This window comes from Macaca mulatta, chromosome 18, assembly GCF_049350105.2.
Source record: "Macaca mulatta isolate MMU2019108-1 chromosome 18, T2T-MMU8v2.0, whole genome shotgun sequence".
NCBI classification, from domain to species: domain Eukaryota; kingdom Metazoa; phylum Chordata; class Mammalia; order Primates; family Cercopithecidae; genus Macaca; species Macaca mulatta.
The window spans coordinates 75,819,453-76,396,168 of record NC_133423.1 but is presented as its reverse complement, the minus strand read 5'-3'; the positions used below and the strand labels follow the sequence as shown (position 1 = coordinate 76,396,168).

The following is a 576,716-nucleotide window of genomic DNA, read 5'->3' as shown; positions in this document are numbered from 1 at the left end:
GGGAGCAAAGGTTTCTCTGCTCCTCTCAAATAATGATAGGGAAGCTGGTGGCCTGTATAAGCCCCCCAGATAATTTCAGACAGATTCTCATATATGCAGGATGATGTGGCTTTCATCATGTTTCGTGTTGATATTGGGCATGGGGAACTCTTGCAGTGATTGCTATAATAGCAACTTTGATTTCTGCTCCCAAAATCTCACATTTACTTTCAGGATAGAAATTTGAGTACAGATATTAAAACCTTATAATAAACTTTTAAAATTTTGAAAATATCTTGAAAAGTCTGATGCCATTCACAGTTTTGATCCTTTATGTGCAACCTATGTATTTTTCTCTCTTTAAAGCTTGAAGAATCTTCCTGTCACCCCCTATATTCTAAAATATGGTGATGTTCCCTAGTGTGGATGTACTGGAAACTGGTAGGTCCTTTCAATCTGGAAAATATGTCCTTCAGTTATTCTGGAAAGTTTTCTTGAATTATTTGTGATTTCCTCATTTTTTTTTTTTAATTTTTCTTCACTTTTCCTAGACGAGCTCTCTAAATTTCTTCTTATTGTTTATTTTTCAGCTTTTTGTCCTCATCTAATTTTTGAGAAATTTTCTTAACTTTATGTTTCTAACATTTATATTTTTAAAAAAATTATTTTGAAATAATTTTAGATTTAAGAAATATTGATCAGAAAATAAGTAGAGAATTTCCCAGTGAACTTCTTCTAGTGTTAGCATCTTACATAACTATAGTACAATGATGAAAACCATGAAATAAAATTGATGCAATTCTGTTAATTAAACTACAGTCTTAATTTTGGATTTCACCTTTTTTTTCACTAATGTCCTTTGTCTGTTATTAGATCCAGTCCATAATTTCACATTGCAATTATTTCTTACGTTTCCTTAATTTTCTCCAATCTGAAAGTTCCTTATTCTCCCCATGTCTTTCATAGTCTGGATACTTTTTGGACAGTACTGGTAAGTTACATTTTAGACTGTCTCAATTTAGTTTGTCTGATACTTTCTCATACTACATTGAAATTATGCATTTTTTGGCAAGAAGACCACAGATGCAATGTGCCTTTCTCTTAATTTATCTTAACATTTTTGTGTATGCTCTCCAGATTTCTATGTATATATATATTTATTTTTATCATGCTTCTTTCGTTAAATGGCATAAAACAAAACACCTTTCAATAACAATATCCTTGCATAGTATGATTTTTATTTCTGCATAATATACCATTATTTGGAACTTGCCATAATTTATTTATGCCTTTGTTTTAACTATTTTTATATGCTGAATGCTTTGTGTGTATAAAGCATACTACTATTATTAACTCTTTGTGCATATCTCTGTGAACAGTATATATCCTCGAGATAGATCTTAAGAAGTAGACTTAGTAGGTCAATATAGATTAAAAATTATAAGGCTTTGTTATCCACAGCCAAGTTGCCTTTAAAAGGTTATTATTTGTACTTCTTTCAGCTGTGTCATACTTTTTTTAAACATTTACATTAATGTGTATTCATACTAACATCTGTGAATACTATGGGAGACCAGAATATGCCTTGTTAACATACAGAAATTTGTTGAGCAGAAATCAAGAAGAGGCAGATAAGGAAAGCTCCCTGCCCTCCCTCTATTTGTTTAAAAGCAGAGCATAGATTTACAAAGACAAAAGGTATCCTGCTGCCCTTTCCTGCTGTTCTGCCAGGGAGAGCAAAGTTAACTACCGACAACTTTAGCCTCTTAGCCTGGTGATGGCACCAGAGGAATCTACATTAACAAGCTTTACTAACCAGACTTTATCTGCCAGTTATTTGCCTTCGCCCACACTGCTACCTCTAAAGATGCAAAGTTCTTTCCTTTTGACCTGTTACTTCGCTAAAAATGTATAAGTCTTTGTTGAAGATGCTACATAAGTTGGAATTCACAGCCACCTCTTTGAAAACTACTCATTTTCTGGGTGTCTCCCACGTCTATGTGAAATACGTATGTTAACAAACTTATGTTTTTCTCTTGTTAATCTTTCTTTGTGTACAGGGGTCTTTTCCAAGTAAGAACCTATGGAGGTCGAAGAAAAATTGCTCTTCCCCCACAATACATTTACATGTATTGTGCTTTTAACATTTTACATTATAGGAGGTATTAAAAACATCAGTTGTTAATGATAAAATGGAAGAATCTAGGAATAATTTAATCCTGTTCTTTAAAGATAGAAATCTTCCATCTCCACCCTATCACTTTATCTGTCCCTAACTGACTAAAACTTTGTGAAAGTTAGTTAAACATGGTGGAATAGCTCTTTCAGTTGTTTCCTGGAGATATATCCAGTATATGTATATCCTAATATACTTTCTCATACAGACACATTCATTGGGGTGTATATATTTTCTACAAGAAATTTTAAATTCTATTTTTATAATAATAATGAAAAGTAATACCAAATATGTTTGGGAAGACCATCTTATAAACAAGAAATAACTGCCAATCACTTGCAAATCCCACATTTTTTGTGCTTAGGATTCTATAATGTCTTAGTCCTTTTGTACTGCTGTAACAGAATACCACACACTGCGTAATTTAAAAAGAGGAGAAAGTTACTTCTGTTTTGGTGGCTGGGAAGTACAAGATCAAGGCATAGGCATTTGGTCTTGTGAGGGCCCTCTTGCTGCATCCTGTCATAGCAAAAGGCAGGAGGGCAAGCAAGCTAAATGACATGTGAAGCCTCTTTTATGAGGGTCTTAATCCCATTAATGAGGAGTGAGCCTTCATGACCGAATCCTCTCTTAAAGGCCCCATGTCCTAATGCCATCACAAAGGCAACACCTGAATTTAGGAGATTAAGCTTTAACATGAATTTTGGAGGAGACATACATATTCGAAAACATGATGGAGGTAGATTCCATATGTAGAGTTGCATTCTTGCAAATGGCACTGAACAAATGAAAGTTTGGTTGTGTTAATGAAAAACATTGACAAAGTAGCATCTATCTTAAGCATTTAAATGTAGGGCATTTAAATGTACCTTTATTTACCTGCATTTTGATACAGGGTCAAGGTCTTTTATGTGAGCCCAGTATCTAGATTCCATAATCTATTTTTTAAATAATTCATACTCATAATACTACTGCTTTTTTCAAATGGAGAGAGAACTTAAATCCATTGTGAAACAATTATTACATCTCAGATTTTTGAATTTTGGGGGGTCAATATTTTATATTTGTCTCATCTATACATAATATAACAATTTAACCATTCAGTTTTTTTCCAATGCATCCAACAGATTTTTAAAATGGAAGCAACCCTTCTCTTTCTTCTCATAATTATTTATCAGTTTGGGAAATATTTAATTAAATTTCATATTTAAATTAACAAGTACAACTGGCATAACATGTCTGGGGTGGAAATAGAGGAAGACAACAAACTCTTGGCAGGCATGCAATTCAATTTATAGAGGCAGACATATGTGAATGTTCTAGACAGTAGCCCACTAGCCATGAGCTTATTGTGGGCTATAGGTGTCAGACAAGGGAATATATAGTGTCATTTATATCAGAATCATGTCATATTGTGAAGAAGTAATCTATTTTCAGCAAAACACATCATAATTCAGCTTTAATTCATGTTCATTTGAATTTTGTTGGTTTCAAAATTTGGTTTGTTTTTAATTGGAAATTTTAGTACTTGCGTGTTACAAGCATAAGGATTTATAGTTGGTTTAAGTTGAATATGTTTAAGTAATGTTCTTTTCTGGGTGGTTGACAAACAGGTATTTTATCTTTTAAATTTTTTATTTTAATTTTTGTGGGTACTCAGGTGAATATATTTATGGGAGACATGAGATGTTTTGATACAGGTGTGCAAGGCATAATAAGCACATCATGGAGAATGGGGTATCTGTGCCCTCAAGCATTTATCCTTTGTGTTAAAAACAATCCCATTATACTCTTTTAGTTATTTTTAAATGTACAATTAAATTATTATTGACTATAGTCGCCCTATTGTGCTGTCAAATGCCAGGTCTTAGTCATTCTTTCTAACTATTTTTGTACCCATTAACCATCCCCGCCTCTACTCATGACCCCCACTACCCTTCCCAGCCTCTGGTAACCATGCTTCTATTCTTTATATCCATGAGTTCAATTGTTTTGATTTTTAGATCTCACAAATACATAAGAACATACGATGTTTGTCTTTCTGTGCTTGGCTAATTTCACTTAGCATGACTACCAGTTCCATCTATGTTGTTGCAAATGACAGGATCTCATTCTTTTTTATGGCTGGATAGTATTAATACTTCATTATGTATAGGTAACACATTTTTGTATCCATTCATATGTTGATGGACACTTAGGTTGCTTCCAAATTTTGGTAATTGTGAACAGTGCTGCAACAAACATGGCAGTGCAGATATCTCTTTGATATACTAATTTTCTTTTTTTGTGGGTGTATACCCAGCAGTGGGATTGCTGTGTTATATGGTAGCTCTATGTTTAGTTTTTTGAGGAATCGCCAAACTTCTCTCCGTAGTAGTTGTACTAATTTACATTCTCACCAACAGTGTACAAGGGTTCCCTTTTCTCCACATCCTTGACAGCATTTGTTATTGCCTGTCTTTTGAATATAAGCCATTTTAACTGGGGTGAGATGATATCTCATTGTAGTTTTGATTTGCACTTCTCTGATGATCAGTGATGTAAAACACCTTTTCATATGCCTGTTTGCCACTTGTTATGACTTCTTTTGAGAAATCTTTGTTCAGATCTTTTGCCTATTTTTTGATCTTGTGATTAGATTTTTTTTTCCTATAGAGTTGTTTGAACTCCTTATATATTCTGTTTTTTAATCCCCTGTCAGGTGGGTAGTTTGCAAATATTTTCTTCCATTTTGTGAGTTATCTGTTCACTTTTTTGATTGCTTCCTTTGCTATGCAGAAGTTTTTAACTTGATGTGATCCCATTTGTTCATTTTTGCTTTGGTTGCCCATGCTTGCAGGGTATTAAGAAATTTTTGTCCATCTCAATGTCCTGAAGAGTTTCACCAAAGTTTCCTTGTGGTACTTTCATAGTTTGAAGTCTTAGATTTAAGTCTTTAATTCATTTTGATTTGATTTTTGTATATAGCGTGAGATAGGGGTTTAGTTTCATTCTTCTGCAAGTGGATATTCAGTTTTCCCGGCACCATTTATTGAAGAGACTGTCTTTTCCCCAGTGTACGTTCTTGATACCTTTGTTGAAAATGAGTTCATTGTAGATATGTGAATTTGTTTCTGGGTTTTTTAATTCTGTTCCATATGTCTGTGTGTCTGTTTCTATGCCAGTACTATGCTGATTTGCTTACTACAGCTCTGTAATATAATTTGAAGTCAGGTAATGTGATTCCTCCAGTTTTGTTCTTTTTGCTTAGGATAGCTTTTGTTATTCTGGAACTTTTGTGGTTCTGTATAATTGCTAGGATTTTTTTTTCTATTTCTGTGAAGAATGTCGTTGGTATTTTGATAGAGATTACATTGAATCTATGGATTGCTTTGTGTAATATGGACATTTAAAAAATATTGATTCTTCCAATCCATGAATATGGGATATATTTTTATTTTTTGTGTGTCTTCTTCAGTTTCTTGCATCAGTGTTTTATAGTTTTCATTATAGAGACCTTTCACTGCTTTGGTTAATTCCTAGGTACTCAATTTTAATTTCTGGTTATTGTAAATGGGATTACTTTTTAAATTTCTTTTTCAGATTGTTCACTGTTGGCATATAGAAATGCTACTTATTTTTATGTGTTGATTTTGCATCCTGCAACTTTACTGAATTAGTTTATCAGTTCTAATAGCTTTTTGGTGGATTATTCAGGATTTTACAAAAAGAAAATCATATCATCTGCAAACAAGGATAATTTGACTTCTTCCTCCAATTTGGATACCCTTTATAATTTCTCTTGTCTGATTGCTCTCGTTAGGCCTTCCAGTACTATGTTGAATAACAGTGGTGAAAGTGAACATTCTTGTCATGTTTCAGATCTTATAGGAAAGTCTTTCAGTTTTTCCCCATTCAGCATGATACTAGCTGTAGATCTGTCATTTATGGCTCTTATTATGTTGAGGTATGTTCCTTCTATACCCAGTTTTTGACGGTTTTTATCATGAAGAGATGTTGAATTTTATCAAATGCTTTTTCAGCATCTGTTGAAGTGATAATGTTTTTTGTCTTCACTCTGTTTTATCATATTGATTTATTTGTGAATGTTGAACCATCCTTGCATCCCAATATGGTTTGGCTCTCTGTCCCCACCCAAATCTCATCTTGTAGCTCCCATAATTCCCATGTGTTGTGGGAGGGACCTGGTGGAAAATGATTGAATCATGGCAGTGGGTCTTTCTCATGCTGTTCACATGATAGTGAATGGGTCTCATGAGATCTGATGGTTTTAAAAAGGAGAGTTTCCCTGCATAAGCTCTCTTTTTGCTTGCTGCCATCCACGTAAGATGTGACTTGCTCTTCCTTGCCTTCTGCCATGATTGTGAGGCCTCCCCAGCCATGTGGAACTGTAAGTTGGTAAGTCCAGTAAACCTCTTTCTTTTATAAATTGCCCAGTCTCAGGTATGTCTTTATCAGCAGTGTGAAAATGGTCTAATACAGTAAATCAGTACCAGTAGAGTGGGGCAATGCTGAAGAGATACCCAAAAATGTGAAAGAGACTTTGGAACTGGGTAACAGGCAGAGGTTGAAACAGTTTGGAGGGCTCAGAAGAAGATAGGAAAATGTGGGAAAGTTCGAAACTTCCTATAGACTTGTTGAGTGGCTTTGCCTAAAATGCTGATAGTGATACAAACAATAAGGTCCAGGCTGAGGTGGTCTCAGATGGAGATGAGGAACTTATTGGGAACTGGAGCAAAGGTGACTCTTGTTATGTTTTAGCAAAGAGACTGACAGCATTTTGCCCCTGTCCTAGAGATTTGTGGAACTTCGAACTTGAGAGAGATGATTTAGGGTATCTGGTGGAAGAAATTTCTAAGCAGCAAAGCATTCAAGAAGTCAGTTGAGTGCTGTTAAATGCATTCAGTTTTATAAGGGAAACAGAGCATAAAAGTTTAGAGAATTTGCAGCCTGACAATGCGATAGAAAAGAAAATCCCATTTTCTGAGGAGAAATTCAAACTGGCTGCATAAATTTGCCTAAGTAATGAGAAGCCAAATGTTAATCACCAGGACAATGGGGAAAATGTCTCCAGGGCATGTCAGAGACATTTGCGGCAGTCCCTCCCACCACAAACCCAGACACCTAGGAAAAATAATGTTTTTTTGGGCCGGGCCCAAGGTCCCTCTGCTGTGTGCAGTCTAGGGACTTGGTGCCCTCTGTCCCAGCTGTTCCAGCCATGACTAAAAGGGGCCAAGATACAGCTTGGGCTATTGCTTCAGAGGGTGGAAGCCCCAAGCCTTGGCAGCTTCCATGTGGTGTTGAGGCTACAGGTGCACAGAAGTCAATAATTGAAGTTTGGGAACTTCTGCCTAGATTTGGAATGTATGGAAACACCTGGATGCCTGGGCAGAAGTTTGCTGCAGGGGTGGGGCCCTCATGGTGAACCTCTACTAGGGCAGCGTGGAAGGGAAATGTGGAGTCAGAGCCCCCACACGGAGTCCCTACGGGGGTGCCACCTAGTAGAGCTGTGAGAAGAGGGCCACCGTCCTCCAGACCCCAGAATGGTAGATCCACCTACAGCTTGCACTGTGTGCCTGGAAAAGCTGCAGACACTTAATGCCAGCCCATGAAAGCAGCCAAGAGGGGAGCTATACCCTGCAAAGCCACAGGGATGGAGCAGCCTAAAACCATGGGAACCCACCTCTTGCATCAGTGTAACCTGGATGTGAGACATGGAGTCAAAGAGGATCATTTTGGAGCTTTAAGATTTGACTGCCCTGCTGGATTTCAGACTTGCATGGGGTCTGTAGTCCTTTTGTTTTAGCCAATTTCTCCCATTTGGAACAGCTATATTTACCCAATGTCTGTGCCCGCATTGTATCTAAGAAGTAACTAACTTGCTTTTGAATTTACAGGTTCATAGGCAGAAGGGACTTGCCTTGTCTTCGATGAGACTTTGGACTGTGGAATTTGAGTTAATGCTGAAATGAGGTGAGACTCTGGAGACTGTTGGGAAGGCATAACTTGTTTTGAAATGTGAAGATATGAAATTTGAGAGGGGTCAGGAGTGGCATGATATGGTTTGGCTCAGTGTCACCACCCAAATCTCATCTTGTAGCTCCCATAGTTCCCATGTTTTGTGGGAGGGTCCTGGTGGAAAATGATTGAATCACGGGGGTGGGTCTTTCCCATGCTGTTCTCATGATAGTGAATGGGTCTCATGAGATCTGATGGTTTTAAAAATGGGAGTTTCCATGCACAAGCTCTCTTTTTGCTTGCTGCTATCCATGTAAGATGTGACTTGCTCCTCCTCGCCTTTTGCCAAGATTGTGAGGCCTCCCCATCCATGTGGAACTGTAAGTCCAATAAAACTCTTTCTTTTATAAATTGCCCAGTGTTGGGTGTGTCTTTATCAGCAGCATGAAAACAGACTAATACACATTCTAAAGATAAATTGCACTTGGTCGTGATTAATGATTTTTTTTTTTTTCACATATTGTTGAATCTAGTTTGCTGGTATTTTGTTGAGGATTTTTTTTTTTTATCAATATTCATCAGATATATTGGCCTATAATTTTATTTCTTCTTCTTCTTCTTCTTTTTTTTTTTTTTTTGTTGTGTTTTGTTTGGTTTTGGTATCATGGTAATACTGGCCTCGCTCATACAATGTTTGGAGGTATTTCCTCCTCCTCTATTTGTCAGAGTAATTTCAAGAGGATTGGTATTAGTTCTTTAAATGTTTCATAGAATTCAGCAGTGAAGCCATTGGGTCCTGAGCTTTTTTCCACTGGGAGATTTTGTTTACGGCTTCAATCTTTTTACTTGTAATTGGTCTGTTCAGGTTTTGGATTTCTTCCTGGTTCAATGTTGGTAGGTTGTATATGTCTAGGAATTCTTCCATTTCTTCTACATTTTCCAACTTATTGACATATGGTTGCTCATGTACCCATCAGTGATTCTTTGAATTTCTGTGGTATCAGTTTTAGTCCTTTTCACCTCTGATTTTGTTTATTTGAATCTTCTTTCTTTTTTTTAGTCTGGCTAAAAATTTATTAATTTTGTTTAACTTTTCAAAAATCAACTTTTTGTTTCGTTGATCTTTTTTATTTTCTTCATTTTACTTATTTCTGCTCAACTTTTATTATTTCTTCTATTAATTTTGGTTTGGTTTCCTCTTGTTTTTCGAGTCCTTTAAGATGCATCTTTAGGTTGTTTATTTGAAGTTTTTCTCATTTATTAATGCAGGCACTTATATCCCTCTTAGTACTGTTTTGCTGTATCCCATAGGTTTTGGTATGTTTTGTTTCCATTATCATTTGTTTACAAAAATATTCAATTTTCCTCTTAATTTCTTCCTTGACCTACTGGTCATTCAGACACATATTGTTTAATTTTCATGTATTTGTAGTTTTAAAAATTCCCCTTGTTATTAGTGTCTTGCTTTATTCCATTGTGTTCAGAGAAGATCCTTGACAGTACTTCAATTTTAAAAAAATGTATTCAGTCTTGTTTTGTGACCTAACACATGGTCTATCCTTGAGAATGATCAATGTGCTGAGGAAAATAATATGTATTCTTCAGCCTTTGGATGAAATGTTCTGTAAATCTCTATTAGGTCCCTTTTTTCTACAGTGCAGATTAAGTCCAGTGTTGCTTTGTTGACTTTTCCATCTGGAAGATCTGTCCAATGCTGAAATTTAAGTGTTGAAATCTCTAGCTATTATTGTATTGGGGGTCTCTCTCTCTGTTTAGCTCTAATAATACTTGCTTTATATATCTGGGTGCTCCAGTGTTTTGTCCATAAATGTTTACTATCATTATATCCTCTTGCTGTATTGACCCCCTTTTCATTATATAGTGACTTTCTTTGTCTCTTCTTATAGTTTGTCTTGAAATTTATTTTATCTGATGTAAGTATAGGTATTCCTGCTCTTTTTTGCTTTCCATTAGCATGAAATATCTTTTTCCATCTCTTTGTTTTCAGCCTATATGTTTCCTTATAGGCGAAATGTCTTTTTGTGTAGGCAGAAGATCAATGGGTCTTGTTTTTTATTCATTCCGCCACTCTATATCTTTTGATTGGAGAGTTTAGTCCATTTACATTTAATGTTATTATTGATAAGAAAGAACTTACTCCTGCAATTTTGTTATTTGTTTTCTGGCTGTTTTGTGGGTTTCTCTCCCTTCTTTTTTTCCTTTCTGTCTTGCTTTTAGTGTAGGTGATTTTCTCTGGTGATATGATTTAGTTTCTTGCTTTTTATTTTTTGTGTACCTGTTGTATGTTTTTTGGTTTGAGGTTACAACGAGGCTTGCAAATTCTATCTTATAACTCATTCTCTTAACCTGATAACAACTTAACACTATTTGTATAAACAAACAAGCAAAAAGAAAACTAGTAAAAACTCTATACCATAACTTTGTCCCCCTGCTTTTAAACATCTTTTTTGTTTCTATTTATATCTTATTGTACTGACTGTATCTTGAAAAGTTGTTGTAGTTATTATTTTTGATTGGTTCATTGTTTAGCCTTTCTACTTAGGATAAGAGTACTTTACACATCATAGTTACAATGCTATAATACTCCATGATTTCCTGTGTACTTGCTAGTACCAATACATTTTGTACTTTCAGGTGATTATTTATTGTTCATTAATTTCTTTCTTTCTGGTTGAAATACTCCTTTTAACATTTCTTGAAGGACAGGTCTGGTGTTGATAAAATCCCTCGACTTTTTCTTTTTCTTGAAAAGGTCTTTTTATTAAGTTCTGGGGTACATGTGCAGGATGTGCAGGTTTGTTACATAGGAAAACGTGTGTCATGGTGGTTTGCTGTACCTATCGACCCATCACCTAGGTATTAAGCTTAGCATGCATCAGCTCTTTTCCCTAATACTCTCCCCCTCCTCACCTGGCAGGGCTTTAAGTTCAGGGATACATGTGCATGTTTGTTACATAGGTAAACTTATTTGGTTTGTTATACCGATTATTTCATCACTCAGGTATTAAGCCTAGTATCCATTAGTTATTTTTCCTGATTATCTCCCTTCTCCCAGCCTTTACCTTCGGAGAGACCCCAATGTGTGTTGTTCCCCTCTAGGTGTATTTTCAAATTGCCTATCTTCAATTTGCCTATCTTCAGACTCACTAATTGTTTCTTCTGGTTGATTAATTATGCAATTTAAAGACAGATGCATTCTTCAGTATGGCAGTTACACTTTTCAGCTTCAGAATTTCTGCTTGATTCTTTTCAGTAATTTCAATCTCTCTGTTTAGTTTGTATGATTGAATTCTGAATTGCTTCTCTATATTATCTGAATTTCTTTGAGTTTCCTCAAAACAGCTATTTTGAATTCTCTGCCTGAAAGATCATATATCTATATTTCTCCAGGACTTGCCCCTCGTGTCTTATTTTACTTCATTTGGGGAGGTCATGTTTTCCTGAATGGTCTTGATACTTGCAGATGTTCATTTGTATCTGGGCATTGAAAAGTTGGGTATTTATTGTAGTATTCTCAGCCTGGACTTTTTTGTACCTGTCCTTCTTGAGAAGGCTTTCCAGGTATTCAGAAGGACTTGGGTGCTGTGATCTAAGTTGTATCTCTTTTAGGAGGCATTCCAAGCCCAGCAATGCTGTGGTTCCTGCAGACACATAGAGATCCCACCTTGACGGTCTTGGACAAGATATAGAAGGATTCCCTGGAGTACCAGGCAGAGACTTTTGTTCTCTTCCCTTACCTTCTCCCAAATGGAGTCTCTCTGTTCTGAGTCACTTGGGGCTAGAGGTGGAGTGACACAAGCACTCCTGTAGCCACGACTATAGGACTGTGGTAGGTCAGTCTTGAAGCCGGCACACACTGGGTCTCACCCAAGGCCTGCTGTGACAACTCCCTGGCTATGGCCTATATTCACTCCAGGCCATTGGGCTCTATAATCAGCAGGTGGCAAAGCCAACCAGGCCTGTGTTCTTCTCTTCAGAGTAGAAGTCCCCAGGCCCTGAGTAGGTCCAGAGGTGCTGTCCAGAAACCAGAGACTAGAGTCAAAAACCTTAGAAATCTACCTGGTGTTCTACTCTACTGTGGCTGAGCTGGCACTCAAATCACAAGACATAGTCCTTCCCACTGTTCTTTTCCCAAAGGCAGAGGAGCCTCACCCTGTGGCCACTGCTGCCACAGGCCCATGGGGAGTATTGCCACACTACTATCAATGTTCCCTTCAGGCCCAAGAGCTCCTCAGCCAGCTTGTAGTGAATGCTGTCTGGCCTGGGACTCACCTTTCAGGGTAACGGGCTCCCATCTGACCCAGGGCAGGTCCAGAAATGCCATTCAAGAACCAAGTCCTGGAATTAGGAACTTCAAGAGTCGTCTTCAGTTAGCAAGTGATGAATCCTGACAGGACTGGGTCCTTCCCTTCAAGGCAAGGAGTTCCCTTCTGTCCCAGGGTATATCTAGAAATGCCACCCAGAGCTAGAGCCTGGAACCGAACTCTGATCAGTTCCCTTTTCCGCTCTACTGAGCTGGTATCCAAGATGCAAGACAAAGTCCTTCCTTATCTCCTCAAGTGGAGGGTAGGGGTCTCTTTTGTGACTGTGAGCTGTGTGGCCTGGGTTAGAGGAGTGGTGATAGCAGCACTCTCTTAGCCACCCGGCCTGGTGTCTCAGTAGCCCTCCTAGTGCACTGTTTCTGGGCTCAGTTCAACACTAGGATTTGGATAGGTGTTGCAGTTCTTGTGGCCTACATTGCCTTTCAAGTATATTTAAGGCCCCAGAGAACCTTAGCCTGTGGTGGGGAGGCTTGCAGGAACTCAAGTTTAGAGACCATTGGGATCAGCAATTCCCCTCTGGCTAGGCCTGGTTTAAATGCTCCCTCTGTGGGTGGGCGTCAGCTAAATTTTGTTGAGTTTTGTTTTCAGATCTAATAGGGCAGCTCTGAGTTCAATGCGTAACAACTGCTGCTCTCTCTCTCTCCCCACTGCACAGAAACGCTCTCTATACCACACCACTGCTGCTGGAGGATGGGGGAAGATGGCTTTGGCAATTCAAGACTGGCTTTCCTAGGTCTTCAGTGCCTCTTTCAGCAAAATGATGTTAAAATCAGGTACTGTGAGTGCTCACCTGATGTTTGGTTCTTATGAAGGTGCTTTTTTGGGTGTAACTAGTTAAAAGGGCATCATTGCAGTGGAGATGATCAGTGGAGCCTTCTATTCTGCCATCTTGCTTTGCCCCAAGTTCTGAGTAACAGTCTAATAAAAAGTATTGAAATTAGCATCAGGGATGGATGATGACTTTTTTAAAAGTTTTATAAAGGGGTTGTATAATACTTAGATACTTGAATAAGAAACACTTTCATATGAACTAGGAAGAAACTTGTAAGAACTAATGTAAAAATAACACATATCCATGCGTAACAGATACATGTATTTACATTTACTGCTGCACTTGTATCCCCTGGCTCTCCTTCCATTGCTCAATGGAGCATTCAGCCATCAAGCTAACAATCTGAACTCTAAACTAGGCTGGGAGGGCAGGGGCACAGTGGATACAAAGTTGGGTTGTTCTTTGCTCTCAATAAGTAATATACAAAGGGAGAAAAAGTATATAACTACTAATTCAGACAAAAATTACTATTTAACAAGGCAAAAAGATAACTGCCATGAAAGAAGCAGACATGATTACTGTGGGAGTCCAGAACATGGTCTGATCCTGCTGCTACTTAGTTTTTGCACAATGAGTTGCCACAGTAAAATTTGTGATTTGTAGTCTTAAGGGTTCTTTGTTCTGAATTTGCCTCTCTATGAATTAAAACCATTATAATGGTGATGTAGGGGCCAAGGGATTTCTCCCTCCCTCTCTGAGGGTTTGAGTCATTAAGTCTGCTGAAATAAACTGGCAACAGACAGATTAGGAGGACTAATTTAGTAATCTGCATATATGCACAGAAGCCACATGAAATATGACACTCCAAAAAGGGGCCACATGATTGAAGTTTTTATACCATACAGAAAAGAATAGAGGCTTGGAACTCCTTGGTGGAGATGGTGACAGGCTATGGGAGGTGTAGGGGAAGAAAGGTGTGTCGAACAAAGGCTGTCTTGTTGTACAGATAAAGACTAGCATGTAGCAGCCCTTGAAAGAATAGGTGGTAGCCTATGGTACTAGTTTCTCTGTCAATTCTGTAAAAGTGTCAGGACTTTAGTCTCCTTTTCCTGTGAGTCAATGTTTCCTAGATTTGGGTAAGGCAGATAAGGAGGCCCTCAAGAAAGCCTGTTTGCATCTGCTGTTTACTTCACTAATATAGATTTCCTCTACAGATGCAAATCTCCTCCACAAAAGGACAGCTTTTCAGAGCTACTCCTGTGTCTGCAGCCCCTTTAAATAACCATACTGAAATATGCCAAAGAAACATATTTTAGGGTGGCATATTTTGGTGTCCCAGTGACAAACTGTTCAATTCTCAGCTGTTATTACTGCTAACATTAGCCTTTATTATACCATATTGCTTGCAAGTATATTCTTTTAGGCCCACATAAGTGTGTTAAAAGGAAGTGTGCATGTTTGTGTGTGTGTGTGTGTGTGTGTGTGTGTGTGTGTATTTAGTCCCTTTAAGCATGAGAGTTATATTTCTCCTGAGGAACTAAGATTAAATCATAATCTAAATATGAAATTGATAGTTAAACCATTAGTAATGAAGGATATGAGTTTTAAATTTAGGTTTTTATAGTTTTGATAGATGTTCATGTGATTGATGTTCATGTTAACAGATTTTCCTACAGTACTTATTTGCTGTAGTCAAGGAAATAATGTATGTAGTGTAGTCCTGACAAAAGTCAACAACACTAACTTCTCTTCACCAGCATCAGGAAGGAATCTGTCAATTATCCATGTATTTAACCAGAACTCATTGTCTCACAACAGAAAGAAGACTTAGTCTGAGAGGTTGATTTGGGAAATAAGCAGGGTAATCAGATAAATGGAACAATGAGTCTGGTCTTAAAGACCAACTCAGAGATAAGGAATTAGAAACTTGGTGGCTGGGCTGTTAAGAGGCTCTTGATATGAAATCTCCTGTGTTCATGCATGGGTCAGAGATAGGCAAACCAGGCCAGTAGGGGGCGCTCTTTAGGGTATTCAGTCTTAGGAGTTTAGGAAGACAGAAATACAGATAGTTCTGTCTGATAAGCCTTAACATGTCAAAGAAAAGGCAAAGCTGGACAGTAGTAAAAGTGTTAAAAATATCTTTTATTCAAGACTATTGCAATACGGGGAAAGAGACCTCAGTATAAACCTGGGCTCACAACCACGTAAACCATGAGCAAGTGGGAATTTATAGCCAAGGAGCAGGGAGGGTTGGTGGAAAGAAAGCAGGAGAAAATTACTGAGAGGAAACATCAGAAACAAGGGAGATTCTGGCTACACCAACTGAGCAGGATTCTTGCTGAAGACAGGCCAGGATGACGGAACATCACCTCAGAGATGGTAAAAGATGAATGCTGTGATTCGAATGTGTCTCTCAAAGCCCATGTGTTGGAAATTTAACTCCCAATGCAACAGTGTTGGGAGGTGGGAATTTTAAGATGTGATTTGGTCATGAGAGCTCTGCCTTCATGAGTAGATTCATATCATTATTGTGGGAATAGATTAGTTGTCGTCTGAGTGGGTTTGTTATAAAAATGAGTTTTACCCCCCTCTTGTTCTCTTTTGCCCTTCTGCTTTCTGCTATGGGACAACATGGCAAGAAGACCCTCACCAGATGCCTCTGGGTCTTGGACTTCCCAGACTCCAGAACAGTAAGAAATAAATCTCTATTATTTAAAAATTAGTCTGTGGTATTCTCTCATAGCAGCTCAAAACAAACTAACACAATGAGAAACTCAATTATATATTTATTGTCTTAGTCTGTTTTATGCTGCTGTAACAGAGCTATATTTATCAATCAGATAGTGAAGGTGATCAAATAAAGAGGATGGGGGATTTTTGCTAAACTGACTGAGCAATGTTCTTGCTAAAACTGGGTTGTTACACGGAAGTACACAGATGGACCTAGAAGAAGGTTCAGCAACATGACTGAAGTTTGGCCAAGCAAAGAATCTTTATCAAATGAAAGAACAAAGTGTGACAGAATTTGGCAATTAGTTCTTAAGGATGGTCAGATTAGTTTATTGAATTTGCAAGGGGAGGTGAGAGAACTACAACTTTAATCATACTGGCAAGTTCCTCAGCACCTAAGAGATGGAGAGGAGTGATAATATTTTTTTTCTCTTCGTTTTCCTTTATTTTATATAGGAAGTATAAAATATAAGAAAATTGTTCATAGTAAGCATGTTTCATTTTTTAATAAAAAACTAAGTTTTCTGTGAAATATTTAAGTGCTGTGTTATACAATTAAGCACAAAATGTAAGCAAAATATCATATACTATATTTGAACATCATCTAAATACTGTTATTTTTGGAAAAACCTTTAGAAATAAACCAATCTAAACTCTTACCCAATAAAGAGGAAACCACAAACCTAGACAGTTTATATTTCTCACATAGTCACTGACACATCTAGAACTAAGTATTTTTTTGCTCTTATTCTAGTGCTCTTTCCCACATATTGTCAAAATTATATTTCTCTGAGATAGAGTTTTATATAAATAATTCCATTTGGAATCATTAAATTATGTTCAAAACTAATCTAATACCATTTTATCCTAAAAGATATTTCTGGAAAAGTGAAATTGATACATATCCTTGAAAGAGAATAAGGCAGTAATTTGCCATTACAATATTAGGAAGGAGTCTGCTATTGCTATATTCCTAAGCATTTTGGGGGAAAAGTGATTAAAATTAAAATAAATTGGTCTAAATATTATTGTCAGTTTGGAAATTAATGATAAAGGATCATCTAACAAAATCTTCTGATTGGTGAATAATAGAAATAGGTTTTAGCACTTTCCTTGGTTTTGTTTTGTTTTGTTTTGTTTGAACAGAATCTTACTCTGTCGCCCAGGCTGGAGTACAGTGGCATGATCTCAGCTCACTGCAACCTCCACCTCCTGGGTTCAAGCGATTCTCCCACCTCAGTCTCCCAACTGACTGGAATTATAGGTAACTGCCACCATACCTGGCTATTTTTTTTTTTTTTTTGTATTTTTCGTAGAGATGGGGTTTCATCATATTGGCCAGGCTGGTCTCAAACTCCTGAACTCAAGTGATTCACTTGCCTTGGCCTGTAAATCCCAAAGTGCTGGGAGAATTTTTAGGTTGAATGTTCAAGTTTACAAGGGGTTCAAAATCGTTAAGGAGACACTCAAAGTTAAGTTGTATGCAAAATAGTTTTGGAAGTGTTATTATTATTTGTAACTCAAATATCATTTTAGTTTGGCATTCAGAGGTATTGATTAAAACAAAAAATATCATTCACAATCTATAATATTTTTGTTAAAAGGTCCGTATTTTCATTTCAAAATTTCCTCTCAAATGTATCATATTTCTTTGTCCTGACCTAGTCTTTCATCTTCTTTCCTTTGGACTATTAAGTTTGTTTTGTCAACTGATCTGTCTTTAGTTTATACCCTGTGAAATCCATTCTCTAGACTCTTTCCAGTTTTATCTTTCTTTTTGACATGTTTGATACAATAATTTCCCTAAAACATGAATCTGATTATATCCTGTCTTCCTCACACACTGTTAATTTCTCACTGCCTGTGTCTCACGGTTCCCACTTCAGATGACTAGTGGCATAATCAGGGGAATTTGGATGCAGGCCTTGAAGGTGAAAGCACTGCCAGGGACTCAGTCTTGGGAGTTAGTCTGGGGCGAATCTGGGTCCAGGATTGAGCCTTTGCCATTAGTTGGTAGGGAGGTGGGCACAAAAATGGTGTCACCTAAGGTACACTTTTATTTATTTTTTTAGTTTTAAAAACCATCAGGCCAATGTATTACCTAAGACATTATGGAGGATGATCTTACTTGGAATGACTCAGAAGGAGCAGTTTCTTCATTCTCACCCCTCCTCCCCACCATAAGCTACCTCTCCTTGAAGGCCATGATGAAAGATCTTTGTCTATATCCTAACAGCAGTGAACACCCAGTAAGGGATTCTGAGAAAGCAATTGACAACAACAGAATATACACATCTATTTCTGATTGGAATAAGATAGATACCTGATCTTAATCATTTCCCTAGAACCCTCCCTAACCTGGGGTAGTTGCTATCATATCTCTGTTAAACTCAATTTCAAAAGATTTGGAATTTTTTTCTTCAGAGGCAGTCTGCCATCTTACTTTCTCCCATGGCCCCAAATTGTCACATTTTACTGGTCGGGTGATGTTTTGCCAGTTAATCATCAGTGTAACATTTTTTGCACCTTACTCCATTCGTAATCTGTTAATTTTGATGAACTTTTTCTACTGATCTTAGAGCAAGGCTTCTCTTGCCCTTTGAGAACAGAATGTTATTAAATATTCTTCTATAAATACCAACAGAATTATACACATTTTCTTCTTTAGCTTTTTGATGTGATGCATTATGTCAGTAGATTTTTCTAATGTTGAACTATCCTCATATTCCTGGAATAAGGAAGTCCACGCAGATTATGAAGCGGTATTTTAGTTTTTTTAACATGTTGCTCAATTTTATTTGTTAGTATTTTACTTATGATTTTTGTATTTGCTTTGAGTGAGATTGGTCACTAATTTCAGTTTCTTGTATTGTTTGTGTACTGTTTTGTTATCACAATTATCTAACTCTAATAAATAGTTGGGCAACTATCTCTTTTTCTCATAGGTTTCAAATTATGTGTCAGGTTGAATATTGCAATAGACAGACTGTTTATGTCCCCTCAAAATTTATGCATTGAAATGCTAACCCCCAAGATAATGGTATTAGGAGGTGGGACATTTGGAAGGTGATTAACTCATCAAGGCAAAGCCCTTGAGAATGAGATTAATTCCCTGGAGAAATCCCTCAACCCTTCTATCACATGAGGACACAGCATGAAGGCATCATCTGTAAGCCAGAAAACGAGTTTTTTTATCAGACACTAAAACAAGGTGTCAGTAGGGTCATGCTCCCTGTGTGAGGTTCTGGGAAGAATCTGTTCCATGCCTGTCTCCTAGCTTCTGGTGGTTCCTTGGCTTGAAGCTACATCCCTCAATCTTTACCTCTGCCATCACAGGTCTTTCTTCCCTGTGTGTCTCTCTGTCCTTTCCTTTGCTTAAAAGGTTATCGGTCATACTGGATTAGGACCTACCCTAATCTGTTATAACCTCACTTTAACTACATTTGCAAAGATATTATTTCTATATAAGTCCCTGCTATGGTTTGAATGTCCCCTTCAAAATTTATTTTGAAATTTAATTGCCATTTTAACAGTATTAAATGGTAGGACCTTTAAGAGGTGATTAGGCCCACGCCCATGGAACCTCACTCATTGCTAGCACAGCAGTCTGAGATCAAACTGCAAGGTGGCAGCGAGGCTGGGGGAGGGGCACCTGCCATTGCTGAAGCTTGAATAGGTAAACAAAGCCACCTGGGAAGCTCGAACTGGGTGGAGCCCACTGCAGCTCAAGGAGGCCTGCCTGCCTCTGTAGACTCCACCTCTGGGGACAGGGTGTACCAAACAAAAAGCAGCAGAAACCTCTGCAGACTTAAATGCCCCTGTCTGATAGCTTTGAATAGAGTAGTGGTTCTGCCAGCACGGAGTTTGAGATCTGACAACGGACAGACTGCCTCCTCAAGTGGGTCAGGGACTTGACCTGAGTAGCCTAACTATGAGGCATCCTCCAGTAGGGGCAGACTGACACCTCACACAGCCGGGTACCCCTCTGGGACAAAACTTTCAGACGAACGATCATCAGCAATATTCGCTGTTCTGCAGCCTCCTCCGCTGATATCCAGGCAAACAGCATCTGGATTGAACCTCCAGCAAACTCCAACAGACCTGCAGCTGAGGGTCCTGACTGTTAGATGGAAAACTAACAAACACAAAGGACATCCACACCAAAACCCCATCTGTACATCACCATCATCAAAGACCAAAGGTAGATAAAACCACAAAGATGGGGAAAAAACAGAGCAGAAAAGCTGAAAATTTTAAGAATCAGAGCACTTCTCCCCCTCCAAAGGAATGCAGCTCCTCGCTAGCAATGGAAAAAAGCTGGACAGAGAATGACTTTGACGAGTTGAGAGAAGAAGGCTTCAGACGATCAAACTTCTCCAAGCTAAAGGAGGAAGTTTGAACCCATCGCAAAGAAGCTAAAAACCTTGAAAAAAGATTAGACGAATATCTAACTAGAATAACCAGTGTAGAGAAGTCCTTAAGTGACCTGATGGAGCTGAAAACCATGGCACAAGAACTATGTGACAAATGCACAAGCTTCAGTAGCCAATTCGATCAACTGGAAGAAAGGGTATCAGTGATTGAAGATCAGATGAATTAACTGAAGTGAGAAGAGAAGTTTAGAGAAAAAAGAGTAGAAAGAAATGAACAAAGCCTCCAAGAAATATGGGACTGTGTGAAAAGACCAAATCTAATGTCTGATTAGTGTACCTGAAAGTGACGGGGAGAATGGAACCAAGTTGGAAAACACTCTGCAGCATATTATCCAGCAGAACTTCCCCAACCTAGCAAGGCAGGCCAACATTCAAATTCAGAAAATACAGAGAATGCCACAAAGCTACTCCTCAAGAAGAGCAACTCGAGAAGAGACAAATGGGATCTAATTAAACTAAAGAGCTTCTGCACAGCAAAAGAAACTACCGTCAGAGTGAACAGGCAACCTACAGAATGGGAAAACATTTTTGCAATCTACTCATCTGACAAAGGGCTAATATCCAGAACCTACAAAGAACTCAAACAAATTTACAAGAAAAAAACAAACAACCCCATCAAAAAGTGGGCAAAGGATATGAACAGACACTTCTCAAAAGAAGACATTTATGCAGCCAACAGACACATGAAAAAATGCTTATCATCACTAGCCATAGAGAAATGCAAATCAAAACCACAATGAGATACCATCTTACACCAGTTAGAATGGCGATCATTAAAAGTCAGGAAACAACAGGTGCTGGAGAAGATGTGGAGAAATAGGAACACTTTTACACTGTTGGTGGGACTGTATACTAGTTCAACCATTGTAGAAGATAGTGTGGCAATTCCTTAAGGATCTAGAACTAGAAATACAATTAGACCCAGCCATACCATTACTGGGTATATACCCAAAGGATTATAAATCATGCTACTATAAAGACACATGCACACGTATGTTTATTGCAGCACTGTTCACAATAGCAAAGACTTGGAACCAACCCAAATGTCCATCAATGATAGACTGGATTAAGAAAATGTGGCACATATACGCCATGGAATACTATGCAGCCATAAAAAAGAATGAGTTCATGTCCTTTGTAGGGACATGGATGAAGCTGGAAACCATTATTTTCAGCAAACTATCACAAGGATAAAAAACCAAACACCCATGTTCTCCCTCATAGGTGGGAATTGAACAAAGAAAACACTTGGACACAGGAAGGGGAACATTAGACACTGGGGCCTGTTGTAGGGTTGGGGGAGGTGGGGATAGCATTAGAAGATACACCTAATGTAAATGATGAGTTAATGGGTGCAGCACACCAACATGGCACATGTATACATATATAACAAACCTGCACGTTGTGCACATGTACCTTAGAACTTAAAGTATAATAATTTTAAAAAATCATAAAAAAGAGGTGATTAGGCAATGAGGGATACACCACCATAAATGGATTAATGCTGATTATAAAAGGGCTTGAGGCTGTGAGTTTAATTTCTTGTTCTGTCTCATCCTGTCTTTGCCCTTCTGCTATGGAGTGATGCAGTAAAAAGGCCCTGCCAGATGCCAGACCCTTGATCTTAGACTTCCCAGCTTCTAGCTGTGAGCCAATAGATTTCAGTTCACTATAAATTACTTAGTCTCAAGTTTTCTGTAATGGTGGCACAAAATGGACTAAATCACATTATGAGTTTCTTAGCAAGAAACCCAGACATGTTTATTTTTGTGTACGTGAGTTTTAGGGGAACATTATTCAACTGAGCATAGACCTTTTTCTGTTTACTCCTTCTCTTTTTTTCCCCCGTTTACCTCCTTTCTTCTTAGGACTTTAATCAGTTACAAGACCGGCAGTGAACTGGTTGTGTTCCTACTTGCTATTGATGACCTTTTATAAATCATTCCTTGCTATGTTTTTCTCAGTACTCAAGAATTATAAGATCATCAATAACTCATGAAGATACATTATTTATTTTAAACATGCTCGCTAGACAAGCTTCATATATTTTCTCCGGCCTTTTACTTGTCATCTTTAATTATCTTGCATTATTTGGGCTTGCTTGAACTTCAAAGGTCAGTCAATACATTTTTCATAACTTTTAATGGATGTTTTTGGTTTCATTTTCAGTGTTTCAAAGATGGATATCTCCATCAACCTTTTCTCATGTTTAGAACAACTGGTACTTCTATGAGGCTTTATTTTTTGATGCAGATATTCATGGTCACCTGATGAAGGGGTAACTTTGAACAAAGTCCAGTGAGAGAAGTGTGAGATATACACAATATATTGTAAAAATAGTGATGCCATTTTTACATTGAAGTGAAGACAGAACTTCACTGGAAATGCTTCTTACCAATATCCTCATTGCTGTAGGCCAAAATTAGACTTTCAGGTCTCTTCAGGTAAATCAAATGAACTATTTGGGGATTTTTTTTTTTTTTAAATAACCATGACCAGTATGAACAATGGACTGGAAGGGAGTAAGAACGGACATGATTAGGAGGACCCAGCACAGCACCCCAATGCAGAGTGAATAACTAACACCAGAGGGACAGCTGTACTTGCACCCAGGAAGTGCGTCCCCTTACCTCATCCAAAACAAAAAGAGGGTTCAAAGACTGTTGAGCCCTGACCAAGCACTTTATCCCCTTCCCCTTCCCTTAGGAAAGGCCATGAAAGGCGATGAAGAAAAATGGAAACGTACCCTCAATATTTCCGACTGGAGAGAGAAGAAACACTTCTCACATTCTGTTTATCTGTAAGGCCTGCCATTTCTATCCTCAAAATATACCACAAATCTACCCCCATATCTACCTCTGTCATCTCCACCTTAGGCCAAAACCCTTTCCTTTCTCATTTGGATTATTGTAATTCAGTCCTCAGCTGTCTAAAATTCAGAGAAGAGGGTGTATGAAGGCTTACGTAGTCTCCAAGTAGATTAGAAGCTCTATCCAGTAAAACATTTGCCTAGGACTTAAGAGAGAATGCTTCCTTATTTCCATTTGGCAATTTAACACGTCTGTGTGCCCCAACAGTCAGAACCCTGGAAGGAAGAGTTGAGTCATACTTTGAACCCCAGTCCAGCAGATGTTTGAATCTGAATTTCAGAGTACATGACTCTGAAAAGTGCTCCCTTTTTTCCTGTTATATGCAATAACTTAGTATTAAGTTGGAGCCCAGATGACATGTCCTGCAACTGACAAGCACCTTCTCATCTTATCACATCATTATAACTTTTTCCTCTACCCATAATATATCAGCTTGATAATGTATGTAGAGTTATCCACTGTTACATAAATAATTGCCCCAAAGCTTTGTGGATTAAAAAAATAAATATGTATGATTTTACAGTTTTTATAGCAGTAATTTAGGAACAGCTTAGCTAGCTGCCTCTGACGTAAGGGACTTTCATAAGGTTTTAGTCAGGATGTTGGCCTGGGGCCACTGTCATCTGAAGGCTTGACTGGGGCTTGAGGATCTTCTTCCAAAATGATGTCCTCACATGGCAAGTATATGCAGCCTGTTGAAGGGCTCAGTTTCTCACCACATACACTTCTTGCTAGGGATATTTGAGTGTCTACTCTATATAGCACCTGGCTTTATTTGAAGCTAATAATTCAAGGAAGATCAAAGTGAAAGCCATAGTGCCTTTTATAACCTAGTCTTAGAACCCACACGCCATCACTCAGTCTATTTATTAATAGTAAATTACTCAGTCTGGCCCCTACATAAGGTGAGGAGAATTAGACTCTATCTTTTGAAGACAGGAGAGTTAAAATCTCCACCATGTCTCTTCTCTTTTTGAATTCTGGCCTCTATTCCCCAATTCAACCTTCTTGCCAATTCCAAATCTCTTCCCTTTTCTCATCTCCAAACATATGCACATATTAACTTTATTTAACAGATTTTTAAAATTTCTTTCTGGTATCAGAATCAGTTTTGGCTGTAGCAGCAGCAAACTACAAAATAGTGGTAGCTTAAATCACAGTAGAGGTTTATTTCTATCATGCATGGAAAACATTTGTAGGTAGGCAGTCCAAGGCTGGTCTGGTGAAACTGTTATAGTTTATGACCTTCATTCTCATGGTTCAAGATATCTGCTAGGGTTCTAGTTGCCAAAGGTGAAACCCAGGAAGCAGAGTAGAGAAATACAAAAAAAGTTAAAAGTGTGTGCTAGCAGTTGTTTAAGGTTTCCTAGAAACCTTACTGTACAACACATTGCCTCCCTCTCAGCAGTCAGCACTTAGTTACATGCAAATGTATGACAGGTAATATGGAAGCATAAGAGGTACAAGCTAACACGCTGAATGTTGTCTTCATTTGCAGGTATGTGATGGTTAATTTTAGGTATCAATTTGACTAGATTAATGGGTACTAGATAGCTAGGAAAGCATTAATTCCGAGTGAGGATGTGTCCAGAGCAAATTGGTGCATGAGTTGATAAACTGAGTGGGGAAGATTCGTCCTCAATGTGGGTAGGCACCATCAAATTGGCTGGGGGCCAAGATAGAACAAATAGAGGAAAGACAAATTAATGCTTTCTCTTCTGGAGCTGAGACACCCTTCTTCTCCTGCCCTTAGACATCAAAACTTCAGGTCCTCAGGCCTTTGACCTCAAACTGAGAGTTATACCACTGGCTTCCCTAGTTTGGAGGCTTTTGGACTTTTACTGAGTCGGCATCCCTTAGTCTCCAGCTTGCAGACAGCCTATTGTGGGACTTCTCTGCTACCATAATCATATGAGCCAATTTCCCTAATAAATCCCCTGTCATCTATCTATAATCTGTCTATCTCTATTATTATTTCTGTCTCTCTAGAGAACCCTAATAAAAAGTGATTATATGCCCAGCTAAAAATCAGGGGGTTTCTTGCTAAGGAAGAAGTGGAGAATAAATATTGGCCATGGCTACATATATATTTTTGGCTACCTGGACATATCAGCACCTTTTTCCTATATAGGGTGCTGTGTGTTCTCACTATATGGAAGTTGGCTTTCCTCAGAGCTGATGATCCAAGAAAAGCCAAGAACATGTTTGCAGAGAACACATTTACTCTTTCTCCAAGGAAAAAAACTTCAAGATCTTCCTGAATTCCTGCTCCATGTTCAGGATCTCTCCATCATATGCAGTCCCTTCCTTGGGGTCATGTGTACCTTCTTGTGGTCTGTCTGCAGATACATTAAAAAACATACATGGATATGGAAACAGGACACCATAGTAAAAACTCCTATTTGAGAAAGGGGAGAAGGAGAAACTGGTAGTGGTCGCTGGTCCATATCAATGATCAAATACCTCTGAGCAGAAAGTACAAGCTTCCTCTTCTAGTAAAGGAGTGCATTCTTTGCTTAGCTATTTGGTAGTCCTCAGTTAAGCTCTTGACCATTGTACTTTGTGGTTCTTATCTCTGGTTTCTAGGACGTGCATTATATTACATGGCTGCATGAGAAGGGGCCATGGGGCAGAAGCCCATTTGTGGTGGTTGCCATTGCAGAAGCTCTCTTCCTGCTAGGGTGAATATGGGGACCCAGAAATTGTTTTAGGAGCTTGATGGTCACAGGCAAGGATTGAAATTTCTTTTGAAGAACAATTTCCTTAAAATTTAGTAATCTTCTGGTCTATTTGCTTTCAGTTAGTTCTGCATATATTAATAGCCAGAGATCATGATGTTTAGACAATTTTTAAGCCTGAGACATTTTAGTGTGATGTACTTCTTGGGAGAAAAGCTGAGTGTTGGGAGAGAAGCTGAGGCAGGGCTTGCATGTCTGACATAATGTAAAGTCTTGGAACATGTCTGGGGTCCAGGGCCTAAAACCCTTTGTGGCCTTTGGAACACCAAGCTCTGCTAAAGTGTAGAAGGCTACCCTGACACACCATAATCTAAGCCCAGGGCATAAAACTCCTCATGGCTTGGATAGAATCCAGGGCTTATGGCTTCTGGAATGTGTCTAGACTTGCTGGCTCTTTGCTCCTTGATCTCCCAGGATTGATTGTATCTTGAGTTGAAAGAACCTGCTCTCCATTATCTCAAGTAGTAGAGCAGATGCTAAACCATCACAGCTGTAAATCATGTGCTTAATGCAATGCTCCCTTTCAACCCCACATCCTCACCACCTGTTTCTTTGTTTGATCACCAATCAATAGTCTGGGCTTCCAGAGCTTGAAGCCTTTGCAGCCTCCATACTTAGCGTTGGCCCCCTGGACCCACTTTCTCTCTCAAACTGTCTTTTCTCATTCCTTTGACTCTGCTGGACTTCGTCACCCCTACGACCTGGTGTTGGGTCCAATCACCCCAACAGTATTGGCATCTAGGTTCTGCCTATTCTTCCCTATACCAAGCTCAAACACCCTATCCCTCCAAAAAGTGTTGGCTATCTTGAGACATTTAAAAATAATAGACAAAAATCACAATCTGATCTTTGTCAGTGGACTAAGTTCTATTGACTGACAGTTGCTTAATGGAAAGTATTTCAGAAAGACTAGGGGCCTAGGGCACTTTAATTGGATTAGTGACCCAATTTTTGCCCCTCTCTCTAAGTATACTCTTTGCCCTAACATATTGCAGTGCCCTCCTACTCTTGAGGGAGCATTCTGCCCAATAGCATACTGGTAAATGTTTCTTAAAAAACTACTTTGTATATTATGTTATAAATTTTATTGAAAATATGTGTAGCACACATTGACAAGTAAGAAAATATGCAATACTCTTTACTGTAAGTTCTATATAGCCAATTGATTCTTATCGAATGTTTTATTTGACTGTCACTAAATTTTCTTATCCATAGCCAATCTACAGTTGTAGTTCATGAGCAAGTGTAGTTCTGACATGAATGTTCATTGATATTCTCATAGTAAGAGGAAAGTGAAACAATAAAGAGGTAGTTGAAACTTCAGTTGTTTGTAAATGAGGTGACATCTTTGCAGAATTAGATAATAGTTTTCAAAAAACATTTCCTCATTTTTTTTTGTATTTGCAATGTAATGGCCGCAGATACAACATGCTTTTAAGTTTAATCTGCATTAATGTTTTCTCTACCACTTTCTTAAGCCAGACAATTAACAAATGAACAAGCAACACTTCATTTATAGCTTCTATCAATTTCTATGGTACAAATGCTCCAACAGTGACTGATTTCAAGCTGCTGGTTTGACACAACTGAAGCATGCGGTAGTGTTTCTACCAGAGACACTAGAAACAAACACCTTAAGAGGACAGACGATAGTAAAATGTAATAAAATAACTAGAAAGTCATGAGTTTTGAGTACCTATTATCTTTGTTTTAATGTACATTATTTGATTGCAAGTACATAATTTAATATTAAACAATGGCTGTGTTAGCAATCAGCTTGCCAAATTCCTGAAAATTAAAGAGTAGACCCGTGGGCTGGTATGAGTTGCTTCCTAACACCACAGGTTCTGCCCACCCCTTCACCTTAGGCTTGGAAAAGTGGTTGCATATTATTCTTTCTGGCTTGCTCTTATGCTGTAAACATGGGAACATTTCTGGGCTGGCCAGCTGAAGGATGAGACAGTGGAGAGCTGAGTAGTCCACCTGTCTCAATCAAGACCATCCTAGATTAGTAGAGCAGCTGATCCTAGACATGTGCGAGATCCCAGCCAGGATAAGAAGAGCTAGACCCTGCAGCTGACTGGGTACAGGTGGCCCAGCCAAGACCAGTAGAAATACTCACCTAACCCGCAGATTCATGAGCTAAACAAATGTTTATTTTTTGAAATCACTGGGTTGTAGGGTGTGTGTACATGTGTGTATATACACACATATATAAATATATACACATATATATACACATACATACACACATATATGCTATATATGATGGTTAATATAGTTTCATCCCATAAGATTACCTCCTTGCAGTCACTGCTGGTAACTACTTCAGGGGTATATGAGCACTTGTATTCTTTACTCTTTCAAAGCTCAAATACAGGACCTAGTCAAACTTGACTGCAGGCCACAGACAGAGTACTTCCTTAGTACGGCTGTGTTTCCTTCCAAGTGTACCTGTAGACTTGCTTAATCTAGCCTCAGTTTGTCCTTCTTTTAAGATTGGCAAGAAGGGGTTACAAAACATGAACATTTCGGATTTTCCTTACTATTTCCCCAATCCTACATTCTCATCATTTGCCTCCCAAGACACAGCACATGAAAATGTGATCCATTGTTTTGCCATCACCTAATAAAGACCAACAGCTTTCTAGCCTCAACAAAGCCTGCAGCACCTACTGCTTGACTGTCTTCAACAAAGCAATGCCACATTTAAAATGTTTAAACGTTTACCTTCCCAGTCCAAGTACCATGCTTTGTGTTACTTGTAGTATCTCTCTTTCTCTCTCTCTCTCTCTCTCTCACACACACACACACACACACACACACACACACACACACACACACACGTAGGTAGTCCAGGGCTGGTATTGTCGTTCCACATCTAGAATCCCGCTTTCAGGTCCACCATCCCTGAGGAGTGGCTCTCATCTTCATAAACTAAAATGGCTGCTAGGGTGTTAGCCATCACATTTGCATTCCAGGCAGAAAAATGGAGAAAGAGGAAAAAGAAGGCAAAAGGCAATGTTCTTACTATCTTTAATAGAATAGCTTCCTAACACTGCCACAGAAGATACCTGCTTGTATCTCACTCTTGAAAGTTCAGTCATATGGCCACAATCTCAAGGAAAATTGGGGTACTTTAATCTTTATTGAGGGCAGTCATGTGCTCAGCTAAAAACCAGGGGTTCTATTACTAAGAAAGAGAGAATACAACTGCCCCCACCCCAAAACAATTCAATACAAATACAAATAAACAATATAGTGTAACAACTATTTTCATAGCATTTACACTACACTCATTATTATAAGTAATCTAGAGATGATTTGAAGTATATGGGAGGATGTGCAAAGGTTATATGCAAATACCGTAACAGTTTATATAAATGACCTGAACACCTGCAGATTTTGGTATCCCTGAGAGTTCTTGGAACCAATCCCCCTCAGATATTTGGTAGAGAACTAGTTGTCTCTGCCTAGTCTCCATTCTGGTCACTTCTTTAGTTTCCTAATTTCAGAGTAAGGCCAGTGTCCTTCTGTGATGGTTGTGTCAACTTGAGTGAACTAAGGGATGCACAGATACCTGGTAAAACATTATTTCCACATGTGTTGGTGAGGGTGTTTCTGGAAGTGATTGACATTTCTGTTGGTAGACTGAGTAAAGAAGATCCACCCTCACCAATGTGGATGGGCATCAGTCCATTCAGTGCCCCATATGAAACACAAAGGCAGAGGAAGGACAAAATCAGTCTCTGTGCTTATTCTGGGACATCTATTTTCTCCTGCTCTTGGATATTAGTACACTCGGTTCTCTGGCCATTGGACTTGACTGAATTACACCTCCAGCTTTCCTGATTCTCCAGCTTGCAGATGGCAGATCGTGGGACTTCTCAGCCTCCATAATCATATGAGCCAATTCCTACAATAAATCTCTCTGTCTCTCTCATTCTGTTTCTCTGGCAAACTCCAATATTCCCTCCTAGGGACAGGAATTTTATTACTCTGATACCTTATGTCTACTATTCATGGATATTTCTTATAGCTTTGATTTTCTTGCAGTGTATATCCCAGGTAAATACCTTTCTCTGCTATTGGAGTCCCCTTTCCTCCCCTTATTCTTGTTAACTTTTGGCTTGGATTGCATTTTATATGAAGTAGGCCTTACCAAAAAATTTGAAAAATGTCTGTCAGTGAGGAAAGGATAGGTCCAGTGTATAACCTAACAGATGCTATAAGGCAGAATTCTTTTTTTTTTTTTTTTTTGAGACAGAGTCTCGCTTCATTGTCCAGGCTGGAATGCAGTGGCACCTCCTTGTTTCACTGCAACTTCTGCCTCCCGGGTTCAGGCGATTCTCTTGCCTCAGTCTCCCGAGTAGCTGGGATTGCAGGTGCGTACCACCATGCCTGGCTAATTTTGGTATTTTTAGTAGAGATGGGGTTTTTGCCATGTTGGCCAGGCTGGTCTTGAACTCCTGGCCTCGTGTGATCTGCCCACCTTGGCCTCCCAAAGTACTGGGATGTCAGGTGTGAGCCACTGTGCTCAGTCAGAATTCTTTTTTATTTTGATAGCTTTGACTGCTTTGATAGTTCTTCATCAAGGAAACTGTTCAAAATGAAAAACAGAACATGTCTTATAGGAGGAATATAAGTCCAATATTAGTGAAGATGATAAGGAGAATTTCTTCCTAGAAATAATGTATTTCTATCTTCAGCACAAGAGGAATGAATTCCACAGTGCTAATAGAAACTGTTAATAGTGTAATATAAATTACAAACAATACAACAAAAATGAAAGCAAAACAGACTCCACAGGAGTATGTCAGAAATAAAAAAGAAATTCCTTAAATCCTCAAGCCACCATGCTTGATACAAATTTATACTTTTTATTTTTATTTTTATTTATTTATTTTTTTTGAGATGGAGTTTTGCTCTTGTTGCCCAGGCTAGAGTGCAATGGCACAATCTCGGCTGACTGCACCCTCTGCCTCTGGGGTTCAAGCAATTCTCCTGCCTCAGCCTCCTGAATAGCTGGGATTACAGGCGTGCTCCACCATGCCCAGCTAATTTTGTATTTTTAGTAGAGATGGGTTTATACATTTTTAAAAGATACTGATGCAGATGATTTGTGAGCATTTTGATGAGAAAGTGGTGATTAGAAGGATACAGCATAAATTTAATTGTAAATATGCTTATCTAGCTAACCTAATCTGTTTCTGTAGAATTAGTGGCATGGGAGATTGGATAGATGCCTAATGTATCTCAATTTTAAGTAATGTGAGCAAGTCTTTAAGGTATAACCAATGATAAAATGGAGAAACATGACCACATGATGATTAATTAGATGGATTTGTAGGTGGTTGAAATTGTATCCAAGCATAGCAATCTGGCCTCTGTCTACTCTTCAACAGCATCAATAATCATTCCACATCCCTCTGCTCCAACCATACTGAATTATTTGCAGTTCTCTAAAAACATCATATTCTTAAACCCCAGGGCTTTTGTACATACTGTTCCTTTGCCTGAAGCAATGTTTTCCTCCTCCTTTACCTCATTCTTACTCATCCTTTGGATATCATCTTAAATTTCATAAGTTGAAAATGCACTTAATACACCTACCCCACTGAACATTAGAGCTTAGTCTAACCAACTTCAACCTGTTCAGAACACTTACATTAGCCTACAGTTAGTTGGGCAAAATTATATAACACAAAGTCTATAATAAAGAATAAGATATTGAATGTCTTATATTCACTATGTAATTTCCTGAATATTATACTGAAAGTGAAAAGCAATGGTTTTGCACCATCATGAAGTAAAAAAATCATGTCATGGACTTGCTGTAGTTCTCAAGAGAAATTGGCAGCACCATTTGTCACACAGAGTTCACCCTAAATTCACCTGGTAATTTTGGTGACCCTCTGCTAGTTAGTTGCTTTGTCCAAGAGAAAAATAAATTTGTTGTATCTTTATGACAGAAGGTAGCTTTGTAATGGAGCAAGGTGCCTACTAAAGTTAGGCTTTTATGTTTCCAGGAAGCTGAAAGATAGGGGTACTATTTTTCTCAATGATTAAATTTCAGTGAGATAGCTCCCAGGTCCTTGAGGAATTCACATTCTTAGGTTGTAAAATTGGCAAAAGCCTAATTTAGTTTTTGGGAAGATTACAGACATTTCAAAGAGGCACAGAAAAAGCTTACAATTAAGTTTCCTAAAGTAAATGACCAAAGAAAAGGATGTGGAGGGTAGAAGTCTTTCTCTCTTCTTTGCACCAGGCAGAATTAAATAGTTTTGTTTCTAATTTTTACTCACCGTTACACCAACAGTGTCAGCATCACCTAGGAACTTTTGTTAGAGATGCAAATCCTCAGATCACAATGTAGACTTACTCGATAAGAAACTCTGGGGACAGGGCTCAGAAATTTGAGTTTTTACATAAGCTCCCTAGGTGATGCTGAGAATCACTGTAGAGGCTTTTTGATAGTAGGCCATGTGCAAAGCATCTGGGGAAGGCAAAGGAGTTAATTTTGCTTTTTTTTTTTGGTAGTTTTTCAAATTTGTTTTTTAATTTGTAGTTATCTGAGGTTTGCATAAGTAGTTATCTGGTCTGCTAGTATGTTACCTTCAATTAATTGGCAAGAAATTAGGATATCAAAAATAAAGATATTAGATGAGCCTTAGTTTAGCCAAGACAGTCAAACCTCAATCATTTACACAATAGAGAACTAAAACAAAATGATTATTTTTAAACTGTGCTAATTTGGCTCTAGAGTTCATTCCCTAATTTACAAAGAGTCACCTGATCAAAATCATTAGAAAATCATTTGATTACTAAATCAAGTAAAGCCATAAAAGCCAAACCCAAGTGAAACTAGATAATTGTGCAGTTTTCTTAGATGGACTCCTTAAGTTCATCTGGCTCTCTACTGGGGACCAAATCTTGTATTTCTCAATTATGTATGCAAACTGGAATCACCTGAAGATATGTTTAAAGACAAAAATTGCAGCAGAGAAGCTGAGAGCAGCCAGGGAAGGGGTACAGTGGATTCTTCCAGCGCATGAGTTCACATGACTGCTTCCCCTTCTCAATAGGGGCCAGAGCCTGCCAGGACCTCAAAGAGGAGAGCTTCAGAGGCCCAGCTGACATACTAGACATAGAGGCCAAAGGGTCTACCTTGAGAAAGGTTTTTATATCTCAAATGTGACCCACTCTTGAATGACAGCTCTAAGAAATTGATTTCTCAGGCAACTGAGACAAACAGCATTTGTGATGCTACCACGCCTTCCTTAGGAAGCTGGCTTGAAGCAAAGCTGGTGGAATCTGATTTCAAGCGACTCCGGGTGTTCCTGTGATAGGACCTCCCTCATGTGTCCATTGGCCCCATTGTGGATATGCTGCAGTTTGGCCAGAAAGACCTGGATGTGGAGGTTAAAGTCACACAAATGGATAATCTGGAATTAAAAAGCATGGGGAGCTTTCCATGAAAAATGCCTGGAGATGGGGAAAATCATGAATGGGACTGTACCCCAGGTGATGGAGGTGGCTCAGAAACAGAGGAAGCTTGCCAAAGCTGAAATCCAGAAGGTTTTGAAAAAAAAAAAAAATCACGATCAACTTACTAGACATGAACTCCATGAAAAAAAAAATCTCATCTTTTCAAGGGATTTGAGAAGCAGGAAGGTAGTGAAGGCTACTGCAAAAATGAATAATGGCTAAAATTATTATGCTGAGCATTACATATTAAGAATTAAAAAGGAAGACCAGAGATACCAAGCATTAAAAGCCCACACATTAAAATATAAACAGGTATGGATCCATTCCCTTGAGAGCATTCAGCAGAAAATAAAAGACTAAAGGAAATGATAAACTGATCAAAATCTGTAATTACCTGTTTTCAGAAGTATAAAAACCTAAAATCACTGACCAGTGACCTTCTGTCCCTCCATGTAACTCCGTATCTATAAGCAAGCCTTGTGTACCTTCTCAAAAAAACAAACAAAAGACATCTCTATGAGATACTGACTTTCATGTTCTTACTTATAAAATGGTGAAGATCTTTCATTAGAAAATCCTTGTATTCTACCAAATGTATGCTCTTGTGAGGTTTATTGAAATTTTTTTTTTTTTTTTTTTTTTTTGGTGGTGGTATCCTGTAGGTTTTTTACTATGGGAAAAAAAAAAAAACGCTGCTTTGAAACTGTCAGCAAATAGGATCAAGACTTAATTTAAAAACAGGACTCAAGTGTTGTCCATATAAGGTCAAGTTAATGGGGAGTTCCTCAGGAACTTTTGTAATACTAACTGGCAATACCATAACTGCTACAACATGTCTTTATTTCGTCTTTGAAAAAGTGTTTTTCCCCATCGTCTTTAGGTAGATAAACTGTCCACGAAGGGAAGAGTGATCAGTTTATCTTAACATAAAGATTTCTAACTAGGAATTCAAGAAGATATTTCAGTGGGTCGATATCGATCATCAGAATGACAAACCCATGAACATTTTAGGAAAGGAGGTTTCAGATTTTTCTCTTTCGAGGGTTTCAAGAAACCCCTTGAGAGGAGGGCACATATCCTCTTCTTACCTTCTTTGTTCCCATGAGAGACTCAAAGAATTGTGAACCAAACTTTAGTAATATAATGTCTCTAATTACGAGAAAACTGCAGCCCAAAAATGTAAAGTGGCTTACCCAAAGCGAGGAAGTTAATACTATTCCTTTTAGTACAAGAGAATAATGCCAACTAGACATAGCTCAAAGACTGCACCATTCCCATTATTTTTTGCCATTAGCTATGTTTAATTTTAAATATACCAACTTTGGCAGCGAACATCAAAACTGCTCAAGCTGGGCTTTCTGTCTCCTTTCTAAATTGCATATATTAACATATATTAATACTTTAAAACTGTGGGGTGGAAAGTTTAAAATGCCGTAAGAATCATACATGCATTCTTTACACTCTAAAGCATTTTACATTAGAATCTGTATTCAGAATTCTTTCTCAGAACGTAAGTGTTCTTGAAGACATACATATTTCTCTTAATCTGTTTCTTCCAAGGACTACTGTATTGGGCATATGGTAAAGATACAGATTCAAGTTTTAAAAGTACTTTTTCCTGGTAGTGGCTAGGGCCTGGGTTCCTCAGACCAAAAGGCGCAAACTGACACTGCTGTGATTTCAGGAGAGATGTGAAATGTATAAAACGTAGTAGTTTTGGGGAAGGAAAATGTCACAATTTTTCATCAGTGTTCTCTGGAACACTAACCCAGAAGCTGTCTCTGGGCCTAAACTATCCAAATCAGTGTCCCAGCTGTGCCAAATGCAAGCCCTTCCAAGTTTGACCCTGATTCTCAAAGGTGGTCAAAAGCCGTCTCTAGAAACGGCGGTGGCAGGAGCGTGATTCTGGGAGGTCCATTCCATTTTTAACAGGTCCTGGGCAGTGGCCGGGTTGCTGGGCAGTGCAAAGGCATAGAGACTGGCGAGAACAGGCGGCGATCAAGCTTCCCAGCGAGGGTCAGAGTCCAGCAGCTTGGAACTGGTGAGCTGGACTTGTGGGAGTGAAGTGGCTCGCGCGGGCCCGGGCCGTGGCCTCTCCCCGGACCCTGGGGATCCAGCCCGACTCTTTCCTACCTATAACGGCCAGGGCCCGCTACAGCGCGTCCCCGAAGCCCTCGTACTGAGCCAGGAGGGGGCTCTCCCTCTCGATGTACGGGACTACCCACTGCTCCGCCAGCCGGTGAGGCAGCCAATTAACAAAGCCGCCTTCAGGATGTCTAGCCTCGAAGAAAGTCATGTAAGAGAACGCCTGCATCAAAAAGTTGGGAGGCAGGGCAGAGTCGCCGTTAAACGTCTCGGGAAAGCCCCCAGGTGGGCCGGCGAACGTCCCCGGCCCAGCAGGTAGGCTTTCTCGCACAGCAGCCGCCGGACCCGGTCCGCGAGCTCGTTGTTCTCCCTGCGCTGGGCACGGTTCTGGGTCAGCAGGTCCCGCATCATGACAGCCAACGCGTCCATCCCGCCCCGCACCGCACCGCACCGCACCGCACCGCACCGCAGGCCTCGCTCCCCGGCCGCGGTGTTGCCGGAAGTGCCTGTCAGCGCGGGGGCGGATCCCGGTGGCGGCGAGGGACCGACTCTGCGGACAAGGCCAGGCCTAGCTTCGAGCGCCGTCGGGCGGGTGTGCCGGGATTGGATTAGTGGCCAGGAGAGCGAGAGCCCAGCGGGCTGGAGTCGGCGAGCGGGAGTGAAAGGAAAAAAGCTAGGGAGCGAAGGCAAAGCCGGAAGAGAGAGGGCCGCGCTCGGCGTAGGAATCTGCCTTTGCGGTTGCGTGCGCTCACTTCCGGAGGGCTCCCTCCGCGGGGCGGGCCCGCAGGTGGTTAAAGGCAAAGCGTTCCCCTGCGCTGTGCGTGAAGTTGGCTTTCTCCCCGCTAGGCCCCGCTCTCTTCCCCAAAATACCTCCTAGTCGTATGTTTCCATAGCCCCAGTTCTTATCTGTTTTGCCCAAGGTCTCATAGCTACAAGAAGGCAATTTCTAACGAAGCCCTCCGTGCCTTCCAAATGGATTATTTTGGCCGCCTTCCACCCGGACAGGATGCCAACCGAATGGCTGGACCAGTGCACGGGAGCGGCTGTCATTTGCGGAGTGCCCCCTTGCGAGCTAGGCGCCTCACGGCGCAGATTTTCCAGTAATTTGTCTGAAATCGATGCTGGTTTGTTTTCCGAAGGCAAATCAGCAGCTTATACAGACACTGGGGCCAGCAAGCCGGTGGAACAATGGGAGACAGCTTGCTGAGTGTCAGGTCTTCCAAGATGAGCTTAAACTTCGGGTGGTGGGCAGGCTCGGTAGGTGGGAAAGTCCCGTGTCCAGATGAATGCAGTCCATGTTTATATTGATGAAAGGCACGCATACCATTTGGTCCAGCTCAGCCACTCTTACAGGTGCTGGCTGTGAGCATTGGTGTGTGTGTGCCTGCGTGCAACCAGCAATGTGAGTGATGACCAACTGCATGATACCTTAATTTGAGTGGACAAAGTCTGTCAAGAACCACTTTCAGGCTTCTGGGTCTCCAAGTCTTTGTCTGCCTGTATCCAAACAAGGCATTCAGAGGTTGACAGCATGGATCATTGCATGTCAGAAATACCCATGATGAAACTGGGTAAGAAGCTTAAGGAGGTGACATTGATGTGTACAGTTTAGGAAATAAAACCCAACATTTACTTCAAAGAATGTAATTTGTGGCTTTTTAGAGATAAGGATACTTTGACAGAAGTTTTCATTTGTCGTTTACGTGTATATGGTACGTTTCATTCTGACTTAATTAATTTGTTATTTTACTATGGAAACAACTTTATATTAATAATGTATTTCCAATGTTATAAATTGTGTTATAACAGTTTCAAAAGCCCAATAAACAAGATGCATTTTGGTATCAATTATTTAAAACGTGTATTTTGAAAAAGAACAAAGTCATACGCAAAAAAGTAGTTATCTTTGGATGGGGGATTGTGGAAAATTTTACCTTTACACATTTCTAGGTTTTTGAAGTGACTGTATTCATTTTATAATTATAGAAACAAGACATTAAATCCAGAAAACAAAACTTAAGCTTAACCAACTAGAAACTGTCAACCAGCTTCTCACTAGGGACTTTCCAATTTAACCAAATATTTTATTTGTTTTGTGTCTGCAAACACCTTAGAAAAGTTGTCCCTTTTTGCCTCCACAGTGGAGCACTGAACTGCTTGTGGTGTAGTGCTGACTGATTCATGAATCACTAGATGCTCAAATAAACTCTTTAAATTAAAAAAGACATTAAATGAAAGAAAAACTTAAGAAAATAGAAATGCTTTCAATTTTTTAACAAATGTTTAAATGGAAGAAAGGATACATGCAGAGGTTAAATAAGACTGCGCTTCAGATCCGAGGCTCAATCTGAAGAACATGTAGTATATGCTTGTTCCTTTATAGCTAGATGTTATTTTCTTTGCTGAGGAAAAAGGAACATGTCATTACATTCAACTCTTCTAAAAAAGGAAAGCCATCTACCGAGTCAGTATAATTTATGGAATTTATCTCGAGCTAAAGGTAGTATCAAAATGCCATTTAAAGTTTCAAAGCCAAAATGAACTCTTACTTTGTCCTTTATAATTTATATGAATTTTATGAACCCAAATACAAGACTAGGCAGTCGTGCTCAAAACACTCAGGATGTGCCTGCCGTTGACTAATGATAGCTACATATATTATTTTGTAGGTATATATTAGAAAATAAAATTTTAAAACAACATGTTGCCAGATATATGACAGATCTTCAATAGATATGAAATGTCTGTTTTTAAGTAATGAAACATAATCAAACACTCCTGAATCTATGACCTATATGAAGACCTAGATTGTTGAACTTACTGTTATTCCCTTATCCCATCTTTACAGAGTTAACCACTAACCTGAGATTTGGGTTAATCATTATCATGTCTGTTTTATTAAGTATAGTTTTATATCTGTTGATCCAGATACATACTTTTAGAAGTATGGTTTACATATAGATATAGCACATACACATATGTGTGCTTAATGTTGCTTATTTCTGAGCTTTATAAAACTATGACTTTAAGATTTCCGCAGCTTGCTTCACTAATTCAAGATTGTTTCTATCATTCCTCCAAGTTATGCCATGTAGAATTAGTTCATTCCTTCTCACTGATATAATACTACTATGAATATACCATAGTTTATGTGCCTATTTTCCTGGTGTTTGTACTGTCTTTAACCTTTTGCTATTACAATGATATGATTATTCTTTATATGTCTCCTGGTGCACGTGTTAAGAATTTCTGTAGGGCATATATTTAGGAGTGGAATTGCTGAGTTAGAGGGCATGTGGCGATGCTACAGTGTTGTCTAAAATAGTTGTAGGAGTTTATACTTTTACCAACACTTGGTATTTTCAGAACTCTTAAATTTGCCAATCTAGTGGGAATAAAGCTATATCTAATGAGTTGTTTTAATTTGTACTTCCTTGATTATTAGTGTGGCTGAGCGGCTTTTCATATGTATTCATGTACTTCTTTTTTGTGCCATGCTTGTTCATGCATTTTATCTGTTTCATGGAGGTTTTTTGCCCCTAATCCATTTTCAAGAGTTCTTGGACATATCTTGGACATGAAACTTTTGTCAGTTTTATGGATTAAATGTATGTTCTCCAGGGTTGTGGCTTTCCTTTCATATCTTTTGATGAGTAGAAATTACTTTGATTTAGTTGTATTTATCTATCTTCTCTTGTGTTTACCATTTTTAAAATGCCTTTAAACTCTTCCAACCTCAAAGTAAAAAAAAAAAAAAAATTCTGCATTTTTTAAAAGTTTTGAGATATTGCCTTTTTAAGTCTTGGAATTAACATTTTGTGAGATCAGATCCAATTTTTTTTTTCTTCTTGTTTATTTTTGGAGACAGGGTCTCACTCTGTCACCTAGGCTGGAGGGCAATGGTGTGACCATGGCTTAATGCAGCCTTGACCTCTCAAGCTCAAATGATCCTGCCACCTCAGCCTCCCAAGTAGCTGGGACTACAAGCACATGCCACCACATCCAGATAATTTTTTCATTTGTGGAGACAGGAGTCTCACTATGTTGCCACGGCTGGTCTTGAATTCCTGGGTTCAAGTAATCCTCCCACCTTTGTCTTCCAAAGTGTTGGGATTACGAGCATAAACCACCATGCCCCACCCAATTATTTTTTCCTTATGACTGAACATTTGTTCCAAGAATACTTACTAAATAGTCTCTTTTTTACTCATTGATTGCTATGCCATCTTTCTCATGTATCAAGTTTCTATGTGTGTGTGAGTCTGAGGTTTCTATTCTGTTCTATTTATTTGCTTGTATTTCTATAAATACCAGGTTGTGTTAATTTATAGAGCTTTATGATAAATTAAGCAGAACAGTCTTCTGTCTTATTTGTCTCTTCAGGAGTGTCTTGGCTATTCTCAGGTCTTTGTTCTTCCATATACATTTTAGAATCAACTTGTTGAACTATTAGTCTAATTGTTTTATCCTCTTGCCTTTAAAAATATATTTTCCTTGCCTTTGGGCTAAGTTTCACTACAAAGTGTCTAGAAGAGGATTTATTTGTATTTAGCTTGTTTAGTACATTTGCGTTTCCTGTATCTGTGGGTTTATGACTTTGCTTCTGAAAATATCCCAGCTGTTATATCTTCAAACGTAGCTTCTCTTTCATTCTTTCTATTTTCTCTGGCTGAAGCTCATATTAGCAGTACATTAGATCTTATTATTCCAGTCTGTCTTTCTGCTCCCACAGTTACTAGATCCTTATCTCTCTGCTGCTTTTGGGTAAATTATTTGAGCTATCTTTCATTTCGGTGATATTATCTACAGTTGCTTTAAATTTGCTGTTTGACCTATACATTGCATTCTTAATTTCAATAGTTATGTCTTTTATTTCTAGAAGCTTATGTATTTATTTTTAAAGTAAGTATCTGTTTTGTTAATCCTATGTCTCTTGCTCATTTATTTTTTTCATTTTATTAAACTTTTCACAGATAGTTATTTTATATTCTGCATCTGATCATTCTGAATCCTTGAGAATCAAAATCTGTTGTTTCTGATGGCTCTCATAATGGCATGTTTCTTTGTGTGTATCACGAGTTTATATATATGAACAATTGTCTACTAAGTCTTTCACTAATATGGTATACACAAGTTATAATGATCAGCCATCCTCAGTTGCCTGGTCCATGTCACAGTTATTAAGTGGTAGAGCTCAGAATTAAATTCAGGTCCATCTGACTTCAAAAACAATTTTTACTCTCTTGGCCTTAGCACCATCTCCTTGAAAACCTCTGCACCATGAGGGCCAAGTGGAGAAAAAAGTGAATGCACAGGCTGAAACACAAAAGAAGAAAGGTGAGGCAGAGGTCCAAGTAAACTGCTAGCTTGTGTACCCATGGAGGCCACAGCAGCAGAAACATGGAATGCCAGAGGCTGGGGATGCTGGCACAAGTTGTTGGACTGCATGCTATTGTCTAGAGCTTGTCTCAATGGATCTAGAACTTTCATTGCCATCTGATTGCTGAGACCACCTCTGAGACCCACCTTGCTCATAATCAAAACTGTCCGTCTTGGTCCTTTGCCCTGAACTGTGACATTCGGTACTACTTCTGTATTCACTTGTGGCCGAGTGTAACAACCATACAATAAATCACCTCTTCTGCTGCGTTAGCTGAAGAATTAGAAAAAAAAAAGAATACTTACCCAGGTGTCCCAAGGGCAAGTTTGCAACCTCCTTATAGGGCCACGCTGATGTACTCCTGAAAGCACTACCTCCCGGCTGGAGGCCAACCAACACAAAACCAGTGCAGTCAACGAAATCACAACCAAAGACCCTCATGGAGTCCACCTCACTCCCCTCTTACCTCTACCAGAGCAGGTGCTGGCATCCACAGCTGCAGGACCTGAAATTGGATCACATCACAGGCCTCTGCAGCCATTCCCCAGTACCAGCCTGGAGCCTGGTAGCTCTGCTGGGTGGCTAGACCCAGAAGAGAAAAAAAACAGTCACTGCAGTTCGACTCTCAGGAAGTCCATTTCTAGGGGAAGCAGGAGAATACCACATCAAGGGAGCTCTTCATGGGACAAAAGAATCTGAATCAGCCCTGAAGCCCAGATCTTCCCTCTAACATAGTCTGCCCAAATGAGAAGGAACCAGAAAAACAATTATGGTAATGTGACAAAACAAGGGGTTTTTTTGTTGTTGTTTGTTTTTTTACCACCCCCAAAACATCATACCAACTCACCAGCGTGGATCCAAACCAAGACTAAACCTCTTAATTGCCAGAAAAAGAATTCAGAGGGTCGATTATTAAGCTAATTAAGGAGGCACCAAAGGGTGAAGTCCAACTTAGGGTAATCAAAAACATGATACAGGATACGAAAGGAAAATTCTTTAGTGAAACAGTGAAACATAATTCTCAGTGAAACAGTGAAACATAAAAAACAATCACAACTTCTGGAAATCAAGGACACACTTAGGGAAATGCAAAATGCAATGGAAAGTCTCAGCAATCAAATTGAACAAGCAGAAGAAAACTTCAGAACTCGAAAACAAGCCTTTTGAATTAACCCAATCCAAGACAAAGAGGAAAGAATTTATAAAAAGGAACAAAGCCTCCAAGAAGTTTGAGACTATGTTAAACATCCAAACCTAAGAATAATTGGTGTTCCCAAGGAAGAAGAGAAATCTCAAAGTTTGGAAAACATATTTGAGGGAATAATTGAGGAAAACTTCTCCAGCTTTGTTGAAGATCTACACATCCAAATACAAAAAGCTCAAAGAACACCTGGGAAATTCATCACAAAAAGATCATTGCCTAAGCAAATAGTCATCACGTTATCTAAAGTCAAGACAAAAGAAAGAATCTTAAGAGCTGTGAGGCAAAAACATCAAGTAACCTATAAAGGAAAACCTATCAGATTAAGAGCAGATTCCTCAGCAGAAAACCTACAAGCTAGAGGGGATTGGGTACATATTTTTAGACTCCTTAAACAAATTAGTGAAGAATTTTCTATCCAGTGAAACTAAGCTTCATAAATGAAGGGAAGATACAGTATTTTCCAGACAAAGAAATGATGAGAGAATTTACCACACTGAGCCAGCACTACAAGAACTGCTAAAAGGATATCTAAATCTTGAAACAAATCTTTGGAATACACCAAAATATAAACTCCTTAAAGTAGAAATCTCATAGGACCTATATAAAAATAACATGATGGAAAAACCCCAAGGTATTTGGGCAACAAGTAGCATGATGAATAGAATAGTACTTCACCTCTCAATATTAACATTGAGTGTAAATGGACTAAATGCTCCACTTAAAAGATACAGAATGACAGAACAGACAAGAATTAACAAACCAAGTTTCTGCTGTCTTCAGGAGACTTCCCTAACACATAAGGACTCATGTAAACTTAAGATAAAGGGCTGGAAAAACATATCCCATGCAAATGCACACCAAAAGCAGTAAGCATGAGTAGTTATTCTTCTATCAGACAAAACAAACTTTAAAGCTACAACAGTTAAAATAGACAAAGAGGGACATTATATAATGGTAAAAGGGGGCTGGGCGCGGTGGCTTACGCCTATAATCCCAGCACTTTGGGAGGCTGAGGCGGGTGGATCACAAGGTCAGGAGATCGAGACCATCCTGGCAAACATGGTGAAACCCTGTCTCTACTAAAAATACAAAAAAATTAGCTGGGCGTGGTGGTGGGCACCTGTAGTCCCAGCTTCTTGGGAGACTGAGGCAGGAGAATGGTGTGAACCCGGGAGGCAGTGCTTGCAGTGAGCGGAGATTGCGCCACTGCACTCCAACCTGGGTGACAGAGCAAGACTCTGTCTCAAAAAAAAAAAAAAAAAAAAAAAAAAAGGTAAATGGACTAGTCCAGGCCGGGAAGGGACATTTCTTTCTGAAGTCTTCAATTTCTCTGAGAAGAAGACAAGACCATTTGAGAGTGAGGAAGGCTTCTAGAACTCAAAGCAGTTAGAAGAACGTGAAAGTCGCTGACTAAAGAAACAATGGTGAGGGTTCTTTTGAGGTTAGCTATTATGAATCATCAGTAGACATTTCTTCAGTTACCCAGGTAATTTCAGGAAGTAATAGGCTTTTTCTTTGATCAAGTAAAAATCACTGAGCAAAAGGTATTTAAGAGTGGCATTACTCAAGTGGCTAAATATCCAGTTCTCTCTTTTTCTTTTTTTCTTTTTTCTTTTCTTTTCTTTTTTTTTTTTTTTTTTTTTTGCTATATAATGGGTCAACAGATGCATGTGAAGAAAACAGAGGGGATAGTTTGGAGACAAACACTCTGGAAGACAGCTTAATGCTTTGTTTTGTTTCTTTTTCAGGAATGGATGAGACTGAATACCTTCTTCTCATAGATAAAGTCCTTCTTGGAATGCATGGGAATCAAGAGATCTCAGTCATAGTTCTGGTTCTGCCACTTGTTAGGTTTCTTTCCCTGGGTCTTAGTTTCCTCTTCACAAAGCTGTGAACAGATGGTCTTATTCTTCTTCCACTTTTAACGTCTCTGAGTCGATGGCATTCCGTCTCTTTTTTGGCTTCTGAGTGACAGGCAGGAATGTAAATCATGGACTTCTTTTTAAAGTTGAAAGTATTCTTGCAGACCACAGGTGTCTGAATTCATGCTCTAATATACTGGGTTTTGAGGCAGCTTGATGAACTGTTGTCCTTGCTGGCCAGAGTTTTGAGCCAATCAGGAGATAAGGCAAAGGAGTCAGGCAGACAGGTGAGAACACTGTCTTTACTACTGGTAAATCTGATATTGGCAAATTTGTCTTAGAGCTGCAGACAAATGGGCTTTATAATACTGAATTCCAGAATGAGGCAGACTTACCCAGCAGAGTCACAGGCAGCACAGAAAATCAGAGGATTTGTTGCGCTATCTCTGGTAACTTTCACATAGGGAAGCAGAGCAGAACACAGGCTTTCTGTAGGCAGCCATCTCCCTAAAGGCAAGGAGAGAAGAAGGAGTGGGGCAATCCATGATCAGGTTTTCCTCAAAACTTATCAGTGAATTAAGTTACTCCTTCTCAGGGCAGAAATAAGAAAGAAGCAGAGAGACAGAGAAATAAAAAAGAGACAGTAGTATTAAGCTACTTCATTGACTGCTTCTCCTGTCTCCTTTATTGGTTTCTCCTCATCTTCCTAATTTTCAAACACTGGAATATTTCAGATTCAATCCTTAAAACTCTTATTTGTCTTATTCTCTTCCCATTTGCTCTCCTACAGTCTCATGGCCTTGTCTGTGATGATCCTCAAAGTTATATCTCCAGACTGAAATACTTCTTTGAACTCCAGAACTTCATATTCTTTTAGTTCTTTGCTCAAATGTCCTTTTCTCAGCTTTCCCTAACTATCTTATATAAAATATCTGGAACCCTCTACCCAGCACAGTGTATCTCTTTACTCTATTTTCCTCCATAGTACTCTTCACCCCCTGCCATAATATATGCCTACTACTTATTTATCCTCCATAGACAATGTCTGTATAATGAAAGTTTCATGAAGACAGGGTGTAGAATGTGCCTGGCATATGGTAGTCATTCAATTAATATTGTTTGGTTGACTAAATTAGTAAATGAAAGCTATGGTGCTTCTCCAACTATGAAGGAAACATTAAGATTAGGGAAGATGCATCCTCCCTCCCAACATCATACCCACAGGAGCCTAGGCTGCAAGGAAGTGACTGGGGTCCGGTTTGAATTGGGCATTGGGCTGGGGGAGAGACTTGTCCCAGGGGGAAGACAGCTGAGCACCAAGTGTTCAGGGGTGAGACTGAAGTTGAAAATCAGGTAATGGAAGGAGACTTCCGCTCAGGCTGGATCCAGGTACAAGGAAACAAAACACAGAGGTGCCTCTAGACACTATGCTCAAAGACCACCAGCTAAGACATTTTGGAGAGTTTTCCTTTTTCCTCCTTTTTTGCTTGAAGGGAAAAAAAAAAAAAAGAAAAAGAAAGAGTGGAACTATCCATGCTCAGGTCCTCGCCTAAATTTACGACTCAACAAGTAAGTCGTCCCTTCTCATTGTGATGCCTCTGCCTTTGGGCATAGTAAATTATTTCACCACTTTATTGTGCTTATTATGCTGACATCATTATTCCCTTAAAGTCGCTCTCCTCCACCATGGGGTGAACTTCTTGAGTGCAGAGACTGCCTTATTTGCATTATTATTTCCAGGATTTAGCACAGAGATATTCACAAATATTTAAATGGATGAATTTTGGGGATTGTATGCTGGAGGGAGAAAAGGAAGGTAAAGGGCAGGAATAGCTCAATCTTAGGCTCAAAGCCTCTATGTGGAAATTCCCAAGAACACAGTAGACCTTTGATTTCCCTAACAGCTTGGCTTGCAGTTTAAGACTTAGTTAAATTGAAGCATGGGACTGTTTACACAGACAGAGGGCCTGCAGAAGAGATGAGATGCGAAGTCCTATTTTAAAGACAGAATCTCGTTGGTCTTTGAAAAGAATTATTATTAATATTGTTCCTTATTATTTTACCTCATTACAGATTGATTATCCCTTGTTCAGAATGCTTGGAACCATAACTGTTTCAGATTTTGGAATATTTTCATGAAAAATAATGCAATATCTTTTCATGTACATAATGAGATATTTTCATGTACATAATGAGATATCTTGAGATATTTTCATGTACATAATGAGATATCATTGGTGATATAAGACCCCAATGTAAACACCAAATTCATTTGTATTTCATATATATCTTATATATATACACCATTAAGGTAATTTTTATGCAATGTTTTGAATAATTTCATGCATGAATCAAAGTTTGTGCTAATTCTACTTATGTGGAATTTTCTACTTGTGATGTCATGTGATATGGTTTGGCTGTGTCCCCACCAAATCTCAACTTGAATTGTATCTCAACAGAATTCTCAACCAAATATCTCAAGAATATCTCAACCAAATCTCAACAGAATTCCCACATGTTGTGGGAGGGAGCCAGGGGGAGGTACTTGAATCATGGGGGCCGGTCTTTCCTGTGCTATTTTCTTGATAGTGAATAAGTCTCATGAGATCTTATGGGTTTATCAGGGGTTTCTGCTTTTGTGTATTCCTCATTTTCTCTTGCTGCCACCATGTAAGAAGACCATTTCACCCCCCGCCCCCCGCACCATGATTCTGAGGCCTCCCCAGCCATATGGAACTGTAAGTCCCATTTAACATCTTTTTCTTCTCAGTCTCAAGTATGTCTTTATCAGCAGCATGAAAATGGACTAACACCTCATGTTAGTGCTCCGAAAGTTTCCATTTTAGAGCATTTTGGATTTTGAATTTTTGGATTAGGGATCATCAACCAGTAGTAGTTTTGGTAAATAGAGAATCTCCTTGATTGGGGGCTAGGATATGTTGTAGCTACAATAAGACATTGCTTGTAACGAGAGTTTATTATCTCAAGAGTTCCAGTTGGGGGCCGGGGAGTGGATAATCAATGATGTACATAAGTCTAACTCCAGGGATCCAGAGAGGTAGAAGACATTTAAAAGTTCTGTTATCAAAACACAGTGTCATCACAGCAAGATTATGGGAATGGACACTATCCTTTCCAAGATGGGCTAAAGATGAAGGTTGTGGTGGTGTAAATGTGAACTCCAAGCAATTGCTGTTCTCTGCCTGGCATCGCAAGACAGTCTTAAAAATATAACATATACTCATATAAGTATGTGTAGACCTGTGAGTTACAATATAGACTCAGTAGACAATAAAATTATGTTGTTCAAAACAAATACATGAAAAAGTTGGTGGTGTTCAGCTTTTCCTCTATGTTGGGCCGCTGTTCATTCAAAATCTTGAATATCAGGACCAGAGTCAAATCAAAAATTTTCCATGGACAAAGGCACATGTATCTATGGATATTTGTCTATTAAAGTAAACCTCTACACTTTTTTTTTTGCCTGTGATTCTCTAACTTAACTTATGTAAAACTCATTTGCATAAAATTGAAAGTAACCTGTCCATTGTTTGAATTCTTTTTTTTTTTTTTTTTTTTTTTTGAGACTGAGTCTGGCTCTGTCACCCAGGCTGGAGTACAGTGGCCGGATCTCAGCTCACTGCAAGCTCCGCCTCCCGGGTTTACGCCATTCTCCTGCCTCAGCCTCCCGAGTAGCTGGGACCACAGGCGCCCGCCACTTCGCCCGGCTAGTTTTTTTGTATTTTTTAGTAGAGACGGGGTTTCACCGTGTTAGCCAGGAGGTCTCGATCTCCTGACCTCGTGATCCGCCCGTCTCGGCCTCCCAAAGTGCTGGGATTACAGGCTTGAGCCACCGCGCCCGGCCTCATTGTTTGAATTCTATGGTCTTTCTTTACATGGTTATATGGCGTTTAATTCTATTCTGCCCTGCAACGTAGTGATTTATATGTATTTCTCTCTCCTTTATTAGATTTTAGTAGCCTTGAGGTCAGGGATCCTGTGATCCTGTATTATTTTTGTATCTCATACAGCAATTAATCTTCTGCCTTGTATATAATAAATATTCAGTAAAGATGTATCAAGTGAGTATTTAATGAATAATCCTAGACATCATTTATCCATACAATTTTAAAGTGATTACATATTCATTTAGGTTCAACTTATTTTTGTAAGAAGCAGAAAAAAACATTGCATAGATTTTTGGACTTAAGCCTGGTCATAAAACTTGATATTAAATAACAAAAACCACTACTATCTCTGCTATGCTACTAGTACTGCTGCCCCTAAGTGCTGTTCATTGAGTAAACACTGTATTTTGTCATTTATTGCATCTTTTAATTTTCTTACAAACTCTATGTGTTGGCTATTAATTTCCCAACTTTAGCATGTAGAAAATGGGGGCTCAGGAATATGCATTCATTCTCATAGCTAGATATTTAACCCTGTCTTACTCCAAAGTTCTCATTCTTCTATACTACATTGGCCTTTTCTAGTTTGTCATAAAACTAAAATTATATTTTCAATGTGTGACTTCATGATGTGATAAATAATCAACAAATGCTCATTCAAAATGGAAATAAGGATAGTATCCTAAAGATAGGATAAAGTTCAGACCATAAGTATTGCTTTTCTTAAGCACAAAAACTATACTTATTAATATAAAAATATATATGTTATATTAAAATTTAGTTGAAACATATTTTAGGAAGGTACACAAAAACTTTGGTTTGGCATTTAAATGCTTAGATTAAAACCTGATCTTCGTTATACATTATATTAATTCAAAAGTAAACAAGTATTTCCTCATTGCCTAGAATGGTCTTGGAACCATGGCATCTGAGGAACATGAAAGAAGGTTCGTCAGATACTTTCTAGGAATTTATGATCTTGCCAAGGAGATGGGATTCAGACCCAAAAGCATGAGACAAGGAAGCATGAGACAAGGAATGGTGGTGTGATGGTTAGTTTCATGTGTCAGCTTGACTGGGTTAAGGGATGCCTGGATAGCTGATGAAACATTGTTTCTGGGTGTGTCTGTGAGGGTGTTTCTGAAAGAGATGAGCATTTGAATCAGTGGACTGAGTAAAGCAGATCCACCCTCACCAGTGTGGATGGGCATCATCCAGTCCACTGAATTCCCAATAAAACAAAAAGGCAGAGGAAGGGAACACTGGTGCTCTGTATTTGAGCTGGGACATTCATCCACTGTTGCTTTTGGACATTGGCATTTCTGGTTCTCAGGCCCTGGAACTTGGACCAAGGCTTCACCATTGGCTGCCCTGGTTCTCAGGTCTTCGGGGCTGGACTGAATTATACCACCAGCTCTCCTGGGCCTCCAGCTCGCAGATAATACATTGCAGGACTTCTCAACCTCCATAAGCATGTGAGAAAATTCCCATAATAAACCTCTTTACATATATGTGTGTGTGTGTGTGTGTGTGTGTGTGTGTGTGTGTTATAATTTTTCTTTTTCTCTGGAGAACCCTAATACATGGGGAGTAGTTAATCAAGTGCCCCAATGAGCCAATGTTCACAGGGCAATTACATTCTGGTCCCTGTTGGCAGGCAGCAATGTGGTCTGGAGTGTCTGCAAAAGGAATCTGAAGAACAGGTAGGATTGTAGTCCACTGGCTACCATGACTACTATTCCAATTCCTCTTGTTAAACATTTATTGTGTTTATTATATATATGTTTATATATTTTAGCACCTCATCATTTGGAGAGTCAGGGATAAAAGAATAAATATTCTAGGTAGTTAATTCTTACTTATACTTCAGATTTCAGACAAATGTCAATTCTTCAGGTAAGACTTTTCAGTCCCATCTTTCTTTACCCTAGAACTAGGCCAGGTGTCTTGTAATAAGCTCTTATCAAATCCAGTGTATTTTCCTCCTACCACTTAATCATGATTTACATTGATATATCAAGATGTAAGCTCCCTTGATAGAATGCAAGTTCCACAAAGTCAGATATCTTTACTTTCACTGATGAATACTAGATCAGTGCATATTACACAATAGGCACTCAAAAATGTTTGTAGAATAGAAAGTAAAAGTACTGCTTACCCTCCAGATATCTTTCACCTTTGTATTGTTTTTATCTCAAATTGGCATGTTTTTATTAATAACTACTCACTCTGGGGTTTTCAGACCAAGAAGAAAAAGAGACAAAGGCTCCTTTGGTACATGGGCCTTAAGCTAAGAAGTCACTCTTGGTTGTGTAAAAAGCCCTAGTAGTGAAGATGCTTTGTCCTGAGGCTTCATTCAGGACTAAGGCACTTTTCCTTCATCCCTTTCTTGTCCTCACTGTGAACCGAGGCCCCTTAAGCAACACACCGGGGAAAAGCAGATGAAACTAAGTGGCTGATGACTAAGGTAGGGCCAAGAAGTGGCAGGTCCTATTGAGAGACGAGGATACAATGTTCAGGACAGGAGTAACCCCTAAGTTGGAGATGAAGACTTTCAAAAGCAGGTGGTAAAAGGGTAATAGCATGGATAATCCATTCTCTTCACACTATTCAAGGTAGACACTGTATGGTTGCTAATAGGAAACTTGAACCTGAATTAACTGTTTTTCACATACTTCTGAATCATATGTGTGTAATAATCAGTCAGCTCACAGAAAACTTGTCCTCAGTAATAAATATGCCAACCAAACTTCTGAAATTAAAGGCAAGTTACAGGTGAAATCATACACTGTCTTAGCTTTAAGCATACACTTCAATCTCTTTGTGCACTTCTGTCTTCGTTTGTCCTATGTTAGAGCATTGCATTAAGCAGTGAACAGTTTCATGCTGAATAGTCACAGCAAAGGTGCCAGATGCTTTGTGTCAGGGAAATGTGCATAGTCAGGATTTCCTATACAAATCTGAGAAACAAAGACATTCCAAATGTAAAAGCGTCAGAAGGTTTAGGAACTGACCACTCTCAAACCATCCCCTATTTCTGCACATTACATGTGTGAATTGCTGACCAATCTGACATTTTTGGTTATTTTAGAGATAAAGAAGCAAGCATTAGAGGGTTGCACAAGCTGGCTCCCCAAGAGTCCCAGAGACAGCTCTTGAGGCCCGTCCTTGTCTTCAAAGGGCCAGAATCCTATGACTGGTCTGCCAGCTCCTTGCACCATACACATTGTTCCCTGCATCAAGGGACCAGCCAGAGCTTTGAGCTTTTCTGGAGAGAAAACTCTCCTTAGGATGCAGGACAAAAAGGGGAGAGCATGTACAATTTTCTCTTTGACCACTGTATCCCTGGACATACACTTCTGTTTCAAAAGCCTGGGTACTCGAAGTGTTTAATTTAACCAGGTATGTCTAAATTAGGTAAGAAATGAGATCCCAGTGATTGTTGAGAAAGCTAAGATTTTATCTGCCTATTGGGCTTAGCCTGAGCCCATTCGGAGTGGAGAGAAGAATTCGTTCTACCTCTGCTGCTAGAGATGGCACGGATAGGAAGCGTTCTGTCGAGGTTATCTGCAGGGTTTTTTTCCCAGTGTAATCCATCCATGTCAAAAACTAAGAAACAGAGAAATGGTTGATGTATTAAGAAAAAATAACAACTCAATCTAGAAACCTGCTCAGTGAAAGTTTTTTTCAAGAACAGTGATGGAATAAAGACACTTTAGATAAACACAATCTAAGGATTTATTATGAAAGATCATACTGAAGGAATTGTAAACGTGAGCTAGCTATTTGTATATAGGTTAATAAGCAAATATTCTATAAAAACTAGAATAATAACATCTAATTTTGGGGGAGAATGGCTAGAACTAAAATATTGGATACTAATATATAAATGTTGAGAAGCGTGTGATCAGAGTTAAAGCATTTTGAGGACATGTTGAGAAGAATAAAGACGCTAATGTTGATTACCTTTAGATACAGTTAAGAATAATTTTTAGAGGCATGATAGTAGTGTGATTATATTTAAATATTTAAATCCTTAATTTTTAGAGATATGTACTGAAATAGTTTCAAGTGAAGTGGTGTAATATCAGAGGTGCACTTCAAAATATCTGGGGGGGTGGCAAGATTGGGTGTGGGTATGGGTATGGATGAAACAAGATTTGCCATAAAGTAGTAAATATCACCATTGTATGAGTAGTAAATGGGGAGGGAGTTCATTATAATGTATTTTTTACTTTTGCTTACATTTGAAAATTTCCATAATAAAATTGTTTCCAATATACAATTTCTATAATACATTGAAATATCACACATGCATGCACACATTATATATATAGATAATAAAACATGTGTTTCACAGAGACAATGCTATGTATTCACCAAGTCCTGTTTCATTTATATAAACTATCTTAAAAATAACCGTATTTAAATGGATTCATTAGAACAGTCATGTATTCAATAAACATTTATTTTTAAAACATTTATAATTTTTATATGTGCTATAAAAAGTCCTGGGCATTGGATTGAAAAGACAAGACATAACAAACCTTTCCTTGAGGAACTCATAGTTTAATCAGGAAGGCAGCAGTTCATTATAGTCCAGTGCAGTATTCACATAGACACGAACACAGGGATTCTTGCAAGACAGGGGAGGGACAGTTAACGCTGCATGGACCATGGAAAGCTTCCAGAAGGAGGCCTGGATCTTGCCTGGAGGAATAAGTAGGAATTAGCCAAGTGAAGAGGAAATGTGAGTAGGGAATTCCAGGCAGGAGGAAGATCATGGTTAAAGATACCAGACCAGGAACATCAGGTGCTGTGGAAACAGTCAGTGTTAGAGGAATATGACATGCAAGCAGGGAGTGGTGAGATATAAAGTTAGACACGAGGCAGAGGCCAGATCAAATCTGTAGGGCATGTTTATGAGTCTGGATCTCTCATAGACAAGGATGGATATGACACTATAAATTTAGCAGGTGGTTTGGGCTTCCAGAAAAGGAGACTGTGGCTACATCCCAAACTTGGTCAGTTGCAAGAGAGGTGGGACCCTAAGGGGAAAATGACCAGAGACACAGATGAATTTGGAGAAATCCCAAGACCTTCATCTCACTTCCAAGGATATATACAGCTCAGAAAGGCCTCTAACTTTTTGAAAAATGTCAAGTTGATGCTAGAGAGATAAAATGTCAGTAACAGAGTAGGATGTCTGGGCAGATGAACTGGAGGCCACCTTCTCGGTCCTTCTTAACTCCAGAGCAGAGCAAGAAGAGAATGCTCATAAACCTGGCAGGGCCTGGACTTGTGGCCAGTAGGGGTCTTGAGATCACAGTAGGAAGGGCTCTGAGGGATCAGGGACCAGGGTGAGATGTGGACATCTAAATGATAGAAAAGGAACCAAGTTCCACAAGCAAAGAACAGACAAAGTCACAGTCATACTGCAGTGAATGCCAGAGGAGAAAAGTGTCTCCAAATTGGTTGCTTCACCCCCTTGAGTTTAAATATAACCTCTGGGGAAAGGCATAAAGTGAAAAAAGAAAAAGAAAAAAAATAACTCTTGCCCTGAAGTACAGAATGAGTTTTCCAGCAAAATAAAACAGCAACAAAACATTTCCTTCCTCTATGGTAGAAAAACTGGCAATGCTTTTGTGACTTTTATCCCTTCACCTCTGCTTCTCTTTGACACTTTATATTTTGAGCTCTTGAGGTTAGGAATTAAAAAAACTTACCCACTCCTCCTATGGTCACACCACCCCTCACCCTGACTATTATGAAAAGCTTGCTGTTCAAGATTTTAGTCTCTGCTCCCGACTTCAAGCTCCTATTTTAAAATTCAGAAGCCAAAAATTTGAGTGTTTATTTTCTAAATCAAGCTCAGTCTCTTCCTGAAACAGTGCATTTCAACCTAGAAGTCTACTTGTCTACTATTGCTATGAAAACTGGTATGAAAAGGAGCTACTGACGATGAAAACCATCAATTTCAATTTCCAAACTTTATTGTGCTACATAAACATTGTTAGCTTATTCAAAACCCTTTTAACTATTTTTATCCTTAAATTTATCTGGCAGAAACTTAATATTTATAACTATCCTCCCCCACCTCCATTCATAGAAGAGGATGCTGTGTGTTTCACCATTCTCTCCTCCACCTCTGTGCCCACCCATTATTCGAGGTGACTCGACAGCTCCAACACTTCACTCTCATGGATCTTTTACTTCCAAGGCCACTCTCAAGACCTTATTGTCATCCAGAAGTGCTATGCATTGGAAACTTTAAACTCAGAAATCCTGCATGAAGTCCTGCCAGCCTTACTTCTTTGTTTTCATCAAGCTTAACTTTTGACATCACAACCTCTAGTCCAGAATGACCTTTTATTTTCTTCCTTTTTTAGAGCGTTCCTCTTGGCTGAATTTCCTTCTCTCCCCAGTCTGGATCTCTATTACACTTTTCTTGCATTGTTATAAAGAAATACCTGAGACTGGGTAGTTTGTAAAGAAAAAAGGTTTTATTGGCTCACAGTTCTGCAGACTGTACAAGCATGGTGCCAGCATCTGCTGAGCTTCTGGGGAGGCCTCAGAGAGATGTTACTCATGGCAGAAGGTGAAACAGAAGCACCTCACATGGCAAAAGCAGGAGCAAGAGAGTTGGGGAGGTGCCGCACACGTTTAAATAACCAGACTTCCTGAAAACTCACTCACCACCTTGAGGACAATATCATGCCATGAGGGATCCATCCGCCCCGTTGAACCAAACACCTCCCTGCAGCCCCCATCTCCAACACTGGGGATGACAACTCAACATGAACTTTGGAAGGGACACAGATCCAAACTATATCAGGATCTCATGGGTTTAGTGGCATTCTCATCTGTACCCTGATTTCATGTGACCATGCCACCTGCCACCTCCGTAGATAAATATTTGCTGGCCTCAGCTGGGTCTCAGTGTTCTTCCTTCTCTGCTCTTCTCTCCTACACTTTTTCCCCTGTCTGTTTTTTCCACTGGACTTGAAGCTACTTGAAAGTACATCTGTGTCTTATTCCTCCAAATCTTCAGTATCTAATATTCTTTGTAGTATACAGTAGGGATCAATAAGTGCTTGCTGAATAAATTAATGAAGAAAATGGTAATCATTAAGTTGCAACATATTATATCTGTTTACTCATTTTTCAATCATTCATATTGGCTAAATACAATAATTCAAAATGTTGAAGAGAAAATGCGAAATTATTTTAGATTAAAAAAATTTTTTTAATTAGGAAAAATCGAGTTAGCATACCTTTAGAATTAAGGTTAGCTCTCAAAATATTACATGTTTTGGATATTTTCACCCATATTTTTATTTCCAAAATATTATACTGTTATAAACTTATGTTTAGATCAAATTCTATAGCAGTGTATTATATAAAGTAAAATGCTTCCATTATAAGTGTACAGTTCTATGAATTTTGATATATTTATACTCCCATATAACCACTAGTACAGTCAAGATATAGTACATTGCCATTATCTCAAAAATGCTCCTTTATGTCTCTTTTTAATCGGTTCCAATATACCTTTCCAAATTTCCAAGCCCCAAATAATCAATGATTTGCTTTCTGTCAACAACAAGTTAGTTTTTCCTTTTGTAGAATTTCACATAAATTGAATTGTAGAACATGGACTGTTGTGTCTGGCTTCTTTTGCTCAGCATGCTTTCAATATTTATCTGTGTTGTTGCACGTATATGCCACAATATGAGTATCCATACACAGATTGATGGACTTCCAAGTTGTTTTCACTTTTTGGCTCTGATGAATAGAGCTACTGTTACCCATTCATGTGTAAATCTTTGTGTGGACATAGGTTTTCATTTCTCTTGGGTAACCACCTAGAATTGGAACTAATGAGTCTTATGGGAAGTGTATATATAATGTTACAAGAAACTATAAAACTGTTTTCCAAAGTGCATGTAAACATTTTACATTCCTACTAGCAACGTAATAGACTTCTAGTTGCTCCATATCTCATCAACGCGACATTGTTGGTCTTTTTAACTCTTGCCATTCTACTGGGTTACAGCCTTACTTCTACAGCCTTACTTCTTTGTTTTCGTCAAGCTTAACTTTTGACATCATTGATGTCAAAAAAGGTAATTAATACTTTACTGTGGCTTTAATTTATATTTCTCTGATGGTTTATGATGTTGAGAAGTCTTCATGTGCTTATAGGCCATTCATATTGTATTCCTCTTGTGAAGTGTTTGTTCGAATATTTTGGCAAGTTTTAATTTGGCTTGTCATCTTATTGAGTTGCAAGAGTTATAAATATGTATGTCAGATATATGTATTGTGAATATTTCCTCCTAGTCTGTAGCTTGCCTTTTCACTTTCTTAGCAGCATTTTTCAAATAGCAGAAATTTTTAATTTTGATGAGGTTCAGTTTATCTATTATTTTCTTTTATGACCCATGCTATTTGTGTCTTATTTAGGAAATCTTTGCCTACCCCAAGGTTGCAAAGACTTTCAATGTTATCAGTTGATTTTTAATAGAAGCTTTAAAGTAACCAGTTAGTCACTATTGCAATTATCTTAGCTATCATATTCTAAAGAACAATTCTTCTCCGACACTGAAATCCCTGTGTAGAGTACCATGACTCTCACCAATTCTGAATGGAGCCCTTGAATAAAGATGAAGAGCTTTCAACAATTGCTTTAAAATTAATAAGTGTTTCCAAAGGCAGTGATTAAATTTACTCTAAACATACAGCCTAAGTGAGCAGGATATAAGAAGAGCGTTCAGTTTCTCAATTTGGACTGTATTTAGGCTCTCCTCTTTGTGATATTTTAAAAAATTATCTTTTTTCTCTTTCTCCTATTTTTAAAAAATCTCTTCTGAGTGTCTCAATATGCATCTTTTCTGTCTTTTGTATATTTCTCTCTTATGTATGCTCTTCCTTATTTTTCTGTTTCCTGCCTCTTTTCATTCTCCTTTCCTTATTCCTTTTCCATCTTTTAATTTCTCTCTTCACTTCTTTTCTTTCCATTTTTCTCTTTCAGTTTTCCCATTGTTTCTTCTTAAATTGTCTTAGTATGGAGGCTATAAATAAACAGATTTATACATTCAGAATTTATTGGATAAAGTTTTATAATGTATATTCACAATTTTGAATGTGAGTTGAAAGCTAAGTTAGTTAAATGCTTTATGCTTCTCCTTATAAACTAACCAAATAGGTTTTATTTTGAATGTTGTCTTCAACTAATCTTCCATCTCCTGTCATCTAATAGAATAAATAATATCATTTGGTGATTTGGGAAAAACTTTTCTACAGAAATGAACATGGATACATAGCTCTTTGGTAGTGGAAAAGGTCTTCAAAGGCATTTTTTTTTCAAGAAAATATTCATTTTGTGTAAACATAATGCAAAATATTAACTACTCTAATGAAATTTTTTTCAATAAGAAAGTTTTGCTGATGTTTTACTTTCAGAAAATATAGCTGTTTTATATTCTGTTTTAAAGCATCCAGCAGGACTCATAAACTGCTTCATAAAATGCAAACCTACAGAGACATTGTCCTATACTCTTCAAGCCTGCAATATCCTTTAATATTTTCTATTTTTAATGTAGTAAGTTATTATTTTTATTCCCCATTCCTCTATATCCTACCTTCTATCTCTGTTTTTATTTTCTGTTCATGCCATTTGCCTGTCTATATATATTTTTTACCTTACTTTCTTTAAGTCTTTATAGATTGAGTAGCACAAAGATTAGTTTTTCAATGTCTTCTTCCTTATTCAGTTTTTCTATTTCCATCTCTCTGTATACCACATTCTCTCATTTGTTTTTTTATATTTCTGTTTTACTTCACTTCTGTGTCCTCCTTAGGCCCAGTTCAACAACTTTCAGCAGCTTTTGGAAAAAGAAAATAGTTATTTTCGATCATTTTATTTCTGTAATCATTGAAACCTATAAGCCAAGACATTTTGGAAACAATTATAGTTTAATGCTTTATAATGAAAATGCCTCTTTTAAACCTATTTCAACTTCCTTAGGGATGCTAAAATTATTTTTAAATTTAGTAGATTGAATGATCTATTTAAAATAAGCATAAAGTGGAAAGTATCAGGGAATGGTTGGAGTCAAGTATACTAAAAATAACTGGGGCAATTGGAATGTTTCGGGATGTGTTTTCAACATTTTTTATTTGCTTAAGCTCTAAAGAGAGAGTATAATAAATGAATGTTAGAGTGAATGGATACAGACTTGGGGAAATCTGAGAGTTACAGCTCTAATCTGCCGATGGTGATTCCTTTAGGGTCTCCAATTTAATGTTTATATATCATATGAATTTTTATTCTATTTTATAATGTATGCATGCTCACTTTTTAATTAAAAATTTTCCCAAATTTCCAAGTAAAATCATTGGTTCTACAGGAAACTTTTTCCTCCTGTGCCTTCTCATTCATTCAGTACCCTGTTAAGCATCTAGTGGATGCCCCAACTTTTTGTTTACTATCTTGCTTCCTATCACTATTCCCATAATTGACCAGATATGACAGTGCTAAAAGTCAGAATGGGGTACATGGTGATGGTAGCTGACTCTCTGACAAATGGCTGCCTTCAAATGCAATCAACTGTTTGAGTAGAGAGTGAGTCATTCTGAGTAGAGGTGTTTAAATAGAGAGCAAAATATTATTGAGAACCTCATTGTGGGGTAAAACTGGATAAATGGTCCATCAAAGAGAATCTGGTTCTTATACTAGTAGAATAAAAGGAGGCTTTCATTTTCCTATCAGGCATTCTATTGTTAAATTGATCATTTACATTAAGATGTAAAGACATAAGAAAAAATCTAAGGCCTGGGGCAGTGGCTCACACTTGTAATCCCAGCACTTTGGGAGGCTGAGGCAGGTGGATGGCTTGAGCTCAGAAGTTCAAGACCATCCTGGGCAACATGGCAAAAGCCCATCTCTAAAAAATGCAAAAATTAGCTGGGCATGGTGGTGTGCACTTGTAGTCTCAGCTACTTGGGAGGCTGAGGTGGGAGGATCTCTTGAGCCTGGGAGGTGGAGGTTGCAGTGAGCTGAGATGGCACCACTGCACTCCAGCCTGGGCAATAGAATAAGAGCTTGTTTCAAAAAAGGTCTACTAGCATTATTGGGGTGTTTCAATAAAGCTAACAGAATAATGAGCCAGGTAGTAGTAAACATCGGAGATAGTATTGTTGACTGTAAAATTTACTGGTGAAATAAATGACAGTGCAAAATAGAAAAATCATTGAAGTGCCTTGGTTTTATTGGAAATAAAACAAAGGCTCTGACTAAAATATATGCACACAAAAACTGGATTGGGAATATATCGTCCTCTGGCTAGTGGTGTTGGGTAGAAAAAAATGAAGGGATGATGGGAAGAAGAAGGGCAGAAAAGAGCTGAGCATGGGGCTGAGAAGAGTTGTTTTTTTTTTCTCTGTTCTTGACCTCTTGAGCTGAATTCTTACTACCTCCTATTGCTGCTGAAGACTAATCACATAGCCCAAGGAGCCCCAGGACCATTTTCAGGCATTCTTTCTTTCTACTACCATCTTGGCTACTGTTTATCTTGGTAGTCTATGGGAATCCATCTGAGTTCCTTCTTTGTTTAAAACTCAAAAAGATAAGCTCTGAGGTTGGAAAGATACAAGTAATTTCCTTCCTTTTAAAAGACTGATGCCTCTGATACCTTGCTATCCAAGTTTACTCCATAGACCAGCAGCATGGACATTACCACGGAACTTGTTGGAAATTCAGAATCTCAGGACCTAACTGTTTGTATTAGTTTGTTTTCACTCTGCTGATAAAGACATACCTGAAACTGGAAACAAAATGAAGTTTAATTGGACTTACAGTTCCATATGGCTGAGGAGGCCTCAGAATCATGGCCGGAGGCGAAAGGTTCTTCTTACATGGCAGCGGCAAGGGAAAATGAGAGAGAAGCAAATGCGGAAACCCCTGATACTGATAAACCATCGTATCTCATGAGACTTATTTACTATCATGAGATTAGCACAGGAAAGATCAGCCCCCATGATTGAATTACTTCGTCCTGGATTCCTCCCACAACACATGGGAATTCTGGGAGATACAATTCAAGTTGAGATTTCATGAGGACACAGCCAAACCATATCACTGCTGAATCATAATCTTTTATTTTAAAAAGATCTCCATAGGATTCTTATGCACATTAATGTTTGAGAAACACTGATCTAACATATTTTGTTTGCTTTCCCATGGGGTGTACTCTACTCCCAGGGTGCCAGTGATTTCCTGGAATGAGTTTAATTGAGATTGTGCTCTCTCTTAATTAATCCATTAACCCATCTTACAGCTAATCCTTACAACAAATCTTCAAGATACCTTAATCCTTATATTGCAGATGAGATAGGACAGGTTAAGTAACTTATTTAACGTCACGCATCTAGTAAATGGTGAAGATGTGGTACCTGGGTCTCAGTCTGACTGATTCTCAAGTCTTTTGTTGTTGTTTTTCCTATACTATATTGCTTTTCCTTGAACTTGATCATGGGTAACTGTTTATGTATTGGGAGATGAAAGCCCATTTAAACATAAGGGCTAAAAGAGAGCACTTTTGAATGTGTTAAAAGAAAAACACCTTTCATCCAAAAATTATTTAAATACTGTTTTACACTTACCATGGGATGAAGAAGACAGAGTGAAGTATCACTGGAGAAACTTGGCAAAATGGGAGAACTCCATCCTGTCGTGCACACACTTCATCCTGCCCATCAGCTGACTTGCATCTTGTTGCTGCTGGGGTAGGACCCATATGTTCAAGCCTGTGTTGAGCCAGGTGCTAAGAGCAATACTGATTGTATTATGATGAGGCTGCCCATATGCCTCCATGCAAACTGTAGTTCAAAAGCTGTAAAACTATTTGCATTTTTAATCTATCAGATGGCTTTGAACAAAACCAGTGCCAATAAGGTTATTTGGATGCTTTACATTTGCCAAAAGACTCTAGAACTTACAGCCATCAACCAATTATTAAGAGATACTTAATTTTCAGAATAGTTACATTTTCCAGGGATAGTTGCAAGTGAAGAAACCACATAAAACACTGGGGATGACCTTGATTACCTTTGTTCTTGGAAAACCTTATTTAGCTGGAAAAATGGGGGAGAGGCTGGAGGATTCTGGGTGGCTTTAGCTTTGGGTTTGTAACCCACATGGATCTGTTTCAAGCTGGGTGATATCTAGTGTGGGCTGTTCACACTGCACAAACATTATTGGGGAATAGGTACCTAAAATGAGCAATGATTAGGAGCATGAAGTGAGCATAAGGCAGTCCCAGTACCTTTAAGGTAGAACTGGGTGTATGGAGGGGGGGATGCAGACACAATTTTCAGCTGGGTGAGGATAGGAGAAGAACTGATGTTTCTTGATTGATCTCAGGGCTGTTCTCACACTTGCAGGGGGCTCTGTTGGCTCATCCTTGTAAAGGGTGTATGAGTTCTCTTTCCAGTGCCCTGGCAGGCCTTGCTTTTTCTAAAGTGATGACCTTGAGGACCTTCAAGCTTAGGAATTTTCAGAGCCGGATTTGCCACCTGGGAGCGGAACCTGACAGTGGCGCCCTCCTCGAGCGCTCCATAGTCACTCTGTCCTTCCCTCCTGCTCTCTTCTGACGTTAGCAGAGGACTGGGACTCGCAAGAGAGGACTCACGGACCTCTAGGACCTATTAACTTGACAGACCCGCCCCTCTGTTCAAGCCCAACTCAGAGAACTCAGCGTCATCCTCAAGAGTAAAGAAAGCTCTTAGAAGTGTTTTTTTTTTTCCTTTTTTTTTCTTTTGACAAACCTGTCTTAAATGTCAGTCCAATATCCACGGGGGCGAGCCACAGCAGGTAATTAAAAGCAATTAGCTGTCCCCCTGCCGGGAAGTTTACCTTTCCCTCTCTTCCTCTTCCGTCCTTCCTCGTCGCGTGAAAGCGGTGGAAGTGCTTTGCTCTCTGAGCAGCGGTGTGCGCCGCCGAGCTGGCACAGGAATGAGGGATGGACTGAGCGGGGATTCACTCTCCTCCTCCCGCCGCCGCGGTGGCCGCGGGCGCAGCGGTGCATTGTGGAGGGAGAGCGCGCCGCGGCGGTTGGAGCTTCGGCCCCAGGAGCTAACGGCGGGAGCTGTCCGTGGTGCTGACCGTCCCGCCCGCCGTCTGTCCAGGGCGCTCTCCTGCGCCGGACCCCGCCAAGTCCGGCCTTCTTCCCATCCTCCGTCTGCCTGTCTTTCTCTCTTAACCTAGGGGCGTTGCGGCTGGAGGAAATCATGGTGTTCGCTCCAGGTACACCGCACCTTGCTTTTTCACCAGGTATCTAGTAGGGAAGCGGGGTAGAGGACGGAGAGGAGAGGGAGAAAAGGCCTCTTTACCTTGCGGCCCATCTGCGCCTGTTGGAGTTAACTGTCTGCGCTCAGGGGCCAGGGGAGTGCCTCGGCGCGTCGCCTTCGCTCCTCTCGCCAGTCCCGCCCCATCTGTCCTCTAACAATCTCCAGCCTTTCCTCGCCCCAGTCCCGCCGCTCCTCTTCCCACCTAGCTCCTCCGCACCCATCCGAGCTCAGGCGCCTTAAGAACTGGGACTTTCGCCAGCAGCACCGGCACCTACACGGGCGAGAGAGTGGAGAGGTGTGGCGGAGAGTAGTGGGCTTCGGGCTACTTGCGTGGGAATCTCCTTCACTGCTACTTCCCCCTCCGCAGAATTGGCAAAGTGACCCGGGTCGTCCTGGCCTCCCGAGGAGAAAGAGGCAAAGTGGGCGAAGCCAAGGGGAGTAGGACGAAGGGCAGAGGAGCGATACTCCTTAAGGAATTAGACCTGAAACTCCGACCCGAGGCTGCAGCACAGAGGCAGCTACTGCGGCGCTGCTGGAGGTTGCAGTGTCTTTTTGGAGCAGGCGGTGAAGGACTTTGGTCCCTCTGCTGCTCTCCGTGGCTAATAGTTGGCGAAGAGTCAGATTTGTCTGCGGTTGACCGGCTTGCCGGCGTGTGCGTGCGTGTGCATTTGAGTCCGCCCCACTGGAGCAAGTGAGGCCGGGCTAAGCGAGGAAGCGGGGAAAAGCGTGGTCATTGTGAACGTCCGACGCTGTCTCTAGGGGTAGATCCAAAGTATTTCTCTCTCACACATTTTAGGGTCTGATTTCTTTAGAGACGGCCGTAGAAAACAGGGAGTGGGGAAGACTGGAGGGGCCTAGAACTCTAGCTTTGTTCCGAGGGTCTTTAACTTGAAAGACTGGTATGCATTTGCTGTGGTCATGGCTTCAGATGGCTGGGGAAAAAAGGCATAATGCATTTTTTTAAGGGAAGAATTGAGTCTTTTCTTCAGAAAATTCAATTAGCAAAACTTGAGAAGAGGAAGTCAGTCCCTCCCCTTCCCCCTCAGAATGCTAGCTGGGAAGGGAGGGATGAGTTTCTGTAGGTTCTGGCTTTACCACAGGCAGTGGTTCTTAGAGGAACGCCTTAAAGCAATGCCCAGGAGCTCTTCCCATGCCCATCCTAAATAACTCAAGGGAGGAAATTGTTCCACATAGTGAAGGACATTCAATCAACACTGGAGCAAGGAAGTTGGAAAACAGCTCTTTGCTGCATTTATACAGCACTTAACACTTTACAAAACAGTTTCATGCTGCTATCTCATTTGATCTCCTAATTACCCTGAGAGTTAAGGAATACTACTCTACCTACTCTACCATCCCCAGGGATGCTGGTTCCAGATAATCTTGCTAGTCTCAAATGGAGTTTTCTGACCTCACAATCTGTCTTTTTCTCTCACAATCTTTCTTCCTGACAAAATGTCTCGCTGGCTCCAGGGGTAGATGATTTTTGGTCCAAGGTCAGCTGTAGCCAGAGACTCAGCATATCCTTTCCAAGGAGGGAAAGGACATGGTGTTGTCCAAGAGTTAGGGTTGTTGGATGATGTTAACTAGGCATTTTTCTAAAAGCAAGCTCGTGAGTGATGGCTAGTGTAATGAACAGTGGGGAATTTCTGGAGTGGACTGGCTTGGTTTAAAGAGCCCACAATTTGGAGAGAACTTTATTTTGCCATTTTGCTTTCAAGTTTTGTATTAGTGTTTTGTTCTGTGTGGAAAGTAGAAGTTATTCATAACTGTCCGAGATGGCATAAATTGACCTGGATAGGATAGATACAAAAACCTCTGGGGAAATATTGTTTGTTTGTTTGTTTGTTTTGTATCACTTCTTCAATTTTGGGGTTCTTTTGAAAAATCATAAGCATTTGGGACAATGAGAACAGGGTGCTAAAAATGTCAACTTACCTTCTCATTTATGGATCATTTGTTTTCTAATTCATATAGTGATGTGTATTATTCTGAAAGAAAAGCAGAACAATGAATTGCTTTTGAACTCCACCAGATTTTCAGCACTGCAACCTCATTTCTTGCCTATTGCTTTTCTAAATCTCTATAATAATCTGGGAATCCAGATGTTTTGTACTAGTTAAAGAAAATACACTCCCATCCCTTTTTTCCAAGCTAACCTAACACTCAGAAAGGGAAGAAACAGGGTCATATGCTAAGATCACTCCAAAATTATTAAAAGCATGTTATGTAAGCCAAGATGAATATAACAATAAATTAACAAGGAGCTATTCATAAAATTGGGTCAGTGGGTACTGTGCCCTTCAAAGCACATTGTAGCTTTTTTGGATTTTAGCACAGGAGGGCAAAAGCCCTGAGGTATAGTTCTGAACTTGCCTCAGCTGACTGGTCTGCCTTTGAATGATTCCCCTGGCTCTTTACCTTAAAGGCAAAGGTGAAAAGTGACAGATATTTGTAGAACAAGTTCTAGTCCAGAAGTACAATGGAATGAGGGAGAACTAGAATGAGACTTTATTAACCCTATTTAGGGTTCAGTTTTATATGCCATAAAATATTGTTATATTTTCTTGTTTCAGTTAGTCTATAGATTATAAAGAGTATAGCTTAAGTTGAACAGGGTATTTGGGTTGTTTTTCACTTTGTGTGGGGCAGACAGTTCAATTCTATTTTATCCTCTCTCTCTTATTATTAATAGACTATCATTTAGGAGGGTTTTAATTTTGTGCATGTCAGTTTTCAAACCCCTTAAAGGTAAGGGGCATGACTACTAATTTTTTAAGGATTTAATTACTTGAAGCCCATCACTTATTTACGCTTCCCTCTAAAGGAAATATACAAAATTATTAGCAGTTAAATGAGGTATAAAGTATACATATAAATTTCTCTGTAAGTACCATATATACCTAAATAGAAGTTGAGCTAGGCTACATGACAGGCTAAAGACCAAAATGAGGCCTCTTGCTTCCTTTTCCTAAATTGCTTTATTGCTCCCTCTCTCATCCCCATAAACTGAAGGTAGAAAATTTCAAGAGCAATATGAGAAAGCTAAGAAGCATACTACCAAGGCCAAAGGAAAGGGGATGACACAACCAATATGGAGAAATATATTTGTCCCATAATACTAAACTGATCCAGGTTATTTAGGCTGTGGCTATAGCAATATTTTACATTCGGGAAGAAAAACATTTATGGGAGGAGTTCTGTACTTCTAATACAGTGCTCTTCATTTTGTGGGGAAATATCAAGGAATTATTACTAATTTGTAGACAAAGTCAAAGAGGAACAAGAAACAAAGACCACTGACCATTGGTATTAAATGTGACAAAGTACACAAGGGAATGTTAGGATTTTTCTTGGCCTAATTCCAGGAAGAGAAAGAGGGTATGTTCACAAACTCAAATGCCTTTTCAGTGCCATGGTTTCACCCAAAGATTTCCAGACTCTGAAAAATCAGATTTCTTTTCCTAAATTGCTTCCTCCTTGAGGAACAGCTAATAAGAAACAGAGGGTGAGGTAGAAAGTGAGGGCAGAAGTTACCTTATCCCCGGGCCATTCCCCACTTTCTTTCATGATTAGTATATAATTCAGGGATTAGTCTACCTTTCTTGTGAATAAGCCTAATATATATATACTTGATTTGCTTTGATTGCCTTCAAGTCAGGTGAATTGCCAACATAAAAATATTTCTTTTATTGCATAAAAAGTAGGCAAGGTTTGATAACAAGGATTTCATGGAGGAGTAAAAATGGTGTAATTGTAAGCAAAAAGACAGCCAGTCTCTTGCCATCTAAGCTCCATCTGAAAAATATTTGGCACCAATATTTCTAGAAAGAACTTCCAAAGACATATAAGGAAATATTTATTGCAAGGTATTTAACTTTTATTAATTTATATAAACCTCTCAACAAATTCCCGACACATTGATAAATAAATAAATTATATCTCTGACTGTCTTAACTGTGAGGCTTACAATCTGCCAACACAATAAATTCTTTTCTGTTAGCATAGTCTTTCAACTTCCATTTATGTATTATTTTAAAAATTTACATACAGTAAAACTGGCTTTTTTGGCATAGAGTTATATGAGTTTCGACATATGTATAGATTTATGTAATGACCACATAACAGTTTCATTGCACCTAGTTTTTTCTTGTGCTACCCCTTTGTAGTCAAATCATTCCCCCTCACCCCACCTACCTCTGGTGACCACTGATCTCTTTTCTCTCCCCATGGATTTGCCTTCTCAGACTGTTGTATAAATGAAATCATACCAAGTTTTAGACCACTGGGACTGCTTCAACAAAATACCATAGACAGAATGGCTTATAAATGGCAGAAATTTATTTCTCACACTTCCGGAGGCTGGAAGTCCAAGTCCAAGATGCTGGCAGATTCGGTGTGTGGAGAAGGCCCACTTTCTCACAGACAGCACCTTCTGTAACCCCAGTACTTTGGGAGGCCAAGGTGGGAGAATTGTTTGAGGCCAGGGGTTGAGACCAGCCTAGAAAATTTAGAACATAGTGAGACCTTGTCTCTACCAAAAAAAAAAAAAAAAAAGAAAGAAAGAAAGAAAGAGAAGAAAAATTGGCTGTATGTGGTTGTACATGCCTGTAGTTCCAGCTACTAGGGAGAATGAAGTGGGAGGATCCTTTTTGAGCTACGATGGAGCCACTGCACTCCAGACTGGAAGATAGAACAAGATCCTGTTTCTAAAAACAAACAAAAACAAAACCTAATTGACTATATTTATGAGCATCCATTTAAAAACCCTTTAGTCTGTTGAACTCATCCACATGTGTATCCTTTCATTAAGACCACGCTGTCTTTGTCACTATAGTTTTACACATTTGGAGCATGCCTAATCCAAAAATCTGAAATCCCAAATACTCCAAAATCTGAAACTTTTTGAGCACTGACATAATGCTACAGATAGAAAACTCTACACATACTTAACATAGATTTTGTTTCATGCACAAAATTATTTAAAATATCATTTAAAGTTACCTTGTATGTGTCTAAGATGTATATGAAATATATGCGTATAAGAAATATATGTGTATAGGCTATGGGCATAAGATAGATATATATGAAATGTGAATGAATTTTGTATTTAGACATGAGTCCCATTCACAAGATAGCTCATTATGTATGTGGAAAGATTCCAAAATCTGAAAAAAATCCAAAATCTAAAACACTTCTTGCTCTGAGCATTTTGGATAAGGGATGCTCAACCTGCAGTAAGTCTTAAAACCAAATAGTGTAAATCCTCCAGCTTTTCTTTTTTTTCAACATTGTTTTGGCTACTGGAGTTCCTTTACCTTTTCATCTAAATTTTGGAGTCAAGTTGCCTATATCTACATAAAATCCTGCCTAAATTTAGATGGAATTTCCGAAATCTATGGATCAGTGTATGGAGAATGAACTTCTTGATTACGTTGAGCCCCAATTCATAAACAGATATGTCTCTTAATTTATTTAGCTCTTCTTTATTTCATCAGAATTTTGTAGCTTTCAGCATATAGATCTTGCATATTTTGCTATATTATACCTAAATGTATCTTTTGGGGGGTGCTATTGTACATGTAATTAAAAAACAATTTGATTTCTGCACATTCTTTGCTAGTATAAAGGTATGGTTCAGTTTCTCATGTTGACCTTTTCTATGTTCTTGCTTCACTGTCTTATTAGTTGTAAGAGATAAGTTGTAGATTCCTTAGGATTTTTAAATGTAGGCAGGTACTTTGAAAACAGTTTTATTTCTTCTTTTCTAATTTTATGCCTTTTTGTACAGACTAGTGCTTCTACTACAATATTAAATAGGAGTAATAAGAAGACATTCTTGCCTTGTTTACAATCTTAGGGGAAAGCAAATTGACTATATTTGTCTTTTACCATTAAGCATTATATTAGCTATAGTTTTGTTTGTTGTAGACACTTTTTATTAGGTTAGAGAAGTTTCCTTCTATTCCTAGTTTGCTGAGAGATTTTATCATCAATAGATGTTGAATATTTTCAAATGTTCCCTCATCAGCAGTTTACATATTGAAATCCTAACCTCCAATGTGATGGTAATTACAATAGGGCCTTTGGAAGATAATTAGGGGTAAATGAGGTCATGGGGGTGGAACTCTCATAAATGGGACTAGTAACTTTATAGGAAGAAACATGAGAGATATTATCTCTTTCTCCACCATGTGGGAATACAGGAAGAAGGCATTCATATGCAAGTTAGGAAGATAGCCACACACCAGGAACTGAATTGGCTGGCACCTTGATCTTGGACTTCCTAGTTTCTAGAACTATGTAAAATAAATGTCTAAAGTTTAAGCTATCCAGTCTATGGTATTTTTGTTATAGTAGCACAGATTGGGCTACTATTCGAAAATGATGTGAATTTTTCAATTTTTTCTGCTCGTATAAGACAGATTGTATAATTTCTTCTTTAAATGTTTCCTTCACCAGTAAAACCATCTGGTTATAGAGTTTTGTTCATAGGGAGGTCATTAACCACGAATTCAATTTCTTTAATAGATATAGGACTATTTTGTTTATCTTGAGTGAACTTCAGTAGCTTTTTAGTAAATTGGCCTGTTTCATTTAATTTGTTGAATTTTCATGAATACAGTTGTTTGTAATGTTTTCTTATTTTCTATTTAATGTACATGGGTTCTATAGTAATAGCCCCTGCTATGATTTGAATGTCTCCTCCAAAACTCATGTTGAAATTTAGTTGCCATTATAACAATATTAAGAAGTGGACCTTTAAGAAGTGATTAGGTCATGAGAATTCTCCCCGCGAGTGGAGTAATTCGTTATTGCAGAATTGAGCTGATGACAAAGGGATGACTGCAGCCCCATTACTCCCTCTGTCTCACATACTTACTTTTGCCTTCCACCATGGGGTGACCCTTGCCAAATGTAAGCACCATACTCATGGGACTCCCTGGCATCCAGAATTGGGAGCCAAATAAACTTCTTTTCTGTATAAATCACTAAGTCTGTTGGATTTTGTTATGGCAACACAAAATGAACTAAGACAGAAAATTGATACTGAGAAGTCGGACTGTTGCTATAACAAATACCTGAAAATTTGGAAGCAACCTTGAAACTGAGTAATGAGTAGGAGCTTGGAGAATTTGGAGGAACAAACTAGAAAAGTCTCTATTGCTGTGAACAGAGCATTAAAGGTGATTCTTGTGGGGGCTCAGAAAAAAAAAGAGAGCTGTAGGAAAAGTCTGAAATTTCTGAGAAATTATTTAAGTGGTTGTGACCAGAATGTTGGTAGAAATATGGATGAGACAGGATAAGGCCTCAGATGAAAATGAAGAACAAGGGGTTGAAAATTGGAGTAAAGGCTATCCTTGTTACAAAGTAGCAAGGACACTGACTGAATTGTGTCCGTGCCTGAGGGCTTTACAGAATACAGAGTTTAAGAGTGATGAATTAGGGTATCTGGCATGGTTACTTTTAACGGCATGCAGTTAGACGTAAGAGGAAAGGAATGACTTAAAGATAGAATTTATAATTAAAAGGGAAGCAGAGCAGAAAAATTTTGAAAAATTAAGAGCCTGGCTATATAAAGAGTGAAAAAATGTGTTTGTTAGAGAATGCTGAGGGCAGAATGCTGTGGCCAAGTCATCATTTGCCAAGGAGATTACAATGGATAGAAGGAAGCCAGGTGCTGTTCATAAAGACAATGGGAGAAAGATTATGAAGGCATTTCAAAGATCTTCCAAGTTGCCCCTCTTATCCCTGGCTCACAGCTTTAAGACGGCAGAATGGTTTTGGGGGATGGTGATGAGGTGCCCTCCAAAGGCTTGCTACCCAGAGTTGTCCTGGGTCTCTGCTCCCCGCATTTCAGCATAGCTCTCCTTGGCTGTTCCAGCCATGGCTCAAATGGGCTCAGGTGTAGCTCTACCTGCTGCTCTAAAAGGTACAAGTTGTAAGCCTTGGCGGCATCTACACGATGCTTATTCTGCGAGTGCCAGAATACAAAAGCTGTGAAGGCATGCCTTTTTCCACCTAGATTTCAAAGAAAGTCATAATTGTAAGGTCAGCCGAGAGAGAAAGGACAAGAGGGAGAGGAGACCCAAGTTCAGGCAAGCCTTTATTAAACTGCTGGCTGCCCTCTTAGTAGAGGAGCAGTTCTGAGCTTATAAAATGAGGGGTTTATATTGGGGAGGGGAGTTTAGGGGAGTTTTTGGGTATGGCCACATCCCGGGGTTGTTTGCTGGTTAATTTTGCCATGCATCAACTTGCAACATTTATGGTAGAATTTACAGGAGGCTGTAGGTAAAGTTTGTTTATGCTTCCCATGACATCCCCCTGTGCAGTGCTGATGGCTTGTAATTAGGGTTTGCTTATCGCAGCAAGCCCTGATAGGTAAAGTCTGCTGGCTTCACTGTGGCACCTACATCAGAGCTTAGAAATGTAAAGGGGCTCAGTGGGGAGAGTAGGTGGCACAGAGAAGAGGTGCAGAGCATAATGGGGAGGGGTGGGCAGCACGGAGAGGTTTGGGGGAAGTGTCAGCAGTACCAAGAAGCTTTGTTGGGGCGATTCGTCCCTAACAATAATCAGCCTTGGTGCCCAGGAAGAAACTTGCCTATGGGTGGAGCTACCATAGAATTCCTCAGTAGGGCAATGCCAAGTGGATCCATAGAAGTGAGGCCACCCCTGAGACCACAGAACTGCAGAATTACCAGCATAAAATGCCAGCCTGGGAAAGATGCAAGCAAAATACTTCAACCCAAGAGAGCTGAAGCATGAACTGAGCCCACCAAAGCCATGAAGGAAAGGTTGTCCAAAGCCTTGAGGTCCAACTCTTGTCCCAGGGTACCTAGGATTCAGGACATTGAGTCAAAGAATATTATTCTTCAGCTTTGACATTCAATGTTGTTTTCTGTTGGGTTTTGGACTTACATGGGGGTCAGTTACCCCTTTTTTTCTGGCCTATTTCTCCCTTTTGGAACGGGAATGCCTATCCTATGCATGTCCCACCATTGTATTTTAGAAGTAGGTAACTTGTTTTGATTTCACAGTTTCACAGCTAAAGGGAATTTGACTCAGGGTAAATCACACCTTGAATCTCAGCTGTCTTTGATTTAGATGAGACGCTGGACTTTGAACTTTTGAATTGATGCTGGAATAAGTTAAAACTTTTGGGACTGTTGGGATAAAATGAATATACTTTGCATTGTGAGAAGAACATGAGTTTTGAGGGGCTAGGGGTGGGATCTGGTAGTTTGGATGTCCCTCCAAAACTCATGTTTAAATTTAATTGCCATTGTAACAACCACATTAAGAGGCAGGACCTTTAACAGGTAATTAAGTTGTGAGGTTTCTGTCCTCATCAATAGGTTAATGCCATTATTGTAGGAGTGGGTTAGTCATTGCAGGAGTGGGCTCCTGACAAAAGAATAAGTTTGGCTCCATCTCTCTCTGTCTCATATGCTTGCTTCTGCCTTTCGCCTTCCCACCATGGGATGATCCTCACCAAATGCCAGTACCATGCTTTTGGGCTTCCCAGCATCCAGAACCATAAACCAAACAATTTTATGTTCTTTGTAAATTACCAAGTCTGTAGATATTATATTATAGCAGCAGAAAATGGACAAAGACATTTCCCTTTCATTCTGGATATTAGTAATTTGTGTCTTTTATTTGGTTTTGCTTGTCTGCTTGGCTACAGTTTTATTAGTTTTTAAAATCATTTCAAAGATACATCTTCTGGTTTCATTGATTTCTTTATTGTTTTTCCTGTTTTCAATTTTGTTTTTTCCTGCTCTTTATTATTTCCTTTTTTCTTCTTGCTTTGACTTTGTTTTGCTGTTGTTTTTCTTGACTTAAGATAAAACTTATATTGTTTATATTAGATCATTCTGTTTTCTAAAATAAACATTTAATGCTATAAATTTCCAGCTAAGCATTGCTTTAGAGTATTCTAAATATTTTGATGTTGTATTTTCATTTTCATTCTTTCCAAAATATTTTCTAATTTCCTTTGAAACCTCATTATTGTCCTGTGGATTATTTAGAAGTGTGTTGTTTAGCCTACAATAATTTGGGAATTCTCTGGGTATATTTTTGTTATTGATTTCTAGTTTCATTCTATTATGATCGGATAATAGACTTGCAATTCTTTCAGTTGTTTTAAATTTGGTAAGGTATGTTTATAAGCCAGAATGTGGTCTGTCTTGGTGAATGTTTTACATGCCCTTTAAAACAATGTATATTTTACTCTTTCAGGTGGAATGCTCTATAAATGCCATTTTCATACAGTTAGTTGAAGGTGTTGTTTACTTCTTTTATATCCTTACTGATATTCAGCCTACTTGGCCTATTAATTACTAGGAGAGGAGTACTAATGCTTATAGAAAAAATTTGGGATTTTTCCATTCCTCATTTTTGTTTACCACTTTTAGCTTTATATATTTTGAAGCTCTCTCGTTAGATGTATGTACACTTGAGATTGTTATGTCTTCTTGGTGAATTGGCCATTTTATTGTTACAGAGTGTCCCTCTTTATTCCTAGTAACCTTATTCTGAAGGTTATTTAGACTGATAATAAATCCAGCGCTTTTTTTCAACTTTTATTTTAGGTTCAGGAGTACATGTTCAGGTTTGTTACATAGGTCAACTGCATTTCACGAGGCTTTGGTGTACAGATTATTTTGCCATCCAGGTAATAATCATAGTACTTGATAAACAGTTTTTTATACTCTCCCTCCTCCCACTCTCTACCCTCAAGTAGGCCCTGGTGTCTGTGGTTCCCTTCTTTGTGTCCATGTGTACTCAATGTTTAACTCCCACTTATAATTGAGAACATGCAGTATTTGGTTTTCTGTTTCTGTGTTAGTTTGCTTATGATAATGGTCTCCAGCTCCATCCATGCATCTACAGAGTTCCAGCTCCTACAGCTCCAGCTGTATCCATGTTGCTGCACAGAATATGATGACATTCTTTTTTATGGCTGTGTAGTATTCCATGGTGTATATATACCATATTTTGTTTATCCAGTCTACTGTTGATGGGCATTTAGGTTGATTCCATGTCTTAGCTACTGTGAATAGTGCTGTAATAAACATACACCTGCATATGTCTTTATGGTAGAATGATTTATATTTCTTTGGGTATATACCCATCAATAGGATTGCTGGGTCGAATGGTAATTCTGTTTTAAGTTGTTTAAGAAATCACCAAACTACTTTCCACAATGGCTGAACTAATTTACACACCTACCAGGAGTGTATGAGCATTCCCTTTTCTCTGAAACCTCACCAACAACTGTTATTTTTGTCTTTTTAAGAATAGTCACTCTGATTGTTGTGACATGGTATCTCATTGGTGTTTTAATTTTCATTTCTCTAGTGATTAGTGATGTTGAGCATTTTTTAATATGCTTATTGGCTACATGTATGTCTTCTGAAAATTGTCTGTTCATGTCCTTTGCCCACTTTTTAATGGGGTTGTTTATTTTTTGCTTGTGAATTTATTTCAGTTCCTTGTAGATTCTGGATATTCGACCTTTTCATAGTTCGTAAGTATTTTTCTCCCATTTTGTAGGTTGTCTGTTTACTATGTTGATAGATTCTTTTGCTGTGTAGAAGCTCTTTAGTTTAATTAGGTCCTATTTGTCAGTTTTTGGTTTTTTTGCAATTGCTTTTGGCATCTTTTTCATGAAATCTTTGCCAGGGCCTATGTCCTGAATGGTATTTCCTAGGTTATTTTCCAGGGTTTTTATAGTTTTAAGTCTTACATTTAAGTCTTTAATCCATTTTGGGTTGATTTTTTATATAACACAAGGAAAGGGTCTGGTTTCAGTCTTCCACATGTGACTAGCCAACTATCACAGCACCATTTATTGAACAGGAAGTACTTTCTCACTGCTTGTTCTTGTCAACTTTGTTGAAGATCAGGTGGTGGTGCTGGGTGTGCAGTGATATTTCCGGGCTCTCTATTCTATTCCATTGGTCTATGTGTCTGTTTTGGTACCAGTATCATGCTGCTTTGACTACTGCAGCCTTGTATAGTTTGAAGTTGAGTAACTATACCTCCTGCTTTGTTCTTTTTGCTGAGGATTACCTTGGCTATTCAGGACCATTTTTTCGTTCCATATGAGTTTTAAAATAGTTTTTTCTAATGCTGTGAAGAATGTCGTTGGTAGTTTGATAGGAGTAGCATTGAATCTGTAAATTGCTTTGGGCAATATGGCTATTTTAACAATATTGGTTCTTCCTATTCTTGAGCATGGAATGTTTTTCCATTTGTTTGTATCACCTTTGATTTCTTTGAGCAGTGTTTATGATTCTTATTGTAGAGATGTTTTATCTCCCTGGCTAGCTGTATTCCAAGGTATTTTATTCTTTTTTTGTGTCTATTGTGAATGGGATTGCATTCTCAATTTGGCTCTCGACTTCGAGGTTATTACTGTATAGAGATACTGCTGGTTTTCATACATGGATTTTGTATCCTGAACTTTGCTGAAGTTGTTTATCAGAACTAGAAGCATTTGGGCAGAGACTATGGGATTTTATAGGGATAGAATCATATTGTCTGCAAACAGAGAGAGTCCGACTTACTTTCCTCCTATTTGATGTCTTTTATTTCTTTCTCTTGCCTGACTGTTCTGGCTGGGACTTCTAGTACTATGTTGACTAGGAGCAGCTTTCTTTTGATTAGTGTTTGAATGATATTGTGGATCCTCATTATTTGTGAATATCATATTTGCAAATTTGCCTACCCCCTAAAATTTATTTGTAACCCCCAAATCCGTGCAGCACTTTTGCTGTTATTGTGGGACATGTGCAGAGTGGCAAAAAAATTGAACCACCTAACAGATTCCCAGCTAAGGTTGAACACTCTCTCTTCATTCCAGCTCTGATACTATGAACAAATGTTCTTATGTGTTCTATTAGTGCCATGTGTTTCATATTTTTGTGCTTTTTGTTAGCGATTTCACTGTTTAAAATGACTCTTGAATGTAGTGCTGAAGTGCTCTATAGTGTTTCCAAGCACAAGAAGGTTGTGATGTGTCTTATGGAGAAAATACATGTGTTAGGTCAGCTTGATTCAGCCGTGAGTTATAGTACTATTGGTTGTGAAATCAATGTTAATGAATCAACAGCATATGTTAAGTAAGGTATCTTTAAACAGAAACACACATTAAACAAGGTTGTGTATTTACTGCTTAATTGTAAAACATGTTGTGATAGAGGCTCACAGGAAACTAACCCTGTATTTTTCCTAAGAGCAATGGTTTCATATGATCTAATTAAGTGTTTGCAGTAACTTTATAGGAAATAACTACTGTGAATAACAGGAATCAACATTGTAGCATTTTCCTTTGTTTTTACTTTTAAACTACCTTTTGCATTATATTCAACATCGGGTGTTTTTTTTTTAAATCTTGCTTTTTAAATCAACTGCATAGAGTTTTAAAGGTGGTTTAAGTTGGCTACTGACTGCCTACACGTCTTTCTTCTCTAATTACTATATTTTCTGATTTCCCATTACCATTTAAAATTGAATTATATTTCATCATTTGAAAATTTTTGTTTTTACAGTTTCAGAAATTTTAGAAAGCATAACTAACCAAATTAAAAGACAAAAATCACTCATAGTATCATTCAACTAATCATTATTGATATGTTGAATATAATTTCATATCCTTTGTCTGTATGACCATATCTTTCTCTTTTTGTAACAAAAATTTTATCCTGACATGCATATTATTTTTTGATGTGACTATTTACCCAATGTACTCTTATCATTTTTTCATGTCACTCAGTTGTCTTTTATATATCATTTTTTAAAAAGACATAGAGCAAAAGGTGCCATTATTTATATTTTTCCTTTCAGATGATCAAAGTGAAGCTCTGAATGCCTGACCTATTTTAGGTTGCAGAACCAGGATTTGAAAGTTGGGCCACTTTTTTTATTCTGTGTACAACGCAGTTATTAAATAGGAGGCAACAAACAATTTGCATAATAGAGTTAGGGACAAAAAAAATATGTGCACTAGATAAAACTGGTCTCTTTAGAAAGAGTCTTCTGTATGTCCAGCACCTTTTCTTCAATGTTAGAGGATATAAGATGCTTTTCTCTCCTGCAGAGAAATGGACTCTGTCCTTGCACAGTTCCTAGGTTCTTCACGTACTCCTGGGTGCTGCTGTCAGGGATGGAGAGTAAAAGAATAGACAGCCAGGACTGCCAAAACTTGTCTGGAAGATTAAGAAGACCTAATAAATTCACACCATGCCTTGTAGTTTTCAAAGCATTTATATTAACTAAGTGCCACATGCATGAGCTTTCTTGAGGTGAAAATCAGTGGAATTTGGCTAATTATAGTCTCTCTTTCTCTATAAAACTGATCAGAATATTTCAGTTATTCCATAGCAATTCAAATATGAAGCAAAGTTGGTTGTTGCAGAAGCTTGGGTTTGGGGACAGATAGGTCAAGGTTCAAACAACGAATTTCTGTCACTTTCACATTTAGTGGCATTGGGTAAATTATCCAAGCTTGCTGATATGCCTATTTGAAAAACAAAGATGATAATATATGTTTTACAGAGCAGTAGTGAAAATAAAGATGAAATGCCTAGCCCACAGTAGGCTAAATGGAAGCTATTACTGATGTTATTGTTGTTTTAAAGAGGAATGACTAATAATGTACATTTTACATACATTTGCATGTGGACGATCTCAACATTGGGCCATCAGTTGGGAGCTAAACAGTTGATTCTTTCTGTGGAAAAAGACTGATTTACTGAATCACAATGTTACCTGTGCAGACATTAAAACTTTAAAGCAAAATGCTACAGTAAGCCAGGCTGATGATAAAGCAGATGTCTGAGTGCATCCTGAGATGAATAAGTTATGAATCATGGAAAGTTGCTGTTTAAAGGCTAGCAGCTGCATGTTTGAAAGCAGATGGCCATCTTGCTGATCTGAATAATTTTGATCTCGTCTATATTTAAAAGCTGAATACGTTTAGGTATGAGGACGAACATGTAAGTACACTTGGTGGCCCTGAATGATGATTTTCTGGTGAGGGTATAGTGCATTATTTTTTTAAATACTTAACTACTTAGGTAGGGTCAATTTGTATTGTGAGGTATTAAGACCTACATTACCATCTTGTGGTCTTATGTCAGAGCCAGACACATATATTCCTGGATACTATTCTTTGACCATTATCTTTGGTCTTGAATGTCCTTAGGAAGAAGCCACAAACCTTGTTGACGAAACAACCATGCAGTCACTAGCTAGGCATTAGGAGAGGGTTGGAGTTTTCTTCAAAAGCACTGACTTGCTATGTGACTTTGAGTAAGTTAATATAACTGCTGTGCCTCTTTTAAAATCTTGTTCCACATCATCATCCTTAGCATCCTTGGAGGTTCAGCATCTTACTCTCACTAATGACCTTTACTGGGCAGATGAGATGAATGTAAGAAAAGGCAAGGGAGCTAACATTTGTAGAAGACCTACTCTGTGCCACATGTATCACATGCACTTATCAGCAAGGAACATCTTTATACAAGTAAATGCCAAACTAGAACTGTCTTTCTTTAACCTGTGACTAAAATGCTGTTCCATATTCCAAATAGTCACAGCTGATGGATTTGCTGCAATGAGCAGACAAAAGTAAAATGACTTCTCTCAATTCCTTTAAAAATTTTATTTCTTTTATTTTCTTTTTGAGATGAGGTCTTACTTTGTCACCCAGGCTGGAGTGCAGTGGTGCAATCACAGTTTACTGCAGCCTCAACCTCCTAGTCTCAATCAGTCCTCTTACTTCAGTCTCCTGAGTAGCAGGGACTACAGCCACGTGCCACCATGCCTGGCTAAATTTTACTTTTTTTTTTTTTTAAGAGATGGGGTTTCACTCAGTGACCAGACTGGTCTTGAAGTCCTGGGCTTAAGGGATCCTCCCACTTCACCTTCCCAAATTGTTGCTATTATAGGCATGAGACACCGTACCTGGCTGTATTTTTTTTTTTTTTCAAACTTAGAGAAGTGTTGCTGTGGCACTCAAGAAATACAATGAAATTATGAATGTAGTATCTCTATTATGGACAAGTATGATGAGTTTGTTTGGCATTTAGACAGGAGGGCTCTATGGAAACCACATCTTGTGTTGCCTGAAAGAAGTTGTTAATTTTTATCTCCATGGAATTTATTTCTAACATTCTTGTGCACTTATTCCTGCCTTCCCATTTTATTTTTGCATTTTGGGGGGAATAAAAACTGAAATTATGTGTTTATTGCCATACCGTAGATAAGATTTTAATCACTCTCCAACCAGGGAATTTAGAATAAAGTTCCCTACAGCCTTAATTGCAATCTGACTCATGCTTCAGAGTAGATTATTTCACCACCTACTTGATCAGGTCATGCTATACGAGTTAATAATTAATAGTTATTTTACTCTAAAAATAACTTACGTCAAGAAGGACAACATGTAAAGCTTCTCTTATCTTGCCATTCTTTGTTGTGCCTATAGGACAGTGCTAGTTGAGTGGAGCTGTTGGCCATCAGTAGAAAGAACCAGTATGACCACCCCTCCATGTACCTGCCTTAGACAGGGGCAGGTCTCTCCCCATGAATCTCTCAGTCACATGCACCTGGCCTGGGAAAAGAGAAAACAGCAGCCTTGGTGGGAATGGAGCTAAAGGTATCAGTTAAGGCCATAAATAGGTGGGCAGTATGGAGGATAAACACTTGTTATAATTTGATTCATTTATTTCACAAGCATTCGCTGCCTATCTTCTGTGAACTATGTGCTCTGCTAGGTAGTGGGCAGGACTTTAATATAAATAAGGACACTAAAGTGTCAGAGTGCTGTGATTGAAGGGCAGAGAGCAAAGCAGGTTGGAGAGGAAGATGGGTCAATTCTTTTGGGAAGAAAGTGATTGTCTTGCTCTGGGTCTGAGTCCTCCTAGGAAACCTGCACTCGGGGTGGCTAAAGCTGTGCTCCAGTAAAGAAACCCTCTTCAACCGATAGTCCCTTAGCACCACTGGGCCAAGCATGGGGCTCCATTTGTGAGTGCTGGAGTGTGGGATGGGGATAGAGAAGCTACTGAGGGTGAAAGAGAGTCCTTTTGTCATGTACCTTATAAAGAAATGGTCTTTAGTGCCTTTAAACAATAAAGATGTCCTCGAGAGGAGAGAGCCTATTAAAGAACTGAAAAGAGACTTTCTAAGGGGAGCAGATGTATTTGATCTGGGTCCTAACTTGAGTCCATGAAGTTTATCTTCTACTTGACGTTATCTTCTTTCAATGACCACTGCCACCACCAGAACAGGATGAAGGTGTGCCAGGATCCTGATTTCTCAAAGAACGAAAACTAGAACTACCATTAGTTCTAGCAATCCCACTACTGGGTATCTACCTAAAGGAAAATAAATCATTATAACAAAAAGATACCTGCATTCATATGTTTATTGCAGCACTATTCACAATAGCAAATATATGGAATCAACCCAAGTATCCATCAACAGATGATTGCATAAAGAAAATATGGTATACATATATATACACATATGTATACTCAACCATAAAAATGAATGAAATCATGTCTTTTGCGACAACGTGAATGGAACTAGAGGCCATTATCAAGTTAAACAACTCAGAAACAGAAAGTCAAATACCCCATGTTCTCACTTACAAATCAGAGCTAAATAATGTGTATGCATGGACACAAGGAGTGACGTAATAGATATTGGAGACTCACAAGGGTGGGAAGGCAGGAAGTGGGTGCAGGATAAGAAATTACTTAATGGGTACAATGTACTATTCAGGTGATGGCTACACTCAAACCCAAACGTCACCACTAATCAATATATTCATGTAACAAAATTGCACTCTTATCCCCTTAGTCTATTAAAAAGATGGTGCTTTGAGCATGGTTGGACATATTTTTTTCCTTAGCGTCTCTAAGCATAGCTGAGGTTGACTTTTATTAAACACGAAGCAAAAACCCAAAGAAAATTGGCATACCAATACCTTTAAAGGGTTAGGATTTTTATCTGATTGCAAATATATTTTACTTCTTAGTTCCTGTTCCAGCTCACCCCATTGCCATCTGTGCTTTGGCTCAGGGATTATCAGTGCTGGGTGCACCTGGGAAGCTCTGGGAAGCACCCAGGCTGCTCAAATAAAAATCTGTAGGAGAGTGTTCTAAGCATAAGGATTTTTAAAAGCTCTCCAGGCAGTTGATTGTGTGGTTGGGTTGAGAAGTTCAGATCTAACTTCTTAAGGACAGGCACAACAGGCAGGTGACTTGCCTGATTCTTTATTCTCCATCTCCTTGTGCATCTCCTCTTGGCACATACAAGTGCTCTGTACATGTGGTATAAATGAATGAGCAAATGATCATCTTTCTTTTTATCTCATAGTGTTCCCATTAAGTATAAACCAAGAGATGATTCTAACTCTGCTGCTCACACAGAGGTCTTTCCCCTCAAGCCTAGCCCTGGTTTGAAGAACACACATTTCCGGTCATTGGCAGCTCTGCAGGATTGTCACTCTTTAGATACTGAGAGTGATCTTGATCTTGTCCCACTTCCTTTTTTTTTTTTTTGAGGTGGGGTCTTGCTATGTTGCCCAAGCTGGTATTGAACTCCTGGGCTCAAGGAATCCTCCTGCTTCAGCCTCCAGAATATTACAGGCTCCAGCCACCATCCATACCCGGGTTGACCCACTTCTTCATGGTGAAATCTTAATAATTCAATTACCATAGCATGCATATCAATAAGCAGGAGGGTCTGTCTGTCCTTAGGCAGATAAGCCCTACCATGGTTAGGCTAGGGGATGATGTACAGTTCTCCAAAACACAGGACAGAAAGCAGGAGCATGCAACCACCCAGAGCAACACCAACCTGGATGTGCACTGAGGACTTTAGGAACAGTCTTTCTTGCCTGGCTGTTTGCTTGCAGACGTGACTCTTAGATGGATAAAGAGTCACAGTTCAGGAAGGAATAAGACAGGGCCCACAACATTTGTGCTCAGGAATTCCTCAGGCAGTGTTGACACTATGTCTTCTCCAATGACGTTCTAAGCAGCTTTTGATGTTCCTTCAGACAATCATCCAGGTCAAATGGAGAAATAGGGGCAGTGTTCTTAGTGCCACATTTCAGAAAGGCATGCCACTGCAAATTTCAAACAGAGGAAATTATTGAGGTAAGTATATTATCAAATATGGTTCAAGGCTTCTATTTTTGTTACATGACTTAACTTAGAAGCAATTTATATATGGAAAATAAAAACAGCATTTTTATTATTTATAGAGTATTTATATAGTGCATGAGTCTGAAAATAAATATTTAATGTTATTTAATGTGTTAAGTATCTTACTTTGTTTAGAGGGTTCTGGGATTGAATTGCCTAAATGTTTGTCAAACTTCTATAAAAGGTAATTATAGATATAGGTATATATATGTGTATATATATATATGGAAAATAGAAAATACATAGGTAAAATGTCTTCATCTCTTAAAAAATAAGGTCAGTATACAGGAATCATGGCATAGGAAAACATTGCTTGACTTAAAATCAGAAACTTGGTTTTAATACAAGGTTTTTCTACTTACCTGCTATTTGATTTAAGGACAGTTACTTAGTCTTTCTGAATCTCAGTTTACTTAATTATAGAATAGTAATAATAATTTCTTTCTTATCATATAGGGTTACAATAATGATTTAAAGAGAAACATTATAAAATCTGCTTAGTAGACAATACATCACATATAAATTTGAGTTAAAATTTGCATTTAAGATTTTTAACTTTAATTGAAGGCTCACCTTGCATAAATCTGTAAGAAAGAGAATTCCATGATATCCTTAGGCGTTTTAATGAGCACTCTTACTGAGCCCACTGCTACCACTGAGCTAGCTGAGGTTGTGATTCCACTGGTTACTGGCCTTTGGGAACTGCTGTATTTCATTGCATCCCGAGACCTACATACGCTGAAGCCACAGTGGGTGTCTGAGTTAAACTATATGTACCCTTGGAAGTACACGAAGACTTTCCAAGCCGTATATAGGTGCAGGTAGAATTTTAAGGGAATTAGTTTTTCTTAGAATTAGAATTTCTTAGAATTAGAATTAGTTATTATCATGTTTTTTCTTAAAGTTGCTTGAGAAACACATACAGTTTTTACTATCTAGCCATTACTTTTCATAATTGCTCTTTTCTCTTTTTGTGAAAGAAAAAGATCATCCTTTTCTAATCTTACATTGTCCTAACAGAAAAACACCAAACACTGGGAGGCACCAAACATTCAGGAAATAATCTTAAATTTTGGCATTTTATCATAGAACTTGAATCCTACAGTGTCTACAGGATTTTAAATACTTGGCTTCCATAACACTTTTTCATTTGAAGTTCTGTCGGTCTTTATTTACCAGTCTTTTCTTTTTTCTTTTTTCTTTTTTTTTTTTTGAGACAGGGTCCCACTCTGTCACCCAGACTGGAATGCAGTGTCACGATCTCAGCTCACTGCAATCTCCACCTCCTAGGCTCAAGCAATTCTCCTGCCTCAGCCTTCTGATTAGCTGGAATTACAGGCATGTACCACTACCACCTGGCTAGTTTTTGCATTTTTAGTAGAGATGGGGTTTCACCATGTTGGCCAGGTTGGTCTTGAACTCCTGACCTCAAATGGTCCACCTGCCTCGACCTCCCGAAGTTCTGGGATTACATGCGTGAGCCACCGTGCCCAACCTATTTACCAGTCTTTATTTGTCGGTTTGGTAAAGACTGTCTAGGGCAGTGGTTCTCAACCAGAGGTGATTTTGTTCCTCTCTCGCTTCCCCAGGGGACATTTGGCAATGCCATGACTAAGGAGTACTACTGGCAGGGCCAACTACATAATTTACAGGGCCCATTGCAAAATGGAAATGTGGGGCCTTTGTTCAAACAGCAGGACAAAATGTCATTAAATGCACTAAAATGTAAAGGTTTTCTTACTTCTGTTAATCTCTCTGTATCCTCTTATGGTGTTTTGAATTTGCTGTTTCATGTTTAACTAAGTTAAAAAAAACTCTATAATTTAAAGTTATGAGCATGAATTTTATCATTCATTTTAATACTATGCAATGCTAGTTTCAAATATAAATTAAACTCATATGCTGAGTCAATAAAATTGTACAAGTTGAGTTTTATAGCTTGTACATGATTATGTATTTCTTACCAGAACAGTGGAAATGCTGCATAAACGTACTGAGCTGTTTTTATTTTACTTCTGATATGCACATGTTCTACCAACATGCTCTACCTTTGGCTTACTGATGAGTTAGGAAGGGCTGAAAGGAAAAGGAACTAAGCGCTTCTCTGTCTTTTCCCTTGCCTTCTATGTCACTGTTTTCAGTGTAAATTGTTGGCCAATACAGGGAAGTAACAAGAGCAAGAAAGAACATGATAGGGTCCCTTGGTTGTTTATGTTTCCTAGGATGCCATGATCTCTTTATGTGTTCTAAGCAAGATATAGTTCTAATAGAAAGCATGGCCTTCCACTTACCCACAACTCAGTTGTCGATGTCCTGTGCTTACCTTCTACTAACTTTGAGGCTTTAAGTCTCACTGAACTCACGTGCGTCCTGAGCCACCGTAATTCTGTGCTTGTGGGGCATTGCTAAGGCATTATGGGTATACAAACGGGGAAGCAAGGAATGACAAATTGTACGCATCTCTCTACAGGTGGGGTTCCATTGTTCCACTGAATTTCACTTACCAAATGCAGGCCTTATGAAGATAAGATCATTAAGAATTTTAAGACAGCAATGGCAGAGCATTAAACCAAGCACAGAGTGCCTCTGAGTGTGAGGCCCTATGTGGCTACACTGGCTACCTACCCATGAAGCTGGCCCTGGCTATTGGTATCTAGTCAAAGGAGGCTAGGGACGCTGCTAAACCTCTTACAGCGTACAGGACGGTCCCTCAAATCAATTACAACCCTGGAAAGGTTAGTATTCTGTCTCTGGAGGGCATCTGAGGCCTGCACATGAGGCCAGTTTCCTCCTCATCAGTAGAGTTGTTTCCGTGGTGGAGTCTGCTCTGTTCTACAAATGTCACGGTCACTCCATCTGAGACAATTGCTTTCTGTCTTTTTTTTTTTTTTTTTTTTTTGACAATCTCCCTCTGTTGCTCAGGCTGGAGTGGAGTAGCGTAGTCTCAGTTTACCGCAAACTTCACCTCCAGGCTTTAAGTGATTCTCGCGCCTCAGCCTCCCAGGTAGCTGGGACAATAGGAGCACACCACCATGCTCGGCTAATTTTTGTATTTTTAGTACAGATAGAGTTTTGCCATGTTGGCCAGGTTGGTCTGGAACTCCTGGCCTCAAGTGATCCGCCCACCGCAGCCTCCCAAAGTTCTTGGATTACAGGGCTTTCTGCTCTTTGAGAGGCTGTTTACTCTGCAAAGTCAGGCCCATTCGGTGCTTTATACAAGTGGGCAATTTTGCTTATCACTTTTTGCCATCAATTTGCTGATAAGACCAGACAAGGTGGCCTAGCTTTCTAAGGTGGCCCTTGACTGCTCCTAGCTGAGGTAAGTGGTCCTCACAGTCCTTTAGGCACGTTTCCCTTGAAAGGGAATTCTGTGAGCACTGCTCTTCCACAGCACAGGACTTAGGGAGACGCAGCCCTCAAGAGCGTGGACCTCCCTAGGCAATGGTCCTCCGGATCGTTATCACCAGCCTGGGTCATCTCCAACATGAAGTCCATAGCATGACTGCAACTTCCCTGCAAGTTTGAAAGTCTTAAAAAAGAACGTTCATGGAAGAAAAGCTGGCATAGGAGAAAAGCTGGCATAGGAAACCCAGGGCAGGGAGCAAAGAGCAGGTATGGAATGAATCCAAGGGGAGAGCTCTGGGGCAAGGGCTCAGAGCATCTTCCTTAGATTTTTGTTGTTACAAGCTAGAAAGAGTGCTGGAGTGGGTGAGCAAAGAGCCCAGCCAGCCCAGAGTTAATCTTCCACCCACTTTTTGGGGCTTCAAATTCCATTTCTCGGTCTCTAATCGCGCACAGCAGATGGCCGAGGGGGGATCATGCCAAAGATGGCTCAGAGACAAGCACTTCCATAGCACTTAATGCTACGGGTGCTATCAATGCAATAGTGTTTAGAGATCACCAGCCCCACTGCGCTTCTGCACTCCTAGAGGTCAAGATGATGCTTTGAACGTCATCTCCAAATTCTCAGCACTGAAACAGCTTGGTTCATATTAATTATTCATTAGGTAACCATTATGTGCCACACCTAGGCTAGTGCTAAACAGAGAGGACCCCTGCCCTCTGAGGCGCTGAATGGATTCAGGCACAGACCCAAGAAAAACAACACCCCACCAGTTGTCTTGACTGTGTTTTTTCCTCCAAAGGAAAGCACATTATTTTATTCCAACTAGAATAAAACAAAACTGAACCCCTGATTTCTGTTTTGGCTCCCGATAGAGCTGCCAGCTGTCTTTGTTGGGCTTTGAAGTCACTGATGGCTGTTCTTCTTTTTGGACATGGGGAAAGTGTCAGTTTCTTGAATCAATGATTTGGAAAAAAATTACAGGAATTTGGAAGGTTATAAGATGTAACACACACACAAAAACACCAATAGTGGCCCATGATTTGATATTTTTAAAGTTTCGTTTAATTCTACAAAAAGCTTTCAGCAATTGTGTTCAGTTAGTCGCAAGGAAATCTGCATATATTATGTAGCTGTGTGATGGTCAGTAAAAGCAAGTTATCTCCTGAGAAAGGATCTGAGCATTTTCATGGCCATTAGTAATTAGTACCGTTCATTAAGTTCTTTATTTTGCACATTACAATATCAGCTTGTGGGACTGCAACGATTCAATAATTTTTAACCAACTGTGAAATGAAATATTTCCCATGTATTGTAACTGAAACAATGTTTAAATAGAACTTTTAACCAAATCATTTATCTTGCTTCAAAGTATCTAATTATGCTGCAAACTTTAAAACAAAAAGTGTGTGATTTGGATTCCACACCTATTTTCTTCCACAATAATTCTTTTCTTCATTGGCAGAATGGTAATATTAAGTCTTAAAATGTTCCTTAGAGGGGGTTTTATAAATATGGTATAAATTAATTGAGTTAGGCTCCTTAGAAATTGCTTCCCCTAGCAGTAAAATTTCAATTTTTAAAATATTTTTAATAAATATAAATAGCAGAGATCAAGAAACAAGTTATTTTCTGATATAGAACTTTATTCTTCCCTAAAATATGTTGTTAGCAATCATTTAGCCTTTGGTAACATAATTTCTTAGAGACAAACACACAGTTACATAAAAATTATGTAAAAATATATTTTAAGTCATTTGACTAGATAAGATGCACATTGCAATGTCATAAGAAATCAATATGACTAATTATCAAAGATGAATCATTCTTTAAAATTTTTTAAAAAATGTTTAATTTTTGTGAGTACATCGCAGGTGCATATATTTATGGGGTACATGAGATATTTTGATACCAGCACACAATGGGTGATAATCACATCATGGGAAATGGGGTATCCATCCCTTAAGCATTTATCCTTTGTGTTAAAAAATTCTAAGTATACTCTTATTTTAAAATGTACAGACAAATTATTGCTGACTACAGTCATCCTGTTTTAATTTTGTACCCATTAACCATCCCCACTTTCTCCCCACTCCCCACTCTCTTCCCAGCCTCTGGTAATGATCATTCTACTCTCTGTCTCCAAGAGTTCAACTGTTTTAATTTTTAGCTCTCCCAAATAAGTGAAAATACATGAAGTTTGTCTTTCTGCATCTGGCTTATTTCACTTAACACAATGTCCTCCAGTTCCATCCATGTTGTTGTAAATGACAGGATCTCATTCTTTTTTGTGGCTGAATAGTACTCCATTATGTATGTGTACCACATTTTCTTTATCCATTCTTCTGTTGATGGACACTTAGGTTGCTTCCAAATCTTGGCTTTTGTGAATCATGCTGTGATAAACATGGGAGTGCAGATATCTCTTCGATATACTGATTTTCTTTCTTTTGGGTATATAACCAGCAGTGGCATTGCTAAATCATGTGATACCTCTGTTTTTAGTTTTTTGAGGAACCTCCAAACTATTCTCCATAGTGGTTGTACTAACTTACATTCTCACCAAATATGAGAACAAAGGTTCCCTCTCTCCACATCCTCCTAGCATTTGTTATTGCCTGTCTTTTGGATATAAACCATTTTAGTTTGGGTGAGATGATATTTCATTGTAGTTTTGATTTGCATTTCTCTGATGATCAGTGATATTGAGTACCTTTTCGTATGCCTGTTTGCAATTTGTATGTCTTCTTTTGAGAATTGTCTATTCAGATCTGTTGCCCATTTTTTATTGGATTATTAGATTTTTTTTCCAGTAGTGTTATTTGAGCTCCTTATATATTAGGTATTAATCCATTGTCAGATTGCAAACATTTTCTTCCATTCTGTGGGTTGTCTCTTCACTTTGTTGATTGTTTCCTTTGCTGTGCAGAAACTTTTTAACTTGATGTAATTCCATTTGTCCATTTTTGTTTTGGTTGTCTGTGATTGTTGGGTATTACTCAAGAAATCCTTGCCCAGAATGTCTAATCACTCTTTTGATAATTACGTATTAAATGGAAGTATAGCATATTGTTTAAGAGTTCAGCCTGTGGACTTTCTTTGTCTCAGTTTTCTCATGTGTAAAATGAAGAGAAAATACTACCGGTCTTGTTCTGTTACTGTATAGCAACCCACCACAAAACGTTGTGGCTTAACAACATGACCTCATTCTTTTGGGGTCATGAATCTTCAATTTGGAGGGCAGGGCTGGACAGGGATAGCTTGGTTCTGCTTCACTTGGCATCAGCTGGGATGACATGAATGCTGTGGTCTGGAGTCATCTGGAGGCTTGTTCACTCCTGTGACTGGTGGTTGATGCTGTTCATGAACCAGGATCTTAGCTGGGTTCTGTTGATGGGCACACTTGCATGTGGCATCCCCGTGTGGTCTAGGTCTCCTTGCATCTGTTGTCTGGCTTCTAAGGTAAGCCTCCCAAGGGAGAAAAAGCCAGGTATTTCTTTTTATGACGGATCCTTGTCATTTTTCTTCTACCATATTCTATTGATTGAGGCAGTCACAAGTGCCCACACAGTTCAAGGCGAGGTGAAAGACATTTTGTTTCTTGATGAAGAATGGCAAGATTCTGAAGAAGATGGAGAAACAGACATATTTCTTTGGTCATTTTGAAAAACAATCTGCATACTATTGTTTTCATGAGAATTAAATGAGTCAACACACACATAAAATATAAGCGTCCTATTGTTATCAATGCAGATGTACAATGTGGTAGGGGACTGTACAATGTTTTTGCTTAGCAGAGACTCAAAATTCTAGGGTTGCCCCTTTATTTAAACATAAGGAAATTGGAATCCAGTGTTTACCTTGCTCAGTTATCCAATGAAAGAACTGGGGCCATGATATCAAAGTTGCGAATGCTTATTACAGGTCACATTATGGAATATGGAGGCATAGAGTTAGTGATCACATAAATAGACCCCTAAATAGTGAATTAAGACATGGAATGAAGGCCCTGTCTATGGAGATCCTTGGAACCTGATTCAAAGATAGATGTGAGTATAAAAGGATGAGTCTTTCCTCTTACTTGGAGTATATTTGTATTCTGTTGCAAAGTTGGCTTTTTGCCTTTATTTTGTGATTGATAGGATCTAATGAATTTCTGCCAAAATTTCTAGTGCCACATATTTTGCCACATCACAGATGATAGGCAGTATTTTTGTTAAAAATCAGAATATTTTTGAATATGCCAAATGTGTGAATTAGTAATACAGAAGGCATGCCAGTCTTACTGATAAGTATTATTGTACCCAGGGTAAAATTTCAAATGGTTATATTTATTAAAACTTTAGGCCATCACAGGCCTGAAAGGCTGCAGGTGAAGAGTAACTGCAACATACCAGGCATTAGCTATAATGTTAGGTGTTTTATATAAACAGGTTTTAATGAGATAAGCATCATTTTGTTCCTAGACAATTATGTATGTAGATTATTATGAAGTTTTATCTTTTTGCACAGAAATACGTTAATTGGGACAAAATGCTTTTCTTGCTTTTAGTATATCTAGATTTTCTAAAATCCATGTAAACCAGAAAACAGTAGTATTTTTTAAAATCCAAATAAACTAAGAGAGACTTCAGAGGAGACATTAGTTGCTGGCCTCGTGAAACATGATACGTGGTAATGGTACTGGACTACGTGGTCCAGACTATGGACAACTGGTAGATTTCAACTCCTCTTCCAGTTGTGCTTGGATTTTTGGAGCTGAGCTGTGTAGAACTCACTGGAGAAGTGGGTCTTAGCTGATGAATGATGTCTGTTATGGTCTCAGGCAGAGAGGATGGATACATGTGCACGTGGTGTATTTGCTGTCCTTGATGTGAATTTCACCTAACTTTCCTGTGATTGTGAATTTTGTGTCAACTTGGCTAGGCTCTGGTATCCAGTTGATTGGCCAAACACCTGTCTAGATGTTGCAGTAGGATTTTTTTTTTTTTTTTTTTTTTTTTTTGAGAGGGAGTCTCGCTCTGTCGCCCGGGCTGGAGTGCAGTGGCCGGATCTCAGCTCACTGCAAGCTCCGCCTCCCGGGTTCACGCCATTCTCCTGCCTCAGCCTCTGGAGCAGATGGGACTACAGGCGCCCGCCACCTCGTCCGGCTAGTTTTTTTGTATTTTTTAGTAGAGACGGGGTTTCACCGTGTTAGCCAGGATGGTCTCGATCTCCTGACCTCGTGATCCGCCCGTCTCGGCCTCCCAAAGTGCTGGGATTACAGGCTTGAGCCACCGCGCCCGGCCGCAGTAGGATATTTTTAAAGATATAATTAACATTAAAATTATTAGATCTTGAGTAAAGCATATGACTCTCCATAATGTGGGTGGTCTTATCCAGCCAGTTGTAGGCTTTAAGAGCAAAGACCGAAGTTTCCCAATAAAGAAGATTCTTTTAAGGCTGCAACATAGACTCTCTGCCTGATTTCCCAGCATGCTTCCCCGAAGAATTCAGACTCAAGACTGCAACATTAACTGTTCCCTGGGTATCCAGATGGCCAGCTGGCCCTGCATGTTTTAGACTTGCCATCCTTCACAAACACATGAACCACTTCCATAAAACAAATATTTATCTCTTTATGCATTGATTCTGCTTTCCTGGTGAATCCTGACTAAAACACCTCCTTTAGGTCCCTTATGTAGCTCCCCCATCCCTTTTTGTTGTTGTTTTTGTTTGTTTGCTTGTTAGTTTTTTTTTTAAGGAAATGCCTTATATGAGGAGACAAGCACCTGTTTATTATGCATGTCATCCAAATGCCCCCGTTTATTATTATATTATGACCACTGTTGGGTAATGGTTTATGGGAGTCTGCCCTGTAAAACATCACCTCTGTTATAAACTTAAATGTTTTAAGCTCTTGAAGGGATGATATTACCTGGTGTATCTGCAAAGTTAACATTTGTGAGTCAAGATTTGGTGGCAGGATCCATAAAGAAGGGTTCACACTAAGACAAAGTTACAAAAAATTTGTAGTAGGTTTGAAGGTAAAGCAACACTTTAAAACAGTATAAGGTATGGAAATATAAAGACATTGTGGTGCTGAGGAGGAACGGGCATGAGTTTTGGATCTGAACTGTAATATGCAAATTAACTGGATATGTGACCTTTGGAAAGGTGTTTAGCTTTTCTGAGCTCCAGCTTTCCCCTTCTACAAAACAGTGGAAATAACATCCAACTTCTTTACAGGTAGTAGACAGTGTAGGTGCTCAAGCAATGGTAATGACTTTGGCTGTCCTTGTTATTAAGAAAGCTTCCATTCAAGCCACGGCAAAATAATGAAGTAGTTCTGTTTTTCTTTATTGCTTCCCTCTGCTGTGCTATAACTAGGTTTCCTTCAAGTTAACCTCCTCTCTTCACTTCACCCAATGCTGCTTGGAGACTATTCATTCACATCAAGATTTGTGATAAATAAAGTGTTCAGATGGGTTTGGGTGCAGGGAAAGGAAATGCTGGTTTCTTCCATAGCCAGCCCATGCACGTGTCTCATTCTACCACCTGCATGTAGGGGAAACAGCATGATTTCATAAGGCAATTTAGAGACATAGATGAGATAATTCATGAAAGAGTGTTAATATGTGTCAGGAACATAGGAAGTGTTCAACAAAGGTTGCTTAGAAACATTAGCTCTTACGGCAGCAGCAAGGGCAGCACTAATTTTACTGCAAAGATTGGCATAGAGCACTGGAGGTGGGGTGAAAGTATGAAAAAAGGCTAGAGGAAAAAGTAAACATGGTGTCTATACTGGCACCAACTAGACTAGACTAGTGAAAAATAAACTATTTAAGATAGGGCCAGGATAATATCATAAAACTCAAAGCACTGTTACATAGCTATTATTACCATTGTTTGGTAATGGCTCATGAGAATCTGCCCTATTAAACATCACCTCTGTTATAAACTCAATTGTTTTAAGCTCTTGAGGGGATGATGTTACCCAGCATTTCTGCAAAGTTACCTGCACTGATGTGGCATACACTAATGCTTGCTTTAACAACAGTCACTCCTCCTTCATTCATGTAGAAGAGTCCTGATTTTGTTTCATATCTACCTTTTGCCTATGTGACTCAGGCAGATGCTCACAGTCTAGGTTATAATGATGGTTACGTTTCCATTGCCAGTGATTGGTTCAAGGGTGGCCGTATGATGGAAGAGATATGAAAGGAAGCCTGCCAGCTGGGATGTGTATGTATTGGGGTCATTTCACATTTCACCATTCCCTGCTCCCTATCTGCAGTTAGAGATTTAACAATTTTTAAAAAATCTATCTGACTCTTTTACATTTCTCTGCTCACTTGAACTGCCATATTTACCATATATCAAGTATCAGGCTTTTAAACCTGTTCCATTTATCCATCTGTGTCTGTTTTGGTACTATCATCACACTGCTTTAATTATCATGTTATTTTTAACACGTTTTAGTATGAGGAGTGAAAAATCACGAGTAATGTCCTTCATGTATGATTTACTACTCTAAGAGAAGGGAGACCATTCTTTAATAATGTGTGTTAGCCTAGCGGATTGCTAGTCACTGTCACCTAAGTCAACTATATGCAATATTTTGCAGATGGTGAAAAATGTTACGGAAGATGTGATTTTAGGAGCAGAAACATGTTTTAAAAAGTGTGTACAACTGATTCAAAAGGAAACAGATGCTCACATGTTTTTGTGAACTCTCGTTTGGAGTTACTCAAGATGCTTACTGTGATTAACATTCTTGCAACCTTAAATCATGCTCTGCCAACTTCTAAGGAAACAGTTTCAAATGCCTTATTGAGTAATGGTGGAATAACAAGAACTAAATCAGGTTCTGACCTTCTTTTCCTGCATGTTGAGCAGACTGTCATATCTGAAATGGATTTTTATCAACAAACTTTGTTTTCTTCTGCATATTTATCATGAGATGTTCTTTGGAGATGGTTCTTATTTCATGAAGTATATAGAAGTATGGTGGCTCTGAGAATTGGATTTTCTTCTTTTGGACACAAAATGGGGCCTTGTTCTTTGAAAGAGCACTGGATGGTGGTCCATGTGCCTAAAAAGGGAGAGAGAGCACAGCAAAGACATTTTCTATGCCTCCTAAGGCAAAGTGAGAGGGGAAAAGTTGGTAACTCACTAGTGCCTGAAGAGTCAAATTTATTAATTCAGAAAATAAAAATCCAAACACTTTGTTGTGACAAAACAGAAAAAAAATGCATTGCTCTGTGACTTGAACCTCTTAATTCCTGCCAATAATTAGTAATATAATAATGAATTAGAAGAATACTTATACATAGATGATAATATGATATTTTAGGTAATTCTATATGTAATTTGGAGGACTTTCACACTAATAGATACTTATATTATTTCTGGATACATTGTAATTAATTTGGCAGACATCAGGTAGATATACCTAAGGTAAATGATGAGTTAATGGGTGCAGCACACCAACATGGCACATGTATACATGTGTAACAATCCTGCACGTTGTGCACACGTATCCTAGAAATTAAAGTATAATAAAAAAAGGAAGAAAGCCATGAAAATAATAGCTTTTCACAATCATGCATAGCACATTTTAGAACTTTGAATATTAGAGGAATTTTTGCTTCGCAGAAAAGCTTGAACCCAGACATGACAAGTGAATTGCTGAAGTCACTTAGTAGGTTAGTGTTGAGGCTGGCTGCAAGTCTATAACTTTATTCTCAGCCCAGTGTGGGTTCCACCATACTAGGAACTGTAAAATGCTTTTCACTATGATCAGTGGGCAAAGGCCGTTTAGAGAACTGTGTGAAGGATCCTGAGCCAAGTTCACTTTTAACAAGCAACAGGGTGGATTAATAGTGCTTGCCTTAGAAAGAGGAGTGGTGATACATGAGGCCAACACCTGCTATCCTGATATCATGCGTTCCTTTTATTTTGAGACACCAGTTTGTACCTATTCTTAGCTTGTCTGTTAAGGATTCTTTTAGGCCATATTTGACATTTGAGTCAAGCTCTCTATTAAATCTGATTTTAGGACCAGACATGAAGGTTGAACAAGTGATCATATTAGAATCCTGAGCATTTGCTTTGCAAGCTCCCATCTGTACTCTGAAAACTGAGTGTGGTACAAGAGTGTCATTTTCTTACTGAGTTTATGGGTTTGAGTTCATATTATAATTACAAGGAGGATATGAGTGTGGCGAGGAGATGTTGCTGTTGCTGTTCTTTCTTACACCTTACTCATTGCCTCCTACCCTCTTTGGAGTTTTGACAGGCAGACCTTGCCACTCTCCAATTACAAGTTAAGCATGGGATAGAGTCAGTAGCTGAGGGACCATTTTATCTGCTTTTATTAGCTACTAATTAAAGTCTTAAGTGGTATCTCCCTTTGATAAGTAGAAGATACAGGTTGAAACATTCCAATAGAATGTTTGTCTGGGTTCATCTGTCTCTTTTAATGGGCCCTTGTACCAACCCATATTTCCTCAATTGGTTTTTATGTTCTACTACCTACTTGCCTGGCAGATTGGCATAAACAATAAGAGAGACACCAATTGTACACAGCAGGGAATAAAATAGAATGGAAAATTATTTATTTAATGGCCTAGGAAGGTAGCAGTAAATTCAAATCATAGAGGAAAATGTTATTTATACATTCAGTTACCTTTAGACATAATTGAATACACATTAGTGGCTTGTACTCCCAACTCTTTAATATTGATTTTAAAAGACCAGTGATGTGACAATTTTCCTTACCCATCATCACCAGAAATGCATTGTCTGCACCAATTTATTTTTACATTAAGTGGGGGTGATATAAATGTTATGAGCTGCCTTTGCATAGAGAATGACACTAGTGTAGTATGCATTACCTGTAAGGCAAGTACTGTAAATATTTTCAAATGTCATGATAAAATTTTGTTAAGCTACTCAATCAACTTCAACCACCGCTTCTCCCATGACCATAGGGGGATACACTGAGGACAGCTTGTGTGACAGAGAGGTTATCTGTCTTCCTGGGAGGGACTCAGATTTCTGGCTCATTCTAGATTGTAGAAATGACCTTGACATTCTTAGCCCTATAAAAAACAGATGAGTTCATTGGTTCGAGATAATAGAGTAGAAATTACAACACATTTTTTACTTGCTTTTCTAGAGGTAAATTTAGTTTTCAGTGAATGAAACATTCTATTGGTAAAATAAATACAAAATTGTGATATATCTTCAATCCACCTGTGGTGCTAAGTTGTGTTAACCTTACCACAAGTCACAAGAAATGAACTGCTTACTCTTCTACTTTGCTGAATTCTGGCCTGTTAAGGCAAAAGAACTCTGTAATAAGTGAAGGGACTAATCTGTTTATTTTTCCTCCTTTTCCATCTTTGTATCAATTTATCTATTCCCCTGGGGTAACATAATTTTATACAAAATCATTTCTACCTGCATTTTAAATTCAAATATCACGTGGGTTTTTTCACCGTACTTTTTTCATCTTGCTCTAGACTTTTTGCACATGGTTAGAGAATGTTTTCCACATACAGGTGTAATATCTACCTATGATATATATTCAAAAGAGTAATGGTCATTTCTATTCATCTGATAGTTAGAATTACACCCTTTCCCCAGTTTTCTACAAAGACATAATAGTTGTATTATTCAATGTTTAAAATAAACTGCCCAGTACATGATGTGATTCACATAAGTATACCAGATGGATTCAAAAGATATTGAGTCATATTGTTCAGACTTCTGAACACACATATTGATAATATTATTTGCCAGCATTTCCTTTTTGTCATTTGCAAATGTTCTACATTGATTCACCTGTTAATGCTTCATAAGGCTTGGAAGTGTATCTTCTGATTTTCTTACTTCTTGGAAGTCATTTCAATTCAGTCCTATTAACTCCAATTAAGTATTGAAATATATTGCTTGAAGGCTGCCAAGAGGACAACATGACTTTAACATACAAAGAATTTAAAGCATATATGGGAGGAAATGTTTCCATAGATAAGTGTTTGTAATTTGACAGTGTTTCTGACCAGAAATTTTTTGGCTTCATGATAAAGTAGAATTTGAACATTTTCCACTTGGTTTATTTCTCTCTCTCAACAAGCCAAAAATTATCAGAATAGCAGTTCCATTTCCCTTTAACAAAAAGGTATTTCTTATATTGCATACGAATCTGGGTGCTTCGTTACATTTAATATAATTAAAGAGGAAACCCCTGGAAACGATACTAAACTTCATAATCCTGGTTTGAGGCCTGGAGAGGGGATAGATATGTAATACCCAGAATTTTCAAACTAATGTTTAAAAGCTTTTTGAAGACTAGTGCTTGACTCTTGTTTCTCCAAATGCAGTGCAGATTTGGCAATTAGTTGGTTAAGTACATGGAAAAGGCAGAACTTGCACTTTGGGACTTGAATCATCTGCTGGGTTGTGCCCATAATTAAATAGACCGTAAAATAGTCACTTAGCTACCAAATTTCCTCACAGTCTGAGGGCATAGGCTGAAGTTAGCATTGAAGAACAGGGCGGCTGCCTGAAACCTGCCCCAGAATTACCTGCAGTCATGGCTAAATACGCACATTCCTGAGCCGAATCCCAAACCTACTGAATTGGAATCTCTGTGGGCGGAGGCTGAGAATCTTCATTGTAACTATCAGTCCTAGGTGCTTCTTGTGGAAACTAGATTTTGAGAGTCACAAACCAACAAGAAGCTCCATGACCTGCCTGAGGCTGTCACTTAGACCTGACCTTTCCTGTAACTGGTCACCCTCTTTATCACTTTTCTCTTTGTTCTCTGCTTTCCAATGCCTATCCCGGGGCTGGGTGAGCCCTTTCCTCTTCACACTTCTGGCATTGCTTATTTATTTATTTAGTTTTTATAAAGAGAAATATGCAAAATGAGCATTTGTAACTCACGGTAGATTTGAAATCAGCCCAGCAGCTACACACACACACATCACATTGAACTCTTCATAGAGTTTGAATATGTACTACATATTTTAATCCTTATATTCATCCTTGGCATTTCTATTGTGATTGAAAGATGAGTTAAACTAGGCTGGGGAATTGAGATTTGCTCATAGTTCCCAGATATTCTGTGCCTTTGGTGAACATTTTGAGGACAAGGAAATGTGGATTTTCTCAATATCCCTAATGCTTCATGATAAAGTACAGGCCACTTTGCCTGGCCTGTAGTAGAAGGTGAATAGAAGTTGAAATGACTCCATGTATTATTTACCGCCTCTGGCAGATCCAACCCTCCAGGACATGGGCCAAGAAAGCAGTCAGAGCAGCAGGATGCCTAGCTTGCTCAGAATCCTTTCCTAGGGGACCAGAAGAGTGAGATCCACCTTTCCCAACTCTGGCTTCCTGATTTCTGGAGTTTTCTTTCTAAAAGAAGATTCTAGTAAATAGGCCAGGTGAGAAAATGTGGCCATGCAACTGTATCATTTGTTATTTTCACTGATTTTGACCTAAGTCCTTATAATCTCTTTAACAGTACACAGACTCAAGTTAGCCCTTTTATACATAAATCCTTCTTTTATCAGTATCCATTACAATATCAGTTGTTTTTGGTCTGTGGTACATTCCCCTCTCAGATTTCCCAAAAACCTTGAAGAGCTCCATCTTTTATTACTGTTTCCTTCATTTTCACGTGGCTATTAGCAAACAAATCCAGCAATCTATGAAAAGAGTAATACATCACACCTGAGTGAATTGATCCAAAGAATTAAAGATTTGTTAGCATTAGAAAATTTGCCGGTGTGCTTTGCAATATTAATAAATTCAGTGAGATTAAATAACACATTTATCTCAGTGGATGTGAGGAAATACTTGACAAAATTTGATAGGTATTTCTAATTAAAAAATAATTCTTAGGCAGCAAGAAATAAAAGGGAAATTCTTACACTGATGGAACCTACCAAAAGCTCCAGAAAATATCACACGTAATATTGGGATAGCAAAATCTTTTCCTTTGAGATTAAGAACAATATAGGAATTACCACGTTTTTTCAGTCTTTTACTAGAGGCTCCAACCAGCATAGAAAGGTGAATAAGTAAGTAAATACATAAATAGAGCTTAGAGAAATTAAAAGGAAGACAGCAAGTTGTCATCATTGGGAGATGCCATCATTGTATATGGAAGTTTCAACAGATTATTAGAATTAAGAGAAGTTGGCGGGACTCGGTGGCTCATGTATGTAATCCCAGCAGTTTGGGAGGCGGAGGCGGGCGGATCCCGAGGTCAGGAAATCGAGACCATCCTGGCTAACACGGTGAAACCCCGACTCTACTAAAACTACGAAAAATTAGTCAGGCATGGTGGTGGGCGCCTGTGGTCCCACCTACTCGGGAGACTGAGGCAGGAGAATGGCTGAACCCGGGAGGCGGAGCTTGCCGTGAGCCGAGATGGCGCCGCTGCACTCCCGCCTGGGCGACAGAACCAGCCTCAGTCTCAAAAAAAAAAAAAAGTATATATATATATATATGAATTAAGAGAAGTTGGTGAGTTTTCTGAATTTAAAATCAATAATTAACCTAAAAGATTTATTTCATTTCTATACATTAACAATAAACACTTAGAAAATACAATTTAAAAAAATATATAATTTACTATGATGTGAAGTACCTTGGAATAAATTTAACAAAAGATGTACAATACCTTTGTAAACATGATTTTTTTAAATTAAAGGAGACCTAAATAAATAGAGAGGTACACTATGGACATGGAGCAGAAATACAAAATATGGAAAGATCTAATTTTCCCAAGTGAAGCCAGTGAAACTCCATGCAACTATGGAGTCCCAGCAACAATCCCAACAGACTTTTAAAGTTTTTGAACCTAATAAATTTTGATTGCCAAATTTACATAGGAATTTGAAGGGCCAAGATTAGCTAAGATATTATTCAATAAAAATAATAAGATGGAAAGACTTTTTGTTCCAGATATTAAGGCTTATAAAGTAGTAGTATTTAAGACAGAGAAATGGGTGCAAGTCAAGTAGTTCAATGGAAAAGAGTAAATAATTTAAAAACAGCCCCCAACATATATGGATACTTCGTTTATAATGAAGGAGCCATGGCAGGTCAGTAGGGAAAGGCCAAACGTCTCAAAACATTATTCTGTGGCAATTCACTATCCATATGAAAAGACAGGAAATCAGGTTCTCACTTCACACCATGCACAAAAATCAATTCCAACTGGGTTAAAGTCCCAAATGTAAAATCAAAATTGCAAAGTTTTCAAAAGACAATAGAAGAGAACAACTTCAAGAGCTCAGGATAGAGAGTTCAAGACCACAACAAACTGTTAACCAGAAACGAATTTAAAAAAATAGATTTGATTACATTAAAATAAACTTCTGTTCATTAAGAGAAACACAGAGGTTCCTTTTTTTAAGCCACAAAGAGGGCCATAGAAGTATCTGCTGCACATACATACCAATGTGTGCAGGGGTCAGGAAGTTTATAAGCTTGAGGAGAATGTTGTCATGGCAAATGGTTGACCAGCAGGAACAAAATCATCTGGGAACATCACTGGACCCAACTGAAAAGAGCTTACTCCTTGTTCTGTAGTGTTTAAAACCAAATGGAGGGAGTGGAGAACTGACCCCCTTAGAAGTTTATAGGCATGCAAAGGGAAGAGGAGGGAGAAAACAAGAAGCTAAGAGATGGCAGAGGTGAGCTGGGTATAAGATTTCGAAACTGCTCATTGGCCTAGCCATATGTGGCCTGGAAATTGGAGCAGCGTTTCTAATATTCACGCTCTAGTGTGTTTTCTGCAGCGTCTCTCATGCAGAGGGGCTGAGCTGGCACCAAAGGAGTGTCTCCTAAGCTGCTTCCTCCTGTGCCTTAACTCTCACTGCAGCGAATCAGCAAAACATAGCAAACCAGGCCAAGAGCAGAACATTAATGGGAGCAGAGAAAGTGGGGGAAGAAAGAACAGACTGGAAAACCGTGACTTTCACAGCCACTCATTGAACCATACTTACTGATTGTGCACTGGGCACACGGGGACAATGTTGAGTGAGAACAAAGGGGGTCATCCCTTTGAGAGCAGATGCTCCAGGGGACACAGGCTGCAACAACCTTGTGAGGGCGTGCCATTATTGTGCCCATTTTAGAGGTGAGGAAGCTGACTTGTTGAAGGTCCCACAGTAAGTTGTAACAGCGGGGCATGGTGTCTCACACCTGTAATCCCAGTGCTTTGGGAAGTGGAAGGAGGAGGATCACTTGAGGCCAGGAGTTTGAGACCAGCCTGGGCAACATATGAGACCCCACCTTTGCAAAAAGATTAAAACTTAAAAAAATTAGCTGGTGGTAGTAGCATGCACCTGTAGTCCCAGCTACTCAGGAGTCTGAGGTGGCAGTTCAAGGCTGCAGTGAGCCGTTATCATGCTACTGCACTCCAGCCTGCATGACAGAGTGAGGCACCATCTTTGAAAAAATTTTAATAATTAAAAAAGTTTCTATGTCAAAACGTTTTTAAGAAAATAAAGTAAGTGGTAATGAGACATGCATACATGCACGACTAGATTTTATCTTTGATGAACTGAGCACAGAGTCATAGGAAAGTCCGTGTCCGCTAAGTGAGAGGAGGGGTGAGGGCATGAGGCTGCACAAGAGACAGGGACTGGTCACGCAGGGCCCTGAGGCCCATGGCGAGAGGCTGAGCTTTCTTTCCAAATGCAATGGAAGGCCAAGGAAGAGTCTGTGCAGGTGCATGACAGATTGGATTTGCATTTTTTAAAAGTTACTCCAGCTGCTGTTTGAGACAGTGGAGCAAATGGAAGCACACAGAGAAGTGAGGGGATACATTTATGTATTTTCCATTTTATGCAGAGAAGGAAATAATCTTTGGGCTCTGTGTCTGGACACCGGCTCCTTGCTTTCCTTCCTTATCCTGCGGACGGAAGCTGCAGCAGGAAGGTGTCATGGAAGGGACTCTGGCCCAGGGTGTGCAGCACACAGATCTAATCCCGTGTGTGACTCCAAAGAATATCCTGAGCCTCCGGTTTTCCACTTAAACAATAGAATTGATACTTCATTTTGGTTAATCATTTCACATCTTAAAATATTTCATGATACTTAAAAATTGTAAAAAATCTTAGTTATCACATTGTTCCTGAAGGCGAAAACTCAGCCTGCCTTATGGAAACCTAGTGATGTTGGACATTTAATTAATGTTTGTGAGTGACTATTTAGGAGAGGCCAGACATTGAGGAGACCTGGAGGAAGGCTTCTAGTTTCACACCATCCCCTGTCCCCTACCCCCATTACAGCCTTGAAAATTCATCATTAGGAATTAGTTTACAACATCTGCCTGCTTTTTATTGCTCCTTCTAACGCCTCCAGCCTGGTGTGAGAGCAAGAAAGACTCTGAGGCCATGGAGCTGCTTTAAAGCACAGCTATGCCTTATTTGCCTCTCAAAGTTTCTGCAGTCGGAATACACCGTCTCACAGAACTCCTGCCATTTTTCAAATGTACTGAATATGGAGGCTGTTGTAATTAATAGTATTAATCATCTAAAAGCATGACTGAATTCATAGCCTCCTCTTGTCATTGTGTCATGAAGGGATATGGGAAATATTTTGACATTACAAAGCAATCATCTTCAAAAGGTTGGGAGCTGTTCTTTCAAGGAGAGTAGAAAGGATTTTACTTTACGGCAGAGGAGAATCTTCCTCTGGTTAGCCCCCTGAGATTCTTGCTCTATACTCACTTCCTCCAGGGACTAAATATTACTTTTGAGAGATTATTTAGTTAAATTCTAGACTTGCACTTTCTGATGACTTGTCACATCTGGGAATTTGATTCCTTCTTTGGCAGAGAAATGGTGATTGTGAAGATTGCGTTGTTTATTTCAGGGAGGACAGTGGCATAGGGTGGGGGTGATTTTGTTTTTGAAGATTCCTTTAAAATCACTCATAGTGCTCATATTGCTTCCCTCCCTCCTTCCTTCCCAGGAAAGGAGAGCATGTCCTCACCATGCCTGGGAACTGAGAATCTTTTTTAAAATATTTAAGAGATCTGGTAATACGGTCCAGTAATTCTTATCTGAATGGGGACAAGAAACCTCTGGACGCCATTTCCAGCTGCTTCAGAACTCTCCAGAAGATGAATCTATAAATGGCCCAGTAAGAGTTTTTGTTGTCCAAAAGTGCTGTGGATGTACTAGTTACTCTAAGTATGTTTGATAAAATAAAACCAGCCCTTGTCTCATGAGTCAAGGATTTTCCCTATCTTCTTACCTCCAATGTCCTGGTCCCCCAGGAGGCCACCACTAGGACAAGGCAGAGGCTATGGAAGGTCCTGCAGTGGGGAAGAAAGTATGCGAGCCTCTGGCTTCCAAAATTTGCCTCCTGTTCTATTAGGACCTTGGTGCTGTGGCTTCCTTTAGCACATGAGATCACAGTGTCTACTTTTGCTGCCCCTATAAATAGCAGGCTCCTACATCTGGAAGTCCTGAGTTCGGGCCAGCTTGGTGGTTTGGTGGTTCTGGATTGCTTTTCCTGAACTTTCTGTTTGTCAGCTGAAGAATGACGTGGTTCATACATTTGGAAAGGAGAGCTTGTTTCTCATAGAGGGCTGCAGCCTGCAGGGCGGCCATTCTGACCGGCTGGGCAGTGCAGCCGCGGATCACAGGTCAAACACAGACACTTCTGCGGAGGGCCACAGGGAACAAGAATTCTGGCTGAGCAGACCAGATATCCATATTCAATAAGCTACAGGAGGAGTCATGAATAGTTATGAAAAGAGAAACCTACGCATGTGCAATTGAGGTTCATACCTCCCCCTGGGTCCCGAGTTCAAAATACTGCCCAGGATGGAGTTTTCAGCCCCCTGACATCAAAAGATGAAGCAGAGGATGCAAACCCTCACTGCACAGCCTGCATAGACTCACGGGAGCCACTCCATGGTCGATGGTCTCTTATCCCAAAGGAAGGCTGTGGCCTGTGCAGTGGCTCGCTCCTGTAATCTCAATACTTTGGGAGGCTGAGGTGGGCGGATCGCTTGAGCCCAGGAGTTCGAGACTAGCCCGAGCAATGATGGGATAGGAGGTGGGAGAGACCTTGTTATACCTCCTCCTTCGCCAACCCCGTTAGGCTTTCTTCCCTAAGGGTTAAACAGAAACCAGCCCTGTGGTGTGATAAGACACCATCTCTACAAAAAATACAAAAAATTAGCTGGGCGTGGCGGTGGGCGCCTGTAGTCCCAGCTAGTTGGGAGGCTGAGGCAGGAGAATCGCTTGAGCCCAGGAGGTTGAGGCTGCAGTGAGCAGAGCTAGCGCCACTGAACTCCAGCTTGCATGACAGGAGGAATGCTGGTTGGTTGTTTTGTTGAAAAGTAAAAGGGAGGGACAGCCTCAGGTGATTGATTGACATCAGCGTGGAGTCTCTTGAGAAGGCTAGTTTCTGTTTCACCCTTAGGGTTGGCGAGGGAGGAGAGAGAACAAGGCGTGTCCCACCTCCCATCCCGTCAGGGCTCAGAACTGTTTCCCAGGTTACTCTGGGGTCCCCTTGGCCAAGAAGGGGTCTGTTCAGTTGGGTGGGGGGCTTAGGATTTCATTCTTATTTCTCATTTCATAGATTTTCTAGAATTCCTAGTGACTCCAAGAAAGGAGACACCCTTGGGAGGAGTTTGATTTCTGAGTCTCTTGGGGGTGAAAGGAGGAAAACCTACATTTCTGCTGAATTTTGCAGACATTTATGTGGTGGTCAGAACAGCCTTTTAAGTCTCTCTGAACTCATAACACAGTCTTGGTTGTTATCTAAGTGCTCAGAAAAAGGAAATATTTAAAGGATTTCCAAGACGGTATTTTCATAAGCCTTCTCTGTGCTTCTACCTCCAGTGAAAAGTCTTTTTCCAAGTGTGTATTTCCCTGGTCAAAACCACTTATTTTAATGTAGCCCAATTTGTCCAAGTTTTTCTTTATGGTTGTTACTTTTTGTGTCCTGTTTAAAAAATCGTTGTCCACTTCCAGGTCACAAAGATATTCTTCTAAAAGCTTGATTGTTTACTTTTTATAAATTTATTTTTTTAATTTTCCATAGAGATGGGGGTCTCACAATGTTACTTAGGCTGGTCTCAAACTCCCAGACTCAAGTGATCCTCCCGTCCCAGCCTCCCAAAGTGCTAGGCTTGCAGGTGTGAAGCAGTTTTAAGTTTATAGCAAAACTAAGCAGAAGGTACAGAGATTTCTTTTACGTCCCCTTCCCCTACACACGCACAGCCTCCTCCTTTCTGCATCCCCCACAGAGTGGTGCATTTGTTACAGTTAAACCTACACTGACATATCATAATTACCCAAACTCCACAGTTCATATTAGGGTTTACTCTTGGTGTTGTACATTCTATGGGTTTGGACAAATGTGCAATGACGTGTCCGTCGTTATAGTGTCTATCACACAGAGTCGTTTCACTGTCCTAAAAATCCTCTGTGCTCCAATTATTTTACTTTTCAGATTTAGATATGAAATCCATTTGGAATTTTTTTGTGTATAGTATGAAGTAGTCACTTTCATTATTTTTCTATATGAGTAACTACTTGGCCCAGCCCTAAAGATTGAAAATACTGTCCTTTTCCTACCATACAACAGTGTCGTGTTTTCCATAAATCCGATGTTCCATATATCTGTGCGGTTGTTTCTGGACTCTTTAATGTACTGGTCAATTTTTGTATCCCTGTACTATTATCACACTTTCTTAATTGACTTAGCTTTGTAACTGGTATTAACAGCTGGTAAATTAGGTCCTTCTTATTCCTTGTTTTGTTGTTTTTCTTTCCTTCAAAATTAACTTTGCTTTTTCTTGGCCAAAATAACTCAATAAGCATCTTGATTCCTAGAGTAAAATTGTCTTTTCCTTTTCAAGTTTTATTGGCACCATTTTTATGGCTTCCCTAAGGAATTACAATCCAGTAATATTGTATCATTTAAATTATGTTCTAAAATAATTCAGCAGCTCTGCACGTAAAAGCTTTCCATGACCCTGTTAGCCGGCCACTTGTCTGCCCTGCCCTTTAAGGCCAGGGAAAGAATTTGCTTCCTTTTCCCCTTGGCCTTTCCAAAGTCCATCTATGTTTCAAGGCCTTCTCCAAATCTTGCATAGTTTTGCCTTAATTATGGAACTCTCCTCAGACTTCTGAAGCTACACTGGGTGGCACAGATATGAGGATACATGGCTGCTTTACTCTCAACAAAAGGCCCTGATACCTCCCCAGGACCCCAGGCCCAGGCTGGCCTCCTTTCTTCAACGTCATTGTCTCCCTCCCTCCCTGGTGGGCACCAGCCGCTCAGGCTGCCTTCAGTTCCTCTCCGGCCTTGCTCTTGTTACACACATCAGGGACTTGCCACTCAGGGGTGGATCTTTTTGCCTGGAGTGTTCTTCCCTTCCTGCTCCCAGCACCTTCCTTTTACCAGTTAATGTTCATTAATCCTTAAGTCCCCTCTCTGGACATCTTTCCCTGACCCCTAAACTAGATGAGTTCCCTTTGTGGTATTGCAATCATAACAGGTTCATTGTCTGATGCACACAGCAAGTCAATACGTGGAGACACTGCGTTGCAACAGAGAAACAGGTTTAATCGTGCAGTAGCTGATGAGGAGATGGGAGGAAACCTCAAATCCATCTACCCAAGGAGATTGGGGCTATGGATTTTAAGGGTTTGGAGTGGGCTGAAGTGTGTGGAGATAGTTGATTGGTCGAAGAGTGCAGGGTGAAGTCCTGGGACAGCAGGATGAAGATGTTGCATTCTCATACTGATCCTGTTCTTCTGTGGGGTTTGGCATCCGCTGTTTTGCTAGAATTTGGGTTCTGAAAAACTTCTTAAGTGATCCTTAAACAAAAACCTCATGATTGTAATGTCAGCTATCCTGTCTATAGGAACAATGGGATGCACTGGCAGTATCTAGTGTTGAGTGACTTTCAGCAACAAGTAAGCGGGCCAGAGCGCAGCCTGACTGATGCTTAATTATAACTATATTTCTGTTCAGAGTGTGGCATTCAATTCCTGTCAACCCTGTGGGGATGGTTTCAGTATGCTCCCCATGCTCCCTTCAAGCACATATCATAGCTCCCAATTATAAACCTATTTGATTAGCTGGTGAACATCTGACTCTTCTAGATTGTAAGCTCACACAGGGCAGGGGCTATGACTGTTCTGCTCAACATTTTAGTCTCCAATACCTAGTCTACTGTTTGTCATGCAGTAAGGGCTTTGTAATTCTTTTATGAATGAATGTATGTATGAATGAATGTATGTATGAATGAAACATTTTGGCCTAGTGGCCTATGTTATTCTCCATAGTACCATGCATGTAGGTCCTCCATAAATATCCTTCTGATTCATGTATCTTGTTGTCATGTAGGACATTTTAATAAAGAACTCCATATTATTTATGGAGTTATATACTCTTATATACTCTTATATAACTCCATAAATATGTAAGTTATATAAGAGTAGCTGGCTACAATCTGAAATAACGTGACTGGCCATTGTAGGTAGAGTCAGGGGTAATTCTTAATTCCCTGCATCTGATTTGATAAGGGTGGTGGTGGTAATAGGCAGTATCACTCAAATATGACTTAGAAATGTCCTATGGCTGCTGATAGCTGTCTTGCTTTCTGCATCTCAAATCTACCTAAAATGCTTCTGATTTGGTTATGGTGCATAGGGGAATAGCATGCTCAGTTGGGCTAGCAGCAAGTTGGAAACCCAGAGGCTGTGGCTTTTCATTGCTGGGAACTCATGTAACTTTAGCTTGTTTGGTAGCAAAGCAGGGCTCCTGGGTTTGCTTTATTTGCAGTTGGTGTAGATGAGTGAGATTTAACATCTGGTCCTTCATGGAAAATTCCTGTAGTTCCAGAGATGGGAGGAAAAAAACTATCATTCTATTATTAAAGGGCCCAGAATTAGCTCTTGTTCTCTGTGTTCCATATGCTTGTCATTGATAAATGACCATACTGTCTTTGCAGTCTCAAGCAATCAGAAGGGGAGATAAAATATCTGATCCCTGGTTACCAGCAGCAGCCCTGTGTTTTAGAGTGTGTGCAGGGAGTGGTGCTGGAGTCCTGTCTTGCTCTGGTAGGGACTTCTGTAATTTGCATATTTAGTGAGTCAGTGGGGAGAGATGAGAGATAGAGATGCCATTTGTGATACAACCTCTGGTGCCCTATCTGTGCAAAAAATCACTAACCAGATTCTGTCTCAAAATGGAACACTGACCTTTTCCAAAACCCGCCTCACTGGAATATAACAGGGCTAATGTAATAGAAGTAAATGACACTTAGGTTCCAGGGGGAAAATTGATGTAAGTTTTTATCAGGAGGGTCATCCAATGGTTGTTAGAAGCACAATTTTAATGACAATACATAAGAAATTAAGATCAATTATTAAAGAGATTGCAATTGAGTTGAGTTCCTTAGACACCTTCCACTGGGGAGGCATGAATGGGATATGGGGCAGAAAGTTCTGAGGGGCGTGGTGGGCAGCTGTAGAGCTCGCAGTGGTCTGTGGAAGGCTGGACCCCCCATGGGGGAGCACTCAGTGATCACAGATAAGCAGGACCATGTGGATGCCTGGGGTTGGGGAAAGGGGAGTAACAATAAGAGGTGGAAAGACACTGAAGACAAATTCAGTTACACCACATTCTTGATTTTGGTTTATTTATATTGGGCATTTAAGAGTTTATAGCCAATTAAATCAACTCCTCGATTGTTTTGTGGAACACAAAAATGTTGTTGTAAATGCTAATTAGGCTAGAAGATGTTTGCATCATTTAAAACTAGACAACAGTCTGCCTACGACGCTAAGTGATTCATTACATTGAAGTGAATTCAGCGCATGTAAGTCATTGGCGAGACTCGGAGGGTTTGGGTGGCTGGCCCTGCCTTCTGTTGGTTGTAATGTACTTCCTCACATGGTACTTGTATTATTATAAGAGTCTCCATCAGGAGTTTCCCAAATACCTTGCCCTTAGAAGTGAATGCCATAGGAATGCCAGGAAGTATGAGTGTGATGCTGCACCAAGACTAACCTGTGAACACCTGCTCTCCAGGATGCTTTGCCAAGACAATGGGGTTAAGTGGTTCCTTCCTTCTAAGTAGCTGTGTTCTCACCTCTTGATCCGAATTTTTGGGCACAGCAGATTGGGCCAGAATAAACCTTGTTATTCAACCTATGGCTGGCTTAAGAAGTGGCCTGGAGCCTGATGTGGTGGAGTGTGCCTGTAGTCCCAGGTCTGGGAGTCTGAGGCTGAAGGATTGCTTGAGCCCAGAAGTTTGAGACCAGGCTGGTCAACATAGTGAGACCCCATCAGAAAAGAAAACAACAACAACAACAAAAAACAAAAAAAAAAAACCACTACCTGGTATAAAAGTGCTGCTTTATAAGGATAATGGTGATATGGAGAGTCTGTTGGGCTCTCTCTCACAGGAATTTCAGCTGAAGATATGGCAAAGGTCAGTCAGTTGCAAGAACATGAGCCAGGACCTTAGCTGGAATGCCCTCAGAGGGAAGGAGACATGTACAGCCATGAAGCACTGCACGTTGTGAATGTGCAGAAATAAGAGTGAGTGAATGCATAAAGTCAGAGAGACTCCAGAAGAAGCGAAGAGGTGCTTGGCTGGTCGCAGCAGATGGAGAGGTGAGGCTGACTCATGGCAGAGGATAACCTACGTGGTGCAATAACTGGAGCTATATTGGATTTTTCCAGTTTCCGAGTTGTAATGTGAAGCTCAGCTAAACAGTTCCTGGACACTTGGTTATGACATTTGTATCTCTATTTTCATGGTCCTCTCCCCTCTACCATAGCTTAAGGTAATGGAAGAGAATATTATTCCTCGCATACCAAAGAGTCTAACCCACAAGTAGTATATGTGCTTTCTGCACCTTTTTTATTTTGCATGTATTGTCTGTTAAGTGCTCTGGGTGGCTTTTCTCCCCACCTTAATCCTTCTTTCTCTGCTCCAGCCTTCGCTGCTGTCTTTGTCCCACAACCTCCACTGCAGGTAGATATGTATGACCCGAAATGAAGTGGTAATGAGGGCATCTAGTTTGACTAAGATACTCTTTCTAGGAGCAAGCCTAAATCTTTTGAAATTGGTTTTGTTTGTCCTCACACTTATGCACTGTATAGTGATAGTAGACAGAGCAACCTGGGTTTCACATTTGTCCTGCTGCCAGTATATACTGTATTCTCCCTTTTCAATGTAGCCTTGGCTTTGCTTGGAAGTAATTTTTTTAAATCCTTAATGGCTTCTTTGTTTTAGCATTAGAACCTTCTTGAGTTTTATTTGTATTTCTTTTATTTTATTTTACTTTTTTTTTTTTTGAGACAGAGTCTTACTCTGTCACCAGGCTGGAGTGCAGTGTCATGATCTCAGCTCACTGCAACCTCTGCCTCCCAGGTTCAAGCAACTGGGACTACAGGTGCTCACCACCATGCCAGACTAATTTTTTTGTATTTTAGTAGAGACAGGGTTTTGCCATGTTGGCCAGGCTGGTCTCAAACTTCTGAGCTCAAATGATTCACCCACGTCGGCCTCCCAAAGTGCTGGGATTACAGCTGTGAGTCACTGCGCCTGGCCCCTCCTTGAATTTCAGAAAGACATATGATTGCCTGGCCTATGAATATATTTCCTAGCCTCCCACATAGCTAGGTGTGGCCATGTAATTAAGTTTCCCTGGGTAGAATGTCAGTAGAGTGATGTTTGCAACCTTTATGACAATTCTTTAAAAGCAAATTGCTTGCCCTCCATTTTTTTTTCGTTTTTGCTTTCTTTTGGTCCCACATGGGATATTGGTTAACCAGCTTCACTCAGGTAAATGAGGGCAATATTGTTAGAAAGGTTAAAGCAGTAAGATGTAAGGAAGTTAGAGTCCTTAGATAACCCATGCAGCAGAGCTACTGACACACTGGAGTACTTCTGAGCTGTTACACGAGAGAGCAATGAATATCTCTTGTTTGAGGTGTCCTCTTTTTGAGTTTCTCGGTTACAACAGCTTAGTCTGTTCCCTGATGAACACACAATGGTGGACACTTACAGATGCTTACTATGTGTTAGGGACCACACTGAGTGCTGAATACGCTTTGTGTTGGTTAACTCTCCAACAACCACCCTAAATTAATGCCACTTGCCCATTTTACAGATGTGCAAACAGGCTTACAGAGGTGAAGTATCTTGGCCAAGATTGCATGAATGCAAGTGGCAGAAAGGACCTGAGATCTCTGAAGTGATTCAAAACACATATTCTTGATAGCTATACCCTCATGACTCTTCATATAGAAAAATTTCTATTCTTCTTGGCCACTTCACAGCTTCAGTCTATTGCAATTCGTGTGTCTAGACTCGTCTGCTCAGTTTGGTGTACATTGATGGTTTTATCCTGTTTTTAAAAATATTGTTCTTTGCTCTGAATAGATTTATCTCGCTTTGTTCACTAGATTGTAAATCCCTCAATGGATGGATAAAAATGCTCCATAAATGACGATTATATGACTAAATGAATAAGAACTGTCTGGTCTTCCAGAATTACTCAATATTATCTTTTGTGATGTTTCCTCATAGGTGTATAAATTCTGTTGTTAATTAATCAACCCCAGTGAACGTCATCCCTCCAATTTTAAATACATCTTCTTGGTAGTGAGCATATTTGTGTAGAGGAAATATCCAAAAAGATGATTTTAAATAAGAAATTATGTCCATTCTGTTTACCACTATAAATATAAATAGGTGGGATTTAGCGTTTTCCAGATTGCACTTCAACCAAATGGTAGATTTATGATCAGTCTACCATGTATGAATTAGTATTATGTCTGCTGCACAATAGAAACAAATACAGAATAGCAGTTGCCTTAAACAAAGTATATTATTTTATTCTAACATAAAAAGAGGCCTGGAGGTGGGGATCTGAGAACTGGTATGGTGGCTTCTTGGTCATTGTATCCCAAGCTCCTTCTTTTTCTTCTGAAATCCCTGAAAACAGTTTCTATTCTAATGGTTCTAATGGCTCGCCCCTTGTAATAACTATCAGGCCAGAGTTGCAGGCAATAGGATGGGTAGAGGATAAAAGGCCTTTATCTGACTTTACTCTTCTACATCCCTTTTCCAGGATTTTTATTAAATGAACTTCTACTTCCACCAAGAATTTAGCTATACCTAGTTACATAACTACTCAAATAAAATTAAAATTGTGTTTTTACCTAAGAAAGAAAGTAGAGAATCAGCGCTGGGTAGACTGCCTAGCCTTCTAATTAGGAGGTTCCCACCATTCCAGATTAGGGGTTGACAAACTGGTCCACAGGCCAGTTCTGGCCTGTGGCCTGTTTTTTTGTAAATGAAGTTTTATTGAATGAAAGCCCTATGCACTCATCGATAGCTGATTTCATGCTACAAGAGCAGAGTTGAGTAGTTGTTCCAGAAATTGTATGACCCATGAACTTAGACTATCTCCTAACTGGTTCTTTAAAGGAAAAGTTTGCCAATCCCTGCTCTAGATCCCAGGGGGCGGGAGCAGGGGGCAGGTTCTGATGAAAAAGTTTGCCAATGCCTGCTCTAGATCGCAGCGGGCAGCTTCTGATAGTTTCACTGGTTGTGATCCTATTATAGGAGCAAAGTTGATCTTGATATGGATTCAGTCATCATCTATTCTCCAGCCCCAGTGAGGTTATATACGCTATGCATGCGTTTGGGTGCAAGTAACATGAAACCTGAATAATATTCGATTAAACAGAAAGGAATTATTTTCATCACATACATGAATGCCCAGAAGGACGTGGCCCAGGGCTGGTACAGATGCTCAGTGCTGCCTTCAAAATTAGGCTGCTGCTTTCTCCCCAGCCATGCCCAGAATGCTGACTTTCATCTTCACGCTTACTGGAAGATGATTGCAACACCTGAAGGCTTCTGTCTGCATTTCCTGAAGGAAGTGGGGAAGGTGCAAAAGGGCAAGGGTCTGTTCTTTTCTAGAAACTTTCCCAGAGGCCCCCATTGGCCAAAACTGTCTCTCTAGCAGCTGAGGATCCTAGGATTCAAACAACCGTGGAAGAAAAATATTGGGAAAAAACCCAGTAAAGGAAATAACAGTACAGCAGTGAAAAATGATATAATTTTTAAAATATAGTATAACAACTATTTACATTACATTTACATTATATTAGGTATTATAAGTAACTACAGATGACTTAAAGTGTATGGGAGGATGTGTGTAGATTATATGCAAACACTAGGTCATTTTATATCAAGGACTTTGGTATCCACAGCATATCCTGAGACCAGTCCCCCAGTCATAACTTCTCATAGTTAACTGGTCCACTCCAGTGTGTTCTTATAGTCTCACTCTTCCCTCCTCTTTCTCCCCTACCCTTCCCTCTCACATTCCTGAAATTAATTTCTCTCCTTCTTCCCTCCTTTTCATGTTTTTGGCTAGGTGAGAAACCTGGAAATGAGCCTGAAGAGGTGAAGCTGCAGAATGCCAGCAAACAGATTGTGCAGAACGCAATCCTGCGAGCTGTGCAGCAAGTCTCCCAGGAGAGCCAGCGCAGGGAAGAGAGAATCAGTGACAACCAGGGCCACATCCAACTGGGCGTTGGGGAGTTAACCAAGAAGCACGAAAAGAAGTAACATGGTGGATTTTGCTCTTGACATGTGCTTGGTTTCTAGCCTTCCTCTTAGCATAGGACGCATCACCAAAATGTTGCCAATAAAGCCAACCGAAGTGTCACCGGCACCTAGCTGTGGAATGAATTCGCACAGGCCCCTGGCTGAGAAGCACTGTTGTGAAAAAGTGCATTAGGCCATTCTGTTCCTATTTATGCAGTGCCTCTGAGACACAGTGGGGCCATATATGACACTGTAATTGCAAAGTCATTTTGCAGGCCAATTTATTTTTAAAGTTCTTTTATTTGAAAACAAGAATTCTATGTCTCGTTTATTTACTTCTGCCTTTTATGCATTCCTTCTGTGAATTTAACAAGCAGTCTTTTTGCTGAAATACTGAGTACAGTACTGAGTGCTTTCTAATATATTAAAAAGACATGCTAGAAAGGTGAGGGAATGGAGTTTTAGTTACCTTCAAATGTGAAATTGAGGCTTTTATAAGGTGGGTTCAGGTCTAAGATCAAATTAAGCAAAGGGAAATTCTAAGGCTGAGTCCCTCGGGATCATACGAAGGCATTTATTAATATTTATGTTATTTTAAGAAAGGGAGGAGTTTAAGCTTCTCAAGAACTCAGTCTTTTAGTCTCAATTCTCTGAATATTTCATAATTGGTGTTTATAGTCTGTGTAGAAATATTTTGGGAATATTATGGATTTCTTGTCTGATCTCAAGATTAAATAAATAAGACAAGTGATTCTACACATGTGACTTGCCAATGACTCAATTCCTTAGCAGCCTCGTGGAGAATGGCTAGAATTGTAGATTTCTTCAACAGCTGCCTATCATTAAGAGACTTACACTTGGGGCTGACTATGGGGTGTAACATCCTTGGAAGGGATTCTGGGGTCCTTACAAATGCTGTTTTGCCACCAGGCTATGCATTTGCATTAGGACCTTACTAACTTTTCCCATCCACACATTAAAATTATTTTTTTGAGATTATGAAAATCACACAGTTCAGGAATACATGAGAATACGATAGGGACAGTAAAGTGACAGTGTTTTGAATGCAGTGACAGAGATATGTGTGTTTTCATGTGTAATAAAGGTGTCTGTGCAGCAACAGGATTGATCCCTGCTCCACTTCTGTGAGAATAATGCACGTGTTTCTGGAGTATCTAGAGTCCCATTTCCTGGGCTTCACAAAGGTTATTGAATCGGTGCTATTGGGGACAGAGGAATAATTTGACCTTGGTTAAAAACCTTCTGGTTTCAGAGTATCAATATCTACGTTTGATTTTTTTTAAAGCAAAGTATTATGGTATAAAGTGTGACTGATATTAAGATATACTTCTAAAATTCCAATATGCTACAGTTTCTAGAATAAATCTTTGGATAATAGACAATGAATGAAAAAATATCTTATCAGTTTTGTTATGCTGTCCCCCACAGTGCACAGGTGGAATAAATTCACAGGAAACATGGATGGAGAAGGAAGCAGAAGGGCTTACAATTTAAAGATTGTTTACTCACAGGTGTTTCTTTTAGCAGAATTCATGCTAAGTGAAGAGTGAGTTTAAGTTGACCAAAGTTCATATAACTGATGTGATATAATTGCATAGCATACATAATGAGAATGAAAGTATTCAGGGAAATTATTCAGGAGTGCCCCAAATAAAATAAATAAATAAATCTAATGCTTGTAGTTTGTAAGTGATCGGTACTATGTCTACTCAGATATTTGGATATGACCAGCCTTTGTTTTTGCCGTCAAGTGACAGAAACATATAAATATACTATTTTTCCTCTCTGATGTGTCTGTACTAAAAAATTGGGAATTTTTGGAACATCTTATTGACCTCTGTATCTAAATGTTATTTATAAATAAAACATATACAGCTTTGAAATACTTTAGGCAAAGTTTTCTAGACTCTGCTGTTTGGCTCATTTTGTACGTGGATCTTACCATTATTTGGCACCACGAGGCTTCCAAGGCTATTTTCAAACCCCTAGATATCATGACCAGGGGAAGTGCTTCTTTAATGGGCCCTTCACTGTGACTGCGTGAGGACAGCCATGGGGTGGTGGGTCCTGAGGCTTGAAGAGAAAAGGATGTATGCTAAGAAGTGGGCTTTTGATCTCAAGAATTCAAGGTAAGTGGGTCTGGAAGGTAGAGTGTCTGCCATAATCTTGGAGATGGAAAATCAACAGCAAGGAACAGAGATATGACTAAGTTGTAGGGAGGACAAAAGGAAGTTTGGCAACCCCTGTGCTCAATAGGTAGGTGCCATACTGGCAAAATTCTAAGAAAGCTCAGTCATAAAAATAAATGAATTAAAGACCTATAAACTCTTACAGATCTTTCAGTCTGAAGACAAAGTTACTAGATTTTACAAGGGGCCTATAGAACTTCATTTGACATAGGATTAAGGTGGATTTCCACTTGATTATTATTGTAAACCAGATCACAGCTTTTAGTTTCAGAAATGAGTAGGAACATTTACTTAGTGTCCTTTATCTTTCTGATTTACTACATACACAGGCTTCCCATCTCTGTGTGTTCAGCTGTTCGTCTTTTCCGTTGCCTGCCCCTAGGGTGGAACTAAAGAAAGAAATCCTTTCATGTTACTTTGCTCTGCTGTAATCATCTGTTTAGTGCAAACAGTATTGTAAATTGATACAAAATGACTAACTGGTTCCCTTCATTTCTTATTTATTTTTTAGCTGTTTAGGTTTCCTTTATGGTGGAATTTCAGGTTACAAAGAAATGAATCTATCATTTAAAAATAATCATTGAATTTATGCCATTCAGAGATGAGTAACTGGCTGTTTTCAAGGCTGTTTTGAGGTTTCTATGATAAAACAATACAAAAGAGAGGAACCTTTAATTTATCCACTGTAATAGCTCACTGTAGTAAAATACAGTAAAAAATATATATATATGAAAAATCTGAAACTAATTTAGGCCCTATAATACCAAAACAGATGTAGAGACAGGAAAGTGGAAATTACAGTAATAATATCTTTCTTGAGTGTGTGAAAGTTTTCAAAAGATATTAGTACACATTCCCTCATTTATTTCATTGCCACAACCTCAAAATAAGGTGTAACCTGAGAAAATCTTAATATGGTTTGGCTGTGTCTCCACCCAAAATTTCACCTTGAATTGTAATCCCAACTATCCCCACATGTCAAGGGTGAGACCAGGTGGAGGTAATCGGATCGTGGGGGCGGTTTCTCCATGCTGTTCTCATCAAAGTGAATGAGTCTCATGAGATCTGAAGGTTTTATAAGCGTCTGGCATTTCCCCTGATTGCACTCGCTCCGTCTTGCTGCCCTGTGGCAAAGGTGACTGCTTCTCCTTTGCCTTCGGCCATGATTGTAAGTTTCCTGAGCCCTCCCCAGCAATGTGGAACCGTGAGTCAATTAAACCTCTTTCCCTTATAAATTACCCAGGCTCTGACAGTTCTTTACAGCAGTGCAAGAATGAACTAATACAGGTCTTACTCTCCTTTTGCAGGTAAAGTCACATTGAGGCTCAGGGAAGATAAATATAACCTAGATGGAGAAAGTGAGCACAAAAATACATGAAATCAGTAATCTCAAACTCTGTGAGCATCGGAAAACAAAATTTAAGAGTATAAATTGTAGGGATTTTAAGAATATGAATTCTAGATATATCAGTGTTAAGATGTAAGAATGCAACTGCTTTAGATAAAACATTTCTGCATAAGAAATTTAACAAAAATAGTAAAGAGTCAGTGAAAATATTCAATAGAAAAAACTCAATGCCATTCAATTAAAACGTGGTAGCTAAGGAAGGAAACAAGAGACTTCAGAGGGAAAGAAATAGAAGACCACAGTATGGTATGAGAAGACTACTAATCTTTCCTCCATTCCTCAGAAACCATATTAGTAAGTGCACAAAATCCTTATCCAGGTGTGAGAAAAACAAAGTGAGGGACTTTGTCCTTTGTCTTCTGGTTACAGTGTAGTGGAAATGGCTGTTGGGAAGAAATAGGTGAGATAGGAGACAGGACTCCTCTCAGATGAAAGTGGTAACTTTGGCTAGGTGCAGTGGCTCATGCCTGTAATGCCAGCATTTTGGGAGGTGGAGGCGGGTGGATTACCTGAGGCCGGGAGTTCAAGACCAGCCTGACCAACATAGAGAAACCCCGTCTCTACTAAAAATACAAAATCAGCCAGGCATGGTGGCACATGCCTGTAATCTCAGCTACTCAGGAGGATGAGGCAGGAGAATCCCTTGAACCTGTGAGGTAGAGGTTGCAGTGAGCCGAGATCACACCACTGCACTCCAGCCTGGGCAATAAGAGCAAAACTCCATCTCAAAAACAAAAACAAACAAAAAAGTGGAAAACTTTCCCTTACAGAAATTAAGAAAAAGGAAGAAAATAGGGGAAGGAAGGAAGGGAGGAAAGAAGATAAATCCCCACAGCATATTCTAGGAAAATAGATATAAAATGCTCAGCAGCAATACTAGCAGAATAAAAGAAAAGTTTTTAAGTTCTGGGCTGCGAGCAAGTCATTTAGGATGGTAAATTTTCATGCTGGCATCAGATTACTTCATAGCAACATTGAATATTCTAATACAAGGGAGAAATGGCTATAAAGGAGCACTGAAGTAAGGAAAGTATGAGGGAAGGATATTATTCCCAGCCAAGGTGTCAATTAAGAATAAAGGTAAAAATTAAAACAAAACAAAACTTAAGCATTACTAGTACTCAAGATTTCTTTGTGAAAAATCTGCTTGACCATGAATTTCAGCCAACTAAAAAATGAATAAAAATAAAGACTTCAGAAAGGGAGAGGCTGCAACAAAAGGATTAGTGAAGAGCAGTATCTTCACCTAAATATAAAGTGAAGAATACATAATTGTGAAAATTGTGGCTGAAAAGAAGCATGTAAATTGTTATATCTTGCTAGCATGAAATATGACCAAAAAAATCAGGATGTAGGCAGGGAAAATGACATCAACCTAATGACTTTATCTGTCAGAGAGGAAAGATAATTTATATGATCTCAAGTTGAATGCTTTAATGAACTCCGAGGATGCCAATCCCTTATTAGATTTTATAATTCCTCTTTTTAACCTTTGAGGAATATTTTAGAAACTAATATGACACAGAGTTATTTAAAGTTTAGCATTTTCTTTAGTTTCCACTTAGTATTTTTTTCTTTCATTAAATTAAAAAGAAATTAAGTATTCTACTGGTATCCTTTTTTTATTTTTATTTTTTTGAGACAGTGTTGCCCAGGCTGGAGTGCAGTGGCTTGATCTCAGCTCACTGCAACCTCCCCATCCCGGGTTCAAGCAATGCTCCTGCCTCAGCCTCCTGAATAGCTGGAATTACAGGCACGCACCACCATATGCGGCTGATTTTTGTATATTTGTAGAGACGGGGTTTACCATGTTGGCCAGGCTGGTCCCGACCTCCTGACCTCAAGCGATCCCCCCATCTTGGCCTCCCAAAGTACTGGGATTACAGGCATGAGCCACCACAGCTGGCCTTTTATCTATATATTTTTACTGTGTCCTTTTCCCCTGGAATAATCCCTTGACACCATATGTGTCCCACTGTTAGCTTATTCTTCCACTGAGGCTGACCAGGAGGACTCCTGCTGCATGTGAAGACCTAGAGTGACTTTCTTACTCAGAAAAGTAATTCCTTTGATCATTCAACTTAGGCCACAGGTTGTACATAGTCTAAGTAAAACGAGAACAAAAGAATCACTTTATTCCTATGGTGTTTTTCCATTTTTAAAGCAAGTTACTATTCTTTTTTTAGCTGATTTCTACTTAATCCATTACCCAGTGCTTTCACCACATGCCTGACACTTGTGCCTAAGAATTGATGCTCTTGCATGAATGCTCCACTAGTTGAGTTATATGTGCAAACCAGTGTTGTTGCCGCCCATCTGTATGCCCTCAGCAAGCATCATTTCCCTATTCACAGATGGCTTCTGGCTACAAATAGCTGTCACTTTTTGCCTGTGGGCCTTTTCTAGGTATATCTGTGTGCTCAGCCTACACAAGGGGCTGGCCAGAAGTACTGGGTAGCTAAGGGCCCAGGGCAGCCTTCCAACAATAATGGATAGGAGATGGCCTGTAAATACTTCAGCCTTCTCACTGCCCAGGTGGGCCAACTCTGAGGTGTGTCCCATGGTCTCCCATTGGTTGAAACCTGATGAAGTCCCTGGTGTGCAGCCCCTTCTCTCTCATTTCTCCACTTTCCTATTGATGCTTTCTATGAGCTAATTTCACTCAAATTCTTGTCTCAGGATCTATTTCTAAAGGGACCAAAGTTAAGACAATGGTGTTACAGTGCTTCCTATCAAAGAAAACTGAGGTTACTAATTATTTGTATCTTGTTGCAGAAAAATTGGACCAGGTTTTCTGAAGAGACAATCTGCCTCAACCAGGTATGTCTTTCAAAATAAATGCCAAAGTAATTGACTGTGAGTTGGTTAATAAATCAGATGTGTTGTGTATTTTAATTTTATTATGGCTATGGTAGCTGGCTTGCGATTGATTTAATCTCAGTTCTGTTCCCCATTTCTTGTTTTTCTCAGGTTTGTCAAAGATCAGATGGCTGTAGATGTGTGGTATTATTTCTGAGGACTCTGTTCTGTTCCATTGGTCTATATCTCTGTTTTGGTACCAGTACCATGCTGTTTTGGTTACTGTAGCCTTGTAGTATAGTTTGAAGTCAGGTAGCGTGATGCCTCCAGCTTTGTTCTTTTGACTTAGGATTGTCTTGGCAATGCGGGCTCTTTTTCGGTTCCATATGAACTTTAAAGTAGTTTTTTCCAATTCTGTGAAGAAACTCATTGGTAGCTTGATGGGGATGGCATTGAATCTATATATTACCTTGGGCAGTATGGCCATGTTCACGATATTGATTCTTCCTATCCATGAGCATGGTATGTTCTTCCATTTGTTTGTGTCCTCTTTTATTTCACTGAGCAGTGGTTTGTAGTTCTCCTTGAAGAGGTCCTTCACATCCCTTGTAAGTTGGATTCCTAGGTATTTTATTCTCTTTGAAGCTATTGTGAATGGGAGTTCATTCATGATTTGGCTCTCTGTTTGTCTGTTACTGGTGTATAAGAATGCTTGTGATTTTTGCATGTTGATTTTGTATCCTGAGACTGCTGAAGTTGCTTATCAGCTTCAGGAGATTTTGGGCTGAGATGATGGGGTTTTCTAAATATACAATCATGTCATCTGCAAACAGGGACAATTTGACTTCTTCTTTTCCTAACTGAATACCCTTGATTTCTTTCTCTTGCCTGATTTCACTGGCCAGAACTTCCAACACTATGTTGAATAGGAGTGGTGAGAGAGGGCATCCGTGTCTTCAAAGGGAATGCTTCCAGCTTTTCCCCATTCGGTATGATATTGGCTGTGGGTTTGTCATAAATAGCTCTTATTATTTTGAGATACGTTCCATCAGTACTGAATTTATTGAGAATTTTTAGCATGAAGGGCTGTTGAATTTTGTCAGAGGCCTCTTCTGCATCTATTGAGATAGTCATGTGGTTTTTCTCTTTTGTTCTGTATATATGCTGGATTACGTTTATTGATTTGCGTATGTTGAACCAGCCTTGCATCCCAGGGATGAAGCCTACTTGATCATGGTGGATAAGCTTTTTGCTGTGCTGCTGGATTCGGTTTGCCAGTATTTTATTGAGGATTTTTGCATCGATGTTCATCAGGGATATTGGTCTAAAATTCTTTTTGTTGTTGTGTCTCTGCCAGGCTTTGGTATCAGGATGATGTTGGCCTCATAAAATGAGTTAGGGAGGATTCCCTCTTTTTCTATTGATTGGAAGAGTTTCAGAAGGAATGGTACTGGCTTCTGCTTGTACCTGTGGTAGAATTCGGCTGTGAATTCGTCTGGTCCTGGACTTTTTTTGGTTGGTAGGCTATTAATTATTGCCTCAATTTCAGAGCCTGCTATTGGTCTATTCAGGGATTCACTTCTTCCTGGTTTAGTCTTGGGAGAGTGTAAGTGTCCAGGGAATTATCCATTTCTTCTAGATTTTCTAGTTTATTTGTGTAGAGGTGTTAATAGTATTCTCTGATGGTAGTTGTATTTCTGTGGGGTCAGTGGTGATATCCCCTTTATCATTTTTTATTGCGTCTCTTTGATTCTTCTCTCTTTTCTTCTTTATTAGTCTTGCTAGCAGTCTATCAATTTTGTTGATCTTTTCAAAAAACCAGCTCCTGGATTCATCGATATTTTGGGTTTGGGGTTTTTTGTGTCTCTATCTCCTTCAGTTCTGCTCTGATCTTAGTTATTTCTTGCCTTCTGCTAGCTTTTGAATATATCTGCTCTTACTTTTCTAGTTCTTTTAATTGTGATGTTAGGGTGTCAATTTTAGATCTTTTCTGTTTTCTCTTGTGGACATTTAGTGCTATAAATATCCCTCTACACACTGCTTTAAATGTGTTCCAGAGATTCTGGTATGTTGTATCTTTGTTCTCATTGGTTTCAAAGAACATCTTTATTTCCATCTTCATTTTGTTATGGACCCAGTAGTCATTCAGGAGCAGGTTGTTCAATTGCCATGTAGTTGAGCGGTTTTGATTGAGTTTCTTAGTCCTGAGTTCTAGTTTGATTGCCCTGTGGTCTGACAGACAGTTTGTTATAATTTCTGTTCTTTTACATTTACTGAAGAGTGCTTTACTTCCAACTATGCGGTCAATTTTGCAATAAGTGCGATGTGGTGCTGAGAAGAATGTATATTCTGTTGAATTGGAGTGGAGAGTTCTGTAGATGTCTATTAGATCTGCTTGGTGCAGAGTTGAGTTCAATTCCTGGATATCCTTGTTAACTTCCTGTCTCGTTGATCTGTCTAATGTTGACAGTGGGCTGTTAAAGTCTCCCATTATTATTGTAAGGGAGTCTAAGTCTCTTTGTAAGTCTCTAGGGACTTGTTTTATGAATCTGGGTGCTCCTGTATTGGGTGCATATATATTTATGATAGTTAGCAGTCTGTGTCTTTTAATTGAACCATTTAGTCCATTTACATTTAAGGTTAATATTGTTATGTGTGAACTTGATCCTGTCATTGTGATATTAGTTGGTTATTTTGCTCGTTAGTTCATGCAGTTTCTTCCTAGCATTGATGGTCTTTACATTTTGGCATGTTTTTTCAATGGCTGGTACCTGTTGTTCCTTTCCATGTTTAGTGCTTCCTTCAGGATCTCTTGTAGGGCAGGCCTGGTGGTGACAAAATCTCTCAGGATTTGCTTGTCTGTAAAGGATTTTATTTTTCCTTCACTTATGAAACTTAGTTTGGCTGGATATGAAATTTTGAGTTGAAAATTCTTTTGAGATTGTTGAATATTGGCCCCCACTCTCTTCTGGCTTGTAGAGTTTCTGCCGAGAGATCTGCTGTTAGTCTGATGGGCTTTCCTTTGTGGGTAAACTGCCTTTCCCTCTGGCTGCCCTTAATATTTTTTCCCTCATTTCAACTTTGGTGAATCTGACAATTAGGTGTCTTGGAGTTGCTCTTCTCAAGGAGTGTCTTTGTGGCATTCTCTGTATTTCCTGAATTTGAATGTTGGCCTGCCTTTCTAGGTTTGGGAAGTTCTCCTGGATGATATCCTGCAGAGTGTTTTTCAACTTGGTTCCATTTTCCCCATCACTTTCAGGCAGACCAATCAGATGTAGATTTGGTCTTTTCACATAATCCCACATTTCCCGGAGGCTTTGTTCATTTCTTTTTACTCTTTTTTCTGTACACTTCTCTTCTCACTTCATTTCATTCATTTGATCTTCAATCACAGATACTCTTTCTTCTAGCTGATCGAGTTGGTTACTGAAGCTTGTGCATTTGTCACGTAGTTCTTGTGTCATGGTTTTCATCTCGATCAGTCCTTTTATGGTCTTCTCTGCATTGATTATTCTCATTATCCATTCATCCATTCTTTTTTCAAGGTTTTTAGTTTCTTTGCGCTGGTTATGTAGTTCCTCCTTTAGCTCTGAGAAGTTTGATCAACTGAAGCCTTCTTCTCTCAACTCATCAAAGTCATTCTCCATCCAGCTTTGTTCCATTACTGGCGATGAGCTGCGTTCCTTTGGAGGGGGAGATGTGCTCTGACTTTTTGAATTTCCAACTTTTCTGCACTGCTTCTTCCCCATCTTTGTAGTTTTATCTGCCTTTGGTCTTTGGTGATGGTGATGTACTGATGGTGTTTTGGTGTCGGTGTCCTTTCTGTTTGTTAGTTTTCCTTCTAACAGTCAGGACCCTCAGCTGCAGTCTGTTGGAGTTTGCTGGAGGTCCACTCCAGACCCTGTTTGCCTGGGTATCAGCAGCAGAGGCTGCAGAAGATAGAATATTGCTGAACAGTGAGTGTTGCTGTCTGATTCTTGCTCTGGAAGCTTCATCTCAGAGGTGTACCCAGCCGTGTGACGTGTGAGGTGTTGGTCTGCACCTAGTGGGGGATATCTCCCAGTTAGGCTACTCAGGGGTCAGGGACCCACTTGAGCAGGCAGTCTGTCGGTTCTCAGATCTCAACCTCCATGCTGGGAGAACCACTGCTCTCTTCAAAGCTGTCAGACAGGGACATTTAGATCTGCAGAGGTTTCTGCTGCTTTTTGTTTAGCTATGCCCTGTCCCCAGAGGTGGAGTCTACAGAGGCAGGCAGGCCTCCTTGAGCTGCGGTGGGTTTCACCCAGTTTGAGCTTCCAGGAGGCTTTGTTTACCTTCTTAAGCCTCAGCAATGGTGGGCACCCCTCCCCCAGCCTCGCTGCTGCCTTGCAGTTAGATCTCAGACTGCTGTGCTAGCAATGAGGGAGGCTCCGTGGGCGTGGGACCCTCCGGTCCAGGTGTGGGATATAATCTCCTGGTGTGCTGTTTGCTAAGACCCTTGGTAAAGTGCAGTATTAGGGTGGGAGTTACCTGATTTTCCAGGTGTTGTGTGTTTCAGTTTACCTCGGCTAGGAAAAGGAATTCCGTTCCCCCTTGTGCTTCAGTTCTCACTGGTTGGGCTGCACCTGCTGACCAGCAGTGGCTGTCCGACATGCACCAGTGACATGAACCCTCAGTTGAAAATGCAGAAATCACCCATCTTCTGTGTCACTCATGCTGGGAGGTGGAGGCTGGAGCTGTTCCTATTCAGCCATCTTGGGTGCTCCTGGTGAAAGGGGAAATCTTATCCACTGTCGGAGGGAATGTAAATTGGTACAACTACTGTTAGTTGAAGTATGGAGGTTCCTCAAAAAACTAAAAACAGAGCTACCATATGATCCAGCAATCTAACTGCTTGATATATATCCAAAAGAATGGAAATCAGCATATTTGAAGCACTATCTGCACTCTCATGTTTATTGCAGCACTATTCACAATAGCCAAGACATGCAGTCAACCTAAGTGTCCATCAGTGGATAAATGAATAAAGAAAATGTGGTGTATGTACGCAGTGAAATGTTATTCAGCGATACAAATAATAAAATTTTGCTATTTAGAGCAAGATTGATGGAACTGGAAGGTATTATGTTAAACGAAATTAGCTAGGCACAGAAAAACACATATTACATGTTTTTACTCATATGTGGGAGCTTTTATAGCTTATACGCTGTTGGAGGGAATGTGGGAGCTTTTATAGCTCTCACATAAGAGTGAAAAAAGTTGAAAAGTTGAAAAAAAAGTTGATCTTATAGAGGTAGAGAGTAGAATGACGGTTACCAGTGGCTGGGAAGGTTAGAAGGAGTGCAGGGGTGAAGAAAAGTTGGTTAATGGGTATAAAAACATAGTTAGAAGTAATTTCTAGTGTTCAATGGCATAGTAGAGTGACTATAGTTCACAATAATTTAATGTATATTTCAAAGTAGCTAGAAGAGTTGGAATATTCCCAAGATAAAGTAATTTCAATGTTTGAGGTTATGGATACCACAATTATTCTGATTTGATAATTATTTTATCCATGTATCAAAATGTCACATGAAATCCAGAAATAATATGTACAATCATTATGTATTAATCAAAACATGTATTTATTGGATGAGTAAATGCATTAACTAATATAATCTTTAATTCATTTATTTATTCACATTAAATTAATCCCCAAAACCCAAGGTTAGATGCACTAACCAGTTTAATTCTTATTTCTTTATAAAGCATGTACCTCAGTGGGCCTATTTTACAGTTTTGAAAATTGAGATGTGCAGAAGTTAAGTCACTTGCCCAAAGTCATCCCTCTAACAAACAGTGATATCAGAATATAAGGAAAGCGTTCTGTGGCTTGCAGTCTGTGACCACAGTTTTATTGTGGCGCTGTGGGGGTAGGGGAGTCTGGGCAGGGGAGTAGGAGGCACCAGGAGGGTGGCTAGAAAGCAAAGTCCTAATTATTCCCTTCACAGGACTTTTGACCTTTCCCTGCCTTAGAGTCCTCACTTGTCCATGTGGACAACATTCTCCCTGTCTATATGCTGGGTTATGGTGAGGATTGGATTTAGAAGTCAAATAGAAATCTCTCAAGTTCTATACAAAACATACGTGAAATTAGCATTTAGAGGAATGTGATTATAAATTGGCCAAAAAGAAAGTATTTTTGAAATGCTGGGTAAATGCAGATGCAAAAGGTTTGGATGGAGAGGTTACCTTCTCTCAGTAAATGGAACTGAGGAACTCAAGGGCTTCAGGGAGCTTCAGATTTCTCTAGAAATCTTGGTCAGAGTCAGGGGAACTGGAAGTAAGATGTGGGAGGAAGAGCAATTATAAAAAACAACAGATGTATTGGCATTTGCAAAACCTATATATGTACATAGAGATCATAAATGTTAATTGGCCTTAGGAAAACTTGATCAATGTTATTTTGTATTTTTCTAATAAGCTTTAAAGCACATATTAGTAATTTAAATACTTATTGGAGGATGTTTATAGTTACAGAACAATATTTTCTGTTTGCTATTCCTTTTGCCCTGTCTCTGGAGTATATCTCAGTGTTCCTTTCAAATATAAGATAAAGTTAAAAGGCTTTTTTAATCATCTAATTAAGAACGAAAGATTACTAACTGAATTATAAAGGGGCTGATCTCTCTCCATTCCCCACCCCATCCTCCTGCTTCTTTTATAAGTGAATTAACATGCAATTTAAATTGAATGAATTATAGCCTATCAGGAGATATACTTTAATAGCTCCTGGAACAAAAACCAGTAGGGAAATAAGCTTAACTGAAGTTAAAGTTGCCTTAAAATGTAGCTTGAAATTGGATTTTGAATTACTTAATATATAAATTCCAGAGTTCTGAAGCATGACGTATTTTGGTTCTTATTGTTTTTATGTTCTTCATGTGAAAATTTGACACAACATTTCTAAACTATATACTTTGATTGTAACAATAATTGTCTTGATTTTAATAGTTTATAATTAACCATCTATAGGTATAAAATGCTAGAGCTGAGGGGGCTTTCAGCATAGTATTTCTGAGAGTTCTTCAGAAGCCTAGTCTTGTAAGATGCACTGAAAATCAAAATTATTCTTCAGGCAATCAAGTTGAAAAATACTGCACACAGTGGCCCACTCTCAGAAACTTGCAATGGGCATGAACTTATTAAAGACTGATAAGTTTTCAATAACAAAAGCCTATCAGGTTTTGTTCAACTGTTTTCCCAACATACTTCACCATAGATCCCTTCTGGACAAACAGCTATTAGTGACTTTGTAATATTTAGTCCTAGGTCAAGTGACTTGCCCACGGATACACAAACGCAAAAATCCTGATTCTACAGCTAGCTGATGTCCTTTCCCCAAAGAAAAAATATATATCATTATTATAGCCTATTTTCAGAGAACACATGCTTACTACTAGTGATTGTTTTAAAAATGTTCATAATCATCTCTTTAATAACCTGTTCTAAATGTTGCTGGTTATTAATATCAAGTTCATCAATCTGTAGTTACTACTTTTTGAAACTGAAGACATTTGCCAATCTTTAATTCTTTGATTTAAAAAGAATTTGTCTTGGTTTCCCAAATATTATTGATGATGGTTTTATAAACATGTATTCAAGGTTCGTATGATATAATTGTTCTGATTTGGATATTTGAAATTCTTGAAAGCAACAAGTTATTCTCTTACAATTACCTCATATATCTTAAGTTTACTTTTCCCTTTAACCATTATTTTGACTTTTCAATTCTTCTCCTTCTTAAAGTAAAATAAATGGAATATTACTTTAACTTTTGCTTATGGCCAGCTCTATATAACATTAGTGGTATGTAATTTAATCCAATATATAATACTTATATATTGACTTTTGGAGCTTTAGATTTAATATATTAAATCTAGGAACTTTTTAGGAAATTTTCCTCATCATATGCCCATAATTTAAATTTAATCCTGGAGTATTTCTAGAATTTTCTCTGAAAATTAACTCATGTATTTGGATTAATTTCTGATTAATTAAAATATTACTGCCTGTACCCACTGACAAAGAGGAAAACTGATATAATACTGAATGTCACCACGTGGGTCAAAAACAGGAACTATCTTTTCTATAAGTAGTAGTTGGTCCATATCCATGATACTCATGAAATTCTTAAGAAAAAACTTCCCTAAAGGCATACCAGGGTGTAGTTTACAGGCTTGACAATATAAAATAAGAGAGTTTGAAGGAACCAGCCTCAAATGACATTTACTAGAGTGAATTTATGAAGGGAGGGAAATACAATGTAAAATTCTGCGACTTGGAGGGGGCAAGTATGTATAATAGGTTCAGAATGTTCCCCCTGTGTAGGGACTACCATGGGAACAGTTACTATACTTTTTATTGATTGATGGTCAACCAGTGGGTAAACTTTTCCTACAGAAAAGTTAAGAGCTTGAATCATGGAGGGCTCCATTTCATGTGAAGTGATGAGGCAAGGAAGTGAGGGAGACTGTTAACCCCACAAAACAAGCTGGTGGAAGAGTGGGGAAGACAATGGGTGTAGGATGTAGACTCAGCTTTCAACTAGCAATTGCTTGAGATCTATGGACTCTGAGATATGATGCAAAGCACAACACCAGCTCCAAGTAACATAACTACACAGTGATAAATAACATTTCCTGAGCTTCTGCTCTGTCCAGGTATTTTCAATTAGAATTTAGTTTGATTCTCAGTACAGCCGCAATCAATATTATAATTACTGTCTTGTGTAAATGTGAAAACTAAGGCTTAAGGAGTAAAGAAATTTGTTGAAGTTCCTAGAAAGTGTCAGGGCCAGACTTTACGTCTGAGTCTGTTGAGTTATCAGTTCAGGACCTTGGCCAAGTCCTGGCTATACTGTCTACCAATAGAAGTGTCCAGGCAAGCAGTTGACCCTGATGTCCAGGATATCTGAACAGAAAATTAGTACATCAGGATAAACATTTGGCAAAACACTCGGCCCCACGTTCTGACCTTTAAGGTTTGGTGTGAAGCACCATGGCTATAATGAATTAAATATAACCCTTGTTTTAGGGAGGTCTCAGTCTAGTGTGTTTAAGACAAGTCTTTCCAAAGCGTTTTGATAGCTGCAGAGAGGACATGAAGCACTGGAATTTGAATGCTTTCTGCCAGGTGTGTACTTCTCAGATCCCCACAGCCTTCACTGCTTCCTACTGTTATTTGATTCACCCATTTTCAATATGTTCTGAACCCCTAAGATATTTGAGTTGATAACTTTGCTTCAGAATTTGTTGCACAGGGGAGGGAGGGGGGCAGTGTTCAAGTAGATGTACTTTTAGTGAGGCAATGAGTACATAAAGAAACAAACACCGGCCGGGCGCGGTGGCTCAAGCCTGTAATCCCAGCACTTTGGGAGGCCGAGACGGGCGGATCACAAGGTCAGGAGATCGAGACCATCCTGGCTAACACGGTGAAACCCCGTCTCTACTAAAAATACAAAAAACTAGCCGGGCGAGGTGGCGGGCGCCTGTAGTCCCAGCTACTTGGGAGGCTGAGGCAGGAGAATGGCGTAAACCCGGGAGGCGGAGCTTGCAGTGAGCTGAGATCCAGCCACTGCACTCCAGCCTGGGCGACAGAGCGGGACTCTGTCTCAAAAAAAAAAAAAAAAAAAAGAAACAAACACCAAAAACGTAACATCCTTTATAAATTTGATATTTAGAAATTTCTTTCTACCTAATTATGTATAATTTTCCTCCTTGTTTTAGCAAAACCCAGTCATGCTTTCTTTTATTTATTTAAGTTATGTCCACGTGATACTACAGTGTCTTATTTATATATTTGCTTTTGGCTAAAAAGTTCGTAATTGTGTCTTTATTGAAAAAGTGTTTCATACTTACAAAAAGAGAAAAGGAAAAAAATTACCCTTAATCCTATTGCTACAGGGAAACACTGTTCCTGTTAACTTCTGGGGTTTTATGTACAAGTATACACATTTCTAAATTTTTTCACAAAATGAGACATTCTATATATGCTATTTGTAACTTATTTTTTCCACTTAGCAGTATTTCATAAATGTTTTTTATATCATTAAACATACTAATATTTGACTTACATAGACTTTGTTGAAAGGATATGTCATAATTTATTTAATTAATTTTCCATTGAAGGACATTTATTGACCTTTATATTAATATTTTTTAATTTACTTTTAAGTTGAAATTTATAAGTAAATACCCAATGTTCATTTTCTGATTGTTAAGAGTTAAGTTTCTCCATGATTCTTAATGTTGTCAGTGCTTGTGACTTGAATAGAGCCACTTACAACTTCCTGTTAATGTTTCTGAGATGAGAGACAGCAAAGAAGGTCCATTTTAACTAACCCTTGGCAGAAGGATGCAAAGTAAATGAAGAAACGATTCATGTGACTCTAAACTTGAGACCTGACTTGCTTCTCTTGCTTGGCACTAGGTGGCACTTTAGCTGTTGAAAATAAATGTCAGTTAATCTTTAGAAATGGAAGTTATTTGGGCTTGATTTCTGCCTAACTTTTCCAGTGATGATTACTTAGGTTCTTTCTGCTTTTTAAGATGTTTCTCCTGTATGATTACCCTTTTTGCAGTACCATTTGGTAGGGTTCATCAGACAGGAAGAGTTCTGCCTTATTTTGTCCACTTTTAGACCTTCAAAATATTAGTTTTCCTCTCCCTCTTACTGGTTAGTCTGAAGTAAAATGCGAAATCAAAACCAAAAATAAACAAATGGAAACTAATCAACTAACTAACCAAACAAACAACCTGGATTAAAAGTGCAATAGGATCTTAACTTTGAGGAGTCTCACTTCAGTTATAGCTCCCAGCATAAATAAATAAAATTTTTAGTTTTTTATGAAATAATGGAACATAAACTTTCAAAAACCATGCTTATAACTTGCTCAAGTGATGATGTGTGGGAAAGTGTTGAATCCTGGCTGAATTTTTTTCTACCATCATGTTAAGTGCCATACTCCCAGAATATGTTTGCATATATAAAGAAGAAAGTTTATATTAAGAACACAATAAAAAGGCACAAGCTACATTAAATTCATTTGATTGCCACAACCGATTAATTTCTTGAATTATTAGATGATTAGAATTATGATGTTGAGTCTTCTTTTCAAAAGGGCAGATCATTAGGAGTTCACCCATGCATTAGTAGGTCAATTTTGATTTTGATAGACACAACAGTTCCCCAAACAGCCTGCTTGCTTCTCTTGTTAACACAACTAGATTAATTCTACTTTTTTAGGAAAATGAGTATCTTTGTACTTAAAATTTTATTATTTTTTCAAATTCAGCTTATTTCCCAGGGATAAAGCCCCATAAATGAAATTACCAGTTCAAAAGGCATGCACATTTTAAAAGATATTAGTACATATCACCAAATTGATTTTGAAACAGATCAACAGGCTGTTAATATAGAAGGGCCACAAATTTGTTCTCCCATGATAAATTCTTACTTTAATTATGTTTTAATTACTCACATCACCATTTTAGAGATGCTTGAAGATTTTTCTCTTTTAATACTAATTTATGAGATAGACTCCTTTCTTTTAAAGAAAATTAAACCTCTTTACTCTGTGCAACTTGTAACTTTTAATGTGACTGTTTGAAATAAATTACAAGGCTTTGCTAGCCCCAGTTGCTAGTTTTCTTGCTATCTTAGGATATGTGCCACATGGACCCACTGGTTTTAAAGTGTATGATATTTTGCAAACATCCATGAAGACATTTTTGCAAGTATTTTCCTAACGTTGTCTCCTATGAGTTAAAGAGCAGACTTGGAATAATATTGAGATCAGCTTTTTAAATGGATTTAGTCTGTTTTTATTTCTTAATTTAAGAAGAAGTTGAGAGTCAGACATTATTCTTGGTTTTCTAATAATCTTTCTGGATGAGCTCTGAAGTTGGCATCTATGATACCTAATTAAAAATCTGGCTTATTCTTTTGATGCTTTTGAAGCATTTCTAAAAGATATCCTAACAGGATGCTACATACGGAAAATAAGAAAAGATGCAGCAGGCTAGTTAGAATATTTATTTATTTATTTATTGAGAAGGAGTTTCACTCTCGTCACACAAGATAGAGTGCAATGGTGTAATCTTGGCTCACTGCAACCTCCACAATTCTGTCTCAGCCTCCTGAGTAGCTGGGATTACAGACACCCGCCACCACGTCCGTCTAATTTTCGTATTTTCAGTAGAGACAGGATTTCACCATGTTGGCCAGGCTGGCCTTGAACTCCTGACCTCAGGTGATCTGCCTGCCTCAGCCTCCCAGTGTGCTGGGATTACAGTCATGAGCCACCGTGCCCAGTCTAGAATTCTTTAATAGTACTACTCTAACCAGAACTTAGATCTGCCTATGTAATTATTTTAAGAATAGCTATTCTTATTCAATTACTGAAACAATATGTATTTATAATAAAGTGTTGAGAAATAAAAAGTACAAAAAGATGTATTAGTCAGGAATCTTTTGCTATTAGGTCATGAAAACCCATCCCAACTAATATGAACCAAGGAAAAATTTGTTTGCTTACCTAAATAGAAAGTCAAGAGATCAGTGAAGTTCTAGGCAAATCTGGATCTAGCGGTTGTAGGGTTAGAGAGGCAAACCCTTCTCCTCTGTCCTCTGAAGGTTTGATGAAAATGAACGGGCAAAATCAGATTAGTAGGAGAGAATGGCATACAAAATTCCGGGGAATTGCAGAAGAATGATTACCTAATAACCCAATGAGGTTCGGATGTTTACATACCCTTCTTCAAAGGAGAAGAAAAGATGGGGTTGTGAGAGTAAATAATTAAGGGGAAAAGACTGAGCCCGAAGAACAATGGCCTGGGACAAAATTCCTATAAGCTCTGGGGAAGGTGGTAGGAAGGTGAGGGGAGGAACTTCACTGTGAACAAAGGTTGTCTTGTTAGGCAGATAAAGCCTCTTAGGTAATCTCTCAGAGCAGCCCTCAGAAGAATAAAAGAAAACTCTGTCTGGGCGTGGTGATGACTTCCAGTTTCTTCTCTTCTCTGGTGTTTCACCTTTTGTGGTTAATTGATGAGATTCTTAGGGAGGAGGTCTTAAGAAAACTATATTTCTGTTGGAAAATTTTCTTAGTTCATCAGGTGCTTTGAGGGGAAAAAAGAGGATTAGAGAGACAGTGGAAGAGACAGGGGAAGGTCAGAGAAATAACTTGGTTCTGATGTTGATTTCTGAGACTTTTCAACTTTCTTTAATTTAAAGCACTCAGCATGCCAAACTGTCATTTTTAAGAGTATCATTTTCTTTGCTCCAACATGGCAATGCCATATCTAATGATAAACTTATCTCTAGAGAGAATATTGATGGAGAAAATCTCTCCCTCCACCTCCATTTTATTTCTGCTTTCTTGTGTCTTGGTTTTGTGTCAAAAGGCTGTCTCCGTGAGGTGGCATAACTACAATAAGGAGTCACACTGGAAGCCCCAAGTTAAGAACGGCTTGTCAGCTGATATGATCCCTGCAGGGGAGTGAAAAAACCTCTTTCCCTCTCTCTTTCTAGGTTCTCTAGCTGGGGTCCTCATTTATAGACAGACAAAGGTATTAGTACAAGAAACACAAACAGAATTCTATTAACATATACATAATGCATACAGATGTAAGTGCTCAGTGATAAGTAATTCAAAGTAGTGGCTTTGGCCTTTATAGCATCTAAGCAAAAGAGCAATACATTTTGAGAGAAGTGACAAGACAAAGGAAAAAGACTTTGAGTTTCTAGGACAGCAAGTTGTGGAAATATATGGAGGAACAAATGAAAGATAAGGGTTAGTTAGTAAGGTTTGTTATACAGATGCCTCTGGTGCCATCTCCAGGCTGGTAAATGTTTAGAGTTGTCTCTGGTGATTAACTGTGGTTCTTTCTGTTGGGGGCAGGGGACATCTTTCGAAATTTATTTCCTGCTTTTAGGCAAATAGGGGGAGAGTAGAGAGCTTTTATTGTATCTGTTTCTTCTCAATTGGCTTCAGCTCAAAATAATCAATATATCAAAGTGGCATATTTTGGAGTGGCGTATTCTGCTACCCTTAATCCTTAGATCTCTCTCTTTTTTTTTTTTTTTTTTTTTTTTGCTGTTTCCAGGGAATATGCTAATGGGCCAAGCTCCAGTTCTGAATGAATTACTGTGGCCAGAAATTTACCAGAGCCTTCTGGCTGGGCCTAGGTCACATGCCCTTCTCATCACTCAGTGTTGAGAGGAGTCCAATTATCCAAAGGTCAGAGTAGGTTACCCATAAAGAAAAGGTTCTGTGTTACACAGAAAAGTAGAAAAAGGATTGTGTTCTGAGTAGAGAGAACCATAGGTGCTTCATTTATCTACTCTGTAGAAAATAAAATCTCCTAGAATGATACTGCTCGGAGATAATCACCAGTCACAGTTTTAGGTGTATCCTTCCAATCCTAAAATAAATACTTTTTTAAAAAATTAAGCTCATCCTGTATTGCACGTGATGGTTTCCTACGTTTTCTTTTCATTTAACAATTTATTATCAACTTTGTTAGCATCATCTACTTGTACCTTTCAAATGCTGTTGATACCACCTAATTCATCCAAGACTACATTTTACATCTTAAAGTGAAGATGTTGTTTTATCCCCAGTCGAAATTTTAATACTCAATGTAGCTATCTATTTTGGGCTTCAAAACTTATTTTTCCCATACCTGCTTAAATCAGAGTTCTCCAACATTGTCTCCTGTTTTCCCTGCATCATATTATAATCATCATTATGCCTGGCTTGTGTGTTCATTGGTGGGGTCTTTCTCAGAGCTCTCTGGTTTCTTGACCAGTCCCAAACACCTCTCTCCCCCTCCAAGATGAGGTCCAGGGCAGGACTGAGGTGAGGCTAGAGCGGTTCTTGTCTTGTCCACCAAATCTAAAAGGGATGCCAAAAAACCTCAGTAGTCAAAAGATATAATATTTTAATGAAATAGTTTAAAAATCCAAATTAATGGCCAGGCATGGTGACTCACACCTGTAATCCCAGCACTTTGGGCGACCGAGGTGGGTGGATCACGAGGTCAGGAAATCGAGACCATCCTGGCCAACATGGTGAAACCGTGTCTCTACCACTAATACAAAAATTAGCTGGGCATGGTGGCATATGCCTGTAGTCCCAGCTACTTGGGAGGCTGAGGCAGAAGAATCGCTTGAACCAGGGAGGTGGAGGTTGCAGTGAGTTGAGATAGTGCCACTGCACTCCAGCCTGGTGACAGAGTGAGACTCTGCCTCAAAAAAATGCAAATTAATGCAAAAATTGATGATGAATTTTCAAGACTCTCTCCTTTGACTAAAACTTAAGTTGGGCTCCTCTGAGTCATTTTTGGCTATGTTCAACCTTGGGCTTCCATTTCTATCCTTGTAGAATCCAGTTTGAGCAAGAGTCTTCCTAAGCCAGTTTTGTGAAAAGCCCCCACCATTGGTAATGACCACCTTAGATGGCTTATCCCACTAGCCTGCCTTCAGTAATAATCCTATCAAGCCAGTTTAGTTGGAAACCCTGTGATTCTTGATGTTTCCTCTTAGTAATTTTTTTTATCTCCCCACCCTGCTCCTTTGTTATAAATCCCCACTTATCTTTCTTGGAGTTGAACTGAGCCTGGTCTCTGTCCCCAGTGCAAGACCTCATTGCAATGGTTCCTATACCTATCACCATGACCCCCTTGGATATCTGCCTTACATTCTTTAATAAGTGATCATTAAATATTTTTTTCTTTAACATAAATAAAATAGCAAAATTTTATTTATTTATTTATTTATTTATTTTTTGAGACGGAGTCTCGCGCTGTGTCACCCAGGCTGGAGTGCAGTGGCGCGATCTCGGCTCACTGCAAGCTCCGCCTCCCAGGTTCACGCCATTCTCCTGCCTCAGCCTCCGAGTAGCTGGGACTACAGGCGCCCGCCACCACGCCCGGCTAGTTTTTTGTATTTTTAGTAGAGACGGGGTTTCACCATGATAGCCAGGACGGTCTCGATCTCCTGACCTCGTGATCCACCCGCCTCGGCCTCCCAAAGTGCTGGGATTACAGGCTTGAGCCACCACGCCCGGCGCAAAATTTTATTTTATTTAGGGACAGGGTCTCACTGCATTCAAGATCAGTGTTACTGATTTTCCTTTTGCATCCAATATGGCTCAGCATGAAGCCGATCTTGATCGTCATTGCTGCCAAGGCACCCCCCTATCCTTCCTCCCCACACCTATGCATTGCAGTGTGGAGGTTCCTCTCCTTTGCTGACTAAACTGAGGGAAGGGGGTCTCCTATGACACCCATGATTAATTTTTGTGCACATAATCCATGCGTATGATAAAATAATTAGAAAATACAAAAGGTAAAAGAAAATCACATATGACTCTGAGACAGGAATAATACAGGGTGGTCCCAAGAGAATACAAATTCCAGGCAGTAGTTTTATATGACTAGAGGCTATGGGTTGATAAACCAGTGTATGGGCCAAGCTGACTAAGACTGACTGGACCCAACATGGCACTGAATTTGATCTAGGTTTTGCCTAGGGCTTCATTATATGTTCATTAACACTAAATCACACAGACACCAGAGCTGTGGCAGTTCTGTGACCACCCATATTTGGTGTAGAAATAGGTGACACCACAGTTCTGAGAAATCTCCACCTTTTTTCAGGAATTTTATGACTATTCCACCCCTTGGTTAAAGAAACCCATAAAGGTAAAAACCCCAGGCTCCAGTGAGTGACTCTTCAGTACACCTGTACTCCCCTTCCTTGAGTGTGTGCTTTTCCTTCTGCAATAAATCTCTGTACTTTCACTATTTTCTGACTCATCCTTGAATTCTCTCTCACAATGATGTTGTGGTCCCACCAGCATTTGAGGACCTGGAGTTGAGGTCCCACAGGCATTTGGGGAACTCCCCCAACCCACCAGGATCAATTCTACTATCAGAAATCACCATGTCTAATAAATCAGAAGGAGTGCAGGAAATTTTATTTCTGAAGGAGCACAGGAAATTTCACCCCGAAATATGGCTCCCTGGTATAATGGGCATTTTGAATTAAAGACCTTAGAGATCAACAGGCCTTGGAAGAGACTCTCCCCCATCTAAGTAAAGATAGGAAGGACCTATCAAGGAGAACAATTGTTCCATTCCTTTCCCTGTTATCTCATTATTCATTGCAGAAAAGACAAAGAATGTAATCACACATGAACAGATCCTTTCACAAGATTATGTTTGTCTCCAAGCATCATTCAACTTGCAAATAGAACTGTTTACAAGCTAATCTCTGTTCTTCCATCCAACCATTTTCCAGTTATTGCCCTTCAACAGAATTCCTCTTCTCCCCCTCCCATAATCTGTTTTCCAGGGTCCAAGCCCCGTTCTTTCTGTAACCTCAGGAGGGTATAAAAGCTTCTGATCCCCATTGGGATATTAGGCAGTAACTCTGTGATTCCCCTCATGTGCAGGGTAGGAATACATTTGTAAACCCTTTTCTCTTATTAATCTACCTTTTTGTGAGTTCAGTCAACCTTCCAAGGGTGAAGGAAAAGCTCCTTCGCTCACGCAGTTCACATGTTGGAATACTCTTTCAGACTTTTCCCTATTTACATAGAATAGGTATATATGAAGACATATACATAAACACACACACGGGATTATACTATACTACACTACATGCCATATGTACCAATACACGCTTTTCTCCCTTATAAATGTGTAGCAAACATCTTTTCATGTTAATAAATATGTATTAACACCTACATCTTCATTTTTAATTCTCCCTGATTCTTATAACCCTGCCTTTATGACCACCTTCTGCCAACATGGTTGTTTTCTGTGATATAGATGTGTTAGTCCTTTCTCACATTTCTATAAAGAACTACATGAGACTGGGTAACTTATTAAGAAAAGAAGTTTAATTGGCTCATGGTTCCACAGGCTCTACAGGAAGCATGACTGGGGAGGCCTAGGAAACTTACAATCATGGCAGAAAGTGAAGAAGAAGGAAGCACATCTTACATGGCTGCAGCACGAGGAAGAGAGCTAAGAGGGAGATGCTGCACAGTTTTAATCAGCGATATCTCATGAGAACTCACTATCACAAGAACAGCAAGGAGGAAATCTGGCCCCATGATCCAGTCACCTCCCACCAGGCCCCTTCTCCAACACTAGGGGTTACAATCAGACGTGAGATTTGGGCAGGGACACAAATCCAAACTATATTAATGGGTTATCCTAATCTCAATTGTAGCAAAGATTGGTTGTTTCTGGGTGGAGTGGAAAGGGTCTGGGGTGAGGTAGTAACATTTTTGCAAAGGCAGAGAGTGCCTTGACTTCAAAGGCCTAGGACCTGCCTTGGTGATAGGTCATAAAGGGGGAAATAGGGAGGAAATGATTCTTTAGATTTGAGCCATCCCCTGTATCCTGCCCATCCTCACTCATTTTATAGGTCCTTGAATGAAGTCTCTATTTTCATTCTTGAATATTTTGTAGATTCCACCTCTCAGCCAATTTGGGGTTAGGTGGAGCCATAGGACATGCTTTGGCCATGGAAATATGGTTGGATGTTGTGGCTGTCACTACTGGGATACGGCAGTGTAAATCCCTGCACAATCCTCCAATCTCTTCCTGAATAGGGTAAAAAGTTCTCTTGAAAGAACAAAGTCACAAAAGTGGTGTAGTCTGGAGGACAGCTTCAGATTTTACATGTGTGAGAAATACACCTTTAACAGGTTAAATGACTAAGATTTGGAGAGTTGTTTTCATCACAGCAGTCTATTCTAGCCTGAACGAATTCACTCCCCTTGATGGTATTACCTTGAATTATACTGATCTTGATCCTGACAAAGATAAGCAAAGCTGAACACTAAAGTGGTAAGGACAGATTTTAATCAGTGATAACTATTTCAATAGGGAAAAGAGTCCAGTGTGAACCAAATTCAACTTTGATTTGTACAGAGGTGACTGGGCATTTTAGGAGAAAGGAAGGAACGAGGAAGAGAGGAAAGTAGGGGCTCAGTTAGGAAAGTGAAAAATTCCCAAAAGTGGGAAAGCAGAGTTGGTCCATGTGAAACCATGTGGCTTTTTTGACTGGCACTTATCCAAGCTAGGCTCCCACCTTCCCACAGAGACTGGGACGTAGGGGCCTTATCTTCAGGTGATGGCTAGAAAAAACAGCAGATTCATTTGGCAGTCTTGAGTTTTCTCAGGCTGGCACTTTAAGGCTAGTGAAGAGCACCTTTGGGATGTGGGGTTGAGATGTTTGAAACTGTGTTAGTGTTTGTTTAAGTCTTTATAGACCAAGGTTGAGATCTAGTTGAGAAGAGAGCTCAGAGGAGCCTGGGCAGAGTCTGGTGAAGGGGAGCATCTTCATCAGAATCAATGGGAAATCACCCCGAAAGCTGATTTCTTGGAAGTTTACTAGTTCAAGAGCTTAGAGAGGCTTCAAGTAGATCTGCAGGCTCTTCCTGGTATAAGCTGGCCTGAAAACCTTCTTGAGAAGATTTTACAATTCTGAAGCTAATGAGAAAGACAAAGGAGGAGTCTAGAAATACTGCTTTCTTGGGCAAGTTCTGTAGGTAGTGAAGAAAGGAGCTTGCTGAAGAACAGACATCTGAACATGAGAATGCAGTATTTTACATGTGTACCTGGAACACATGAATAGCTGGTGCAAGTGGTTGCCTTTGACCCTTAGGTCTCAGGCACACTTATTGGAAACAGAGATGGGGTCACCAACAAATGTGTGCTCTTCTTTCTACCTCCCAACCATTAATCTACCTTACCTCTAAAAGACCAAGACTCTGATTTTAGGGAAGAAAAACTAAAAGTTCTAGATTTTGAAAATCCTTAAGCCTAATTTGCAGACTGTAACTGGGTCTAGACAAAAGATATTGAAGTATCATTAACAGAGGAAAAAAATTTCAATCAATCAAGGTTTATTAAGCCAGCTTTAGGGCTTGAATGGTCAAAACGCATTCCACAGATGCATCTATGGCCATTTTTCTGAAGAAGTTTTAGGGAGGTTTAGTATTTACACATTTTCTTTAAGAGGGGGAAGACATGTAGAAAGAGGGGCAGGTAGGTTGCAAGGCAAATTGTTACATTCCTGTGAGACTTTGGTTCCTGACCAGTACATCTACATTTTACATAAGATAAGGTGCATGTTTGAAGAGAAAAAGAGAGTAAAGGAAGAGTCAATTATGCAGACTTCTCTGGTAGATAGAGGAATGACTGATCGCCTCTTGTCTTTATTCTGCACCTGAGAAAAGCTTGTAATCAAAATTATCAGAGTGGAACCCAACAGACTTCAATTTTAGGGGCTGGACTTACATTTGCAGACCTGCAGTTACAACTGCTGTGAATAAGTCATGGGATAGCCCTTCCTACATGCCTGATACTTTTAACGTTTCCTGGGAATCTGGCTAATGCATAATGCTCCTAACAGCTGTGCATTTGGAAGAAGATATTGCCTGACTCAGCTTCCAGGCTTAACCTTCCCTTTTGCATGAGGAGTCTGGGGGTCCTGAGATTTTTTATTTTCCTTTATTGACATGAACTAGTGAAGGAAAATATTAGATTGTGCCAATCAACATTATAGATATTTGAGATATTTGAGAGTAGACACTTTTGTCACGGTCAGGCTGTAGGTTTCTTTAGGACAGGGATCTCTATGTCTTGTTCAGCAATGTCTTTAACTAGAACTTGACAACGCCTGGCAAGTTGTAGGTGCAGTTTAAAAAATTGAAATAATTTAAATAATTCTTGCAGGATACCTACTGCTGGAGGATACGAAATGTCAACCATTTCTCAAAGATTAATGACCCATAAACATTCATGCTGTTTCAGCAAGGAAACAACTTCCTGCCCTGTGAGATCTTGGGCATTCCTATACAGAGAATACTAGGGGCAGGTATGCCACAGAAACAGAAGGCCAAGGGTCATTTTCTCCCCCTCCCAGCTCCTGGAGCTTAACCTCTGTGAGTGGGTTGAATAATCTGAGTACTGCTGCTCTGGACTAAGTAATGGATCTTCTGCTGGTGAATTTTTTTTTTTTGTAGTGGTGTTTGTGAGCAGGAGAAGATTTAAGAGTTAAGGTGAGAGAGGTTATTGGTTGAGGTACAGGAGGTGAAGGGAGGGAAGACTGAAGGAAAAGATCAGCGGAACAAGGAAGAAAAAGAGAAATCTTGTGCATTGTAGATGCAGATATTAGCTTATTTGTACGTCAGTAGAAATGTGGTCAAATTGTATGTTCAACTATTCCTATAATTTTCATCTGGTCATTATTTCAATGACCCAGTTTGGGTGGGGATGGGAAAAGACTTAAAATAATAGTGACTACAAAATTCGCTCTGTATTGAAATTCTTATTGTCGTGACAGGAGTAATTGTTTGCAAAAAATAGTCCCTCTCCAGCCCAGACTTAAAAGCATAAGTGTGCTCTGCTTGGTGAAATTTGTTCTTAATTAGTCACAAAAGTGAGGCTGAGTCACCATTTAGAAAAAAAGGCTCTTCTTTTGGAGCCCTGTGTGGTTGTTTGTGTTTAAGCCCGTGAAGATTTTAAAATTGTTTAAACTTTAAGGCAAGGAACTAATTCTCAAGAGTTGAATTTCTGCTTGTAGTAAAAAGATAATTTTTACTTGGGTACTCTTGTATTAATATTATTACTTTGCAAGACTGAAAACCTCATTATAGGCTGATCTGTGAGCTACTAGGCTGGGTATAACTGCTGTGGATATTAATGTTTTTGAATAGTGAGTGAGCACATGGGAATTATATGATATATAAAACAATTCTTATGCTTACAATCTACTGTAGCAGCTACTTACTTCCAAGTGACTTTGGTTTATGAACACTATGTTATTGGTTTGTAAAACACCACAGGCAAGCTCATGTGAGACTCCATATCACTTTAGGGATTACTGAGAGTCCCCAGGTGGTGTCCATATCCTCACCAACAAGACGGGTGAATCACCCCAGGAGACTCCTGGTAGCAACCTGCTATGTGCACCAGGTACCACTGCTTCTGCTGGGCATTGTAGCTGCCATTGGGTCTATTTCAGTAGCTCTTTAGTAGCATCCAGCCAAATCCTGAATCTAGATTGATAGGAATTAAAATGTAGGATCTGTTTTTGTAGATACCAGGTTTTAAATGAACTACCCAGTGCTGAATTCTAGACCTTGGACTTCCTTATTTCTTCCTCATTTTGGGCAGCAACACATCTCCGTTTTGTTACAAAATATACTCTTAGAGCTCGACCACAGGAGGATTGGATGAGGCCTTACATTCTACAAAGAAAACCCCCTGTTGATGCTCCTAATTCTGCCCTGCCCAGGTTAATTCTGTGAAAGGCTATTTTTCTTAATCTTTTAGTTTTATGAAATTATACCATTTTAAAGCCCTTCTAGTCATTTTTCTTTTTATTGAATTAATCTCTGTATCAGTCAAGGTTGTCCAGAGGAAAAACAGGCCAACATGACAGAAAGATTTGTTTTAAGCAATTGGCTAATGTGATTGTCCAAAGTCTGTAGAGCAGGCTAGAAAGTCAGGCAGAATTTATTTATTTTATTTTATTTATTTAGTTTTAGACAGATACTTACTATGTTGCTCAGGCTGATCTCGAGTTTCTGGCCTCAAGTGATCCTCCCACCTTGGCCTCCCAAGTGCTCAGACTGCAGCCATGAGCCACCGCACCCGGCCGTCAGGCAGAATTTCATGTTACAATCTTGAGGTAGAATTCCTTCTTCTCCAGGAAACCTTGGTCTCTGCTCTTAAGGCCTTTAGCTGATTAGATGAGGCCCAACCACATTATGAAGGATAAACTCCTTTACTTAAATTCAATTGATTATAGATGTTAATCATATCTACAAGATGCCTTCACAGCAACATCTAGACTGCTATTTGACCAAACAACGGAGCACCATGCCCTAGCCAAGCTGACACATGAAATTGGTCAACACAGTGTCCTGCTGGTAACTCTTTCCTCAGCAGGTTGCCTACCATAAAGTTCTCTCAAGTGCAAGTTTATTTACTTCAGTCAGATATTATCCTTATTGTTTTGCCAAGCAATACCCAGGCTGTCATAAAATTAGCAGTCTCAAGTGCACATTTTAATTAACCCCTTTCAGATAACTTGTGGTCTTTCATGGAAAGAAGAAATGCTAGAACACATTAGTGAAGAAGTAATTTTTTCTTCAGAAGTATAAATAAAAAGGATGGATTTAAATTTGGAGACAACCGATGGATATCTCAACTGGTTCATCTTACACAATGCTGACTAAAGTTTATCTGGGCAAAGTTCCCTCTTGATGGGTGCCACAACTGTTTGGCCCAGATCAGCTGGGAGACAAGGGCAGAGCTTTCAGTGGAAATTTTAAACAAATGGATCAAGATCCTGAAGCATTTCTTTGAAGAGCTGTGTATAGGTGATGGAACACAGCTTTACTAGTACAATCCTGAAGACAAAGCACAATCAAAATAATGGCTACCAAGAGGTGAAAGTGGTCTTAGTCAAAACAAAAGTGGACCAGTCAAGAGCAAAGGTTAAGGCAACATTACTTGGGGATGCTGAAGGCATTTTGCTTGTTGACTTTCCAGAGGACCAAAGAGTGATAACATCTGCTTATTATGAGAGTGTTTTGAGAAAGTCAGCCAAGGCTTTCGCTGAAAAACCCCCAGGAAAGTTTCATCAGAGAGTCTTTCTCCACCACCACAATGTTCCTACTCATTCCTCCCATCAAACAAGGGCACTTTTGTGAGCATTTCAATGAAAAAATCATTAGGCATACACTTTACAGTCCTAATTTGGTTCTTTATGAATTCTTTTTGTTTTCTAATCTCAAAAAAATTTAAAGGACACCCATTTTTCTTAGGTTAATAATGTAAAAAAACAAAAGACTGCATTGACAAGGTTAAATTCCCAGGGCTCTCAGTTCTTTCATGGATGGACTACATGACTAGTGTCATTGCTGACAAAAACGTCTTGGCATTGATGAAACTTATGTTGAAAAAGTTTATGTATTGTATTTGTATCTTTTAATTTTATTTTTCTCTGAATTTTTGAAGTCCTTTTCTTTATTCCACACCTCCCTTCCTCAGTATATTCCTGAAAATGAGATTATGGATTTACAGGATATGAGGAAAGAAAGATTCACCCAACAAGATGTCATTAGTGGTGGCACCCAAAATATGGACAGGTGCTATGACAGATGGTCCCAGGCAGCAGGGATGGAACCTCTAGGGTCCACGGTGAAGCACTGAGGGACTGCACCTCTTGCCAACATCTCATTTTCAAAATCATCTTCTCTCCTTGAATAAGCACACAACCCTTTTAAGAAAAGAAAATATAATGAACAAAGAGAGGTAAAATACTTTTACCTAAGCCATTCTTATACCTCCAGGTTTTCATTTAGACTATGAATCAAGGAGATACAGATCTCAGTAAAATATTTTTTAATAAAACTAACTATACCCCTAGGATAGGATTTAAAATAAATTCTTCTTTGATAGCACACCAAAGTTCATTCAGTTTGGAATCTGGAATCTGGAAAGTTTCACATTCATTCTACATTTTACTTTTTCTTGCCCCCTTAACTTTTTGTTCATTCTCTTGTCCTGTTTTCTATATGTGTTTCTTGTTTCATTCTAGATAAAAGTCCCTTTGAGGATATGGTTGAACTATATTTGTTTTATTCAAAACAGTTTCTAGGTTGTTGGGTTTTTTTCATTTTCTTTACTTTTTTTGAGATGGAGTCTCGCTCTGTTGCCCAGGCTGGAGTGCAATGGCACAACCTCGGCTCACTGAAACCTCTGCCTCCTGGGTTCAAGCAATTCTCTTACCTCAGCTTCCCGAGTATCTGAGATTACAGGTGTGTGCCACCATGCCTGGCTAATTTTTGTATTTTTAGTAGAGATGGGGTTTCACCATGTTGACCAAGCAGGTCTCAAACTCCTGACCTCAGGTGATCCACCTGCCTTGGCCTCCCAAAGTGGTGGGATTACAGGCATGAGCCACTGTGCCTGGCCTGTTGTTTTCTTAATAAATACTAAATACAAATTTTGAAATAGACCTTCAAGTAAAAGGAAAATATCTGTAAGTGATGAGTTGAACTTGTTAACTGCCTATTCAACAACCGTCCCTCTCATTTTCCTTTCTGACAACACTACAGTTATTTTAAGAGTAGGGCAGTAATAGGCTCAGGAAAGATAGGTTCCTCTCTGGGGATACATTATGATTGGTTTAAACCAGTATTGGTGATCTCTTTCTTATTTACCAGTGACTGTCTTAAGAGTGGCATGTGGCCCAGTCCTAAGCCAATGAAACATGATGGAAACACAGCTGGGATTTCTGGAAGGCTCTTTCTTTTTTTCAAAAAGTGAAGCAAGCCAGACATGGTGGTACATGCCTAGAATCCTAGCTACTCGGGAAGTTGAGGTGGGAGAATTGCTTAAGCCCAGGAGTCCAAGACCTGCCTGTGAAATATAGCAAGACCCTTTCTCAAAAGAAAAAAACAAAAACAAAACACTCAAGCAGCTGAGGAGAAATCCTTTTTCCTCCTTGCCTTTAGACCTCCTCCTGTGAGGATGTGATGCTTGGAGTGATGGGATTTATTTTGTGACCATGAGGAGAAAGTTAAGGAATTTCAGAGAAGCATACTCAGAACCCTGACATCATAAGCTGCTGAGCTAACCAATGGTGGAAACTCCCATTACTGAATTTCTTTGTATGTAAGATAAATGCCACCATTGTTTAGGTCACTTTCAGTCTGGATTCCATAACTTGCATCCAAAAGAATTCAAACTGATACAGAAAAGTATTCAAGTACATTTTGTAACAGAAACCTAAATATCTTCAAAAAGAGGCTCCTGTGGGGAGCATTCCAAAACCCCCATGGGGAGTTCCAAGAGAATTCCAAACAGATAGACAACATCTCTACACTTTGCATTCTCCAAGACATGACATAGGGTCCTATCCATGCTCACATTGTTCATTCTGTTATTTGAATGGATAAAAGATTTATTATCAAATACCCACAGGCCTCATAATGACAAGTACCTCTCCGAGACTCTTTAATTACTGAAGACTGTTCTGCCCAGATCTCCCTTCCTTGAGGGAGTAGATTGTTTTTTTGTTTTTTGTTTTTGTTTTTTTTTTTAGATGGACTTTTGCTCTTGTCTCCCAGGCAGGAGTGCAATGGCGTGATCTCAACTTACTGCAACCTCCGCTTCCTGGGTTTAAGTGATTCTCCTGTCTCAGCCTCCCGAATAGCTGGCATTACAGGCACCCATTACCACGCGGCTAAATTTTTTTTTCTAGTTTTAGTAGAGACAGGGTTTCACCACGTTGGCCAGGCTGGTCTCAAACTCCTAACCTCAGGGGGTCCACCTGCCTCGGCCTCCCAAAGTGCTGGGATTACAAGAGTGAGCCACCATGCCTGGCGTATTGAGTGGATTTTTATCTGGCTGATAAAATAGATATCAGATATAAAACCCAACAGATTGGATCTTATATCTGGCCAATGATGGTGTACAGGGAGGAAAAGTGTCTGGGTGGATTGCCACCAGCAAAGATGGTTTTTTGGAGAAATGACACTGTTTTTGCTATGCTTTTCTTATTCTTCCTCCAAAGCATTCCCTTACCTGTGTCTCTTAGATATTAATTCTGAACTTCTGACATACCAAGGAGTCTTTCACCCCCTGAAATATTCTACTTTCCTTCCCCATCCCTATTATGCAAGAGGTAGAATGGCAGCCACTGAGGATCCGGGGACCTACTGGGTGGCTTGGGCATCTGCCAAGTTCTGAATCCCAAACAGCCCATGAGCTCCCTTGTCTTGAACCCTAATCCTCTGCAGTGCTATAGAAACTGGTAGAAAGCAGCACCTCACAGCAGGCAAAATCAAATGGACTACGCAAATGGTTAGCTGACTTTTCTTCTGTAGACACAGATTTTAATGCTTGTGGACCTTTGCTGCTGGAACCTGCAGGCTGTGACCTAAACAGAGTGTGGCTAAATTGCCATATCCATGAATTTCTGGTCTTTAGGAGCAGTAATTCTTTCTTGAGTTGGGACTGAAAATTTCAACATTGTCTTTTCACTGGCAGCGCATTTTTCTTCTTACTCTCTCCAAACTTTTAGAAATGTGATGCCGAATGTCCTATTTGTTTGGGACAAAGGCCAAAGTGAATTGTTTCTCCATCAGTTATGCTAAGCAGGGAGTAATACAGTAGTGTGTATTGGGATAAATTGGCAAAACAGCCATGGCTGGTGATGTGATTCCAGCTTCAGAGCATGATATGCTCCTTTGACCAAAGGATTGTCTCCTTTAGAAGCCCGACGTGCAAACACGTCCCTGCTAGCTGGCAGCTTGACTTCTTCTCTGCCACACACACATCCATCCTGTGGCATGGGTCATGCTGGTAGATGAACTGAGGCCCTGATCAGCAGAGGGCTTGCCCTTGAGCTCACAGATTCCTCATGCTCTTGAGCAACCCCTGCTTACCTGCTGTGTGAACTCACGTGGAACAGCTAGGGCTGCTTGTCTTAGCCTGGCTGGGAGCACATTTACACACAGTGCAAGTGAAACAGAGTGCTTTCCTCACAAATCCACCCACTGCTCATCAGGAGAGAGACACAGGGCAAGACTGGGGAACGCAGGCCAAGTTCCTCTAACTAGAACACACAGAGTCATCGCGGTGATGTTCAGGGAAATGGAGCAGAAGATGATTCAGGCACGGCCTCCAGCCAGAAAGCCAACCACACAGCAGCACAGAGCAATCCAAACTGTCCGAGGGACAAGGGCTTGGAAAGAAACAACTTCGAAAAGAATATTAAGAAAAAAAAAAAGACTTTATTGTATTCAAGTAGTTTTAGGGTCACAGAAAAACGGGCAGAAGGTAGAGATTTCTCATATGCCTCCCGCCCTTCCCCCAGCCTCCACCATGATCCACATCCCCCAGCAGAGTGGTGCACGTGTTATCACTGATGAACTTACATGAGCACATCAGAATCACCCTAATTCTTTTTAAAAAATGGATGCTTTTAACAATTCTTTTACTTTTTTTTTCAGAGACAGAGCTTCCCCTTTTGCCCAGGCTGGAGTGAAGTGGCATAAACATGGCTCACTGTAGCCTTCACCTCCTGGGCTCAAGGGATCTTCTCACCTCAGCTTACTCAGTAGCTGGGGCTACAAGCACCTGCCACGACGCTCGGCTATTTTGCCTTTTATTTTTATTTATTTGCTTATTTAGTTTTAATTTTCTTTTTGTAGAGATGCTGTCACGCTATTTTCCCTGGGCTGGTCTCGAACTCTTAGGCTCAAGTGATCCTACTGTCTTAGCCTCCCGAAGTGCTGAAATTACAAGCATGAGCCACTGCCCCCAGCCTATTTTAACAATTCTTTAGTGGCTTGGATTTCTTTAGATTTGGGGAGAGAGTCCTAGAACTAGTTTCTTTTTTCCTCTTATTTTAGTCTTCATGGATTTTTCTGCCCTTTTTATTCACAACTAGCCCTCATCAAAGTACCTGTGACAGGATCCCAGTGGGTTTCCCTGAACGCCTGTGCAACTTAAAGGACCTGCTGCTTCATTCAGCAAGGCCGGAATGTTTACCGCTGTTTTATGTGCATTAGTCTTGGCTTTCCAGACGTATCATTAGCTCTTCAGGACAGGAACCATTTCTCAGGGCTGAGTTCACGTAGGTTCTCAATAAAGCAGGTGCTGATATACAGTAGATCTTTGTTTATTTCAGAGTACAAATACCCGAGGCATCCAAATGCTTGGGATAGTTCTGAAAGAATTTTGCTACCATGTTCATCCATTTTGTAATCACGTTGCCCCAGTAATGAAAGGACAGTCTCCTTTAGGGCATGACAATAGCGTAATAAGCCAGGCTATGGAAATGGGGGATGTGTCCTAGTGGCCCAAGCTACTGATCCAGATAGTGCGGTGGGGTTTGAAATAGACATATGAAAAATGACTCTGTCAGAAGCTGTTTGATGTTATGAAAATCTGATAAATTACATGGAACAAAGGTCATTTACTCCAGAGCAAGAGGTATTTCAGAAGTATAGACAAGCACAATTTGTAAAGGAAGATGTAGCTAGAGCCAGCAGAGGATGCTGATGGATCTTTCCAAGGATCTCTTCTGATGGTGAGTGGGTTTTGTCGTACTCCTATCCACAGGTCAATAAAGATTTCCAGGAAAACAAATTTACATACATACTTTACAGTTCTCTTTACCATTTTAAAAGGAAATGGATATGTAATGCAATTTTTTTTTTTTTTTTTTTTTTTTTTTTTTTTTTTTTTTGAGACAGAGTTTCTGTCTGTTGCCCTGGCTGGGGTGCAGTGGCATGATCTCAACTCACTGCAACCTCTGCCTCCCGGGTTCAAGCGATTCTCCTGCCTCAGCCTCAAGTAGCTGCGATTACAGACGCACGCCACCACCTTCGCTGTGTTGGCCAGGCTGGTCTTGAACTCTGGACCTCAGTTGATCTGTTCACCTCGGCCTCCCAAACTGTTGGGATTACAGGCGTGAGCCACAGTGCCTGGCCAGCAATTTTTGATTTTTATGCCAAATTACGTTACAGGTATTCATTGTGTTTATGGTATCAAATATCTGGAATATTATATGATTTGTTTTCATTTTCAGATAAAACTAAGTTGTTTTAACTGATATGAATTGATTATAGAGAATATATCTCCCAATTGATTTGCGCTAACCAAAAGACTCTAAATTTTACTTCATCCTTTCTATACTTTATCTCTCTCTCTCTTTTTTTTTTTTTTTTTTTGTAGCATTGTGCTATGGGCTACATTTTTAAAAATTTTGTGTTGTTTTGAAATTAAGACTTCTAAACTTCAGAAATATTTTTTACCTGAATGCAATCAGTACTCTGATGTTATGGGTAAATTATCTGTGATAATTCTCTGGTTATCAGTAGATTTAAAAGTCACTTTGTCACCATCTCTAAAATTTTTTTACACTATCAATTTAATTAGGCAAACTGAAACTGAAACTCAGAACTTGTCCTTGACACATTGTTCTAAATTAACTCCAATTACCATGTCCTGTCAATTCAAATTTCTAAATACTCATCTTTCCACCTCTCTTCTTTTCTGTGAAGCCAGGCTCAGACAGCACCCTGGAGGTTTCCTTCATAGACCTGCAGTAGCCTCTACCCTCCCTGAGAGTGGGCACTGGGTCTTATCTTCTCTCTACTTGTTTTTAATCCCCAGCAGAGTGCCAGGCAAGTAATGGATACTGAATAAAAATCGGATGAATGAATGAATGAATGAAAACTTTACCTAGTTTGAATGATCCAGAGTTCTGAATTAGTAAACCCTAGTATATCAAGTTGATTTAAACATTACCAACAATTTATACGAGGCCGTGCCTGTCAAGGTTGCAAGCAATTCTCTAGGAATTGTTTTATGTGCCTGAATCACCTACTTTATAGATGCACTCTTTGGTTAAGGTTGTCAAGGTTCATGTTTTCCGAAACAAATGGTGTTGACTTGAAATGACTGTTATGTCAAGGCTGTGAGTATATAATATTTTCTCGCAAAGAAGAGGAGAGCAACAATTGGCATCCATTTTGAAAACTAGACAATGAGGTAATAACATAGCAACTGGGTAATCTTTAAACCAGGAAAAGAGCTAATAATAAATTAAGCATGGGTATGCTAGAATCATCAAAATACATCCTGCAGGTGCAGTCACGTTGAAGACACAATCAAGGGGGTCTGTGGAGGTCATGGAAATTTGAGATTTCATTTGTCTTCCACCTTTGTCAATCCTGTGAAGAGTAGCTTGGAGAAAAGTTTGAAATGCAAAGGTCAGGTGTCCTTCATTCCTCATGGCAAATAAACACATGAATTTTTCTAGTGTGAGTGTGCCTATGCGGGATCCAAAAGGGGACCTCAGGGATGTTAGGAATATGTTGCCACTGTCATTTTTGTTTTTATGACCATTTCTTTTTAAAATAGCTTCTCTATACATTTTATCTTTTTTTTTTTTTTGAGACAAAGTCTCATTCTGTCACCCAGGCTGGAATGCAGTGGCACAATCTCAGCTCACTACAATCTCTGCTTCCTGGGTTCAACCTATTCTCCTGCCTCAGCCTCCCGAGTAGCTGGGATTATGCCAGGCTCATTTTTTTGTATTTTTAGTAGAGACAGGGTTTCACCGTGTTAGCCAGGGTGGTCTTGATCTCCTGACCTCGTGGTCCGCCCGCCTCGGCCTCCCAAAGTGCTGGGATTACAGGCGTGAATCTCTGCGCCTGGCCACATTTTATCCATTTTTTTCTTTTTTGGATGTATTATATTCCTTTTCCTCAGGGCCTCCAGAGCTTTCATGTCTTTTTATAGGTAGAGTAAAAATTTCTCTCTGTGTTTACTACACTCCTTGTGTTATTAGAGGTGTGTTCTTTGTCTTTGGTGCATTGTCGATTAACATTCTACAGTGAGAGAAAATGCCTCTGAGGTTTTATTTTCCTTCTAATTACAGAAATCCTGCAGCTGAGAGCAGACATTCACAGTGGGACTTTTTATACAGCATTAATCTTGCGTCCACTTTCTCCTGGGTCACTGTACATGGTAGCGCCTGTTAACCTTAGCAGGAATTGGGTGGTCGCTGCAGAAACCCAGTGAATCTTGGGGCTTGGTGCTACTGGCTGCGGGTTAATGACAAACCCAAGTGACAGAGTCCCTGAAATCCTTGTTGCTGATGTGGTAAATGCCCGCATCTGGAGATTTTAGGTTCTAGACTTATTGAAAACAATAATGAATCTGGTGTTTGAACAAATGAATTGATCACTTCTCTGTGTTCAGAAAAGTTTCCTAGTGGGTAGAAAGTGTAGGCTCTTTGACAAGAGACATTTGATAATCTAATCAGAGTAAAAGTTGTTTGCACCATTTTGTCTGTATCAAGCTGAGAACACTCCCAATTTGAGGTAATAAGCCAACCATTTTTATTAGAAAAGTGGTATGTTTCTGAAATGACTAATCCTGAAGATCAAAACAGATGAAAATGCACATGTTTATCAATCCTTTGATTGACCTCAGCAGCAAAGCTGGACTGGGGCCTCTAAAGGCCATAAGCAGTCAAAGCATTTCTACATCCAACTCCAAGGCAGGTAATTTAGGATGATTATTAAATGATAAAATACATGTGGGCCAGTCAAAGAAGTTCTGACTTTTCTTTCCCCAGAATGACCACTTTCAACATATATATTTTTAATTTGAATAATCAAATTATTTTAAAATAACTGGGAGAGGAGTGCAAGGATGTATGACTTTGTCTCAAGATATGTAAGATCTGTGTTTTGGGTTGAAAGCCTCTAAGAGAAAGACACTTATTTTTGTAATAAGCATGTGGGTGGAGTTACAGCATGGCAAAATCGGTCCTTGGGAACAATATCAAAATGAAGTGCAATGCTGTCACCTGGTGACCATGTTCTGAAATGACATAATATCATCCTTGAAGTCCGCTACCCTCCCTTTCCCACTCGCTCCTCCCCAACACTAGATGACATCATGGAATTTTAGAGCTAGAGAAATATGAGAACAAATTTCACTCAGCTTCTCCAGTTTACAGATGAGAAATGGAGACCTTGAGCGGTTAAGGCGAAACTGCCCTGGCCTATGCCTAGTTAATGGTGTCATTAGTGGTGAAAGAAGGTAGTTGGAGCCAGTCAAGTCAGATTTAAATGGCAGCTCTACAATTTACTAGCTGTGAGATTATGGGCAAAGTATCGAATCTTGCTGAACGTGTTTCCTCACGTGTGAAATGAGAATTCCATTAGAATAATGGGTTATTGGGAAGATTGGATGACATAATCTGTGAAATTTGTCTGATAAATTATTGGTTATTATCGTTGTTATGGTTGTTGTTGCTGCTATCATTAGTTTTGTTTACTGGCACCTCTTGGCTTCCAGAGCATCATTTCTATAAATCCAGTTGCTTTCAGGGGACCCATGTGAGTGGTCACTGCATAGAGGCAGAGAGCCAAACCAGTGGAAACTTAGCTGGAACACAGAATCTGGCCCAGGTGGAGGGAGCTGAGATGACACTTAGGATTTGGGTTAAGACTGTTTTCTCTGGAGGGTCCTGATTAAGCCTCTGGCACATGAGGATGCGGAGAATACACATGAGCTTAGGGTGTCTCTGGGTGCTGCTGTTCCCTGAGGCTCCTTCAAAGGTACCCCCCAAATTAGGGGGCCATTTCTGCCTACATGGAGTGAGGAACCCACTAGGCCACAGGAGCCCAGGAACCATAGTTTCTCCTGATTTTCACTCCATTAGGCTGGGGCGGGCACTCCATGGCCTTCAGTTGTTACCCTCATGACTGTGTTACGTTTTCCTCAGAGTCCTTGGCCTTGTAGCAGGGCTGGTTGTGGGGATAGTGGGAGAGGAGGAGGAGGAGGAGGAGGAGGAGGAGGAGGAAGAGGAGGAGGAGGAGGAGAGAGAGAGTGTCAGATGAAAGGCAGGAGAAAGTGGTCATTGGTCAAAAGTGCAGGTTCTTGAAATACATCCTCTATCACATATGGATTGGCTGTGTGGTGATCTGGGCAAGTTACTAACTTCTTTAAGATTTGGTTTCCTCAGTTGTAAAATAGGATAAAATTATAATATTGCTTACCTTCTTGGAATGTTGTGAGGAGAAAATGAGATGAGTCCATGTATAGTAAACAGAACAGTGCCTTACGCACAATGCATACTGAAAAACTGTTGGCTCTCAATATATATATGTATGTATGTGTATGTATGTGTGTATAATTACATATAAAATAATCACACATATATATAACTGAGTGCTGAATCTACATTTATATCAGTGTCTAGGCAGTGCTCAATACGGCTCTAATCAAGTAATTATTTGTGATACTCAACGAAGCTCCCTTTGCCCATGACATACTATCACCTGTGGGTGTTTTTGGATGGCTTTATACTCTGCCTGTTTTTTCTGAACCAAAAACACTGACACAATATGTGATTTCTTTTAGGATAGGATATCTGAAAATGGAACAGCTCCTTAACCCCTGAGATATATGTTACAACTTCATTCTACATGCTTGCGCTCAAGTTACCAAAGTGATAAATAAGAACAAAAAATAAACCAGAAAAATCTCAGTATAACCCTGCAAATCTAAGACTTTCAAAGTCAGAGTAGCAGATTAATGTTTCCAGAGCATCTCCTCTTTATGGCTTCCCATTCCCGGGCTGTTAGGAACTTATTTTCCTCAAACAGCCTTTCATAGAAACAGAAATTCAGAATCTTTTGGACTTCTCAAACTATCAGAGAAAGATTTAGGCTGATATTGGAGCAATAAAATATAGTGAAACTTGTTGTGTCCCTTGGGTTCTTGGTTGAATACAAGGTAAGCCAAATATGGCCAAATTAAGCAGATGAAAAATTTCTTCTTTACATCAACAAAAGGATGGTGAGGCAGTTCTGAATGGGCAGGCACAAGGGTTCTGGATGGCAGGGGCCTGGAGTCTGGCCAAGTAATTGTTTACTGCCCTCTCCATTGCTGTGCCCTCCGAGCCCTGCTTTCAGAGACTTTCAGAGATGCCACGAATTCACACTTTTTATCACCCTCTCCAGAAGCAAGCCCTGGACGAACCTGTGATTGGACTAGCCTAGCTCACATGTCACCCAATGGTAGGGAAGGAGAAACTGGGCCTTCTTCAGCAGAGGAAGCCTCTTACCAAGACTCACACAAAGGGGGCTTGCCCTGAAATGGCCAGCAAATCCTGATAAAACCCCCCTCCCCTTGTTAAAATAGATTCTGAGAACTCATGATGTTTGATCATTTTGCAAGTGGTGAGTGAAAATCCACCGCTATACCAGAGGGAGGGATCAATAGCATAGCAAGTGGAGTCTGTTGCTAAGTTACACAATTATCACTAATGAACACCAAATTTTTTTTGGTTTTATTTTTATTTTAGAGACAGAGTCTGGATCTGTCACTCAGCCTGGAGTGTTGTGCTGTGATCCTAGTTCACTGCAGCTTTGACTTCCTGAGGTCAAGTGATCCTCTTGCCTCAGCCTCCTGAGTAGCTGGGTCTGCCAGGTTGCCCCCACTACGCTGGGCTTGTTTTTATTTTTGTAGAGACGGGGTCTCGCTATGTTGCCCAGACTTGAGCATTAATTTTTATATTCATGAAAATGAAGACTCTCAGCACCTTAGTTAGAATCAAAGTTATTCTAATTGTACTCAACTCACTGTATTTGCCTAAATATATAAAACTTCAATATTTAAAAGTATTTAAACACGAGATCTCTCTTTTGTTACTAATTTGTTGAATAATCACCGCGTGGAGGTGCTGTGCTGAGCACTTTACACGTATCGTCTTATTTAGTCCTCATCACATCTTCAAGAGCTAGATTCTACCCTCATTCTCATCTTTAGAGGTGAAGAAATTGAAGCCTAGAGAACTATAGTTAGTAAGGTTGACGTTAGGGCTTGAACTCAGACTTGTCTGGTCCTAAATAAAGCCCATGTTATTAACTGAGCTATGGTGTTTAATTCAGCCCAAACATTTTAATTATTTGTGACAGCTTTTAAAAGCAAAGGTATAATTATCTATGGAAAAAATAGAGTGTTGATAAAAATATTAGGGAACAAAAAAACAGAACACTACTGCAAAGGAGCCATGGGTGTTTTGAGTAGACAGAACTCATTTAAGTGCTTCCTTTGCTGGCATCTGGGAACAAGACAGTTTATCCCCCTGAATTTAATTTTTCTTACTTTAAGGTGGTATTAATCACTACCCACTCACCAGAATGGTTAAATGGAAAATACCAAGTGGTAAGTGTAGAACAACTGGAACCACCACACACAGCTGATGGTAGTGTAAGTTGGTATAGCTACTTTGCAAAACTGACAATATCCACTAAAGCCAGATACCTGCATAACATATGGCCCAACAGTCATGCTTTCAGGCTGTCTCTGTTTTTTCTTTATTTGTCTATTTGTTTTGTTTTGCTTTTATGTGACTGTGGAATATTTTGTGTTTCATTTGTGAAATTTTGCCAAGCTTCACCATTAGAATGTAATATATGCACTTTTCTGTCAATAAAAAGTTTCAACAAATAGGAATACAAAAATGAACTTATAGTGTCATTACAAAAGTGAAACATACTAAAGTTCCTGGGATAGAGCAACCATTCAGTCAACACATTTCCCTTTGGTAAGCATTCTATGGCAGTAGTATGTGGGGAGACAGCCTGAAAGCTAGAGTCCACTGGAGTCATCCAGGTGAGAAATAAGATCCCAAGTGGCAGCAAGAGTGGAGTGGGAGAAACAGTGTCCCCAGAGCAGGAATGGCTGATAGAAGAGATCTAGGCTGGGGACTGATACAAGCCAGGGCCTGGGGGTGGGACCAGGCAGTCGAGGCCACCTTGGTCATGTCAAAGAGGCTGATCAGGGAGGTCAAAAGGCTATAATGTGGGCCCTGGGAGTGGGGGTGGTGAAGGAGATTGGAGCATCCAAAGCCAGATCAGGCAGGTAGAGGCTGGGAACAGAGGATGGAGGAGGAAACTGCTGGCTCATGACGAGCATGCTTGGTATGCAGCAGAAGCTGAAGTCTACGCTGTTAAAAAACTACACCATTTTCTTGCCACTATCCTTCCTTTCCCTCCCATCTAAAATTTGGATAAAAAGCCTTCTTTCTACTACATGTGTTTTAACATCACCTTTTTCATCCACATACAAAAGGCAAATGAAAACACAAGTTGGGGTGCAGAATTGGGGTTACTATTTATGTTCCATGTGAATGAGGAGTCATTCAACTGCACAGAGGCTGAGTGTTCTCAGCCAGCAAATGCATGATTCAGATGTGACCAGCAGAGAACAGATGTCAGAATAAGCATGATAATGGACTCAAGAGTGCCTTGAAAGTCTACAGAACTGCATAAATGTGGGATGGAATGATTCATGGTCAGTTGAAATCCAATGATGTAGAATTTAAAAAATGCTATTTCCCATTGTCTTCTCCTCCCTCAAAAAGACACCAGATTGCTCTTGATTCATTGTGCTGCTTTATTCTGTCTCTCTTAAGTTCTGAATCCATGCTTTGCAGAATTTCTTAAGGAGACTCAACCGTTCAGACTAGCTAAGGTGTCTGTTAGTTAACTGTTCACTGTTCTCTAAACTGAAATCTCTATGAATTATTTTATTTGGATCGTGAAGTGCTAAGACAGAGTTACCACCCCTGATGCTGAAGTTAGTAGCTCATTCAGCCTTGTTAGCATGAACAAATCCAACCAGGCATGGCATGACAACGACGACCTGCTTTAAGCCTCACCTGCATTTTGTGAGCTTGCTCAAATGTAGCCCGGAGAGTCAGATATGGAAAATCTAATCTAATCACCCAAGCTTGACATGTAATGAGGTTCCTTTTTTGTCTCATTGTTTCAAAGACTGGCCAGGCAGGTGATCTAATGTGTTTGATCCCTTTTCTACTTGTCAAGGCACCATGGAACATTCCAGGACTTATCTGAGTTTTTAAAATTACCTGTGTTCCTTTTTGTGGTTACCTCTAATGCCTGAAAATGAAAACTGTTTCACTCTTCAAGAATTGCCTAGGTAATTCGGTTTTGCAGAGGAATGCAGTGTGCATGCCAATTCAGATCCAACTACATTTATTGAGCACCAGCTACACATTAGCCATGGGCTAGGTGCATCATGTCCGTTACCTGGGGATTGGATAGGGCAGATGCTACAGCTGGTAACAGCTATTTTGAGTCTGCTTGACACAGAAAGAGTGTCTTAGTTAGTGTTTCCCCAGAAGCAGCCCATGAGATAAGGATTTGATTGCATGTTTTTTTGTTTGGGAGGTGATTTCAGTAAACAGCAGTAGGGCAGTGGAGAATGTAGACAGGGAAGAGAAGGAAGCTGATAAAAGCTTCAATCAAACAAGTTCCAACTGTGAGCAAATGGAGCTTAATTCTGCTGGGGCCTCTGGGAAAGAGATTGTGTGCCTCAGAATGATCTCATCATCCATCAGACTATTCCATGGTGGCTGCTCCCAGGGATGAAGAGTCCCTCAATTTTGCCCTCAGGCAAAGATTGCAGTTCAAAGGCAGTTGAGCACACGTGGAAATGTAAGCACTTGGGCGATGTGGTTAGGGCTGCAATAGTGCATGCCACACAGAAAGAGGAAGACCAGAGCCACATCCTTTCGGGGTTCCTGACCCCTTTCAATCTGGAAATCTAAATTTAATGGAAGCAGATGGTGGGGGGAAATTCAAGGTCAACGTTTCTATTTGGTGTCTTTACCTTAGTGTGTTACGCAAGTCTAATATTGTCACCTAGACGATATCCTTTTTTCAGTAGTGTCAGAGGACAAGAGATAATGTGCTGGAAACTGGAAGCTCAGGAGCCTGGACCACAGGTCCCTGAGGATAAGGAGCAGAGGGAATTTCCAAGCAATATTTGTTTTTATTATACAAAGCTGTTGTCCCATACCCGATGCCATTTCCTGAAGACCCAGGAGGGACCCTGTGGAGAGGGAAGACATCCAGATGAAAGGTTGACACAAGGTTCTCACCAAAAACAAACCATGGGCCTCCAGGACCTACTCCCTTATGCTGAATGTTCTGCAGTGATCAGGATCTATGCAAACCTACTCCCAAAGGCCAAGGAAACAAGAGGCCAAAGAAAGAACTTGGTACATCCAGTTTCTCAGACAGAAACATTTCATAGGGTCTTACTAACAGAAGCCATGCCTCACAGCAGTAAGACAAGATGGCGGATCCCTGTGCCATCATTCCTCAGTTCCAGAGTGTATACACCAGAGGGAAGAAATGTGTAGGACAATTAAGTCGACCCCTCTGGGAAAGGCAAGAATGCTATGTGACTCTGCCTAGAGACAAGATTTATGGTCAAGGTTGTTTTGACCTAAAGGCAGGATTTATGGTAACAGTAGATAAAGTGGATATCTTAGAGGCATTGCCAGAACAGGAATCAATTAGAAGGCAACATGGTGGGTTAGCATCCAAGATAGAGTTGCTTTAGCCTCCACACTGAACCATAGATTTTATACCTCTGATAGTGAGGAAAGGTGACCAAGGCAAGTAAGTGAGGAAAGAGCCCTATACCCAACGCTGAAAGCCAGGCTGAGGCAACACAGAGCCATTGGTTAGGGCTCGGGAGCCAGGCTGGTTCCTGATGCTGGCTCAGTCACTAAGTGGCTTTGAAGTGTTGAACTGCCTGTGACTTGGTTTTCTCATCACTAACTACCTCAGGACTGATGTGAGGATTGAAGGAGGTAAGTACTTAACAGATGCCTGTAATGGGAGCCATTAGTGTGCAAGCTGCCTGTCACCAACAAGGGGCAGTCCCAGGGCCATCTTACTGTACCTCATTAAGGAAGACAAGAAAGAAGCAATTTAAAGACAGAAATCTAGAGTTAGTACAAGTATCTAGCTCAGGATCAATAAGTCTTGATTTTGACCTATTTTTTGGAACAGTGAGAGAAGAAAACGAGGCAGAGGAATAGAAAATGAAAGGAAAGTGGAGGAAGAGGAAAGGGGAAGAGAGGTGCTTAAATACTCATAGACTGGAATGTGCCAAGAAAAGTCTATTCCGATTTTCTTTTAGGGAGGGACAATTTTAACTGCACATTTATGAGGTGTTCTAAAGAAGTTTACAGTTTTTAAGTGCTTTTCCCCCCCAGCCTGGAAACATACTCACGGAGAATTCTTGCTTTCAATCAGTTCTCATCCTCCACTTCCCACTCCCACAGGTGACCACTTTTATGAGTCTGTTATTTTTATCTCTAGAGTTTCTTCATGCAAATGCAAGCCAATATGAATATCTATTTTAAATTTTATCCCTCAAGAGATGTTTAAAATGGGTAAAAATAATAGTAAAAGCAAGTGACATTTTATTATTAATTATATACCAAGTACTCATTTTACATATATTAGATTGATTTTATAGGTAAGGAAATTAAACACAGAGAGTTAAATAATTTTCCCAAGGGCATAGCGCAAGTAAATTAGGGAGACAAAATTTGAGCCCTCCTGGTGTCCAGAATCTGAGCTCTTAGCCATGATGCAATACCACCACTTAGAAAGTAATTGATGTCCTTAGTGAGAATATTCCTAGTATCTCTAAAGGGATAATCTTTCTATCTCTGCTCAGAAGCTATTCCTTTACAGTTACAACTCAATGCATTCTCTGGACTTAAGGATCAGCTGTAGACTGAGCAGTCCTTGTTCCCAGAATCCTCTGAGGGATTCATTTGGACCAGAGAGATGTGCCTATCTCTGTGTCAGACCAGAACTAGCTATGAGTTGTGATAAATATGTAAAGTAAGAACTTTACAGTGTGGCTGTATTATCTACCACAGAGTGTGTGTTAGTCTGTTCTTGAGTTGCTATAAAGGAATACCTGATACTGGGTGATTTATAAAGAAAATAAGTTTAATTGGCTCCTGGTTCTGCAGGCTGTACAGGATGCATGGTACCAGCATCTGCTCAGCTTCTGAGGAGGCCTGAGGAAGCTTTTACTTATGGCAAAAGGTGAAGAGGGAATAGGCATCTCACAATGAAAGCAAGAGCAAGAGAGAGTGAGCAAGGGGAAGTGCCACACACTTTACACATCCAGATGTCATGAGAACTCACTATTACAAGGACAGCCCCAGTTGGATGGTGCCAAACCATTCCTGAGAAATCCACTCCCATGATCCAATCACCTCCCACCAGGCCCCACCTCCAACACTGGGGATTACATTTCAACATGAGATTTGGGGGTGAGGACAAATATCCAAACTATATAAAGATGAAAGCTAAATTCCTCAACTAAATCTAATCCTCTTTAACCACCAGCACATTGCGAAACATCATATTTTTATTCTCACAGCCTGCATAGCAATGTTCTTATGGCACCACCTGAATATTCCTTCCTATTTAAGGCTTCAGAAGCACCCGGGAATTATGGCGTCTTGCAAGAGAGTTATTTTTCCCAATCTGGTTGAGCAGAATCTTAGACATTATGATCTTGAAGCCAACAACAATAGACACTGTCACCTGAGAATGCAGAATCAAGTCTGTCAGCCTCACTTGAAACAAATTAATCCCCAGAGTACAGAGGTATTAGACTTGCTTTTGCCCTATTCAGACATACAGAGACCTCGCTTGCTGGCCTCTATTAACTGTAGAATTTAGTAGCATCAGCTGGTTCTGGGGAGGTTTCTACTTAGAAGACTTCTCACAACTCTCTTGGTCCTCAGCTTTTCAAGAGGTTAGTTGTGCAAGGATCTAGAGTCATATGGATTCACAGTCGCCATTTCATCCTTTCCCATATCACCCCCAAACCCAATTTTGTCAGCCATGACACTACTGCCAACTAAAGAAACATATCAAGCTTTTAAATAATGAAAGTTAGTTTTATTCAGAAGTCTTACTGAGGACGATAGCCTGGGAGCAGCCATTTAGAGAAGTTGTTTCAAACTAGTCCAAAAAGTGTTTCAGCTTACTGTTTATATACAGTTTGTGAGGGTTTAGTATGTGCAAAATCCTATCAATCCTTTTCAGAAGTTACATTGATGAGGAATCACAGCAAAGTTTGAGTGTGAGAGTACAATTTGTTATAGATCACAGAGGTATAATCACTAACCCTGCCAGACATTATCATACGTGTAGGAAAAGGAAATAATTAGTCATTTATTTTCTAAGGAATTTAGTGATTCAGGCAAGAGACATGGTGGGGGCCGTGGTCTCCATCCTGTTTTGTCCTCAAATCATCTTAGAGCTGCACATCGTAACAGAGTCAGGGGCTTTGTGAAACGATGCTGGCAAGCAGAAATGAGCAAACATGGCTTCTTACATACGCTTGTTACTTTGTCTCACAATAGCCTGCTCAGACCTCCTTTCAAGATAGAACCTTCTGTGAGGAATGCAGTGAGTTGATAACCTCCTGTTGATGCAACCATAAGACCTGCCTCGGCCGGGCGCGGTGGCTCACGCCTGTAATCCCAGCACTTTGGGAGGCCGAGGCGGGCGGATCACAAGGTCAGGAGATCGAGACCACGGTGAAACCCCGTCTCTACTAAAAATACGAAAAATTAGCCGGGCGCGGTGGCGGGCGCCTGTAGTCCCAGCTACTCAGGAGGCTGAGGCAGGAGAATGGCGTGAACCCGGGAGGCGGAGCTTGCAGTGAGCCGAGATCGCGCCACTGCACTCCAGCCTGGGGGACAGAGCGAGACTCCGTCTCAAAAAAAAAAAAAAAAAAAAAAAAAAAAGACCTGCCTCACTGCGGCCACACCTGGGCTCATACCATAGTCCAGGGCTGGGCCACATGGAACACTAAACTCTGGCCATTTCTGCCTGGTGTGGGACTCCTGCAGTGGGCACTCTTATTCCGGGCATTCCCAATGGCCTCACTGAGACTTTCTTAGAGCTGCAATGCAGACTGAAGAACTTCCTGCCCAGTCCTCCTTCCCACTCCCTCTCCCTTCACAGGTGTCCCACCCATGTCACAGGCAGAGGCTCTTCCCCCAGTCAGACTCATCCTTCATCCCATCATCCCATCCTTCGTCCCACCCCAAATTTCTTGCTCTTCTAATTCCTTCTTGGGATATGCTTCTTCCAGGACTAGGATGGACACAAATCTCCATTGAAAGTTCTGCAGCAGACACTACAGGGGCCTCATTGCCAAACCCAAAAGCCTTTTGCAGATCTTACTTCCCTTCACTTCTCCAGGTCATTTCTTCCCTGTGCCTTCAGTGCCCCTGCTGTCTCTTGAGTCCTTTTGCTCACCCCAACTGTCCTCTTCGGACTCTGGGTGCTTCTCCCGTGGCTCACTCCTTAAGTCCTTGGGCTTTTTGCTCAGTGGTCACACAATACCTTTGGTTGATTTATTCAATCCCTGATAAACTTATAATTTTCAAATTATCATGTCTCATGCAAATCTCTTTCTTGAACTTGAAATTCCTTTATACAAACATCTGCTCCTCTATTTGGACTTTCCACAGCTATCTCAAACTTGAAATGTTTAATACGTATGTCTTAGTCAATTCAGGCTGCTGTAACACACAGCACCAGAGTCGGCATGGCTTAAACAGACACTTGTTTCCCACAGTTCTGTAGGCTGGGAAGTCCAAGATCAAGGTTCTGGAAGGATTCAGGCTGTGGTGAGGGCTCTTTTCTTGGCTTGCAGATAGCCACCTTCTCACAGTGTCCTCACATGGCCTTTCCTTGGTGTGAGCTCGTGAAGAGACAGTGCGAGCTCGTGAAGAGATACCTTTCTTCCTTTTCTTATAAAGTCACTAATCCTATCATGAAGGCCCCGCCCTAATGAGCTCATCTCACCCTAATTACCTTCCAAAGGCCTTAACTTCAAATACCGTCATATGTGAATTTGGGGTAAACACACGCATCCATTTTGCTCAGATACATGACTGAATCTCATAATCTCTACCTCTTATTTCCCCAGACTTTCCTGCATTTCTTACCCTTTGATGCCATAACCATCACTCCTGTCATTCAACCTTCCTTTGTCCTTACAGCTTCTGCTATCACAAGACCCATGGATTATATTTTTCAAGTAATCTTTAAACCTCTTTCTTTCTCTCCTCATGTTGTGGGTTGAATTATGTCCCCCACAAATTCATACGTTGAAATCCTGAACTCAAATACCTCACAATGTGCCCTTATTTGGAGATATGTTCTTTACAGAGGTAAGTTAAAACCAGGTTATTATGGTGGGTTTCAATCCAGTATGACTATGTTTTTAGAAAAGGGGGAAACTTGGACACAGAGACAGACACACGTAGAGGGAAGAAGATGTAAGGAGATCCAGGGAGAAGACAGCCATCTATAAGCCAGGAAGAGAGGCCTGGAACAGAGCCTACCCTAACAGCCCATGGAAGAAACCAATTCTGCTGACATATTGATTTTAGACTTCCGAGCTCCAGAACTGTCAGACAATACATTTCTGTGGTTTAAGCCACTTGGTCTGTGGCACTTTGGCATAGAAACCTTATCCAAAAGAGACACCATCCTTGTTTCTAGTGTAATTGGTCAGTCTCTGTTGTTAATGGAGTTGCTGCAACAACCTCTGTAGTGGGCAGAGTAATGGGCCCCCAAAGATGCAAGTTCTAACCCCCAGCATCTGTGATTATGATACCTTACACGACTGTGCAGTTGTGATGAAGTATCTTAAGATGGGGGGATTATTCTAGATCAACTGGGTGGGCTGAATGTAATCACATGGGTCCATGTAACAGGGAGACAGGAGGGAGGTTCAGAGGCAGAGAAAGAAATGCAATGGTAGAAGTAGAGGGGTGTGTGTGTGTGTGTGTGTGTGTGTTTATGAATGAGAGAGAGAGAGAGAGATCTGAAGATGCTCTGCTGCTGGCTTTGAAAATGGAAGAAGAGGCCACAAGTCAAAGAATGTAGGTGGGCTCTAGGAGATAGGAAAGATGAGAGACAAATTCTCCTGCAGAGGCCCCAGAAGAAACACAGCCCTATCAACACCTTGACTTGAGAACCTCTGACCCCTAGATCTGAATGACAATAAATTTGTGTCACTTTAAGTCACTAAGTTTGTGGCAATTCATGACAGCAGCCATAGCAAACTAATGTAGTCACTAAAGTGCTCGCCTAAGCCTTTAATTTTTCCATCCTTTAACTTTATCATCCCCATGATTAGTTTTTCTCAACCACTCATAAGACCATATGACTGTAGCTATATAGATTTACTCATCATTCACCTTCTGATACACAGTTCCAGAGATAGCCCAGGCAATTGTGTGATCTCTATTTGATTGCAATTTTTAAAAAAAATTTTTTTGAGACAGAGTGTTGCTCTGTCACCCAGGCTGGAGTGCAATGGTGTGATCTCAGCTCACTGCAACCTCTGCCTCCCAGGTTCAAGTGATTCTCCTGCCTCAGCCTCCTGAGTAGTGGGATTACAGGCACCTGCCAGCACACCCGGCTAATTTTTGTATTTTTAGTAGAGACAGGGTTTCACCTGTTGGCTGGGCTGGTCTCGAGCTCCTGATCTCGTGATCCACCCACCTCGGCCTCTCAAAGTGCTGGGATTGCAGGCATGAGCCACGGTGTCCAGCCCTTGATAGTAAACTTTTTTACACCAAAAACCTTAGACTTTTTTTTTTGTCATAAAAAAGGCTTAGCTTAGCAAATTTCCTTTCACATAGAGGAAATTGGAAATTTTATATGGCACCTGTAAAGTGTGTTATATGGCATATGTAAGGCCTGTTATATGGCATATGTGAAGTGTGCTATATGGTACGTGTGAAGTATTTTTAGATGGCACATATAAAGCCTGTTACATGGCACATGTAAAGCATGTTATATGGCACATGTAAGGTGTTTAGATAATATACATAAAGTGTGTTACATGGCACATGTGAAGTATGTCCTATGGCACATTAAAGCTCTTCGTTTCCCTCTTCTACTTCCTTAGAATGGAATCACATTACATCTATTAGATTCCATAAGTCACACAGACATATATATCCATATATCAAATTAACCATATGCAAGCTATGTGCGTGTATTTGCGGAACTAGGTAGAAAATGTGATATTCTTTCCACTCAAGAGGAGGATATGTTTTCTGATAATATCACATATTGGGTTTACTATTCAGGGAGCTATTTTAGAAAGACATTTTATGAAAGTAAACACCCCCTTTAAGCCCTTTATACAAAGAGCAAATCACGCAAAAGAAAAAACTGTTGTGCTTATGTAATCAATTGAAAATAGCAAGAAATGAAAAGAGGTGATTGGCGAAACAAAACGCTTTTCCAATCTTGGCTTGATCAAGCCAGAGTATCATTACTAATGTTGAACGGTTATTTACCCAATGTTAGCACGAAACGAGGTTAGGAGTTTATTTCCGAATTTTAAGCATACAGAAAGAACATTTGATTTCATTTTTGCTGCAAACTAGCAAAACTGAGATGGTTTTGCTGGTTTAAAGCACCTTCTACTTCTATTGCGCATCAAAGTGAGTGGTCAGTGGGTGTATCAGTCGGGGTCTTTGAATCCAAACCAGCAGGGCACCTGCTTTTGTAAATAAAGTCTTATTGGAATATGGCCACACTCATTTATTTACATATTGTCTGTGGCTGTTTTTGTGGTACGACGGCAGTTGAGTAATTGTAGCAAAGACCATATGGCAGGCAGAACCTAAAATAGTTACTCCCTGGCCCTCTACAGAAAACATTCGCTGACCTTGTTCCAGAAGGAAAGAGAAGGCACACTCCAGAGGGTTTAATAAAATTATTCAGTGATGGAACTATTTACAGAGGTGTGGACGGGTTTACGGGAACCGTGAAGGACTGGGGTACACTGGGACTAATAGCAGGGAGTGATAGCAGGGAGCAATTTCCTCTTCCAGGCCTTCCAAGCTGGGAGGAAGCTGTGTACCGGAACTAGGCAGAGCTGCAGGCATGAAAGAAGGGCCCGGCAGGAAAGAGAAGAATATACAACGCAGCCTCGGCTCAGGCTGCTGCAACAAAAAGCCACAGACTGGGTGACTTCAACAACAGAAATTTACTTGTTCATATTTCCGGGGCTGGAAGTCCAAAATCAAGGTCCAGCAGGGCTCAGCCTCTGGGAAGCGTTCTCTTCCTGGCTTGCAGACAGTTGCTTTGTCCTTACATGACCTCTCCTCTGAGCTGTGTGTGGTGAGGCAGGGAGGGAGGAAGGAAGAGAGAGAGTGAGGCAGAAAGAGAAACAGGGAGAAGGATAGAGACAGATCTCGTCCTCCTCTCCTAGAGCCAGCAATCTCGTAGCATTAGGGACCCGCCCTTATAACCTCATTTAACCTAAGTTACTTCCTGACTCCAAGTACAGTCGTACTGGGGGTGACAGCTTGAACATATAAGTTTTGAGGGGACACATATTTTTAGTCCATAACACCTCTTTACCCCTTATCTCCTGAGGGCGTTTTCCCATCTCATGGCCCAACCCAGCAGGAAGCCAGAGGGTAGGGAGCCAAATGACGCCGTCTGCATAGAGCAGCCTCTGGCCGCAGAGTGGTGAAGAGAAAGCTGTACTATGGATGGGAGGTGGGGAAGGGCAGGGAGGCAAACAGAGAGCAATCAAGACAAGGGATAAGTGCAGAAAATGGAGCTGAAGAGAAAGAAAAAAAAGTTGCTCATAGAACTGTCCATGAGGAAAATGAGAATATGCCTTGTTTTAAAACCTCAAAGGACTGATTCACACTCTTATTTAATGGAAATACATCAAGAGACAGCAAGCTTAACTTTCTCGCAAACACATACATCTAAAAATAGCCTTTTGGAATCTAATTTACTGGTAAGCAAAGGATTGCAGCATTTGACTTACAATTAAGATGTCATCTCCCAGTTAATCATAGGTCCATGGTTTCAACAGCTTAAATTCTCAACTTCCCAGAACATTTACTAAGCGCTTATAAAAAGCATGGTGCTAAGAGCTCTGCAGGATAGAAGGGTTTATAGAAGATGTTGTGAGACTGGTACCCAAATGCCTTCATCAGGATCAGTATGGAGCAGACCCTCAGGACTGCAGAAGCAGGATCAATTCCTTTTGACACGGCATGACGCAAAAGGCAGCATTTAAGGTAGTTTTGTTTTTCACTAAGGGAACAAAGTCCTTTGATCCTTAAGGGGGTTTTGAGCTCAGCCTCGGTGTGGTTACCATCTATATCCACAAGATGGCAGGCACGACCTGGGAAGAACCTGCAGTAGCCACCTCTGGATTTCAAGGTCTCCAGGCTCAGCCAGCTGGTGAGGTCTCCTGAGTCTCGAGAGGTTAGTGGGCAACCGCTTAGAAGCTGGAATTCAGCTAGTAGCTTTTCCTATGTGGGAAAAAGCATCAGATCAGAGGACAATAAAGTAGCTAGGGGAAGTCATGAGGACCTGAGAAAGGAGGTAAGCAAATATAAGCAAAATCTGGATAGAGGAAGTAGGGTCATTTTAATAGAGTTGTTGCATGGGGAAAAAAATCCCAGGGACAGGCAGAAGATCGGAGGAGCCAGAACGCCAGGTTGGAAAGTGAAAAGCTAAGAGATAAACCAGGCAGCAGAATGGAGGAAGTAGGGAAGAGGAGAAGGGCATGTCAGGACAGTCAGAGGAGGTCTGAGCTTACAGTGCTATTCCTGCCCTCCTGTCCACATGCCTTGGTAATGTCAAGGAGGGTTGACTGCTAGGATGGATTGGGACTTACTGGATCTTGGAGGAGGAGCAGGAAGTAGAAGACACAGAAAAAGCCAAATCCACAGCTAATTCAGAGAATGGCAAACACTTCATTTTGTAAAAATTTAGATTCAAGAGCCGCATGCACAGGTTTGTATTATACTGCATAATGCTGGGGTTTGGACTTCTAGAGAACCCATCACGCAAACAGTGAACATAGTGCCCAGTAGGTAGTTTTTCATCCGTTTCCCTTCCTCTGTGTCCCCATTTTTGGAATCCCCAGTGTCTATTTTTCCATCTTTATGTTCATGTGTACCCATTGTTTAGCTCCCACTTGTAAGTGAGAACATGTGATATTTGATTTTCTGTTTCTGTGTTAATTCACTTAGGATAATGCCTCCAGCTGCACCCACGTTGCTACAAAGGACAGGATTTCCTTCTTTTTGTGGATACATAGTATTCCATGGTGTATATGGAATTTTCTTTATCCAACTCACCATTGATGATCACTTAGGTTGATTCCATGACTTTACTTTTGTGAACAGTGTAAACATAAACATAAGAGTGTAGATGTCTTTTTGACAGAACTATTTATCTTCCTTTAGTAGATACCCAGTAGTGAGATTCCTGGGTTGAATGATAGTTCTGCTTTAGTTTAGTTTTAGTTTAGTTCATGGAGATTTTGAGAAATCTCCTTACTGTTTGCATAGAGGTTGTACTAATTCACATTCCCACCAACAGTGTGTAAGAGTTCCCTCTACCACTGCTTTTCTCTGAAGCACAGATATAACTATCTCACTCCAAATATTTCACTTTTTTTTTATCTTTAAGATCCAAGGTCTTGGTCTGTCACTCAGGGTGGAATGCAGTGTGAAATTATAGCTCACTACACTGCAACATTGATCTCCTGGGCTTAAGTGATTTTCCTGCCTCAGCCTCTTTAGTAGCTGGGACTACAGGCATACACTACCTTGACGAGGTATTTTTAAAATTATTTTAAAAAAAATTTTAAATAATTTTAAAAATAATTTTAAACTGTATTGCCCAGGTTGGTCTTCAACTTCTGGTCTCAAGTGATTTTCCTGCTTTAGCTTCTGAAAGTGCTGGGATTTCAGGTGTGAGCCATCATGCTCAGCCTCAAATGTTTTATTTTATAATCAGCCTCCAGAAATGTATACATGGCCCTGGCTTACTTCAGGGTTTCAATGTAGTTTAGAGGTGTTTGCATCGTTAGAATCCCCCAGACATCTTAGACATCTACTTGCCCTCAGTACAAATGGAGCCCTGCCTCAATCCAGAGTGTGACCCACCCTGCCAGTCTTCTTCTGACCACTTTAAAGAATGTACCAAAACAAATGCACTGGGAAGTGTCAAAGAAACACAACTGGACATTAGTTAAATTGATGAAAAAAGATTGTATTCAGTAACTACTGACAGCATTAGTTTGTTTCCTAATCAGAAGTACACTCATGTTTCTCTATTAAATGATTACCAGTGTTGATAAGGGGTGGGTTGGGCTAGTCAGAGTCATTTCTAAAATTATAAAAAGCCACAGGGATATAGTTTTGGAAGTACATCGAGAATTTGTATGACATTAAATCTCTAAGGAATCTTTGAAGTTCTCTAGTATAGTCTAATCCTTTCTGAATAGCGTTGGCTTCCCCAAGAGCACGTATCTATTAGGGGCAGAATGGGATGTGGTGGAAGTCTGGTTTTGATAGCCACCTTGACACAATGCCCATGGTCCATAAAGAGCGCTGTTCTTTGGTAATGAACACACGGAAGAACACAGGTATTCTGACATGTTGGCCAGGGCGATCTGCCACTTCATACTGTGGGTAGGAGTTTGAAATATCCACTGCTGAACATTTTGAGGTTTTAAAATTAGACGGAAACCGAGTTTTCTATCAGCAGAATATATTCTTCCAGAAACTGAGCTTCACATTCTTGCTTCCAAGTCTCTGCTCCATCCTTTTTGTCACCACTGCTTCTCTTTGAGGTTTTCTTTCTTTCTTTCTTTTTTGGCTCTTGAGACATCTGCCACACTCTTACCACTCTGTTAGCCTCTGACTGCTCCCTTCAGTCCACTTTCCGCTGGGCCATGGCCTGCAATTCATTCCGACCTTCCTCTTCTCTGAGGCTTTTCACATCTCACTTGATATTCAATGCCGTAGATTATATTTGCATTTTTTTCTCCTCTTAACATAAGGGATCCTTTCCTTCAGATCCAATTAGTGGAAGAGTATAGCTATATCATAACAAGTCTGTTATAAGACCAAGAAAATAGAAATAACTAGAAACACTTATATGGAGATGCAGTTTTGGATTAGCCCAAGGGAGCTACATTTTACCAAAGCAGTGTCTGCTCGTAACCTTTGTAGTGGTTGCAAAATTCCTACTTTCTTCTGCTTTGCCCTTCTTGGTGCTAAACTTTCCTTTTGGGATACATGTAGTAGAGAGGGAAATTAGGGCAGAATGATCATCTTGCATAATGTCACAAAGGAAGAGTATGAATAGCAACAACGCTCAGTATTATAAAACTGTCATCGGTCATTTATTTTTACAATCCTAATTAATTTCCATGGGGAATTTTTTATGTTATCTAAAAAGAAAAGCAAAGGTTAAACCTTGGGAAAGTATGCTAATAATTTAGCTACAGGAAAGCTGAGAAGGAAGCACACCTAAGACTGTTAAAACTCTAGGCTCAGGATCCACTGATTCTAATTTTGTGATAATTCCCGCAGGATTTGATTGAATTGTTTTTACATCAGCAATTTGCTTAAGCAAACTCGCTCGTGGTTGACAAAGGCTCAGGGTTGTTTACTAGCAGGGTCATTTATGTACATAATTGACAAGCACTAATCATAAAGGAGTATATGTCTGTTTGTTGTAGGAGATTTTCTAAAGGTCTCTGCCAGCAGCCTTTTGCTAGTTTAGTTCCAGTTGCTGTCTGTATTTGAGAATAGTGGCTGCTTTTCCTTGAAGATATTTTGTTTATTTATTATTTCATCAAATAAACATTTGACTACTTACAAGTAAATTTATTAATTTAGAGTTTTCTAATTAGCAAAATATTATAAAATTTACTGAGTTTAGGCGAATGTAAGTCACTAGGTTAATTCGCTGTAGGGTATTAAAAATAACGTTACCTGGGTTTTTGTACTGAGTGCACAACTTATTAGTTGGGTGACTGTGGGCACCTAAGTAGTCTCTTCTTTAGTTTGCTTAGTTGTAAAATGAGGACATTATCTACCTGCTTTCCATCTTAGCATTTTGGCAAGGATAAAAAGAAATAATTTAGCCTTGCATAGTAGCTCATGCCTATAATCCCAGCACGTTTGGTTGAGGTGGGAGGATTTTCTGAACCCAGGAGTTTGAGGCCAGCCTGCACAACCTAGCAAGATCCCATCTTGAAAGAAAGAAAGAAAGAAAGAAAGAAAGAAAGAAAGAAGAGGAGAGAAGAGAAGAGAAGAGAAGAGAAGAGGAAGGAGGGAGGGAGGGAGGGAGGGAAGGAAGGAAGGAAGGAAGGAGGGAAAGAAAGAAAAAGGAAGGAAGGAAGGAGGCTAAAAACTTACACAGGCATGGTGACATGTGCCTATAGTCACAGCTACTTGGGAGACTGAGGTGGGAGGATTACTGGAGCCCAGGAGTTTGAGGTTGTGGTGAGCCATGATGGTCCCACTGCACTCCAGCCTGGGGGACAGAGCAAAACCCTGTCTCAAAAAGAAATAATTTTTGTAAAAATGTTTTGCTGAATTGTAAAATGTTACATAATCGTGAATACATTGACATTGGCCCTTGGCAGCTAAATTGAATGATATAATGGTGTATTTCTCATCTAACTTCTATTATTTTCAGCTTATTTGTAGGACATTAAGGAATTGAAACTGTCAGCAAAATTATCCATTTGCATTTCCAAAATAGCACCTGGAAAAATCTCTTATGCCTAGGTTGACCATAGTGAGGCACTGAGGCTCCTGGAACTGTCTTGCTGGAGACATCACAGCTGGTGGGAGGTCAAGTGAAATAGTCTTCCTGGCCTGCTCTGAGTTCTACTAGACCAGGAAGTGTATATCTTGTGTCCTGGGTGTGTCTAGTCTTCAATAACTAGAAATTATTGCTACTTACTGACCATTGTTATTGTTTTCAGCTGAATAATTTTTTAAAAATGTACATAGTCATGTGTCCCTTAACAAAGAAGACAAATTCTGAGAAATGCATCACTAGATGATTTTGTTGTGTGAACACTGTAGGGTGCACTTACAGAAACTTAGATGGCAGAGCCTACTGCACACCTAGGCTAGGTGGTGTAGCCTGTTGTCCCTGGGTTGCAAACCTGTACAGCATTTGACAGTACTGAATACTGTAGGCAATTGGAGCACAATGGTAAGTATTTATGTGTTTAAACATATTTAATCAAAGACAGGGAATGGTAAAAATATGGTATTCTAATCTTATGGGACCACTGTTGTATATGTCATCTCTCATTGACTAAGACATCATTATTTAGTGCATGACTGTATTTGTATTTGTTGTGTGCTATGAACTATGGGACCAAAATAATTTTAAAAGTAGAATAGACATCCATTACGCCCCTGTTGAGAGGTAGGATTGATGTCTTGAATGTAGACTGTTCCTGCTTTTCTGAAAGAAATTGATACCTGTGGCTACATTCACATAAGTCACAAATATATTTACAAAATGATCAAATTCAAGGCATTTATAGATATGTTTTTAGCAAGCAGAGTGGGTAGACCAAGAAAGGCTATCTTTCTCACCCCACCCTTGTTCAAATGTCCCAGGAACTGCAGGATTTATGCAGGTGGAATCACACTGAGTCCTGAGGGCACAACTATGCTACCCCATGAGATAAGTACTTACGGGCTAGAGTATTGCATTAGTCATGGTTACCTCCAGAGAAACAGAATCCGTAGGATGCATGAGGGTGTGTGCATAGTGATAGTTATCTTAAGGCATTGACTCACATGATTATGGAGATGCATGTCCAAAATCAAAATCATCAGAGCAGTCCAGAAGGCTGGGGTCCCAGTGAAGAACTGACATTATCACTGAAGCCTGAAGGCCGTGTGCAGGTGAATGATTTCCTTCTTGCTGTGAAAGGTCAGTCTTTGTTCTATTCAGGCCTTCCACTGATCAGATGTGGCCCACCCATATCATGGAGGATGATCTGCTTTACTCAAAGTTCACTAATATAAACTTTAATCTCATTCAAAAAACATCCTCACAGAAACATCCAGAATAATGTCTGGCCATATATCCGGGACCCATGGCTTAGCCAAATTGACACAAAAATTAAACATCACGAGTCTGTTGTTGAAACATTTCTGTTGTGGTCCCCGTGACCTTAATCTACCTGATTTCATCAGGAGAAGGTATAAACTCTGCCAGCAACTCTGAGGTAGGTGGAGACAGAACAAGGTTAACATCAAGAAGGTAGTGGCTGTTGTCTTCAACTATTTGTCTTCTGACTGTGCAGGTAGGATGAGATGCATTCATGATGTGCCGTCAGCAGCCTGCCAAGCAGATGCTGAGTCACGTGTGATGACGACAGACAGGTCAGGGAAAAAGAAATATTACGTGAACATACTGAGATAAAATTTCAAATAGTTGAGTAATGGGACTGATTTTCAAATAAGTGCATTTCTCCCTGAATGTTTACTCAAGGAAGTAAACAGAGTTTGTGTGCCTTGGTTAGTTTGGCATTTACAGCATTGCTTCTGCTTTAATAATTACTTGGAGATAGTTGTTTAGAAGTTATACTAAGTTTACATAAAATTGAATTGATCTCTCTCAAACACATGTGAGTGTTCTGGGAGGGGTACTGTGCTGTAATGGACTATTGATAACCAGCCACGCTAAATACAGCCATGCAGCTGAAAGCTAACACTTAATTCTTTTATTTGGCTGCCAGCTGTCCAAAGAAGTGTTTTCTAAGAATACTTTCCATTTGTGAAATTATTGATGAAATCACCACCATCGTTTCCACTTTTAGGGTGCTTAGTTTGGAAGAACTGAGTAAGGATGTGTACAAGCATTCATCAAACGATCTATTGAACATATTACTTTTAAAGTTAAGTTTCATAAATGTCTATTAATTGCAGTCCCCTTGGTGCTATTTATATTCTGATTCAACTTTGAATCCTCTGTTGACTACACACACACACACACACACACACACACACACACACAGATGTATGTACAAACGATCCCCCACATACACTGGTTTCACTTAGAATTTTTCACCTTTATAGTGGTGCTAAAGTGACCTGTGGTCAGTAGAAACAATATTTTGAGTATCCATACAATCATTATGTTTTTCACTTTTAGCATAGTATTCAATAAATTACACGAGATAGTCAACACTTTATTTTAAAGCAGGCTTTGTATGAGATAATTTTGCCAACTGTAGGCTAATGTAACTGTGCTGAGCACATTTAAGGAAGGATAGGCTAAGCTCTGATGTTCAGTAGATTAGGTGTATTAAATGCATTTTCACCTTACAATGTTGTTTATCAGGACTCATTGCAAGTCAAGGAGCTCCTGTATATATGGTATTAATTTGCCCTATCATATGGTGGTGACATTGATGGCTAGTCCCAATGTAATGATTTGACAGAAGATACATATTATTCAACAAAATGTCTCATTTTAAATATTAAGTTGGTGCAAAAGTAATCGCAGTTCTAACCTAATAGCAAAACGTTTGTCAGAACACAGAACACTGACATTGTAGTCCAAATGAAACATCGGATCTACAGTTGTTTATTCGGAGTTGAGACTACTGGGTCTTTCAAAGGTTTCACATCTGCTATTTGAATATTATTATATTTGGTAGTACCAATTACATTTGTTTTATATGCAAGGTCATCTTTCAAGTGTTCGTTTCCTGAACATCACAAATAGAGCCGTGATAAAGATTTGCCACAAAGGCTCATTGAGTCATATTCAAACATGGGAGCTCAGCTATGGGCTTTTGGAAAAGCCATAGCATATGTGACTCATATGCCACATAAAATGGTAGTAGGATGACTATAATTTGTTTCAAAATGCTTCAGCAGAGAGAGTATGACATAAATGAGTGTATCAGTTCATTTAAACTGACCATTTCAATAATCCCATCATTTTATTAGGGCCTCACTCCAGAGGTGATTATTAAAGTTCTTGAGCGCTTTTATCTACACCAACACTGGAGGTTTTTCTCAACGGTACAATAATGCTAGAAATATATTTTCATTGCTGAATTATGTGATTTGTTAATTCATATAATGGGCTATGCAAATGTGTTAAAAATAGACACCCCTTACTGTTCCAGATCATGTGGCTTAGTCAAATTATGTGAAGACTGTCCTTTCCTTTTGCGCTGATTGGATTCGTGAATCTAGTGAGGACTCATTCACATTTCTCTCCTTATACGGACCTGGGTCCAGACGTTGGAAGCAATCAGGTGGCCTGATGCAGACTGAGCTTAATAGAATATTTTCTATAGAATGTGTGGCACTTGCCTTGGGTGAATCTATGTGGTTGGATCACCTAAAGTGATGCTTATTGAGCTTACAATACATGTTATAAACATGCTTCTTTATAAACGTTTGTTCAATAAACGTTTATAAATAAACGTTGGACTGTGTGTTCTGAGGCTTGTGTTCATTACGACTTAGTAGCAAAGTTGTAGAAGCGCTAACCCTCACTGACCTCTAATCCTCAGGAACAACCATTATCTACTAAACTTACCTAAGATATTTGTTCAAGGTGGGCCTTATCTGTCGTCACCCAAGAGGATAATACACTGTAAATGTCATACCAACTTGGTGATATGAGTCATTCAGAATCCTGCTTGTAGCATAGACCCTAAGGATTTTGTTCTTAGAAGAATCCAATGAGATCACAATCCCCAAGGGGAATATTCTTAATGTAGGGACCAGAAGCGTCCTTGGAAGCACTTAAACATTTCAGAAAGCAGATAGGCATATGTTTGAGAGAGTGATAAGATATAATTGAATCTAACACAAGTAGTTCTGTCCCTAATATTTGTGAGGCCCAAATACCATATGTCTGAATATTTAAGTTATAAGCTGAGCTAATAAACTTTTAAATAAAATATTTGTATATGCTCCTTCTATCTTGCCAAGTAGACCTTCAAAATGGACTCTGTGATGTTCTGGAGGCAGATGACAGTGAGGGTTGTCCTGCTGTCCGGCTCCTCCTCTTCTACCCCGGCTCCATCTCTCAACTAAAAAGTTCTTGCATAAGTATGGGCACCCAGTCCACGGCCACACCCTGTCATGACCAGTTATCACATGACCACCCCTTGTAGCTGGGCAGTGCATCCTGGCCCCAGCAACTGCCATCAGCATTGTTAGGGCAGGTGTCAAGTTTGGGTTCTCCACGAACAAACTCAGAGATTGTGATCACTGTGCATGAGATTTATTGTGAACTTCTTTTGGGATCAACCCCTGTGGAAATGAAGGGCTGGGGGGAAGCAAGTTTGGGCACAGAGAGGAGGGTTGCGATGCAGTGTCAGTGGCAGCCTCTGATGATCCCAAGGGAAGCTCTGGAGCTTGGATGGTCTTTCAGGGTTGTCCTAAGCTGGGGTTAGGGGAGTGGGCCTTAGTACTTCAGTCACTGGTTGTGGGCTGCCCCAGGAAGGGGTGTGACCTTGGGTGAAGTGATTTTCTTGGGGGAAGTAATTTTAAGGGCAATGAGTGCTAATGAGAGTCTGCTGCAGCACACACATGTGTTGGGGAGGCCAGTCCTTAGTCCTCAGGGCATCTGGGTGGGGCACACAGCATCCACCCATAGATGTTTCCAAAGTACCGAGCACCTGCTATGAGACCAGAAATAGTAGTAGAGATTGTAGCTGGGCACTGAAGCTTCAGCCCAGACTTTTTGTCTCAGGATAGGAGGACAGATGGGGAAGAGCTGGAGCAGGTTTTCTCAAGAGTGGGCTGTCTTAGTCTAGTCCAGCTGCCACAACAAAATACCATAGACTTGGGAGATTAAAGGACAAACATGTGTTTCCTCATAGTTCTGGAAGCTGGATGTCTGAGATCAGGGTGTAGCATGGTGGGGCTCTGTGAGGGCCCTCTTACTGGCTTGTAAATGGCCATCTTTTTATTGTATTCTCACATGGTGGAAAGAGAGAGCTCTGGTCTCTTCTGCTTCCTATGAGGGCACTAATTCCATCATGAAGAGTGTACCCTCGTTACCTCATCTAATGCTAATTACCTTCTGCAAACCCCATCTTCCAAACGCCATCACACTGGGGATTAGGGCTTCAACGTATGAATCTTGAGGGACACAAGCACATAGTCCCACAGTAGGGGCCCCTTCTGCTCGTGCCTAAAGGCGATACATTGGACGGATGTTCCTATGAGTGAATGTTTGTGTCACTCCAAAATTCATATGAAACCCTAATCACCATTGTGATGTCATTTGGATATGGGGCCTTCAAGAGGTAATTAGGTCATGAGGGTGGAGTCCCCATGGGTCTGGAATTGGTTCCTTCCGGTTGGTTCTTAGTCTTGCTGACTTCAAGAATGAAGCCGTGAACCCTCGCGGTGAGTGCTACACTTCTTAAAGATGGTGTGTCTGGAGTTCATTCCTTCAGATGTTCAGATGTGGCTGGAGTTTCTTCCTTTTGGTGGGTTCGTGGTCTTGCTGACTTAAGGAGTGAAGCTGCGAATCTTTGCAGTGAGTGTCACAGCTCTTAAAGGTGGTGTGTCCGGGATTATTCGTTCCTCCAGGTGGGTTCGTGGTCTCACTGACTTGAGGAGTGAAGCCGCAGACCTGCACGGTGAGTGTCTCAGCTCATAAAGGTAGTGCGGACCCAAAGAGTGAGCAGCAGCAAGATTTATTGCGAAGAACAAACCTCCCAGAGTGAGGAAGGGGACCGGAACAGGATGCCGCTGCTGTCTCCCATGGCCAGCTTTTATTCTCTTATTTGGTGCAGCCCACATCCTGCTGATTGGTCCATTTTACAGAGCACTGATTGGTCCATTTTACAGAGTACTGATTGGTGTGTTTTTACAGAGTGCTGATTGGTGCATTTACAAACCTTCAGCTAGACACAGCACGCTGATTGGTGTGTTTACAATCCCTCAGCTAGACAGAAAAGTTCTCCAAGTCCCCACCTGACCCAGAGGTCCAGCCAGCTTCACCTCTCACTCATGATGGTACTTGTGGCCTTATGAGAAGGGATATGAGAGAGCTTTCTCCTTTCTTTTGCTGCCGTGTGAGAATACAGAGAGAAGGTAGCCATCTGTGAACTAGGAAGGGAGCCCTCACCCGAACTCAACCATGCTGGCACCCTAAACTCAGGCTCCCAGTCTCCAGAATTGTGAGAAATAAATGTTTGTTGTTTAAGCTGCCCAGTTTATGGTAAATTTGTTATAGCCCCTGAGCAGACTAAGATTGATGTTATGGGAAGTGGCCTTTTGAAATTCATTGCTGTTTTACTATAGGAAAGATGTAGAAGATGTTGTATAGTGTTTTCTTTCTGAGAACGGATGAGAGAAATTTCTCTGTGATCTTATTTTCAGGAATAACAGTTGCTCCTAGGCGTTTGGTTATTTTCACTGCACAGCCAGTGTAACTCAAATACCTGACCCTCTTTCCTCCTTCTGGTTGGCTACTAGAAAAGCCAAAGTCCAAATTGGTGGTACACCTCTGGGAAATATATAAGACCTCAGGAGATTTGTTTAGTTTATAGACTTCACTCCTGGCTTAATCTTCTCTTTCTAGTCTTCATTATCTCCTTATCTTAATATTTTCACCTACTCATTAAACACTAATAGGAATAAAAATGATGATAATATATATTACAGTATTTGTGTAAGAAAGTAAATCATTTCTGGAATTAAGTGGGCATCTGAAAAAGTATAACACATATTTCTTCAAATATTCTTTCTGCATCAATCACGTTTTTTCCTTTCTGGGACTTCAATGGTGTGAATGCTCTACATTTTGGTATTGTTTCACAGGTTTATGAAACTCTATTCATTTTTATCCCAATCGTGTTCCTCTCTGTTCTTATGGTGGAAAAATTTCAGTTGATCAATATTCAAATTCACTGGTTCTTTCTTCTGCCATCTCCATTCTGTTATTGAGCTCATTTAGCAAACTTCTTATTTCAGGTATTATTTTTAAAATTTATCACTTTAAAATTTTGCATTTGCTTCTTCTTATATGTATTAGTCCATTTTTACACTGCCAAAAAGATACTATCTGAGACTGGATAATTTATAAACAAAGGAGGTTTAATTGACCCACACTTCCACACGGTTGGGGAGGCCTCAGGAAACTTAAAATTGTGCCGGAAGTAGAAGCAGACACATCTTACATGGCAGCAGGTGAGAGAGAAAGTGAAGCAGGAAGAGTCCCTTATAAAACCATCAGATCTCATGAGAACTTACTTACTATCATGAGAACACGATGGGGGAAACAGCCCCCACGATCCAATCACCTCCCACCAGGCCCCTCCCTTAACACCTGGAGATTAGAATTCAGGATGAGATTTGGGTGGGGATACAAAGCCGAACCATATTATTATAGCTCCTATTTCTCTATGAGAACGCCTGGCATTCAAGACATGTTACCTCATGAAGTATAGTTATGATATCTCCTTTAATGTCTTTGGTGATTTTAAAATCTAGGCTATTTGGAGTTTTCATCAATTAATTGTCTTTGCACTTAATGAATTTTTCATGTTTCCTTGGGCCTTTATATGTTGAGTGATTTTAGATTATATGCTAGATATTTTCAATATTGCATTGTAAAACTCTGAGTCCTGTTAAAATTCTCTGAAAAATGTTGAATTTTTGTATGTATTTTAGCAGACAATCAAACCAATTAGGCTCGGACTATAGGTTCTATCTACCTTTCTGTGGGTGGTAATTATAATGTCATTTGAATCTCAAAGGCTTTGTTATAAAGGCTTGGTTCACTAAGCAGTTGGCCTAGACTTGGATGGTGGTTTATATTGTAGTTCTAATCTTAAATTCTTTGCTATGCTACTTTGTGTCTTTTCCATATGTGTCTCTCAGGAGTGAATCTAGGCCTTGTTCCAGTTTCTACATGGAATTAGGAGATGTGCTTCTCCAGCTCTCCTCATTCTGGCAACTGGAGTCACTCTTGGTGCAAAGTGGCAAGAGGAAAAATATTTCTGTTCTATTCTTTGGAACACAGGGTCTCCTTTTCCTTGTTCCTCAGGTCAGAAATAATGGGGTGATAGTTTTGCTGCTGCCCTTGCTATGCAATTCCATGACTGGGGCCACCCTGTTTTCAGAGCATGGAGGAGAGACAGAAAAACAAATACCACCAAACTCCTATGCATATGAACTGCTTCTTCAAGTTTTGACTACCTTCTTCAATCTGTCTGCCATTAGTTATTTTTCTAAGGCCTCATGCTGAAGCTTTTTCAGTGCTGGATTTTAGTTGTCAGTGGCACTGGAAATCCCCAAGGAATGTTGATGTTGCTCATTGTTAGGAATATGAGGGGATCCTCTTAATATTTTAATTGTTGGAACCAAGAAGATATATTAGAAAAATAAACTATAAATGGAATACCGAGTCAAACTTGAGAATGCAATCAAATTTTGACTTGCCTGCTTGCAACAGAATCATTCCTTACAGAACTGATTGTAAGCTTAAAGGACAGATTGGATTTAAGGGCAAAACCCACAAAGATATAGTAAGTCTGTACATCATCCTGTTTGTTGAAAAAATAGTAGTTCTTCTTTGTGGTAAAAGTCAGTAATAAATTATTTTTCCCCTTGAGAGTAAGAAACTTATATGAATGGCCCTAAGTTGTATTGCATTTCAGGGAATATGGCAAAGCAGAAATATTGGTCAATTCAAAACAAAACAAAACAAAACAAAATACTCCTTTTTATGTAGGTTTTTTTGAAATCCAAATCTTTCAGTATATGCCATCGGTATGCTTGTATAGTTATATAATGTATATAATATAGTTATAAAGTCCACATAATGTCCACCATAGTAAACAGCTACAGGCATTTTTTTCTGAGAATAAAATAATCAGAATTTTGGTGGAACGAACAGCAATTTTCAATAATGTTTCACAGAAGAACACTTTAGAACTTTGTATATTATAAAAAATTCAGTGCTAAGCAATAAGAGAATAATAGAAATAGTATGTGAGGAAGCACTTATTGACTGATTACTATGTTCCGATTACTGTTCTAGGAAATATCCATGCTCACAATAATTCCACAACATGATTATTATTACCCTTATAGTGTAAAAAAGGAGCCTGAGCCATGAAGACCTCATAATTTACCCAAATATAGCTGATAAGCATCAGAAATGGAATTTGAAAACAGACAGTCTGAGGTCAGAGCCTGTGCTTTTAACTGCTGTACTCTATTCAAGTGGAAGTATCATCATATTATTAGAAAGTCAAAGTCAGTGTGGTATAATGGAATCTAGGAGTCAGATTTTAGGCTTGGACTGGCCACTAATTAAGTATGTAACCTTGAAAAAGTCATGCTATATACTTTGGCCCTCAGTTTCCTTATGATCTCTAACTTATCTTCCCACTAGAAGAAAATATAGAAGAATATCAATCCTTGGAAGAGGTAATGAGTTTAAGCATAAAAAGAATCTATTCATTCTACACTTAGTATGATTATATACTCTTTGGGAGTTGAGGATACAGAGTAAACAAAATAAAATTGCTGATTTTGTGAAGCTTTTGTGTAAATGCAGAAGGCAAACAAGTAAATACACAATAAACACATAATGCAATGTTAGATATGGATAAATGCTCTAATTAAAAATAAAATAATTATTATGGTTTAAATGTGTCCCCTAAAAGTTCATATGTTGATAATCCCCAATGCAACAGTGTTGAGAGGTGGCACCTTTAAGAGATGATTCGTTCATAAGGGCAGAGCCCTTAACTTGCCTGCTTGCAACAGAAACCATTACTTACAGTACTGGCTCCCAGCTTAAAGGACAAATTAGATTTAAAGATGAAAGCCACAAAGTTATGGTGAGTCTGTTCATTATTCTTTTTGTTGAAAAAAATCAGTAAATTTTCTTTGCAGTAAAATTCAGCAATAAATTAATTTTCCCCTTGGGAGTAAGAATGGATTAATGCCCTGATCATGGGGATGGATGAGTTATTATAGGAATTCAGCCTCCTTTTCTCCTCTGTCTTTTGTGTACTCATTTTTGCCTTCCACCCTCCTGGCATAAGATGACCCTAGCCAGCTGCTATTGCTGTGCTCTTGGATTTTCCAGCCTCCAGAGTCATGAGCCAAATAGACTTCTATTCTTTATAAATTACTCAGTCTGTGGTATTCTGTTGTAGCAACAGAAAACAAACTAAGACAGTAGTGTTGAGGAATAGGGAGTGATGTTTGTTATATTTAGACAGGATGTGCAGAGAAGGTTTCTCTGAAAAAACATTTGAGTTGAGATCTGGATAAAGTGAGGAGTCAAGCCATGTGTATATTTGTCAAAGAGCATTCTAGGCAAAGGGAATAAGAATTTTGGTGCACGAGTTTTTGTACAAGGATCTCACTCTATTTGAGCATTTCTATAATATAGGTTTAAAAATTGAACTATGTTTACAAATATAAAGTCTAACAAAAATTAGTGAGTTTATGCATATTTCTGAAAAAAATCATATACATTTGAAGTAGTTTATTCCATTACCTTTAAACATTTTATTAGGGAAGAATTTCAAAGTTGACTTTTATTTCAAATGTTATTTGAAGGCTGGAGCCATTAGCTCTGGGTCAGAAATATTTGTTCTTGCTTTTTGCCAAATTTGATCAAACCAGGAAGCCTGCCATCAAAGTGGAAGCCATCTTGCCTCCAACTTCTGAATGAAAATGAGAAGGAAAATATATTTGGAAAACAAAATATATTTCATTCAGAAATAATAGAATATAGTTCTTGAATGATAGCTAGAAACCGATCTCAAGTTAAGTAGAGTGAAATTGGGAAGTCCTGAGGAATGGGGAATAGAAAATGTCCAATCATTTTTGGCTCCTGTGGAGCACATAGAGAATATTCATGAAGAGGCAGTGACTAGAGATGGCTTTTATGTTACTGGTATTCTTGTTGCCTAATATTTTTGTCAAACAAATTCTCATAGGCTGCTTGAAGCCCTTGTGGTTTTTTGGACAATTTATTAAGAATACCATGTAATGTAACAATTTTTCTTTTTCTTTTTCTTTTTTTTTTTTTTTTGAGATGGAGTCTCGTTCTGTTGCCCAGGCTGGAGTACAGTGGTGTGATCTCAGCTCACTACAGCCTCTACCTCCTGGGTTCAAGTCATTCTCCTGCCTCAGCCTCCTGAGTAGCTGGGATTACAGGCACATGCCACCACACCCAGCTAATTTTTGTATTTTCAGTAGAGAAGAGGTTTCACCATATTGGCCAGGCTGGTCTTGAACTCCTAACCTCAAGTGATCTGCCCACCTCGGCCTCCCAAAGGGCTGGGATTACAGGTGTCAGCCGCTCTGCCTGGCCTTGTAATGATTTTTAGATATCATAGCTCTTGCAAACGTATTTGTGTTTTTTCTCATGCTTTCTATGTGAATAAAATAGTTTTCCTACATAAACTTTGCCGTACTAAATAGCCCTTTATGTATTTGTATTAGTCTGTTTTCATGCTGCTGATAAAGACATACCTGAGACTGGGAAGAAAACAAGGTTTAATTGGACTTACAATTAAAGGGGAGGCGTCAGAATCATGGAGTGAGGTGACAGACACTTCTTACATGGTGGGGGCAAGAGAAAATGAAGAAGCAAAAGCAGAAACCCCTGATAAACCCATCAGATCTCGTGAAACTTATTCACTATCACAAGAATAGCATGGGAAAGACCAGCCCTTATGATTCAATTACTCCCACCCTCGGTTCCCTCCCCCAACACATGGGAATTTTGGGAGATACAATTCAAGTTGAGATTTGGGTAGGGACACAGCCAAACCATATCCATATTATAAAATAGCCCCACATGCTTTTTCTCATTTGATCCTCACAATTCTCTTTAAACCATTCCTGCGGACAGAGCCCTCCTGGCCTAAATATCTCCCTTCAGGCTTTACCTTCCAACACTGTCGCACTGGGGATCAAGTTTCCAACACATGAATTTCTGGGGGACACATTTGAACCATAGCAACTGGTGCTAAAGAATACAAGATTCACTAATACTGCAAGCTCCTCAGCCCTCCTTGGGAGTTGCCTGCCCACAGTTGCTTGCCAGATGCCCAAGGCTTCCTCTGAGATGTGTGATCTGCCTGGGAAGAATGGGCCCCCACAGTGGCCAGTGACCCAGTGTTGTTTGCTATAGCTGCTTCATTGCTTTAGTGTGCATCCCCTCTTGGGGTGACTCACCTCTCTGATAGGCATTTTCTTTCCGCAGTACCATTTATACAATTCTTCTCAATACATTAAGTACTGGAAGTGGAAGAAACAGTCAGAAACCATTTCTTGCAGGTCTCTCAAAGAAACCTACTCCAGATCACTTGCTATATTAAGCAGCAGAACTGGGACTCAAACCCCATTTTCTCTAACTCCAAATTTGATGCTCCTCATCTTGATAATAGCTATAGTAGATTTGTCAAAGTTCACAGAAACTGTGACTTCCCTGGTGTTACCTAGTGGTGGAGGTGACAAGAAATACAGATTTAAAAAAAATTCTTGCCTAGTGTTCTGTTATAATCATGCGAAATCTTGATGGCTTCAAAAAAAAGAGCAAGCTTCAGAACTCAAAATGAAGGTGGCGGGGTGGGGGGGAGGGGTGTTACAATGACCTCAGGTGGCTTGGTTTTTGTTAATCAGCCCCAATTGATGTTTATCAAAAGCCATGGCCCCAGAATCTGTTTGGATTCCTCTCCAAGTGTGTATGTCTTTATACAATGAGAACCTGCTTGTCATAAAGGACACTGATGGTGCCTGCTGCTAATTTTGATTGAAGTTATTATGAAGGCACTTCCTTTTTCAGATGTGATTTGATGCTTGGCCTCTCACAGTACTGGGAGTCCTGACTGTACATTTCTCGGTACCCCATGACCTCAAAAGCCTGCTAAGAGTTCTTGCCTAGTCAGCTTCTGCTCTGTGGATATATGGGCCAGAGGCATGCCAGCAACGTGTTGGCTGCAGATGGCTTCCCACATGGTGGTTAAATTTTCTTCTAGTGTTCCCCATTTTTGTCCTTGTCTCTCCAATGCTTCCCTATTGACTTCAAGTTAAAAATATTTATGAGGGAGAGAGAGAGAGAGACAGCGCGTGTGAGAGAAAATAGGAATGAGAGAGAAAACAAACTCCTGGATACGTTTTTAAATCTCCAAGGTAGAATCCTCTTTGAGCCTTTAGGATAGTGCCTCTGAAACTTTAATTGTATACAAACCACCAAGGGTCTTATTACAATGAAGATTCTGATTCACGACTTCCAGGAATGGGCCGTGAGATTCTGCATTTGTGATCAGCTCCCAGCCCACATCAGTATGCTCACTGCTTGCTGTACTTTGAGTAGCAAGATTTTAAGATATATGAGTCTATATCACTACCTTCAAACTTGCTCAGTCAAATCTCCCTCTTCTGTACTTTACTCACATCTGAGCACAGCCAGTGACCTTCAGGTGTAAAGAGTCCAGGCTGGGACAGTGTTCTCTGCTTTCCCAGGTCTCTTCTCTCTTTGGGACCCCCTTTTCCTCTGGGAACAGCCACAGGAAAGAGGGAGATAGAAGGGGGCAAGTGTCTCTTCCTTTGATTGTGTCTGCTATTGCTGCATCTCTGAACCGCTATCAAAGCTCTGCATGTAGCAGGCTTCTAAAAGTTGAGTCTCTATTGGCACACGTGTGAGTTTCCTTGTAGGGACTTTCAGAGTCTCCCCATTGTTCAATGCTTTGACACAGGAGATATTATTTAACATTGGATTGTATGTTTTGGTGACTGAGAGACCCTGCGAAGAACTCAAAAGTTATCACTGTTTTTTTGGACCACTAGTCTCCTTGTGTTTCACCCTGCAACTGCCTACATTTGAGGGTTGCCTTGCTTGGCAGAAAGCTCTTGGGTGGGCACAAGCAAGACTACTCAAGCCCTCCTGCACTAGTGTGCCATGGATCCTTGCTATAATAGCAATGTGCTTCCTCCTTTCTTGGTCTGCCTTTTCCCCTTTCCTTTTTTTTTTTTTTGTTTGTTTGTTTGTTTTATGCTTGGCTACATGTAGAGTAGTCCAAGAAGCCCCCTGGCTTAGGAGAGGTGTGGCAATAGAGTGGATTCCATCCTCACCTTCTTGCAGGTGCTCTCAATCTCAACAAGTCATCTTTTGGAGTGTCTCCCTTCACTGGTTTCCAGTAGGGATGAAAAATCCTCAACCCTACTTTCCAGGGAGAACTCCATTTATAAACGCTATAAACCAAAAATAAAATTCTAAACTTTACAGCTAACTGAATGCACCCCATCTCTTGGCCAAGGGCATTCTGAAGTTAACCTGAAATACCAGGTTAGGCCATCATGGGAAGGTGGGGTTGGACATACCTCATTATACCTTCCTTCCTTTGGAATTCAGGCACAGCTGACCAGCATTAACATTAAACCAGACCTTAAGACTGACCAAACAGACTTTTTGTAGTGATAAAATACCAACATGAGAGATAGCAGGCCCTGCAAGAAACTGAAGTATTTTACCCCAAGATATATTTCTTTGACATATTTTGAAATGACCTTGCAAAGCTGTCTCTTGTGGGGAAAATCTACCTTCTATAGGGAATCCTCTTCCCTTTCCAGGTCTTTTTCTTGTTCCAAGAGATAATTAAGAGTCCAGTACCTTTTTATGTCTGATTACAAACATTTACTATCTATTTTCTCTGAAGCCTGCTACCTAGAGGCTTCACCTGCATAATAAGGACCTTGGGCTCCACAACTCCTTATCCTAACCCAGACACTCCCTCTTATTGAGTCCAGGTCTTTAGGTAAACTCTTTCAAGCAATTACCAATCAGAAAATCCTTGAATCCCCCTATCTATGACCTAGAAGACTCCCCCACCCCACCACAACCCCCATCACCTTTGAGTTGTCCTGCTGGACTGAACCAATGTGCATCTTACATGTATTAATTGGTATCTTATGTTTCTCTAAAATATATAAAACAAAGCAGTAGCCCAGCCACCTTGGGCAAATGTTCTCAGGATCTCCTGGGGCAGTGTCATGGGCCATGGTCACTCACATTTGGCTCAGAATAAATTCTTTAAATATTTTACAGAGTTTGACTCTTTTTTGTTGACAGTGCTACCTAAGCCATGCCTGCTCTGATTCCCTTACCTTGCTTTCTGCCTCCTTTTGTAGGCTGGAAAGAGAGTATGAGGCTGAGTTTCATTCACAAAACTCTTGCTAAGCTTTGGAAGGGTGTCTGGGTCCAAATTGTTTGCATCTCTTTAAAAAATCTAGTGTTGATTACTTCTTTGTCCCTTGCTTTTCCTCTCAACAGGGGTAAGATGAGAAGACCCACTCAACCTTTTGAGCCATAGTTACACCTGCCTTTGTTTTGCAGAAGCAGGGCTGGGGAAAAGCTGTAAAAAGTGATGAGAGAATTTAAGCTTGTGCATTCTGAGGTCTTGTCTGTGGGATTAAACCTTTACAGAGCAATAGGTCTCAGTCACCAGGAGGTGACTGGGTGAGAGCATTTACTGAGAACCTTTTGACAGTAACTTATTTATTTATTTATTTTTCTTTCTTTCTTTCTTTGAGACAGAGTCTTACTCTGTCGCCCAGGCTGGAGCGCAGAGGCATGATACCAGTTCACTGCAAACTTTGCCTCTTGGGTTCAAGTGTTTCTCCTGCCTCAGCCTCCTGAGTAGCTGAGACTATGGTGCCCGCCACCACGCCCGTCTAATTTTTGTATTTTCAGTGGAGACAGGGTTTCGCCAAGTTGGGCAGGCTGGTCTCAAACTCCTGACCTCAGGTGATCTGCCTGCCTCGGACTCCCAAAGTGCTGGGATTATAGGCCTGAGCCACCGCGCCTGGCCCAGTATCTCATTTAATCCTAACCACAAACTTGGGAGGCAACTTCTGTTATTTAAATTTTATGTTAAGAAAATACACTCAGAGAGATTAAGTAATCTTCAAGAGGAATTGTAGCTACTAAGCTACCACTTTCAACCCATGTCTGTGTGACTCCCTAACCAACTTCTTAAGCACCATGCTAGGCAACATTCCCAGTGCAACTTCCTATAAGACATGAGGCTAAATTAACAGTGAGGTGGGGGTGGGGGAATATACCCCTTTACTCCCTGTGAATTCCCCTCCCCTCATACATGAAGGTACAGAGATACTCAATTTGTAAAAAGTCAAGGTTTTTTTGTTAGAAGGCAGCCAGCAAGGTTTCAAATGATGCAAAGAAGTATTTATTCCAAATGTTCCGTATAAATTAATCCATGTCTTAGAAAATTCAGGAACTTTTTACACTTCTGAATTAATCCTAAATTAAACCTTACTTTTCTCATGGAATGACGTATGATTTAATTAATTCTGTTTAAAAAGCAAGGTTGATCATTGTTACTAGGTTGAGAAAAATAATAGACTAGTTTTTTGGTTAAACATCTTAAATGATTCAAAATGTAGATGTTTTCATTATACTTGGGCCATTTGATTTTATAGGTACTGCTTAATTAATAGACTATAGGGTTACTTTTCATTTTCAGAAAATAAATTTCCATGGCATAAGAGATATTTATATGAACCATTTGTGATTCCTTTCGGTTGTAGCTGTGTTGTAAATAATCAATACATACTTTAGAAAGAAAGACCCGGAGGAACAGGGTATAAGATTGCATCCTTATGTAGAATTGATTCTGAAGTGAAAATGCAAGAGAATATGGGAAAGGAGTGGTGGCATTGTAGAAACACAAGTCTAGTCTTTCTTGGTGACAGTTAAGGTGGGAATTCATGTCTGATAGGCTTTTTGCTGGTTGTTAAAACCTGCTCATTTAGTAATGGTTTGCTGAGTGCCTACTCTGTGCCATGCTAGTTGCTAGGGATATGGGCAGTGCACAACACAGACACAGGCCTGTTGAGGGAGCTCAAGGTCTCTCAGAGGACATCCAAACCAGCAACCACAAGAACAGACAAGGAGAGGTGGATAAGGGGCCATGGGTACATAAAGGGCTATGGAGAGGATGATCATTTATCAAGCAAACTGGAACAATTCTGAAGATGAAAGAGAACTATCTTGCAAATTATGCTAGGATGACTGCATAAGCTGGAAATGTTAGGAGGTCTCCACTGGGGAGGGGGTCAGGGAAGTCTGTCCTGAAAGAGTCACATTTCAGCTGGAGACTGATGGACGAGTAGGAGTAAGCCCAGTGAGGTGCATGGGATGGGGGTCCATGTTCAGGGAGGAGCATGTGCTCAGGCCTAGAGCTAATTAAACCAAAAGATACATAGAGGCTGGAGATGAGAGGACAAGCAAAAACATGAAAGTAGGCTTGAAAAAAATTGGAATCTATACATATCAATTCAGTTCTCTGTCTCTTTCTCTTAGTATCCCCTTGTTGTGTTTCAACATGTTTGGGTTCTACTTGCTTCATTTGTAAATAGAGATTATAATATTTAACTCACAGGGCTGCTCTGAGACTAACTGTAATAATTTATAGAAGTTGTCTGACACAAAGTAGGAAATCTAAAAATGTTTATTCTTGTATTTTCATACACTAGCAATTAACAATCTGAAAAGATTAAAAAATAATTTCATTTACAATAACATCAAAAAGAATAAAGTACTTAGAAATAAATCTAACTAAAAAAGTACATGACCAGTATACTTAAAATTACAAGACATTGCTGAAATAAGTGAAAGAAGATCTAAATAAATGTAAAGACAAAGACATCCCATGTTCATGGATTGGAAAACTTAATATTGTTAAGATGGTAATACTTCCCAAAGTGGTCTACAGATTCAATGTAATCACTATTAAAATTCCAGGGACCTTTATTTTTCAGAAATGAAACAGCCAATTCTAAAAGTCATAAAAAATTGCAAGGAGCCCCAAATAGCCAATACAATCTTGAAAAAGAACATAGTTGGAGGACTTAGTTTTCTGATTTCAAAAGTTACTATAAAACTATAATAATCAAAACAGTATGGTAGTGGCATATAGATAGATATATGGATCAACACAATAGGATTGAGAGTCCAGGAAATAAACTTATACATCTATGCTCAGTTGATTTTCAATAAGGGTCCCATTTAATGGGTGAAAAACTAGTTTATTCAACAAATGATGCTTGGAAAACTGAATTTCCACTTGCAGAAGAATAAAGTTGTACTTGTACTACACACCATATATAAAAACTCAAAATGATTCAAAAATCTAAATATAAAAGCTAAAACTTTATTTTATTATTATTTTAAAAATTTTGTTTTAGATTCAGGTGTACATGTGCAGTTTTGTTACACGAGTATATTGTATGATTCTAAAGTCTGGGCTTCTATTGATTCTGTCATCCAGATAGTGAACATAGAACTCAGTAGAACATTTTTCTGTCTTTGACCTCCTCCCTCCCTCCTTCCTCTTCTTTTAGAATCTCCAGTGTTTATTGTTGCCATCTTTATGTCTGTGTGTACCCAATTTTTAGCTCCCACTTATAAGTGAGAATATGTGATATTTTTGTTTCTGTGTTAATTCATTTAAGATAATGCCCTCCAGCTTCATCCATATTACTGCAAAGGACATGATTTCATTCTTCTTTATGGCTGTGTAGTGTTCCATGGTGTATATGTACCACACTTTATCCAGTCCACTGTGGATGTACACCTAGGTTGACAGCATTACTTTGGTATTGTGAATAGTGCTGTGATAAACATATGAGTGCAAGGATCTTTTTCATAGAATGATTTATTTTTCTTTAGGTATATGTCCAGTAATTGGATTGCTAGGATTAGTGTTAGTTCTATCTTTAGCTCTTTGAGAAATCTCCAAACTGAAAAGCTAAAAATGTATACTCAAAGAAGAAAATAGGTAAATCTTCATACCTTTGATTTGCCTTGGAGTGGTTTTTTAGCTGGGATACTAAACATAAACAACAACAAGAAAAATAGCTCAACTGGACTTCAGCAAAATTAAAAACATTTTTGTATCAAAAAATACTTTGAGTATGAAAAGAATAAAAAGACAATCCACAGATGAGAAAAATCGTATGTCTGCAAGATACATGCATGTAATGAAAAAAATAATTAAAAAACTTTATCTGATAAAGTTTTAATATTCAGAATATATAAAGAATTTTTATAATGCAACAATGAAAAGACAAACAATTCAATTAAAAGACAGGCAACAGATATGAGTAGACATTTCTCCAAAGAAAGCATGCAAATGACCAATAAGTACAGGGAAAGGTGCTACACATCACTGATCATTAGGGAAATGCAAATCAAAACAGTGATGAGAGGTGAGATAGCAGTTCATAGCTATTAAGATGATTATAACAACAAAAAAGAAAAATTAGTGTTGGTGATGATGTGGAGAAACTGGAACCTTCTGACAGTACTATAGGATGGGAGTGTAAAGTGGTGCAGCAGCTGTGGAAGACAATTTGAAGATTCCTCAGAAACTTAAACACAGAATTATCATATGACCCAGCAATGGCATTCTTAGATATGTATTTCATAGAATTGAAAACCACTGTTCAAAACAAAAATTGTACAAGAATGTTTATAGCAGCCCTATTCATAATAGCCAAAAGGTGAAAACAATTCAAATATCCATCAGTTGTTGAATGGATAAACAGAATGTGGTATAGCTGTACAATGGAATACTGTTCAGCCATAAAACGAATGAAGTATTGACACATGTTACATCTTGGATGAAGCTTGAAACATTATGCTAAGTGAAATAAGTCAGATACAAAAGGCCACAAATTGTATGATTCCATTTATTTGAAATATTCAAAATAGGGAAATACACGGAGACAGCAGGCAGATTAGTAGTTTCCAGGGGCTGGGAGGAGGGAGGTATGAATGGTGATTACTTATTGGGCACAGGGATTCTGTTTGGGATGATGAAATGTTCTAGAACTAGGTAGTGGTGATGTTGTTCAGCATTGTAATCATACTTAATGCTACTGAATTATACAAACTCCTGAGCTTAAGTGACCCTCTTGCCTCCACCTCCTAAGTAGCTGGGGCCACAGGTGGATGCCACCATGCCTGCCTATAAAATTAATATTATTTGTAATTGACAAATCATAAATTTATACATTTGTGGGGTACAATGTGATGTTTTGATATCTGTATACAATGTGGAATGATTAAATCAAACTAAATTAACATCCATCAGTTGCTTACCATTTTTTTTTGTGGTGAGACACTTGAAATTTACTCTCCAAGTTATTTTGAAATATACAATATATTATTACTGACTATAGTCACCCTCCTGTGCAGTAGATCCTGACCTATTCCACATATTTAACTGAACCTTTGTACTTTTTAACCGACAACTCTCCGTTTTCCCCTCTCCCCAGCCTCTGGTAACTGTCATTCTGCTCTTATAAGTTTGACTTTTTTAGATTCCACATATAAATGAGATTATTGTAGTATTTGCCTGGTTTATTTAACTTAGCATAATATCCTCCAGTTTCATCCACACTGTCACAAATAATAGAATTTCCTTCTTTTTTAGGGCTGAATAGTATTCTATTGTCCATGCAAAAGAATAAAGTTGGATTCTTATCTCACACCATATACAAAAATTACCTCAAAATAAATACTTAAATATAAGACATGAAACTTTAAAACTACTAGAAGTAAACATAGAAGAAAGCTCCACAACTTTGGTCTGGCAATGGTTTTTTTTGGATATGACTTTGAAAGCACAGGCAACGAAAGCAAAAATAAACAAATGGGATTGAAACAAACCAAAAAGCTTCTGCACAGCAAAGGAAATGATTAACAAAATAAAGAGACAACCTACAGAGTGGAAAAAAATATTTGTAAACCACATATCTGGTAAGGGATTAATATCCAAAATATATAAGGAACCCAAGCAACTCAATAGCAAAAAAAAAAAAAAAACAGAAAAGAAAAAAGAAAAAAAAAAACCCAATTTAAAAATGGATAAATGACCTGAAAAGATATTTCTCAAAAGAACACATACAAATGACCAACAGGTTCATGATAAAAAAGCTCAACCTCACTAATCAGTAGGAAAATGGAAACTAAAACCACAATGAGTTATCACCTCATACCTGTTATAAGGGCCATTATTGAAAGATGAACAATAAGAAGTGTTGGTAAGGATGTAGAGAAAAGGGAACTTTTATACACCGTTGGTGGGAATGTAAATTAGTAAAACCAGTATGAAAAACAATAGAGGGTTTCCTCAAAACACTAAAAAAGAAACACAATATGACCTTGCTATCCCACTTCTGGTTATACATCAAAGGGATTGAAATCTGTACGTCAGTGCAACATGTGCACTGCCATGTTTACTGCAGCCATATTCACAAAAGCTCTGCTTTTGTATGAATTTAAAGGCAGGGGATGGGCAAATACAGTGTGGGCAGAAGAAGTACAAAAAATGCCTGAGAAGAAACAACCCATCTCTTCTAATACCCATTCCTTTTTGACAGGGTAGGGAGCAGGGTACAGGGAGACTATTTTCATGTGATTAGCGTGTTTCATTGTATAACAAGGACTTTCTGTTGTGCCATCAAGATTTAGACAAACATCAGATCTTGATTTCAAATACCATTTCTAAGTTGAACCAGAGACCCTTCTTGAAGAAATGTCTTATTGCAGGGCTGGGCTAGGGAAAATGCAAAGATGAACTTGAAACATCTATTTGTTTCAGAAAATAAGAAAGTGCTGAAAAAGTGATACGAGTATTTCAAAAAGACACAGAAGCTGGCTTGAAGAGGTTCCAACTGGCCAAATCCAGAATAGTTAGAACATCAAAATAAATCTTGATAGGCACACATAGTCCATAATGATAATGAGCAAACTATTTTAAGTAAGTTTAAAAACAAACAAGCATATAACTGAGGGATCAGGTAAAATACTTGCTTAGAGTAGAATACCAACCAGTAAATGCAGAAAGAATAAAGGAGTAAGGAAATCACCACTTCCAACCACTGTAGTTATAATTGATTCATCAAAGGATGCCAAAACTATCAGGTAAAAGTTTAATAGAGAATAGAATATTTACACAGTCCCAAAGTATCTCTCCACAGATTAATTATTAATTTTAAAGAAAAAAAATGACAATTTTACAGTGGAGCAAACTGGTGGTTAACATTTCAACAAGAGAACAGAGTTAATGCCATCAATTGTGGGATGAAGTGACATCAAGTGCCATCTCCTAATGTGAAGCACTAACAAGGACATATCAAAAAGGCATGACACAAGCCTAACCACATGGAAGCATGAGACAAACCCAAACTGGGGAGCATTCTGGTCTCCAAACATGTCAATGTAATGAAAGACAAACGCAAAGAAAGAGACATGCTGACCAAACGCAATGTGTGAGCCTTATTAGATCTTGAAGCAGAAATGCCATAAAGGACATGTGATGGTTCATTTCATTTGTCAACTCAAGTGGGCTAAGAGATGCCCACGGACCTAGTAAAACATTTGTGGGCATGTCTGGATGGGTGTTTCGAGATTAGATTGGCATTTGAATTGTAGACAGTAAAGAAGATTGCCCTCACCAATGCGGGCAAGCAGCATCCTATTCGCTGAAGGTGGAAATAGAACAAAATGGCAGAGGAAGAGCAAACTCTTTCTCTGTGTTTGAGTTAGGACATCCATCTTCTCCTGCCTTTGGACATTGGTGCTCCTGGTTTTGGGGCAAAGTTTGAACTAGGACTTACACTAGCACTTTCGCCATTTCCACTACCCCTCCCAGTCCTTTGCACTCTTCGGACTGAATTACGCCACCAGCTTTCCTGGTTCTCCAGCTTGCAGATGACAGATGGTGGGACTTCTCAGCCTCCATAATCATGTGAGCTAATTCCCAAAATAAATCTCCGTGTGTGTGTGTGTGTCTGTGTGTGTATGTGTATGTATGTGTGTGTATAATTTTTTTCCTTGGTTCTGTTTCTCTTGGAGAACCCTGACTGATACAGACAGTCTTGGTAAAATCTGAATGTGACTGATGATAGTAGTATGTCAATGTTAAAATTTCTGAGTTTCATCATTTTAACATGGCTATGCAAAGTATAGTAATTCTTTTGTGTTTAGCAGATACCTGCTGAAATATTTAGGGAGTGTTAAGGGTGAAGGATTATGGTACCTGCAATTTGCTCTCAAGTAGTTTAATAATAATAATTCTATATCTATGAGAAATAAAGTAAATGTAGCAAGATATTAGCAATTGGTGAGTTTAAGCAAAAGATATATAGTAGTACTTGCAACTGTCTTGTAAATTTGAACTTCTTTCCAATAAAGTTAAATAAAAAACTTTACACCCTCACTCACTCCCAACATACAATTCTCCCTTTCAGAATTCATTCTTGGGAGATGCAGCATGGTGAACAGTGATGGCATCATCTCTAAAGTATGTTCCAACAGTAACATTTTTTATTTATTTCTTTTTCTTTTTTTTAAGAGATGGGGTCTCACTACATTGCTCAAGCTGGTCTCAAACTCCTGGGTTCAAGTGATCAGCCTGCCTCAGCCTCCCACAGTGCTGGGATTACAGACATGAGCCACAGTGCCAGGACAGGACTTTTGATTTCTGTGTATCTGCATTTTTCTGTAATATCAGTCCTGATCCAATAAAACATACAAAGAAACGTATTGACACCTTCAAAGCCATATATACAAACACTGTAAAGAGATCCCTTTGCCAGAAATTTTAAAAAGACCGATAGGCTGGGCCAAAGGGACAGTTTTGGGGAGATTGGTGATCATGAAGAAGTTTTGTCACCTTGAATTGTAGTTTGTCCTATTCTGAAATGCATGACTGGGGCCTGCGGAGCTGAGCCGGTGACTCCACAGCCTGGAGGAGCAGATGAGAGATGAAACAAAGAATGTGGTGGCAGTTCTCACAGTTGTGGCTAACACCCCACGACATGCCTGTCACTAACATTGTCAGAGGCTGCAAACTAAATGAATTGGGAAAATTTTCCTGGGATAGTCAACTCCTTACATGCTGGAAGGTACCATTCTCAGCATCTTATTTCTGTAACTAAAGACACATTACCAAGAATTTCTGTGGAGATGCAGATTTAAGCAGGAGACTGATGAATTTTGCCTGGCTGTGTGTGTACTTTATCCACTGTCAGTCAGTTTGATGTCAGCTGCTCAAATTGATGTCAAGGAAAGCCAAATTCTATTAATATTTTGTGTAGCTTAAAAATTACAGAAGAATCCCCAAACAGATTAATAATTTTTGCATGAGAAATTTGTATTTTGGGCAACTTCATTTATTCTGGGGAATTCATTATTCTTTGACACATGAGATAAGAGGATCGAAAACAAGGGGATTATGCTGAGAGTGGGAGATTAAATAATTCATTTGACTGCACTACTCAGCCCTCCACATTCGACTTTACTAGATATCAATGTTTGCTTTTTCTTTCAAAGTTTAGCTAATAATTAAGATTACTATGGGAACATCAATTTGCTCTTTGGAATGTGCTATTTCTCCCAGCTTAAGATTGAAAGGGCTGTTCTTCATAGTGCACTGATTCCTGCTTAATCAGAGTATATCACAAGCAAGTGTGTGCCAGTGCATGTTCGGTAGCACATTCACACAGACATACACACAGAGACATTCCAACTTATAACAGAAAAATTAAGCCGAATGGTTGCTGTTGCTCATGTATGCTCAAGTAAACATTAGGATTTAATGCTATTGTATGTGCTGTGGTCTACACTGTAAACACAGATCAGGGATAAGAGGTCAGAACATACATTTCCTTCCTATTGAGCACCTTCCTATTTCCTTCCTGAGCACCTTTCTGTCCTTATTAGGAAGAAGTCTGGCATTTTTAAGATCCCTCTCCACCCAAAACTTGTTGTTTAAGACATGGAAAGGTTGTGTAGTTCAGTCCTAAACACAACTGGAGAAAGAAATCAGCAGATGAGAATTGTTTGGGTGTCACATCCTGGCAGATGCTTACTGACCATTTCTGGAATGTCTTTTGTGAGAAGGGCCCTACATAGCTAGGTGGGGTACCCTTGATGTGCCTCCAGTTTTAGAGCTCATTTGTTCACACTCATATACCCAGACATTGCCCCAAATATGACTTTTAGGCCAGAGTATCTGAATTCGGAAGGATGTGTTATCTCAATCACATGCTGAAAAAAAATTTAATTCTTCTCTTCACCGCAAGTTCTTATGTTCTTGAGGAAATATATTTTTAAAAGCCCCAAGTTTATATTGGTATTGACATTTCCAATTCAGTGGTTTTCTCTTTTTCCTTACTTTGCCACTATCTTAGTCCATTCGGGCTACTATAGCAAAATGCCTTAGGCTGGGTAATTTATAAAGAAGAGAAATTTATTTCTTACTGTTCTGGAGGCTGGGAAGCCTAAGATCAAGGGCACTGGCAGATTTGGTGTCTGGTGAGGACACTCTTTCCTCTGCTTTCAAGATGGCGCCTTGTTGCTGTGTCTTTCCTGGAGGGGACCAAGGGTGTGTCCTCACATGGTAGAAGCGTGGAAGTGCAAAAGGGCCTAGCTAGCACCCTCCATCTCGTTTATAAGAGCACTAATCCATTCAAGAAGATGGAGACTTCATGGACTAATCATTTTCTAAAGAACTCACCTCTTAATACTATTGTAATTGTATTAAATTTTAACATGAATTTTGGACAGAGTGCAAACATTCAAACTATAGCAGAAACATACCTTTAAACATGTGAAAACTACAATTGTAATATTACTTTTAACAATATAACTACTGAGTGAAAGTCAGAATTTCTTTGCAATTTGTTTTGTTTTGTTTTTATATCCATAAATGATATATGTTCAGAGTATGGGGTTCCAAATATTATCTGTTAGGTCCATTTGCTTTAATACATTTCCAGTTTTAGGGTTTACTTTTGAAATTCTTTAAATTTGGTATTTCGGATATATAAAATATTTACATGATTCAAAGTAAAAATATTTCTAAAAGATTTTCTCAGAAAGGTTCCATTTTCATTCTGATTTACCCCAATGTATCCCCCTCAACCAGGGCCCCAAAGATATTTTTTGTTTATTCTTTCAGCATTTCTTGTTAGGAAACACATACATTCATATTCTTATTTTCTTCCTTTTCTTACACAAAGGCTAGCATACTATATACACCATTCTGCACCTTAAAAAAATGAACTATCAGTCTTGGAGATCAGTTCAATCAGTAAAAAGAGACCTTTTTCATGACTGTATAGTACCTCATTGTGTGGGTGTCCCATAGACTATCTAACCACTACTCTACTGATTGACATTTGATTTGTTTCCAATATTTTGCTATTATATCTAATGCCTCAGTAAATAACTTTGTACACATGTTTCATACTTGCGGAATTGCCTTTTCAGGGAAGATACTTAGAAGTGTGATCGTTGAAGAAAGGGCAAATGCATACATTATTATGTATTGCCAAACATACATAAAAGTCACAGCATTTTGCATTCTCACTGACAATTGATAAAAGTGTCAGTTTCTCTATGGCTTAATGTACAGGACATGTTATCAAGCATTTGGATTTTTTGCTAAAACTTTGGGATTTATTTCTCATGCACTAGGTTTCTCCAGAGTCAGCAGGAGGAGCAACACCTCTTAATTCAGGGGCGTGCTAGAGCTGGCCAAAATTGACTCACCAGAGTTTGTTGTCAAAATTTCAGAAATTTTACATTGGTTGCTAACCACAGCCATCATTAAAATCAAGCTATATAAACTTATAATTAAATATTAAAAACAAAGGCAATAAATACTAAAAAAAAAAAAAAAAAAAAAAAAAAAAATCACGGCTTCCTAATGATTTTACTCTGTTTACTACTATCTATGTCCTTGAGCTAATTTACTCCTATGCCTGTAACGTAGAAACACAGGGTGAGATCCTACACACCTCTTTTCAATTATGCACTCAGCGACTTCACATTGGCAGCCTGAAATCAGCCATGGTGGGAGTATTTACACCATGGAAATTAGCAAACACAACAAACCCAGGCTGTTTTTCTTCTTTCCCAGAGAGCGGACTGTTAAACATTTACCTGCACACCACCGAACACTACTGCAGTTCTCACACAAAAAAACTTCAGGGGAAGAATCTTTCCAAAGGTCCTCTATCTGAAAAAAAAAAAAAAAAAAAAAACCCGCAAAAACAAAAAACCAAAATATTTCAACATCCAACATCTGATTTAAAAAAAGAAAAAAAAAAACATTGAGAGGCCGAGGTGGGTGGATCACAAGGTCAGGTGATCGAGACCATCCTGGCTAACAGGGTGAAACCCCGTTTATACTAAAAATACAAAAATTAGCCAGGCGTGGTGGCGGGCGGCCTGTAGTCCCAGCTACTCGGGAGGCTGCGGCAGGAGAATGGCGTAAACTCGGGAGGCGGAGCTTGCAGTGAGCCGAGATTGCGCCACTGCATTCCAACCTGGGCGACAGAGCGAGACTCCGTCTCAAAAAACAAACAAACAAAAACAAAAACAAACTAACAAGCAAAAAAAAAAACAATGTGGGTCGGGGATGAGGCTTGTCAACTGTTTCCAGAGGTCTTGGTGAAGTCTGCATGTGGTCTAGCACTTCCTTTGGAAGGTATTATCTGTTATCCCCTAGGTCCTTGGATGAAACTCACATTTAACAGGCTGTTATATGCAAAGGACTGCAGATGCTATTATGTTCATGTTGCATAATATGAATAATTTTAATTTGCATGTTTAATTCTATACAAAAATTGGCATAATCTGAAAGTCAATGAATATTAGAATTATGCCAACTGTTCCCTATTAATCAATTTTATGTGTGAATTCAACCTAAAACCCTCAACAGTTCTATTCTAGGCATATTGATAATACTGACCAAGCCTAAGTGCTCCAAATGTATTAAACCTACTCATATTTATATCTGATTGCATTTGTATGTGGTTTAAAGGCATCATTTCCACTTTCAACATTGAACTCAGCTCAACCACACCAAATGCTAGTTTCAGGAGTCCATGTTCAGAGGTAATATTTTGTACATATTGTAATAGCTGTATCATGCTGTCATGGCATGGATATTAGTTATTTCTACGGATAAATACCATATAACCTTAGAACATGGACCTGGGAAGCAAGAAACACACGAATAAATAATTTTAAATTTTAGATAAAATAACCCAAACCAGTGGACATTGTAGGGAAGAAAATGAAATCTGCAGGAAGATAAAATCAGAGTAGGAGGAAGAATATAAGTTTAAATTAAAAAGGAATAAACATAGTAAGAGTTACTTTGAAGTCCTTATCCTAACGTCCATGGAACAGGTGAGGGTCAGTTTTTAGGGTTTAGGAAGTCTGTGAATATCCTGAAATTGTTCAAACATATGTGTTAATGTAATACTGTGAATTTTTCAGAAGAGAGTTTTCTTAGCTTTCATTGGATTCTGAGAGGGGCTCCAATGACCCCCCAGTAGAAAGAGCCATGGTTTACTACCAATAGCATTACCTTAAGACTGCTGAAATCTGAACTATATAAGTCATTCTTTATGGCACACGAAACGGAGCTATTCCCTTTAACCTCTTATGACCCAGTGTGAGCTCTAAGTTACCATAGTCTCATGGCATGCACAGGGTTGGGGCTTAGGGAGAAAATTAAGTTACACTATTCTTTTCCTGCAGAATGTGGAATCATATGAAACATAAAATGTGAATAAAACAGATGGAAACCAAATTTCCATTTTATGAAAGCTGGATTGGAGAATATGATTTAGATCTACAGCCAACTATACTTCATTTTACTGCTTTTCTGCTTGGTACATTAAAATACCCACCAGAAAAGAAATTGTACCCCTCTATAAACTTACTGTCTGGAGGAGCAGAGAATGTATGCATCCTGAGTGCACTCTTCCCACAAAAGAGCAACTAGAAGGTACTGAACCAAGTGTTTTCAGGTCCTTTTAAAAAACAGCACCAAAAAGATAAATGAGACAGTTGATAGAGACTATTCTTTTCTTGGGTGGTGGTGGGGGGCGGGACATCAGTTTCTTGCTTTAGGAGACAAGGTGACAATGCCAGAAGGAGTAAAAAACCACTGCCCTATAGACAGATGCCTCTTGGTCATACAAACCCAAAGGCTATCTAATGGAATAGCTTGGAAAAAGTCATCTGAGGCAGCTGAATGTAGGACATTTTATGCAAGTCTAAGAAAGTTTAATTTGATCAAACATAAGATGGTTAGTTTTTAAAATAAAACTTGATGTAACAAAAAGTGTATTAGGTAGATTAAACTGTGACAATATTATACAGTGTATTAGAGTAGTAACAATAGAGATAGAAACATGCACCAGATTATAAAAATCATGATGTTAGATTCTAAGTTTTTAAATTTTTGGCAGCAGAAATTAAGATAATTATGGTGATTCCATGAAAGCAAGGAGTAAGACAGTTATAGAGTGAGAAGAATCAAATGCTTCAGTCTTTAGACTATGAGGATTGAATAGCTGAGAAAGAAAGCTTTTGGGGGTAGTCACCAACGATGAGAGGTTTTAATTTTTCCATTTTTATTTGCTAAATTCAATTGGTGAATTGAGGTGAGTAACACATATTTTGCAAGTAATGAAAGTGAAGCTAATATTAGTTACTACCTATCCAACATTGTATCTTAATTTGGGATTTCCAAGTCAGCTCAGGACTCTGTGATTGATTTTGTTGTAATTATTTATTATTTGTGCATTGATTGAAATTTATGACGCCTTTTTTTTTTTTTTGAGACAGAGCCTCACTCTGTCAGCCAGGCTGGAATGCAGTGGCACGATCTCAGCTTACTGCAACGTCTGTCTCCCAGGCTCAAGCAGTTCTCCTGCCTCAGCCTCCCGAGTAGCTGGGATTACAGGCGTGTGCCACCATGCCTGGCTAATTTTTGTATTTTTAGTAGAGACGGGGTTTCACCATGTTGGCCAGGTTGGTCTCGGACTCCTGACCTCAGGTAATCCACCCGCCTCGGCCTCCCAAAGTGCTGGAATTACAGGCGTAAGCCACTGCCCACGGCCGAAATTTATGATACTTTACTAGCCATACGACAGTTGCCAATGTTTTGCTTCTACTCCACCTTACCCTTCAATTACATTCTCCACTGTAATGAAGCATTTCTTTGCAGCAAGTAAAATATCAAGCTTTGCCAGTAGAGGGAGCTGGAGGGAGATTGGAGAAAGAGGGCTTCCTAGTTCCACAGCTGCTGCTGCTGCTGGTGGTGGTGTGCTTATTTTACATGGATTTATCGGCAGTATGTGTGTGTATACTGGGATGGGGTTGCATTCAGTCATGCTCTACTCTTGCTATGTACCCAGACTGCACAGTCATTTTGAAAAGTCCCAATTTGACTCTAACCTGGTAACCACCTTACATGAACACCATGCACCCAAGACCTCCCAATGATGCCTTGCTGGTAACTGGGCTTTTCACTCCCTGATGCCCTTCGTACATTCACCTGCCAGCCTTAACCTCTGTGCACTTTCTCTAGTGCTGGTCTCCCACAGATGCTTTCTCCAGAGATCAGCTGTCGTAGCAGCGTGGTTTTCTCTAACCCTGGGATCCTTCAGGGTACGTAACTTTTGCAATAGCACAGCTTTCTCCAGCTCTGGTATCCTGCAGAGTTATCAGGGTTAGGGATTTTTCTTGCACTGGGCTCCTACAGGGCATGATTCCAGAAGCGTTCAGTGGCCAACAGATCCTCTTGGCACCCTAGAGGGCAGATTTTCGGCAAGAAACACTGGTGAGGTCCTTAAGGACTTCCCAGTATTCAGAGAGGTATGCATTTCAGGCTTGGAGGGGCCCTACTGTGAGTTCCCTAGTCTTAAGGACATTGGTTTTCCCTTATATCTGTTGCTCTTGTGTTCTTAAGAATCCTCGTTAACTCTCATAGCCAATTTTCCATTATTCCAATTCCGTGCTAATAATTCTATGTTAAACTTTTCTTGCTCAGATTACTATGTGGTTTCTGTCTGCTGCCTGGAGTCTGAGTGACAGACAGAGGCACTGACCTTGCAACCTCACTCATCTTTTATCATCTTCTGTCAGTGGCCATTCTGTTTTTCTGTATAAGACTGATTTTACTTTATAATGAGCTCTCCATACTTGAAAAAGAATAAGTGACTTTATTCGGAATTATGCAAATCCTGGAGATCCAACTCATTTATGGAGAATAGTTTCAAGCTGCTGACTTGAGTAGGAGAATTCTTCATGGAACAGAGCAAGAAATAGTGGATCGCAAAGGCAGGAATCTGGCTTTTTCCTTTGTCAGCAGGCAACTGGCACTACTAGCTTTTGTCTTTCTTTTCTCTATTTTCTCCTTTCTCATTTTTATTGCTGAGTAGGAGGGAACTGAAGGAATACTACAGGATTGGAATTAGACTGTATGGGACTGGGAGGGATAGAACTAATTATGGCAAGCAGAATATTGCAGTTTTTTAAGCAAATTCGAATTACTGTAGTGAGAAATTGTGACCAGGAAGTGTGGGGTCCTAGGTTCTTATCTCATCAGAGGAAAGAATTCAATCAAGAGACATGCAATGATAGTTAAGCAGTAGTAAAGTTTATTTAAAATTACAGGACCCCTGATATCTGGGTCACAGTGGGCTGCTTGAGAATAAGACAGCCCAAACTGGCACTGTGGGAGCTCCTTTGTGGGAGTTTTATGTGATTATTCATGAAAGGGGCACGAAGGGATGTTACTGGCAAGCATGTTTTGGGTGATCCCTGAGATGTGCATGTGCTGTGGCTGTACATGCCAGTACATATGTCAGTTGTATCACTAGCATTTTAAATCTTCACCCAGGGGTGTGGTCTTTACTATTTTAATGAGCAAAAGGTTACTGTTAGGGTGAGCCAAATCAAAGTGCACATGCTTGCTACTGAGGAAAGTCCCTACTGAAGTCATTTCCTGCTAGGGCTGGATAATCTTAACCACAAGTCCAGATGTGGACATTGTTTTCTTCTGATTGCTAGTGGAGCAAGGTTTCCAGAGCTTGCTTCCTCTGAGACTGCCTTTCTTACTCATGTTTGTCTGTCTACCTACTCTAACAAGGTTGGTAAGATAAACCTCCAGTGAGATTGCCTAAAAATTAATATGGGGGCACTTAATTGGCAAGCCAGCCCTCTCTTTTTTTCCCTTCCATTTCCATACCCCACCACATCCTCTAGGCACTCAGTGTCCTCCATGTGCTCAAATCTTTCCACACCATTCTGGTCTACTCCTCCCTCTCAAAGTACTTTGTTCTCCATGATGAATTTTCCTACTTCTTTTCACGTCAATAAAAACTCCCAAGTATTGAGCCTGAATTAGCTTAGTGCTTTTTAACAGTAATGAGTGAATAGCCCCTATACTTAATACCCTCAAACAGGAGGTTTTTACACTAATTAATCTGAATTCATGGAATTTGGTAAGGGAGGCAGTAATAGGGATATACTGTTGAGAAGCGACCTGGTGATGTTTTTTGCTAGAAGCACAACATTTAGACTAGACTATGACTAAAAGCTAACATTTAGGTTGAGCAAAAAACATCTCCTCCTTCTTCATCATACCCAGGCTGGATTTCTGAGGGAAAAATACAAATCCATGAAAATTACTGGTAATTAGCTTGGAGCTGCATGCCACTAAAGCCCTTAGTAGTTACATGAGCAAATAAATGATACTATGATCCTTTGGGACATGTAAGACCAAAGAATCATGCTTGGCTTGACAAAAAGAACACTAGAAATTATGAATTTTTAGGCCATCTTTTGAGTTATGCATTTGATGTTGACAAACATTTCTTCTGACAATCTTATTTATCATGCTAAGTTGGTAGATTCGAGTGATTGTTTATCTTTTCTTTGTACAATAAAGTATTGAAAGAGTTAACTATGCTGCTCCAGATCATGGTCTATGAAGGCATCAAAAATGACTAGAGTCTTGAGTCTTTCTATTTTATCACGTTACTTTCTATCAGGGGATTTTACTTGGAATTTTTCACATGTGCAACCTATTTTTAAACTTGCAGGTTGGATTCATGAACTAAGGAAAATAATACTTTGCATGGGAAAGATTTCAAATACCTATTGATAGGAAGAATTGCCTTAAAGTGGCATAGAAGATCTCAAGAGGGTTTCAAAATCATCACAAAGTGTTTTGATTCTTCTGAACATCAAATAATTTTCACAAAAAGAACATACTTTCAATCTGAAGGTAAAATAATGGAAGGCTAAAAGCAAGGACTATTAGCAGAGCCTGCTCTAAAAGATGTTGAAAACAGTAATAACAAAAAGATGGATTCATTCCGAATGTTTTAATCTGTTTTTAATATAATTGCACAGTGATTTCTCTCCATATGTTGATTTGGTATATCCGAATTAACCAGGAGTTGGTTTTCTAATTACATACTTGAGGTGTAGAAGAGTGACATATATTGAAAAACAGCAACATTTTCTAGCATCTTATTCATTTGGATTTGCTAAATTAATCCTGATTGGTTTCTTAAAAAATTCATTTTTATGAAGAGTGTAGGATGATTGATAGCTAAGTTTTCTTCAGGCACAGATAAATAAGAAGCAATCATTCCTTCATTCATTCATTTGTTCTTGTATTAATTCTGGAATATCATATGGACATAGAAGAAAAGTGATCATATAACTTATTTCATCAGGCTTTTTATTTTTATTTTTCTTCCTTTTCTTAATTATATGTACATGCTTTCCATAGAGTGGGGAATAAACCTAATAAAGATTTAGGGGCTCAATACATCACTGAAATTGTTAGGAGTCCAGTGGTCTGAAGCACAGCAAGAAATACCCTTACAGAATAAAAGACAAATTATTGCATTTTGTACTTTCCACCACTAAAATGGACTGATGGAGTTTTTGTTTGTTTGTTTGTTTTGAGATGGTGTCTTGCTCTGTTACCCAGGCTGGAGTGCAGTGGCATGATCTCAGCTCACTGCAAGCTCCACCTCCCGGGTTTACACCATTCTTTCACCTCAGCCTACTGAGTAGCTGGGACTACAGGTGCCCACCACCATGCCCCGCTAATTTTGTTTTTGTGTTTTTAGTAGAGATGGGGTTTCACCATGTTAGCCAGGATGGTCTTGATCTCCTGACCTCATGATCCACCTGCCTCAGCCTCCCAAAGTGCTGGGATTACAGGCGTGAGCCACTGCACCTGGCCCTGATGGAGTTTGTTGTTGTTGTTGTTGTTTTCCATTTTGGGGGTAGCTTATTGTTCAATACTTGGAAATATAGCTTTAAGTCATGTAGTAAGTTAAAAGGAAGGCTTCCAGCTTTAGTAATGTCTACAGCAGAAAAGAAGTCTGTGTCAGGTCCAGGCTGCAACACCGGTAATGGTACTACTTGGGTGATATTTGAGAGGTGAAGTCAGCTGAGCTTCTGGGTCCAGTGGTGACTTGGAGAAGTTTTCTGTCTAGCTAGAGGATTGTAAATGCACCAATCAGCACTCTGTAAAAACGCACCAATCAGCGCTCTGTGTCTAGCTAAAGGATTGTAAATGCACCAATCAGCACTCTGTAAAAACACACCAATCAGTGCTCTGTGTCTAGCTAAAGGATTGTAAATGCACCAATCAGCACTCTATAAAATGGACCAATCAGGAGGATATGGGTGGGGCCAAATAAGGTAATAAAAACTAGCCACCTGAGCCAGCTGCAGCCACTGACTTGGGTCCCGTTACACACTGTGGAAGCTTTGTTCTCTCACTCTTTGCAATAAATCTTGCTGCTGCTCACTCTGGGTCTGCACTACCTTTAAGAGCTGTAACACTTACTGCGAAGGTCTGTGGCTTCAGTCATCTAGACCACAAACCCACCAGGAGGAACAAACAACTCCAGAGGCACCACCTTTAAGAGGTGTAACACTCACTGCAAAGGTCTGCGGCTTCATTCCTGAAGTCTGTGAAACACGAACCCACTGGAAGGAAAAAACTCCAGACACATCTGAGAATCTGAAGGAACAAACTCTGGACACACCGTCTTGAAGAGCTGTAATACTGAGAGGGTCTGTGACTTCATTCTTGAAGTCCATGAGACCAAGAACCCACTGCAAGCAACCAATTCGGGACACAATAAGATCCAGCATTAGAGGTGTCTTTGGTGGGAAAAAGACATTGTATGGAGTTCATAGAAAATGCCAAATAGGAGAATAATGATGAGGACACGTATAGTTCTACAGCAATCCACGTCATTTGCATCAGAGAGTTACACTTAATAAACAGTTCAAATAGGAGTGCTATTTGACCATCCTAGATGTGAATAAGGAGTGCCTGACTTTGGGACTAGTGACCATAGACCTAGAGCTCCCCATCGTGACCTGTGCTCTGTCACAACCACCATGTCATAAGGCCAGGCAGCCTCAGCAGCAATTTATTGTTTGATGGAAGTGATACCACTGAGATCTGGCATGAGCAGGGCCAGAGTGAACATTAATTTCTATTTGGTTAAAATGGGTAATTTTCTTAATGGCAGAACTGAGAAAATGCTAGTGGATGCATATGATTTTTAAAATTGTAAATCCAAGGAGTTCAAAGAAAGAAATAAAATGATCTGCCCAAATACTCCTTAATCACTGAGACATTTTTTCTTCTAACTGCTGGTTGTGTTGGCATGACATAATTTTAAATATCCTTTGAGTAGCTTATACAGTATGGAAATTATCTTTCTTCTGAAATCTTGAAAGAACATACAAGTAAACCAGTGTGGGACAAGAATCTTTTTTTTAGAAAAAGTTTGCTGTATATTCTAAACAGAATGAATCACTTGAAAATTATCCCCATCATGGAAAGTAATTTAATATGTGAAAAAGGAAAACAATAAATCTAGTAGGACAGAAATTGAGAAAATTTGCTGATTAGAATAAAATCTAGCCTCACTTGAAAAAATGTACACAATGTATTTTTTTCTTTTTCTTTTTTCAAGAGATGGCATCTTGCTACATTGCCCAGGCTGAACTTAAACTCCTGGGATCAAGCAATCCTCTCACTTCAGCCTCCTCAGGGGCTGGGAGTGTAGGCAAGCACCACTATCTCTGGATTACTTTTTTGGTGTATCTTTTATATCACTTGTGTATTATTTTATTTCTAGTATATTTGTTTGAGTTGTGATTTTTTTTCTTCCTTAATCAGATTTGATAATGTTTGGTCTGTCTTGTTTTTTCTTTCCAGAGACAAAGTCTCGCTTTTTCACTCAGGCTGGAGTACATTGGCATGAATATAGCTCACTGCAGCCTCCTGGGCACCTGGGCTCAAGTGATCCTTCCACCTTTGCCTCTCAAAATGCTGGGATCAAAGGTGTGGCACCACACCTGGCAGGCCTGTTTGGTCTGTTTTACTGTCTCCTACTCCACCTCTCTTCACCTCATACACTCCAGTTATTCAGTTCTTGGTTTGTTAATTATTATAAATTTTCTGCTTTCTAAACTATTAATCAATCTTTTATTTTTTTCTTTAGCTAAAGTATATGATGGCTTATTCTGTATTGGTCACTGTGCTTAGGATTTTACCATTGTCACAGTAATTCATTTTTTAATCTATTGATTTTGTTGAGTTTGTTTTGCTTTTGCTTTTTTAAATTCTAGAGTTGAATACTTAATTTATTAAGAATGGCCTTTCTAATAAAATGCTATTGTTTAGTAAAATTACATCATGAAAACATTAAGAATAAATTACTGGTTGAACACAATTGTACAGTTTTTTTTTTTTTTTTTTGAGACGAAGTCTTGCTCTGTCGCCCAGGCTGGAGTGCAGTGGCCAGATCTCAGCTCACTGCAAGCTCTGCCTCCCAGGTTTATGCCATTCTCCTGCCTCAGCCTCCCAAGTAGCTGGGACTACAGGTGCCCGCCACCTCGCCCGGCTCATTTTTTGTATTTTTAGTAGAGACGGGGTTTCACCGTTTTAGCCAGGATGGTCTTGATCTCCTGACCTTGTGATCCGCCTGTCTCGGCCTCCCAAAGTGCTGGGATTACAGGCTTGAGCCACCGCGCCCGGCCAATTGTACAGATTTTACATGGAAAATATTGTTTTGAACAATATTTAAAATGTATTACATCTGGAGGCACTTAGGAGTTAGCAATAAGTAGACCTGCTTATTTAATATAAAACATTTTTCAACTGAAGAATTCCTTTTAAAATATTTCATATGTAATTTTATACTCAATCAATAAAGTTTTTGAGAATAGGTCTCTCTTTTTTTTTTTTTTTTGATTGTGGAGGGGACAGAGTCTCACTCTGTTGCCCAAGCTGGAGTGCAATGGCACGATATGGGCTCACTGCAACCTCTGCCTCATGGGTTCAAGCAATTCTCCTGCCTCAGCCTCCTGAGTAGCTGGGATTACAGGCACCCACCACCACGCCCAGCTAATTTTTGTATTTTTAGTGGAGACAGGGTTTTGTCATATTGGCCAGGCTGGTCTCAAACTCCTGATTTCAGGTGATCCACCCCCCTTGGCCTCCCAAAGTGCTGGCATTACAGGCATGAGCTGCCACCCCTGGCCTGAGAATACCTCTCTTTAATTGGAGCTCAGGTGAAGCCTTCAGAGCTTGGATTACTCAGCTCTGTTTTTTACTTCACCATTTCTATCTCAAAGACAACTTTCTGGGATGTTAGTGCCTCTTGGAACAGTATTATCCTTAACTCCTTTCATTATTTTACAGAAGTAGAAATGGAAAACCAAAGGTTTTTTTCTTGTTAAATGTTAATTACTACAAGCTGTTCTTAATCTGATTTTGGCTTTCCCTATTCTGTACTTCCGGTGTGGTTTCTTTTATATCAAAATGTTTGAGGAGTCTGGACGCAGTGGCTCACGCCTGTAATCCCAGCACTTAGGCAGGCCAAGGTGGTGGATCTCGAGGTCAGGAGATGGAGACCATCCTGGCTAACACGGTGAAACCCCGTCTCTACTAAAAATACAAAAAGTTAGCTGGGTGTGGTGGTGGGTGCCTGCAGTCCCAGCTACTCAGGAGGCTGAGGCAGGAGAATGGAATGAACCCGGGAGGTGGAGCTTGCAGTGAGCCAAGATCGTGCCACTGCACTTCAGCCTGGGTGACGCAGCAAGACTCTGTCTCTAAAAAAAAAAAAAAGGGAAAAAAGTTTGAGGAATTTCTGACTGACTTTTGTTGTCCAGTTTGGGGACTTTAGAGAAGCTATTGTGTCAAATATTGCTTAAATTTACAAACTTTACAATTTTGCGTATAATTCCTCAAGGAGGTAGTATCAATTTGCCATTTAGAAGGCAGAACTTTTTTTAATGCTATCTCCTTTGCGTATACTTTGACCAAAACCAAAACCAGTATCCTGTTTCGATGAAAAATTAGTAATGATGGCTCCCCCACACCCTTGTGTACAGGAAGATCATGCATAATCATCATCATCATCGTTACCATCATCATTGTTGTCACTGTGGTGGTAACTTAAGCTGAAGTCCCATGTGACTCAGAATCTGTACAGAGTCACAGTCAAAGAAGCACTGTCCATCAAGCGAAAGTGATTAAAAGGAAATGCCAATATTTATTTGCATTTCTTAAAGATCATTAAACGGTTTTCAATCGTGAACCCACAGCAACATAGATCTCAACACATCTCAAAAGTCTTTTCTTCTCCTAAAATATGCAATACGTCATTGCTCTGATGTCTCTCAGACAACTGCTTCTCACTCTCCCTGAGGTTTTTGCAGGGTTTGTCTATTTCTTTTTTATTTCTCTCTGGCATTGTTACTCTCCACCCAATGGCCCCCACCACTATTCTGAATCTATATCACAAAAGCCTGAGAATGGAGTAAGCAATGCTAGAATTCTTTAAAGGGTAAGTTAAAGAAATGCAATGAACAGAAAGGAAAGTGAAAGAAAGAAAAGAAAAAAGAAAAATCCCTTTTCCTTTAAAGGATTGGGAAGGAGAGAAACATGGGAAAACTCATTCAAGAATGCATTTGTCCTTGTCGTTTAAGTAGTTCAACACACATTAGTTCATTCAATCTTCATGGCAACTTTATGAAGCAAATTATGTCATAATTTCTCTTTTGTTGTCAGGGTAACTAGGACTTGCAGAGATAAAACAATGTACTCAGGCCAACTAGCTGGTTAGTGAAAAAAAAAAGAAGCTCTGTTTTTGGGCACCTTGCTATGCAATTGTCTGAAGTTTCCAGATTTCATAAAATTTGATGTTATTTTCCAGTTAATATTTTTTCTTATGATTAATTTTCCCTCTCCAAATCCAAGTCCTTAGAAGCAGACCTCTGTTTAAAATGAATTTTTATCAGATTACTGATATTTATACATTAACCATTCCAATGAGTCCTTAATTTTGGAACCTGGCTTCTATAAAAAAAATTGCTTTAGCTATTCTAAAAATTTTAAATACATTTTTACAGATTGGTACAACTGATTCTTCATGCAGCCATTAGAATATTTAAACCGATTCTGGTAAATTAAGTGGTGTGGGTTTCTTTTAGCATATAAGATGAATATGGAGAGATTCTAAAGGGTCTGCACACCAGCATGAGGGTATGTGCACGTGCCTCGGTCATTCTCATGTTAATATTGGAGTGTTGAGAAATAAAGGCAAGGCTTGGGGAGGATACAAAAAGATACTATCTTGCCATAGTATGAGATAAGAAAATTTATAATTTTCTAAAAGCAGGAAATTACAGCCATAACCTCTGACATGGAGGAGAAAGAAATGTAATCATTGTGGACATGTCAGCAACATCAAAAGGTTCTTGGGGTAGGCACTACTATATTAATTGTGTAAAACGCATAATGCATTGCTGTAGTTCAATGCATAATGCATTGCTGTAGTTCAACATGTGGTCTATTCCTTGGCTTGTGAATTAGAGAAATTCTGTGCAGGTATGAATGAAAGTATACAGGGTATGACAAGAAATTGATGTTTGCTTCTATCTGTGTCTCTCAGGACCCTGGTATGCATCATGAAATCTGCTTTGAGGAATGTAAGCATAGCAAACACTCACTATCATAATCAATTATTTATCCAAGTTCATAAGGAAAGTGAGATTAAACACTTCCATGAATGTGGGCAGACAAACTGGAAAATAATATTTGAAAGGGGAAGTTCTATGATATCTTTACCTCTAGGAAGGCACAGTGTCTTCAGCAGAGCTTTTGCTAGTTGCTGTTTCTGCAATCAGAGTCTCTGTGTTCTGAGTGCAAAGAGGATGCTCTGTGCTCTGCACAATCACTACTGGGTGATCAGTACCTTTCTATGTTTACAGGTCAGAAGGATAAAGACCATGTGTACTTCTGAAGCTTGGTGCATGGTATTCTTGGCAACCCCTTACCTAATTCTTTACAGCTGACGTTTTAATCTGTGAAGGAAATTGGAAAAGCAGTTAATATCTAGTTGCTAGTATGTCTGGATACTGTGTGGTGCTTTATGTGCACAATCTCATTTATTTCCCTAAGGACATGTGAAGTAGGTGTTACTATACCCACTTCCCAGATGAGGAAACAAAGGAGTCACCATATCTCCTCCAGCCTCATACAGATAGTTAAAAGGCAGATAGGGGATTTGAATTCAGATTTACCTGATTTCTCAGCTTCTGTTAAACTAAACTGTGAAATTCCAAAGATCAGTTCTTCATATACATCCTAGGATGCCTTTCATCTGTTAAGTATCAAATATTTCTTAAGCATGTGTGGCATATCTGTAGGGGAAATGATTGAGTTTGTCAAATATTAAAATGTGTTAATGTAATCAAACTTTGTTTCTATTTACACAGTGTCTTAATTTGATCAGTTAGTTTTAAGTAAGAGAAGAACAAAATCTAATTGTTTTTCTCCTTTTCTTTTCAACCCTCACAAAATAACAGATTAAGCATACAATAAAAAGTAATTGGAGAAAATGAACAGAAGAAGCTAATATCAGCTGCAGTTTTCATTGTGGGGATGGGGAGTGTCTACAAAATGTATATTTATTTATGCATTATTATAGGTTCAGGGGGTACATGTACAGATTTGTTATATGAGTATATTGTATAATGCTGGGTTTGGGCTTCTAGTGAGCCCATCACTCAAGAAGTGAACATAGTACCCAATAGAGAGTTCTTCAACCCTTGCCTCCATTACTCTCTCCCTGCTTTTGATGTCCCCAGCTTCTGTTGTTTCCACTTTTATGTACTTGTGTACCATTGTTTACCTTCCACTTATAAATGAGAACATGTGGTATTTGAATTGCAGTTTCTGTGCTATTTAATGTAGGATAATGTCCTCTAACTATGTTGCTGCAGAGGAAATGACTCATTCTTTTTTATGGCTGCATAATATTCCATAGTATTCCATTTTATATATATATATATATAGACACTACATTTTCTTTACCCTGTTTACCATGGCACCTATGTTGATTCCATGACTTGGAGCATGTGTCTTTCTGTTTAAGTTGTTTACTTATAATTTTTGTGGTACCTAGCAGGTATATACATTTATGGGGTACATGAGATATTTTGGTGCAGGCGTTAAATGTGTAATAGTCACATCATGGAAAATTGGGTATCCATCCTCCCAAGCATTTAGTCTTTGTGTGACAAACAATCCAATTATACTCCTTTAGTTATTTTGAAATGTAAAATTAAAGTATTATTGACTATAGTTATCTTGTTTTGCTATCAAATACTAGGTCTTAGTCATTGTTTCTAACTACTTTTTTTTGGTATCCATTAACCATGCTCAACTATTCCACCACCACCCCCAACTACCCTTCCTTGCCTCTGGTAGCCCCATCCTTTTATTCTGTATCTCTATAAGTTCAGTTGTTTTGAATTTTAAATCCCACAAATCAGTGAGAACATGTGATGTTCACTTTCTCTGCTTGGCTTATTTCACTTAACAAAATGATCTTCAGTTCCATCCATGTTGCTGCAAATGACGGGATCTAATTCTTTTTTATTGCTGACTAGTACTCCACTGTGTATATGTACAAAAAGATATTTTATTCATTCATTCATCTGTTGCTGGGTACTTAGATTGCTTCAAAATCTTGGCTATTGTGAACAGTGTAGAAACAAAGATAGAAATACAGGTATCTCTTCAATATATTGATTCCCTTTCTTTTGGGAAGTGGTGGGATAGCTGCATTCTTTGGTAGCTCGGTCTTTAGATTTTGAGGAACTTCCAAACTGTCCTCCATAGTGGCTGTACTAATTTACATTCCCATCAACATTGTACAAGGGTTCACTTTTCTCCACATCCTTGCCCCCATTCGTCTTTTGGATATAAGTTACTTTAACTGGGGTAAGCTGATATCTCCTTATAGTTTTGATTTGCATTTCTCTCATGATCAGTGATGATAAGCACCTTTCCATATGCCTGTTTGTCATTTGTATGTCTTCTTTTGAGAAATGTCTATTCAAATCTTTTGTCCATTTTTCAATTGGATTATTAGTTTCTTTTTTCCTATAGAGTTGGTGGAGCTCCTTATATATTCTGGTTATTAATCCCTTGTCAGATGGGTAGTTTGCAAATAATTTCTCCCATTCTGTGGGTTGTCTCTTCACTTTGTCTATGTGTCTGTGTTTATGTCAGTACAACGCTGTTTTGATTACTACAGTTCTGTAGTAAAATTTGAAGTCGGGTAATATGATTCCTCCAATTTTGTTCTTTTTTCTTGAGATGGGGTTTGGCTATTCTGGGTCTTTTGTGATTCCATGTAAATTTCAGGATTGTTTTTCTGTTTCTGTGAAGAATGTCTTTTGTATTTTAGTATGAATTGCATTGAATCTGCAGACTGCTTTGAATAGTGTGAGCATTTTAACAGTATTGATTCTTCCAATCCATGAACATGAAATACCTTTCCAGTTTTGTGTCGTGTTCAATTGCTTTCATCAGTGATTTATTGCTTTCATTGTAGAGATCTTTCACTTCTTTGGTTAATTCCCAGGTACTTAATTTTATGTGTGCTGTTTTAATTGGGATCACTTTTTAATTTCTTTTTTTTAGATTGTTCACTGTTGGCATACAGAAATGCTACTCAATTTTGTATGTTGAATTTGTATCCTACAACTTTACTGAATTTGTTCATTTATTCTAGTAGATTTTTGATGGAGTCTTTAGATTTTTCTAAATATCTGATCACATCACCTGCAAACAATAATAATTTGACCTTTTCCTTTCCAATTTGAATGTACTTTATTTCCTTCTCTTGTCTGATTACTCTAAGTAGGACTTCCAGTACTATGTTATATAACAGTGGTGAAAGTGGCTATCTTTGTCATGTTTCAGATCTTAGAGGAAAGACTTTCAGTTATTCCCCATTCTGTATGATTCTAGCCGTGGGTCTGTAGAATAAAAGCTATATAGCTTTTATTATGTTGAGGTATGTTCTTTCTATCCCCAGTTTTTTTAGGGTTTTTATTATGAAGGAATGTTGAACTTCATCAAATGCCTTTTGGCATCAATTGAAATGATCATGGGGTTTTGGTTCTTCATTCTTTTGATATGATGTATTATATTGTTTGGTTTGCATATGTTGAACCATCCTTGCATTCCAGAGATAAATCTCACTTGTCCTGATGAATGATCTTTTTAAAAAAGTCTTTTTAATGTGTCGTTGAATTTAGTTTGCTAGTATTTTGTGAGGACTTTTGCATCAATGTTCATTAGAGATGTTGGCCCATATTTTTCTTTTCTTAATATGTCTTTGGTTTTGTTATCAAGGTCATAGTGGCATTGTAGAATGAGTTTGTAAGTATTGGAAGTAGTCCCTCCTCCTCTATGTTTTTGGAGCAATTTGAGTGGGATTGGTATTAGTTCTTTAAACTTTTAGTAGAATTCAGCAGTGAAGACATTGGGGTTTGGGGCTTTTTTTTTTTTTTTTTAACTGGGAGACTTTTTGTTATGGCTTTGATCTCATTACTTGTCTTTGGTCTGTTCAGGTTTTGGATTTCTTCATGGTTCAATCTAGGTAAGTTGCATGTGTCTAGGAATTTACTCATTTTTTTCTAGATTTTCTAATTTATTGGCATATGATTGTTCATAGTAGCCACAAACGATCCTTTGAATTTCTGTTATCAGTTGTAATGTCTCTATTTTTATCTTTGATTTTATTTATTTGCGTCTTCTCTCTTTTTTTCTTAGTCTGGCTAAAGATTTGTCAATTTTGTTTATCTTTTTCACCTTTTTATTTCATTGATATTTTGTCTTGTTTTCTTCATTTCAAGGTCATATATTTCTGTTTTGATCATTATTATTTCTTTTCTTCTCCTAGTTTTAAGTTTGATTTGTTCTTGCTTTTCCAGTTCTTTAAGATGCATCCTTAGGTTATTTATTTGATGTTTTAATTTTTTTTGATGTGGGCACATCCAGCTGTAAATTTCTCTCTTAGTACTGTTTTTGCTATAATTCATAGGTTTTGATATGTTGTGTTTCCATTATTATTTGTTTCAAAAAAATGTTCTATTTCCTTCTTGATTTCTTCATTGACCCACTGATCAATTTAGGAGCATAGATTTTAATTTTCATGTGTTTGTATAGTTTCCAAAATTCTTGATTGATTTTTAGTTTTATTCCATTGTGATCAGGGAAATGCTTGATATTTCAATTTTTGGAACGTTTTAAGACTTTTTGTTTTACTTTGCAGATGTTGCTGATGCTGAGAGCCCTGTACCTCAGCCCTGGTCAACCCCACCATGTTCTTTGACATCGCCATCAACGGTAAGCCCTTGGGCTATATCTCCTTTGAGCTGTTTGCAGACAAGTTTCCAAAGACAGCAGAAAGCTTTCATGCTCTCCGCACTGGAGAGGAAGGATTTAGTTATAAGGGTTCTTGCTTTCACAGAATTATTCCAGTTTATGTGTCAAGATGGTGACTTCACCCACCATAATGGCACTGGTGGCAAGTCCATCTATGGAGAGAAATTTGGTGATGAAAACTTCATCCTAAAGCATACGGGTCCTGGCATCTTGTCCATGGCAAATGCTGAACCCAACACAAATGGTTCCTAGTATTTCATCTGCCCTGCCAAGACTGAGTGGTTGGGTGGCAAGCATGTGGTCTTTGGCAAGGTGAAAGAAGGCATGGATATTGTAGAGGCCATGGAGCACTTTGGGTCCAGGAATGGCTAGACCAGCAAGATTACCATTGCTGACTGTGGATAATTCTAATAAGTTTGATTTGTGTTTTATCTTAACCATCAAACTATTCCTTCTGTAACTCAGGAGAGTACTCCTCTACCCCATTTGCTTACAGTATGCTATAATCTTTGTGCTCTCACTGCAGTTCCCTTTGGGGTTCGTGTTCCCTTCCATGCCTAGCTGGATTGCAGAGTTAAGTTTATGATTATGAAGTAAAAACTAAATAACAAAAAAAGACTTTTTTTACCTAACATACAATCTATCCTTAAAAATGATCCGTGTGCTGAAGAATGATCTGTGTGCTGAGGAAAAGAATGTATATTTTGTAGCCACTGGATAAAATGTTCTGAAAAATATCTGTTAGATAAATTTGGTCTATAGTATAGAGTATGTCTGATGTTTCTTTGTTGATTTGCTGTCTGGGAGATCTGTCCAAAGTTGGAAGTGGGGTGTTGAAGTCTCCAGCCATTATTGTATTGGGGTTTATCTCTCTCTTTAGCTCTAATAATATTTGCTTTATATATCATGTGCTTTAGTATTTGGTGCATATATATTTACAATCATTATGTCTGCTTGCTGAATTGACTCCTTTATTATTATAAAGTGACCTCCTTGTCGCTTACAGTTTTTGTCTCGAAATCTATTTTGTCTGAAATAAGGATAGCTACTCCTGCTCTTTTTTGGTTTCCATTGGCATAGAATATCTGTTTTTATTTCTTTTATCAGTCTATGTGTGTCTTTATAAGTGAACTATATTTCTTATTGGCAACAGATCATTGAATCTTATTTTTTTAAATCCATTCAGTCACTCTATGTCTTTTGATTGGAGAGTTTAATGCATTTACAGTCAATATTATTGACTACTAGGGACTTATTTCTACTGGTTTAAAATTTGTTTTCTGGTTCTCTTGTGGTCTTATCTTCTTTCTTTCTTTCCTTCCTTCTTGTCTTTTTTAGTGAAGATGATTTTCTCTGGTAGTATGCTTTAATTTCTTGCTTTTTATTTTTTGCATATCCATTGTATGTTTTTAGATTTGAGGTTATGATGAGCCTTGCAAATACTATCTTATAACTTATTATTTTAAACTGATGACAACACAGATTGCATATACAAACAAATATGCAGAAAGAAAACTAGAAAAACTGTACACTTTAACTTGATCCCCCACTTTTTAACTTTTTGTTGTTTCTCTTTATGTCTGATTGTACTGTCTACATCTTGAAAAGTCGTTGTAGTCATTGTTTTTGATTGGTTTATCATTTAGTCTTTCTAGTTAACAACGGTAATTAACACTACCCATGGTAATGGTGGTTGTTACTTTTACTTCATTCTTTTTAATGATTTTAATCTCTTTGTTAAATGTATCTGATAGAATTAATGTAATCACTAATTCTATCATTAATTAATCATTAATAAATCATTTATTAATAAATCTAATCATTAATTCTATGAATTGTGAATTTCTTCTCTGTGTTATCTTGAATTTTCTTGAGTTCCCTCAAAATAGCTATTTATTCAGTTTTCTCAAAATAGCTATTTTGAATTATCTGTCTGAAAGGTCATATATCTCTGATCCTCTGGGATTGGTCCCTGGTGCCTTATTTAGTTCATTTGGTGAGATGTTTTCCTGAATAGTGTTAATGCTTATAGATGTTCATCAGTGTCTGGACATTAAAGAGTTAGGTATTTACTATAGTTTTCACAGTCTGTGCTTGCTTGTACCTGTCCTTGGAAAGACTTTCCAGGTACTGAAAAGAACCTAGGCCCCAAGCCGAATACTGCTGTAGTTCTTTTAGACTCATGGAAGCAACACCTGGGTGGTTTTGAATAAGATCTGGAAGAATTATCTTGATTACCACGCAGACTCTTGCTCTTTTCCCTTGGTTTCTCCCAAAGAAATGGAGGCTCTGTGTGTGTGTGTGTGTGTGTGTGTGTGTGTGTGTGTGTGTGTGTGCTGAGACACCTGGAGCTCACGATGTGGTGATGCAGGCACCCCTGTGGCCTGCACCATGGGGACTGTGCAGGGTGAGACCTAAAGTCAGCACAGCACTGAGTCTTGCCTAAGGCCCTTCCCTTCAGGGTGGTAAGTTCCTCCAGCCACCAAACATGTGCAGAGATGCTGTCTGGGAGCCAGGAATTGAAGTCAAACACCTTACCAGTTTACTTAATGTTATATTCTGCTGCAACTAAGCTGACACTCACACCACAATACAAAGTCCTTCCCATTCTTCTCTCCACTTTACTCGGGCAGAGGAGCCTCTCCCTATGGTCACCACCACAATCAGTCCATGGGGCTTCTCCAGGTCACTATTGATGTTCACCTAAATCCCAAGAGCACTTTTATAAGCTTGTGGTAAATGCCGGTAGGCCTGGAACTTACCCTTCAGGGTAGTGGACTCTGTTCTGGCCAAAGGTAGGTTCAGAAATTCTGTCCAAGAACTTAGGCCTGGACTTAGGGACTCTGAGAGGCTTCTTGTTGCTTTGCCCTACCGTGGCCAAGCTGGTGTTAAAAATGTAAGACAATGTTCCCTTTATTTTTACCTCTGCTTTTCTCAAACAGGAGTCTTTCATCATAGCCACAACAGCTGGAAATGTGCTGGGTAAACCCTGAAGCCAGCATGTCTCAGAGCCCAAGGTTCATGATGTACTTTCTGGGTATTTCTGCTGGCTGGCTATTCAGCGCCCAAGGGTTCTTGAGTCAGCAGGTGCATTAGTCCATTCTCACACCATTATAAAGAACTACCTGAAGCTAGGTAATTTATGAAGAAAAGATGTTTAATTGACTCACAGTTCCACAGGCTGAACAAGAAGTATGGCTGGGATGCCTCAGGAAACTTACAATCATGGCAGAAGGCTTAGGGAAAGCAAGTACGTCTTACCATGGCAGAGTAGGAGACAGAAAGTGAAGGAAAAGTGCCACGTACTTTTAAACAACCAGATCTCACGAGAACTCACTACCACAAGAATAGCAAGGAAGAAATATGCTCCCATGATCCAATCACCTCCCACTAGGTCCCTCCCCCAACACTGGGAATTACAATTCGGCATGTGATTTGGGTGGGACACAGAGCCATACCATTCTTCAAAGGTAATGAATTCTGCCAGGAATGGTCCTTTCCTTCAAGGAAGCAGTTCCCTTTTAGCCCAAGGTGTGTCTGGGAATGTTGTTCAAGACCTAGGGCCTCACGATAAGGCAGCCTTTGTTTGCTGCCATATCCTACCATGTCTGAGCCGGTTCCTAAGATGCAAGACTTTGTTACTTTTCACTCTCCTCTCCTTAAGTAGAAGGAAGGTGTCACATTTGTTGCTGCAAGCTGCATTGATTGGGGTTGAGGGAGAGATTGGGCAAACACTGCCTTCCTCACACCAGCTGGTGTCTCCCTAGGTCACATGCTAGTCCACTGGTTCTAAGCACAGCCTATTACTAGAAGTTGCCTAGAAATTGCAGTCCTTGTATCCTAGACTGCCCTTCAAGTTTACCTAGGACCCCAGAGCACTTCAGACTACGGTGGCGAGGCTTGCTGACTCAAGTTCTAGCTGCTGGGATGCGCAATTTCCCTCTTGCTAGGGCTGGTCTAAATGCTCCCTCCATGTGAAGGTGCTGGCTGAGTCCAGCACAGCTTTATTCTCTACTGTGACAGGGCACCACTGAGTTCAATGTAAAGTTCCTCAGTCACTGCACTCTCCCCCAAGTTGCAAAGTTCCTCTCTCTTTGCTACATAACTGCTGCTGGGGATGAAGGAGGGGTGGTATCAGTGATTCAAGGCTCTCCTGCCCTCTTCAAGGCCTCTTTCTGTGATATGAAATTAAAACCAGATACTATGATTGCTCACCTGATTTTTGGTTCTTGTGACGGCAATATTCTGTGTGCAGATAATTGTTAAACTTTGGTGTTCCAGCAGAGAACTAACTATGTAGGCAATTTGCTCTGCCCCATTATAGCTGTCTTTTTGATAAAATGATTTATTTTCCTTTGGACAGATACCCAGTAATGAGATTGCTAGTTTGAACGGTAGTGTCATTTTTAGTTCAGAAATGTATTTTTTAAAAGTCACAGATAGATTCAACAAAACTGATGACTAGATTTTAAGGAAAAGCATCTGTAGTACCTTGAATTCTGACCCTGCTCCAACAGTGCTGGGAAGTCCACCTTCTCCAACATGGGGGGCTCCCATCATCTCCCACCCAGTATTAGCGTAAGTAGCTCTGTAGTGAGAAGGGAGACTACATCTCTTAATCAAAATCAGAGTACTTTCTCTGTGGATTAAACTAATCAAAAGGCTACACTATTTATTCTCAAGAAAGTAGAACTTAATTGATTTGCGTTAAAAAGTGTTGAAAAACTTTTCACGTGTTGGCCATTTATTTCCTTTGTGTATGTATGTGTAGGCTATTTGTATATCTTCTCTAGTAAAGTGTCTAGTTAAGTCTGTACCCATTTTATTAAAGGGTTGTTCACATTTTAAAACTGATTTATAGGAGTTCCTTACATATGCTAAATTAACATTAATATATTCATGTTATTAATACTAGCATTAACAAACTAGTATTTAATATAAACAAAATTAATATTCTAAATTATAATTTGGCAAACTATGGCTCCAAGCTAATGTGACCTGCAATCTTTTCTTAAAATAAAATTTCATTAAAACATAGTCATGCTCATAAATTTTTATATTGTCTGTGGTTGATTGGTCTTGTAAATTAAGTGTTGAGTAGTTACAACAGAGATTGTATGGTCCACAAATCTTGAAATACATACAATCTGAATCTTTATAGAAATAGTTTTCTGTTCCTTGTTCTAGTTTAGCATCGTAACAAAATAGTATCTTACAGTCTATAAATATGCTATATCTTTTCATTTAGTAAATTTTTCTGTTAGAGGTTTTTGATAGTTTTTATTGTAGAGATATTGCCTATCTTTTATTAAATGTGTTACTATTTTATGTTTTCTTGATGCTATTTTATATGGCAGTGCTTTTAAAATTTCATTTTTCTATTGTTTGCTGCTAATGTCTAGAAATACAATTGCTTTTTTGTATGTTGACCTTGCATTCTAAGACCTTACTAAATTTATTTACTAGTTCTACTAGTTGTTTGTAGATTCCATTGCATTTTCTACATGAAAAATGGTGTTTATGAATAAAGACAGTTTTACTTTTTCCTTTTTTAATCTTTAGGCTTCTTGTGATTTACTCCTTGCCTTATTTCACTACCTAGGACCTCCAGTACAGTTGCTTAGAAGTTATGAATGTAAACATACTTGTCGTGCTTCTGATTTTCAAGTGAAAAGCTTTTCATATTTTCCCAGTAAGTGTGATGTAAGGGTAGTGTTTCTTTGATGAGAATTTGTTCTTTTAAAGTAATGATTGTGTGATTTTGTTCTTTAATGTAGTAAATTATATTGAATTATTTTCAAATCTTAGACGAACCTTGCATTCTTTAGGTGAATACTACTTGGTCATGTTGTAATAAAACACACTGGATTTGATTTGCTAACTTGTCTATGTTCTTTAATGCCATTGGTCTGTAATTATTTTTAAAAATAATATCAGGCTTGATAGAAGGATTATGCTGACCTCATAAAACAAATTGTGAGATGTTTCTTTTGTATTCTTCTAAAGAATTTGTGTAAGATCCATATTATTTCTTCTTCATAAATGTGTGATAGAATTTACCAGTGAAGCTATGTGGGCATGAAGTTTTCTTTGTGGGAAAGCTTTAATTATGACTTCCATTGTTTTAAATTTAATTTTAATTTTTTAGTTTTTATTTTTGAGATGGAGTCTCACTCCCTCACTCAGGCTGGAGTGCAGTGGCGCAATCTCACCTCACTGCAACCTCTGTCTCCTGTGTTCAAGGGATTCTCCTGCCTCAGCCTCCTGAGTAGCTGGTACTACAGACACACACCACCATGCCTGGCTAGTTTTTATGTTTTTAATAGAGACGAGATTTCATGATGTTGGCCAGGGTGGTCTCGCTTTCCTGACCTCATGATCCACCCACTTCAGCCTCCCAAAGTGCTGGGATTGCAGGTGTGAGCCACTGGGCCCGGCTGACTTCCATTATTTACTACATATAAGGTTAATCATGGCCTGGCGCGGTGGCTTATGCCTGTAATCCCAGTACTTTGGGAGTCCCAGGCGGGTGGATCACAAGGTCAGGAGATTGAGACCATCCTGGCTAACATGGTGAAACCCCGTCTCTACTAAAAATACAAGAAATTAGCTGGGTGTGGTGGCGGGTGCCTGTAGTCCCAGCTACTTGGGAGGCTGAGGCAGAGGCTTAGGCAGGAGAATGGCATGAACCTGGGAGGCGGAGCTTTCAGTGTGCTGAGATCTGGCCACTGCACTCCAGCCTGGGCGACAGAGTGAGATTCCATCAAAAAAAAAAGTTAATCATATTTTCTATTTCTCTACATATCAGTTTTGATAAGTTGTAATTGGCAAGAAATTTATCTATTTCATCTAAGTTGTTGAATTTATTGGCCTTATGTTGTTAAAGAGATTTCCTTGTTATCATTTTGGTCTGTGTTATCTGTGATATTATTCCCTACTTTATTCTTATGCCAGTAATCTGTAATTTTTCTTGATCTTTTTTTCTTCATCAGTCTTATTAGGGTGTTGCCATTTTTATCAACGTTTTCAAAAAGAACCCAACTTTTAACATGTTAGTTTTTCCTATTCTTTGTCCATTTCCATTTCGTTTATTACTGCTCTTCTCTCATTATGTCCTCCTTTTTACTTACTTTGGTCATAATTTCCTTTCTTTGCCTAATTTCTGAAAAAGGAAATCTGTTTCTCTTTCCCTGAAATATACAAAGGATATTATAACATTAATTCCTTACTATTTCAGAAATATGCTAAGACTTTATTAAGAACTATCCTTATCAGGGCTGGAGCTAGTCAGAATGAATATTTAACTAAAGTTTGTTAATAGTTCATGTGAGTCTTATGTTGAGGCTCTTTATTTTTATCTCACTCAAGAATTAGAACAACATAGTGAGCACACCTAGCACCCAGACCTTGGCTTCTAATAACATTCTCAATTAAAGGAATCAGGGATTCTTGGAGAAATAGGTGACTGGATTGGGACAGGAATTATACAGGCTGAGTCATCTTGTAGCATAAGAAAGTAAGGAAGTGCTTTGGAAAAGCTCACTTTGATGGGGGGATGTATCAAAGAGCACAGGATTCAAGAGTTTTCACTCACCAAATTGAAACAATTTGAGCAACAACATAAATAAGGTAGAATTGGGTATGAACCCCACATATAATATAAATATCCACAAATCTTTAGTCATATAAGTAAATAATAAGATTAATAAATAAATGGGAAGAGAAGAGACAAATCTCAGACAAAAAAAAAAAGAATTTAAATTAATTTATGCCTCACCCTCAAGGAGGTAGTGCAAAACTCTTCACTCTTTAAGTGTGAGCTATGCATTGTGACTTTCTTCCTCAGAGTAAAGTATTGATAGAGGGGGAAATTTGCCTTTATAGTGTAGAGCCCTGGCAAGCACTTCCTCAGCTAGATGATTAAGGTCAACATGAACTTTGAAAATCATACTGATATCTACCCGTGGCATGATGGAATGAAAATGGTACTTTACCTCTGTGATCTTCCTTCAGAAACTCATAACCCTAGTCTAATCATGAGAAAAATATCAAACAAATCCCAGTGGAAGAACATTCTGCAAAATAGCTGACGATTGTTCTCAAAACTGTCAAGGTCATCAAAAACAGGGGAAGTGTAAGGATTTACAACAGCAAGAGGAGCCTAAGGACATTTGACAAATATGCTAGACTGGATGGGGCCCTGGAACAGAAAAAGGGTGTGAGGTAAAAACTAAGAAAATCTGAATAAAGTATGGACATCAGTAAATAACAATGAATCAATACTAGCTCATTAATTGTAACAAATGTATCATACTAATCTAAGAAACAAATAATAGGAAAATCTGGGTACTGAGAATACGTAAATTCTGTGCTATCATCACAATTTTTCACAGAATCTAAAACTGTTAAAAACATTTATTTAAAAAAACATAAGGAGAGATCTTTTCCTATATTTCATATGAGAAAACACAGCTTCAGAGAGCTTAGGTAACTTGTCCAAAGTCAGATAATCATACAGTAAGTGGCAAGTTGGGAGTTTGAGCTATGTCTTTGGACTCAACAGCTCGTTTCAACACCTCACATTATGTCTTTTATGTGCCACCATCCATTTTAGTGCCATCTACCCACTGTCAGAATTTCTCTTCCTTCTCACTCATCAGGTTTTCACTGCATGCATCTCACTTGCTTCTAGGCAAGAATATCAGTGCAAGCAGTTGATTTGGGAAGTGTGATTCCAGGAAGCACAAATGAGAAAGAGAGACCGGGAAATTAAAAAATGCCAATAAATTGCGTGTAATGAACTGATTATGCTTTAGGCAACTGGAGCTTAATCCTATTTGGGATCCTCTGAGACACCATATGGATCATGTCTCACAGTTATCTCTTTGGGGACAGGGAGGCTTCCACTTACCCTCTGACTCCCATCTTCCAATGGCTGACGTTTGCTCTGGAGGGATTAACACTCATGTCTACCTAGTTCTGGAGACATCCTCATTCATAAAAGAAGAAAGATTCAGGCTCTTAAAATAGGTTGCTGTCAGCTTACTAGAAACTGAAGTAGCTAGAGAATAATTCAGACGGAATGAATGTGGGGTGGGGTCTGCAACACCATACAGAGGAATTTGGCTACATTTTAAATGTATGCAAAGGATAATTTTTAATGCAAAGTTATGAATAACCAATTTCAAGTTCAAGACAATGTAGAGCAAGTATTGGTAAACTGTGGATGGTGAACAAAATCATGCCTACTGTCTGTTTGAGTAAAGTTTTATTGTGATACTAATAAAGTTTAACTGTAACATTTTTATGGCAGCAGAGGTGGCCTGTCTAGAGTGGCCCCTGCGAAGATGACCTTCTCTCAAGGAGAAGGAACAGGAAAAAGTCCCACCCCCTTCTACGTTGGTGAGGCTGGAACCCCAGCCTCCCTGACACAGCTACAGCCACCCAGCCATGGCTGCAGACCCAGGCATCCCTGCCCTCTTGGGGGCCCTGGAAGCCTCTTGCCCCTGCAGGCTCAGAAATGCCTGCTCCCGCTGCCTGGCCTCTCCCTGCTCCCGGCACCCACGTAGATTTCGGAGCAAAAGTGAAGTTGAGCCCGGGTGTTATCATAACCTGACTAGATGTGCACACACTCAGGGTGTTGCTGACACACCAGCCCCCTGCTGCCTTGGCCCCCTCCAGACTTTGGGTGCTGGCGAGCATAGGAGGGAGACCGAGTCAGGAGCTGAGGGTGGCTCAACACAGGACTTCAGGTGCCCCTTGGCATGAACAGCCTGAGCACCATGGACAGCAAGTTGATGGTGGCAAAAGGCAGACAGGCTTCTAAGCAGAAGGAGGTGGGTCCCTGGTGAAGCCCCACCTTCAAGCCAGGGATGGCTTGAAGCCTGGGGCCTGGGCTGGGGCTGTCTGTGGAGCGAACTGGAGTGAGAACTTATGGTGCTTTTTCCAGGCCTGCTCATCACTGCCCATGGATCAATCAGCATGCACTTCCTCCCCTCTGAAGCCCATAAAACCCCAGACTCAGCCAGACTTGGGCCGGGGATAGGATGACCTGCAGGTAGATAGGAGCTACCCACTTTGGGTTTCCTAGGAGCTGTACTGTCACTAAATAAACTCCTTGCCTTGCTCACCCTCCAATTTTCTGCATATGTCATTCTTCTTGGATGCAGGACAAGAACTCTGGACTTGCCAAATGGTGGGACTAAAAGAGCTGTAACATACACAGGGCTGAAACATGCATCCCCCCACCACTTACCACAATGCAGATGACAAGAAGGAGAGAAAATACAAGGAGAGAAGAGCTGTGGCCCTTCAGGGAGACCAGACCTAGGAGCTCCTTGAGCCAAGGCTATGACACTCTCTTTGGGACTCTGCAGTTACTGGCATCTCCAAGCTTCCAGGCGCCACCACGTTCCCTGGTGCCCACAGTGGAAGCCATTTGCAATGCACCTTGTCTAGCGCAGCCTTGCAGGGAAGCAGCACCTGTCCCGGCTTCTGGAACTGCCTGACGTGCCACAACCACCATCCCTGACTGTACACAGTGTCTGGACCCCACACTCACTCACTCACTCATGCACACCTCACTGCTTTGTGCCTGGCTTGCCCTTGGCAGGCGTGGGATCTGGGCCAGAACCATGAGCTGAGCTGAGTACAGCCTGCCAGGCCGAGTGGGCAGAAGAAGCCCAGTAGGTCCAAGCAAAACTCAGACAAAGGCATCACTGGCCACAGAGGTTTCCAGCTGGAGAAGTGATACCAGAAGGATCCTGTGGCATTTTGGGGGGCTCATCTGGGATCTGTGGAGGGGTGAGTAAAAGTGGATTTGCTGCCTTCTGTCCTTTTTTCAGAGTCCCTAAACTCCACAATAGCCAAAATGAAAGAAAACTGCCACACCTCTATCAGCCTGTTAAAAGCAACTCATGTGGCTGCTGGACTTAAGACACAGAGGAAAGGCTTGCTGAAGAAGACACTGTCAATCCCCCATCAACCTTGGGTGTTGGGAATGTTGGCTTTGTTCCAATCCAGTTTTCCTTCACAAAGGTCTAGTTGTCATGTGGGATCAGAAAAGGTCCTGGGGCAACTGATGGTATATGACTGAGGTTACGCCTTGGTGTTATCCAAAGGCCCCTGGACTAACTCCAGTTCCCAACTGCCCATTAGGGTGTCAGCACTAGAACGTCCAGTCTTCCCTTCTTCCCTTCCCTTCCCTTCCCTTCCCTTCCTTCCCTCCCCTCCCCTCCCCTCCCCTCCCCTCCCTTCCCCTTCCCTTCCCTTCCCTTCCCTTCCCTTCCCTTCCCTTCCCTTCCCTTCCCTTCCCTTCCCTTCCCTTCCCTTCCCTTCCCTTCCCTTCCTTCTTCTCTCTCTGTCTCTCCCACTCCCTCCCTCCCTTCCTTGGCTCCTAGATCTTCTTTATATACAATGTTAAGGGTGTTCTTGCAAACCACAAAGATAATATTACTGGGTAGAATGAGTATTTGGCTTGGTCATCAGGGGTGTAAACTGGAACAATTCAGTGTCTGTCTATTCTTAGAATCAATAACAATTGAGACTTCTCTTTCCCATGTTGAAAGAGAAGCCTCTTGCATAGGGCAAGAGGCTTTTCCTTCAAGCACCTTCCCCTCCCCTGTATTTAAGCTGTTTCTTTTCTCTTTCCTCCACCATATTGAGTCAATAAAGACCTGCAAATACAGGGAGATTTTCTACTAATATTTTCCTCTTGGGAGGCATCTTGTTAGGCCAGGTCCCTAATTCCTGGGAATCCCTTTCTCTCCCTTATTTGAGGAGGACCTGGTCCCACAGCTTCACCTTCTTATGATAGGGAAGCAATGGAGGAGCAGCCTCACCAGTTGCTGGCTGCAATTTAGCAAGGGCCATCTGGGCCCAATTTAATGGGTCCCTACACTCTCCCAAGGCACCTTTTTTTCCCAAGCTTCGATTTGAGGCCCTAGGTCTGAGAGATCTGGAGGCAGAAGACAGGGGAAGTCTAGGGGCACAGCACAGGTGAGCATGACTAATTCCTTCCGATTAGGCCCTCCTGCTTCATGGATGGAAGTTATGCTCACATTCATGGCATAGATAAGTTCTAGGAAACTCAAAGGTTACTGACAGTCAGAGGCTTAGGCATCGAGTAGGTGAGTGCTAACATTCCTGCTGACTATACCTTTCTGCTTCATGGGTGAAGGTTGCACTTGCACCCATGGTCAGCACATGCAAGTCACCAGGACTCAGAGATATAAGGTCAGGAGAAAGAAGGGGATGCCTGTTTTTCTCTTCATCATGTACCCCCGGTATTTGCTGGAAAGAAAAACGAACAAAGGAGTGACTTTTCCCTCCTTCCATATGGGTAATCAACCATCTTCAGCCAGCACTCCTCTGTAATGCATCCTGAATCATTGGGACCCCTTTGACTCTCAGACTCTGGAGCACCTCTTTTCTCTCCTCTGTCTTCTCTTCCAAATGGGCAACCAGTCATCTTCAGCCTGGACTCCTGTTGAGTGAATCCTGAACCACTGGGACTGCTTTGACCTTCAGACTCTGGAGAGAGGGAAAAATGCATTTTCTTCTCCTCTGTCCTCTCCTATATATGGGTAACAAATCATCTTCAGCCTACACTCTTCTAGAGTGTATCCTGAATCACTGTGGCTCCTTTGACTGTCAGTCTCTGGAGAAAAAATATCTCATATACTTTTGTTTGAAGGTGCGACTGAATTATGTTCTGCAGGAAGGAGAAGCATGGCCTCAGGAAGGAAGCATTAATTTCAGTACCATCCTGCAGCTGGACCTTTTCGGTAGACATGAGGGCAAATGGTCCCAGGTCCCATATGTGCAGGCTGTCTTTCCCTTGCAGGAGTGTAAATTGCCAAGACTGTCAGATTGATTCAGTCCTCCTAGCAGCCATCTCAGGAGAGGTTGCAAGGTGCAATCCCAGGGAACTTGGGAAGCAAACCCAGAAGTATCTCCTGTGGGGGAATCAACTCCCTCCACTCCTCCTTATGCAGGTTGTCTCTCAAGCTTGCCCCATCCTAGAAATCCTCATTTTAGGCAGGTCCCAATCTCATTCCTGCCCCTACAACAGAGGCCTGGTGAATATGGCCCCATTAAGGTCGAGTCCCCTTTTCTCTACAGGACTTAAAGCAAATTAAGGGGGATCTTGGCAAGTTTTCAGATGACCCTGATAAGTATATAGATGCTTTCCAGAATTTAATCCAAGTATTTGAACGCTCCTGGAAGAATGTTATGTTACTTTTGAATCAGATCCTCACTACCACTGTAAAGCAGACTGCTGTACAAGTGGCAGAGAATTTTGGAGATGAACTCTGGGTGTCATTTAATGCCACAGAAGGGGATGAGCTTTATCCAATTGGAAGAATAGCAGTAACATTGGAGAACCCTAAATGGGACCCCAATGAAGAAATCAGAGAATGGAAGAGGAAGCACTTTCAGGTGTGTGTACCGGAGGGCTTAGGGAGAACTAGGACTAAGCCAGTCAATTACTCCAAGCTATCCATGATAGACCATGCATTAGAGGAGAATCCCACTGCCTTCCTGGAAAGGCTAAGAGAGGCCTTGGTAAAGCACCCCTCTCTATCTGCTGATTCAGTCGAAAGAAAACGAATTCTAAAGGATAAATTTATTACTCACGCAGCCCCTGATATCAGGAGGAAGCTGCAGAGATAGGCCATTTGACCAGATAGTGCTTTAGAGAACCTCCTGAAAGTGCCCCCCTTGGTATTTTGCAATAGATATCAGAAGGAGGCCCAAGGCAGGAAAATGGGACACAAGAAAAAGGCAGAGGCTCTAACAGCCACTTTACCTGCTCACAAACCCCAGAGTCCCTGGATATGCTTGATAACTGCTACAAATGTGGTAAGCCAGGGCAGTTTAGGAGGACTGTCTGGACAACAGGAGGAAACCACCTTGACCCTGTCCAGTTTGCAGTGGGGATCACTGGAGGGCGGACTGTCTCTGGAGACACAGGACACCTGGCCCAGCCCAAATGATCCAGCAGGATTAATGGGTCCTGAGTCCCCTCACCCCAGCTCCAGTGGTTTAGACGTTGAAGAGAGGAAGGTGGACCTCCTCCTGGACACTGGAGTGAGCCTTTCATTTCTCCTCTCCAATTCAGCCCCCTGCCTTCTCTCTTAGCACAACTGTGGGGGACATCTCAGTTAACCCAGTATTGTTTCTAACCCCTTAGTTGTAGTTGAGAAGACTTCTTCCTTACTGTTCTCATCTTTATTCTGTTCCTCATTATAAGGCATCTTTGTCAAGGACTCCTTAATCCTGAACTCCCAAGGGATTAGCTACACCCCTAAACAACAATTTCTCTATGAAAGTTTAACTTCCCCCATACAAGATTAAATTTTTTCCACCGGGGTGAATCTGTTCTAGCCACAACAGTGTTATCAGAATAGTCTGTTTTTTTCCTTTTAGCTCCTTTTTGTATAATACTCATATTTGGTAGATGTATACTTAGCCTCCTTCTAAAATTTGTTTATTCTCAAGAGGCCATCAAACTCCAAGCGTTATTCAATTAGATGCTCAGACAATGACTCCGTTTTATACTAAGGACCCTTAGATAGGCCTCTGAGAGAGATCTGACTCCCATATTCACCAAAACAATGGCCCCTCTCAGCCTGAAGCAGTTAAGAGCAGTTATTGTCCCTATCCTAACAGCAGTTAGTTGTACCTCTTCAAGGGGGGATTGATGGCAGCGGCAGCCCATCTGGAGTGGCCACTACAAAGATGCCAGCTGCAGTGGGGGAGACTTGGCTAAGGCTGTGCACTCTGTGGAGCCAGCAGGAGCTGGAAACAGACAGAAGTCCCGCCCCCTTCCAAGTTGGTGAGGCGGGAGCCCCACCATCCTGGATGCAGCTGCAGCTGCCTAGTGTCAGCTGTGGATTCAGGCATCCCTGCACTCTCGGTAACCTAGGAAGCCCCCCTGACCCTGCAGGCTTGGAAGTACCTGCTCCTGTTGCCTGGCCTCTCTCTGCTGCCAGTGTCTGCTCTGATTTTTGGAGCAAAGTTGAGACTGAGCCAGGCACTGTCATGACCTGGCATGCACTCAGGGTGGTGCTGACATACCAGCCCCCTGCGGCCTTGGCCCCCTCCAGACTTTGGGCACTAACAAGAATGGAAGAGAGGCCAAGTGTGGGGCTGAGAGTGACCTGGTGCAGGCCTGCAGGTGACCCTACGCTTGAACAACCTCAGCACCGTGGATGGCAGGTTGATGGTGGCAAGAGGCAGACAGACTCTTTGGTGGAAAGGGTTGGGTCCCCAGTGAAGCCCCACCTTCAAGCCAGGGGCAGCCTGATGACTAGGGGCCAGGGTGCCTGTTCCGCAGACCAGAGTGAGAACTTATGGTGCTTTTTCCAGGCCCACCCATGGTCACCCATGGACCAATCGTCATGAACTTTCTCCCCTCTCAATCCCATAAAAAACCCGGACTCAGCCAGACTTTGACAGATGATGGGATGAACTGAGTGCAGATAGGAGCTACACAGTTTGGATCTCCTCTTTGCCCAGGGCTGCAGAGACAATGAAACAACCACCCTGTGGAAAGGAGCTACCCACTCCAGGTTTCCTGAGACCTGTACTGTCGCTCAATAAAACCTCTCTTCACCTTGCTAATCCTCCAGTTGTCCGCCTACCTCTTTCTTCCTGGACACAAGACAAGAACTTGGGACTTGCTGAATGGTGGGACTAAAAGAGCTGTAACACAGATAGTGCTGAACCCCCCACCCCCAACTCACTACGTTGTGGGTGACAAGAAAGAGAAAAGAGAGAAAAGGAGTGAAGAGCTGCAGCCCTTCAGGGAGCCCAGACCTAGGAGCTCCCCACGCCAGGGCTGTGACACCCTTTTTGGGAGTCTGCAGTTCCTGGCATCTCCAAGCTTCCAGGCACCACTGCATTCCCCAGTGCCTGCCGTGGAAACTGCTGGCAGTATTCCTGGCCCACCCATAGCCTCACAGGAAACTGGTGCCCATGACAGCACCTGGAGCTGCCCACCCCACCACAGCCAGTGTGCCCGGTTGTACACAGTGGCCAGACCTTGCACTCGTTCACTCATGCACCCCTCCCCACTCTGTGCCTGGCTCGTCCTTGGCAAGCATGGGATCTGGGCCAGTAGTGCGAGCCGAGCACAGCCTGCCAGGTCAAGTGAGCAGAACAAGCCTAGCAGGCCCAAGCAAAACTTGGGCAAAAGTGCCACTGGCCACAGAGGTTTCTGGCTGGCAAAGTGACATCCCAAGGATCCATGACAATTTGTTTTCATATTGTCTATGACCATTTTGGCACTTTACTGGCAAAGGAAACAGTTGTGACAGAGCCCATAAGGTCCACAAAGTCTAAAATATTTTACCATCTGGCCCTTAACGTTTGCTGACCTCTGATGTAGAGCCTAAATAGGAAAACTTTTATACAGGGAAGCTCTCTCTGCTGCACCAAATTCTCTACTGCAGGTGACGACTACTTGTACTTTTGTGAGATAATTGCTGGTCTGTGGGATTATTTAAGCTCTTTGAGAACTGGTACTGTCTGTTATATAGTTGGTGCAAAGTTCTCTACACCCAGTTTGAGCAGCTTCTTGGAAATAATCATAGATTAAAGGTCTCTTGAGGCCCTTTCATGTTTAAGCCTAGCTTTGGAAAAATGTAAAGTTCTGGCCAAGAAATGACAGCACAATTTTGGAAGATTACTTATGAATCTATATATATTTCTTCATATTAGGCAGATGATAAACTCTATAGAAGGGAATATGTATTCTTTATCCAGTTTGGAGCATCCTGTGAGAGTTAAATAATTTGTTTTGATTATAAGGAGATTTCAAGAAAACTCATTATAGATAATAGATCACAATGATGAGCAATTTCTACCTGTGTCACCACGAAGAGAAAATTTCTAATACTTTACTACCAGTTCTCATTATGTTCAATTTACTGTAGAGGCCAAAGAGCTTTGCAAATACGTAAGAACATTCTTTAGCAGGATGATACATTTATAGCAATGCTGAGTTATTGAGGCACTCCTACGCCATCGGCTAAATTCAGCCCAGTCCAATTGATGCACAGTAGATATATTAAACCCACATTTTTCAAATTGGGAAACACTTTGCTACCTAAATTGTCAAAGTAAAAACAGAAAGTTCATACAGCAGCTGCATACGGCAAGAAAAGCTAATGGCAACTCTTCAGTGAAAAATTTCTGACTCTTTAGAAGGACAGTAAAAAAAATGCAGTCAGAGGTCAGAGATGATTAAAGGGAAAAAGTAATTTTTTCCAATGTTGCATGTTCATGTAAAGCAATTTCATAAAATTTAAAAAGTTTAAAAGTTTTGATTGAGCCATCAACACATACAGAGAATGGAATCCCAAAGTTAAGTGTCAAACCAAGATGGAAACACTCAAAAGAGTATTCTAGAATGTATTCCATGACTCTTTGGCATTTCACCTGTAGAAAGGCCATAGAAAAGTAGGCTTCTTAAATGTAGGCAGAGAATTTAGTGAGGAAGACAAGAGAAAGGTATTGATTCATGGAGACAGAAAGTAGAATGGTGGTTAGCAGGTGTAGGGGCAGGGGGTAATGAAAGTTATTATTTAACATGTACACAATTTCTGTTTTGGATGAAGAAAAAGTTCCAGAAATGGATAGTAGTGATGGTTGCATAGCATTGTGAATGTGATTAATGCCACTGAATTTTACACTTAAAATGGTTAAAATAGCAAATTTTATGTTATATATATTTTGCGAACATATTTAAAGAGAGAAATCTATTGTTGTACTTACTGTGAGTTTCCTCTCTCTAACGGGAAGAAGTGGGGGTGTGTTTTCTGCACTTCAAGCACAATGAGAGGCTATTCAAAGGAACCATTTGGAAGCTTGATATTTATTCCCCGTGCTACTCTGTCCCCACATATTGGGGCATTTGAGGACACGATCCCTAACTTATGCCTAAGAAAAGAAAAGTCTTTAGAAATAAGAAGGGGGCTTGCAGGAGAATAAATACTGTCAGCTACAGTAGGTATATGCATGCATAAATCCTACTTATAATACAAAGCAAATGCAACTCTTGTACACTAGTGGTGGAAGTGTACATTCGCAGCCATGTTGGAAAACCACTTGGCATATGCATACACAATCACCCAGGAATTCCACTCTTATACATCTAACAATACTAAGTTTGTATAGACACCAAAGGACATATAGAAGAATGTTCCATAGCAGCTCTGTTCACATCAACTCTTAAGTGGAGTCAAAAACAAAAAATCCAATTTATAGTAGAATAAGTAAACGAATTTTGGTATATTTACACGGTCACATATAACAGTGAGATCAATTAACTATTGCCGTACACAACACCACAGATGAATTTCTCCCCCTAAATATGTTGGTGTACGGAAATTCTAGTGATGTTTGCACATTGGTTTTGTATCTGGAGACTTTGCTGAAGTTGCATATTAGCTTAAGAAGCTGTTGGGCTGAGATGATGGAGTTTTCTAGATATAGAATCATGACATTTGCAAACAAAACGAGTTTGACTTCCTATTTGAATATGCTTTATTTCTTTATCTTGCCTGATTTCCCTTGCCTGAAGTTCCAACACTATGTTGAATAGGACTAGTGAGAGAGGGCATCCTTGTCTTGTGCCAGTTTTCAAGAGGAGTGCTTCCAGCTTTTGCGCACTCAGTATGATACTGGCTATGGGTTTGTCATATATTATTCTTATTATTTTGAGTTATGTTCGCTCAATACCTAGTTTATTGAGAGTTTTTAATATAAAGGGATGTTAAATTGTATCAAAGACCTTTCCTGTGTCTATTGAGATAATCATGTGGTTTTTGTCTTTAGTTCTGTTTATGTGATGAAATCACATTTACTCATTTGTGCATGTTGAACAAACCTTATATCCTGGTGATGAAGCCAGCTTGATCATGGTGGATAAGATTTTTGATGTGCTACTGAATTCAGTTTGCCAGTATTTCATTGAGAATTTTTACATCAGTGTTAATCAGGGATACTGGCCTGGAGTTTTTTTTTTTTTTTTTTTGCTGTTGTTGTTGTTGTTGGTGGTGGTGGTGGTGGTGGTGGTGTATCTCTGCCAGGTCTGGGTATAAGGATGATTTTGGCCTCATAAAATGAGTTAGGGAAGAGTCCCTCCTTTTCAATTGTTTGAAATAGTTTCAGTAGAAATGGTATTAGCTCTTCTTTGTACCTGTGGTAGAATTCAGCTGTAAATATGTCTGCTTCTTGGCTTTCTTTTGGTTGATAGGCTATTTATACTGCTTCAGTTTCAGAACTTGTTATTGGTCTATTCAGGGATTCCATTTCTTCCTGTTTTGTCTTGGGAGAGTGTATGCATCCAGAAATTCATCCACTTATTCTAGATTATCTTGTTTATGTGCATACAGGTGTTTATAGTATTCTCTGATGGCTGTTTGTATTTCTGTGGGGTCATTTGTGATACCCCTTTATCATTTCTAATTGTGTTTATTTGATTCTTCTCTTTCTTCTTGATTAGTCTAGCTATCAGTCTATCTATTTTTTTCTTTGAAAGACTAGCTCCTGGATTCATTGATTTTTTTAATGGCATTTCATGTCTCTGTCTCCTTCAGTTCTGCTCAGATTTTGGTTATTTCTTGTCTTCTGCTAGATTTGGGGGTGTTTTTGCTCTTGATTCTCTAGTTTTTAGTTGTGATATTAGGTTGTTGATTTGAGATCTTTCTAGCTTTTTGATATGGTCATTTAGTGCTATAAATTTCCCTCTTAACATTGCTTTAGCTGCGTCCTAGAAGTTCTGGTGTGTTGTCTCTTTGTTCTCATCAGTTTCAAAGAACTTCTTGATTTCTGCCTTAATTTCATTATTTACTCAAGAGTCATTCAGGAGCAGGCTGTTCAAATTTCTCTGTAGCTGTGTGGTTTTGAGTGAATTTCTTAATATTAAGTTCTAATTTGGTTGTGCTGTGGTCTGAGAGGCTTGTTTTTTAGTGATTTCAGTTCTTTTGCATTTGCTGAGGAGTGTTTTACTTCTGATTATGTGATCAATTGTAGAGTAAGTGCCATGTGATGATGAGAAGAATGTATATTCTATTGTTTTTGAGCGGAGACTTCTATAGATATGTATCAGGTCCACTAGATCCAGAGCTGCATTCAGGTCCTGAATATCTTTGTTAATTTTGTCTCAATAATCTATCTAATATTGCCAGTGGGCTGTTAAAGTCTTGTGCTATTATTGTTGGCAATCTGAGTCTCTTTGCAGGTCTCTAAGAACTTGTTTTATGAATCTGTGTGCTCTTGTATTGGGTGCATGTATATTTAGGATAGTTAGCTCTTCTTGTTGAATTGAACCCTTTGCCATTATGTAGTGCACTTCTGTGTCTTATTTGATCTTTGTTGATTTAAACTCTATTTTGTCAGAAACTAGGACTGAGCCCCTGCTTTTTTCTGTTTTTTATTTGCTTAGTAAATTTTCCTCCATCCCTTTATTCTGAGCCTATGTGTCCTTGCACGTGAGATGGGTTTTGTGAACACCACGTATTGACAGGTCTTGAATCCAGTGTGACACTCTTTGTCTTTTATTTATTCAATTATTTTATTTATTTATTTATTTATTTTTATTATACTTTAAGTTCTAGGGTACATGTGCACAACGTGCAGGTTTGTTACATATGTATACATGTGCCATGTTGGTGTGCTGCACCCATTAACTCGTCATTTACATTAGGTATAACTCCTAATGCTATCCCTACCCTTTCCCCACTCCCCACAGTAGGACCCAGTGTGTGATGATCCCTTTTCTGTGTCCAAGTGATCTTATTGTTCAATTCCTACCTATGAGTGAGAACATGCAGTATTTGCTTTTCTGTTCTTGAGATAGTTTGCTGAGAATGATGGTTTCCAGCTGCATCCATGTCCCTACAAAGGACACAAACTCATCCTTTTTTATGGCTGCATAGTATTCCATGGTGTGTATGTGCCACATTTTCTTAATCCAGTCTGTCATTTATGGACATTTGGGTTGATTCCAAGTCTTTGCTATTGTGAATAGTGCTGCAATAAATATACGTGTGCATGTGTCTTTATAGGAGCATGACTTACAATCCTTTGGGTATATCCCCAGTCATGGGATGGCTGGGTCAAATGGTATTTGTAGTTCTAGATCCTTGAGGAATCGCCACGCTGTTTTCCACAATGGTTGAACTAGTTTACAGTCCCACCAACAGTGTAAAAGTGTTCCTATTTCTCCACATCCTTTCCAGCACCTGTTGTTTCCTGATTTTTTAATGATTGCCATTCTAACTGGTGTGAGAGAGGGCATCCTTGTCTTGTGCCAGTTTTCAAGGGGAATGCTTCCATTGAAAGATTGGTGTGAGATGGTATCTCATGGTGTGAGATTGGTATCTTCCATTGGTGTGAGATGGTATCTCATTGTGGTTTTGATTTGCATTTCTCTGATGGTGAGTGATGATGAGCATTTTTTCATGTGACTGTTGGCTGCATGAATGTCTTTTTTTGAGAAATGTCTGTTCATATCCTTTGCCCACTTTTTGATGGGCTTGTTTGTTTTTTCTGTAAATTTGATTGAGTTCTTTATAGGTTCTGGATATTAGCCCTTTGTCAGATGAGTAGATTGCAAAAATTTTCTCCCATTCTGTAGGTTGCCTGTTCACTCTGATGGTAGTTTCTTTTGCTGTGCAGAGGCTCTTTAGTTTAATTAGATCCCATTTGTCAATTTTGGCTTTTGTTGCCGTTGCTTTTGGTATTTTAGACATGAAGTCCTTGCCCATGCCTATGTCCTGAATGGCATTACTTAGGTTTTCTTCTAGGGTTTTTATGGTTTTAGGTCTAACATTTAAGTCTCTAATCCATCTTGAATTAATTTTCATATAAGGAGTAAGGAAAGGTTCCAGTTTCAGCTTTCTACTTATGGCTAGCCAATTTTCCCACCATCATTTATTAAATAGGGAATCGTTTCCCCATTTCTTGTTTTTGTCAGGTTTGTCAAAGATCAGATGGCTGTAGATGTGTAGTATTATTTCTGAGGGCTCTGTTCGGTTCCATTGGTCTATATCTCTGTTTTGGTAACAGTACCGTGCTGTTTTGGTTACTGTAGCTTTGTAGTATAGTTTGAAGTCAGGTAACGTGATGCCTCCAGCTTTGTTCTTTTGGCTTAGGATTGTCTTAGCAATGCGGGGTCTTTTTTGGTTCCATGTGAACTTTAAAGCAGTTTTTTCCAATTCTGTGAAGAAAGTAATTGATAGCTTAATGGGGATGGCATTGAATCTATAAATTACCTTGGGCAGTATGGCCATTTTCACAATATTGATTCTTCCTATCCATGAGCATGGTATGTTCTTCCATTTGTTTGTGTCCTCTTTTATTTCACTGAGCAGTGGTTTGTAGTTCTCCTTGAAGAGGTCCTTCACATCCCTTGTAAGTTGGATTCCTAGGTATTTTATTCTCTTTGAAGCTATTGTGAATGGGAGTTCATTCATGATTTGGCTCTCTGTTTGTCTGTTACTGGTGTATAATAATGCTTGTGATTTTTGCACATTGATTTTGTATCCTGAGACTTTGCTGAAGTTGCTTATCAGCTTAAGGAGATTTTGGGCTGAGACAATGGGGTTTTCTAAATATACAATCATATCATCTGCAAACAGGGACAATTTGACTTCTTCTTTTCCTAACTGAATACCCTTGATTTCTTTCTCTTGCCTGATTGCCCTAGCCAGAACTTCCAACACTGTGTTGAATAAGAGTGGTGAGAGAGGGAATCCTTGTCTTGTGCCAGTTTTCAAAGGGAATGCTTCCACTTTTTGCCCATTCAGTATGATATTGGCTATGGGTTTGTCATAAATAGCTCTTATTATTTTGAGATATGTTCCATCAATACCGAATTTATTGAAAGTTTTTAGCATGAAGGGCTGTTGAAATTTGTCAAAGGCCTTTTCTGCATCTATTGAGATAATCATGTGGTTCTTGTCTTTGGTTCTGTTTATATGCTGGATTATGTTTATTGATTTGCATATGTTGAATCAGCCTTGCATCACAGGGATGAAGCCCACTTGATCATGGTGGATAAGCTTTTTGATGTGCTGCTGGATTCGGTTTGCCAGTATTTTATTGAGGATTTTTGCATTGATGTTCATCAGGGATATTGGTCTAAAATTCTCTTTTTTTGTTGTATCTCTGCCAGGCTTTGGTATCAGGATGATGTTGGCCTCATAAAATGAGTTAGGGAGGATTCCCTCTTTTTCTATTGATTGGAATAGTTTCAGAAGGAATGGTAACAATTCCTCCTTGTACCTCCGATAAAATTCAGCTGCGAATCCATCTGGTCCTAGACTTTTTTTTGGTTGGTAGGCTATTAATTATTGCCTCAATTTCAGAGCCTGCTATTGGTCTATTCAGGAATTCAACTTCTTCCTGGTTTAGTCTTGGGAGAGTGTAATGTCCAGGAAATTATCCATTTCTTCTAGATTTTCTAGCTTATTTGCATAGAAGTGTTTATAGTATTCTCTGATGGTAGTTGTATTTCTGTGGGGTCGGTGGTTATATCCCCTTTATCATTTTTTATTAAGGCTATTTGATTTTTCTCTTTTCTTCTTTATTAGTCTTGCTAGCAGTCTATCAATTTTGTTGATCTTTTCAAAAAACCAACTCCTGGATTCATTGACTTTTTGGAGGGTTTTTTGTGTCTCTATCTCCTTCAGTTCTGCTCTGATCTTAGTTATTTTTTGCCTTCTGCTAGTTTTTGAATGTGTTTGTTCTTGTTTCTCTAGTTCTTTTAATTGTGATGTTAGGGTGTCGATTTTAGAACTTTTCTGCTTTCTTTTGTGGGCATTTAGTGCTATATATTTCCCTCTACACATGGCTTTAAGTGTGTCCCAGAGACTCTGGTATGTTGTATCTTTGTTCTCATTGGTTTCAAAGAACATCTTTATGTCTGCCTTCATTTCGTTATGTACCTAGTAGTCATTCAGGAGCAGGTTGTTCAGTTTCCATGTAGTTGAGCGGTTTTGATTGAGTTTCTTAGTCCTGAGTTCTAGTTTGATTGACCTGTGGTCTGAGAGACAGTTTGTTATACATTCTGTTCTTGTACATTTGCTGAGGAGTGCTTTACTTCCAACTATGTGGTCAATTTTGGAATAAGTGCGATGTGGTGCTGAGAAGAATGTCTATTCTGTTGAACTGGAGTGGAGAGTTCTGTAGATGTCTATTAGGTCCACTTGGTGCAGAGTTGAGTTCAATTCCTGGATATCCTTGTTAACTTTCTGTCTCGTTGATCTGTCTGATGTTGAGAGTGGGGTGTTAAAGTCTCCCATTATTATTGTATGGGAGTCTAAGTCTCTTTGTAAGTCTCTAAGGACTTGCTTTATGAATATGGGTGCTCCTGTATTGGGTTCATATATATTTAGGATAGTTAGCACTTCCTGATGAATTCATCCCTTTACCATCATGTAATGGCCTTCTTTGTCTCTTTTGATCTTTGATGGTTTAAAGTCTGTTTTATCAGAGACTAGGATTGCAACCCCTGCTTTTTTTGTTCTCCATTTGCTTGGTAGATCTTCCTCCATCCCTTTATTTTGAGCCTATGTGTGTCTTTGCATGTGAGATGGGTCTCCTGAATACAGCAAACTGATGCGTCTTGACTCTTTATCCAATTTGCCAGTCTGTGTCTTTTAATTGGACCATTTAGTTGATTTACATTTAAGGTTAATATTGTTATGTGTGAACTTGATCCTGTCATTATGATATTAGCTGGTTATTTTGCTTGCTAGTTGATGCAGTTTCTTCCAAGCATCGATGGACTTTACATTTTGACATGTTTTTGCAATGACTGGTACCTGTTGTTCCTTTCCATGTTTAGTGCCTCCTTCAGGATCTCTTGTAGGGCAGGCCTGGTGGTGACAAAATCTCTAAGCCTTTTCCTGTCTGTAAAGGATTTTATTCTCCTTCACTGATGAAACTTAGTTTGGCTGGATATGAAATTCTGGGTTGAAAATTCTTTTCTTTAAGAATGTTGAATATTGGCCCGCACTCTCTTCTGGCTTGCAGAGTTTCTGCTGAGAGATCTGCTGTTAGTCTGATGGGCTTTCCTTTGCATGTAACCCGACCTTTCTCTCTGGCTGCCCTTAACATTTTTTTCCTTCATTTCAACTTTGGTGAATCTGACAATTATGTGTCTTGGAGTTGCTCTTCTCAAGGAGTATCTTTGTGGTGTTCTCTGTATTTCCTGAAATTGAATGTTGTCCTGCCTTTCTAGGTTGAGGAAGTTATCCTGGATGATATCCTGCAGAGTGTTTTCCAACTTGGTTCCATTTTCGCCATCACTTTCAGGCACACCAATCAGACATAAATTTGGTCTTTTCACATAATCCCATATTTCTTGGAGGCTTTGTTCATTTCTTTTTACTCTTTTTTCTCTACACTTCTCTTCTCACTTCATTTCATTCATTTGATCTTCAATCACTGATACTCTTTCTTCCAGATGATCGAGTCGGTTACTGAAGCTTGTGCATTTGTCACGTAGTTCTTGTGTTATGGTTTTCATCTCTATCAGTTCTTTTAAGGTCTTCTCTGCATTGATTATTCTGGTTATCCATTCATCCTTTCTTTTTTCAAGGTTTTTAGTTTCTTTGCGCTGGTTACGTAGTTCCTCCTTTAGCTCTGAGAAGTTTGATTGACTGAAGCCTTCTTCTCTCAACTCGTCAAAGTCATTTTCTGTCCAGCTTTGTTCCATTGCTGGCAATGAGCTGTGTTCCTTTGGAGGGGGAGATACACTCTGACTTTTTGAATTTCCAGCTTTTCTGCCCTGCTTTTTCCCCATCTTTGTGGTTTTATCTACTTTTGGTCTTTGATGATGGTGCTGTACTGATGGGGTTTTGGTGTGGGTGTCCTTTCTGTTTGTAAGTTTTCCTTCTAACAGTCAGGACCCTCAGCTGTAGGTTTGTTGGAGTTTGCTTGAGGTCCACTCCAGACCCTGTTTGCCTGGGTATCAGCAGCGGAGGCTGCAGAAGATAGAATATTGCTGAACACTGATTGTTGCTTTCTGATTGTTGCTCTGGAAGCTTCGACTTAGGGGTGTACCTCGCCGTGTGAGGTGTGAGGTGTCAGTCTGCACCTCAGTTGAAAATGCAGAAATCACCCATCTTCTGTGTTGTCATGCTAGGAGCTGGAGGCTGGAGCTGTTCCTATTTGGCCATCTTGGGCGCACCCCCCCTCAGATTAAGATCTCAATTATTTATTTATCCATAAGTTATTGGGGTACAGGTGGTGTTTAGTTACATAAGTAGGTTCTTTGTGGTGATTTGTGAGATTTTGGTGCATCCATCACCCGAGCAGTATACACTGCACCCTATTTGTAGTCTTTTATCCCTTACCCCCTCTCACTCTTCCCCACAAGTCCCCAAAGTCCAGTGTACAATTCTTATACCTTTGCATCCTCATAGTTTAGTTCCCACAGATTAGTGAGAACATACAATGTTTGGTTTTCCATTCCTTAGTTACTTAACTTAGAATAATAGTCTCCAATCTCATCCAGATTACTGTGAATGCCATTGGTCCTTCCATTCTGTTTTCTTCAATTGGGGCATTTATGCCATTTACATTTAATGTAATATTTTTATGTGTGAGTTTGATCCTTTCATCATGATGCTAGCTGCTTATTTTTCAGAATTGTTTGTATGCTTGCTTCATAATGTCACTGGTGTGTGTACTTCAATGTGTTTTTGTAGTGGTTGGTAACAGTTTTTTCTTTCCATATTTGGTGCATCCTTTGGGAGCTCTTGCAAAGCAGGCCTGGTGGTGACAAATTCCCTCATCATTTGCTTATCTAAAAAGGATTTTATTTCTCATTTGCTTGTAAAGCTTTGTTTCGCTGGATATGAAAGTCTGGGTTGAAAATTCTTTTAAGAATGTTCAATATTGGACCTCAACCTATTCTGGCTTCTAGGGTTTCTGGTGAGAGGTCCACTGTTAGTCTGATGGGCTTCCCTTTTTAGGTGACCTTGCCTTTCTCTATGGCTGCCTTTTACTCTTTTTTTTTTTTTTTTTTTTTTTTTCATTTCGACCTTGGATAATCTGATGATTATGTTTCTTGGGGTTTATCTTCTCATGGAGTATCTTACTGGGGTTCTTTAGGTTTCCTGAATTTGAATGTCTTGCTAGGTTAGGGAAGTTCTCCTGGATGATATCCAGAAGTGTTTTCCTACTTGGTTCTATTCTCCCCATCTCTTTCAGGAACCCAATCAGTGGTAGGCTTGGTCTTTTTACATAATCCCATCTTTCTCAGAGTTTTTTTTTTTCATTCCTTTTTATTCTTTTCTCTCTATTCTTGTCTGCCTGTCTTATTGCAGAAAGATAGTCTTCAAGCTCTGATATTCTTTCCTCTGCTTGGTCTATTCTGCTATTGATACTTGTGATTGCATTTTTTGTGCTTTATGGACTCGTATACCTTTAAATTTTGAGATTGCTGACCTCTCAATGGAGTTTTTTTGGAGTCTTTTTTGTTGATGTTGTGTTGTTGTTGCTCTCTGTTTTTTTGTTTTTCTTTTAACAAACAGGCCACCCTTCCACAGGGCCACTTTAGTTGGCTGGAGGTCCACTCCAGATCCTAGATACCTTGGTCTTTCCCACACCCAGAAGTATCATCAGTGAAGGTTGTGAAACACCAAAGATGGTAGCCTGCTCTTTCCCTCCCAGTAGGGCACTGACCTGATGCTGACCCACATGCTCCTGTAGGAGGTGTTTGGAGACCCCTCTTGGGAGATCTCACCCAGTCAGGAGGAACAGGATCAGGGACCTGCTTCTGGCTGCTCCTTGGCAGAGCTGGTGCACTGCACTGGGGGGAACCCCCCTTTTCCAGACCACCCAGACTCTCCAAAGCCAGCAGGCTGGAAAGGCTAAGTCAACTGAACCATAGAGACAACACCTGCCTCTCCCTCCAGGGGCTTCATTCCAGAGAGAGATCAGAGTTCTGTCCATATAATCCTGGCTGGAGTTGCTGAAAGTCCTGCAGGGAGGCCCCACCTAGTAAGAAGGGATGGATCAAGGTCCCACTTAAAGAAGCAGCCTGGTCATGATCTGACACAACAGCTGTGCTGCATTGTGGGGAACTCCTCCGGGTCCAGATCACCCAGAATCCCTGGAATCAGCAGGTTAGAATGGCTGACTCAAACCACAGAGTCGGCAGCTGCCCTCCCCCTGGAAACTGGGTCTATCCCAGGCAGTCTTCAGCTTGCTGTTGCTGGCTGGCTGGAATTTCAAGCTGGTGAATCTCAAGTTGTGAGGTGCCATGGAAGTGGGGCCTGCAGAACTATGCTACTTCATTCTGTGGATTCATCTCCCTTCCTAGGGGAATGCACGAATGGATCTCCTGCTTCTCCAGAATTCTCGGGGCTGGAGTATGCAAAACTCCTGGATGTCTGTGCATGCTGGAGTGGCTGCTTTGCTGAGACTCTGCACAGTTCTGTCCTTCAGACCCAAGGGCCCTGGTAGCCTGGGCTCACAAGGGGGATCTCCTGATCTGCAGGTTGCAAAGATCCCATGGGAAAAGCGTGGTTTCCAGGCGGGGTCACACAGTAACTCACCACCTCTCTTGGCTGGGCTTGGGGACTCTCCTAGCTCTGTGCTGTTCCTGGGTGGGCCATCGCCACATCCTGTTTTTTCTCGGTCTCTGTGGGGAAAGCCATCCGCCTAGTCAGTCCCAATGTGCAAACCTCAATACCTCAGTTGAAGGTGCAGAAATCATTGACAATTTTCATTCCTCTTCCCGAGAGCCACAGACCGCAGCTGCTTCTAATTGGCCATCTTGACCCCTATCTCTGATCTTTATAATTTTTTTTTGTCTGGTTGTTTTTGGTTTGATTTACTCTTCTTCATCTTCTTAAGTTAGAAACTTAGATAATTTATTTAAGAACTTTCTTCTTTTCTAGTATAAACAATTATTGCTATAAATTTTCCTCTAAGCATTATTTTAGCAGCATTTTACAAATTTTGATATATTTTTTGTATTTTTAGTCAATTCAAAATATTTTGTAATTTCTTTTGTGACTTCCTTTTTAACACTATTGTTTAGAAATGTTTTGCTTAATTTCCAAATTTGGGGGAGCTTTTAAGATATTTTTCTTTTATTGATCTTTAGTTTGATTCCATGTGATCAGAGAACGCATTCTGTTTGATTTTGTTTTTACTTGCTTGTGACTTGGGTCACGGTACTGGAGATGATCAATCTGGATGAATGTTCTATGTGCACTTGAAGAAAATTTGCATTCTACTAAGTGGAACGTTCTAGAAATATCAATTAGGTTAATTTTGTTAATAGTGTTATTCAGGTTTTCCATATCTTTACCTGTTTTCTCTCTACTTGTTCTGTTGTTTACTGAGAGAGGATCTTTGAAGGTTCAACTTTAATTGTGAATGTGTCTATTTTCACTTTTAATTTGCTCAGGTTTTGCTTCACATATTTTGAATATCTGTTGTTACATGCACATAAATTTTTTGTCCTTTCTTGATGAATCATCCCCCTTTGTCATGATGTATTTTTTTGCAATGTCATTTTTATCCATATTTCTTCTTCTAAAGTCTCCTTTTTCTGATATTAACATAGGCATTCCAGCTTTCTTTTAATGTTTACATAATATATCCTTTGCCATCTTTTTACTTTCAATCTATGTCTATATCCTTAAAAATGGATTACTTGTAAATAGCGTATGATGAGATCACTTTTCTCTTTTATTGGTGTGTTTCCACGACTTACAATTAATGTACTCTTTAACATGGATGGATTTAAGTCCATTATCTTGCTGATTGCTTCTGGCTGAATGCTGCACAATGTGTATGGAATAGTAGAGATTGAGGGTGTTTATGTCTAGCAATGGCACACTTCCTCTGCTCGGCCATATCTGTCAGGAGTGAGCTGAGTTTAGGTTTGGCTGCACTATCCTTGCCTTCAGTGCACTACTAGCTCCAAATTCTTCCTGTGTTACTTTGTACTTAGGGCGAGGTCTATGATGTTAGATGGTTTTTCTGCAGTATATTTGCCCCATTCTCAGCTCTTCTTTATTCACCTGCACCTTAGATGGGGTCTCTCTCTAGACGTCACACTCCATCATTTCTGTAAAATTCTGTGATTACACAGACCACCCCTATTCAGTGAGGTAGGGGAGTACTCAAGGACATGAACATCAGTAGTAAGAATGGCTGGGAATCATCATGGAGGCTGGCTACTAGAAAGACTTTGGTTAAGATTGATGGGGAGAAAAATTGTGAATGCTTTAATTTCAGTTTTAATATTAGTTAATTCTTTGTTACTTTCCAAAATTAAGGTTTTAATCAAGATATACATTTATATTTTGAATAGCAAGTTTTTAAAATAATTGGAACAACTTAATTTTTCTAATTTAGTGGTATTATTACTATAATTTCTTCTAATTTGCCAAACTTTTTAGATGAGCGGGAAAGGAGGTGAAATTATCAGAACCACTCTCTCTTTTTAGTATATATGGTGATGGTTCGTATCATAGTTATTTCCCCAGCACATCCTGAGTTACTTCAGGTATTCATGCTCTTCTTAATAGAGAAATAGAGAGTATTGCACACTACAGTTATTGAGCTCTTTCTATGTACTGAGGTTCTGTGTTAGAGGATTCACTTCCAGTAGCACTCGGGTTGCTTTTAAGTCCCAGACTATACCTCACGCAAGTTTCTTTTTTTCCAGGAGCAGAATTTGGCTTTCTCTTCTTTCTATGCAAAAGAGGTCCTTTCCCATGTTATTTCCTGAAGTTCCTCTTTCCTTAGTAGAAGCTGCTTTTTACTTCTTTTCTTTTTTTCTTAACATAAGTAACTTGAATCTACTCATTTTACTGTTTTCCAATATCTAGTTATTACAGATAAATATATTGCAGATACCAACAACTAAAGGTAAATCACAAAGGAACCAGTGATCTTAGAAAATCCTGAAACTGTAATCTCCAACTGTTTTTCATTATAGAGGTGATTGTCAGTTGACATTAGAAGTCAGCCAAAATTAATTTTGACTCTGTAGTGAACTGCTGAAGGTTAATTCAAAGGTCTGGGTAGTCTCTGTTGAGATTCAGGCTGGGAAGTTTGACATGCCTGCTCTACTTCTCCCAGGACAGCCCCTTTGGGATCCCTGGGTGAAGTTGGCACTGACATTTTACCTTACTTCCCTGGCTGTGTAGTTATTTATTTCTTTTACGTTTGTTTGTTGACTAGGTATCTAGCCTTTTCTAGGGAAAAGCCAGAATGTGCACAGATTCTTACTGCTCTCATGAATTTCTGCAAATATGTTTTGGTAACAGTTTTCCAAAAATTCTACTATAGTTTTACTCATTCATTCCACCACATATTCATTCATCAATTATTTAATAAACATGTATTATGTGTCAAGCACCATCCTATATGCAGAAGGGGGTGAACAATCAGTTCAAAAGGAAGGGAAAATTCAATAGGGAAAAAGATATGGCACTTGATCACCAGTAGATTACATATTTTCTCCCCATCATTCTCTCTATTTGTCCTTCCTTTTCTTTCTCCCTCCCTCTCTTCCTTTCTCCTGCCTCATGATTTCTCTGACACATTAATCCCCTCACATAAACTTTCATACAGAGCAGCTTAATCTTAAGTGCTTCTTAGTAAAATACAAAGTTAGTTTGTGATTTATTAGAAGAAATATCGAATTGGGTTGACAGAGTTTGATGCTGAAATTGTAGAGATGGTAAAAATCAGATCTGGGCTTTGCAGGGAGTAATGGAAACATGGAAAGTAAAATTTATATTTCAGGTCATTATTAGCAGAATCTGATCATTTTTAGATAATCAAATGGAAACACTTTCAGACTTTCAAAGTAAATTAGTAGAACCACAAAGGATTGAGAGGAAAATGGACCTTGGAGGAGGTAGCCTAGCTTAGCCCTCTTGTTTTGCAGAAGATGATGCTGAACCCAGGAGAGATTAACTTTTAGATACCGGATTATAAGTAAATTCTGCCAGTTGTTCAGTCTGATGTGCTTTTGAGGATGCCTCTTCCTGGCTACTGCTCTTTAGAAGAGTCAAGAAAGATTGCATCCAATGCTACCAAATTACATTCAATGCCATAATGCTTACTGAATGCCCACTATATGCCAGGTGCTGGGTGAAACACGAAGCTAAATTTGTGATGAACCTTGCCATCATAAAGTTTATAGTTTGATAGGGAAGGCAGACATGTACACGTCTAATTATGTGATAGAAATAGTTAAATGTTGTTAAAGAGCAAACAGAAGGGAGAGATGAACTCGTCTTTTGTAGGAAGTTCCAGAAACAATTTTTGACATTAGACCTCATTTGATTTAGAAACTAAACAGTCTCCAAAATGTGGCTGCTTTTTGCTTTGTTTCTTCTAGAAAAATGATGCAGCAAGGACTTTGTAGCTCTCTACAACTTGGTTGGCTCAGCTGAAAAGACTCTCAAATGGTCCTCATGGGCACGTGCCCAGTAATGAGCTTAGAGACCTGATCCAAGTTGTTATAACAGTTGTTTCACACTGTCATCTATGTAATAATTAGAAGCTTTTCTCTGCTCTTTCTGGCATGGCCAGGTCTTGTGTAGCAAACAAGCTAAGCTTCTCTAAGGGCTATGAAATGAGATCAGAGGAAACCATCACAGGCAATAAAACATGTTGCTCATCTAGAGATAAGTCTTTTAAAAAATATAATGTATAATATTTCATATTAAGTCTGCATCAGAGGTAATGAATCATTCTTCTCTTAATAGACATCGAAATGGTACACACACTTTTTTGAAAAAGCTTTTTTTTCCATGATATTTTGTTCAGTTAACAAGTGTAAGGTAAAATTATTGTTATTGATTTCTATTCAACTTCCTGAATTCAGTTTTCTCTCAGTTTTAAAAAATTATTTTAATGAAATTATAGCACAGAAGTCAGGGATCTGATAATAGATGGGACTGATCTTGAGAAGTAACAGGTTTTACTCCCCTGCCTTTAATTATTTTTTATTTAAACTATTTCTAATACTTTTAAATCCATGATGAGCTAATACGGCTTGTCTGGGTTTTGGTAGAGCCACAAGCTCCTATCTTCTTCCTTAGTAAATATAAACAATATTGTATTCAGGTAACATGTTAAATATTTTGACTTTTCTTTGCATGTATATTCAAACGCAGCTTCTGTTCCAGATTTTGCCTACTGTGCTCATGTAGCAGCAGTTGTGTGAAGCATATGGTATGAACATAATAATAATCAATAGTGAATGCACATGTGGTTCCCATGGTCTGAGGGACTAAAACTTGGGGAATATATGCAGGAAAGCCTGCTTGTCCTCCCCTTTCACATATCCACACTGTTCTCTGTGTGGCTTCCAGTGGCCTGAATGGTCTGTCCAGAAAACAGTTGCCCAAGGCTCCAAGCTCCTGCAGATTTCTGTTATGTAGGGGAAGGATACTTAAATTACAGGGAAGCCACTTGTATTTGTTCTGGCCAATAGAAATATAATGTGAGCCACCTATGTATAATTAAAAAAATTAATAACATCATTAAAATATAAAAATAAATAGGTAAAACATTCTTATATTTCAACTCAATATATCCAAATACATTGTTATGACATATAAACTACATAAAATTATTAGTGAGATATTTTGCCTTCTTTTTTTGGCACCAGGTCTTTGAAATGTGATGTGTGTTTTGCACCTAAAGCAAATCTCAGTTTGAATGACCCACTTTTCAAGTGCTGTTCCTCAGATTATGAGTAGTGTGGGAACTTGATGGGGCTTGAGACATGAGAATGAACTCTGTTACCCAGGCTGGAGTGTAGTGGTGCAAACACAGCTAAACCTCCTGGGCTCAAGGAATCTTCCTGCCTCAGCCTCATGAGTAGCTGGGACTGCAGGTATGTACACACATGCTGGATTGATTTTTTAAAATTTTGTAGAGACAGAGTTTCACTATGTTGCCCAGGTTGATTTCTAACTCCTGGGCTCAAGCAATCCTTCTGCCTTGGCCTCCCAAAATGCTGGGATTACTGGTGTGAAGTATCCTGCCCAACCTCTGCACTCATTTTTCAACAGTTAATTCAGCCCATCTGAGCTTGGTTGTTTCTTGCTACTTATCAATTTTGTCTTTCTGGCTATGAATTTTGTCCATCTCTGTCTTTGACAAAGTCACTGGACTTCGAGTTTGATAAACTTGCATCAAATAGTCTACAAATGGCATGATCTCAGTGAAGTTATTTAACCTTTGTTCTGTGTCAGTTTTCTTGCCTGTAAAATAAAGCTAATAATAAATATGACATTTCTTGCAGAGTTGAGGGTTGATATAATATATGTAAAGTATTAGCACATTGCCTGGTACATAATAGGTGTTTAATTAATAAGAATTGTTATTACATTTGGTAGGAGAAAGTTGTGTCACAAATAGGCTTTTATGTGTCGTGTTTTATTTGTGGTAGATGGGGCTTAGAGTTATCCTCAAGCAGCTTGTGATAAAGTCTATTTGAAAACAGCCTTACACCCAGGAAGTAGTTCCGATCCTATAAAGGCAGTGCTTCTTCAGTACAGCGAACATTTGAAAACATTATCTTTTACTCTCCTGAAATAAAATTCATAGATGTTATCGCTTACCAACTTCTAATATTATTAAAAATCAATATGATATTCCAGCATAATGGGAAAATACCAGAAAAGACATTCATAATAAAATATACATTTTAATATGCAAATGCATAGACACCACTGCTCTAGAAAGCACGGTGAAGAGGTCAGATGATAGGACCCATACGTAGAATCATTATGAGTGAGAGAGCTTCAAAACCAGATTGACAGAGTTGATTCAAAAACTAAAAGTGGCACAGTTAATAATGATTTTTCTGAAATAATGATTAGTTTTTGGTAAAGTTTCCAGCAAATCAAAGTGACACTCTTCTTTTTTCTTTGTGTTGATATCCCTGAAAAAGTTTATATAAAAACTGTGCAAAAAATACTTTATATTTGAAGGTAAAATGGACTCAGACCCTAGGCTCAGAGACTCAGATATTTTACTCATGCTAACTGTGCTGCGTAATATTCAAGAGTGGTGCAGGACATAGGATGATTTTCACCATGCGAGAGTGGTATTTTTGTTTGTTTGTTTGTTCTTTTTGAGACAGAGTCTCGCTCTGTCACCCAGGCTGTAGTGCAGTGGCACAATCTTGGCTCACTGCAAGCTCAGCCTCCCAGATTCATGCCATTCTGCTGCCTCAGCCTCCTGAGTAGCTGGGACTACAGGTATCCGCCACCATGCCCAGCTAATTTTTTGTATTTTTTAGTAGAGACGGGGTTTCGCCATGTTGACCAGGATGGTCTCGATCTGCTGACCTCGTGATCTGCCCGCCTCAGCCTCCCAAAGTGCTGGGATTACAGGCGTGAGCCACCGTGCCTGGCCAAGAGTGTTATTTTTTGTATTTTTAATTGCTATATTATAGTTGTGCATATTTTGGGGGTACATGTACTGTTTTGATACATGTATAGAATGTATAATGATGAAATCTCAATGTGGGATATCCATCACCTCAAACATTTCTCTTTGTGTTGGCGACATTACAATTTTTCTTTTCAAGCTTTTCAAAAAACACGCAATAAACTGTTGTTGACATTGTTTCTTTATTGTACTCTTGAATACTGGAACTTATTACTTCTATCTGGCTGTATTCTTGTACCTCTCAACCTACTTCTCTTCATCTCCCTCCTCACTTCTCTTACGTGGTTTGGCTCTGTGTCACCACCCAAATTTGCTCTTGAATTGTACTCTGGTAATTCCCATGTGTTGTGGGAGGGACCCAGTAGGCGATAATTTGAATTATGGGGGTGGTTTCCCCCATACTGTTCTCATAGTGAGCAAGTCTCACTAGATCTGATGGTTTCATCAGGGATTTCTGCTTTTGCATCTTCCTCATTTTCTCTTGCTGCCACCATTTAAGAAGTGTCTTTTGCTTCCTGCCATGATTCTGAGGTCTCTCCAGCCATATGGAACTGTAAGTCCAATTAAACCTCTTTTTGTTCCCAGTGTCAGATATGTCTTTATCAGCAGCATGCAAATGAACTAATACAGTAAATTGGTACTAATAGAGGAGGGCATTGCTGAAAAGATACCCAAAAATGTGGAAGCGACTTTGGAACTGGGTAACAGGCAGAGGTTGAAACAGTTTGGAGAGCTTAGAAGAAGACAGGAAAAGGTGGAAAAGTCTGGAACTTCTTAGAGACTTCTTGAATGGCTTTGACCAAAAGCCTGATAGCTATATGCAGAATAAGGTCCAGGCTGAGGTGGTCTCAGATGAAGATGAGAAACTTGTTGGGAACTGGAGCAAAGGTTACTCTTGTTATGTATCAGCAAAGAGACTGTTGGCATTTTGCCCCGGCCTAGAGATTTGTGGAACTTTGAACTTGAGAGAGATGATTTAGGGTATCTGATGGAAGAAATTTCTAGGCAGCAAAGCATTCAAGAGGTGACTTGGGTGTTGTTAAAAGCATTTGGTTTTATAAGAGAAGCAGAATATAAAAGTTTGGAAAATCTGCAGCCTGACAATGTGATAGAAAAGAAAAAGTCATTTTCTAAGGAGAAATTCAAGCCAGCTGCATAAATTTGCATAAGTAATGAGGAGCTGAATGTTAATCCTCAATCCAATGGGAAAAATATCTCCAGTGCATGTCAGTGGTCTTCACTGACATGCCCCTCCTATCACAGGCCTGGAAGCCTAGGAGAAAATGGTTTGTGGTTGGGCCCAGGGTCTCTGTGCTGTGTGCAGCCTAGGGACTTGGTGCCTTGAGTTCTAGCTGCTCCAGCCATGCCTGAAAGGGGCCAATGTAAAGCTTGGGCTGTGGCTTCAAAGGGTGCAAGCTTCAAGTCTTGGCAGCTTCCACATGCTGTTGAGCCTGCAAGTGCACAGAAGTCAAAAATTGAGGTTTGGGGACCTCCACCTAGATTTCTGAATATGTATAGAAACTCCTGGATGCCCAGGCAGAATTTTGCTGTGGGGCCAAGGCACTCATGGAGTCATGGAGAACCTCTGCTAGAGCAGTGCAGCAGGGAAATGTGGGTTTGCAGCCCCCACACAGTCCCTACTAGGGCACTACCTCGTGGAGCTGTGAGATGAGGGCCGCTGCCCTATAGACTCCAGAATGGTAGTAGATCACTGACAGCTTGGACAGTTCACTTGGAAAAGCTGCAGACACTCAATGCCACCCTGTGAAAGCAGCCGGAAGGGGAGGGTGTGCCCTGAAAAGCCACAGGAGTGGAGCTGCCCAAGACCATGGGAACCTACCTCTGGTATCAGTGTGATCTGGATGTGAGACTTGGAGTCAAAGGAGATAATTTTGGAGCTTTAAAATTTGACTGCCCCAATGGATTTTAGACTTGCATGGGTCATGTGACCCCTTTGCTTTGGCCAATTAGTTCCATTTGGAATGGCTGTGTTTACCCAATTCCTGTACCCCCATTGTATCTAGGAAGTGACTAGCTTGCTTTTAATTTTACAGGCTCACAGGTGGAAGGGACTTGCCTTATCTCAGATGAAACTTTAGATTGTAGATTTTTAGGTTAATGCTGAAATGAGTTAAGACTTTGGGGAACTGTTGGGAAGGCATGATTGGTTTTGAAATGTGAGGACATGAGATTTGGAGGGGCCAGGGTAGAATGATATGGTTTGACTCTGTGTCCCCAACCAAATTTCATCTTGAATTGTACTCCCATAATTCCCACCTGTTGTGGGAGGGACCCAGTGGGAGATAATTTGAATCATGGAGGTGGTTTCCCCCATACTGTTCTCATGGTAGTAAGTAAGTCTCATGAGATCTGATGGTTTCATCAGGAGTTTTGGCTTTTGCATCTTGCTCGTTTTTTCTTGCCATCATCAGATAAGAAGTGCCCTTCACCTCCCGCCATGATTCTGAGGTCTCCCCAGCCATGTGGAACTGTAAGTCCAAATAAATCCCTTTTTCTTCCCAGTCTCAGGTATATCTTTATCAGCAGCATGAAAATGAACTAACATACTTTCCTAGCCTCTGGTAATCACCATTCTACTTTCTACCTCCATGAGACCAACTTTTTTAGCTCCCATATATCAGTGCCAACATACAGTATTTGCCTTTCTGTGCCTGGCTTATTTCGCTTAACATAATGACTTCCAGTTTCATGTATGTTGCTGCAAATGACATATATACATATATAAAATATATGACATATATATGCATGCATATATATATATCAAATGTTCTTGTTCAATCATCTGTTGATGGACACTTAGTTTGATTCCATATTGTGGCTATTTTGAACAGTTCTGCAATAAACATCAGAGTGCAGATATCTCAAAATACTGATTTTCATTCTTGTGGGTATATACCCAGAAGTGGGATTGCTGGGTCATATAGTACTTCTATTTTCATTTTTTTGAGAAAACTCCATACAGTTTTCTATAGTAGCAGTACTACTTACTTTCCCACGAACAGTGTGTGAACATTCTCCTTTCTTCATGTCTTTTTGATAACAGTGATCCTAAATGGAGTGAGGTGATATTTTATCATGGTTTTGACTTGTATTTCTCTGATGATTAGTGATGTTGAGCATTTTTTTCATACATTTATCATCCATTTGTGTGTTTTCTTTTTGAGCAATGTCTATTCAGATCTTTTGCCCATTTTTTAATGGGATTGATTTTTGCTATTGAGTTGTTTGAGCTCCTTATATATTCCGGTGACTGATCCCTTGTCAGACGGATGTTGCAAATATTTTATCCTATTCTTTAGATTGTCTGTTCATGTTGTTAATTTTTTTCTTTATGGTGCTGAAGCTTGTTAGCTTGATGTAATCCCATTTGTCTATTTTTTCTTGTGTTACCTGTGCTTTATAGGTCTTATCTCCCAAAATCTTTGCCCAGAGAAATGTCATGTAGCATTTCCACATTGTTTTATTTTATTAGTTTCATAGTTTAAGGTCTTAGATGTAAGACTTTAATCTATTTTGAGTTGATTTTTATATATGATAAAAGATGGAATCTAGTTTTACTCGTCTGTATATAGATATCTGGCCTTCCCAGCACCATTCATTGAACAGACTTTCCTTTTCCCAATGTATTTTGAAAAAAAATAAGTTATATGTAAATTCATCAATTTATTTTTGGGTTTTTATTCTTTACTTTTAGTCTATGTCTCTGTTTCTGTGCCAGATCATGCTGCTTTGGTTATTATAGCTTTGTAGCATAATTTGAAGTCAAGCAGTGTGATACCTCCAGCGTTGTTTTTTTAACTCAAGATTGCCCTAGCTATTCGAGGCCTTTTGGTTTTATATGAATTTTAGGTTTTTTTCTTTTTCTGTGAAGAATATCATTAGTATTTTGATAAGAATTGCATTGGATATGTATATTGTCTGAGTAACAAAGACAATTTTAACAATGTTAATTCTTCCAATCCATGAGAATATTTTTCTGTTTTTCGTGTGTTCTCTGCTATTTGTTTCATCATAATATTTTTCCTATAGAAATCTTTCACTTCTATGGTTAAATTTATTCCTAAGTATTTTAAAATAGCTATTCTAAAGGGATTGATTTATTGATTTCTTTTTCAGATTCATTACTATTAGCATACAGGAATGCTACTAATTTTTATATGTTCATTTTGTATCCTGAAACCTTACTGAATTTACTTATGAGATCTAATGAGATTTTTGATGGAGTCTTTAGGTTTTCCTAGGTATAAGATCATGTCATCTGCAGAGAGGAACAATTTGACTTCCTCTTTTCCAATTTGGATGCCTTTTATTTATTTCTTTGCCTGGCTAGAAATTCCAATACTCTATTGAATAGAAGTAGTAAAAATGGGCATCCTTGTCTTGTTCCAGATCTTAGGGAGAAGGCTTTCAACTTTTCCCTATCCAGTGGGATATTAGCTGTGGGCTTGTCATATATGGCCTTTATCATATTGAAGTATGTTCCTTCTATAACCAATTTGTTGAGGTTTTTTTCATGAAGGGATGTTAAATTTTATCAAATGCTTTATTCAGCATCTATTGAAATCATCATGTTTTCCCCCCATGATTTTGTTAACATATCTCCATGATTCTGTTTAACATATCCCCATGATATGTTGAACCATCCTTGCATTCCTGGGATAAAACCCACTTGATCATAGTAAATGAGCTTTTAAATGTGTTGTTAAATTCTATTTGCTAATATTTTGTTGAGAATTTTTGTATCTATGTTTATCAAGGATATTGGTCTGGAGTTTGTGTTGTTGTTGTGTCTTTGTCTGGTTTTGGTATCAGGGTAGTACAAAAATGTTCTTAATACTACATGTCAAAGAACATGCTTGCCACCACCACCTCAACCCCATCTTCACCACTAATGCCAGTACCCACAGGCTTTTATGATAATCAAGAAAAGCCCTACAGATTTCTAAAATGACTCTTAGAGGGTGGTACAACTCCAGTTGAAAACAACTACTTTAGCACTGTTTCCTTTTGTTTAGGGAGAGCTCTATGGTTTAGAGACATGCCTGAGGAAGGAAACCTGTGCATTCTTCAAAACTGTGCCAGGCACTATGGGCACTCAACTGTTTACACTGAATTGTAAAGCAATTAGTATACTTGTGGGTGTATTAGTAGAAATGGAGTGGCTCTGCTCATGTCAAACCAAAGTATTATTTCAGAGATAACTTGGGTGGTAGAGTCAAAGTTACTGCCATGTCGCGCCCAGGTAAATTAAAATCTTTCTTCAGACTCATACTGACTTCAACTGTAGCGTGACAGGGGGTGGATTGCAAACGTGAAGAGGCCATCATCAATGTCACCTGGAGTTAGAGAAACAGCAATGTTCATATAGTCAATCTGCCCACTGGAAAAACATCTATTTAATAAATAGTACTAATATAAAAAATAGAAAAACTCTGCCTGTTACAAAAGCAGCACAAAAGCCTGTACTAAAATTTCAGTAAAAGAAACAGGCTGAGGATGGTGAATGTGAGAAGAGGAAAAGAAGGGAGAAGTGTGTAGTCATGTTGATCTTACTCCTTTGTGACATCTAAAAATAATGTCGCTTTAAGCTCCCAAAGGGATGATGAGGATTATTTCTCAGGCTCAGAGAAAGCAGCAAGTTTAGAAGTTCTCTGTGTGGGTCATATCTCTGACCTAATCCTTTCAATTTACCCAGCACACTGGTCTACCAAGGACAAAGAATGTAGGTTAGGTTGACAAGAGTTCATAGCTATGCTGCTGAGTTTATCAGAAGCAGAGAAAACATGCAACACAATTGACCAGATAAGTTACATTAAGTAAATCATGTTGCTATGCTTCAGACTTAATTTGAGGAGCTAAAACATTATTAGCCACTACAGTAACCAAGGGAGACTTCAGTTAGAGTGATGTCCTAAAGGACTGTGTAAAGGAAGATCAAAAGAAATTTGATCAAAAGAAATTGCATCAGAAAATGCAATAGCATCAAGATCGAACATTAGGTTAGAGGTCAATATAAACCTGAATTGTTTGGTACAGTTCTATATAGATTGTCTGTGCCAGCCAGGAAATACGTTGAGTAGCATTAAGATAGGCTTCAGGTGATAGAAGAGATCAGAAATTCAGTGACTAGTTGGAATTTCAAAGAGGTTATTTAAGTACCTGTGTTCCCATCTGTAAATAATGCTGAGTCCCCTTAGTATTGTGAAGAATAATTGTGAGAAAAACAATTAGTTTGAAATGTCAATTTATCATACAGTTTTTTATCTATTGAAAATTTGGCATTTAAAATTATTTTGTAAACTGTGTTTTCCAGTAAGCATGGCTCAGGTCAAGGATGTTTAAGTAGGGATGTGCATCAGAAACATCTTGGCAGATTTTTAAAATATGGAGTCCCAGAATCAATCTTGGATCCCTGAATCAGAAACCTGAAGAAGGGAGGCCTGGGCAGTTGTGTTTTGAAAAGCTGTGAAAATGCCTTAGGTGGTTTTAATGTGGCATTGGCTTTGGAAATACAATGACTGGAACATAGTACAGTTTGTTTCATACCTACAATTATCTTATTTATTCAGTTGTATATTACATAGGTACCTCAGCTAGAATGTTAAATGTTAAAGACTTTTGCCCTTTTCAGTATATTTACAATTGAGTAAAATTTTAAAAGTCAGGGTGATTTTCTTCGAAGAGAAAAGCATGATAGTTTCCTGACTAAACTTCTTCAGTGACTTCCCATCGCGCTATGAATAAAATCCAAGTCCTACATCTTCTAGCCCAGGGCTACCTCTCCAATGTCTTTTACCACTCTCTTGCTGCCTCAGTCTGTTCACACTGCTATAACAAAGTACTGAAGCTGGGTAATTTTTAAACAATGGAAATTTATTGCCCACCATTCTGGAAGCTGGGAAATCCAAGATCAGGGCATCGACAGATTTGGGGTCTAGTGAGAGCTCAGTCTCCGCTTCAAAGATGATACAGTCTACCTGTGACCTCACATGCTGGAAGGCATGAGAAAGCTCCCTTAAGCATCTTTCCTAAGGGCACTAATCCAACCTCTCAAAAACTCCACCTCTAAATACCATCACATTGAGGGTTTCAACAGATGAATTTTGGGAGTAGAGGCTCAAACATTCAGATGATAGCACTTGCCCTTTGTTCTATTTGGCTTTATTATTTGGTTCCTTCGAAAAGGCAAGTTTGGGCTGGGTGTGTTGGCTCACGCCTGTAATCCCAGCACTTTGGGAGTCCGAGGAAGGTGGATCATGAGGTCAGGAGATTGAGACCATCTTTGCTAACACGGTGAAACCCCATCTCTACTAAAAATACAAAAAATTAGCCGGGCTCGGTGGCGGGCACTTGTAGTCCCAGCTCCTAGGGTGGCTGAGGCAGGAGAATGGCGTGAACCCGGGAGGCAGAACTTGCAGTGAGCCGAGATCACGCCACTGCACTCCAGCCTGGGTGACAAAGCAAGACTCCATCAAAAAAAGAAAGAAAGAAAGAAAAGCCAAGTTTGTTCTTTCTGTTCTTTTTTGTTCTTTCTCTTCTTTCTGCCTAGACCATAATTTTCTGAGATTTTTGCATATTTTAATCCTCATTTGAATCTTAGTTCATGTCAATTTCTCTGAAAGATCTTCTCTAACCCCTACTCTATCACTCACAAGCATTAGCTTATTTTTATAGCATTTATTACAATCTAAAATTATCCTATTTATCAGTATATTATATAGGTACCTCAGCTAGGATGTTAAATATTACATTGGTTCTAAGACTCCAATAACACAGCACACTGTAGATCTTGAGACTGTGTTTAAAAATTAGATGAAATAAAGCAGTCCATAAAATATCACATGAACAAAATTAGTAAGTTTTAACCTTGAAAGGACAACTAGTGAACAGTATTGACATTCAACAGTCTGGTGTTCAAAGCCCCACTTTGGGAAAATCTGTTATGTGCTCTGTATTAGAGGCACTAATACTTTAGTGGGTAGGAGAAAGCATAATTAAATAAATGGAATCTAATAGTGTCTTACCTCTTCAGGGAATAACTGCAGAGTTAAGATTTGGGAGTAAGTTTTCTTTTAAAAATTCTCATGCTGAAGAGTGATCACTTGAATGCAATTTGAATTCCACTACGAGCAGAATAGAAAAAGAAGAACTTAATAATATGGAAAAATTGTATGTGTGTGTCAAAGGAAACAAACTAAAAGAAAAAGTAAAACAAGGGAATTTCAAGCTTTTGTAATTCCTTGGTTCCAGATTCTTTTTTTAAAATACGAAATTAGTTATTTTATTGGAAATAATGTTAAGCATACTTCAGTATCATGGAAATACAATAACCTGCTGGCAAAACAAAGATGTTTTGGTTATACAGCTCTGTAGTATAGTCTGAAGTTAGGTAATGTGATTCCTGGAGTTTTGTTCTTTTTGCTCTGGATAGCTTTGGCTATTCTGGGTCTTTTGTGGTTCCATGTAAGTTTTAGGACTGTTTATTCTGTTTCTATGAAGAATGTCATAGTGATTGCATTGAATCTCTAGATTGCTTTGGGTAGTATGAATATTTTTAACAACATGAATTCTTCCAATCCATGAACATAAAATAGCTTTCCTTTTTTTTTTTTTTTTTTTGACACCATTGTCAACTTTTTTCATCAGTGTTTCATAGTTTTCACTGTAGAGATCTTTTACATCTTTGGTTAAGTTAATTCCCAGGCCAGGTATTTAATTTTATGTGTGGCTATTTTAAATGGGATTACTTTTTAAATTCTTTTTTTTTTTTTTTTTGAGACAGAGACTCACTGTGTCACCAGGCTGGAGTGCAGTGGCGCCATCTCAGCCCATTGCAACTTCTGCCTCCCAGGTTCAAGCAAGCGATTCTCCCGCCTCAGCCTCCCAAGTAGCTGGGACTACAGTCACGCATTTCCATGCCCAGATAATTACTGCATTTTTAGTAGAGATAGGGTTTCACCATGTTGGCCAGAATGGTCTCGATCTCCTGACCTCATGATCTGCCCTCTTCGGCCTCCCAAAGTGCTGGGATTACAGGCGTGAGCCACTGCGCCTGGCTTCTCTTTTCTTTATGATATATATTTCTCTGGAAACTTTTTCATCCATATTCTGTATTTTTTAAATGTCTTTAAGTCAGTTTTTACCTTTTCTGGAACCTCCTTTGGTAGCTTTATAATCAACCTTTTGAATTCTTTATCTGGCTTCAGATATTTCTTAGATTGCATTTCTTAGATTTCGTAGATTCACAGTTTTTCAGCTGTCTCGCAGAATTTGCAGTGACAGTCTCTGCAATGGAAACACATCCCATGCTCATGGATGGGTAGAATCAATATTGTGAAAATGACCATACTCTCAAAAGCAATCTACAAATTCAATGCAATTCTCATTGCATTGAAAGTCTAGCATCCTTTTATGATTAAAATCAGCAAAATTGGCATAGAAGGGATATACCTTAAGGTAATAAAAGTTATCTATGACAAATCCACAGCCAACATTATACTCTGAATATTCAGATATTCAGAGATTTCTTCTTAGTTTGAATCCATTGCTGGAGAGCTAGTGTGATCTTTTCGGGGAGTTATAGAAACTTTTTTTTGTCATATTGCCAGAATTATCTTTCTGGTACCTTCTTATTTGGGTAGACTGTTTCAGTGAAAGATCTAGAACTCAAGGGTTCAGATTCTTTTATCCCACTGGATGATCCGTTGATATGGTGCTCTCTCCTTTACCCTAGGGATAGGGCTTTCTGAGAGCTGGAATGCAGTGATTGTTATTGTCCTTCTGGGTCTAGCCACCCAGCAGGGCTACTGGGCTCTGGGCTGATTTGGGAGAATATCAGCAAAGAGTCCTCTGATGTGATTCATCTTCAGGTCTTCTAGCCCTGGTTACCAGCACTTGCCCCAGTGGAGGTGGCAGGGGAGTGAAGTGGACTCTGTGGGAATCCTTGGTTGTACTTTTGTTTAGTGTGCTGGTTTTCTCAAATGCTGGTTATGATAGCAGTGAAGTTGTCATGTGGACAGACTCAGGACCTCTGGTTAGCCAGAATGTTGCAGGTAGTGGAATTAGCTGTTGTTCTCTCCTTCTTTGGAGAAGAAGTTCTGTTATGAGTTGCTCTAATTGCTTGAGTTGGTTGGCCTCCAGCTAGGAGGTAGCACCTTCAAGAAAGCACTAGCTATGGTAGTAGAAGGGGGATAGAAGTTTGCCCTACATGGGCCAGTGTAAGTATTCTGGTTTCTCAAGTGATAGGCAGGATCATAGAGCTCCCAAGAGTTTGTCTTTTGTCATCACCTACCAGAGTGGGTAGAGAAAAACCATCACATCAGGGCAGGGTTAGGCGGGTCTGAGCTCAGACTCTTTTTGGGTGGGGCTTGCTGCGGCCACTGTGTGGGATGGGAGGGTGGTTCTCAGGCCAATGGAAGTATGTTCCCAGGGAATTATGGCTACCTCTGCTGCATCATACAGGTCGCCAGGGAAGTGGGTGAATTCTGGCAGTGTCGGTCCTCACCCAGCTCCCATGCAGCCATCAATGCCAGTCTCACTCCCATAGTGCTCCACCAACAGCAGTGAGTTTATATCCAGGCAGCAAGGCTGAGATCTTGCCCCAGGTTACAAACTTCCCCACTGAGAAAACAAGCAGGGCTTTCAGGCCTCGCCCCTCCATGCTTCTGGCATCTTCGGCTGTGGCTTCTGCACTTGTATTCACACTTTCCATTCCTCACACCAGAGTCTGCTCAGGAAAATTCACGTTCAGTTACAATTATTGCAAAGTTTGGCTAGACGCTTCCTTCACCCTTTGATACCTCTCCAATTCCACTGGCTGCCTTCCTCAAGGACCTTTGTGAGATAAAGTCAGTGATGGGTTCCGTAGGCTTGAGCTGGGGACCAGGAGTGCCTACAGAACTCTTCCTGCCACTTCCTCTACTTTTATATTTTGCTCAACTCCCTAAGTCTGTTTCAGCTCTTTGGAAGGTTAAGTCCTTCCCCTGTGATCTGGATTTTCAGGTTCCCTGGTGGGGATGTGTTTTTGGAGGTGGACGTTCTGTCTCTCACACTTCGGGAATTCACAGTTTCTCAGCTGTCTCACAGAGTTTGCCGTGGCAAGCTGCTTCTTTCAAAGGGTCTGTGAATTCTTTCAGTTTTCCTGGTATATTTCTGCAGTGGTTCTTGGAGCAAAAGTTCACAGTGTGAGTCTCCACATGCTGTTCTGAATGTCCAAGTGGGGGCTGCATGTTAGTCCTGTTTTCTATCTGCCATTTTTTCTCTGTTACATACTTTTAATAGTATTCCTTGTGTTATAAATATAATCTGAATTTTCATATGTTTGTGTTAAAGTAGTAAAGATTTAATAAATAGCCCTAACACTCATATTTTATGCATTGTAAGCATTTGGTTTATAAATAGCAGTATATATTTTCTTTGTGGTCACTCTGGCTCATTTTCAAAGCAGGTAAGTTTAATTTAGTATTGTTTAATATTTTGTCTGGATAGGATTGTTTATGCCAGATAAAAACACAGGGCAATGCAACATGATATTGAAATAAAGATTGAAGGAACTCACTTCTTTTTATTGAAGGGCAAAATTTTAAAAGACCATGATCAGCTTGAAAGAGAACATTTGGCTCCTAACAGACATGCATGAGTATGCATATATATGGGTTTGATAAATACACCTCCATTATCTGTGATAGAAGGAAAAAAATCTAAATGTAAAATTGACAGTTTGTAATTTTCACTGGATAAGCTAATGCTTGGGTTTTTCTGAGCTGAAATCTTAACTTGACAGAAATGAGCTACTTTTTAATCTCATCTTTACAGTTCATTTAAATTGACATAATTGCATACGTTTATGGTATACATCACTATGTTTTGTTATATGTGCTCATTGTGATATGGTTAAATCAAGCTAATTAGCATGTCCATTACCTCATATACTTAGCTTTTTTTCATGATGAGAACATTAAAATCGACTTTCTTGGCAGTTTTTACAGAGAAAATATATTGTTATTAACTATAGTCACCATATTGTACAATAAAGCTTATGAATCTTTGGCCACCTACTCTGAGTTAGAAGAGTGAGGTGACAGAAGTAAATTAAACCCTTGTCCAATCTTATTAACTAATGTGATGAGAGCTCAGACACCACTGGGAGAACACTCTTACCTAGAATGACAATGTTGTTAATGATGATAATAAAGGAATGTCATTTTTCAAGTATCAAGGACTTACAAAAACTTCTCCAGGCTAGTAACCCTTTAAATCACTGGAAAATAAGACACTAGAATTTTTCCCCAAGAAAAATTCAGCAGATTGAGTTCAATTATAATTAGACAAAACAACTTAGAGCTTTCTAAGCTAATAATGGTGAAGTTAAAATCTTTAAGCTCCCATCAAAACAACATCAACTAAATAATAGTGTATAAGTTCCTAACAACATTTTAGTTTATGTTATTGATTAAACTGGGTTTAAAATGTGAAACTATAGATTTATTAATTTGCCGAACTATCACTTCAAGCTTAAGCCTGCATTCTTATTAGCCATCTGATGCCTTGATTTCTTAGGTCAATATTTAACACGAGAATAAACAAGCCATATAGGTAGAGCTATTTTAGTCTGACTACTGTCTTACTCCATTTAGTCTATTATAACGAAATACAACTGACTGAGTGGCTTATAAACAACAGAAATCTATTTCTTAAAGTTCTGAGGGCTAGGAAATCCAGGATCAAGACACTGGCAGATTCAGCATCTGGTGAGGGCTTGCTTCCTGGTTCACAGATGGCACCTTCTTGCTGTGCCCTCATAATAGGGCAAACAAATTCCTTTGGTCTTATTTTATAAGGGCACAAATTATATTGCCTCCCAAAAGGCTTTATCTCCTAATACTATCACTTTGGGGATTAAGATTTAATATATAATTTTTGGGGGACTCAAACATTCAGCTAACATCAGCTATTCATCAACTGGTGGTGGAAAGCTCAAATAGCATTTTAGTTTCCAATTTTTAGTTTTAGTTTTTTTGTTCTATTATATTTAGTAAGTGTGTGTGTTGTGTGTGTGTGTAACCTAGTTTTGGGTTAAAATGCCTGTTAAAATAGAGCCCTGAATCATATCATCTGTGAAAATACATAGTTTGATGTCCTCTCTTCCTATTTGGATGACTTTTATTTCTTTCTCTTGCCTGATTGCTCTGGCCAAGACTTCTAATAATATGTTGAACAGGAGTGGTGAGAGAGGGCATCCTTGTCTTATGTTTGTTTTCAGGGGGAATGCTTCCAGCTTTTGCCCACTCAGTATGATGTTGGTTTGTCATAGACAGCTCTTATTATTTTGAGGTAGGTTCCTTCATTGCCTAGTTTATTGAGGGTTTTTAACATGAAGATATTTTGAATTTTATTGAAAACCTTTTCTGCATCTATTGAGAAAATCATGTGGTTTTGTCTTTAGTTCTTTTTATATGATGAATCACATTTATTGATTTGCATATGTTGAACCAACTTTGCATCCCATGGATAAGGCCTACTTGATCATACTGGGTTAGATTTTTGATGTGCTGCGGCATTCATTTGCTAGTTTTTTGTTGTTGTTGTTGTTGAGAATTTTTGCTTCTATACTTATCAACAATATTAGCCTAAACTTTTCATTTTTTATTGTGTTTCCTCCAGTTTTTGGTATCAGGAGGATGGTGGCCTCAGAATGAGTTAGGGAGGAGTCATTCCTTGCAAATTTTTTGAAATAGTTTCAGTAGGAGTGGTACTAGCTCTTCTTTATACATTTGGTGCAGTTTGATTGTGAATCTATCTGGTCCTAGGCTTTTCTTGGTAGGTAGGCTTTTTATTACTTATTCAATTTCAGGACTCATCATTGATCTGCCCATCTGCCCAGGGATTCAATTTCTTCCTGGTTTTAGTCTTGGAATGTTGTATACATCCAGGAATTTATCCATTTCTTCTAGATTTTCTGGATTCTGTGCATAGTCTCTCATGGATTTTGCATTTCTATGTCATCAGTCATAATGTTCCTCTTGTCATTTCCATTTGTGTTTATTTGGACCTTCTCTCTTTTCTTATTAGCCTAGCTAGCTGTGTATGTATTTTATCAATTTTTTCAAAAAATTTATTAATTTTTTCAAGGTACAAACTCCTGGATTTGCCATTCTTTAGTATGTTTATTCCTGTGTCAATTTCTTTCAGCTTACCTCTGATTTTGGTTATTTTTTGTCTTCTGCTAGCCTTGGGATTGACTTGATCTTTCTTTTTAGTTCTTTTAGTTGTGATATTAGGTTGTTAATTTAAGATCTTTCTAAGTTTTTCATACGGTTGTTTAGCACTATAAATTTTCATCTTAACATTGCCTTAGCCATGTCTCATAGATTGTGGTATGTTGTACCTTTGTTCTCATTAATTTAAAATAATTTCTTGATTTCTGCCTTAATTCCATTATTTACCCCAAAGTCATTAAGGAGCAGGTTGTTTAATTTCCATGGAATTGTATAGTTTTGAACAATTTTCTTCATATTGATTTCTATTTTGATTGTGTTGTGGTCTGAGAGCATGTTATAACTTTGATTTTTTCAAATTTGCTGAATATTGTTTTATGTCTGATTAGTTGGTCAATTTTAGAGTATGTGCCATGTGGCAATGGGAGGAACATATATTCTGTTGTTTTTGGGTGGAGAGTTCTGCAGATCTTTATTAGATCCGTTTGGTCAAGTGTTGAGTTTGAGTCCTGAATATCTTTGTTAATTTTGTGCCTTGATGGTCTGTCTAATATTGTCAGCTGTTTTGAAGTCCCTCACTATTATTCTGTTGGAATCTAAGTCTCCTCATGAGTCTCTAAGAACTTGCTTTATGAATCTAGGTGCTTCTATGTTGAGTGCATATATATTTATTATAATTAAGTCTTATTAGTGAATTGAATCCTTTTGCCATTATGTAATGCTCTTCTTTATCTTTTTTGATCATTGTTGAATGTCTGTTTTGTCCAAAATTAGGATTGCAACCCTTGCTTTTTTTTTTGTTTCTCACTTGCTTGATAGATTTTTCTCCATCTCTTTATTTTGAGCCCATGGGTGTCATTGCCTGTGAGATCAGTCTCTTGAAGACAGCATAACTTTGGGTCTTGCTTCTTTATCCAGTGTACCATGCTGTACCTTTTAACTGGGGCATTTAGCCCATTTACATTCAAGGTTAATATTGATATTTGTAGGTTTGATCCCATCATCATGTTGTTAGCTGGTATGATGCACACTTATTTGTGTGGTTGCTTTATATTGTCACTGGTGTGTGTACTTAAGTATGTTTTTGTAGTGGCTGATAGTGGTCTTTCCTTTCAATATTTGGCACTCCTTTCAGGACCTCTTATAAGGTGGTCCTGGTAGTAATGAACTCTCAGAATTTGCTTATCTAAAATTGATCTTGTTTCTTCACTGATGAAGCTTAGTTTGGCTGGAGATGAAATTTTTGTTCGAATTTTTTTTTTTTTTTTTTTTTGAGATGGAGTCTCGCTCTGTTGCCCAGACTGTAGTGCAGTGGTGCAATCTCAGTTCACTGCAAACTCCACCTCCCAGGTTCACGCCATACTCCTGCCTCAGCCTCCCAAGTAGCTGGGACTACAGGTGCCTGCCACGAGGCGCAACTAATTTTTTTTGTATTTTTTGGTAGAGCGGGGGTTTCACTGTGTTAGCTAGGATGGTCTCGATCTCCTGACCTTGTGATCTGCCCACCTCAGCCTCCCAAAGGGAGGCCTGGGATTACAGGTGTGAGCCACCACACCCAGCTGAATTTTTTTTTTTTTTTTTTTTTAACGAATGTTGAGGATAGACCCTTAATCTCTTCTGGCTTGTATGGTTTCTGCTAAAAGGCCCACTGTTAGCCTGCCAGACTTCCCTTTGTAGGTGAGCTGCCCTTTCTCTCCAGCTGCCATTGGAAAACTCTGAGGATTACATGTCTTAGGGATAGTCTGCTTGTGTTGTATTTTGCAGGAGTTATCTACATTTCTTGAATTTGAATGTTGGTCTCTCTAGCAATGTTGGGGAAGATTTTATAGCTGATACATTGAAATACGTTTTCCAAGTTAATTGCTTTCTGTTTCTATCTTTCAGGGATGCCTGTGAGTCATATATTTGGTCTCATTACATAATCCCGTATTTCTCAGGGGTTTAGTTCTTTTGTTTGTTTGTTTGTTGTTGTTGTTGTTGTTGTTTTTGGTCTGTCTTATTTCAGAAAGCCAGTCTTCAAGCTCTGAGATTCTTACTTCAGCTTGATCTATTCTGCTGTTAATATTTTCAGTTGTATTGTGAAATTTTTATAGTGTTTTCTTTCTTTCTTTCTCTTTCTTTCTTTCTTTCTTTCTTTCTTTCTTTCTTTCTTTCTTTCTTTCTTTCCTTCCTTCCTTCCTTCCTTCCTCCCTTCCTCCCTCCCTCCCTCCCTCCCTTCCTTCCTTCCTTCCTTCCTTCCTTCTTTATTCTTCTTTTCTTCTTTTTTTTTTTTTTTAGATGGAGTCTCCCTCTGTCACCCAGGCTGGGTGGAGTGCAATAGTGTGATCTCAGCTCAGTGCAACCTCTACCTCCCAGGTTCCAGCAGTTCTCCCACCTCAGCCTCCAGAGTAGCTGGGATTACAGGTGCCTGCCACCATGCCTAACTACGGGGATTCACCATGTTGGCCAGGCTCTTCTTGAACTCCTGACCTCAAGTGATCTGCCCACCTCGGCCTCCCAAAGTCCTGGGATTATAGCCAGGGTGTGTTCTTCAGTTCTATCAAATCAGTTTACATCTTTTCTATACTGGTTGTTTTATCTATCAGCTCTTGTATTGTTTTGTATTGTTTTATTGACATTATTAGATTCCTTGGATTGGGTTTCAATATGCTCCATCTTGAGGACCTTCATTTCTATCCATATTATGAATTCTATTTCTGTCATTTCAGCCATTACCTCCCAGTTAGGAACACTTGTGGGGGGATAGAGTCATCATTTGGTGGAAAGAAGACACAGGTTTTTTGAGTTACAAGAGATCTTGTGCTAGTTATTTCTCATCTCTGTAGGCAGGTGTTCCTTTAACTGCAGTGTAAATTGAGAAGTCACTAGACTTCTTTCTTGATGTTTTCAGAGTGCCAAAGCTTTCTACCAGGTCTTTATTTGTAGTTGCCTTCTTGTCTTAATTTCACAGTGGGGTATGTTAACAAAGTATTTTTGTTATTGACCTTTCAGTTGTGATCCAGTAGATGATGCTTAAGCATAATGGTCAGGTCAGTAGACAGGCTCTTGCTCAGTCAAGTGGCTCTTCTGTATTTCCTCACAATTGCAGCCATGCTCCTTCTCAGTGCTCTGAAAGTGTGGGCTACTCTCTCATTCGAGTGCTGGTTGCCAATCTCAGCTTTGCTCTCCTGGGCTGCCCACCACAGCTCTGGGATGATCTCAGGGTTTATGTTCCCTCCCCAGCTTGGAGACAGCAGGAAAAGGAACCTGAACAGTGGTTGTGGCAGAAGACCTTTCAGTTTTCTCTTGATCTCTACCCCAGAGAGATGCAGAGCCATAATCAATCAGTGTGATTGGCCCAGGGTGGGGTGGCTGTGTTGTGGACCCAAGCCAGGGGAATTCTGCCTGGTGTTGAGTAGTGGGGCGATGGGACCTGGGGGAGACAGACTGACCTCCCCTCCTTAGAGTAACTACACCTTGCTGCAGGTGTGGATAAAGCACTCAGGGTCATTGCTCCTTTATCAGTCCTAGGGCAGCAAGGGCCATACCAATGCAGTGGCAATGGCAGAGGAGTTTCTGGTTGCTTTTGCTTCTGGGAGCTCCATCTCTGAGATACATGGAGCTGTGACTAGTGGGTATGTTCAGTCAGGGAGTGAGGCAGCTGCATTGCTGGCCTGAGCTAGGGGCTCTGCTTGTTGGGGAGCAAGGGGTAGAGAGCTCACAGGGAGGAGAGATTGAGCTCTTCTCCATATGGTGGTTGTGTTATACTGTAAGTTCATGTGAAGCCCTCAAGCTCTTTGTTTTTTCCTCAGACCAGGGGCAGTAAGGGCAGAAGCACTGCTGTGGCAGAGACAGAAGGGCTGTCAGTTGCTTCTTGGAGTCTCTTCACAAGGAAACTCAGAGCCACTCCCAGTGGTTGTGCTCATCTGTGGGTGGGATGGCTGATCTGTGGTCCTGAGGAGGGGACCTGCATGGTGAAGAATGGGAGTGGGGGCTCCCAGGGAAGAGAGTGGGTTCCTCTCTCTATGGTGGCTGCAGTGTGCTGGAGGTGCCAACAGAACGACCAGGTCCTTTGCTTCTTTCCCAGCCTGAGGGCGGTTAGGGTGGTACCACTGCAGCTGCAATGACAGACTGGTTATTGGTTGACTCTGGGATTTCCTCCTCAGAGAAATGCAAAGCTGCCTCTGACTGAAGTGTTCAGGCCAGGGCAGGGTAGTTGTGCTGGAGTCCCAGGTGAGGTGGTCCCTCCCAATGAGGAGAAATGGGATGGTGACCCGCATGAACAGTCTGGACAGTTTTCCATGGGGTGGCTGCACTGTGCTGGGGATCTGCGCCAGTCTCTAGTCACCGTAGACTCTCTAGAGCCTCATGGTAACAGTAGCAAGGGCTGTGAGACAGCAAAGATGACAGTGTGCCCCTCCGTCTGGGAGCTCTGTCCCAGGGAAATGCAGAACTGCTTTGAGCCCAAGAGCAGTGGAAGGGGGTGGCTAGAGCCCCAGCACAGGAGGTTCTGCCCAGTGAAAAAAAGCAGGATCACACATAAAAAGCATTCTGGCTGCTTTTATGTGGGGCTGCAATGCTGTGCTGAGGATCCACACCACTCCCTCATCACTATGGGCTCTCCAGAGTATGGAGGCAACAACAGCCAGGATTGCAAGACAGCAAAGATAGCACCCTGTCCCTCCCTGTGACAACTTCATCCAAGGGAAGTGCAGAGCTGTTACCAGGCCAAGAGCGCCAGTGGCAGATGGCTGGAGTCCCAGGTTAGTAGGTCTTATCCTGAGAGATTCAGTGGAATTGAGGCCTGCAGGCCATCACTGATCAGTCCTCTAGATCCAGCCCATTTCCTGGGGGCCTGTGAGGGAACCTAGCCACCCCCTTTGCCAGAGTTGCAGTGCTGATGCCAGAATGCCCAGAAATCCAAGGCTACCGGGACTGCAGGTGTGCCTGAGCGGCAGCTCTTTCAAAAATCCACGTTATCTCTGCATGTCAGTCTGAAGGCCCTGGTGGGATGGTCTCATGAGGGGATCTTCTAAGGCCAGGGCTGCAAAAATTCATGGGAGAAGTGTGAGTCGACAGAGTTTCTCTCTCACTCACCATTTCCCTGCAGTTGGGGAGCCTCCCTTGGCCCCGTTCCACTACTGGATGAGTGGTCATCCTGTCTCGCTCCTCTCCGTTCTCTGTGGGTCGACTTGTTTCCTTGATGAATCCCAATGTGTCCACCTGTATGTTTCAGTTGAAGATGTAGCATTTACTTGCCACTTTTTATTCTCTCCATGAGAGCAGCACACACTAGCTGTTTCTAGTCAGCCATCTTGGCCCTTCTCAAAATCTTGTATTTCATTATAAAAATTAATATAACTTTGATTATGGCTCATAATATTTTAATTTTTAAAAAGACAATAAAGTTGTATTTTAGATGACCATCAAGCCCAGCTGATATTCCCAAAATATGTTCCATATTTTTTTCTGTATTCTTAATCTGTCTTAGGAGGTAGGCATTAACACTTACATATTCGTCTGATTGTCAAGAACATTGACATATTTTGGTGGACTAAGGGCAAAAACAAGACATGTTTTGATCAGTACTGGGCCACAGATAAAGCCATCAGGATGGGATGTTCTGGTTTCTTTCCCAGGCTACCTTCCCTTTGGAGAATCCGTGCAACATCTTTTAATGCACTTTGGAAGTGAAGTAGAACATTAAATTCAATGGCTTTGGGGATTCCCTCAGTGTTTATCCATGTGAGTTAATAATATTTCTCATCACTCCACTTCAGTAAGATCCTGGACTTCACTCTAAATATTACCAGCAGGTAAAACTGGATGGAAATAATATGTTGCAAGGAAGATGTTTGATTTCCTATAAAGTCATGAATTGCTCTAGCATGTTGTCCTCTGAGAAGTGTATGTCTTCGGGAACGTTATCGTGCTAATACCACTCAAGACGCTGAAATTCTTCAGAGTGGGATTCAAATTTTGCACAAAGCAAGTCTAGAGAATACTCATTTTTTCTACCCCTGGGGAGCCTGGGAGAAATGCTTATTCATTTGACCTTGCTTAAAATTGATTTGAATGTGCATTTTCTTGCTATAAAAATTTAAGACAGTAAGACACATACGGTTTGTGTATCTTATTATTACAACCTGAAAGCAATGATGATTTATTTTACCAGTAATTGAGATAAGTCAACTCTGTAACTAAAACAATTGCATTTGACAGATATTTCAAGAAATTTAAAAAATGATATTACCTAAAATTTACTGAGCCAAATTATTAACATTCATTGTCTTATTTAATTTAGTTCATTACTGACAACACCCCATGAGTTGGCATTTTTACTATCTCCATTTTACATATGTGGAAATAGAGTCTGAATAGGACACACAATTATTTAATAATGGCTGCTGGTGAGACAGAAGCCTCATCTCACTTTCTGTCTCTTGCAACTAATAACTCTTGCTCTATACCACCATTTGATCTCCTGAAAGTTTGGAGTTAAAAGTGTCAACTTTGCAGCCTTATTGGATTCCCAGCTCTAGCACTTATTAACTCTATGAACTTGAATCATTTAGTTAACTTGTATATTTTACAGTTTTCTTGTCTGAAAGCAAGGATAAAAGTAGTGCCTGCCTCAAAAATTTGTTATTATGAGAGAATGTAGTGCTCAACTAATTCATCCTATGATTTTATTTTAAAGGCCACATCAGACCGAAGATGTAAAATATATTCACAAAGTAGTATACAAGACTTTTTGCATTTATAAATGTAAGATTCATGGTTTAACCTATTTGTGAACAACTCTGAAGGTTTGTGACATGTGATAATGTGTCATATTGCTGTAGTATCAACTTTAGTCATAGGTCTGGAGAGGCTGGTGTGGGAAGGGGTGCTTAACTGCTCACCTCTTAACTCAGTTCTATTGTTTCTTTTTATCACAATGCTGGAAATAGTTCTTGAAAAGTGATAAAACAAGAACAAAAACAATTTTTTTTTGTTTGTGTGTCTCTGAAAAATGGCTCTAAACACATTGGTGATAGAAATGAAGAGAATGTGCTGAGATCTAAGAACTAGATGTATCCTAGCTAGAAAATATAAATGTTGAGTAATTTAAATTCTGGCATATCAAATTCAGCATCAATCAATTTCTTTTTAGAATGAGTCTACCATAACGTCTTTAGGGAGTCAAGACCAGATGAAAAAACTAACGAAACTGTTTCTGTGGTTACTTAAATCACATTTATTTTAATCTTGTCATAAATGAGTTTTAGTCTTTGTCAAAGTCAGAATCTAAGTTGGAAGAAGGTGGTACACTTAAATATGAGAATTGAGAGAAGATGAATAAAAGGATTATTTGCAAAGGTGAAGACAAGTTAAAGGGAAACAAATAAACAGAGGTTCAGAACCCCAAGGCAAGCAAGAGCAGAAAGCTGTTACCATTCCTGGGTCTAAGGTGTTAAAGTGTGGGAGGAATTGCCTGAAACTGCAGAGAATAGCAGATATTCTAAGGGCCGTGGCCTTCAGAGGAATGGCGCAGCAAATGCATGGCAACTTGGCAGAGATGGAGCCAGGGAAATACCCATTCTTACATGCTTCCCACCATCTGATCTCCTGGCGAGGCCTGCCATTGGCTGAGCCTTAGTTGAAGCCAAATAGTAAGGAAACCTCTTGATGAACTCAATAAAGGTCCATTTCCTTTATTGGAACTTTGCTAAAGCTCCAAACTAGAAAGAGTAAGTTTCAAATAGTAAAAACATTATTTAACATAATCGTGTATAATAATGCATTATAATATAATAGTGTATAACATAAATTAGTAGAGAAAAAGTCAAATGAGGAAAATAGTTCATCAATATAAGAGAAGATAAAAATGAAGAAAAACATACAAAAAACTGGTAGACCAAAACTAAGCACAAAATAAGAATAAATCAGAAATTACTTGTAATTGCCATAAATACAAAAGAATAAAATGTTACAATTTAAATAGATTGTCAAACTAGATTTAAAAACTAAAGGCTCTTTCTGTCTATAAGAGATACATCTAAGAGATAATGGCATAGAAATTTTAAAAGTAAATGTTTAGAAAAAGTAACTCATGCCAATAATGAAAAAAGAAAGTGTCCCAATGCAAAGAAAAGATAAATCTTGCAGTGATTGGGTGGAAGTTTCAGTTGCCCTGATTTGATCATTACACATTGTATATAGGTACCAAAATATCACATGTACTCCTAAAATATGTACAACTATTATATGTCAATTAAAAAAAGAAAATTGATTGTAGTCTTTTAATTTCAAGTAAAATAGACTTAAGGGGCAGAAACATAGTAAGAGTTAATGTCATGTCATAATGATAAATAATTCTAAAGTTGTATGCATCTTATAAGAAAGACTCAAAATATATAAAGCAAAAAATAATAACTATACAAAAATAAACCTATCATGAAGATGAGTATATAAAAATATCTAGATAAGTACTTGATAGAAAAAGCAGACCAAAAAATACCAGCAATGATACAGATTTGTTAAAAACGGATGAATCAATTTGATGTAATAGACATATATGTTACCATATTCAGGAGCTATAAAACATTCTTTACAAGCATACACAGACAATTGATTAAATATTGGCTTTATAAAGCAAGCTTTAATAGATCTTGAAGAATTAATGTCATAAAAGTCACATTTTTTACCATTATGCTATCAAATTAAAAATCAGTAACAAAGAGTTGATGAGAACACACTTATAAAAGATATATAGGTCAAAGAAATCAAATATTAGAAAAATATTAGACACCAAATGATAAACATGTGATATAGATAATTAATTCTGAAATATGGAATTTACACAGAAATATGAAGCCTAAAATTTTGTACCTGAAAAGAAGAAAGGCTGAGCTAAGCATCCATACTAAACAGTTAGAATGAGAACAGCACTGTAAACCTAAAAAACTGGGAAATTACCTGTCATTACAAAACTGCTTATTAAGATTCTTAAATCCTTGAATTTTTAGGATAATTGAGAACAGAAAGACAAGATGGAATGAAGTGAACAGAATCTTAAGCAGCTCTAAAATAAGAGGTAATAAAGATCCTTCAGCAAGGAAAAAAATCAGCATGTATCATAGGCTTCGTAGCAATCTTTGGTAACAGAAAATCTTTCAATATGCTTAACAGTTCAGAAAAATCATTTTTTATTCAGCTAAGCTATAAATTGCATCAAGCTAGCATCCCTCTACTATGGCTAAGGCGTCAGAGAAAAGAAATAGAAGAACATTTCTGTCCTAAATCCATTCTCCTCATCACTACATATATTGTCTTGCTTTTATCGCCTCTTTTTATCACACATAGCCCTTGACCAAGTAAAACTGCTTTTGTCTGATACCAGAGTTTTATAGGCTAAAGCAGTCATTTCCAGAGTTTTGGATTTCATAGTTACATGCACACACACACACACATTACATATATGTATATATATTACATGTCTATCTATCGCATATATCTATATTACTATATATGTAATATATACATATATATTAGAAATACACACACACATACAACACATACACACACGCATCCTTACACACCCTCCATATATATGTGGAATATATATATATATATATATATATATATTTATTTAACGTTAACATAGGTGTGCACACATGTTATTTTGCTAGGAAAAAGCATCATTTCACTTAAAAATGGATATTTTAATTTTTGAAAATATATAAAGAATAGTTAACTCAATTACACTGAAAAGAAATGCTGCCTCGTCTTTTTCTTGTAATTTGCTATGGCTTGCTGATAGTTTTATTTTGGAAGTACACAAGTTGGCAGAGCAGTGTTTGATAAACCCTGGGGAAGAGAGGTTGATGTTTGTTTGTTGATGTTTGAATTACCTTAAGGAAACATCAACTAAAATTCAGAAACTCCAGTACTTTCATTGAGGTCCTTAGTGACCTTCTGATGACAATACTCAGTTTTATCTTCCTTGACCTCTAAGTAATATTTGATACTGCCAACTTCTTCTGTTCTTTTGGTACCATTTCTTCACTTGTATCCAGGATATCATCTTTTCATACTCCCCAGTTTGTTTGCTACTAAACACTTCTCAGCCTCCTTTGCTGATTTCTTCTTCTTCTTTTTTTTTTTTTTCTCCAATATCTTAATTTTGGAATGTCCCAAAGTTAAGTCTTTGCTCTCTCCCTCTCTCCATACACTAACTTGGTGATTGATCCCATCAAGTTCCATAGATATAAACATTATGTATATGCTGACAATTCCCAAATGTATATCTCCATTCCAGACCTTTCTCTTGAGCTCCAGACTTCCATATCCCACTGTCTACCTGACCCCTACACTTGGATGTCTAATCTGAAACCTAATGCATTTGTAAATGGTCTTCTGCTCTCTTTTGTGTATCACAGGCCTCTGATGACTACATCAATCCTGCCTGCTCACATTTGCAGTGAATGGTTTTAGGTAGCCTCACACTCATTTTGCATCGACAGCGCCCCATCTCAAGCAAGCACCACATCTTTTCTCATTTGCCCCAGTGCCTTTTCCAGTGCCACAGGAATTTGTTTGTTCTGTGCTCTGGAGCATCCCAGAAATGAGAGATGCTAGGGACAGACTTCAAGTAATAGGGACTGGAAGATGGTGGATAAATATGCCCATATTCCAGACAGAAAGTTCTTGGAGGCATTCAGTATGGCCTGAGAAGGCCATTGGAATCAAGCCACCTTGCCTGTCTCACCCTCTGCTCCTTCACTCTCGCTTCCCGGATTACCTTCCATATAAATATCTACACCCAAGTTCTTGTCTCAAGCTCTGCTTTTGGGCTGAATTATTCTTACTAAATCTTTTGTTTGATTTCTTTCTGTGTCTATGCTCATGAGGGACATCATAGGTTTTTATTTTTTTTTTTTTTCTTTCCCTTATAATGCCTTTCTTGGTGTAAGGGTAATATTGATTTCACAAAAATAGCTTTGGAAGAATCCCCTCCTCTTTATTTTCTGGAATAGTATGTAGATTTGGTATTATTTCTCTTTTAAATGTTTGGGAGAATTCACTAGTGACTTGGAATTTTCTTTGGGGGAAGGTTTCTAATTAAAAAAATGTTTCCTTAATAGATACAGCACTGTTCTGTTTCTCTATGCTTATTGAGTGAGCTCTGGTAAATTTTGCCTTCTGAAGAAGTTTTACATTTCATCTAAGTTTTCAAGCAGTTTTTTTTTTTTTTTTTTTGGAGACAGGGTCTCGCTCTGTCCCCCAGGCTGGAGTGCAGTGGCACAGTCTTGGCTCACTGTAAGCTCCGCCTCCCAGGTTCACGCCGTTCTCTTGCTTCAGCCTCCGAAGTAGCTGGGACCACAGGTGAGCCACAGCACCTGGCCAGAAGTTTTCTATTTTACCTAGTTGAGGAGTTTATTGGCAAATGTTTTTAAGCATACTTATCAATTAACCTGTGAAGTTCAGTCTTTCATTCCTGGTATAGGTCGTTAGTGTCTTTTCTTCTTTTGTTTTTCTTTTCTGGTTATCTGATTAGAGATTTATCAATTGTATTGGTCTTTTCAAATAACTAGCTTTTTAAAATTATTTTTTATCCTTTATTTTTAAAATTTTTTATTTTCTTGCTTTTTGTTTTTATCTCTATGACTTCCTTCTTTTGTTTACCTTGGGTTAGATGATTTTTTTTTTTTTTTAGTTTCATAAGGGGAAAGCTTAGATCATTGTTTTGAAATTTTTCTGTTTTAAATAAAATTATATAAGATTGTGATTTTTCTCAGCACAGACGTAGCTGTAACTCACAAATATTTATGTTGTGTTTGTATTTGTACTCAATTCAAAATACTATTCATTCCTCTCATAATTTCTTTTCTGAGACATTAATTATTTAGAAGAAACATGTTGCATTTTAAAATAGGAATATATTTTCCGTTTTTCATTTCTAGTTTTAGTCCACTATTGTCTGAAAACATATTCCGTATTATTTTAGTCCTTTCATATTTACTGGAGTTTCATTATCACCCAGATTGGGCGGTCTATGTTGGTGAATATTCCATAGGGACTTAAAAATAATGTGCATTCTGCTACAATCACCTATATTTTTACTGATTATTTTGATCTATTTATTTTATTTATTTATTATTTTTATTATACTTTAAGTTCTAGGGTACATGTGCACAACATGCAGGTTTGTTACATATGTATACATGTGCCATGTTGGTGTGCTGCACCCATTAACTCGTCATTTACTTTAGCTATATCTCCTAATGCTATCCCTCCCCCCTTCCCCCTCCCCCCTCCCCACAATAGGCCCTGGTGTGTGATGTTCCCCTTCCTGTGTCCAAGTGATCTCATTGTTCAATTCCCACCTATGAGTGAGAACATGTGGTGTTTGGTTTTCTGTTCTTGTGATAGTTTGCTGAGAATGATGGTTTCCAGCTGCATCCATGTCCCTACAAAGGACACGAACTTATCCTTTTTTATGGCTGCATAGTATTCCATGATGTATATGTGCCACATTTTCTTAATCCAATCTGTCACTGATGGACATTTGGGTTGATTCCAAGTCTTTGCTATTGTGAATAGTGCTGCAATAAACATACGTGTGCATGTGTCTTTGTAGCAGCATGATTTATAATCCTTTGGGTATGATCTGTTTATTTTATTAATAACTTAGAGGGTAAATTCTCCAATAATAATTATGGATTTGTTTCTAACTCTTTTCATTTCAATCAATTTTTGCTTTATATATTTAAAGCTTTGCTATTAGATTAATACACACTTTTAAAGAGGTTAAAATAAACTTACTCCCTTATCTTTATGTTTTGATTTCCTATAACTCTGATAATACCCTTTGTTCTAAGTCTGATTTTTTTGATAGTAATATAACCCCTCCAGTTTCCTTCTGATTTGTGTTTTATGTTGTATCTTTCTCATCTTTTAGTTTAAATCCTAAAATTCATATGGAACCAAAAAATAACCCAAATACCAAGGCAATAGTGAACAAAAATAATGAAGCTGGAGGCAATTAATCAGATTATACTACAAGGCTATACTAACCAAAATGGCAGGGTACTGGTACAAAAATAGACACACAGATCAATGGAACAGAATAGAGAACCCAGAAATAAAGCTGTATAACTACAACTAACTAATCTTTGACAAAGTCAACAACAAAAAATACGCTGGGGTGATGATACCCTATTCGATAAATGGTGCTGGGATAGCCATATGCAGAAGAATGAAACTGGACCCATACCTCTCACCACATAGAAAAATTAACTGAAGATGAATTACAGACCTAAACATAAGATCTGAAACTGTAAAATTCCTAGAAGAAAACCTAGGAAAAACTCTTCTTGACATTGGCCTGGAAAATAATGTATGACCAAGTCCCCAAATGCAAACACAACAAAACAAAAATAGACTAATGAGACATATCAATCTATATCTTTATATTTAAAATAAATTTCTTACATATAGGGTTGTGATTTTAATTTGAATCCAGTCTGACAGTCCTCACCTTTTAATTGGAATATTTTGATTATTTACTCAATATAGTTTTTTATATGCTTGGGGTTATATCTACTTTTTGCTTTTTGCTTTTTTTATTTTTCCTATCTGTTGTTTTCTCCTTTTTTTCTATTGTTCCTCTCTTTTTTGGATTAATTGAATGTTTATTTATGATTCCATTTTATTGCCACTAAAAACTTTATAGTTGTTTTATATCTTAGTGGTAGCTCTAGATTTTACTACACAAATTTGTAACATATGAAAGTCCGCTTTCAAAAAATACATTACTTCATGTATAGTGAAAGAACTTCAATACCAAATACTTATGTATTTCCCCTACTGTCTTGTTGTTATACATTTTACGCCTACATATATTATGAACTGCCAAATAGATTTATATTTTTGCCCTAGATTCTCAATTTTACTTTTATGTTTTGTATTTTATTTTTATTTTTTGCTTTTGTGTTTCTTTTTTTACTTCGTAGTGTATTTTGCAATTGTTTAAGAATAAAATATCTTTTTATATTTATCCATATTTATACATTTTTGTGAATCTTAATTCCTTTGAATAGATAAAATTTTCTATACATACCGTATTTTTTTTTGTCTGAAGAACTTTGTTTAACCTTTCTTGTAATTCATGTTTATAAGCCATGACAGTTCCAACTTCTGTGTCATCTCTGTGTCTGATTATATTACTTACTTTATCTCTTGACAATGGTTTTAGTAAAACAATACTAGAAACTGAGGTAAATAATTATTTTGGCCAGAAATGGGTATGCTTCTTTATTCTCATGTTATTAGTCTGGGGATCTTGGCAATGTGGCCAGTAGTTGAGCTAGGCTTTTGTTTGTTCTTACTATGGTTACTTTCAATGGACCACAGACTTCAAATTTCTCCAATGATGGACTGCCTCTGCTTTGTGGTTACTGTGAGGCCTGCATAAAATATATTTCTATACTACTAATCCTCCATCCTGCTTTGCCATGACATTTTTTATCTTCATGAATGATTTCCTCAATTCAAATCATTCTAATTATTAACAACCTATGACCATATACATATACTGTTATATCAATAGTGTCTCCTGGAATTTGCAATCTGATAGGCTTTCTAAGAGTTTTAGTTGATATAGCATTTTCCCAAGCTAAGCCCATCGTGATACCTCACTCTTCTCATTAAAAGGTGTAGTTCCGGGTAAGTATGTGGCCCCCACAGAACAAAACTGCTCTTTTGGATTTTTCTGGATGCAAATTTTGTGAATGAGCTCTCCGTCTCTGATGTTAAGACTGTAATGCAGTTGTTCTCAACTGGGGACAATTTCACTACCCCCAGAGGACATTTGGCAATGTCTAGAGAAAATGTTTGTTGTTACAGCTGGAGTTGGTGAGGAGTAGAAGATGCTACTGGCATTTAGTGGGTGGAGGCCAGTGGGGCTGCTTGACATCCTGCAATGCATGGAGCGGATCTACAAAACAAAGAATTACCCAGACCAAAATGCCAATAGCTCTGATGTCAAGGAACCTTGCTGTAAGAATATTAGCTGAGAACTGACTGTGGCTGTGATTCCATCCATAAAGGAATGGCAAATTTAAATACATGAGGAAAAGCAGAGATAAGAGGTAAATAAAATGATTAAGAATGAGTCCTAAAGCTGCCTAATGACCTGGGGCAGTTTTTCCAGAACCTGGATTCATCCATACTGTTTCTTTGACTTTGTTATTGAACCCTTTTAGAATATATGATTTTCTATTTCATTTCTGTCACTTGCAACCTAACTATTATGTAAAATATTCAATTCTTGCAACAGGATCTGGGTTAGGTTAGAACTAGGAAAGTGAAGCAGCTACTGTCCATACCACCCCTTTTCAACTGGTGTGCACTTTCCAATAGATATATGCTGAAAAAATTTCAAGAGAAAGGGATTAATGAATCTATACACAGCAAAGTTTTGTAGCATGGGTATTAATTTTTTCTAAGGGGAAGGAAAGTTTAGCTATTTTTAAATTATTAGATCCCTAAATTTAAGTATCTAATGCATTGAAGCCATAGATTTCATTAAGGTTTAGTAATGAATGATTTATTAACAAATAATGATATAACTCCATTGGAGAAAATATGAGATCCATACATGAAAATGAAAATGTGGAATTTATCTTAGTGGATTTTCTTAACCCTGTATTGCCTTAAACTACACTTACACCCTATAACACACACTCAATAGCTGCTTGTGATAGTCAATTATTGGAGCATTGAATTTGTTTTCAGGTCTTGGTCTTCTTGACCTATAAAACACAAACTTTCATAGAGGATAAGTCACAAATGATCATTAGCATTGCATTGCACATTAATGCAGTTAATTTAGGGCATTCACATTTAAAGCTGGCATTCCTTACAAATTTATTCAAGGTTCTTCCTGATCAAGCTAACTTTCAATAATCTTTTAAAACAATACAGTCGCCTTCTAGGTGCATATAGTCTTAGACTGCAATTGTTATTACTCACTATTTTCTAAATATTATCTATACTTTTAGGCCCCTATTCTTAAATCAGCTGTCCTGGCGGCCTGAGATATCTCCATCCCCCTTTACATCTGCTGAAAATATACCCCGATTCTCAGTGTTTATTCGAAAGACCTATTCTCCCTGAAGCCTTTCCTGATCCTTAATCACCAGATTCTATAACCCTTCCTCCATGTTCCCTCACACATTGTTTGCAATAGCACTTGTTGTCCTTACTAGTTATATAGTTCATGCTTGTCTTCTGGTTAGACTCCAAGTGCATTGAGGTAGGAACCTGATCTTTTTCATCTTCTCAATCTCCTGTCTCCTGTTGCATTAGTCACTAACTTGGAAGATGTCTGGGAATGAGATTTCTAGTTTCAGAGTGCAGAAACAAACAGCATGAGGACAAACTTAATGTAGCTACAAGTATAGGAAATTAATCTGCAAAAAAATCTGAAATTATAAATAAAATTTTAAAGCGGGTTCTAATTTGCTACTTTTCCAAAGTAAGGAAAATTTGTGTTGTGTTGTGACAAATAGAAATAATTTTATTTATTTTATTATCACATACTCTAAAGGATCAGGGAGGTGAAGCAAGAGCAAAACGTATGTCTGATAATTCCATAGCTAGGCTGCTTAATTGTGAATGACAATGTATGTTTATACCTACATATTACTTAGCTGTGGAATGGAATGGCTAAGCACTGTATGCTAAATTGGAATTAATAAAATGATCTCAACAGATATTTCATATTCTCCCATATTGGATCAGGAGCTCCAATCTCTCTATGATTTATCTTGATTTATATAGCTGTTGGAAGTGGCTATTACTAATTATCCTGGCCTGCCAACTCAGCATCAGGTTCCTAAGCTATATATACCAGTTTCTCTTGAATTATACATTACATAGCCTCACCCCAGGGACAATTTGAACAGCTTCCTCATCCAAGTTCTGTAGAAACTTCCTGGATATTTAATTTCAAAAAGGGACCTTAACTCAAATTCCAATCGTTTGAGTTATATTTACAATCTACTTATTTTGTAATTTGCAGCCATGCTAAGGCATTTCTCCTTAGAATCTCCTTAGTATAGACTATTGTGTCCCTCACATAGGAAACAATTTCTCCTTAGAATCTCCTTAGTATAGACTATTGTGTCCCTCACATAGGAAACAAAAATAATTGGAGCATGAAGCAAATAAATCCCATAAGTGCTCATTTATTTACATTAATATATGTTCCATAAAGGAAAGGGAGAATTTGCATACATGAAAAGACAAGTCGAAGAAGGGCTCATCTACCAGATTGAAATAGCAATTTGCAGAAATCAAACTTCAAGCAGTCTCAGGATTAAACAACAGAAACTAAGCCTCCATTTACACTCTTTCCTCAGGCTGTAATGCTTCTACCAAGTTTCTTTCTGCTAGTTGAATTCCTACTTAAAGACCTACCTCAAATATCACCTCTTTCTTTGTTAAGTCTTCCCTGAAACCTTCACAACTAGTAACTCACCGTCTGTAGTCCATTAAAAAGTTTTATTTTCTCCTTCACTGTCACCATCAAACCATATGTACATACCTTCTCAGGGTTATCCCAGCCACAGATGAATCTATTTCAGCTCAATGTGAAGCATCCCTCTTTGTAACTAGGACTCAGAAATTCCAGATCCTAAAATCATTCTGGGCACTCATCTGTCCAAGGCATATTCAGTCAAGCATTGTAGACTCAAAATCCTCTCACCCTTCTTCACCCACCCAATTCTAAGTTTTGCCTTCATGGCACTTCATGTCCCAGTGCCATACCTATGCCCTCTCTGAAATATTAAACTTAGTCTCTTGTGCTGACGAACTTCTCTATTTCTAGTTCTTTTCCTCCTTTATTTCCACTTCTCTGTACTTTGTCATCTTTTTAGAACTTATAGTCTAAGCTTACTCAATTTATCACTGCTCTTCTCATTTCGCTTCTTTAACCAATAAAAATCTTGTGATTAATTGCTACATGTTGCCTCTTTATGGTCCCACAACTTACAGTCCTTGTTCTTCATCCATATCCAATGAGTTCACTTAGAAAACCACTTGCTTACTGTCTATTATATCAAAGTTGACGATCAACTGGAGAAAAATATCTACAAATTAATGGGTACTAAACCTGGCTGGGCCCTCGCTGTGAGTCAGCAATTACCAAATGTATTCTTGGTTACCCGATTTCCTTTACCCGTGGAGTTATTCCACTTCTTGGCCTGTTCCTTTCTTGTTCAGCACACGAACCCTTCCTCTTCTTAGAAAATTTACTTGTGTATGTATGTATGTATGTATGTATTTATTTATTTATTTTTGAGACAGTCTTGCTCTGTCACTCAGGCTGCAGTGCAGTGGGGCAATCTCAGCTCACTGCAACCTCTGCTTCCTCGATTCAAGTAATTCTCCTGCCTCAACCTCCCGAGTAGCTGGGATTACAGGCGTGTGCCACCACACCCGGCTAATTTTTGTATTTTTAGTAAAGATAGGGTTTCAGCATCTTGGCCAGTCTGGTCTTGAACTCCTGACCTCTGAGTTATTTTTAGTTTTCTAATTAAAAATACATGACTAAATATGAAATACAAACCAAATCTCCTGTCTACCCCAGACTACCTCTGTTTTTCCCCAGGCAAACCAATGTTAAGTTTCTTATGATCTCCTCCAATATATTTTGTGCATATGCAAATGTAAATATGTATACATTACTTCATGTAATATCACGTGCTTAGTAACATGCGGCACTCCACACGTATGGAACTGCTTGCAGCTGCTCCCATTCACCATAGGAGTTACTGCCTCCAGCGCTTTGCATTTGACCTTTGCTGAAATGTCCAGGCTGCCCGTCCTCTTCACTCCACTGTTTCCTGGGCAAATAACCTTTATCATGATAGCACTGCCGAGCACATTACCTGGGATATAAGAAGCACTCAATAAATGGTAAAGTCTTACTATTTTTATAGAGGACTGGTGTTTTCTATCTTCAGTTTTTCATTGGTAAAATTTAAGCACTATTTTTGGTTCTTGATCATGCACCTGCTCTTGAGGTGTGGAGAAGAGTAGTTAAGAATTTTCCAAAAGGATTATGTGAAGTCTGGAAAAATGTCAAGAGATAATTGTGCACAGTTTAGGTGGAAAGAGTATATGAAAGAGAAGTTGAACTTTGAGAAACACTGTATGACATCATATCACGGAAGAATGGTCCTAATTTAGGAAATATTTCTGAACTCTGAGTTGGTCAGATTGGAGCTCCAGTTGTGTTTCGCCCCCGAATATTCTGATGGGATTTCAAAATTTCTTAATCAGAGACAAGAATTTACTCTCTTCTGTTCCTCTATAAATGGTACTTCACAAAATCTTCACAGCGAATATGATATTAGAAAATGAGAAATTATATTCTTGGTTAGCAAGATAGCAATTGTAGCTCTGGAACAGCTACTTAGGAGTATCTTGGGAAAAGATTTGTTGGAAGTCAGGACAGCAAGTCTTGTTTAAAGCTATCTTTAGGTAGGAAACATTGTTTTTACTGTTTGGGGTGGTTTCCGGAGGCTAATGACTCCAAATCCTAGTCATCCTTTAGAGCTCCCCTATTGTCCAATCTCAAGTCACAAAATTTCTTCATGTCAGTTCTGATATTTTGTATGTGTGCTCTGCCAATCTTACTGAAAATTGTTTGATAAAATAGTAACTAAACTAGCTCTAGAACAGAAAGACATTTTGGAGGAATCATAACTTGGGGAAAAAGTTGTTTTACTTGCTTATGTTATATTATTTAGAACACAGTTAAGATATAGGCCAACTTCCCTCTGTAACTTTTTGTTATTACTGCTAGATCTATCCATGGAATGGATCTAAGAAGTGTATTCCTCTCCTCATCTTCACACAAACATGTAGTCTGCAGGATTCAGAGCTTTCAACTTAAAATGCATCTCTCCAAGTATATCTGTATCTTGACTAATAGCTTTATTAATAATGAAAGCTATGGATTGCTTTGGCAGCAAAACGAATTAAAGAGTAGAACACCTTTGGGACTCCTGTCACGAATGTCAAGGTCAGGAGCAGAGACTGCTAGAGTCAGAGACCTGATTTCCAAAACGCTTGGTGGTAACTCACTGCTTCTGACACTGTATACACTAAATATCTTCCTAGCTGAGGACTTCTTATTTTAGGCCAATAAATATATTCACAGGGGAAACATGGCAGTAATTAATGACATGTCTGGCAACAACAAATGTGGGGCAGAACACGATAAACAAATAAAAACAGTGAAAACTGCTTCACGCCACTTCCTTTTATTTCCTGAAGAGTAGTTTTCCAACATGTATATTCAAATACAATTATTTGGACCAAAAAAAAAAAAAAAATAAGGCTATACAAATTCAACTCTTCTAGCTCTTCTACGCACCAGGATTTTGAGAGTCCTGGTTCACATTACCATACTGATGTTGTTAAATGTATGTATTTTTTTTCTTTTTTTTGAGACAGAATCTTACTCTGTCACACAAGCTGGAATGCAGTGAGGTGATCTCGGCTCACTGCAGCCTCCATCTCCCAGGTTCAAGTGATTCACCTGCCTCAGCCTCCTGAGTAGCTGGGATTACAGGCACCCACCACCATGCCTGGCTAATTTTTATATTTTTAGTAGAGACAGGTTCTCACCCTGTTGGCCAGGCTGGTCTCGAATTCCTGACCTCAAATGATCTGCTAGCCTTGGCCTCCCAAAGCGCTGTGCTTATAGTTCAGATTAATATCAACTTAACTTCCATAATATATATATATATATACACATACTATATTTCTTTCTCCAACTGTCACTTTCTTCATCTGTAGAAAGATGGCAAGCATAAGAATACATATCAAAAAAAGTAATATTAAATTTAAAAAGCAATATTAAGAATTTGAGAAGTACAGAAAAGGCAACGCGTTACAGGCTGAGTGTCATAATAGTATTTTCCCCCATAAATTCAAGTCAATATGTAGAAATTCAAGGTTATCTTGACCCAGTTTTCAAATTTAACATTCTGTTCTATTTTGCTTCAAATATTCTTTCTTGTACACATATTAATCTTACTCTAGCTGAACAACGTTACACCTTTTACAATATCTTTTTGGGCAATGTTAATTCCCCCATTAAAAACAAAACAAAAAAAAAAAACACCTTCCCCTGTTCTTCTCCTACTCTTGCTCACAATAGGCACCTTCCAGCTTTCTGAGCAAAGGGGCAGCTTAATCCAGACTAATGGTGGAAAATGATCAGTGGGTATTCCTTTGGGTAGTTAAATTTCTGTTTCATGACAGTAAGGAACACAAAACTACCAATTCAGTCATTATTTTATTCACTCAGTAAGCATTTATTTTGATTAAAGTTAGATACTTTATATGTCACATTTCTTTAGAAAGCAGTAAATTGTTACAGAATAATCCATTTTCTTCCCAGGAGCTTCTCCTTATTCAATTTACAGGGATTCTCTAATGTGATATCAGTTAAGAGCTAATGTATTGTCCTGAGACTGAACAGTTGAGAACCAGAACCAGTTGAGCTGCTTTAGAAAATAATATTAAAAGATGAATATGAACCTATAAAGTTATAATAACACAGAGCTGAAAGACAAAGAAATATTATGTGGCATGTTTACATGAAAGGAGCAATGAGAGTTATATAAAATATTTAAACACAATTGTGCTCAAGTGCTTTTTCCTCAAAATATTACTCTTAAACATGAGTGAACTCACTGGATCTCTGAAACCACTCGACAGCTATTCCCCTTTGGGCAGACTTCTTTCTGGAATGTTGAAAGAATGACTGATGAGGTAATATCATTGATGAGGTATTTTGGGTAGCTTTATTTTTATGGCAGAGAGGAAGGAATTGAGACTGACTGTTTTGTCAAGCTAGAATTTGAAAGGAATAAAAAACCACTCAAATAAAAATACAAGCAACCGCATTATTAACTACATGTAATTTTGGAAGCAGCTCTAGGATCTTGTGTGTGTGTGTGTGTGTGTGTGTGTGTGTGTGTGTGTGTGAAAGAGAGAGAGAGAGAGGAGGGAAAAGAACATAGAGAAAAGAAGTGATGATTTTTAAGTTGTTGTACTCTCCTAGTAACTCTCTTATCTTAGGGCAGCATAAAAGGAGACTGAAATTTGGCCCTGACCCTGATATGCAATCTGCCATGTATCCCCCACCCTGCAAAGCTGTCTCATACGTGAAATGATTTATAATCATGGCTGAGTACTTTAGGCTAGTATCAATGTAAATGGAAATATTTGAGTCTTTTCAGCTACTAATTTCTAATTAGATTCTGGCTGACACTGTGGAACAGGAGTGGCATTGTTTTTGCTTTTATGCTGTCCAGCCTAATTAATGAACAGACTCTTTCATAAGTAGATTAATGGACGTTGTCTCATTATCCAAAGTTACTTCAGACATGACTATATTGCACCTCATTAGAGAAGTATGAATTGAGGCAGATTTCAATTAGAAGATAAAGCCCATGTACAGTGTGGGTCTCATTTTTTTAGAATAGTTTATTTGTTTTGTTTGTGTGTGTTTCTAGAAAGGAGTCTCAGCTTTTATTCCTCTGCCTGTGTTCTCATCTGTGATGAAAGAGCTTTTAAGTGAAACTAGCCTTAATTTTCTACTGGATTTGTAATTGATCAGAAGGTTTTGTGCAGCCGCAGATCTGTCACTTAAATATGTGTAATCTTAGTGGATTTATTTAAAGTCTCAGAGCATCCCTTTATTATTTGCAAAATTATTTTAAAAACCTTGATATCTTACCTATGTAATAGAATTGAGAGATTGTGAATAAAATCACTTAATGATCCTTACTGTCTTCCTCCTTCACAAATCCCTCTTCTGCACATCCCCCCTTCATGGGACTCCTGCTTTCCCTGGCTTACTTATATGGTACTGCTCTGTTTTGCTCCTTCTTTCTACCATGTATTCTTTCTTAACTTCAGTGTTCAGTTCAATGACTCATCCTTGACTTTATCATCTCCAGCAAGCTGTACCTCCAACTTCACTTCATGGTCCTGGACACAACCTAATCTTGTAAGTTCTATGAATTTCTCCCATGAAAACCCTAACCTTTTATCCTTCCTACTTCTGACCAGGACCTTCTACGTTTAATCTTTTAAACTTACTATCACTTCATCTCTTAATTTGATCATTTAAAATGTTTTGACTTTATGTGTTGATAAATGAAAAGCTAGCCCTTCCTTCAACCCCTTCACCTAATTGCCAGATATTTAAATAAAGTCAAGAAAAGAGGATTCTTATTCAAAGAAATTAAGCAAATAATCTGAGAAACACCAGGGTAGTTATTGTTCTGGAGTAAAGTCATTCTCTCTGTGGCATTTGGGTAGATCCCATGGTAACTGACTCTCCTTGCAGGCTTTTGAGAGATGAATTCTTTGGCTCTGCTTAATTACATTTCCATTGACTCTTGTTTGTAATTAATTCTTATAATTAAAGTAATACAATAAAAAAATTCAGAGGAATTTCTCAGGGAGAGGATTTTGACGACCATGATCTCTGGTGTTATTTTCATGGATGTATTACATTATATGGCAAAAGAGAAACTATGGTGATGGGCCTTTGAAAAGAAAAGAGTTTTCTCTGACTGGTGGAGGAAGAAGTAGTTGCAAAGATTAAAAGTACAAGTAAGATTCAATGCACTGGCTTGAAGATGGAGAAAGTATATGAGGAAGAATGTAAGTGGCCTATAGAAATTGAAACCAGGCTCCAGCTGACAGATAGTAAGGACCTCAGTCCTACAAACAAAAGGAAATAAATTCTGCTAATGCACAGTGAACTTGAAAGAGGATCCCAAGTTCAGAAGAGAGCCGTAGGCCTCATCAAAACCTTGAGTTCAGCCCAGTGAGACCCTGAGCAGAGAATCCAGTCACACAATGCTCAGACTTCAGATCTACAGAACTGTGAACTCACAAAGGGGTGTTGTTTTAAGCCACTACGTTTGTGGTAATTTATTACAGCAGAATTAGAAAACAAATAAAAGATTATAATGAAAAAGGCAGAAGTTCTCTGACTTCACCAAACTTTCTCCCCAAAGCAAACATTTGTCAAAGTCAAAATAAAACTGTAGGAAATGAATCTTTAAATTTAACATTTTATTTGGGAAGAAAAAATAGGGGGCATATATTGAAACTAGTTGAAGAACAAAGAGAAGGTTGGGGGTTTTTTGAAAATAAGGAATGCTACGTGTGGTCCCGAGAGAAGGTTTATTGGTACTAGCAAAGCTCTGGGGAAATGGTGAGCTCTAAGTTGTGGGTGACAGTGGTGGCAGAATTAGTCTTAAGAGTTACAGGTTATCTCAGCAGTTATAGATAAAACTGGTTTCAGGTTATAACAGGCAGTTTTAACTGCTGCACTTGCAGAGAATTACATTTCTAAAGCAGTGTCATGTACTCCAAGTGATTTTTCCCCCGGTCCCGTGACTCTGATTTAATTGGGTATGATAAGAAGGACATAATTTGGATGAGTAACTTTCACAGTTTTGCCTTTTGATCAAGATCTTTGTCCAAAATCATCATTGATTAATCATTTTGTAGGTAAGTTTAATTGTCCCTTGGTGCTGGGATAGTTCTGTCCCAGTTGCTTCTATCCATGTTTGGGGAAATGTATGGGAGTCTATGTCAGGGACCTGGGCACATTTGAATAACAAAGAGAACAAAAGGAAAAATTTCTTTAGAGCAGGTCTACATGGAGTCCGGCAATGGGCTCTATTTTATTAGTTATATAGGCTTCAGTAGTCATCTTAAAGTGTTGAACTAAATTGTCTTGTTGGAAGAGTTGGTTTTACATAGATTAGACAATAAGAATGAAGCTTAAAAATCATCATATAAAAATAATCAGCAATAATATAATAAATCTCACTTGAATAACAGTTCACAACCATGATCCTAGTGTTGAAGGTAACTAACTAAACAGATCAGGAAGTCTAGACATATCTGGTGAGACTTACTGAAGCCAGGTAGCTTATTTTTTCTCTGATATAATTGAGTTTCTACCTTCCCAGAGGAATTGATTTATGTGTCGCAAGTAGTATTATCTATTGGACAAACACCACCTTGTTCAACTACTTAGTAATCTAGAACATTTTTATTTTATCAAATACTACTTTAGTAAGATAATCTAGAGAAGTTTATTGAGCTGCATTGTCCTTAACTGTGGAGTCAGCTGTAGATCTAATCACTAAGAACAGGTTCGTAACCATTGTTTTTAAGCGACCAACTTTGATATTGTTTGGATCTGTGTCCCCACCAAATCTCATGTTCAAATTAATTCCCATTCCTAGTCGTGGGACCTGGTGGGAGGTGATTGGATCATGGGGGCAGTTTCTTATGAATGGCTTAGCATGATCCTCTTGGTGCCATTCTTGTGACAGTGAGTGTGTTATTGTGAGATCTGGTTTTTAAAAGTGTGTAGCACCTCCCCCCTCTCTCCCTTGCTCTTTCTCCAGCCATGTGAAGTGCAACTTTCCCTTTGCTTTTTGCCATAAGTACAAGTTTCCTGAGGCCTCCCTAGAAGCTAAGCAGATACTACCATTATGCTTCCTGTACAGCCTGCGGAACAGTGAGCCAATTAAGCCTCTCTTCTTTATAAATTACCCTGTCTCAGGTATTTCTTTGTAAGAATGAGAGAACAGACTAATACAAACTCTAAAGGATAAAAGCACTGATGACTAAGGCCCATCTGGCTGGATTTATGCCTCTTGGAAGATCTTTTTTAGTATAGTGGTGTACGTTAACAGGTGTCAATCCATGTTTAGATTGTATTACCTTAAATCAAATCTAGAAATATCTTAAACCACATTGGCCTTTTATTTTTTATTTATTGAGGCATGATATCTATTTATATGGTTGATTAATAATTCCCTGCAAATAAAAACATATTTTGGTGGGGCAAATTAGTAATCTTACGTGGGTACTTTGTATACTAAAATAGTTATTGTAGGGATTTGACAGCAGTATTTATCTAATGTTCTGTTATTCAATTATTTCATTATTGGAGAGCATCAACAATTAATGGATTAATATTATAAATATTTTTATAGTTTGTCAAGTTTTGTTTTTGACAATTTATAATGTGATTTAAAAGTCTTTTTTGGGGCCCACAGGCACAGCCAGGAGGAAACGGAATTTGAACATATGGGTCTAAATGTTTGATTTTCTAAAAAGGACTGGATATACAATTTGAACAAATAGTTACATTAGGAACATGAGTAAAATTTGTTGTGGAATAGACTAAAGTTTCAATTATATTATAAACAGATCAGGGCTTTTGGTGACAAATCTAACAGTTATATATCCTTCACCTTTTGGCAATGGACTAGGCATTATCTTTTTAGAAAAATGTAAGCATAAAATAAGAGATAAAAAAATAAAATAAAAGGGTATAGTGGCGTAGTCTGAGCATCTTGGGATAGCAGTCTACTACAGATGCCATCTGTTTTATTTCACAATAAGTTTTAGTTTTAAATCCCCTGTTGGGATGCCAGTCAAGTCAGGAGTAAGAGCTTTTTTAAAATAAGAGACATGGATCTAGGAGTCAATGCTCTAGTTTCACAGCACAGAAATTAGTGAGAAAGACTTAATATAGATCATTTCAGCAGAGCTGGAGAAAATTCTTATGTAGTATCTTCTCTAGTAGACAAAGTCACCAGGCTGCCAGCCATGATGTTTTAAGCCTTTGTCTTTTGGGAGTGTGCTGTGGAGAGATTGTTCTACCACTGTATGATTTTAATGTATTGCTTAAATAAGGGGTCAATCATAGTGAAAAACTTACTCTCAGTTAGTACTGAGATCAGCAAATTATGTGCATTTGAAACTAGGGGATGATGAGGTATAACAATATTATTTATGACATGGAGACACTGAAAAAATTTCCATTTTTGACTATTAGGTTTTCTTTCTGGGAGAATGAGAGTATCACAGGGTTGGTACAAGAAATTATTAAGCTTTGGCCAGGCGCAGTGGCTTATGCCTGTAATCCCAGCATTTTGGGAGGACAAGGCGGGCGGATCACGAGGTCAGGAGATCAAGACTATCCTGGCTAACATGGTGAAACGCCATCTCTACTAAAAATACAAAAAATTAGCCAGGCATGGTGGTGGGTGCCTGTAGTCCCAGCTACTCGAGAGACTGAGGCAGGGGAATGGAGTGAACCTGGGAGGCGGAGCTTAGAGTGAGCCAAGATCGCACCATTGCACTCCAGCCTGGGCGACAGAGAGAGACTGTCTCAAAAAAAAAAAAAAAAATTATTAAGCCTTAAGTTTTGTATATTTTAATGATAAGCTTTATGCCTTGTAAGGCAGATTGGCCAAAGGCATACTATTTACTATTAGGCAAGGGCTTAGTAGGGTCAATTTGGATTTTGACTGGGGGCAAACTGTAAACCTACTGACATTTATTCACAGTGTGGCCCATAAGAAGACAGGGTTTCTTCCAATAAGACATTTTGGAAATCAGCAGAGATGTCTTTGCCACGTGAAATAGCATAACACTCATCCCAGTAAAAGAGCTGGAGCAGACTCCAACAGTAAAAAAGGATAGGTGTCCTGTATAGGTCTAAGGTAAGAAGTAATAGACTGGAACAGAAAGAATGTCAATGGTTTATTAGATATTCCCTCCATTTGAATATGTTTATTAATCTGAAGCAGGGGCTAACCGAGATTGGTAAGATTGAGTCCTAATAAGGTTTCTCCCATGTCTGTGAGAACAGTTAGAGATTCATTGCCAATTAGAGTAGTCTCTTTAAAGCGATTAAAAGGGAAGATTGCAAAAAACCAAATCAAAACAAAACAAAAACCCTATAAATACTCAAAGCTCCTTTACTGGAAGGGGTAAATTGGAGAGTCATGTGAAGGTTGTCTAATTTGCTTAAATTTAGAAGAGTCTTTCTTCCAGTAGCCTGGCTTTTTACAACAGCAACAATTTCCAGGAGAGAACCCTCGTGGATCAGAGTTGTGCCATTAAGGTCCCAATTGTTTATTTGTTTTTTCTTTTTTTTCTGGGAACATTTATCTGTGGTTGTTAGAGATTTAGAACTTTAGTGACATTTTTTAAAAAATTGGTGTTATATGGAGCATGAGCCGATTGTTTTGCCAAATTAACAAGATGCACAGTAGCGTTGTGTCCCATTTTAGGTGGGCTCTTTTAACTAGTTGAGAAAGTGTTTGAGAGAGACCATTAATTAACACAGAATTAGAGGTGATTCTAGTAGAGTCAACATCTATGGGAAGGCAAGGATTTTCTCTAAATATAACTTGGAGCCTGCTGCAATGGTTGTGGACTGATTTATTTGGCTCTTGGGTGCAAGTTTAAATTTTTTTCTGGTCTATGGCTTTAGGAAATGTCTTGAGGATGGCCCTATGTAAATTTCTTGTAAGTTTTGGAGCCTGCCCCCAATATTGTAGATCAGATTCTGGGGAGATGAGGGCAGTTTTTGCTAAATCCCATTATGGATGGGTTCAATCTGCTTTTGCCATCTAGTGTTGGGCCTGGCCTTCTTTCACAAGTATGCAAACAAGTTGGTAAAGATTGGAGAAACTGGGTTGGTAAGCCTGAACTGTAGTGTTAAATTCATCGGCAAAATCATGTGGGTTTTCAGTAACTTTAGAGAATTCCTTTTGGCTATAGCATGGAGTTCAGCTTTAGCCTAAGAGACATAAGAAATCTGAAGAATGTCAGGATTGTTAGAGGGTCTGATCTTAAAGGGGCAAGTATTTATAGGTTGAGGTTAAGAAGCTGAAATAGGTGTGTTAGTGGAGAAAGATGTATCAGAAGAGAAGGGAAGTTTGGAAAGGTTTGAGAGGAGAGATGGTAGATGGTACTTGAGATACAGAAAGATTTGGGGCTTCTAAAGTCTTTTTTTCTCTTTGAACTTTTTGTGTCCCCATTTAGTGACAGTGTTTTGGAGTGTGACAAATTTTATTTTATTTTATCTTATTTTGTTTTAAGACGGAGTCTCACTCTGTTGCCCAGGCTGGAGTGCAATGGTGTGATCTCTGCTCGCTACAACCTTTGCCTCCCAGGTTCAAGCGATTCTCCTGCCTCAGCCTCTCGAGTAGCTGGGATTACAGGCATATGCCACTATGCCTGGTTAATTTTTGTACTGTTTAGTAGAGACAGGATTTCACCATGTTGGTCAGGCTGGTCTTCAACTCCTGACCTCAGGAGATCCACCCACCTCGGCCTCCCAAAGTGCTGATATTACATGGGTGAGCCACTGTGTCCAGTCTACAAATTTTAATTACTGATTTCATTTTGAAGCCTCAAAGTGCTATTTAAGGTATATATTGTATTTTGATTGCTTAGGGTTGCAGTTTTCTAACTTATTTCTGAGATAAACTTTTAGAGAGGTCAAAAGAACCCCAGAAAGGCCATGTTAATTTCAAGTCATCTTTTATTGAGATAAGAAAACATGACGATGGACCATAATGCTAAAAATATAACTGGCTAGAGTCCCGAATGGGAGATTATTTTGGCATGCTTTTGAATTTGAGAGCCCATTGTAATTCAATTTTAAAGCCAAATGCACAAAGGCCAATCAAATACAAGTGCTGAGTATTAGAAAGCCAAATTAAAATATAAGCACTGACAAAATAAAACATTTTCTTATCAGAAAGAATGAAAAGCCATGTCCAACTGAAGGAAAAAATTCCCTCATCAAATCTTAAGGTATCAACTCTCACAGCCAAGGTCAACAGTGGAAAATAACCCTATCCAAAAGGAGATCCTCCAAATAAGAGGAGGAAATAATAACTTTCTTTAAACAGGAGAGGAAAAGTCCCCTTTCTAACTGAATCCCATATGAAAAAATCTCAAACAAAATTGTGAGTTCTCTCCAAGAGAGACTCAACAGGGGGAGAAGAGATAACCTGTGAAAGTTGGGGGAGGGGACTCAAAGTAACCAACGCAGGTACCTCACACCATAGTTCCAAGGACCTGTGATTATTCCCAAGGAAAATCAGCTTTGGATCCCACTTCTGACACCATGTATGTCAAAGTCAAAATAAAAATGTAGAGACAAACCTTTGAATTTAACATTTTATGTGGGATGAAAATACTGTAATTTGGGGCATATACACAGACTAAGTGGTCTTCTGTATGTCTAAAGAACAAAGAGAAGTTTGGGAATTATAAAAAAGAGAAATGTTATGTGTAGTCTTGAGAAAATGTTTGATGGTATTAGTAAAGCTCTAGAGAGCTGGCAAGCTCCAATTAGTGGGTAATGGTGGTTAGCAAAAATTAGTTTTAGAGTTTCAACAAGTTATTTCAGCAGCTGTAGATAAAACTGGCTGTAGGTTAAAACAGTTATAGCTTCTGGACTTTAGAGAATTACATTTCTAGATGAATATTATGTATCCTAAGTGTTTTTTCCCCCTGGTTCCCTGACTATAATTTAGTTGAATATGAAAAGGATGACCCAATTCAGATGATCAACATTCACACACTTCACACTTTTATGAGCATTAGATTTCATACTTTTACCCCTTCTAGTATGTTTTATTTTACATTAATAGACCATGCTTATAGTACTATTTATAAATTTATCTGATTTATAATTTTTTATTGTGGTCAGAGCATTTCACATGATATCAACCCTGTTAACAATTTTTTAACTGTATAATATGATCTTGTTACCCATAGGTACAAGGTCGTACAGCAGAGCTCTAGAACTTACTCATCTTACATACCTGAAACCATATACCCATTGAACAGCAACTTCCCATTCCCCTTGAGCCTTTGGCAACCTCTTACTCTCTGCTTCTATGAGTTTGACTATTTTAGATACCGCTTATAAGTGGAATAAGGCAGCCTGGGCAACATGGTGAAACCCTGTCTGTACAAAAAAAAAAAAATAGCCAGGCATGATGGCACATGCCTGTAGTCTCAGCTACTCAGGAAGCTGAGGTGGAAGGATCACTTGAGCCCAGGAGGCAGATGTTGCAGTGAGCTGAGATCATGCCACTGAACTCCAGCCTGGGTGACAGAGTGAGACCCTGTCTCAAAAATAAAAATGAACAAACAAACAAACCTAAAACAAACAAAACATAAGTGGAAAAAGGCAATATTTGTCATTTTGTGTCTAGCTTATTTTACTTAGCATAATGTTTTCAGGATTTAGTCATGTTGTAGCATATATCAGAATTCCATGTCTCTTTAAGGCTGAATACTATTCCATTGTGTGTGTATATCACATTTTATTTATCCATTCATCTGTTAATGGACATTTAAGTTGTTTCTACATTTACAATTTTTACCTGCCTCCCCTATTATCATAGCAGCAAACATCTCTTGATGAGTATTAGAGATATTTTCTGAAGATACAAGAAAGCGAGACAAGTGGAACTATGAAGACTCCTAGTTAAAAATTATTTTTCATAGAGAACTCAAATACATACACAGACACGGAGTTTCTTTTGGACTTTGTGCAAGTACATCACCTTCTTTGGGATTTGGAAAAACACTCAGAATTGTCATTATGAAATACCTGAGGCATTTTTCCTCAGAGTTGTAGCCCAAAAGATGTTGGTTTAGCTCTATGAATATCTTCTTCTATGTCTAATCTCAATGTTTGGCTAAATACCTAATTTACATTATTAATCCATGTCAAGCAATGAAAATGTGTAGGATTCCAGATGTATTACTATAAAATTTTAGAGATAAAACCAAATGCAAGTGACCACCCAACTGTTCAATTCTAATAAAACAAATACAATAAAACTGTAAGAGTTCTCTACTTGGAGAACCAAAGAAAGTGCAAGAAGTTTGTACAATTTTAAATCTCTGCTCTTAATCCTGAGTATTCTGTATAGCTTATCTAAATTCTAAATCAGCAATTCTTTTTTTTCAGTATTCATCACTTGCCCTCAGAATATTTCCATCACTTTATAGCTATAGTGTGAGCTTCTGGAAGAAATGCTGTTTCATTTTGATCTGCAACACTCAGAATGGATCATGATGTCAGGACTGTGTACAGCCCATGGCAGCTACGGGTCCTGAACCCAACCCCTATCTTGATAAAGAGCCTTCTGAATTCAGAATTGCCCTGAATGCTGCAAAATGCCATTTATGTAATTGCAAATTGAAATAAATCCTAAAGTCTTACAATGTAGACTAGATCAAATGCCCCAACCCTTACGTTCTAGCTTCTCAAAACTACTTTTAAAATGTTCTCAAATTTCACAAAGACTAAATGGGCTATACTCAGATTTTCACACACAGAAATAGCATCTATTAATAATGACTGCTGAGAGAATAATCACACTGAAACAGGCAGAAACTTTAACTTACAAAGAATCATTAATGTGACATTTAAAAAACATTTTTGATCTTAAAGCACCAAGACCAAATTAACTTATAATCATTGGTTTCATCACCATACAAAACTAGAAGTTAAATGACTCAATTTGGGTAAGTAAGTTGAAACAAAATATTTTATCATTATATTAGTTCTAGTGCAATGTCCACCTGTTAAGGGTTAAAGATTTATCCATTAGGACTTTGAAATAAAGACCAAAACACAAAATAGTGTGAAGGTTAATCTTTTAAATGGATGATATTATCTGGGATTATGGCATAATCAGTAAAAATTATAAAATATTTACTGATATATACTGTATAAAATGTAGTTTCACATAGTGTTTTAGAAAAACATCCCAAAGTTTAGACAATAATCCTGACTAGAGAGGTGATAATCTAATAAGAAAGGCAATTTTAAATTACTTTTTAAATAACAAGAATGTATCTGGAAGTGACTATGTGTTTGACATGAATCACTCAGCTAACCATTTCATAGTCTCTACATATAGGATATTTTAGATGTTTTAAAATGTTGTCAAACAATTAAAGTAATAAAGAAAGTAGTAAATGAAAATTTCAAAGGTAATAAAAACCGAGTCTCTGCTGAGAAAAGAGAAAAGTCAGTGAAAGGAGCTTCTGATATTACCTTGACATTCAGAACATCTCAACAACCTGAAGAAAGAAATGGAGGCAAATTAGTATCAGTAGAGAGTTTATTTGGGGCAAGGTTGACAACTGCAGCTCAAAAAACACTGGGAAATACTCTGGAGAACAAAGGAGAGGTTCGTTTTTAGAAAAAAAAGGACAAATCAGGAGAAGGACAAATCAGAGGAATTCTCATTGGTTTACAGAAGTAACATTAATTAGTGATTGGCTATACATTATTAAACTATGAGGTATGAGATATGACATCCAGTGTATGGTACTGTTAGGTTAATTTATGGCTACTTGGCATCAGTTAATGTAGGGCCCATGTAGCAGATAGCTTCAAGAGGTGATTAGTTAGCTTAAAGGGGAAGTAAGACATGACTAATGTCACAGTTCAATGCGTCTCTGGACCTGATAATTTAAATGCAACTCATATTCCTCAGATAACAAGTTTATTTTCTTTCTCAGTCTGTTATGGGGAATATTCTCCCATATCATACACAGCAGGTCCTCAAAACACTCCCTGTAGCATGAGGATGTGTTATTATTGAGTTACTTTCATTACAGAAGTCACTGGCTTCCTAGAGAGTGTGGTGGCAGCTGTGAATCTTTTGCCTAGAAATGTATCCAGACACACAGATCCATGAAGTTTGCATACTGATAACTCCCTTCACCAGTCTGTGATCTGATTGACTCTACAGTCAACAAGAACACCTCTAGGACACTTTGAGAACTCCCTTTGAAAAACAAGCATCTGGTGATCACGAAAACATACATTTAACAACCCATATTCATAAACCTGCTCTTTTTTTTTTTTTCAAATGAAGACTTTCTCAAAAACAACCACCTGCCTATGCCAAATGTCTCATAGATTAACAAACCACCCTAAGGATACCAGCTGTGGCACCACTGTTGTATGTAGGGCCCATAAATAATCATTGATGATGATTAATGGAGGAATTAATCCCCCAGGAAGTAGTGTTTAGGTTTGATTTCATAGACACTGGACAGGTTGAGTAGGAGGAGACCGAATTAGCTTTAATTGACTCATCATTTTTGACCTGCTCACAGGCTTTTAAAACATAAATCAGCCCTCAGCACATTAATCAAGTTGAAACACTCCTATTCAAGAAATATCCATCAAAAGTCATTCCTTTAATATTTCTAAAAATTACACAAGTCAAGTTAGAATGTTGGAAAACCTGGGTAATAATAATTTATTTTAATTAGATTAATGTTTTATAAAAAATGTTCACGTTATCTCCCTATATTCTAATATTATATTCTTATACTAATTCTGTAAATAATGTATTGGAGGTCTAGTTATGTCTTGCCCTTAAAACACACATACACACACACAGAAATGTCAAATGATCTTCCCAAGGTTATACAGCTAAGTACAGGAAGAGCTGAGACAAACAGATTTTCCTCTTTTTTTATCACAGATACCAAGTTCATTGCACACACCAAGTTAAGGAGCCATAGTAATAAACATTAGGCAACCAAAAAGCTGTATTAGAAAATATCTACGGTAATGAAAACAAGTTGGCTTATTTTTTAAATTGTTTTCCTCCCACCTATTTGAAAATGCCCTCATCAAGACCAAACTTCGTGATATCCATGTAAGACAGTATCACTGTGAATTTAGTTCTCTACACATGCTTCTTATAGATGTGTTCTGGCTATAACAAAATGAGAATTAAATGGTGATCTCACAGAAATGTATTGTGTGTGCTATAGGTGAAATCAATTTCAGGTTCATGGAAAAGTATCCAAGAACTCTCAATCCTGTAGAAGCCTTTCTGTTTATTGTGAATTGTTAATACATCTTAGGCCTCTGTGAGGCTTTTTTTTATTGCAACCATAGCTTATCAGGTTATGCAACAGAAAATTCCATTTTATAAATTGGATTTACTTAGTATAAGCAGGCTTCATCAACTAGAAAATGAGCTAGTTCAGGAAACATAATTCAGAATTAAGATATTTATGAAAACTAAGTGCTTTCCCCTATTGCCTTTTAACTTTACACATCTGTTCAAGCAGAACTATGACAATGGTTCAGGGACAAAATTCCCTTGTCTTGTATTTCTTAAAGTGCTTTATAAAGCATGCATTCACTTAGTATCCAATCTGTGAAAAATTGTTTGGGGACACCTCCACTGGCAAATTCTAGGTGTGATGGGGATCAGGAAAACAGGGTTTCCTACAGAAGTACAGAGTATGACTAATTCCTGAGGGATCATCTGAGTTTGTTTAGGGGTAAAAGTAGTTTATAAGCATTAATTAGAAATTCATAAATAGTATCACATGCTAGACCACTATTATGAATAATGAATTAAGTAAGGGATGAATGTGGGTTGCTTTAACTTAAAAGTTCAGCTTTAACTTTTAAGATTTTTTTTTCTCATTGTGAAATCAGTAGATGACTGAGATTCTCCAGAGAAACAGAACTAGCAAGAGATAGAGAAAGAGAATGGAGAGGCTGACAAGTCTGAAATCCATACAGCAGGCCAGCAGGCTGAAAATGCAGACAACAGTTGATGTTTCAGTCTTGAGTTCAAAATCTTCAGGCTGAGCACTCAGGTGGGATTGCCATGTTACAGTTTTGAGGCAGAATTTCTTCTTCAAGAAACCTCCGTGTTGCTCTTAAGGCCGTCAACTGAATGGATGAAGCCCACCCACTTCAGGGAGCATAATATACCCAAAGTCTACTGATCTAAATATTAATCACATTTAAAGTAGAACCTTGAGGTGGCCTCCAAGATGGCTGAATAGGAACAGATCCAGTCTGCAGTTCCCAGTGAGATTGACAGAGAAGATGGGTGATTTCCAACTGAGATACCTGCTTCATCTCACTGGGACTGGTTGGACAGTGGGTGCAGCCCACAGAGGGCGAGCGAAAGCAGGGCGTGGCGTCGCCTCATCTGGGAAGCACAAAGGGTTGGGGGATCTCCTTTCCTAGCCAAGGGAAGTCATGACAGACTGTACCTGGAGAAACGGTACACTCCTGACCAAATACTGTGCTATTCCCACAGTCTTAGCAACCAGAAGACCAGGAGATACTCTCCTGTGCCTGGCTTGACAGGTCCCACACCCTTGGAGCCTTGCTCACTGCTAGCTTAGCAGTCTGAGATCGACCTGCAATGTTGCAGCTGGATGAGGGGAGGGGTGCCCACCATTGCTGAGGCTTGAGTAGCTCACAGTGTAAAACAAAGAGGCCCAGAAGCATGAACTGGGCAGAGACCACCAAAACTCAGCAAGGCCTACTGCTTCTATGGATTTCACCTCTGGGGGCAGGGCATAGTACACCAAAAGGCAGCAGACAGCTCTGCAGACTTAAACGTTCCTGTCTGACAGCTCTGAAGAGAGCAGTGGTTCAAGCTCCAAGAACGGACACACTGCTTCCTCAAGCAGGTCCCTGAACCCCCTGTAGCCTGACTGGGAAACACCTCCCAGTAGGGGCCAACAGACACCTCAAACAGGCAGGTGCCCTTCTGGGACATAGCTTCCAAAGGAAGGATCAGGAAGCAATATTTGCTGTTCTGCAGGCTCCACTGGTGATACCCAGGTAAACAGGGTCTGGAATGGACCTTCAGCAAACTCCAACAGACCTGCAGCTAAGGGGTCTGACTGTTAGAAGGAAAACTAACAAACAGAAAAGAACAGCATCAACATCAACAAAAAGGACATCCACACCAAAACCCCATCTGTAGGTCACCAACAGCAAAGACCAAGGATAGATAAAACCACAAAGATGTGGAGAAACCAGAGCAGGAAAGCTGAAAATTCCAAAAAACAGAGCACCTCTTCTCCTTCAAAGGATCGCAGCTCCTCACCAACAAGAGAACAAAACTGGACAGAGAATGAGTTCAATGAGTTGACAGAAGTGGCTTCAGAAGGTCGGTAATAACAAACTTCTCTGAGCTAAAGGAGAAGTTCATGTTCTAACCCACCACAAGGAAGCTAAAAACCTTGAAAAAAGGTTAGATGAATGGCTAACTAGAATAAACAGTGTAGAGAAGACCTTAAATGACCTGATGGAGCTGAAAACCCTGGCACGAGAACTTTGTGATGCATGCATGAGCTTCAATAGCCAATTTGATCAAGTGGAAGAAAGGATACCAGTGATTGAAGATCAAATTAATGAAATAAAGTGAGAAGACAAGATTAGAGAAAAAAGAGTGAAAAGAAATGAACAAAGCCTCCAAGAAATATGGGACTATGTGAAAAGACTAAATCTACGTTTGATTGGTGTACTGGAAAGTGATGGGGAGAATGGAACCAAGTTAGAAAACACTCTTCAGGTTATTATCCAGGAGAACGTCCCTAACCTAGCAAGGCAGGCCAACATTCAAATTCAGGAAATACAGAGAACAAAGATACTCCTTGAGAAGAGCAACCCCACAACACATAATTGTCAGATTCACCAAGATTGAAATGAATGAAAAATGTTAAGGGCAGCCAGAGAGAAAGGTCAGATTACTCACAAAGGGAATCCCATCAGACTAATAGCAGATCTCTCGGCAGAAACCCTACCAGCCAGAAGAGAGTGGGGGCCAATATTCAACATTTTTAAAGAAAAGAATTTTCAACCCAGAATCTCATATCCCACCAAACTAAGCTTCGTAAGTGAAGGAGAAATAAAATCCTTTACAGACAAGCAAATGCTGAGAGATTTTGTCACAACCGGGGCTGCCTTACAAGAGCTCCTGAGGGAAGCATTAAATATGGAAAGGAACAACCAGTACCAGCCACTGCAAAAACATGCCAAATGGTAAAGACCATTGACACTATGAAGAAACTGCATCAATTAATGGGCAGAATAACCAGCTAGCATCATAATAACAGGATCCAATTCAAACATAACAATATTAACCTTAAATGTAAATGGGCTGGATGCCCCAATTAAAAGACACAGACTGGCAAATTGGATAGAGTCAAGACCCATCAATGTGCTGTATTCAGGAGACCCATCTCCTATGCAAAGACGCACGCAGGCTCAAAATAAAGGGATGGAGGAAGATCTACCAAGCAAATGGGAAGCAAAAAAAAGCAGGGGTTGCAATCCTAGTCTCTGACAAAACAGACTTTAACCCAACAAAGACCAGAAGTGACAAAGAAGACCACTACATAATGGTAAAGGGATCAATTCAACAAGAAGAGCTAACTATCCTAAATATATATGCACCCAATACAGGAGAGCCCAGATTCATAAAGTAAGTCCTTAAAGACCTACAAAGAGACTTAGACTGCCACACAATAATAATGGGAGACTTTAACAGCCCACTGTCAATATTAGACAGTTCAACAAGACTGAAAGTTAACAAGGATATCCAGGACTTGAACTTAGCTCTGGACCAAGCTGACCTAATAGACATCTACAAAACTCTCCACCCAAAATCAACAGAATATACGTTTTCTTACCACCACGTTGCACTTATTCTAAAATTGACCACATAATTGGTAGTAAAGCACTCCTCAGCAAATATAAAAGAACAGAAATCACAACAAACTGTCTCTCAGACCACAGTGCAATCAAGCTAGAACTCAGGATTAATAAACTCACTCAAAACTGCACAACTACGTGGAAACTGAACAACCTGCTCCTGAACGACTACTGGGTAAATAATGAAGGCAGAAATAAAGATGTTCTTTGAAACCAATAAGAACAAAGACACAATGTACCAGAATCACTGGGACACATTTAAAGCGTGTGTAGAGGGAAATTTATAGCACTAAATGCCCACCCACAAGAGAAAGCAGGAAAGATCTAAAATTGACACCCTAACATCAGAATTAAAAGAATAGAGAAGCAAGAGCAAACACATTCAAAAGCTAGCAGAAGGCAAGAAATAACTAAGACCAAAGCAGAACTGAAGGAGATAGAGATTAAAAAAAAAAACAAAACCCTTCAAAAAAATCAATGAATCCAGTATCTGGTGTTTTGAAAAGATCAACAAAATTGATAGACTGCTAGCAAGACTAATAAAGAAGAAAAGAGAGAAGAATCAAATAGACACAATAAAAAATGATAAAGTGGATATCACCACCGATCCCACAGAAATACAAAATACCATCAGAGAATACTATAAATACCTCTATGCAAATAAACTACAAAATCTAGAAGAAATAGATAACTTTGTGGACACATACACTCTCCCAAGACTTAACCAGGAAGAAGTTGAATCTCTGAATAGACAAATAACTGGTTCTGAAATTGACACTATAATTAATAGCCTATCAACCAAAAAAAGTCCAGAACCAGACAGATTCACAGCCGAATTCTACAAGAGGTATAAAGAGGAGCTGGTACCATTCCTTCTGAAACTACTTCAGTCAATAGAGAACAGAGGGAAACCTCCCTAACTCATTTTATGAGGTCAGCATCTCATCCTGGTACCAAAGCCTGGCAGAGACACAACAAAAAAAAGAGAATTTTAGACCAATATCCCTGATGAGTATCAATGCGAAAATCCTCAATAAAATACTGGCAAACCGAACCCAGCAGCACATCAAAAAGCTTATCCACCATGATCAAGTCAGCTTCATCCCCGAACAAAAGCTCATCATCATTGATCATTAGAGAAATGCAAATCAAAACCACAATGAGATATCATCTCATGCCAGTCGGAATGGTGATCATTAAAAGGTCAGGAAACAACAGATACTGGAGAGGATGTGGAGAAATAGGAATACTTTTATACTGTTAGTGGGAGTATAAGTTAGTTCAACCATTGTGGAAGACAGTGTGGCAATTCCTCAAGGATCTAGAACTAGAAATACCATTTGACCCAGCAATCCCATTACTGGGCATATAACCAAAGGATTATAAATCATTCTACGATAAAGACACAGGCACACGTATGTTTACTGTGGCACTATTCACAATAGCAAAGACTTGGAACCAACCCAGATGTCCATCAATGATAGACTGGATTAAAAAAATGTGGCACATGTATACCATGGAATCCTAGGCAGCCATAAAAAGGGATTACTCATGTCCTTTGCAGGGACAGGGATGAAGCTGGAAATCATAATTCTAAGCAAAGTATCACAAGGACAGAAAACCAAACACTGCATGTTCTCACTCATAGATGGGAGTTGAACAATGAGAACATGTGGACACAGGGTGGGGAACATCACACACCGGGGCCAGTCGGTGGGGTGGGGGACTAGGGGAGGAATAACATTAGAAGAAATACCTAATGTAAATGACGTGTTGATGGGTGGAACAAACCAACGTGGCACATGTAAACCTATCTAACAAACGTGCATGTTGTGCACATGTATCCTAGAGCTTAAAGTATAATAAATAATAATAATAATAAAGTAGAACCTTAACAGCAACATCTAGACAAATGTTAGATCAAACACCCTGTCACTATAGCCCTGGCCAAGCTGACACATGAAAGTAATCATCACAGTAGATATGTTGAAGACAAAACAAAAAAATTCTTACTTTGTGAATGGCAAGGAAAGTTGCATTTTAAAGCTCATCATGAGGATTGTGAATTTTAGTTTTCTACTAAAATGTTCTATTTGAGGTATATTTAAATGATCTGAATCATTCAAATTTCAGTTGAAAGAAATGTTTAAAATTTAATTTCTGAAGATAACAAAATAATTTCTGTAGACTTTAGTAAAGTCAGATATTTGTATAACTTTAATAGTGCAAACGTGATTGTTCATTTAGCTCACATATATTACATGTCATCATTTCAGTGATAATTTTATGTGATAATGGGTAATAAAAGTACTTCTTACACGGGCTATATGATGTTCACCTTCTTCAAAGTTAATGATGCTGTCTTTATAAATGATAGTGTAACACAGCAGATTTGCCAGGGAAGTGCTTCATAACTAGAGGGGGACAAAAGGGGCAGGCTCCATGGTTCCCATTTGTAGGTACTTTACATATGCTGACTCACTTCAGTCTTGAATCTCATCACAGTGTATTTATCCTCATCTTACAAATGGAGAAATGGAGACTTAGATCGTGCAACCAATTCACATCAGACGTCTAATAAGTTGTGGAGCTAAAATTCAAAGCTAGGCTTATGTGACTACTACGTAAGACTTCCTCTCAATGTCGGAGTCCCATTTCTACTTTAGAAAGACAGGAGATTAAAGTTGACCATTTTCTTATTTGCATATTGAGTTACCTGAGTTTTCAGAATAATTTTCCAGCATGGATATCACAGGAAATGAATCAGGATGAACAGGTATGGGGAAAGGAAGAAATCAGCTTTACCTCATCCTTCCTTCCATCCCCAAAAACTGTGTACCACCCTCAGAGGAAGAGAAAGGATGCTCACAGTTCACATTAACCACATTGATCAAATGGGGCCCCCTCCTGGGGAGGGGAAACTAACATGGAGCGCAGGGGAGCTGACTAGGATCAATGCCACAAAATATCAAATACATTTAAAAATAAGTTACGTTCAACAGATGCCCTACGCATTAGTCCTTGTCCGTCTAGACCTACTTGTTTTCAATTTCTGTCTCAAGCCCCACATTCTTCATGGTGTTCTTATACTAATCAGGCTGATTTCATTTGCAAATGCAGAAACTTTCATTCAAATTGCCTTTAAACCACAAGGTTACTAACTTGAATATGTGGAAATCTAGAGATAGGGCCAGCTCAGTGTTGCTCTTAGGGACCCAGATCTTTTTCTTTCCATTGAGACTTTATAAACTGTCTTCAGTGCATGCCTGGCTGGCTACCCCCCGGCCAAAAAATGGCCATCAGTGGCAGTCAGTGCTTTGTGAATCCTTGCTTATGTGCGGCAGAAAGGGAAAGAAACCTCTTTCCAAGCAAGGAATGTAAGTCCAAAATAGTGTTTTTATAATTTGCCTGTAAAATTACATTTTTTTCCAAAGTATATTGCAATTAAGTTATTTTGAATGGTATTTTTTTTTTTTTAATTTAACCCTTCAGCCCATTTGAGTAAAATTAATTTGTCAACTCAGGTCACCTATATCTTCCTATTCAAATAACTGTTGCTGAGGTTTATGCAGAATTCCTCTCTGTACCTGGATATTAAATACAGACAAGAAAAAGTCAAGGTTTATTAGGAATGAGGCAGGAAGAAAATGATATTGTATGGGCAACATACAGTGTTCACAACAATCACCCATCTTTGATCTATATAGTTTGGTTCTGGTAGAAATACTTGCATACCATAATTGCTTATATACACTAATTTTGTAAAATTTTGAATTTTTGAAATATTTTTATACAATGAAGTATTGACATTGATTTACTTTGTTTTTCTCATTTTATTTTATTTTATTTATTTATTTTTTTTGAGATGGAGTCTCGCCCTGTTGCCCAGGCTGGAGTGCAGTGGCACCATCTTGGCTCACTGCAAGCTCTGCCTCCCGGGTTCACGCCATTCTCCTGCCTCAGCCTCCCCAGTAGCTGGGACCACAGGCGCCCGCCACCACCCTCGGCTAATTTTTTGTATTTTTAATCGAGACGGGGTTTCACTGTGTTAGCCAGGATGGTTGCGATTTCCTGACCTTGTGATCCGCCCGCCTCGTCCTCCCAAAGTGCTGGGATTACAGGCATCAGTCACCGCGCCCAGCCGATTTACCCTGTTTTATAAATTCATTATGAAATTTTTTATATGTACACTAGAAGGCATATGGCAAATATGGAAATTATGCAGAAAAATAAAATGCACATTTCCCAGTGCCAACGCCTAGGTTGAGAAGCAAAACATTAACTCTATTATTGAAGCCTGCTGTATATCTCTTCATCATTTGACTATCCCTCCCTCCATTCAGAAGTAATTGCTACCTTGAATTTTTGGTTCTCATTCCCTTGATGATTGTATTTATAGCTTTTCTATATATTTAACTTGTCCTAAACCATTTAGAAATTATATGTTTTGTATAAATAATAATACTACATGCACAGTTTTGTTTGACATTTTCCCTCTTAATATTCTGCTGGTGATGCTTATCAATATTCTTATTCACTGGTATATAGTATTTTATTATATGACTATACTATCCTTGTTTTTTGGGGGGTGACCATTCTAATGATAAGGGACATTGGGTAAGTTCCAATTTCCTGTTATTTTAAACAGCGTTGCCATGGACCTTACATGCCCTTAGGCATACAAGGCATGCAAGACTTTATTCTAGTGTACACGTATCATAAACTTGAATTGCTGGATTCTGTAGAATATGCATCTTCAACCTGAATTAGTAGTCTTCCAAGTGGTTCTGAGTTTACAGCAGTACATAAGTCGTCTTTGCCACACGGTCATGCAGCGACTGATTTATAAGACTTAATTTTTTTTTTATATTTACATATGCGGATTTAAAATGGTGTCTCAGGGCTGGGTCCAGTGGTTCATGCCTATAATCCCAGCACTTTGGGAGGTCCAGGTGGGTGGATCACTTGAGGCCAGTAGTTCGGGACCAGCCTGGCCAACATGATGAAACTCCATCTTTACTGGAAATACAAAAATTAGCCAGGCATGGTGTCACATGCCTGTAATCACGGCTACTCGGGAGGCTGAGGCACGAGAATCGCTTGAACCCAGGAGATGGAGGTTGCAGTGAGCTGAGATCATGACATTGCACTCCAGCCTGGGAGACAGAGCAAGGCTTGGGCTCAAAAAATAAATAAATTATTTAAATGAAATAGAAATTAAAATGGCATCTCATTCTGACCTTTTTCCTAACTACACATAAGGGTAAACAAGTCTTTTTGTTATTTTGGGGCATTTATATTTCTGTAAAATGCCTGTTACGCATTTTGTTCATTCTTCTTATTGCCATAAAGATGTATATTATGAATAATAATCCTTTTTGTGGTTAACATTGGGCAAATATCTTTTGCCAGCTTTTTGTCTTGTTCTTCAATCTTTAAAATACTGTCTTTAAATCACTGAAAGTTTTGAAATTATTACATAAATTTGACTGTTTCTTCACAATTTGCAGTTTATGTGTTTTAATTTAAAAACCAACCCTTTAGTAACCTCAATTATATAAAAGTCTTATTTTTTCTATACATTTTAAGTCCTGCTTTTTACAAAATTTAATTCACTTGAAATTTGTTTCCATGTACAATTTAGTTTAGAGATTCTTATTTTACTCTCTTTCTCCATATGGATAATCTATTGCCCAGTAGCATTTTAAATTTTTTCCTTCTTTTCCCATGATCTGCCATGATAGCACTGAAATATAATACGTTTTAATTTATGCATGGATCTAATTTTAGACTCTATTCTGTAAAGTTGGGTCATTTGTCTATTTCTGCATTTATACCACACTGTGTTATAAAAAGCCTCCATCTATTGTAGGGCAAGTATCTCACTTCATTCTTTTTCAAGAGTGTTTTATACTTTTTATACTTCTTGACCCTTTATGCTTCCATTTAAATTTTGAAACACTTGTCAAATTACATGAATTATCCTGTTGGGGTTTTGTTGAAAATTCCTTTGAATTTGCAGGTTATTTTAGGGAATTGTTAGCATTACCATAGTGAATCATCTTATCCATAAAAATAGTGTATTGTGCCATTTATTTAGAAATTTTTTATGTTTCATTAGTATTTTTATAGTTTGCCCATAAAATTCCTTTTTTTCCAAAGTATATTATAATTCAGTTGCTATTTTGAATGGTATTTTTCACTTAATTACATTTTAACTGTTAGCATCAGATGTAAAAGAAAGATATGCAATTAATTTCTGCTTGGTACGTTTCTTGTCTTTTTCTATCCTTTTACTTTCAACTTTTCTTTCTCCTTATGTCGTGTTTTTCCTTTTAAGCATTCTGGAGTTTGGTGATTTTGAAAATCTAACCTCATAATTTTGTCTTTTAATTTGATGATGTACGAATTTATATTTCCTGATATTTATGGGGTTCTACTTGTATTTATTTTATTTTCTGTTTGTGTTCTTTGTTTTAGTTTTTTTTCTGCTTATTTTGAAACAATAATATGTTTTAAACTCAATTTTTTAACCTCTATTGACTTGCTGGTTATATTCTTTTACTGATATCTTGTGGTTACACTAAAGAATGAAAAGTGTATCTGATACTATAGTTTAATATAAATTAGCAATTTTATTACTTCCCAGAAAACTCTAGGATATTAGAACTCCATTATTCTTCCCTTGTTTTGTGTTACTGCTATCACATGTTGTAGTTTTATATATTAGATATTATAAACCCCACTGCGAAGATTCTCCACATGACTGAACTCTAGCCAGGCTCCTCTGATCCCCCTCTAGATGAAGCCTCAACAATGGCATATAAGACTTAAAAACACTAACAAAGTAATAGCTCAAGGCCACATTCCGAAGATAACACCTCTCTCCCTTGAAAGGGCCTGCTTGAGAAAACCCGAGACTGAAAAAAATTTTAATTTGTTTTAGCCATTACCAGAGCAATACCTTAATTGGTTTCAGCCAATATCCCCCAGGCTCTGTGGGAGGATAGAAGTCTAACTTCAATAATTTCCAACTAGCTGAAACAGCAGGCCTAATCTCATTTATACTGACTAACTTTTGTAATATTTCACTTCCCTGACTCTCCTGAGCTCCCACTAAACTTCCCTACTCCTTCATTCTCCCTTTAAAACGCCCAGTGACCTCTGTACAAATTAAAGTTGAACTTGGTATATGCTGGACTCGTTTCCCTATTGCAATAGCTACTACTGATTAAAATCTGTCCTTACCACTATAACTAGTGTCCAGCTTTATCACTAACATCACAAAATGTTACAGTAACAACAGCATAATAATTGTTGTTATTGTTCTGCACAGTTGTCATTCATTCATATTTACTCAGAGGTATACCATTTCCATTTCTCTTTATCTGATTAGGATTATTTTCCTTATTTCTGAAGAACTATCTTTAATATACCTTATTCTATTGGTTTGCTGGCAATACATTCCTATATTTTATTTGTAAGTGGCTTTTTCCTCTTCATATTTGGTAGCTATTTTTCACTGAGTATAGAATTCTATGTTGACTGTTATTTTCTTTCAGCACTTTAAACATGTCATTCCCTTGTCTTCTAGATTATATTGTTTCTGTTGCAAGATCATCTAGAAATTTTTGTTACTTCATTGAAAGCTGTGTGTTATTTCTCTCTCTTTGGCCAGTTTGAAGATTTTCTTTTCCTCTGTTTTTCAAGTTTTCCTCTGATATTTCTAGGTATGTTTTTATTTGTATCTATCTAACTTAAAGCCTGTAGGGGGTTCTAAATTCTGTATTTTGATATCTTCAGCCAGTTTTGAAAAATCTCAGGCAATTATATCTTCAAGTATTGTTTCTGTTTTGTTTACTCCCTACTCTGCTTTTGGAACTAGATTTGCATGTATGAATTTGAGTATTCTAGGTAACTTAAGTAATGGAATCATACAATATTTGTCCTTTTTTTGGTTGGTTTATTTCATTTAGCATAAAGTTTTCAAGATTCAGCTATGTTGTAGCATATACCATAATTCCATTCCTCTTTCAGGTTGAATAATATTCCATTACATGGCTATACCACATTTTGTTTCTCCATTCATCTGCTGATGAACACTGAGGTTGTTCCCACCTTTTGGCTATTGTGAATGATACTTCAATTAACATGACTGTACAAGCATTTGTTGAAGTCACTGCTTTTATTTATTTTGGTATACCTGTAAAAATGAAATTATTACATCATAAGTTACCTGTGTTTAATTTTTGAGGCCCCATTGTATTGTCTTAGATAGTGGCTACACTATTTTACTTTACCACCAGCAATACATGAAGGTTCCAATTTTTCCACATCTTTGCCACGATTAGATGCTTTCTGCTGCATTTTGCTTATTTTTTATTGTTTTGAGAATAGCTAACCTGGGTCATGGATGTGAAGTGGTAGCTGTTTGTGAATTTGATTTGCATTAACAACTAGTGATGTTGAATATCTTTTCATATGCTTGTTAGCCATTTGTTTATCTTCTTTGAAGAAATGTCTATTCAAGGTTTTGCCATTTTAATTGGGTATTTGGTTTCTTTGTTGAGCTATAGGGCTTCTATATATTCTGGATATTAATCCCTTATCAGATAGATGCTTGGCACATATCTTCTCCAATTTGTGAGTTGTTTTTTTATTCTGTTGATATTGTACTTTGATGTATAAAAGTTTTTAATTTTGATAAAGTCTAGTTTATTTTTTTCTTTTGTTGCCAGTACTTTTGGTGTCATATTCAAGAAATCACTGCCAAATTCAACACATAAAGCATTTACCATATGTTTTCTTCTAAGAGTCTTAGGATTTTAGTTCTTACATTTAAGTATTTGATCTATTTTGAGCTAATTTTGTATATGGTATAAGGAAAGAATGAGGCTGGAAACCATCTTTCTGAGCAAATTATCACAAGGACAGAAAACCAAACACCACATGTTCTCACTCATAGGTGGGAATTGATCAATAACACTTGGACATGGGACGGGGAACATCACACACCAGGGCCTGTGTGAGGTCGGGGGGCAGGGGAAGGGATAGCATTAGGAGAAATACCTAATGTAAATGACAAGTTAATGGGTGCAGCAAGCCAACATGGCACATGTATACCTATGTAACAAACCTGCACATGGTGCACATGTACCCTAGAACTTAAAGTGTAATAAAAAAAAGAAAGGTTCCAATTTCATTATTTTGCATGTGGACATTCAATTTTCCCAATATAATTTGTTGAAAAGACTGTCCTTTCTCCATAAATGATCTGACACCCTTGTGAAAAATCAGTTGACCATCTATGCAAAGTTTTATTTCTGGGCTTTTAATTAGAATTCATTGCCGTATATCTGTTAGTCAGTTTGGGTTGCTACAACAAAGTAACATAGCAACTGAATGACTTATAAACAACAGAAATTTATTTCTCACAATTCTGGAGGCTGGAAGTCTGAGATCAGGGTACCAGCATCGTCAGATTCTGGTGAGGGTCCTCTTCTAGGTTGCAAACTGCCATCTTCTCATTGTATAATCACATGGCAGAAAGCAGGCTATGGCACTCTCTGGTGTCTCTTTTATAAGGGCATTAATCTCATTCAGTCTCCACCATCATGATCTAATTATTCCCCAAATATCCCACCTCCTAATTCCATCACATTGAGTGTTTTTATATTTTAGGGGGACACAGTCTGCTATACGAGTCTGACCTTATGTTAATACTACACTGTTTTGATTACTGCAGCTCCATAGTAAGTTTTGAATCCAGAAGTGTGAATTCTTCAAATTTGTCCTTTTGCAAAATTGCATTGGCTCTTCAGGATTCCTTGTCATGCCACATTAATTTTAGATTGTGGGGTTTTTTTATTTACGCAAATATCATCGTTAGGATTTTGATAAGAATTGCATTTAATCTATAAATTGTCAACGTGACAATATTGTCTTTAATGCATGAACATAAATGTCTTTCCATTTATTTATATATTTTTAAATTTCTTTCTGTAATGTTTTGTTTTCAACATAAAAGTCTTTTGCCTCCTTGGCTAACTTTTAATTCTAAGTTTTTTTTTTTCTTTTGTTGCTATTGTAAATAGATTTCTAAAATTTCCCTTAGGATTGTTTATTGTTAGTATATAGAAATTTATGTGTGTTAATTTTGTATCCTGAAACTTAGCTGGATTCATGTATAAGCTCTTTCCAGTTTCGATGTCTTTTACTTATTTTTTTCTTGTCTTTATTTTTCTTGCAATTATTCTTTAATGATAATAATTTAATGCTAAACAATAATAGCTATTATTTCTTCAAATAATCTGGCTAGGACTTTCAATATTATGTTGAATAGAAGTGGTGACAGCAGTTATACTTGTCTTGCTCCTGATCTTAAGGCAGAATCTTGCAGCCTTTCACCAATGATTATGAAATTAGCCACAGATTTCTCTTATGGTCTTTTATTATGTTTTGTATGTTTCCATTTATAGTTTGAGTAGTTTGAGTGTTTTTTTTTTTTTAACATGAAAGTTTATTGAATTTTGCCAAATGCTTTTTCTGCAACAATTGAGATGATCGTGTGGGTTTTCCTTCTTTCATTTTGTTAATGTGGCATAATACACTGATTGCTTTTTGCGTGTAAAATCATTATAATTCTAGAAATAAATGCCACTTGGTCATAGTGCGCAATCCATTTAATATGTTGATAAATTTAGCTTTTGAATATTTTGTTGAAAATGTCTATATCAATATGTACAAGGGATATTTTTCTATAGTTTTCTTTTCTTGTAGTGACTTTGTCTGGTTTTGGTGGAATGCTAGCCTTATAGAATGGGTTAGAAAGTGTTTCTTCCTATTGGAAAAGTTGGAGGATTGGAGTTAATTCTTAAAATGTTTAATACAATTTACTAGTAAAGCCATATGGTCCTTTCATTTCAACCTGCAGGACTCTCTTTAGCATTTGTTGTAGGGCAGATGTAGAGGTAACAAATTTGTGCAGCTTTTGCATATCTGGGAATGTCTTAATTTCTTCCTCTCTTTTGAAGGACAGTTCTTCCAGAGATAGAATTCTTGGTTGACAGCTTTTTTAAAAAATGAGTTAGTGTTTTAAAGCACTTTAAATGTATCAGTTCATTGCTTCTGGCCTCCAATATTTTTGATAAGAAACTGGCTGAAAATCTTAATGAGAATCCCTTGTGTTATAAATAAATTTTTGGTGCTGCAAAAGAAATAGCACTAATTTTCTTTTGTATTTTGTTTTGTTTCTTTTAAAACATTAATTTTCTCAGCAAGGCAATTTTACTTCTATAGAAGGTGTGACTTGTGGATGGAGCAATAGTGAGAGCACACCTGAACAAGGGAGAAGAGGGTTTTTATTCCTGACGCAGGAGGTTTTTATTCCTGCTGTGTCATTCCTCTGTTGGCTAGAGTTGGACCGAACAGTCTAGTCTAAACTAATTCCAATTGGCTATTTTAAAGAGAGCAGGGGTACGAGTCGGAGTGGCAGGTTAAGTAGTTTGGCAGGAAGGACAGTTACAGAACAGGTGACTCAGGATGACTCAAGTCAGAGCAGGTGACCAGAGGTGACTCAGGACAGAGCAAGTGATAGAGGGTAGGAGGGGGTTGTTTACTGAAACTAGGGGCAAGGAGACAAAGAAAACAACGAAGTTAAACTTTAAAATGAAGTACAAAGAATAGGGGAGCTGAATGATATATTGGTTCCTTGGAAAGGATCTCAGAACTCATTGTACTTAACAATTTTCAGGCTAAAACTTTTGAAGAGGAATTTAGTATATCCTACAGTTGTATGTGGTTAGTTTCTTTTCTCTTGCTGCTTTTGAGAGTCTGTCTAGGTCTTTTGACAATTTGATTATCGTGTGTCCTCGTACAAGTCTGTTTGAGTTCTACTTGGAGTGTGTTGAGCTTCTAGTATTTGTACATACACGTGTTTCATCAAATTTGGGAAGTTCTCAGCCATCATTTTTTCAAATAATCCTTTCCTTATTTCTCTTTTTTTCTTCTTCTTTCAGGATTCCATAATTTTTATGTTGTTCCACAAGTCCCTTTAGGTCTTTCACTTTTATTTCTTCTTTTTTCTTTCTTCTCCTCATACTCAAGAATTTTAAGTGTCCTATCTTCAATTTTGCTTATTCCCTCTTCTGGCTGCTCAAATCTGCTGTTGCACATTTGTAGTGGATTTTTTATTTCAGTTACTTTACTTTTTAGCCCCAGAATTTGTTTGGTTCCTTTAATAATGTCTATTTCTTTATAGATATTCTAATTCTGTTAATATATTGTTTTCCTAATTTCTTTTAGTCCTTTGCCCATTTTTTTCCTTAGATTTTTGATCATATTTAAAGCCAAATTTTCCTCCAGTTGTTTTAAAGCCTTCGTGTGATAAGTCTTAGGTCTGGAATTCCTCGTGGGTAGTTTTTGTTCCTCTGAATGAACCATATTTTTCTATTTCTTTGTATGCCTTGTTTTTTTGTTATGTAACATTTGGACCTCTGACCATTATAATGTGGTAACCTGGAAATCAGATTCTCTTTGTCTTTTTATCATTCTCTCTTTCTCCCTCTCTTTGGTCGTTCAATGCCTTAGTAGCCCATTTGTGGGTTTTTTGAGACTTTACCAAAATATTTTTGCAAAGGCTATTGCTTATTATATGTAATTACTGAAGTCTTTGTTCTTTTAACTTGTGTTTAGCTAATGTCTTGACAGAAATGTACTTGAATGCCAAGACCTGGAACAAACATGATAATGAACAAACACACACCAGAAAGAAAAAGTAACCCCCTCTCCTAATCTTTGCAGTTTGGCCCTATGCTGAGGCACTCCTTCACACATTAACTTAAGTTGTTCTGAGCCCAGGGATCAGCCCAAGATGAAAACTTAAGGTCTTCCAGGATTTTTCTGAGCATATGTCTTGGCTAGGTATATGTGAGGTTTCAAAAAATTTCCCCATATATCTAGCTGCTTTTGAATGTCCTTATTTCCTAAAGAGTCTCACTTCAGCTTCTTCTTCAGAGTCGCCTGCATGACTGAGATGGCCTATTGTAGGCTTCTACTTGTAGTATTTTGCCCCAAGCATCTGTAGGTTTGAGTCAGTCCTGTATATTTTATGAGTAGTTCTTGCCACTCTTCTTGCCTGTTTTCAAAATTATGCAAAATGAGTACCTTGCATAAGTCCTTCGGGTATTCATCAGACAGGTGAGAAGAGATGCACACAATAACTTGCCAATAAGATCTGTTCTGCAATCTCTGATTTGGAGGGAGGGATTGGAAACTGGGCTGCCACCTGCAGCAAACCAATTCTGCCATCATGTCAGGGAGGTGCCTGAATAAGGGTAAGAGCCCACAAAACTTTCCTTCCATTTTGAAAATGGTTTTTTCTGGTTTGGTCATTTGCTTGGTCGCAGTAAATATTTGATTATTATTTAGAAATTCTATAAAGTTGTTTCAGACAGCTTCTGGTTGTTCTTTCAATGTGTCTCTGGAGAAATAAGAACTGGGAATCTCCTAATAACAGTTGATCCTTTTGCTGATGTTATTCCTCCAATTTTCTTTTGATTAGTATTTGCATGATGTATCTTTTTTGGTACTTTTACTTTAAACTAGTTATATTGAAAGTTAGATTTATATAGACATCATATTGGTGGGTCATGTTTTTAAAACTCTTCTCACAGTCCATGTCTTTAAATTAGTGTGTTTTGACTACACTTAATTATTGATGTGTTTGGATCTAAGTCTACTATTTTATCATTTTGTTTTTTGTACCCTTGTTTTTCACACCTCTATTTCCCATTTCCTGTCATTTTTTTGATTATATTTAAGTGGAAACATTTTTAAGTATTCCATTTTAATATATTTGTTATAATTTTGACAATACTTGTTTGATTTGTATGGTGTTTGTTCTAGGAGTTAAAACATATATACTTAACTTTTCCTAGTCTACTTAGAATCAGTAGTTTACTACTTCAGTGGAATGTAGGAACATTATTCTGTATAGTTCCTTTCCTCTCTTTATTTTATACCATAGATGCCATTTATTTGACTTATATACATTCAAAATGACAATATATGTTATTTTTTGTTTAAACTGTCCAATAAATTATAAAGAGCTAATGAAGAGAGGAATAGATATTTATTACTTCTGTTGTCAGCCCTTCATTCTAGTTATCCCACATTTCCTTTTGTTGTCATTCCCCCTCAGTCTGAAAAACTTCCATTAGCAATTCTTTTAGAGCAGGCCTGGCAACAAATTCTCTTAATCGTCCTTTATTTGTGAATGGGTTGGATTGTGTACTCTCTGGAAAGACATGCTGGATCCTAAACTCCAGTAATTTAGATGGACCTTGTTTAAAGATAGGGTCTTTACAGAGAAAATCAAGTTAAAATGAGGTTATGATTAATCTACTATGACTGGTATTCTTATAAAGAGTGGGAACTTCAGACAAAGAGGCAGATATGCATCAATGACAAGAAGAGTCACAAGGAGAAAGCATTCACCTACAAGCCAAGGGAAGAGGTCTGGAACAGATCTTTCCTGCCCAGGTCTCAGAAGGACCCAACCTGCTGGCACCTTGATTTCAGACTGCTAGCCTAAAGAATTGTGAGACAATACATTTCTGTTGTTTAAACCACCCAGTTCATGGTACCTTGTTACAGCAGTCCTTGCAAACTAATGTAGTCTTTATTTCACCTTCATTTCTGAAGGCCTTTTCACTAGAAACAGAATGACAGGTTGATAATTTTTTTTTTCAGAATTTAAAAAATGTTATGCTAGTCCTCATAGTTTCTTATGAAAAATCAGCAGTAACCAAATAGCTGTCCCTCTCGAGGTAATGCATTGTTTTTGTGTGCCTTTTTCAATAGTTTTACTGTTTTTAGTTTTCAGATGTTTCATTATGGTTTGTCTGAGCATAGATTTCTTTGTGTATCCTTTTTGGGGCCCACTGAGCTTCCTGAATCTGTCCTGTTTCATACTTGGAATGTTTTCAGTCATTATTTGTTTATATATTTTTTCAGCACCAGTTTTTCTCTTTTCCTTAATGAATTCTGATGACTCGAATATTAGATATGGATATTACTATTTTATAGGTCCCTGAAGTTCATCTTACTTTAAATCTTTTGTTTAGATCAAATCATTTCCATTGATATATGTTCAAATTCGCAAACTCTTCTGTCATTTCCAGTGTGCTGTTGAGCTCATCCAGTAAGGTTTTCCTTTTGGTTATTGTGTTTTTCAGTTATAAAGCTTCTATTTGTTTTTTCCATGTCTTCTGTTTCTTTACTAAGAATCTCTATGTTTCCATTCATTTCAAGAGGGATTATGATTGCTTGTTGGAACATTTGTGTAATAGGTGCTGCAAAATGTCTTTTAGATAATTCCAACATCTGTCACGTCTTGATTTTTGTTGTCTTTTTCCCAGATGAGTTCGGATTTTCATATGCTAAATAATTTTAGACACTTCTAATACTACATTATGACATGCTAGTTCTTACTGTATTTTATTTTATTAAACATGATACTAGTTAGTGGGCAATTAACCTGTTTAGACTCCTACCACAAGTTCCTGCCTTTTGTGTGTTATGGTTCAATGTCAGTTCAGTTTTCAAAACGTTTGCAGCACTATTTGAATTTTCTCACATGTGTGCCACCCACTGCTAATCTGTGACTTGTACAGTGTTCTATTTGTTAATTCAGTGATCAAAGACTTTGGCATGCTAACTAGAATCAGATCCATTTATTCATAACTTGTGGGTAAGACTGGGAGCTCATGAACAACTTTATGGTATTGCTTTTTAAAATTCTTCCCTCACCGTAATATTTTCTGGCTGTCTGGAGTTTCTCTTTTCAGTCGTTTGGCTAAAAAGCTGGGGATTTAGTTATCTGCTCTGCCATGCAATTTTGTGGCTCTTCCTAAGTGACATGAGCACAAACAATGGGAGAAGAGAGTTAGAAAAAAGTAAAAAAAAAAAAAAAAAAAAAAAAAAGCAATGGTGACTTGCCCTGCCATCTTAGCACCACAGCTTCACTCATCAGAGAGGAGTTTTCCTTTCTGTCAGAGTTTTGTTTCCTGCAGACTCCAGCTGGGACCTCTACTACCACCACCAGATGATTGTTTAGGGGCTGGGTTGTACGAGAATGGAGAAAAGGAAAAACACCTTGAGGATTTCCTCATTCTCTCTGAGCATTAGGAGTTCTCCTTCCTACTCTTTGAGCTAGAGGGACTGTCTTTGAATTCTTGATTTCTTCCTGTATCTGCCTGCTAGTATTTAATTTTCAGAGCCCTCAAAGCTGCTCCATGCAGTGTATCCAGTTTTCCATTCAGCGGTAAGACAAGGTGTTTATTCATCTTAGCCAGAACTAGGATTGTGTGAAATCTTTACTCATAACTCTTTATTTTCATTAGTTTTGGAATTCATTCTGTCTCTCTCTCCCTCTCTCAACATTTCTCAGTATAGTCAGAGATAACTTTTCATAAGTTTTTTTTTTGTTTCATTGAACCCTAATTTGCTTTTCTATTTTACTGATTTCTGTTTTTTTTTTAATTTTTCATCTCTGCTTATTTTGTGTTTAATTTTTTATTTTTGTCCAGATTCTTAAGATGGATACTAAGTTCATCAATTGATGGTTCAAAAATTGGATCATGGTAAAATTTTAACTTTGCATTTTCTTCTTATAATAATATAAACATTTGCTATTACTTATTTCTTAGACATGCTTTCTGTGCATCATACACATTTTAATACATTATTCATTTTTATCAAATTTAAAATATTTTCTGTACTGTCATGTGATTTCTTCTTTATGCCATAAGGAACTTAGATGTGTTTTTTTTAATATTAAATATTTAGACTTTTTACAATATCCTTATTTTTATTGTTTTAATTTAAATTGTGATCTGAGAGCATACTGTATATTACCTCAATTATTTACAATTAATTTTCTTTTTTCTTCATTTTATTTATCTTTTTCAAACTATTCTGCATTTTAATATATACATTGCTTATAAACAGAACTTACACTGAGTTATAGATTTTTCTAAATCAGTGCAACAAAAATACTTTAATATAGAATTCCTTTGCTTTTGCAATGCATTTATATAGTTTGAAAATATAACAATCATATTTTCATTTTTATATTTAATATTTCGCCCCCTTCTTTTTACCGACCACTTTCTTTCTATCATTCGTAAACTCCTCTTTCTCCAAAGCAAATAATCAGTATTACAAGTCTCTTGAATAGTCTTCCAGATGTTCTTTTTTTAAAAAATTTTTTAATTTTTATTTTTTTGAGATGGAGTCTTGCTCTGTTGCCCAGGCTGGAGTGCAGTGGCACCATCTTGGCTCACTGCAGCCTCTGCCTCCCAGGTTCAAGTGATTCTCCTGCCTCAGCCTCCCAAATAGCTGGGATTACAGATGTGCACTACCATGCCAGGCTACTTTTTGTATTTTTAGTAGAGACAGGGTTTCACCATATTGGCCAGGCTGGTCTCAAACTCCTGTCCTCTAATGATTCCCCTACCTCAGCCTCCCAAAGTGCTGGGATTACAGGCATGAGCCACTGTGCCTGGCCCAGATGTTCTTTATGTATGAACAAACAAATAGGAATACATATATTTTTTATTTTTTATACATACAAGTTTGCATAATATACATATTGTTGAATTTCATTTTTACAAAAAAAATCTTTGAACACTCTTCATATCTGTACATAGAGAACTTCATTTACTTTCCTGCCGCATAATATTCCATTCTGTAAATTCTATATAATCTGACTCCTCATTACAGATATCCAAAATTGTATCTTCTTTGTCATTAAGATAATGCAGAAATAACAAACACTGTCTTATTCATTTTGTACATGTGCAAATATATTTATATATTAAAGTCTCAGAAATAGTAGAGAAGCTTTACAATTATATACATTTTACATATTAAGAAAGTAATATTAGCGTTGCTAAATTTACCTCCAAAAGAAGAGCAATAACTTACATTTATATAAGTAATGTATGAGAATGTCTGCGTCTGAGAAAACTCATCAAAAAAGTATGTTAAGAAACTTTTGAATAGTGATCAGATGACTAAAAAATTATAATGTGGTATACTTCTAATCTTCATTTTCTTTATTATTAGATAATTGAGCATCTCTCACGTTACAGCACTGTTTATATTTCCTTTCCTGTTAAGTAAATTTCATATCTTTGGTTCAAGTTTCAAATGAGTTTCTATTACTTCCTTCTTATTTCTAGGAATTTTGTATGTATTAAAAAGAATTTTAATATTGTCTTTGATATGTGTTACACATATATTTCCCAATATTTGTTTTTTGACTTTCCTTATGATACTGTTTTCCTCATGCTACATTTTATCATAGAATCCAATTTATTGATATTTTTAAAAACTGGGTTCTGGGTTTGGGTCATAGGTAGAAAATCCTTCACTATGTAAAAGATTACAAATTTTTCTTCTAGCATTTTCTTTTTTTTTTTTTTTTTTTTTTTTTTTTGAGACAGAGTCTCGCTCTGTCACCCTGGCTGGAGTGCAGTGGCGCGATCTTGGGTCACTGCAAGCTCCGCCTCCCGGGTTCACGCCATTCTCCTGCCTCAGTCTCCCGAGTAGCTGGGACTACAGGCGCCCGCCACCATGCCCGGTTAATTTTTTGTATTTTTAGTAGAGACGGGGTTTCACCGTGGTCTCGATCTCCTGACCTTGTGATCCGCCCGCCTCGGCCTCCCAAAGTGCTGGGATTACAGGTGTGAGCCACCACGCCCGGCCCTCTTCTAGCATTTTCAAAGTTTCATTTTTTGGTGTTTAAATCGTTGATCTACTTGAATTCATTCTGAGTGTGACAATTGACTCCTCTATTTCTTCATCATTTCTAATTGTTCCATTATTCATTAAATGCTTCATCTTTCAGTCAGCTTTTTGAAATACATACTATATCATATACTATGTTCCTTTATGCATTTAGATTTATTTCTGAACTTTATATTCATCATTCTGCTTATTTATACACCATTACCACACAGTATAGTTGCTGAAAACATATAACAATAAATATATGCCTCAAGCATATATGTTGCTCTTGTTTAGTGTGGCAGATCTATATAGTCTTTCTGAAAACTCTTGAATACTGACATAATTCTCATAAATCTGTCTTATCTGATCAAAATCATCTAGATTTATCATATGTTCAGAAATTTCTTTGCTCTTCCTTTTTCTTTTTTTTGTTTTCCAGTCCTTTCTTCTTTTTTTTTTTTTTTTTTTTTTTTTGAGATGGAGTCTCGCTCTGTCGCCCAGGCTGGAGTGCAGTGGCCGGATCTCAGCTCACTGCAAGCTCCACCTCCCGGGTTCACGCCGTTCTCCTGCCTCAGCCTCCCGAGTAGCTGGGACTACAGGCGCCCGCCACCTCGCCCAGCTAGTTTTTTGTATTTTTAGTAGAGACGGGGTTTCACCGTGTTAGCCAGGATGGTCTTGATCTCCTGACCTCGTGATCCGCCCGTCTCGGCCTCCCAAAGTGCTGGGATTACAGGCTTGAGCCACCGCGCCCGGCCCAGTCCTTCTTTCTAAGATTATTTTTCCCCTTCCTAAAATTTATGATTTTGAATGATTTTTAGTAATGAACTGTTAGTAATAAAGATATTTCCATATAAAAAGATAGTTATTTAGGTACACAATTTTAGGTTTGCAGTAATTTTCTCTCAACACTCTGAAAACCTTATAGTATTATTTTCTTTTTGCTGCTGTTTTTGACAACGTCAGCTTTCATTTAATTTTTTTTTTTTTTTTTTTTTTTTTTTTTTTTTTTTTTGAGACCAAATATCTCTGTGTCGCCCAGGCTGGAGTGCAGTGGCACTGTCTAGGCTCACTGCAACCTCCCGCTCACTGCAACCTCCAGCTCACTGCAACCTCCGGCTCACTGCAACCTCCGGCTCACTGCAACCTCCACCTCACTGGTTCAAGCAATTCTCCTGCCTCAGCCCCCTGAGTAGCTGGGATTACAGGCAGGCGCCACCATGCCCAGGTAAGTTTTTGTAGTAGAGATGGGGTTTCATCATGTTGGTCAGGCTGGTCTTTCATCTCCTGATCTCAGGTGATCCGCCCCCCTCAGCCTCCCAAAGTGCTGGGATTACAGGTGTTAGTCACCACGCCCGGCCTCATTTAAAATTTTTATTTATATGTAGGTATTTTGAATGATCTCCTTGCCTGACATACGTTTTCTTTTCTTTTCTTTCTTTCTTTCTTTTTTTGAAACAGAATGTCACTCTGTCTCCCACGCCGAAGTGTAGTGGCGCGATCTCGGCTCACCGCAAGCTCCGCCTCCTGGGTTCAGGCGGTTCTCCTGCCTCAGCCTCGCGAGTAGCTGGGACTACAGGCGCCCCCCACCATGCCCGGCTAATTTTTTTTGTATTTTCAGTAAAGACAGGGTTTCACAGTGTTAGCCATGCTGGTCTCTATCTCCTCACCTCTTGATCTGCCCACCTCGGCCTCCCAAAGTGCCGAGCTGACAGGTGTGAGCAACCGCGCTCTGCCATATACATTTTCTTTATCAGACTTCTCATTTCTCTCTCTCTCTTTCTCTTTCTGTCTCTCTCTCTCTCTATATATATATATATATTTTTTTTTTTCTTTCTTTTTTTTTTTTTTTGAGATGGAGTCTCACCCTGTCACCCAGGCTGGAGTGCAGTGGCACGATCTTGGCTCACTGCAACTTCCACCTCCTGGGTTGAAGCCATTCTTCTGCCTCAGCCTCCTGAGTAGCTGGGATTACAGGCGTGGGCCACCACGCCCGGCTAATTTTTTGTCTCTTTAGGGTTTCACCATGTCGGCCACACTGGTCTCGAACTCCTGACCTCATGATCCACCCACCTCGGCCTCCCAGAGTGTTCACTCTGTTTTTTAAATTTCACCTTGCTCCTTGTTTTTTTGTTTTGTTTTTTAATCTTGATCCTTGGTCTTTTTAATCTTACTCCTTGGTCTTTTTAAAAAATATGTTTTTTATCTCTTTAATATTTGTGCCCCATTCTAAATCATCTATTCAGATTAATCATCTGATACACTAAATCTTCCTTCATGAATTTTGAATCTATCAATCAACCCTTCCATTTTGTTCTTTATTTCAATTATATTGTTATTTCCAGAAATTATTTTTGGTTCCTTTTTCAATATGCCTTGTTGTCTTTTATAGTCTTTTTTCTTGCTCTTATTTTCGGTACTTCAAAAATCTCTTTAATAAATGTTTAATATAATTAATTCATGTTTTGTGTTTTGGGATAAACAGTCATCCCAGTTTGCCCAGCAGTGTCCTGATTTTAGCACTGAAAGTTCAGTGTCCTGGAAAGTGGCCCAGTCCTGGGCATACTGGAACAGTTGGTCACTTTAATATCTGATCCCCTAACAAGTCTGGTTCTACTTCTTGTTTCTGCTGTTTTTTTTTGTTTCTGCTGCTTTTCTCTTTTGGTGACTTGTTGCCTCATTTAAAAAAAAATGATGATAATGCTCTCCTGCTTTTTGAGACTTCATCTGTGTGGGGGTCTGAGAGCAGCTTTGAGATAGAATTCAATGGAGTGGATAGGAGTTTGCTTTAGTCAGTCTCCTGGGGGTGCTACCAATCCAGGACACCTTGTTTTTAACTTGTTATTTTGAAATATTTCAAATTTACAAAAACAACTGCAAAAATGCTACAAAGAACTTTCTTTCATGTACCTGTCACCCAGACCCCCAAATGTTAACATTTTGCCCCATTTGCTTTGTTATCCTTTTCTGAACCATTTGAGAGTAGATGCATGCACTATGACCCTTGATTTTTAAGTATTTCAGCATGTTTTTCCAAGAACAAGAACATTTCATACAGTCTGTTATCAAACGTGGAAAATTTATTTTGCTACAATTAACATATAAAGTCCACATTAACATTTGCCAGTTGCTCCAATAAAGTCCTTTTCAGCAAGAAAATATTTCTAGTCCTACATTAGTTTCTATACCCCTTTAGCCTCCTTCAATATGAATAGTTTTATTTCCTTGACATTTCTGAAAAGTACAGTCGGCCAGGCACGGTGACTCACACCTGTAATTCTAGCATTTTTGGAGGCCGAGGGGGGTGGCTCATGAGGTCAGCAGATCAAGACCATCCTGGCTAACACGATGAAACCCCGTCTCTACTAAAAATACAAAAAATTAGCCGGGTGTGGTAGCGGGTGCCTGTAGTCTCAGCTACTCGGGAGGCTGAGTCAGGAGAATGGCGTGAACCCGGAGCTTGCAGTGAGCCAAGATCGCGCCACTGCACTCCAGCCTGGGCAACAGAGCGAGACTCTATCTCAAGAAAGAAAGAAAGAGAGAGAGAGAAACAGAGAGAAAGAGAGAGAGAGAGAGAAAGGAAAGAAAGAAAGAGAAAGAAAGAAAGAAAGAAAGAAAGAAAGAAAGAAAGAAAGAAAGAAAGAAAGAAAGAGAAAGAAAGAAAGAAAGAGAAAGAAAGAAAGAAAGAAAGAAAGAAAGAAAGAAAGAAAGAAAGAAAGAAAGAAAGAAAGAAAGAAAGAAAGAAAGAAAACAGAACAGAACAGGCTACATATTTGTCGAATGTCCTCCTGTCTGGATTTATTTGATGTTTTTTCTTATGATTAGTTTCAGGTAACTGATGTAGCCATATAAATGATGTTCTCCCTTCCGTAGAAGACCACCTGAAATATATGTAACTGCTGACCTTGGCTTTTTTTTTTTTTTTTTTTTTTCACTATAAAGCAGTATGCACGTTTACCTCAATGCAGTGTAAGGGCTAGCTGGTATTACCTGTAATCAGGGAGGATCTCTGCCCTTTGTACAGTCAATGTAAGTCAAACAGACCTTCTTCCCACTTCATTTTGCAGGATAGGGTTTTTGTTGTTGTTTTCTTAATTCATCCTTTGACACAGTTATGTCCCTTGACAATTCCCTACTTCATCTGGAGGTCTCTATGCTCGGACTGCTCCTATGCCCACAGGGCATCATAACTTCTCTGAGTTATGAAAACCCGAAGCTCTAGGTTTTCTGGAAGTGGCAGCACTCCGCAGGGGTGCAGGCAGCCTTAAGTCTTGCTTTGTCTCATCTGAATTTGTGTTCCTTCTTAGTTGCAGGCCTCTGAGGGTTTTCCGGATGTTCTTGTAAGCCTACTTATGCATTTAGAAGTATATTACCCATACTTTATGTTGCATTTTTAAGTGTTTTTTTAATAGTATGAGGGTTTTCAGAATAGTCAGCCACATTGCCAACACATATTGAAGACATGTGCTTTCATGTCTATTTCCAAACTCATTCATTAATTTCCTTATTTCCTCACCTATTAATTTATTCAGAAAATACTTCTGAGGAACTTTGCCAGGCATTAGGAACCCAAAAGTAATCCCATCTCCATTTTCCCTCTATTTGGTTATTCCCTCCCTCTGAATGAAACCTAGAAATGTGTTCTAAGCTAGGTGAGTTACAACCACAAGGCTTACTTTACCCTGATCATCTCCACAGAATCTGTTTCTCCTCTCAGCTCCACAGCACTCCTTTTCGAATTCAGTAAGTCCCTTTCCCCATCCTGCTTTCCATAAAAGCATGAGTTGAGCACTTAGTGTGTGGGCCAAATACTGTGTTAGGTTGAGGGTAATCAACGTCCCTGCTTTAAGGAACTCATAGAATGATAGAGACCGCAAACATGTAAACTGTTGACTGCAAAGATGAACTGTGAGCTTGTCGCAATACTAATTAATAATGATAATAACAAACACTTAATACAGTATAGCACTTCCCTGTATCAGGCACAGTTCTAAATGCCCCTTGCGTATTAACTCATTTAATTATTAGAACCAGCCGAAGGTGGTTAGGTATTATTTTCTACTCATATTTTACCAATGAGATAACCGGAGTACAAAATGTTTGGTAGAAGCTAGGAAGCTTCAACTCACCTTTCCAAGGCTTCAATCATGGCAGTTGGACTTGAGGTCTGTGCTTTTGGTCCTCATGCAAAACTGTAATCAGAAAGTATGTACAAGGCGCAGCAATTGATCTACAGGCCTCACTTATTGATGCAAGTGCCTTAAAAACAGCCTTTAACCTTCTCATATTTGCATCCTCCACAGGATGTAGTTCATGCCTTGCTCCTGGCAGGTGTTAAGTGCATGTTTGTTGAATTGAATTTTCTTGAACTGGCTCATGGCGAGTGGGATTGAAACAGCACTGGCAGAAATAGAATTCTGTTGATATCGCCCAACGATGGTTGTCTATCTCTATTGAACAGGCAAGGTGAAATGGAAGGCAGTTCCCATGTGTTCGCTTCTGTTGTTTGCTGACCAGAAAGGACTGAGCTGCTATCTATGAAGAAAGACCCAAAAGTCACCTGCCCACCTGATTAGGCTTCCAACACATTGAAAGGCCCCTGCTCCTTAATGTCTTCTGAGGTCTTTTCAAAGAACCTGGAATTATTTAAGGCTCTTATTAAGACATTGCTGTGTCCAGAAAAATAGACATTTAGCAGTTACCAACCAACAACACCTTATCTCTGATTAATTTCTTAATCCAGCATGTTTATTAAAGCTTCAGTACATATAATTTGACAAGGGAGGAAGGAGGAGGAAGCATAACCATAGAAAGATCGAAGAATGTAACCTGATAAAGTGGTCTTGGGTAGCAAGAAGGCACTTTTTTTTTCGGCGCTAACCTCTGATGGGGACTTGCTTAGAATGGAGAATGGTGTATAGAAGAAAGACAAAGATATCACCAATGATGTGAACTTTTTTCACCACCTGGACACCGCTTCCCTTTGCTGCTTCAGCCCAGTCAAAAGCCAACTGTCCCTGGGGATTTGGGATTTGACGTGGGAGAAGATTATGGGCTCATGAAGCAATTAATGATTTTTACTAATCCATAGCCATTTTTAAACCGTGGCATGTACTAGACCTAGTTACCTTTATGGAACAAGACATCTCATTACAATTTTGTGTATATTACATTCAAAACATATTAACTTTAGTTAACCATAGTATGTTTTACAGTATACAGTTTTACATATGAAATTCAAGACTGTATGACTTGAAGAAAATGCCACTACTCAAACACTAAACTTTCTTAAAATTTTCTTCACTTAGAGTCTTCATTTCCCTATGCTTAACTGGCACTATTTCCTTGAATTAGAAGCCCTCCACAACCTAAACCTTTGAGGAAATAGGGAAATATATTTATAAACTAACTTGGACTTTCAGCGTCAGTCATACTGGCTGCATCTTTGTTGGATGTATGTGCCGTATTTCTTTTATGTCCCTACTTATCACCGCTGTATTCTCAGGGCTCAGCAGACTGCCTGTTCTTCCAGTTCCTGTTGTATACCAGCTTCAGATCCTTGATCAGTAGACTATATGGTTCACTATGTGTATCCCAGTATACTACAGATGGCCAGAGGGTATTACCAGAATGAACATTTCAAAAATTCTATTGGTGATTTCTTCCTGCCTGGGCAACCCTCTCTCAACTCTCCTTCTCTTGTAAATCTTACCTGTCTTTTAAAATCCAGGCTCAAATTTGACCTTCATTATGGAAACCTCCTATCTCAACAGGTTTCCAAAATGTGTTCTAAGAAACATGACTTCTGGAAGATGCTAGTGAGGTGTTATAAACAAAAACAGATATGTGGTCAAAGAGATTTGGGAAACATTTTATTAAATAGAGTATTATCTGCAGATATTCTCAGAATCATTTTATGTCAGTGGATATACTGGGTCTTTAACAAATTAATGGGGAGTATTACATTTCTCAGGAATTTTGATGAGAGAGCTTTTTTTTTCCCATAGTGTGCCAGTCAGAGTGTTCTCCAGGCATGTATTGAGAAATTTGCTGATTATTCACTCCTTTGAGCGCCTATAGAAATTACAGTCTATAGTACACTACTTAGCACTTATTTGGTTACTAAATATATTTTCGTATTTTCCCAAAGATTAGTACTTATTGATTAAATCAAAGTACAAGATAACACTTAATATGGATCTAAATAAAGTAAAAAGGAAAGAAATAGGAAATTTTAGTGAAAGGAATCAAACAGATTATAATACTTGGGAAATACAATTGCCTTTGGTTTCCTAAAAATACATGTGAAAATTAATACGTCAGAGTGATTTATTTCTCGGAGAATTATAGAAGGTAAATTTAAAATACTTTCTAACACCAAATTTAAGAATGAATATGGCTGAAGTATTTTTATATAAAGGACACTGAAAGATAAATTACAAATATCTTCACTCACCTTTTTCAAAAGTTTGGAGAAGCACTATTTAAATGAGTGGGGCTTGGAGAGAAATGTATGGAGGAAATGATGTTAAGCTATAAAGCCATGAAGGAATTTCTGTGAGAAGCTGAGGCAACAACCAGAATATTAGAATATATGTTCAGCTGTGGGCAATGGAAACCCAAAGTTAACTTTACTTCAAATAAACAAAATCTTGACTTCCCTTTTGCCTAGAGGTACAAAGCCTAGGACTGGTTCGTGGTTCCCTCCTGTGAAGCCCTCCGTGGACTGGGCTTCTTTCTACTTTGTTGCTTCACATCTCGAGTGTTACCTTTGTCAGCATCCAAGATGGCTCAGTTGCACATTCTCCAACCAGCCAGTGGAAAGGGAAAACCATGGAGAAGTAGCGCACCTCCCTTCTGCACACATCACAATGGACTATACGGCATCATGTGGCCAGATCTGGCTGCATGGAGATCAAGAGACATAGTTTTTGCGTGGTTGTGAGTCTGATAAAATAAAGAGCCTCTGAAAAAGAAGAGACGATGGATATTAGAAGACAATTAGTAATCTCTGCCATAAGTAGTTTCCAGCTCTCTTTCCTGGTGTCTAAATTAACATGGAGGAAATAAATATGTACTTTACAGCATTTCTTGAAATGTCCTAAATGAGCTCTGGACAAACACTACATTTACTTTAAAATAATTCATAAAAACTACAATTAATGTAAATATTTTATGTCACTTGATTAGGTAGAAGTTCTCATCATTAGATTCCAGGTGGGAGGGAGGGAGAGGGGACACTGCTGTGGAAGAGACACGGGCCCTTCCATCTCCAGCTGAAGCCACGCTGGCATTGGCACCATAGTGGGGAAGTCACAGAGCTGCTTTAGGAAAAATCTTGGATTAGTCTCAAGCTTTTTCTCGACTCTAGAGATGCCCAGTTCTAGGCCATCTAGACGGTAGGACTTGACATTCCAGAAATACCACTTTAGCCTTTGCATCAGTTAATCATTACCACAGTGATGCAGCATAGCAAACCACGTCCAAACTTAATGGCTCCAAACAACAACCACTTATTTATCTCCCAGTTCTGTGAGTCATAAATGTTGGCTGAGATCAGCTGGACTCTCTACAGCCGCCGTCAGATGTGGGTCAGGTAGGCTGCTCTGTGGCTGTTGGCCAGGCTCGCTCCCACGCCTGGCCTTGACTGGGAGAACTAGGTAACTTGGTGCTGCTCCCCATGGTCTCTCATCCTGAGCAAGCCAGCCAGGCAGAGGCAGGGGTTGGAGAGAGGGAGGATGCCTGCAAGCCACTTCTGGCCATTTCTGTGAACAAGGGCAAATCACAAGCCCTGTCAAGAGTTAAGGCGTACGGAAATAGACTGCACCTCTTGATAGAAGGAGCTGTGAAGTCATGTTGCAAAGGCCTGGATAGACACAGGGAGGAGCGGAGAGATTTTGTTATTTATCTACCACCATTATTAGTTTGATGTTTTCTGGTTCTAGTGAAAATATAATGCTTTATGAAGGTTAAATGTCATTTTACCTTAGTATAAATAATTTTCTAGTTTTTTTCCAGAAAGTATGAAAACTTGAGGAGAGAGAATGTTCATTGCCATCGCTGGGTTACATTGAAAAAAATGGGGATATATAATGCAGAAAATACTGTTTGTTAAGATATAAATTACAGGCTTCCAATTTTTGTTCTCAATCACCTCTGTTGAGAGGTAGTATAAGTTAACAGAGGAACCACTTTCTACTCATGTTACTGGTGATGCATGTATATTCCTTTAAGTTATTATGAAAGCATTATTATATTACTGTGAATAAAGGGCTCTGAAATGAAAGTACGTGAATTGAATTCTCACGCTACTCCTTGTGGAAAACCACACAAAAATATTTATGACACCGGATACATTTCTAACCTCTGAGCCTCAGTTTCCTCATCTGTAAAATGGAGATACTAATTGTATCAATCTTATAGAATTGTTTTGGGACTTAAATAAGATAATGAATGCAATGTTCTTAAGATAGTACCTGGCACTTTGTAGTGCCCAACAATGACAAGCTCTTTTTAAAATTATTATCACTAACACAGTGCCACTGAAGGGAAAGAGTTTGACTTTTCTGTAAATGCAGATATATGTAAAATTCAAAACAAACATTAGGACTTTCAGTAGAGCAAGCCACATTGAAGACACATGTTTACTGCCACTTTCTTCTTTAACAATAAAGAGACATTGGTATGAAAAAGAAGGCCATGATTTTGGAAACTGAGAAGCCAATGAAAAAGTAAATAACTGGATTCATGTCCAGAGAAAGCTGAAGACTTTGATGGAACTGTAGGAAGCCTGGACAGGCAGATTAGAAATAAGACCCACAGATTCCTTCTGAAGATACAGGAGCATGCATGTCAGAGAATTGATTGTGTACTCTAAGAAGTAAAAAGAAACCTTACTGCAAAAAGTAGAGATTTATGAGATGTTCAATATCTTGAGACTCTCAGGAATAGCTAAAGGGGGATTGCATTACTGAAAACAGAGAGATTCAGTGAAAAGTCTATGACTGAAAAGTAAGATTCCTGTCCTCCCTCTTCACTTGGATCTGGGAAGAATGCTCAAGGATCACCAAAAGTATAAGGGACCCCTCTGATACGGAAAAGAAGGAGCAGAGATAAAACAAGAGACTCAGAAACAACAGACACAATGCAAGAGGCAAATGTAAAGTTCACAAAATTATGTAACTCAGATTTCTCAGTTAGATAACAGAAGATGTCACATTAGGGAAATAGGAAAGCACAGAAGAGGAACATTCAGAGAACAAAATAGTAGCCCTTGGAAATCAAATAGACATAAATCTAGAAATGCAAAGTTTAGTAAGAGGATTAGAAGGTAAAAATAAGGAAATCTCACAGAAAGTAGAGCAAACAGATAAAAGACGGAAAGCAGGGAGACCACATAAGGAACTTAGATAATGATTTCAAAAAAGTCTATTTTTAATTAAGCAAGTCCCAGGAAAATAGTGTCAAGAAACAGCAGGGAGAAATTTATCAAAACAGTAACTAAGGAAATTTCTCAAACTGAAGGATATGGGTTCCAGACTGGAAAGGCTCACCAAGTCCTTCAGCACAATGGATGCTTATATTTTAAGTTATGTAGAATGTTACGACTTTCTAAAACCATCTGAGTATATTTTAATAAAAACAAAATGTTAAAAAGAAACAAAATCACTAGTATGTTGAAAACAAAATAATACAAAAAAATGCTGAAAGACCATACTGCTCTATTGATTTTAGGTATGAGATCAGTGCAGTCTTCTGCCTGCAATTAATAAAGTAAAATAGTGGAGAGACCCTTATAGCCACAGGTTTCAAGTCGTGTCAGACTGCACCAGAAAATTTGTGAAAAACAAGCTTGAATGGGAATGGGTTAAAACCAGGCAAGCAAAAAAGAGTCGCTCAACTGGAATCCAAAGCCATGGCAGAAATCAGGAATATTCTATAAAATGCATCAGATTGTCTTGTAGGATTTGGCAAAATGCTCAGATTTCACAATCTTCAGTGTCATATCTTTAAAGCACAGAAATTGAGAGTCTAATTTGAAGCACGATATGTCTCCATTTGAATCTAGGCACCCTCTCTTACTGGCTGTGTGACTTTGTACAAGTTGATTAAACTCTCTGAGTTTAACTTACAGAGCTATTTTGAAGCGACATCTAAGTCACTTAAATTAGAGTCTAGAGTATAGTACATGATCAGTAAATAACAGCTCATCCTCATTATTTACTTTATATTAATTGGGTTTGATAATTTGCTGGTGTTTTCATATATTCAAACTTTAGATGTCAGTTTCCTCATCTGTAAAATAGAGATCATATTGGCATTTAACCAAGTTATGAGTATTAAAGGAACAAATATAAGTAGTGTTTATAGCACCTAGTAAATGCTAAACAAATAATGTTGATGATAGCAACAACATTACTAATTTTTAATGATTAAGAATCATGTTTTAGGGTATTTTATTTTGTGTCCAGCCTTTTCATTACAGGACAATTAAACATCTTGTCCACTAGTGACCGGTCTCTTTTTCACTGAGCAGTGTGTTACTTGTAGCCTCTTTGGTAACCATGCAGTCTAAGCTCTTTTTAGATAACAGAATATTATGAAAAATATGTCTTTCATACTAATATTTGTTTTCCCTAAAGGGAGCTTATTATTATATAAAATATATGACTATAATACATTAATTCTGAAAAATAAAAGTAGAAAGCAAAACATATTTAAAAAATATAGCCTCACCACCTGAGTAAAAGCACTATTTTTGGTGTAATACTTTTAGAAATGTATTCTATTTATTTTTATTTATATGAGAATGAGGAGGTAATGTGAATTTTTCTTCTAACTCCAAGACCATATCATGTGTATATTTCCATATTCTAAATATCATTTCTAATGCTTGCATAGTAGGAGTCATAATTTATTTCTTTTTCTGTTGAGAGTGGTTTAACTTTTTCCCTCACCTTTGTGTCTTATAATTTTTGATTAAAAGCTAAACAATTTGTGTAGAATAGTGGAAATGGGTCCACCTGTTTTTTTGGTAGGTCCTTGATGTAAATGGTTGAGTCCATCAGGTGAGCTGGGGTTGAGTTTTCCTGTTGCTGTAGTTACTTTCAGTGCACCCCAGATTTCAAATTCCTCCAGCTGTGGGCGGCTGCTATCTTGTACTTAGTGTGAGGCCTGGAGTGTTGGCAGGTATTTTTCAGGCTCCTGCTCCATCTTTGGTTTACAGTGGTCCCTTCACATCCAAAAAAGCAGTGATCTCTCTCTCCATACTCTTGGTCTTCTCTAAGCAGTGACTTGTTAGATTTCTTGTGAGGTTGAATATTTTACCAAACTGTTGGTTATTTGCTCCCTTTCTGTTCCTATTGCTTAGTTTATCATTGCTTTTGCTTCCTTGCTTGTTTATTATTAATAAGCACACTTATACAGGTGTAATAGAAAGTTGTTATGACGGCCGGGCGCGGTGGCTCACACCTGTAATCCCAGCACTTTGGGAGGCCGTGGTGGGCGGATCACCTGAGGTCCAGAATTCAAGACCAGCCTGACCAAGATGGAGAAACCCCGTCTCTACTAAAAATACAAAATTAGCCAGGTGTGGTGGTGCGTGCCTGTAATCCCATCTACCCCGGAGGCTGAGGCAGGAGAATGGCTTGAACCCAGGAGGCAGAGGCTGCTGTGAGCTGAGATCGCACCATTGCGCTCTGGCTTGGGCAACAAGAACAAAACTCCATCTCAAAAAAAAAAAAAAAAGAAAGAAAGAAAGGAAAAGAAAGTTGTTATGAATTTCACCTTCAGAGAAACGTGGTTTAAACAAATTAACAAGAAGAGCATCACATACCGAATTCATCTAGAAAATTCTGTATTATGTACACTTAAGAGACCTCTCCCTAGACTGCACCCTTGGGTTAGGTATGTGGCGTGTCAAATACCAGCCCTCCACTTTCTGCACCATGACTTTTTAGCCCTGAGAATCTCTCTGGAGAACCCTAAACCAGAACTGGAATAAAATATGCTGTTTTGTTCTCTCATTCTGATTTAGCTAAACAGACTTCAGACTTCAGGTAAAACCGACACTTGCTGAGTGTCCTTTCTCCTGCCTCCATCTGACTTTGGAATCCACCTCACAATGTTTTCACTCTGTACTAGCTTCCTTCATTCCTAGCATGAGGCTGAGGCAGTTTTAAATAACCCAAACTATATTTTTAATGTCTTTTCTTTCAATGCTGATGGATAATCATGTGAACTAGAAGCACAGACATTTCTCATAAGAAACATCCACATGGTATAACATTTTGAATAGTATATTTGAAAACCTTCCATTGCAATGGTTTTCCTCATAGTTCATTCACAATATGAGTGGTAAAACTTAGCCTGAGAAAAGTTAAGAAGGCTGAAGAACAACTTTTATCAGAAGAACATTTTCCTAGCAGTGATTATTGTCACTGTTTAGTACTTTCTACCCTCTTTTGAGAAATTATTCTGATTCATTTCTTCACTTTTTACATTTATATTTATATTGCATTTACTTTTCGTATGGTACATCATAACATTAACTATAATATATTCATTTGGATCATATCAAGTATAGGAATACCTATTGATGAGAAATTTTTTCTAGCTTTATTGACTAGAAAATATGCACATTCCGGAAATTTCCAAACAAAAGTTAACTTTTTTTTCCCAGTGAATATCATTTTGATAATCTAAATCTTTCCTTTCTAAATTAAGAATCATCTTATAAATATAACAGGAACTGAATAACCTAACACATTCCACGTGGGTGATTTCATATTTCTTTTGCTTTTTTTGCATTAAAATTATTAATGAAATGTTAAGCTAATGCTTTTGCATTCAACTTCTTCAGAGGTTTATTTTTAAATGAGAAGGTGGGAAGAACAGAGTCTGTACATAGCTATCCACCTCTGCAGCAAGGGAGCAGCATGAAACCACAGCTACATAACTATCGAGGGGACTCTTTAAAATCTACAGTCAGTGAAATAATTATGTAACTCAAAATGTGCATAGGAATCTCAAATGTCATGAAAAGTTCCATATCCAAAATGCTTGTATAATACAATTGTTTTCTTATGTCCCCTTAAAAGCTTCCTATGACTATAGTCAATATGACAGTTGTAGGGATATAACTAAAGTTCAAAGCAAAACCACATTGCAAACCCATCAGTGTATGAATTTGAGTGTCGAAGTTCATTACATATTGTCAAGGGACTCCAGGGAAAAGAGTGAGAGAAAATGCTGACTGAGGGGAAAATCTCTCTCTAGAATAATTTTCCTTAAATATTTTATATCTAGAACATTTAGAATAGTGTGAAGTCATGTGAAGATTTTAGTTTTTATTGTTAGATTAAGAATTGTATAAGCAGTCCCTTGAAATCACTAATGAAAATGCTATAAATATCAGTTTTGGTAGATTGTTCCCTATACAAAACACATTAAAATAAGTTGTAACTTATGGTATTGCCAAGTTTTACACTTCTACAAAAGCTGATTCTGTATTTAGCTAAAAATAAATAAATAAATAAAAACTTCTAGGGCTGAGATCAATTTAATAAAGGACCTCAGTCAGGAAACAGCTCCTTCTTAATTTCTCAGCACCAACATGAATTTGATGGAAGTTGATACCAACTTAAGTAGGACTGGCTTCAGGACAAACACATGGTACTCTTTCTGTTTTGGGAATTACTAATATGTTTATTTTATTTGAAGATTGTTTTCAATAAACTTATATTCAATTGATTTTGTTCAGTTGAAGATATTGATTCTTCAAAATACCAACCATTTCTGTCACTATGGAGACTGCAGTACTTAACCACAGTGGTAGCTAACTGGCACAAAAAGAATGCTTTTTAATAGGCAGCAAAATGAATCTCATTAGTGCATGCCACAGCCTGCACAAAAGGTATATGATTGTCATTCTTCCTTCAAGTGAAGCACCTGGGCTAATTATGCAGCTAAGGCAAGGGGTCTTTTATCTGTTTTTGTTGTATCTTAGTTTTTGGCTACATGTCTGCAAACTCTTCATCACCGATGTACTCCTTTAATATGAAGAACAATTATATACAGAAAGGTGTGGTCTTTCTCCATAGTCACAGTCAATACATTGACAATCACTTTGAGTGACCTATTCCTAGAAGACATAAATGAGGTAACTGTCTACAGCCTTATTTAGATCCAGAAGCCCTCTCAGTTAAAATAATAAACAGTATACCTACCATTAGTTGGGGCAGGCACTTTATATATAGTGCTTCGTGCATGTTCATAGGAACTCTTCAAGGTACTATACACATTTCCTCTTTACACGTAAGAAAACGGAGACTCAGGAAGTTTAATAATTTGTTCAACTAAGTGGCAGAGTCGGTGCTGATCTTAGATTACACCAGGAGATTCACTCTGTCCCTTCAATATTCAATTAAGGCATCCCCAATATAATACTTTTTACCTTGTAGAATAGCAACAGAAATAACTACTTTTTGAAAGTATTCTATTTTTCCCCCAGTGTTTGACATTCATCTTTAGTGCTTTTGCTGTTATTTCTTCCAGCTTCTAAATAGATGCATTTGAAAATGTTTTTTTCTCCTCTAACATTTTAACTTTGTAAGAATTGAACAATACTGAAATATGCTATTTTATTTTATTTATTTATAAAGTCTCCCTCTGTCACTCAGGCTGGAGTGCAGTGGTACTATCTTGACTGACTACAACCTCCACCTCCCAGGTTCAAGCAATTCTCCTGCCTCAGCCTCCCAAGTAGCTGGGATTGCAAGCGTGTGCCACCACACCAGTCTAATCTTTGTAATTTTAGAAGAGATGGGGTTTCACCATGTTGGCCAGGCTTGTCTTGAACTCCTGACCTCAGGTGATCCACCCACCTTGTCCTCCCAAAATGCTGGGATTTACAGGCATGAGCCACCATGCCTGTCCCTAAAATATGTGATTTTAGACTAATAGGAAGTCATGTATTATTATGCTAGCATATTTACATGTATTACCACTTGTTACAGGGTGAATTGTGTTCCCTAAAATTCATATGTTGAAGACCCAACCCTCAGTCCTGCAGAATGTAAGCTTATTTAGAGACAAAGTCTTTTTATTTTAAAGTAAGTTTTATTGTGCGTACTTAAAGTATCCAGCATGATAATACAGAATACATAATAGATGGTAAAGTGGTTACTATAGTGAAGCAAATTAACATATTCATCATCTCACAGTTACTCATTTATTTTTCATTTGTTTTTGTGGCAAGAGCAGGTCTTTAAAGAGATAAGTAAATTAAAATGAGGCCCTTGGAGTATGGCCCTAAGCCAGTGTGGCTGGTGTCCTTAAAAGAAAAGGAAGAGACCAGGACTGGGTACACACAAAGAAAAGGCCACATGAGGACACAGAGAAAAGGTGGCCCTCTGCAAGCCCAGGAGAGAGGCCTCAGGAGAAAACAACCCAGACAGTACCTCGATCTTGGACTTCTGGGCTCCACAACTATGAGAAAGTAAATTTCTGTTGCTTAAGCACCCCACTCTATGTATTTTGCTATGACAGTCCCATGAAACTAATAGTCTACATAATATGCTACTTATGTATATTCCTGGTATCCTTTTAGGAAAAAAATGTAAATGGGATCCCAGTTCAAAGGAGGTGCTTGGAATCTGTTATCTCTTGATTAAGTCTATCTGATTCCTGAAGAAGTGTGCTGTGTATACTCTATTCTAGAAAAAGAGAGAGAAGGAATCCGAGAACCTTCACACATTTTTAAATGTGAATAGCACCTTAAGAAAGAAAAATTTCAAACAAAAAAACCAAGTGTCCATAAGCACTTTCTTCTTGAAAAATAGATAGATGATTGGTCTCTTAGATCTTGTTCTTGATATAAATAAAATACAGAATACAGAAGATAGGTGACTTTTAGTCTAGAATGGGGAAAATGCAAATATACTTACAGTGACTACTTTTTCTACATCCTTGACACTGCATCTCAGTTCTCCCTTTGTCCTTGTTTATATCCTAATGGATTATTTTTTTTTCAGTGTACTTTCTGCTAGGGATCTTTTATCTTCTGAAGGTAAAGGCAAATTTCTTGATGCTGTCTGAGCTCCGTCAGTGAGCCAGAAAGGGTCTTACCTTTTGAGTTAAGCCACTGGCATGTTTTGTTTGTTGATGTGTGCGTCGTTCAGTAATGTGGGGAATAAGAATCCTCTCTAGACTGTGGTAGGAGGCAGTAGGCAGGGTGGGGAACTGCACATTCCACCCAGCATCTTCAATTCTGCACAGCTGATGTTTACTGCTATTCGACCCACGATCCCCATTATTCTCCTCAAAGACGCAATCAGAAAAAGCTTCCAAAAAACCTATGTGTAGTTAGAGGCAAACCACAGGCAAAAATGGAAAAGAAGAATTTTTTTTTTACAAAATTTGGGTTCAGGCGCAGCCATGGTAGCTCACGTCTGTAATCCCAGTGCTTTGGAAAGCCAAGGCAGGAGGACAGCTTGAGGCCAGGAGTTCAAGTTTACAGTGAGTTATGATCGCACCACTATTGTACTCCAGCATGCGTGATAGAGCGTGACCCTGTTTCCCCATCTCTAAAAAACAAAAGGATGGGTTCATGATGGCTCCTTCCATTTGTTTCAGGAGATCATCTGTCTCCTAGGTTCCTAGAAGCCTGGAGTAATGATGCACCATTTCCCAGTTCTTCACTTTTCCATATTAACTGTCACAGAGGAGGGAAAGGAGTAGTAGAGGAGGAGAAAATCCCACCGACAACATCGTTAATCTCCTCTTTAAGGCTAGCTCACATGCTACGTCCTTTATAATACAAACTCCATGTCCCCAGCTGGAAGTAATTATTTTCCTCTCCTGGATTCCCATATCCCCCAAAATCCCTCAAAATGCAAACTCTCTCATGGTCCTTGTTACTCTGTTTTGCATTACAATAACCTGTAGTGCCACTTAGTAAGCTATTGTCTTTCAGCTCCACATCCTTCTGTTCTTCAGTCCTCTGCTTTGTGCTGCTGGCTGGGGCTGCCACTCTGCAAGCCACAGCACACTTATGCCAGCTGCTCCCTGTTAGACTGTCTAAATACGGAACAATGGCAGGAGACAGGGGAGAAGACTCACTCTTTCCTCTTAGCTTTCTGTTTCTTGTAGCAGTGAACTACAGGCCGTGGAACTTCATTCCAGTTGCAGGGGTTGAATCCACTTTGCAGTTTTTCCCAAAATTTGCAGAAGTAGCTTCACTATGCCCATGTCAGAGACACAAGCCTAGCAGCACTCTCTCTTCAGAGATCTGACTTCCGATTTCACTGGCCTTTTCCTCCTTCAAACTTCCAAATTTTAACAATTCCATCTTATTTGGTTGTTCTCACAATCCTCGACCTGCTTCCGGTAGCTACCAACTCTGTGATAACCTGGTATTCTCTTTTTGCCTTTTCTGTTCTTACATAACCTAGCTAATAGTTCTTTTTCAGCAAATTGTCCCTGTTAAAATAACAGACGTGATTTCTGTCTCCTTTGAGAAGTGTACATGTTTTCTTCCCTACTGATCCATGAGTTTCTGAACCGTACCAGATAATAAGGAAAATGATACTATCAGTGTTAAGCAATTGTTACATGCCTTGCTCCATGCCATATCTTTACATGCGGTTTCATTTATTCTTCACAATGTTCTAAATCATGTTTTATTGGCCCCATTTCACAGATGAAGTCATTAAGGCTAAAAGTTAAGGATGAAGGGTGATTCTAGAATCAGGATTTTAGTCTGACTCCAAAGCCCAAGCTCTTAAGTATTCCATTAACTTGTCTATTTCATGTTTGCACACTAATTCTCTGCTTCGTGTCCCTATCAGACACATAGTATACTGCCTTTCTAGAGTAGGCATTCTGGGAATGGTTGCTAAATAATGAGTATGGTAATTAAATATGCTGGCTAGGCTTATAATGCATTCCTTTGAGAAAATAAATCTTAAACCTATTTGTTGTAAATTACATCTTGTGGTCCAGAAGATATTTACCTTCTGCCAGTAAGAAGCATGTGATACCAGGTTGACAACCCATTCATGTCCTTAGTTGTCTAAATGCTTATCTTTGTAAGCAGGGTTTGAATTGTAGGATCAATCATTCCTCTCTAGATGTAGACCTGACCTTTGAACAAGGTTTGAACTGTGCAGGTCCACTTCAATAAATCTCTCTTGCCCCCCCTCCTACCTTTTTCACCTCTTCTGCCTCTGCCACTCCTGACACAGTAAGACCAACCGCTCCTTATTCTCTTCCTCCTCAGACTACTCAACATGAAGGCAGCCAGGATGAAGATTTTCATGAGGGTCCACTTCAATTTAGTGAATAGTAAATATATTCATTTTATTTTTCTGCCCGTCTGCGAGTGGAAAGAAGAAAATTTCGTTCACTTAAACTATGTCAACACATGCAAACAATTAGAACGAATATAGTTTTAAATCATATACTACAAAATAACCTATGGAAACATGCAGGTGGCTAGAGTGAAATGTTCATGTTTCATTAGTTGGCCATCTTCAGTACCAATGCTTTCCAGACTTCATTTTGCATATGAATAACCTGAGGACCTCATGAAACTGCATGTTCTGATTCAGAAATTCTGGTCTGTAGCCCTTAGTCTGCCTTGGCCAAAAGCTCCATATCATGACTGTTCCCGGAGGAACAATGACAGTATCACTTATCCATCACTTACTACATGCAAACTACATGATCTCTAATCTTCACAAGGATCCCACAATTTTATGATTAGTATTCTACCTTTGAAAATAAAGAAACAAGCTGGGCGCGGTGGCTCAAGCCTGTAATCCCAGCACTTTGGGAGGTCAAGAAGGGCAGATCACGAGGTCAGGAGATCGAGACCATCCTGGCTAGCACAGTGAAACCCTGTCTCTACTAGAAATACAAAAAATTAGGCAGGCGTTGTGGCGGGCACCTGTAGTCCCAGCTGCTCGGGAGGCTGAGGCAGGAGAATGGCTTGAACCTGGAAGGCGGAGTTTGCAGTGAGCGGAGATTGCACCACTGCACTCCAGCCTGGGCGATAGAGCAAGACTCCGTCTCAAACAAACAAACAAACAAAAATAACAAGTAAAAAACAAAGAAAATAAAGAAACAAAGACTGGGAACAAGTTTAGTAACTTGTTCACATAGTCACACAGCTGGAAAGTGATAGAATGGGAATTCAAACCCTTGTCTCCTGACTTCACATTTTTGCTCTGTGCTCATCCAACAGTGCAACACCGTAACCAGCAAAGTGGTAAAAATAGGACATGAGACTTATATCTGTAGGTTAGTGCTGTAAGACATCAGAGTACTTATTTTTGGTAAATTCTTTGGTATTTTGAAGTCAAGTGGTTTTAAAGGTTTTGTGAAATTCATTATTTAAATTTTAAATTCTTGTTTATAACTTGTCTAAAAATTTCACAACAGTTTCAGTAGGGTTGCATAGTTCAGGGTATTGGTTCTAATTGAGCAATTTATTAGAATAAAACTGTGATGTAGTTAAAGGGTGTGTGTGTGTGTGTGTGTGTGTGTGTGTGTGTGTATGTATGTGCTTTTTTCCTGTCAAACTAGGAAAAAATACAGTTGATTGGGAATTGGATGTGAGCATTAGTGTGCCATGCTAATTAAAGGCTAAATCCATATTAACACCAGTGACTTTTAACTGCTCTATCAGTTATGGTCTACAGGCTGAAGCCAGATTAATGAAAAAGAAATTTCACCAGCAGCCCCAAAAGATTTTACCTATAGATGTAGATAATGAGTGTTGCCATGGATACGGTATAATTATATTACCTAAATAGAATCTAAGGGAATTAGAAAACAAGAGACAAAGAAATAAGCTTAATTATTCATTTTTTGAAAAATCTCTACAGGCAATTTAACAGTAAAGTAGGGTGACTAAGGAACACATACATTTCATGCCCATATGCCACAGAAATAACTAATTAGGCACAATGTGCCAGTACTAATTATAGAAATGATTGCTGGAAGAAGGAAGGCTGAATATAGAGTATCTGGCAACTTGATGGTCCTCTTGCTATGTAGAGTGTGTTGAATGTTGCAAGTGGCTGATTGGTTGTTTTCTTTTCTGCATAAGAATTGGATTGTAACTGTTTTAATTTTTTTTGGATAACTTCCTGATTACTGAAGAGGATGCTGAGGCAAAGAAAGCAAAGTAAGCCTCTGGGGATGAAGAAAAGAGGAAAAAATATGACTTGGTAGTTCTTATTCAAGAGCAATGCTCTTGTGTATTTTCTTTGCTCAGATGATAGAACCCTCAACCCCAGGAGAAGAGGGTGGTATGAACATTGTGGTCAAAAGTTACACATGAGCTGGATGCAGTGGCTCATGCCTGTAATCCTGCCACTCTGGGAGGCTGAGGTAGGAGGGTCATTTGAGCCCAGGAGTTTGAGAGCAGCCTGGGCAACATAGTGAGACCCTGTCTCTAAAAAAAAAAAAATTAAAAAAAAAAGTTACTCATGGCTTTAATGTAAGTTCTACCTCCCAACTTACCTGTCCTCAAATGTCTTCAAAACATTGCCAAACATTCCACAAGGAATCATTTTAAGTTAATGAGCTGATGTCATTGAAGACTAAGGTTATCAAAATAAGCTGTTCTTACACATTAGCCTGAATTGAATTAAACCACATTCCCAAAACCTACATGAGAGAGAAGAAACTATTGTTAGTAGAGGGGTGTGTGGTAGGCAGGACTCTGAGATGGGCCCAAGATTTCCTCTCCCTGGTGTACATACCCTGCCTACTCCCCAAGCCTGTGAGTATGATGGATTTTATTTTAATGTTTACATTTTGTTATATGACATTGTTGTCCTTAAGTTAGAGATAGTTAGTCCCCAATGGATCTGACCTTACCAAAAGAGCCCTTCAAATCTGGGTCTAGAGGTTGAAGATGAAGAAATTTGGAGATTCCATGCATGAGAAAGGCCTGAAAATGGACGAGGTTGAATGACAAGGACTTGGGTGACTTTAAGAGCTGAATAGCTCCTGGCCGACACCTAGCCAGGCAAGGGACCTCAGTTTTACAACCACAAGGGTCTCAGTTCTGCCAACAAGAAGAATGAACTCAGAAGCAGAGTTTTCTCTAGGGCTTCCAGATGAGAGTTTAGCCTGGCCTCACCTGGATTTCAACCCTGTGATCCCTGAGAGGTCTCAGAGTATATAACTATGCTGTGCTGGACTTCTGATCTACAGAACTGTGAACTAAAAAAGTCGATGTTGTTTTAAAGCACTGAGTTTGTAGCAGTTTTTTACATAGCAATAGAAAATTAGTACAGAAGTGTGGAGATGAAGGGGCCAGAGAAGACCTTTGAGTTGCAGATCAGGAGAGAACCTGTAGACTGAGGGGGTGAGTGGGAGGTGGCTGGAGGACAGCACAAACATGGACAGTGAAGGTGAAGGCTCTCAGGTGGACAGAGAGCTCTGGAAGAGAGATGAAGGATTCATGAGCTCTGAGCCCCTTTGGACTCTTCCCTCTGTCATTCCCCATGTTCAGTTAGCCCATGAGGCATACTACTTCTACTCTCACAGGACTTTCTCCATCCAGTTCCTTGTGTTAATCCCCTGGTATCTCCTTTTTTGAATTTGACCCATAAGTTGGGTTCTAGTTCTGATTTACATTACGAGTTGGTTAAATGTGGTTGAATCAGTATCCCAATCTAGAGCTCAGTTTTTCTTTTTTAATTTTTAAAATAAATGGATCGACTAGTAGGGATTTTGATATGGTTGGTTCTGTGTCCCCACCCAAATCTCATCTTAATTGTAATCCCCATATGTCAAGGGAGGGACCTTGGATCACAGGGACAGTTTTCCCCATGTTGTTTCGTGATAGTGAGTGAGTTTTCAGAAGATCTGGTGGTTTAAAAGTGGTACTTACCCTTTCATTCTCTCTCTTTTGCTGCCTTGAGAAGAAAGTGCCTGCTTCCCTTTTATCTTCCGCCATGATTGTAAGTTTCCTGAGGCCTCCCCAGCCATGTAGAATTGAGTCAATTAAACCTCATTCTTTCATAAATCACTCAGTCTCAGGTAGTTCTTTATAGCAGTGTGAAAATTGACTCATACAGATTTGAGTGTTTTCTATCAATAACATTTTAAAATCAGAGACTACCGTCACTGCCCTGGACTTGTCTTCCCTATCTCTAGTTTCTCTTTCAATTGATTGTATAAATCTGATCTCATTATTCTTTTCCCCAAACCTTTAAAGTTTAAACTCCTTAGGATGTAGAGGTAAAGAGGGAAATCTTCCCCTCTGCCTTCTGAAGGCTCACTGGAAATAAACTGGCAATAGGGGAACTAATAGGAGAATAAAGCATACAAATTCATTTAACATGCATAAGCATGGTGGGGTGGGGTCACAGGAAAACGATAACCCAATCACACAATGAGGTTCACATGCTTATATATCTTTCTTCATAGGCAAAGGGGAGATGAGGAAAATGTGGCAATTTTGACAGGTAATAAAGAATTTTTAGGGAAATTGAATGACCCAGGACACAGAAATTAGCTTGTAAATGATTCTCTTTGTAAATTAAACAGTCCAGAGAACAAACGATAGTTCAGGACAAAGTGTGCCTGAGCCTTAGGTATAGGGCTTAATTTCCATCTCTTTTCTGTGATATTAGATTTAATCTTCTCTGGTTAATGAAATTTCAGGGAAAGAATTCAAGGCAATACTGTTCCTCTTTGGCAAGTCCAGTTTCTAGGTAGATAAGAGAACTTCAGGAACAGCCTCATCCTGTGCTTTGAGAGAGATAAAGGGTTGAGAGGCAGGAGGTGGGGGAAGGTCAGAGAGACTTTGAGCTTGCCTCTATAGTTCAGTATGTCAAAGTGCCGTATTTGGGGGTATCAATTTGTGGGCCCCAACAATATTATTCAAAAATCTTTCATGAACTGACATCAAATGTCATTTTAGTATCATACAACACTATTCATCCTCAAAGCACTTAAAATTCTATGCAGTTAGGATATTTCATTATTCTCAGATATAATTCCAGGTTTCCTCATGCTTCACTCATGTTTCTTTTGAAATGAAATATTCCTCAGTCTGGTGACTGAGTTCAACTAATTCATTAAGATCTAGGTCAAACAATACCTCTTCCAAGAAGTATTTCCTATTCCCTTTAACTAAGTACAATAGCCACCTTCTCGGAATACTCATTTGACTTTGTAATTATTTTTTGTAGCTTTCATCCTTTATTAGAATATTTAATGGTAAATATATCTGATATGTGTATGTGTTTATATATAATGCACATGTGCACCTTTATATCTGTTCGTCTCCAATTGATTATAAACTCCTTGAGGACTAGAAACTTACTTATTTGCTGAATCTCTGTATTTTCAACAGCATTTGGTAACAGGGCTTAGCTCAGCCAAGCATTGGATAAAATAAGAAATACTAATCATTTGCACCTGTGTTGCATCTGGTCTAATATTCTGCTGTTATAGTGAACTTAAAGGACATTTTGTAAATGATCTTTTGATCTATTTGGTATTTACCTTTGAGATTAGAGGTTTGCCCAAATAGCTTGGATTTCTCTTCTCTAATACTTATATGACTATGTATGTATGTATCTATATATGTATACAAACACACAAACATATGTTATTTATTTTTTAATTTTTTATTTTCTTTGAAATGGAGTCTCACTCTGTTGCCAGGCTGGAGTGCGGTGGCATAATCTCAGCTCACTGCAACCTCTGCCTCCTGGGTTCAAGAGATTCTCCTGCCTCAACCTCCCAAGTAGCTGGGACTACAGGTGTGCACCACCATGCCCAGCTAATTTTTGTATTGTTAGTAGAGACGGGGTTTCATCATGTTGGCCAGGATGGTCTCGATCTCTTGACCTTGTGATGTGCCCGCCTCAGCCTCCCAAAGTGCTGGGATCACAGGCGTGAGCCACCGCGCCCGACCTATATATGTTATTAATGCATCATTTGGAATTCAGCTTCTGCCATTTTTGGATATTTTAGATAACAGAAATCTTCGGCTTAATTCCCAGTATGCAAAGACAGACTCCATTTTATGTATTTTAAGTTTACTTCTTTCCAACTTTCCCAGCATCCTCCTTCTATCACAAACTTCATGACAATATAAATTTAAATTACATCTCTCTACTTCCATGACTGCACACTTGAGGATAGACCTTCTCAGTTTTTACTCATGGGGTCATCCTTCTTTCCACTTGACCATTTCATTTTCCTTTTTGTGATACTTTTCTAGGGCCATCTATAGCTTACTTGAAGGTTGACACAAGTGTGAAGTTTTTCAAATACCCATCCATGATTATAAAACTGCCCTGTTGTCAGAGCTCAGCAAAATCATTGAATAAATGCCTATTGAACATCCTGTAAAAAAAATTGTGTGATATTGAACAAACATTTCAAAGAGAAACAAAAATGTCCAGTTTTCAAGAGACCCAGTTAGTTCATCAATAACTCCTCCATGTGACACACCAATAAACAGCTTGAAAGCTGGCAACTCAGCTGTCTGTAGTGCATGCCAAGGAAACAGATGGTAGTAATGCAGGAAGAATGGTTTCCATCACTTGGCATTAGGTTCTTTTGAGTACGCACCAAAATGGAGAAGAAATCGACAGGCACCGGGGTGCCTAAAGCAACCTTTATCACCACACTTGTCAGCTGCAATATTTTAAACACATATTCATTAAAAACCCTTTGGACTCACTCTACTTTTTCCCAGGATCTCAAAGGACTTATGTAGAAAGAATTGCCCAAGTGATAGATGGGAAAACTAAGATCTTGAATGAAAGATGATTGAAGGTAACTGGCTCTCAATCAAACGTTGAATCATTTCCAAAATCAGCCCCCAGAAGCTAAGCTTTCCATGTTCTTCTTTTATTCTAGTATGTTCACAGAAACAGCCACACCACCACACTGATGCAATTACATCATGTATTCCCACTTGTACTTGTTGTAGCAATTCCTTTTGTCTTCTGTTTTTTTTTTTTAAAGAAAGGAATGCAAAAAAGTAAAGCAGTAGAGCTAGCAGATGTTAAGAGAGGGAGGCTTGTTCTTTAGGATGTAAGAGTCTGTCTGTGATTACTTCTAAACTATTTCAATGCGTCTGAGTCAGTCAGTTATCAGCTCAGCTAGCTGAGTTGCAGAAGGAAGCAGGTGGTATTGTGAGAAGAATACACAGTAAAATGCTTTCCTGCAACACTAGAGTTTCCTGCACCTTAATACCTCCTATGTCAGATATACTGTATGTCCAAAATTGGCCCTGAGTCATATAACTGGAAAACTGAGGTTAAAGTCATTTCTAATTTGCTTGGTTTTGTATCCTAAGGTTCATAATCTGTTACCACTATAATAATAATAGAAATAACAGGGATAAATTATTGCTATGAATTCTGGAATAATTTTAAAAGAGGAAGGAGGAATGAGTGGGTGAGGTAGTTTTGTTTCCTAGCTCACTTTTTTCTGTAACATTTGACACTGAGGCTGGGCCTATGCAAACTACTTCCCAGACACCCTTGCTAGCTGACTTTGGGTTAAGTTCTGCCAATAGAAGACACTATTGGAGGAGATTAGAACGTAGAAAGAGTGGAGAATTAAGTTCCTTCCCATTTTTCCTGTTCCCATCAGTGTCACTCCAGCAATGACCATTGACTTGGCAGCCACTTGGTTTCAGCATTTCCAGAATCGGCCTTATTTCTCCCCCTGAAAAGCACTAATACAACCTGGCAATGACCTCTTATTATGGTCTGAGCGCCAGCAACATGAAGCTGAGTTCTTGAGACCCTCTACTCTTTCTTGTTCCCCCAGCCATCTTTAACCCCATAACCCCCATTTACAATAGGAAATAGCTGCATCCCTGCATCAACGCTGACTGAAAGAGTGGCAAAAAGACGAATTAACTTGGAACAGGAATGCTCAGGAAAGTTCAACAGGCAGATTTTGGCTCAGCATAAGGGAGTAGGAGTTGTCCCTTAATGGGTGGAAAGAGCTCTCCGTGGATGGAAGAAGTCAGCAGGAGCTAGATGACTTGTCAGAAGTGCTATAGCAAAAACAATGATATATATATGTTTCCTAGGAGGCTGCCAAAGGTTTAGAATATTGGTAATAATATGGTTAGATTGGTGATATATACGGTAAGATTAACATGCATGAAATTAATACGTTGATGGGGAGTAGAAATTGGTACAGCATTCCTGAAGGTGAATATGACAATTATTATTCAGTTACTATTTCATTCTGGAAAAGAATACAGAAAATAAGTGTAATATCACTTTAAAAATGAAACTATCAGAAAAAGAATTCTAAGGATGTATGTATTGTTGACAAAAAGAGTCAATCTCTGTGAAATATTTGAAAAGACTTACTCTGAGCCAAATATGAGTGACCACAGCCCCTGACACAGCCCATAGGAGGTCCTAAGAACGTGTGCCCAAGGTGGTCGGGGTGTATCTTGGTTTTATATATTTTAGGGAGGCATGAGACATCAATCAAATACATTTAAGAAATACATTGGTTTGGGGGGCCGGGCGCAACCCCCCACTTTGAGTTCTTCCGCCTTTCTGAACCAAACCAATCTATTTCTTTTCTTTTTCTTTTTCTTTTCCTTTTTTTTTTTACATGGAGTCTCGCTCTGTCGCTGAGGCTGGAGTGCAGTGGTGCGATCTCAGCTCACTGCAAGCTCCGCCTCGTGGGTTCACGCCATTCTCCTGCCTCAGCCTCCTGAGTAGCTGGGACTACAGGCGCCCGCCACCGCGCCCGGCTAATTTTTTGTATTTTTAGTAGAGATGGGGTTTCACCATGTTAGCCAAGATGGTCTGGATTCCTGACTTCATGATCCGCCCGCCTCCACCTCCCAAAGTACTGGGACTACAGGCGTGAGCCACCGCGCCCGGCCCTTTTTTTTTTTTTTTTTTTTTTTTTTTTTTTTTTTTTTTAAGACGGAGTCTGGCTCTGTTGCCCAGGCTGGAGTGCAGTGGCGCTATCTCGGCTCACTGCAAGCTCCGCCTCCCGGGTTCAGCCATTCTCCTGCCTCAGCCTTCGGAGTAGCTGGGACTACAGGCGCCCGCCACCACGCCCAGCTAATTTATTGCATTTTTAGTAGAGATGGGCTTTCACCGTGTTAGCCAAGATGGTCTCGATCTCCTGACCTCGTGATCCGCCCTTCTCAGCCTCCCAAAGTGCTGGAATTACAAGCGTGAGCCACCGCGCCTGGCAGAAGATAACTTTTTAGAAATTATTGTAACCCTGGTGAGTTCTTCCTGACCACGCACAAAGACGAGTGCACTGCAGTAGGGACAGAATTTGATGGACATGGGTGGGCCACTCCATACAGGAGACGGAGTTATTACTCAAATAGACCTCATTTAAGGCTCCTACTAAGGGGTTTTTCAAAGGTAGTTCGGGGGAATGGGTGGGATGGCTGTGCAATGGGTGCTTGCTGCTGATTGGTTGGGTTGGAGATGAAATCCTAGGGAATTGAAACTGAGCTCTTGTGCTGAGTTGCTTCTGGGTGGGTCCAGATGGAGCCATGGGTGTCAGACATGCAAAAAACCTGAAAAGATACATCAAAAGGCCAATCTATAATAGTGTTGTTATCTGCAGTACTAATTGAGGAAGTTGCATGTTTTGTGCCTAGTCTACACCTTAGTGTAATTTAGGCTCCTCACCTCCCCATAGGCTGGTGGTCTCTCATTAGGTTTACTAAGGTACTTGAGTTTTGGGGAAGGGCTAGTATCATTTAAACTAAGTTAAATGTCTTCCAAGTTAGCTTGCGTACTTGAAGGCAAGAGGGAGATAGGCTACATCAGGTCTCCCCAACTGCCATAATTTTCTCACTGATGATTATGTCAGTGAGAAATCGCAAAGACAATTTCATTATCACTTGCCAAACATTATCCCAAGCCCTTTTTGCATATCGATTTTTTTAATCTTCATAATCTTTCCATGAGAGGGATATTATCCCTATTTTGCCAATGAGAAAACTGAGGCATAGAGAGGTTAAGTATCTTACCCAAGATATGAAGGGGCAGAGCCTAGATTTTAATCCAGGGAATCTGGCTCCAAAGTCCACATTTGAGCCACTTGGTTATAAATGAAAATATAGCCACAGTATAACTTTCAGTGAAAAAGGCATATTATCTAACTGTGTGCAGAGATTTTCATTCTAAAAATATAAATACATCTTTAGATTTGCATACACACATGGTAAAGTGAGTATAGTGGATATTTCTTCTGTGTATTCCCTGCATTTCCTCCTTTACTTGGGAAACAGCCCCTGTGCTTTGTGGAGACAACGTTCCATCCTTCACTTTGCCTCACAACTCTACGTGAGGATTTCAATCAGAGCCCCTGACTGGGGTTCTTGACCCACTGGGTGTAGGAGTGAGTACAGATAAGTCTCACTTGTCTAGGACCAGCACGTACCTTCCTAGCTTGTGCTGATTTATCCAGGGAAGATCGTGCAGCCCACAGTGGCCAAACTCTCTTTCTCAGAAACTGAAACCAAAAGCCATTCCCCGAAGCCTGGACATTGTTGGAATTGAGCCACAGTAAAGACAGCTGACCCCTGGAGAGTCCATATTTTCTGGTTATCAGATTTAAGCAGTGTTGAACAGTGCTTCCCTGAAGCCTGGCAGCTCGGCATTTCCTTTGATTATCTGAACAATTCCAGCAACAGTCAATGAAATTTTGGGGTTTGTTTACATAAGCAAGGATTGTTGCTGCTGCTTCCAAAAAAAAAAAAAAAAAGAGAGAACTTTATCTGATCTTGTCTGGAAGGATGCAAAATGTTAACAGTGAATGAAGGAATTTTGCATAATTTTTGTCTTTTTTACATATGACAAATATACAAAAGTGAGGTTAAAAATGCCTAAGTTGATTCTGCTTCCTATTTATTTATATAAAGTTCTCTGGGATCTAATTGTTGTTAATAGAGCCTAGAGCACACATAGGCCGGACTGGAGTAAAGTAGACTTACAAGACTTTGGATGATGATAAACACGAGTCATGGAAATGCCTCAGAGTGAGATTAAAATTCAGAAAGTTTCAGACCAGAGGGTAGAACAGACAGTAGAGAGTGGAGGTGGATGTGGGAAGGGAACTCATGACAAACCATATTTCAAAATCTCGGTATTATCTTTTAAGCTATGACTGATGTAATAAGCACTCATGGAACTTTGTGGTTTGCCTACCTGAACACATTATTAAAACCAATTAGCTTTCATGATTTGTGTTACAGACAAAGAGCATTTGCCATACTTTGCCTGTGTTGGAACAAACATGCTAGGGCATCAAGGTTTTAAATCTTGCATACCAACAAAATAGGCAGGCTGATGATGTAAATGAGTTATGAATAAAATAAGTGTTTGTGAATGGAAATTAACAAACAAAAATATGTATTCAGTCATTTCTAAGCAATGGCCTTTTTGATTGACCGCCTATTTAGTTAGGTATTCAGCAAATCTTAAAATTCATTCATAGCCTGTAATTAGTTGAAGTTTCTCCAGACCTTTTGAATTAATTCCACAAATGGCTCTTCGGTGCTCACTATCAGTCATGGTACTAGGGAGTGGAGATGCAGAGTCACCTAAGACTCAGCCTCCATCCTCAGTACCTTCACACTGGAAAGGGGAGATGTGGGAGACAAATTTCATTACACACCAAAACTTTTAAATGTCCAAACATAAGACTATACAACAGTCATACTGACTTAAACGAAAAAACTATGCTCTGTGCCTACTGCTTACATTTTTACAACACTCTTTAATAGCAGATGCTATTATTACCATCCTCATTTTACTGGTAAGGAAATTGGACACAGAGAGTTAAGTAACTTGCTAAGTTTACAACATTCAAACACTGTAGACTCAGGATTACACACACACACACACACACACACACACGTCTGTAGCTTTGAACCACTGCATATAATTTTTCCCAATCTGTACTTCAGTGAGGGAAGATTAACTCTATCTGAAGGGATAGAAAGTCAGGATCTATTATGGATAGAATGATTGTATCTCCCCATATTCATAAGTTGAAACCCTAACCCAAATGTGATTGTATTTGTAGATGGGCTCTTCGGGAGGTAATGTGGTTTAGATGAGGTCATGAGGAAGGGGCCCTCATAATGGGACTAGTGCCTTTAGAGTAGAAACTCCTGGCAGTGCACTCTCTCTCTCTCTCCCCACCAGTGTGCACTTGGGAAAGGCCATGTGAGCACACAGCAAGAAGGTAGCTGTCTGCAAGTTAGGAAAAGAGCCCTCACCAGAACCAGACCATGCCGATACCCTGTTCTCAGAGTTCCAACCTCCAGAAATGTGATGAATAAATGTTAGTTGCTTAAGCCACTGAGTCTGCAGTATTTTGCTATAACAGCCCTAGCAGACAAGGACAGGATCACATTATAAAAAGAGACACGAAGGCACACACATTCTTTCTCTGTCATGGAACCCTTATCTCTTGTCACTGGTCATTTCTCTAGGATGCAGGAGGTTTACTAGGAATGCCCTTGTGATCATCACCTACAGGGCAGCTCGAGAAGCAGGGCTGGACAGAGATCCAGTTGCACCAAAGGCCTCATTTGATCCTCTCCAGAGCCCTACAGCTGGGGTGGTCCTCCAAATAAGGTGAGAAGTGGGCAACTTTACACCCCTGTATGGGCCACTCCTTGAATGGCAGCTTTCTACACAAGGGGCTGTGACCTTAAAGGAGGCATCTCTAATCCAGGGTAGGTGCCAGAGAGGGTCCCAGCTGAGGGTTGTGTCTGTGCACAGTGCCAATTATAGAGATTTGGGGGCTCCTATCCTGGAAAGGATCTGGGTGGGACACCACAGCATTCCCTAAATCTCTACCCTCTGTCTCCTGGGCCCCAAGGTTTCCATGGTTTAAGATCCAAATATGACTTCAAGTGGCATTCGTGTGCACTTTTGAATGATAGGAACATTTAAGTTCTGGAGTAAAATCTAAAATAACTTCACTATGTGTTTAAAGACTCACAGACACTAATGTGGATTTAAATCTCACATTTTCACCACTGCTCTCTCAACGTCAACGTTAAGGCAGCAAAATAAGATTGTATTGTCTGTATAATTTTGCATTAGCTGATGATCACTATAAGTAAGATGAATCTGGAACTTCCAAAATTCTGGCAAGATTTGTGTCTAGAAACTCAAGGCAGGCAGGATTTTCAGGACTTTATATAATAAATGGTGAATAAATGTTGCCTATGTTCATTCACTTCTACTACTGTACAAATCAGGTCTCTGCCTTTTAGCTTTTTAATACTGTGATGTATCTTCCTGACATTTAGCATGGGAGAAGCATTCTTCTGCCAACTTTTCTGACATCATTGTAATTAATGTTGGTGATACTTGGAGCAGCTTAACCCCTTCTTTTTTGGAAGGGAATTGTTCAAAAAACAGCTTGTCACTTATGAATGTGGTACACTTATCTTAGATGCTAAATTAGGATTGAAATTCTAGATCCTTCTCTCAAGAGAAATGTATTTGGAAAAAAAAAACCAAATAACAATACAAAAATAAAATAACAATATATTTTGATAACTTTATAGTAATAATGAAGCTTGAAATGAAGGCATCATGGAAGCGGGCTTGCAGAATATTCAAGAATGTCCCTACAGAATCACTGCACCCATGTGGGATCATCACAGGGCCATAGGAGGGGCAAGTTGGTGTATGAGCCAGCTGAGCATCAGGAGGTAGTCTGGGACTCACCCACACTGCATATCCATGCATATCTCCTGTTAGGGTTTAATGGATCTCTGGCTAGGGAGAAGGAGAGGGGTGTTGGGTTTTTTCACCAGGGTTCAAGCTCACATTTGGTAGTCCTGGTCATTATGGCATAGTGTCTGATAATAGACAGTCAGGCTTGTTTCTGCTTACAGTTGGCCTGACTCACTAAATCAAAATGTGCAGATTCTGGATAGAAATAAGAAACATCCCAATCTACTAATTTAAAATGGGAAAAGTAACTACCAGGTAGATTAGAAAATTGAGTTAACATACCCCTGCAGGCTTCCCTTATAGGCAAATATACCCTTGTAACCTAACACTGTTGTAATTAGTGAGCTGACATTGACATCCAGCCTGATACCCAGGACTCCCTTAGGTTTATACCTAACAATGAGTCCTGGAATCTGTGTCAGCCATTCAGTGTTGTGACACTGAAGGCACAAAGATCAGTTCTTGCTGTTTGACTCACCTTGCGTAATCACCATTCCAAAGACCCCTCTTTTATCCAAACAAAAAAAAAAAATAGGTTAGGAGGCAATTGGTATAGTATTCCCTCTTTTTACATTCCAAAGTGTTTTTCGAAAGCTATACCAACAAAACAAAAGACACAACAACAACAAAAAGTAAGTAATCAATAAAAATAGGTAATTCACAATATAGCAGACTGTATTTAATGATTGTTTCTTTGCCAGGAGAATAATAAACGATGTGACCACAGTTGTAGGAAGAAATTTATTTTTTGATGTTTCTTTGTAATATAAAATGAAAGGTGGCTAAAGAATCTAAAATGTTCATTTGGGTGTCTCCAAACAGTAAAGGAAACTATGAAAGAGTGTGATTATGCAATAACTTCACAATGATAATCGTGGTAATTAGTAGAAATTTGTCTTAAAACAGGATAGGTAATGTCAGCTTCTAGCTGTATTGCGGTGTTTTGATATATATATGCACATAACAGAGAATGTGGGAGTTATGAGCCAGGAATCATATATACATATATATGATTTTATATATATACACACACATATATGTGATTTTATATATATATACACACACACACATATATATGATTACAGACACACACACACACACACACACACACACACACACACATGCTCCAAGGCAGGACTCTACTCTTCTCTCACCTTTCTACTGTGGCTCATAAGACCCTCCCCAGAGAGGGTTCCACCCTATACCCTGGGGGAAGGAAGGCTGCTGCCATGAAGCTTCCATAAAAACTCAAGAGGACTGGGTTGGGGAGCTTCAGGACAGCTGAATACATGTAGGTTCTTGGAGGGTGGTGCCCAGGGAGTGCATGGAAGCTCCATGCCCCTTCCCCCGTACCTCGCCCTACACATCTCTTCATTTGTATCCTTGGTAATATCCTTTATAATAAACTGGTACATGTGTTTCTCTGTGTTCTGTGAGCCACTCCAGCAAACTAATCAAATCCAAAGAGGGGGTCATGAGTACCCCAACTTGAAGTCAGTTGGTCAGAAGCTCTGGAGGCCCAGACTTGAGACGGCATCTGGGTCTTAGGAAGTGTTGCGGACTGAGACTTCAACCTTGGGATCTGATTCTATTTCCAGGTAGACACTGTTGGAATTGAATCAGAGGTCACCAGCTGGTGTCTGCTGCAAGTGAACTGGCTGTTCACTTGGTGGTAGAGATGTTACTGGAAAGGGGTCCAGATTCAGACCCCAAGAGAGGATTCTTGGATTTTGTATAAGAAAGAATTCAGGGCAAGTCATAAAGTGAAAACAAGTTATTAAGGAAGTAAAGAAATAAAAGAATGGCTACTCCATAGGCCAAGCAGTCCCAAGGGTAGCTGGTTACCCATTTTTATGGTTATTTCTTATTATATGCTAAACAAGAAGCAGATTATTCATGCCTCCCCTTTTTAGAGCACATAGGGTAACTTCCTGACGTTGCCATGGCATTTGTAGACTGTCATGCTGCTGGCAGGAGCGTAGCAGTGAGGACAACCAGAGGTCACTCTTGTCACCATCTTGATTTTGCTGGGTTTTAGCTGACTTCTTTACTGCAACCTGTTTTGTCAACAAGATCTTTAACCTGTATTTTCTGCCAACCACTGTCTCATCCTGTGACTTACAATGCCGTAACCTCCTGGGAATGCAGCCCAACAGGTCTCAGCCTTATTTTACCCAGCCCCTATTTGAGATGGAGTTGCTCTGGTTCAAATGCCTCTGACAGAGATATCCACAACATGTGTTTGGTCACAGAAGTCTGTGTTGCTGACTGTTGTGGTGTGAGAACAGAGGAAAAACACTGTTTGAGAGAGTTTCCCAAAACATGTGAAGACTCATGAGATGTCTGGCTCAGGGAGCATTCAGGGTTTGTCTTCATGGCTTTACCATATTAACTAATATTTTTTCTCAAAACACTCCATGTCTTCCCCATTATCATTATTTTAACATTAGAGTCAGGCTTCTTATCAACACATTTCTAACTTTGATTTTGGTTTCCCTTAATGGTCACTTCAGATGGAATCAGGGATAAATGCTTAGGTCTAGCAAGTAGGGCTTTAAGCCAATGAGTCTCTCTTACTGCTGGGCTCTCAGTTAATCTGCATGTTTTCTCTCTGTCTCTATATTTCAACTGCATCTTTTCATTTTTTATGAAAAAAAAAAGTTGCCTTGTGACAAAAGCCACAAGGGTATTGTCAAGCCCTAAGAAAATATCATTAGTTCAATTATGGAAGAAGGACTGAGAACTTGCAAAGTGGGTCACAGAAGGAAGAAGAGGTTATTCTACTTGTTGATCAAAATCTGGGGGCCCTCCTTTTTAATATTAGCATTTGCAGGAAGACTAAATACAGCAAATGAGGAAGAAGTTGAAATATATAGAAAAGGGAGACATGCCATAATTTTATGAGTCTTAATTTCTTCTTGGCGCTTATGTATATGTAATTTCCCAATATTCTGTATTAAATATATATCATCTTTGCAGTTAAAATGACTTTGAATTTCAAAACAACATTTAAAGTAGGAAATGCTATGAAGTCATAAACTGAGACTAACAAGGAAAATATCTCACCTTTACAAAACTGGAGAGATCAGAATCACTATCCTATCTATAAGCAGGTAGGAAGAAAAGACCACTAAGCTTTGTTTATTTCATCTTATATTCACAATTCACAGTGCCTAGCCATGTGCCAGGCTCACATTATGTATTTGTCAAATGTCTTAATGGGTGACTCATTAATGGGTAACTTAATGAACACATTAAGGAGGAGGATATTGCTCCAAGCTGCAATCAGTAACACTGGAATTTTTAGTACTGGATAGAAATACCTTTGCTCAAATTGTCCTCCTGGGGTCTAAGACATTTCTGGAATTTCCACATTTGCCCATCTCCTTGACTCTGTTGGAGGCATAGAGTATTCCTGTGGGTCGACAGGTGAGCTGCCCTGTGAATGAGGCACGCTGACTAAAGTGCTGATTTGGTATACATCTTTCACCGCAGGGATGCCAGAAATATCACAGGAACAGAATGGCAAGTTCTGCCTGTTGCCAAATTTATTTTGTATTTTCTGCCTGTTAAAAATGAAAATGCATGCAAGCAAGAGCACTCACTCTTCTGACAGGAAGTGATTAGGAAGGAAGAGGCTTGTATCTGGGAATAAAATTTTTAAACATCCTAAAGAGTGCCATGAAATATGCAAATTTAAGCATCATCCTTAGGCCCTGGCAAAAGGGGTTCCTGCCTTGCACTCTGACTTTAGGAGACCCCGCTCTGGCTCTTTACTGGCTACAACTCTTCCTATGGGATGAGAAGTCTGTAGAGCCATGGGTTGTTTTCCCCAGTAGTCTTTGCTCCCTCCCTTCTAGACCACACCATGGTGTCTCCTGCCCAGACAGCCCAAGATCACTTACAGGGCCTGTGCAGTACCTCCCTGGGAACCATTCTCTTAAGGGTAGGCTATGCTGTGGGTGTTCATGCCCGGGTTTGAGTGGCTACCAAGGGTAGCTGTTTGCAGTGGTAAGACTGAGAGTGGAAACCAGCTGGGGTGTCCACATCTGCTGTGAGGCCCCTGGTGCTGTAGGAGACCACGTGCAATGGAGCAGGTGTTGGCTATCGCCAGGGCGGGAAGAGCTGTGTGGCTGTGTGTTGCAGGCTTTCCTTACTGTGCCATATTCCTGAGTGGGCCTCCAGCGACTTTTGGAATTTAGGACATGGCCCCCCAGGTCATTATGAAGGCATTATTTTTCATAGTAAGAGGATAGAACAAATTTTAATAGTTGTATAGCTTGATTTATATCTTTTAAATATTTAGAGATGTAGGATGAAAGCTTCTGTGTACTCTTCTCCCAGAGCTGGCAAACAGTACCAAGACTGGAAACATAAACCCAAATACTATATATATTTGAAGATATTTTACCATTTCTTCTTTCCTTTTCAGGAAAGGTGTTTGGGTAGTAAAAACATACATTAGGGTATGGTGTTCCTTATTTGCTTTAGAAAGAAGAAATGAATTTGACTTGTTTCAATTTTAAAAGGAGCAAAAAATGAAAGACTGGTTTAAACCATTGTATCTGGGATTGTATGATCGTTTTCAGGACTGGTCTTTCCCGGGTAAAGCTAAGATATGGCCCAGCTGCGCCTGCGCTATCTTTTCCATTTGACCTCTCCTTTCTACACATTTGGGCTCAAATGATGCCACTCTTCAGAGTGAACTTCTTGACAGCCACCTATGCTAGAGGGCTTCAAACTTTCTTTGTTCATGGTGTGTTCCCATCATTTTTCTATGGATCTCCTAGGCCAAAAGAAATACTCAACATTTCTACTTAGTGAGTAGTTAGGTTCAATAAGTTTATTTATGTCTGGATGACTTAGCCATTTGAAAAAATAAACTGAAAGGAAAAATAACATATTTTTGAAAATTCTTAAATGACTCCAATTTCTTGCTAATGGAACATTGGTCACCTGTTGGACACCACACAGCTTCTCAAACATTGGAATCAGATTGGACACTACCAGTCTCACTTTCCGTTCTGTGTTGATTTGTGTGCAGTACTTGCTTTCTCAGCAATTGCAGAAAATCCAGTTTGGCAAAGACAATGTTATCTAAAAAAAAATGTGGTGCGATCTCATATTGAAACTGTGAACTTACTTGAACTAGTAGTTTGCATGAGGTCCAGCAGTTGTCAAGGACTGCGTGTTTCCCTCAAAAATGGAGAATATCCTACAGTACCACTGTGAGTCCACTGTAATACACTGTATGCCTTGGTGCACATTTTGAGAACCACAAATGTAGCCACTTATAGAGTCAAGAGTACAGAAGAGCTTGAAAATGATAGGTGATCATTTTCCTTGTACACTGGGGCAAGCCATGCCAAAACTCTATTACTGATTTCAATAAATTTTAATTTGTTTAATGAAGACATTACAACATTATTTTAATGATGGCATATTTTTGGAAAGATGCTTTTGAAAATTAATATGTAATATTGATGATAATCTAACACTTGTTTAGTACTTGAAGTTTACAAGGGCTTTCATTATATTTTGCTGTGTTATAGCAAGTAGAACAATTCCAGAGAGGAAATAGGTCCTCTGCAGAGCCTCTTGCAACCCCACCTACCCAGCGAGGTCCTCCTCAAACCCTGCCATAAGTTTGCCCTGAGACACAGGTGATTGTACTGTTTCCTTTCCCTAAATATTCACACTTGTTTGCTTCTAATTTCCCTGAGTGCGCTTTCCATATTCTGCCTTGGGTTTCAGCAAACTTTGTTACTTTTATGGTATCACTTCTTGGGTCATAAGCACTTTGTTTTCACAAATCACTTCTACTTTAATTTCCTGAAAAGCACCTTGATCTAGAGCACCATTAGCTCACAAAAACTATTTGTGGAGTAAGTGAATGAACAGTTGATGGAATAAGAAATTCCCCTGGGCATTTCACCCAAAGGACAGATATTGGCACTAATCTGGGGTAAAAGGAAAAATTGGTTTAATTTTCCTCACCTTTAGATCTATGTTCCAAGTGCTACTTAGCCTGTTTTAGAAAAGAATAAAAGAAGAGAGAAACACTAAGAACATTATTATTTCAGTGAAAATAAATATGTAGCTTTCTCAAGCCCACAATACCACCAGGAGTGTATTTAAAGCAAGGGCAGTTTCTTAGTATGTCTGAGAGAAGGAGGGTCATCTGGAAAGTGTATTTTCACCACTGTAAATTTAAGTGGAGAGCTACACTCACTCTTTCCCTAAACACTCAAAGAGTTTCTTAGTTATTTTGAAAATGGTTGGCATAAATGCATAAATTTTTATGGATCAGGAAGTTAAACCACCAAGAGACTAAAACTTTTGGCCCTAATCACACAGTTAATTTCAAAAGCAAGAACTGAATTCAGACTTTCCGTTTTGCAGTGCAATTCACAGACCACTGTGAATACTATGAAACAAATATTGCTTTTGAGTTCCTATTAATACAGTTCAGCAGAGCATAATACCTAAAGCAGCTAAAATTCAGTGTTTTGTATCTGTGTTCCCACATAATACAGTCAATTGTCTAGTGAGAAACATTTTAAATCAAAAAATTTAATTATTACTCCCAACTGAGAAATGCATCAGCCTCACAGGTAAATCTCTGCCAGTGTTTTGCATTTGTCTGCAAGATGGATTACTGGGAGTTTGGACTGAGAAGCAGGAAGGAATACTGAACAGGTGATTAAACGGAACTTTTTATAGTTTTTCCTGAATTAGAGGTTCACTGTTTGGATACATTTTGTCTTTAAAGTGGTATGGATTCCTAAAACATTAGACCAATGTATTTTTTAAAAAAATACAACTAAAAGTATATTCCCAAATCGAATACAAATGACTTAGATTTTTGACCTTTCTAATCAATCAGAGTTGCAGCAGGAAACAGAATTTACTCCAGATGTTTCAATAAAGAACCTTCAATGAAAGGACTGCTTTTGAAGATGTAGTCAGGATGAAGGGATGATGAAACACATAGCAACTATCAGAGGAGGAAGCTGTTACCCTCCCCTAGGCAAAGCTGGAATTGGGTCTGAGGGCTGCCTGGTGGGAGCTGGAGGAATGTAGTTCCTGGCAAATAAGTGGCACCAAGCAGGGTAAGAATTTGGAAAACAATCCATTTTCTCTCTCCAGGACAACTGTCTCTTGCTGCTGCCTCTCACTGACCCATCCCAACTGAATGTTGGCTGCCAAGAGAACTCCAAAGACACAATGTACAGAATTGTGCCTCCAGGCAGATTAAAGGGTGTGCAATGGGAAAAGGGAATTCCCATAATCATTTATTCTTTTCACAGATCACTTACATACCAAATGTAAAACCATAATATGATAGAGCTTAAAGTATATTAAAGTCACCGATCCATCATATTAATAGATGAGAACACAATGATTCAGAAGCATAAGAAGATTTGCTCTTCCCAAGAGTACTGCCTGTCCCCTCTGTTCAGGCTTCCTATTGCCAATAAACAGGACATAGGTAACAACAGAGGTTTGTGAAAATCATCTCAAACAACACACTGTGGAAGCTTTGTTCTTTCGCTCTTTGCAATCAATCTTGCTGCTGCTCACCCTTTGGGCCTGCACTGCCTTTATGAGCTGTGACACTCACCGTGAAGGTCTGCAGCTTCACTCCTGAGGCCAGTGAGACCACAAAACCACTGGGAAGAATGAACAACTCCGGATGGGAGGAACGAACAACTCCAGATGCACCGCCTTAAGAGCTGTAACACTCACCGCGAAGGTCTGCAGCTTCACTCCTGAAGTCAGCAAGACCACGAACCCACCAGAAGGAAGAAACTCCAAACACGTCCAAACATCAGAAGGAACAAACTCTAGACACACCATCTTTAAGAACTGTAACACTCACCGCGAGGGTCCGCGGCTTCATTCTTGAAGTCAGTGAGACCAAGAACCCACCAATTCCAGACCCAATAGCATAGGTGTTTCATTTTTCATTTCCCTATCTATCTATTGATTGATCAATCATCTATGTATCATCATCATCATCATCATCTAGCTAGCTATTGTGCAAAAGTGTAACTGGAATAACATCTCAGACCCTTCACAATTCTTAGCACAACTCTTATAAACATGCAGTATTTTAGGCCTACTCTTCGATGAATTTTGACAACTGTATGCAGCCGTGAATGACACCACAACTACTACATAAATATACTTCAAGCACTGCAAAATGTTTCCTCTTACATCTTCTTAATCAGTCCCTTTCACCAGTTTATAGGTCACCACAGATCTGTTTTCTATTACCATTGGCTAGTTTTGCTGTTTTATACCTGGAATCATACAGTAAGTGTTCTTTTGTGTCTGACTTCTTTTGCTCAGCATAGTGTTTCAGGGACTCACCCATGTAATTGTTTATATCAGTGGTTATTGCCTTGTCATCCCTGTCTATCTACAGGCTCGGCATCCATTGATTCAATCAAAGTTCAAAAATATTTAAAAAAAAGAAAAATAACACTACAGCAACAATAGAAATATAAAACAATGCACTATGACAATTACATACATAGCATTTACATTGCAAAGGCATTATAAGTGATGTAGAAATGATTTAAAGTATTGGGGAGGATGCGAATAGGTTATATGCAAATACTACACCATTTATATGAGGGACTTGAGCATCCATGGATTTTGGTATCTGCAGGGAATCCCTGAACCATTCCCCCATGTATACCATGGTATGACTGTGTATGTTAAGTGTATTTTTAAATGTAACTTTATATGAAGCTCCCAAACTCTTCTCCAAAGTGGTTTTAACAGTTTACACTTAAGTTAGCAACAAATGAGAATTTCAGTTGTCCCACATCCTTGACAACACTTGGTGAGGTCAACATTTTTAGTTTAAGCTTTCCTAGTCAGTATGTCATTGAAGTTTTAATTTGAAATTCCTTGATAACTCATCATGAGGAGAACTTTTCCTATTACTTATTGGAGGTTCATGTATCTTCTTTTGTGATTTGTCTGTTCCAAGATTTGTCTCCATTTTTGATTGATTTATTTACATTCTCATTGAATTCCAAGAGTTCTTTAAATATTATGGATAAAAATCTTTGTCAAACAGATGCACTGAAAAGATTTTCTTCTAATTATATGTCTTCTATTTTCATTATCTCAACAGTGTTACTTTAAGAGCAGAAGCTTTACATTTCAATTAAGTCAAATTTATCAAATTTATTTTCTTTTATATTGAGTGCCTTTAGTGTTCTCTTTAAAAAATCTTTATGTAACTCAAGGTCACACAGATCTTACTTTACATTTTCTTCTAGAAATTTTATAGTTTTAGTTATTACTAGGTATATGATTCATTTTGAGTTAATTTTATGTATAAGGTAATGATTATGGTTGAAGTTCTTATTTTACATAAAAGAACCAGCTAATAGCATATTTTATTAAAAATTCAACTCTTTTCTCATTGACTTACTTTAGCAACTTTGTTGAAAAGTTTGTTGAAAAAAAGCGTAGGTATAAGTGTAAAGCTCTCTCTTTCTCTCTGAACAGAGCATTTTAAAAGAGTATGTGTTCTGCCATTATATAGAGTGTATATATGGACTCTATTCTCTTGCATTGATCTGTATGGCTACTTTTATGCATTTACTATCCTACATTAATTTTTGTAGCTGTGTTGAAATCATGCAGTACAAGTTCTCCGACAGTATTATTATTATTATTTTTTGAGACGGAGTCTCGCTCTGTCACCCAGGCTGGAGTGCAGTGGCCAGATCTCGGCTCACTGCAAGCTCTGCCTCCTGGGTTCACGCCATTCTCCTGCTTCAGCCTCCCGAGTAGCTGGGACTACAGGCTCCCGCCACAACGCCTGGCTAATTTTTTGTATTTTTAGTAGAGACGCAGTTTCACTGTGTTAGCCGGGATGGTCTTGATCTCCTGACCTTGTGATCCGCCTACCTCGGCCTCCCAAAGTGCTGGGATTACAGGCGTGAGCCACCGCACCTGGCCTCTCCGACATTATTTTAATTTTTTCAAAACTGTTATTACTATTCTAGATATTTTGAAATTCCATGTAAGTTTTAGAATCAGTTTGCCAACTTCTACCAAAAAAAAGTTGGGATTTTGATTGACATTATATCAAATTTTTTGGAGAGAATTTATAGCTTAATGATATTAACCTTCTATGTATACTGTGAATGCAGTATATACCTTTTTTTAATCAGGTTTTCTTTATTTTATTTCATACACATTTTTCAAGTGTCAGTGTATGAATCTTAAAATATTTTGTTGAATTTATATCTAAGTATTTCAAGGTTTTTGTGCTGTTGTAATTATAATTTTGTTTTATTGTGCAGTTGTTTGTTGCTGTAATTCATAAATGCAATTTATTTATTGGTTGACTTTTCATGTGTAGTAACTCCCTGAACAAATCAACTGTTCAATTCACTTAGTTTTAACAGTAGTTTTTGTTTTAGATTGTTTTGGATTTATCTCTGTGCTCAATAATATTGTTTGAGAATAAAAACAGTTTTAAACTTTTCTTTCCAATCTATATACTTCTTCATTCTTCTTCTTGCTTTATTGCTTAGACTAGGATCTCCAGCACAATGTTTTATAAAAGTGATATTAACAAAGTGTATGTTCTTCATTAGTCTTGATCTTAGTGGAAAAAGTTTCAATCTTTTTATTATATATAATGTTAGCTGCAGATTTTCTGTAGCTTTTCTTAAAAATTCAAGTTGAGAAAATTCAGTTTCTTTTTTGTATAAGTCATTGACGGGTGTTGAATTTTTCAAATCCTTTTTCTGGTATATTTAGATTGTCTGCATTTTTTTTCACTTTTAGTCTGTTGACTTGAATAATCATATTAATTAATTTTTGAAATATTAACCCAACTTTTCAGTCCTGGGATAATATCTACCTGATCATGATTACTATCTTTACATATTGCTGGATTTGCCACACTAACATGTTGAAGATTTTTGTGTCTATAATCGTGAGAGATACTTACTTATACTATTCTTTTTTGGTAATATATTTTTCCGACTTTGGTATCTGGATAATGCTGGCCTCATACAATGTTTTAAAAACTATGTTTTCCTTTTATATTTTCTGGAAGAGTTTGTATAAGATTGGCATTATATACTTCTTTTAATACTTATGAACAAAGGCATCTAAACCTGCAGTTTTCTTTGCCAGCAGGTTTTAAATTATGATTTTGTTTTCTTTCAGTAGGTATAATATATTCAGATTTTCTACTTTTTTGTGTGTCAACTTTGATAATTGATGATAGCCTCAATATTTGTTCATTTATTCTTATAACATTGTTCACTTTTTTTATTATCCTTTTAATGTCTTTAGGATCTAGGGTGACACATCCCTGTGAATCTCAATTAGCCTAGTTGGGTGGTTGACAATTTTATTCATCTTTTCAAAGTCTTTTAGTTTTGAATTCCTGGATTTTTCTATGTTTTCTATTTTATTAAATTTATTTTTTTATTATTTTCTTCTTTCTGATTGTTTTATGTTGAATTTGCTTTGTTTTTGGTTGCTTGAGGTAGGTATGTAGATATACAGTTGGTTTTATAACATCTTTTCTAATACAAGCAATTAAAGCTGTAAATTTCCCTCTAAACATTGCTTAGTTACATCCCATAAATTTTTATTTGCTGTGGTTTCTTTAGAATTCTATTCAATGTATTTTCTTTATTTCTTAAGATTGCTCTTTTGATCCATGGATAACATTACTTCTTTGATCTAAGGCTTATTTAGAACTATGTTGTTTAATTTTCTAATATTTGAGAATTTTCCAGTATCTTTCTGTTACTGATGTCTTTTGAATTTCATTTGGTCACAGAGCATGCTTGAATGATTCAGTCTTTTGAATTCATTCAAACTTGATTTATTGCCCAGTGTATAGTCCATCTTTGTACATGTCCCAAGGGCATTTTAAAACAATGTATAATCCACCATTCTGGAGTATCATGTTCTATAATTTTTACTTTAGTTGATAGTGTTGTTCAAGTTTTCTCTATCTTTAGTGTTTTTTATAAACGTCATAGTATTTAATATTTTACCCATAGTAGAACTTCGTCAAAAATGTGAGTCAATCTCAAAACTTGCATCTGCTTTATTAACTAAGTTGGGGTAATTTTCTAAATCCTTTGTTGTCATTTTAACAATGTTCACAGCATCTTCACCAGAAGTAGACTATGTCTCAAGAAACCACTTACTTTGCTCATTCATAAAAAGCAACTCTTCATCTGTTCAAATTTTATAATGAGATTGCAGCAATTAGTCACATATTTAGGTTCTACTTCTAATTCTAGTTCTCTTGCTACTTCCACCACATCGGCAGTTACTTCCTCCAATGAAGTCTTGAATTCCTCAAAGTCATCCATGAGGGTTGGAATTAACTTCTTCCAAACTTTTTAAATGTTAATAGTTTGATCTCCTCACACGAAACATGAATGTTCTTCATGGCACTTAAACTAATCCTTTCCAGTTTCCCAATGTAATTTGCCAGGATCCACCAGAGGAATTACTATCTATGGAAGCTATAGCATTACAAAATATATTGCTTAAATAATAAGACTAGAAAGTTAAAAATATTTCTGATCCATAGGCACTGGGGCCAACCAATGAATGTTGTGTTAGCAGGCATGAAAACAACATTAATTTCCTTGTATATCTCCACCAGAGCTCTTGAGTGATGAGTAATATTTTGAAAGTAATCTTTTTTTCAAACTGTAGGTCTTAAAAATGGGCTTAAAATATTCAGTAAACCATGCTATAAGAAATGTGCTGTTATTCAGGCTCTGTTGTTCTATTTATAAAGTACAAATACAGTAGATTTAGCTTGATTCTTAAAGACCCTAGGACTTTCAGAATGGTCAATGAGCATTGGCTACAACATAAAATCACCAGCTGCATTAACCCCTAGGAAGAGAGTCAGCCTATCCTTTGAAGTTTTAAAGCCAAGCATTGCTTTTCTATCTCTACCTATGAAAATCCTGAATGGGATCTTCAAAAAAACTTTTTTTAAAAATTATACTTTAAGTTCTGGGATACATGTGCAGAATATGCAGGTTTGTTACATACGTATACACATGCCATGGTGGTTTCCTGCACCCATCAACCCATCATCTACATTAGGTATTTCTCCTAATGCTATTTCTACCCTAGTCCCCCACCACCACCTGACAGGCCCTGGTGTATGATGTTCCCGTCCCTGTGTCCATGTGTTCTCATTGTTCAGCTCCTATTTATGAGTGAGAACATGTGGTGTTTGGTTTTCTGTTCTTGTGTTAGTTTGCTGAGAATGACGGTTTTCAGCTTCATCCTTGTCCCTGCAAAAGACATGAACTTATCTTTTTTTATGGCTGCATCTCATTCCATGATGTATATGTGCCACATTTTCTTTATCAGGTCTATCATTGATGGGCACTTTGGTTGGTTCCATGTCTCTACTATTGAGAACAGTGCCACAATAAGCATATGTGTGCATGTGTCTTTATAGTAGAATGATATATATACCCAGTATATACCCAGTAATGGGATTGGTGGGTCAAATGATATTTCTGGTTCTGTCATCGGGGCTGGAATGTCACCCAGGCGGGAGTGCAGTAGGCAATCTCGGCTCATTGCAACCTCTGCCTTCTGGGTTCAACTGATCCTTCTGCCTCAGCCTCCCGAGTAGCTGATATTAGAGGTGCCCACTACCATGCCCCACTAAGTTTTATATTTTTAGTAGAGACAGGGTTTCATCATGTTGGTCAGGCTGGCCTCGAACTCCTGACCTCAAGTGATCTGCCTGCCGTGGCCTCCCAAAGTGCTGGGATTACATGCATGAGCCACCACTCCCGGCCTTATGTTTACTGATTTTTTTGACTATTTGTTCTATCACTTATCTAGAGGAGAATGTTGAACTCTCCAACTGTAATTGCAGTAAACCCCTTGAGTGCCTTCTAGTGTTATTGTATTTAAACATTTTTATCACAGTTCTATAAATGTTATAATTGTGGATAGGTTAGTAAAATATAAGTTACTTTGCTATTAGGAGAATCACAACTCTCATCTAGGTTACTTTTAGTGTTTTCTAAGGTAAATAGTTTAACATATATCTTATCTGTATTCTTTTTACTTAATACCACACATCTAGAAATTAGGGTAATAAAGCATTATAATTGTAAAAGAAATATTTTTCGATGTTATGTTGTGAAATGAACAAAGTCTTCAATTTATATAAACGTGTTTCCTGTTGTGGAAATGAATGAGAAACAAAATAGGAATTCAAATGGGAACAAACAGGTTATTTATTTAGGGCTTGCTATACAAAGGGAGTCAGTCACTATCCCTTGCTTTTAGCAGAAACTAGCAAAAGATACTGATTTTTCTAGTCTAGAGGCAGACTAAAAAAGGCAAAGCAGAAATCTGTTGCAAGTGAAGCAAGTGACTTGAGGTAGAATTGATGGCAAGATGGTATTTGTGCTAGATACTGCTGGGAAGCAAGGGATAACAGTTTTGTTGGTGGCCATGAGGCCTAGAGGAAAAGCTGGTATCTTCATCTATTTGGTCCATGCACTGGCAGGATGGGAGTGTTACAGGGCTCATACAGAGTATGAGAAAATCTTTGCAACTAAGGCTTTCAGATGAAAAGTTTCAGCCCTTCCTTTGCTTCTGGCTTCAAAGGATATTAGGGACATTTAGGTAACAGTAGGATCTCCTTGAACTTTAATAGGCTCTGCTCAAATTGTTTTTCCTATGCAAGTGGAATTTTCAGCCCACAGAGTATCAGGTATGGCATCAAGGTCAGCTTCTGAAATATGCATCAAATATAATGGAGAAGAAAAAAGTATATGCAGAGCAGACACAATTTGTTGATGACTATAGGAGACGTCTGCAACCTCAAGAAATAGTTTCTCTGTTGTACATTCACTATTATCGTTCCATCTACAGAGTAAGTCCCTATCAGATTTGTGGGAGTGCTATCATGGAGCAGGAAGAAATGTTCTTTGCCCAAGGGTTACAGGGAAGGGCTAGGAGATAGAGAAAATATGTGGGTTATTTGAAATACTACCACCTGTGTTGTGTGTTTATACTGAGGAAAAATAAAGAGCTTGAGCAAGGATGGAGGGTTGTTGTAGAAAGAGCAGGGCTCTTGTCTACCAGGAATTAATGAGTAACCATCTCTATTTAGAAGTAATTTATCTTGAGTGTTTAAGGGTCGAGCAGTATATTGGGTGCTTTTTCCTTTCTCAGAGCACCCATATTGATCTGAATGATGGAATTTTTCTATGTCTTGGGTTTTCTTTTGTCAGCTAGGGCTATCTTTCTTCTCCAGTGTCCCTCCTGTTTACGATATTTGCAAGTGACTTTGTCAAAAGGTGACCCATTGGGAAGGGAACCAAATAGCTGATCAATCTGTAGGGTCATAAATGTATTGAGGGACTGTCTCATTTTTGTTTTAAAGCTCCTTCAAAGTGTTTTGCCAGGTGTCGTAGACTACATAAAGGTCTTCTGTCCCATTCTAATTTATGCTTTGGAATTAGGTCTCTAATTTCAGTTTTAAGTCCCCTGACAAAATGAGATGAATTGGCCACTGTTTACATTGGCACCTTCTTTAACCTGTAAATGTTTTCAGAAGGTATTTTATAGCCTACCCCCCAAATCTTCTATAGTTGCATCTTCCCTCCCCTCCCCCGCCCCCCTGCCCAAGATGGAGTCTTGCTCTGTCGCCCAGGCTGGAGTACAATGGTACAATCTTGGCTCACTGCAACCTCTGCCTCCCAGGTTCAAGCAATTCTCCTGCCTCGGCCTCCTGAGTAGTTTGGATTACAGGTGTGCACCACCACACCCAGCTAATTGTTGTATTTTAATAGAGATGGAGTTTCACCATTTGGGTCAGGCTGGTCTTGAACTCCTGACTTCGTGATCTGACCACCTCAGCCTCTCAAAGTGCTGGGATTACATGTGTTAGCCACCGCACCTGGCTTAATTGCATCTTTTCTCTGTTTGCAGAGCAAATTATGTTTCGATCAATTTGCATTGAAAATATCTCGGTATAGTTTTTTTAGATGACTTTGCTCTACTTTTGGGCCCCTTTTGACTGATTTATTGTGGAAAGAGGGATCTTTTCAGTCTCTTTGCAGGTTAGCCTAATCAGCTTTTGCCATTCAGCATTTGGCATCTGAGATTTCAGCCAGCATGTGTACAAGTCTATATAGGTCAGGTAACCCTGAGTTACCCAAAAGAGTTTGCAATTTTTCTATGAATACTTCCTGGTCTTCTCTGGGTGTAGGGAAATCCTTATTTGTGGCACTTATTTAATCTAGGGTCCAGGTTTGAATTCTATACTTGACACCTACCTGGTTCATAGAAGGGATGAATCCTTAGAGAAAATGGCATTTTGGGAGTATTAGAAGAGTTGTTAGGGAAAGGTAGGGAGTCCAGACAAGGGGAAGAGGGAAGAAGAGGAACAGAAGGAGAGAGAAGAAGCAGCAGCAGAAAGAGGGAGATTTGAATATAGGGAGGCAACGGGGGGACAAAAAGGGGGCAGATTTACTAGGAAAAGAAGTCTAGCTTGGGCTGCTTAAATCTGTCCACCTGCTTATTAGCTTTGGCCAAAGATTCTTTTATTAAAACAAATTTGAGTCAGAATTTTGTTTGGGAAACTCTGCACATCAATCAAGAAATGTTGCCCATTGGGCTTGTGAAATCTTATTTCCTTCTTTGTTTAAAAAAATAAATTTCAACTTTTAGTTTAGATTTATGTACAGGTTTGTAACCTGGGTATATTGCATGATGCTGAGGTTTGGGAAATGAATGATCCTGTCACCCAGATAGTGAACACAGTACCCCACAGTTTGCGTTTCAACCCTTGTTGCCACCCCTGCAGTAGTCTCCCATGTCCTTTGTTGCCATCTTTATGTCCATGGGTACCCATATCCCTTCTCTTCTCTTCTAAAGTGTCTCTCAAATGAATAATATTGTTCAATTCAATGTTTCTTAAAGGGACTCATGAAGACCTGAATCTTCCTTGGTGTATTTATGGCATTTAGAAAGATAGGTACGAGAATTAGGATTGTTATGAGAGTATGTATAAGAAGCAGTTTTTCCTGGTGATGGAGATGATGTAGACTTAGACCACCCATGAGAGCTGGTGATAGAATATAGCACTGTGCACTCGTGTCTCTGACCCTCACACCGTGACAGTTGGCCATCTCCAAATGTGGACCTGACAATGTGCACCTCCCAGAAAGCAGGAACATGAAGAGAACACTCACAGAATCAGAGCAAGCTCTCAGGACACAAAATTGAGACAGGAGGAGAACCTCATATAGTTTTACTGGTGACCTAAAGCACAGTTTGTCCAGGTGGACACCAATTTGGAAGGACTGCATGCTTGTTAGTTTGTGCAGCTGGCTTGAAAACAGAGTTATAGGGTCTACGCCTCTGTTCTATCTACCCCGAGATTCTCTTTTTTATAAGGAACGATGCTTTTAAACTGTACAGCACCCAACAGTAGCATAAAAGAGAATGAATAAAAGATTTAAAAGGGCCACCTAATTCTATCAAAAATGCCAAACAAATGGGAATCAATAACAAAATGCTGGCTCCACACTGGGAATAAATAGCCGAGGGACACAATATGAAGGACATGGAGTTCAGACAAAGTTCTGGCCTCTACTAAGTCAGTGCTGACTCCATCACTCACAAGCAGCAAACAACAAGGGAATCCACCCGTGGGCAAAGCCTGGGGTCTGTGGCAATGGACAGAGCAGACTGGCTTGGGGAAGCCTTCAGGGAACTGTGGAAATAGGTGAAGACCACCTCCATGAGTGAAATAAAGGCTATTTATTTAGCTCTTGCTATAGAAAGGAAGTCGGCCACTGTCACTTGTGTTTGGTAGACTCAAAGGCACGCAGGAGAGTGGGAAAGTGTGGTAGTGGGGAAGAAAGGAGGCTTCAGGTGTGCCCTGACTGGAGGCTGCTGGCCTGAAGAAGCTGCGAGCAGCTAACTGGAAGTAGGCATCTTCTGTGATTGGCATGGGGAGCATGTTTAGCTTATTCTGGTTAGTCCTATGTTGGAAACAGGGATAAAAATGGAGAAAGCTGGCACTCATTGAGAAAGTACTGATTGTTGTGTCATGCAAAAGTTGTGGGTCGGAGTTCTATGGTCTCATTTGGTCTGGCTATTGTTCATTTTGTATATTCAGTCTTGTAAACCAAAAATAAATTTCTAAGTCCCTCAACTAACTGAATGGGCCCCCTCCTCTCAGCCAAGGGCTTTCCAAAGTTAACCAGAAAAACTAGTTCAGCCCTGATGGGAAGAGGAGCCAGAAATGCCTCATTTTATCCTACCCTCCTCCCTTTGGAGTTTAGACCAGCATTAACATTAAAACAGAGATTTTAAGGCTGATCAAATAGACTCTTCATAGCAATAAGACACCAAATTCCAAACTGACTCTAATATAGCATCACACAACAGATAGCGAGCCCTGAAAGTACTTTACCCTAAAATATATTTCTTTGACATGTTTTGAAACGGCTCTGTAAAGCTGTCTCTTGAGAAAATCTGCATTCTGTAGAAAATCCCTATCCCTTTCCAGGTCTTTTCTCTGATCTCAGAGAGAATTAAATAAGAGTCTGGCACCTTTTTAAGTCTGATAAGAAACATTTACAATCTATTCTCTCTGAAGGCTTCATCTGCATAATAAGGACCTTGGTCTCCACAATCCCTTATCTTAGCCCAGACATTCCCTTCTATTGATTCCACATCTTTAGAAAATAAATTAACTCTTTCAACCAATTGCTAATCAGAAAGTCTTTGAATTCACCTCTGACCTGGAAGGCTACCTTGCAACCCCACCCCATTCCTTAATCCCCCAATCCCCACCAGTCCTGCCTTCCAGTTGAAGTGCCTTTCCTAACCAATGTTCATCTCACATTTACATTTTTTTTTCTTTTTCTTTTTCTTTTTTTTTTTTTTTGAGACAGGGTCTCACTCTGTTACCCAGGCTGGAGTGCAGTGGCACAATCTCGGCTCATGGCAACCTCTGCCCCCCAGGTTCAAGTGATTCTCAATTCTTGTGCCTCAGCCTCAGGTGCAGCTGGGATCGCAGGTGTGAGCCACCACGCCAAGCTACTTTTTGTATTTTCAGGAGAGATGGGGTTTTACCATGGTAGTCAGGCTGGTCTCAAACTCTTGGCCTCAAGTGATCCACATGACTCGGCCTCCCACAGTGCTGGGATTATAGGCGTGAGCCACCGCACCCAACTTATGTATTGCTTTACGTGTCTCCCTAGAACCTATATATAAAACCAAGCTGTAGCCTGACAATCTTGGACACATGCTCTCAGGACTCCCTGGGGTCATTGTTCCTTGTATTTGACTCAGAAAAAATCTCTTCAAATAATTTTCAAGTTTGACTCTTTTTGTCAACAATGTCTTATATTTATGTATAGAACCCTAAAATATTATTTCCTTTGTATGTTATTGAGGGACCTTTCAGTGTCATGATTAAGTAGATGACAACAATGACAAATTTATTTGCATCACATAGATAATAAAGTATGTACAATACATTAAACATTTAGTTATATTTTAAATTAAAACAATAAAATAAACCCAAACAACTCTTCAGCCTGGAAATTAATCTCAAAGAAGTTCTTAAAGAAAAATCCATTTTTATCTCCCACAAATATCCTAAAACATCATTTCAGTGTCATTGCCACTTCTCTTTGAGGCTGTTTCAAAGTGAAAAAGCGTGATCCTACCAGGTGCAAGCTAAACCTCTTTACAGAGAGAAGGCTGACCTAATTTAGACTGTTGCACCACTGACAAGTGTTGTACTGTGTGACTAAGGAGCAAGGAAACCTAGAGGGCTGAAACTGGAAGAAATCTTTGGAATATTTGCTTTTTCCCTGCAGCCAGTAAACTGAATTTTTAAACATACGAAATTTTAGCACCCTCAATATTCTGGCTGACAACTGTAGGCTCATAGCTCAGTGCCAAGGGGAGCCTGACTGGCCAGCGGAGTAACAGTGCTCCCGGGAACATGATGTACCTCTTTCGTTGTTGCTTTCAGTAATCCCTGCCCTCCTTCCTCCACCTCTTGCTAGTCTTTCACACACACCTCCTCTAACACCTCCATTTTCATTTAAATTTCTCCAGGGCAATGCAAATCAAAAACAATTTTTTTCCCCTGAGCTTGACACAGAAAAAGATAGTTCACCTTATCTGGCTCCAAGCCTACCATGACTGACTACTTTTAGAGTTCATGCCTCTGACTGTTTCAAACTTCATTTCATCTTAAAGAGCACACATTTCCTCATATGAAAGTGCATTTTAAGCACTAAACAAACACATGGCAATGCTAGTTTTTGAATCATTTCGGTTTTACATTTGACTCGGAAAGATATTTTTAAAAAGAAATATGGGAGAATGAAATCCTAGGACACCAATGTGGAATTAAGATTATTTTCACCCATGAATACAAACCTTCCAAAATGCCCCAACACAATTGGGATCACAGTCACTTCACCAAAGAGAGGCATAGCAAAGCCTCAGGCAGTTATTGAGGCTTTGGTTCCAGGAACTCTGCAGGTTCCAGGAACTCTATGTGTTAGACAGTTAGAATGTGTCATCTTATGATGTGGTTACATACGAAAACTTTCATCATTGCAAACAATTCAGTCTACAATTACGGAGAGAGAAACATCAGCGTAACAGGAAAAGTTCAAGACTCTCACTTAATTTATGTAGGATATAACATGATCTCTGGTATTGGTTTTAAAATACCACAGCAGACAAAATGGGGAGAAAGAGACTTAGATTGGCAAAATAGCAATCACTGTTAAACTGCATGATAAAGTATTTGTTATATGATTTTTTTTCTGTTATTGTATATGTTCAAAATTTTTTACAATAAAGGTTATAAAACACCTCCCACCTTGGCAAGGGAACTGTGAAAGATAAGAAGCCATATGATATCATGTGGGGCAAACTTAGCAGGTACTATCTGCCTAGCAAAGGATAGGTAGTTCCTGGGTCAAGTGCCTGGCTCTCTTGGGTTCTGAGGTCAGGGAATTCTCTCTTGCTTATTACTGTCTGTGGCCACCTGAGAAGAGAAATCTAGAAGATGGCCCCTTGAGGGACTGTATTTTTAGTGGCTTACTTTCTGTTGACATGTGTTCAGAGTCTAGGCATTGCTTTAGGGATTTAGCAAACACAGCACTAGTAGCTGGGTTCTCTTGGGCAACACAACTCCATTAAAAACTAAGGTTTTTCATCTGTTTCTACTTTTGTACCCCTGAGTTAGTAAACAAGGTGAGAAATCTTTCCAGGTGCTGTGGTAGAATGCTCTCCATGTTGGATTTGGCTGTTTGTACCTGGTACCTTTTAGCTTTTCCTTTCTCTTGTATTTCTTTTTTTTTTTTTTTTTTTTTTGAGACGGAGTCTCGCTCTGTCACCCAGACTGGAGTGCGGTGGCCGGATCTCAGCTCACTGCAAGCTCCGCCTCCCGGGTTCACGCCATTCTCCTGCCTCAGCCTCCCGAGTAGCTGGGACTACAGGCGCCCGCCACCTCGCCCGGCTAGTTTTTTGTATTTTTTAGTAGAGACGGGGTTTCACCGTGTTAGCCAGGATGGTCTCGATCTCCTGACCTCGTGATCCGCCCGTCTCGGCCTCCCAAAGTGCTGGGATTACAGGCGTGAGCCACCGCGCCTGGCTGTATTTCTTATAAACTAGAAGGTGGGAAAAGGCAATACTTTCCAATAGAAGTATAATGTGAGCCCAAAATGAGAGCCATATATGTGATTTTAAATTTTTGAGCTGCCACATTAAATATGTAAAAAGAAACTGAAAATTAATGTTAGTAGTAGGTTTAACTCAATATATCTAAAATATAGTCATTTTAATATATAATAAATATAGTAATTTTTAATGAGCTATGTTACTTTTTAACTTTTCATCCTAAGTCTTCAAAATCCAATGAATACTTTATGCTTATGCCATATCTCAATTAGAACTAGTCACATTTCAGTAGCTCAGTAGGCACATGTGGCAAGCACTACCATATTGGATGGTATGGGTCTAAAGTCTTGATTGCATTCAGAATAAACAGTTTCAGAAACAATTATTCAGAGCTGGGTTTTTCATATCAAATGGTGTATACTCCACCATTTAAGTTAGTAGAAATATCATTTTCTTATCAAAGACTCGCTTGCTATCTAACCATCATTTTAAGTAAAATATAATCCCGTCTGCCAACTAGAAGTACGTGGGTAGGAAAATATTTTAGTTGGTTATAACAGACCAGTTAGGAAAGAGCAGAACATTAAGAGGACTGTTTTAGGTGACACGGACTCCTCTACAGGTATCAGTAAGTTTGAGGAATTTTAAAATTTGATGACATGGGGTAATGTTTTTCAAACATTCATGTGCCAAGACAGTCTCATTAACATGTCTATTTTACAAGTTTAGTGTAAAATAATGAGCTGCTATGCAGCAGACAATAGTGTATAACCTAGCAATGCTAGCAAGGTATAAAGTTGTAGCAGGAACTGATGCTAATTCTGTGAGTTTTATATCATAAATACCTTAGCCATTTCCTCAGTGCCTGCATAAAGAAACCTTATAACCCAATAGACTTAAAGATTATCTCAGTAAAATTGACTGATGTGTCACATGTTGCCTTTAAAAAATACTACATTTGACTATGTCTTCTTTCAATGTATGCATTCACCACTTAATGATATAAAAAGTGCTTTGGTAGAAATTTTGTTAGTAAATTGTTTATTGAGCATTTATCATGGGTTCAAGTCAGAGGTAACAGCTCCCGTGTAAAGTTGGTTCCCATTGAATTTGACAAGGGACTAAGCGGAATTTGAACACTCCTCATTTCTTGAGCCCATTCTAACTAGGATTGGCTGACTGCCTCCATCGGGGGCTGACTTTCTTCTGGGTATCCCTGCCCCTGGGTAGGACATGCAGGAAATTGTCATCATGGTTTCTGACCTTTCCTCAGCAAAAGGAGGAATGCAGGCGAAGAAGAGACAGCCCAAAGAGATGGAGGCTCTCCGTATACAACTAGGGCACCAGTCTCCCACCCGATTTCTCTTAGACCTCTAGAGTCAGGCCAATTTTGGGGGACCCAAAATAAGGCACTAATATGTTTTTTTTTAAATCCATACATTTATTGTGTATATAGAGAAAGACCTACCCCTTCAAAGAGTTCAGCATTCAAAATGAGTTAAGCTTTGGAGCTGGTCAAGCTCTCTGAGCACTAAGGGCTGCTGAGGATTTTACTAAAAGCCTGAGAAATAAAAGGTGAGGAACTGTCTCTGTTGTGTTCTCTACCTATAAAGTGGAATTGAAACAGCCTCGTTGTTAAAGGCCAAAACCTTTCAAATTCCTTGGCTACAATCACATACCAAATCATAAAATATTATTTTGCCCCCTTTTTAGTGTGTTGAGAGTAGCTTCAGTTCAATGTCATAAATTACTACTAAAGGGATGAAGAAGTGAAATCTGCTTTCATTCAATGAGCATGTGATTCTAGTTTACAGCCTCTGCCATATTGTGCCCTCTCTGAAGATCATTTCTCATTTTCCCAGCATACAGTGTCTATTACTAAGGCAAAGGAAAATCAGTTGGAACCCCCCACAAAATAGAAGTTGGTTTCTAATTATCATATGTTGTCAATGAGCTTATCAATGTGTGAACATTGCCCTTAGCAAACTGGTACACTACATGTACATATTGTATGTAAAATATATAATCTTCTCTAAGCTAGCATAAGCTTTTCTTCCATGGGTTAACTAATGTGCATAAGCTGGCTTTATGTCACAGAACAGAGGGAACAGAGTTGCTGTGGAAAGAACAAAGCCCTTAGCCCTTCTTTATGTTCAAGTTAGTGGCATGTGGCTCATGAAGAGGCAGTAAAATGCAGTGGAGAGAGTAATGGCTTTGATTCAAAAGGCCCAGCTAATTTTCTCAACTCAGCCTGTGTAATCTGGATGAAATCAGGCAAACATAAACCTCTATGAGTGATGGTTTCATACTCTGTAAAATGGGGATGAGGATACCTTTCTTGTAGAGATGTGAAGAGGTTTAAATGGAATGATATACCACTTCATCTCCCATGATTCAATATCCTTCCATGACACCTACTCCACAATACCTAGCTTGACATTAATCCAACAGCCGATTTCTCAATGCCTATAAGCAGCTGATTGAGTCCTACTAGAGAAGACTTCAAAATCTCCAAACTGAAGGAAAAAGCTTATTTTAAATAGGAGGGAATAGTCATTAGTATATAGACGTTAAGGTCTGGATGTCACCCCTGGGTTTTAAAACAAAATAATGATATATAATCTTGTGGGGCCTTTATCAGTTGATACTCTCCAACCTAAGCTGGGTGCCCTGGATACCTGGTATTCCTTCTGTTTTCCTTGTCAGGCTTGTCTCCTTCCTCTCTCTATGCTTTTTTTTTTTTTAAATTAATTTCTCAAACCCTATATGCTATGACCTAATTCCAACTCTCAGCAAATGACTTTGCCTCTTCCTGTTCTTGGAAAAGAGAGAAAGAGGAAGAGAACAATATAATGGGGAGTCTCTGGACTTTATCTGCCCTACACTTAATCTTACAGCATTCCCATTCATTTTTTGTCTTCTGTCTTCTCACTGTGGGAGAACGGGCATGTTCAAGACTAGTCCTCTTTAAGTTCTGGATCCCATCCACTTTCACCTCCTGAGGACCTAGTCTGTCAATCATTCACTCTCTTCATCTTATTCTCATTTCTCCCTTTAATAGTGACACCTAATTATGTTCAGTATCTTCCTTAGATCTGAGTTCTTTCATTGCTGGGAGTCAATGGTCTTCACTTCCCTTTCCCATCAAACTTCTGTGAGAAGCCTCATTTTCTGCCTCACTTTTATTCGCTCATCAACCCACTTTTATTCTACATTTTGACTTTTATTCTACATCTTCATAAAAGCTATTTTTCCCAAGACCATCTATAATTATCTTGTTTTAAAATCCAGGGGTCATGTCCAGGTCTTTACATTAATTTCTATGTACTCAGGAGTACTCTCTCCTATTTAAAATAACTATTTTCCTTCAGTTTGGAAATTTCACACCCTCCTTGATTTTCCTCTTACTTCTCTGCCTTCATATTCTCAGCATCCTCTGCCATTGCATTGCTATGATGTGGTATTCCTCAGGTTGCCATCCTGGGATTTCACCCTTTCTCACGTCTACACTATCTTCCTGGGTGATTGCACCCACTTTCAGATTTTCAGCTAGGAATAATGAAGCTAGCAGCTATGACTCCAGAGCAGTGTGGTTACTAAGACTCTACAGACGACAGTACTGTTGGTGTAATAATTCAGAGAGACCCCATGAATGGGGGAAATTTCTCTCTCTGGTGATTGTGTGTCCAGAATTGGTTCCTTCCGGTGGGTTCTTGGTCTCACTGACTTCAAGAATGAAGCCACAGGTGCCTGGTATTTAGCCCCCAGATTCTAAGGAAAAATAGGACAGAATAGCGAGCGAAAGGGGTCCAATGATACTCATCGCTTGGCGATAGTAAATGGTCCCTTCATGGTCACCAAAATGTGTCTGGAATTGGTTCCTTCCAGGTGGGTTCGTGGTCTTGCTGGCTTTAGGAGTGAAGCTGCAGACCTTCGCGGTGAGTGTTACAGCTCATAAAGGCGGTGCAGGCCCAAAGAGTGAGCAGCAGCAAGATTTATTGCGAAGAGCAAAAGAACAAATCTTCCACAGCCTGGCAGGTGACTCGAAGGTTGCTGCTGCTGGCTCCGGTGGCCTGCTTTTATTCCCTTATTTGGCCCAACCCACATCCTGCTGATTGGTCCATTTTACAGAGAGCTGATCGGTCTGTTATACAGAGTGCTGCTTGTTCTGTTTTGACAGAGTGCTGATTGGTGCATTTACAAACCTTTAGCTAGACACAGAGCAGTGATTGGTGCATTTACAATCCCTTAGCTAGACAGAAAAGTTCTCCAAGTCCCCTCCTGACCCAATAGCCCAGCTGGCTTCACCTCTCAATTGCAAGGAATGCTATTGAAAGATAAGGGGTTAGAAAATATTAAGTCAGAGATCACACAAACTGAAAGCCTACAAACTATCAGAATTGCTCTGGCTCCTTCTATAACCTAATATTCATAAAACTAAAGAATTCTACAAAGTATATGCTATTAGTTGGCTTACATATTCAGGTGACCTTGATTTATAAGAGATGTGTTTTCTCTGTATTGAAGGTCAAATGATAATTTTTACCTAAAATGTGTATCCTTTGCTTGTGAGATGAATGTGAAAGTCTTTGTTTGATTAACACTACATAATATGTTTTCAAGTTATCAGGACTGTAAATATTCAAATGAGAGAAGTCATTGTGCTTTAGTAGCATGTACACCCTTAGTTCTGGCTAATGAGCACAAATATAAAAGCCTAATTATCACTGCTGTTTGACACTCCATGGAGTGTTGACAGCAAGTAAGATCCCTTATAGGGTGTAGAAAAAATGCAAATCTCTGACCTGAATGAAGATGGATAGTCCTTAAAAATAATACAGTTTTAATTGGTATCCAAATGTGTCATTACATTTACAAAAATTAATTTTGAAAACAATTCTTGTCACAATGCCGTATTAGTCTCAAGTGTTAACACAAATGAAAGTAAAGGCAGTATTTGTCAAATATATTTTAATCACTTATTCTGTAGATAGAAATACATGACCGATTTTCTATGTTGGGGAGTACAGTCTTCTGAACTGTTGCTGAAGCTAGGCTTGATGGTAGCTGTAGAAGATGCACTTCTGTGTATGGATTTCTGCTGTGTTCTGGTATTGCAAGGCTAACTGTGGCCTGGTCTTTGCCTCACCACTTCTATTATAAGGCCTATAAGTGATCCATCTACATCAACTGAACCATGGACAAGGTTAGAGGAAGCTCCATGACCAGTGTGATCAGTGTGATCAGTTGCCGAAGAATAGATGGTCCCAGTGAGGCAGATGACTTAAGATGATGAAAAGCTCTTCACCAGGCAGACAACAAAAGAAGTGGATGGGAACTAGGTCATGCAGAACATCATTAACAAAGTCATCTAATAACTTATTGTCTAAATATGGGCACTTTTGATAGTTAAAGGGAGTTATTTAATAATAGTGCTGGAAAAACAGACCAAAATTGAGTAAATAAAAACAAAGTATCACTCTTTGTAACTTAGTACTCCCATTTTTCTAAGAGAAAGGGAATGAGTTTTTTGTTTTGTTTTGTTTTTTGTTTGTTTGTTTGTTTGTTTTGAGATGGAGTTTCACTCTTGTCACCCAGGCTAGAGTGCGCTGACATGATCTCAACTCACTGCAACCTCTGCCTCCTGGGTTCAAGTGATTCTCCTGACTCAGCCTCCAGAGTAGCTGGGATTACAGGCGCTCGCCACCATGCCCAGCTAATTTTTTGTATTTTTAGTAGAGACAGGGTTTCACCATGTTGGCCAGGCTGGTTTTGAACTCATGACCTCAAGCAATCCACCCATCTTAGCCTCCCAAAGTGCTAAGATTACAGGTGTGAGCCATTGGGCCCAGGCGAGTTATGTTTTAAATTACTTTTTTTTTCTATTCCTTTTCTCCTTTTTTCCTGTTCCCCACTTCCTACTTAGCTGTTTAGAAATGCAATTATAAACTTTACCTTCTCTTTACCAGACACTCCCTACACAGCAAGCTTATCTAACTATGTGCTCACTTAGAAGCTCCAGAGTTGGAACTCTCTCCGACCAGAAGATTGCCTCAAGAGACAACAGTCAATTTAAAATCTAAAGTATGTGCATGATGAAATTCTCTCCCACTTTGAGAGCATCTTGAGACAACAGCCATTTTACAACCTAGTTCTGTCCACAATAGCACCGCTCACTAGACCACCTGGTGGATAAGGCACTGAAGTGAGTCCTGTAGACCCCTACCTGCTTGCTCTCTCTCCTGCATACTGTTCATGCCAAGTTCCCATTTAAAGCCCCTGATTTCTTTCCCCCAAAGCTAAACAGTGCCTTTAAAGGCAGGAGCCTGTACTTCTTCCCCTAAGCTAAGCTTTGAAACAGAGTCACTTTCTTTATACCAGACCTTGCTCTTGTTAATTGGACTCTGCTATGGCAGGTGACTGAACCTGTATTTTCATTACAACCCTACTTTTATGCCATGCTTGTGTGATGAAAAGAGGCTAAATGGGCTTAAGGCTGAACAGTGAAATGAATAAATTTGCACTCTTAAAGGTCATTTTTAGTGGTAGTGCAGTAGATAGGTAGGAAGAAAAAGAGTGTGGTCACATAAAAGTCACTTGGTTGGTTATAAAAAACCATCTTCTAGATGACAGTGCTAAGAGCCTCTTCTAAGGCAGAGACCATGAACAAACAGAGGAGGCAATAAATTTGAAAAATATCTAGAAGTTAGAATCAGTAGGGAAGGTGACTAGAATTGGAATATTAAGAGGAGGGAACATTCTGGACCACTACAGAAGTTCCAGGTTGGGTGACTGTGCTGGTAATGGTGCAACCAGTTATAATAAAGATCTTAGAAGATTGGTGGGTGGTGGCAGAGGGAGAGCATAAGATTAGTCTTAGTAGACTTAGCTTGATATGTTTATGGGACATGGTTTTGTAGAAATGTCTAGTAGTTGATTGGAAAGAGGAATGGATGTTAGAAGAAAAGTCGAAGTTACTGATGAATACATGAAACTATTATGATTACCAAACCACTCATCTTCAGAAGAATGTTCCTTAGTGCAAGTACTTGCTTGAATTCCTGCAAAACACTCTTTGGTTTTTCAGGATTAATTATTTTGATGTGAATGTGTCTACTAGAAATACAACTGTAACAATACTTTTTTTCTTTTTTGAGACGGAGTCTCGCTCTGTCGCCAAGGCTGGAGTGCAGTGGCGCAATCTTGGCTCACTGCAAGCCCCGCCTCCCAGGTTCACGCCATTCTCCTGCCTCAGCCTGCTGAGTAGCTGGGACTATAGGTGCCCGCCACCATGCCTGGCTAATTTTTTGTATTTTTAGTAGAGACGGGGTTTCATCGTGTTAGCCAGGATGGTCTTGATCTGCTGACCTTGTGATCCGCCCGCCTCGTCCTCCCAAAGTGCTGGGATTACAGGCATGAGCCACGGCGCCCGACCTGTAACAATACTTTCTATTGCATCTGTGCTCTATAGCAAATGCATTTTCCCCCTATTCTTATAGTTTTACTTCAATGCATTTTGCACAGGTTGTTTCCAAAACAATCTCACATAAAACTAGAAGAATTGTAGTATCCACTGACATACGTTGAATAGTGCTAAAATAGCAGCATTAGGCCTAAAGTTGTGACCCACATCACACATTCCCTTCTATTGTTGCATCTATCATTGTCACTGAGGCACATTTAGGCATGTTGCATTGAAACAATCTAACTAGGAAACACTACCATAAGCTCAAACACACAGACCCTCATTCATTTACTGTTCAGTTATTAAGACCCTTTTACATTCTCAGCGCTTTAAAAGATAGGATTCAGTAAGCAAGAGGTGCTCTTTCACCACTACTTATAATGCAGTTGCAACATTGATTTTGGTTTAGAAGATGTAAGGTTGTCCTATATGACTCTTAATTTCTATCTCTGACCTTGCTATAAATACATTTTTGTCATTTTTTTTTTCTGGGTCGCAGCCTTTTCAAGTTGGAGTAGTATAAAACTTAATTAGTGGACAAAATTTTCAAACAGCAAATATTTAATGTATAACAAGTTTGATAATGTCACCCTCCCACTTAGACTTTTTCAGTGGCTCCCAATCCCTCTAGGATAAAATATAAACTCTTTGGCATGTCATAGAAGGTCAATCGTGATATTTCCTGAGCCTGTCTCTCTAACTTCTTTGAACTCTACCTTCTCCTGCACATTCCTCTGCCCAGTTATATGGGCTGCTTCTTCACTTGCATTGTTCACAACGGTCCCTTTTCTTCTCATTCTGGGTTATGCTTTGTTCCCTCTCCCTTGGTAGCTCTTCTCTTTCTTGTCCTAGATAACTCTTACATGACCTTCAAGATGGTGTTATTGAAACATCTCTGAGAAACATTTTTTTATTTCCAAGGCTGAGTTCAGGGCTCCTCCTACTTGCTTTTATAACAATCTGTATTTATTTTTATTCCAGTTCCTACCATGCTTTTACTATCTGGGATTAATTTATCCCTTGCAGTAGATAGTTTCTTGAAGCCAGTAGCCATGTTTTAATCTTAATATCCCTACCACTTTGCTCCATACCTATATTATGTAACTTTGAAATGATTCCAAACACCCACATAATTTGCAACATGAGGGATGTATATTTTGCTGTAATAGAACTTGGAGTGCATTCCTCCTCTTCTGGAGAATGGGACATCTTATCAGACTCCACATGTATGAACATGGAATATACTTCCCCCGCCCTTGGGAATGTGATATCACACTTTAATCAGACACCATATGTGAGCTACTGACCTCAACTACTGGACTTCAAACACGGTAAACTCAGAAGTTTGGCAGACACTGTAAGAGCTGAGGCCATGACAGGCTGCACTTTCAGCTGCCTTGCCAAGACTCACAGCTTAGGCAGCCACAGCACCACACCTTGTTAGCCTTTGAAGTTATCTCCAAAGCCTGGCCTGGCAGCACCAACACCACCCTCCAGGTTTAGGTTCATCATGGATATCTGCTGTGTTGAATGCCAGCTCTCCTGAGAAACCTTTCATATAAAGATACACCTTAACCTTTCATTGGACTTTACTTTCCACAGAGGTCGGCTTCCATCCTAATTGATTAGCTAGAGTTTAATAGCTTTGGAACTCACTCTCTGGAGATGTACCTCATCTATCAAAATCAAATGAATTCCCTGTGAGTTTGTTCTCATTGTTCTCCCCCTCTTTAAGCACTGGGAACCTAACAAAAGATTCTCCTTGTATTAAAATAAACCATCTGTTTCATGAAATCGTACTTTGATCATCTCCTTATTTTAACCATACAAAAACAACCCGGCACCTGGGAGCTGTTCAGTACGTGTTTGCTGAATGAAGTGATGAGTGAATGAGTGAACACACTCCCCTATGGCATCTTGCCCTCCAGGACTTTAGTATTTCTTGTCTCCTTCCCTCCCAGTCCCTTTCAGTTCACTCTTCACTAAGTCAAATTGAGGAAAACGTCTCCCGGCACCCATGTGTGGTGCAGTTGTCCTTACAGGGCAATGTTCAGGAGACTCATGTGTGCCTTGGCATTAGCCTGCTCCCTCCTTACTTTTTGTAAGTCCTTCTTAGAAGAATGCTCTTTACTGCGTGACCTTATTCCTAGATAAGTAGAACAATGAGAGATGCAGTTCCTGTGTGAGTTCTTGCATCGATTCAGAGGTGAGAGTGGAGTGCTAGTGAGTTTTCACAACCCAGGCACCTGTCCCAAGTCTTCATAACTACAGATAACCTTGTTGCTGGCCCAACTTCCCAACAGCTACGTCTCCCATGAGATGATGGAGACAATTAAGAAATGGCTACTTTGGAAATAATTTTGATCCAAAGAAGGATTTGTTTGTAAATGAGAGGCATATGATGTGAGCCTGAGGAAACATGGCCATGTTATCTTAAAGCAATGTTATCTTAAAGCACCTCCATCTTTAGGAGGTGAAAGAAGTTTTCAAAGGGGCTTTATAAAATTTTGAATACTGCTAGGCACAGTGGGTCATGCCTATAATCCCAGCACTTTGGGAGGCCAAGACAGAAGGAATCACTTGAGGCTGGGAGTTAAACACCTGAGCAACTTCTGAGCAACATGGAAAAATCCTATCTCTACAAAAAAAAAAAAAACATTAGCTGCACATGGTGGCATGTGCCTGTGGTACCGGCTACTCAGGAGGCTGAGATGGAAGGATTTCTTGTGCCCAGGAGGTCCAAGCTACAGTGAGTTGTGATTGCACCACTGTACTCCAGCTTGGGTGATAGAGTGAGACCCTGCCTCAAAAAAGAAAAAAATGTTGAACTCTATAAGTGACAGTGGGCATTCTAATGCTCTATATTTTGGTGCGATCTCACAACAAACCCAGGTGGTAGGTTTTCTAAGTATCAAAGAAATGATTTCATGAGTCTATGCCACAAAACTCCAGAGGAAAGAAAGTGCCGGAGACAGTCAAGGGCTTTGAAAGATTAAATTCTGCCTAGATCACTGCTTTTAACCTCAGCAAGTAAGAAAGGGACATGAAACCCAAAGAACCCACACAACATGGTAAGTCAGGTAATGCCCCAATGAGTACACCTTTTAAAATCTATATAAATTCTTTATAAATTTATAAATTTATATATATAGAAAATAGGAAATAAAATAACCACAGACAAATAAATCTTTAAGAAAATTATGTCAGGAAGAATCGGTAGCAAAAATAACTGAGACTTGCAAAGGAGTGCAAAGAAGAACTGCAAAGGGCAATTTGATGTATGTTCAATGCAGTAATTCTCTATTACTACATAAAAACTCACTTCAAACACCCGTTTATTATCTTACAGCTTCCATGGCTTAACTAGGTCTGCTTATGACCTCACAAAGCTTCAATCAAGGCGTTGCAATCTCATTTGAGGTTGGAGTCCTCTTTCAAGCTCATGTGGTTGCTAGAGTTCATTTCCTTGCAGCTGTAGAATTCATGGTGGCTTGCTTTTTTCAGGGCCAGTGGGAGAGGATCTTTGCTGCTTTGAGTCTCTGAGCTCAGGGAAAGCCTAAATTCTCTTTGAAAGAGCTCTGTGGATGAGGTCAGGCCTTTCCAGAGCAAGCTTCTTTTCCATTGGCTCAAAATCAACTAGAGACCTTAATTACATCATCTGAAAAGTCCCTTCTGTTTTACCATATAAACACAATCATGCGAGTGACATCCCATCACTTTTGCATACTCTATTGGTTAGTAGCAGGTAACAGGTTCTGCCCACTCTCCAGGAGATGGGATTACCCATGGATGTGACTCACTGGGGGTCACTGCAGGATGTGTTTGCCACATTTGGAGAGAGGAGACCTGGCTCCACTCACTAGAACAATTATCAGGCACACAGGACGTGGCAGGTACAGTGTTAGACATGGGGATTCTGAGGTGAGTAGATCACTTATCACTTTCCCTGCCTTACTTGAGATAGTTTTTAGTTTAGTGCAAAATATAGGCCAGATATTTGGGGCCAATGAAGAGAAAACAAATCTCTGTCTCTTATTTTGTTTCTAACTTCTTATGAAATCATGGTGAGGGTGAATGATCTTCAAACTGAAAAGAACAGACCTAGAGCAGGGAATGAAGAGGAAGGCAGATAAAGGAATACTCTAGAAGCCCTTAACTATCCTGAATGCATCAATGATAATTTGCCTTATAAATATTGAGAGGTGACACTGTGCTGGCGGCCCTTGCTTGCTCTCAGCGGCTCCTCGGCCTCGGTGTCCACTCTGGCCATGCTTGAGGAGCCCTTCAGCCCTCTGCTACACTGTGGGAGCCCCTGTCTGGGCTGTCCAAGGCTGGAGCCAGCTCCCTCTGCTTGCTGGTAGGTGTGGAGGGAGAAGCGCCTACGGGAACTGGGGCTGCAGGCAGCGCTGGCGGGCCAGCGTGAGTTCAGGGAGTTCCGGGTGGGAGAGGGCTCAGGCGGCCCGAACTCTGAGCAGCATGCCAGCACAGCTGGCCTGGGCAGTAAGGGGCTTAGCACCCTGGCCAGCAGCTGCGGAGGGTGCACTGGGTGACCCACCTAGGCAGCACTGGAATTCTCGCAGGGCCTCAGCTGCATCCCCGCAGGGCAGGGCTTGGGACCTGCAGTCCGCCATGCCCAAGCTCCCCCCACCCCCCACCCCCCACCCCGTGGTGGGCTCCCGGGCTGCCCGGAGCCTCCGTGAAGGCACCAACCCCTGCTCCGCGGAGACTGGTCCCACCAACTGCCCAAGGGCTGAGGAGTGCGCGCACCTGGCGGGACTGTCCAGCAGCTCCGCTGGCCTGGCACAGGATCCACTAGGGGAAGCCAGCTGGGCTCCTGAGTGGGGTGGAGACTTGGAGAACTTTTATGTCCAGCTGGAGGATTGTACATGCACCAATCAGCACTCTGTATCTAGCTGGGGGGTGGGGGGCGGGTGTTGTGGATGCACCAATCAGCACTCTATATCTAGCTAATCTGGTGGGGACTTGCAGAGCTTTTATGTCTAAGAGAGCTTTTATGTCTCCCTAAAAGACTGCAAATGCACCAATCAGCACTCTGTCTAGCTCAGGGATTGTAAATGCACCAGTCAGCACCCTGTCAAAACAGACCAATTAGCTCTCTGTAAAATGGGCCAATCAGCTCTCTGCAAAATGGACCAATCAGCAGGATGTGGGTGGGGTTAGATAAGGGAATAAAAGCAGGCTGCTGAAGCTTGCAGTGGCACCCTTCCACACTGTGGGAGGTTTGTTCTTTACAATAACTCTTAGTGCTGCTCATTCTTTGGGTGCTCACTGCCTGTATGAGCTGTAACACTCACCACTAAGGTTTCCAGCTTCACTCCTGAAGCCAGCGAGACAACCAACCCACCAGAAGGAAGAAACTCCGAACACATCTAAACATCAAAGGGAGCAAACTCCAGCCACACCATCTTTAAGAACTGTAACACTCACCTCAAAGGTGTGTGTCTTCATTCTTGAAGTCAGTGAGATGAAGAACCCACCAATTCCGGACAGAATATCATTGAAGGTAGGGAGAAAACTTATAAATAAGGATGCTGAAGTGTTGTCACTGATCTTTGCGCAATCAAGAAAAGAAGTGCTGGAAGACTGAGCTAAGAAAATATTCTAATGAAAATGCATGCAGCAAATATTTTTGGGAAGAACTCTGTGTGTAGACAACAGGTTCAAGCTCTGCAATTATGTTTGGTGGCCTGGGCAATCCGTGGAACTCATTTTTCTCCTATGCCAACTTCAAAGATCTGGACCTGATGCTTAAGGGTTGTCCCTGAGACACTGAGGGGGACACACATTCTTCTAAAAAGGATGTGGAAAAATATGGTTATACTTCTCTTTACTGAAAGCATACAGCACTATAGGAAATAAGATTACATTCCAGAAAACTGGAACAATCTCACTGAAGCTATTTATATGAACTAACGCACCTCCTTCTTTTTTCCTAGTTTTGATGCTAGGAATAAAGGGTGAGGGAGGGGAGGAGAGAGAAAGAGAGACACTAAAAGTTAAGGAGCTGATATTTATAACCAGTTTTGGAAGCAGATCTTAAGCCTTGCTGTCTTCATAATAGGCATTTTCAGACCCTGAATTGCAAGCTTAGCATTTTCCCAAGAATAACCTAACAGAGCTCTCAAGATAATTCCTCAAAGGCCAAGGACCTAAAATATCTGCCGCGTGTTCTTCTGTCTCTTTCCAGAGCAATCAGGGATCATTCTTCAGCGTCCTGAAGAGTGTTTTCTTTGCCGCTGCTTTGCAGGCAACACAAGCGCCGCGCAGCTGTGCTCCTACTAGGCCTCTGCGCGGAGCCACCTGACTTCCTGCCGGGAACTGAGCTCCCGCGCACCGCTACTCCGCAATCCAGAGAATTTGCTTCAGTTAGTGGAATTTGCAGCAATATGTCCCTTGAGTGTCCTTGTCCGAAATGATTTTTCTCTTTCTCTAGCCTTTCTGAGTCAGCTGTGTTTGGACTTGAAACGGAAGCTATGTGCAGCAGCCTCAGAGGTGTGACTGTGCCCAGAAACAGCGCACACTTCATAGGATTGCCGAAGGGAAAGCTGCTTTTAGTCCAGGAGTTAACCTCTTGGAATTCAGAATATCTGGGCTTTATCCAAGCCATGCATCCCTTTTCCCATCTAAAACCACCCACAACTTTAAAAAATATAAAATAGAATAAAATAAAGTAAAATCTGTTAGATTACCTTTCCCCTGATGAGCCTCCTTCCCTATCATGGCAGAAGAGAAACAGCATAAAGTCTGAATTTGTTATCAAAGCAAGCAAGATCCTGTGATTTGAATGCTGCTCAACCTCAGCTTCTATTACCCTCTTAAACAGAACTGGAGTAAGTTCAAAATCATATGTAGATCCCCAAATACATTCTGTTCTCCTAGGGTCTGTGTAAAAGATCCCAGTTTTCTCAGGCATGAAAGTTTCTCCCTGCTTGCCTCTGCTGAGCTTCTGTTCATGTCTCCAACCTGACTTCAACACTAACCTCCGTGGTGGATGCTTCTCTTACCCTTTCAACTTCCCCAAACCACAAGCACTTTCTCTTCTTTGCCCTTGCACTTGTTATTTGGAATGTAACGATCTGCTTTCTTGTTTCCCGCCCCCATACAACAAAACTTTAAAAAAAATTGTGGGAAAATGGAATTAAAAGATAAAATTTAAAAATATAAACTTTATTTCTCACCATAAACTCCATCAAGTTCAAGACACTTTTGTGAATGATGATACAGTCATTTAGCCCATCCCTAAAGAACTGAGGGTCTTGGGAATTTAACCATGTCAATGCAGTCTTTTTTACATTGTTAACTGAAGAAAAAGGGATGCCCTTTACAGATTTTTTTTTTTTTTTTTAAGATTAGGAAACAAAAAGAAATAAGAAGCCAAGTCAGGACTATAAGGCAGATGCCTAATGATTTCCCACTGAAACTCTTGCAAAATTGCCCTCGTTTGATAAGAGGAATGAGCAGGAATATTATCATGATGGAAAAGGGCTCTCTGCTGAAGCTTTTCCTGGGTGTTTTTTGGCTAAACCTCTAGCTAACTTTCTCAAAACAGTCTCATAATAAGCAGATGTTATCATTCTTCGGCTCTCCAGAAAGTCAAAAAACAAAATGCTTGAGCATCCAAGAAAAAAGTCTGTGGCAGTGACCTTTGCTCTTGACTGGTTTGCTTTTGCTTTGACTGGACCACTGCCACCTTTTGGTAGCCATTGCTTTGATTGTGCTTTGTCTTCAGGATTGTACTAGTAAAGCTGTGTTCTGTCTCCTATTACAATTCTTCAAAGAAATATTTCAAAGAAATACTTGATCCCACTTGTTTTAAAATTTCCATTGAAAGCTCTATTCTTGTCTGAAACTAATCTGGGTGCCACAGTTTTGGCATCCATCACATGGAAATTTTGCTCAACTTTAATTTGTCAGAATTGTGCAAGCTGAACCACCTGAAATGCCTATGATGTTGACTATTTTCTGCTGTTGATTGTTTATCCTCTTCAATGGAGGTATGAACAAGATTAATTTTTTCCTTGCAATTGATGTGGATGGTCTGCGGCCACAGTCTTCATCTTTAACATCCACTTGTCCCTTCTTAAAATAAGTTATCCATTTGTAAACTGTTTATTTCTTTGGAACATTGTCCCCATACACTTTTCATAAGGCATCAATGACTTCACCATTCTTCCACCTAAGCTTCACCACAAATTTGATGTTTATTCTTGCTTCAAATTGTAGCAGTATTTATGTTTCTCTGATAGAGGCACTTCTCAAACTCATGTCTCATCCTTCTTGGTGCCTCAAACTAGACTCTGTTCAGACATGTTATAACAAGATAGTACAAGATCATTTTGGTATAAAAAAATGAAAATCTATCTAGTTTTTTCATAATACACATTTTCCATAATCCATTTGAAGACCTCTCATATTTAAGCACAATGAGAAGTGGCACCCTATCTTTATAACCAAATCCATAAGTACTTTTACTTAGCAATAAATATTTATTAAATGAATGATGAATGATCTTTACCTCATGTACAAAGTATCATAGGGAGGCCATAGAAGGTGGAAAATTTCCAGTCGTCATACAAAATATTTCTCTTTGAACTCCATAGACTGATGACTGTTATCTTGAGAAAAGCAAACCTTAAAAATCTTATTGTTATTTTACCAGTGTTAGCCACAAGATCTTGGTATGTAACTAAGGCATGAGACAGATCTTATACTTTTAGAGGCATATACTGACAGATCTTATAGTTTTAGAGGCAATTCCTGAGAATAATTTAGAATTAAGAATATGTATAATATGTACTCTAGGTATGACTATGAAAATCATTGAGAAGCAGTTTATAATTGAAGCAGTGGAAAACATGAAGCCAGATAAGGTTTTGCAAAAAGGAATTGAGACATTTTAAGTTGTGTTTGTGGCAAATTTACCAGGGAGTGACTTTGGAAAGTGGCCTATTCCTTTTTTCCTCTCAATGTGGAAATTCCTTTCACTTCATCACTGACGTAGGACCGCTTAGCTTCTATTTAAACAATTATAGTAACCAGGAGCTTAGGATTTTATAAGAAATAGCTCTGATTGTAAATATACTTTTTTTTCATATTTACTTGACCACTTTCTACCTACAACTTCTGCCTATTTGCTGTAATTTTGAGTCTTGGAAACTACAAAGATGAATCAGCTTTACATGTTGGGTGAGGGCAGTGATTGGCTTTACTTCAAAGTCTTCCTTGTTTCTGGCAAAATATCCTGGTTAACTTGTGTAGACTCTCACTAACAGACTCTTACTAATTTGTCAAAGACCTCTTTAAAATATGTATATCTTACCTGGTATATTCTAAACTTCATAGACTAAAATACAGCTCTCGTTACTTTTACTCTAAAATTCTATTATTTATTAAAACTTGATATGAAATTTACCTTTACATTTTGGTTGCATTTATTATTTCATGTTTTCATTATGGCCCATGAAAAAAATCCAGAATTATAATTTAAACTGCTGCTCAATTAGGACTCACTAGATCTTCATTTATGCATTTAAAATTTAGAGTAATATCTTTATCTCCTTTAATATCTGTTTTGTTATCTTCATCATAGCTATTCTATCAATCGAAATGATCTTGAAACTTGATTCTGTCAACCTTCATAATAACTTTTCATGATAGCTTTGTTTGATACATGAATTTGATAAAATTATCTTCTAATCATATGTCATCATCCAGTTCCCTTTACCAATCATTTTCAAGCCCTCAATATGAGCTAAACACTGAAGGGATGAAAATTAAGTAAGTGGGGGAGGCCAAATGATTTCTTCCCAGGAGTATAAAATGACTCTGGGGAATAGTCATTTTGTAAGTAAACACAACCCAAGGTGCTACTGTATACCTTAGTGGAACATGAACAAGATCTGGGGGAGTGTAGAAAAGGCAGAGTTTCTTTCCCCTATAGGGTCAGAAAAAAATGTTGTGGAGAAGGTGGCATTTGAAGTTAAAGGTCATGAATGTTGAATAGAATTTCACCAACGTGGGACCACTATATAAATGATATTATAGACCAGGAGAATATCATATAGCAAGGATGCAGGGATGGATAAATTCAGGACATTTTGGGGCATGAAGTGGTGTGAGGAAGCTAAGGGCCCATGGATAGAATAGAGCACAAGATAAGAAGGATTATATACCAGAGCCAGATGGTTGGGGCTTGAAAGCATGCAAAGGAACTTAGGGTTATGCTAGACCCTTGGAAGCCACTAAAGACTTTAGAGCAGGAAAGTGATATAATTAGATTTGGTTTTAGAAAGACTATTGGCTCTGTGTGGTATATACTGAAGCTAGAAAACCAAGAGGAGAGTTCAGGGGCTGTAGCAATAATAATAGTAACTATAAGTAATACTGAAATGACATTTATAATTTATATGTTGCTTTTACATGTGATCACATCGTTTAATGTCAAAGTTCATGTGAAGTAGCACTGTGCTAATAGGCATGAAAAAAGGATGAATTTGATGCCATGGAAGAGGGGTAGAATAGAGAGAACTTGGCAACTAATTATATGTGGAATACTAAGAAGAAAGCAAGTTGCAGGTTACTCTGGGGTTTCTAAACAAGTAGCTTGGAAGGAGCAGGCACAGTCAAATGGAATATGTGAGAAGAGTGTAATGAAGGATATTTACAAAGATGAGGGCAGAGATAAGGGGAACCTACAGAGGAGAGTGCTGCTTGCCAGAGACATTACCATAACTAGGCCTGAAGGAGCAAGGCAAGGGAGTGGTTACCTGAGTAGTTGCCTGAGTGATTACCAGCCCCTCAACCCCAACAGGAGCTGTGGACTTTAGTAGAAGAATGTAGCCAGCCCAGGTTTACCCTGAAGGCAGAGATGTAAGGAAGTGAACACGTCAACCCCACTGTTGCCCTGCTGCTGTTGCTTATTGGCTGATATCAACCAGAAGCCAGGGGACAAGGAGGTTGGCTGGCCATGCCCCTCTATCCTGTATCCATATAAACCCCAAACCCCAGGTTCCATGAGCACACGAGTTCACGAGCAGATGAGGAGATGAGCAGAAGAAGAGCAGAAGAATGGCAGAATGGTGTGACAGAGAGAAGAGAAGGAGCATCTGAATGCTGAGAGGAGTTCAGCTGGGAGCATTCAGAGAGGAGATCACCCACATTGGATGGCCAAGCTCAGGGGAAAGATCATCTTCCCACTCCATCCCCTTCCCAGCTCCCTGTCCATCCCACTGAGAACCACTTCCACCACTCAATAAAACACCCATATTCATCCTTCAAGACCATGTGTGACCTGATTTTTCCTGGACACTGGAAAAGAGCTCAAGATATAGAAAGCTGTCACACTGCCCCTCTGCCCTTATGAAAAGACAGAGGGTCCACTGAGCAGTTTAACACTTAAGCTGTCTGTGGATGGCAAGGTTAAAAGAGTGCACTGTAACACACACCCACTTCGGCTTCTGGAGTTGCAAGCACCCACCCCTTGACACTGCCATGGGGCTAGAACCCAGGGGCACTCATCCTGGCTCCTGCACATGCCCATCTGTGTGCTCTCACCTCCCATAAGGGATTTGAGCATGCAGCACAGTGGCCAGATGAGCCACACCCCTGTCACACATCCTGTGAGGGGTGTCAGGGAACTCTCCTGTTTCATTGCCACCATTCATTATGTCAGAATTGTTGGTAAGAATTTATTGACTAAGACAAGGCTTGTGAAACAACTAGACATGCATTCCAGCTTGTGTCATTGTTGCCCATCCATTGCTAATTTTGTGGATGCATCAACATTGCGTAGGTAGTTGTGTCACAATCTGAGAATCCCCCTAAGTGCATGTTTTCTTCTCTCCAAAAGTACTTTGTCACAAAATTTGTGGAATCAACATAATGACATGCCCATTGTCCATGGAAATTCCAAAACCAAGTAAATTTGTGAAGACAAAGCAAAATAGTTAATCTGATGTAATCTCTTAGTGAATGCTTTTGCATTCTGACTGAAATCCAGATTTTTTTACATGAGCACAAGCTCCCTGTTTCATGTTAGTCCTTTTATTGAGAGCTAATATCCAACCTGTCAGTTTACAGTTTTTTGTGTCTTTTCATTTATTAGAGATAGAAAGACAAAGTGACAGACAGACACACATGCACACCCACATCACAGAAAAGAGAGATAAAAAAGGGAGCCTATAAAAATTAATGTTCAAATGATGTAAATTGGCCAAGAACATATATCTTTCAGGATATTGATCTATTCATTATTCCAGCATAGATGGAAGCCACTAAACTTAATTAATGCAGCACACAACTTTAAATCCTCTGAGAATTACCCACTGTCTCATGCTCCTTTTGATTCACATACCTGAGAATTTCTTCTCCACCATCACCATTTCCTTTAAAGCCATCACACAAAAGTATTGTTGTAAGTAGTGTAGCTGCCTTCATTTGCCTATGACCCTATTAGTTTCCACATCTATATTACAGGATTTTTGTAAAAAGAAATGATGTCCTGGTCACTTCAGTTGGTGTTTAGTAATGATTGTTGAATGGATAAATGAATGAATGAATGAACAGATGAAAGAATGGTATAGGAAATGGTAAAAAATGGCTTCAGTTTTGTTTCTTTGTGTATCCTTGGAACTAATTTCCCTCTTCCATTTATAATAATGCTCTGTACTTTCATCTGTCATTCACATCTTTTCATAGCTACTCTGTGGTAAATGAGATTTTGTTAGTGGCCATAAAACAGTTGAAATCTGCAATTTCATTAGGCATTCAATTTCCACCATAAAACTTAATGACTAAGCAGATGAACATAGAGATGATTTTGTAAGGATAAAGTGCACAGACATACACATCATAATTGCAAGGCTACTGTACGGCTTAAGCAATTCAGACAAGCCAGCTGCTCTGAAAAGAAACAAGTATGCCTTCCTGACAGCTTTTATCAGCTAAATTGTGCTTACAGCTCTCTTTCAATGCACACTTGATTTTGATTGGGATATTCTAAGTATATCATGTGGTAAAATCACATGGCCCCATAGCATTCTATCTTTTCAAAAAGTACTATGCTTGTTGATTAGTCCAATTATATATCTCCCTTTGCAATCCCCAAATTTATCTCCATTTCACAGATGGAGAAACTAAGGCAAAGTCAATTTAAGTAATATGACAAGTTGTTACCGTATTAGGATTACATCTAATACAAGAAGTATGTGCTTATATTACATCAGTAGTTAAATGTTGCTAATTCAATTTATGTAAACTGATAATAGTTCTTGTGAAAGTATCACAAGGCAGGTACTCTCACAGAGTGTTAATGCAAGTATACATTAATACAGCCTTTTTGAAAGACCACTTGGCAATACGTGTTGGTGGCAATATGTGTTGGGGGCAATACAAATATTCATATGCCCCAACGGTGTAATTAAAGTTCTAGGAATCCAACCTGAGATAAGAATCCTTGATGTTTTCAAGGATTCATGCACAAATACAGTATTATTTTTGGGCCCCTATCACAATGTTGGGCATATGACAAGTACTTTGCATTATCTCACTTAGTGTGCATCTTTCTCATATGACACAGGCATTCTTCCCATCATTCACATAAGCAAGAGACTTGAAAAAAAATGAAGCAACAACAATAAAAGCGTCAAGTAAGAATCCATAGCCACTTGACTGCTGGAGAGAATTAGAATCCAACATTATTGATTACAGAACATTTAGAAACTAAATTCTCAATATTATATATGAAAACTATAGACTTATGTTAGAAAATTATCAATGGACAGGCACAGTGACTCATGCCTGTAATTCCAGCACTTTGAGAGGCAGAGGCAGGTGAATAATCTCAGCCCAGGAGTTGGAGACCAGCCTGGCAACATGGAGAAACCATGTCTACAAAAAAAACAAAAAAACAAAAACAAAAAGTAGCCAGGTGTGATAGCGTGCACTGTAGTCCCAACTACTAGGGAGGCTGAGGTGAGAGGATCACCTAAGCCCAGGAAGTCAAAGCTGCAGTGAGCTAAGAATGTGCCACTGCACTTCAGCCTGGGTGACAGAGCAAGAGCCTGTCTAAAAAATTAAAAAAATAAAAAAGAATAGAAAAAGAAAATGAGTAATGACTAAAATTATGCTTTAAGTAATTTTAGTAATGTTTATTTGTGATTTGCACCTTAAACAAATATTTACTGAGAACCTATCTTTTAATATGTATTTTCTAGATACTAGGTATATACATATATGAATCTGGAGATTAGGCAATGATATGGACAGGAAGTAGGGAAATACTGGATAAAAGAGGGTGGTTCACTGGCAAAGGCCCCGATCTCAAGCCTAGAAACCTGTGGCCCTAAATGGGAACAGACACTCCTGTTTTTGCACTCAAATGTTGCCTTTTGGCCTGCCATGCTCCCCATCCTGTACCCATATAACCCCCAAACTCCAGCCTCCACAAGCAGAAGAACAGAGGACAGAAGAGCAACAGAGTGGCAGAGAAGGAGAGAGGAGAATGAGTGTCTGAACACTGAGAGGGGTTCAGCTAGGGATGGTTGGAGAGGACATTGGCTGCAGGATGGTTGAACTCCAAGAGATCATTTTCCCACTTCATCCCCTTTCCAGCTCCCCATCTATCCCTCTGAAAGTCACCTCCATCAAACAATAAAATTCCCTGCATTTACCATCCTTCAATTTTTCTGTGTGTCCTGATTCTTTCTGAACACTGGACAAGGACCTGGGTATTAGGGGAACCCACCCCCAATATTTCAATGTAGGTTCTTTCTATATTCCCTGAGGGTCGGCCGGCTGAGAAATAAAGAGAAAGAGTACAAAGAGAGGAATTTTACAGCTGGGCCTCCAAGGGTGATATCACATATTCATAGGACCATGATGCCCACCTGAGCTGCAAAACCAGCAAGTTTTTTTAAGGATTTCAAAAGGGGAGGGGGTGTAAGAACAGGGAGAAGGTCACAAAGATCATATGCTTCAAAGGGCAAAAAGGACAACAATGATCACATGCTTCTGAGGCCAATAAAGTTCACAAGTCAAAAGGCAAAGGAAAGATCACAAGGCAAAGGGCGAAATCAAAAACTCCTGATAAGGGTCTATGTTCAGCTGTGCATGTATTGTCTTGATAAACATCTTAAACAACACAAAGGTTCAAAAGCAGATAACTTGTCTGACCTCAAATTCACCAGGGTGGGGTTTTTTCCCCACCCTAATAAGCCTGAGGGTACTGCAGGAGACCAGGACGTATTTCAGTCCTTATCTCAGCCGCATAAGACAGACACTCCCAGAGCAGCCATTTATAGACCTCCCCCCAGAATGCATTCCTTTCCCAGGGTCTTAATTATTAATATTCCTTGCTAGGAAAAGCATTCAGCGATATCTTCCCTACTTGCACATCCGTTTATAGGCTCTCTGCAGGAAGAAAAATATGGCTGTATTCTGCCTGACCCCGCAGGCAGTCAGACCTTAGGGTTGTCTTCCCTTTTTCCCTGAAAATAGCTGTTATTTTGTTCTTTTTCAACATGCACTGATTTCATATTGTTCAAACACACATATTTTACAATCAATTTGTACAGATAACACAATAGTGGTCCTGAGGTGGCGTACATTCTCAGCTTATGAAGATAACAGGATTAAGAGATTAAAGAACGGCATAAGAAATTATAAAAGTATTAATTTTGGGAACTGATATATATCCACATTAAAATGAAATCTTCACAATTTATGTTCCTCTACTGCGGCTCCAGCCAGTCCCTCTGTTTGGGACTTACAATATTATTGTTTGGGACTTACAATATTATTGTGTGGGAGTCTACATCTCTTTGTAGGTCTCTGATAACTTGCTTTATGAATCTGGGTGCTCCTGTGTTGGGTGCATGTATATTTAGGATAGTAAAGTTTATCATTGAATTGAATGCTTTACCATTTTGCAGTGCTTTAGAATTGAATCTTTTACCATTTTGAATTTTTTACCATTTTGTAATCTTCACTTTGTCTTTAGTGATAGTTATTGGTCGAAAGTCTGATTTGTCTGAAATTAGGATTGTAACCCTTGCTTTTTTCTCCTTTCCATTTGCTTCGTAGATTTTTTCCCATCCCTTTATTTTGAGTCTATGTGTGCCATTGCACGTGAGATTGGTCTCTTGAAGACAGCACACTATGGCATCTGGCTTCTATATCCAGCTTGCCACTCTGTACCTTTTATTTGGAGCATTTAGGCTGTTTACATGTAAGGTTAGTATTGTTATGTATTGATTTGATTTTGTCATCATGCTCTTAGCTGGTTCTTATGCAGGCTTGTTTGTGTGGTTGCTTTATGGTGTCACTGGTCTGTGTACTTAGGTGTACTTTTGTAGAGGCTGGTAATGGTCTTTCTTTTCCACATTTAGTGCTTCTTTCAGGAGCTCTTGTAAGGCAGGTCTGGTGGTAACAAGTTCCCTCAGTATTTGCTTGTCTGAAAAGGACCTTATTTTCATTCTGTTATGAAGCTTAGTTTGACCAGATGTAAAATTCTTGGTTGGAATTTCTTTTATTTATTAATGTTGAATATTGACCCTGAATCTCTTCTGGCTTGTACAATTTCTGCTGGGAGGTTCACGGCTAGTTTTATGAGCTTCCCTTTGTAGGTGACCTGTCTTTCTCTCTAGTTGCTATTAACATTTTTTCTTTTAGTTTGAGCTTGGGCAATGTGATGCTTTTGTGTCTTGGGGATGATCTTGTGAATTATTTTTCAGGGATTTTCTACATTTCCTGAATTTGAATGTTGGCCACTCTAGCTAGGTTGGGGAACTTCTTATGGATGATATCCTGAAGTATGTTTTCTAAGTTGCTTTCATTCTCCTGATCTCTTTCAGAGATGCCCAAGAGTCATAGATTTGGACTCTTTATATAGTTCCATATTTCATGGAGGTTTTGTTCATTCCTTTTCATTCTTTTTTTAAAATTCTTGTCTGTCTTATTTCAGAAGGTCAGACTTCAAGCTCTGAAATTATTTCCTCAGCTTGGTCTGTTCTGCTGATAATGCTTGTGGTTGCATTATAAAATTCTTGTAGAGTATTTTTCAGCTCTATCAGTTTGGTTATTTTTTTTCCTTTACTGGCTATTTTGTCTGTCAGCTCCTGTATCTTTATATTGTTACTCTTAGCTTCCTTAGATTGGATTTCAGTATTCTCCTGGATCTTAATTATCTTCACTCTTATCCATATTCTGAATTATCTTTCTGTCATTTCAGCCATTTTAGTCTGGTTATTAACCCTTGCTGGAGAACTAGTGTTGATTGGTGGAAAGATGGCACCATAACTTTTTGAGTTGTCAGAGTTCTTGCACTGTTTTTCTTCTTCTCACCTTTGTGAGTTGATGCCCCTTCAATCTTTGAAGTTGCTGTCTTTTGAATTTTTTTTTCTTCTTTTATTGTATTCGATGCCCTTGAAGGTAGAGTTGTGATATAAGGTAGATTGACTGTCTTCATTTTTGGAAGATTTTAGTGACCAAGCCTCAGCTCAGTACTCCAGGACTTCATGTTTTAACTCTAGGAGACTGGTATTGGGCCCTGCTTTGTTCTCTGGCCCCTCGATGTTAACAATCTGTTGCAATAGAAAAGTCAAGGTGCTCTGAGACTGTTGTTCACAACATTCCAATTGACGATGTCACTCAAAGCATATCTTAGGTGGTGGCAGTGGGATACATCCTTGTTTGCACATGCCAGTATCAGCTGCATCTGCAGCATGGTGGGGTAAACCCTTGTCAGTTGCAATAGGGTGCTAGCAGGTGCCAGGGTGCCAGCCTCCATGTGGGCATTTGTAGCAGCAGCTGGCATTAACAGCATAGCATCTGTGCCAGTATTCACAGAAGCAGTAGGCCTTCATGTATGCATTTGTAGCAATGGCTGGTATTGAAAGTGTGGCTGGGGGGACATTCCATTCGCATGCTGGTGACTGTGCATGTTCATGAAGGTAGTGGTTTCAGCATGAGAGCAGGACTTAGGTGGGTGCAGGACTGCGTGTGCTCTCTGTGCACATTCCTGTAGGTGTCAGTGGCCATTCAGGGCAGGGCAGGTCCTCTTTTCTTCATGCATAGTGGCATGGCAGGGTGAAGATGTGCATGTGTACTGGCAGGGAAGGGAAGGCATGGTTTGTACTTGCACATACACACTGGCAATGTCGGGGGGGGGGTGGCTGTGGGCAAGTGCGTGCAGGCAAAGCAGCACAGTGGAGACTGCAGTGGGAGGAGGGTGCAGGCTAGCTGCTGCATGTACATTGGGGCTGCTCTGCTGGAGCACTCTGCTAGTCAGGTGTGGTCCACCATCATGGGAGCTATGATGCAGACCGCTAGGAGGTATCTGGGAGCTGAACCACAAGCAGGCATGGCTGGGATGGGACCCTAGGAGTATCCAGCAGACTGAGAGGTGATCAGGTTGGACTGGCCCAGTCTCATAGGCAAGATTTCTCTGTGGAGTTTGGTCTGACAGTTCCCCTAGGGCTAATGTCTCCTATGGGAGTGAGTCAAGCCTAGGGAAAGGAGTGACCCTGGCCATGCTCCTCTATAGATGCTCCCACACTAAACACTCTGGGTTCTGCTCTGGCTGGAGTTCTTCCCCTACCACTTCTCCGAGCAGATCTTACTGCCAATTTAAGTGTCCAAGGTGGTCAAACGGTCTCCTCCTGCCAAGATTCCAGAGGCCCATGGCAAGAGCAGGTTTCTCCTTGCCTGTTCAACACACCCCCTCCCCAGGAGATGTTAGGGCCCAGGAATGTGTCCTGGTGTACAGTAGCAACATTCCCAGTTTTCTCCTACTTTAGTCCAGCATCTGTGTATTCACTCCATCTATTCTCAATGCCTTCCCTCTGAAGATCTGCTTAGAGTGCACCAGTCTTCCCAATGCCCCATTCCTTGGTGGGAGATGTTCCTCCTGTCTGTGTCTAGTCAGCCATCTTGCCTCTTCTGTACACTTTCTTGTTTTTTATTTTGTGTTTGTGTGTGTGTGTTTTGCAAGATAAAATCCAATTGTTCTTTCACCATCTTTTGAGAAAATTATAAGTTTCTTCCATTTAATTTTATTGGCATTTTTGTCAAAAATTATTGACCATGTCTGTGCCAGCCTATTTCTGGACTCTCTTTTCTGTTTCATGTATTTATTTGTCAATCTTTATGCCAATGACACAATGTCTTGATTATAGTAGTTTTATGCTAACTCTTATAATGATGTAGCATAACTCCTCTAAATTTATTCTTTTTCAATGTTTATTTTGGCTATCCTAAAGTCTTTGCATTTTTATATAAGTTGTAGAAAAATCTTGTCAGTTTCTATGAAAAAAAGTGACTTCTGGGATATTCCTTGAAATTGTGTTATATCTATAGATCATTTTGGAGAGAAGTGACATCTTAAAAATATTGAGTCTTCTTATCCATGAACATGGTATAGATCTCCATTTATTTAGGCCTTCTGTTATTTCTCTTAGTAGTGTTTTTCAGTTTTTAGTGTGTAGAAATTACATATATTTTATTAGATTATTAGATTTGTCCCTAAGCATTACCTATTTTTATGCTGTTGTAAATGGTGTTGTTTGAAAATACTATGAGCCCTGTATAAGTTCTGGGAATTATTCTCTCTACTTCTTCTGGGTAACTGTTTCCCTGGCCTCAGATAGTTTTCTCACAAATGTGCTGATTAGTGCTTGGTGAATAACTCCAGGGGACTTGCTGTTGATCTCTGGAGTTCTCTCTCTAGGGAGTTCTCTCATTTCTGGTAATCTTCCGTGTGATATATAGTCGACCTGGAATAACCACTTCCTCTCCACTCCCAACTCTTTCTCCTCAACTGAAGCAGATCTCTGGGTTTCTCCTGGGATTTTTTCCCTAAGTTCATTGGAATCTCTCTCCAGAGAGCAAGGTGGACAATCTTAATGTTCACTTTATTTGTTTCCTCTCTTTCAGGGATCACTGCCCTGTGCTGCCTGATATCCAATGTTTGAAAGTTGTTGTTTAATACATTTTGTCTTTTTGTTGTTATTTTAGCTGAAAGGGTAAAAGCAGTCTCTTCATCTCAGTCAGAAGCAGAACTTCTCTTTGCTCAATCCTCAATACCCCATTTGAGGATCACCCTTCTCTGTAAAGAATGCTTTGATAACCACTGTGGTTGGCAAAATAATGTCTTCCAATGATATCTATGCCCTGATCATCAGAACCTGTGTATATGTTACTTTGCATAGGAAAGGGGACTTTGCCAATTTAATAAGGTTAAGAATCTTGAGAAGGAAATATTATCCTGGATAATTCAAGCGGGCTCAATCAAATCACAAATTTTTTAAAACTTACGGACCTTTCATAGCTGCAAAGATAAGACAGACAGCAAAGTGAAAGTATGTTATCTGATGTTGATAGCTCTGGCTTTAAAAAATGTCAAAAGGAGGCCAGAAGCCAAAGAATGCAGGTGGACTCCAGATCTAGAAAATGCAAGACCTAGTTCTTCTCTAGAGTTTCCATAAAGGAACACAGTTCTGTGACACTTTGAGTTAGCCCAGTGAGACCTATGTTTGACTTCTGACCTACAGAGCTAAGATAAGTTTATGTTGGTTTCAGTTCCTAAGTTTGTAGTGATTTGTTTCAACAGCAATAGAAAACTAATATATTTCCAGATAATTTTAAATTTTAAAATGGGAAACTTCAAAAAGATATAATAAATTATAGTTTTTCATATGAATAATCCACCTTATACTGCCACTATATCAGTATCCTTTGCCAAAATATTCTGTTATACATATGTTTTCAACTGAGGTTTCAAAAACTCTAATTCCAGGCTTACATTTTATCACTAGTGTTCTACTTTTATTAATTTCTCAGCCATTTGTCATTTATTTGCCACTCATGCTATCCCCTTGGTGACAATTTTGGTATATGGGATATCATTGTGTTCCTTCCACTGTACCACCATAATAATAGTTTTTACTTAGGGGAATAGTTTGTGTCCCCCCAAAAATCAGACTAATTTAGAAATCAGAGTTTTGGGAGTATAGTCCTCATGTTATTAGTGTATCACTTTAGGCAGTTTCACTCTAATTTACAAAAATCATGTTTATTTGCTTTGGAGACAATATTTACTGTTCTTCAGCCCTACTGCGCGTGGAGGTAGAGAAAAGATTAAACATCCTTTTGTTATTTGATTTTTTTTTAATTTGACAACGAAAGATTCATAGAGAAGGAAAGGATTTTACATAGAGACCAGGAATTTTAATATTAATCAGCATACAAGAAAATACTATATATGAAGAATACTTTTGAAATTGAAGTGAATTTTACAAATACTAAAATGCTAGATTTAAGTGTACAATTGCTTAAGTTTGGTCAACTATGTACAGCCGTGTAATCACCACTTGAATCAAGATACAGGACAACCCCATGCCCAGAGAAAACTCCCTAGTGGTACTTCTTACAGTCTATTCCTACCTCTGCACAGGCAAACACTGTTCTGACTTTCATCGCAATAGTTTAGTTTTGGCTGTTCTTTATGTGGGAATGGGGGAATTATGCAGTATGGGCTTTTTTGTGTATAGCCTCTTTCATAAAACATAATGTTTTTGAGATTTATCATCATTCATAATACTGTGGCATGTATCAATAGTTTATCCTTTGTAAAAATGAATTTTATTTTCTATATTTAAGGTATATAACAATGTTATCAGATATACATATAGACAGTAAAGCATTACTATACTGAAGCAAATTAACATTTTTTCTTTTTGTGTGAATAGCAGCTAAAGTTACTCATTTAACCTGAATCCTAAATGAAATATAATTTTATTACCTATAGTCTCATGTTGTACAGTAGATCTCCAGACTTGTTCATCCTACATATCTGTTGCATGGTATCCTCTGACCTATATCTCCTCATTTCCCCTTCCACCCCCCAACCCCTGGTAACCATCATTTTGTTCTTTCTCTGTATATTTATTTTTTTGGGCTCCACATATAAGTGAGATTATACAATAATTTTCATGTCTGACTTATTTCACTTAGCATATTTCACTTAGCGTATTTCACTTATTTCACTTAGCTCAACTACATTGTGACAAATGGAAAGATCTCATTCGTTTTTAGGACTAAATAATATTGAACAAATCAAGATATAGAACAGCTACATGCCCAAAGAAAACTCCTTTGTGCTTCTTTCAGTCTGTTCCCATCTCTACACAGGCAAACATTTGATGCTGAACAAATAAAATACACACACACACACACAATTTCTTTGTCCATTTGTCTGTTACCAAACTCTTAGGTTGTTTTTGTATATTGGCTATTGTGAATAATACTGCAGTGAGCATGGGAGTGCAAATATGTTTACCAGGTGGTGATTTCAATTCCTTTGGATATATGCCCAGAATAGGGATTGCTGGGTCATTCCGAAGTTTGTTTTAAAATTTATTTAAGAAATATCATACTGTTTTCCATAATAGCTGTACCAACCTACAATCCCACCAACAGTGTACAAGAGTTTCCTTTCCTCCACACTCTCACCAACATTTATTAACCTTTTTATAGTAGTTATTATAATGGATGTAAAGTGGTATTTCATAGTGGTTTAAATTTGTATTTCCCTGATGATTAATGATGTTGAGCACATTTTCATATACCTGTTGATGATGTTTATATCTTCTTTGGAAAAATGTCTGTTAAGGTGTTTTGCTCATTTTTCATTGGGGTATTTGGTTTTCTACTATTGAGCTGTATGAATTCTTTCTAAATTTTGGATATTAACCCCTTATCAGATACATGGTTTGTAATTTTTTCCCTGATTTGTAGGCTGCCATTTTATTTTGTTCACTTAATGGTGTCCCATAAGTCCTATAGGCTGTCTTCACTCTTTTTCATTCTTTTCCCCACTCTGATTCATTTCAAAAGACCTATCTTTAAGTTTACAGATTCTTTCTTTTTGCTTCATCTAACCTGCTATTGAAGCTCTCTATTGTTCTTTTTTTATTTCACTGATTGGATTCTTCTTCTCCATTTTTAAAAAAATAATCTATCTCTTTGTTGAATTTCTCACTCAGACCACGAATTGTTTCTGATTTAATTGTCTATTTGTATTCTCTTGTATCTCTTAAGTTTCTTTCTTTTTCAAGTAATTCATACGTTTTTACTTTTAAAGGTTATTTACTAGAGAATTATTGTGCTCATTTGGTGATATCATTTTTCCTTGCTTTTTCATTTTTCCCATGTCTCTGCATTGATGTCTGTGCATCTGGTGGTGCAATCACCTCTTCCAAACTTTACACAGTGGCTTTTGTAGGAGATGTTCATTTGAAGAAGGGCCTGAGATTGTTGGTTGAGCAGGGTGCAGTGGCTCTGGTTCCATGTGATTGCAGTGGTGCAGTCTCCAGCAGCTTCTTCAGTTGTGATAATTGGTGATTCTGTGAATGCCTCTGTGGTCTAGGTTGCAGGAGTTTGTGGCAGTGATGGTGGCTTCATAGGTTATTAGGGCAAAGGCTTTAACCTATTAAGGTTAGATCCTCCTATTCTGGTCTTCCACACAGTGGGTCATCTCAGCTGAGGGGGACTCTCTTGGTGTTGGATCTGACAGAGCACACAGGCAGCCATAGCAGCACTGGGATACAGGGAATACATGCTTAGAGCAGCTGTGTAGCTGGGTTCCTCAAATCAGAGTGTGTGACACTGTTATAAGACCTGGGATTCAAGACATAGGTTCTTTCCAAGGCATGAGTGGTGGTATTAGTCCATTTTCACACTGCTATAAAGAATTACCTGACATGCTAATTTATAAAGGCAAGAGGTTTAATTGACTCAGTTCCACATGGCTGGGAAGGCCTCAGGAAACTTACAATCATGGCCAAAGGTGAAGGGGAAGCAAAGCATGTCTCACATGGTGGCAGGAGATAGAGATAGTGCAGAGGAAACTGCCCCTTTTATACCATCAGATCTTTTTTAAAATTTATTTATTTTTTATTATACTTTAAGTTCTAGGGTATGTGTCCACAATGTGCACGTTTGCTACATATGTATACATGTGCCATGTTGGTGTGCTGCTCCCATTAACTCGTCATTTACATTAGGTATATCTCCTAATGCTATATCTCCCCCCTCCCCCCACCCCACAACAGGCCCTGGTGTGTGATGTTCCCCTTGCTGTGTCCAAGTGTTCTCATTGTTCAGTTCCCACCTATGAGTGAGAACATGGGGTGTTTGGTTTTCTCTTCTTGCGATAGTTTGCTCAGAATGATGGTTTCCAGCTGCATCCATGTCCCCACAAAAGACATGAACTCATCCTTCTTAATGGCTGTACAGTATTCCATGGTATATATATGTGCCACCTTTTCTTAATCCAGTCTGTCATTGATGGACATTTGGGTTGTCCAAGTCTTTGCTATTGTGAATAGTGCCGCAATCAACATATGTGTGCATGTGTCTTTATAGCAGCATGATTTATAATCCTTTGGGTATATACCCAGTAATGGGATGACTGGGTCAAATGGTATTTCTAGTTCTAGATCTTTGAGGAATTGCCACACTGTCTTCCACAATGGTTGAACTAGTTTAGAGTCCCATCAACAGTGTAAAAGTGCTCCTATTTCCCCACATCTTCTCCAGCACCTGTTGTTTCCTGACTTTTTAATGATTGCCATTCTAACTGGTGTGTGATGGTATCTCATTGTGGTTTTGATTTGCATTTCTCTGATGGCCAGTGATGATGAGCATTTTTTCATGTGTCTGTTGGCTGCATAAATGTCTTCTTTTGAGAAGTCTTCTTTTGAGAAGTGTCTGTTCATATCCTTTGCCCACTTTTTGGTGGGGTTGTTTGTTTTTTTCTTGTAAATTTGTTTGAGTTCTTTGTAGGTTCTGGATAGTAGCCCTTTGTCAGATGAGTAGATTGCAAAAATTTTCTCCTATCCTGTAGGTTGCCTGTTCACTCTGATGGTAGTTTCTTTTGCTGTGCAGAAGCTCTTTAGTTTAATTAGATCCCATTTGTCAATTTTGGCTTTTGTTGCCATTGCTTTTGGTGTTTTAGACATGAAGTCCTTGCCCATACCTGTGCCTGAATGGTATTGCCTAGGTTTTCTTCTAGGGATTTTATGGTTTTAGGTCTAACATTTACATCTCTAATCCATCTTGAATTAATTTTCTTATAAGGTGTAAGGAAGGGATTCAGTTTCAGCTTTCTACATATGGCTAGGCAGTTTTCCCAGCACCATTTATTAAATAGGGAATCCTTTCCCCATTTCTTGTTTTTGTCAGGTTTGTCAAAGATCAGACAGTTTTAGATGTGTGTATACCATCAGATCTTATGAGAACTCTGTCACTATCATGAGAACAGCATGGGGGAAATCACTCTCAATGATCCAGTCACCTCCCACCTTGTCCCTCCCTCGACATGTGGAGATAACAATTCAAGATGAGATTTGGGTGGGGACACAGAGTCAATCCATATCAAGTGGATTCAGTTCTTCTAATAAGCTGGAATTTGTAGCTCTAAGGCATATCCCAGCATATTCCAACCCATGGAGCTGAGATGTAGCTGTGATTTTGACCATGGAGTGGGCAGGGCACTCTACTGGCACAGCTCTGGAGAAGAAAGGGGATTTTGGAAGCTGGGACCCTGGGGAGCACAGCACAGCTGCAATTTGAGATCCAAAACCAATAGGACACATTGTCAGCTCAAACTCCACAAGATGAGTACCACGTAGTGGTGACTCTATACCCTGGAATAGTGGGACATGACAGTAATGAAGCATCTGTGAGGCTGGGTGCAGCAGCAAGGACCCAAGAATGGCAAGACTCTGCTGTGGTTTGGGTCCTGGGAGGCTGGGAGCAGCACGGCAGTGACTCCACTCCCTAGAGAGATGGGGTACCTCAGCAGCTTAGACTGTAGGGGAAGAGGGGTTAATCCTGTTCCAGGTAGGTGGGGCACTGTGGCTGTTAGGCCTGGCGGGTGGAGTGGCACAACTCAGCCAAGGCTATGAGTACCTGGGATGCAAAGTGCCACATCTCCTCAACTCCAGAAAGTGTGTCTCCGATATAGGTCAAAAGAGCCTCCAGACCCCTTCAGACTGGGTTGCTGCATCAGCTGTAGTGCTGGAGGATGAAAGTGCTCCAGTTTTCTAAAGGCTCAGAGGCTCCCCAGCACTGCCTCACCTGGGGTGCTGGTGCAGGGATCAACAGCTCTAGTATGTCAGAGGCCTGAGTTCCCTGTGGGTTGGGGTCTTGCCTCACCTATGGCACTGGGGGTGTTCAGGACCCCTGGGTGAGGTCCCTGGAGGATATGGCACAACTTTATCTTGGCCCTGAAAGGAAGATACACCAGTGACTGAAATTGAGGTTGTGCAGCAACTCAGTAGTAGCTTGATCCTGGGGTAGGGCATAGCTGGAGCTTGGCTAAGAAATAGCACATTGTCATGTGGACATACTGTAGTGGTGACAAGCCTCAGGGATGAAGGGGTGAGGCAATGGCTATACCCCCACAGCAGGAAGCACTCTAGCAGTGTCTCTGATTCCAAGATGGTGCAGTGCAATAGCAGCACACTGAATGGTGGTGGTGGGGAACAGTGTTTGCTCCTTTTTTGGGGGGTGGCTGAGCATGTGGATTTTGGGGAGCTCCTTCAGTTGGGTTGAGAAACTGTCAGGACTGCAAGAGTTTCCAGTAGTGAAGACTGCAGTGTTCAAGGTGGTAATGGGGGCTGCTGGAGTCTTCTTTCTTACCTTTTCCCTCCCTCCTGATTCTGAGCCCATCCTGCTACTGTGAAGTACAGGAATCCTTGGTTCTTGACTAACTTGGGAGAATGAATTCAGCCAAGGGACAATTAATAATGTAAGCAAAAGGTTTATTAAGGAGATAAAAGTACACTCCAAGAGAAGAGTGGGCTGACCCAGCTGGAAAGCAGCTCTGGCTTTGTGTGGCTGGAAAATAGCTCCAGGCTGATCCAGCGGGAAAAATAGTAGCAGTGTTTACTTAAAGAGACAGTAAACTCTGAAAGATGAGACAGAGAAGGCTGCTCAATAGAATGAGCCAGCAGCAGCTAGTGCTGGGGGACTCTATGAGAATCTTTTTTTTTTTTTTTTTTGTTATACTCGGCCATTGGAAGGTGTCACTTGCAATCATGTTTTAGACATTCCTCTTGGGCACACATGCTCTGTGATTGCACATACTAGTGAGATACATGCCACATGTCTCATTAGCATTTAAATTCTCTACCCAGGGGTGTGTGTTTTTTACTATTATAATGAGCAAAAGGCTACTTTAGGGTGAGTTATTGGAGGAATGTGCATGCTTGTCAGCAGGGAAAGTCTCTATCATGGTTACCTCCTGCTAGGGCCTGATAAGTCCCCTTGGGGGATACAGGAGCCCAATCACAAGGCCAGAAGTAGCCAGTGTAACCGTTGTCTCCTTTGTTAACTGTCAATGGGCAGCATCTTCTGGACTTCCTTCCCCAGGGGCTCCCTTGCCTGCTCATTTCTGGCTCTCTGCCTACTCTAACAATCTGACTAAAGGGATGGGTGGCAGAGGCAAGCTGTTTCCTTCTCTTCCCTATGTGGCCATCCTGCATTTCTGTGCTGTACAAGATTTCTGCTGCTTCTTTGCTGTTCTCTGGAGCTCTCCTGTAGTTCTTTTGGTGAGAATTTAGTTGTTTATTTGTGGGGGGGGGGTGTGCACCTGCGTGTGAAGAGTACTGGAGGCTTCTAGTCAGCTCTCTTGTTTATGTGCCAAGATAGTTTTTTTTGTTGTTGTTGGTCTTATCAGATTAGCTCTATTGAAGAACAATTTATGGATTCTGGGGGATAAAGTTTCCCTGAATTTCTCAGTGCTCCTCTAAGAGATCCTGGTGTCTTGAGACAGAAATGCATATACTATAAAGACAGGGAGTGTTTGCAATATCTTCCCCTAGAAACATTTATTTTTCACATACTTTGAGTATGTAGCCATTTGTCTCATTAACTACTCTATCCAAAAGGACAACACAACTTCTATTCCCTAAGAGGGCCAATAGTTAAAGCTCAAATGAGACCCCCAAATCTTCCAAGGTGCCCAGAAATCTGAAGTGCCATCTCCCCAGTATTTGCATGTCAAAAGGGATGAAGCCCAGATCTTGAAGACATTTCTAGGTCAAAAAAGCCAAGACACATAGGACCATCTGGCTTTTGGAGAGATTTTACTGACATTCCCAAAGGTTAAGGTTAGACCCGGGATACATTTCATCCTGTCTCTAAGAAACAAAGATTTATCTCTCTTTTTTGGAGAAGAGAGGGAGGAAGCTGCTTCTTTCCTGTGTATAAATAGAGAGAAGTCATTGTTCTCCATCCCTGGTCTGTGAGGTATAACCACAAGTTGAGATTGCATAGAAAGTTTAACAGGTTTGAAGATGAGGAATTCAAGTATACATGCTTAGTAATTTAAGGAAGCAATTTAATCGTTTTTTTGTCTATGGTAATCTGTTACAGCAACAAGGGAGAATACATCCCTTCTATAAGCAGAGTTAGTTGTCTTTCTTTCTGTGGTTGTTCTGGCACTTTCTATAATGCTGTCATTGCCCTTTCCTGTGCAACTATGCCTTTGTTTCCTGTTTTAGTGAGCTCGTTATTTCTGAAGCCATGTCGTGTTGATATTTGTGACTCAAGTGCTCTGTTCCTAGTTGGAACCTAAGTATATGGTGAATAAATGGATGAGGTTTGAGAGAATATTATTTATTCATCATCACCATTAAGGTTCAGTGTCCCATGGGTCTAAGTCATCACATTGGTGAGAAATGCCACCAGCTCTAACCGCAGATTCATGTGCCCTGACACTTGCAAACTGTTTTTAAACAATATAGTGAATTGAAAAAGATCTCCACTGGCAATGTCTGGAAAACACAAGCTACATACACTTTATTTTCAAAAGCAGACCTTTTCTGCTACAAGGGTGTGAGCTTTTTTCATTTTTCACTAGAAGATTGCTTTTAAGTGATTTGAAGATTAAGAATTCAAGTATACATGTTCAGTAATTTAACAAAAAACTAATCATTTATTTTTTAAAAAAGAAAAATGACAATTTTACTATGCAGAGAGTCTTTCTGTATTGCTCCAAAATATTTCTCAACAACATACATTGGAAATATTAAGTTAAAAATATAGTACTTAATACTGACAAGGTTGTAGTAAAACTGCAGTAGACATATATGTTGCTGAGGTGTTGGTTGGTAAGAGATTGATTAACTCAATAGTCCCAGAGTAACTAATCAATAGAAAATAATTAAAAATATATGTAATAAGTTACCTTGAGTGGATATGATCAAGTGGATAAGATAGGAATTACCCCCTCTTTTTTTTTTTTTTTTTTTTTTTTTTTGAGATGGAGCCACACTCTGTCTTCCTGGCTGGAGTGCAATGGCACAGTCTCACAATCTCAGCTCACTGCTACCTCTGCCTCCCGGGTTGAAGTGATTCTTCTACCTCAGCCTCCCAAGTAGCTGGGATTACAAGCACTGGCCATCATGCCAGGCTAATTTTTGTAGAGATGGGGTTTTACTATGTTGGCCAAGCTGGTCTTGAACTCCTGACCTCAGGTGATCTGCCCTACTCGGCCTCCCAAAGTGTTAGGATTACAGGCAAGAGCCACTGCGCCTTGCCTAGGAATTACCTCCTCTTATATCTTTTCTGTATGCTAGAGAATCTTTAGTTTCCACACCTGGAGTTTAGTTATATATAAACTAGGATGGTACAATTTGTATTCTATGTTGGTGGGAACTCCCTAATAAAACCAGAATACAGAGAGGAAAGCCATGGTTTTTGAGATAACTATCTTTGATTAACATCCTCCTCAAGGCTGGGTGGCAGATGCAGTGATTATTTCTGATTCAGAATGATGCTGTGCTTGACTCTGTTGTAAATCAACAACCCCAAATGAAGCTTCAGAAGCAGCCTCAGAAGCAAAAGTTTTTCTCTAACCTTCTTTTGCCCTCCTGTCTCTCAATCTCATTCTTTCCAGAGACAGCCATAGAAACTGGACTCCCTCTACCCTAAGGCAGGTCATAGAAACTAGAAACAATTTTCCTTAAAGCCAATCATAGAACCTAAAAATATTATTATTATTTTAATTAATTAATTAATAGTTTTTAGACGGAGTCTTGCTCTGTCACCCAGGCTGGAGTGCAGTGGCATGATCTCGGCTCACTGCAACCTCCGCCTCCCAGGCTCAAGCAATTCTCCGGCCTCAGCCTCCTGGGTACCTGGGATTACAGGTGCCTGCCACCACGCCCGGCTAATTTTTTGTATTTTTAGTAGAGACAGGGTTTCCCCATGTTGGCCAAGCTGGTCTAGAACTCCTGACCTGAAGTGATCCACCCACTTCAACCTCCCAAAGTGCTGGGATTACAGGCATGAACCACCACGCCCGACTGAACCTAAAGATATTGATCTAGCTTTCCCCCTGCCCTGTGTAAAAACTGGTGGTAAAGAAATTGTTGGATCTACCTTATTTGACTATAGGTTGTGAGACCCCATTCCAGAGAGGATCCTGCCCCACACCCAGAAGGACGAAATATATGTTCAGAGAAGCCAAGAAGAATCTAAATAGATAGGTCTTGCTGGGCTCCCCAACTCAGTCTGTTAACATGCCCATTCTGTCCAATCATACTTCTACACAGCTGCTCATACTTTGTTTAACCTAAGCATAAAGATGCACAATTTTCCCTGAATCTTTGATTCTTCATTCTGAAGGCTTCCATGTTCCTGCTAATAATATTTGCATGCCTTTTCTCCAATTAATCCACCTTTTGTGAGTTTATTTATTTTATTGATTTATTTGCAGTGAACCTTCAGAAGGCAAGGGAATCTTTCCCTTGGCCCCTAGACGCCCGATATCCTTGGAAAACCTCTATGATCTATAAAAGAAAGTTATTATAGAAATAATGTGACTACAATATTAAAAGCCAAACAAAATCCCAAAACTTTCAGCATTCTCAGAAATATTTCAATATAGAACAAAACCATCCAAATATTAGGTAATAAGGTGAAACATCAAATAATTCTGATGTATTTATAGCAGTATTATTAAAAATGTGTTATATGTACACCAGTTTATTGTGATATTATCCATAATTAATAGAAATATTCTATAATGATTTAGTAAAATATGGCACATCAAATCCTTCCTCTGTGTTCGCATGGCATCCTATATTCCTCTATTTTAGCATTTTTTACTATATAATATTTCTTGTATTTTTCTTCACTTGCTGTGAGCCCCCTGAGAACAAGGAGTATGAAACAAATAAACATCACCAAAATTATTTTCTTGGATATCCTCTCAACTCCTGTGCTCCTCTTTTATTGTTGGAGCTCATAAAGTGATACCCAAAAGTATAGCTCTTTGGCATGCTAAGTACTTTGAACTGAAGGACATCGGAAGGACCTCAGAAGCAAAGCCTCTTCTGACCTTCTCCTGCCTGCCTTTCTCTTGCTTCCTTTTCTCCCCCAAGGCAGACCACAGGACTGGAGTTCCTCTTCCCCAAGACGGATGGTAGGAACTAGAAATACAGATGACCCTGGAACGATGTGGGAGTTACAATGTGTATGTGCTCACTGTTGACTGAAAGCCTTACTGATAATATAAAGTCATTTAACACATAATTTGTATGTTATATATGATATACTATATTCTTACAATAAAGTTAGATAAAAGAAAATGTTATTATGAAAATTGTAAGGAAGAGAAAGTATATTTACTATTCACTAAGTGGAAGTGGATCATCATTAAAGTCTTCATGTTGGGTAGGCTGAGGAGGAGAAAAGTGGTTTGTTTTGCTGTCTCACGGGTAGCAGAGGTGGAAGAAGCAGAGGAAGTGGAAGGGGAGGCAGCAGAGGCAGGCACAGTGGGTATTATTTTATGGAAATACATTGTAACTTTGGTCTGGCTTTTTCTTGCTTTTTAATTTCTCTAAAAATGTTTCTCTATGGTATCATTTACTTTATTTTCAGTACCCATATCATCGAAGGGTCTGTGTCATGAAAGAAGTCAATAGCATTCTCGTATAATCAGAATCCTTCTGGCAGAGTGTCTAATGTGATTATGTTTTTGGCACTGCTCCTTCTATGTCTTCTTCCTCATTGGCACTGGTTTGAAAGTACTCATCTCGGGCGCGGTGGCTCACGCCTGTAATCCCAGCACTTTGGGAGGCCGAGACGGGCGGATCACGAGGTCAGGAGATCGAGACCATCCTGGCTAACACAGTGAAACCCCGTCTCTACTAAAAAGAAGTACAAAAAACTAGCTGGGCGAGGTGGCGGGCGCCTGTAGTCTCAGCTACTCGGGAGGCTGAGGCAGGAGAATGGCGTGAACCCGGGAGGCGGAGCTTGCAGTGAGCGGAGATCCGGCCACTGCACTCCAGCCTGGGCGACAGAGCGAGACTCCATCTCAAAAAAAAAAAAAAAAAAAAAGAAGAAAGTACTCATCTCCATCAAGTCATTTTCTGTTAATTCCTCTGGTATACTCTCTCTCAACTCTTGAATTTCTCCAAGACCCATATGTTGAAATCCTTCACTGCATACTTTTTTGTGTATCTGTGGTCTCTCTGATCATTTCCCTGACTGGCACTGCTGAATCCCATGAAGTCATGAACAATATCTGTTTTCTCCAGAAGAAACTATTGTTTCAGGCTTGATGACTTTCACAGCTTTCTAAATCAATGATGGCATCTTCAATGGTGTAATCCTTCTAGACTTTCATGATGTTCTCTATATCAGGGTCCTCTTCCATAGCTTTGACGATTCTTTCCATAGAGCACCATGTGTAATGAGACTTAAAGGTCCTTCTGACCCCTTCATCTAAGGCTCAACTAGAGATGTTGTGTTCGAGGGTGAGCAGACCATTTCAATGCCTTCGGTGTTGAACTCATGAGATTCTAAGTGGCCAGGGTTATTGTTCAACACCAAAAGAGTTTTAAATAGAAATTCCTTTCTGGCAAAGTACTTCCTGACTTCAGAGACAACACAATGATGCAACCAATTCAGAAAAAGGGTTCTCCTCGTACAGGTCTTCTTGTACAACCAAAAGACTGGCAGTTGGTGTTTATATTTCCCCTTTAAGGCTTAGGGGTGACTGGGCACAGTGGCTCACGTCTGTAATCCCAACACTTTGGGAGGCCGAGGTGGGTGGATCACCTGAGGCCAGGAGTTGGAGACCAGCCTGGCCAACATGGTGAAACCCCATCTCTACTAAAAATACAAAAATTAGCTGGGTGTGATGGCTCACACTTGTAATCCCAGCTACATGGGAGGCTGAGGTAGGAGAATCCCTTGAATTTGAGAGGCGGAGGTTGCAGTAAGCCGAGATCATGCCACTGCAGTCCAGCAAAACTCTGTTTCAAAAAATAAAAATCAAAAAATAGAAATAAAGAAATAAAAAGAAAGGCTCAGGGGTTAGCAGATTTATAGAAAAGCACAGTCCTGATCATAAACCCAACTGTATTTGCACAAAACAGTAGAGTTAGCCTATCCCCTCCTGCCTTAAATCCTGGTATGTCCTTCTCTTCCTTACTACTAAATCTTCTTTGTGGCATTTTTTTTTTTCCAGAATAAAAAAATGTACTTTCATCTGCATTAGAAACCTGTTCAGGCAGATAATGATTTTCTTAATGGAATGGGAACTTGTCTGCTCCCTCTTGAGCAGCAGAAGATGCTTCTTCACAAGTTTGATATTTTTATTAAAGTTAAATATCTTTTTAAAATTATCAAACCATCCTTTGCTGGCATTCAATCCTTCAGCTTTAGGTCCTTGACCTTCTTTCTGATTTAACTTGTCATATAATGACTGCTTTTTCCCAAAATATATTACAACCTATAGGTATGCCTTTCTTATAGCAATTTTGCACCCATATAAAAGCTGTGTTTTCAATATGAGATTAGTTGTAGCTTCAGTGATGGCTTCACATCAATGATCCCTATGCTGGATTCATTTATCTTGAAATGGTGGACAACTGAAGCTGCAGACCTCAATCTATGGTATGGATCAAGCAATTCAGCTTTTTCTTATAATGTCATGAGTTTTCTCTGCTTCTTGGGACAAATTCCAGCATCACTAGTGGCATTTTGTATGGGTCCAGTGATATTATTCCAAGTTTATGGTATTGCACTAAAAATGAAGAAAACTACTCAAGAGCTGCTGGAGAAAACTTTTTATTGCAATACTGCTCATGTGGAGATGATTAATGTCACAGGGCATTTTAAGCAGATACAACACCTGAGCTCACTGCAGTAGCAGCCAGGAGGTGGCAACAAAATTACTGCAGTAGGTTGGTATGTACTAGAGTGAATTTTATGCAGTTATGATTCAATACTGTGTCTTTACAATAGTTTACATTTCTGTTGACTGCCAGTGGTGCTATGTATGGTCTGTAAGCGTTCATGTGCATAAGTTTTGATATTTAACTTTTTTACATAACAGATTTGCATATATTTCATGGTAGTAAATGATACAATAGACTAGTATCTACATATATTTTATACATTCATGACATACGTAACCTTTTATTAATTATTTCAATACTTCTAAGGCTACATGGTTTGTCTGAGAGTTTTTGCAAATTACCACAAATCTTGAAAACATTTCTGAGATGTTTATTGAAAAACATCAACATATAAATGGACCCACGCAGTTTAAACCTGTGTCATTCAAGAATCAACTGTATTACTCTAACCTTCTACCTTCCTTTCTGTGTAGAAGATGGTCATAAATTCTCTGGCCTATTTTATCTGATAGTAGATCATAAGACCCTCATTTCCAAAGGGGTCCTGGTCTATACCTGGGAGAAAGAAATGCTGCAAACAGAAGTCAAGAAGAATCTGAACAGGCAGGCCTCGCTGTCTTTCCCACATAGGTCTATTACCATTATATCACACCATTTTTGTCCAATCACATTTCTACATGGCTGTCCATTCTTTATCGGACCGAAGCATAAAAATCATTTTCTCTGAGTCTTTAGGTCTTCATTTCTGAAGGCCCCTGTGTCACGTAACACTTTGATTAAATAAACGTATCATGCTTTTCTCTTTTTGATCTGTCTTGGTTGTTGTCATTCTTATAGGAGTGTCAGCCATGATGCTTCTGAAGGGAAGGAAAGGTATTGTACCTTTTCCACCCCTACACTATGTAATCCTAACTTGCCAAAACTACAATCCAAATTCATCATCAAATTTCTTTCTACAAGATTATTTCCATTAGCTCACAAAGGTATCTTACCCTTGGAATTAAAGCAAACAAAAAAAACAACTCCTCTTTACCCCATTTCGTCTCCTATTTCTGTATCATTTCTTTGTTCAATATTTTTTACATAAATTGAATGATTTTTTGCTTCACTGTGCTTTCATGGTACTTGGCACTTATACTCTCTTGATAAGTATGTTGGAAAATACAGGCTGGGCACAGTGGCTCATGCCTGTAATCCCAGAACTTTGGGAGGCCAAAGCGGGCAGACTATTTGAGATCAGGGGTTCGAGACCAGCCTGGCCAACATGACGAAACCCTCTATCTACTAAAAAATACAAAAATTAGCCGGGTGTGGTGGCATGTGTCTGTAATCCCAGCTACTTAGAAGGCTGAGGCAGAAGAATCTCTTGAACCCAGGAGGCAAAGGTTGCAGTGAGCTGAGATCATGCCACTGCACTCCAGCCTGGGCAACAGAGGGAGACTGTCTCACAAAAAAAAAAAAAAGTGTTTTGGAAGATTTAATTGTGTAGTTAGTTACATACAATGATAGCTATAAAGACTTTGTAGTAATTTAATAAAATGTATGTAACATTATGCTGAATAAAAAGCAGCATACAAATACTTTATGTACACTGTTTATGTAAAATATAAACATATTTTGACAATGAATAAAAGTTGTTATAAAAAATGAAACAGTTTGTCATATTAGAAGGATTAATGATTGATTGCTATTCCCTGAAAAGTCCTTCAAAGTTTTTCACATTTACAAAGTTAAGCACAAAGAAATATCTCCTTCAGCGTGGTGAGTCTCTAGGAATGAACATACCACCCTTGGTACAGCCATATGTAAGAGGAGTCAGCCTTCTTGAATCAGGGAAAAACAGTTGCAGCTCACAATCTGAGGCCTTACACAGGGCTTGCTAGAATTTTGTCCTCAATCTAGTTTCTGCAAGTTTTTCACTGAGCTCCTACAAAATGTCAAGTAGTATGTTAAATGTTGGGAATACAATAGGGAAACATAGGTATATGTGTTATTTGACACGTACATAGAAGCCCTGAATTGGACTGGGAAGGAGGTAAGTACAGGGAAGTCTTCCTTGAGGAAGTTACGCTTGAGCAGAGAGCTAAAGGATGAAGTACAATTAATTGGGTAACTGCGCAGGGTTGGGTAAGATACTTTCATTTCAGAAAGAGAGATCTGCATACACAAAGTCCCTATGACTTCAGTAGGCATGATGCTTTTAAGGAAATGAAAGAAGTCAAAGTAATTGAAATGCAGAGAATGAGAAGAGGAGTGGCCTAAGATAAAACCGGGGGAATTGTGTGGGCAAACACCAGGCCTGTAGTCTACTTTGTTTATTTTGATCTTTATTCCGAGAGCGCTATGAAGCATTAGGCTTTTATGCAGAGCAGTTACATGATCAGATTTGCTTTGTTTAAGACTACTTTGACTATAGATAAGAACTCTGATTTCCCTAAATTGCCCATGTTATGGCACAAATATAGAATGATAATATTTCTCCCATCCCCTGGTCAAAATGAGGGGATTTAGGAGTATCTTGAAGAGATTTGATGAAAACAAATAATGAACAGTTTCTTTATATACTCTATTTATAGTAAGTAAAATGAAATACAAAGTGCTAGGACGTATATTTAAAATTGAATTCGTAAAATACTTATAGCATAATACCAAAGCTCTAATTTGTGAAAGGCACTTGCATAAAATATATTTGTTAGAATGGTCAACTTGCAGTTTACTTGGACGCCAATAAAATGGCATGTCAGACAGAAGTAAATACCGGTCTATTTGATGCAGAGAATTGGGTTTGTCTTTATCTGTATCTATTGAAACTTCCGTCTGGCTTATTCTTTAGGACCCACAAGCTGGACCTTGGGTTGTGTGTGTACTGTGTTCCTTGGGCATCTGTGCCTTATACATGACACTGCCTGGGAGCCTCTGGGTTCAAGAAGAGATTGGAGAAAAGCCAAAGTGGTTGTGCAGGTGCCTGGGTTCATGGGTTCATGGACCCCTGTAGCGTAGCTAGAGCAAAACAGTAATTTGGATTAGCATAATAGGAGTATAGATACTGAGAGGGTACAGATTCACATAGATACTTTGAAGGTAAAATTGATGACAGATTGGATGTGGGAGATGAGGGATAAGGTGCGAAGTATGACTTCTAGGTGTCTGGCTTGCTGAATGGACAGTGGTGCGATTATTTTAGGTAGAGGTGCATCAGATGGTGGGAGGTATCATTAAATCAGTCTTAAACATGTTACATTTGAGACATCCATGTAAATACATGGTGTAAAAAATTCTATTCCTTGCTAGGCACTCTGCTAAATACAGCCTATCATTTATACCCCATTTTAGTCACTATATCCTATAGGATAGATTCTATTATTATATCTGTTTTCCAAGTGAGAGAATTGAGAACTGGAGTTTCCAAGTAACTTGCCATGGTTACAGCAAGGAAGTAGTGGAGCTTGATTTGGGGCCCAGGCAGTTTTCTTCTAAAGCTCATTATTTGCTGTGGTTTGAATGCGTCTCACTAAATGCATGTGTTGGAAATGCAATACCCAATGGAACGGTGTTGGGAGGTGGGGCCTAATGGGATGTTTAGGTCATGAGGGCTCCACCTACATGAATGGATTAATTCTGATTATAAAAGCGCTTTAGACTGTGAGTTTCATCTCTTGCACTCTCGCATATTGTCTTTGTTCTTCTGCCATGGGATGATGCAGCAAGATAGGCCCTCAACAAATCTTCACCCCTCAGTTTTGGACTTCCAAGCTTCTAGAACCGTGAGCCAATAAATGTTTATTTACTATAAATGACCCAGTCTATGGTATTCAGTTCTAGCAGCACTAACAAGCTAAGACACCGTTTAATGCTGTTCCTCTCTCTGTGACTATCCTCAACCCAGTCCTCACCTTAGTGTCAACCCCACCTTCTGTACAAAACAAGAGATACCTTGATTTATTTTTTCTCTATGTATTGACCTCTCAGGATGCTCCATAGATAACTCTCCTGGTCATAAGGGTGGAGCCCTCATGAATGGGATTAGTGCTCTTATAAAAGAGGCCCCAGAGAGCTACCCTTTTTCTACCATATGAGGATATGGTAAGAAGGCGCCGTCTATAAACCAGAAAACAGGCTCTCGTTCTCCAGACGGCTACATTGAATCTGCAGGTGCCTTTATCTTGGACTTTCCAGCCTCTAGAACTGTGAGAAATAAATTTCTGTTATTCAAAAGTCACCCAGTCTATGATGTGATATTTTGTTATAGCAGCTAGAATGGACTAAGACACTGTATTTCATTTCTTTGTTTGTTTCTGGTGTTTTTAATGTGACACCACCATACTTCTCTTCTTTCCTTGCTTTCCTCTGTGCTCCTCAGCTATCAGTGTTCGGTCCTCATCTTTTCCCTCCTGTTTTTGTGTTCTCTTTCTCCCAGGGCTCACCCTTTCTTTCAATTTCTAATTATTACTTTATGGGGGCTAAATTATAAACTTTGACCCAGTACCTTTTGTTGCAAGCTTTTCCACAGTCTTTTGTCCCATATGTCCAACCTTTCCCAGTTAATTACACATGGATTAATCATTTATCATGTCAGATATGTGATACATATGATATCTGATATATGTCTTATATCACAGCCCCTATGATGTGCCCTTTTTTGCAATGGCACCACCCACTTCCATCACACCACAGTCACTTGTTTCTTCCCCCAGGGGTGCCAGTCCCGCCTCTTAGCGGCTACTCCTTGCTGACCAGCTGTATATCTGGAGTTTCAGACTCCCCGCACCGCATCAGATCTTGGATAGAACCCCACACTGCAGGTTATGGCTTCTGGCAAACTAAGCTCATACCTAAGAGCCAGATGACGAGGGTAGTTGATGCCCTTTGGAGTGATTTTTTGACTAATGAGAAATAGGGGTGTGAAGGGAGACAGGTAGATTGATTTTCTTTCCTCCTCTTCCCCACAGACTAATCTGGAGCATGGTTCTTTCTCACAGCCTGATTAGAAAAGTCCTGTGAACTGAAAGAAGAATACACCTGATAAGGCCCCTGCTGTGTCTCTCCTTCACTCCTGGTGAGACTGTAGCCAGTACAGGAAAGAACTGCTGCCTCACTAAACATCCTTTCTTAGCCGCTTTGTTGTATTTTCATCCCCACCCCAATAATGCATCAGCACTTTAATAATTGCCTCAGGCTCTGTTTTCCGGAGAAACCAGGTTAATTTTAAAATTTAACATTTTAAAAAAGAAAAGGGAATTTTTTTTTCATCACTCAGTTTGGCTTTTGTGTCTGTTAAACCATAACAACATCACTAACCCTGAAAACCCTGTGTTCACTTCGTATCACTCATTCTTTCTTTTACTGGTAAAACACAGACTCTCAAAAGCCCAGTTGGTTCTTCCTTCATACTGAGGCATCCTCTCTCCAAGGCACCGTGGGTACCACTCTGGTCTAGGCTTACATCAATTTTACCTTAATGACCGCACAGGTGTTCTGCTTTTTGAACCTGATTCTCTGACTCCAGTCTCCTTTCTATAATCCGTCTTGCACACTCCACCGCTGTACAAGACGGCTCTTCCTTAAATTTCATCTTCATGTTGTTACTCCAGGGACATCTCCACCCAACACATACAATGTAACCTTCAGTGGTGTTTTGTAACCTATTATGAAAACTTGAAACTCTTTGAATTTGAAGGGTTTTCAATTACTTAACATTCTAGTTCATTCTTCTCTTTCTGGCGCAGTCACAAGCCAGGTTGTTTTAATCCTGCACCTTTGCTGATATTATTTATTTGGCCTGAAGCACCTTTCCTCATCTTCTGTAAATCTTCCCTGCCTTCCAAACCCCAGCGTAAAATAATCCGCTTCATGAGGTTTATTATAAGAACTCTGGAAGACAGTGCTATATACCTACTCTTAAATTCATTTAGCATTAATCATCTGTAATATGTAATTACTTAATTGCATATTTGTTTATGCTGCTCATAAACAGTTTGGAATTATAGTTCTGTTTTCTTAACTAGATAATATTTTTTTAACCATAGAAACTGTCTTGTTTTTTCATAGGGCCTTAATTATATGGGGCACAAAATAGATGCTTTGTTGATTGTGTCTTTGAAAATGAATAGTCTATGTACAATAACCAGAAGTGCCTTGGTTAGTTGAAAGCTAGGTAATACTGCCTGATTATAATGATCAATAATAGGGACCATTCAATTTAATGAGCAAGGTGGATATTGGGTGCCCACCATACCTCCTTATGAATGCCACTCTCAAAAGGTGATCCAATGATTGGAGACCAAGCATATATACCTCACTGCTGTTACAGAAGCAGCTGTACTCTTCCTTCAGCCTGAATGATCCTGCCCTTGATAGGTAACAATTACATTTGGATAGGCAGTGTGGAAATTAGAGGAGCAAGTAGCATTCCAGCCTTATATCTCCAGCACCATTTTGAAGCCAAGTTAAACTTTTTACTAGCCAAAGTACTAGTATGAACCAAGCAAGAGGCAAGAGAGTAGATCACGAAAAAGCCAGTGTGGCTGTAGTGTGAACTGATGTGTAATTACTGACTGGCTATATACTTGGATTGTAAAGTGTATAAATTCATGTTGAGAAGTATGGATTTATTCTATGTCAGTAGTGTACTACCAAAGCTTTTTAAATAGAAATCTGACCACATCTGTGTTTCAGAACGATAATTTTTGTAGCAGTACAGCAGATGGGAAGAGTGGTGGTGGGGAAGCCAGTTTGGAGGTTTATGTTTCTGTCTGGTTTCTGAACTGTGTTTGGGGAATGTTGTGAGGCCCTTAGAGATGCCTCGTGGGCCACTTCAAAGGACAATGAGGGTGAGTGGGTGGGAGTCTGGGCCTCCAATCCAACTTCTACCTGACAAGATCTACTTATATCTATTGCAATTGGCCTTCTAAGTACAATTTAAGTAATATTTTCTAAAAAGAAAATATATTGTAGCTTTAAAACATTGGAAAACTCCTAGTTAACCAGCAGACTTTGGGGCAGTTTGGACAGATTTTAGAAATATTTTGAGGTAGATTCAATTGGACTTACTTATTAATAATACGAGATTTAAAAAATGAGGAGTCAAAGAACATTGGGTGATTTCATGGAAGTGATTGCATTAACCAAGGTATAAATCATTCCAAGTGAGGAAGATTTATAGACAGGGAGATTCTCATCAACTCATTGAGTGGGAGGTGCCTCTGAGCAAGGATTTGCCGAAGAGATAATTAGAGATTGAAATCTGGATCTCAGGAGTAAGATCAGATATAGGCTTGGAAGTCATAAACATTAGATGGGCTTGGAAGCCAAGGAGACAGATGATGCCATCTAGAGAGAAAGTAGAGACCAGAAGAGCTGAGGTAACAAGCTGAAGACCAAGGTAGCATCCAGGCTATAAGGGTCATCTATCTACCTACAAGGATTCTTCAGCCTTTGCAATGTTTTACATTTGGTTTTTAAATGTATTGTTAACTTTTAAAATTCAATATTTCTTGCAAATCAAAACGACAGTGAGATACCATCTCATACCAATCAGAATGGCGATTATTAAAAAGTCAGGAAACAATACATGCTGTCGAGGCTATGGAGAAATAGGAACGCTTTTACACTGTTGGTGGGAATGTAAATTAGTTCAACCATTGTGGAAGACAATGTGGCGATTCCTTAAGGATCTAGAACCAGAAATACTATTTGGCCCAGCAATGCCATTACTGGGTATATATCCAGAATGATTATAAATCATTCTACTATAAAAACACATGCTCATGTATGTTTATTGCAGCACTATTTACAATAGCAAAGACTTGGAACCAACCCAAATGCCCATCAATGATAGACTGAATGTGGCATATATACACCATGGAATACTATGAAGCCATAGAAAAGAACGAGTTCATGTCCTTTGCAGGGATATGGATGAAGCTGGAAACCATCATTTTCAGCAAATTAACACAGGAATAGAAAACCAAACACTGCATGTTCTCACACATAAGTGGGAGCTGAACAATGAGAATACATGGGGAGGGGAACAAAACACATCGGGGCCTGTCAGCGGGTGGGGGGCAAGGGGAGGGAGAGCATTAGGCCAAATACCTATTGCATGCGGAGCTTAAAAACTAGATGACGGACTGATAGGTGCAGCAAACCACCATGATGCATGTATAACTATGTAACAAACCTGCACATTCTGCACATGTATCCTAAAACTTAAAGTAGAAAATAAATAAATAAATAAATAAAAAGAACATTCAGTATTTGTGACTTCCCTGGACACATCAAAGGGGTTATTTTTTTTTTCTTTTCTTTTCTTTTCTTTTTTATTATTATTATACTTTAAGTTCTAGGGTACATGTGCATAACGTGCAGGTTTGTTACATATGTATACTTGTGCCATGTTGCTGTGCTGCACCCATCAACTCGTCAGCACCCATCAACTCGTCATTTACATCAGGTATAACTCCAAAGGGGTTATTGATACTAGACTACCCTTCTCTCATGGCCGCCATAGGCCAGACTGTTGTTGAGTGGCACCCCCTGCAGCTTGGTCAATGCTCTGCAGTTGAGCACCTCCCATCCCACCAGCTTGGCTGGCTGCTCCCGGTTGACTCAATTCCTCCAGACGCCAGGTATTTGAGTTTTGTGGGGTTTTTTTCCTTCTTCTTTTAAAAAAGCTTTTATTTTCAGTTCAGGGGTACATGTGCAGGTTTGATACTTAGGTAAACTTGTGTCAAGGGGGTTTGTTGTACAGATTATAGTATTGGAAGTCCTGGCCAGGGCCATCAGTCAAGAGAAAGAAAGAAAGCGCATCCAAATAGGAAGAGAAGAAGTCAAACTATCCCTGTTTGCAGACAACATGATCCTATATATAGAAAATCCCATAGTCTCAGCCCAAAAGCTTCTTAAGCTGGTAAACAACTTCAGCAAAGTCTCAGGATACAAAATCAATGTGCAGAAATCACTAACATTCCTATACACCACCAACAGTGAAGCTGAGAGCGGAATCAGAAATGCAATTCTATTCACAATAGCCACAAAAAGAATAAAATACTTAGGAATACAGTTAACCAAGGAGCTGAAAGATCTCTACAAGGAGAACTACAAAACATGGTTCAAAGGAATCAGAGATAACTCAAACAAATGGAAAAACATTCCATGCTCATGGATAGGAAGAATCAATGTTGTAAAAATGGCCACATGGCACAAACCAATTTATATATTCAATACTATTCCTATTAAACTACCATTGAGATTCTTCACAGAACTAGAAAAAAACTATTTTAAAATTCATATAGAACCAAAAAAGAGCACAAATAGCTAAAGTGATCCTAAGCAAAAAGAGCGAAGCTGGAGGCATCATGTTACCAGACTTCAAACTATTCTACAGGGCTATCATAACCAAAGCAGCATGGTACTGATTCATTTGAGTTTTCAACTCCTGAGGGAGAAGAACACTGACAAGGGAACCTCTGACCACCAATATTTATTATGAAGTGGAGCCAGTAAATGGGATTATTTTGATTATTTATTTTCTTATTTTACTGTTTTGTTTCTTACTTGTGTAAGCCCAAGAATTAAACTAAGTCTTTAGAGTTAGGGAAGTCTTTAGATTTAGGGATTCCTCAGTCCAACAAACCTAAATTATATTGCTGCTCCTCAATCCTACTGTTTGCACCACCATCATGCAAACATTACATAACGCATGTAATAAGAGGCAAAATGCTGTTAATCTATTGGTAGAAGATAACACATTAGGATATAACATAATCTAATTTAATTTAATAAAATATATGTTGGATTTGGAGTTGGATAGGAAAACAGTGTCATAATTAAGGGCATGGACTGTGAAGTCAGACAGTTTGGGTTCCAATTGTCACTGCTAATTACCACCCGTGTGACCTTGTACAGGTCTTTCTGTCTCTTGTTTTTCTCACCTGTGAAAGGTAGTTGTAAGGATTAAATGTGTTGCTACAAGGAAAGCCTTTTGGGCACCTCAGGTGTATAATGAGTGATCAGTAAACGTTAGTTGTTGCTGTTACTTTATCGAAAATGATTCACTTCTTACCATCAACAAACCTGATGAGCCTACTGAGTTTTTGTAAACCTGTAACCAAGCAAGCAGGAAATGAGAATTTAGTAGCAAATATGTAAATATGACGTATCGTTATTGTAACCATAAATCTTAAATCTTGACTGAAACAGCAAAACACCTTGAGAGTTAAATGTCTGTGGTTCTGAACAAATCACTGTAGATATTTATTTTCACCTTTCAAGAGAAAAGCAATTTATTTCTGTTTAGGAGCTGTTGATGCAATCCCTAAAGTATTAGTTATTCCTTAAATTTGAAATTTTGTGTGATTAATTCAGGATAAAACAATGAATCAGAATTTAGATTACCAGCTCCATCAAGATTTATGGAATTTACATGGAATTTATAAGAAAAGGAGTATTTGCAGAAAGGTTTTTCTCCTCTATCAGAGTGTTAAGTGAGTCAATTACATGTTCTTGTAAATTTCTATTCAGCATCTGAATTTGCTCTCTAGCTTCATTTAAAAATCAACCTCAAAAGCCAAGAGTTTAATTTTGGGGTCCAAACCTCATGCATATTTATCTTTGGAAAGTTGATAGAGATGTTAGACATTTGCAATGAGATAAATAATTGAGTTGAAATGAGGCTTGGGATTAAAGTTTTAAAGACCTTGCTTAAAAGCATTTGTCCAGATTGTCCTGGAATTTCTGAGAGACTGGGTGTTGTTGGGATGAAATGAGAATTTGGAAGGCTGCTTAGGTCGTGTCTGCTCTTCAGCTGGATCTATCTAAGGCAGGACCTGAAGAAGATGCATTAAATCATGTTTCTCTGCCTTAAATATTTAACAACAAGTGTTTTGTTCTGATGACTCTTTGAATTAGAATCATAGAATTTTATAGTTGGAAGAGCCCATAGAGATAAGTTAGAGCAAGACTTCATTTTGTAAAAAGGAAACTGAAGCACGATGTTTGGGTTACTATAGGAAGAATGATTTGTATGTATTCAGTTAGTCATTTTAGCTCTTCAAAAAAAAAAAAAAGGCAAAGTGTAGTGATTACTTAGAATCTGATTAATAAAAAAAAAAAAACAAAACTTTGCTTAAACCAGTCACATACAAATTGGCTATTCATTTAGATGTTGGCCCAGACTGTCCGGCATGTGCAGGAAACATTTAAATAGTCAAACAGCTTCCCTATTAATTAGACAAGCTAAATCTTTTGTCAACCTTATTAAAATAAATAAAGTTGAGTGTGTATGCTTGCATCTAAATACATGTATTTATGTATCTAAATGCATATGTGTCCAAATATATCTAAATACATGTATTTAGAGATGTATATGTGCATGTATATTCTGTCCCCCTAGGCGAAGACTTCCAGTAAGAGTACAAACGATTAAAGAAGGCTAACATATTGGAAACATTGAAAGATTATGCCTAGAGAAAATACAAGGAGTAAAAACAACGACTGGGAGTAAGAGAAAAAAAAGGCAAGAGTTACCTCTATGCAACAGATTAGGAGGTTAAAGTGCAAAGATGTTAGGCAATTTGTCAGTAAGTGGCAGAGACAGAAATCTAAGCCAATTTTCCAGATGGCTATCTTATCCACTGAGCCATACCATGCTTTTCTATGTGTCCGCACGTCTCCTGAGGGCCTTGTTAAAGCAGATTTTGATCCGTACGTCTGAGATGGGGCCACGGATGCACATTCGTGGCAAACCTCCAGGTGACTGTAATGCTGCTGGTGTGGGCTCACACTATTAGTAACAAAGGGCTATATTCTCTGTCCTTAATGTGCACAAAACTAAAAGCCGAAAAACATGTTGTCTAGAAAATGATTGCCTTTAGAATGCTCATCTGCAGCTCTCAAGAAAATGCAGAGCCCCACCTAGAACAGAATTGTGAAGCTTTCTGGGCTTAATCTCAACATCTCAAACTTCATTTTGTGTCTTTCCACTACTTGTGGTCCAACATGAGGGAACCAACTCTGGTTTTGCTTTTTCCTTGTCAAGACCTACCTTTAGGAAACTCAGAAATTATTTCACACTGAGGAGTGAATGTATGATCCCAACTTGAATTGAGAGGTCAACACTGAGTTATATATGCAAAAGGTTATTGCAGGAATGCCTGTGAAGCATACAGGGAAGAAAACAGGAGTGCATAACGAGAGCCTTCAGACTGATGAATGTTTCAAATATGAGAAAGGAGAGGTGGAAGGAAGGATTGGGCTAGGAAGAATCTCAGACTTCAGTTCTAAGTGCAGTTCTAAGGAACTTTCCATCAGGCTGACAGAGAGGCCTTGAGCCTTTCATCTCTGAGAGATGGGCCTGCACTAATACACTCACCACACTCACCGTCTGGCTGGAAGCAGCTGGGTAGTGCAGCCTCAGCATGCACGTGGTAGTATATCTGGTGCACCAATAGCTGTTTTGTCAATCAACTATGTTCTATGTTCCCTGCAGTAAGAGAGCTGAGCAGTGCAGTTTCACAGCCATCAGAGTCATCTCTCTGAGCTGCACTGACCTGCCACGCAGGTTCGCGGGCAGCTCCCCCATGGTTCTCACTGGCCACTCTTCCTGAGAGGCAACTTGGAAGCAGAGATCAGTGGGACAAACTTCAACTCCTGCAGTCAGTCTCAGGGTCTCAGTTGGTCCTCATCCTTGGCCATGTCTGTTTTTCATTCTAAATTGCCCACACCCTTAGCTATTTACTTGTCATTCCTGGGAGGTCTGAGTCTTGGGCACTTCTCGGGCTGAGGCTGCAGCATGTGTCCTTTAACAGCAACAAGGAACAAGAGAGTGACAAAAGGGGCCCGAGTAGATCACCTGGTTCCTACAGGTGTTCCTTCCTGCCCTCATTTTGTAAAGGTGGCTACAACCCCTACTGCCAATCAGGATCATTTACCTCTGCCAAGATGGTGACACTAATCCTTGACTCTTCGACCATGGAGAAGAGGACTCCCACGTGCTGTGGTGCCAGCTTTAGCTTGTGGTTCCATGGGACCTAGCTGTGTCTTCTGGAAAGAAAGCTCCCCCTTTGGTAACCAGGACCTCCAGTACTGCAGAGTCCAGAGATAAAGGGATGAGAAACCCCAAATCCCCCAGCGGGTCACTTAAAGTGAGAGTAAGTGGGGCCATCCGATCTTCCACCGTGCGATTTCCAGATTAATATCGCCCTTCTATTGAGGACACAATGCCATATAGAGGTATTTGATTAAATGCATATAATCTTGCATGCATCCTGAAGGGTAGTACCCCACCCATCTACAATGTTGCCTCTGAGCTGTGCTTCATTTGTGTCTTTAGATGCTATTCCATCATTCTTTGAGGCTGACTGCTTCTGAATGATGTGGTATGCAACAGAAGCAGCAGATCTTATTGTCATGCGTCCACTCACTCATCTCCTTCCCTAGAAAGTGGGAGCCCTGGCTAGATGTGCTGTGTGTGAGATTCCATGCCTGTGGATCAGGCATTCTGTAAATTCCAGTTAGTGGTGTTGACTGAGGCTCTGCAAACAGGCTCTGCAAAATTGAACACCAGAATAGGGATCTATTCCTATAAGAATAAACAACTGGCTTTTCCAAGATAGAAGGGGACTCATGTGGTTGACTTGCCACCAAATGCTGGTTGGTCTTCTCAAGGAAGAGAGTCACTTCAGGGCAGAGCACTAGTGTCTGTGGCTGACAGGCTGGACCTTCAGAGGCAACAGTCATTAGATCAACGTAGATAAGTAGAAATTCATGCTTTGGGCCCTGTATGTAGCCTCCATCTCTGTCACTGTGGCCACTCCATTCACATGCTCATCATGATGACAAAGTTTATCTAATATCAACGGGCTGAGTCATTTTGTTACTACTTGACTGTTCAACCCCTCTTTTATTTTGAATGGTTTCTGATGATGCTTTGGATTTCAAAGTATCAATATCAATTCAGGCTTGGTGTCCAGGAGTCTCCAGTATATCTGAGTATTTCTCTTTCCCTAGCAGAGTCACCAAAGTAATGACCATAATTCCCTTTGGGAAAGAAAAAATGGGAAAACATTTGAATGTATACTGGCTACAGTTTGGTAAATTCCTCCCATCTGGTCAGTGGATTCTGGATCTGAACAAGGGATTATGATATTTTACTGGGGCAACTGCCCTCAGCCTCTTGCTGTGTGATTCTTGCCTTTGTCTGGCTGCAGAGATAAGCATCTTCCTTGTTGACTGCCCCAGTGTTTTGCCTCCAGGGATGCTGAGCTCTGTTCACCATCTCCATACCTCCATGTGAGTCAATTCATACCGGCTACCCCTCTGAATTTTCCAGTTGTTAGAGGAGCTCTAGCCTCCCAGCTTCTGATGTGTAAGCACCACCACATGGTCCTCACTCCCCAAACCCCTTGAGCACATGGGTATTAATAAACGCAGCCCTGTGGAAGCCTCTCTTGCTCTCAGCCTTCACATCAGAGCAGAACTATTACTGCCATTTTAGTGATGCAGGGGCCCTCTCCCCTGCCCCTGCATCCAGCCCCCTCAAAAGTCCATTCCCAGGGACACTGCCTTAGTGATTACTGCTATGTGCAAGTTGATTTTTGCAGTTCCTTCAGTATATAATCTCTTTCCTTCTTTCTCAGGCCCAGCATATGCCGGGTTTTAATTCTATTATCAGCCTGGCACCCAGGAGAAGAGGTGAGAGTAGCTCTTGAGGGAGGCACCACACCTTTGTGGGGCTCTGCGCCACCTTCTAGCATGGAGGAAGTACTAGCTGCTAGAAGAGAAGGGTAGGTCATGTCTGCAAGCTCTGAGGGTTGAGATCCACAGAGCCAAACTCCAAAGGAACACCTGTCTGGATGTCATATCCCATGTTTCAGGGTGCCAGGTTTTCTCAACCAAGGCTCCAAACTTAGTAGCACAGGCTGCCCTGGCTGAGCATGTACATTTCTCCGGAGCTCTGTGTCTCTGTCAAGTGAACCTGCTCCTGAGCTGAGTCAGACCTCTCACCACAGGAGATAATGGGCTCTTTGAAAGAGACCAAAAAGGCCCTCTGGCACTCACTCTTATTTTTAATTGTTTGTTCCTGGCCCTCTGTTTCTCATTATGCTTCTGCTGAGTCTCAATACAACTTAGCAATAATCAGCCGGCTCTGCCATCCTAGTAGCAATTGCTCCTCATATCTTTCAAGTATCTGAACCATTTCTGTGGAAAGGGCATCCTCTCCACCAGGATGTTTTCCCAAGTCAACAACAAAGAGTTCTGCAGCAACTGGGCCACTGTTTATGTGAGGGTCTATGCGTGCCCCACTCCATTCGGCATGGTATCCACCTTGTCTACTGGGCAGTGAGTGAGGTAGCCCTAAGCTCTCTCTTCAAGCCCTGTTTTTTAATACCCACACTGGAACCAACTGTGTTGGTTTGAATCCTCCAAAAAGCAGGCAGCACGGTGGGATCTGACATGCAGGGCATTTATTGAAAAAATGCCAGGAGGGACTATGGGAAGCGTAGGAATGTGCAGGAAGAGGCGTGGTCTGACACTTATGAAAGGAGTTGGGGTGGAAGGCAGTGGAGGAGACGGCAGAAAGAGCATGAACCACAGAGCAGTTTCAGGACATGTTCCACCTGGCTGAATCAGAGTCCTCAAGAGAAGTCACCTGTTTGGCAGGAGTGGCCCTGCACTAGTCCCCAACTGCTCAGTCCTTGGCTGGGAGAAGCCTTGGGGTGGGGGGCCTTGGCATTAACATGGTGGGAGTCCAGAGAACCCAGCGGCCAGGAGTGGTGGTCAATTAAGCTTCCTACAGCAGAGCTGAGCACCAAGCACTTTCCCCATGACACTAACAATGACTGTAATCGGTTCCTGATTAATGGTTAGCACATACTGAGCATTTGTTATACGCCAGGCACTGTGCTAACAGCTTTTGAATGCGTCTCTCCTTTTAATCCTCACAACATGTGTAATGATCATCCCTATTTTTCAAAATTGAACTGAGGCTTAGAGAGGTTAAGTGATTTGCCAAAGGTCATGAGGAGTTGGTCCTCTTAGTAATCCTATGCAACTTTCCATTAAACCAATTTTGTATGTATTGATCAACCACATATCCTGTTTCTGAAGGTCCAGCAAGTTTTTGGACTATAATAGTGAGTCATGCAGCCTGGGTCCTCCCATCACAGACTTTAAATCCAATAAGGGAAATAGATGTGCAAATACACAATTTTAATATGGTTGGGAACTGCACAGAAAGGCCCTCAGGATGCCATGCAAGAGAGGACTCCAGGAGGATATGATATCAAACTGTGACTGGAGGGTGGGTAGCATTCAGTCAGGTGAGAAAAGGTGAGCATAAGGGAGTACTAAGCAAAGGACACAGTGTACACAAATGCTTACAGACCCAAGAAAGCATAGCTCCTTCAAGGTATTTCGTGATAATGGACATCATTGCATGTTGTTAGTAATTTCAAACTTTGACCTGTATGGGCATGCACAGAACCAGAGTAATGAGCAAAACAGAAAGACCCTCATATTCTCAAAAAGAATGTATGAAATAGCATAAAAATTGTCATGTAAAGGAGAAATTGACATTAAAAATTCATGGAATTGAATTGCATTATATTTAATTCAATTAACTCGTTTTGTTTTTTGAGACAGTCTCCCTCTGTCACCCAGACTGTACCCAGAGTGGTGCAGTCACAGCTCACTGTAACCTTGACCACCTGGGCTCAAGCTATTCTCCTGCCTCAGCCTCCCAAGTAGCTGAGACTATAAGTGCATGCCACTGCACCCAGGTAATTTTTAATTTTGTTGTTGTTGTTGTTGAGACAGGGTTTTATTATGTTGCCCAAGTTGATCTGGAGCTCCTGGCCTCCAGCGATCCCTCTTGGCCTCCCAAAGTGCTGGGATTGCAGGCATAAGCCACTGCCCTAGGCCTAATTGACTTAAGAAGTTTTAAATGTGTCCTATTTGATTAATATGATCAATTTCCTGGTTGAAATTGCTCCCCTCCAACTGACTGCAGATTATGCCCCATGCTGACGTCGCTAAAGTAACACATAGGTTGTTTCGCTCTGAAACTCAGTACAATGGTTTCCTGTTAATCCTCAGAGAATCAAACTTTGTATCTTGACCTTCAAGATCCTTTAGAAGAAAGGAATTTCCAGTTAAAGTGGCATAAAGAGGTTGGTGATTCTTCTGATAGAACTGTCAAAACTGTCAAAACCAACCATTTTCTGGCACTGGAAATTGACCAGGGCAGAAAAGTTGAAGCATTTGTTTTTGAAAAACTGATAGACCTCTAAGAAAGGACAGATGACCTTGCCTAGGAAGCCCTTCTTACCTCCTAGTCCTTAAGGTGGAAAGGGAAGATTTTCAAGATGATATTGAGCACAAAGTCAGCAGCTTTGCTGCCAGGACAGGTGCTCTCTGAGGATCTGGAGGCAAAAATCTGAATTTGGGGATAAGGGTGACAGATTTTTATGTAAATGGGAAATAATCCAATCATGTATTTTGTTTGATAAAGAAATACAGTATAGACATACAGTATAATACTACTGAGTAGATAAAGGAACGAACTGCCGATACAAGCTGCAACATGGGAATACCTGAAAAATGCCGTGCCAAACGAAAGAAGCCACTCACAAACCACATATGTCATGTGAATCTATGTACAATATCGAGAAAAGGCAAAACTGCAGAGACAGAAACAGATTAGTTGTTTGCCTGGGGTGGGTATCAAGGACTGAATGGAAAAAAAAAAAGGCCTCAGGAAATATTTTGGGGTAGATATAAATGTTCTAAAACTGGGTTATGGGAATATTTGCACAGCTGTGTACATTTCCTAAAACTCACCAAACTTTATACTTAAAGTATTAATCATACAAATTATACTTTAAATATAAAGTGTACTTTTAAATCTATAAAGCAAAAGTTGGTGCATTTTATAGTATGCAGGTTATACTTCAATAATGGTGTTAAAAATTCTCCAAAATCTTGCTTCATGTACACATCCAGACAACCTCCTGAGACCATCCACCCTCCCTTCCAGGCAGAGACTTTGTCCAAGCTGACCTCCCTGCTGTGTCTCCTCTTCTTCGCCAGCAGCCGCAGCACACTCATCCTGTAAGCAGGTGGTATAGCCAGCGTGCTGCCCTGCTCTGCTGAACTGAGCATGGGTACAACTTGCTAAAATGATAACTTCCATTTTTGCTGCAAGAAGCCCTCTGTTTGCCATTGTGGGCTGAAAAGATACTGTCATTTTTCACATTTCCTCTTTCATGAAAACTTCAGAGAACACGGCCCAAGTCCCATTTTCTTCACTAAGCCTTCCCTGGCTATTCTAGTTCACAGTGATTTACAGCTTAATAAGGAGTCACTCTCTAATCATTTTATTCAATATCATTTCAACAATTTTATTGAAAGCCTACTACGTGCTGAATGCTATTAAGGAGCTAGAGAAAAAGTTCCTACCTCCGTGGAACGTATATTCTAGCAATTTTATATGGTACTAATTTTATATGGTACTACTAATTTTATATGGTGCTATATCCATAAAATTTTGTCTGTGCTACTTTTGTTTCCATTGTTATAGTGTAATTTGTTCTTTGAGAATGGAGACTCTCTTACATTTTTTTCCATTATCACTAACACTGTCTTTAATACAATGTAAACCAAATAATAAGTGTTTAAGGAATATTTGTTTATGACTTACTCAGAGATTAAGTAATAATAATCGGCACCAAATTCTGAGACCTAACTATATGCTATATTCTGATCTGCTTTATTTATGGGATACCATTTAAGATTCTTGTAATATTTGAGATTTGTATTATTTCAATTTACTGATGAAAAAATTAAAATGGAAAGAAATCAAGCAACTTTCCCGAAGTCACATAAGTACTAGATGATGGAAATACGGCTCAATTTTAAGAGTGTCTCATTCCAAAACTTTGCTTTTAGCCATATGCTATCTCCATGGCATATTTTAATTTATCTTTTTTGTAGTTATATAAACATCTTTATTTAAAGCCATCAACATACTAGACTGTGTTTCAATTTTGAAGTGGTAAGCATTTAACAGCTAAATGTATGTGTTGAAATTAACCGCTTGGAGACAATACTCCATAGATCTCTCACGATTTTGCATGTCTTAAGAGAATATGTACTTTGATCTAGGCTAACTTTCCAAGGATTATTATATAGCAAACAACCTTGAAAAATAGAATTGTCCCTCTCTGGAGCAGATGGAAGATGTTTTAATGTAAAACATGTTTTTAATGTTTTTACATTAATGTTTTTAATGTTTTTACTAGTTACAGGGGTGTCCAATCTTTTGGCTTCCCTGGGTTACGCCAGAAAAAGAATTGTCTTGGGCCACACATAAAACACACTAACATTAATGATAGCTGATGAGCTAAAAAAAAAATCGCAAAACAAACTCAGTGTTTTAAGAAAGTTTATGAATTTGTATTGAGACTGGTTCAAAGCGTCCTGGGCCACATGTGGCCTGTGGGCTGCAGGTTGGACAAACTTAGTCTGGTGTAATAAAGGTAATGTCGTTTTCCAGGACAAAATGTCCGTCAGGTTTGCTTACAGTCCATTATAAAATATCAGGGTTTCTCAAGATCTGGCTTCCTCAGCTGGAACACAGAGCCCACTGGGTGTACAGCACTGACCTGGCCTGCCTTCACATCATTCCCATGGGCACTAGGATGCAAGGGTAAACAAGAGAGATACAAAGTTCATGTCATTTGCTGGGCTCTGGGAATAGTCCTTTGTCTCTGATCTAGGAGCCTTCTGTCTTCTGCCAGCTTCCACAAAATACCACGGCAGGCTAACTTGTTAGGCTGCTCTTCACAGTTTCTGACATTAACCCTTCTTTATTTATGGTCTTTACTATTCTTTAAACTAGGCAATGTGTCTTCAATGTACATGCTTCATATGATCAATCTCAGACAAAACTTGGAAATACTGGAACTTTTAACAATGCATTTTGGTAGCTTTTCTTTTTTTCTCTGTATTACTTCCCCCTTCCTTTTGGATTCTTCTTATTTCTCTGCTTTGTTCCACCTCACCCTGCATTTTAGCTGTAAAAATAATATCCCTTTTCACACCTTAGAGTAGAATGAATATGTTCTCTCTCTCAGGGCTATTTACATTTTTAGTCTTAATTTGACATATAGAAAGAAGGCTTTGTCTCTAGGAACAGCAATTTAGAAATTTTTAATAAGGGAATAGGGAGAGACTTATTTGTAGTAAGTAAGTGACTAGGGGAGATTCGTTCTCTGTGTTTCTGAAATTAAAACACTCAATGATTTTCAGCTTTGCCCACATGTCAGGAAAGTTCTGGATGTACTCCAAGTTTCAACTCTATGCATATTACTTGGAAGTATATTAAAAGTGTCATTCATTAGGGCAAGTAAAAATAGCTGTTGGAATCTAAATTTCTGAAAGTCAGTAGCCTAGTAGATGTCTATGTCTTAGTCATGTCGAGACCCATGTGTGCTTGGCACGTGGTCTACATCGTGGTTGCTCCAGGACCCAGATTTGTAGGCTTCTTTCATTCAATTAGCAGAGGATGAGAGAATCCGCAGCAAAGGCACAGCCTCTTCTTCACCACTTCATCTGGGATTGACACAGAGTCCTTTTACTCAGGTTCTATTGGCCAAAACTCAGTCATATGACCACATCTAAATGCAAGGGGGACTAGCAAATATAGCTTTGCCATATGCCCAGGAGGGAAACAAAACAGGTTTTATTGAACATGTGGCCATCTCTGCTTCAGAATTGGTACCCTGTTGTTCTAGAATAGCGCAGTAATGTTGGATATTTCTGACAAATGCTTATGAATAATTCACTTTGACACAGTGGGGAAATGCCATATGCTGGGTAGATTTGTGCTATCTTCAGTTTGCATCTGGGTTACTTTCCTTTTCATAGTAAAATAATAACTTACATTTTTTCACATTACATTAAATAAAAATTGCATTTCACAAACAACTGGCATAGTATGACACCATTTTTGTAAAGTGGGAGTGTGTGCTTAAAGGAAGACTGGAAGGGAAAATATCACAATGTTGTTAGTGGTTATCCCTTTGAAAAGAGAAACCATTTCTACCCTGTTCTATTTTCCTATGTTTTCTGAAAAGTTTTAGGATAAGCAAATACAATTTTCCATCAGAAAAATAAAATGTTTTCATTTAAAACAATAGCGACCAACTTACATATGGAGTGGCTGGGAGCATCGGGTACTTCCACCTGCTTTATTTCATTGATTGTGTTGTTTGAGTGAGGCAGGCATCAGTATTATTATGCCCATTCTGCAGATGAGGGAACTGAAATTCAGATGGAGCAAGTGATTTGCTCAAGAACACACAACAGAAGAGGCTGATCTGGGACTTAGACCTTTCCAAGCATAAGTTTTTCCCACGATATCAAGTTGGTTTCAGGAGCCCAGAAGTGAAGTATTGTGGTGTTAAATGGTGTTAAATGTTCTTTTTCTAGTTTTTAAAGAAGAAAAACTTGCACAGCAACTTTTTCTGGGAGATTCTTCTAGAGCTCCTACTAGAAAGACGTATAAGAAGTTTCACTGTGACTTGTTCAACAAAGTGGCATAGAACCAGGAAAAGAGAAGTGCTGAGTGCTTTTAGGGGTTTTTAGTGGAGGTCTTTTTGATGGAGAAATTATAGTGTAGGATCATCTTTATCACCTCTATCCACTTTGATAGAACTTGCTTTCTGGGCTCTGGTAGCTGTCTTTACATGACAAGGATGGGAATAGTTGCCAGGCCTTCTTGTCTGTGCCACATCTGATCCAGATGGCTCTGCACACTCCAATTTTAGTTTCTATTTTGTTTTCACCTCTGAGGGTGGAAAAGAACAGCCTGTAACATTGCTGTGGAGAAATTTCTGGAGCAAACTCTGCACGGTGACTGCACAGGAAAGGCAAGGTTACCACCGTTCTGGTGTGCTAATTAGCCTCTTATAATTGTCACAGTCGTCAGCCTCTCCAGTCTGCCAGGTTGTGGGCAGTGGTCTATTTCAGGGGCATCTGGTAGGAACCGGAGGATGATTGGCGTACGGATGGTTAAAGGTATGCCACCAGACTGGACGTCTCTTTAAGAAAGCTTACATATGCTGAAGGGCAGAAAGATAAAAAGAAAGTACGCCTTCCTCAGAATCAGTGTTTGGAGTGGGTTGGTAACTAGTCATTATGTTACTCAAATGGCATGTCCAATTTGAAGCTAGTGGCAGGTAAGGTTAGCGTCAAATAAGCAAATCCAGAGACATTATAGCTTTTGTTTCAGCTGCCCCAAGCTCCCGTCCCCTCCCACTCTCTCTTCCTTTAACCTTCCCCTAACACCGCTGCATTATGGCAAGGGGTGACAGAGAGCATGTTATTTTGGGTGGCAGACTAATTTTGGTCGTCAGAGAGCTTTCTCTAGCGTTTTTTTCAGAGCTTCCTGAAAGCCTGGACCTAATGTACAAAAACAAGGAAATCAGAGCTTGACCTTCACCTGCTCAAAGGCTGTGGCAAAGCAGACAGTGGAAAGGGTAAATTCTCTGGGCCAAAGCATAAGCATCTGAGTGTCACCAAGAGCACATGGGGCATATGACATCTTCTCCAGAGAAGACATAGTATTTCTGATTCTATTCCTGAAACTTAGCTTAAAAATTGAGGATACTCCAGAAAATGTGTTTCCCAGCTAACTAATTGCCAAAAACTTAAAGGAGTCACAATAGAAATTATTCTCCAAAGAAGAAATGAAGTAAAACAGATACATACACGCCTAGAATGTTTCAGATCCTGTCACACTAGCTACTTGAAGTGTTATATAATTTGTTTCCTTAATAATTTGCAAGTCTGTCATTAAGTCAGAATGCAAGGGAGAGAGGAGCTCTGATGCTAATTTCTAGAAGAGAAATTTAAGGCAGATGTGTGCACCAGATGTTGTGGAACAGTGGCAGTTTTCATGCATATTTATGTGAGATTGGTACGTTTTATTATTATAAAACCTCTGTTTACAGAGTGAGAGTGATGTGACCTGCTTGAAGGAAAGAGTACAAGTTAGAGAGAGTTTTAAGTGGTGCTGAGGTAGGATGAAACTTGCATATAAGAAAATGGTAATGAAACGTTGCCTTAATCCTTATTTTGAAGAGGCACAAAGAAGATCGTAGGTTTCTTAGTCCAGTTCTACCTCCTGGCAGTTAGTTGGGGTTTGTAATGAGAGGGTACCCTGGGAAGAATAAAACCTGTCAATGAGACACAGCTCAGGGAGGGCATAGGCTGAGTCCTCAGACGACTCAGGGGGCAGTGTTCCCACAGCTGAGAGTACACAAATCTTAGTCCTTAAAAGATGTGCCTTTTGGAGTTTCTGCCTGACCACCCTCAAAAACATCTTTAGAGACACCAGTGAGAGGTATGTAAAGTGCCTGGACAGGAATCCCAAGACCCAGAAAGTCTGGTTCCATGACTTAGGAGCTGTGTGAGTAGAGGTTAAACTGTCTAAGCCTTAATCTCTTTGTGCAACACAATGTGTGCAGTCTAGTGTCAGGGCTCAGAACACTGTATCCCAAAGTCTGACATGTAGGTCTGAGCAGAAGGTCACTAACCTCCTCTGCCTTTGTGCATGGGGACATGAAAATAATTTTCCTTCCCTTCTCCCCTGAGGATCCTTTTGTGACATGTGCCCTGCCCTATACCCAGAGGAAGGGAATGAAGACAAAAAGACACACAGAAAAATATGAACAAACAGAAATTGCAAAGTTCCTCCCAGTTTGTTTATACCATACCAACTTTGTCCAATCACACTTCTACATACATCACTGTCCAGTGTTCATCAAACTGAAGCATAAAACTGCAGTCTTCCCTGGGTGTTTCTGACTTAATTTCTGACAGCTCCTATGTCACGTAGAACTTTGGTTAATCAATTTCTTGTCTTTCTTTCTTGTTAATCTCTCTTATATTATAGGAATGACAGCCATGCATCTTGCAAAGGCTGAGGAAGAGATTACTTTTTCTCCCCTACAACATGGAGTAATACCTCACCCACTTTTATTAAACCCAAATTTTATCTGTATACATTAAATGAAATTTTCTACTATAGGAAATATTCAGTAACATTAAAAATGCAGAGAAATTTCAAATTCTTGGATTTTCCCCAGAAACATAGTGCAGGCCTACATCTGTGAATACAACTGCCATTTGGATAATGCTTATATTTTACAAAGTGATCGAGTTAGAAGGTTAGAGAAATGGATCTCTAACACTTGCTTCCTAAAAAAGCCTATTTGGATACCAAAATGCTCAGGATTGCCTTAGTGTCTGACTGATCTTATCACATAAGGGCCTGTGTGGTCTTATATGAGAGTGGGAGATCTTACTTAGGAAGACTTAGTTTACTCTTTCTGTTGATTCTCATGTAGCTGTCAATACTGGAGACCATTCTTAGGTACTGACACATACAGGGAGCTTAGCTTAGGGAGCATTTGTTTACCTGCTACTATCCTCTTACTATCTAGTGAGATCAAGATCTTATATTGGGAGAGATGGAGAGGGAAAATAAACTTGTGGAACTTTTCTGGGTGTCAGCAGGATGTCCTATAGAGCAGTGGTCCCCAACCTTCTTGGCACCACAGACTGGTTTCATGGAAGACAATTTTCCATAGACGGGCTGGCAGAGGGGATGGTTTCAGAATTATTCAAGAACATTACATTTATCATTAGCTTCTCATAAGAAGCATGCAACCTAGATCCCTCACACACGCAGTTCACAATAGAGTTCATGCTCCCACGTGAATCTAACGCTGTTGCTGATCTGACAGGAGGCATAGCTTACCTCTTGCTGTGCAGCCAAGTCCTAACAGGCCACGGACCCCTCCAGGGTGGGCAACCCCTGCTGTAGAGAAGTAAAGCAGCATGAAGATCTTGGGGATTTTAGGGCAAAGGATGATAGGAAATGTGGAAGGAATGGTGGAAAAAGGTTTGTGGTTTGATATAAAAAATTAAGTATACCTATTTTCCAGAAGCCTTGAACTGCAGTGATTCATAAAATTAAGCCCCTCGTTTTAGTCTATTTGTCAAATATTTAGTGTTTGCAGTCATGCCTTAAGATTTCTGAGATGGTTTTGTTTCTTTTACTTCTAATTGACCTCGTAAATTTTTAAGTACAACTTTTGTCCTCCTAACTTTCGCATTTAGGTAATTCATTAACACCCATCTGCCCTTGACTCATTTGTCTCGACACCTTCACCTTTGTGGTAACTTTCGCCTCAAATTGCCACCTCTTTTGTTTCTTTCATCAGAAGTAGTTTACTATGTGAATGGATCCCTGAATGTTAAGTACGGGCACACCTCGTCTTATTGTACTCCACAGAGATTACATTTTTTTTTTTTTTTTTTTTACTAATTTAAGTTTGTGGCAACCCTACATACAGCAAGTCCGTCAGCATGATTTTTTTTTTTTCCAGCTATATGTGTTCTCTTTCTGTATCTGTATCACATTTTGGTAATTCTCACAATGTTTCAGATTTTTCATTATTATTATATCTGTAATGGTGAGCTGTGATCAGTGATCTTTGATGTCACTATCATGATTGTTTTGAGGTGCCACAAATCACACCCATATAAGCCAGTGAACTTAATTGATAAATACTATGTGTGTTCTGAGTTCTCCAATGACCAGGCATTTCCCCACCTCTCTCCCTTTTCTTGGGCTTTTCTATCCCCTGAGATACAACAATATTGAAATTAGGTCACCAAATACCCCTACAGTGGATTTTGAGTATTGGGGTAGAAGAAGAGTTGCATGTCTCTCACTTTAAAGCAAAAGCCAGAAATAATTAAGTATATTGAGGGAGGCATGTCAAAAATTGAGATAGGCCAAAAGTTAGGTTTCTGGCCTCACACAGTTGGGCCCACATTGAGAATGTAAAGGAAATGAAAAGTGCTGCTCCAGGGAACACAAGAATGATAAGAAAGTAGAACAGCCTTATTGCTGATTTGGAGAAAGTCTGAGTGGTCTGTATCAAAGCAGCTTCAGCATTCTCTTAGGCCAAAGACTAATCCAGACAAAGTTCTTCACTCTCTTCAATTATATGAAAGCTGAGAGAGGTAAGAAAGCTGCAGAAGAAGAGTTTGAAGGTAACAGAGGTTGGTTTATGAGGTTTAAAGAAAGAATCCACCTCCATAACGTGAAAGTACAAAAGGAAGCAGAAAGTGCTGATGGAGAAACTGTAGCCAGTTATTCAGAAGATCTAGCCGAGACCATTAATGAAAGTGACTACTCTAAACAGCACATTTTCAGTGTAGACAAAAAGCCTTGTTTTGGAAAAAGATGCCCTCTAGACCTTTCATAGCTGGAAAGGAGAAGTCAATACCTGGCTTCAAAGTGTCAAAGGGCAGGCTGACTCTTGTTAGTCCTACTACAGTGGGTGACTTTAACCACCATAGCTTATTTACCACTTGGAAAATACTAGGTTCCTTTAGAATTTTGCTACATTGTCTCTGCCTGTGCTTTATCAATGGAACTGAAAAGCCTGGATGACAGCCTATCTGCTTATAGCATGGTTAATTGAATATTTTAATCCTACTGTTGAGACCCACCACTCAGAAAAAAAGATTTCTTTCAAAATATTACTGATCATTGAAATACAGCTGGTCATTCCAGAGCTCTGATGGAGCAATACAGGAGATGAGTGTTGTTTTCATGCCAGCTAACACAACGTCCATTCTGTAGTTCATGGATCAAGGAGTAATTTTTACTTTCAAATATAACTATTGAAAAAATACATTGTGTAAGGCTATAGCGGCCATAGATAGTAATTTCTCTGGTGGATCTGAGAAAAGCAAAGCAAATTAAAAACCTTCTGGAAAGGATCCACCATCCTAGATGTCATTAAGGGCATTTGTGATTTGTGGAAGGAGGTAAAAATCTCAATATGAGCAGAAATTTGGAAGAAGTTGATTCCAATCCTCATGGATTCCTTCAAAGGGCTCAAGACTTCCTTCAGTAGAGGAAGTCACTACAGATGTGGAAATAGTGAGAGAACTAGAATCAGAAGTGGAAGCTGAAGATGTGACTGAATTGCTGCAAACTAATGATCAAACTTGAATGGATGAGGAATTGCTTCTTATGGATGAGAAAAGAAAAACGTTTTCTTGAGATGGGATCTACTTCTGGTGAAGAGGCTGTGAACACTGTTGATGACAACAAAGGATTTAGACTAGTACATACTTAGTTGATAGAAAGTAGTGGCAGGGTTTGAGAAGATTGAATTCAATTTTGAAATAAGTTCTACTGTTGAGAAAATGCTATCAAACAATATCACATACTACAGAGAAATCTTTCATGGAAGGAAGAATCGATGGATGCAGCATACTTCATGTCTATTTTTAAAAATTGCCAGCCTGGGCAACATATCAAGACCTCATCTCTATCCCCCACAAAATTAAAAATAAGTTAGCCCAACATGGTGATGTGTACCTATTTGGGAGGCTAAGGTGGGAGGATCACTTGAAGCCAGGAGTTTAAGGCTGCAGTGAGCCATGATCACACCACTGCATTCCAACCTAGGCAAGATAGTGAGACCCTGCCTAAAAAAAGAAAAAAGAAATTGCCACAGCCACTCCAGCTTTCAGCAACCACCACCCTGATCAGTCAGCAGCCATCCACATCTAGACAAGACCCTCCACCTGCAAAAGGATTATGACTCTCTAAGGGCTCAGATGATTGGTAGCATCTTTTTTTTAGTGTTAAGGTATTTTAAATTAAGGTATGTGCATTATCTTTTTAGACATAACGCAATTGGATACTTAATCAACTGTAGTATAGTGTAAATGCAACTTTTATATACACTGGGAAGCCAAAAAAATCTGTGAGACTCATTTTTTTCATGACATTTGCTTTATTGCTGTGGTCTGAACTTTTGCTTTATTGATGTGGAATTGAACCCACAATATCTCAGAAGTATGCTGGTGTTTCCATTACTTGGGAACAGTCTTAGCACTTTAAGATGTATAGAGCTTCTGAAATTGAGAATCAATGTCAATTTATTTGACCACTCCAGTCAGCTTCCTTTACTTTCCCACTTTACCTTGTTTCTCAGTTCAAGGTAATTTACTGTAAGTTTTTTAAATTTAATTTTTAATTATTTTAAAATTATTTCAACAGTTTTTGGGGAACAGATGGTGTTTGGTTACATGCATAAATTCTTTAGTAGTAATGTCTGAGATTTTGGTGCACCCTTCACACTGCACTCAATGTCTAGTATTTTATCCCTCATCCCCTTTCACCCTTCCCCAAGAATCCCCAAAGTCTATTATATCATTCTTATGCTTTTGTGTCCTCATAGTTTAGTTCCCACTTATAAATGAGAATATACAATGTTTGGTGTTCCATTCCTGAGTTAAATCACTTAGAATAATGGTCTCAAACTCTATTCACATTACTGTGAATGCCATTATTTCATTCCCTTTTGTGGCTGAGTAGTATTCCATTTTATATACATATCACATTTTCCTTATCCACTCATTGGCTGATGAGCATTTAGGCTGATTCCACGTTTTTGCAATTGTGAATTGTGGTGCAACAGACATGGGTGTGCAGCGTCTTTTTCATATAATGATTTCTTTTCCTCTGGGTAGGTACCCAGTAGTCGGATTGCTGGATCAAATGGTAGTTTTACTTTTAGTTCTTTAAGAAATCTCCATACTGTTCTCCATAGTGGTTGTATTAGTTTACATCCCCACCAGCAGTGCAAAAGTGCTCCCTTTTCATCACATCCATGCCAACATCTAATTTTTTTTATGTTTTAAAAAATTATGGACATTCTTGCAGGAGTGAGGTGGTATCTAATTGTGGTTTTAATTTGTATTTCCCTGATAATTAGTGATGCTGAGCATTTTTTTCATATATTCATCGTATATCTTCTTTTGAGAATTGTCTATTTATGTTCTTTGCTCACTTTTTGATGTGATTATTTATTTTTTCTTGCTGATTTGTTTGAGTTCTTTGTGGATTCTGGATATTAGTCCTTTGTTAGGTACAGAGCATGTGAATATTAACTCTCATTCTGTGGGTTGCCTATTTACTCTGCTGGGTTTTTTTTTTTTTTTTTTTTTTTCTGTGCAGATGATTTTTAGTTTAATTAGATCCTATTTATTTATTTATTTGTGTTTGCTTTTGGGTGCTTGATCATGAGCTCTTTACCCAAGCCAATGTCTAGAAGGGTTTTTACAATGTTATCTTCTAGAATTTGTATGGTTTCAGGTCTTAGATTCTAGTCTTTGATCCATCTTGAGTTGATTTTTGCATAAGGTGACAAATGAGAATCCAGCTTCATTCTTCTACGTGTGGTTTGCCAATTATCCCAGCACCATTTGTTGAATAGGGTGTGCTTTCCCCACTTTATGTTTTTGTTTGCTTTGTTGAAGATCTGATGATGGCTGTAAGTATTTGGCTTTACTTCTGGGTTCTCTGTTCTGTTACGTTGGTATATACACCTATTTTTATACCAGTACCATGCTGTTTTGGTAACTATAACCTTGCACTATAGTTTGAAGTCAGGTAATGTGATGCCTCTAGGTTTGTTCTTTTTGCATACTCTTGCTTTAGCTACATGGGCTCTTTTTCGGTTCCATATGAATTTTAGAATTTTTTTTTTCCAGTTCTGTGAAGAATGATGATGGTATTTTGATGGGAATTGCGCTGAGTTTATAGATTGCTTTTGGCAGTATGGTCATTTTCACAATATTGATTCTACCCATTCATGAGTGTGGGATGTGTTTCCATTTGTTTGTAATTTCTATGATTTCTTTCAGCAGTGTTTTGTAGTTTTTCTTGTAGAGATCTTTCTTCTCAATAGTTAGGTATATTCTTAGGATTTTATTTTAATTTTTTGCAACTGTTGTAAAAGGGATTTAGTTCTTGATTTGTTTCTCACCTTGGTCATTGTTTGTGTATAGCAGTGCTACCGATATGCTTACACTGATTTTGTATCTTGAAGCTTTACTAAATGCATTTATCCAACCTAGAAGCTTTTTGGAGAAGTCTTTAGGATTTTCTAGGTATATGATCATATCATGAGTTGAAATGACAGTTCGACTGCCTCTTTACTGATCTGGAAGCACTTTAGTTCTTTCTCTTATCTGATTGCTCTGGCTAGGGCTACTATAAGTTTTGCAATTCCTCCTAAAATACTTCACCAATTGCTCCTGTACATCTCATCTTTAAGCCTTTATTTGCTTTCTCTGTTTTAATTCAACTCTCCTAATGGGGTTCTCTTTGCAAATAAACAACATAACTCTTTTGTAAGGGTCTCAGACAGTACTGGTAGTGGAAGCTTTCCAAACACTCTTTCTGCTACCTAAATGCTGAATCAGACCCACATCCCATGACTTGGTCATTTATGAGACACGTAATTCTAGGCTATTTAATGATAACTAGCATGTATTTAGTGTTCATCTGTCTGTCACTATTCTCAGTATTTTACATGAATTCAAGCTAGATGACAACCCTATGAAGTAGATATCATTATAGTTTTTATTTCCATTTTTATAGATGAAGAAACTGTGGTTCAAAGGGCTTAAGTGGCAAGGTGCAGTGGCTCACACTTGTAATGCCAGCACTTTGGAAGACCTAGATGGGAGTATCGCTTTAGGCCAGGAGTTCAGGACCAACCAGGGCAACATAGTGAAGCTCCAATAGGCCAGGAGTTCAAGACCAACCAGGGCAACATAGTGAAGCTCCAACTCTACAAAAAATATTTAAAAATTAGCCAGATGTGTTGGTGTGCCTGTACTCCCAGCTACCTGGGAGTCTGAGGAGGGACGATTACTTGAGCCTGGGAGGTCAAGGCTACAGTGAGCCGTGATTGTGCCACTGGAAGGCCAGGCAAAACCTGCTCTCAAAGAAAGAGGGTAGGGGAATTAAGTAACTTCCCCCAAATCACAGAACTAGTAGGCAGATGAATTGGGATATGAATGCAAATAGTCTGGCTCTAACGTAAAAATTTTTAACTGTTTCATTTCTGTTTAATACATTTTAATCTGCTTTTGTTTGTTGTCCCAAAGTAATTCAGTTTGCATATCATGTTTATCTGGTTTTCCGTACATACATATTTTCTGCTACATCCTGAAAGTTTACTTTGATTTACTACAGAAACAGTACAGAAATATAATGTTTTGCAAATAGCAGAAGCTAGATAGGGAAAATATCAAGAAATGAAAGAAAAGACCTACTTACTTAATGGGAGACTTGCAATCTTAATAGACAAACTAGACCTATATAAAAAGGAGATAGTCTCAATCTTAACCACTTACTAAAGGAAACTAGGAAAACAGATGAAAATTTCATGTTACCAGATGAGACAGGGTGACAAAGTAATATAGAAATCTAAAAAGGAAGATATTCAATAAGTCAGAGAGAAAACTAAATTACATTGTATTTGTTCATTTGTTTTGCACTCAGTGCCAGGGGAAAACCAGAATGGGGAAAAACAGTGAGCAAAATGGGCCCAAACCCCTCCCCTCATGGAATTTACATTCTAGTGGGAGTACAGATAAGACAAACATGTGTAGGGGAGAAAACATAATATATTTTTCTCACCCATTGTAAAGTTCATGGCTGAGACCATCATAACAAAAGATAGATTAACAAGCAAAAAGCACACAAATTTATTTAATAAATGTTTACATGATATGGGAACCTTTAGAAATGAGGACCCAAAGAAATGCAGAAAGTTTTTACAACTTAGGATTGATAAGGTTTGGTATCAAACTTAGGTTTGAGAAAGAGTGAAGAGAAGTACACTTTGAGGACAAAGGGCATGATCTAATGGTAATAAACTAGGGGGAACTGAGTAAGGCCTGTTTGCTCAGATTCCCCTCTGTTTCTGTGTGACATTTCTTTCTTCATGGCAGGACACCTGTCACATGAGGGTCTTTAGAGAAGAAGAAAGGGAGAAGGTCAGAGAGTGACCTTCCAGGTTTCTACTGCTGCAGGGAAGAAGTGATGGGGCAGTTCTACTTTCTATGGTCTGCTTCAGGGGAGAAAGGAGATACAGAAGGTTAGAGTGGCCTTCCTATTTCTGCTGTTTTCTCAGTTTTGAAGGTGCCATATTTTGGGGTACTGTTTCCTGCACCACTTTCCATGGCAAGTCAATAACAAATCTATGTGTGTAACAAATCTATGCTATGTGTATAGCAATAAATATAAGGAAAGAAAAAAACAGGGAATCATGAAGAAGTTGAAATTTAAATAGGAGGTCAGGGAAGCCTTCCTGAGAAGGTGACATTTGAGTAAAGACCTAAATGAAGTGAGAAGGTAAAACACAGGGATATCTGGCAGAAGATTGTTTTATGAAGATGGATTAAGTTCAAAAGCCTACGTAATTTGCCTTTATGTTTAAGGAATAAGAAGTGTCTGTGACTAAAGCAGAGAAAGTAAGGGGGAAAGTATAGTAGATGAATTCAATAATGGTAATAAAGTCCCCATATTGTAAAATAATCAGGCCATGATTAGTGCTTTGATGGAAAGTGACTATCCTAGGAGTGTGCCAGGTAAGAAAATTTATTGAGTTGCCCCTTGAAGCTACAGATAATATGTAATAAAAGCAACTGTAGGAAATCTCCTCTAGAAAATGGGATAACTTGGCACAGATTGGGATGATCAAAATAGAGCATTTGAAGAATTCTCAGGTCTGTAGCTTCCAGTAAGCCTGTAGATAATGAGTATAAAACTTTAAATAAAATGCAAATGGTAACTATTTGAGGCAATGGAGAATGGTGAAAAAGAGGAGGAAACTAGAGGAGATTCCATCACTGAAAGAAGATAATCACACTGGGTGAAATTGTATTTATATTTTTTTAATCCCTCTGAGGGAATTTTTAAGTTTGCATGTAGCATTGCAGATAGAGATCAAGCAGAAAATGACAGTCCCATTGTCCTGAGGATCAGAGGATGGAGTCTGAGATTGCTAGAGTGCCTGGAAATTGGTTTGGGGAGATCCCAGGAAGGAGAGATTCTAGGAGGGATTCGTTTCCCTATGGCAGGGAAACATTCATGCCTGTATATAATCTTGCTGGCCTCTACCTTAAACAGGGTGAGATTTCAGTGATCTCACACTGTGAGATCGTTAGAAGAACTCTCTAGCTATTTTTCAGAGTTTCAACAGCTGCGTATCATAGAGATATAAAATTTGGAGTTTGAGTTCTAGCAAAATAGAGAGACTTGGAAAACACTTAGGGCTTTAAATTGAAACCTCAAGAAAACCACATCTTAGAAGTAAAGACTATATTCCAAAGAATATGGTGCTGAATAATTCATAAGGGACAAAACTGCAATATGCTATCAAATTACAAAGCCAAGCTTCTATAGTGTTAAGATGACCAGTAAGCACGCATGGGAGAGACTTCAAGAAGTGTGGTGGAAAACAATATGTGGAAAAGTAAAAATTTTCATCAGATGGTTCTGCCACTGCCATGACAGAGAGATAGACTTGAGGATAAAGTCTTGATAAGATAGAAAGGCTTGGGGAACAGCTCAGGCTTTTCAGTCATATTCAATAGAACATAAAACTAAGCCTCCACAAGTTCAGTGCATTCAGCCAGAAATTGACCTGACTTCTAGAGCAAAAAGTAACACTTTTTATAAGAATATTTTTCAAAACCCAGAAACTCTTCAATCCTGCCTAGAAAAAATAAAAAGTTACTAGATATGCAAAGAAAAAGAGAAATTTGTCATATAGCCACGAGCAGAAATTGTCAATAAATCAGACCCTAGAATGACCCAGATATTGGAATTAACAGGGACTTTAAGACAACTATTTTAAATATGATCAATAATTTAAAGGAAAAGAGATTCTAATGAGTGAACAGATGGGGGGTATCAGTACAGAAATGAAGACTTTAAACAAGAACTAATTGTATGTTGAAGTACAGAAAAACACAATATCTGTAATAAAAGGTTTACTGAATGTGCTTAATGGCAAATTAGAGATAGATTACCAGTTAATTACCTGTGTTTTCTATTTCCTATTTTTTTTTTGTTTTTCTCTTCCTTATTTGCTGCTTTATTTGGTACTAATAATTTAAGAAGTAATTATATAATTTCTTGAAGAGCTTATCAGACTTATCTTTTAATAATTTTTAGTAGTAACTAGAGATTACAGTGTGTCTTCTTAATGTATCACAGTTTAATTGGAGTTAATATTGTCTTTCTACATAAAATACAGAATTGCAAAATGAGAAACTTATATACATCTACCCTTCTGCTATTTTTAAAATATATTTTACATTTATGTATGAGATAAACTCTAAAATCCAATATAGCAATGCTTACATTAAATAATTCTTTGGTTGGATATTTATTACACATTTACTATCGCTTGTGCTCATTATTCCTTCCTGAGGATCTGAGATTTTAATTTTTGTCATTTTCTCTCAGTCTGGAAAACTTTCTTTAGTCTCTCTTACAATGCAGGTCTGATGGCGTTGAACTTGGCTCATGTTTGTTCATGCAAAAATTTTTCTGTTTTGCCTTCATTTTTGAAGCATATGGTTTTTGGCTATTGAATTTAGGGCTGATAGTTTAATTTTCAGCACTTTAACTGTCATTCAAATTTATTCTGGCCTCTATTATTTCTGCTGAGACATCACCCATCATTTTTGTCATTGTTCCCTTGTATGTAAGGGGTCCTTTATTTTTGTCTCATTTCAAGGTTTTCTCTTTATTTGTGATGTTAGAAGTTTGACTCTCTTGCGCTAGCTGTGGTTTTCTTTGTATTTATTATGTTTGAAATTCATTTAGTTTTTGGATCCATAAGTTAATGTTTTCCACCAAATTTGGGAAACTTTCAGGTTTTTAAATTCAAATATTGTCTGTCCTTTTCTCCCAATTTTCCCATTCCAGGTCTACAATTACATGCACGTTATACCATTTGGTTAGTATTTTCTAACATTATTCCTTCTATTTTTCCAATTGGATAATTTTTTTTGGCCTGTCTTTTAGTTATACTAATTATCTCATCTGTGATGAAATTGGGATAGGGATGTGGTATGTGCGGAAGGAGTAAGAGATGCCAACTTGGGAGATCTTTGGAGGTAAGAGCTGCTCAGGCAAAGGAAAATTCATCTGTTAATCGTTATCAGACTGTTTTTTTTTTTTTTATTTAGTACCCTCAGTATACTCCTTTAGGCCTTACTGTCATCTAATATATATAAAAGATCAAGCAATCTAATAAAATTGGAGCAAAGTTATATAAGAGCTGCAGTTTTTAATTCACTTCTTGATATTAAAAAAAGTCTTCTTTGCAGTAAGCTAATTTATATTATCTCTCAAGTCATTGTTTTCACTTTTCTTTTGGGTTCTGTAAGTTTAGCCGCTTTCTAAGGTTTAGCTGGGGAGAGAGATGGCTAAGACATTTAAACTACTCTGACTACATATTTTATTTATCGGTGGAGAAAGGCAATATGGTGATGTATTATTAAATAAAGTAACTATTGTGAAAGAATTTTGAACATTCAAATAGTACAAACGTCTGCATCCTGATTTTCTTTTGAAATGTTGCTACCTATTAAATTTAATAAAAGAAATATGGAATCTTCAGTTATGTTTAAATACTTATTTGTCTAATTACCAACTTACAGCTTTGAACAAGGAACTAAACTTCTCCAACATTCAATTTACTTATCATAAAATTAGGCTAATAATGCTAATCTTCAAGTATTTTCTGGGTGATATTTTAAACATCATGTATCTGTCCCTTTCACATAATATATGATCAATAATTTGTGATTAGCATGATTGTTAATACTTTCATTGTTGCTTTAATTAGGTAGTCAGAAAAACACTGAACTACATCCTATTTTTCACTACATGAGAGAAGGGGGAGAAAAGAGAAGATTGTAATACTTAGCTTCTAACATTATTGAGTGTTGACTTTTGGCCAACAATGTGCTAATATTTAGCACATATTATCTCATTTCATTCTGTCACCGACCACCAACCTGTAAGTTAGAGTCTATAAATATTCCTTTTTTAAAAAAAAAAAAATCAATGAAGAGCTTAGAGGTATCAGTCAACTTATAAGAGATCTCAAGGATCATCAGTAGGACACATCACGGAAGACAACAAGAGAGGGTAGGCTTCAGTGTGTTGAGAACAGCTTAGAAATTAGAGATGATGAAAAGATCTAGAGAAGGGCTATATATATGTTAGAGTATTGCCTGGAGTTTTTAACTGAAGAGGGCGAGCTTTGTCCATTTTATTCCTGAGGCTGACCACATCCATCCTTGGGTAAAACATTGAATATGTTGATCTTATTGAGTTTAGCCCTATTTTCCTATTATAGGTGAATGTATCCACTTCATTCTTCTGGTTCAGCCTCTCTTGATTATTCCACATTAATTAAATAAGCTTTTTATAGAATACTTACTATGAGTTAAATGCTGTTCTATAAGTGAAGAAGTAGCAGTAAGAAAAAGGAAACAGTCCCTTTTTTCATGCATTTTACATCATAGTAGGAGAGACAAGCAATAAATCCATTAGAAAATAAAAACATAAACTAAGGTCAAATGGTAAAAAGTACCATGAAGAAAAATAAACAGAGGAAGGGAATCAGGAATGCTTGTTGGAGGTGTGTGTACATGTAGTGTAGTTATTTTAGATAAGGTAGTCAGGGAAGGCCTCTGTGGGGAAAGCAGTCATTGAGCAAAATGCAAAGAAAGGAAGGAAGTTGTATTCTCACACTGCTATAAGTAAATACCTGAGACTGGATAATTTATAAAGGAAAGAGGTTTAACACACTCACAGTAGTGCTGCATGGCTGGGGAGACCTCAGAAAACTTGCACTGATGGCAAAATTTGAAAGGGAAGCAGGTATGGGAGCAGGCAAAAGAGAGAGGGAAAGTGTGTGTGAAGGAGGAACTGTCAAAAACTAATAAAACCATCAGATCTTGTGAGAACTCACTCGCTATCATGAAAACTGCATGGGGGAACCATCCCCATGATCCAATCATGTCCCACTACGTCCCTCCCTCAAAACATGGGGATTATGGGGATTACAATTCCAGGTGAAATTTGGGTGGGGACACAGAGGCAGACCATATCAGAAGTGATGCGAATGTTGAGGATATGCTCCAGGTAAGAGATTAGTAGTTTCACATCATTGAAGCAGAAAGAATATTAGGTTTTTGAGCACTTGCAAAGAGGCCAGTGTGATGTCAGTGGTGCATGAATGGGGCCCAAAGTGTTGGAAGATAAACCCAGACAGACCTAAGGGGCCAGATCATGTACAGCCTCAGAGGCCGTGGTGAAAATTCTGAATTTTATTACGATGTGATTGAAGCTATAGGGATGTCTTGAGCACAGGAATGATATAATCATGTTTGGTACAAATCATCACTCTGGCTACTGGATGGGGCCTAGACTGTAGGAGTCAAAAGTGAAAGCAGAAGCCTATGCTCACAGGCGAGAGATGGTTGTGGTTGAGGCTAGAAGAGCAGCTGTGAGTGGCAGAGGAGTGACATGTGCTACATGTTTTGAAGACTGACAGAGGTTCCTGGTGGGTTGGATATGGGTGTGAGAGAATGGGAAGTTAAGGTAGGTCCTGACTTGCTCTAGCTTGTAAATGTTCACCATCAGCTTAGGGCAGATGACAAAAGGTAGACCACAAAATCCATCATGCTTTTAAGGAAGGGAAAATGCTGGTAGATGGCCCAAGATGTATGTAATGGCAAAAATGTCCACCAGGCAGATTAGCTTGGTATCCAAAAAGTGTGTGGCCCAGACAAGTAGTCAGTAGTCTCAAGGAGGTCAGACAACAAATAATGGAATATTGGTATTGGTGACTGGAGTCTGAGCCCTGAGAATCAAGGAGCTGACAACACCCTGAAAAGTGTGGAGACAGCTGGTAATAGGGCTGAGTCAGAGTACTTTAGGGGCATTGGCAGGAGCAAGAGCAGTGTTTGTGTTACAGGGCTTTAGTATCTGGCAAGCCAGCACTCACAGAGAGCAGACAGATCCAACTTACGAAGTTTGGGATAGAAAGTAGGAGCTTTGTCCTGGGAAGGAAAATGGATCTGAGTCCCCTGATCAAACTAGAATTATCAGAAAAAAGGAAATTTGGCATGGATTAACTGAATATTTAACTACAGCTCTTTGACCTATAAGAAAAGATTAGGGAAGTTCTCCATAGTTGGGGCAGCACCCTTGGCAGGAGAAGCCCTTGCAATTGCCTGCGATGGGATAAGAGTGATTAGAAGATAGAGAACCAGGGAAGCTAGTAAGACCAGTGCTGGGCATTTCCCTGTCATGAAAAATTGAAGAAAAGAAGCAAAGCAAAAGCAGGCAAAGAGGTCAGCCATCTGCTGCTTGGGTAAGGAGGCCGTGTTCCCTGTCCCCTGTGGCTCTCCACACCTTGCTTCTATATTTCCTCATTCACAAGGGTCTCCAGTTCTTCCACCCGTGAATGTGATGACCTAAAATGACTGAAAATGTGTCATCCCTACTGTGACTTAGTCATACTGGATTTGAAGAATTTCATTCAAAATGTATGCTATTTTACTCTTAACCTCCCCCTCCCCGCAGAATAATTTACTCAGCTTGATTAGCACTTGATCTCTGGTTTTATTTGAGACTTGCTAGAAAATTGTAAACAAAAATTTACAATTAGTTTGGAATTCTCCCAAGTAAAACTTCTGAAGTGATTGGGGATTGGGTCAATGGTGAATTTTTTTTTGGTCGTTGGGTAGCTTTCAACTGAAAGCTTCCTTATGTCAGGTTTCATTTATTTATTTTTTTTAAAGTCTTGTGATTGAGTGATTTTTTCAATGTCCTTTTTCAGAGGCCTGTCAGGTTCTGGAAGCTGGAATTTTTATCATGTTTATTTTTTTCTCCAATGATCTCATTAAATGGCTACACGTATTAATTGATCAATGAGTATTGCTTGAATTGAAAATACTATTTTCCATGTTTTATTTTTCTTAATTTCTTTAGTTTGCTCTGAAGTAGTACTTATGTTTTGACTTCTTTTTCCTTAAGTACATATTTCCCCTTCCCTGAGATTCATGCTGTTTGTTATCTTCTTTCCTTTGTTCTTTGAAAAACTTCAAATGGAATTGGACTTCAATCTTTTCTTCTGTAAATTTAAGTACCTTAAATTTATGTAAATTTAAGTTTCCCTAAATATTTAAAAAGAGATTGGGTTCACATAGTGTTTGCAACTACACAGAACTTGCTGTCTCTCTTTTTTATTACTTTTGTTCATTGTTGATTTATGGCAACTTGCTTTCTGAAATTCCTTGGCCTGGTTATCTCCCTCATTTTATGTGGGCAATCTTCTTCTTTTCTCTCTATTTTGCTTATCTGCCAAATTTTGCTTTCATTCCCAGCAGTGTCTTTTTAGTGTGGAACTTTGTTCAGGCAGGGAGACTTTGGGGGTCAGTTTTGAAAACTCGTAAAAGTCCAGACTGCTCTAGCCCCTTCAGTCCTAGGGGAAGGAGAGGGGTCTCTATAGGGGCTTGCAGTCTTTTGTTCACCTGTTAGAATGAGTGGCACTGCTCAAACATTGTTCTAGGTGCTTCTATGAGGGTGTTTTAAGATTAAATTAATATTTAAATTAGTGGACTTTGAGTACAGCCAATGGCCCTCCCTAACGTGGTTGGGCCTCATCTAATTAGTTGAAGGTCTGAATAGAACCAAAGGCTGCCCTGCTCCAAGCAAGAGGGAATTATGCCTGCAGACAACCTTTAGACTTCCTTGGCAACACTGGCTCTTCCTCGTCTCCAGCGTGACTGCTTGAACTACAACTCTTTTCTGAGTTTCCAGCCTGCTTACCCCTTCAATCTAATTAGTGTGTTTGGGCTGCTAGAACAACAGGCTGGCTTATAAACAACAGAAATCTATTTCTTGCAGTCAGTTCTAGAGGCTGGAAAGTCCAACAGCAAGTCATCATTGGATTCAGTATCTGGTGAGAGTTTGCTTTCTGGTTCATAGATGGTGCCTTCTCACTGTGTCCTCACATGATGGAAAGGACTAGCTAACTCCCTGGGGTATCTTTTATAAGGACACTAATCCCATTCATAAGGGAGGAGACTTCATTCCCTAATCCCCTCCCAAAGACCCCATTTTGATAATACTATCAGATTAGGGATTAGGTTCCATGTATGAATTTTAGGGGGACACAAATATCTTTACTCTGATTTTTTCATCTTTTGTCTTTCAATCACTGCTTTCTCATGCTGGAGTCTCATTAGAATGTGTCTCTTTGAGCAGCTCCAGAGGGAGGAATCTTCTGATCCAACTCCTCAAGACATTTTCTATTTTCCCATTTTACTAAAATTCCAGAAAAGCAATAGGACAAAAAATAATCATATAACAGTAATTCTACAGGCAAAACCTAATGATACTATCAAGTTCCAGAACTGCAGCACTTTATATGTTGCATGAGTGACACATATTAGAGGAGAAGAAAATTTAGCCCAAATTTCCTTCTATTCTGATAAATGTCACATGAGAGGTTTGCCCTCAGAAGCCAATATATCTTACATTGCATATCCATGTTCTGATGCTAACTACAGAGCACACCAGAGTATTATTTGGAGGAAAAAAGAAAACTTGATGGTAGCACCTTTGCCAGAATGCCAGTTAAATATGCCTTTAGTCCAAAGTCAACTTTTAAAGCTACACTTGGCTGGAGAAATGTCCCATACAGAGAGGTTGTCTCTTCTTTTGAAGGCCAGCAGGTAAGCACTTCTATCTTTCAGGAATTTTTAGAGATTTGTTCAGGAGGCATCTCTAGCCCTTGTGCCTTAGGTGCAGCCAAACATCCTTTGAGAGCTTTTCCTATAAATTTTTATGATTTTACTTAATATTGAACATTGAACTCTGTGAATCTGGTACTTTTGCACTGAGCGAAGGACAAGTGTTATCCAGAATCACAGAAAACAGAGTATTCCACGTGTATAACAGATCACTCTCCACGCAAAGTGCATTCCTGCATCTTTCACCTTGCATTCTTGCATTCTTCACAACCCAAGCATCCACTACGTCTCTCTCTCCAACCACAGCTTCATTAATCCCGCCCTGCTATAGTTATTGCTTCTTCAGCTCATGGTCAGTTCTCCAGGGAAGCAATACTTTCCCTACCATGTGCTCCTCCCAAACCCTTGTATCTCCTTGGCTTTTGAATTTCCTGGCCATGGAAATATTTACTTTTCAGGACTTTTCTAGAAAAAAAGTCTATCTCCACAAAGTCAACACAAAAACAAGCAAAAGTTGGAAAGAAGGCCTGGAGTGCTCAACAGTGTGATGTTGACCACAGTATAGCACTACCAAGCCAAAAGCTTGCCTCCCTTGACTTCTCGATTTAGAAGGAAGCATGCATTAGCCTAGAAATGAAACTCCCTAACCAAAAGGAGAAACTTTGCTCACTGTTGACAGGATGTAGTCTACCAGTCATCAGTTGTACTTACCACTAAATCTTGGCCTAGTCTCCAAAATGAAGCCAGATTACCCTGGAGGTAGTGATCAAGACATTCTTCCAGGTCAAAGCTTTACTCTCCCTGTAGTGAACATTTCACAGGAGAAATATGTGATCGTCCATAAGCAAAGGGAAAACAGCTCTATCAACAAGATCTTACTTAGAAGCCTAAGTATTCCTGTTCTGAAAATACTTGTTTTGGCATTACTGTGTTGTTGTTCTGGACACTACAGTATCCAAGAGGGAATCAGAGCATAATAGAAGAGAAAAGGCAATGCCACAAAAAAGTAACAGGAAGTGAATTAAAACTGACAATCAACAGCTGGAAGTGGTGGCTTGTGCCTATAATTCCAGTGACTCAGAAGGCTGAATCAAAATTCTAACAGATTTGCTTTTTGTTTCTTCTTTACTTAAAAATGGAAATAGTATGATGTGAATAAATATGATTCTGAGATAATATAGTTCTCTGTGAAATTTATTTATACATTTAATATGTACCAGTCATTGCAGTTTGTTTGTTGCACAAGATGAATCCATGAAGCTTATGACTCTGTCCAGAAAAAGTGTAAGAGCCCTGTATATGTTAAGTATAGTGAAGCAAGATGTACATAAGAATAAGATGATATAAACATGGTGTGAACACCCAACTAAATCTGCTTCTACTCCAGTACAGCCTCATAGAGGGAAAATGGAAGAGAAGAGAGAAGTGAATGATGGAGAGAAACAATAGTTAAGTATAATAGGAGGCAGGGTGATTGAAAATGAAAGCATCATTGGAACAGAAATAGAATTCCTTCTCAGGAAAGACCATGTCTTGTATTACATTTCAGAGTTTACTAATATCTGGAGAGTGCTGAAAAGATATTCGTTGACTAGAATTGTGTGTTCATGAATTCAGATATCTTCTGTCTCCAGTGATCATTGTAACCCTCATGGCAATGAAAATAATATCTGTATGGTGTCATCCACATAGTGGAGTCATAGAAAATTAGCATAGAAGTCCCCCCCAAATATTCTGATTTTATTTGCTTTAGACATTATTGCCTTACTATATATTCATAGCAATATTGATGATAGCAGCTCATTTGTCTATTGTAAAAATTTCCATTTTGAAGATACTGTTTTTGCAGTTTCTGAATTCCATGTTGGTCATCATGTTTTTAATTTTTGATTATTTAATAAATAATAATTTGTTTTCTGAAAACTTTATAACCTTCTAGGCTTCAGATAATTGATAATTTTGGAGTTCTCTGTAAGTGGTTGTATAAGAGGCACACGGGCTCCGTCTAAGCTGGATAGGTTATATGAGTATGATGAGTTAGTTATTTGTGCATGTTATATGAGAATGTGTTAGTTATTTGAAAGTTTTGTTTGTATAATCTATAAAATTAATGGTCAATTACAGTAGAAGGTATGGTAGTTTTCTTATTTCTATAGCAATGTAAACTCTAGAAATGGTTCTTAGGAAGTCTGTCTCCTAAATGATTCCCTGATTGTGACTTAAGAAACAACAGAAGATGCCTTGGTTCAATTGGTTTACTAGGAAGCCATTTAGTGCACTGATGGAAAAAGATGACTGCAACAGTGCAAGGCAGCATCCCCAGGTCTGACATTTAACAACTGCTTACTGAGTGACTGGTATGTGAAATATATTTCATTATTCTTTGATAAATGGCAGATGAGTTAGACCAAGGTGCTATACTTCTCAAGGAATTTACAGTTCAGTGGAAAAATCTTGAAAGGAAATTAATGTAAGAGAGAAGTAAATATAGGATACGTGAGTAGGGAAAATTTTGGAAAAAGAAAATATAAGTGTATTCTGACACATAAAGTCCTACTGATTCTTTAGCAAAGAGGAAAATGGTTAATTTTTATTAACTCTGGGATCTTATAAATTATCTAATCTAACTGACAGTCTTCATGCTGAAATCTCCAGCACTGGCTTCAAACGCTGGGTTATGAATGGAACACAGATATCTCTATTTCTATAAAGCTTCCCCAAGTTATTCTGTTAAGTTGTCGAGTTGGGAATCAGCACTATTGTACCCTGGCTAAGGAGTAAAACAGTCTGAGATCAAATTTCCCACTGACAGAGAACTCACTTCTTACCAGGCAGCACATTCCATCCCTAGAAAATTCTTTAGAATAGAGAGATGGTTATGATTCTTAATGGAAATTTCTCCATGAAATCTCAATTTATTGATCCTTGTTCTATACTTGAAGCCACATAATGCAATTTTTATTTCACTAGAGAGAGCTCTTTGTTTAATATGAATGGTTCCCTGATGGTATTATACTTATTTGAGGTACACAATAACTTCTAAAATGGGAAAGTTTTGGGGGCATTTGATTATTGCTCAGATGTTAACTCTAGTAATGAGATAATTCAGCTTACTAATCTGATGTCAAGTTTCAGAATAAACAGAAGCATATTACTATCACCACTACTACCACTACCACCACCACCACTATTACTACTACTGCTCCTACCACTACTGGTACTACTACTACAACTACCAAAACCACCACTACTACTGCTACTACAGGTGCCACTGCCACTGCTGCTATTAATATTACTACTATGACCACGATTCCTACTTTTTCTATCAATAAATATAAAAAGCGATAGATAATAGTTATTGAGCTAGGTGTTAGTCATCTTGCTACATATGGATTCTACCAATTTTCTCAGGTAGAAACAGAGTCATTATTAATGCCCAGCTTTTTCATATACAAATAATTGCTGATATCTGTGTCATCTATTTTTAAAACTTCCCCATTTTCTCCACTTCTGTGCATCTTTTCTACTACTGCCCTATCTCAGTTTTGGACAACTACAATGGTCTTCCATCAAGTCTTCCTATATCCATTATTGCCTCTTTTCAGTTAATTTGAAACATTGCATCCAGGCTCTTTTTTAAAAGTAGACTTAGTTTTTTGCAGCAGTTTTAGGTTCACAATGAAGTTGACAGGAAGGTAGAGATGTTCCATGTGTCTCCTATACCCACACATCCACGGCCTCCCCCATTAGCAACATTCCACACCAGGTGGTACATTTGTTACAATCCATGAGCCTACACTAACACATTATTATCACCTGAAGTTTATACTTTATATTAGGCTTGATTCTTGATATTATACATTCTATGGGTTTGGACAAACGTATAATGACATGTGTCCAGCAATAAAGAGTCATACAGAGTAGTTTCACTTCCTTAAAAATCCCCTGTATTCTTCCTGTTCATGCGTCCCTGCCCACAATCCCTGGAGACCACTGATCTTTTTTCTCTCTGTGTAATTTTTCCTTCTCCTGAATGTCATGCAGTTGGAATCACACAGTATGTAGTCTTTTCAGATTGGCTTCTTTTACTTAGTAATATGCATTTAAGATTCTTCCAAGTCTTTTCATTGTTTGATAGATTATTTCCCTTTATTACTGAATAATATTCCATTGTCTGCATATACCGCAGTTTATTTACTCATTCACCTCCTGAGGAACTACTTGATTGCCTTCAAGTGTTGGCAATTATGAATAAAGATGCCAGAACCATCTTGTGAAGGTTTTTGTTTGGACTTAATTTTTCAACCCATTTGGGTTTATACTAAAGAGTATGATCACTGGATTGTACAGTAAAAGCATGTTTTTTGTTTGTTTGTTTTGTAAGAAACTGCCAAACTGTCTTCCAAAGTGGCTGTACCATTATGCATTCGCACGAACAGTGGATGAGAGTTTCTGTTGCTCCACATCCTCACCAACATTTTGTGTTGTCAGTGTTTGGGATTTGGACCATTCTTATAGGTGTGTAGTGGTAATTCATTGTTGCTCTAATTTGTATTTCACTATTGTCTTATGATGTGGAACAACTTTTCATATGGTTATTTGCCACACGTATATCTTCCTTGATGCGATGTCTGTTCAAGTTTTTTTGCCGATTTTTAAATCAAGCTGTTAGTTTTCTTATTGTTTGTAGAGTTTTTGTCTATTATTATCAGATAATTCTTTTACAAATGTTTTCTCCTACTCTATGGCTTGTCTCCTCATTCTCCTGACTATCTTTTGCAAAGCAGAGGTTGTTCATTTCATTAAAGTCAAGACTATACTTATTCCATGGCATATGTCTTTGGTGTTATATCAAAACGTTATTGCCATACCCAAGGTCATCTAGATTTTCTCCTGTGTTATCTTCTAGGAGTTTCATAGTTTTGAATTTTACATTTGGCACTTTGATTTATTTTGAGTTAACTTTATAAAGGACATGAGTCTGTGTCCACTTTTTTTTTTTTTTTTCATATATGTGTTCCGGCATCACTTGTTGAAAAGACTATATTTTGTCCATTGTATTGTCTTTGTTCCTTTGTCAAAGATAAGTTGATATTTCTGTGTGTCTATTTCTGGGCTCTCTATGCTGTTCCTTTTATCTATTTGTCTGTTTTTCCACTAACACCACATTGTCTTGATTACTGTAGCTTTTAGTCAGGTAGTGTTAATTTTTCAATTTTGTTCTCCTTCAATATTGTGTTAGCTATTTTATTATTTTACCTCTCTCCTTGTTTGCTTTAGAACAACTTTGTAGATATCCAAAAAATAATTTGCTAGGATTTTGTTTATGATTTTTTTGAAACTGTTTATCAAGTTGGGAAAAACTGACATCTTGAAAATATTGAGTCTTCCTCTTCATAAACATGGACTATTTCTTCATTTAGTTCTTTGATTTCTTTCATTAGATTTTTGTAGTTTACTTCATATAGATCTTGCACATACTTTGTTAGATTTAAAACAATATTTTATTTTAGAGGGAGTGATAATGTAAATGGTATTGTGATTTTAATTTCAAATTCCACTTGTTTGTTGCTGGTATAAAGAAAAGTAATTAACTTTTGTATGTTAATTTTATATCCTATGATCTTGCTATAATTGCTTATTAATTCCAGGAATATTTTTTATTCTTTTGGATATTCTGTGCAGACAACTATGACATCTGCAAGGAGAGAGAGTTTTATTTCTTTTTCTCAATCAGCATACCTCTTATTTCCTTTTCTTGTGTCATTACATTAACTAGGACTTCCTCTATGATACTGAAAAGAAGTGATGAGAGGGAACATCCTTACATTGTTTCTGATCTTAGAAGGAAAGCTTCTAATTTCTCACCATAATGTATGATGTTAGCTGTAGAGTTTTTGTAGATGTTCTTTATCCCTCTTAAGCTTCCCTCTGTGAACCCTGAATATCTGAGACAAATATTTAATTTAGAAAGTTTATTTTGCCAAGGTTGAGGACATGCAGTTGCGGCACACACAGCCTCAGGAGGTCCTGATGACATGTGCCCAAGGTGGTCAGAACACATTTTGGTTTTATACATTTTAGGGAGACATCACACATCAATCAACATATATAAAATAAACATTGGTTCAGTCCAGAAAGGCGGGACAACTCAAAGCAAAGGCAGGACAACTGGAAGCAGGGAGAGGCTTCCAGGTCATAGGTAGATAAGAGACAAATTGTTGCATTCTTTTGAGTTTCTGATTAGCCTCTCCAAAGAAGGCAATAAGATAAACATTTACCTCAGTGAGCAGAGGGGTGACTGAATAGAATGGGAGGCAGGTTTGCCCTAAGCAGTTCCCATCCTTTTTCCTTTAGTTTAGTGATTTGGGGGCCCCAAGATTTATTTTCTTTTCCAACTTCTATTCACAAATTTCTGAGAGATTTTATCATTAATAGGTGTTGGAGTTTGTCAAGGGCTTTTTTTTTTTTTTTTTTTTTTTCCTGCAGCTATTCACACGATCATGTAATTTTTCTTCTTTAGCTTGTTGATATGATAGATTGAATTAATTGATTTTTGAATGTTAAACTAGTCTTGCATAACTGAGATAAATCTGACATGGTTGTAATGTATAATTCTTCTATTGTATTGCTGGATTTAATTTGCTAGTATTTTGTTGAAGATTTTTGCCTCTATGTTAATGATAAATATTGGCCTTTAGTTTTCTTTTCTTGTAATGTCTTTGTTTGGTTTTAGTATTAGAGCAATGCTGGCCTCATAGAAAGAGTTATGGAATATTCCTTCTACTTCTATCTTCTGGAAGACATTATAGAGAACTGGTTTTATTTCTTCTCTAAACGTTTGACAGAATTCACCAGTAAATTCTTCTGGGCCTGGTGCTTTTTGTTTTTTGGGGTTATTAATTATTGATTTAATTTCTTTACTAACTACAGGCTTATTCAGATTGTATATTCAGGCTTATTTTAAAAAGCACAATCCTACCTTGTCACTGCTCTGCCTAACATATTTTAGTGATTCCCGATTGCTTTTAGGATAAAGTCCATATCCTTACGATGAATAGTAGCCTGCATGATCATGCCCTTCATTCCTCTGCAACCCTGTCTCACTTTGCTTTTTAGATCACAACTACACTGAACTTTTTTTAGTTCCTTGAAGATTTAACCTTCATGGTGTTTAATATCTGGTCTTTCATCTGTCCATAATACCCTTCTCCCAGATTCCTTTACCTAGGTAATAAAAATGCACCGACTCATCTTTCAGACCTTTGACCTATAGTTATTCTCATGGCATGTGGTATATCCCTTCATATTAATAGTACCTACCTAAATGGAATTAACTTTTTATTGTTTTTATGTGTTTACTGCTTACTGCTTATCTTCCTTACCACACTATAAATTCATTGAAGGCTCTGTTTATCTTGTTCACTCTTTTATCTCCCTACACAAGCAATGACCATCACACATTAGTCATGCAGCAAATATTTGTTGAAAGAATAATTCTCACACTGAAGAAAGTACTTATGCTATCTTCCTTTTATGTATGAGAGAACAAAGGCATAGGGAGAGCAGGCAAAGAATTTATTTACGTTGCCCATAAAGTAGATGGGTAGTCTTGAAAGTCGAGTCCATGACTCTGTTCCACACATTATCAAACAACTGGACTAGAGCAAGGCCCTTAATTGGGGCTCCAGGTAGACTCAGGATATATGTGGCTCTCTGGAGATCTTCGAAAATTTTCAGTTTTTTAATAAATTATTCTAGATAATTTTGAGAAAATGAAGAATTTATAAATGTGATTAACTTCTTAAAATGTCCCAGTACAGAAATAATTTTAAGAACCGCCTTCAAAGAGAACTTCTTTCAACATCTTAAAATGTCATCATTTGTTTTTCAACCTGTGGGGGAAAAAACTGTCAGTACTATGTTTGGCATACAGGAAAAACTCAAACTTGCCAAGAAATATCATTATAATGGTTTTGACTTTTTGAGAAGAGTAGTACTAAAATTATTAATTTTGTCTTAAAATTAATCATAAGTGCTGCTACAAAAGGGGTGGGTTTTCTTCTGAAAACTTTTAGTAATGGTACAAACTAACTGATATTAACCAGCTATTTCAACTACATAAAGAACTTCAAGAGGAGAACTCTCACAGGTTTTTTAAAAAATCAGTTTTTCACTACCCAAAATTAAGCCAGGCTTAGTATTTGTTAGAGATAACTTTTTTATACATTTTATATAGTGAGAGATTGAGAGAGCTATGTCTTCTCAGCAGTCTAAATGCATACATGTTTAAGCAGTAGTAATGAGCAGTTAAGTAATGGCATTAGAATGTTTGGACCCTGCTCTTTTTGTATATGCTTCAGCAAAAGCCTACTTAAAAGCGGGAAACTTTAATGATTATAGTCTTTAGAACACACTCAGAAACAAATGTAAGAATCAGGGAATGTCTTGTTGGAAAATGGATTCCGGGTCCTGGGCAAACTGAAGTCAAAGACACCTGAAAGCAGACTCTAATTTCTCCTCCCAGGTAAGGGTGTGACTTTGTTAACAGTTAAATTGGGTCAAGAACCATTAGAGCCTTATACACAGTAACATACCCTCAAAAGGAAATGCATATATTGGGAGCGTTGGCCACTTAGGATGGAAATATAAACAGTAGGTGTAAAAGTTCTGCTGTGTAACAACAGTTTGGTGATTTCCTTAGCTCTGGAAGATCCTTATGTGTACTGAGATATTCCCTGAAATTTGTCCCGTTAGGACAGTCATACTGAGACATGCTGCATTAGGTCCTGCACTGTGTTTTAGCCTCCTTTTTCAAAAGTTCTGCAAACTTTTGTAAGTAAACTTGACATACATATCATTGTATGCATGTATAGGTGTGTACACGTTATCTCTTTCCACTTACATGTAACCCATCTAAAACCCTGCAGAAGTCTAAGTTCAAAATGAGACCCCCACCCCGTCCCCGCTTTCCATCACTCCTGGCTGTTGCTCTAAAAGTACAAAATTGGAGATAGAATTCCAAATTGTAAGTGGAATATTCCAAAGCTGGTTGCACCATCACATATCTTCCTGGGGTCTCCTGGAATTATTACAATGGGGGCAAAGTAATTTCTAGTGAGAGAATCTTTCTCTAAGTCCCATTTTCAGATTCTATTTCTATCTCAATCAAGAGACCTTGTCTCTAATATACTGAATGCTCAGGAGACAGCAAACTACTTACAACATAGGTTACTCTTAACATTATCTGTCTATGCTTTCTAGGGGTTGAAGTTCTGCAGTTGAGGGTTTCCTCCTGATACAGATTATGGTCTGTAACTATGTGTATCATAGTTAACAACCCAGAATATTTAATGAATGAAGAATGCTATTAGAAAGGCCACAATAGGGGGTGTTGATGGTTTTGCAAATTCTAATGCTTGGAAATTACCTAGAGGAATCAGATGTGGAGTGGAACATGCCAGGGCAGGCCTGCAGCAAAATGCTGCTGAGAGGCAGGAAGCAGAGAGCACAGACACCTGAAAATAGTAAAGCTCTATCTGTATGCATGGCTGGTGAAACAAACACCTTTCCAAAATGGATTCCAGCTGTAATACTACAAATAAAATAGACATTAAATATTTAATTTGGATAGCGTTAAGTGCTCAATTGAAAGCAGCAAGAGGATGTTTTTTAAAAAGCCAGGTGTCTCAACAATTTATAATTAATTACTTTTAAAAGACCACAAATCACTGTTTTCATCCATATTTTTTGGTAGACTAATTATTATTGGCTTTCTAAAGTGAGCTGTTGACTATCAGATCAACCTTCCTGTTAGGCTTTTCCTCTTAAATAGGATTGTAGCATAGACATTTTGTTAAACAGAAAAATGAGGCCATGTACAAAAATCTGTGTTTCTAGTGGATTCAAAACATAGCGGTAGCAAGTTTAAAAATATTCTTGAGTTATCCAAGAGTGTACATTTTAGTTTGTTATGCTTCTCTAGTGTTACTGATATTTTTCCTACATTTTATAAAATAAAACTGGAGAAAAATCTTCTAAAATGTAAGTGACTGAGGCAGGCACATATTAATAGTTAATATTAGTATGTGGTGAATGAGACATCTAAAACATACTGTTTTTAAAAACTGGATTATGTTTCAGTGATTGAAAAAAGAATTCTCTAACACATGTCACAGCCTTCACAATATATGTAGAGGCATTACTCAGATGGGAATTTTTGTCTTCTTATACAAAATGTAGGTTTGATTTTATCTTTCATGTTCAGCAAGGTGTAACAGCATAACTTCCAGGGACATCAAAAAGAAGAGGATTCTTTATTGATTTGTTAATGGAGGTACAACAGTGTACAGCCTCCTTGTTCTCACATTTTATCTCTGTTTAAACTCATTTTGCAGCATTCTTCATCTTGTTATCAAGGACACCAAATGAAAGGGAAGTTCAGAACGAGGGGACTACTATATTCCGTCTCATATACCTCAGATAGCACAGCCCATTGCCACAATTTGTCAGGCCTTTTCCTGCTTTGTCCCCTTGGTGATCCAGCTCAAGCCTCACTATGTCTGAAGACTCTTAGTGGAAACTGTCATTCCACTTCTATTACTGTGGTTACCCTAAAAATTTCAAATTAAATAATTCAATTCCAAACTTGAAAAATTGTTGAAAATAAAAATAATACAAACACCCAAATACCTATACACAGATTCCCCTATTATTTATTCACCCATTTGCTTTGTCATTTGTCACTTGCTCTTTTCTCTGTCTTCCCCATCACTCCCTCATCTATCCATCTTTCTATGTATAGTACAAACACATGCATAATTATTTTCTGAAAGAACTTGAGAGAAAATTGCATATATTATGATTCTTCACTCCAAAACACTCCAGTGATTAAGGATCTTCCCTTACATAACCACAATACGATTATCAACTTCATAAATTTACATTGATATGATGTTTTGATCTAATCTTCCGTCCAGATTTCAGTTTGTGAGTTCATCTGATAAAGTATGTTATAGCATAATTGTTCCCTCCCATACAGGATTCAGTTTAGAGTGAGATATTGTTTTTAGCTGTGAGGATTCATTAGCCTCCTTTAAATCAGAAACCTTTCCTTTCATGACATTGACATTTTTGACAATTATACTCTCAATCCCACCTTTTTATTAATAGAACATTAAGCACTTGGCTTTTATATTTCTTTATAACTAGACTGAGACTATTCATTCTTGGCCAGAATGGTACACCGATGATGGGTCCTTCTCAGGATATCATAGATAACGGCTCATAGTGTCATCTGCCCTTCATCGGTGCCATTGGTTGGTCAAGGTGTGGCCTGGTTTATCCGCTATATAATCGCGGTTTGGTTTTCTCTCTTACCACTGTTATAGTTTGCAGAAAGACACTTTAAGACCATATAGCTATCTACCTCCCCATCACAATTACTTCCTAGATTTTGCATCCATTCATTAATGGTCCTGACATAACCCAATCTTTACTGCAATTTTTGCAAAGTCGAACTGTAGCACTCCCTCCACAATGACCCATCAGTTGTAGCATTCTATTATAAGCAATAACCCTTCCTTATATATTTATTATTGACATGGAGTCCTAAAGTTTATAATTCAGTACTGCATATGCCATCAAAGAAAAGGAATTTGAGAATATAACTATTCTTGGTTGTATTATTTTCATCATCAAAAGTTCTAAATGTTCAGCATTCGTATCAACCAACTGTCCCTCCTGTGTCTTTCAGAGGATTAACTTGCTTCCTAAACCAAGAAAATTGGGAACATTAGCTGTGAATGACAACTTCCCTTCTCACCTTGCACATAAAAATGGATTTATGTCTATACCTATTTACGCCTGAATTATACACTTATTTACACCTTGACTTCATCACATTTGTCAAGTCAGACATAAAGTAGCCTTCCTCATGATTAAAGTCAAATGCTTTATCTATGTTAGTTTCTCCCCTCTTTTCTCTTATCTTATTGGACCCCTGGCATGTAGAATTTTGCCCATTTTATCTTTGTTTCATGAAATACTCTCTGCTTTGTTTCATGAAATACTCATAGGTCCTCACGCAGCCTCTTTTTGCCTTTCTATCTTGTATCTCCCTATTTCTATCCATTATTTATTTAAAAGTTATGAGCTCCTATGGACCCACCACCACAGGAATGACTATCAGTCTCCTTCCGGTCTTCGTTTGTGTTCTCGGGCATTGATCTGGAGTGGGAGCCAGCAGGAGGTGTTAGTTCTGCCTCCTAGTAGGAGCCACGGTTGGGGTCTGTTCCCCTAATGTCTTGATTACTACCTCCTCCTTGCTCTTCTACCAGTTACTTCTCTCTTCCTTTATATCATGAACCTCTGCCTTTCAAGTGACTCTTTCTCCTTAACTTGCAAGTGTGTTCAAGTTTCTCTCATCTGAAAAAAAAAATCTCTAGTTTTTCCTTGAAGCAAAAACCGTCTCTGTCTTTTTGTTTGCAGCCATCATCGATGAAATATAATCAACAGATCCTCAATACAGTGAAATCTGACTCCTCTTCCTAAGGGAGCCCTATGAAATCATTCTGAAAAATCTCACCATAGCTTCATACTTGTACATCTAAAGAATACATTTTAATCTATTTCCCTGGAACTTGCTGTTGTCTTTAACATTACCAAACACCAGTATTTTCTCTGAGAACTCACTTTACTTGGCTTCCTGACGCTCCTCCTTGGCTCTTCCTTTTGCAGGTCAGCTCATTCATTCCCTAGGCCATTTCTCCTGTTTGCTTCTGAAGAGTTTTGAGGATTATGTCCCAGAGCTACTGTTCTGCTCGCACTGTCTGGTTTTCTTGCACCATCTATCTATTTCTTTATTCTTGGATTTACTAACCTTATGTATAATGATAAAATCCAAATCCTTGCCTCCAAAGTTTGATCTCTCCTGTGAGCATTAGTCTAAGATAAACAGCTACACTTGTATGTATCAGAGAAAACTGAAACTCAGCAAGTCATAAACTGCAATTGCATCTTTCTTCCACTTTTTCCCCCAAAGAAAAATACCCTAGAAAAAATTTATTTTTCTCAATTTTATATCTCTTGATTCACCCCTTTACCCAATTAAGTAATCTAGAAGGTATTGTAACCTAGTACTGTTCAACAGATTTTTTGTGAAGATGAATATATTCTACGTCATTACTGTTTCACATAGTAGCCTCTAACCACATGTGGCTTTTGAGCACCTAAAATGTGAATTTTGTGGCTGAGGAACTGAATATCTTGTACATTGTTGCTGACGGGAATGTAAATTGGTACAACCACTATGGAGAACAGTTTGGTGGTTCCTCAGAAAACTAAAAATTGAACTACCATATAATCCAGCAATCCCCCTGCTGGCTATATATCCAAGAGAAAGGAAATCAGAATATCGAAGAGATATCTGCACTTCTGTGCTTGTTACAGCACTGTTTACAATAGCTAAGATTTAGAAGAAACCAAAGTGTCCATCAACAGATGAAGGGATAAAGTAAATTTCATTTAAAATTTAAATGAACTGAAAATTCGTTAAAAATTTAAAATGTGGCTGAGGAGCTGAAATTTTAAAATTTCATTTAAATTAATTTAAATTTAAATTACCATATATGACTAATGGCTGCTATATTGGACAGTGCTGTTCTAGACCATTGACCCAAAATATGTACATTTTATTTAATGTTGATCGGCATCCTGACACAAAAACATACATCTTTATGGAACACAAAAAAGAAGGAAGGAAGGAATTTTTGTGGTTAATAAGATTGGGTCAAGCTGGGTTTAAAAAAAAATGAATGCTATTTCTCTTTATGGAAGGAAGAGATCACTCCAGATCCTCTGAACTTTTATTTTTATATTTATTTATTTATTTATTTATTTATTTGAGAGAGTCTTGACTCTGTCTCCCAGGCTGGAGTGCAATGGTGTGATCTTGGCTCACTGCAACCTCTGCCTCCCAGGTTCAAGCGATTCTACTGCCTCAGCCTCCTGAGTAGCTGGGATTACAGGCGCGTGCCATCACGCCCGGCTAATTTTTTTTTTCTAGTACAGACAGGGTTTCAGCATGTTAGTCAGGCTGGTCTCGAACTCCTGGCCTCATGATCCATCTGACTCGGCCTCCCATAGTGCTGGGATTACAGGCGCGAGCCACCATGCCTGGCCTTTCCTCCGAGCTTTTATAATGCTACGTGGAACACTGAGCTCAAGGAAGAGAAGACAGTAAAGACAGCCTTTACCATGTTTCACTGGAGAATCCTTTTCCTCAGAATAGCTGTAAATGCATTTAAGGGACTGCAGACAAAGTCGAAAAAGAATCCTGAAGTCCTTTCGTTTCTTCACCACTCACATACCCAGTCACTCAGTCTTACCATCTTTGCCTCCCAAATACTTTTTTCATCTATTCTTCTTCTCATTCCTTACTATTTACGTGAATTTGCTAGGGATGCCATAAGAAAGTACCCAGACAGGGTGGCTTATACAACAGAAATTAGTTTTCTCACAATTTTGGAGGCTAGAAGTATTTTTAATGGTAAAAACTCTAATTCCTTTTACACTGAGCTATTATCCATTTAGTGTTTAGATAGTATCAGTGAAATACTATCAAAAGTGATATAATCTACATACATTTTAGCTACCATGCACCAAATCCCTTTTCAACTTTATACTTTGATACTTTCATATTTGATGGATATTTTTTTCTGAGTTATTCTACCAACCACCTGTACAGTTAGAAGCAACTTCAACTCGGTCCATAGATTAATTTCTTTTTTCATTAAGGAATGCTAATTGCACCAATATATGGTATATTCACATATCTTTTTTAGTTCAGAGAACATCCATGAAGTACTTATGTTCTTAGCACTTAGCATCCCAAAATGAATAAGACATGATTCCTGTCCTCTAGCAGCTGAAGTCTATAAGTGGATGCAGATATGTGAGAAAATAAATTACAGTTTAGTCTGAAGAATGTAGATAATGGATATTTCTGTAACTTATCTGGTAAATCAGATGGTTTAAAGAAAAATTTGGCATACCCAATTATAAGCCTTTCTACCTCGGTTTTTCTTTTTGAAAATTGTCTTTAGAAATTTAGAAAGTCTCCCCATGTTATTAGCCATTTACTTATTCTTCCATAAGTCACTGGGAAAAAAAGCACCAAAGAATTATGTCCTTTTGCTCTAATCTCCTGTATAAAATTCAGAGATGGACACTTACATCCAGGAACAAGCATGCTGCTCACATTTCAACATCAATGCTTTCTGTTAGATTATGTGTTTTCTGTGGCATCTCAGCTCTGCCCTGGTTTTCTCTTTATTCCAGCCTGCCACTTCCCAAACATGAAATAGCTGCACAAATACATTTTTATTAAATGTACTTTATTGGGTACCATCTAGCTTTAAAAAAATTTTAAGCCCACCACCACCTACTGTTCTCTCACTCTTATATCGTTTCTTTCATCACCTGCACTTTTTCCAGTCAGAATCACCTCTCTTGCTCATTGATTTTTATCATTTATATTCCAATTCCAGCTGGAAATCTTTTCTTTCTTTTTGTAAATACTCTACATTAAAAAACATATCTGGGCTGGGCGCAGTGGCTCACACCTGTAATCCCAGCACTTTGGGAGGCCCAAGGCGGGCGGATCACAAGGTCAGGAGATCGAGACCATCCTGGCTAACACGGTGAAAGCCCATCTCTACTAAAAATACAAAAAATTAGCTGGGTGTGATGGTGTGTGCCTGTAGTCCCAGCTACTCAGGAGGCTGAGGCAGGAGGATGGCATGAACCCGGGAGGCGGAGCTTGCAGCACTGCACTCCAACCTGGGTGACAGAGCAAGACTCTGTCTCAAAAAAAAAAAAAAAATCTGATACTAGAAATATTAACTTTATCCTTCATTGTAATTGGCATTACTTACCACTATGTAATTATTTTAACATTTTCTGACATCTCTGAAAAAGCAGAACTGTCATTATTTCTCATATAGTTTTTAATATCACAGGAATGTTCTTGTCTTTACTATGTTACTGCCATGTTTTCCTTCTGCTGAGAAAGTAAGTCCACTATTGAACAGTTTGACTACTTTTTGTTTTACGACCTTTATTGGTTTTTGTATCTAAATATTATCTGGCTTACCGACTCACTCCTCACTTTCTGCTGTTTTTGTTTTTGTTTTTTTTCTTTTAAGGTTTTTAGGCTTTGGGTTTAAATAAGAATACACTGAAACCTCCAACTGTTCAACTTCATGAAATCAAGATTATTAACCTTTACCCACTTCAATACACAATGCACTGCCACATATTCCAATAATTTTTATTTTTCGAGTGTCCAATTTCTGGTGTGGTAAAAAAAAAAAAATACACGCGTATTTGGGGAACTTTTCCTCTGTTGATTGGTATGAAAGCTCAAATCAGTGGATTTATCAATATTGCTTTTTCTACTGCTTGAGAATAAATTTTGTTTTCTTATTTTCTTCCAAAAATATGCTTGCATATTTGCAGTGTTTACAATATAGATTCCTGTTTCATTTTGTCTTTCACCCTCTTATGTATTTTCTCAGTGTGCTCTAACTCCCTCTTCTCTTTCCACTAATGACTTCTCTAATCTCAGACTTCTGTTGGATCCCTACAGTAAAAGCACAGTTTCTGCTGGGAGGACAGATCCTGTTCTCTTGTAATTTCTCTGAACTCCTTCTCTATCATATTTGATTTATTTTTCCTTCCACGCTGCAGGCAAAAAATCTACTCTTCTAAAGTCATTTTTACTATATGCTATTCCTGTGTAAGAGCAATATTCTCCCTGATGAATTCTAGGTGGATTGGATTTAGCCTTAAATGCTTCATATTTTCCTTACTTCCTTCTACATCTCATCAACTAAACAAGAAAATATCCTATTTCTCTTTCTTGAGGATTTTTCTTGCTGTTTTCTCATAAGGCTCCAGTAGATTTGCGTGAATTTGTTAGCTCAGATTCAGTATTATAGTAGAAGTAAAAGCCTAGAATTTGACAAGAGACAGAACAAAACAAGACTCATATTCACAGCTACTTTGAGTAGCTGTATGCTCCTGGGAAAGCCACGTGACCTCTCTAAGACTCAGTTTTCTCACCTGGATAACAAGGGATTTTTTTTTTTTTTTAAACTCAGATGGTTTTTTTTTTTTTTTTAAGGACTTTTGAAATAATAGGTAGCAAAATGATTAGCATAATTATTTGCATACAGTAAGTGCTAAATAAGTATTAGTGACATAATTTCACCTACTTATCTTCCTTTTATCCTCACCTTTCAGGGTGTCTCTGGTCTGCTCAGTAACATTGTAACTTGTATTGTTAAGCATTTATGATTTTAACAATGACAATTTCCATTTTATTGAAAGTGATGTCCCTTTAGTTCTCACCCAGAAATGATTCCTTGAGCCGTGTCTATGGTAGGTTTTTAGCTGTTTTGTGAACTTTCATTCTTCTTTCATCTTAAGTAAAGTTGGCCTAGTATGTGGTAAAGCCATACTTCTAGTTCTGTTGTTCTATTTTAAACTTCTCGTACCATGACCCAACATCACACCTACATGTTGACTTTACCGGAACTGCTCATTTCATTTGTCATGATGAAGTCTATGTGGGGTCACAGTATTCCCTACACCACCTCAATTCTGAATCTGTTGAACAGACTTTTTAGCGTTGCCCTATCCTCGAAATCAATACACATATCTTCTTGTAGTTCTTGTTTCCTTCTGGCAGAGTCTAAAGTTCGTTTAGTAAACATGTGTCTTAGTAAACAGCAGAACAGCAAAACCTTTCTGCCATAGAGCTTCTTGTGGAATGAGAAGGAAGAAACAAACAACAAATGTGATAAATTACACAGTGTGCTGGAAATAGACACGCTATTGCTGTTTAAAGAATAAGCAAGATAAGAGTGATTGGGGGGTCCTAGGGCTTCCAATTTTAAGTAAGATTGTGGGAAAGTGACAGTTGGCCACCATTTGGAGGATGTGAGGGAGTTAGACACATGCATATCTGGTGGAAGAATGCTTCAGACAGAGGAAAGAGCTCCTGGAAAAGCCTAAGGTGAAAGCAGCTTTAAGCAGCTTTAATGTGTTGAAGAACCAGCCAGGAGGCTGGTGTAGCCAGAGTGCATTGAATGAAGGGGGAAAGTAATAGATGAAGAGATCAGACAGGTAATGGGAAACAGATTGTGTAGGGCTTTGTAGGCCACTCTGAGGACTTTGGGGTTTACTCTGGGTGAATTGAGACCATGAAGTGTTCTGAGGAGAAAAATGACATGTTCTGACAGGTTTTAAAAGGATTGCTCTGGCTGTCTTATCGAGAACAGAAAATCCATTTGTACTCTTCTTATAACCTACACCTTTTTTAAGCACAAATGTGATTCTTTATCAAGTGTGTATCTATGATGTATATGTGTGTGTATATATATATATCTCAAATGTGTGTCTGAGGCACACTTGATAAAACCACAAATGTGTATCTATTTCAATTTAAGTAATCAAGTTTGCCACTATTTTATGTCCTACTGGAGAATCTAAACCAAGACTTACAAAAGGTTACAATGGGATGGCAAACGCCTGCTAAATTTGTGTTTCTAATAATTAAAGACTATAATTCTGAAAATTTGTTTTTTAAAAAAAGTAATTCAGTAAAAATGTTTCAGAAATGAATAATTTTCAAATCAAGAGAAAATAGAGACAGGCAAACCAATATAGAACAAAAGATAGGAAAAAAAGGCAATTGCAAATAATCACAAAAATACAAAGCAAAATTGATAGAAATAGGCCAGATTGTAAATTATTACAATTGTTCACTATAAACAAATGAACTCTTGCTGAAAATATTTATGCCACACTTAAAAGGATATACATACAGCTGAAAGAAAGGAAAAGAGGAAAGAAGGAAGGAAGGAAAATATTACACAGTATAAAAATTGATCAGGCAATGCAAAAGGCAAAAGAAGAGAGAAGAAAAAAGTAAGGAGCAATAATAATCCACTGGTCAATACTTATTGAGTAGCTAAGTGCAGCACTTGAAATTCGACAATCGAGAACTTTTCTGTACTTTCATCATGATATATAAAGATCACATGTTTCTGCGACTGATAGCTAAACACATTTAATTAATTTTCTGTTTGTTAGAAACAGGATCAGCAACTAGATATGATGAAAATGATAAGTTTTGGAGTATGGCTGATCTGAATTTCAATCCAAACTCTACTGCTTACTGACTTTGTGACCTTGAGTAAATTTATTTAACTTTCTAAGTCCCAGGGACCTCTTTTGTAGACTTGTGGTATGTAGAGGGACTTTGGAGGATCTGAGGTCCAGGGAGAAGAATAAATGGAATAACAAGTACAATACCTGGCACATAACAGGTATTCAGCACCTATCTGGTGAACGAACATACAATTTATCCATAAGTGAGAAAATGCTTTACAATGGTTTTTAGTCTCTCGAGTGATACCTAGTGAAGAGTCAGGATTCAAATTCATCTCCCACTTCTATTCGGTGTTCTTTGTACTATGCTATACACACGTCTATGTTATATAACAAAATAGATAAACCAATACGTGGTATATAATGTTTGTCTTTGACCACTTCCTTCTTTCTCCTTCTTTTCATTTTTTTTTCTTTTTTGTCTTTTTTTAATCTTACAAGCTTTCTTTGGGTCCCAAATCATCAAAGCTTTTTTTCCCGTTTTTTTTTTTCTCTCCAGCCCTTGTTTCTGTTGACTGCTAGGTACACCCTACCTTGGTTGGTTGATTTAAGAGGAAGAAACTCTGAGGCTCAGCTCATTTGAACCCACTTGCTGTGCTGCCCTCCTTGTCACTAATGGAAGTTCCTTTTCTAGCTCTTAATCTAGACTAAGTTTATGGACTAAGTTTTATGTCCACAGTACCCTTAATTGTGTCACATATTGAAAGCAATATGAAGAAGAGAATCAGAAGATCCTACCATGACAAACATTTGAGTAAATAACACCTTTTAGACCTCAGATTACTCATCTCTCAAATAAGAGAGTTTAGTTAAAATAAGTCTCTAGGCTTCTTCACCACTTTAATAAAGAATATAAACTAATATATTTATGGTGCATTATTATAGCATCTTACTTAATTCTTATAACAATCCTGAAAGGTTTGTTCACATTTTTTGCATGAAACATTTTTTCTCAATGTACATTTACATTTCTCAATATAAAATTAAATTGTATTCATTGTAAAATATTTAGAAAAAAATACATGTAATAGAAATCATCCACGTTTTCAGTGTGAAGAGGTAAAAGAACAAGAGTTTAATTTGTTCAGCATCTATGTTTACTGACATGGTTTAGCTGGGTCTCTATGCAGGTCTCCTTATATTCTATACTAACATTTCTAGAACTGGCTGCCAATCTGAGATTAGCCCCGAAAGGCTGTGGATTTCGGAGACCTCTTAGTCTGCCGGTTTGAACGCCATACGATTATATTCCAGGTTCGTTGCCCCAGTCACTACTAATAAGGCTGACATTCTCCCAGCTTACATCATTTACAGTGCAGCCCATTTAAGCCTTTTGATGACCCTAGGAAATGGGATAGACATAATTCAATTATGCATTGCTTAATGATGGGGATACATCCTGAAAAATACATCATTAGGCAATTTTGTCATTGTGTGAGCATCATAAAGTATACTTACACAAACCTAGATGGGACAGCCTATTACACACCCAGGCTAAATGGGATGGCCTATGGCTCCTAGGCTGTAAACTCATATAGCATGTTACTGTACTGAATACGGTAGGCAATTGTAACACAATGGAGAGTATCTGTTTATCTAAATATATCTAAACATAGGAAAGGTACAGTAAAAATATGGTATTATAAAAATATGATACTATAATCTTATAGTACCATCATTGTATATGCAGTATTTGTTGGCCAAAATGTTGTTATATACAACATATGACTGTACTGTATACATTCCTGTTTATTGATGAGATGACTGAGATTCAGAGCAGCATTCCTGGAGTCACTTAAAGACATTTATCTAAGACTAGACTCTATGTCAGCCTTCTTAAATTAGAATTTTTCTACTTTTAAAAGGCGTAAAGTTAAGTCTTACAGAATAACATAGGTAACATAATAGACCAGAAAGTAGATGTTTTACACACTGTCCCCACCTAGAAAATCAACAACGAATAGGTTCTTGGCAAACATATCTCATTTGCTTTTAGTATCTCAGTTTAAATGATAAAGTATTGAAAATATATGGTTAGGAATATATTCTAAAATGTTGCTTCCATAAATTACAGAATTTCACAAAAGACATATAATAGAGGCTTTAAAAAAAAAAGTATGCCCATGGTAAGAATTTGAATTGTATTATCTCCTTCCTTTTAACCTATTTTCAAGCTGCTTTCCTCACATTGGAGGCCTTAAAATGAGGAAACAGTTCAGAGTTTTCCTAAACATCATATAAATATGCACCCAAATTTACTGCAGTGCTTGAATGCAAAATGTCTATGAAGTGGGCAAATCCAATAACTAACTCTCAGACTTTCGAACAAACCTTTCAAATCATTGATTGTAGTTCAGCTTCAAAATGCTAGTCAATAGCAGAGACATGCTAATTTTTTGTTGTTATTCAAACCTTTGTGGTAGAAACGTCAATATCCAAACTGCCATCTATATTTAATGGCTCTTTGAAACTCATAAATATTCATTTTACATATTCTATTATCACTATTACAAGCTTTTTATCCATTTTCAAAATGTGCATTAACAAATAGAAAAAATCATCAGATACTATACAAATAACCACGGCACAAAATATACCTGAACAGTATATTTTTATAATCCTCTCTTCATATCTTCACCTTCCTCTAGAAAGAAAAATGCTAGAGAAAAACTACTGGTTGATAATTATACAATCAATCTTATTGGAGTCACTAGATTAAAAAGAATCTGTGGACACTTGCACATGTTATTTGACTTTATTCTTCATTTAAGTACATTAAAACATTGGAATACTTTATTTTTCATCTTTTATTCTTTCTACTGCCTTTTATTTTCAAATATTTTTTCTTTCTTCCATTTTGCTTATTCCAAACTCTTTTTCTCTTTCATGCTCTTCCTCAGTTTTCCCTGTTTCTTACTGAGTTCTGGGAATAATATTTTCTCACAGATGGATTCAGTTTTCTGGAGTTTCTCTGGGCTAGCAGTTGATTTATTTCAGTCTAGATGCTTTTGTATTTCTTGGACTTAAAATCATTACTCTGTCTTTATTGTAATCTATAGTACCAAGAGACCAATGATGTTTCAATCTTGCCAATATCAAAATATTTCCTCAATTGTTACAGAGAAACAACTAATACATAAATGTATGGGTTACTGATGAAGTCTAATCTTTAAGTTTTCCCTACCACTTTAAAACTATTTTATGTATGCATGTATATATGTATTAAATAGACTGAGAACAGTTTTAGGTTTACAGAATAATTGAGCGCAAGCATAGATTCCCATGTACATCCTCACCTCACCTCACACACAGTTTTTCCTCTTATTAAAATATTGTATTAGTGTGGCACATTTGGTACAATCGATGAGACAATATTGATACATTTTTATTAACTAAAGTTTACCCTCATTATGGCTTAGTTTTATGGTTGTACATTCTATGGGTTTTGACAAATGTGTAACAGCATGTATCCACCATTACAGTATCACACAGAACAGTTTCAAGGGCCCCCAGATTCTCTGTACTCCACTTATTCATCTCTCCTTCTCTCTCTCACTGAACCCCTGGCAACCAGGGATCTTTTTACCCTCATAGTTTGACCTGTTCTAGAATATGATATAGTTGGAATCATACATGAAAAGGAATGTAATGTTTTAGATTGGCTTCTTTAACTTAGCCATATGCACTTAAGAGTCTTCTGTACCTTTTCGTGGCATGATAGCTTATTTCTTTTTATTACTGAATAAAATCTATTGTATGGATATGCCACAGTTTATCCATTTATCAATGGAAGGACATTTTGATTGCTTCCAGGTATTGCAATTATGAATAAAGCTACTATAAACATTTGTGTGCAGGTTTTTGTGTGGACATATGTTTTCAACTCATTTGGGTAAGTACAATTTGATGGCTCATGGTAAGAGTATGTTTAGTTTTCTAAGAAACCATCAAACTGTCTTCTAAAGGGGCTGCACCATTTTGCATTCCCATCAGCAATGAATGAGCCTTCCTATTACTCTATAGCCTCCGCGGTATTTGGTGTTGTCAGTGTTGTTGATTTTAGCCATTCTAATAGGTATGTAGTAGTATCTCATTGTCATTTTAATTCTTTACAATTTTAATAGGAGAAAATACTCAGTTGTCTCTCAAATTATGAAACAAGAGCTCCCAGACGCTAAAAGTCAATTGTGAACCTGACTATGATATCAAGCCCTTGATATCCAGGGACAGCAAATGGGAGGTTTTAAGATAACAGAATATACTTCAAACGTGTACATCATGGAAGTGAAGGTGACCTGACTTATTCTTACACCAATGATCACCAGGGTGTACTTTACTGGAGCTGAAAAGAGATTTCAGTGCTTCCTGGGTACATCTTCAACCTCAGAGCCATCCCCAGGCCTGGAACATATCTGAACTCCACCGCCCTTACTCCCAAATATTGACAATTCTTTTTTTAAAAATGTAGCTACTCCCCTAGCTTTATCAAAATATAATTGACAAGTAGAAATTGTGTATATTAACAGTGAATGTAAAATACATATTTTACATATGCACATTATGAAATGATTTAATCAAACTAATTAACATATCCATCATCACCTCACATACTTTTCTTTGGTTGTGAGAACGTTCAAGATCTACTCTCTCAGCAGTTTTCAAGTTGACAGTACGTTTATTAACTATAGTCATCATGCTGATCAATAGATTTCCAGAATAAGACAGCTTTTCCATCTTACTTTTCCCTCTTCTAAGTCATCAGTATCAATTTATTATGGTTTTGTACTAGTATTTAATGTTACCCGAAATGAAATAAAAGTGTACCTCTAATGCACTAACATTTTTGTTTTTATTTTTAAAAAATTTAGGAGTTTGAGAATAAAAAATTTATTTGAGAATTGAACCTTTGTTACCTTCACTTTTGAGATTTTTTTTCAGTAAATGTAGGCAGACACTGAGATATCAAAAATGAATAAATCATAGGAGAGAAGATGAAGCAAATCAATTTATAAAAGCAAATCGTTAAATTTACATTATAGTGGATATGGCCAGAATATTACAATTATTGCAGAGACTAATATTCATGTAAAGTCATTCTGTAATTTCTAAGTTAATATTGTTTTCATTACTTGATGAAACAATTTTCTAGAGCGTCGGAAATTTTAAATTGTGATTGGTTTTAAAAATTCAAAATTTAAGAATATGTTTCAGTGAAAATAAAGTACCCCAAAGCTAGTAAAATTTTAACTTAATAAATAAACGACGAAAAGTGTTTAATTTAGAGTACTTTCATCCAACTCTGCAGGCATGCTCACAAACAGCTGAAGGACAGGAAAATATACAATGAAAATTTCATTATATTGAAATATATATTTTCATTATATATTTTCCTATATTATATTTTCTGTTATATTAAAATATAACATCAATGGGTCCCAACCAAACAGAAAATTCAGTAAGCTGTTATGCTTCTAAACAAATAAAAAACACATTTTAAAAACATTTAAAATTACCATTACCTTAGGAAGTGAGCCTTTCTAAAAGTTTTTATGCATTATTCCACATCCTCATTGATACAGAACCAAATAAAGTTATGTGACGCTGTTAACAGAGCAAATCAGGCCAGAGGCTGGTGGAGGCCAAAGACTCATATTCTGAGCAGTAGGACAGTTTTAACTCTTAGGACAACGGAGGTAAAAATAGATGACCTCAGCATCCTAAGAATTAATTGAATCAAACCAGTCCATTCCCACTTTCACCCTTTCTCCCTTAAGAGACATTCTAATTGTGCCTTAAAATAGTTTCTGTCTGCAGTCATCTTTCTGTCCTTTTACTGCCATTTGCTTCATAAATCAATGCTAACCCTTCCCTGTTATACATGCTAACTAGAGAATCCCCAGCTCATAAAATGTAACTGATTGCAGAGAAGCTTCTTGCAAATGGAGTTTATGTAATGAATCTTCATTCATTTAACTAGTATTTTCTTAATATCTAGTATGTGCCAGGGACTATTCTGCAGGTACACAGGTGAACATAACAGTCTCTGCTTTCATGTGTCAATTGCAGTATGTTTATTTATTTACTAATTTTATTTTTTAGACACGAGATCTCGCTATGTTGTCTAGGCTATATTAGAATTCCTGGGCTCAAGTCATCCTTTCACCTCAGCATCCTAAGTATCTGGGATCACAAGGGTTCACCACTCTGCCCAGCTTATAAATTGCAGTATAGGTAGTACAGAGGACATCACAGAAGAGACATGTAGGAGGAAGGAAATGCTGGAAGAAGGGAGAAGAACTCACACACAAGACACACTACTGGCCGAGAACTGTCCAGGTGAAGCTGTTCTGTGGGCTAAGGAGTATGGCATGTGATTCTGTGTGGTCTGTATTGGGGGGAAATTTTTGAGTTAACAGCTATTTAAAATGCCTTTGGGCTGGTGTATGCATCACTTTTAGAGGCATGGTAGCCAGTCCTGCAACCAGCACAAGAAAGACACAGGCCATCTGTCCCAGGTAGGTACCAGAGTAACGTGAGAGCATGGGTCAAAGGCAGCAAGGGATTGATTAAGGTGTTCACAGAGAGAGAGAAGTGGAGAGATTGATACCTGCCCCTCTGCTCCAGGAGAGAGCCATAGATCTGTTTTTTGGGCAAAGGATTATGATACAATTTCCTGGTTTAGTTTTGTGGGGCTGCCATTGCGGATATAGACTTCAGGAGCAGTATTTATTTACCCCTCAATTCAAACTATCCACAAGTAAGCGGTTGACCTACTTTAACTTCAAGGTCATTCCCTTCTCCCCCAGCTGTAACTGAACTTCCTAGAGCTTTGGCTGCCAATGTGGAACAGGCGATTATGAGGTCTTTCAGACAGCAGGTGAAAGAGGTCGAGTGGATTATATTGTCTCAGAGGTAAGAGATAAGGACAGAGGGTGTGCTTAAAATAGGCCACTAAATTGCTGCCTGCTGTTGTGACAAGCTTTTGAGAAAGCACTGTTGGTGATTGCACGTTAAAAGATCTGTAGGCTGTGGGAAGTCTCTGGGAGGAATTTAAGGCAGTGTGTAAAATTGTGGGATTCCTAATTCTAGTTCAAAACCAAACTGTCAAGAGAAAGAGGAGAAACATTCTACTTATGGTAACAGTTTGAGGGACTGTTGTAATTTATCATCCAACAAGACGCAATGCAGCTCAGCCTGTCAAGTCAGTAACACCTAACTCTAGTTAGTGTAGGAGCAATTTATAGCTAAGCGTTATTGAACAAATCTGGACTCTGCTGCTCACACAATGATCCTTCTAGACTCTTGCTTTTGTGAAGGTAACTATAGAAGTAAAGGAGATACTAGGTCCTTGGGACATACTGGAGCTCAGGGAACAAGACTGACAAGCAGAGCTCAGAGATATAATGTCAGAAGGAACGTTAGGAGCTGGAAATGAGAGCAGTCACCTCCTCTTTCTGATGTCAGACACGGGAAAACCTCAGTGCTGGGTTAGGGAGAGGCACAGGAAGACAGCCTCCAGTTGACAAACGTTATTTTAAAAGTTTTACATAGATAACTTTATTTATATTTTCCTTTGTGTTTTCTTTCATTTCCTGTACTTGTAAGAAGTCTTTGCCCATCCAAAGATCAGTTAAATGTATTTTTTCCAATCCCTTCCTGTTTTTAAAAATATTTATCTCTTTATGTTAGAGTATGAAAAGTGAAGTTTAAATTTGATCATTATCTCTGCAACGGTCAATTTCCCCCAACACTAACTTTGAAATATCTGGCCCCACTGATTTGTGATGGTCCTTCTTATATCACCTTGCTATCTGAGTTAGGCTGTGTTTCAGAACATCTATTCTGTTTCACTCCTATGCTCTGCCTTGCATCAGTTTTACATTATTGTATTTATGGTAGTCTTATGTTTTATGTTTTGTGTGCAATTTAGCAACATAACATTTCTATTTGAGTCTTTTTGAAGTTATTATACTTATTTTTCCAAATAAACTTTAAAATGACTTTTATAAAGTGCACAGAATACCAACACAATTGAATTAAACTATATCAATTTGAGAAGTATTGACTTTTCAATATTTAATCCTTCTGGGAAAAGAAAAAAAGTACACATCAGTATATTTCATCTCCTTTCAGATTTTCTGATTAATTCCTGTAGCTTTTTTTTTCTTTTATGTATTGCATAGTTTGCTAGCCAATTCTGGGTATTTCATGGTTTTTTTTTTTTTTTTTTTTGCTCCTGTAAATAAAAATATTTTTCTTTTGTTTCATCTTGTAGTTATGGTTTAACGTAGGAGAAATTTGATATTATTGCGATGTATATTACAACTTATTAGTAAGTTCTAAAAGTTTTTAAGTTGATTTTTTGAGTTTTAAAGATATCTAATTATATATTACATAAATAGTAATAATTTATCACCATATAATTAGTGAGAAGTTTTGCATATTCTGGAATATTTGGTGAATTTTCACTCTTAGTTTTCTGTGTTTCTGTGATTGTAATTTATCACCAAAAACAGACTCTATCATAAAATTTATAATTAGATTTATAGATTGGGTGAAAAATTAAAATTCTAGTTGTATTTAACTTGTCTCACTTTTTTTTTTAAACTAAAATTTTTCTTCATGTATTGTGGTGTCACTGGTAGTTAGGATTTCTATCCAAGAACCAAAAAACACAATAGTTGTGCTTTTTAGTGAATTAAGGTAAGTTTTTATCTCTTATAATCACTAATATTTAATCCAATTGAACTTTTGTGAAGAGTTTTGGAAAAGATTATCAACCGTAGTGGTTAAGCTTGTAAAATGAAATCTGGGAAGTATTTTCAAAGTAAATCTTAGCTCTGTATATTTAAGACAGGGAGCTGAATGCTTTCTAAAGTGGATTCATTCCACAGACAGGTTTGGAGTTGGCTTTAATAAATGCTAATGAGGCCGGGCGCGGTGGCTCAAGCCTGTAATCCTAGCACTTTGGGAGGCCCAGACGGGCGGATCACGAGGTCAGGAGATCGAGACCATCCTGGCTAACACAGTGAAACCCCGTCTCTACTAAAAATACAAAAAACTAGCCGGGTGAGGTGGCGGGCGCCTGTAGTCCCAGCTACTCGGGAGGCTGAGGCAGGAGAATGGCGTAAACCCGGAGGTGGAGCTTGCAGTGAGCTGAGATCGCGCCACTGCACTCCAGCCTGGGCGACAGAGGGAGACTCCGTCTCAAAAAAATAAAAATAAATAAATAAATAAATGCTAATGAACAGGTCAGCCAGCCAACAGCGAGTTTGTAGTAAATGGCTATTCTGGGTTTAGCACCCTCATATATTCTGAGGAGATTATAGATCGTTATTGGTCTTGTGTTCAGCCAGTCTCTATAAGGACTCCTTCCCTCCTTTGTAGGCTAGTTTCCTTTTTCCACCCTGTAAGCATCCATCTGCTGTCTATCATCAGTCCTCATCTTGTCCCTCTACATTGTCCTTTCTCAAGACTCCAACAAAGATCACGAAGCATATAGATGACTTCCAAAAGGTTCGGTTTTTGTCCTGACAGATTTCTAGCCTGAGCTCAGCAGCTGACTGTCAAACCTACCAAATATATTCATTTGAAGGTCCTTCAGGGATATCACATTCAATATATTCCAAATCGACCCATCATTCCTCCTCACTCCTAGACTTTTTGCCTTAAATTTACTTAACTGCCCATGCTTGAAAAGCATGTGTCATTCCTAATTTCTTCCTATCCCTTACTTCTCATATTCAGTCTATAAGAAATACCCATTGATCCTTGCTGATTCAATGTACTGAACACCATTTTATTATTTCCACTCTATCACCATTGTGTTTATCTTACTAAGACTCACACTTATGTCACCTGAAGGACCACCGTAAAACATACAGCATTCTCTCTGCCTGCAGGCCCCCCACTCCACAGCAATTCTTCTACATTCCCCAAATTTCATTTTTGGTGTTAATATGATCATGTCACTCTTCCATTTAGATTGCCTAATGAGGCCTGTTGACTCTTTACGTGGAACATAAGGCCGAGTCATTGTCTTTCATTCTCCCTTTATATCCATGCTGTTTGAAGGCAGATAACATGGAAACTTTCTGTTACCCAGAGGTCTCATGCTTGCTCATATTTCTTTGCCTTTGTATATTTGGGTCTCTCTCCCAAAAATACTTTTTTCCCCACCTTTTTCACCTAATGATTTTTTAAATTTTAATGTAGTTTTCATCTGCTCTAAAATTGTTCCCTAACTTGTGATGGTTTAAAATATATCTACCAATTCTTCAATATTTCCTTCAGTAAATGAAGCTAATTCCCCTCTTTCGAGTGAGGGCTGGACTTAGAGGCTTGCTTCTAACATACACAATAATATGGCAGAAATGATGGCATCTCCCTTCTGAGAGTAGATTTTAAAAGACTGCAGCTTCTTTCTTCATTGCATTTCCTTTATCTCAGATAAACTTTTTTTATTTTTTACTTTTCCATAGGTTATTGGGGAACAGGTGGTGTTTGATTACATGAGTAAGTTCTTTAGTGGTGATTTGTGAGATTTTGGTGTACCCATCACCTGACCAGTATACACTGTGCCCTATTTGTAGTCTTTTATCCCTCACCCCCTCACCCCTCCCACCCTTACCCACAAGTCCCAAGGTCCCTTGTATCATTCTTATGCCTTTGCATCTTCATAGCTTAACTCCCACATATCAGTGAGAACATACGATATGTGATATTCCATTACTAAATTACTTCACTTAGAATAATAGTTTCGAATCTCATTCAGGTTGCTGTGAATGCCATTAATTCATTCCTTTTTATGACTGAGTAGTATTCCATCATATATATATATATATATATATTTCTTTATCCACTTGTTGATTGATAAGCATTTGGGTTGGTTCCCAATTTTGCAATTGCTAATTATGCTGCTATAAACATGTGTGTGCAAGTATCTTTTTTTATAAAATGACTTCTTTTCCTCTGAATAGACATCCAGTAGTAGGACTGCGGGATCAAATGGTAGTTCTACTTTTAGTTCTTTAAGGAATCTCCACACTGTTTTCCATAGTGTTTGTACTAGTTTACATTCCAACTAGCAGTGTAGAAGTGTTCCTTGATCACCACATCCATGCCAATATCTACTGTTTTATGAGTTTTTTGATTATGGTCATTCTTGCAGGAGTAAGGTGGTATAGCATTATGGTTTTCATTTGCATTTCCCTGGATCGTTAGTGATGCTGAGCGTTTTTTCATATGTTTCTTGGCCATTTGCATATCTTCTTTTGATAATTGTCTATTCATGTTCTTAGCCCACTTTTTTATTATACTTTAAGTTCTAGGGTATATGTGCACAATGTGCAGGTTTGCTACATATGTATACATATGCCATGTTGGTGTGCTACACCCATTAACTCATCATTTGCATTAGGCATTTCTCCTAATGTTATCTCTCCCTCCTCCCCCCACCCCACAACAGGTCCTGGTGTGTGATGTTCCCCAACCTGTGTCCAAGTGTTCTCATTGTTCAATTCCCACCTATGAGTGAGAACATGCAGTGTTTGATTTTCTGTCCTTGCAATAGTTTGCTCAGAATGATGGTTTCCAGACACATCCATGTCCCTACAAAGGACACAAACTCATCCTTTTTTATGGCTGCATAGTATTCCATGGTGTATATGTGCCACATTTTATTAATCCAGTCTGTCACTGATGGACATTTGGGTTGATTCCAAGTCTTTGCTATTGTGAATAGTGCCGCAATGAACATACGTGTGTATGTGTCTTTATAGCAGCATGATTTATAATCCTTTGGGTATATGCCCAGTAATGGGATGGCTGGGTCAAATGGTATTTCTAGTTCTAGATCCTTGAGGAATCACCACACTGTCTTCCACAATGGTTGAACTAGTTTACAGTCCCATCAACAGTGTAAAAGTGTTCCTATTTCTCCACATCCTCTCCAGCACCTGTTGTTTCCTGACTTTTTAATGATCACCATTCTAACTGGTGTGAGATGGTATCTCATTGTGATTTTGATTCGCATTTCTCTGATGGCCAGTGATGAGCATTTTTTCATGTGTCTGTTGGCTACATGAATGTCTTCTTTTGAGAAGTGTCTGTTAATATCCTTTGCCCACTTTTTGATGGGGTTGTTTGATTTTTTCTTGTAAATTTGTTTTAGTTTTTTGTAGATTCTGGATATTAGCCCTTTGTCAGATGGGTAGATTGCAAAAATTTTCTGCCATTCTGTAGGTTGCCTGTTCACTCTGATGGTGGTTTCCTTTGCTGTGCAGAAGCTTTTTAGTTTAATTAGATCCCATTTGTCTATTTTGGCTTTTGTTGCCATTGCTCTTGGTGTTTTAGCCATGAAGTCCTTGCCCATGCCTATGTCCTGAATGGAATTGTCTAGGTTTTCTTCTAGGGTTTCTGTGGTTTCAGGTCTAACAGTTAAGTCTTTAATCCATCTTGAATTAATTTTTGTATAAGGTGTAAGGAAAGGATCCAGTTTCAGCTTTCTACATATGGCTAGCCAGTTTCCCCACACCATTTATTAAATAGGGCATCATTTCACCCTTTCTTGTTTTTGTCAGGTGTGTCAAAGATCAGATGGTTGTAGATGTGTAGTATTATTTCTGAGGGCTCTATTCTGTTCCATTGGTCTATATCTCTGTGTTGGTACCAATACCATCCTGTTTTGGTTACTGTAGCCTTGTAGTGTAGTTTGAAGTCAGGTAGCATGATGCCTCCAGCTTTGTTCTTTTGGCTTAGGATTGTCTTGGCAATGCAGGCTCTTTTTCTGGTTCCATATGAACTTCAAAGTAGTTTTATCCAATTCTGTGAAAAAAGTCATTGGTAGCTTGATGGGGATGGCATTGAATCTATAAATTACCTTGGGCAGTATGGCCATGTTCACGATATTGATTCTTCCTATCCATGAGCATGGAATGTACTTCAATTTGTTTCCTCTTTTATTTCATTGAGCAGTGGTTTGTAGTTCTCCTTGAAGAGCTCCTTCACATCCCTTGTAAGTTGGATTCCCAGGTATTTTATTCTTTTTGAAGCAATTGTGAATGGGAGTTCACTCATGATTTGGCTGTCTGTTTGTCTGTTGTTGGCGTATGAGAATGCTTGTGATTTTTGCACATTGATTTTGTATCCTGAGACTTTGTTGAAGTTTCTTATCAGCTTAAGGAGATTTTGGACTGAGACAATGGGGTTTTCTAAATATACAATCATGTCATCTGCAAACAGGGACAATTTGACTTCCTCTTTTCCTAATTGAATACCCTTTATTTCTTTCTCCAGCCTGACTGCCCTGGCCAGAACTTCCAACACTATGTTGAATAGGAGTGGTGAGAGAGGGCATCTCTGTCTTGTGCCAATTTTCAAAGGGAATGCTTCCAGTTTTTGCCCATTCAATATGATATTGGCTGTGAGTTTGCAATAAATAGCTCTTATTATTTTGAGATACATCCCATCAATACCTAGTTTATTGAGAGTTTTTAGCATGAAGGGCTGTTGAATTTTGTTGGAGGCCTTTTCTGCATCTATTGAGATAATCATGTGGTTTTTGTCTTTGGTTCTGTTTATATGATGGATTATGTTTTTGATTTGTGTATGTTGTACTAGCCTTGCATCCCAGGGATGAAGCCAACTTGATCATGATGGATAAGCTTTTTGATGTGCTGCTGGATTCAACTTGTGAGTATTTTATTGAGGATTTTTGCATTGATGTTCTTTAGGGATATTGGTCTAAAAGTCTCTTTTTTTGTTGTATCTCTGCCAGGCTTTGGTATCAGGATGATGCTGGCCTTGTAGAATGAGTAAGGGAGGATTCCCTCTTTTCCTATTGATTGGAATAGTTTCAGAAGGAATGGTACCAGCTCCTCTTTGTACCTCTGGTAGAATTCAGCTGTGAATCCATCTGGTCCTGGACTTTTTTTTTTGGTTGGTAGACTATTAATTATTGCCTCAATTTCAGAGCCTGTTATTGGCCTATTCAGGGATTCAACTTCTTCCTGGTTTAGTCTTGGGAAGGTGTATGTGTCCAGGAATTTTTCCATTTCTTCTAGATTTTCTAGTTTATTTGTATAGAGGTGTTTGTAGTATTCTCTGACGGTAGTTTGTATTTCTGTGGAATCAGTGGTGATATCCGCTTTATCAAAACAAACAGCCTGTGTACCTTTGTTTTTTAAATTGTAGTATTATTTTATAGGTCCTGTGAAATTTATGCTTTAAAGAGGTCCTGTTTTGATGTGTTTCCAGGATTAGTTTCAAGATTTAGAGCTCCTTTTAGCAGTTCTTGTAGTAGTGGCTTGCTAGTGTCAAATTCTCTCAGCATTTGTTTGTCTGAAAAGACTGTATCTTTCCTTCATATATGATGCTTAGTTTCGCTGCATACAAAATTCTTGGCTGATAATTGTTTTGTTTGAGGAAGCTGAAGATAGGGCCCCAATCCCTTCTAGCTTGTAGGGTTTCTGCTGAGAAATCTGCTGTTAATCAGATAGGTTTTCCTTTTTAGGTTACCTGGTGCTTTTGTCTCACAGCTCTTAAGATTCTTTCCTTTGCCTTAACTTTAGATAACCTGATGAGAATATGTCTAGGCAATGATCTTTTCATAATGAATTTCCCAGGTGTTCTTTGTGTTTCTTGTATTTGGATGTCTAGGTCTCTAGCAAGGTCGGGGAAGTTTTCCTTGATTATTCCCCCAAAAATGTTTTCCACACTTTTAGATTTCTCTTCTTCCTCAGGAGCACCAATTATTCTTAGGTCTGTTCTTTTAACATAATCCCAGAAATCTTGGAAGCTTTGTTCGTATTTTCTTATTCTTCTTTCTTTGTTGGAGTGAGTTAAAGACATTGTCTTTGAGCTCCGAATTTCTTTCTTTTACTTGTTCAATTCTGTTGCTGAGCTTTTCCAGAGCATTTTGCATTTTTATAAGTGTGTCCAATGTTTCCTGAAGTTTGATTATTTTTTCTTTATGCTATCTATTTCCTTGACTATTTCTCTCTTCACATTGTGTATCATTTTTTGGGATTCGTTGCATTAGGCTTCACCTTTCTTTGGTGACTCCCTGATTAGCTTAATAACTAACCTCCTGAATTCTCTTTCAGGTAAATCAGGGATTTCTTCTTGGTTTGGATCCATTGCTGGTGAACTGGTGTGATTTTGGGGGATGTTAAAGAGACTTGTTTTGTTATATTATGAGGGTTGGTTTTCTGGTTCCTTCTCATTTGGGTAGCCTCTATCAGAGGGAAGGTCTAGGGCTGAAGGCTGCTGTTCAGATTATTTTGTCCCACAGGGTATTCCCTTGATGTAGTACTCTTCCCTTTTTCCTATGGATATTGCTTCTTGAGAGGTGAGCTGTAGAGATTGGTCTCTCTCTTCTGGGTCTACCAGCAAGTCTACCAGGCTCCAGGCTGGTACTGGGGGTTGTCTGCATAGAGTCCTGTGCTGTGAACCATCTATGGATCTCTCAGCCATGGATACCAGCACCTTTTCTGGTGGAGGTAGCAGTGGGGTGAAGTGGACTTTGTGAGTGTTCTTAGCTTGGGTGGTTTAATGCTCTGTTTTTGTGCTAGTTGGCCTACTTCCAGGACATGGCACTTTCCAGTGTGGAAAGGAACTGGTGGTGGGCAGGGCCCTAGAACTCCCAAGAGTGCATGCCCTTTGTCTTCAGTTACAAGGGTGGGTAGAGAAGGACCATCAGGTGAGAGAAAGTCTAGATGTGTCTGAGCTGAGACTCTCCTTGGGGCAGATCTTGCTGAAGCTGCTGTGGGGCATGGGGGTGAGGTTCTCAGGTCAATGGAGTTGTGTACCTAGAAGGATTATGGCTGCCTCTGTTGAGTCATGTAAGTTGTCAGGGAAGTGGGGAAAAGCCGGCAGTCATAGGACTCACTCAGCTCTCATGCAATCTAAAGGGCCAGTCTCACTCCCACCACACCCCCTCTAAGAGCACCGAGTCTGTTTCCAGGCAGTGGGCAAGCAGGTCTGAGAACTTGCCCCAGGATACCCACCTCCCAGCTATGAAACAAAAGGGCTTTAGTTCTTCCCCAACCTGTGGAGTCTGCACACAGGATTTGCCCTCCCCTGAGTTCTGGCCAGGGGGCATCTCGACTGGTTCAAATTGTTGCAAAGTTCAGCTGGAGACTTCCTTCCTCCTGTGGTGATTTCCCCATGCCTCTGGCCACCCTCCCAAAGGATGCCTGTGATGCCAGGAAGCAATGGCTGGCTTGGAGACCCAGCAAGCTCCCAGGGCCTTTCCCACTGCTTTCTCTACCCCTGTCTTTCACTCATCTCTCTAAGTTGACTCAGCTCCGGGTAAGGTTGGAAACTTCTCCTGCAAACTAGACCTTCAGTTTCCCCAGTGGGCGGTGTGTGTTCGGAGGTAGAGGACCTCCCTTTCCCACTTCTGCAGTTTGGGCACTCACAGTATTTGGGGTGTCTCCCGGGTCCTGTAGGAGCAGTCTGCTTTCTTCAGAGGGTCTGTGGGTCATCTCAGGATTCCTGATTTTTTTTCTTGCAGTGATTCGGGAACTAAAATTTACTATGTGAGCCTCTGCACAATGCTCTGTCCATCCAAGTTGGAGCTGCAATCTAGTCCTGCCTGCTGTCTGCAATGATGATCCCTTTTCTTTATTCAGATGAACTTTTTCTGAGGGAAGCCAGATTCCATGTCATAAGAGCACTTGGGAAGACTATGGTATGACCAATGGTGAGAGGGTCTTAATGTTTTGGCCAAAAGCCAGTGAGGTACTGAGACCAGCTAGCACCCATAGGAGTGATATTGGAAGCAGATCCTCCCCCAGTTGAGCTTTCAGATGAGATCATGCATTCAATGAACAGCTTGACAGATCTCTCATCAGAGATCTTGAGCCAGAACCAGGCAGCTGAGCTGTTTCCACATTCCTGACCCTCAGAAACTGTCAGATAATAAATATTTGTTGTTTTAAGCTGCTTACTTCTGGAGCAACTTTTTAACCCTTTCCCCACCTCTGCACTCATAACACCATATGCTTGCCTGTATGGGAGCATTAATTACACTATTTGAATTATCTATTAATTATTCCAATTTCCTTATTAAAGTGTGAATACACTGTGAGCAGATTTATTTTTCTTTCAGAGTCTTGCTCTATCACCCAGGCTGGAGCTCACTGCAAGCTCTGCCTCCTGGGTTCAGGCCATTCTCCTGCCTCAGCCTCCCAAGTAACTGGGACTACAGGTGCCTGCCACCATGACCGGCTAATTTTTTGTATTTTTTTAGTACAGATGGGGTTTCACCATGTTAGCCAGGATGGTCTTGTTCTCCTGACCTTGTGATCCGCCAGCCTCAGCCTCCCAAAGTGCTGGGATTACTGGTGTGAGCCACCATTGAGCAGATTTTTAACTACATATTGAATAGATAACTGAATATAGCAGATGACTCTTAGTTTCAACAAACCTATATTCTGTTAAGAATATTACCATACATTACAAAAGAGCAAATAATAAAAGATATTCTGTAATAGACTTTAACCTTAGATGATACAGACCTCACTCTATAGGATTTCAGAGAAAGAAGACATACATTAAGGCTAAAGGAGTCCCAGAAGGATTTCTGGACATGACGATAGAGCTAGGACTCTGAATTTGGGTAAGATTTAAGTAAACAAAAGAAGATGAGTCATTTTAAGCATTGGGGCTACTTCTATCAAGGGCATGGTAGGATGAGCTTGTCCATGGAAATATTTGAGGATTAATTAGATTCAGACAATCAGAAACAAGAAGGCTCGTGTGACTAACATTCAACCAATTTGAATAAATGAAGTTGAGGCCAGATCACAGAAACCCTGAAAGATGGGAACATTTCAGATAAGAACCCTGTGATAGTTAATTTTATGTGTCAACTCGGCAGGGCCACAGGGTACCCAGATATTTGATCAAACATTATTCTGGGTGTTTCTGTGAAGGCGTTTTGGATAAGGTTAATATTCAGATTGTTAGACTGAGTAAAGCAGGATACCCTCCCTATGTAGGTGGGCCTTGTTCAATCAGTTGAAGGCCTGGACAGAACCAAAACCTGACCCTTCCCCAAGGAAGGGAAGATTTATCCTGCCTAACTGCCTTCCAGCTGGGAAATAGATTTATCCTGTCTTTGGACTTGAGTCAAAATGCTGGCTCTCCCTGGGTTTCAAGTCTGACGGCCTTCAGATTGGAACCATACCATTAGTCTTCCCAAGTCTCAGGCCTTCAGACTCAGACTGGAAACAAACCATCAGCATTCCTAGTCTCCAGCTTGCCTGCTCACCTGCAGATCTCAGGACTTGACAGCCTTATAAAATCTAGATCTTCTATAGTTTCTGTTTCTCTAGAGAACTCTGGTTAATACGTACCCTACAACTACTTTATTCTTCCGTAAAGAAGAAGTAGGTAGTCTTCCTTCATATGTGAATTTTTAGGATACACTTTGACACCCTACAGTAAAAGAAAAAAATGACCAGAGTGATAGCAAATACTTTGTCTCATATGGAGAAAATATCCCGAAAAAAACTTATCTTCTGTGATACTTGATGACATATTAGATTTTCTAATATCTGTTAAAATAATGAATTATTATTTTAATGTGTTCAGCAAATATTCAATGTTGGGTTTTGTTCTAAGTTTCCAAGAGGAGCTGTAGAGTTAGTGCTTTCAGTTATCCTTGTGACCATGCTCTCTCCTTTACAAAAATCTACATATTATTTCACTTACAGCTGAAACATTTAAAAAATCTAAAAGGTGATGTGTCTCTTTTGCATCATAACAGGTGTAGGTGGCCCATTACTGCTTTAATCATAATTAGTTGTACATTGCAGATGCACAGCCTGAGATAATTTTAGAACTTAAGGAGCAACCCCATGAGTCTGCACTTGGGCTTTCTTCAGAAAAAAAATTCTATACATTCTTATAAAACCCTTGATTTCTTCTCTAGCTCATTCTTTTCAGGAGGCTCTAGCAGGTGCTGGCTTTGATTAATAGTCTCTAACCATATTCTTTTCAAACCATCTCTCACTTATGAAGTTACATTTCATTTTAGTGCTGGTTGTTGTAGTGGTTGCATAGCAACAGTATTGGCCAAAGAATTATTTTTTCCCTATACATAAAATGAATTTCTCAGTTTTAGTTCAAAGCTCCTCTTTTGCTTCAAGAGTATTAAAAACTTTCATTAATTCATTGGGTGAATGAGGTGAAAAGCAGCTGGTGCCATTTTCAGAAACAGAGGCATCAAGGCCAATTGTGTAGAAAGTAAATAGGTCAAAAAAAGAAAGTAAATAGGTTAAAAGAAGAGACAAAATTATGCAGAAGTTTGGGGGATAATTTTGAGGGACAATAAACAATAGAACACTTTTATATGAATAGTGTAGGAAAAATTATAGTTTTCTGGGCTTTGTGAGGAGGTAGACACAAAAGTCATATGAGCATAGCAGTGCCGAGCTGTAACTTATTATGTGCCTAGGAAACCCAATTCTTTATCTTTAAATTTTTTAAAATAAAACCTTCAATTAATGGCTGAAGGCTTGAGTTTGTATTTCACAAATAAAATATGAGCTTTGTTTTCTAGAAACTTGAGAAGACACGTATAACATGTGAATACTATGCTAGGCAGGGAAAGACAGAAGCATGCATCAGACTTAGATATATTTTTAGAGTCTCAGTCTAATAGATACATTTTGTTTTTGCCAACTTCAACTTTCCCTCCAAGGTGGCATCCAGATGCTCTCTGAGAGCCAGGCTTTTCCTTTTTTCTTCTCTGTTCTTGGCCTCTGTTCCCTGTCTTTCTCCCACTGTTCTCCTCCACTGAATTCCAAGCCATTATAGGTTACAATTAAATCATTACATTAAAAAGTGTCTACTTATTGTCTTGGCAGTTTTGCTATTCTAATCTTCCATAGCAACTTAAAAATGACTATATTTTACATACATTACTACATTTAATCATAGCAACTCCTCCGTTGGACAAGTTGAATACTGCTTTTAAAGGAACTCAGATATTTTAGAGTTTAAGAACAGCTAGCAAACAACTGAGGCTTATTGGAACATCATTTTTGCCTTCAATCCATGGCTCTTTCTTATAGACCGTATTGCCTTTAACAAAAGGGTATCATATCTATATGATTCAAGTTGTAATAGTTAATTTGGTCAATAGTTTCAAAATGAGTGTATATTTGTCAACATTGTCTGTCTTAATTTGTAGTCTTCTATCAACAGGACAGACCACACTTGTTAAATTCACTTTGATGGGTTATTATTAAAACCCATCAAACATGCAGGCATTCAACAAGACAAATATGCTCAGAGTTATAATCATGTGGGGTCTCATCACACTTTCGGCTATTCACATAAATTTGACTGTTTTGTAGAGTTTCAGTGACATTAGTGCAACAAACTGCATGAAGTGTTTGTTATTCTGCTACCGTTTCAAATATAATCTCTGTTTTGAAACAAATCCTGCAAGTAGCCTTTATTTTTATCCATTGGTTATGTTTCATAGAACAAGAGTTTGCAGTAACAAGAAAAAAAAGTTATTTTATATAAGTTTATATAAGTTATTTTCACTGCAATGACTACATTATGCAGCATGGCACACAATACATTGTAAGACGAGTGAGGTCTATGCCATTGATTACTTTTTCTTTATGTTTAAAGAGTGAACTTTAAGTTTTATAATTTATTGCATGTATTAAAGAAAAGGGAATACTATTTTATTTGGGGTATTTTGTCAAGAAATGTATCTATATGTCTATCTATGTATGTAAATTTTATAGGAAATAGAAAAGTCTCGTCTTTCAAGCAATAGAATAGCATTTTCCCCTTGCATTCAAATGGAGAGAATTGGGACTTTCTTTGCATTAGTAGAATTTTGCAATGAGAATAGAGGCAGTTGGTGATGTAGCAGAAATAAACTCCAGATCAAGAGAAATGATGAACACTATCCTGCTTCTATCAATAGTAATAAATTATTCATATTTTTAGTGAAAACTTTCCTAGTGGGCTTGTTAGTTAATCCAACAATGATAATAAAAATGAATGAATGAATGAACATGTCAAACAAGAATCAAATATTGAACTTTGAAATTCTGGTGTCTTAATGTATTCACTTAAAAATGCTGTAAGATTGCTATCTAATTTACCTCCTTTGCTATATCTTACAAGTGACGATTCAAGAAAATAGATGTATATGTGAGAAAATCTATGTCCTACTAATGATTATGAGTCCTGATTTCTTGTATTTTCCCTCTGAGACATTTATCCTTTCTACTCATCCTGCTTGACCACCTCTAAAGGATGACAAATTTTGGCCTTTGAGTAGACATCTCAACCTGCTCATAGCAAACTGGGGACCCAAAGGTCTTATTGCAGTTTGAATACTCTCAGTCTCTTTTAGTATAAACTTAGTGCTCTTTTGCCAACTCAATTTACTTTAAAACTTGGTGGATATTCAACGTATCTGATTACATTCTACCTCAAGCATCACATCCACAATTGTTTTTGAAATTTGCTTTCTTGTTATTACTACTATGTTGGTATTAGGCTTCTACGCATTACACCCTTGAATGTTCTAGAAATCCCCTTTGTCTAGATGAGAAAACCTGCTGGCAAAAAAGCGTCTTAGAACCACATTCTTTATTTTTATCTTAGTCCTCAGGCCTCATTCTACATTGAGAAATTTCACTGAGAGACTGGAGATTAAATATGTATCTGTTTTCCAACCCTCTATATTTCCTCTAAATTACACCAGTGCAGTGGCCAGTTCTCCTATTAGCTCATCTCTCTCTCTCTTTCTCTTTTCATTTTTTTTTTAGTTCTGTGCCATGCACAGATAAGAACAGTCAGCTGACACTTTTAATATTCTGCCTGGATATCATCTTGGCCAATTTCAAAAGTTTACCATGAACATTTTATTCCTTCTAAGTCTAAAAACAAAGACTCATTCTAAATTTTGTAGCTCACCGGGGAAGCCCGCTTTGGATGGGCTAATTCATGAATTTTCAGTCAGCTATGAGACAGGCAAGTAGTCTGTTCTGAACTGGACTGTCTCACATATGTGGGGTTCAGCTGACCCTTGGCTTCTCTAGGATGTCTTCAGCTGAAACTGGCCTTTTCTCCCCATGGACTGTCATTCTCCAGCAGGGAGGTTTTTCATGTGACAGTGGTAAGACTCTAAGAGAAAGAGTAGGACCACCTAAGACCTCTTGAAGCCTAAGTTCAGCACAGGAACTCTGTCACTTATGCATTCTATTGTTCAAAGGAAGTCAAGAGGTCAGCCTATTTTCAAAGCATGGGAAAACAAATTCCACTTCTTGATGGGTGCCTCTCCAAAGTCACATTGCAAAGGGCACACATATGGGGAGGGGTAAAGAACTGCAGCAATTTTTGCAATCGATCTACCTCAGAGCCATTATTTCTTCAAATATTGCACTTGCCACATTCTTAATTTCCTATCCTTTTGAAACCCTGACTAATGAATATTATTTCCATGTCTTATAATTGTTCTGTTTTCCATCTTTTTTTAAAACTTTTATTTTAGCTTCATGGGTACATGTGTACATTGTTATATAAGTAAATTGCATGTTGTAGGGTTTGGAATACAGATTATGTTGTCACCCAGGTAATAAACATAGTACTCAATAGGTAGTTTTGTAATCTTCACCTTCCTCCTACCCTCCACACTCAAGTAGGCCCTGATGCATGTTGTTCCCTTCTTTGTGTTCCTATTTACCCAATGTTTACTTCTCACTTATAAGTGAGAACATGCAGTATTTGGTTTTCTGTTACTGCGTTAGTTTGCTTCAGGATGTTGGCCTCTGGCACAATTCCTGTTGCTGCAAAAACATGATCTCATTCTTTTTTATGGCTGCATAGTATTCCATGAGGTATATGTATCATGTTTTCTTCATCCAGTCTGCCACTGGTGGGCATTTAGGTTGAATCCATGCCTTGCTATTGTGAATACTGCTGTGTCTTTATGGTAGAATGATTTATATCCCTTTGGGTATATACCCAATAATGGGATTGCTGGGTCAAATGGTAATCCTATTTTAAATTATTTGAAAGATTGTCAAACTGCTTTCCACAATGGCTGAACTAATTAACATTCTCACCAGCAGTTCGTAAGTGTTCCCTTTTCTCCACAACCTCACCAGCCTCTGTTATCTTCTGACTTTTTTTTTTAAGAAAAATGTATTTTTTATTTATTTTTATTTTTCATTTTTATTTTTTTTTATTTTTTATTTATTATTATTATTATACTTTAAGTTCTAGGGTACATGTGCATAATGTGCAGGTTTGTTACATATGTATACTTGTGCCATGTTGCTGTGCTGCACCCATCAACTCGTCAGCACCCATCAACTCGTCATTTACATCAGGTATAACTCCCAATGCAATCCCTCCCCCCTCCCCCCTCCCCATGATAGGCCCCCGTGTGTGATGTTCCCCTTCCCGAGTCCAAGTGATCTCATTGTTCAGTTCCCACCTATGAGTGAGAACATGCGGTGTTTGGTTTTCTGTTCTTGTGATAGTTTGCTAAGAATGATGGTTTCCAGCTGCATCCATGTCCTTTTTAATAATAGTCATTCTGACTGGTGAGAGAATGGCTTTGTGGTTTTAATTTGCATTTCTGTAATGATTACTGATGTTAAGCAGTTTTTTATATGCTTGATGACTGCACATGTGTCTTCTTTTGGAAAGTGTCTGTTAATGTCCCTTTGTCCACATTTTAATGAAGTTGCTTATTGTTTCCATGTAAATGTGTTTAAGTTCCTTATAAATGCTAGATTTTATACCTTTACTGAATGCATAGTTTGCAAATATTTTCTCCCATTCTGTAGGTTGTCTGTTTATTCTGTTGATAGTTTCTTTTACTGTGCAGAAGCTCTTTAGTTTAATTAGATCCCATTTGTCAATTTTAGTTTTTGTTGAAATTGCTTTTTGCATCTTTGTCATGAAGTCTGCTAGGTCCTATGTCCAGAATGATATTTCCGAGGTTATCTTTCAGGGTTTTTATAGTTTTCAGTTTTAAATTGAAGTCTTTAATCCATCTTGAGTTAATTTTTGGATATGATGTAAGGAAGGGGAACAGTTTCAATCTTCTGCATGTGGCTATCCAGTTAATCCAGCACCATTTATTGAATATGAAGTCCTCTCCTCTTTGCTTGTTTTTGTCAATTTTGTTGATGATCAGATGGTTTTAAGTGTGTGGCATAATTTTTGGGGTCTCTATGCTGTTCCATTTATCAATGTGACTGTTGTACCAGTACCTTGCTATTTAGGTTACTATAGTTTTATAGTGTAGTTTTAAGTCAGGTAATGTGATGCCTCCTGCTTTGTTATTTTCCCTTGGCTGTTTGGGCTATTTTTGGTTATATATGAATTTTAAAATAGGTTTTCCTAATTCTGTGAATAATGTCATTGATAATTTGATAGGAATAGCATGAAATTTGTAAATTGCTTTGGCAGTATGGCCTTTTTGACAATATTGATTCTTTCTATCCACAAGCCTGGAATGTTTTTCCATTTGTTCATGTCATTTCTGATTTCTTTCAGCAGTTTTTGTTATTCTCATTGTAGAGGCCTTTCACCACCTTAATTAGCTCTATTCCTGGGTATTTGATTCCTTTTGTGGCTATTTTGAATGGCATTGCATTCCTGATTGGACTCTTAGTTGGGATGTTGTTTGTATCTAGGCATTCTATTGATATCTGTGCATTGATTTTATGTCCTGAAACTTTGTTGAAGTTGTGTATAAGATCAAGGAGTTTTGGGGCAGGTACTATCAGGTTTTCTAGGTATAGAATAATATCATCTGCCAACAGGGATATTTTGACTTCCTGTCTTCCTATTTGGATGACTTTTATTTCTTTCTCTTGCCTGACTTGCATTATATGTTGAATAGGAGTGGGAAGAGAGGGCATACTTGTCTTATCCCAGTTTTCAAGGGGAATACTTCCAGTTTTACTCATTTAGTATGATGTTGACTATGCGTTTGTCATAGATGGCTCCTACTATTTTGAAGTATGTTCCTTTAATGCCTAGTGTTTTGAGGATTTTTAACATGAAGGATGTTGAGTTTTATCAAAGGTTTTTCTGCATCTATTGAGGTTATGTGGTTTATGTTTTTAGTACTGTTTTTGTGGTGAATAACATTTATTGATTTGTATATGTTAAACCAACCTTGAATTCCAGGAATAAATCCTATTTGATCATGGTGGATTCATTTTTGATGTGTTGATGGATTTTGTTTGCTAGTATTTTCCTGAATATTTTTGCATTTGTATTCATCAAGAGTATTGCCCTAAAGTTTTCTTTTTTGGTGTGTTTCTGCCAGGTTTTGATATCAGGATGATGCTGGCCTCATAGAATGAGTTAGGAAGGAGTCCCTCTTCCTCAGTTTTTTGAAATAGTTTCAGTAGGAATGGTACCAGCTCTTCTTTATGCATCTGGCAGAATTCGGCTGTGAATCTATCTGGTACTGGGTTTTTTTCTAGTTGGTAGGCTTTTTATTACTGATTCAATGTCAGAACTCATTATTGTTCGTTCAGGGACTCAATATCTTCCTGATTCAGTCTTGGAGGTTGTATGTTTCAAAGAATTTATCCATTTCTTCTAGGTTTTCTGGGTTATGTGTATACAGGTTTTCATAATAGTCTCTGAGGGTTTTTTGTATTTCTGTGGAGTCAGTGGTAACATCCCCTTTGTCATTTCTGCTTGTGTTTATTTGGAACTTCTCTTTTTTCTTTATTAGTCTAGCTGGTAGTCTGCCTTTCTTATTAATTTCTTCAAAAACCAGCTCATGGCTCATTGATCATTTCTGCAGATTTTCATGTTTTAATTTATTTCAGTTCAGCTATGATTTTGGTCATTTCTTGTCTTCTGCTAGCTTTGGAGATAGTTTGTTGTTGTTTCTCTAGCTATTCTAGTTGTGATGTTAAGTTGTTAATTTGAGATCTTTCAGTTTTCTTTTCTTTTCTTTTTTTTGAGACAGAATCTCACTCTGTTGCCCAGACTGGAGTGCAGTGGTGCAATCTTGGCTCACTGCAACCTCTGCCTCGTGGGTTCAAGGGATTCTCCTGCCTCAGCCTCCTGAGTAGCTTGGATTACAGGCATGTGCCACCATGCCTGGCTATTTTTTTTTTTTTTTTGTATTTTTAGTAGATATGGGGCTTCATCATGTTGGCCAGGCTGGTCTTGAACCCCTGACCTCAGATTATCTGCCCATCTCGACTTCTCAAAGTGCTAGGATGACAGGCATGAGTCACTGAGCCTGGTCCAAACTTTTTGATGTCAGCATTTAGTGCCATAAGCTTCCCTCTTAAAATTGCTTTGGCTGCATCCCAGAGATTCTGGTATGTTGTTTCTTTTTTTCTCATTAATTTCAAATAATTTGTTGATGTCTGCCTTAATTTCATTATTACTCAGAAGACATTCAGAAACATGTTATTTAATTTCCATTTAATTGTATGGAGCAGTTTTCTAAGCATTGATTTCTACTTTTATTGCACTATAGTCTGATATTGTGATTGGCATAATTTTGATTTTTTGAATTTTGCTGAAGGTTATTTTATGCCCAACTGTGTGGTCAATTTTGGAGTATGCACCCTGTGCAGATGAGAAGAATTTATTTTTCTGTTTTTTGGGGTAGTGACCTCTGTAGATGTTTATTAGGTCCATTTCATCAAGTGTTGAGTTAAGGTCCTGAATATCTTTGTTAGTCTTGTGTCTTGATGATCTGCCTAATATTGGTAGTTCAGTGTTCAACTATCCCACTATTATTGTTGCTTATCTAAATCTCTTCATAGGTCTCTAAGAGATTGCTTTAGGAATCTGGGTACATTGTGTTGGGTGTGTATATATTTAGAATAATTAAGTCTTCTGGTTGAATTGAGCCTTTTACCATTATATAATGCCCTTCTTTATCTTTTCTTTTTTTTTTTGATCCTTATTGACTTAAAGTTCTTTTTATCTGAAGTTAGAATAGCAACCCCCAATTTTTTCTGTTTTCTGTTAACTCCGTAGATTTTTATCCATCCTTTTACTTTGAGCCTATGGATGTCATCCCATGTAAGGGGGGGTCTCTTGAAGACAACATACCATTGAATTTTGCGTCTTTCTCCAACTTGCCACTCTGTGTCTTTTAATTGGGGCATTTAGCTCATTTACATTCAAAGTTAGCATTGATAGGTGTAAATTAAATCCTGTGATCACACTGTTAGCTGGTTATTATGCAGACTTGTTTGTATGGATGATACCTAATATCACTAGACTAGACTATATACTTATGTTTGTTTTTATAGTGGCTGGTAATGGTCTTTTCTTTCCGTATTTAGCACTTCCTACAAAATCTCTTGAAAAGAAGGACTGATAGCAACAGATACCCTTTGCATTTGCTTGTCTGAGAAGGATATTATTTCTCTTTGCTTATAAAGCTTAGTTTAGCCAGATATGAAATACTTGGTGGAATTTTTTTTTTATGAATCCTGAATATAGGCCCCAATTTATTCTGTCTTGTAGGGTCTCTGCTGATCAAGTCTACTGTTAGCCTGATGGGGGTGACCTGCCCCTTCTCTCTTGCTGGCTTTAATAATTTTTCTTTCATTTCTACCTTGGAGAATCTGATGACTGTGTGTCTTGGGATGATCTTCTTGTGAAGTAACTTGCAGGAGTTCTCTGCATTTCCTGAATTTGAATCTTCCCCTCTAGCAAGGTTGGGGAAATTTTCATTGATGATATCCTGAAATATGTTTTTCAAGTTGCTGGGTTTCTCTCTCTTTCAGGCATACCAGTAAGCCATAGATAAAGTATCTTTACACAATCTCATATTTCTCAGAGGTTTTACTCATTCCTCTTCATTGTTTTTCCTTTTTCTCTGAGTTATTTTAGAGAGCCATGTTTGGAGGTAAGAAGACATTCTAGCTTTTTGAGTTGGGGAGTTCTTGTGCTGGTTCTTTCTCAACTTTGTGGACTGATGTTCTGCCAATTTTTGAAGTTACTATCCTTTGGATGGTTTTCTTTTTGATGTTCCTTTTATCCTATTTAATGTCCTTTGAGGTTTGATTATGGTATAACATGGGTTCATTCAGCTGCCTTCATGTCTGAAAGATTTTAAGGGGCCAAGGCTCAGCTTAGGATTACTGGACTGCATCCTGTGGCTCTAGGGGGCTGGTATCAGGATCTTTGTTTTGTTTTCTTTCCCGTTGAAGTTAGTACCCTACCACACTGGAGAGGCCAATGTTTTTCAGGGCCACTGGTCACAACACTCTGATGGGTGGTGCCAGCCAAAGTGCTTTGTTGGTGGTGGCGGTACTATTCATCCTTGTTGCACATGCCAGCAGCAGTGACAGTGCAGTGGGGTACACACTTGTTTGCTGTGGTGGGGTGCATATCTCTGTGCAGGCATTTGCAGTGGTGGTGGTGGCAAAAGGGCATTGGTAGGGGAGGACCCTCATGGTGTGCCTGTGTGTGCTTGCAACAGCAGCAATTTTAGCACAGGGGTGGGGTGCTGGTGGCATGGGGCTGGTGGTCTCCATGCACACAAATGCTCTGATGGCAATGGCAGCATGGTGGGGGTTGGGGGAACAGGGTGAACTCACACCTGCAGCAGTGGCACAGTGGGGTGCACGTGCACACACGAACTGGTGGGGAAGGGGAGGCAAGGCCTTCCTGCATGCACACTCTGGCAAAGCAATGTTGGGGGTGGCCGTGGGTGAGTGTGTGTAGACAAAGCAGCATGTGGGGGGACTTCAGTGGAGGAAGGGTGTGGGTAGGCTAGTGCACATCTGTGGGGGCCACTCTGTAGTGTTCTCCACTGGTCGAGTATGGTCCACCAGCACAGGAGCTGTGATGCAGACCTCCATGAGGCACTCCACCTGGGCATTCAAGACTGCAAGCAGGCATGGCCAGGCTGGGGTCCTGGAGAGACCAGCAGATCAAGGGATTTTCAGGTTGGACCAGCACCATCTCAGCGGCAAGAGTGTCTTGCCCTTTTCAGGTTCTGCAGTTCCCCTAGGGCTAAAGTCTCCTAAGAGAGCAAGGCAAGCATTGGGGGATAGTCATTCATGGCCATGCTCCACTACAGATGCTCCTGCACCAAACCCTTTGGGCTTCGCACCAGCTGGAGTTCTGTCTCATCACTTCTCTAAGAGCCTCTCCCTGCCAGCTCAAGTGTCTGTGGGGGTTGTGGAGTCTCTTGCTGCCATGATACCAGAAGACCATGGTGAGAGCAAGTTGCTCCTTGTCCACTCAACTCACCCCTTCCCCAGGAGTCGTTGGGGGCTAGGAATGAGCCTGGGTGTGCAGTAGCTCTGTGCAGGATTCCCAGCTTCCTCCCCATTCAGCTTAGCATCTGTGTCTTCCCTCTGAAGAGCTGCTAGGAGGATGCCAGTCTTCCCGATATCCCACTCCCTCACTGGCCGATGTTCCTCCTGGCTGCATCTAGTCAGTTATCTTGTCCCATCTCTATTTTTAATCTATTTTTCTACATGTAAAGTATTCTGGGTAATTTCATTTGTAATATTTCAAGTTTATCATTTATGTCTTCAACTGTGTCCAATGTGCTGTTCAAATTCTCCATAGAAATTTTGGTTTATTATACTTTTAATTTCTAAAAATTATATTATTTTTCAGACGTGCATGGTGATTCTTGATAATTTTCTCTTCTCTGCATATGTTTTTACACTTTTTATATTTTATATGGTAAGCTAGCAAGTTTTCTTTCTTCTGTTTGTTGTTTCTGTTATTACTCATGGTGGCTTTGCGTGCTTGATTTTTTTATTGTAAGATTATCATTTCCATTAAGTATTTACAATATATATTTTTTTGTTTTTTTGAGACAGAGTTTCTCTCCGTTGCCTAGGCAGGACTGCCAGTGGTGCGATCTTGGCTCACTGCAATCTTCGCCTCCCTGATTCAAGCAATTTTACTGCCACAGCCTCCTGAGAAGCTGGGATTACAGGCATGCACCACCATGCCTGGCTAATTTTTGTGTTTTTAGTAGAGATGGGGTTTCATCATGTTGGCCAGGCTGTTCTCAAATTCCTAGCCTCAAGCGATCTACCCATCTCAGCCTCCCAAAGTGCTGGGATTGATTACAGGCATGAACTACCGTGCCCAGCTGCAAGATGTTTTTGAGGGTAGGATGATGGCTAATTTATATTTGCTTCTGTCAAGTGACCAGAAAAGTGTATGTCAGGAACAACTTTGAACTTAATTCATTGCTTAATGTGTATGTATAGCAAGAACAATTTAGGCTGATATTCTTGTGAGGACCTGCTTAAGGTTACAATTTTCAAGGATATTTTCACAGTTATTCTCCTCAGTGCCAAGGCAAATCTTTCAGCTTCATAGGAGTTAGGGGACTATACTGTTTACTGCTGAATCACATCTTTTAAAATTTTATTGAACACATTTTATATAATATATTACACCCATTTCAAGGGCACTTTTCTTTCATTTAGCAATGTCTTTGAGGTTCATTCATGTTAAAGCATGTATCAGTAGGCTCTTCCACCCTTTTTATTGCTGAATAGTATTTCATTATATGAGTATATGCCATTTTTTCTATCTGCTAGTTAATGGTAATATAGCTGTGTCATATTTGGCTATTAGATTAATGCTGGTAAGAACATTTGTGTGTAAATCTTTATGTGGATATATGATTTCATTATTCTTGAGTAGATACCTAAGAGTAGAATTGCTATTTATTATGGTGAATTTATATTTAACTTTTAAATAAGTTTCCAAACTATTCTCAGTGTGGCTGGGCCATTTTACATTACCATCACTAATGTGTCAAACATATGTGAGAATGCTTATCCGCATCCTCATCAACCTATGCCATTTTCTTTTGTTTTTTGTATAGCCATTCTAGTAACTTTTAATTTACATTTCTCTGATGACTAATAAGTTGAGCATCTTTTCATGTGTTTATTAACCATTCATATATATTCTTTGGTGAAATGTCTATTCAAATATTTTATCCATTTTTATAATTGGACAATTTTCTTATTACTGAGGTATAGACTCCTTGGTATGTTTTGGACCTAAGTCCTGCATAAGATATGTGTTTTACAAGTACGTTTTCCTAGACTCTTTTGTCTTTTTATTTTCTAACTAGTACCTTTTGAAAAGAAAATCTTTTTATGCTTGATGAAAGCCAATTGATCAATTTTATGTCTTAAATATCACACTTTTGGTATTATATACAAGAAATATTTGCCTAACTCAGGGTTGCAGAGAAATTCTTCTATGTTGTCTTCTGAAATAATGAGAACTTCCTATCATTTTAGTTTTTACATTTAAATTTATATTCCATATTGAGGTAATTTTTGTTTTTGGTGTGGGATAATGGTCAAGTTCATACTCTTGCACATGATATTCAATTGTCCAACAACCATTTGTTTTAAAAGGCTATCAATTCCTCAATGAATTGAATTAGCACTTTTGTCAAAAATCAAATCATCATAAATATAAAGGTTTATTTATGAACTCTCAGTTTTTGTTTCTCATATATATATGTGTACATATATATTTATGTATATTATGTATCTATGCCAGAGCAACACACTTAGTAATTGTAGTTGAAAGTAAGTTTTGAAGTTGGAAGGGAAAGTTTTCCAACTTTGTTCTTTTTAAAAACAGTTTTGACAATTCTTAGTCTTTTGCGATTCCATATAAATTTGTGGATTATCTTGTAAATTTTCTGCAAAAAATTCAGCTGGAATTTTCATAGTGAATTGCATTGAATCTGTAGACCAAGTTGGAGAGAATTATAATCTTAACAATGTTGAATCTTCTGATTCATAAACATGAACCATCTCTCCATTTATGTGTATCTTTTAAAATTGTCTACACAGATGTTTTGAAATTTTCAGTGTCCAGATATTATACCTCTTAGGTTAAATTTATTGCTAAATATTTTATTCCTTTTGATGCTATTGTGAATAAAATATTTCCCTTAATTTCATTTTTAGACTTGTCCTTGCCAATATAGAGAAATAATGTTTATTTCTGAATGTTAATCTTGTATCCTGAAACTTTGCTGAACTAATTTATTACTTCCACATTACAATTTATTGTGTCTTGTTAAGCTTTGCTGTACACAAGATCATGTTTTTTGACAATCACAAAAGTTTTACTTCTTCTTTTCCAATTTTGATCCCTTTTATTTCTATTTCTTTTTATTTTTTTCTTGCCTTTTACACTCTGGCTAAATTGTTCTATGTAATAAAGTGAGAGTAGGCATACTTGCCCTTTTCTAAATCTTTAGGGAAAAGCCTTCAGTCTTTCGTCATCAAGTATGGTGATACACATGAAGGTTTCTTTTTGCATGCTTTTCATCAGTTGAGGAATGCCCTTTATATTCAGACTGTGTTAAGAGATTTATCAAGAAGAGATGTTAGATTTTTTCAATAGATGCTTTTATGCATCTATTGAGAGGATCATTTGGCTTTTGTTCTTTTTTATTAATATGATATATAACATTAATTGATTTTCAAATATTAAACCAGCCCTGCACTCATGAGATAAATCTCAACTGTGTATAATTTGTTTTTGTATTGTTGGACTCAGTTTGCTAATATTTTGTTGTAGATTTTTGCATTTATATTAATGACCAATATTTGTCTGTGACTTTATTTTCTCATTATATACTTGCATAGCTTTACTATTAGGGTGATACTGGCCTCAGAAAAGGAGCTAGAATATGTTTTGTCTTTCTATATTTTTGGAAGAGCTGTGGAACATTGGTATTACTTCTTTTTTAAATGTTTTGTAGAATTCATCGGGGAAGCTGCTGGGCCTAGGCTTTTCTTTGTGGAAAGATTTTTAATCACTAGTGCGATTTCTTTTTTTTTTTTTTTAATTTATTTATTATTATTATACTTTAAGTTGTAGGGTACATGTGCATAACGTGCAGGTTTGTTACATATGTATACTTGTGCCATGTTGGTGTGCTGCAACCATCAACTCGTCACTTACATCAGGTATAACTCCCAATGCAATCCCTCCCCCCTCCCCCCTCCCCATGATAGGCCCCGGTGTGTGATGTTCCCCTTCCTGAGTCCAACTGATCTCATTGTTCAGTTCCCACCTATGAGTGAGAACATGCGGTGTTTAGTTTTCTGTTCTTGTGATAGTTTGCTAAGAATGATGGTTTCCAGCTGCATCCATGTCCCTACAAAGGACACAAACTCATCCTTTTTTATGGCTGCATAGTATTCCATGGTGTATATGTGCCACATTTTCTTAATCCAATCTGTCACTGATGGACATTTGGGTATTTCTTTACTTGTTTACTTAATAGTTCTATTAAAATTTTTATTCTTAAGTCAGTTTTACTAATTTGTGTTTATGAATCAATTTAATCAGTGTTGTCAAATTTGTTAGCATACATTGTACTATAGTATTCTAATTCCTATAATTTCTGAAGGGTCAGTGGTGATGTCCTCTCTTTTATTCCTAATTTTGGTGAAGTTTATCTGCTCTTTTTTCCTTCTTGGTTAATCTATATAATTGGTTAATTTTGTTAATCTTTCAAAGAACCAGTTGTAGTTTCATTGATTGCCTCTAATTTTTTTGTTTTCTTTCTTTGCTTAACTGATTTCCCTTCTATTCTTTATAATTTTCTCCTTCTCTTTGCCTTGGGTTGAGTTTGCCCTCCTTTCTCAAATTCTTAAGGTGCAGATTAGGTTACTGATTTGAAACATTTGTTTTTCTTAATATAGGAATATAAAGCTCTTAGATTTATCTCTATAAATTGCTCTAACTGCATCTTTTAAATTTTGATGTATGTATTGGTCTCTTCTCACATTACTGTAAATAACTACCTGAGACTGCATAATTTATAAAGAAAAAAGATTTAATTGGCTCACAGTTCCATAGGCTGTACAGGAAACATGGCTGGGAAGGCCTCAGAAAACTTACAATCATGGAAGAAGGCAAAGGGGGAGTTGCTACATACTTTTAAACAACCAGATCTCATGCGAATTCATTTATTATTTCATTATAATAGCAAGGGGGAAGTCCCAATGATCCAATCACCTCCCACCAGGAGCCTCCTCCAACATTGGGGATTACAATTCTGACATGAGATTTGGGCAGGGACACAAATCCAAACCTATCAATATGTTTTCACTTTTATACAGTTAAAGTACTTTCTAGTTTCTCTTATATTGTCTTTGACCCATGGGTTCAAAATTTATTGCTTAACTTCAAAATACTTGTGGATTTTCCAAATGTCCTTCTGTTGTTTAAATACAATTACATTTTGTGATCAGAGAACATACTTTGTATAATTTTAATCTTTTAAAATTTATTCAGATTTTATTATTATACTTTAAGTTGTAGGGTACATGTGCATAACGTGCAGGTTTGTTACATATGTATACTTGTGCCATGTTGGTGTGCTGCACCCATCAACTCGTCAGCACCCATCCACTCGTCATTTACATCAGGTATAACTCCCAATGCAATCCCTCCCCCTCCCCCCTCCCCATGATAGGCCCCGGTGTGTGATGTTCCCCTTCCTGAGTCCAAGTGATCTCATTGTTCAGTTCCCACCTATGAGTGAGAACATGTGGTGTTTGGTTTTCTGTTCTTGAGATAGTTTGCTAAGAATGATGGTTTCCAGCTGCATCCATGTCCCTACAAAGGACACAAACTCATCCTTTTTTATGGCTGCATAGTATTCCATGGTGTATATGTGCCACATTTTCTTAATCCAATCTGTCACTGATGGACATTTGGGTTGGTTCCAAGTCTTTGCTATTGTGAATAGTGCCGCAATAAACATACGTGTGCATGTGTCTTTATAGCAGCATAATTTATAATCCTTTGGGTATATACCCAGTAATGGGATGGCTGGGTCATATGGTACTTCTAGTTCTAGATCCTTGAGGAATCGCCATACTGTTTTCCATAATGGTTGAACTAGTTTACAATCCCACCAACAGTGTAAAAGTGTTCCTATTTCTCCACATCCTCTCCAGCACCTGTTGTTTCCTGACTTTTTAATGATTGCCATTCTAACTGGTGTGAGATGGTATCTCATTGTGGTTTTGATTTGCATTTCTCTGATGGCCAGTGATGATGAGCATTTTTTCATGTGTCTGTTGGCTGTCTGAATGTCTTCTTTTGAGAAATGTCTGTTCATATCCTTTGCCCACTTTTTGATGGGGTTGTTTGTTTTTTTCTTGTAAATTTGTTTGAGTTCTTTGTAGGTTCTGGATATTAGCCCTTTGTCAGATGAGTAGATTGCAAAAATTTTCTCCCATTCTGTAGGTTGCCTATTCACTCTGATGGTAGTGTCTTTTGCTGTGCAGAAGCTCTTTAGTTTAATGAGATCCCACTTGTCAATTTTGGCTTTTGCTGCCGTTGCTTTTGGTGTTTTAGACATGAAGTCTTTGCCCATGCCTATGTCCTGAATGGTACTACCTAGGTTTTCCTCTAGGATTTTTATGGTATTAGGTCTAACATTTAAGTCTCTAATCCATCTTGAATTAATTTTCGTATAAGGAGTAAGGAAAGGATCCAGTTTCAGCTTTCTACTTATGGCTAGCCAATTTTCCCAGCACCATTTATTAAATAGGGAATCCTTTCCCCATTTCTTGTTTCTCTCAGGTTTGTCAAAGATCAGATGGCTGTAGATGTGTGGTATTATTTCTGAGGACTCTGTTCTGTTCCATTGGTCTATATCTCTGTTTTGGTACCAGTACCATGCTGTTTTGGTTACTGTAGCCTTGTAGTATAGTTTGAAGTCAGGTAGCGTGATGCCTCCAGCTTTGTTCTTCAAAAAAATGTTCTAAAATACGCTCCATCCTGGAGAACATTCCATGTGTGCTTGAAAAGAATGTGTAGTATTCTATTGTTTTAAGGTTGTGTGGTCTATAGTTAAGTGTGATGTCATGTTGATTTATAGTATTGCAGAAGTCTGTTATATCCTAGGTGATACTCCATTTAGTTGATGTGTCTGTTATTAAGAGTTGAAGTATAGATGTCTCCAACTGTTACTGTTGAATTGAGAACTTCTCCCTTTAATTCTGTCAGTTTTTGCTACATGCATTTTGGGGTCCTGTTGTTTGGTGCATATATGTTTATAACTGTTATATTTTCCTGCTAAATTTAATTTTTTTTTCATTGTAAAATATTTCTCTTTGTAATTGATAACATTTTAAAATATTAAAGGATATTTTGTTTGATGTTTGTATAGTCATTTCAGATCTCTTTGGGTAACTATTTGCATAATATATCTTTTTCCATCCTTTTACTTTTTACTTCAAACATTCTGTGCCTTGGAATCTAAAGTGTATCTTTTTATAGACAGATATAGTTAAAAGCTATCTTTTTATTGAGTCTTATAGCCTCTTCCTTTTAATTGGAGTGTTTTATACTTTGAAATTTAATAAAATTATTGCTATGGTAAGATTTATATTGCTATTTTATTTGTATCCTATATGTTTTATGTCCTTTTCATTTCTTTTTCCCTCTATTGCTCCCTTTCTGTGTTACATATATACTTTCTAGTTTACCATTTAAAATCCTTTCATTTTTTTAGCTATACTTTTTGAGTTATTAGTAGCTTCTCTGTAGATTACAATATGTATCTTAATTTAAGAAAATCTACTTCAGATTACTGTTCAGTAAATCCAATAGTACATAGAAGCTTTGCTATATACTCCTTTGCTATGTATCTTGGCTGTATACACAGACATACCTTTCTTTTATCCCCCAACTTTTGTGCTAGTATTGTCATACAACTTATGTCTTTCACATTATAAGCTTATTGGTTTATTTTTGTAATTACTGTTTCATGCAGTTGTCCTTGAATCAACTAGAAGAAGAAAATAATTTTAAAGTGCCATACTTCTTTTTTGTATTTACCCATGTGATTACATTTAAGTTTGTTTTTCTTCTTTGAATAGATATAAGTCTCCATTTAAGTTTTTTCTTTTCAGTCTGAAATACTCCTTTTAGTATTTCTTGTAGAGCAAGTCTGCTGATGAGAAATTCACTGTTTTTCACTCTGAAAATGTGTCTTTATTGCCCTTTCAGTTTTGAAAGATAGTATTGTTGAATATAGAATTCCTGATTGACAATGTTTTACATTCAGCTCTTTAAAAATGTCAATCTTCTGCCTTCTGGCCTCTGTCCTTTCTAATGAGAAGCTTACTAATCTTTTTGAGGCTTATTGGTATGTAGTAAGTTATTTTTCTCTTGCTGATTTCAAAACATTGTCCTTATCCTTGATTTTCAACAGTTTGCCTATAATTGATCTAGGTGAAACTCTTTAAGGTTCTCCTACTTGGAGTTTGTTGAACCATTTGGATGTATAGACTAATGATTTTCATGAAATTTATAAATGCTTTGGCAATTATTTATTCAAATACTTTTTTGTCCCTTCTGTCTCTTCTTCTTCTTAGACTTCCATATGCTTATTTTGATATGCTTACTGGTGTCTCACAAGTCTCTAATGCCCTGTTCTGCCTTTCTTTTCTTTTTTTTTTTTTTTGAGACTGTATAAACACTATCAACCTATTCTCAAGTTTGCTGATTGTTTCTTCTCCCATCTCAAATATAGACCACCTCATGAACTTTTTGTTTTAGTTATTTTCAAATCTTGAATTTCTATTTGGTTCTTTTAAAAAATTATTTCTATTTTTAAATTTATGTTATTTGTTGAGACATAGTTGTTATAATGTTCTTTAATTCTTCCCGCATGGTTTATTTTATTTGCTTGAACATATTTATAATAGTGATTTAAAGTTTTTGTTTATGAAGGCCAACATCTGGGCCCCCTCAGAGGTATTTTCTATTGAATCCTCTTGCTGTCTGAGAATGACCCATACTTTTCTGTGTCTTTGCGTGTGTTCTAGCATTTTAGCTGAAAATAAAAATATCAGATAGTATATTGTAAGAACTATGGAGTCAGATTTCTCCTCCCTTGTGTTTGTTTTAGTTGTTCTTAGATTACCTATTTCTTGCAACAATGTGTGGCAACTGAATTCTTCATTTGTTCCTTTTTTAAAAAATCATTGTTTAAACCTGGATTCTAGGGTTCCTCCCTGGATCTTCATTGCTTAATGGTTCACTAATTTCCAGTCAGGATATTTCCTTACATACTTTGACTAAGTCTTCAATATTTTGCCAAGGAAATTTGTGTGTAAAAGGATACTTCCTCATTTCTGACATTTTACAAGTCAGTCTTCACTTTTACTTCCTGTTTGCATAGGGTCTTGAGATCAGCTATAAGTAAATAACTAGGAACCACTCATTTCCCAGTTCTTTGTGGGCATGCAAAGAACCCTTTTCATATGTACAGCATTCCAGATATCCATAAACATGTCAGAGATGTGTAACGTATGTATGATCAACTTGTACCTAGATTTTCCTATTAAACTTTTGGTCAGTTTTTAGTTTGTCCTGACTGAAATCAGACTTAGGCAGCTGTGTTGTTAAAAAGTCCAGTAAGCTGTCATTGTTTTTTATTAATGCCTTGGGCTAGGACATTTTCTGTAGTACTGAGCTCTGAGTCAGATTAAATGGTGACCAATTCCCTGAGATCAGGGATTCTCTAGGGAGCTACAACCTGGTCAAAATAGTGACTGTGCTCTGGAAATGGAATTTTTAACAAAATTCCATAATAGATTAGTCTCCTTTGTTAGATATGAAGTGCTACTGCTCCAAGGATATAGGCAAAAGGGATGGGAGCAGCCCCAATTTAGCTACAGGCACCTACTGTTCTTATCAGGTTTAGTAGTTTTCTTGAATAAATACTTCGTTTGTTCTGTGCCTTTGACGGATTTTCAGAGTTTTGAAATGATTGGTGTTGATAGTTTTGTTATTATTTTTATTACTTTTGTTGGGATAGTAGATTCACTGAGGTTGTTACTTCACTGTCCCAGAAGTCTCACATGCTATTTCTTTTTAATATTAACAATCAAAGAGTTTTGTGGTCCCTTCTTTCAGGAGGAAGTTAAACAAAAGATACATGTCTTAACTCATGGGGAAAATCAACAAAAACCTCTTTCTCAATGAAATTATACATTTTACATAATCTAGTGGTATTTTTCAGCATCTTAAATGTAATATCTGTTAGTAAGTCTAGCATAGTTTGTGATAACACTACGTAGAGTTACATTAATAAACAGAATTTGATTTCTAAAAAGGTACGAAACACTTGCAATTATATTGAGATAATTTAAGTGGCTTGTCCTTTAAAGTGTTAGCGCAAATGATACAAAGTTAGTACTTTACAATTAGTAGTTTTCTCAAGGGAATGTCATGACAAATAGAGCAATAGGGTATTCATGACCAAAAAATCACACTATATTTAATATATCTTTGTGAACCAAGAGATACCTATTTTGTTTTTTTCATTGAAGTATACAAATTTGCCTGTTGGAAAAAGTCAACAATATATTTTGGCTAGAAAACTGTAATAATTATTTTAGCTGTTTTGCTTTTATTTGAAGACAAGCACTACATTTCTTATTCTACAGTTGCTTGCATAACTTTCCATCATGGAGGAATTTTTGTACAGACCTTCATTTAAGAATTCAAACTTGATAGTTAATGATGATCAGCAGAAAAACTCTTGCATGAAAGTAAGTAGGAAAGTGTGCTATTCCTTCCTCTTTCACTCTCAAATATTCCCAGTTCTATGGAAGCTCTTTTACAAGGTCAGTCCCTTCCACATTAGTGAAAGGAAATTTCTCTCCACACAAACTGCCAAAAATGTGAATGGCTTACGGAATACATGAGACACTTAATAATTTCCAATTTTAGCACATTATTTTGTGCTGAGTCTCAAAAAAGTAAAATAAAGCAGTTAAGATCACAGGCTGTGGAGTACATCAGAGGCAGAGTCAGACACCATTCTGCCATATGATTTTGTGAGAGTTACTTACTGACAATGAGCTCTTGCTCAAGTCACTGTATGACTCTATGACTCACTTCATCTATTACACGGGGAAAATAATACCTCACAAAGTAGTTCTGGATCAATTAGGTAAAGTACATTCAAGATTAAGCAAATTCATCTCATATGTAACCTTCTGAATAACAGGCACCATAGTAGCCTTGCCCTTGGAAGGAGTTTATATGCTTTGAAGTAAATTAACAATTCTGTCCTCTGAACTTTTTATATTGGCTTTCAGTAGAAGGGTTAACAGAAAGAAATATGAACTAACAGGAAGTTAATATATTGTAGCCTCATACAACTTAGCTTAAGGATAAATGGGCTTTGTTCTCTCATTTTTTCCTAAAGACATTTTTTTGTTTTTTGCTTTTTTATCAAATAGCAAATAATTCTTTTAAGTATTGGCTGTTAGTTATGAATAAAGGTTGAAATCTACATTATGTCCCCATGAAGAGTGTATACTCTTTGAAGATGGATGTTTCTTTTGTATTCTCCAAAGTATTGGTATCTATCAAGCATTGAAATAATATTTTTTGAAATTTAGTCCAATTACATGTTTTGAAAAATAGTACAGGTTGCATATTCCTTATCTGAAATAGTTGGGATCAGAAGTATTTCCAATTTTGGAGTTTTTGGATTTGGAAATATTTGCATATACATAATGAGATATTTTGGGGATGGGACCCAAGTCTAAACATGAATTTCATTTATGTTTCATATATTCCATATATACGTAACCAGTAAGTAACGTTACATACAATTTTTAATAATTCTGTGTGTGAAACAAAGTTTGTTAATTACTTACATGTGAAAATTTTTTACCTGTGTTATGTTGACACTCAGAATGTTTTGGATTTTGAGAGTTTCAGATTAGTGGTGCTCAACCTGTAATTAAAAGTGAAATGCAGCTGAGGAATAGCCCAGTGGGACCCAGTATTGCTAGAACTTCACACACCAAGATTTTCTTGTGAAAAATACAAGCTTTGATTCAATTTTGTAAAATCGCCCTGGCTGCTGCTTTGTTTTGGCAATGGGAATAAAACAATTCATTAATTTTGTTGTGTCAGATATATATGTGAGACTATGTTGCATATGATCATAATGGAAGAGGTTGGTGCAAAAGATTGTTAAAAGAAAATCATATTAAACATGATCATAAAAAGAGTTACAGTCAAAGATTACTCTGTGCAGGAAAGAAAAGTGGACATAAGTGAGTGCACCCAAAACTTATTTTTTACTTTTATAATATTTATCTCTGTCTCATAATGAGTCTTATAATTTTTAGTCTAAATTCACTGGGTAGCAATTATAAATAAGTCAGGATGGCATTAAGTTCAATGGAACCCTTACCCTGCATATCTACAGTTTGTTCATTTTTAAAATGGCATACCAAAGGCATAGTATTTACAATAATAATAATAATATAAATGATTAGTGAATTTCCTTTTCAGGAGCAACTTTAAAAATAGTTCTGAAAAAAATCATACTTTGAGGACATAATGACCTTTATTCAGTAGCAGGACATTGAATGACCATTCTATTTATTATAGAAAGAAAGCCACTGGACAAAGGAGGGTGTATAAATAAAGATCATCCTTTGGAGAGGCAGGAAATTGTACTGGCAGTAATTATGGTGACTTCTACTCTGTATATCTGGATTTTTTTTTTAAAAAAGCACTTTACCTCTCTCCATTGAGTAGATTTTTGAAAAGTCATGTAAAGCTTGATGAATGTCAAGTGTTAGGAACTGACATTTTTCTATTCTGCACTTTTAGTATAGATATTTCAGCATTCAGCAAAATACAACATCCAAGAAACAAGAAAGAAACTGGCAATTTTTCCACAAATGCTACAGAGAGATGCATGTAGGAGTAAGCTCAGTAAAAGCAGTCACACAGGAAAGAAATGGCATTTGGGTTATTTAACTCTTTCTGGAAGAAATTTACAATATATATAGGTAGAAATGTTACATGTGTATATATGTATGTGTATATCAATGTGTGTGTGCTTGTGCATGTATATACACACAAATATCCATATGTGTTCTATTTCATTTGTACAAATGAAATCCATTCAACTTACAAATCAAACAGAGGGCCAGTCTGGGAAGCAATATGGAAAGTAGTGACAACACTCCATCTTCCTCAATGGGGCAAACCCAAAAGAGGTATCTTTGTTCTATACTGGATTAGGAAATAAATGCCAGCTAATATGCTTTAGTCCCTGCTAATTTCCTGGCTCCTCACTGCTGTCTGACAACTATATCTGCTGTTGTGTTGGCCTCTGAGTCCCACAAGCTTTCCACCTTCACTAGACTGTCTGCCTGTTTTCAAGGCAGCCTTTTGCCCTGTCCTCTTCTTCATATATAACCTTACTTCCTTGCCCACTTGGTTTTCATCTCTGTTGTTCCCATGCATCTGAGTTCCAGCAACTTAATGGTATTGGAGGTCCAATTTTGTGTCTCTATGTCATGATCACATATGTCAGCAAACAATATTTTTTGAACAATCTAGGTCTTACCCACTGAGGTGTAAAAGCTATGAGATTAAAATATTCTGTGTAAATTAAAACATTTTCATTTATTCAATATAGGAAACTGAAATTATAAAATATTGAACAATACTAGTGATAATGTATTAACAGTTTATGATATACCAAGTATGCTTACGTACTCTATATGCTCTATCTCCTTTCATCTTTACAGAACCACATCAATTAGATATTATCATAGTTTTCATATAATGTGCAGGAAACAAAGGACTACACAGAGCAAAAACTATTAAATAACAGGGAAGGGATTTCAACTGAGATTGCTCTACTGCCCCAAAGATGTTCTCCATAAAACTTATGGATCTAAAAATCAACTAAAGAGATACCTCAATGGAGAACAAACCTTGTCAGTAAGTGTAGGGCAAAAGGTAAACACTTCCAATTATTGACCAAAAGTAGGTTTTGTGAACATGGCTAGTAAAATCACACTTTGTTCTTAATTATACTGCTTGATCCTTTCTTTTTTAATTAATTAATTAATTTTTACCTTTTTAGAGACAGGGTCACACTGTGTTGCACAGGCTGATCTCAAACTCCTAGGCTCAAGGAATCCTTCTGCGTTGGCCTCCCAAATTGCTAGGATTACAGGCATGAGCCACCATGCCCGGCCTGCTTGATCCTGTCTAAAAATCAATGAGATCAGCAGTTCATTAAGTTAATATATACTGAAGGAAGAAAAATCTTCCTTGACTCTTCCCTCTCCTGCGTCATTTACATTCTGTTGAGTACATCCTCCCTTGTCCACTTAATAAACTCCAACTCACTCTTCAAGGAAGTTCCTTTGATCTCCTTTCTCTTTATGCCTGACTCTCAAGTACACACACATGAGCCGAGCTAGGTTCACTCTGCACTGTGCTCTCACATTTCTATCACTCTGCACTGTGCTCCATATTTCTATCACTTATTGTACTTAACTCCTACCCCCCTCTACTATTTGGTGAACTTGAGAGCAAGTATTTTGCTTTTTATGTTGATATCCTCAGTGCCTAGCATACAATAGTAACCATGAATGAATGAATGAATGAATGAATGAATTAGTGAATGAATGAATGCCTTAAAAGAGGTGCAGCCAGTTAATTAATTGTCAAGTTCAATGAAATAAAAGCCACGCAGGTGGAACGGAGCTTGTGAATTTTCCCTAAATTGCAAACTTCAAAGCCTAATTTCCCCTTCTTTACCTCCAATTTCAGAGGGAACTCCCAAATAAAATTTGTAGCATGAATATCGTATAATCAATATAACAGTTTTATTGAGATAATTCACATACCATACAATTCAGTTATTTAAAATGTATAAATTATTTTTAATTTATTTATAGTTGTGCAACAAGTAACACAATCTAATTTTAGAATACTTTAATCACCCTAAAAGTAACTGAGCAGTCACTCTCCATTTCCTCTATCTCCTCTTCAGCTCTGGATAATTGTTAATATGCCTCTTTCTATGTAGATATGTGACTTTTGGACATAGCATATAAACTGAATCATAATTGTGGTCTTTAGTGACTGGCTTCTTTCACTCAGCATATTTTCAAAGTTCATCCATGTTATAGTACATATTAGTAATTTATTTTACTGGCCAAATAATATTCCATTGTATGTATATGCTACTACTTGTTCATTCATTCATTCATGAACATCCAAGTTGTTTTTATTATGAATGATGCTGGTGTGAATACTCGTGTACAAATTTTTGTGTGAAAGTATGTTTTCATTTCTCTTGAGTATACATCTAGGAGTGGAATTGATGGGTCATGTGGTAACTCTGTTGAACCCATTGGGAAATCACTAAACTGTTCCACAGAATCTGTGCCATACTACATTCTCATCATCAATGTCTAAAGGTTCCATATTTTTCATATCTTTGATAAAACTTGTTTTTATTTGACTTTTTAAAATTTCACCCATTGTAGTAGGTGTGAATTGGTACCCATTTCAGTTTAGATTTGCATTTCTTTTTCAGACAATGATTTTGACTATCTTTTCATGTGTTTCTTGGCCATTTTTGTATCTTTTTTTGGAGAAGTATCTTTTTTTGGAGAAGTATCTATTCAGATCATTTTTCCATTTTTAATTATTATTCTGATAATAGCTTTTTATATCTTCTGGGTACGAGTCACTTATCAGATATATAATTTGTAAATATTTCTCTTCATTCCATTTTGTCTTTTCACTTTCTTGATGGTATTCTTTAAATCACAAAAGATCTTAATTTTGATGAAGTCCAATTTACCTATTTTTTTTTTTTATTTTGGCACTTGTGCTTTGATGTTATTTCTAAGAAGCCTTTTCCTAACTCAAGATTATGAGGATTTACTTCTAAGGGTAAGATTTTCTTCTAAACTTTGATTCAATTTGAGTCAATTTTGTTTATTGTCTTGAGTAGGAGTTCAACTTTATTTTTTCACATGTGGATATTCAATTATTTTGGCACCATTTGTTGAAGAGAACTGAATTTCAGCTAAATTGTCCCAGCATCCTAGCACCAATACAATTTTAATAAAGACAGAATATATTTATTAAATCCAGCAAGATTATTATTGGCTTGAGCAGTGACATCAAGTTTCCAGTTTTAGCCTCCGTTTTTCATTATTACCACTATTACTCCAGAACCTTCAACGTCAGGATGTGAATTGCTTATTGTCAGTAAGTATTTTGGGAATGAAACTGTAACTAAAGAACCAAAAACTTTATTGGCCTTTAAATTTTTTTCTTTGCTATTGAATTCTGAATTCAGGCAGCCTGTCATTTAGTAGCTTGTTAGGTAGTCTGATGCATAAGCACTTAAGTGTTTGATTCCATAATATCATCTCTGTAATTTAGTTCCATTATGTCCACATCAACTGAATGCAGAACGAGTGTGATGAATGACTTCTCAGATATTCCGCTTTAACAGATGGGACTCATTTCCTCACAACCACTTAATCCACACTGACTCAATACAGTTCACATGTTGTTGTTCATGTGCCACAAATGGAACACATCTATTTGCAAAGAGATTTGCCAATAACTGTGAAAAAATATCTTGAACTGTAGTCTAATGTATTAAGTTGTTTGTTCCACGATCTTACAAAATATATATATATATATATATATAATCCCACTATATGTGTGTGTGTATGTGTGTGTGTGTATGTATGTGTGTGTATCTATATACACATATATATATATGTGTGTGTGTGTATATATATCTCTCCCCAAAATAAACATATGTGTTGTTTTTGAAATTACTATGGGGCTGAAGGAATTTCGGCATTACTGTGAAATTGTTAGAGTACTTTCAGGGCTCAGAAAGAAAGCAATACCACAAAGACTGGCACTTTGACCTGCTGAGAGAGGCTTTAGAAGCTGCCTCAGAATCAAAGTTCCTAACCTTGTCTTGTTCCTCCCCCAAGCCTTATATCACTAAGAAAGCTTCTTTCCAAAAGAAATGTAGCTGCCCTAAGACCCTCTTTCTCAAGATCTCATCAAACAAACACGAATGGTGAACCACAAGAGAAAAGACTGGAGTCATCACCATGCCCAGACAGACATTTCATCTATTCTTCTGAAGGCAGCTTTAAGAGACTAGCCAAGAAATTTTATCTACATAAGGAGAAAATCATTGTTCCTGTGAACCACCTTCTGAGTATCCGGCCTATTTATTCTTCTATTTCACCATCCCCTATGAAGAAAGCATGTACGTTTTAACTACATGGCCACACTTTGAGTTCATATTTGGTATGACTCCTGAGCACACATGTTCATGTAATAGTAATACATTGGTTATGCTTTTCTCTTGTTAGTCTGCTTTTTGTTATGGGAATGTCAGCCATGATCCTTTATGATGGGGAAGAAAGATATCAGCCCCTATCCACCCCTAGAGTACAAATTAAAAACTGTATTCCATGGGCATTTTTACTCCACAGCTCGATAAGCAAAAGAAAGAATATCTAAATAATTTTAATAAGCCAATTAAAAATAATTCAACTCAGAAGAAAACATAAAAGGAAAGTTTCATGATATTGGATTTGGCAATGATTTCTTGGACATGACACCAAAAGCACAGGCACCAAAAGAAAAAAACATATAAATTAATCTTAATCAAAATGTTAAACTTTTGTGTATTAAGGAACACAATCAACAGAGTGAAAGGCAACCTATGGAATGAAAGAATGGAAGAAAATATTTGCATATCACACATGCAATTCGATCTTAATACCCACAGTCTGTAAATAACTTCTACCACTCAGCAACAATAACAACAAAAAAAGCAACTCAATTTAAAAAATGGGTAAAGGACTGGAATTTCTCCAGGGAAAATACACACATGGCCAATAAGCACATAGAAACATGTTCATTTTCTTCACTGATTTTTAGGGAAATGTCAATCAAAACCACAAGATGCCACTCCATACCCACTAAGGTAGTTATTATTAAAAACAAAAACACAGGCAATAACATGTGTTGGCAAGGATATGGAGAAATTAGGACCCTTGTTTGTTTCTGGTAAAAATGTAAAATGGTATAGCCACTGTGGAAAATGGTATAACAGTTCCTCAAAAAATCAAACATAGAATTAGCATCCGAGTCAGCAATTCCATTTCTGGGCATACACTCTAAAGAACTAAAAGCTGGGACTTGAACAGACACTTGTATGCTCATATTCATAGCAGCATTATTTACAATAGCCAGAAGGTGGAAGCCACCCAAGGGTCCACTGACAGATAAATATAAAAATCAGATGCATTTTGGAATATTAAAATTACAGTATTACAATATTATAAATTATGTGGAATAAAATGCACAATGGAATATTATTCAGCCTTAAAAAGGAATGTAATTCTTTTTTTTTTTTGAGACGGAGTCTTGCTGTGTTGCCCAGGCTGGAGTGCAGTGAAAAGGAATGTAATTCTAATGCATGCCACAACATGGCTAAACTTTAAAGACATTATGCTAAGTGTGATAAGCCAGGTACAAAAGGACAAGTATTGTGTGATTCCACTTATATGAGGTTCGTGAAACAGTTAAATTCATAGAGACAGAAAGTGAAATGGTGATTGTCAGGAACTGTGGGTAGGAGGGAATGGGGAGCTATTGTTTAATGAACACAGTTTCATGTTGTGATGAGAAACTATCTGGAGAAGGATAGTGGTGATGGAGGCACAGCGATGTGGTTGTGCTGAATGCTATTAAACTGTACACTTCCAAAGCAGTTCAAATGATAAATCTATGGCTATTTTACCAAAATAAGAATAATAATTCAACCTTCTGAATTACATGCTAATGCACCATAAGTGGCTGCAGACCTTCAAATTATTTGTGAAATTATTGAAAGTTACTAATAAATTTTTTTGATAGAAAACAAATAAATGAATCAAGAAGTATTTTTAAATCAATAATTAGGTTCAATTCAATTGTTTTGATGGTAAGTTATTAATATGAATGTTATGATAGGATTAATGTGAAGTTAGAAATGCTCAAATGGTGTCTTTTAAATTAAAATTTAGTTCTTCTAATTTTATGTCATGTATATATATATAGTAGAAGATTTGGAAAATATATGAATGTAATAATATGACGAAGGAATAAAATTATTACCTCAATAAAATCATTGTTTATATTCTGGAGTTGAGATGATATAAGTACATAGACTTAGATAGAGTATAAATAATATATTCATTGAACAAAATTTTAAAAGGGGAAATTTAAAAGCATTTATAATGTCCCCAGTCATGGATAACCATAAAGATTCCTTCTTTCCCTCTTTTGCCTACATCCACCTGCATCTCTACTTATCATGTATCTACCTTTTGGACTACCTATACTGATAATCTCAACTTTGCATTTTGTCTGTGTCTCATTTACAATTACTAAACACAGTGTAGTTTATTCACTCATTTACTGTTGGTTATTTCAGTTGTTTCGCATATTATGCTATAATAAATAATGTGATGAAAATGTTTATACATAAATCTTTATGTGCCTTTATTTAACAAATATTCACTTAGTATTATGTGTGTGTATATGTATATATGTATACATATATATTGTGTGTGTGTATATGTATATATGTATACATACATATTGTGTGTGTATATGTATATATGTATACACACACATAATACTAAGTGAATATTTGTTAAATAAAGGCACATAAAGATTTATGTATAAACATTTTCATCACATTATTTTATATATATGTGTGTGTGTGTATATATATGTATTCTTTTTTTTTTTTTTTTTGAGACGAAGTCTCGCTGTGTCATCCAGGCTGGAGTAGAGTGGCACGATCTCGGCTCACTGCAGCCTCTGCCTCCTGGGTTCAAGCAATTCTTCTGCCTCAGCTTCCCGAGTAGCTGGGACTACAGGCACTTACCACCACGCCCGGGTAACTTTTGTATTTTTAGTAGAGGAGGGTTTCACCATAGTGGTCAGGCTGGTCTCAAACTCCTGACCTTGTGATCCACCCACCTTGGCCTCCCAAAGTGCTGGGATTACAGGCGTGAGACACCGCACCCGGCCATTATGTATATATTTTAAGTGCTTAACAATCTTAACTCATTTCAGACTTAGGCCACCTTGTTGTTATTTGTATCAATTCCCAGAGGTTGAATTATTGAATTAAAGAATGTGAAAATTTTTAACTTTTTATAGCTAGTATCCAATTTGTTTCCAGAACATTCGAATCAAATTACCAAATTTTGACTCGGTCTCACCAAAAGCATTTGGAGATGTCACTTTGTCTTGCCAATTACTGGGTTTTTTTTTTTTTTTTCCAAATGGTAGTCCTCTAATGGAACACTCCCTGTTGTTTTAAATTCATTTCCTAAATTATTGGTTGTTAAAGACATTTCTTTGCATACATTTAATAGTCACTGGAGTTATTTTTAGAAATTTCCCATAATTCTATTCTTACTAGTTTTAAGGGATTCTGAGCTATCGAATATATTACTTCTCTTTTGAAAATAAAACAAATCATTTCCTCAGTGGGAACAATTTTATCACACCAGCTACATATTGCTAAATTGCTTTACATAATAACTCTGCAGATTTATATGCAACAGTGTGTGAAAAATGAAAAAAGCAATCTTAACCCTACCTTTGTCACAGAGGTTATGGGACTCACTCCAGGTTTCTTCCACATTGACTTGACCCCTGGGGGATTCATACTCGTGATCACCTGTACCTTCCACAAAATATGAATGAAAACATCTTCCTGTGTTTTGCCATTTTGTGAATGGAAATGATAATATCTTAACTGGTAAGATGTACCTCTCGTCAAGAGTCCTTCCTAGGGAGCCTGTACATCCTGGCACATGGTTCCATCAGTTCCACTTAAATCTTCAGGCACTGATTATGTCCATTAGCTCTAGTGATGGTCAGTCATCTAGGAGAAGAGTAGAGATATTTTCACTTGCAGGTGTGTGTGTGTGTGTGTGTGTGTGTGTGTGTGCATCTAACAAAAATCCTCTTTAGCTATTACTTATCAAAATACTAACAGTATTATCTTGGCGGTTCAGTGCAAGTTATCACTGGGGAAACATTCTATTTAGATGATTCACAGCACTAACGGTATTGAGTAGGAATAAGATGCTAATTGAATTTACCAAATCATCTTTACATTATACCAAACAAGAGCACGAGCCCAGGTTACACTAAAAGACTAAACCTGCTTACAAAATATGTTATTTATCAACCTCCTCATCAAAATTCTTCCCTCTTGGCATTACTGGGGCTTAGTAAATTTTCTCATCTTTACCTACTAATAAAATGCCATCAGCATGACAACTGGTGTTCTTCCATACACTATGATGACCTTGAATACACATCAGCGACTCTAGACTTCTCTTCCGTCCAGACATGAAAGCAAAAACCTCGCAGACTGGCACTCTCAGCAGCACGTTCCTTCCTGGAGCACAGAATCACCGTTAACTATTCTTTTTTTTTGTATTTATTATTATTATTATTATACTTTAAGTTCTAGGGTACATGTGCATAACGTGCAGGTTTGTTACATATGTATACTTGTGCCATGTTGGTGTGCTGCACCCGCCAACTCATCAGCACCTATCAACTCGTCATTTACATCAGGTATAACTCCCAATGCAATCCCTCCCCCCTCCCCATAATAGTCCCCGGTGTGTGATGTTCCCCTTCCCAAGTCCAAGTGATCTCATTATTCAGTTCCCACCTATGAGTGAGAACATGCGGTGTTTGGTTTTCTGTTCTTGCGATAGTTTGCTGAGAATGATGGTTTCCAGCTGCATCCATGTCCCCACAAAGGACACGAACTCATCCTTTTTTATGGCTGCATAGTATTCCATGGTGTATATGTGCCACATTTTATTAATCCAGTCTGTCACTGATGGACTTTTGGGTTGATTCAAAGTCTTTGCTATTGTGAATAGTGCAGCAATGAACATACATGTGCATGTGTCTTTATAGCAGCATGATTTATAATCCTTTGGGTATATACCCAGTAATGGGATGGCTGGGTCAAATGGTACATCTAGTTCTAGATCCTTGAGGAATTGCCATACTGTTTTCCATAATGGTTGAACTAGTTTACAATCCCACCAACAGTGTAAAAGTGTTCCTATTTCTCCTCATCCTCTCCAGCGTCTGTTGTTTCCTGACTTTTTAATGATCGCCATTCTAACTGGTGTGAGATGGTATCTCATTGTGGTTTTGATTTGCATTTCTCTGATGGCCAGTGATGTCGAGCATTTTTTCATGTGTCTATTAGCTGTATGCATGTCTTCTTTTGAGAAATGTCTGTTCATATCCTTTGCCCACTTTTTGATGGGGTTGTTTGATTTTTTCTTGTAAATTTGTTTGAGTTCTTTGTAGGTTCTGGATATTAGCCCTTTGTCAGATGAGTAGATTGCAAAAATTTTCTCCCATTCTCTAGGTTGCCTGTTCACTCTGATGGTAGTTTCTTTTGCTGTGCAGAAGCTCTTTAGTTTAATTAGATCCCATTTGTCAATTTTGGCTTTTGTTGCCATTGCTTTTGGTGTTTTAGATATGAAGTCCTTGCCCATGCCTATGTCCTGAATGGTATTACCTAGGTTTTCTTCTAGGGTTTCTATGGTTTTAGGTCTAACATTTACATCTCTAATCCATCTTGAATTAATTTTCATATAAAGAGTAAGGAAAGGATCCAGTTTCGGCTTTCTACTTATGGCTAGCCAATTTTCCCAGCACTATTTATTAAATAGGGCATCGTTAACTATTCTTAAGATGAATAAATAGTTTCTTCTTTCAGTTATATAGTCATCTCCAGGTTCCAGAGCAAATGGAGGGAAGCCAGAGAAAGACCAATTCAATGAATATCCTGGAGCTTTTAAAACATGCTCTGCCAATGGTTTTCAGAAGCAGAAGTCCAATAATTAGTACAAGGACCTGGAAGAATAGTACTAAGGGAATCAGGAGGTAGTAAGGAAAATTTCCTCTTCTCACTATGTATGCTTGTTTTTTTAATTGAATCTTAAACTACACAAGAGGAAAAGGACACTAATGACAAGAGGAAAAGGACACTAATGATATTTTGTTTGAACCACTTTTCTCCCCTCTTCTCTCTACTCTGATTCATTATCTGGATAATTCTCCCCATCTTTTAAGTCACCTCTCAGAGAGGGCTTCATTGACTTCCAGGTTATGTTTAGGTTCTCTGAATGATGCCCCCACATTTGCAGTAGTAACTTACATTGTAAGAACTCTGCAGACAGTCTCCTCATCTTGGTTCTGTTTCATCCCATCACACAGGGCAAACAGTCACTGTGTGCTCCCTGGTGTCCCTGGGTCTGACACACCACTAAGCACAGTAGGCAGGCAATAAACATTCATTTAATAAATTAACAAGTAAATATGTGTACATGTGTATGTCTTATTCTCTAAACCACAACATGAGCCCTGTGAAGATGGAGGTAGCATCTTCTACTTAGCATAACGTTTAACGGACCAAAGCTTCATATATAATGTGCTTCTTCCTCTGAGTTTTCAAACTTGTAATTTTCCACCAGCCTATTGATACATAGGGATGATTTAAGTACTTATGAGTAGGGGTGGGTCCACACAGTCAAGGTGTCGTATTTCCCACCGTGGTTTCTCCTTTTTACAATACATGTGGAATCTGTAAGTCTTCTTAGACTATCATAGGCTATATATTTTAAATCCAATGAATGAATCTGATTATAGTGCTAAAATGAAAAGCCTTTCCAAATTGTAAATCATTTCTCTTGCTTGTTGAAATGGCTTTCTTCTAGAGATTTGGCTTTTATAAAAATGTAATATCTTTGTCATCACATTTTGGCAGTGCATTCTGAAAGTCAAGGTTTTTCAGCCTTGCCACTTTTGACCTCTAAGGCCAGACAACTTTTTTTCTATGAGGTCTGTCCTGTGCATTATTAGATGTTTAGCAATGTCTCTGGCCTCCACCTACTAGTATCCAGGAGCACCTGTCCCCAAATTGCTATGAGCATTGTCAAATGTAACCTGGAGAGCAAAATCACTTCTGTTTATGAAACAGTAGTTTGTATCATACATGGTTGCTTTCCATATTTAAGATTGACTTCCAAAAAAACTAATTCTTTTTTTTTTTTTAATCAGCCAGTCTTTGACAGACTAAATAACCTAATTCTAAAATTGATATTTAAGGAACATTTTGTTTTCTGGATAGAATTTGCCTTTCTTTCTCACAACTAAATACATGGGTTTAACAATGATTTTATGAATTTAACATTGAAACATTCTCTGAGATCCAACCCTGGTCTTTGTTACATTATATCATTTTGAATACTTTCCCAATTCTCAAGACTATATATTTTAGATGCAAAGTTCCCATTCTTGTTGTGAATACACTGCGCCTCAGGTGATTTTTCATTGCTTTCCAGGAAAGCTGTAAAACTACCGAAGTTATTTTTGAGCCAAATAACACTTAAAGGCATCCTTCACATGTCTAAGTCACTCACATTTGTCACTGATTTCAGAGTTCCTTTTGTTAGGTCCAATCTGTTAGAATTTAGATGAACAAGGACAAAGTTGCATGGGCAAAGGTGAGGAGAAGGAAAAAGAACTGTCATTTAAATTGCTTTCTTTACCTACCTCTTGAGAAATTCTCCTTTTCTTTTCTTTTCTTTTTTTTTTTGGAGTACAGTGTTGCTATCATACACCACTTACATTTTAGTCAGGGACTGAAATAACAGAGTGAAGAGATCCCAGAATAGAGTGTGAGCCATTTTTTGGAAATGCCTTGGAGTAATTTTCATAATACCCTAGAACACAACTTCATGGATGTTTCCAATGTCTGGGATGACAGCAACCAGATAAAGATGCTTGCCTTTCAGACTTTGCTAAATTGATTGCTTTCCCTAAAGGAAATCCCTAAGAAGATATCATCCTGGTAGTGACCATAATGAGGTGCAGCACCCAATTACCCAGCACTGTAGATTCTGAAGGGCTTGATTCTTCCTCTGCAGAGGCACTGCCAGCATCGGCTCAGCAGAATGGGAGACTTAAGCAGTGCCTAACAAGTGCAATGGTTGTTACCATTGGCCATTCAGTCCTCTAGGCAGGGTGACAGCCACAAAGCAAGCTGTATTTATCATTGCTGGAATTAGTCCAAGCCTCCAGGGCTAGCTTGCTTCTGTTCTAACATTACCAGGGGTCAGCAGCTGCAGAAGCAGAGGGTCAATTTGCTCAGCCTTGCTTTTCTATCACGATGGCAGAGATAAATGCTATGAAGTACATGAATGAACTCTGGGAACTCCCATTCTCAAGATCTGCCCTGCAGGCTTTATGCCAATTATATTCCTTTGGCAAATAAGCAGCTCTGGAGAAAGACTCAGGTACTTTCAGGCAGTTTAGGACTGCATTTACAGATCATTTAGGTAAATCTCTTATTTTGTGGATGAGATGAAGAGCAGTTGTGTACTCTTGGCCAAGTCTGCATAACCTACTCTACGAAGGACCTGGATGGTTTAACTACCTAAATGAAAAAAATACATATATCCCACACACTGCCTATGCTTTAGTGTGATTTTGGATGGCATGGGGCAGAGAGGGTGTCTCAGTCAACTTGGGCTGTCATTAATACCATAGAGTAGGTGGATTAAACAACAGGAATTCATTTCTCATGGTTCTGGAAGTTGAAAGTCCAAGATCAAGAGGCCAGAAGGATCAATGTCTTTTGAGGGCTCTTTTCTTAGGTAACAGACAGCTGCCTTCTTGTGTCCTCAGGCAGCTGGAGAGAGAGAAAGCAAGCTCTCTGGTGTTTCTTCTTTCTTATAAGGGCATTAATCCCTTTGTGGGGCCTCTACCCTCATGACCTTATCTAAAACAAATTACTTCTCAAAGATCCCATCTGCAAATACCATCACACTGGAGCTTAGAACTTCCACATATGAATTTGTTGGGGACACAATTCAGTCCATAGCAGGGGGAGAGGAACAGTTTTGGGGCATGAGCCTCTTGGAAATGGACAGACCTGAGAAAAAGAATCTTTGGATTATTACAAAGTGGTATGAGAATGCTAGTTGGGTCAGGGACTGCCAAGAGGGAGGAAACTATCCAAGGTAGCTTGACAACGTGTAGGCAAAATTCATGATCTGATTTTGAACCTGACAGAAACCACTGCTCCACTTCACCGGGAACAGCAGGTGTACATGCAGCTGATGTCTGTCTGTGCTGGCACCTGCCTATGGTCACAGCTTTTTAATGGCACTGAAATTAGCAACTCTCTTCTTTCTCCATCTTGCTACATCTCTCCATACTGATTATTTTTAATTAATATGGATATTAGTTTCATCTTAATACGATAATATCTCTAACTTATTTTATTCACCTTTCTCTCAACCTCACATAAGACATGAAATGCTTTCTTTTCAGAGCTGTGCAGAATTCCCTGGAGGATAGCAACCAGAACTCCACAAAGGAACCCAATGAGGTAGCTGGTGGCTATGGTACAATTAGCATCAGCTAGGAATTCCCCTCGGGCTCCTTCCCTCCCTTTAATCTCCCTTTAATCTTTCTGTAGCTCCTGCCAATGGCCTTTTTTTGGGTCTATGTTTGCTCCTTTTCTGCCCTACTTTTTATCTCGTACACTGCAGTTAAGGTTAGCATACTCTTATTTTCATTATTTGAAGCTGTCCAAGCATTCACATCTGGATTCAGGATGGCATTTGAAAGAAATATAATGGTTTCCAAAGTCACGGTTATCATGTGATACAGACAGACACCTGCATATGCCAGGAATCTTAAAGACTACTGCTCAAATACACTTGTCATAATTTGTAGAAAATGTCACTGATAAGCATCCTCCAAATATGTGCTTTTCTGGTAAACTTGTAACTTTTGTTACCATTTATAATTCAGATAAGCTAGGTACTAGATTACTTTGTGAAAGCATAAGGACTAAGAGAAAAAGTGTCATTGGTTTTAAGTTGTCCTGATGTTCATTCTATATACATTACTATAAATCTAGATTACCAATTTGTTCTTTTTGTGTCATTGTTAAAGTCTGCTCAATGACTCACCATGAAATCCCCTCAAAATTATCCAAATTTGGCTTCTTGGCTGTTTCCTTTTTGAGTTAAATAACCACCTAGGTCACTGCAAGTCTCTACTAATTATACACAAGAACATCTGTTCTTTAGTCAGACACGACTCCTCCCAGTTTGGCACTGACCACTCTCGTTTCGGGCTGCTTCTCTTGCATGGCAAGAGTCAGCTTATGCAAAGCATCATCACTGCTCCCACAATTAAGAATTGCCTGTGGCCGACCTCTTACTTGTGGGTCCCAGATAATTGTTAAAATTATAATAAACTCTCAACCAGTGAAGAACTGAGATAGAACATTGGATAGGACAGCTGGGAGTTCCCCTTGGGTTCCTCCCTCTCTTAATCTTTTTGTAACTCCTGCCAGAGGAAACCAAATAAGATGCTGCCTGGAAAATGATCAATGTGGAGTCTGCAGAATAGCAGACTGATGCAACATAAAAAACCGGATAATTTCACAGACTATTTTTTAAAGTATAGTGATACTGGCTGTGGGGATGGCAGCATTTATTCATTCAATCAATATTTACTGAGTGTCCACCATCTGTTAGGCACGGGGCTAGGTGCTGAGAATAAAGCTGTGAAGAAACTAAAAAACAAAATAAAACAAATCCCAAAGAGCAGAGAATACTTCTCACTGTCAAATGTCTGTGGCATGTTTTTAGTACTACCCATAGAATTTGTGTTAAAATAGACTCTAGAGAACTCAAAGGCAAAGTAACAAAATGAAGAAAAGTACAGGCTGCTTGATTTTACACTCTGTTGCTTTCTATATGTAAATTTTGGGGCCTTACTTTCCTAATCTGCAAAATAAGGATATTAATTTGCCTGCCTCATAGAATGGTGTCATAATTGTGTCATGATTAAGCTAGTTAATACAGATAAGCATCCTAAATAGTGGCCAACATATAGTAAGTGTTCAATAAAATCAAGTAAAATCTAATTCAGAGATAGGCTGTGATGAAAAGGATCCTATGCCATGTGTGAGTTCAACAGGAAAGATTGTCATGCTTGATTAGTAATACTTGCTGCAAACAGCATGGTGAGTGGTGGTGCGCACGCCACTTGTGCATCTTCTCTGCTCTCTCCCTCACGTTACAGATGAAGCTGAAACACAGAAAGATTAAGACATATAACTAAGATGACACATCTAATTGGTAACGAAGCTGGAACTACAATTTACATTGCTATGCTAATTTTTGTAGACCTATAAATCATTTAATATAGGCAAAGAAATGATTTTCACACAAGGCTACACAAGTAATTTCTCAAACAAGGAAGAGAAAATCTCTACCATGTATATACAAGGTATCAATATCCAGGGTAACTAACTAGAGAGTAGTTAATCTGACTTGCTGGATTTATACATTTTAGAGATGAGTTCCAATATTTAACTATTGAGCATGTTCTCTACTCGTTGCATAATTTTTCCTTTATCATGGCTTTTAAAAATAACTGTTTAAATTCAACCTTAAAGTCATTTTCATCCACTTTTCCATGATATCATGAAATTTTTCCCAAATGATATGCATAGGAACTTTTGGAGACATAACGGTGTGCACAAATTGGTTGGTTCTAATGGTTAGATTTACTTATATAAGCTGGCAGCCTTGACAGCACACACTCTTTTTGTTGTTTCAAATTACAGCGTACGTAGTAACAGGTCTAGGTAGAAAATTAAATGATCCTATTAAACCTAGTCACTGAATCTTTATCTATTCCTGTGTTCACAAACGAAATAGTTTTTTCTTTCTTTGTAGCTGGAGAAATTAAGACACAGAAAAGTGAATTTTCTGTGAAATGAACTATAAGAAGCAGAAACAAACTCATGAGAACAGGCTTCTCCTCCTGTGTATTAGCTGTGCAGCCTCTTATCAGTTGCCCTACATTTCACTCTTGGCAGAGAACATGGGAAATCCATGGGTGAACACTTGTAAGGCAGTGTTATGTCTCTTTGTTTCAGAGATAATGAAAAATTGTACAATATAGTGTTGTCAATATGTGAAGCTAAGCTTTTTCAGCTGTAGTATGCTAATAGAGATGATACTATCAGGTACGTAGTGGGTGCCAATAAATTGCTATGAAATTAGAATTAATAAAAAGAGGAACAGACACAAATTTATACTTCATTGAGAAGTAATGAACAGCCACCCCATATCCAAGACCCATGGGATTTATTAACTCATGCAGGGATAGGTATTTCATGAACACATATAGGTTGGTGCAAACGTAATTGTGGTTTTGCCATTTAAAAGTAAAGGCAAAACCTGCAATTACATTTGTACCAACCTGATATAAATACACACACACACTCACAACTAGAGGGCTTTCTGTCTCATAGCAGAAATTCTACATAAAATAAAATCTTACTAAATGATAATGTGAGCATTTCAATTATTGGGGGTAGGAAAAATAACAGAAGTGAATTATTAAATAGATTCTCTATTGCTCACAGCTTCACAAGAGATAAAGAGATAAAGGACATTTATTGGAAGAATAATTCAGCCTTGCAGACTTGGTAGAGATGGCAATAAGTGTCTGTAGCTAGATGCCCAAGTTAGATCTCTAACTTGGCTTACAGAAGCATCTATAAACCATGATAACCTTGGCTTATAGATGAAGAATACTATGAAACAATAATGGCAGATCAGAAACATGCATTTAAAAGAATTCTCAAAGACATAGGCAATCAGCTGCACCAGTTCCTCCATAAGAGGTACCAGTCTGTTTGAGGATATCATGCTGACCTTAGTACTCTTGTTCACTGCCCCATGCACCCTGCCGACACTCTCTTGTTGCAGGGATAGCCAAACTCTTGAGCATATCTTGCTTGGATCAAGTGTTGGAGCCACTGAAGGCCCTGATGGTGTAGCTGCCTTCCTGTTGATAGTTTTCTGCTACCACCAGGAGGCTGTGGGGTGCTTGGAACTCCGGACTGAGTTTTTCCTGGTTGTGCACCACTTCTACCACAGGAATGGAGCTCTAGAAGGGTAATGCTTTCATGTCACAGACTGTATGGTTATTGAATAACTCATCTGCATTGTAGCACTTTGTTGCTTGGGCCTCATGCTGCTATTAGGCAGTGTCCAGCAAAAACTAAGAGTGTGCCCAGGCTCACGAGAAAACAAAGAAGAAAAAGAAAGCTCTCAAAGTACATTTAAGGGGGTCTAGGAGAGAAGGGACTGTGTATCTTTTTACCCTGCAGCCATCACACAAAGTACATAGTGAAACTCAAAGACTCTGCCTTTGGTTCAATTTTTGTTATCAACATAAACAGCCCGCATTGGAGTCAGGTGTGTACTGCCTACCTGGCTAGCTTTCCTGCTTTTTCTTCAAGCATTACTCCTCTCATTGAGAGGTGTGTGTGCTCATTATCACACCTCATGTAGCAAAAAAGAAAATCCTTTATTCTTACTATACTAAAAACTAAGAGAAGAATTGATTAGGAAAAAAATTAAAATTTCTCATAATTCTATCAAAGAAAATCAGTTTTAACAACTGTATCTATACTATGCTTTTTCCGTATATATTTATGTATATGGAATATGTGTGTGTTTATATATATATATGAATGTGTGTATCTATTTATATTTGTGTATATATCTTTATATACTTTTTTACAAGTATAATTAACCTGATTTTTCAGTTTAATATGCTGTGGACATTATTTCACTTAAAAAAGTACATCTACATTGGCACATTTGAAGGCTACAGTTTTCTAGATTAGGAGTTGGCAAACTTCTTTTGCAAAGGGACAGATAGCAAACATTTTAGGCTTTGTGGACCACATGTGGTCTTTACTGGCAAAACTGCGCCCTCCTCCTCCTTTTCCTCCTCCTCTTTTCTTCTTTTTCTAATACCGATTTAAAAATGTAAAAGCAATTCTTAGATCATGGGCCATTGCCTAAATATACTGTATATTATAGGATAAATAAGAGGAGTTTTCCTCTTATTTACTACTGTAAACAACACCATAATACAAAAGTAAAACAGGTAACAGTTATAGTTTACAGAATATCTTAATTTATTTAACCTTCTGCTTCCAGCGTCTGCATCATTTCACTGCTGATGAGAATTTTCGCACTAGGTAAAGAGGCTTGCTTATCTGCTTTCTCTAACAATTTTATTAACTTGATGCAAAGAAGTTACAACAGATATGTTTAATTATTAATTCAACATACATTTACTTTGAGCCCATTAAGTGTATTGCAACATACTAGTATTCAATTTAATCAGTGGTTTTAACAGAATGAACCCTCCATTCAAAACAGAGAATATTAGTAGCATCATTTAAGCTGTTCTTGTACTCCGTTTTATAGAACAGCTTTAACTTGGGGTAGATCTTAAGTTTTGGGCAGCATAAATATATTTCAGAAAATGGTGTCCAAACACATTTGATGATAAAAGTGAAATTTAATGTGTTGATCTCCCAAATAACTTATCTGCCCTTTAGATAACTTCAGGCTACGTCCTGCCATGAAAATACCCCAACTGCTCCCTTTTCAATAATCTTAAATGACTTTCCTGTAGAACCTAGTTTATAGGACTAATTTTGAACAATAGTGCCATGCTGTTGGAAGAAAATGTTAAAAAGTTAGACTTGCTGAATGATTTTAGATACGGATAGAATTGTTTCAAAAACATATTTTCAAGATTTATACTGAATAAAAAAAGGCTAAGATTTCTTATGTCCAAATATATTGGCATTAATGACATATAGCTAACTCAAAGGTAAAAGCAATTGAAAACAAAACAATTGAATGGTTTTTATCCATTTGATTAATCAATTATGTCTTAAGATAATAACCTCGTGGTGGAGGATGGGCATGAAGTTATTATTAATGTCCATCATGGTATGTACCTTGGTCAGAGAATGTACCAAGAGAGAAAAATCTGTCTGGAAAGCACATAGCACAGACAGAGACTGCACTCTGGATGTGTTTGTATCTTGCCTCTAAAGGCATGTTTTGTTAAATTATTATATACAGCATAGGTTATATATTTACTCTGTTAATGAAAAAAAAAACCCTAGAATTTATTTTCCTAGGTTCCAAGTTATTTAAGAACAAATGTCTATCCTGTAAAGAAATGGACTATGATGTTTGAAAGTGTAACCAATATGGTTTTCTATGCCCTTAATTAATATTCATAGACCTGGAATATTTGGAAACTAAATGACTACTCTCTGCCAGGCACTGTTCTGGGTGCTGTGGACAAACCCAGACAAAACCCTGCTGTCACAGCCTTACATACCAATGGAGGGAGATAAAAATTGAAAATGAGTAAATCAATAAAATACAGCAAGACCTCACTTAACCTCATTCATAGGCTCTTGGAAATTGTGACTTTACATAAAACAATGTATAATGAACCAATTTTCCATAGGCTAATTGATATAAACAAAAGTTTAGTTCCTAAGGTATATGTCTGGTCACAAAAACATCAACAAATTTCTAAATAAAGAACAAAACACTTCTAATGTTAAACATTGAAATAAATGCTAGCTATACACACATTTAAGAAAGATTAAGAAAAACAAGAAAGATCATTAATACCCAAATATTTCAGTTCAGAGTCATAGGTGGCCGAGCCTGTCCGAGCCTGGCAGATCAGAGTGTAAGGTGGGGCCAGCCCTGGACAGGATATCATCCTTGCAGGGCCACTCAGTCACACACACCCTGTACTCACTCACACAGCTTTGGGATGTGGGAGGTAACTGGGAGAAAGCCCCCAGAGATGCAGGGAGAACATGCAAACTCCACAGACAGTGGCCCTGGCCAGGAACCAATTTGTTTTTTCTCATCAATATTGTTATGAAACAACATTATCCTTAGGACCTGCTGTAAACTGATAAGGTCTATTCATCAAGATCACTGGTTTTATATTTAGCCATGTGTGTACACAAACAGTCACATATATGTATAGACATATCCTTACATATATGTATGATCTTGATACATTATCTCAAAATAGCCCTATAATCACTGTTGTATCTTTACCTAATAGCCTCTTGATTCCAATGCAGCATGCCCTAAATTACATTCAGAATCTTGCCTCCCAAACTCACATCGCCTCCAGGGTTCTTCATATTTGTTAATGGCAACACCATTCCACTATTCATGGTTATGATCTGCAATTCACTTCTAATTTTGGCTCTTCACTTAATTCTTAAAGAAAATCATACTAAGTATTGTTAGTGTTTCCTCCCTAATATACACCACAATCATCCCTTTTCTCAACTCTTTATAGCCCCAGTTCATACTGCCTCTCTTTTATATTATCACAGATTCAGGTATATATGCACATATATTCAGGTATATATACCCGAATCATACAGTATACATTTTTGCTTTTCAGTAAATTTATATTTAGTCTCTATTGGGGATTTGGAGTGTGAACACTTGGTAGAACATGGTCATTAATTCTCAAATTGGGGTTGAAAAGCCTCATTTTCTTTCAAAATTTCCCAAAGCAGCGAAACACATTACTTTTAAGAAGGATGGAAGGTTAAGCAGATGTGAGGAGGGAGAGTGGGTGTTTGAGGTCATTGTTATTTCTGTGAGCTACTGACTGAAGAAAGAATATATTTAAAAGAGCAAGTAGGAACATCACAGCCTAGCCTAGAACAGAAGCTCCCACCTCTTCATCCTTCACCTTCTTCTTTAGAACATCTGCCAACTTCCGATACAACTAGCATCTGTGTCTCTGGCTCACCTGTGGAGGAGGAGATGATCTTCAAAACCATGCTGAGAATGTTCTTCCTGCCTCTCCCAACTCCAACTAGGTCACCTTCTGCCTTTCCATTGTTCTTACAAACCAAAAACACCTCAGGAATAACAGAGTGAAACGTATGTGTGAGCAGTCCAGAGCCCGGCAGTGCAGTGTGACATGAATTCACAGTCCTACCTTAGCCTCCTAACCTTCACCTTTATGGCACCTCAGGTTAGAGTGCGGGGTAGGGAACTGGGACATGAAGTCTGGTTTTAGTTACAAAAAGAGATTGTCTTCCTTTATAATTAATTTCCAAACAGAATGAACATATCAGATATAATTTGCTGGACTCACACATTTTGGTTGGGGGCCTTTACCTTGCCCATGGTCCCCACTACTCATGACTTAGTAATAAGACAAGCTTCCATTTTTTAAGGCAATATCTACACCAGGCTGTATATATAAAGTATCTTTTTAAATACATAAAAAAATCCTGTGAAATAAATATTACTCTCTTATTTTAATTGATTTTTTAAAGACTAAAATATTTAATTTTAGGGCTGTTTTTAATTCAAGGAAGAGTATCTGTTTAGAGACATCAAGTGTTTCCTTTGAGACTGACTAAAAAGGAAGATGCCTGCTATATTTGGTTCTGTTCAGCATTGCACTGGAGGTCTTGTCCAGGGCAATAAGACAGAATAGTAAGGTTTTAAGAATTGAAAGGACAAAATATAAAAGTTATTGTTGTGTTTGAATATTTAGAGAATGCAAAAGAATCTAGAGATATATTATTATTTAGGAATATTATATCCTAAAATATGCAAGTTTTGACCAAAAAAACTATAAAGCTATAGTGAAAGAAATATCCAAAGATGTGAGGGGAAGGGATAAACCATGTTTATGGATTGGTAGGTTCAATATTGTAAATGTTGTCAAATTGACTCGTAGTTCCAGTGGGCAATGTTAGTCAAAATCTGAACTTTTTATTTAATATAAACTTTTTTTTTGGTGGCACTTGAAAAGCTGATTCTAAAGTGTATATAAAGTACAATGACAGAAAATGGTGAAGAAACTCTGGAAGAGTTGAGAAGAGAGGACCTGCTATACTGCCAACATTTAACATAAAGCTACAGAAATTAAAGTGTGGTCCTGGCACAAAGACAGACAAACCAAGGAAAGCAGAATAGAAACAGATCCTGGTGACCATGGACACTTGATTTATGATAAAGGCGGCACTGCAGAAGGGGGAGAGAAAGACAGTCTTTTTGAGAAATGATGCCTGAACTGTTGGCTATCCATAATGGAAAAAAGAAAAAACTATCCCCTACCTTACTTCATGCACACACACAAAATCGGTTTATGTTCATGGTAGACCTAAGGAAGAAAATCAAAATAATAAATCTATTACAAATATAGAATAATCTTTATTATCTCCAGGTAGAAGATATTTTTAAAATAAGATCCACAAAACAATAAAAAGCAAGCAAAAGATGGATAAATTTTGCTACATTAATTTTTTTAATAATTGAAATTTAACCTTAAAACAGGAAAAAGGCAAGTCACAGATTGTGGAAATGTATTTTCAATACATCACCAACAAAAAAACCTGAAACCAGGTTTTGAAAATACTTTCTAAATAAGTATTCAAAATAAGAAAAGTAAAACATTTTTATTTAAAAAAGAAAAAGCTCTGAAGAGAAAGAAAATAAAACGGCAGATAGGAGGCAGGACTAAATTGCAGCTCCCACTCAGACAGCCAGAGCAGTGTGTGGAGACTCGCATCATAAATTTTTGCTCCAAAAACGACTGCAGGATTATACCAGGAAAGCCAAGAGAATCCACAGACTCTTAGAAGGAAGCTGATAGCTCCCTTAGGACCCAGGAGACAACCCAAATACTGGCCCTGCCCATTGCCTGATCCTGCCTATACTTCCACAGCTGATGCTCTCTTGAAAGCACCACTTCCTGGCAGGAGGACAACCAGCAGAAAACTGGTGCAATAAACAACAATAATACAACTAAGGACCCTCAACAGAGTCCATTTCACTCCCCTGCCACCTCCATTGGAGCAGGTGCTAGTATCCACAACTGAGAGACCTGAAGACAGTTCACATCACAGGACTCTGTGCAGACACCCCCAGTACCATCCTGGAGCCTGGTAACCCTGCTGGGTGGCTAGATTAAGAAAAGAAATAACAGTCACTACAGCTATGTTCTCAGGAAGTCACATCTCTAGGAAAAGAGATAGAGTACTATGTAAAGGGAGCATCCAGTAGGACAAAACAATGTGAACAGCAGCCTGGAGACCCAGATCTTCCCTTTGACATAACCCACCCAAATGAGAAGGAACCAGAAAAACGATTCTGGTAATATGACAAAACAAGGTATTTTAACACCTCGAAAAAAATCACACTAGCTTACCAGCAATGGATCCAAACCAAGAAGTCCCTTAACTGCCAGAAAAAGAATTTAGGAGGTTGATTATTAAGTTAATCAAGGAGTCACCAAAGAAAGGTGAAGTCCAAATTAAGTATATTAAAAAAAAAAAAGAGAGATACAAAATATGAGGGAAGAAATCTTCAGTGAAATAAATAGCATATGTAAAAAACAATCACAACTTCGGTTAATAAAGGACTCACTTAGAGAAATGCAAAATGTACAGGAAAGTCTCAGCAATAGAATTGAACAAGCAGAAGAAAGAATTTAAGAACTCAAAGACAAGGTTTTCAAAAAAATCCAATCCAACAAAGACAAAGAAAAAACAAAAATTAAAAAAAATTAACAAAGCCTCCAAGAAGATTGGGATTATTTTACATAACCAAACCTAAAATTATTGGCATCCCTGGGGAAAAAGAGAAATCTAAAAATTTGGAAAAGATAATTGGCCAAATAATCATGGAAAACTTCCCTGGCCTTGCTAGAGATCTAGACATCCAAATACAAGAAGCTAAAGTCACACATGGGAAATTCATCACAGAAAGATCATTTCCTAGGAACATAGTCATCAGGTTATTAAAGTCAAGAAGAAGGAAAGAATCTTAAGAGCTGTGAGGCAAAAGCACCAGGTAACCTATAAAGAAAACCCTATCATTAACAGCAAATTTATCAGCAGAAACCCTACAAGCTAGAAGGGATTGGGGCCCTATCTTTAGCCTCCTTAAATAAAATAATTATCAGTCAAGAATTTCGTCACCAGTGAAACTAAGCTTCGTAAATGAAGGAAAGATACAGTCTTTTTCAGACAAACAAATGCTAAAAGAATGTGCCACTATCAAGTCACCCCTACAAGAACTTGTAAAAGGAGTTCTAAATCTTGAAACAAATCCTGGAAACACATCAAAACAGAACCTCTTTGAAGCATGAGTCTCACAGGATCCATAAAACAAAAATACAATAAAAAATGCCCAAGGTATTCAGGCAACAAATAGCATGATGAACGGGATAGTACCTCAAATCTCAATACTAATGTTGAATGTAAATGGTCTAAATGCTTCACTTAAAATATACGGAATTGCAGAATGCATAAGAATTCACCAACCAAGTATCTGCTCTCTTCAAGAGATTCATCTCACATACAGATTTAAGTAAACTCAAGGTAAAGGGGTGGAAAAAAGACATTCTATGCAAATGGACACCAAAAGTGAACAGGAGTAGCTATTCTTATATTACACAAAACAAACTTTAAAGCAATAGCAGTTTAAAACGACAAAGAGGGACATTATATTATGATAAAGGCCTTGTCCAACAGGAAAATATCACAATCCTAAATATATTTGCGCCTAACACTAGAGACTTCAGATTAATAAAGCAATTCCTACTAGACCTAAGAAATTATATAGACAGCAATACAATAATAGTGGGGGACTTCGATACTCCACTGACAACACTAGACCAGTCATCAAGACAGAAAGTCAACAAACAATGAATTTAAGCTATATCGTAGAACAAATAGCCTTAATAGATATTTATAAAACATTCTACCCAACAACTGCAGGATATACATCCTATTCATCAGTGCATGGAAATTTCTTCAAGGTAGATAATATGATAGACCACAAACATGTCTCAATAAATTTAATAAAATTGAAATTATATTAAGGACTCTCTCAGAGCAGTGAAATCAAATTGGAAATCAACTCCAAAAGGAATCTTCAAAACCATGCAAATACATGGAAATTAAATACTCTGCTCTGGAATGATCATTGGGTCAACAATGAAATCAAGATGGAAATTAAAAAGTTATTTGAACTGAATGAAAATAGTGACACAACCTATCAAAACCACCGGCATACTGCAAAGATGGTGCTAAAAGGAAAGTTCATAGCCTTAAATGCCTACATCAAAAAGTCCGAAAGAACACAAATAGACAATCTTAGGTCATTCCTGAAGGAACTAGAGAAACAAGAATAAACTAAACCCAAATGCAGCAGAAGAAAAGAAATAACCAAAATCAGAGCAGAACTAAATAAAATTGAAACAAAAAAAAACTACAAAAGTTAAATGAAACAAAAAGCTGATTTTTTAAAAAGACAAAGAAAAATTGATAGACCATTAGCAAGAATAATCAAGAAAAGAAGATAGAAAATCCAAATAAGCTCAATTAGAAACAAAAGATCATTCAAGGCTAATATGAACACCTTTAAGTGCATAAACTACAAAACCTAGAGGAGATGGACAAATTCCTGGAAACATACAATCCTCCTAGCCTAAAGCAGCAAGAATTAGAAACCCTGAACAGACCAATAACAAGCAGTGAGAGTGAAGTGGTAATTTAAAAATTACCAACAAAAAACTTTCAGGACCAGATAAATTCACAGCTGAATTCCATGAGACATTCAAAAAAGAATTGATACCAATCGTATTGACATTATTCCACAAGACAGAGAAAGAAAGAATCCTCCCTAAATCATTCTATGAAGTCAGTGTCACCCTAATACCAAAATCATGTAAGGACATAACAAAAAAAGAAAACTACAAAACAATATCCCGGATGAACACAGATGCAAAAATCCTTAACAGAATACTAGCTAACTGAATCCAACAGCATATCAGAAAGATAATCCACTGTGATCAAGTGGGTTTCATACCAGGGATACAGAGATGGTTAAACATATACAAGTCAAAAAATGTGATACACCACATAAACAGAATTTAAAATAAAAATCACTTGATCATCTCAATAAATGCAGAAAAAGCATTTGACAAAATCCAGTGTTCCTTTATGATTAAAACTCTCAGCAAAATCAGCATAAAAGGGACATACTTCAGTGTAATAAAAGCCATCTATGACAAACCCACAGTCAATATAATACTGAGTGGGGAAAAGTTGAAAGAATTCCCTCTGAGAACTGAAAGAAAACAAGGATGCCCACTCTCACCACTCCTCTTCAACAAAGTACTAGACGTCCTAGCCAGAGCAATCAGACAAGAGAAAGAAATAAAAAGCATCTAAATTGGTAAAGAGGAAGTCAAACTGTTGCTGTTTGCTAATGGTATGATCACATACCTAGAAAATCCTAAAGATTCCTCCAAAAAGCTCCTAAAACTGATAAATTAATTCAACAAATTAGTAGCTCTGCTATACACCAACAATGACCAAACTGAGAATCAAATCATCAGATCAAGAACTCAACCCCTTTTATAATAGCTGGAAAAAAAAAACATAAAATACTTATGAATACACCTAATCAAGGACATGAAAGACCTCTACAAGGAAAACTACAAAATGCTGCTGAAACAAATCATAGATGACACACACACAAATGGAAACACATCCCATGCTCATGGATGGGTAGAATCAATATTGTGAAAATAACTATATTGCCAAAAGCAATCTAGAAATTCAATGCACTTCAAATCAAAATACTGCCATCATTCTTCACAGAACTTGAAAAAAAATCCTAAAATTTATATGAAACCAAAAAAGAGCCCACATAGCCAAAGCAAGACTAAGCAAAAAGAACAAATCTGGAGGCATCATGTTACCTGACTTCAAACTATACTATAAGACCACGGTCACCAAAACAGCATGATACTGATATAAAAATAGGCATGTAGACCAATGGAACAGAATAGGGAACCCAGAAACAAACCCAAATACTTACAGACAACTCATCTTTGACAAAGCAAACAAAAGCATAAAGTGGGGAAGGGACACCCTATTCAACAAATGTTGCTGAGATAATTGGGGAGTTACATGTAGGAGAATGAAACTAGATCCTCGTCTCTCTTTTATCTTTTCTTTTTTTTTTTTTTTTTGAGATGGAGTCTCACTCTATCACCCAGGCTAAAGTGCAGTGGTGCTATCTCGGCTCACTGCAACCTCCGCCCCCTGGGTTCAAGTGATTCTTTTGCCTCAGCCTCCCAAGTAGCTGGGACTACAGGCACGTGCCACCAGGCCTGGCTAATTTTTTGTATTTTTAGTAGAGACAGTGTTTTACCATATTGGCCAGGCTGGTCTCAAACTCCTGACCTTGTGATCTGCTTGCCTTGGCCTCCCAAAGTGCTGTGATTATAGGCATGAGCCACCACGCCTGGCCTCCTCCTCTCTTACCTTATACAAAAATCAACTGAAGATGGATTAGGACTTAAATCTAAGACCTGAAACTACAAAAATTCTAGAAGATAACATCAGAAAAACCCTCTAGACAATACTTAGGCAAAGACTTCATGACCAAGAACCCAAAAGCAAATGCAGCAAAAACAAAGATAAATAGGTGGGACTTAATTAAACTAAAGAGTTTCTGCACAGCAAAAGGAGCAGTCAGCAGAGTAAACAGAGAACCCACAGAGTGGGAGAAAATCTTCACCGTCTATACATTTGACAAAGAACTAATATCCAAAATCTACAAGTAACTCAAATTAACAAGAAAAAAAATCCCATCAAAATTGGGCTAAGGATATGACTAGACAATTGTCAAAAGAAGATACACAAATGGCCAACAAATTTATGGAAAAATACTCAACATCACTAATAACCAGGAAAGTGCAAATCAAAACTACAATGCGATACCACCTTACTCCTGCAAGAATAGACACTATCAAAAAATTAGAAAATAATAGATGTTGGCATGGTTGTGGTGAAAAGGGAACACTTCTACACTGCTGGTGGGAATGTAAACCAGTACAACCACTATGGAAAACAGTGTGGAGATTCCTTAAAGAACTAAAAGTAGAACTACCATTTGATCCAGCAACCCCACTACTGTGTATCTACCCAGAGGAAAATAAGTCATTATACAAAAAAAGATAATTACACACACGTTCATAGCAGCACAATTTGCTGCTCTCTCTCTCTCTCTCTCTCTCTCTCTATATATATATATACACACACATGCAATATATATGTTTGTGTGTGTATATATATATGCAATATCTATCTATCTATCTATCTATCTATCTATCTATCTATCTATCTATCTAATGCAATGATACTCAGCCTTAAAAAGGAATGAATTCATGACATTCACAGCAATCTGAATGTGTGTTTTCGAGTTAGAGCAAGAAGCAAATTTCTTATTTATTTTGTGTTTATTTTCATGTGACCCCTTGATATTTAATAAAGTCTCCTTGAGTATTCTACTTTATCTCAGCTTTTCTAAGTGTAACTACAGAAAGAACTGTCAAGGGCCAAAATTAATTAGATCAAGAAGATTCCCAAATATTCTCTTCCTTCCACGAATGAGAACTTGGACTTGGTCCACTGGGGGTCTTCCCTTTCCTGTCCTTCAGTAATGCTTCTGCCCTACCAGACCAATTGTGTGTGTGTGTGTGTGTGTGTGTGTGTGTGTGTGTGTGTGTGTGTGTGTGTTTGTGAGAGAGAGAGAGAGAGAGAGAGAGAGAGAGAGAGAGAGAGAGATGTAAAATTTGGAAAAGGCTGGTCATGGTGGCTTATGCCTGTTATCCCAGCACTTTGGGAGGCCGAAGCGGGCAGATCTCTTAAGCCCAGGAGCTCAAGACCAACCTGAGCAACATACCAAGACCCCATCTCTTAAAAAAACAAAATCTGAAGGAAAGACTATGTAAGGGAAGGTGAAGAAAAGCATGGGACAGACCTGGAGGTTAGTCTTTTAAGAGGACTATGGAAACAGGTGCAATGCATAGATACACAGATGAGAGATCAAAAAGGATTTTAAAAAAAGCAAGTGAAGAATTCAAGGAGATTTGCATTTGCTTCTTGGGTGAGTTTCTGTGACCACAGTGCCACTGTGAGATCAGGCTACATGAGACACAGCTATAAGCATTTCACAGTGTGTAGCAAATTGGAGCCAGAGCTTTAAAAGGTTATTAGTGCACCTCCAAGAGAGCAGTGGGGTGCTCTGGTGGCATGAGTAATTGGTGAGAGAACACCAGCACAGAGGTGCAGAGCTGTGACTGCTGGCTCTTCCTCCCCCTGTTTGCCAACACCTGCGAAGCCTGCAGCCCAAGCTCATTCCAGTGGTTCTATTTTGGCAGCAATCCTTAGTGTGACTTTCCTTTCTGAGTCTGTGGGCTGTTTGGCTTTGTGTTTGAAAGCAGACCAACAAGACAACATTTTGACCTTACAGAAGTACTACTTACTCTAAACCATCTGAGTGGAAGCATCCTCTGCCTCCCCTTGTTCGCCCACAACTGCGAAGGCTGCAGCCTAAGCTTAGTCCAGTGGTTCTGCTATTGCAGCAATGCTTAGCATGACTTTCCTATCTGAGTCTGAACTGTTTGGCTTTGTTTTTGAAAGCAAACCAAGAAGACAACATTTTGACCTTATAGAACCATTGCTTACTCTAAACCATCTGAGTGGAAGGATCCTTTCACAGTGACCAAATTATGTCTTGTTTTAGGTAACTATAGTAGTATATGTTGAATATTGTGTTCCCAGCAAAAGAACAGAACAATTTCTTCTTTATTTCTAGAACATTGGTAAAAAAAGCGTAAGCAAACATTTCAGAAGATGAAATTTATATTCTTAGGTGTAGCCTACATATTTGTTCAAAAAGGACTATATTTTACAAATACAGACTTTTCCAAGAACAAAGCCAACCCATATTGTATTCTTCTCTAATCTGAAAATGATTCAAGACTAATAATAATGACACCTAACATTTGTAGAGCACTTTAGAGTTTACAAAATCTTGCATGAGTATTTTCAGATATGATCACCAACTCAATAATAAAGTGAATTTTATTATCTCCACATTACACTTAAGAAAATCTGAGTACAGAACCCAAAGTTACTTGTCTGCTGAGTGTGATGGTTGTGCAAAACCCAGGTCTTCAAACTCTAGATCCTCAGTGCCTTTAAGCCTTATCACAGCTGCCAGTACACACACACACACACACACACACACACACACACACACAAGCTAGGTAAATGTCATTTACTGTTCTCATCAATGCATGCCACATATCTCAGCATTTGATTGCCTGAAATGGTAACCAACATAGACACATCAAAATGGCAATTAGCACTGGGAGACTTTGGGCAAAACTATTTACATATTTTTGACTTTTTGAAACTCAGTCTTAATACGCAATTACTATTTCAAATATTATGGGTGATCACCCCTAATCTTTTCTTTTCTTTTTTATTATACTTTAAGTTCTAGGGTACATGTGCACAACGTGCAGGTTACATATGTATACATGTACCACGCTGGTGTGCTGCACCCATTAACTCATTATTTACATTAGGTATATCTCCTAATGCTATCCCTTCCCCCCCACCACAATAGGCCCTAGAGTGTGATGTTCCCCTTCCTGTGTCCAAGTGATCTCATTGTTCACTTCCCACCTATGAGTGAGAACATGTGGTGTTTGGTTTTCTGTTCTTGCAATAATTTCCTGAGAATGATGGTTTCCAGCTGCATTCATGTCCCTACAAAGGACACAAACTCATCCTTTTTTATGGCTGCATAGTATTCCATGGTGTATATGTGCCACATTTTCTTAATCCAGTCTGTCACTGATGGACATTTGGGTTGGTTCCAAGTCTTTGCTATTGTGAATAGTGCTGCAATAAACATATGTGTGCATGTATCTTTACAGCAGCATGATTTATAATCCTTTGGGTATATACCCAGTAATGGGATGGCTAGATCAAATGGTATTTCTAGTTCTAGATCCTTGAGGAATCACCACACTGTCTTCCACAATGGTTGAACTAGTTTACAGTCCCACCAACAGTGTAAAAGTGTTCCTATTTCTCCACATCCTCTCCAGCACCTGTTGTTTCCTGACTTTTTAATGATTGCCATTCTAAATGGTGTGAGATGGTATCTCATTGTGGTTTTCATTTGCATTTCTCTAATGGCAAGTGATGATGAGCATTTTTTCATGTGTCTGTTGGCTACATGAATGTCTTCTTTTGAGAAGTGTCTGTTAATATCCTTTGCCCACTTTTTGATGGGGTTGTTTGATTTTTTCTTGTAAATTTGTTTGAGTTCTTTGTAGGTTCTGGATACTAGCCCTTTGTCAGATGAGTAGATTGCAAAAATTTTCTCCCATTCTGTAGGTTGCCTATTCATTCTGATGGTAGTTTCTTTTGCTGTGCAGAAGCTCTTTAGTTTAATTAGAAGACTTCTGATTAGGATTTTTAATAGTTTCAGAAGGAATGGTACCATCTCCTCCTTGTACCTCTGGTAGAATTCTGCTGTGAATCTGTCTGGTCCTGGACTTTTTATGGTTGGTAGTTATTGCCTCAATTTCAGAGCCTGCTATTGGTATATTCAGAGATTCAACTTCTTCCTAGCTTAGTCTTGGGGGAATGTAAGTGTCCAGGAAATTATCCATTTCTTCTAGATTTTCTAGTTTATTTGCGTAGAGGTGTTTATAGTATTCTCTGATGGTATTTTGTATTTCTGTGGGATCAGTGGTGAATATCCCCTTTATCATTTTTTATTGCATCTATTTGATTCTTCTCTCTTTTCTTCTTTATTAGTCTTGCTAGTGGTCTATCAATTTTGTTGATCTTTTCTAAAAACCAGATCCTGGATTCATTGATTTTTTCGAGGGTTTTTTGTGTCGCTATCTCCTTCAGTTCTGCTCTGATCTTAGTTATTTCTGGCCTTCTGCTAGCTTTTGAATGTGTTTGCTCTTGCTTCTCTAGTTCTTTTAATTGCGATGTTAAAGTGTCAATTTTAGATCTTTCCTGCTTTCTCTTGTGGGCATTTAGTGCCATAAATTTCCCTCTACACACTGCTTTAAATGTGTCCCAGAGATTCTGGTATTTTGTATCTTTGTTCTCATTGGTTTCAAGGAACATTTTTGTTTCTGCCTTCATTTCGTTATGTACCCAGTAGTCATTCAGGAGCAGGTTGTTCAGTTTCCATGTAGTTGAGTGGTTTTGATTGAGTTTCTTAGTCCTGAGTTCTAGTTGGATTGCACTGTGGTCTGAGAGACAGTTTATTATAATTTCTGTTCTTTTACATTTGCTGAGGAGTGCTTTACTTCCAACTATGTGGTCAATTTTGGAATAAGTGTGGTGTGGTGCTGAAAAGAATGTATATTCTGTTGATTTGGGGTGGAGAGTTCTGCAGATGTCTATTAGGTCTGTTTGGTGCAGAGATGAGTTCAATTCCTGGATATCCTTGTTAACTTTCAGTCTCATTGATCTGTCTAATATTGACAGTGGAGTGTTGAAGTCTCCCATTATTATTGTATGGGAGTCTAAGTCTCTTTGTAAGTCTCTAAGGACTTGCTTTATGAATCTGGATGCTCCTGTATTGGGTGCATACATATTTAGGATAGTTAGCTCTTCCTGATGAATTGATCCTTTTACCATTATGTCATGGCCTTCTTTGTCTCTTTTGATCTTTGATGGTTTAAAGTCTGTTTTATCAGAGACTAGTATTGCAACCCCGGCTTTTTTTTGTTTTCCATTTGCTTGGTAGATCTTCCTCCATCCCTTTATTTTGAGCCTATGTGTGTCTCTGCATGTGAGATGGGTCTCCTGAATACAGCAAACGGATGGGTCTTGACTCTTTATCCAATTTACCAGTATCTGTCTTTTAATTGGACCATTTAGTCCATTTACATTTAAGGTTAATATTGTTATGTGTGAACTTGATCCTGTCAATATGATATTAGCTGGTTATTTTGCTCGTTAGTTGATGCAGTTTCTTCCTAACATCGATGGACTTTACATTTTGGCATGTTTTTGCAATGGCTGGTACTTGTTGTTCCTTTCCATGTTTAGTGCTTCCTTCAGGATCTCTTGTAGGGCAGGCCTGGTGGTGACAAAATCTCTAAGCATTTGCTTGTTTGTAAATGATTTTATTTCTCCTTCACTTATGAAACTTAGTTTGGCTGGATATGAAATTCTGAGTTGCAAATTCTTTTCTTTTAAAATGTTGAATATTGGCCCCCACTCTCTTCTGGCTTGTAGAGTTTCTGCCGAGAGATCTGCTGTTAGTCTGATAGGCTTCCCTTTGTGGGTAACCTGACCTTTCTCTCTGGCTGCCCTTAACATTTTTTCCTTCATTTCAACTTTGGTGAATCTGCAAATTATGTGTCTTGGAGTTGCTCTTCTCGAGGAGTATCTTTGTGGCGTTCTCTGTATTTCCTGAATTTGGATGTTGGCCTGCCTTACTAGGTTGGGGAAGTTCTCCTGGATGATATCCTCCAGAGTGTTTTCCAACTTGGTTCCATTTTCCCTGTCACTTTCAGGCAGACCAATCAGATGTAGATTTGGTCTTTTCACATAATCCCATATTTCTTGGAGGCTTTGTTCATTTCTTTTTACTCTTTTTTCTCTACACTTCTCTTCTCACTTCATTTCATTCATTTGATTTTCAATCAATGATACTCTTTCTTCCAGCTGATCGAGTCAGTTACTGAACCTTGTGCATTTGTCATGTAGTTCTTGTGTCATGGTTTTCATCTCTGTTAGTTCGTTTATGGTCTTCTCTGCATTGATTATTCTAGTTATCCATTCTTCCCTTCTTTTTTCAAGGTTTTTAGTTTCTTTGTGCTGGGTACGTAGTTCCTCCTTTAGCTCTGAGAAGTTTGATCAACTGAAGCCTTCTTTTCTCAACTTGTCAAAGTCATTCTCCATCCAGCTTTGTTCCATTGCTGGCGATGAGCTGCATTCCTTTGGAGGGGAGATGTGCTCTGATTTTTTGAATTTCCAGCTTTTCTGCACCGCTTTTTCCCCATCTTTGTGGTTTTATCTGCCTTTGGTCTTTGATGATGGTGACTTACTGATGGGGTTTTGGTGTGGGTGTCCTTTCTGTTTGTTAGTTTTCCTTCTAACAGTCAGGACCCTCAGCTGTAGGTCTCTTGGAGTTTTCTTGAGGTCCACTCCAACCCTGTTTGCCTGGGTATCAGCAGCGGAGGCTGCAGAAGATAGAATATTACTGAACAGAGAGTGTTACTGTCTGATTCTTGCTCTGGAAGCTTTGTCTCAGGGGTGTACCCAGCCGTGTAAGGTGTGAGGTGTTGGTCTGCACCTAGTAGGGGATGTCTCCCAGTTAAGCTACTCAGGTGTCAGGGACCCACTTGAGCAGGCAGTCTGTCCGTTCTCAGATCTCAACCTCCATGCTGGGAGAACCACTGCTCTCTTCAAAGCTGTCAGACAGGGACATTTACATCTACAGAGGTTTCTGCTGCTTTTTGTTTAGCTATGCCCTGTCCCCAGAGATGGAGTCTACCCTAATCTTTTCTTTAACTTAATATAAGGTCATTGTAAGAAAGAACATTTTTGTGTTCGTTACAGCATCTGCTGCTGGTGGTCATTGTAGAGTGAACGGGTTTAGCACAGTAGTTAAGTTCCCAATCGTTTTGGCAACAGGGACCAATTTCATGGAAGACAACTTTTCCATGGACAGGTGGGCAGGGGTGGGGGTGATGGCTTCAGGATGAAGCTGTTCCACCTCACATCATCAGGCATTAGATTCTCATAAACAGCATGCAACCTAGATCCCTTGCGTGCACAGTTCACAATAGGGTTCGTGCTCCTGTGGGAACCTAATGCTCTCGTCTGACAGGAGACAGAGCTCAGGTGGTAATGTTTGCCCACCACTCACCCTCCTGCTGTGTGGCCCAGTTCCTAACTCACCACAGGCCAGTACCAGTCTGCAGCCTGGGGTTTGGGGACCCCTGGTTTAGCAGAGACCAGAGCCCAGGTCTAGTCTTATCCCAAGCTATATCTCCGTAGCAAAGGGGGGTAACCTATGTGAGGTTCAGTTTCCTGACCTGTGAAATGGAAAAAAATACTATCTAACCTCCATTTTCACAGGACTATTGTGTAGAACAAATTAGATAAATTAGACAGACATTTGAGACTGCTTTGCAATTGTAATGTATTGTTCAAATATGAAGCATGAAATGCATACCAGGTGATTAGATGTGACTAGATGTGCTTCATCATGAATATTTTAATATAAGTGTAAAAAATTTTTTAGTCAAAATATTAGATTTTGGAATAAACAGGCTGTCTTGAAATAACATAAAATTCCCCATAACTCCAATATGAAAAACGCGTCAGTGGGTCTTGGTGTGTTTTAAAGATGCAGTATAAAATTGACATCTATAACAGGTATACTAATTAATTTTGAATAAAAATAGAAAGCTAAAATTTTAGGAGTAGAACTAAATGAGATTCTATTCATATATATTAATTTTACTAAAGTATACTGATTTAAGTGTCCACCAACTTTCTGGCATTGAATAATAAAACTCAGTAACAAACAACATAATTTTGTTTGTTTTTTAAAAAGGCAGAGCTTGGGTATTTTCTTAGTAGCAACAATATGGAAGCTGAAGATGATACAGCTACAATGGCACAATCCCAATTCTGAGATGTGTGAAGTGCTATGATCCCTGAGCAAATCTAATAATAATTTACTTGCCTCACTGAGAGATCTGTAAGAAAGACAGGGAATAAAAAGACTGAATTAGGCCAGGCACAGTGGCTCTCACCTGTAATCCCAGCACTTTGGGAGGCTGAGGCGGGCAGATCAGCTGAGTTCAGGGGTTTGAGACCAGCCTGGCCAATGTGGTGAAACCCCATCTCTACTAAAAATGCAAAAATTAGCTGGATGTGGTGGCACGTGCCTGTAATCTTGGCTACTCAGAAGGCTGAGGTGGGGGAATCTCCTGAACCCAGGAGCCGGAGGTTGCAGTGAGTCAAGATGGCACCACTGCACTCCAGCCTGGGTGACAAAGCAAGACTCCATCTCAAAAAAAAAATAAAAATAAAAAGACTGAATTAGCTCTGCAGAGCCATATACCCAGTGGTCATAAAGCACACAATGGAGACTTTTTCTTGGACAACAAAGAACTATAGTGATTACAGAAAATTATTTGTAATAAGAGAATTTAAAAAGTGTTCAACTTAGTTCATTTTTTACATAGTCATAGAACTAAGGAGATACCTCTATACTGAAAAAAATATTAATTGGAAGTGAAGTTACAGTTAAGTGAAATTAAAGTTAAAGTGAAGTTAAGTGAAATTATCTACAGATAAGATCAAACAGTGATAGGACATGGATATAGCATGTGTGGGGTTTTTCGTGTCCTCAAACAATAGTACGTGGTTCCTGTTTTTTACTACCCTGTGCAACAAATCAAAGGCAGAAACAAACATAACTCATTTTATTGTGCTTTGCTTTATGATGCTTCACAAATATTGTGGTTTTTAGAAACTGAAGGTTTGTAGCAACCCTGCATCAAGCAAGTCTATCAGTGCCATTTTTTCAAAGGTAGGTTCTCACTTTGGGTCTCTGTGTAACATTTTAGTAATTCTAGCAATATTTCAAAGTTTTAAATCATTGTTATATTTGTTATCAGGATCTTTAATGTTACTGTTGCAATTGTTAGCAATACCACAAACAGCATCCATGTAAGATGGCAAACTTAATAAATGTTGTATGTGCTCTGACTGCTCCACTGACCAGACAGTCCCCATATCTCTCCCTTTTCTCAGGTCTCCTTATTCCCTAAAACACCACAATATTGAAGTTATATCAATGAATAATCCTAAATTGGTTTCTACATGTTCAGGTGATGAGTTGCATGTCTCTCACTTTAACTCAAAAGCTAGAAATGACTGAGCTTAGTGAGGAAAGCATGCCAAAGCTGATAGGCCAAAGGTTAGGCCTTTGGTGCCAAATATTTAACCAAACTGTGGCAAAGGAAAAGTTCTTGAAGAAAATTAAAAGTGCTTATCCACTGAACACACAAATGATAAGAAAGCCAGACAGCCTTATTGCTGATATGGAGAAAGTTTGAGTGGTCTGAATAGAAGATCAAATCAGCCACAGCATTCCCTTAAACCAAGGCCTAATCCAGAGCAAGGCTTCAAGTCTCTTCAATTCTGTGAAGGCTAAAAGAGGTGAGAAAGCTGCAGGAAAAAAAAATGAAGCTAGCAGAGATTGGTTCATGAGGTTAAAGGGAAGGAACTATCTTCATAACATAAAACTGCAAGGTGAAACAGCAAGTGCTGATGGATAAGCTGGAGCAAATTATCCGGAAGACCTACTTAAGGACACTGATGAAGGTGGCTACACTCTACGGTAGATTTTCAACGCAGATGAAACAGCCTTCTATTGGAAGAAGATGCCATCTAGGCCTTTCAGAGCTAAACAAAAGTGAATGTCTGGCTTCAAAGGATAGGCTGACTTTCTTCTTAGGGTCCATATAGCTGGTGACTTTAAGTTGAAGTCAGTGCTCACTTACCATTCCAGAAATCCTAAGGCCCTTAAGAATTGTGCCAAAGCTACTCTGCCTGTGCTTTATAAATGGAAAAACAAAGCCTAGATGACAGAACACTTGATTATAGCATGGTTTACTGAATATTTCAAGTTCACTCTTGAGACCTACTGCTAAGAAAGATTCCTTTCAAAATCTTACTTCTCATTCACAATGCACCTCTTTACCCAAGAGCACTGTTGGAGATGTACAATGAGATTCATGTTGTTTTCATGTCTGCTAACCCAACATCCACTTTGCAGCCCATGGATCAAGGAGTAATTAAACTCTAAGTCCTATTAAGAAATGCATTTTGTAAGCCTATAGTTGTCACACACAGTGATTCCTCTAATGAATGTGGGCAAAGACAGTTAAAAACCTGGAAGAGATTCACCAGTCTGAATGCCACTAAGAACATTTGTGACTCATGGGAGTTCAAAATCTCAACACGAATAGGAGTTTGGAAGAACTTAATGCCAACCTTCATGAAGGCTTTGTGGGTTTAGGACTTTGGCAGAGGAAGTAACTGTAGATGTGGTAGAAATAGCAAGAGAACTATAATTAGAAGTGGGGCTTGAAGACGTGACTGAATTGTTGCAATCTCATGATCAAACCTGAATGGATAAGAAGTGGCTTTTTATGGATGAGCAAAGAAAGTCATTTCTTGGGACAGAATCTACTCCTGGTGAAGACTCTGTGAACACTGTTGAAACAACAACAAAGGATTTATACTGTTACCTAAATTTAATTAATAAAGTAACATCAAACAAAATTTGAGAAGGTCGACTCCAATTTTGAAAGAAGTTCTACTATGAGTAAAATGTATTAAATAGCATCACATGCTACAGAGAAATGTTTTTGTGAAAGGAAGAGTTAACTGATTGAAGAAGACAATCGAGTTTCATTGTTGTCTTATTTTAAGAAAATTGCCACAGCCACCCAACCTTCACCAACCACCACCATGATCAGCCAATAGCCATCAATACTGTGGCAAGACCTTCAAGCAGAAAAAGAGATTATGATTAACTGAAGGCTCAGATGACTGTTAGCATTTTTTAGCAATAAAGTATTTTTAAATTAAGATATGTATGCTGTGTTTTTAGACATAATCTATTGCACACTTAATAAACAATAGTATAGTGAAAATATAACTGTTATAGACACTGGGAAAAAAAGAAGTTCATGTGACTTGCCTTTTTGCAGTGATCTAGAAGTGAACTCACAATACATCCAAGGTGTGCCTGTAATGACTGTGAAAACTAGTGGTATAGTTATACCTTCAGGTATAACTTCCCTCCAGCACAATTTTACACTGGTCAGCAGTCTCCAGTGGCCTATTACATGATTCTGCATCATTCTTTTGAAAAGTATAACCAATGACTTTGATGAAGATAGAACTTTTTAATCAAGTGCATGGTTTATAAGCTGTAAAGAATAATGAAAAAGTTAAGTGGCAGATCAATATATAGAATAAAGTTGATACTCCAGAATTATGACCTGAATTAAACAATAAAATTTGACAGTAGTAAAAGTGAAGTCCTCCACTAAAGTTATAAAAATTAGTGGCATTAAATAGGATGGGAAGCCTGGCTTAAGTACAGTTTTAGAATAGAAATTCCTTTCTTTTTGCTTTCTATTTCCATATGGGGAGAACTCCAATATGGTGACATTCCTGGTCTCATGTATGACTTATTTGACTCCTGGATAACAATAATTAATTCATGAATTGATTGGAGTTAATCTTTTATACTTATTTATAAGTGTGTAAGTACTAACTAAAATGTCCCAACTGTTTCATGACTGCACTGTTCCAATGTCCAGGTTCATGGGAGCTGAGTATAAGTAGAGGCAAACCCATGGTGCCCCACACTTAAGCATATACTCTAACAGAGATTGCATTTTCAATAAATTCCCTTTCATGTGAATTTTGTCCCTCTTTCATTTTTTTTCCAACGTCATATGGGCAAAATTATTATTACGGTGTTCCCTCAACTTAATGTTTTGTGTGAGATAACAAAGTATCAATACTTAGCCAAGAATATACAAGATTTAATGGTAGACAACAAGAGGAATTTAAAGTATGTGAAGAACTCTCTTTTAGAACAGGGATTACTTTATCTAGACTCCAGAGGCAAATCAATTTTATAAAATGTAGAAAAGACTTCCAGCAAAAGAGTGTATTCCTTCATTTGAGAATCTAGCACATGCTAAGCACAGTGCAAAGTACTGAAGACACAACAGCGAATGTAACAAGCTTGAGCCCATTCCTTCATGGCATTTGCTATTTATAGGGAATAACAAACAAAAAATTATGGTACAGTGAGATAAGTACTGTTACAGGAAAAAACAAGGATGTTACTGGAATGCTTATAACAGGACATCTAAGTCTAGGGCATAAGAAAAAGATTCCAAGAGGAAAGAAATATTAAGTTGACAACTAAATATAACTAATAAAATTGCTCCAATTGCAGGAATGGAAAATAGAACAGTGTTCCAGACAGTAGAAAAAATATCCTGAGAAAAAACTCAGAAGGGAGCAAAGGTCTTTATCCTAAAGATAATGGGAAATCACTAAGAGGAGAAGTGTACCAAAATCAAATTTGCAATTTTAAGATCATACTAACTGTTCCATGAAGAATGGAGCGTAGCATGGGGGAGGGAAGATACAAAGTGTGTGCATGGAGATGGAGAGAGGTACAGAGATTTGGGATATTCTTAGGAAACAGAATTAATGTCTTGTGAGGTAGTGAGCTCCCCATCACCCGAAAGTTTTAAGAAGACGCTGAATGACCATGAAGTTGTCAAGGGTATTATATGTAAGCTTTATATATTGACTAAACATACAGTAATCTCTAAGGACATGGCTGTCTCTAGGTTTCTTCACCACACTCATTAGCTAAGCTGACTAGAAGTGGGTGAAAGTCCTTATTACTCATTGAGATTGGAAGTGTTTGCTAACGTCAGGTCTAATGAACTATGTTCTCTCCAACTAATTACCCAAATCAGTGGTGAATTTCTGATGTGAAGGTGGCAAGGACTGAGTTACCTGTAACAAGATGATTGATGATTTTTTTTTTTGGACATTTCTATTTTCAAAATGATACCATAACTTGGAATTTAGCATTCCCTAGATAACTTTTAGAGACAGGATTGGTATAATCAGGGACCATTAGGGATAAGTGAAATCAATCTGCCTAAATTATGACTGGTGGTTTTATTTTAATTTATCCTTTAGATGTTTAGCTCTTATCAAAGTAAAATATGCATATAGTTTAGCAAATCAGATTAAACCCAAATATTTACAATGTGTAATATTTTACAATGAAAACCAGTGGTCTCCTGCCCATCCTCAAGTCCTGTTCGCCAGAGGCTTTCACTTTCAGCTCTTCCAGCTATTTATTCTGGCATTTACCTCTCCTAATATTTATTCTGATATTTATTTATCCTTTAAAGAACTTATTCATAGGCTTCAATTACAACAGACACACATTTAAATTTATTTTTCTCTTCTAAGCTTTACTTGCTTTCTCCATAAAATAGAAGAAAACAGTAAACATTCAACCACTAGATCACTGTGGGGCTCAAATGAGATTACCTCCAAGATCTATCACCACTACCACGTCCAATCTCCTTTTCATTCACAGAACAAGTTCTCATTAACCCTTTTAGCCATAAAAGCTCACCAAGTTTTAACAGGACACATGGCTGTTCAGGAGAGACCCCATTTTGAAGTCTTATTGCAGCTAGGAGTTGCCATGTGACTAAGTTTTCTCTAGTAGAATATAAATGGAAACAATTAGCGCCAGTTCCAAGAAAAAAAAAAAAGTATTACCGCTCCAGATCTTCCCTTTCTTACTTCCTAAAAGCTGGAAAGCAGATATACTGATGTGAGATATCCTGACCAGAACAAAGACAACACCTTAAAACACAGCAAGGCAGTAGGATGGAGGGACCCCAAGTCTCAGACGATCTGGTGAAGGAGAGTTGTTGTAGCCACCTCTATATCAGCAGTTCACCGCTGATTTGGGTAGCTAATTGAGAAAACACAAATTCATCTGTCTATTGTGTACTCTGATAACCTCTAGATTCTTATGTGGAAAATAAATATTTCCATTAACTTAATTTGAACCACTATATTTTAAAGTATTTTTATTATACTAACCCAGCCTGTACACTTAATTGCACACATTTTGTAAACTATCAAGTTCTAGCTGATGTTCATCAGTTTGACTCAGTCACATATAGCTATTCACAATAGCTCTGCTCTTTCACCATGCCCTACCAAGTTCCCATCCCTTCTAAAAATTAGAGCAAGTCGGCCATGCAAATTAGCACAGAAGTAGCAATTTACCAAATAGATCCCAGGTGGTTTTATGGAGTTAATATAGCTTCTAAAAGTACCTAACCATTCCTGTTCAAAGATTAAACCCTGGAAGGATCTGACTCATTATAAACTAGAACTTTCAAGTTCTTAGATTTTGCTAGTAGTTTTATAACACATGGTTAGTTGGGTGAGAACAACTAAGGAACAACTAAGACAACTGACTGTTCAATTTAATGAACACTAATTGAATAACCAACATACTTATGGCACTGACTTAGAAAACCACTCCCACCTAAATTGGAAACAGTTCTGGAGCTAGATTAGAGAATGGAGACTTTTTGGTAACAGTGACTGCTAAGGCCTAAAATAAGTGGAGGCATTGTGGAATATAGAAACTAATAACATTAAACAGGCATCCAGGTACATACTCTCAATTCCCATCCTTGAACTAAAGGGAATACTTAGGGGGAAAAATCCAGAAAACCAGTCGGTGGCACTCACCTTTGGAGAAAGACTTATTTTGTCTTGTACAGTGATGGTACTTCACTATTATAAGGAAAACAGCCTGGCATACAACAATTTGATATTATAATGGCACAGACCTCTCATATACTTGATTGAGCTTCTCAAACAAACTTTTAAAACCGAAATACCTTATTTGTATTACTTTATTAAACTGCCTCAATTATTTTATAGCTAAGCTAGTGAAAGTTTGCATTTCTGAATTCCAGCATCCAATGCCTCCATGGAAACAGACTGATCATATTCTACAAGTGAAAAATTTGGACATGCTGCCTGTTGGGTTATGAATATATGGAGATGGTTAAACAGGCGATTTGAAATTGAGACAATTCCAGAAAACAATCTTTGTATATGATTTGTCATTACAATTTTCAACTCGTGCTGGCATCAAGCTATTGTCTACATAAACTCTACATATGAATAAGATAAGCCTATCTGGAATTACAATTAATACAGTCTTTGCTTATCTTATTTTTAAAGCCAAAATTCAATCTCATAAGTATTTTGTAAAATCATATTTTATAAAGATAAGTGGTTTATTAATTGTTTCAACAAGATCTGTTCTGCCAAACAGCATACAAAAGAGGGAATATTCTTCTATTTTTTAATTAATGGACTGTACCCCATTAACACATACAATTATTATTCTTTTTAATTTTTAATTTTTATGGATGCATATTATGGGAAATAGGATAGTTTGATATAAGTATACAATGTGTAATGATCAAATCTGGGTAACTGGGGTATTCATCATCCCAAACATTTATCATTTCTTTGTGTTGGGAATATTCCCATTCTACTCTATTAGTTATTTTGAAATGTACCATAAATTATTGTTAACTATAATTGCCATATTGTGCTACCAAACACTAGATCTTATTCCTTCTAACTCTACCTCTGCACCTATTAACCAACCCCTCATTATCCCCCCTTCTCCAGCAACTCAACATCAGCACTCCCATGCTTATTGCAGCACTATTCACAATAGCCCAGATATGGATGCAGCGTAAGTGTCCATCCACAGATGAATGGATAAAGAAACTGTGAAATATATACACAATGGAATACAACTGAGCCATAAAAAGAATGAAATCGGCCAGGCGCGGTGACTCATGCCTGTAATCCCAGCACTTTGGGAGGCTGAGGCGGGCAGATCACAAGGTCAGAAGATAGTGCCCACCGTGAAACCCCATCTCTACTAAAAATACAAAAAATTAGCCGGGCGTGGTGGCGGGCGCCTGTAGACCCAGCTACTCGGGAGGCTGAGGCAGGAGAATGGCGTGAACCCAGGAGGTGGAGCTTGCAGTGAGCTGAGATCGCACCACTGCACTCCAGCTTGGGCGACAGAGCCAGACTCTGTCTCAAAAAAAAAAGAATGAAATCTTGTCATTTGCAACAACACGGATGGATCTGGAGACTGGAGGACACTATGTTAAGTGAAATAGGCCAGGCACAGAAAGACAAATGTTTCATGTTCTCACTTGTGTGCTTAAAAAAATTGATCTCTTGGAGGCGGCGAATAGAATGGTGGTTGTAATTATTATTCTTTTAAATACTAGTGTAACTGACGTGCTACTTGAGCACTAGCTTCCCAGAGGGATAATGTTGTCGAACAGGGAGTGTCATGAAGTGCCTTCAAACGCTTTGTACATCATGAGCTTCCCCTGTGAGACTGGGCGGCACAATCACCAAGGCACAGCCAGCGTTTTGCAAAATGTGTCAGAAGAATGATCAGCCTTCCAAAGACTTCAGTAGGAGAGATGAAATACTTAGTGAATGAGCTCTGACCAACAGCACAAGCAAGTCTAAAGTTTAGTGATAAGGTCCCTAAACTGAAAAGAAGACATTTTGGTACAGACCAGACTGGATAATAAGAACAATATAAAACTCCCAGAAGAGAACCCATCTTGGGCAACACTTAGTCCCTAAACCCTGACAGGTTAAAGTTAATCATTACCACTAGAGAACAAGGGAGGAGGCAGAAGAGATTGAAATCATAAACCACTGGGAGGCTGTTTATATTATTGTGAATGTGTATTACAGACTTCATTTGTGAGGTGGGCCCTTATTCTGAAGTAGGCCATTATAAAATTCTGGGGTAAAGAATATTTAAGTGTTAGTAATGAAAATATCTTAACAGGGAGCACAGTGCCTAACCACTAAATACAAGATTCCAGTGCCCCAAGTGAATAAACACCACAGAAAATTCAATCCTTATGACACTACTATCACTTGCTTTTTCTTTTAGGAAAATTTTAGGGTCTTAAAAGAATGAACAAGTTTTTAAAATAACTTTATTTTAAAATAATTAGATATTCTAATAATCAGGCTCATTTAGCACTGTTGATTCCTTTAAATTGGGAGTAAAAGTTTGAGTGTTTGTAGATCTCTTTGCTGAGTCTGAGGACTATCTTCTGTACATGTTTCAGGATAACGAATTCTGCAGTATTGCAAAGTATTTTCCTCTTTACTCTGGCGTGTCATAGTAATATGATGGGAGTGTGACTGCACCAGTGCCCTTTGGATTTTGAATCCATATCAAAATCTGTGCTAAACACAATCGGGAATTACAACTAGTTAAATGGGTTAATGACATACTTCCTTTCCCAGAGTCTTCTTTTTATTTTTTAAAAGCATTGTTTCGAAATAATTCCTATATTCGAGGGGGCGGAGCAAGATGGACAAATAGGAACAGCTCCAGTCTCCAACTCCCAGCGCGAGCGACACAGAAGACACAGAAGACAGTTGATTTCTGCATTTTCAACTGAGGCTCAGCTGCTGATACCCAGGCAAACAGGGTCTGGAGTGGACCTCAAGCAATCTCCAACAGACCTACAGCTGAGGGTTCTGACTGTTAGAAGGAAAACTAACAAACAGGAAGGACACCCACACCAAAACCCCATCAGTACATCACCATCATCAAAGACCAGAGGCAGATAAAACCACAAAGATGGGGAAAAAGCAGGGCAGAAAAGCTGGAAATTCAAAAAATAAGAGCGCATCACCCCCTGCAAAGGAGCGCAGCTCATCGCCAGCAATGGATCAAAGCTGGAAGGAAAATGACTTTGACGATATGAGAGAAGAAGGCTCCAGTCCATCAAACTTCTCAGAGCTAAAGGAGGAATTATGTACCCAGCGCAAAGAAACTAAAAATCTTGAAAAAAAAGTGGAAGAATTGATAACTAGAATAATTAATGCAGAGAAGGCCATAAACGAATGGACAGAGATGAAAACCATGACACGAGAAATACGAGACAAATGCACAAGCTTCAGTAACCGACTCGATCAACTGGAAGAAAGAATATCAGCGATTGAGGATCAAATGAATGAAATGAAGCGAGAAGAGAAACCAAAAGAAAAAAGAAGAAAAAGAAATGAACAAAGCCTGCAAGAAGTATGGGATTATGAAAAAAGACCAAATCTACGTCTGATTGGGGTGCCTGAAAGTGAGGGGGAAAATGGAACCAAGTTGGAAAACACTCTTCAGGATATCATCCAGGAGAACTTCCCCAACCTAGTAGGGCAGGCCAACATTCAAATTCAGGAAATACAGAGAACGCCACAAAGATACTCCTCGAGAAGAGCAACTCCAAGACACATAATTGCCAGATTCACCAAAGTTGAAATGAAGGAAAAAATCTTAAGGGCAGCCAGAGAGAAAGGTCGGGTTACCCACAAAGGGAAACCCATCAGACTAACAGCAGATCTCTCGGCAGAAACTCTACAAGCCAGAAGAGGGTGGGGGCCAATATTCAACATTCTTAAAGAAAAGAATTTTCAACCCAGAATTTCATATCCAGCCAAACTAAATTTCATAAGTGAAGGAGAAATAAAATCCTTTACAGATAAGCAAATGCTTAGAGATTTTGTCACCACTAGGCCTGCTTTACAAGAGACCCTGAAGGAAGCACTAAACATGGAAAGGAACAACCGGTACCAGCCATTGCAAAAACATGCCAAAATGTAAAGACCATCGAGGCTAGGAAGAAACTGCATCAACTAACGAGCAAAATAACCAGCTAATATCATATTGACAGGATCAAGTTCACACATAACAATATTAACCTTAAATCTAATAGACATCTACAGAACTCTCCACCCAAAGTCAACAGAATATACATTCTTCTCAGCACCACATCGCACTTATTCCAAAATTGACCGCATAGTTGGAAGTAAAGCACTCTTCAGTAAATGTAAAAGAAGAGAAATTATAATAAACTGTCTGTCAGACCACAGGGCAATCAAACTAGAACTCAGGACTAAGAAACTCAATCAAAACCGCTCAACTACATGGAAACTGAATAACCTGCTCCTGAATGACTGCTGGGTACATAACGAAATGAAGGCAGAAATAAAGATGTTCTTTGAAACCAATGAGAACAAAGACACAACATACCAGAATCTCTGGGACACATTTAAAGCAGTGTGTAGAGGGAAATTTATAGCACTAAATGCACACAAGAGAAAGCTAGAAAGATCTGAAATTGACACTCTAACATCACAATTAAAAGAACTAGAGAAGCAAGAACAAACACATTCAAAAGCTAGCAGAAGGCAAGAAATAACTAAGATCAGAGCAGAACTGAAGGAGATAGCGACACAAAAAACCCTCCAAAAAAAAAAAAAATCAATGAATCCAGGAGTTGGTTTTTTGAAAAGATCAACAAAATTGATAGACCACTAGAAAGACTAATAAAGAAGAAAAGAGAGAAGAATCAAATAGATGCAATAAAAAATGATAAAGGGACTATCACCAGCGACCTCACAGAAATACAGACTACCATCAGAGAATACTATAAACACCTCTATGCAAATAAACTAGAAAATCTAGAAGAAATGGATAATTTCCTGGACACTTACACTCTCCCAAGACTAAACCAGGAAGAAGCTGAATTCCTGAATAGACCAATAGCAGGCTCTGAAATTGAGGCAATAATTAATAGCCTACCAACCAAAAAAAGTCCAGGACCAGATGGATTCACAGCCGAATTCTACCAGAGGTACAAGGAGGAGCTGGTACCATTCCTTCTGAAACTATTCCAATCAATAGAAAAAGAGGGAATCCTCCCTCATTTTATGAGGCCAACATTATCCTGATACCAAAGCCTGGCAGAGATAAAACAAAAAACGAGAATTTTAGACCAATATCCCTGATGAACATCGATGCAAAAATCCTCTATAAAATACTGGCAAACCGGATTCAGCAATACATCAAAAAGGTTATCCACCATGATCAAGTGGGCTTCATCCCTGGGATGCAAGGCTGGTTCAACATACGCAAGTCAATAAACGTAATCCAGCATATAAACAGAACCAACGACAAAAACCACGTGATTATCTCAATAGAGGCAGAAAAGGCCTTTGACAAAATTCAACAGCCCTTCATGCTAAAAACGCTCAATAAATTCGGTATTGATGGAACGTATCTCAAAATAATAAGAGCTATTTATGACAAACCCACAGCCAATATCATACTAAATGGGCAAAAACTGGAAGCATTCCCTTTGAAAACTGGCACAAGACAGGGATGCCCTCTCTCACCACTCCTATTCAAATAGTGTTGGAAATTCTGGCTAGGGCAATCAGGCAAGAGAAAGAAATCAAGGGTATTCAGTTAGGAAAAGAAGATATCAAATTGTCCCTGTTTGCAGATGACATGATTGTATATTTAGAAAACCCCATCATCTCAGCCCAAAATCTCCTTAAGCTGATAAGAAACTTCAGCAAAGTCTCAGGATACAAAATTAATGTGCAAAAATCACAAGCATTCTTATACACCAGTAACAGACAAACACAGAGCCATATCATGAATGAACGTCCATTCGCAATTGCTTTAAAGAGAATGAAATACCTAGGAATCCAACTTACAAGGGATGTAAAGGACCTCTTCAAGGAGAACTACAAACCACTGCTCAGTGAAATAAAAGAGGACACAAACAAATGGAAGAACATACCATGCTCATGGATAGGAAGAATCAATATCATGAAAATGGCCATACTGCCCAAGGTAATTTATAGATTCAATGCCATCCCCATCAAGCTACCAATGAGTTTCTTCACAGAATTGGAAAAAACTGCTTTGAAGTTCATATGAAACCAAAAAAGAGCCCGCATTGCCAAGACAATCCTAAGTCAAAAGAACAAAGCTGGAGGCATCACGCTACCTGACTTCAAACTATACTACAAGGCTACAGTAACCAAAACAGCATGGTACTGGTACCAAAACAGAGATATAGACCAATGGAACAGAACAGAGTCCTCAGAAATAATACTACACATCTACAGCCATCTGATCTTTGACAAACCTCAGAAAAACAAGAAATGGGGAAAGGATTCCCTATTTAATAAATGGTGCTGGGAAAATTGGCTAGCCATAAGTAGAAAGCTGAAACTGGATCCTTTCCTTACTCCTTATACGAAAATTAATTCAAGATGGATTAGAGACTTAAATGTTAGACCTAATACCATAAAAACCCTATAAGAAAACCTAGGTAATACCATTCAGGCATAGGCATGGGCAAGGACTTCATGTCTAAAACACCAAAAGCAATGGCAACAAAAGCCAAAATTGACAAATGGGATCTAATTAAACTAAAGAGCTTCTGCACAGCAAAAGAAACTACCATCAGAGTGAATAGGCAACCTACAGAATGGGAGAAAATTTTTGCAATCTACTCATCAGACAAAGGGCTAATATCCAGAACCTACAAAGAACTCAAACAAATTTACAAGAAAAAAACAAACAACCCCATCAAAAAGTGGGCAAAGGATATGAACAGACACTTCTCAAAAGAAGACATTCATACAGCCAATAGATACATGAAAAAATGCTCATCATCACTGGCCATCAGAGAAATGCAAATCAAAACCACAATGAGATACCATCTCACACCAGTTAGAATGGCGATCATTAAAAAGTCAGGAAACAACAGGTGCTGGAGAGGATGTGGAGAAATAGGAACACTTTTACACTGTTGGTGGGATTGTAAACTAGTTCAACCATTATGGAAAACAGTATGGCGATTCCTCAAGGATCTAGAACTAGAAGTACCATATGACCCAGCCATCCCATTACTGGGTATATACCCAAAGGATTATAAATCATGCTGCTATAAAGACACATGCACACGTATGTTTATTGTGGCACTATTCACAATAGCAAAGACTTGGAATCAACCCAAAAGTCCATCAGTGACGACTGGATTAAGAAAATGTGGCACATATACACCATGGAATACTATGCAGCCATAAAAAAGGATGAGTTTGTATCCTTTGTAGGGACATGGATGCAGCCGGAAACCATCATTCTCAGCAAACTATCTCAAGAACAGAAAACCAAACACTGCATGTTCTCACTCATAGGTGGGAACTGAACAATGAGATCACTTGGACTCAGGAAGGGGAATATCACACACCGGGGCCTATCACGGGGAGGGGGGAGGGGGGAGGGTTTGCATTGCGAGTTATACCTGATGTAAATGACGAGTTGATGGGTGCTGACAAGTTGATGGGTGCAGCACGCCAACATGGCACAGGTATATATATGTAACAAATCTGCACGTTATCCACTTGTACCCTAGAACTTAAAGTATAATAAAAAAAAAAAGAAATAATTCCTATATTCATGCAACTCACTCATTTAAAATACAAAATTCAGTGATTTTAAGTATTTTACAGAAATGCGAAATCATTACTATAATTTTAAATATGTTCGTTACCTCGATAGCAACCCCATACCCTCAGCTGTCATTCACCTACAGCCCTATCCTCCTCAGTTTTAAGAAGTTACCATTAATCTATGTTCTGTCTGTGTAGATTTGCCTGTTCAGGACGTTTCGTATGAATGGAATCTTACAATAATGTGGCATTTCGGGACTGGTGTGTTTTACTTAGCGTAATGTTTTCAAAATTAATTCACATTGTACCATGTATCGAACTTTATTCCTTTATATGGTCTAATACTATTTGATTGTATAGATATACCACATTTAGTTTTTTCATTCAGCCACTTGAGATGTGCCTAATTTATGGCTATCATAAATAATGCTGCTGTGAACATTTCTTTATGTGTGAGTGTTTGTGTAAACGTGTCTTTTCTCTCCTCTTGGGAAAATGCATAGGAGTAAAGTTGCTAGAACATAAGGTAACTCTATGTATTGTGAGGAACTGCCAGATTGTTTTCCAAAGCAGCTACACTATTTTACATTCTCATCAGCAGTTTAGGAGGGTTCCAATTTCTCCACTTCCTCACCAATACTTGATTTTATCTGACTTTTGGAATCTAGCCATCCTCGTAGGTAAGAGTAGTATCTCATATGGTTTTGATTTGCATTTCCCTGGTGACTATTTATGTTGAGCATCCTTTCATGTGCTTATTGACCATTTGAATATATTTCTTAGTGATAAGACTATTTGGATCCTATGACCATTTTTTATTGGGTTATTTGTTTTTTTTTTATTCCTCAAAAAGTGTTTTAATTCCATCTGATATCTCATATTCCATGAACACACAGTTTTTCTTTCCTTTCATTAAAATATAGTTGAATTGTTTTTCTTCAAAGGCTACAGCCTTTTTAGACCACTAGTTTCCATGCAGTAAGCTTCTGCTTTTTTGGAGAGCATCAGAGATTTTTATTGCCTTCCTTAAGGCTCCATGACATCACTAAATAAACCTGACACAATTCTTTTCTGCACTAGTAGTTAGAGTTTTCCAACCAGAACGGTTTTTATTGATCCCTAGGGGACCAGCTAACAGAGAGAATGACAATGAGTTGGAGAGCTAGGTAAGCTTCTAAAGTGACTGCCAAATTTTAGTATTTTTTCATATTCTTCCAATTCTAATGTATTTTTCACTGTGACCTTCAAATTGCACTTAGTATATTCTGGATTCAGACAAAAGGCAATTTCATTTACAAATCTTACAAACTTAATTTCATTATGAGTGAACATTCATTTTCCTGTGATTTCTATGTGTTTGGCATTTTAACAAAGATTACTCTTTATAATAAAGATATGTTTTGCATAAACTTTTATGTGCCAAATACGTTACGTCAATATATATCAATCAAAAAATAAGAGAAACGGAGAAGAACAACAGTAACAATAGGCTCTCTCCACTCTGGCAAAATAAAAGCAAAAGAAGCAAAATAAAAATAAACAAGCAGAAAAATGACAGGATAATCTGACTAATAGAGGAATGTGCTAGAACTGATAATTTAATCAAAAGCCAGCTGTTAATCGAAAGAATAGTTATTTCATCAAGAATCTTTTTAAAAGATTCTTTGTAAAACATTAACCTCATAATTTTGTTCCCCTGTTTAAAACCCTCAGAAGGCTTCCTATTGCTGTTAGGATAGAACCACACATATTTCAAGAGGTGTAAGAGGGAAGCCCTGAACAATCTGGGCCCACATGACCCCATAAGCCTCACTGTTACCACTTTCTTCCCTGACTCTGAGTTTCATCCTTATTAGCCTTCATCCAATTTTTACTCACTTATAAAAGCCCCCATGCATTAGGCTTATCAGAACTTATGGTGAATTTGTATCTGTATTAAATGGTATTAGGGCCAGGGTACCTAGGAATAAGCACATCCTACAGAGACTATTTCAAAAAGTTTCCAAGGGAGATACACAACAGGGAATAACAACACAGAAACAGAGAAGAATCACAGCACTTTTATGCAGATTTTGGTCCCAATCTAATTCAAACTTTAGGTGACCAAGCTACAGTAATGTGAATTGGGCCAGTGAGCTGATTGGCCTCCTTATTTCCTGAGGCAAAACCCAACTTCTCGATTCGTTATACACTAACCAGTGCTATGGAAGAGAGAATGCACAGAGTGAGAGCAAGTCACCCTGGTACAGAAATGAGCAGAAAAGAAAGAAGAGAACAAGCCACAAAAGAGTGCTAACGACACAAAGGCGTGAGACGCTGCCCGCCTGCAAAATGGCTGCATCACTGTTCCGGACCCTGAGGAATGCCGCACAGCTCCTTCCCCAGGAGCCGTAAGAACAAGTTGTTGGTGATAGGGTTAGAAAAAATTCTTGAAATCCATCTCTAATGTCAACATGACTCTCTTTTCTGAGATTTCTTACCTTTCCGTTTTAAAATAAATAATAAGAGGCCGGGCGTGGTGGCTCATGCCTGGAATCCCAGAACTTTCAGAGGCTTAGGCAGGTGGATCCCTTGAGGCAGGCGGATCCCTTGAGGTGAGAAGTTAGAGACCAGCCTGGCCAAAATGGTGAAACCCATCTCTACTGAAAATACAAAAATTAGCTGGGTGTGGTGGTGGGCATCTGTATTCTCAGCCACTCAGGAGGCTCAGGCAGGAGAACTGCTTGAACCCGGGAGGTGGAGGTTGCAGTCAGCAGAGATCACACCACTGCACTCCAGCCTGGGCAACAGAGTGAGATTCTGTCTTAAAAAATAAAAATAAAGAAATAAAAATAAAATAGCAGTCTTAAAAAAGCAGAAAACCAAAACAGGTAATAGGCAAAAAGTCATGAAAGTTATTTCCCCCAACTAACATCTAGACTACTTTACTGAAAAAAATACATATATACATTTAAATACTATTTTTTTTTTTTGAGACAGAGTCTCGCTCTGTCGCCAAGCTGGAGTTGTGTGGCACGATCTCGACCCACTGCAACCTCCGCCTCCTGGGTACAAGTGATTCTTCGGCCTCTGCCTCCCAAGTAGCTGAGACTACAGGTGCACATCACCACACCCAGGTAATTTTTGTATTTTTAGTAGAGATGGGGTTTTACCATGTTGGCCAGGATGGTCTCGATCTCCTGATCTCGTGATCTGCCCACCCCAGCCTCCCAAAGTGCTGGGATTACAGGTGTGAGCCACCCCACCGGGCCTATTTAAGTACTTTTTAAAAAAATGTACCTCGTAGGTCTTTTAGGCTGTTTAAAGTGCATAGCAATCAAAATAAAGCTTCTCAATTTACCTTATTTATTAATGGTAAAAGTATTAATAAACCAAGTAGAGAAATTATAATAAATCCTATGGTTCACACTCCACTCACCAAGATAAATCCCAGGTAAACAAAGAGTTTCAAATTATTTTAAGTGCCTTCAAAGTACTGAAAGAAACATAGGTGAGTGTTACTATAAACTTAGGATGTGGACCTACACTTTCAAAATAACTAACAGAAAAGTAAGAGGCAATGGAATTGAATACATGAAAGTTTATGTTTCTCTAGGGACATGTCATCGTAATTAACCTGAAAACAGAAACTGGGCAAACTATAATTATATAAATGACAAAGAATTAAAACAAATACATAAATCACTAAGATCCAAGTAAACGAATAGGTGAAGGAAATATATAGGCAATCCACAAATGTGATTATAAATTTGGGAAAAATCACTTCTTGTAATGTAGATAACTAATTAAAATGAAAATATTTATAAAATTCAGTAAGAGAAGGAGCAAATATCCAAATCAACACGTAGGTAAGGCTAATATAGAGATAATTAACAAATGTTTCATAAATAAATAAGAAAATGTGCATTCAAAAATATTGTATTGAGAAAAATTATTAATAACTCAGGGCTTTTTCAGATGTTTATTTGTCTTCTGAAACAAATAAATGAGGTCTTCTGTCCCCCTCCCCTCCTTTCAGGTCACTTCAGCAACGCGATGGAAAATGAAGATGGAAAAGGGAGGTGGAGAGCATGCCCTGGGGAGGTTTGCGGTTGTTTCTCTGCTGTATTTGGAGGAGGCAGATTCAGAAGCAGCTGTGGTATATGAAAGAAAGGATGAAGGGAAAAGAGAATTTTCTGAAGTATGATTGAAAACTGATGGAAGCCACAGGGAACTTATTTGATATCTTCTGCTGTTTTCATACACTGAGATCTTTTGACTGCTGTGTTGCTCTTAGAATAAACAGTATTAGTTATGGCCTTACATGCTGTACACATAACCTTATAGATAAAGAATGCCTATCTGTATAAAGGTATATTTTCAGAAGGAAGGAAGGAAGGAAGGAGGGAGGGAGGGAAGGAAGGAGGGAGGGAGGGAGGGAGGGAGGGAGGGAAGGAAGGAAGGAAGGAAGGAAGGAAGGAAGGAAGGAAGGAAGGAAGGAAAGAAGGGAGGGAAGGAAGGAGCCAAAAATTCTTTATGATATCTTTGGGTAGATTAGGATATCCAATGACTTCTGAAAATTTTCTCTTCTCTATTATATAAGTCACACATAAAAGTAAGGGAAAAATAGACATTCGACAAGTTTGGTTATACTATTTTTAAAAAGGATATTGTGACTCAATATATTTTTTAAAAGCTATTTTTCTTAGAACATCCGAAAAGTTGTCTGAATAAAAGAGAGGAAACATAGATTTTTTAAAAAAGTGTAGTATTTTTATAGAATTAATATCTTAATCCATCTGATTCATATGCCATTTATTTTAGCTTTAGAATTTTGAAAAGGGGAATTACAGTTTGCATTTTAAAAAAAAGAAAGGGTAAATATTACTAAAATCTTTGGAATAAATGCAGGGAAGAAAGGACTTTTTCTATTGGCAAGTTTCAAAATATATTATTGACTTCCACCTTAATTCTCTTCTGAATCAGTACAAAACCCTTTTCACTACAATTAGATACTTTTCACCTTCTCTACAGAATTGTGTTAGACTCCAACAATAAAAACGGGTAGCGCACATGTGCCTCAGCAATGCTTTTTCTAGTCCTCCTGCACTAAATGTCCATGCACCAATACTTTTCAACACATATATCTTTAATTCACTCAGTCTTCACAGCATATAGGGGGTATGCTAGAGATGCTGCCCAAGAAATCAAAATGAAACACAGAAAAGAAATGTAATATGTACTAGATATACAAATGGTTTAAGTCATGGCATCTATGGCAGTTTATCATTATTCTACGTAGATGAGCTAAGACTATATCCAATCTATGGGCAACAATACCCTTCTCATTCCTGATGAAAATCCCAACTTTCTTAGCGGCCATGAAAAAACATCAAATTTAAAAAATCAGAAACAAAGTTTTTGCATGAATTTTAACCTCACACAGACTGTACTAGCAGAACCATTTATTTTAAAACCTACAAGATTTCTGCCCATCTGCAAGATTTCATGAATGCTCTGTGCAAGAAGGAAGTTAGTGAAAGATCAGATCAATGACGGGTCCTACATATAGCGGTTGTTGCGGAGCACTGAAATAAAAGCATTCAGTGGAGTTTGGAAGCAGAATGAAACTATAAAGAAGACATTACAAAACCTCTTAAACCTCAAGTTCATTTTGTAGATGTTGCAAAAGTCATTAAATATCTAAAATGCTTCAGGAATCTTCAGTGTTGCTTTTTAAAGTATACATAGCACTCAACCAATGCTAGATAAAGGAACATATAGCATTTTATGCTATGTTACTTAAATAACTCGATGAAAAGATATATTGTTACATTATTAGATATTAGTGGGAGCT

At 38.6% G+C, this 576,716-nt stretch overlaps 1 protein-coding gene and 2 long non-coding RNA genes across 3 annotated transcripts; all 3 read left to right on the top strand.

Annotated features, from left to right (window-relative positions):
* Positions 1–13,104: 13,104 nt before the first annotated feature.
* On the top strand, positions 13,105–18,729 carry LOC144336606 (uncharacterized). The gene is made up of 3 exons (XR_013408504.1): positions 13,105–13,229; positions 15,871–15,918; positions 17,105–18,729. It is a non-coding gene; the product is annotated as an uncharacterized LOC144336606 (long non-coding RNA).
* A 92,901-nt stretch (positions 18,730–111,630) lies between these two features.
* Positions 111,631–114,392, top strand: AKAIN1 (A-kinase anchor inhibitor 1). The gene is made up of 2 exons (XM_077975101.1): positions 111,631–111,826; positions 112,303–114,392. The coding sequence occupies exons 1-2, from the start codon at positions 111,631–111,633 to the stop codon at positions 112,494–112,496; spliced, it is 390 nt and encodes a 129-aa protein (XP_077831227.1). The 3' UTR covers positions 112,497–114,392.
* A 4,476-nt stretch (positions 114,393–118,868) lies between these two features.
* On the top strand, positions 118,869–575,174 carry LOC114673852 (uncharacterized). Its single transcript, XR_003724700.2, has 5 exons — positions 118,869–118,913; positions 215,110–215,138; positions 215,814–215,887; positions 573,860–573,996; positions 574,899–575,174. It is a non-coding gene; the product is annotated as an uncharacterized LOC114673852 (long non-coding RNA).
* Positions 575,175–576,716: the final 1,542 nt, after the last annotated feature.

What these genes read in the sequence shown, in the direction of transcription:
- AKAIN1 (XM_077975101.1), top strand. Translation starts at nt 111,631, where the DNA reads ATGAATGCCCAGAAGGACGTGGCCCAGGGCTGGTACAGATGCTCAGTG. An exon ending in GAAGGTGCAAAAGGGCAAGG is followed by an intron (nt 111,827 to 112,302) that starts GTCTGTTCTTTT and finishes GTTTTTGGCTAG; the next exon opens with GTGAGAAACCTGGAAATGAG.